Below are 487,587 nucleotides of genomic sequence, written 5' to 3' on the forward strand. Positions count from 1 at the left end.
GCAACCATTGTTCATATGTTTTAGCCTCTAGTTCCCTAATCATCTTTGTTACTGTTCTCTGCACTCTTTCTAGAGTCAGCCAGCTATGAATCCATCTGGTGGTGATGCTGTCTAACTCACATTTTTCTATCTTACCAAGTAGTAGGTTGTGGTCTACTTTATAATTGAGAGTTAGAGCAAAATCTAAAAATGCTTATCCTTAAATTAGAACAAACAAATACAGTAATAGTGGGTAGGCTTTTGCAAAGATTTTGGGCAGGATTAGAATCCTTTTGGGAAAGACTAGAACCCTATTTAGTAAGCATAGGATACTGATGACAGTACAGCCATTTTTTAGTCACCATAGAGGCAGGAAGTGATATAAGTTTCCTGTAACAATCTGTTCACTGGAAATAAAATGGCAATTGGCCCACATCTATTTGAGACATTAATAAAAGCTTTTAAAATATAGTTATGTGTAACTCTTAGAGCAATAGCAATTCAACCCTTTGTATGTCAGGTTTCTCCTGACAGATTTTGATTTTTAAAACAGTTTCTTAATCTCAATTTATAACATCTCTCTTATAATACTTCAAGCTTGATTTAAGGCACGAGGCTAGAAATCAGAAGACTATGAGTTCTAGGCCTACCTTAGGCGTGAAAGCTGGCTGGGTGACTTAGGGCCAGTCACTCTTTCTTAGCCTAATTTACCTCACAGGGTTGTTGTGGGGGAAAATAGGAGCAGGATGAAATACTCTCTGTGTTTGTCACCTTGAGTTAAAACATGATAAAAACTATACAAATATTTAAAAAGAAACAAAGAAAATGAGGAAAAATAGTGAATAAATAAAAAAAACAAAGAAAAGGAAAGGATATTTTATTCCTTCCGTTTAAGACTACAGCATAATTTCTTTCTTTCCACAAGCTACCCTTTCTAATTTTCCGGCTCATAATCACTACCTTTTTTTCCTCTTTTTCAGCAAAAAGTCTATAAGTGGTTTCCAGTCTCAAATATATGTAGTTGTCGATCATTCTGTAATCAAACAAGTTATTTTTGCCATTTCTGCTAGTTCTGTTACCTTTACTAAGCATTACCCCCTTGTGGGCATTTCAGAATCTTTCCATTTTGGTGCATATAACAGTCTCACACTAGTAACCATACATTAAAAAAATCTTCCTTGGCTCTTTTCTAATTGATTGTCACTCCTCTTCTAATTTAATGAACAGAAATCTGGACTTGAGAGATAGCGATATATCCAAATTAATCTTTGGCAGGGTTACATTAGTCCCTAAGTCACTAAATTATATAATTATTCTTCACGCCAGAAATATTTTCAATGTCCTCCTGCCTTTTGTAACACTTTCTTTAACTTAGCCATCCCTCAGTGCTGTTAAGGTTACTGCTTATTATCCAGTCATAGAACTGGAAGGCATCTTTGAGATTATTGACTCTAGTCTAACACCTGTTCAGTGCAGAATCCACCAGAGTCAATCTCTTCTAGTCGTTAAGACAACAGGCTATAAAGTGGGTGACTGTGAGTTCGAGTCCTATTTTAGGCACAAAACCCACTGAGTGATTTTAAAGTAGTCACTGGAGGATTCCCAACCACCCACCACCCACAAATTGTAGAAGACCATGTAGCCTTTTTTGAAGACTTCAAGCAGAAGAGAAGTCATTACTTCATATATAGTTTGTTCCACAAGCTGAGAGTTTACAAAATCAGGGAGTTCTTCCTGATGTTTAGTCTGATTTTTTCCTCCTTTTATGTGGACACACTGGTTCTGGTCCCATTAAGTTATCCTAGAAGTTCCAGCTATTATACACTGATGCAAACAATAGTTCACCCATTATTTTAATTTTACATTTATTTATTTATTTATTTATTTATTTATTTATTTATTTATTTATTTATTTATTTATTTTATTATATTTATATACCGCCCTTTCCCTGAGGACTCAGGGCGGTTTACAGGGAGTTAAAAAACCAGCAATACAAAAGTTAAAACCAATTTAAAAAAGATTAAACTAACCCTGTACAATTAAAACCCCGATTAAAATAAATTACTCCTCAGCCTGGGCCCGAGAGCTCGAAGAGCCAAGTCTTCAGGCCCCGGCGGAATGACCGGAGGTCGGGGGCAGTCCTCAGCTCCACTGGCAGCTGGTTCCAGAGGGCAGGCGCCCCCACCGAGAAGGCCCTATCCCTGGGTGTCACCCGCCGGCAATCTCTTACCGGTGGGACCCTGAGCAGACCCTCCCTGTGGGAGCGCACTGGGCGAAGGGCATTTGATGCCGGCAGCAGGTGTTCCCTCAAATACCCCGGACCCAGGCCATGTAGGGCTTTATAGGTGATAACCAGCACCTTGAATTTCACCCGGAGGGCAACCGGAAGCCAATGCAGCTCGCGGAGTAGAGGTGTTACATGGGAGTATCGGGAGACCCCCATTACAACTCGCGCGGCCGCATTCTGCACCAGTTGAAGCCTCCGAGTGGTCTTCAAGGGCAGCCCCATGTAGAGAGCGTTACAGTAGTCCAAACGGGAGGTCACAAGCGCATGAGTAACTGTGCGTAGGGCGTCTCGGTCCAGATAGGGACGCAACTGGCGCACCAGGCGAACCTGTGCAAAAGCCCCCCTGGTCACAGCTCCTATGTGGTCTTCAAAATTGAGTCGTGAAACCAGGAGGACGCCCAAGTTGCGAGCCCTATCAACGGGGGGTAACACCTCACCCCCCATCGTTAGAGGTGGAATAGTCTGGTTAGCCCGAGATGCCGATATGCACAGCCACTCAGTCTTGGCGGGATTGAGACGAAGCCTGTTTCTCCCCATCCAGACCTGAACCGCCTCCAGCCACCGGGACATCACGGCGAGGGCATCACTGGGTTGGTTCGGGGTGGAAAGAAAAAGTTGGGTATCATCAGCGTACTGATGATACCCCACCCCGAAACCACGAATGATCTCGCCCAGCGGCTTCATATAGATGTTGAACAGGAGAGGCGAGAGAACCGACCCCTGAGGGACTCCACAAATGAGAGGCCTCGGGGCGGATCTCTGCCCTCCCATCAACACCGACTGCGAGCGGCCCTGGAGGTAGGAGGAGAACCACCGTAAAACGGTGCCTCCCACTCCCAACCCCCTGAGACGCCGCAGCAGGATACCATGGTCGATGGTATCGAAAGCCGCTGAGAGATCTAATAGGACCAGGACAGAGGAGCAACCCCTGTCCCTAGCCCTCCAGAGATCATTCACCAGCGCGACCAATGCCGTCTCCGTGCTGTGTCCGGGCCTGAAACCCGATTCGTACGGGTCCAGATAATCAGTTTCCTCCAGGAACAGAGGAAGCTGATGCACCACCACACTCTCAACAACCTTCGCCAAAAAGCGAAGGTTGGAGACTGGACGATAGTTATTTAAAACAGCCGGGTCCAAAGCAGGCTTCTTGAGGAGGGGTCTCACCACCGCCTCCTTCAAGGCGGCAGGGAAGACACCCTCCTTCAAAGAAGCAGTTATTACTGCATAGAACCAGCCTCGTGTTCCCTCCCGAGCCGCATAAGCTAGCCAGGAGGGGCACGGATCCAACAAACAGGTGGTGGTGCTCAGTCTCCCCATGATCCTGTCCACATCATCAGGGGAAACAGGGTCGAACTCAGTCCAGATAACGTGCTCAAGACTGCCCGATTCCTCCACATCAGACTCTGCCCAGTCAGAGTCCAGGCCGGTCCAGATCTGAGCGATTTTGTCCGCCAGATGATGACTAAACTCCTCGGCTCGTCCCCGCAAGGGATCCTCTCTCACCTCCTGGTTAAGGAGGGAGCGAGTCACCCTAAACAGGGCGGCCGGGCGATTATCTGCGGACGTGACAAGGGCGGCAAAGTAGTTGGACTTCGCCGTCCTTATCGCCGCAAGATAAGACCTTATAAAGGTTCTTAACTGCAATCGGTCGGATTCGGATCGGCTGGATCTCCAACCGCTCTCTAGACCTCGTCTCCGACGCTTCATCTCCCGGAGCTCCACAGAGAACCATGGGGCCCAGCGGGATCTGCGCCGGGTCAGAGGTCGCATGGGTACAACGCAGTCAAGTGCCCTGGCGGCAGCCGTTTCCCAGGCCTCCACCAGAGCATCGACTGGGCTGTGGGTAAGGGTGATAGGTATAGGCCCAAGCGCCCTCTGGAACCGATCTGGGTCCATTAGGCACCTGGGGCGGAACCACCTGGTCGGTTCCGCCGCCCAGCGGCAGGGGGTGGCATAATGGAAAACCAGCCTCAGGAGGTAGTGATCTGACCATGACAGAGGGGTGATGGACGGAGAACCCCCTCCCAGATCATCCAACCATTGTCCAGATAGGAACACCAGGTCGAGAGTATGATCCCCCACATGAGTCGGGCCCTCAATAACTTGGGTCAGGCCCATGGCCGTCATGGAGGCCATGAACTCCCGAGCTAACTCCGACGACCCTCCCAGTGACGGCAGGTTGAAGTCACCCAGGACTATAAGCCTGGGGAATTCCACCGCCAACCCTGAGAGAGTGTCGAGCAGCTCAGGCAGGGCTGTTGCCACACAGCCGGGCGCCAGGTATGTGAGCAACAAGCCCAACTGAGCCCGAGGACCACATCTCAAGAGGAGGGATTCACTCCCGGCCATCTGGACAATGGTGGCCTCCCGGGGACACAAAGTCTCCCGAATAACCACTGCCACATTTAAACCCAGTCACTTCAGATGTACTGTAATAGATAATGTTTACCAAACAGAATGTAGCATTATACAAAGTAAGCCTTACCTAAAGTTTGTTTCATTCTCCCTCACAGTATTCCCTGTCCTTTTGTCTCCAAAATGCAGAGGTCTGACATTCTATAATAGAAATCTTCTGCAGCGCTTCTACAATCCATGGAAGTCTTCTTCCTTGGGAGACATTCTCATTCCTCTGCTTTCCAGCTCCTCTGCTTAGATTCAATATTTTACTACCATTTGAAAACAGATCAGGTGCCACATCTGCAGTCTAGCATCAGACCCTCCTACAGAGACTATCACCTCCTAGTCTTTCTATATGCATTTCTATTAGCCAATCTCCTTTCACTCCCCAAACTCACCGCACTTCTACATTCAGGAAAGTTTTCAGTACTATCACCAGGCAGCCACCAGAGCATTCATTTACATTATTTACAGTGTTCTTTGCCACCAAGGTTCAGAAAGGATTTTTTTTTTAAAAAAACACCAATATAACAGTAGCACTTAGATTTATATACCACTTCATAATACTTTACAGTTTACAGAGTCAACATATTGCCCCCCAACAATCTGGGTCCTCACTTTACCAACCTCGTAAGAATGGAAGACTGAGTCAACCTTGAGCCGGTGAGTCAAACTGTTAAACTGCTGGCAGTCAGCAGAATTAGCCCGCAGTGCTGCGTTCTAACCACTGTGCTACCACAGTTCTTGTGTAGCTTAATAAAGTAGAAAATTCCATGCACGTGGAAATGAAAGCAAATGAAATTTATTCAATTATTGGAAGGATATTATAATGTGAACTAATTCAGAATACAATGCATTGCCAGTGGGTTCTTGGGGATATACTCAAAGGATACCTATTGGCCAAGAAACACATATTGAAATGCAGTATAAACTTTGGAATTGCAATAATATAATGTAAATGTAAATATTCTGAGTTAAAAGTCACATTTAAAACTTCAGGACAATGATAGGATGTGACCTGGATAGCCTCAGTAGGTTGGGTTTGTCCCTATGTTTTTCTTTGCTTCTATAGGAAAAAAAATAAAAGTGCATAGAGATATGAAAATCATGAAAATATATTCTTTTTAGTAACAAGTACAAAATTTATTTATTTATTTATTTATTTATTAGATTTATATACCACCCTTCTCCCGAGGAACTCAGGGCGGTGTACAGGGCAATTAAAATATAACATACAAAAGTTAAAAATAGATTAAATTAAATTTAGCCCCAAACAAAATAAATTAAATTATGAAATTTAAAACCCCAATCCCTCAGTCCAGGCCAGCAAGCTCGAATAACCAGGTTTTCAGGTCACAGCAAAAAGAGCGAAGGTCGGGAGCCATCCAGGTAGCTGATTCCAGAGGGCAGGCGCACCCACAGAGAATGCTCTCCCCCTGGGGGCCGCCAGCCGGCACTCCCTGACCAACGGTACCCTGAGGAGACCCTGTCTGTGGGAGCGCACGGGGCGATGGGAAGTTGACGCTGGCAGCAGGTGCTCCTGTAAATAATCCGGACCCATGCCATTTAGAGCTTTATAGGTCATCACCAGCACCTTGAATCTCACCCGGAGGACAACTGGGATGTTAATCTAATACTGTAAGGTGCAAAGAATCAGGACCACACACATTAAGTTCCAGTTAAGCTGGTTTATTGCTCAAGCCTATACATGAGAATCTAGACAACTAACGGTCAGCACTAAATTGGTGCTAGATAAGAGTTAATAGAATTCAAGGGGAGCTGGACTTGGATTGTTTGTGAGTACGTAATGACTCCAGGCTGATTCCTCTCTTGACTCCAGCCCCAGGGTCTGCCTTTTCTTCTCCTACAGATATAATATTCATATAGTATAAAAAAACAGAAGTCCCATTAATTTCATGGTCGCCATTTCTGTAATTATAATTTAAAACACAATTTCTCACATGCCCTGATGAGTATTTCCTGACTGATCCATAACTCACATTAAAAGCTCAATACTCTGGTGTCCAATTAGTGATGCTTCCATTTCTTCTTTATACTTGTCTTATTGAACACTTTGCCAAGGGTGATTTGTTTGTCTTTTAAAGAAAGACAATTAAAAGCCATTGCACTACAAACTATTTGTATTGAAGTACCTTGAAGATTTGTCCTAAATCCCATTGATGGAGAGCCAGAGAAACTGTAGAATGAAGTTAAAGCGATAATTAAGGATGAATATGAAAAGGGACTGCCAAACATCAGAAAGCAAACTGGATGTCAGAACAAACAGTGGAAATTGCCAAGAAGAAAAGAGAAGCCAAAGCCAAGAAAAATCTCAGAATGAAGTTTAACAAAAATGTCAATGAGAACATATAAGAAGCAGCATTAAAATGACTTCTGTAAAGATATCAAAGATAAAAACAGGCAACAAAAGTCTCCTTTCAAACTCAGGAGGTACCAATCTTGAATTGATATGCTGAAGGACACTAATGGACATAAAGTAACTAATCCAAAGATGATCATGGGTCCGGAGTACCTTAGGGAACACCGGCTGCCGGCATCAACTTCCCTTCGCCCTGTGCGTTCCCACAGAGAGGGCCTCCTCAGGGTGCCACCGATCAGAGAATGTCGATTGGTGGCCCCCAGGGGGAGATCCTTCTCTGTGGGCGCCCCGGAGCTATGGAATCAGTTACCGGTTGAGCTCCGGACGGCGCCCGATCTTCGCTCCTTTCGCCGCGATCTAAAAACATACTTGTTCGAACAAGCCGGCCTGGCCTGATGGGGGATGGGTGGGGTTTTTTATTGTTATTTTAATATTTGTATTTACTGTTTTTAGTGGGCATATATTTAATCCTTTTTTAACTTTTGTAACTCTGTATTTTTTATGCTTGCCCTGTTCACCGCCCTGAGTCCTTCGGGAGAAGGGCGGTATATAAATAAAATTATTATTATTATTATTAATTATTATTATTATTATTATTATTATTATTATTATTATTATTATTATTATCAAAGAAAAATGAAGGAATATACTGAAATTATATATAGATTATACTGTATATAGAATTATGTACAGAAGAGGTGTCAGTATCCAAGATATCTAGAAGGTACTCCCTACTGAGATATCCTACTTAGACTATACCAGCCATCTGTTCACTATCAAATGACCTCTGGCTACCATTCGTGTGTGCATAGCCCTCTACAACTCATGAATCTGCAGTTTCCCACTTCTCCGATTTCCTACAAAGAGGCAAGCAGTGCAATGTCTCTTCAAAGAGCAGTTTTGTCCATTCTTGGATGGAGAGGAATAGATACTGTAAGGCACTCTATATGTAGTTCCCCTTGAAATTATAGCTGGTCCAAGATGCAGCTTTATGAGCATTGATGGGCAAGTTTCTCTAGAACCGTATAACACCCCTACTATCTGAGGTTCATTGTTTACCAATTGGTTTCCAGCTGTAATTCATGTTGCTTATTGTAACTAAAAAGCCCTATGTGTCATACAGTCTAGGCATTTGAAGACTGTCTATCATTCCATCCTATTCAGAGCAACAGAGTTAGCTTGCTGTCAATTAAACAATGCTATCTAGTTGAAAACTGGTCAGTCCTAGAGGAGATCAACCCTGACTGCTCTTAGAAGATCAGATCCTGAAGTTGAAACTCAAATACTTTGGCCACCTAATGAGAAGGAAGGACTCCCTGGAGAAAAGCCTAATGCCAGGAAAGATTAAGGGCAAGAGAAGAAGGGGACAACAGAGAATGAGGTGGCTGGATGGAGTCACTGAAGAAGTAGGCATGAGCTTAAATGGACTCCAGAAGATGGTAGAGGACAGGCAGGCCTGGAGGAACATTGTCCATGGGTCACGATGGGTCGGACATGACTTTGCAACTAACAACCATCTAGTTGGATCCAAGAGGTGGGCTTTCTCTGTTTCTGCATCTGCCCTTTGGAATAGGTTTTCCACTCTGCAAAGATCTGCATAGCCCCATCTTGTCTGCCTTCTGGCAAACTTTAAAAACCTGTTTTCCCAGGTACCAGCTATTGGTTTCTTTTGGTGTTGCAAGGACATGTTGGATTTGTTGTGATTCCTCCTAAACACACACCAGTTATGTGTTGCAAAATATTGCAGTGTTTCTAATTTTGTGAAGCCATTCAAAGTCAACTTGAAGTTGAGTGGCTTATAAATTTCTCACATATACACACTCACACACACTCACAATGCCCAAAATAACTTTGTTTTTAATACTTTGTAGCTATGATGTTATCATCCTCTGATTCCTGGGCTATGAATCCTCAGCTGTATCCACATTATAGTACTGTCATCCTTTTGTCAAGATCCAGTCCAAGAGAATCCTCAATCTGAATAAAGCTTTTTAGACTTTGTTAACAATTACCTATGGAAAGGAGTCTGTTTTGAAGCAGAGACACAAGAGACAGGACACGGATCAACTTGAAATTGATATAGCTTTCTGCTGACTTAAGCATGGGTGGAAAACAGTTCTAGCAGGGGGGAATGGACCTTGAAATCAAGAAATACAGAGCTGGAAGAGGTACTTAAGTTTCATCTTTTCAAATTATATCTACAGTATAACATAATATAATAAATGTAGTTTTCACACTGTATTGGATATTGGGGCAACATTTATAAATATACAGAGATATTATTTCCTACTTCATTAAGTTTTAAAATGGGAAAAATCTTGATCATTTAAACTACTGTTACCAGTTTCATATGGAGGAAATCAAAAGTTGCAGCTGGCACAGTATATAACTGCTTGCTTACTGATCAGTGCCTGCTAGTTCAACAGAATAGCACTTATCTTGCATTGGTTGCCAGCAGCCTTCCAGGTTTAATTTAGGATTCTGATGGTTATCCACAAAGATTTATATGGCTTGGGCTCCTCTTACTTTCAAGACTATCAGATCTCTGTAAAATCATCTTGCCTATGAGCCAGCAATGTGCAGCAGCAACCAAAAATCTAATACAATCCTGGGTTGTATAAATGGAGGCATAGAATCAAGATCATGGGAAGTATTAGTACCGCTTTATAAAACCCTAATAAGACTACACCTGGAATACTGCAGCCAATTTTGGTCACCATATCACAAAAAAGATGTTGAGGGTTTGGAAAAAATTCAGAGAAGAGCAACTAACACAATCAAAGGCCTAGAGACTCAAACATACAAAGAACAGCTGTGGGACTTGGGTTTGGCTGGTCTAAAGAAAAGAAGAAATAGGGGAGACATTATAGTAGTATTTCAGTATTTGAGGGGCTGCCACAAAGAAGAGGGGGCCAGATTGTTCACCAAAGCACCAGAGGGCAGGACGAAAAACAATGTTTGGAAACTGATCAAAGAGAGAAGCAACCTGGAATCAAGAATAAACTTCCTGACATCAAGGACAATTAACCAGTGGAACAGCTTGCCTCCAGAAATAGTGGGCACTCCGTCACTGGAGATTTTTAGGAAGAGACTAGACAGTCATTTGTCTGAGATGGTATCAGTGGCGTAGCGTGGGTTGTCAGCACCCGGGGCAAGGCAAGTAATTTGCGCCCCCTCGCTCTCGCACCGCACGCCTGGCACCCCCCTGGCATAAGAAGAATCGAGCCTCTCGCGATCTCCCGTCCCCCCCACCCCCCTGAAATTCTCGCCCGCTTTCACAGACTTGTTCTTTTACACCGGCTGCAAGTACCAGGAGCCAAAGGCAGCCTCTCCGAAAGCCTCACACCCAAAGACGCAGGCACGCCCACACCGAGGAATGCCGCCGCTGGCGAGGCTCGCAGACGCCGCCGCTGCCGTTCTTTCTTTCTCGTTCGCGGGAGCGCGCGGCGGCGTGCGCATACAGAGGCGTATATAGACCCAGGGAGCCGCCGAGCCTTCCCCCACCCCGAGAGAGAAGCGTTTCTGTGTCGGCGCAGGCACAGATACCCCTCGCTCGCGAGCAGCCTTGCCCTAGCCCGCCGGTCGCGCCCCCCCCAGATGTTGCGCCCGGTGCGGCCGGCCCCCCCTGCACCCCCCACGCTACGCCACTGGATGGTATAGGTTCTCCTGCTTTCATAGTGCTGAAATAAGTTGAAGACAATATGATTAAAAGCAAAATCAATGAGTTCATAAAACTCATAAGAGCAATGATTGCACTTAAATAGCCAAGATGAAGATAGATTGTTTCAGAAAGAATTGATCAGTTTGGTCACAAAGCATTAACACTGCCTTGATGACACTTTATCAATAAGACAGGAGCTCATTTTTCATATCTGTCTAAAATTGAGAAAGTATGATTTCTCAGGAAGGTTCAAATTTGTACAAAAACTTAGAAGTTATATATTAATGACAAGTTCTTAGGTCTTCTACAAAAAGCACTATGCAGTGAAAACAAATAGGAAAAACAAAAATGAATATAATAAGGATTTGGCTTAATTTGATAAAATTATAATTAAAGAAATTTAGGCAACCTCAATTTCCCCAACCAGTTTTAAAGGAAGTGCTGCAGTCATCTACTTGAGAAGTTGAAGCTAATAAATATGCAACAGAAAACAAATAACTGATCATGTCCTGCCTTTTTGTGGCACTAAAAGCCTGCTTAGGGAACTTTGCCAAAAGTTTGCCAAAAGTAGGACAAGTTTGGATGGAGAAGGAACCTCCATCGAGCTTTGCATCCAGGAGAAACTTCAAGAGTAGTGATGCAGTCCTGTCTAAGCAGCATTATTTTTCTATACATCCCCACCACATGTATAGATTTAGCAGGTGCTTCATTCACATATTAATTTGCAGTCAGCAGATATTCAAGAATACTTGAACCTGAAGGGGTTTTTTTAATTCCACTGCACAGGCTGTTTTGCTCATCAGTTAACAATGAGATTCCCAGCTGTACTAAACATGCCTCCTGAATAAACATTGGGAGAAAAACAGCTTGTGAATGTAATCGTATTGTTAATCATGGAATGCCACTGTTTTTCTTCTAGCAATACTATTCTCAAACAGCTTTATTGTCAGGCAAATTATAGCATACTGGAAACCGGATGTCAGCCTCCTCCTTCAGCTCTACCGACTGCTATGAAATATCTTTGTTCCACATGGATTACTATTGAAGAATTGGGGTGTCAGGAAACAATCAGTCAATGCAGAAAACAATTTTCAGAATGGCTCATTGTTACCATCATGGCTAATTATAATAATAATAATCCCATGTAAGAAAAACATCTACAGACTTTGCATCCTGGGATTTTAGATATATTTTTTTCCTTCTTGCTCCATTAAGGTGACTATACCTACAAAAATCAGAACTGTGTATAAGATGGTTTTCCCTGTGACACTCTGTAGAAACAAAGTTGAACTTTGAAGAAGCAGAATAGAAAGTATTGGCACATTTGAATTTGGGTATTGGACAAGTATAGCCAGGATTACTAGATCTCTGAACACAGGAGGTCATGGACAATTGGAAAGAAGACAAATGGTGGTGGGGGGAGGAGAACAGACTAGTTGTTTTGAATTTCTTGGAATCTCTGACACAAATGATAGTGAAAAACTTCAAGAGAAACAAATACTTAGTCCTATGTGTATATGATTCACTCAAAGTCTCGAATAGCTTCCATAAAGGAGAGTAAACTAAAATCCAGTTTTTCCCATTCCTAGTCCTTCACAAGGGCTGTCAGAGGATTGTCCAACTACCAGAACATACGTGAACAGTATGGAGATATGTGGAATTGCAAAAAGACAGAGGGGAATATCAAAATAATAGAGTTGGAAGGGGCCTTGGAGGTCTTCTAATCCAACCCCCTGCTCAAGCCTATAACATTTTATTTTATTTTTTTATTTATTTAATTTAATTTCTATACTGCCCTTCTCCCGAAGGACTCAGGGTGGTGTGCAGGGCAATAAAATGCAATAAAAATACAATATACAATAGTTAAAATGAGAATTAAATAGAATAGCCCAATTGCAGTAAAAAAGTTAATTAAAATTACAATTAAAATACCCCAAACCCATCAGACCAGGCCGGCTTGTTCAAATAGGTGAGTTTTCAGGTCACGGCGGAAAGAGCGAAGGTCAGGTCAACAAACGGTTGTCCAATCTCTTCTTTAAAACCTCCAGTGTTGTAGCACCACAACTTCTGTAAGCAAGTGATTCCATTGATTAATTTTTCTGTCAGGAAATTTCTCCTTAGTTCTAGGTTGGTTCTCTCCTTCCATCCATTGCTTTTTGTTTTGCCTTCAGCTAGAGTAGGTTAATCCTTCTTCTTTGTGGCAATACCTTAGTTATAGAAGAGGGGAAGTTATAAATTAATTCTGCTCATTGCTTGGACCTAGACTTCCTTGGGTGTTTTTTTTCTTGTTCTTGTGGTGGTGGTTATGATATGCTGCCAAAGAATAAATACTATTGTCGATGCAAACCATCATTAAAACAACACTATACAGCAGAAAAAAGCAGTACTAAAACATCAATACTATGAAGTGTCTCAGACTTTGAGGGTTAGGTTCGCTGCCCACTACACGATGTGTTGAAATGCTTTCAGTATCTTGTTAAACTAATCAGAAAAAAATAAAGTATGTTTTAGGCAGTTTCCAAAAGATTACATGGGTGAGCCTGCTGCAGCAGAAGAAGAAAAAAAAAGAAGTATAATTGATTGGTGGAATCTAGGTTGAAAGACTGTTGCTTGCAGAAGGTCATGTCAAAATAAATCCTTTGCAGCAATATAGGATTTTTTACCTCAACCTCATGAGAAGCCCATTCAATTCTGTGAGCTATCTATGGCTCTGCCTGTGGCCGGAACCAACACAATCACATGATGAAGGAGAACAGATAACTGTACATGAAATTTGGCTTAATAAACAGATAAGTCTATACACCAGGATCTTTTTCTCTTTTCAGAAGATGTTTCATGGCCTCTCTTGCTGGGGTTTGCGGATGGTATGGGTAAATAACTCCAACAGAGTTTGGAGTGGGCTTTCCCTCTACAACCCTGAGCCTTTGGAGGAGAATGAGCCTTAGAGGGGTGGGAAGGGGACAAAACAAAAAACAGTAAGTAAAAGAAAAGGGATGCACTTGCAAGATCCCTCAACGGAGGCAATTTGCTAGGTGAGCCTTGGAAAAACGTATTCATGAACCTAAGGTGCAGATTCAGAATAGCATCTGCTTCCCCAGGGGGGGGATTGGCCAAATATCCCCATCTCAGCAGGAATAGTCCCTTTCCCTTCTCCGGAAACCCTCTTACAAAGGTCCAGTTTCACTTGTCATAATTCTGTCCCCAAGAGCAAACCTCAACCTTGCCCTAATCCTGTCCCCAAGAGCAAACCCCAACTTTGTGAGGTCACCGCAGGCCCCAGACTTTCAAAGGAGGTAAGAATCGGCTGGGGACCATCGCTCGGATGTCACTAAATGAAGGCTAACATCTGAAAATTGCAAAGCTGATCCATTGCTTTCAGGCTTCCCAGAAATCAGAAATCAGCTATACAAGGAGAAAGAGTTCAGAAGGACACCTGCACAATTGAAGAGTAAAAGTGCTTTCCAAGACTTTTTAATTTCAGAAAGAAAACTCTGTCAAGGGGTTAAGTGTGGACACCACCTTCCTGACACGCCATCAACCAATCAATGAAACGGATTTATGCAGGGTGCCATCCCAGGGACTGTGGCAGGCCTTTATGCTTCCATCCAACTGTGTTCCTCCTTGCCTTTAGAAAGGACTGCCTGATTCCTTTCAGGACACAATGGTATTTTCTCTAACTCAATGTGGGAATAATTCCATACATTTATTGCAACCTTTCAAGCCAACTGGGGGAACAGCTCGGGGGGTGGGGGTGGGTGAAGGTAGTGGAAGAAAGCCACATGACGACAGCCTATTAGCTACAATCTTGCCATCCCACATGGAAACTTTCCACAGAACTTGCCTTTCTATTAGCCATCGCCTGCTTGTTCCATTGGCCTCGACTCATTCATGCTCCATTGCTCCGAAGTCCCTGCCTGGAATAGCCTGGAGTGCCAAGAGGCATGCTGCAAAGAAAGCAAAGTGGGATAGCTCATCTGCAACACACATTTCCCAAAGACATCAGTAAGTAATCCTTAATGGTACTACGTCTACATAGAGGGAAGTAAGCAGTGAAGTATCACAAGATTCTCTCTTAGGCTAGTATTCTTCAATATCCTCATAAATGACTTAAATGAGAGAACAGAAGCGAAACTTATCAAATTTTCAGATGATACTAGGCTGACAGGAATAGCCCACATCCAAATGATAGGCTCAAGATCCAGATGGATCTTGACAGAGTTGAACACTGTCCCCTACCTAACCAAATGAAATTCAATGTATAGAAAAGTAAAGTCTTACACTTAGGCGATAAAAACCAAAAGTACACATATAGATTGGTGAAACCAGGCTTAATGGCAGTAAATATAGAGGGATCTTGGAGTCTTAGTGGACAACCAATTAAACAGGAGTCAGCAGTGTGCAGCAGCAGCCAAAAAAGCCAATGCAATCCTAAATTGCATTAACAGAGGGATTCAATCAAGATCGTGTGAGGCACTAATACCACTCTATAAAGCCTTAATAAGACCACATCTAGAAAACTGCAGCTAGTTTTGGTCACCACAGTATAAAAAACATGTTGAGACTCTAGAAAGAGTGCAGAGAAGACGAACAAAGATAATTAGAGGACTGGAGATTAAAGCATATGAAAAACGGTTACAGGAACTGGGCATGGCTAGCCTAGTGAAGAGAAGAACCAGGGGAGACATGATACCAGTGTTGCAATATTTGAGGGGCTGTCACAGAGAGAAGGGGATCAACCTATTTTCCAAAGAACCTGAAGGCCAGACAAGCAATAACGGATGGAAACTGATCAAGGAGAAATTCAACCTAGAAATAAGGAGAATTTTTCTGACAGTGAGAACAATAAACCAATGGAACATATTGCCTTCAGAAGTTGTGGGACCTTCATCACTGGAAGCTTTCAAGAAGAGACTGGACTGCCATCTATCAGAAATGGTGTAGGGTCTTCTGCTTGGGTGGGGGGTTGGACCAAATGACCTACAGGATCCCTCCCAACTCTGTTTTATACTATTGGTTTATATATCCACCAACCTCAGTCACGAACAGTGGACTTCAGCAACCCCTGCCAAATTCCCCTGAGTTCTTCCAATGAATATCCACCAGTTTCCTTTCATTCCGCACCATAAGGATGTTTTGTTCTATTCACAGCACCATAAGACCCAACGATGCTGGGCCCAGGCCTTATCCTTCCACTTCGCCCTCACATCAGACTAAGCTAATACCAGGCTTTCTCTTGCACCACGTGCACATTTGACAACTGACACACATACACACAAGCACACTGTGGGCTACATCCATTCTGGGATAGTACACACATCGTATTTTCAACTAAGCACTCAGCAATGGCCATCTTAGCATTTTAGATGAGCTAAATGAGATTATGATCAAGAGAAACATAACAGATGTTAAATATTGGCTGAACTAATAAATATAGTTCTTCAGAACTATTTGCTTATGAAAACTGCTTAAAACTGCTTGTTTATTGATCATTACTTAAATTGTTTTCTGTTATAGAGAGGACTATTCCTATTTACTTTTTTTGTCAACAACAAAAAAAGATGCAACATGCAGCTAATATTTAACCTGGCACTGAGGAAAACATTATATAGAAACCATTATACAATGTTTTTAACATTAAAGCCACGGTCTATTGGAAATTAAGCTTAGAAAGAAAACAAGCACCAAAGCTTTGAGCATTGTCTTTGTTTCTAGTAACTATGAAGAACTGGATACTATTTCCAGTAAACAGGACTGGGCAAATGCTTGTTCCAATGAAAAGGACACATAGACTTTATTATCATGTAATAAAAAAGCCTGATGATTGAGTCTTTGTTTTCATTTCTTCCTGCTGATAATAAAGCAAAAACATTTCCTGTAGCCATCTCTCTTTTTCTCTCTTTCTCTGTCTCTCTCTCTCTCTCTCTCCCTGCCTCCTTGTCTCCCTCCCTCCCCCCCCCTCTCTCTCTCTCTCTCTCTCTCGACTTATTGGGACATGAACAAGATGTACAGTATAAGGAAAACTATGACTGAAGGTTGCATTAAATTGGCATTACTCAAACCAAGGTGCTATCAATTATACTACTCATTTCTTCTTGATACTGAGCAGATTGAGTGGGTTGATTAAGAAAATAGAAGAACATTTGGAATTGAGACATAGCAAAAGTGCACCTGGATAAAATAAAGCACAAGGCTGAAATTAGTAGGATCACCATGCTCTGTCAAAGGCAGCAGATAATCTTTAGTAGAAAAGAATGTGAATTTCTACGTCAATACAAGTTTTATTCCAAGTACATGACATGTTTCAGCCAAGCTAGAGGTAACAATTTTGCCTTATTCTGCTCTATTATTCCCATTATTTGGCACTAGCTGGCTTTTGACTGTTCTTCTGCATGGAGTAAATGTTCAAATTTCTCAACATCGAACTGAGCATAAGAAAGAAATATTAATCAGGTAGAAATGAAAGGTAAATGTTTCTGTTTTAAATAATTATCTCCACCACCACCACCAAAGCAATAAATAGGTACCTGACAGCATTCCAAAAATAAGAAATGTGAGATTTCTCTCAAGATTCTCTATAATAAAATAATCCTTCAGTGAGAAATCAAAAGTCTCCCACAGGGAAAACAGTGTAGAATATTTGAATTCCATTGGCAATAATAATTGCCAATCAACATTGCTTTGAGTTTTGATTGAATATTCTAATTTTCAATTTCTTTTTTTAGTTGAAAGCAGCTGCAAGGGGTTCTTAATTTGGATGTAAAAATAAATCTGTGGGAGTTAAGTTTCACTGTATTTTTTATATTCACACACTTATGAGCTACATTAGTAGTGAACAAAAAATGTCAAAGATAGCCATGTTGTACCTGTTTCATTTTTTTCTCCAAGTAGAATGTTCTAGACTGAAGTCAAGGGGCATAGAGAAAATAATTAATCGTTCTATCCCAGCATCACAGACCCACCCCATGATTTTAGGTCCATATACTTATTTTTAACTTTTAGGAGATCCAGCCACATATTTCCCATTGTGCTCTGATATATTTCAAAATAGGGTAGCAGCAAATATTAAGAAATTTCAAGGCCACGGGAATCAAGGTAGAACAAATACATTTTGTGTAAATTGTTGAAAAATTTCCTGTTTAAACATGTTTTTTAAAAAAGTTGGTTGCTAGAAAGATTTTCCCCAGAACCTAATCTGCAGCATGTTGTTGTTAGTTGCGAAGTCGTGTCCGACCCATCGCGACCCTATGGACAACGTTCCTCCAGGCCTTCCTGTCCTCTACCATCTTCTAGAGTCCATTTAAGCTCACACCTACTGCTTCAGTGACTCCATCCAGCCACCTCATTCTCTGTCGTCCCCTTCTTCTATTGCCCTCAATCTTTCCCAGCATTAGGCTCTTCTCCAGTGAGTCCTTCCTTCTCATTAGATGGCCAAAGTATTTGAGTTTTAGCTTCAGGATCTGGCCTTCTAAAGAGCAGTCAGGGTTGATCTCCTCTAGGACTGACCGGTTTGATCGCCTTGCAGTCCAAGGGACTCGCAGGAGTCTTCTCCAGCACCATAGTTCAAAGGCTTCAATTCTTTGGCGCTCAGCCTTTCTTATGGTCCAGCTTTCACTGCCATACATTGCAACTGGGAAGACCATAGCCTTGACTATACGCACTTTTGTTGACAGGGTGATGTCTCTGCTTTTTAGTGTGCTGTCTAGATTTGCCATGGCTTTCCTCCCCAGGAGCAAGCGTCTTTTAATTTCTTGGCTACAGTCCCCATCTGCAGTGATCTTGGAGCCCAGGAAAATAAAATCTGTCACTACCTCCATTTCTTCCCCATCTATTTGCCAGGAATTGAGAGGGCCAGATGCCATGATCTTGGTTTTCTTAATGTTTAGTTTCAACCCAAGTTTTGCACTCTCCTTCTTCACTCGCAACAAGAGGCTCTTTAGTTCCTCTTCACTTTCTGCCATTAGAGTGGTATCATCTGCATATCTTAGGTTGTTGATGTTTCTTCCGGCAATCTTAATTCCAACTTTTGATTCATCTAGCCCTGCCTTTCTCATGATGTGCTCTGCATATAAATTAAATAGGCAAAGCTACAGTATACAGCCTTGCCGGACTCCCTTTCCCAATTTTGAACCAATCAGTGGTTCCGTGTCCAGTTCTCACTGTTGCTTCTTGGCCCGCATATAGGTTTCTCAAGAGACAAATAAGATGGTCTGGTACTCCCATCTCTTTAAGAACTTGCCACAGTTTGTTATGATCCACACAATCAAAGGCTTTAGCATAGTCAATGAAGCAGAAATAGATGTTTTTCTGGAACTCCCTAGCTTTCTCCATGATCCAGCGTATGTTGGCAATTTGATCTCTAGTTCCTCTGCCTCTTTGAAATCCTGCCTGTACTTCTGGTAGTTCTCGATCCACATACTGCTGGAGTCTAGCTTGTAGAATTTTAAGCATAACTTTACTAGCATGAGAAATGAGTGCAATGGTGCGATAGTTTGAACAAGAATCTGCAGCATACTATTTTAAATTAATTCAGCTCTCCTCATGTGAATATTGGCTCAGGACTGAGCAGATTTTAGAGTTATGAGATCTACCTTTTAATGCTTCCTTTACTGAAGTCTCAAAATCCATCATCTGGAACTTGTAGTAGAATATACCAATTGAGCATTAAAGTTTAAAACTGAATTTTGAATACCAGCAAATGAATGGACCTCAGAGTCATTCTGCATCAGAATTTACTCCTGTTACTAGTCCAGATTTTCCTCATTTCAGCAATATATTTTAGGCAGGAAAGGAATAATTTTGTGGCTATTTTATGTAAACGGCTAGGAACTGCATAAAGGATGCAAAGGATATTACTAGGATACCTAGATTTATCTTCAACCACCCTGGAACACAAGTTTTTGATTATTATTTTTAATGTATTATGCCCCTTCAGGTTGTTTCTGGGCTTTTTAAACATTCCTTTTATTGTGATCATCTCACTTGAAATAATATGTAAAAGGAGTTATCATTTAAAAGCTGCCAGCATAATATTGTTTTGCCTTCCCATTTCTTGAACCTTATATTTTGGCCCCAAGACTTGAATACATAAGTATCTGAATTCTTAAACAGTTCTTTTTAGACATACGCTCCTGGGGGGAGATTGACCATTGTAATGGTATATAGGAATGACTCTGAGAAAGTGGGTGAAGGAATACAACCAAGGGAATGGTCAGATAAAAAGTAAATTAGCTTGCTGCAGGAAAGTGGATGGGGCAGAAGGCTCAAAAGGGACCCTCTCCAGTTTCTTGGGCTGTAAAGATGATGGGAAGGGAAATATATTTTCAGGTTTGCAAGATTCTCTTAATATAACCTTCAAATAAAGCAGAATAACCTTTTCTGGCCGTATTTCCTGTCTGATTTAACTTGCAAGGCTGACACTCATGTACTGAAGGGACTCCTGGTTACTTCTCATCAAACTAATAATTTATAAACTGGCATCCTTAGTTATTTTAGCACAGTTCTTCTCAAACTTGGCAATTTTAAGACATATGACTTGAACTCCTGATTGTGGGAGTTGAAGTTCACATGTCTGAAAGGTGCCAGGCTTGAGAAGCATTGTTAGCATCCCAGATTTGAATGGCTGCTCTAGTTCATAGGTTTGTTTGCTTGTTTTAACTAAAGACCTACTGCCAAAATCTGTAAGCAATGAGTTCTACTTTATTATCCATGCATTTACATGGTGATGTCAATCTGCCTTAACTTTTCTAGGGTGAAACTGGTAAAGAATTAAGAAGAAGACAAAACTGTCAAAACATGCTAATACTTAGTAAGATAAAGGTACTAAAGGTGGTCCTTGACTTATAACAATTCATTTAGTGACCATTTGAAGTTACAATGGCACAGAAAAAAGGGACTTACAACTATTTTTCACACTGTTGCAGCATCCCCATGGGCACATGATCAAAATTTGGACACTTGGAAACTGACTCATATTAATAACGGTCGCAGGGTCCTGAGCTCATGTGATCATCTTTTGTGACCTTCTGATAAGCAAAGTCATTGGGGAAGCCAGATTCATGTAACAATCCTGTTAACTTAACAACTGCAATGATTCACTTAACAACTGTGGCAACAAAGGTTGTAAAATGGGGCAAAATTTACTTAACAACTGTCTCACTTAGCAATGCAAAGTTGGGCTCAGTTGTGGTCATAAGTTGAGGACTACCTGTCTAGCTATCCATAACTTCTCCATCTATTCAAACAGCATTTCTTGAAGAGGTATGTTTTTTGTTGTTGTTGTTTTTGCTAAAAGAGACATTTATTAGGTTGTGGTTGCCTTTCCTAGGAAGAAATAGTGACTTAACTTGGAACCTCTCCTGTGTTTAAAGTTGTGACTAGAGAAACAAATAACCTCAGTAATGAACAAGGTATATGCTCATTTTTTATTATTTTTGCTGGACCAGGATTTGTTGATTTCAGTTATCCACAGCACAACAATCTCACAACTATAATGCCAATTTTCCTAAAGAGTTTTCTGCAGCTATATTGGTTTTTCTGTTTTCTTCCATAGTTTCTGTAATGTATTGGGATTTTACTTGAACTGTTTCACGTGTCTGTTTGAATGCTGCTTAAGGTTGCTCAATTGGTGTGTCTCTGTAACGGTCACTGACTAAGCCACACTTGCTGTCTCCAAGAAGATCATTGGATGATTTGGGGCGGGAATGGGTTCCTTTAAACCTATTGGCCACCGCCAAGTAGCCAACCGTATAAGTAGCTGTGCAGAAGCCTCTGTTTCATTTCTGTTCCTGTTTGCCTCAATAAAGCAATGTTCCTATTTGCAACCTCTCATCTTGCTTATTGCCAACAAAGAACTCACTACACAACACTGGCGACGAAGGTGGGATGTTCCTTCTATGAAAGAGCTTGAAGTCACTAGGGAGTGAGACCAGCTCAGTGCCTGGCAGGGACTGAGTTCCCCCCCCCCCGGTTGGCTTAGCAAGCCACACTAGCAACCACACCGCCTGTGGACCAGTTCCAGGGCCTACGAAGAGAAGCAGCATGAGGCAACGCGAGATCCAAGCCGTGAAGACCTTCCACCATGGCAAAGGTTGGAAAGCTTGAGGAATTTGATGTCACTCATCCAGAGAGATGGTCATCCAACATTTCAAGAGTAGAGAACTATCTCCGTGCCAACCAAGTCACCAAAGATGGCCTGAAGGCCGCAACACTCCTCTGTGTCTGTGGGTCTGCAAAGTTCGACATTGTGGAGAACTTAGTTGCATCGGCGCAGCTGGAGTCCGTTACTTACAGTACATGGACCTGAACAAATGGCTTGGCGACCATTTCCAACTGAAGCTGTCGGTGATAGCGTGGAGGCATGCCTTCGAGCAACAAGTACAACAACCTGGTGAGACAGCCACAGAATTCATTGCGGTATTGAGACAAACTTCACGCCTGTGCCAATTTTCGGACTTTGAAGAAAGGCTTCAAGACCGACTCATCTGTGGACTAAGGAACAACAAAAAGTTTTTGCAAAAGAGACTCTCTCGCTTCAGGAAGCACTAAATGAAGTCATGGCGGATGAAAACACCACTGGGGCCGTGAAGACATTGTGGCCTGCCAAAAGCCATCCATCATGAGGACGCCAATCATTTGGAAGACATTGACTCCGACCGCATAGTTGACAAGATCCAACGGCACCATGACAAGGAACTGAAGTCCCCTTACAAGGCAGTTCCCTTCCTTTGATGTTTGGGCTGTGGTGGCCGCCACCAATGAGCGGACTGCCGATTCTGGTCAGCCATGTATCAGGCTTGTGGGAAATCTGGCCACATTGCAACAGTCTGTAGAGGTTGCCAGAAGGACCGCCAATCGGACAATCCAATCAGGAGAGGTACCAGGGCCCAGGGGCAGCATAGAGTAGGGTTCTGCTCCAGTCATCAGAGTGTTTGCTGCACTGGAGCTTGCCGCCCCCTTAAGCCAAAACTTTGGCTTCAGGTCAAGCTGCAAGGCATTCCTTGCAGGATGGAACTGGACACTGGTTCAGCTATATCCTTATTTCCCTGGAGACTTTCTGGTTCGTGTGCAACCACAGCAAGAGGTGGGCCAAGCTTAGGCAATCAGACATCATTCTAACTGACTTCCAGAATTCCCGAGTAGCCATCAAAGGTGAGGCCACCTTGGCCATCACAATCACATCTAGGGGGCCCTAGATGTGATTGTGGTGGAGGGCCAGAGAACAAGCTTAATAGGGCTTGATTGGTTTCATGCACTGGGCATTCAAGTAACCGAGATCCACCAGACATAAGTGGTGAACTTGGCGTCAGTATGTGAGGAATTTACAGATGTTTTTGACATGAGCCTGGGAGAGTACAAGGGCCCTCCAATAGCCTTTAAGTTTGATCCCGCCATAACGCCTATTAGGATCAAGCCCTGTAGAGTGCCATTTGCACTAAAACACAAGATCAATGCAGAGCTGGACAACCTAGTCAGTCAGGGGGTACTGCAGCCCGTAGATTGGGGTGAATGGGAAACTCCCATTGTCATGCCACTGAAGGCCAATGGGGAGGTCAGGATTTGCACTGATTACAAGTGCACCATTATTCAGGCACTACAGGAGCATGCATACCTAGTGCCAGTTGTTAGCACCATTATGGCATCATTGCAAGGGGGTACCATGTTTGCTAAGTTAGATTTGGCACAGGCCTATCAGCAGTTACCTGTGGATGAGGCCAGAGTGGCTGCACAAACAATCATTACACAAGGGGGGCTTTTAAAGTCAAACACCTTCAATTTGGGGTTAGCGTAGCCCCAGGGAACTTCCAGGTAGTCATGGAGCGTATGCTCAAGGGCATTCCGGGGGTTTGCCCCTATTTTGACAATGTGCTCATCACCGGTGAATCCACTGAGGTGCTTGAAAGGAGGCTCAAAGTCGTCCTTCAATGATTGCACACAGCAGGACTCAAACTGAAAAGACACAAGTGTAAAATTGGGGTCCCTTCCACTAAGTTCCTAGGATTCTGTATTGATGCTGAAGGCATCCATCCTGCAGAGTCCAAGCTGAAGGCAATTCAGTTGGCATCAATCCCCAGGTCCAAGGGAGAGCTCCAGGCATTCCTGGGTCTCCTAATTTTTTACCATGTGTTCCTGCCTAACAAGGCCGCAATGGCAGAGCCATTACACTGGCTCTTAGACAAAAACACCCTGTGGAAGTGGACCAAGGTCCAAGAAAATAGCTTTAGGGCAGTAAAGTCACTACTGTCCTCAAATTCAGTGCTTATGCACTTTAATGAAACATTACCTGTACGCATTGCGTGTGACGCATCCCCTTATGGGGTGGGGGCTGTACTAAGCCATATGTCTAGTGATGGGAATCAAGTCCCCATTGCCTATTATTCAAGGACATTGTCCTCAGCTGAGCGCAATTACGCTCAGATTGACAAAGAGGCCCTGGCCATTGTGGCTGGGGTGAAGAAATTCCATGATTACATGTATGGCAGGACATTCACGGTCTTCACTGACCACAAGCAAATATTGGGGTTATTTACTACAGATAGGCAGACACCTCAAATACTGTCCCCTAGAATGTTAAGATGGTCCATTTTTATGTCAGCCTACAGCTACAGGCTGGTTTATAAACCCAGCAAAGACATGGGCCATGCAGATGGCCTTAGCAGGTTGCCATTGCCATAGGTAGAGCTCCAGCACTCACATCTTGTCAATTCAGGATTTGCCTGAGTTTCCCCTCCATGCTGGGGATGTGGCTGCAGAAACTGCTTCAGACAAAGTTTTAAGTAGAATTTTGTCATGGATTCACACCAGGTGGCTTGAAAATAGCCCTGGACCAGAGTTCCAGAGCTATTTCACACGTAGACATGAGCTTTCAGCTCACAAAGGCTGCATCTTATGGGGGAGCAGGGTTATTGTCCCTAGCATCATGTGCATGAGGGCCATCCAGGCATAGTCCAGATGAAGGCATTGGCACAGAGCTACCTATGGTGGCCAGGGTTAGATAAGGCTATTGAAGCCCAAGTACATGGGTGTTATATGTGTCAACAGTTCAGACCAGAAATGTCACAGCCCCTGTCCACCGATGGGAGGAGACTCATACACCGTGGTCAAAGATTCACATTGACTTTGCTGGGCCCTTTCAGGGACAGCTGTTTTTGATAGTGGTCGACAGCTATTCTTTTATTTTATTTTATTTTATTTTATTTTATTTTATTTTATTTTATTTTATTTTATTTTATTTTATTTTATTTTATTTTATTATTTTATTTTATTTTATTATTATTTTTATTATTATTATTATTATTATTATTATTATTATTATTATTATTATTATTATTATTATTATCTTTTTATTAATTATTTTTTCTTTACATACATATGTTAATTTTTCAACCAGCATGCAGTCTGGGTTCAAAAGCGTTAATACATAATCAAATCCTACTCTTTGGTTCTCTCCTCTAGCCATTTGTAGAATAATTTCCAGCTTTGGTAGTATTCTGTTCCTTCTTTATCTTTCAATCTCATAGTTAGTCTGTCCATCTCAGCGCATTCCAATATTTTTTAATTACTTCTTCCTCTGGTGGTATTTCTTCATTTTTCCAGTATTGCGCGAAAGTTATTCTTGCTGCTGTTGTAATATGTAGAACCAAATATAAACTTTGCTTATTAATCTTTGCAGGTATTATTCCTAATAGAAAAAAATGAGGATTAAATACTACATGTTCTCCCAATATTTTTTCTAACCAAGCATGTATTTTTTCCCAATAAGCCTTTGCTTTATCACATGTCCACCACATACGATAGTACGTGCCTGAATTATGTTTACATTTCCAACATCTATCTGACATATTTTTAAACATTTTTGCTAATCTTGCTGGTGGCAGGTGCAATCTATAAAACATTTTATATAAATTTTCTTTATACGCAGTTGACATTGTCAGTTTATAATTTCTCTCCCATAGTTTTTGCCATTTTTCTAGTTCTATATTATAACCAAAGTTTTTCGGCCACCTTGTCATTGTTTCTTTAGTTTGTTCACTTTCTATCTCCAAAATTAACAAAAAGTTATACATTTTTTAATTAGTTTCTCATCAGAGGTTAACAATATCTTATCAAATACAGTTTGTTCTTTATAAAAACCATACAGTTTCACATCTTTTTCATATCTATTTTGTATTTGTAACTGTACCCACCATGACATGTTGATGCCCTGATTTTTCAGCTCTTGTTTTGATTTTAACGTCCCATCAGTATTTAAAATATCTCTATATGCCCAATTTTTTTTCAAAATCTACCAAATTTGGATGTGAAAAAGCTTCCATCATTGATAGCCACCCTGGAATTTTTACATATATTTTAGTTTTGATTTTTTCCCATACTGTTATCAAAGCATTTCTAATATAGTGATTTTGGAAATACTTATGAATTTTGTTTTTTCCGTACCACAAAAAAGCGTGCCACCCCAGTTGTAAGTCATGTCCCTCCAAATATAACAACCTTTTATTCCTAAGAGTTATCCATTCTTTCAACCATGTTAATACAGATGCTTGATAATACAAAGCCCACTCGGGTAGTCCAAAACTTCCATTTTCCTTAGCATCTTGCAACGTTTTCATCTTTATTCTAGCTTTCTTTCCTTGCCACACAAACTTCAAAATTAATGAATTTAACTCTTGGAAGAATTTTTTTCTCAAGTTTTATTGGAATTGTTTGAAATAAAAATAAGATCTTAGGCAATATATTCATTTTAACTGTAGCAATTCTTCCTAATAGTGACAGTTGTAGGTTCTTCCACTTTTCGAAATCTAGCTTTATTTGTTTCAATAGCCTTATATAATTGTCTTCTTTTATTGTTGAGCATTTGGCTGATAAATATATACCCAAATATTTAACCTTTTTCACTATCTGTACCTCTATTGATTCTGACCATCGGCTTTTTTGCTTATCCATGAGATTCTTAACTATTATCTTAGTTTTTTCTTTATTTATTTTTAATCCCGCTATTTCTCCATACTGTTCTATCTTTCCCCACAATTTGGGAATCATCTCCAGGGGTTCTTCCAAAATAAATACTACTATCAGAGGCCATAAAAAGACAAAAAAATGGAAAAACACCAGGTCCAGATGGGCTCCAGTGGAGTTATGTAAGAATTTACAAGAGATACTAAGGGAATCGTTGAAAGACATTTGTAGTGGACTTTTATTAGAAGCTAGACTTCCAACTATGTGGATTGAAGCAAATATTACTTTAATATCAAAAGAAGATTCTGATTTGACCCAGATTATGAACTATAGACCAATTTCATTGCTCAATGTGGATTATAAAAATTTTACTTCAATAATGGCGGAGAGATTGAAAAAATACTTAGTCGAATTTATACATTCAGATCAAAATGGCTTTTTATCAAAGAGACAAATTAATAAATAATCTTTTTTTTATTAAAGAGTTTTACAAAAAACAAAATTTTACAATATATCCCCAACCCTCCCACCCCAAACCCACCCACTTCCCCCCCCCCACTTCCCAGAGCTAAATACAGGATTATAGTTACAATAATCATATTCTAAATAAAAATTATGCATAATATACAATTAACCAAATTCATAATGTGCTTTAACTCCCCTTTAACATAACTACAAACAAAGTACCAATAACAATATCCCACTAAAATCTACTCATAAGCTAAATAGAACTTTTTAGTCCCATATTTGTTCTGAATATAATTTATCCATCTCCTCCAAACTGAAATATATCTTTCCTATGAATGATCTTTCAAATAAGCAGAAATCTTAGACATTTCTGCAAGATTCGAAACTTTAAACACCCATTCTTCTATAGTGGGCAAACTATCCTTCTTCCAATATTGTCCCACCAGTAACCGTGCTGCTGTTATCATGTTCAACATCAAGTTAGTTTCTTTAACATCACAATCTACCACAATACCCAATAAAAACAATTGCAGAGAAAACTTTATCTTTCTCTTAAAAATCTTTTGAATGTTCCACCAAATTTTGATCCAAAAAGCTTTTATATTTCTACAAGTCCACCACATGATTATTAATAAATAATCTAAGAGTGATAATAGATGTATTAGAATATTATGAGCTACATCCAGGGAAACAAATGGCAGTAATATTGTTAGATGCTCGAAAGGCATTTCATAATCTTTCATGGCAATTTATGATTCACCAATTACAAATAATGGACTTTGGACAGAATTTTATAAATATGGTAAAAACAATATATAACAAACAAACAGCCAAAGTGATTGTGAATGGAGATTGTACTGAGAGCTTTGAAATAAGAAAAGGCACAAGGCAAGGATGCCCATTATCCCCTCTGTTATTCATTTTTACTTTGGAAGTTTTAAATCGAAATATCAGACAAGATACAGAAATTAAAGGGTTGGGGATAAAGGGTGAAACATATAAATTACAAGCATTTGGTCAACAGCCATTCTAAATGGTTGGAAATAATTCTTATATCTACTATGACTACTGCTAGGACCATCCAGGTGCTTAGGAAGCTTTCTACCACACATGGGCTGCTGGACGTCATAGTCTCAGACAACGGGGCCCAGTTCACAGCAGCAGAATTTCAGGCCTTCTTGAGGATTAACCTCATAAGGCATGCAACATCGGCTCCCTTTCACCCCTCATCTAACGGGCAGGCCGAACACATAGTGCGCACGACAAAGGAGTTACTCAAGCACATTGTGAGCAGGGATTGGCACCATAGGCTGGCTGATTTTTTGCTTTGCCAGCACACTACGCCTTGCACAGCAACGGGCAAGAGCCCAGCAGAGCTTCACTGGGTGAGAAGGCTAATCATGAAACTGGACAGGTTGCATCCTGACTGGGTTGCAGCAGACACCACACGCCCAAAGGCTCCAAGGGGGTTGCAAGTGGGTGATGGGGTGTGGGCCCGGAACTATGGGCATGGGAACTTGTGAGTGCTGGGTAAAATTGTCAAAATTTCAGGACCTCTTTCTTATGAGGTGTCTATGGATGGGGGGGTGAGTTCTTTGCTGCCATATTGAACAGCTGCAGAAGCGTTTTGTAGAATGGCCACTAAGTGAGGACCTCATGGCAGGTCCGCAATTAGAGCAAGAAACCAGCAGCCAAACAGGGCAATTCACACGCTCTGAGGAATCAATCAGTCTGTACAACGGGGAGGTGGTCGTAGATGGACAAAGTCCAGGAGTGCAACATGGGTCTCCAGACAGGGAAAGTCAACCCGAACACACCAGCAGCTTGGCTGACACAGCTACCTCATTGGACTTTGGTTTGGGCTAACCAGGAATGGCTAGCCAAAGGGACTTGAGTCAATCCGACTCACGTGGACCTAAGAATCCAGGTCTACCCAGCCCCGTGGGCAACCTGTTAGCCCAGAAGTTGCCTGGATCCCCCAGGCGTTCTGAAAGGTCACATAAACCACCACAATATTTACAAGATTATATTCTAAAATAATGTATGTACATACTAGTGGGGAGGGGTGTAATGTATTGGGATTTTACTTGAAATGTTTCACATGTCTGTTTGAATGCTGCTTAAGGTTGCTCAATTGGTGTGTCTGCGTAACAGTAACTGACTAAGCCAGACTTGCTGTCTCCAAGAAGATCATTGGATGATTTGGGGTGGGAATGGGTTCCTTTAAACCTATTGGCCGCCGCCTAGTGGCCAACCATATAAGTAGCTGCGCAGAAGCCTCTGTTTCAGTTCTGTTCCTGTTTGCCTCAATAAAGCAATGTTCCTGTTTGCAACCTCTCGTCTCACTTATTGCCAACAAAGAACTCACTACACAACAGTTTCCTCATCCACATTGGTACTGTTTGCAACATGGCTCTTAACACCTTTTTTTAAGGCATTCCTGCCCTTTTTTCTACCATTAGCTAATGTCAGCCTTGCTAGGCAGACTGGACAGAAAACATAGCCGTATGAGCTAACTCTGCTTTATCGTAAGGTTTTATTAACAGAATATTGCAAGTCTGAAAGTATCTCTCCCCACCCCATGACTGCCAACTCAGCTGAAGTCCAAGAAACTAGGGAGACATTTGACATGCCCACATTGCTGCTGTGGGCTAAGCTGCCTCTTATCCAAACATTTCCCTAGCTGTTGCTTCCCTTATTTCCCAATATCATTCCCACTTAATTATACACAACTTTAATTTCTTGTAATATCAAGATTTCCAGCATCACGTGGTTAGTTTCTCTTCAAGCTGCCTTTCTTTGTCTACTAAATTCCCCTTACTGGTTGGCATCAAAGTGGATATGCATCAGGGATAGCATATCCTATTATGGATCCCTCCAGCCTCTGAAGGAAAATTTATTTGCTAAACTGAACCAGATTGGCAAAGTTTGTTTGCCAATAATTCTCACTCTAATTCTAACCCCAACTTCAATGATCCTTTGCTGAAATTAAAGCCTAAGAATGACAGTCTTCCCAACCCGCTACAGGATTCTCACAATGGAAAGCAGTTTCTTTTTGCTCACAATGTTTTAGAGTCCAGCAGTGATGTTGTGCCAATCATTGAACTAGTAAAGCACACTTTATTGATTTTTTGATTGTTTACTAAATTAGGCAAGTCACAGCATCTATTTTACTTCATTTGAGAAAGGGCTTTATGAGCCACAGAATAAGGCCTAGAGGGCTACTGATTACCTTTCATATCCAAAGTAGCTTGGAAACTTTTCTTCCTGTTTTTTTTTATTACTTTGCTTTCTCATGCTTTGGGAAACCAATAAATAAATGGATTGATTTGCTGCTAAAATTCCAAATACTAAATTTAAAATGCTAAAATTGCATAATTACTGGTCAAACGATGTGCTAATGATGATTTCTCATTTTTGTAATTAGATTAATCATGTATTCTGGCCTACCTCACAGCACTGTAAAAATAATTTGCAAAATAAAGGACATCGTACACTAAGCAGGCTGTATGAAAGATTAATACAGTAAAAACTATTTTTGCATTAGATTTTTTTGGTAATATTCTTCAGCCTGACTCCGGATCATCTTTTCCTTAAACACAACCTGTCAAAGAGCTTAATTATGTTTTTCTTCCTTAGCAATGCTAATTATATCTTTCAGTACATAAAATAAAGTCAGTATGCCAGCTGATATTTCCTGTGCATCAGCACCTGTTTCTGAACCAATGGAATTATTTTCAATCACCTTCTGACCATTACTGCTCATTCTCAATATATTATGTGTAAATAAGAATGCATGAAAGTAATGAGGCTATCAGTTACTGAATATGTGTGCCTCGTCCATTCATTCTTCATAAGGCAATATAACTGTAATTCAGGAAATGAGATGAAAGTGAGAAACTTTAAGCCCTGAATCTGTTATTATGGATCACAGTTCAAAGCAAAAGTGAACACTTTCATGTAGACTATATTCTGTTGAATAGTGATTTTTTTTAAAAAAAAAGAAATGATGAAATTCCTATGACACTATGCATATTTATTGTGGCATGAAATTTTACAACAAAAAAGCACTTCATCAAATGAATATTTGTACAAGATTTCCAGTGGATACCATCTTTAAAACTGCCTTTGAAATGTCAGTTGAAAATCTGGGTAATGACATGAGATCTGCACAACAAAGTTGCCACCAACTGGAAAAAAAAAAGCTCACCCACAAGTTCTGCAGAATAACAGCACCACAAAGGGAAAAAGTTCTCCCCTCTTTCAGTGAAAATGGTATGAAGCCAGAAATGAGTTGATTCAGCTTTTGAAATCAGCTGACATTGGGAAATGAGAGAGGTTCTAAGCTTCTGCTTTAAAAGTGGAGGTACCCTCACATAAGGTAAAGGTTCTCCCGCACATGCGTGCTAGTCGTTTCCAACTCTAGGGGCCGGTGCTCATCTCCGTTTCAAAGCCGAAGAGCCAGCACTTGTCCGAGGACATCTCCGTGGTCATGTGGCCGGCATGACTAGATGCCAAAGGTGCACGGAACGCTGTTACCTTCCCACCGTAGTGGTCCCTATTTTTCTACTTGCATTTTTACGTGCTTTCGAACTGCTAGGTTGGCAGAAGCTGGGACGAGTAGCAGGCGCTCACTCTGCTACGCGGCACTCGGGATTTGACCCGCCAAACTGCCGGCCTTCTGATTGACAAGCTCAGCATCCTAACCCACTGAGCCACTGCGTCCCTATCCTCACATAGAGACACCCAAGTTTTCCCAAAAAATACTACAAAATTAGGGAAGTGGTAGAGCCCACCCCATTCTCTGGACCAGTGTTTCTCAACCACAGGAAGTTTCAGACATGTGGTCTTCAACTCCAACTTCAGCTCCCAGATTCTCACATCCAGCATTCCTCAAAGGAAGTCCATGCTGCTTGCATTGGAATAAAATTTTCATTAGCATCCACAACTCCCCCCCCCCAAATTCTAACAACAGACTCACAGGATGACTTTCATTGGGAGACGGATGAAATGAATTTTGCTTCCCCTCTTATTTGATATGGTTGTGATGATGATGCTAAAATTCTCTATGTCTGTTGACATTTTTTTAAACCAAACTCATTGCTGTGTGCTTGAGATATATAATATATGTGGGTTTATGCATAATGCTGTATTTATTTATTTATTTTTATCATATTTATGTAGTGTATATTGAAGGTGGTGACCCTTTCAAAGGTGTATGCAATGATATTTCATTTTAATGTATCTGATTAGTCTACATTTAAAGTGACAATAAAGTTATTATTCTATTCTATTATTCTGTTGAGACATTTTTGAGCTGAGTTTTAAATTGATCATCTTGTAAAATCTTAAAAGATGCAACCATGTTTTATGCAGAATCAATGTCCCTTGTCAAAATAGAGATCCTATTTAAGATACTAAACTTAGTCAGAGTTTCTATAATACTGCCTCTTTTTCCTCCATTTTAATTCTTATGTAGAAATAATTATTAAGAATAAATAATAAAGGGGTCTAACTCTGTAAAAAAAACCTAAAGGGTAATTAATTAAATAAGAATGGATACAAGACACTCATTTCACTAATCATTATTTTAAAGGACATCTGTGCCCCTTAATAGCATGATCTCAACAACAGCTGACAAGAAAAGGCAGAGTTTTCAAGTTCACATCCTTTCCTATTTCTTCATACAAAGGTTAATTTGCCTCCTCCCCATTTACTTTTCCAGGAACAGAGTTCCCCTTATTCTGGAATGCTAGCTTCATGTCATGATTAAATCAAAACAGTTCTCAAGAGCTCTTAGAGCTAAGGCTCCAATTAGATAAAAACATAGCCTTGATGTAGTTAGTTTTCTCTAGCTCTGTAAGCACCTCATGAAAGGTAGGAGGTGAAAAATGTCAAATTGCTGGCACAATCACCAGGAAGTTCACTTTGTTTCCACTTACGCCAATTTCAGCTGGAGGCAATAACATCTCTAGCTGGACCTGATAGAGTTTATGTCATATTAAACGCAACAGCACATTTTTGACATGAATAGTTTTCTGCCTAGTCTATGTTGATACCCAATAAAAAAGAACTCTGACTCTTTATTGCTGTTCTATTGTTTTACAAAAATTCTGGAAGAAAATAGACCACCACGCACAAACATTTTGACCTGATGCTGAGTTTACATAGCACTGTCCAATGCATGATTTTTTCTGTATTCCTCAGGATAATGTATTTCAATTATAAGGATAAAAAGAAACTGGTTAGAAAAGATACTTTTCAGCACATTTTTCTTTCAAATGGAAGATAACTTAAAATACTCAGTTATTTCCCATCATACAGAGATGCTTAAAGGGAGGTAGCTGCAAAAGAGAATATCCATAGATCAGAAAATCTTGCCCATTCATTAAATCCCCTTTTTAAAAGTATAAGCCGGTTTAAAAGAAATGAATTCTTGCCCGCTTTCACAGACTTGTTCTTTTAAACCGGCTGCAAGTACCAGGAGCCAAAGGCAGCCTCTCCGAAAGCCTCACACCCAAAGACGCAGGCACGCCCACACCGAGGAATGCCGCCGCTGGCGAGGCTCGCAGACGCTGCCGTTCTTTCTTTCTCGTTTGCGGGAGCGCGAGGCGGCGTGCGCATACAGAGGCGTATATAGACCCAGGGAGCCGCCGAGCCTTCCCCCACCCGGAGAGAGAAGCGTTTCTGTGTCAGCGCAGGCACAGATACCCCTCGCTCGCGAGCAGCCTTGCCCTAGCCCGCCGGTTGCGCCCCCCCCCAGATGTTGCGAGCCTCGCCAGCGGCGGCATTCCTCAGTGTGGGCGTGCCTGCGTCTTTGGGTGTGAGGCTTTCGGAGAGGCTGCCTTTGGCTCCTGGTACTTGCAGCCGGTGTAAAAGAACAAGTCTGTGAAAGCGGGCGAGAATTCATTTCTTTTAAACCGGCTGCAAGTACCAGGAGCCAAAGGCAGCCTCTCCGAAAGCCTCACACCCAAAGATGCAGGCACGCCCACACCGAGGAACGCCGCCGCTGCCGTTCTTTCTTTCTCGTTCGCGGGAGCGCGAGGCGGCGTGCGCATACAGAGGCGTATATAGACACAGGGAGCCGCTGAGCCTTCCCCCACCCGGAGAGAGAAGCGTTTCTGTGTCGGCGCAGGCACAGATACCCCTCGCTCGCGAGCAGCCTTGCCCTAGCCCGCCGGTCGCGCCCCCCCCAGATGTTGCACCCGGTGCGGCCGGCCCCCCCCTGCACCCCCCACGCTACGCCACTGCACTACAGTCCTCGTGTTTCCCAGGGTTGCCCGTCATGCCAGACATTCCCTATAGCCCGATTCTTTAGCTCCCCACGTTCCTTAATTCGAGCGAATTTTGTCGGTGCTCCGTGGAGAAACAATATGCAAATGCTGTTTATTTAACCGCGCAAAACTTTTTTAAGACTTTTCATTTCTGTTTTATGCATGGGCTGGGTGGGTCACGAAGTTTACCTCTGGGGACAGCCCGGCCACGCCCGCGCCCATCAGCTGTTCGGCGGGCGAACGCCCAACGCCGGTGGATCCCGCCCGGCTCTGGGGACAGCCCGGCCATGCCCGCGCCCATCAGCTGTTCGGCGGGCGAACACCGGACCCGCGGGCGCGCCAACTGCTGAGGCAGCCGTGGGGAGCCCAGCCGGTGGAACCCGCCCGGCTCTGGGGACAGCCCGGCCATGCCCGCGCCCATCAGCTGTTCGGCGGGCGAACACCGGACCCGCGGGCGCGCCAACTGCTGAGGCAGCCGTGGGGAGCCCAGCCGGTGGAACCCGCCCGGCTCTGGGGACAGCCCGGCCATGCCCGCGCCCATCAGCTGTTTGGCGGGCGAACGCCCAACGCCGGTGGATCCCGCCCGGCTCTGGGGACAGCCCGGCCACGCCCGCACCCGTCAGCTGTTCGGCGGGCGAACAACGCCGGTGGAACCCGCCCGGCTCCGGAGACAGCCCGGCCACGCCCGCGCCCATCAGCTGTTTGGCGGGCAAACGCCGGCGGCCGCGCCAACTACTGAGGCAGCCGTGGGAAGCCCAGCCGGTGGAACCCGCCCGGCTCTGGGGACAGCCCGGCCACGCCCGCGCCCATCAGCTGTTTGGCGGGCAAATGCCGGACCCGCGGCCGCGCCAACTGCTGAGGCAGCCGTGGGAAGCCCAGCCGGTCGAACCCGCCCGGCTCCGGAGACAGCCCGGCCACGCCCGCGCCCATCAGCTGTTTGGCGGGCGAACGCTGAACGCCGGTGGAACCCGCCGGCTCCGGAGACAGCCCGGCCACGCCCGCGCCCATCAGCTGTTCGGCGGGCAAACGCCGAACGCCGGTGGAAGGTGCCCGGCTCTGGAGACAGCCCGGCCACGCCCGTGCCCATCAGCTGTTCGGCGGGCGAACGCCGGACCCGCGGCCCGTGCGGAGCCCAGCCCTCCCTTCTCTCAGCAGCCTGTTCCGAACGAAGGGACAGTTCTTTTTTTTTGTTGACTGGAGTATAAGCCGAAGTGGAGTTTTCAGCCCAAAAAAGTGGGCTGAAAAATTCGGCTTATACTCAAGTATATACGGTAATTACAATTTTACAAAGTCAGAGTGGTTTCTAATCATACTGCATAAAGTTAATTACCGGTATATGATTTCATCAAAAAGGCAAATGTTGCAAGTCACAGATATGCCAAAACATTGCTCCAATAACCAAGAGAGAAAAACAAGACAACATTTATGTAAGTTGTAAGAGATCAAGAGTTGTAAATAGCAAGAGAAATCTTCTACATTGTCCGCACAAAAGATGTCAGTCTGTGTTCTAAGTTACATCAGAAAAAAAGGGGAAAAATATCCTGCTGTTAAATCCTAGATTTTATTGTGCAATTGGCAGGCATCCTGTTCACTAGTACTTGCCCCTAAAACTTGCAGAACTTCGGCCTAATGGAAGTATGCCTTATTTAACAGCGCACAAGCAAACAGAAAAAAGAAACAAAAAAAAGATCACCATTCCATTTAGTCTTCATTCATTTCCAAGCAAATGCCAGGAATAACCTTGGGAATTGCTCAATTTCTGCCACCCTATTCATGACACATTCAAGCAAAGGAGGCTCCCTGAAATTCACAAGAAAAGCAATGGCACCTGATCTAATCAAATCTATGCAGGATAAATCCAGTGCAAATGGAATAGTTAACTCTAACCAGAAGAGGCAGCACATTTAAAACAGGAAGGTAGGTGCAGATCCAGTCAAGGTATAAGAAGGATAAGGAAGGAAGGGGTATTTATCTGAATCTGCAGGAATTAGATAAGATTCTGCTGGGTCCGGAGAAAGGGATGATATCTAAGTGCTATAAATTGTTGCTAACTAGGGTAGTAGGGGAGGAGGTGGTAAAAGATGCGATGATTGCCTGGGGGAAGAATTTTGGTTATGCACTTCCACTTGAGAAATGGGAAGAGATTTGGTGGACTAATATGAGGCTGGTGGTTTCCACATCATATAAGGAGAACATATACAAAATGCTTTATAGATGGCATCTCCCTCCGGCTAGACTTTCCAAAATGTTTCCCGGATTGTCAGCCGATTGTTGGAAGTGTGGTAAAGGGATTGGCACATACTATCACTTATGGTGGACATGTCCAGAAGTGGTTAGATATTGGATGAGGATCCAAAAATGGATAGAGGAAATCACAGGGTGTTTAGTTGATCTTAAACCAGAGACGTATCTGCTTGGCTCCAGGCCTGGAAATATTAAGAAGGAAATATGGTATTTGGTTTTACATATCTTAACGGCGGCAAGGATGGGGTATGCTCAATTTTGGAAGGCAAATTAGAATACTTGATTGTGCAGAAGCAGACACATTGACCAAGAAGTTGAAGGGTAAAGAAGAGACACCAGCATTTCTATCATGGAATAAATGGTATATTTGGATGGATAAAAGATTAAAGAAATGAGGGTGGCTTGCAGGTTGGTCAAAAATGAAGTGATATAGTCTTTGTTAATGAATAAGCTTTGGAGTTGAATAGTTATAAGAGACTTAATGAGTGGAATATAATTGTTAGTTTAGAAGTAGATATAATGTGAAATTTTTGAAATGGTTTTCAATTTTTTGATTTCTTCGTTTTTTGTATATTGTAAATGTTTTTTTTGTCTTTGTTGGTGTATGGTGTGTTTTTAACACGAAATGTAAATAAAGATTCAATTAAAAAAAAGGAAGTTAGGATATTACACAAATTGTAGATCACATCAGAACAATGGCTGGTTTAAGCTGGAAGAAGAGCAGCTAAAGCTCTCTACCAATGAAGGACAATATTTGCAGCTCAGGGTTGAAATGAGGGGGTATCTGAGCTTGGTTGTTTTTTTGCAGATGTTTCATTACCCAAACTATCAGTGCTAGTCATAAAGCTATATATACTAATAAACAATAAGAAAATACTTTACCAAGAGCCAGTTGAAACTTAGCAGTAAACATTTGTAATATAGCTGATTCCAAAATTTCAGGAAGTCTTGACTGGACTCTTTAAGAGATTCCCATTGACGCTAAGCAGATTTCTGCAAAGCCAGGGAGAAGGACCCATCTGGAAAAGAATGTAAAACTATATACACTTTCCGGCAGAGCCTTTGTTTGATATCTTTTCACAGAAAAGAAAGACAGAAATTTCACTTATACCCAGAATGTCTGAATGCTATGCAGCCTCAGAACTCTTCCCAGTGAGTGACATCTGCTTAGATAAATAGCATTTGTATAGCTAATGTAGATTGGCTCTTCTCATTTTCAAATTGTGCAGAATGATACAACCATATCATACAAATAAAACATGTCATGTGATCTTGATTGGGATTCAAATCTTCTCCCCCCAAACTGTCATTTGTACATAAAAATGTTGTTTGCAATAAATAACCTTCGGGACACATAGCAAGTGTAGGGTTTGATTTGAAAGCACAAGATTGCAAAGAGGATAATTAACAATCTTTTTTCTAAAAGTGTGAATGATTTACACCTTTGTCTTTCACTCTACTGTCTGTATGACATTTTCTATCAATTTGGCAGATTTGTTCTCATCTTTAATCAACATGTTCTGGCTTTCATTTAACACATCAGTTTAACCTCAAAAGAAAAGAAATGTGGAATATTTAAATTTTTAAACATTAAAGTATTAAAAATAATATCACAGACTATTTAAAGACCTTTAGAATTACTTACATAGAATGCTTAATGCATGTTTTCACAATCCTTAAAGCCAAGTTTACTGTTCATTCATAATTCAATTCCACTTAATTCATTGGTAAATATGCTTAGGATTGCAATTCCAAATTCCAAAATAGGACACATAAATATTTTAAATTGCAAATATTATCCCAGGTTTAGCACAGAGGGATTATAGAAAATGGGGCAATGGAAAAATCACAGTAATATAATTCCATTAGCTTCTTAAACAATTCATGCTTTTCAAAGAGCAATTCTGATTACACTATAAGGTGAAATGAATGAAAACTGACAGAAAATGTGTGTAGGTGTGCAGTAGCCAGGCAGTTGGGAAATGTGTGACTGATGTTTTATTATGAATACCTTTGTCAAAGAAAACTTAATGGCACCATTTATCATGATGTAGTTTCCAGGCTCCATTAGCATCATCTTTCAAGAGGTTTTTGTTTTTTTTAATTCCCTATGTACAGATCCTTCATTGGTTCCCCCTTTTCTTTTGCCTGTTTAAACATAAGAACAAAAGTTTCTTTGGTCCAGCAATCTATTTTTCAGAGTAGCCAAATAGAGTTACGCAGGACAAAGTATAATAACATTTTCCTTTTTGCAGATAAGATGACCATTCACACATTGTTAAAAAGACAGTCTATATTTAATGAAATACCGGTACATAAAAATAATTACTCTAAATAAAAATATAAACTATTTAACATAGGTGAGAAAACTGTTGGATAGTTAACTCAGTCTACTTATTGTTGTTCATCAACTTTAGATTGCCAACTATCCCTAGTTATAATCCATTCTTTTTAAAGCAGAAATAAATGGATGTTTACATAAACCATATCTTCAATTAAAAGATAATCTCATGCAAAGTAAAACAAAAAAACATCTTTACAGAGAACCCATAAAGTTGCAGTAAAATTCATTGCCATGAAGCTGATATAGGGTCTTGTGAAAGAACAAAGTGGAACAATGACTGATGACCTCCTTTTACCAGTCCACTATAGAAAGCATCCTCTCACATTGCATTATGATGTGGTATGCTGGCTTGACAGCTGTGGATAGAAAGACACTACAGAGGGTGGTAAGCACAGCACAAAACATCGTGGGCTGTCCCCTGATACCACTAGACAACATCGCTAGGGCCTGCTGCCTTAGAAGAGTGAGGAAAATCTTCAGGGATGACTCACACCCTGGTCAGCACCTCTTCACACTTCTACCATCGGGTAGGGGATATAGAAGTATAGCCAGCCGTACCAACAGGTTGAAGAACAGTTTCTACCCATGGGTTGTCAGACTCCTGAATGGAAAATAACTTCATTTCAACATAGTATGATAGACTTGTGGGGCTGGCGCATTGTGCAATAAGTTCACATGGTGCAATAAGATTGTGTGTTTGTTAGGATTTATTGTGTTGGGGGTGCACGAAGGGAGGCTCTGCTAATCTCATTGTACACATGTTGTACTCTGACAATAAAGATTGATTTGATTTGATTTGTATACAATTATCAAAGAAAGTCACCAAGTGGAACTTCCAGGAGAGGAAGTGAAGATGGCTCTGCAAAAGCAGTTCCAACAACTGCAGCAAGGACTAAGGAACCAGTGAGTAAACTGGCTCCATGGAACTGTCTGAATAAGAAGATGGAAATTTGTTCACATGTGCTCCAGACAGCTGCTCCTCTCAAGGAGACTGCAGAACAACAGTTTTCCATGGGTTTGAGTACAGAGAGCTGATGGGATTAGCCATCTTGCTCACAATTGCAGGGGAGCTTTTTAAAGGATGTTATGTTTGCAACCCTCACTTTCTAATCACTTTCAAAGATTGTCTATTAGCATTGTAAAAGTATCAGTGACTTTCAAAATGACAAGTTTGAAAAGTCCTCATTGGGTCAGTTTATCTTCAATTCTGAAGAAAAAGAAAATAAAAATTAATTATACGCTTACAGCTTTTAAAATAAATTTAAACAAAGATTTTGATGTAAGAAAGTTATAAAAAGATTAAGGGTCCTGATAAATTTGTAATACTGATTTTTACTATAAGATTTTGGAATTAACTATAAAAACTTATCATGGGAAAACAGACTTAGTTTGGCTATCCTGTCATGTCATGACAAAAGATAGGTGATGATTTTAGAAACTGGAAACTAGAGTGGACTAAAGATTTTAAGCAGCAGAAAATAAAATACAAGCCAGGACTTACAAAATGGAACAAAGCATTATAATGTCAGAAATATTAAAGGAAAACTTTGAAGTATGGAGCCAGAAATTAATAACTATAATGTCAACACTGACAATAATGATGTCTGCTTCTGTATCTAAAAGAAGTTAATGAAGGAATGACAGATGAGGAACAAATTTTATCTAACAAGACAAAGAAAGTGCCAAATGTGGAATTATAAATGATAGCCACCAAGCAGCTCAGATTGGGGTGCTCTAAGCAATATCTTCCCCATAAGAAAATTTTTCTAAGTGACCATCATCTTCGCCCTAGCCATCATAACATGTACAGTAACTATTTAGGAGCATTATCCGCAAAAACGTTTGTCCCAGAGGCAGGGAAAAACATAGCTGATTCTTCTTTCCCTGTATGAGATGGAAGACAACAGGTTATGTGGAGAGGAGTCCCAAGCTTCAAGGAGGAGGATAGAATCCTCCTATTTCTAATCCAATACTTATACATGGTACTATGTTTTTAAGAAGCCATAAACAAATATATTGTTTGATCTGCTCATCGTAATGAAATATTTTTCTTAGTCAGCATATTATGGGGGACACCTATTATATTGATTTTCTTTATATTGCTTCAGAGCAAGGTGTCATTCTATTATAGTAATTGGGGCTTGCTCCTGGAATAATATACTACTCTAAATTAATGACAATCATATCTTGACCCTTTCCATATGACCAGTCTTCTCCTTGTGCCATTAGCAGGTCTTTGTATAGAAGGAATGATGGATTTGGGCATGCTACAAAGTAACATGATACTTGGTTTACCTTGTCCTGCCACCCATGTCACTGTCATGAGTGTCAGCTGCAAGAGCCAAAAAGTAAAATCACAATTAAAGAATCCTCTCTTTGATATTATTAAAATTTACAATATCACCTTTGCCAGGTGGGTTAGAAAGTCCTTCAGGAGGGGGAGGGGGTATTTATTTTCCACACTCACCATGTTCAGACCTTTATAATCCATGCAGAGACGAAGCAACCCATCTTTTTTTCTCTTTAAATAATACTGGGGTTCCCACTGCAGACTTGGCTCATTTGATAAATCCCCTTGCTAGGTTTTTGTCCACATATTGCTGCATCTCCTCCATTTCAAGGGGGGACATAGCATACATTCTTTGTCATGGGAGTTTGACTCCCAGTAACAGTTTGATAGAGCAATCACTGGGTAGGTGGGGAGGCAGGGTGTCACATTCTTTCTCACTAAATGCCTCCACTAGGTCCTGGTATTCACTGCGGATGAGTGACTCACCTGGTTGTGGCAAGGCAGCCATGTGTGCTAGCTCATTGGGTGGGCTAAGTTCTCCTGTAATGTCTGTCGAGTTAAGGGGGGGGCTTGGGTCCTATAGGTAACCTCACAGTCCTCATTCCCTTCTCCCACCAGATAGACAGCTTCCATTTGTCCAACCAGGCTAGTCCTAGGATCACAGCCTCAGTCATTTTTGGAGAAACCATGAAACAAATGAACTCCCAGTGCTCACCTATTTCTAAGTGTAGGGATTCAGTCAACTGCATGACTAAAGTTCCTTCCATCAGGGAGCCATTGGCTTGCTCAAACCTCATTGGTTTGGAGAGAAGCCTTGCTTGTATCCCCATTTTCAGGGCAAGTGACAAGCTAATAACACACTGGAAACATCCAGAATCATCTAGTACCTTTAAATCTACCTGTGCCCCTGTCTTAGGGATAATGAGTTTGGCACATAGTGAGAAAGATGGGATGTGTCGACTCACCATCAGGTCGTTCCCTCCATTGTTGCTATCATAGGAGGGTAGTGTGATGGCAGGTCCGGCTTGGGTCTCAGCACCCTCCTGTGTGGGGGACGTGTCTTCGGCAATGGGTTCCTGCATGATCCAGTTGGATTTCTCTCTCGCTGGTGGTCCTGGTCTATTCTGCTGCTGAGGGTAAGGAACTGGGTAACTCACTGCTCGATGTTCCTGTTGTCCAAATCTGAAACACTTGATTGGTGGGCCTGCAGATGGCCTGGGATTTCCAGTAGCTGAAGCAGTTGGAGGCTTTTGGGGTGGTGGTGGTGGCTGTCATTTGGGTTGATCTGGCTTCGACTTGGCTTCTTGTGGGGGTGGCTTCTTATAGCAGGTGAGCTGAATGCCTGGTACCATTCTTGCAGATGATCAGGGACTGCTCGATAGATACAAGCCTGGGAGAGGTGGTCATCTAGTTCCCTCCTTGAAGTGATGGACTAGGGATGGCTCAGGCCACCTCACTATTTGGCCGGCTATCTTGTGAAACTCTTATATGTATTCCAGTGCAGGCCTGCCAGCTTGTTTTATTTTGTGGATTTGTTCCTCTGCTTTGAGGACAATGGATGGGTCCTCGAACCTTGCTCTCAGTCTTAGGAGGAAGAGATGGGGGTCCTCCAACTTGGGTGCTTGCTTGTTATATAAATTGTTCAACCACTCAGAAAACTTCCCCTTCCAAACTGGATGCAACCACTTCAACCATAGTGGTTGGATTCAGATAGAAGTAGGCACAGTGGTTCAAGTGAGAGTGCACCTGGTTGAGGAAAAAGATCAGCTTCTCTGGGTCCCCATTGAAGGTTGCTCTAAGAGGTGTAGCCATCAGTCGTTGCTGGTCTCCCCACTGTGGATGTTGTACACCCAACTGTTGCTGCCCCCCATGGAAGCTGCTGCATCCCCAATTGCTGCAAGCCTCCCAGCAGTTCTGGTATGCCTGGGGGCTGTTCCCACCCCCACAGCTGTTGCAGCATTGCCAGTGGCTGTGACATCCCCAATTGCTGAACGATCCCCATTGGTCTCAGCGGCTGCTGTAACGACACCCCCAGTTGCTGCTGGTCTCCTAGTGGTTGCTGCATGGGCGGGGGGTACTGCCATCCTCACTGCTGCTGGCCTGCAGGGGGTTATGGTATCTCCAGTTGCTGTAGGCCCCCCTGTGGGCCTGGGGGTGGTTGTTGCTGGATCCCCATTGGTTGCAGGCCCCTCAGCAGTTGCTGCACGTTTGGAGGCAGTATCCAGCCCCATACTTCAGCAGTTGCTGACCCCCTGGCAGCTACATAACCCCCAGTTGTTGCAAGGCCCTATCTGCTGCTGCACATTTGGGGGCTGCGGTTACCCCCAGATCGGCTCCTGCACCACCAGCGACTGCTGGCCTCCCTTGTGTGGAGGTTGCGACATCCCCCATTGCTGTATGGGTCCTGGGCTGGGTGGCCGGTAAGCACATCGATCTGGGGTTTGGCTGTCTTGTTGACAGTTCAGGCTCTTATCTCATCGTCAGCAATCTGGGCTTTTGGGAAGGGTGACTACTGTAGCTGTCTCTCCCCATGGGGCTGGAGGCCATGGTAGGTGGCTTCAAGGATGGGGAGGGTGCCTGATCTACACAGATGAGACTGGGGGTTCCCATTGGCAGGAGTTGGTGGCTGCCTTGCCGATCATCATGATCGCTCATGTTTGGGGAATGGGAAGGCTGTTCTCCACTTTTCATCTCTAGCTCCTCAAATCTTTCCACCAACTTCTCCACTGATTGACTACAGGCTGCAGACAGGTACTTCCACTCACCCGAGCCTTCAGCGGTAGCCGATTTTGTGGTTCTCCACTGGTCTGATGAATGTGATGTGCGGGAATCCCCTCTTTGCAGCTCAACCTCATCTGCCTTTGAAGCATTTGAGTGTGGCAAGGCCATCTCAAGGTGTCTGGAGTCTCTACTGGGTAGAGACTGGGTAAGATCCATTCCAACAACCAGATCAGCTGTCCTCCCAGCTTGGGCTTTTCCCCCAATTGAGAGGCCTGGAAAAGTTCCTTCTCCACCAGTGCACTGGCTTGCGCTCTCCCCTCTGGGGTAGCAGCCGCCACCGGGGTGCTGGTTTCAGGCGTTCTTTCTTTCTCCATGTTGAAATCTTCCCCGAATCTTTGTCGGTCTATCCCTCAATTCTAGGGATAGCAACAGGGGCTCGGGACCCCTAAATAGTTAGGTAAAAATTTTTTGCTTATTGTCATGGTTCTGACAGATGAAACTCTTCAAAAGAACTTCGAGGCATTGTTTACCTTAAAGAATCTTTTATTTGAGAAACAAAGTATCACTGCTACATAGTTAAAGTGAAAAACTGAATTCCCCTCCCCGGGCACAAAGTAGCAAAGCACAATTCCCTCCTCCAATTAACAGTCATAAATCACATTCCCCAATTAGCTTGAAGTGAGGGCTTTCTCCCCAGCTCTCCAGCCCGCCAAATCTTTATCAGCTCTGGGCGCAATAACCTTGGATTCCCACAGCTGAGTTATTATTGTTATGACTAGCTGGACTGTCATCCACATTCCCCTTCCCAGCATCAACTAACTCTAAAAGCAAAAGAGGAAAATGGCTGCATTTCCATCTGTTGTCAAAGCAAGAACATCCAATTTTAGTAACGTTGACAGATATTAAAATTTGCAATATCATGAGAGAGAATTGATCACCTTTTCTTTTCATTTTAAAAACCTTTGATAATGGTTTATTCTACAACTGGCCAAAAATAGAGATACCATTTGAACATCAAACTACCTATTGTGAAAATATATATCAGGAACTGCTGGAGCTACTGGTATTTCTGACTCTACAGTTATAGACAGTAGAAAAAGAGAGTATAAATAAGCAATCCCTTTTAAGTGAGTGTTATGTTTTTTCCTCTCTCTTCATTGCACAGCATGCATTTGGATTTAGAACTGTACCATAAGGGAAAATAGACTTTTCATGGGAAAAGTCTATTCATGGGAAAAGTCTATTCATACTGCTACAATATGATATCCAAATTGTTTATTTTAATATGATTCAACATGCTTGATTCTACTTTTCAGGAGATGATTCTACCTTTTAAGAATATAGTATTTTAATGCACCATAGTACAGTAATAACAAATTAGGAGGACTTGGTTTCCTATAGCCACTGCAAGAGAAAACTATTTCATATAATGCTTTATCATAGAGCATCAAATAAGGTATGGAAAGGAAGTGTGTGGGGGAGATGGCATTCTGATTCTTTCATTTGCATAATGCATGTCATGGAGCAAATCAATTCCATCTCATTGTAAATGGAACATGCATCGCATATATGCGATTGGCTGTCAAGTACAAAATCAGCCCTGTCATTTTTGATGAGCAGGAGGTACAAGGTAGGAATTGCAATTCAGCATCCCTCCCCAATTTATTAATTAGAAAATTGGCATTCACATGATAAAAACATACTTTAGCTGTTTAGATTAAACATTTCAGGAATATTATTTAATAGCGAATTGTTTGCTCAGCCATGTCAGGCATTTGTCCCTTACTTCTCAAAGCCACCAATATTTGCTATGATGCATAGATGAAATAACTGTTGTGTGAAAAAATGTTAAGTGTGATTTGATTTGCATTGGCAAGTTGCCAACATTTTTGTACCAGAGGCTACTCCCACAGCTGTTTCAGGGGCACAATGATGGATCAGAGGAGAGATCCCTTTTAGAAACACTATTTTTATAGCACAGTATCATTTTACAGTATCTTTCCAGTTGATGTGTCTCACAAAAAGAAACAAAATGATTTTAAAAAAACACAAAAAACTCAGAATTGCCATTACATGTAGGTAACAGAGGCTTCCTTCATCTGTTTGGCTATTTTCTGTAACTTCCCTGTCAAATTTGCTGCTTCTTCCAGGATGTATATTCTGAAGATGCTAAAATATATACTAATCTGTGGCTAAAACACCAATCAATGATTGTATTTCAGCCATAGGCATCTTCAATTTATAGTGTGCCATCAATTTTATTCAGCAATGGTATGCATGTTTCATTTACATCTAATCAATATTTTCTTGGACTGTACATTTCATGTATTTATTGGTTTGATCAATTTATTAGAAGGACAGTTGTAGATTCTTGAAAATACACAAGGTAATAATGGATGTAGAAAGTCCCTGGAATAGACATAGTTTGGGATGGAGTCAACATCCTTGTTTATATAAAGACAATTATGGTTGTTAGGCACAACTATTAATTAGTATGGACTTTTAGCTAGCGAATAAGTACTGGCTGATAACTTGGATATAAGCTGATTCAATTGAATGAATCCATTTTTTTAAAGGAATCAATTGATTTAGAAAACAAACAGATGTTTTTGTTATCTCATGAATCATTTAAACAGAGATAGGCAATATATGGCACTCAAACTATTGGTAAATCTGGGGGTTACAGTTTGGTAATGTCAATTGTCTATAGGCAGTGTCACAATCTCATTGGAAAAGACCCTGACACTGGGAAAAATTGAAGGCAAAAGAAGAAGGGCATGTCAGAAGATGAGATGGTTAGATAGTGTCATTGACTCAATGAACATGAATTTGGGTAAAATCCAGGAGACAGGGGAGGACGGGGGAGCCTGGTGTGTTATGATCCATGCTCACAGAGTCGGACATGCTTTAGCAACTGAACAACAAAGCCAAGTGTCACAATCTCTCATATAAACTGCTTCTTCAAGTTTAACTTTCTTCCTCTCTCTTTTTCCCCCTCATATCTAACTCCCATTTTGTCCATGAAACACATTGGATTTTGGACTGTTACTTGGCAAGCAGTTGATTTCCAGATTTCTCTACCAAAAACAATATTTACTCCATTATATAGTAACCATATTGGTTAACAGGAATTTTAGGCTTGAGAAGACTGGAGGAGAATATGATACTGAAAGGGATGTTACACAGAGACTCAAGACCTATTTTCTGCAGGATAGAGAATAATGATTTAAAGTTAAGGGGAGGCAAATTTCAACTAAGTGTTAAGAAAAAGTCTCAACAGTAAGTGGAGTTTGACACTGGAACCAATTATTTTTTTTTTATTGAAAAGTTTTAAAATACATTTTGTCTTTAACAATCCCCCCCTCCCCCCTCCCCCTCCCCTACCTATCCCTCCCTACCCCTCCCCCTCTCCCCCCCCCCGACTTCCCAGAGCTAAGTACAAGGTATAAAAACAGAAAACAATCATAAACATCCATATGCTAACAATAAACTCTTAAATCTATCGCCCTCTAGCTCATATAAGATAACTACAAACAATATTAATATTACATATAAAAAGAAATATTAATATTACAAATAAAGTAGAAAAGAAAAAGAGGAGAATAGAAAAAGAGCTTTACTCAAAATAAATTTTCTTAATCCCAGTCCTTATTCATATTAATTTCAAAAAAAAAAAAAGAAAAAGAAAAGAAAAAAAACCTTTCACCTGCTATTTGCATTCTCCCACCTTTCTCTAATTTCCAAACAAATTCTCAGTTACGCGCCAAAAGCGCCTATCTCTGTTAATCTTAATAATCTCCGACCAAACTAAACTATGATCAAAAATAGTTCTTGCATATATCACGCCAAATGTCTCGTAGTTCCAAATCATCCTTAAGTTCAAATAAAAGTTCAAATAAAAAGAGTATATGTAAAAAAAAAAGATTTAGGCAATCTCTAAGACAACTTGTTGTTAATTAGGAGCTTACATACCCATTCTTAGTTCAACACATACTTTAAGTCCATAACCCTAATATACTTTTCTAGCAAGCAAATAACATCAATCTTAAATTGTGTGAAATATTAAAAAAAAACTTTCTTTCTCCTCTATAATAATTTTACTCCATTAACATTCTAATCTAAAAATTTAATCAGCAATCTTAACGCCCCAAAACTTTTGGAGCACCTCTGTCATAACCCCCAAAACTTCTTTAGACCGCTCTCCTCCCACTTCTTCACTGTAAGCACACTTTGAAGATTCCATAACTTTCTGCTGGTCTTGCTCTTGCTCTCGTCTCGCTCTTCTTAGGGCGGCGCGCGTCATCTTCTGGCCTCCTGCAGCAACCGATGAGACTGTGACTTGATCCCCTCCAACACCATTGTCCTCTGTCTGTCTATCTGCAACATCTTGAAGCTTTCCCACACCGTATCCTTTTGCAGCTTCCAAAGATGATAGGGGGGTTGCTTTTAACACATTACTATAAAAATCACGTGCCTGAGCCACAGTAACCAAACGATGTCTTTTACCTTCGTGCATCGCCACCAATCCAACTGGAATCTCCCATCTAAACTTAATATCACGTTTCTTAAGTTCCTGTACTAGAAATGCAAAATCTTTCCTTCTCCTTAGGATCTTCGGAGGGATCTCTTTTAAAACCAAAACTTCTTGCTCAGCCACTACCAAATTAGTATCATAAGCAGCTTGAATGACTTCATCTCTAATTACTCTCTTTGTAAAATAGACCACCACATCTCTGGGTAACTTCCTCTGTCTTGCAATCCATGAATTTACACGAAAAACTTTGTCCATATTTCCCTCAATTTCAGATGCTGACTGGCCCAGTACCCCTTCCAGAGCCTCAGAAATCAGCTGCTTTAAATCTTCTTTACCATTCTCCTTTAAACCCCTAATTCTAATAGCATACTGCATCTGATTATACTGAACAAGGCTCAATTCATCGTCCATTTTATCCCTTATATTTTCATTTTCTAATACCTTTGCTTCTAATATAGAGTTCTTTTGACTGAGATCCTCCACTTTTATATCCAGCTGTAGCACACATTCAGCTACGGATTCAACCATAGACAAGATGTCCACCCTCATTGCTCTCAGCTTCTCTTCCATCGTCTTCTCCAATTTCTCCATTTTCTCCTCCATTTTCTCCTCCAGCTTTTTCAACTTTTCATCCATCATATCAGACATCAATTGTGCATGCTTTCCAAGAGCGTCTTTTAAATCCTTAAGCGTCAATACCGGGGGAGATGCAGGAGGAAGCAAAGCTTGCAGTGAGGTCTCTTGCACCAGGGAAGACCCCGCATTCCGAAGAGCTTTAGAAGTTTTAGCCGCCATCTTCCCCCACTTTCACTTATTACGCACTTTCACTTTAAAGCTATAAAATCCATTGAGCTAGAGAGTAGAAATAAAGAGTCCACTTCACCTTGACCTCCTGTACCGCTCTGCCTGCATCTTGATAATCAAAAGTATTTCCTTTTGGCAGGGGTGGTTGCTAACGCCTGGCTCTGCTCCAAAAATCCCAGAGCAGAGGCGCTGCGCAGCTCGGAGCAACCCAGGCTTCGGGGGGGGGCTCATCCTTCAGCCGCCCAAGCTCTCATCTCAGGCGGCCCCGGAGAGCTCAACCCCTACCTGGGGCCTCACCCCCTCCTCTTCTCCCGAGGAGGGGGCTTCAAATCCATCTAAACAGCTGATCGGCGCTGTTTACGATGGAAAAACACAGCTGCGGAGCAGGCAGCCCGAAAACGGCTGTCTTTCAGCGTCGCGTCGCCACCGGAAGTCCCGACACTGGAACCAATTATTGAGAGAGGTCTCCCCTTCAGTGATGATGTTCAAGCAGAAGCTAGACAGTCAACTTCTAAGGATGCTTTAATTTGGATTCCTATTCTGAAGTGGGAATTGAATAAGGGGCCTAAATGACCTCTTCTACCACTATGATTGTATGCAGCCCTAAATCCAAATCTTGAACTGAATATGTTTTTAGGGAATTATTGTGGAAGGTTATCTTGGTGCTTGAAATGGAACTTGAAAAAGTAATATGTAAAACTCAAAAAGCTGCTAGCCACAGAAAACATCCATTGTCACAAAACTATCTGGTGTTTAGACTGTGGATAGAATAAGAATAAGAATTTGGAATGTGACAAATCAGCTTCGTGGCTTTTCTGAAGACATCAGCTTTCAACCAGTCTGCAGTTATTGGTTAATTTATTTTCATTATTTTGTGATGGTGTAGTCAAAGAGTGCCTTGTCTTTCATGTTATGGTTGTGATGACAGAGTGAAGTGAATTTAACTTCAGGCACAGCTTTGCAGTAGAATCTACACTGATTCACTGACTCCATAACATTGGGGCAGGTGATGAATTGGTCACACTATGTTGTAATAAGATGTGGGTAAACAGTGTTTATCAAACAATACATTGACATTTCTTAAACCAAAATGGTATGGAAAATGAGTTCTTGAAACCACTGCAAGTATCTTACAGGCCTATGTTCTTAAAATAAAATGTTGAAGACTATTTATAGTCCATAACGTACAAAAAAAACACCCTACATTCTCCTTCCTATCATTTCAGAGAGAAGAAAAAACACCCCCTTCCCCCAACTTTGACAGTCTCCTAGGGTTCAATTCCACAGTTGAAATCATCTTCCATAATTGCTCCCTTAGAAACTACCATATATCAAATGGTTTGTATATTGTCTGATAACACCATCACACTATGCTGTGATTCCATGCCAAATATTTTCATAAAAAGAAAAGTATTATTACATATTAAAATAGCTGTATTTCTAAGGTCATTCCCCACTCTCACCCCAAATTGTAGATGCCTAATCACTGAGTTAAAAGAGAACAGCCAAAATGTGTTGAGGATTTCACACCTGGTACAAAGTAATGTAATACTAGCTTCTCTTAGGTTTCAGTGAAGAAAGCTGTTGGGAAAGAGCCTTGGTGGAGCAGTGGGCTAATGCCTCTTTAAGTAACACCAGCTGCCTGCAATTAGTGCAGGTTCGCATCCCACCAGGCTCAAGGTTGACTCAGCCTTCCATCCTTCCGAGGTAGGTAAAATGAGGACCCAGATTGTTGGGGGCAATAAGCTGACTTTGTAATAATGCCGCTTGGGGGTGTGTGAAAGCCCTAATAAGCAGGCATATACATAGAATGAAGGCTACTGCTAAGCTTGTAAACCGCCCTGAGTCTTCAGAGAAGGGCGGGATATAAATGGAATTAAAATAAAAATAAAAAATAAATAAATAAAGAGGCATAATCCTTATAGGGAGTTTTTGTAGGAAAGGAACAAAAGCATAAACATATTCAAAAAGCATATATTCCAAGTCATTCCAAGTTATTGTCCAAAAAAGGACAATACAGTATTTTCTTAATTGATTCTTGTCGCTTTTTAAATTAATAACAAAAAAGAACAAAACAAACAATAAGTGGTAAATATATTTTCAAAGAGAAAAAAATACTGTTTGTCCTATGGTTCAGAGGAGTTTTTCTGTTTCTGACTTGAATTAGTAAGATGTAACAGCAATTCTGTCTACTTACGTCATTACAGATATTTTTATACCACCCTTCAATCAACTCCCCAAGGCAGTTTACATTAAAATTAAAACATAAGTACAAATAGCAAAACATAATAAACTAAAAGGTCATGAGATAGGAAAAACAGCACAAAATAGTTAGCAGTTTAAAATTATCTCTAAGGACCTTTGGAGCATAAAAGGTCTGTGCCAGGAGGAAAAAAAGTCAAAACTGTAAGCTGGTAACTTATTCCTAAGACTTTTCAAACAACTGAATAGGTTACCAATCTATTTCCATAGCTAAATAATTGAAGAAGACTTGAAATTCTATTTCATGAGACCTATCCAAATGTTTATTACTCTCTCCTGTGTGTGTGTTTGCACCCATTACACTTTTAAAATTTAATTATTGAAGTATGACCAAGAAAAGGTATTCTTTTTTTCAGACATGGTTTATGTAATGCCCTCCACAAGGAGGTTTAGCACCAATGGTGAATCACTGCAAAGTCTCAAGCAATAGCCATAGATGGTGTTAAGTAGCGGGTTCTTTGGTGCAGGAATGAAGACGAGGTAACTGAGTACAGGGAAAGTCGTAGTTTATTTCATGCAGAAACTGTACTGAGCAAATGGCTGGAACCAGCCGCAATATATAGTCTAGCCCCTAGGCGGCAGCCAATAGGTTTGAAGCAACCATTGCCGCCTAGGGATAGCCAATTGTAGCACTGGAGACTTGTAGTCTGGGTTGCTGGAGAGCCATTAGCTGCTCCAGCAACCCACATGGTATTACTAATGAGCCCAGTACATAACAGATGGTGTGTGGTCAAAAAAGACAAAATGATTGCTACCAACGTCTTGACTTTTTTATTCCACCTCCCACAAATTTCCCTGAAAGAGTCTTTTATTTGATTTCATACTCTAGTAGCTTGGTATCAACAGGTTCAAGAGTGGTTTTTATCATTTTTCTGCACCTTTCTGCTGTCACAATTTTAAGGTACCCGTGCTTTAATTACATATGGCAGAAAAATAGCAGTTCAATAAAAAGAAATGGCTCTACATTTTAAAGAGAAATGGTTTGTGAAATAGCTGTTCCACCCAAAATTTAAGTCATTGATTAATTCCTTTGACCCTTCAGAATGAGATCTTTTGAACTCACCGGGGACTTTTGTTTATGTTATTCAACCCCAATTCTCCCTTTCCCATCCCATTTCCAAGATCAAGTCACATCCTTCAAAACCTCTTTGGTCTTCTTTTTTTCTCTTTTATTGAAAAATGATGGCTTAAAACAATTCATTTCAATGAATGAAATGATTTGCAACAATCACTGTAATTCTGATCCAATCCTTATTTTATATGATCATTATAAGTTGCAATTTTATCATTTTGTACTATGTCATCTTAATAATTTTTATTACTAAAGAATAGCCTAAAAACTCTTTAAATAAATGTTGATGGACATTTCTAGAAATGTTTTTCCAACATAATTTAAGAACTTGTTGAACGTGATACCACTGAAAGTTTCAGGGCAAATCTAATCATCACCCATTTCATTGTAGTCACCAGATGTGGCTTGTCTAGTCTTTCTTCTCTCTCCCCTCCCTCCCAGCAGCTCTTATTCAAATCCTGCTTTGACATTGGTATGTCTTAGGTCACATGATATTGCTAGAGATAATGGGATTTAAGGATTTTTAAATGTTTCTCCTAACAGCTATATTTTCTGTGTGCTATATTCTATATCCTATATATTTCACAGAGACATAATTTTAGTTTTATTTCTATGTCATTCAGGATTGGATTAATGATATATGTTATGGTTTTTTAAATGGTGAATTTAGCAGGACAGTCCTTATGTGTGAAAGTGGCACAAGTTACTTCTGCAGGCAGAAATGCCTTTTCTAACATCTTCTCCTAGAAGTTTTGTCAACAACAATGCAAACGGTGGCTATGGAGATTTTCAGTCATCCAGGTCATGGTTGTCCCAAAGGTGCTTTTTCAAGAGGCAACTGGACTTTCTTGGTTTTTCCTTGAAGATGTTCATGTCTGGGTGTTTTTGAGCAATGTGATATATACACTGTACAATGCAGTGAAACATGTGCAGATCTGGACTTTGGAGAAACAAAACAACCACTTCAAAATGCATGGCACAACATAGGAGAACAAACCCATCAGGACAAGATTCAGCAGTCCATCTGCATTTGAAAGACAAAAGTCACCCTGCTGAAGACAGCAAAGTCCATATTCTGGACAGAGAGGACAGCTGGTTTGAAGAGGGGTCAAAGATTTAACAGCCCTCTCTCAACAGAGGGGGAGGGATACAACACCACCTATTCCTGTTTACAACACAGTCCTTTCAGCAATTCCAAAAGGTTCCACACCTATTTGCACTATTCAGGCAACCCTGAGGGCACCGATAAACCTCCAAGTGGACCCAATAACTCTCAGAAAGAGTGCTAATAACTCTGCAAGACATATAAATCCTTCCATTTCCTGCCATTCAGTCAGAACTGAAGAAGCTTATTGTATGAGAAGTGAAACATGTTCAAGGAAAAACAAAGAAAGTCCAGACGCCTCTTGAAAAAGCACCTTTCTGACAACACTGCAAACAATCTTGGCCAGGATGTAAGAGCAGAGGAATGAAAAGGGCTTAACAAATAAAGAATGGAGAGACTATACGCAAAGCCTCTAAGCAATAGCTGGTTTCAGGATGGATCTTGGAAGGCAGGATCCAGCAGCTTGACAGATTCATTTTGTTAGAAGATTAATGCTGCTATTTCTAGCTCCGTGAATAACCATTGCTCCTCTGTTTAAATTCAGAAGACAGATTTATTTGCAGGTTAGTAGCTAACAGAGCATACAAAAAGTATTTTCTCTGAGACTCTTTGATGAGAATGACTTAGTGAAAAACTATTTAAGTGCTAAAAACTTTTTTTGTATTGTACAAAAGTATATGCAACAGATTAAAGCACAAGCGAAGTTTTATTTATAAAATTATACTCTTTTAGTATGTAAGCTACATGGGGTGTAAAGGAAACTGCATGAAAATAGAAGAATAATATAAAGCAAAATTTAAACAATCTAGGAGTCTAAAAGTCAGATATAACATTTTAGGCATTCATCCATACTCTTGCTTCTGAATTCATGACAAGAGAAGCCTGGAGACTCAGTCTCAAAATGTTGAGTTTTACCTTTTAAATAGTATTTAATATTATTTAACTGATTTATGGTTGTTCAGGAAATACATGCTATTTTTCTGTTGAAAATGTGTATGCAACTGTATTATTTTTAAAAATGGATAAAATTGATAGGTAAGTACAAAGGATTATCATTCCAGTACAAAAAACATCTGCTATTGTTGTTAAGTTGTAAAACCTCATTGCAAAGGAAAGGGGGGGGAAGGCAAAACATAGTTATTGGCAGAGAATTATTTTACCTTCTTGCCCAGTCTAAAATGAAATTATTTTCATTTTAATTCCCCATAAAACTTAATGAAAAAGGCAAATGAAGACAGGTTTACAATTCTCTTTCAGAGCTCATTTTCACTGAGGAAGTAGTGCATTTGGATGAAATTGCTTCTGCTGTCAAAATGTAGGAGGTAATACCTGTAGCAAGTGGTTATACACCTTTGCTGTTTTTAGTTCATTGTTAATAGATGCCATGTGAACATCAATAATTTCAGCATTGCACCTGAAATTACTCAGTTGTCAAAGATGAGTACCAGCTACATCAAAGTCCAATTGCTTATGCTGTGACTCTTCAGCATTTCTCACTGTCTACAGTTCTACAGGGAGCCTTGAATACCATACCTTCTTTGTTTAGAAAGCCACCAAATGCTTTTTTCTTTTCACTTGTTTTCCTCTTTTCATGTTAGAAAAACAGTCATTGGAAGTGATTTCTGCCCATTATTTTCCAACACAATTACTATTTTTTGCTCACATCATGAGATCTGAAATGTAGCCCATTCAAACGAACAATCAAAAGTCAGCTTGAAAGTGAGAACCAAGCCAGATTCTGAAAGGGGAAAACTGTAGCCTAATTTGAAAGTTTTTTCAGTCAATATAAAATTCCCATTGATGTGAGAAGTTATTTTGTTTCCAGTTAGCAGCTCCCATGTCACTTTTGAAAGCCTGACAAACCTTCTAAAATTGGTGTTTGAAAGCAGGAATCTTTTTTTCCAATTGACTGAAACATGTTATTTCTCTAGAAGAGCCTCATAAACATTTAAAAGTATGATTTCACAGCTCCAAATATTCACTTAACCCATGCACTTAATTCAATCTCGAAGATCATACTTTAGTAAGTATAATCTAGTAGTTGTTAGCATCCTTTTTTTCAGGGTGAAAATTTTTTATGTTTACATTTAGGATACAAAATATTGACAAAATGCCTAAATAATTAAAATACACACACAGTGGTACCTCGGTACTCAACGTTAATTGATTCTGGAAGGCATGATAAAAACTACAAGTGCCAAACAAACCAGGTGACTTACCACATGACCCTTTGCTTTGGCTGGGAAGAACATTCCTATGTCAGCAACCTTCCCATCATGGTCAACTTCCTGTCTATCCTCTATGGCTGTCGTCTTCTTCCTTCTGCAACACACGAAATACCAAAGAAACAATGAGTACCGATGCAACATTTTTGCATCAAAATGCATCAGGTACCAAATTTGATGAGTTTGAAGCAGGTCAATACCAAGGTACCACTGAATGTATATACTCAGTTAACTAAAGCAATATTTAAACTTGAAGAAAACATAATGGAAATTTTAAATAAAGGCAACAGGATAAACAAATAACCAAAAAGGTTATATATTTTTTTAAAAAATACCTTACACAGTATATTAAATGTATTAGTGGGCACTGGTTTATTAATAAGATCATAGAGTACTATAGTATCACATCATATACCATTGTACAACCAGCACAAAATATTATTATAAAATATCAAAAAAGCTATCCCAAAGTATAGTAGTACATATTGCGACAATGCTTTGATCAGTGGTAAATATAGCCTTTTACAAATCTGTTAAGTCACACATTTCCAAAAGCCATCTCTTAAAAAATTCTCAATTATTTTACCTCTCTCCCCCACCCCCACCCCAAATATTCAATACAGTCATAATTCCTTGTAAACAGTCAAATGCCAAGCTCTAATATATAATTTAACATTACACTAATAACTTTAACATTTTAAAAAATTTTGCATTAATCCACCCATATATATTGAAATATCATTCCAAAAAGCAACCAGTGATTTGCATGGTCACCTCATATAGGTCAGTGAACACTCTATTTTTTTTTTCACATCATCAGTGAAGAAACCCTGATGTCAACTACATTCTCTGGAGAGTCCAATACATTCTAAATACAATTTTTGATTAATCAATTTTAATCTGAAATCTGTTGCTAGTGCTTTAAACATTTTAAAAGGATCTGACACCATTGATGGAGTACTTGGTAGAACCTTGATTGACTGACATGAACATAATTCCACCAACAGTTTCTCCTGAGAGTAATTATTATAACATTTTTTGTTTTTGTTTGTCTTTTTCTTTTTTTGCTTTTTTTGTGACAGGAAGAAAATAACAAAATAAAAGCAATCCTGAATAGAAGAAAGCTAGAGAGAGCATGTTTTTAATCAAACTACCAAGCAGATCCTGCAACACATGGTGGACTGTGAATACAGAATCCTAAATCCCAAGGATTTGTTGAAGAAGTTATTTAAAAAATTGAGAATCAGAAATTGTTGCCAATTCACTGTGGATCTACTTTCTTCCTATTTCTGTCCAAGTGCTCTTTTTAGTCCTGACTGATTTATGTTAGTAGAAAAATATATACCCATTAACAAATACTTCCTAAGGGCTGCTTGGAAGTTGCCCCAAATTTGAGAAAAGATGACATAGAACAGGAGTGTCAAACTCGCAACCTTTTGACGTGTCACAACGTATCGTGACTTTTTTGCCATTGCTGGCAATGGGGTGGGCGTGTTTTTGCTATGATGCATCCAGCCCGTGGGCCAGCAGTTTGATACCCCTGACACAGAAGGTGTAGAAGTTGCTTATTAACTATCTGTCTAAACACGTGAGCCCATCATAATGATGGTGAAAAGATAAAGGGGCTTTTAATTCAAGTTCAGTTTGATTATCTGATGATTACACAGACAGGTTTTGGCAACAATAGGGAAGTAGCTTCTATTGCCCTATTGTATAATATATAATTATAATATATAATAGGGCAATGGAAGCTACTTCAGCTTCAGGTGAACTCTGGCAAGATTGAGTGGCTCTGGGTTGTGAGGCCTACTAGTTCTAGGATTATGCCATCTTTAGTGTTAGATGTGGTTCACTGCCCCTAGGAACACATACCAAACTGATCACTTTCAGTCATTGACCCACAGTATCACTGCATGGTTATGAATATGATGAAGATAAATGTGTTATACAATATAACTGCAGAGAACATTTAACAGCACAAAACAAAAACATCCTTCTGAGCAATTCTATTGGAAACTTCCAGTTGTCATAACAACCTCAGCTGCAGCTCCTCTCCTATCGCTACAGGAGATTTCATTTACTTATGATGCTTCCCAGGAAAACAAAGCCCTTTTGAAAAATTAAACATAAATCTGGTTCAAGGGAAAAAAGACAACCTTGACCCCACACTTATGGTGACAAGCACAAAGAGGATTCTTTTTATTTCATGATATACTGAGATACACATTCATTTCAAACCTTCAATCTACAAGATTGCCTTGAGAGTCATCTCATTCAGTCAATGAATGGGAGATAATATAAATTCTCTATTGTCTTTATTAAGATTGCTAGGTGTTCAAAAACAACAGTAAAGACTTTCTAAAATGAAATTTCAGACAAGGCAAGTGGTGAACATGTGAATTTGAAAGATATGACACACCGCTTGGTAGCACAACATACAAATATAAACCATTGTTAAAGCTGATAATATATTGCTTCAAGAACACACAACATGTGGTATTCTGTATCCAATAATCACTTATTTTATTTAATTTTGGGGGGAAATGAAAATAGTTGGCTTTTGTAATGTAGCATTATCTACACCAGAGATTTATAATCTGCAGCTAAATTTAGGCAAATGCAATTGGGAGGGTTTTAATTGCTTATTGATGATAATGTGCCATCAAGCTGATTCTTAATAACTATAAACATTTTCTTCAGTAGGCTATATCCCACCTAGCTCTTTGTAGGAGATGACCAGCTGAGCCTGAAGGAGGGGGCCAAAAGCATCATAGGTCGTGAGTTCCTTTGTGCCTGGAAGAGATCCAAATACAGCCCACCTTGAATGCCTCTCTTATCTTTCCCATCTTTCCCTTAACGATCAGTTGGCCAGAATCTTGTAGAGAGCTTAAACTTGTTTTTTATACTCATTTGAACTGCCCAACCCTCTTGTTTTCCCCAGCACATGACACTTTATATCCTGTTTTGCCAACCCTATAAGGGTTGAAGGTAAGAAACAAACACCATGTGGGTCTAAAACTACTTTTTTTCAATAACTATAGGATTTACAGAATATTATAAATTGCAGCCATGCGACTGTGGGATGCTTCAAATGACTGTAAATGTGGTCTGGTTGCTGAATATCCAAAATGCAACCACATAACTGCAGTGGGAAGGAGGCCATCAGAATTTCAAATCTGGATCATAAGTATCTTTTTGGGGGTCTGTTGTAACCTTGGTTGCTCAGCAAACACTCATAAATCAACAACTTTATGCAGTATGTCTATAGATACGATTCTGTCATTTAAAAAAAACATATTTCCAAATTAAGTAAGTTTGCATCTACTTGTTGGAAAGTTATCAAGAAATGCTAGAATTTAGGTCTAAGTAGATTGGGAAATTGAAAAACATGCCAGGAGATAGTAAAGGTAAGCCAATTCCACTTTTGATAATTGTCAGACAGCAAGCATTTGTGAGACAGAGTTGCAAACAATCAAAAACTAATGCTCAAACTCTTTCCCAGTCTCACACAATGCATTTTCTCTAATGTTATCCTGTATCTGTTTATTTCATCCATGCAACCTGGTCAGATAGAAATTTTCTGTATCTATTCACCAAAGCATTTTCTATTCATGTAGAAGATGCCAAACTCTGACACCTGTGTGAATACCATATTAAAGTCCTTCACAGTTGAAAAGAAGCAATATTTTTTTTCTTTTCTTTTCAATATTTTTTTGAGGTAGACAATGTAGTAAATATTCTCTTTAAAGTACTGTGAAATCATAAGAATAAAAAAAGAACCGAATTGGCTCCGTTTAGTCTTGAAAATCTCTGCCCTTTTGAACTAAATGGATATTGGACAGGATATGAACTACTAGAACAGACACAAGAGAGATGTAGATTTTGAAGTATGCATCTCCCTTTCTTCACACATCCAGCAATGAACATTTCAGACCACCAAGGGAGACAAATGTAGTATTCTGTCCAATGTATAAGGCTCAGTAAATAGAAAAGTGTAGCAGCAATATTATTCAAGAAGAAGTGGATATGATATTTTTCTTCTTTTTTTAAAAAAAAATCTTACATTTCTCCAGCACAGATATCCTTTTTATTCTTTCCAACTCAATATAATTTTAGAAAGCAATTGTGTAAAGCTTAAGACACTATCTAGTTGCTTGTCCATAGGATGATAATTTTCTGAAAAACTGAATAGAATGGGACCACATTTAGTGTGTGGGGAGAGTGAAACTAAGAAAAGAAAGATCAAGTTAAAAATGAGCTAGATCCAGCTTTGGGCTGCAGAAAAAAAATGTTCTCCAAAAATTATCCAATGTAGTCCATGAAAGAAGCAGTTGTGTGGTGGCCCATACTCATGGCCCAGAGCAGAACTATTATTTATTTATTTATTTATTTGTTTATTTATTTATTTATTTATTTTATTACATTTACATACCGCCCTTTCCCGAAGGACTCAGGGCGGTTTACAGGGTGATTAAAAAACCAGATACAAAAGTTAAAAATAAATTTAAAAAATTTGGGAAGAATCCTAGAAGCTGTGCTCTGCATGCTTTTCCTACTCTGTTGTTAATAAAAATGATAACGATGCACTGGCATTTAATAACATATAGGAATTAATGGCCCAGTCAAGTCTCACTATGGGTGTAATATTGATCATGTAGAGATGTTTCAGAGGATTGATAGAACTTGATAAAAAGCCAACACAACTGGATATTGGGAGGCAATAGGAAATCTCCACACGATGCAAGTTAAATTTGCCCTGGAGCACTTGAACATTGGGCAGATAACAATGGTAGAAGCACATACATCTTCTATTCTCCCAAATATTTCACTGAGTAGTCTTTCCATGGTGCCTGTGAAAGCACAACAATAAAGAATTCTCTGCTGTAGTGATGGAACTGGATTATGTGTTAAAAATATTTTTTTGTGATTTGATGAAACCTGTTAGATTTGTATGTTTCTTTCTAATAGAACAAACAGCATCAGTAAGAAATGTCAAAGCATCAAGTGACATTCTCTGTTATCTGATTTCTTTTTTAAAAAAACAAGAGCACAGCAAGGTAACCTCCCCATAAATTAGTGTGAATTGGTTCACATCATTTTAGATAAGCTCACAGTCCAAGAGGTGGGAATATATCATATGTTTGTCTGGATCAATACAAACCCACATTTCTCTACACCCTGGGGAGAAAATGTATGTATACAATGAAACCATTTAATTATATATCTAATTAATATGATGCAGATTCACAATTGATCTAAACTGCTGGATACTGCAAACTATGAGTGGAACGGAACAGCTACACTCGGAGTGTAAAAAGGAGAAGAATCAATGACCATTCTGCCATTCAGCACTGATAAAAGAAGAATGGGAATGTTGCTTTACTAGTGATAGGTTATATTCTAATGCATACAAATTATTGTGCTGTTGTCATATTAAGGCAAAGGGTGGGGCACATGACGGAGTCCAAAAGAAAGAAGGGTCTAAAAGGATAGATGAAGAATGATTCTGCAGTGCTGTTCCCATCTGTGTGCTTCTGAAGCAGAAAGCAGGATTTTGGACATACTAACCTTAGACAGCTATTCAAAACACTGTAGTTCTAGTGCAGGGATAGGCAACCTTGGCTCTTTTATGACTTGTGGACTTCAATACCCAGAATTCCTGAACCATTCATGAACCAGGCATGCTGACTCAGGAATTCTGGGAGTTGAAGTCCACAAGTCATAAAAGAGCCAAGGTTGCCTACCCCAGTACTTGTGTAAAGATGTTTGGAGCTGCAAAATAGTGCAGGGTCATCAATTATAAGCTTTTCTAAAGGCAAAGATAAAGATGTAGATTATCAAGCTCGAAATTTAAATCATAACCAGAAATGAAGTGAAAAGATTCATCATCTTTTGCCACATTTTTGGCTGACCATCCAACCAATCATTGCTTGACCAAAACAGAGAATCTCAGCCAAAAGCTTCAAGATAAAAGAAGATACAGAACCAAAGAAGCCAAGGATCCTCAAGTAGTAGAAGAAAAGATTGAAGCCAAACTCAAGTTCTCACAATGAGAATTGGAATTTGGTTTCTTAATGAAGTTACATTCCAAGTGTTTGACCCCATGAGTCTAAGTGCTTTCCACATTGATAAGTCCAAAAGTACTCTTGGATGGTTTGCATAAAATCCCAAAATCAAATGGAAAGGTGGGCCTGGAAAGCTTGGCAAAGGGTGATTTTGTCCCTGAAATATGTATAGCCTGGGGAAAAAATATTTTGCCTGGGGGAACAAGATTTGTGTTTGGACATTATGGGCAACATAGAAATGAAATGCCATGTCAAGTAAGAGCTACTCTCTCTTGGAAAAGCTTTATTTAGCACAGCTGTGAAATGCTTACTAGAAAATCTGCCTCTTTGCTTCAAAGCACTTGGATGGTGAGCCAGTTTAAAAGCTTTCATAATAAGCATGCGAATTTGATTTGGTATACAGCTGAATAAAATATAGCCTCTTCATTCTATTTATAGGTTGCAAAATTAGGGGAAATGTGCTTGAAGGTGATGAGAAAATCTCCAACAATTTATTTCCAAATGATTTTATCAACCAGGCTACTTTTTGATTCTCCACAATGCTCTCCATGTGTATAAAAAACATTAGCTACTCAAATAATTATAAATAAGTTTAAATATCTAATATTAATTAGTTATCATGAAGTATCAGAAAATATGCTTCAAAATTACTGTCTCTCAGGAAAGGAGGCAGTGAGATAAACAGAAAGTTATCATACATGATCAGATTTTTTTTTCTGTTGAACAATTTCAGCCCAATATAAATGAGCTTGTCATAACATGAGTTTAAGTCCCTAACTTTATGAATGCTGGCAGCCAGCAGAGGCCCATATCCTGAGATGTCATATAGCAAATGAGAAGAACACTCACATGCACAATGTAGAGGTCTGTACTGAACATTGTAAATTGAAAAGACATAAAGGCATGTTGAAGGTTACCACTGATAGAATCAAGAGGTGATTTAAAGATTGCTCAGTATGTCTTCATATGTTCACCAGAGATTTTGTGTAAGCCAAACAAACATTTCTGCTATACTATGATCTATCGATATTGGCTACCAATTATGTTCAGAGATTTTCCCCAATTCTTGTTTTTAAGCCTAAAACCTTTTTTTTAACTTACTTGAACAATAAGCATGAGATTGTCAACATCTTCCCTATTTCCTTTAAGGACATTACCTCACAGAAAGTATATACAAGCTGGCCTTGAGAGTATATAAATCCAGATCATTCACAAACTTGATTTTAAGCTGAGCATTTACATTAAGAAACTTTTACTATTAAAAGAAAACATCTAGAGAAAAGCCTTCATAGCTATAAATGGGTAGAAAATACTTCTTGCTTCAATGTATAGTTCATCCATTCATCCACTAAATCTAGGCAGTATTATAAGTATCGGACATCTATTTTATAAAATGCCTTTAACTTTTTGCTCAAGGCCAGAAAGGACCTCAGAAAAAAAAATCTTGCTAGAAGTCAATAACAATTCAGGAGTGGTATGCTCTATTCCAAATATAACCCTGACTTACAAATGAAAAATATTGCATAAAGAAAATAAAGGTAATGATCACCACACAAAAACCTGCCATTAAATGTTTAAATGTTTTTTCTGACTAGTACAGAATGTGCAGCAATCCAACAATGTAGTCAACAGGCAACTACTTACCATGCAATCAACTCTGACTCCTGCTCACTTCTGAACAAAGCGAATGCTATGCTCTACTAGCTTGTAAATCACTGACAGATCAGTGCACTCTTAGGATGCTGTTGTGGTTCAGTCAGGCCTACATTCTCTGATCATTTCTCTTTCAGTCTATTACAGATATTTCCAGGAAATGTAACTAGTAGGAATACAGTATCTTCAACTCTGATGGTTAGATTACTCAGTTGAGATGAGTTGACTCTTTTCTCAAAAATTATATTTTCATCCAAGACGGTACTTTATGACTATATTAAGATGGACCTACTTTGGGATTCCCATCCCTCAACTTTTTTATTTATTCATATCATATATTCAAAAATATAAATTTTCTTCATTACTTTTCTGCTTTATTCTCTGCCTGAAGCACACAATTCCTTTGAAAATGTTAAGAAGAAACCATCACCACCAAATATTTTGATAGTTATGTACATAATTTTCTCTTTTCTTTAACTGACATGGGAATAACTGAAATATTTTTAAATTGATATCATGCTTTTCATTATAAATGTGCACATTGCAGCTTCAAAAAATAATCACTATTTAAAAGTTCAAATGAATAAAAACAGTATATCATACATTAAAACCAAGAACAACCAAAAGCATTTCAATTGTTTCAGAAGAAATGATTTTTTAATGTCTCTAATAACAGATAGTTTGTAAAAAGTTCATATTTTACCTAATTGAAAAATCCATCTATTTTTTCTAGAAAATTAAAATAAACAGCTTCATGATATATATATATAATTCATGTACCATCCAATAGCTCAGTTTCAACAGTTGAGGCTATACTTAATTGGTTCATAAATACAGTAAGCCTTGAGCCATGGTTTATGAAACCTAGTGGCTAGGTTTGTAAATCAAGCTGTGCCAGACTGAAATCAGATTGGATTTTACATGTGTTGTAAACAATATCATTATATCTAAAGAGGAAGCAGTAGTTTAATGTTGGTTACTAATTGGGATATGAAATCAGGATGTGTAAAATTTTGTGGGAAATTTTTTTCTGTCAGAGTCAGACTTATTTTTCATGCTATAAATCTGCACTAGAATTATTCTGACACAACTTTACAAATTTACATTTTGTAAATTCTTTGAGATGTTACTAAAGAGGATGTGGAAAGAATCTATAATTTGTAAATTCTTACATTTTGTAAGGCTTACTCCACATCCTACTTAGTAACATCTGAAAGCATCCCTCCTCATGTATCCACCCCAGCCCAGTTATCTTCAAATATTATGCAGGGCCTTATGGCCATTTCAAAGAATTTAACATTATTGATTGGTTTCAACCAGTATAATTCCACCTACATAAAGAAATTATGGCAATTAGATTCATTTTTAAAAAAATCTCTTGCAAACGAAACATGACATGCATATACAGTATGGGTTTTTGTTTTATTTTTTTTTGTTTTATTTTTTGCATTAGCTTGTTCTCTTTGTTTGCCTCATATTTTTTCATGAAAAATGTATATTTAATCTTTGTAAAAACAAACATAATCTTTGTAAAAACATTTAATCTTTGTAAAAAGAAACATAATACAAATACACAAAATATGTGCAGAAGGAATATCCAATGTTCTTCTGAAACCTAACTCTTTACAGAGATGACCACTTATTAAATGTTGTATTTTTATAATTTAAAAAAAGATTAACATACATAATTCCTTGGGGAAGAAGTTAAATACAAATTAAGATTGATAACAATAAATGGTATTTTGATAGAATATGATGTTCTGGAAGTTCACTGAGACTGGATGTCTTCCTTGTGAATGAGCAATAGATTTTTGTCATAAGGATGTTGAAGAGAATCATAGCTGTAATAATTGGAAGGTAGGTTTTGAGGGTAATAACAGGTGGGTTTTTGGATGAGTCTGTATTAATATGACTGAATGTGAAAGTTCATTCATCTATCAAGATATTGTTATACATCGGGGCAGTATATAATAGAAGAAAATGTCTACTATTCTGGTGGTAGCAGATTAATACCATGGATATCTTTCCCATTACCGATGATGTTGTTAGTTAGGGTAATAAAACATCTGCAAGAAAACAAGCAAGCTCAGAGAGCACCAAGGACCCCTCGTATCTTTTTCATTCTGGATAAGAAATGGATCACTTTAAAGTCCACCTCCAATAAAAATACAAAACAAGGACATTTCTTTTCCCATCTGAGCTGCAGTATAAACTGCAGAAAGGTTTCTAATAAATTAATAACAATCAACCTGGCTAGATATCCAATCCCCATTTCTGAAAATTCATTCAGAATGCACATAATCCATCTTTTTAATTTACTATGCTCTAATATAAAATTCTTAGTAATAGGTTGGTTTCAAAAGTGTTTATATTTAAAAAAAGGTTTTGTTTAATGAAGCATAGATAAAATCCTGTCATCTTCAAGAGCAGAATTTCGATGGAATAAATTGTATTTGAGCATCATCGTGACCACTGCCTACTAAGTAATTCTTTTTAGATATTTTGTATACAATGGGTGCTCATGTTTCATATTTTAACATTTAGAAAACCTAGAAAAGATTGATCTGAGGAAGCCATACGTCCGACTGTTAAGCAGCTTTGTCATAGAAGAGACAGACATATTCTGCCTGGATTGTGCACTGATGTACATTTTGCTGTACTAAACAATGATTAGTTTCTGAGAAAAACATGGTTCCTGAAGGATTTGACTGAATCTAGTAATTCTCAGCTCAGAAATTAAAGAAGGATTTTGAACCAGAACAGATAGAAGCAAATTACGTCAACAGGTTATTCCTATATGCTACTCGGCCGTTTCAAAATACTGTAGCTTTAAAAGCAAAGCAAACTTTTGTTCAAAGATTTATTGATTTTACTTCTATTAGAAATTATCCAAGAATTTCTTATTTCAAAAGATTTAAGAGGCTATCCAAACTTCTTTTGGATTTATCACCATTTCACAACAGGTCCATCGATAATTAGCTTTTAATTTTTGAGTATCGAAGAAGCAAGTTGACACAAATAATAAAGCAACTGTCACTCATAGTCATACCAACTAATTTTAAGATATATTCATTTTCACAACAGTTTATGTCAGTAAAATATGTGAACCAGCTCATGGTATTAAAGGGTATTTTCAATTAGTTTAAAATGAGTTTTAAATGTTTTAGTAGCTGAGTTATTGTTATGGCCATGGGAGAGGGGTGATGCTGCCCAAATAATGAGTCATTTTTAACCAAGTTTCTCAGATGAGAAGGAATAAAAACAGCTTGTTAAATCTCCTAAAGTATTTTAATTTGCCTACTTGGGGAATTGCAGACACTTCCATACAGATTTTTGAGGGTGGGAAAAATAAAGAGAAATTTTAAATTTTCTTGTCCAATACAACGTTAACAAATTTTGTGAATATCTTAAAAATACAAGGGCCTTGTTCTCTTAACATATTTGACTCAGCTACTGATGCAATAAAATACTTACCATTGCTTCCACAAGTTACCATTGCACTAACTAGGACAATAGGGTCTTCTGGACTGGGCAGCCATGATAAATTTCAGCACCACTACCACCACCCCATCACCATTTTAGGTATACAAAATTGCCACTCACTCTATTTATGAAGAGATTTTTATCCCACAAGCCCTCCCATACTGTAGCAGGGATGCTGGCAAAGCTTCAAGACATCCTCCCTTCTTTTCCCATCAACCAGGCACCAAAGGATGTGGGAAGGGAGTGGCCTTCACAACAAATTGTGATAATTCTAAAACAAAGGCATATGTGTGGTGGTGTTCAGGTACATCATCACACAAATGCACATAAATTACTATGTACTTCCATTCCAACATCTGACACAAAGTTGTAAGTTGCAGCTTTTGTGTCGTGATATCATTGTGTTTCCTTATTTGCTTCCATATAAACATTTATATCTAAGGCACAATTTACACACAAAACATGCTACTCTAGTTTCTGCTGGCTGCCTATCTCTGCAGCAACTACTTCCTCTCAAAGAGGCTGTTGTAAGTTCAATCACTTTCAATTATTTATGATCTGATGGACCTCATTTTGCCCAGATTCTCTGTCAGTAACTGTTTCTTTGAGCTCTTGTAAGTACTGTACATGCCTGTGTCCTAACTCAGGGGTCCTCAGCCTTGGCAACTTTAAGACTTGTGGACTTCAACTCCCAGAATTCCTGGCTGAGGAATTCTGGGAGTTGAAGTCCACAAGTCTTAAAGTTGCCAAGGTTGAGGACCTCTGTCCTAATTGATCACCTCACCATACCACATTTGAAAGACCTGATAGTTTGAAGATAAATGATGGTAAAGGAAATAAAAGGTCTGCACTATTCGCACTTTCCAGCATGGTGTCAATTTACCAGATGCTCCAGGGGGCACTGTTGAGCCATAACAAATTATAGGATTTGACACAGGGCACATTTTAAACATGTTTGAACACCAAGCTTTCCATATTCCTTAAATATATGCAAAATAAAACAGGCACAAGTTTTATATTGCTAAGAGCCAGTGATGGATTTTGTCTTTGGTGACAGTTTATCATACTTAATACATTCTGAGAAAGTAGAGGATAGAGCACCCACATATTACTAAACTTTGCAACTCTTTTATCTTATGAAATTGATTTATCATATTTTATAGTGTATGATCTGGTGTGTAATAACCTTGCTTTGTTGAAAACTTCCTTCACAGTGATAGAATGCTTTTGTAATATTCTATCTGGCTATATAAAATGCTTCTCTTACTCAAACTGTCTACATTTTCCTATAATGTATTGATCTGAGGCAGTCAATAGAATCCTTACAAAGTTTGTCTGTGCTGGAATTTGCATCACAGTTCATTTTCCTGGCATCAAAGTAAAGGAACATGAATGTTTCTTCTTAACTAGGTCATAGGAAAGAACAGGTTGCTTAAACACCCTGATCAAAACTACAGACTCAATCAACTAAACCTGAGAGAGTTACTTTTATTGTAAAATAGTCCCAGGGCTATTTATTATCAATGTAACTCCTCATGTCATCTGTACATCTTCCTAGGAGTTATATTTATCTTTTCTTTCTGAAGTAGAGGCTAAAGAAGCTAATCATTCAACAGCTTGCCTCCAGAAGTTGTGGGTGCTCCAGTCACCTGGAGGGTAGAGGGTCTCCTGCTTGAGCAGGGGGTTGAACTAGAAGATTTCCAATGTCTCTTCCAACTCTATTATTCTGTAATTCTGTAAAATAGGGTCTCTGTAGATTTGTTGATCATTTTTAGGAGTCTTATGGGAAGGTGGAAGGCAGCAGAAATGTTTGGCATCAATAAGTAACCTATTCTGCCCATCATACCTGACTTCCAAAAGTTCAGGGAGACTATATCCAGGTGGCCACTGATATCCTGTTTCAGATTTCCACACTTGGAAAATAGAGATCAGAAATAGAGATCAGCTAGAATAAAGTAGTTCACCCATTCTGGAGTGGTGTGTGTGTGTGTGTGTGTGTGTGTGTGTGTGTGTGTGTGTGGTGTGTTTTACTCACTCCCCAACATGGTGGATGGGTTTTTACAATGTAAAAAATATTATTTTTTCTATAATTTCATGAACTATGTTCTTGTTCTCCGCATTTCTACTGGTTGGAACAGAAGCCCTACATTTCTATCTCCGTTTTTATGCTGTTGAGGTTTGTCACTTTACCAGGCCTAACTCAAGTTTTCGAGATTGGCAGTCTACGGCTACATGAGTATATCAGGCCTTGTGACATAATTTCTGAGTTACGTGAGAATGTTCTGGCTTTTGTGAGAATGATTTTGAACTAAAGGTAAAGGTAAAGGTTCCCCCGCACATGCGTGCTAGTCGTTTCCGACTCTAGGGGCCGGTGCTCATCTCTGTTTGAAAGCCGAAGAGCCAGCGCTTGTCCGAGGACATCTCCGTGGTCATGTGGCCGGCATGACTGGACGCCAAAGGCGCACGGAACGCTGTTACCTTCCCACCGTAGTGGTCCCTATTTTTCTACTTGCATTTTACATGCTTTCAAACTGCTAGGTTGGCAGAAGCTGGAACGAGTAACAGGCACTGACTCTGTTACGCGGCACTCGGGATTTGACCCGCCAAACTGCCGACCTTCTGATCGACAAGCGTCCCCTTGATTTTGAACTAGGAATGCCTATTATTCTGCAACAACATTGATTAACTGTGAATCAAACTACCATCTACTGCTCAGACAAGTTGTGCAAGCTTAAATATCCAATCAACTCAGAAGTGCTAATCTCAATCCAGTTGAAGATGTTTTATCTGGACTGTCAAACTCGCAACGTCATGTGACGTTGCGCAACATATTGGGACTGTTTTGCCATTGCAGGCAATGGGGTGGGCGCGGCTTCTGCGTGACACGTCTGGCTCGCGGGCCAGCAGATTGACACCCCTGATCTAGATTAACCATGGTAATCTGGTTTGACTTTTCTGTACTTCCTTGCTGTCATCTAGTGGTTATTCAGATTCTTGCAACCTAGATACAGGTATGTTTATGGTTGGTTAATTCATGATTGAGTTAAACAAATTGTGTAAATCCAGTCTATTACTTTATTGTTCCAGTGGTGGGATTCAAATATGTGAACAAATGGTTCTCTGTATGGACGCCCCTTCCTGAAGTCCATTCTGGGCCCAGGCAAACAAAAATTAGCTACCAGTTTTGCCGAAGTGGTGCAAACTGGCTGAATCCCACCACTGATTAGTTCCCCAAATAATCTAAGAGGTCTGGAAACCTGTCCAGCAAAATTTGGTAAAGTGCACATTATCAAATGTTTTCTTATTCACATGATTATTGCAATTCTCACTGCAGAGGAGAAAAATGCAAAAGGCAACTCCTGTTCCAGCAAACTAGCATTTAGAATCACTGTCACAGAATGCAATGAAATTGGAGAAAACCTATAAAGTATGCAGTGAAGCAAAAATACCATGATTGGCAGTCAGGCCTGCACAACATGAGAAGAATGGCCATAAACATTAATCAAAGTGAGGAATGAAAGGGGAGAAAACATTTACAAACAGAATTTTCCTTTGCCTGGGGAATAACATGAATCCAGTTAATATCCAACTCTCTCTTTTTTTGGGCAAGGGCTTCATGACCTTCTATACAAAATTATTACTTCCTTCCTTGCTTCAAGTCATGTAAAAAGAAATATAAGTTACAGGGTTGATCCTCCAATTAGACAAAGTGAGAACATTGCTTAAGGGATAAGTGCTACAGTAAAGTCTTGAAAACATCGTTTGAGTATCTATTATAGAGCCTGGCCTTCTCCCAAGCGATATTCCATCAATAGGCTTGAAAGATAATTCAACAGTCAGTTTTGGACATGGGAGTGTCCTCTGCTATCTTGCTACTAATAGCAAAATATCTCAGTTAGACCATCCATAATCTCATCCAATGTAATTCTGACTTTCTTGCACCTTAGTATGTAGTGCTTTAACTGTATTATTATCAGGGCTTTTTTCTCATAGAATGCTCAGAACTGAGTTCCGGCACCTTTTTTGGATGGAACCTTGTAGGGTAGGCAAGATGGGTTGTATGACATGTGTGAGTTCCGGAACCTTTTTCTTTTACAAAAAAAGCACTGATTATTTTAACTGTACTACTATGTCTGCCAAATTCTACTGTAGTTTTTTTTAGAAATGGCCAAACTTCCAGTAAAAATTAATGGTGCTCTAGTCACCTTTGAAAAAGCACCGACCTCACTACAGCGGAAATTGGCACCCAAAGGTCCAACACAAGATGCCAAAACCTCTCTGGACAAAAAAGACATTGTGAAATAAGCCACATGTTCTCCAGGAAGTTGATCCCTGTAAATAAACTAAAGGAATGGAAATGTTTGTGGTTCGCTCACAAGTTGAGCAGCTGGGAGGTATGGAACTCCATCTATATTCACAGCTGTAATGTAGCCTAAGAGGACAATAAGACCAGCCAAGGCATTTTATAAATTGAGAGAGATTTCCTTTTACAAAAAAATAAGTGTTCCTTTCGGTGAGTTTCATTTTTTCTTTTAATTACAAAATTAAAAGAAGATTTAAAGACTTAAAGCATGAAGAATATTTGTCAGAAAGCTTAAAAAGGGGGGTGAGTTTGGTTTTTCTCTTTTCCCTTGTTAAATAGTTTCACTATTGGATTGTAACATAATGATGTCACATAAGGCTGCACAATTAGAGGACAGAAGAGGATCCTTAGAACAGAGAAAGCAACTTCAGAAAATATTGGATCATCTTGACCACAAATTGGCTGACTCACCTGAGACTAAATTTACAGCTTTTGAAAAAAAAAAGATGAAAATCTTGATAACAATAGAAAATTCTATAAAGCACATGTCTGGAGATACAAAACAACTTAATGATAAGATGGAAATTTTGGAGAATAAAACAGTTATGGATGGAAAATTGGAGAGATAGGTAACTTAGCTCTATTGGAATTGAGAGGGAAAGAATTTTGTCTGAGATTTGGAACTATCCTAGAGAGTTCTCATGAAAATACTAGTGGAAGAATTATACAAGAATATAAAATAACACAGTTGGAAAGGACCTTGGAGGTCTTCTAGTCCAGCCTCTGCTCAAAGAGGAGAGCCTATACCATTACGCAGTGCTTTTTTTGTAAAAGAAAAAGGTGCCGGAACTCACACATGTCATACAACCTGCCTTGCTTACCCTACAAGGTTCCATCCAAAAAAGGTGCCGGAACTCCGTTCTGAGCGTTCTATGAGAAAAAAAGCCCTGCCATTACGGATAAATTGCTGTCCAATCTCTTCTTAAAAACCTCCACTGATGGAACACCCACATGTTCTGGAGGCAAGCCGTTCGATTGATTAATTATACTCACTAACAGGAAATTTCTTTTTAATTGACATTTTTGGATAGGGAAGAGACAAAGGCAAAGACAGATAAAAATTTATTCTGTAATTTGAGCCTTGGTGGAGCAGTGGGCTAATGCCTCCTTAAGTAACACCAGCTGCCTGCAATTAGTGCAGGTTCGCGTCCCACCAGGCTCAAGGTTGACTCAGCCTTCCATCCTTCCGAGGTAGGTAAAATGAGGACCCAGATTGTTGGGGGCAATTAAGCTGACTTTGTAATAATGCCGCTTGGGGTGTGTGTGAAAGCCCTAATAAGCAGGCATACCGTATACATAGAATGAAGGCTACTGCTAAGCACATTGATTTGTGCTTAGATTGTAAGCCGCCCTGAGTCTTCGGAGAAGGGCGGGATATAAATGGGATTAAAAAAAATGTATCTTTCTTTGCCTTTGAGTCTTCCCAATCCAAAATTCAAGATTCGGAGAACAAGAAATGTTTCAAGGAATGTTTTGGTGCATTTTGTGAGGATTAATTTCTGTAACAGCATTTCAGTACAAGACTGAAGATTAAGAATGCAGCTGTAATTATCCAAAAAGAAATCCCTGCCAGAATTCTACTACTAAGAGAAAAGAATACTGTTTTTTGATTAAAAGAGTAAAGCAAAAAAAAAGATTTACTGTCTCAAATTAGATTTGACTTTTACTTTAAACAGCAGAGATTCTGAATGAATTCCGTTCAAATGGTGAGAGAATTTTTGGAAAATTTTAAAGGAGAAGAGATCCAAGTACAGCCTACAGATTGTAGGCTGTAGAAAAATTACAATAGATGCAAAAATACTCTAGCAGAGATGATACTGAGAGGGTAAGTATTTCTCATTAAAATTAATTTTTTGTAGCAAAAGTTATCAATGTTAACTGTAAGAGTTAACAATGTAAAGCAAAAAAATTGAATTCACAAAGACCATAGGGAAACTGAGAAAAGAAACGGAAAATAAAATGATATTGAAACTTCAAGAGGGTGACATTGTATTAACATGTGGCTAATGGCCAGGTGGATTATTGGATTCTTATTACAAATATTTTGAGGATAAAATTTTACAATCTTTGAAAAATATAATGAATTCTATTATACAGGATGTAAATATGCCAGAAACTTGGAAAGAGGCTAATATGGCACTAATATTTAAAGAGGGACAAGAATTGGATTTAACAAAAAATTATAGACCTGTATCACTATTGAATAAGGGAGGAACAGACTTCAGCTCAACCCTGACAAGACTGAGTGGCTGTGCATTCCGGCATCCTGGGACATTCATAATATTCTACCTCTTTCTATGGGGGGTGAGTTTTTACCCCCCGTAGATAGGGCTCGCAACTTGGGAGTCCTCCTAGATTCACGGCTTACTCTGGAAGACCATATACTGGCTGTGACTAGGGGGGCTTTCGCCCAGGTTCGCCTGGTGCGCCAGTTGCGGCCCTATCTGGACCGGGATGCCCTGTGTACGGTCACTCATGCGCTCGTGACCTCTCGTCTGGACTACTGCAATGCTCTCTACATGGGGCTTCCCTTGAAGACCACTCGGAGGCTCCAACTGGTACAGAATGCAGCCGCGAGAGTTGTCTTGGGAGTTTCCCGGTACTCCCATGTTACACCTTTGCTCCGCGAGCTGCATTGGTTGCCAGTTGTCTTCCGAGTGAGATTCAAGGTTCTGGTAATGGTTTTTAAGTCCCTACATGGCATGGGTCCGGAGTACCTCAGGGACCACCTGCTGCCGGCGTCAACTTCCCTTCGCCCTGTGCGTTCCCACAGAGAGGGCCTCCTCAGGGTGCCCCCAGTCAGAGAATGTCGGCTGGTGGCCCCCAGGGGGAGGGCCTTCTCTGTGGGTGCTCCGGCTTTATGGAACCAGCTGCCGGTCGAGCTCCGGATGGCACCAGACCTTCGCTCCTTCCGACACGGTCTGAAGACCCATTTATTTGAACAAGCTGGCCTGGCCTGATGGGGGATGTTAGGTTTTTTTAATGGGGTTTTTTACATTGTTATTGTTTTTATCTGGGCTATTATTTAATCCTTTTTATTTGTATTCTCTATTTATATGTGCCCTGTTCACCGCCCTGAGTCCTTTGGGAGAAGGGCGGTATATAAATATAATAAAATAAATAAATAAATAAATTGTTCACAATGATCCTAGCTGATAAGCTGAAAATAATTTTACAAGAATTCATTCATGATAAACAATATGGATTTTTACCTCAAAGATCGTTGAAAGGCTATGTCAGAACTACATTGGACATTCTAGAATATTTGCAACAGCACAATAAAAAATAAGGTGCCTTAATTTTTTTTAGCTGCAGTGAAAGCATTTGATAATCTGTATTGGACCTTTCAATTTAAAGTTCTACAAGGTATCAACTTTGGAAAAAATTTCATAAAATGGGTGAAGTGGATCTAGCACAAATTGTTGTTAATGGAAATCTAACAAAACCATGTAAGATGCAAAAAGGAGCTGGACAAGGTTGCCCAGTATCTCCTCTTTTGTTTATTTTGGTTCTTGAAATTTTGAATAGACATATAAGATAAAATGAGAGGATAGTGGGAGTAAAAATTTAAAGAGACAAGTTGAAAACGTCTGCAAATAATTTGGTGCTGATCTTGGAACATCCTTTAAATGGACTTGAATTATTAATGGAAAACTAAAAGAATTTGATATATTTATTAGCTGGTTTCAAGATTAACAAACAGAAGACAAAGATGTTAACAAAAAAATTGAAGCTGCAATATCAAATAGAATGAATGAATAAAATGGGTTTTAAGTTTGAGAAGAAAAAATACTTTGTATTTGACAAATATGAATAGTATGTGATTTCAAAATAATTATGTTAAGACATGGAATTAAATTTTAAAAGATATATTAAGGTGGGACAAAATGCAATTGTCATTGTTGTTGAAAATTTCTGGAATTAAGATGAATGTTTTCCTAGAATCTTATTTTTGTTTCAGACAATACCGGTTTTTTATGTACCAGTTAAACAATGGCAGAAAGATATATCTAAATTTTAGTGGCAAAGAAAAAAAACATGAGTAAAATACAAGATGTTAAAAATGCAAAAGAAAGGAGGATTGGGCTGATATGAAAGTGTATTGTGCAGTTTGCTGTCTTCTCTGGATGAAAGAGTGGATGTTGCTGAGAAACAGAAGAGTATTGGAGTTAGAAGAATATGGTTTGAGACGTGGGTGGCATAGATACTTATTATAAAGCTAAAGTTAATGTAGACTTCAAAAATCAATGTCAGATGTGCATATTGGAAATGTGAAATAGATATAAATCCAGGTTGTGACCAAAATATCTTTGTGGCTTTTCAACACAAGAAGCTTTTCATAGATGTGAAATGATAAACACAAATGGTTAGCCTATTGTGACATATTAGAATCATGTCAAGGGGAATGTAAAATAAAATGAAAAGATGATCTGATGACAGAGGGAGTTTAAAACATCATTGTGTATAAATGATAAACTTGTTATTGCTAAAGTACATAAAATGCATTTACTGAAATTTGAAATAGAAGAACAAAGAATGTTTAATCAAACGGGCTACATTTTTTGGTTACTCATGGAACAGTAAAAGAATATGTGGATGAAATATTGAAATTCGGATTGTGTTATACTTTTGAAAAGAATCTTATAAAATGATGATTTCAAAGAATAATATACAATTGAAAACAGAGGTTTTTGGCACTGATTGTTAATCAAAAAAATGTCATGGAGCTTTGCTTTTATACATGACAGCTGCAGCAAGATTATTATATGCACAAAGTTGAAAAGACTTGATGTTGTAAGAAGCTATGATAGTTTTAATATTACTAAATTTTTAATAGAATGTACTTTGGCCACCTAATGAGAAGGAAGGACTCACTGGAGAAGAGCCTAATGCTGGGGAAGATTGAGGGCAAGAGAAGAAGGGGACGACAGAGAATGAGGTGGCTGGATGGAGTCACTGAAGCAGTAGGCGTGAGCTTAAATGAACTCCAGAAGATGGTAGAGGACAGGAAGGCCTGGAGGAACATTGTCCATGGGGTCACGATGGGTCAGACACGACTTCGCAACTAACAACAACAACAACAACTTAAAAGGATATATTCAAAACAATTTAATCTATTTTACACACACATATTTGTATGCGTGTAAAAATGTTACTCAACTCTATATTATCTTTTTAGTAATCCATTTCCTCTTTTGTAATTTTTTGTTGACATAGCTATCGCAGCAGAAGGTATCTTTAAAACAAAATAAATTCTTAAAACACATATTTGCCACTAATCTGTATTACATGAAAAATCATTAGATGCAAGGAGAATTCAAATTGCTGAGCCCTAATTATATAAGGTGTTCAAACCGGTCAGTCCTAGAGGAGATAAACCCTGACTTTAGATGGCCAGATCCTGAAGTTGAAACTCAAATACTTTGGCCACCTAATGAGAAGGAAGGACTCACTGGAGAAGAGCCTAATGCTGGGGAAGATTGAGGGCAAGAGAAGAAGGGGACGACAGAGAATGAGGTGGCTGGATGGAGTCACTGAAGCAGTAGGCGTGAGCTTAAATGGACTCCAGAAGATGGTAGAGGACAGGAAGGCCTGGAGGAACATTGTCCATGGGGTCACGATGGGTCAGACACAACTTCGCAACTAACAACAACAATTATATAACTATTTCATTGGGCTGTATATTGGGCCAGAAGAAAATTCATCTACATCTAGGAAGGTGAAAGGCATGTCTTCAAACGTTAACAGTTTGAGAAATATAAATTAGAGGGACAGATATGGTAAAGAAGAAAAAAATAACATCTAGTTTCATTAGCAATAAAGTTGTGAGATTTAAAATAAGGCTAAGAGGGTGTGTTTGATACAAACTATTAGCTTTATGAGGTAGACCAGATGAGGAAACTGACTACAGATAGTCCTCAGACCACAAATGACCCCCCAAAAAATTTATGTTGCTAAGTGAGACATTTGTTAAATATGTTTTGCCCCCTTTTATGACCTTTCTTGCCACAGTTGTTAAGCAAATCACTGCAGTTGTTAAGATAGTAACACTCTTGTTAAGTGAGTCTGGCTTCCCCATTGACTTTGGTTGTCAGAAGGTCAGAAAAAGTGATCACATGACCCTGGGACCATCATAAATATGAGTCATTTGCCAAGCATCCAAATTTTGATCACGTGGATGATGCAACAGTTGTAAGTATGAAAAACAATCACATTTTTTTTCAGTGCCATCGTAACTTTGAATGGTCACTAAAATAACTGTTGTAAGTCGAGGACTATCTGTACACAGAAAGAATCAAACACTAACAGTATCCTGCAGGCCTGACTGCATTTTCTCTTCCTTTCTGGTTACACCCAGAGATTCAACCAATCTGAGTCTTTTTTTCTAATAGTTTTCCTCCTTCCTCTTCTCATGCAGGCTTCTGCACCTATTCTTGTCTTTACAGCTTTTGGATGGCTTTTCCAAGGTCATCTCCATGGCTCCCCACACTAACAGTAGTCTCTGTATTTCATCACCCCTCCTCCTTCTGTTAACATCTTCTGAAAGAAATCTTAAAAACCCAATGGAGCTCTAGATAGAAATCTTGCTATTCCAACCATGTTCCTCAGAGAAGGGATTATATATCACCTGAAGCAACCCTGCCCACTTCTCCTTGCTTAGTAGGCTGAAGTGGGAAGCCAATTCTCCTTGGCCTTCCGTTTCACCCTTTCAATGCAAGAGCAGTAGGCAAGATAATTATATTTCAGGGAAATAGAATGAAGTTTTTTTGACACTTAGATTCCTTTTCAACCCCCTTCCTCATCACTGCTTTCTGTCATGCCTCAAAATGCTGCAGATTGGGGCGAGGGGGGGGCGGGAGTTGGAATGCTTTTCCAATAGATCTTTGCTGGACTATATTTAGAAAGAATTGTCTTACTGCTTTCTCATTTTCTCATGGGGAATCTATCATAAGCTATTACAGTGGAGTGGGCATGAAACATGGAGCCTGTTTGAAGGAATAGAATAGAATAGAATAGAATAGAATAGAATAGAATAGAATAGAATAGAATAGAATAGAATAGAATAGAATAGAATAGAATAGAATAGAATAGAATAGAATAGAATAGAATAGAATAGAATAGAATAGAATAGAATAGAATAAACAGAGTTGGAAGGGACCTTGGAGGCCTTCTAGTCTAACCCCCTGCTCAGGCAGGAAACCCTATACCATTTCATACAAATGGTTGTACAATCTGCTCTTAAAAACTTCCAGTGTTGGAGCATTCACAACTTCTGGAGGCAGGTTGTTCCATGCTGACATCACATTCCTTGATTTTCCCTAAGTACTTGATCTTATGATGGGAAAAATCAAGGTACATAGATGGCATTTATTCATTATAAATATTGAAGGATCAGATCTGAGAGACTGAAAAATCTTTAAGTTATCACAAATAGTAATATACAGGAAAACCTATGCTCCCTGATGCTCCGTGCCTCTGTGTAATGGAGGACACAGATTTGCATCTTGATCAACATTTGCACAGATTTGCATCTTGATCAACATTTGCATCTTAAACACTTGATGAATTAGGAAATTAGGTATTGAGTGACAGACTTTAAGAGATGAACGTTCATGTACAAACTAATCAACCTCAGACTTTTTTTCTCAATGAAGAGAAACTGTGGGAAACTGAGATCATCTATTTCAGGCATGTCAAACTTGCGACGTCATGTGACGTTGCATGACGTATCGGAGCTTTTTCCCCATTGCCAGCAATGGGGTGGGCATGGTTTCCTTGTGATGTGTCTGGCCCGCGGGCCGGCAATTTGACACCCCTGATCTATTTGGTGATATGATACAAATCCACCACTACACACTTGTACACTGATGTCTGATAGAAATATGTAAATTGTGATTTTGCATAATTCAGTCACCTCCAAATGTATGAACTACAACTCCCATCATCCTCAGGTAACTTTCTCATTTCATCCTCTGTAAACAATTTGCTACTAATAGGAGAAGAATGAGTTAGGCTGCCATAGGGTCTTTTACTTTTTGTTATTGCAAGAAAAGAAGATGGGTGCTGAAATCTTTACTTTATAAAAATATAAAAAGTAATATTACATGGATTTTCCAATAGCAATTCCCAATACAAGTCTTTAGGAAAATATTAGCTGTATGCTTACCTAATTTGTTCTGCATTTTTAGAGTTCTCAACTACTCCAGTGTGTCAGTGAATAACTTATTATTCTTTCCAGTTTCTTTTATACTAGCTATAACGTCTTGAACATCCCCGTTCTGAAAATTCCAAGTTATTATTTACGTAGAATTAATTCAGCACTATTGGGTTTTAATTTTCAAAGAACTATTTGTTCAATTTCTCTTGAAATCTGGACAACGGTGACTCTGATTTTGTTTGCCTTTACAGCAGTAATACACAGCCCCAATCAGAAACCTTCTGAATATATTAAAATGCAACTCTTTCAAAACGCTCAATGGTTATGCCCAATGATCAATGAATGGAATTTAGTTCAACACAGTTAGAGATTGTCAGAAGACTAAGTTATCTTTTTCCCGCAACCAACATTCAAGGTAGCATACATAATTTCCTATCTGTTTCATCTTCATAATAATAGATAACATGCAACTGATTCAGAAGCATCTCTTTTGTCAAGGGTTGAGCTAACAACCAGCATTTAAATTTCTTTAAATTTCTTTAAATTCTTTAAATTTCTGGGAGTCTACCTCTGTGAAGATCTGACCTGGAAAGTTAACACAACTCGGGTGGCTAGAAAGGCCCAACAGAGGCTTCACTTTCTTAGGGTCTTGCGGAAGAACAGGGTAGAACAACAGCTAATGACCCTCTTTTACCGGTCTACTATAGAGAGCGTCCTCTCGTATGGTATTGTGGTTTGGTATGCACAAGACATTGTGGGCTGTTCCCTGACACCACTGGATGACATCACCAGGGCTCGTTGCCTTGGAAGAGTGAGGAAGATTCTCAGGGATGACTCACACCCTGGACGGTATCTCTTTACTCTCCTACCATCCGGTAGGACACAGGTCTGCAACCCGCGGCTCCGGAGCCACATGCGGCTCTTTCAGCCGTCTCCTGCGGCTCCCAGTCCTCTGCCATGTGCAGTCCAAAAAAAAAAAGTGGGACTAAAAAAGTTCAACCAATCAATTCAAATATGCAGGGTAGGTGCATATCTCGCCTTGGCTCCACTCTTCAGTCAAACCCTGTTCTGCACATGCGCGCATGTACGCGCATGCACACACATTTTTTGCGGCTCCCAGTTTTTCCTTTTGTGAGGGAACCGGTTCCGAGTGGCTCTTTCACTGTTTCAGGTTGCTGACCCCTGCGGTAGGAGATATAGGAATATAGCCAGCCGTACCAACAGGCTGAAAAATAGCTTTTATCCGTGGGCTGTTAGGCTTTTAAATGGGACATAATCTTATGCAGAATTGACTTGGGAGGCCGGTGTGTGGTGTAGTTGGTTCACATAGTGTGGTGGGATGGAGGGTTTGTTGTCACTGTGTGTTGGGGGGAGAGAGCACGGGGGGGGGGGAGGCTCAGCTAATCTCAATGTACACATGTTGTACTTTGACAATATAAAAGGGTTATTATTAAATTGGAAGAATGATATGCTGGTAGAATTAGTTTTGTGAGAAATAAGAGGAAGCAAATGGAAAGCAGTAGAGCAGAAGGTAAAAATTTAGAGGCACAAGAAGAGTATCTACTAGTTTCTGTCAGCCCTTCTCAGTTTCATAAATAATTATTTGTGCAATAAAGGAAAGTACATATCTATTCTATTGCTTTATACTAAAAAGTAGCATCTCACAGGGAAACAACTACACCTGGCTGTCAAACTAGAAGGACTATGATCTGTTTTAGAAAAATCCAGCTGAAATGGTGCTTCCATTTCTTTTATATATTAATTCTAGTGGCAGCTGCATCATGTATCCTGAATATTTATGAGCCTCAGGCTTAAATTATCTTTCACTAACATTGTATCCTCCAGAGATGTTAGACTCAAACTCTTTTTCAAGCTTATCTAGCATGGCTTTTGGCCACGTTCAATGGATGCTTGGAACTATAATCTAATAATTCTGTAGGAGATTGGCTGGATAGAAGCCAGGTTGGGACATTTCATGATTTCAACTACAAATACTTACCATTTTATCTCAATAGTTAATTGCATTGAAGATGCAACTCAGACATGACTTTATAAATCATAGGTCCCAGAGGTGCCTAGAAACAATTCTACAAGGAGCTGAGAATTTTCTACAATTAACTTCTAAACCCAGCAAATACTTCCTCATAACCAGAATTATAATAACAGCCAAAACAGTTTCATCTGAAGTTTATCTATATGGTCACTAAAAGCTGACACTGACTTCATAGCACATAATCGCTGAAGATAGCTAATTTAGAGATACTTATATGTGGATTGTGTAAAACTGGATGGAAGCAAGAAAATAGAGTTACATACTGTATATCTCTTCAATTCCCTCTAGTGGTTGTCTGAATTCTTGCCAACAAGATGTAGCACCCCAGATCTAATGCAACATTTTGCTTGATCAAAAAGCGCAATAAGAAATAGATAACAGTGTATTTATTCTCTATACTAACCTTTCTTGCTTGTATTGAGAAGATAAGGTAGCTCACTATTTTTCACTTTTTGACCTTATGGAAAATTGTGCTATATATGCCATCATGTTATAAAGTATCATAAGAAATAAATGCTAGCATAAATCAATTGTAAATTAAAAGATACATTCTGACATATTGGGTTGTTATTTTAAAATAACATCTGAAGAAAGAGAATAGTGATAGGATTTATTTTTCCTTCTGACAGATGATAATCCATCATCAGAATTTTTGACAATGCTCTGGAATAATTAAGCAGCATGGATTCACCTTATAAGATCCACTCTCTGAAAGCTGTTACCAACCGCAGTATAATACCTAAATACTAGCTGGAATCCAAGAAGCTCTGGTTAAACTAATGTCATTGTTTAATTCAAAAGCTGAAATTAAGGGCAACAACTTTCTCCATTTATTGGTTATTTTAGAAATGCATAAATCTACCCAACTTTAAGATTACTCTGGCAATGTATAGCATAAATAATCATGTGATACAGTTAAAAGTATCAAAAAAGTCCACCCAAACTGCACAAGAAAAGCAACCATTAAAAGACAATCCAACAAGTAGGATGTGCCATCCACCCCAATCCAAGGCCTGGGTAAAGATGCAGGTTTGTAGAATTGTTTTGATTGATGCCAGGATGGAGGCCAGACATATCTTGGTGAGAACAGTTTTGCAGGGGAGGGGGTGCTGCAACAGAGAATATATTTTGAGGCTTCCAGAATAATTAATTTTTAATCTGCTTAAACTTTTCTGATGTTCTGGGTAATTTTCTAAGTATCTTGGCTCTTTTAACATCTTTTCCACCAACTCTATGCCACACTCATTTTACATATTGTTGGCAATGGAATGGGCTATTGCAGTGTCATATTCTTACTTTATATGTGTCTTTAAATGCATCTTTTCATCAAAAATGACAGAGAAATGCTCTTTGTTATACAATCAGGAGACAAAGTAATTTAGAGATAAGGGAAGAAGCTGCCACAAGGTTGCTTTTGGTAATCCTATGTAATTCCACCAGAGAGTGGTATTTTAGAGTGCTGATAGAAGGAGATACAGGAAGATGGAAGTCAGATTTTTATCTTTGTTTCATGCACAACATGAACGCTGTTTCAAGACCAAACAAGATGAGATCAGTTATGAGATACCTCATCATCTTACCTGGTGCTAAAAAACAGTGATGGAGGCAACAAACAATTGTCATCTGAACTGTAGTTGGGCAAATAACATTTCATTTCTTTCCCCTCTGTGCCTTCCTGTTGATTTCCACTATCTCCTAAGATATTGTTATTTACTCCATTAGGATGAATAGCCGTGTATGTTTACATAGCAAATAACACCAGAAGATCAACAATTATTATTTGGACATCATAAAAGAAAGGCCATCCTTAGCACCAGAATTCCAGCCTAAACTTTCATCTCCAACCCCTCTCCCAATCCTTAAAAACAAGAATAAAACTAATGTAATTAGGTATTTCTGAAGGCATTTAAAAGCATATTCTGGTCCACGATCTCACAAAGTGAAAAGTTCTAATATGTCAGTATCCGGAGATTTAATTCAACCATGCCACTTGAATTTCACATTATCATCCACTGCCATATGGCATCTGGAAAAATAACATCTTGCAGCCCTGGAATATAACATATTGGCTGTGGTTTATATGTCACTGAAACAAAAAGCAACATGAAAGTAGCTTTAATGTTTTATTCATAACACCTGAAACTCCCATCTGATTCTCATGCTAAAACTCTGGGTTAGATATTCAGGTGAAGGAGAAAAAGAGAATATAAAGCAGGCATGTCAAACTCGCAACGTCACGTGACGTCGCGCGACGTATTGGAACTTTTTCCCATTGCCGAAAATGGGATGGGCGCGGTTTCTCCGTGACGCTCCAGCCTGCGGGCCGGCAGTTTGACACCCCTAATATAAAGTGTATCACCCACGCCACCCAGGACTTCCTCCACTTTACTAGGCAGCCCAGGATGAACCCAGCAGTGATGGTTTTCTCCGGTATTCCTGCCAGTATCTCCCCCCCCTTTCCTTTACTTAGGGATATCAGAGAAAGGCTAAAAAAAAAAGGAAAATACCTTTCCTTTCTTACTAATGAAAGAAGAAACAAATACTTAAGGGCAATTTAAGTTCAACAGCCATTAGTCAAACTTCAGAGACCTAGGCCACTAAGACATGTTATCAGACACACAAACATACAGCTCTGTTTTTATACTACTTACCTCATGAGAAACAATGGGAAGCATTTGGGATTAATAGAACAAGAGCTGGATTCAAAGAATAAGTTTAAACAAAGGAACTGTAGGTAGACTCCTTTCAGAATAAAGAGTGAGCTTGAGGAAAATAGCTATGTAATGAATCAGACAGGGTTTTGAGCACATCTAACACAGAAAAAAATTGCACATGCTGCTTACTTATGGCTTTTGGAAGACTGGATGTGATTTTTGAGTCTTGAAAAATTCTAATTTGTCAAGCTTGTTCTGTTTTCTTTCTCATTAGCCAGTCCTCTTCCTGGGAAAACTCCAAGATAAAAGCCCTTAGTTAGCTCTCTCCTGGCTAGTTAACTTCATGGGGTGAGGTTAATTCTTCTTAAAGAGGAATTCAGCCAAATCTATCTCAAAAGCTTTCTTACCAGTTGGTTGTGGTCAACTGTATGTATGTGTTCTGATGCAGCAGGGACCTCAGATGCTCATGTGGCTAGAAGTCCTCTCAGTTCAAAAGCTCTTGGTGAGGGAACCCAGTTTCAGAAAAGTGAGTGCCCAGTAGAAGTGCCTCCTGATTATAAGATTAAAAGTAAGTAGAGGCAGGGCTCACAATTTGACTCAGGCTAATGGATTAATCTTTTCCCCTCTAAATAGAATCCAAAGAACTCAGAAAAAGTGTCTACTCCTATCCCATTCATCCACAGAAGTCTTCCCTTCTAATTTCCATTCAACCTAACTTACTTCTTTCTCTCCTTGATGTTTAACAGCGGAGGCACAAGCAACATCCAAAAGGAACTTTTCTCTTCTCCATGGAGTCCTGATTAGCAGGTGCTCATCAACAGGACCATATCATTTAACAGTTCATAGGTTGTGTGTATGTGTGTACAGATTTTCAATCTGACAATGTGAGGGGATTTTCTTAATCTACAAAAGAAATTGCCAGGGAAAATAGAGGATGCAATTGCTTTTTAAATGTATGAATTTGCTAAGTGGCCTCCTTCACCTTTAACTTTTTAAAAATGTTATCATCTTGCTGAAAGTATACCATATTCTTTGCAAACTAAAGGCTTCTCCTGCATCTCCTGAAATAGCAAAGTGACCAAATGACATCCTATCTGAAAAGAACTTGTATTCAACAAAGTAGCACCTTTTGTAGTCATGCTGTCAAGTTTCCGACAGAATGAGCTTTTCAAAGGACTCTGCTAACATCGAATGTTTTTGCTTTGACACATGCCATTGAAGAAAAATAAAACTTATCCTGTACACTTTAGAAAGGTGGATCAACCCATGTCTGATCCCCTTGAAGTATTTCCCAATTTGATTATTCTATGGCCTAATTTTCACAATACTCTAAGCTATGAGGTAGTTGGTTGTATTTTGGCTTGGGTGATCAGTAAATCTAGTTGTATGGTTTCTATACAATAGTTTAGGACAATATGGTGTGCAAGCTCAGCCACATACTGTATGTTTTATTCTAGGAATTTCAACCAGTGGTATGGGTACCACCTGTGGTACATTGGCACCTGGTAGGTGGCACGCGACCATCCTAGAAAAGTGATAACAGGGGAGGGGAATGAGCTGAACCAGTGGCAGCACCGCACAAGCCTGAGTGAAAGATGGCTGGAGCTGCAGGGCTGTCAGGGCTCAGCGGAAGCGCCAGGATCAACGCTTCTTCGGGGCTGTCAGGGCTCACTGGAAGCGCCAGGATCAACGCCAGGCTCCCACTGGAGCTCGGCAATAATCCTAGTGCTTCTGCTGAGCCCTAAAGGTGGAAAGCAGCACTGATCCTGGTGCTTCTGCTGAGCCCAGAAGAAGCGCCGATCAGCTGGAATGTTGCAGTATCTCCAGGGTCTTGTGATTTACATTCAGATGTTTGGCAACTGATTCATATTTATGATGGTCACAGTGTCCCAGGGTCATGCGAAGTGACCAAAACCTGCTGCAACCACCCAGCAGACATGGGGAATAAAAACCAAACACCCCCACCAGCCCACCCTCACTGCCAATCCTCAACAGAAATGCTCACAACAAAGGAAACCTCGGACAGGAGGAAGAATGCCACCGGTTGGGCAGGCAGGCTTGGGGGGGCACTTTTTTCAGTGCCATTGTAACTTCAAAAAGTCCTTTTTGGGGGGGTCATCAAGTTTTTGACACCTTGCTAGGCGACTGGTGGTACTCGGATATTGCCATATCCTAAAAGTGGTACAGTGTGTGAAAAGGTTGAAAAGCCCTGTTTTATTCAATAAGGCAAGCCATGAGTAAAGAAATCATATAGAAGCAAAATTTTAGAACTTGTAAATCCCAGTGGATATTTTGAGGGAGGTTAGTTTGAGAAACATATGGAGTTCAAGAACTTTTCTAACTTCTCTAGTAAATTGCATGAAATTCTGCCGTCTGCTCCAGTATTGCTTGCAAACCATGCCCATAGGCTGGAGGAGTACAGATACCCTTAGATTTTTAAGATGCACCAGCCTTTACCAGGTGCTGCATATTAAAACAAATTATAATGCTATTTAGATAAAAGCACCTTTGTCTATATAATCACAAAAATATTTTATGGTTCAAATTTCAGACACTGAAGATCTTATTCACTATCTTTTTTAGCCATGAATCTCATAGTTATATTTTATTCTCTTTTTAATGCCCAATTCTACTTAATGTGTATTTTAATGGCTACGAGGGAAAGATTCTTGGAGGATCTATGGTTGCTAGGAAACTGTTGCCTCAGTTGTGCAGATATTCTACACTGCACATATTATTCTGCATCAGATTTTATTGTGGTTTGGAAATGGAGGTCGGTTTTACATTTTTTCTAAGGAGATGTTGGATAGATTTTACAACACAGATTGTTTACAATAGAAATGTCTGAAATGTCACCATTATGCAAATCTAGTGTCACTGTTTTATAATCCCGAACTAATACTGTTCATCTGACTGAGCTAAATCTTCAAAACTTAAAGCGATGTGATCCCAGGGGCAAAAATAGATGGGGAAGGGAAGACTGGGCAAGGACATGGGAGGTGATTGCATAAAAGAAGTACATTGAGGTGGTCTGGTCCCAGGGAGCGAAGGGGTGAGAAAACTGCTGAATAACTATAGAAAGGAAGAGTGAATGAATTAAGGGGAAGAATCAGATAGAAAGACTGAGGTTGGAGTTAATGAGATCTTCAAAAAGAGAGAGTGAGAAGTTTAAACAACAAAAGGAAATGTGTAAACTGGTATGTTAGCATGACACAAATAAGGATCATTTGTAAAGATAGAATGGGACAGATGTAGAGTGAATGATGTTCATATACACGCTTGTCATTTTCCTTTTTTCCTCCTATTTGTAATTTATTTTGTTTCTACTTTTTCCTCCTTTTTTCACTTTGCATAATATTGCATACCTTGAACTATACCTCTGTGGATATATATGTGTGTATATACATTTTCCCAGATGTTCATTGGCCTGGCCAAGGGCTCATTTTGACGGATATTAAGTACATTCCAATGTACTTAATATCCATCTAATGTCCAAAAAACATAAAACAGTTCTTCAACTTTGCAATTAAACTTATTGAATCAAAGTATATTGGACTGCAACAATTACTCAAGAGCTATAGCAAAAGGGCAGGGGTACAGTCAGCAGATTTTCACTCTTTGTGCTATGCATCAAGTTTCAGCTAACCTTGGAAGCAAATAAACCCTAATCCTCTGAGTGTGTCATGGAGAATTATTCATGACTCTACTTGGCCAGCTCAATATGTTTTAGTTTAATTAATCTTTAAAGCAACATCTTGGTATTATCAGAAGCTAGCATCTTGTAAGTTGTTTCATCCACATTAACAAATTCAATATTGGTCAACTTTGTTCTTCAGGGACCCTTAATAATCCCTAAACAAACAAATGTGGCTTATTGCTAAAGCTTAAGTAAAAAGTTTGCAAAATCCTATTCAGAAGATGAAAACAAGAATCAGGAACCAAAGCAAACTCCATAGGTTTGGCCTATTTATACAATTCTACAATATGGGTGTAAAAGATATCCTTTTATTCATTTAAAAAAATATTCATAATTTTTGTGCTTTCAAAAATAGCTGAGTGATTGGAACATTTTCTGTTTTTCTGCTTATGGTCTTTGTAGAGGCAAGGATGGTAGGGAGAGATGAAGCAAATTGTTGTATGCATTTTACAGGGCCATTGTGGATGACATCCTTACTTGCCAGTTCTAACCTATTGTTAAAAGAGCCAGTTTGGCGTAGTGATTAAGGCATCAGACTAAAAACCAGAAGACTGTGAGTTCTAGTTCCAGCTTAAGCACATAGCCAGCTGGCTTACTTTGGGCCAGTCACTTTCTGTCAGCCTTAGGAAGGAGGCAATGACAAATCACTTCCAGTGTTGAGTTCCGGGTTTAGTGACCATGATCTAGACCATGGGTCTTCAAACTTGGCCCTTTTATGACTTGTGGACTTCAACTCCCAGAATTCCTCAGCCAGGCACACTGGCTGAGGAATTCTGGGAGTTGAAGTCCACAAGTCATAAAAGGGCCAAGTTTGAAGACCTCTGATCTAGACAACAGATTTTCTGCTATTTCACTAGCATTTTCAGAGGCAATGTGTAATCCAGACCACAGGCAACTGGGTTTTTATTTTTATAGCCAGGTATGCTGTCTATAAGTACCCTTTCAAAATCTTGCCAAGAAAACTGCAGGGATTTTTCTGGGCAATTGGCAGGAGTTAAAACTAGTAATAATCTACTGTTACTATTCCTTACTGGTAACCATGTTTTCATGAGCCATTTAGGGATGGGGAAGAGGGATAATCACTTAATGCTTTCTTTTCTTGACCTTTTGTAAGTATAATTTATTTCACGAGTATATATTATGCTTGAAAGCTATTTATCACTTTCAGTGTTGATGTTCCAAGATTGAAGTGTGCTTCTTTTTGAAATGTGTGTTTTTGACTCAACTGCTTTGAGGGCTTTTTTTAAATAAGAAGAGAGATTAGATTAGATTAGATTAGATTAGATTAGATTAGATTAGATTAGATTTTGACTTTTCTTTTTATAGTTAGTTTAAATGCATTCTAAATGAGAGCCAGTTTGAATTCTAGTCTCGCCTTGGGCACAAAGTGAACTAGGTAATCTCAGGCCAGTCACTTTCTCTCAGCCCTAGGAGGAAAGCAATGGAAAACCATTTTTGAAAAAAGACTTATTCAGGCTGCCTCCAAGAATCTCACACAATTGAATGGAAGGGGGAAAAACATTCTAAATATACCCTAAAATCACATGGCAATGGAGAAGACTTCTGAGCTGGTTTTCCTGTATTGCATAATAAATTTGTTTAAGATTCTTCAGGGAAACTGGACAATGGTAGATCATGGGTTCCTTGACCTTATTTGCCAAAATAAAGGTGCTACTATAACATTATGTTTTTACAGTATTTTCACCCTACATTGGAACATAAGAAAGAGCCATATATTGGAAGAATGGCCATGTAGTTCATTATTGACCAGTGATAGAGATTGTGGCAGATGCTGATACTGATTGGTAGAAGATTGGTGCAGAGGCTTTCAGGAAGCTTTACTCATGCTCAGCATGGGAGTGTCTTCAAAGTATGTTTCTATCAAAGAATGCTGGTTTTCCCTCATGGGGTCACTCATATGGTTCAAATACACGTCCATATCACTTGATGCCTTATCAATAGATTGTACAACATTTGGCTGCTGAATATATGAGTGAAGTCACCTGCTAGTTTGGACTTATTGAATCATAAAATAAGTAAATTTTACCAGTTACTTAAATCTCTGGAAGTTTAATGCCACTCTGCAGTGAAAAAATGCCACATTTTTGCATTTGGAAGCTACAGCTGGTAGAGAGTGCGTGGGTAGTTCTTGGGGCACCAAGAATGGCCCATATAACTCCACTGCTACATGAGCTGCATTGGTTGCCAGTCTGTTTCCAGGTACAATTCAAGGTTTTCATAATCACCTTTAAAGTCCTTCATGGCATTGGTCCAGGCTACTTGAGGAACTATCTTATCCTACTGGATTTGGCCCGTCACATCTGTGCCAGCAGAGAAGGCATGCAGTGGGCCCCGTTGACCCGGGTATTCTGGCTGGGGGGGGTCAGGAGAAGGGTCTTCTCTACTGTTGCACCTGCCCTCTGGAACATCTCCCCCTCCCCCCCTGATGTGAGATTGGTCCCAACCTCCTGATCTTCTGCAAGAGCCTCTGTCAATTGGTTTGGGGTTCCAATGGGGGAGCATCACAGTGGTTGATTAACAACAGATCCCACTACTCTCCATCCTGCTCCTGCCCTCCCCATCTTTTCATTGGGCCACTGTATTTGGCTGTATGTAGTGCTTTATTAGGGACGCGGTGGCTCAGTGGGTTAGGACGCTGAGCTTGTCGATCAGATGGTCGGCAGTTTGGCAGGTCGAATCCCAAGTGCTGCGTAACAGAGTGAGCGCCTGTTACTCATCCCAGCTTCTGCCAACCTAGCAGTTCGAAAGCACATAAAAATGCAGGTAGAAAAATAGGGACCACTCCGGTGGGAAGGTAACAGCATTCCGTGTGCCTTTGGTGTCTAGTCATGCCGGCCACATGACCACGGAGACGTCCTCGGACAAGCGCTGGCTCTTCAGCTTTGAAACGGAGATGAGCACCAGCCCCTAGAGTTGGAAACGACTAGCACGCATGTGCGGGGGAACCTTTACCTTTTAGTGCTTTATTTAAATTTTTATCTTTGTACAGTTTTTATTTTTTATGATTGTAAACTGCCCAGAGTTACCCCGAGCTAAGATGGGCGGCCAATAAATTTTCTAGATAAATAAATTTGGATCCCCCCATTTTTATGTTCAGGCTAACACTGAAGTTTAAAAGGAACAGAAACAATGATTAAGTTCTAATTCGGTGGGAGAGTGTCACAGCATTCTTATATGGAATTACCTCCATCGAGCTCAGTGGTGCCTTCTAGTTAGTGTGTTCATTTAATGGGTAACCTATATTGAATTTAGCCAATGATCTTTGGCCAATTGAAATGTTAGCTTGTGCTTGGAAATGCAAACCTTGATGCAAAGTGTAACTGCTTGAAAGTAGCAGCATAAAGTACAAACTGCATTTTCTTTTTTAAAATGTCTCTGTAGCCTCAGCTTGATTTATTTTGCCTGTTCCCTCTCTTTCGTTGTGCTAATGTATGAAAAACAGTAGTAAAACCCCAACTGTTATTGTCATTACTGCAGACTTTTTTGACATTTATTCCAGTGCTCCCACCAATGATATAAGTGTTGCCCTTGCTCCAAAGTATTTATTTATTTTATTTATTTATTTTAATTCCATTTATATCCCGCCCTTCTCCGAAGACTCAGGGCGGCTTACAAGCTTAGCAGTAGCCTTCATTCTATGTATATGCCTGCTTATTAGGGCTTTCACACACACCCCAAGCGGCATTATTACAAAGTCAGCTTATTGCCCCCAACAATCTGGGTCCTCATTTTACCTACCTCGGAAGGATGGAAGGCTGAGTCAACCTTGAGCCTGGTGGGATGCGAACCTGCACTAATTGCAGGCAGCTGGTGTTACTTAAGGAGGCATTAGCCCACTGCTCCACCAAGTAAATTCTGTGCTCACCTACATTCCCTCTTCTCATGTCCTGCTGCCAAAACCATAGTTCCACATATGCAGTGGTGCGATTCAGCCAGTTCACACCACTTCGGCAGAACCGGTAGCTAATTTTTTGTTGCCCAGGCCCAGAATGGACTTCTGGAAGCGGCATCCACACAGAGAACCGGTTGTTCACATATTTGAATCCCAGCACTGCACATATGGCAATTTTTCAATTCCGTTATGGCATTCAACTGAGATTTAAATTGCAGGTAAAACTTTTATAATTCTGATTTAACTGAGGACCAATGCAAGGTTTCCTGGTGAGCATGGTTTTTGTATTTTTTCCATAGCTCATCCTTCTGGCCCTTACATCACATGGGTTTGTACGAAGGCACATACTCTTCAGAAATACAAGCAGCATTGGCAACAGCCGGTGCTGCTGAATCATTGACAACTTCAACCTTAACCACCTTCTCATGCTTGCCTTGACAACTAGTCTGCTGAACTGCAATTGGATGAAACTCCTCTCTAAAAATAGCATCATATATTCACTGAGTGTTCCTTTGGCTTTGCCTCCCCCCCTTTATGGGAATATGTGAAGAAAGGATGGAAAGTAATGGTAAAGAGGAGAAGATATGACACCTGTGAGGAGCCAATAATCATTTTAATAAATATGGGTTGTTTCTGACAAGAAATCTCTAGAGTCATATTTCAATATCTGCTTTGCAATCTTAACAGCTACACATTTTGTGTGGGAGTTAGAATTGATTCTTACATTTATAGAGAATGACCTGGAGAGAAAACTGCTAAGCCACAGAGCAGCCTGAATCAGGGTAGGGGATGAGGGGAGATGTAAGGAGATTTCTTTTATAACCCTTTGATGACACAAATATAAGTCAGGCCCAAGGCAGCCTTTAACTTGAGCTGCATTCATTGTGTTACTCTATTCTAGCACAGCTTCACAGTTTTGAAACAAAAAATATTAGAAAGTGAACATTTTTAAAAAAAATGAAGGGAAGGGAAATAATAATAATTTAAAAATAATAAAAGGGATTTCTGGTGAAATTTTTATGTATGCGAGCAATCCCCTCGATATCCATTCATTTCATCCAATATTTTGATTAGAAGCAATGATATAAATTTTGGAAATGGAAAGAACATCTAGCAAATTGTTTCTTTATATTAATCCTTCATTGAGTGTTTTTAAAGGTTACTTTATAACAAGGTAGTCCTTGCTGATTCAAATCCTCATTTATTCTTAGACAAAAAGCAGAATATAGAGAATATAGAATATAGTTTAAGGGATATTATCAGTTATATTCATCATTTGCAGTCTGTAGCACAATCCTATCCATGTTATTAACTGGGGGGGGGGAATCAGCCTACAGTGTTCAAAGAGTCTTACTCCCTAGAAATTGTTTAAGGAACTCAGCCATAAATATCCCCAGATCTATCCCCAACAAGTGTGAGGAATAGTTCTAATCTAATTGTTGCGTGTTGTGGCAAAGAAGACATTTGTTTAAAATGAAAGCTTTCATCATCATGAGCTCATGATGGATGTAAATGACCCTAGGTATCAGCTCAAATGTTAAGGTTAAAACACAATTCAGTTTGGTTGAGTAGAGGGATCTGAACTTACAAAAGAAAATCTTTCTGAAATAATTGAGAAAGCAGGACTAGAATTCACAGACTCCCAGTTATTAGCCTCTTGCCTTAACCACTAAACCAACTTGGCTCTCTACTTAATTTATGTTTTATGTATTTTTATCATTTATCAGATGTGTGTACTGCCTAACTTCAAGATATGCTGGGAAGTCCACAAAGTAAAAATACAGGGGAAAAAATAGCAATAAAGTAGCATAACAATAAACACAGAGGGGAAAAAAAGGTGACAAAACCAGACAGCAATTAAAACATAGACAATCCGACTCAGAAGGGACTGAAGTGGGCAAGCAGCCTAGTGTTTAAGGCTCCCAAAACACCAGAACAGTTGGAGCCATCCTGATCTTTGGAGGGAGGAGGGAATCCCTCATTCCAAAGGGTAGCTGCTGCTATAAGTAGTAATATTTCATTCCTACCTTTATTTTTTAAAGTAATCCTATTATGGTTAGGGCTCAGATATCAATTTCTGGGGTCTATTTCTTCAGCTTTTTTCACAAAATTAGTCTATTCTCTTTTTCTTTTTTTATAACGCAGACATTTTAATATAACTTTCTCTGTTTAGCCATTATTACTTATGCACAGCTATAACTGTAGCTCTTCAGCTCGGCATTCTTAGAAACAAACCTTCAGCAAGTCTCCCTATTCGAGGGACATGCCACATTTTTAGTCCTGCTTAATAGGCCAACTCTGTCCTCTTGTCAGTTTTGTAAAATCCTATTTGCACAGTGCTTGCCAATCTTCCCATTTCTTAAAACCTAGTGACACTTTGATAAATCAGGATGACATCAAAAGATGAAAGGTCATATCTCAAGGATATAGGAAACTGTAAAAGAACAAATTCAAGATGTCCAGATTTGCTCTGCCTGAAATAAGTGCACCAAATGTCTAAATATAAACTTTTGTGCCTAAATGGCACGATGCAATTAAAAATAGCCCATATCCACAATATAAATGTAATATCTATACATTATGTTGCACACCAGCAGACCTTATTTACAGTTTAAGCTTAATACTAAGTAGAACTATGTGCTAGTTTTTTGATTATGTAATCTTCTGTCTTTCTGTTACTTCATCAGCCCGTGTTATTCATAAATACTTTGCATCTTGTAAGGTTAAACTCAGCTGAGTTTACCGCAAATGAATTATTTCAAAAAGTGTGGCATTGTATTGTATTGTTCCCCATTATTTAACCCAATTAAATGTCTTAGCTTTTGTTCCATAAACAAAATTAATTGAATATCTACATAGATTAATATTTTAAATATATATGTGGAGGATTTATTTAGCCCCTGGTGGTGCAGTGGTTAGAATGCAATATTTTGCAGGCTAACTTTGCCTGCAGACTGGAGTTCAATTCTGACAAGACTCAAGGTTAACTCAATCTTCCACCCTTCCGAGCTCGGTACAATGAGGACCCAGTTTGTTGGAGGCAATATGCTGACATTGTAAACTGCTTAGAGAGTGCTGTAAAAGCACTATGGATCACTATATAAGTCTAAGTGCTATTGCTATTTATATGATTTGTATAGTTGCCCATTTCACCAAATTACCCTAAATTCCGGTTTTTTCCTCTGATGATGAAATTGTATATTAATTTTTTGACATAAGTTGATCTCTTTGCACTATCTCCCAAGGTCTTTCCCACCATTACATTCCCACATATCTTTCTTTGTTTGTTTGCATCCCACCATTATTATTTTTTACAAGTAACCAGCAAAGATATCCAATACACCTTTCTTCTCCTAAATGTCTGTGGAGATTCTCAGTCATCCAGGTCATAGTTGTCTGAAAGGTGCTTTTTCAAAAAGGCAACTGGACTGTTTTTTTTTCCCTTCAGGAAGGAGAAGAAGACCATCCAAGACAATCCATCATTTGTGATGGTGGGGAAATGGAAGTAATGACAGTTGAGACTGGATGGGGGGAGGGGAGGAATGGATGGAAGGTTCTGACAGGATGATGGGAGGGGAGATGGAATGATTGTATTTCTTTGCAGTCAGCTAGTTGTTATCCCACTTGGGGCTCATCTATGCTCTCAGGATGACATGAATCAGAGTGCAAATGGTTGTGGAACCTTCTTAAGTTTAGAGTGTACAAGTACATTGTGTTGTGAAGTTTCTTGGATAGGAAGTGAAACGTCGTCTTCTTCTTCAAGTAAAAAACAGTCCAGTTGCATTTTTGAAAAAGCACCTTTGAGACTTCCTCCTCCTTTAGATAGTCCTTGACTTACGACCATAATTGAACCCAGCATTTATGTTGCTAAGTGAGACAGTTAAGTGTGTTCTCCCCATTTTATGACTTTTCTTGCCACAGTTGTTAAATGAATCCTTGCAGTTGTTAAATTAATAAGCAGGTTGCTTCCCCATTGGCTTTGCTTGTCAGAAGGTCACAAAAGGTGTTCACATTATCTGGAGACACTGCAACCATCATAAATATGAACCAGTTGCCAAGCATGCAAATTTTGGTCACGTGACCATGAGGATGTGCGAAGTCCGTAAGTGTGAAAAATGCTCATAGGTCACTATTTTCAGTGACATTGTAACTTTGAACGGTCACTGTTGTAATTTGAGGACTACCTGTATTTTCCCTACAACAACAAGGTGAATTGGGTTGAGAGGGAGTGACTGGCTCAAGGTCACCCAGCTGGCTTTGATGGCTAAGGCGGAACTTGCTCTCTTGCTTTCTAGCCTGGTGCCTTAACCACTAGACTAGACCAAACTAGCTCGACCATTACATCTTATATGTGCTTCTAGGTCTTTCAAAATAAGATGGGCCAACCTTGCTGCATTTGGTGGCTCTCTGATTTATTTGTTTAAATGAGACCCTTGACTGTTGCCCTAAAACATTGCCTTAATTGCATTTTGTACTTATCTGCTTTTTTTGTCCCAGGCCAGCAGCAAAACTAGGATTATGGTGACCTTGTGGCCTAAAATTGGTACAGTAAATCACATCATGTGCAGAATTGCTGTATGGCTCCAGGACCTGAAATATTAAAATAGGGATTTCTTCAAATTATGCAGACATGATATATACTATAGCTATGTTCTGCAAAACATGTGCCCTCAAATAATTCCCAGAGGATAGTCTGAAGGTATGCTTTGCTGAAGCTAAGCAGATCAGTATCTACTCAGCATCTAAATACAAAATTACCTAGGAATACTGTACGGCCAAGAATTTAGAAAAGCCAAATCAGTAAAAATCAGATTCTTGTATATTAGATCTTGTCTATTTCTGTGAAAAATCAAAGCTGATTTGCACATTCATGATAGACTTTCATCTGTAAATGAATCATCATAATATTTCTGTAACATGCTCATTAATGAAGCCATCCATCCATCTATCCATTCAGCCTCCTGTTAAGTCTAAATGTTTAAGTAACCAAGGGATGTCAGTGCAAATATGGAACTGATTCTGTGGACAACATATATTTGAAGCATTGTGGAAAATTCATCTAGAAATGGCTCTTGGCTTCCAGGTACCTCTAGATGTGTCCAACCTTAATTTTCACTTCAGTGGAGTACTCAACTACTTATTGTGTAAACTGATGACATTGGAGAAAAAAACATTTGAATGGATATAAAAATCTCATTTACCCCATGCAGACTCCAGTCTCTACTACTAGCATTGAATGATGAATAAACATGTGTAAGCCAGTTTGCAACTGAATTATTTAGGCAATCCAGACTCCCAAGAACAATGGTTGATCCATTACATGTACCCTTATGAGCTATTACACAATAACAAAGCTCGGTGTGCTCCTTCATCAGTAGGTTTGGCCACTCAAAGCTACTGGGTGAATTACTTAAGATCTATACTGTAGATCTATACTAACCAGCATTGTCATGTTAAGATTTGCACCTGTAACTTTTCTTCACAAGAAACTTTATGTCTAACCTTCTATGCTATTACCTAAGCTCCTTATGGAATAATGTGTTGGAACACAATAAAATCTGATGCAGATGTCTTTGGAAAAGCTAAAACCAATGGAAACATAAGTGCTTCTTGGAAGCTCATTTCAAACCACTTTTTTGACCCCCACATGCCCACACACACACACACAATAACTTTAAAAAATGACAGTGTGAATGGACATGGTCAAATGCTGCATAACACTTACCGACTGTGGATTTGACTAGTTCGTGTAATATTATCCCCATTTGGAAATTAGGCTTTCCTGAAGTCCTTGGGGTTCTTTGAGCTTGGTTGTTTGCTTGCAGACATTTTGTTACCCAACTAGGTAACAATTTCAGTGCTAGAACAAAGTGGGGTTTGGTCTCTGTTTATGTACATTAGCTTGTCCTGTCAGTGTTGTTTCCTCCTTGGTTGTTCCTTAATTAGGCTATTGTTTACTGTTAGAGTGAGAATAGCAAACCCCATTCTCTTTTAGCAGATGTTACTGAGTCGGGTAATGAAATGTCTGCAAGCAAACAATCAAGCTCACACAGCCCCAGGGACTCCACAGCTCAACCTACATATATTCCCTTTTATTGTTTTTTTTCCTGAAAAAAAGCCATTACTGTGTTTCACCTTATGCAGAAACTAGTTATTCCAAGAATGGGTAGCACACAGCCCTAAGTTGTTGCTTTGTGACCCCTCTGATTGCTAAAAGGTAGTGCATAGTTATTGGGAGCTGTAGCCAACACTTGGTGGTGCTAAGTTGGTGAGTCCTAGCCTTATTGTATTGTGCTATATTATGTTGTAGATGATCAATTTGAAAAGAGTCTGGTTACATTCTAGTGTCAATTCTATTCTTCAGTCTGTTGTTCCCTGGTTGCCTTGTGTTGGGCAGACAATTATTCCTGTGGTTCCCCCTACCACCACCTCAACTCTTATTTATTAGGATGAAAGAGAATTTGCTTTAGAAATTTCTTCCAGGGAAAAAGGGAATTTCAATGAGATGTTCATACATGATCAAGGGGTATGTGTAAATATCTATAGTCATCTCTTCAGTGTTCAGCAGCCTCCCTGTCTAACTACACTTCCATCTGAAGGGTAGATGTCATTCCTCTCAAAGGACTTTTTTCAACAATAGTGCTACTGCCACTATTAAGAAGGGGTGCATTTCTTAAAAAGTTATTTTCTTAAAGGTATTTAAGGCATGTTCTTCGTCTCTTGGTAAGATTTGGACATTTTTCTATCCACACATTTGGTGAAGTGTTTTAAAAAGCCATTTGTGGCCACCTCTAGTTGCATTCCTGCCTGCTCACTAGTTCAGTGGTCTAGAAGCAAATCCCAAGAGTTGTTGGATAGGGCAGCCAGGTAGTATGCTAATTATTAGGAGAGTACAAAGTTAGGAAGGATTACTTTGCATCACTAATGCTTTACACAAACCAACCCTTTGAAGCTGCTTCGTAAAAGCATGGTAAAACTGCAGAAGGAATTAATTTGTGTTGCTTCTCACACCTCCCTTCCAGTAGGGAGGAATTTGTGCAGGGTCAGCACATTTGCAGAGGTCTCTTTCAGCTACAAGAATCTGATAGGGCAAATCATGTCCTTACTGCACAATGAGGAGGCAAACCTCTGCCAACTTGCACAAATCTATTAGTTATACATATAGCTAGGTTACATTACTATGCTGGATTTCCTTTGAAGATTGCTCCACTTCCAGTAAGGCCCATTCATCAACAGTGGGTCCACCATAGTGTGCATTGTAGTAGTAACCTCTCATTCCCTTGACATAACCCATAAAATACTTGCCAAAACTGTTGGCCACAACTGTAAAATAATGTTCCTATTTCCCTATACACCTCTTATCTTCTTTCTTGTTCTTTCCCTGCAGCTGTACGAAGCATGCACAGACATAGGAATGTGCACTGATGCAGATGGGAACCTGAATTTGATCTCCTATGTTTGTGTAAAACATAGGAGATGTGGGCTGATTCAGGAAATTGCACCAGCATATGTTAGTTGCTTGGGAAACACAAGGCCATATTCATAGCCATAGGGGTGGGGATGGGGGGTAGAGGAGAGATAGCATTCCAGTTGTAGAGCACATATGCCAACTGTTACTCTTGAGATTTAGAGTAATGAGGCACACCTATTGGTGTGACATTTCGATAGGTTGTTTATTCTTGCACACCAAACAATATGAGAAAATAGGGGAGGTAGATCAATAGACTTTCCATGCGTTTCACTAGAACTGCCAAGGCAACAATGGTTTGGGGAAATGATTTCACATAATATAGAAATTGTAAAGTGAATGGATCATGGGAGAACAGGAATGATTTGGGGATCTGTTCTCACTGGAAAAAAACAAAATGCTGCCATAGGGAAGTTCATTTCCTACTTTAATTCGTCTTACCTCTCTCATCTAAGCACTTTCTGTTGTACAGACTACGGTACATAAAATCAGAGCACCTAAAGTAAGGGATCTTTTTACTTTCTTGAACGAAGCTTAAGGGGAGCCCAAGATACTTTTGGAAAAATGTGTGTTGATAAGCTTGCTTTGTGACGTTACTCTCTTAATTCACAAAACTGGGACGAAAGGTTCTGGATGTAATATGCAGATGGATAGTGGCATTTCCTCTCGCTGCAGACCAGAGTCCCGCTCTATGGCTTCATCGGGAAGCAACGGGTTAATTAGGAGGCTTCCCGTTGTCCCGATTCCGTACACCGCCACAACCCGGCGCCTTCCCGGCGTCCCGGACTACATCTCCCATCATCCCCGGCCGAGCGTGGCCTGCGCCGGTCAGGGCTGTGGGGAGTTCTGGTCCAGCACACCTGGAAGGTGGCAGGTTAGGAGCAGGCTGCGGGAGGCAAAGAGCCGGACGGCTGCGGGATGCGAAACATGAAGCGAAAGGGTTGCGTGTGCCTCGCTCTCTCTCTCCTCCCCGGCTCTGCGGGGAACGGGCGGAACCGCTGGGTGAAGAGAGGCTTCCTCCTAGCCATGTCGGTGGGCTGCAAGCCGGAGAAGAGGAAGAAGGAGAGGGGGAGGCTCAGGCTAACGGCGCGCCCTGAAACTTTCCCCGAGGTGTGTGATCCAAGCCTGGGCAGGGAGGCGGCTGGTGCAGCGGGGTGCCGGCGTTGCAAAGCGGGAAGGAAAGCGGTAGAGAAGGAATGGGGGTGGGGTAGAGAGAGAGAGATGCAGAGAGCTGTTAATTTTAAAGGCACTGAATTACGGGGGCGGGAGGCGGGGGGGGAAGAACCGCTGATCATTGAAACTCTCCGCCCGAGTTTCAAGGCTTATGCGCACTCCATCTGTCGAGATCTTTGGAAACGTGACGATTAAAAGAGACGCGCGCGCGCGCGCCCGCCCGAAAGAGTCCATGCCAAACATCTCCGGTTTCCAACGAAGCTAAACCGTTGGATGGTTCCAGCCGGCAGCCTCACTCGCTCTACCGCGTCCCTCCCTCCGTCCTTCCTTTCCTCCCCCCTTCTCCTTCTCCTCCTCCCGCTGCTGCTGCTCGGGTCTGCCTCTGCGATTTCAAGTTTCTCTCTCCTGGCATCCGAGCGGCACAGTAACCTGTTACTGGCAGCCGGTTCCCTCTCTTCCTTCCTCTCCTCGGCGCTCCACATTGAGTCATTCCATGCCTGCCCAGGCCTCCTGGGTGGCCGGCGTCTTTTCTGCAGCCTGCTGCGTTCTGCTGGAGTTTCAGTCTCTCAGCCCGTGCGTGTGCGTGTCTGTCTCTGTGTTCGTGTTAATGCTCACTCCAAGACGTAGCCTTCGTTCGCAGTGGGCTTGGGAGTCACTGGCCGGCAGCAGCAGTCCTTGGGGTATATAGCCTGAACTATGCATTAATCTGCCCCCGGGAACTCTTCGCTCCCTTGCCATTCACTTGCTCCTTGTTTGATTTCTTATAGGCCTCTGCGGCAGAGATGGAGAAAATAAGGTAAGCCAACTATCTCCCCACTCCACACATACACACACACACACATACACATACACATTTCATTCTTTGAAGTCAGTCTTTGGGTGTATGAGAGAACCTTTCTCTTGTCAGTAAGCATTGGTGCTCTCTGCCATGCGCTGCATCTCCTGCTTTGATGTACCAGAGGAGCAAATGGGATGCAGGGAATGAGTGAGGAGCCACTTCATATATTTTTTTTTGCTGCTGCTGTTGAATGTATTTCTGCAAACATAATTGCAAAAGGAGCATCTCTGCCTCTCTGCAGGCTGAAATGTTTCTGTTCCAAGATGTGAGGAACACTTGCTTAAACAAATGCAGTAGCCGCCGCCACCACCACCACTTCTCAGTTTGGCTACAAGAGCCTGCTTTCCCTGTTCAGTGAGAAAAGCCAGATCAATAATGCCCAGGAAAGGGATGGGCTGCAGGGCAGGGGTGGGGTGGGGGTGGGGGGAGGGTGTGTGTGTGTGGGGGGGGTAAAGCTACCAGTAATATTCATTCATCTTTTTTAAAAAAATCTTTGCATCAAATCATCTAATTGCTAATGTTCATTTCAGTGTAAATGTTGCAGCACTAATATCTGATTTTATGTTTTATGTTTTTGGAGTGATGGCAATCTCTCTTTTTTAAAAAAAAAAATGCTGTTTTCTCTGTGTTCAAAATGCTGTCTGCCTGTGGAAGTTTCTTCTGGATGTCACTCCCTCCTTTAAGTCAAGGAGGAGATGACAATTGGAAGAAGACAAGTGTTCCAGTTCATGTCTTGACTGCTAAGTCTGCTTTGGAAATTTCTTGTATGTCTTGCAGTAACTAATTCACCTTAGATAAAGGCCATAAGACCTTGTTAAATTGTTGTCAGCTCTAGCAAGGTGTTTTAAATATATATAAGCAATCCTGTCTACGCTTACTAGGGAGGAAGCCCCACTGAACACTACATGATTTATATTGGAGTAAACTAGTTTCGTGATGTGAACAACAAAGTGGAATTTATAATTTATTTTGTTTAAATAATTAACATTGAGGGTTATTTTCTAGGATTCTGGTTTATTAGCTTTATTTCTTCCAATTTTTAGCATTGTAGGCAGCATATCCAATGGTTTTGGATTTTTCAGTATTGAAAGGGTTTCCATTAAGCTGGCCAACCTTCTAAACAAAAGACAGCCGAAGTCAATTAAGAGCTGAGTTCTGGAAGAATGTGAATGATTCTGTTTTTGAGAATTTAGCTTGAAAAAAATGGACTAGTTTATTTTTATGTGATTGGAGGAAAATGCCATAGTGGAACATTTAAAGGATTTTAGAGTAGTTGTATGTGAAGTTCATTCACTATTCTTTTGAGCCATAGAAATTGAAGATTGGCATTTCTTAAGTTGATGGAAAATGTCTCGGTGAATATTCATTAGAGGACTTTAAGGGAATCAGTAAATATATTGCAGTATGATTTGTCATGATATCCCTAAATGTTAATTACTTGTACCAATAACAACTTTGTCAATATTTTTGAGTAAATTACTGTATGTGGTCCAACACTGAATTATGAAAAAGGAAAGGATTTGAAAGGAATGAGCTAAATGATATTTTTCAAGGATGTCAGTACAAAGGATTTAAGTCATAATTACTAAGCTAGAAATGTTTTTGAAATAAATAGATTCTTGTCTCCATAGTCATGATTTTTGTGGGTATTTTGTTAAAACAGTCTATAACAGTATAAACCATAGGAAGGCCTAGATCTTCAGTACTTGTATGTTTTCTCATATCCCAGTAATTGAGAACACAAATATGCCTTTTGGGATGATAGAAGGGGCTGAAAAGAAAATAGGTTTTAACAGCATGCTAACACTATGATAGAACTTTGCTTGATGCAAGCCAGATTTAAGAAGAGATGAAACAACATTCCCTAGAGTTTGCTGTCCTTAATTAATCTTTAGGAACACTTTTTGAGAGGGTCAGCTCTGTTATTCCACAAAGAGGGATCTTCACATAGATGCACATGACAAAGACAGATCCCTTTTTTATATCCTGTGTTGATGCAATTTTGCTATAGTTGTTATGAAATGTGAAAATCAAGGTACTACATGCCCTTAAAATCCTGCACTTGTTTTGGGGGTGTTACCTTGGTTGCATGTAAGTTCTACTGGGAATTGTTCCTCTCAAACACAAGCTGGCAGTCTGCTTCTGGATATACAAAGACATTCACCTCACTCTTGGCTTTCCAGCTAACTTTTCGAATCCCTGCTGAGAATACTTTGCCTTTGGCGCTGTCTCGCCAAACAGAGGGGGGCATGGATATATCTTAGGCTTATGATGATGTTTGGATTACCATTTGTTTGTTTTAGCAATGAGCTTCCATTTACAATGCCTTAGCACTTTCTCATTTCCAGCTAGGTTATCAGCAAAAGTGTGCTAATGCTAAAAATGAAGAGAAATGCTATTGTTTAAGTTCACACATGTGGCTTTTCTGTCTGTTGGAGAACATCAAATAAAGATGAAAGAATCCTGAATGGGGCATTTAAAAGGAAATGTCACAGCTGTTCAAGTAAGAATCATGTAGGCATCCTTCACCTTCTTGTTTTTCTCTCATTTTCCATCTACCTGCGCCCTTTGTTTGAAAAGCATTAAGTTTATAGCTATGCATGTTTTTCCCCAGAGATCTCTCTTGCAAGACTGATCCCCCACCTTGTAGGATAACAAGAAATAAATCTATCTATCTATCTATCTATCTATCTATCTATCTATCTATCTATCTATCTATCTATCTATCTATCTATCTATCTATCTTAGAATTTTCTGCCAACAAAAAGGTCCTAGAAATCTGATAGATGATTTCTCCAGAGGAAAGAGGAATTTTCCAGCCCTTTCCCAAAATCAGGGCTTCTCCCTAGCAGTGACTGCAACTCAATGCTCCTGAAAAGCTCAATGCAAGGAGATCTTGCCAGTATCTCCCCCTGGGATTTAACTAAAGTGGGAAGCCAGGCAGGTTTCAAGCCACTGGAGAAAGAATTGTACAATGAAGACAGGATAGTTGCACACTTTCTTTGGATACCTTGTAATTAAATTGGTGCAAGAATACCACACACCGTTTATGAAAACTTCTCTCAAATTTATCTTCTCAAAAGTCTAAAGCAACTTCCTTTTTCACCAAATTGAATGAGAATTGTAAATGATAAGAGGAATGATAAGTTTCTTTGCCTTGCACTAATATATATTTAAACATTCAATAATAGATGTCTAAACACAGCAGTGGCTTCCCTCCCCCCACTATGATGGTTGATAAGATTAATTATCAGCAAAGCCCCAAAAGGTTTTGGTAAAGATTTTTCTCTTTGGTTTGGTGGAAGCACTTCCTTTTGAATCATTAAAGCAATCTCACCTTTTAACGGCTGGTGAGGCTGCTTCAGAAGCTGTTCCTTATTGTTTGCACTTGGACATGGATGCATGGACACTTGATTTTTTTTCTCCCCAGACGAGCAGAGACTAACAGGAACTTTTTCTGAAGCAGTTGCATGAGCCTAAAAAATGATGCATTTTCTTTAATAGTTAAGAAAACCAGTCTCAAATAAATCCTAGGGCAGTCTGAAGCTCCTCTTTTGGAGATTTGTACAGCTCTGCCTTTAACCCTTACACTGAACTGCTTTTTTTGTTCTTATTCAGCATCACAAACTGTTACTACTTTTTTTTTTAGTAAATTAGTTAAATGTTTATCCCTTCCAAATCAGTAATCATCCATTGAACATGAAGATTTCACGGTTTAGTGTTTAATAAGTCAAGGCAATTAAGAAAACAAGTGAGGGCAGTATAAATGACATTTTTTCCAAGGAGTAATCACTTCAGAAGTAAACATTGTTTGCAATGGCATTCTCTCAGGCATATCAACTCAAAAGTAAATCAGATTGAACTGAGTAACATAGATAAATATTTGTGGGATTGCAAGCTGAGATAATCAGGCTCCATTCTACCAAAGGGTCTGAACATCTCCATAAAATGTCAGGGAAGGCCTTGATTCTCAGATTTCATGGGAACAGGAACAATGTTTGTGCCCAACTTCTGAGATCTTAGCATAATTCTGTATAGCAAGCATTCTTGGCCAGAAGCAGTCCTTTGATTCTGTAATATACCCATGTAAAACAAACTTTTTTTCTTTTTTGGCGGGGGAGAGAAATCATCCAGAACATAGTTTTAGGCCAAAATAGGTTAGTATTGGCAAAACAATGCCTGAATTAAGATGCTTAGATTTCAGCTTTTTTATTCCACCTATGTATTTATTTTGTGCAGTCCTGGATACAGGTAGTCCTTGACTTACAACAGTTCATTTAGTGATCATTCAAAGTTACAATGGCACTGAGAAAAGTGACAGGACCATTTTTCACATTTATGACCATTGCAGCATTCCCATGGTTACATGATCAAAATTCAGACACTTGGCAACTGACTGATATTTATGATAGTTGCAGTGTCCCAGGGTCATATGATCACCTTTTGTGACTTCTGACAAGCAATGTGAATGGAGAAGTCAGATTCACTTAACAACCCTGTTATTAACTTAAGAACTGCAGTGATTCACTTAACGACTATGTCAGGAAAGGCCACATAAAATCTTTGTGACTAGAAGACCTCACTTTTTTCAGTGTCATTGTAACTTCAAATGGTTGCTAAATGAATGATTGCAAATCAAGAACTACCTGTACTTTGGCAAATATACTGTATTAACCATTCTAACTTTAAGCTACATTTTTGCTTGCTGGAGATCCCAAAATACTTTAATAAAATAGTGGCCTGTAGGAGTAGATAACTTTCTCCTAACTCAAGAGCTGAGATGGCCACTATTTCCTCTGAAACCTGTGACCATTTTTATGCAAATGGATTAGAGGTTGCTTTAAGACTTTCAGAGAAAGAAATTGGGTCTTCAGTCCCCTAGTTTATGCCTAGTGATATATGTAAAAGATAAGAGGGCTGTTGCTGTTTCCTTGCACTGCTCACCTTTCTCTTCTTCCCAGTAGTTATTTCCTCCTCTTCCACCAAACCAATATGAGAAGAAGGCAATGCACTTTTTTCATTTGAAAAAAGAGAGGGAAGGGTAGCTTTTGAAATAGAAAGAGAATGGAAACCAAAGATTGCGTTGTATAGTTAGTTGTCCCTACGATCTATTCCTTGTTTTGCTTCTTTTTGGGTGAGTAGGAGTAACAGCTACCATGTTACTGGGTTTTTTTGTGGCAACATTTCAATTGGCAAACCTGGTTAATGTGGATATTAACCATTAAACATGTCTTATTTAGCTGAAAGAAAGACATTTCTTAACTTTATCATCCCAGAATCCTAAGCAATGTCCTTTTAGTAGAGAAGAATCTCAAAAGTTGAAGAATTGAGTCAGAACTTTGAACCTACAAAACTCAGCATGTTGGAAATATTCAGAAAAAATATCCCAAACCCAAGCATTCAGGACCTGTGTCATTGTCAAAGAATATTCTTGAAGTTACAAGATGTTAGAAGTTATGTTTGAATCAAAATTCTTTTCTCTATCTGAGATAAGATCATCTCTTTTTGATTGCATAAGCAAGTGCTTTGTGTCTGCACAGAAATAGATACAGAGCTGTACAACATTGAAGTGAGATCAAATAGACATTGTTATGTGCTTTTTATGGAAAACAGGATTGTTTAAAATTAAGTCAGGTGGTAACATGTCTTCATACAATTAAAAGCAACTGTCTGTCATCTAAAATAAAATTGAAATGTTTGTGTAAAAATAAGGATGACAGTACCTCGTCAGAGATTGACTACCATTTGATAGGCAATACATGCCTAATGTTTTATGCATTTCCTTTCAGAAGATTGGAAATGCATACTCCATAATGTACAAATAAATATGAAATATATGCCAATTATGTTGGGTCTGATAGGTAAATGTGAATTAGTGACACAGAATAACTTCATTATAAGATCATTGCTATGTGGTCAGTATATCAGAAAGTTCATATATTCTACAAAACCAAAAAAGTCTATTATATTTCATTTAACTAAATTAATTTTGTACCTGTACCCGCACTTTAGAAAAGTGCAGAAGTGAAAGGTGTAGTTTAACTTTTAAATTTGCTGCATTTTTCTTCCTCCCCAAATCTGCAATCTATCCTAAAGCTTTTTCTTAAAACAAGTATAGTTAAGCCATACTGTGAGATGAAAGTCACAAAAGTAAACCAACTTTGCTTTAAATTCATTGAAGTGACTTTTGTACCTGATAAATCTTTGTACCAAATCTAAACCTGCAACTTAGCTGTTGTTTCCTTTTGCTTTTGAAGTATTTATGTAATAGGATCATCTGGCTAACCTGCTGAAGGCAAATTCTACCATTTTGCATGTAGCTGAAAACTCTCTTTGTTAGCATGCAAATGTTGTCCATTTTAGAAATGCATTAGATGTTCTTTCTTAGTGTATACAGAAAGAGAATGTATTGCCATAAAAAAGTAGGTACAGGTAGTTCTTGCTTAATGACCAGTTGTTTAGTGGCCATTCAAAGTTATGACTGACCTCTCCAGAGCTACTTACAACCTGATTTCAAAGATACAATGGCCACACACAAACATGTCCCATAATTACATGATCATATTATGGGCATGTGACAGTTTGGCGTCCATATAAAGATGTTTGCAGTGTCCTGACATTTGGTGTGTTTGCCAATTGCAGAAAACAGGTTTGCTAAATGACCATGGCATTTGCATAACAACTGTGATGTTCGCTTAATAACCACTTCAAAATGGGTTATAAAATCAGTTACAGTCACATGGTGATCCGCTTAATGACTGTCACAATGTAATTATGGACTCGATTACGGTCATAAGTTGAAGACTACCTGTACATGTACCATATGGGGAAGAACCATGTTCCAACGATAGAACATTTTATGAAAAAGCCTCTGTGATCATTCTCAGTTACATAAACTATCACTAACTCCTTCAGTGTGTACCCTCTAGATCAATGTTCTCAACTTTGGCAACTGTATGATGTATGTACTTCAGCTCCCAGAGTTCCTCAGCCAGCATGCCTGGGCTGTAAAAATAGATGCTGCCTTCTGTGTTTCTATTGGTTTTGAAAACCAGGCTGTTATCTGGAGATGGATGGATCTTTAGGGTACCTTTTTTTGGTTTTATGAACTACTTTATCACCTGAAGTTTATTAAGCTCATCCTTATGATTGGTTGTTGGTAGAGATATTGGTTGTATATTTAATTCCATTTTTAATTATCTTGTTTTTTTAATGTTGGATACTTTGTAATTAGAAAAGTAGTTGAAAAATATTTTGAATGAATAAATAATCACCAGCCATTAGAGTATATTGAAGCATTTTATACCACTTCTAACTACTTCTCAATTCTCATTCTCTGCAGTTTTTCAAATCCTAAATCTGAAAAACATTTCACAGTGAAAGCCAGATAAAAACAATCCATTAAAATAAATTGCAAGAGTTGAAAGCCAGGGAATGTCCATAAAAAATATACCTTTAGAGATGAGAATTATAGTCCAACATACTCTATCTGAAAAGCATTAGGTTGGTTAAGACATTTGCACTAAATTTTAAAGAACAGTCATGATAGACAATGCTTCAATGATTCAAAAATGATCCTTTGGGTTCCCATCTATAGGTATGTACACAGCTCCTGTCTGCAACCCTTTAAACCAAGTATCTTTTCCAAGGAACACACTCAACAGCAGAGATAATGTGTGATCCTGAGAAAAGATGCACCTATTTTAAGCAGTTGCAAGGAGATATTACATGTCAGTGTTCATGTGTGCTCCACAACATATTTTAGTTTTTCAGTCTGAAGCAACAGCACCCATAATAAATCACAATGGGATAAACATGATGGCACATATGCAATGATGTCATCATAGAGACGCTAAAGTTGTATTGTGACATCTGACACAGATATATAAATTATGGTGTTATGTGATGATGACATTCTTTTGCTTGCTTTTCTTTCCCTCTACTGCAGATGGCCATGATCCATGCATCGGCAGTATTACTTTGTTAAAGCTCTTCTTTAAGCTTCCCTTTTATACTTTGTTACAGCAAAAAAGGACTTTTTTGAAGGTAATGACCAAGTTACTGACTACCTTCATAAGAAGTGCAGCTTACACCTAGGTTACAATCCCTTCAAGCTCTAGATAAAAGTTTACTTTTGTAAAATTTTCAAAAATGTTTAACTTCAGAAATTCTCTAGCTTTTTCACTGGGTTAATATTATGATATATTTTATTTTACTTTAAAAACATTAATGACATATTGTTAATATTTTCTGTTACTTTCTTGGAGCTATTTGATGAATGGCAGATCAATGTTTCAAATAAATAAATAACATTCAAATTGTAGTAAGTTAGGACAAACTGCTAGCACATGTAATACATATCAAATGTATCTACTGCTCAAGACAGGTTTCATTTCGCAAAACTGAACATCTACTAATCCTGTGATTCCCAAGACAGAGTAAAAGGATCAATACTTTCTGCAGATTGCATTGGCACTGTTGCATTGGCACTTTCTGCAGATTGCAAACGCACTGTTTGTGAAGTGAATATTGGTGAGAATGAATAGAATAGAATAGAAAAAAACCTTCTGTTTTCTATTCTTTACAACACCCATCAGAAGAAATGTTTGAAGGGAATTATGTTAAGGGGCCTCAGGCTTTTGTCTATATGTACATTTTTTGATCTGCCAGCCCATCAGAACAATAACTTAAAAAAAGAAAGAGAAAATGGAAATTTGAAAAATTCTCTCAATAAAAGAGGCCAGAATATTACTGGGTGTTCCTTTCTGAGCCCCTTTGTTTTTTCCCTCATGGTCATACAACTTACAGAGGAAAATGCACAATCTACCCTATGCTTCACAGATGCAATGTGAAGGGAAAGAAGAAATGCATGCAGAATGCTTCATTACACAGAGAATGTATGTACTATATGCTTCCTATAATAAACTGGTTAAAAGAATGTAAGAACCCATGCTTTCCATGCTTTTCCCACTTGTTATTCTTGCCAATACAAAATGATTGAAAATGAGTAGCAATAAATGGTTTGTTTTTAGTTGCAAGTCAGAGAGTAACTAACCTGTCCAAGGACAGTATAAAACGCATAAGGGATTATATTGTTGCTTGCAAAACCTTCAGTCCCTGTATTATTTGGTGCTATACAATTTAGTTAGTGCAGATTTTGTGCTATAACCTGCCTTTGACTTCGTAATAATCGTGTGACAGATATATTGTAAGAGACTAAATCCTGTAATTATATATTGAATTTCTAAGATAAGGGGTCCTTGGTGCTCTGTGAGCTTGCTTGTTTTCTTGCAGACATTTCATTACCCTAACTAGGTAACATAATCAGTGCTAGTAAGGAGTGCTGTTTGCTGTCAGTTTATATTCTGGCACCTTGCCTGTCTGTCTGGTTGGGGGCAGTCTTAGGGATTCTTTGGTTGCGCTGTTTACTAATGGCCCTTTGTCCGTTTCTTGACTGGGATATTGCTTTCTTGATTGTTGGTCTGAAGTTGACCTTGGACTTAATCTATGCTGATCTGAGTGGTGATTACTGATGGAGAGGTGCTGGAGTTTTTTTTCTCTTCCCAACCAAAGAATCCCTAAGACTGCTCCCACCCACCCAGACAGGGAAGACACCAAAATATAAACTGACAGCAAACTGCACTCCTTACTAGCACTGATGACGTTACCTAGTTAGGGTAATGAAATGTCTGCAAGAAAACAAGCAAGCTCAAAGAGCAGCAAGGACCCCTCATTTCAACCCTGAGCTACAAATAGTCTCCTTCATTAATTTCTAAGATAATAACATGTCAGAATTCCCAGATGAGGTAGAATTCATCATTGCAGTAAAATATATTTAAATTTAAATATATTTATATTTGGGGAATCAGGTTGTACTTGGGAACCTTTTTTAGACAGTTGTCATTTGGAAATATTTCTAAACTCTTAAGTGCCATATCTGATCTGGAAGAAACATGTGAAGACTATTCTCCATCTATCATGGCTTCCAGTTAGAGGCTTTGTTGGAATTCTGACAAGCTTCAGAAACAGAGCAGACAGGACATCTCCATGTGGATTAGCTCCATGAAAATTAGCACTGCTGACTGATTACAAGTCCATCAGCCCAATAGGAATTGGCCCAGTAATTTTTGACTGTAATCCTTATCAGTTCTAAGGCCAAGGCCAAGGGATTGCCTTTAGAATCTTCTCCTTTAAGGTTTCTGTTTTTCTTAAAGGGATGTTTAAGGAATAAATCTGCTGGGACTGAACAACATCCATATACATGGTTTATGATCGGCAGTAACAGAATTCTATCCTTTATTGAGAATAGAAATAGAAATAGAATAGAACAGAACAGAACAGAACAGAGTAGAATAGCTTTATTTGGCCAAGTGTGGTTAGACACACAAGGAATTTGTCTTCAGTGCAGAAGCTCTCAGTGTACGTATAAAGCAACAGAGTATTAATAATCATATTAGTCATAATAATAATACCAATAACGGGGTAGTAAAGAAGATAAGGATAATAGTAATACTACTGTCATACAACATAAGTAAATATACACAGATATTACACAATACTGTGAGAGGTCATCCCAAAGGTGCTTTTTCAAAAGGCAACTGGACTTCCTTGTTTTTTCCTTGAAGACATTTTGCTTCTTATCCAAGAAGCTTCTTCAGTTCTGATGGAATGGTGGCGAATGAAAGGATTTATATTCCTTGCAGTCATCTTCACTCAGTCAGAATTGAAGTACATCTTATATTTCTTTCTAATTTCCAGAGCTGGAGCTGCTGGCTCTTCAAACTATTATCTTCCAGGAACACTGAACATATTGATACTTGATACCTCCATCAGGCTTCAATATTTCTTTTCATACATGCAATTACAATTCTAGTCTGTGGCTATCACAACCGTAAAAATGAAAGTAATCACGTAGAACACAAAGAGATTGAGATCAGGTAGCTGAGTCCAAAGAAAACAAGTACTATAGTTTTAGCAGTATGTGTACTGAATATTGTTTTAATACCAGAGCTTGTCGCAGTTGGTTTTTGTCTATAGATGTTAGGAGGAGATGAAGGAAAGAGAAAAATAGAAAGTTGAAGAAAGTCAGAAACAGATTTTGCCTGCAGATAGAGGGAAAAAACGTAGTGAATGCTATACTTCTTAGCTTACTATTTGTGCACAGTTATCTCCACAGACCATGTTTTATATGACCTGAAGACCACATCTGTTCCACCTGCGCAGATTCAGCTAGAATATAAAAGGAGCAGCAACTATGGAACATCTAAATATTTCAGACTAAGATCTGCAATAATAAACCATTTTGGGATGCAGAATGCAGCTCCATTGATAATTCAAAAGCACTGACAGTTTTCTTTCCAAGTCAAGGCATTATATTAAAAACCAGTGCCAATTAAATTACCTGGTTCTGCTGCAAAGCAGTGCTTGAAGATAGAGAGAAATGGTCAGCCACTAAGATTTTGACATTGACATGGCACTATATGGTGACAGTGCAAAACTAGCATATTCTATTGGCCAGCCAAGGTTGTAGTTTGATTAAGGTGTTATTTAACCAAGAAAAAAATGTACCACATGCCGGTAGGCTACCCAGCTTTTGTGCTTTTGACCTTCAAAAATTGGCACGTGAAACTAATTATCAACTGCTAATGTCTAAACTGTAGATCAAATATCAGTTCAAGACACAGTTATAAAGTATAGTTTTAAAGTTGGCACCTTTTTCAGTGCAATACTGTTTTAAAGTCATCTTTAAGAGTGTAGAAGCTGTTTGCAAATAGCTAAAGAGGAAAAAAACTCTTTTTGTAATTCTGGATGTCACTGTGCAAACATTTGTACAAGCAACAGTCACAACTAGCTACGTTCAACAAGGCTTGGTATGGAGAAAATGCTCAAAATGCCATTGAAAGGTGCAAAATGTGGCATTTCAAGTATTGGTAAGCAAAGAAGAGTCTCTGATTCATTGTCTACAATGTAAATGCAATTATTAAATAATGAATCCTAAACATACATATATATATATATGTATATATATACTGTATATGTATGTATATATATATGTATGTGTGTGTGTGTGTGTGTATATATATATACTGTATATATATATGTGTGTGTGTGTGTGTCTATATGTGTGTATGTGTGTGTGTATATACATATATATATGTATGTATGTATGTATGTATGTATGTATGTAGATCTTTGGTCATTCGGGTTTTTCCCCACGTAGAATTGGAGGTATCAGGGCAACGTTTCGACGAAATCTCATCCGTCATCCTCAGGCTGGTGGCTTCAGCTTCGTTCTTCTGAGAGAAGTGTGTGGTAGTGGCTGTTTTTTCTTCTTTTTTAAACTGCCAGAGGGGGTGTGGTCTGTGGGTGGAGGTGTGCTCTGATTGGGTGGTGGGTTAGCTGTGTTCTGATTGGGTGGGAGTGTGTTTTGAATGGGGGCTGTGTTCTGATTGGGTGGGGATGTGTTTTGAGTGGATGGGCTGGTCTCAGCTGCCAGCCTTAGACCTGAACTGGTGAGTTGTGCTGCTTTTGTTCGGCTCCGTGTTTGTGGTGGTGCCATGTTTTTATAGTGGGTGTCAGTTTGCTTATTGTGTGGTTTGGAGGGGTTTAAAGTGGCTGATGTTGCAGCTGTAGTTAGGTTTCTGTTTTGTGGTTGTGTGTCGTTATCGTTGTGGGTTCGGATTTGCTTTTTGAATGGTTGTGTGGTGATGTCATGTGATGTTATCATGAGTTTTGAATTTCTGGCGGTCAGCAGAATTAGCCTGCAATACTACATTCTAACCACTGCACCACCATGGCTCCTACAACTTCTACACAGAATGGAGAAGTTGTGTCAAGACTTAAATCTAGCATTCCTCTACTTTAATTGTGTGAATTTTCTCAGAAATTGTTTGCTTAGATCATGTTTCCTCTGTTCTTTTTCTCAAGCATCCTCCCCACTTTCCTTCGCTTTCCTTTGGATCCTTTTTTCTCAGTCTGCTGAGCTACATTACACCAATTCTATTTCATATGACAGCTTTCTCTTCCTTCACAGAAACTGGAATACTGCTTTGTTCGTTAGGTGATCAAACATCTCAGCCAATTATACTAGCATAATGAGTTGGTATAAGAGGCTTTACTTCACAACAGTTTCTTCTGCATATTAATATAAATACAGTACATTTGCAGTCATAAAATATAGACCAGCATTTTATAATATCATTAGATTCACACAGAATATGCAGGAATGCCAACTTTTTCAAGTGCCAAGAGAAATTGGATGGATAAAAGACCAATAGCAAATACCAGGGGTACAACATAGACCGAGAAGTTGAAAACCATCCTGGCAGATAGGAATACCAAATAAGTTCTATACCATTTCCAAAAACAAATGCCTAGTTATGTCTCTGCAGTTATCAAGAATCAGGCTTGACTCAAGGCTGTCTTTATCTTTTATTGAACGTTTTTTGACCAAAGTAATAAAATAAGCAAAAGACCACCAATCTGAGTAGTAAGCGCTTGGTTGATAGAAAGCAACTCTTCAAAGCAACACTTGATATTTTTCTCAAAAATGTTTAGTATACGCTCATGATCATATTGTAAACTGAATGGTTTTCTTCTTCTTTAGCTTAACTAGAACTTGCCCATAAGCAATACCTGACTCTGTTCTTGGTGGTATAATTGGGTTCTTCTACTACTTTTAGCAATAATATAGACAATTTGATTTCTGTATATTCCATTTGCTGATGTCTATTTATAGAGGCATTGTTTTGGATTATATAGGAGATAGGAAAGATGCATCAACAGTCATGAAGTTACTTAGCATTTACTTAGGCAGGAAAAAATCCAACTCTATATTGACAATAACATAGTCAGTCTAGCTCAGCCTTAACTCTCCTGCCCTCCTTTCGTTATTAATCCTGATCTACGTTCCTTTCTATTTTAAGATAAAGTGACCCTTTCCCATACTTTGCAAAATGCAAGTCTACACCTTATTATCTGCCTTCTCCCTCATTACTCAGGCCATTTGAAACTGAATTAAAGTATGAAAGGGCATACTGAATCACAACAATTTTCTTAGTTCTATGCAATTTTCTACTGACATAAGAAACATGATTTATACATAAACATTAAAGTCCTAACTACAAAAACTTCTAAAGAATTTTAATTTTTAAACCTACACAAATATTTCATTATTTCTTTGACATAAGATTAATTTGGGCTGTAGGAAAAATGCAAAAGATGCAGTGGAATCATTTTAATATCCCACAATATCCCAGAAGAGCAGTATTGTGACATTATAGAAAATTTAAATTGTGGAAAATCTATAAGACATGGGTGTCAAACTCGCAACATCATGTGACGTGTTACAACATATCACGACTTTTTTTCCATTGCCAGCAATGGGGTGGGTGCGGTTTTGTCATGACGCATCCGGCCCGTGGGCCGGCAGTTTGACACTCCTGCTATAAGAGATAGAATGCTGATGTCATATGCCTTTTGTATTTGGATGCTTGTATTTGGCATCTTCACAAGAGTATAATATGCAGACACCAAGCCCAAATAAAATCATACAACTTCACCAGTCACTCAGTGTATCTGATTAGATCAAGTGTAGTTTAGTAAAATAAGGGATACAGTCTGAATCCACTATAAATGTTACGAGAGCTTAATTTATGATCTTAGTCAAGTCCAGACTTACAGACAAATCTTCTTCTATCTTCCATTCAGGATTTTTGATAGCAACTTTATATTTACATAACAAGTATATTTCGAACAGAATTTTATTTTTTCTCCAATGAATATATCTTTCATTATAGTTTGTTTCCCCTTCATGGATTACTGCCTTGTCGTGGCGAAGGGGCTTGCGTAATTCAATGAAGCTATGAGCTATGCCGTGCAGGGCCACCCAAGATGGACAGGTCATAGCCGAGAGTTCTGACAAAACGTGATCCACTGGAGAAGGAAATGGCAACCCACTCCAGTATCTTTGCCATGAAAACCCTATGGACAGTACCAAAAGGCAAAACGATATGACGCTGGAAGATGAGCCCCTCAGGTCGGAAGGCATCCAATATGCTACTGGGGAAGAGCAGAGGGCTAGTACTAGTAGCGCCAGAAAGAATGAAGCGACTGGGTCAAAGCCGAAAGGACGCTCAGCTGTGGATGTGTCTGGTGGTGAAAGGAAAGTCCGATGCTGTAAAGATTTTTTCTCCATAGGAACCTGGAATGTAAGATCCATGAATCAAGGAAAGCTGGACGTGGTCAAACAAGAGATGACAAGACTGAACATCGACATCTTAGGTATCAGCGAACTAACATGGACAGGAATGGGTGAATTTAATTCAGATGACCACCAGGTATACTACTGCGGGCAAGAATCCCTCAGAAGAAATGGAGTAGCCTTCATAGTCAATAAAAGAGTAGGAAAAACAATACTGGGATACAATCCTCAAAATGACAGAATGATCTCAGTTCGAATCCAAGGCAAACCATTCAATATCACAGTAGTCCAAGTCTATGCCCCAACCACCAGTGCTGAAGAGGATGAAATTGACCGGTTCTATGAAGCCCTACAGCACCTTATAGAACTAACACCAAAAAATGATGTTCTTATCATCATGGGGGATTGGAATGCTAAAGTAGGAAGCCAAAAGATAACTGGAATAACAGGCAAGTTTGGCCTTGGAGTGCAAAATGAAGCAGGGCACAGGCTGATAGAATTCTGTCAAGAGAATACGATGGTCATAGCAAACACTCTTTTTCAACAACCCAAGAGACGGCTCTACACATGGACATCACCAGATGGTCAACACAGAAATCAGATTGACTATATGCTCTGCAGCCAAAGATGGAGAAGCTCTATACAATCAGTAAAAACAAGACCAGGAGCTGACTGTGGCTCAGACCATGAGCTTCTCCTTGCAAAGTTTAGGCTTAAACTGAAGAAAGTAGGGAAAAGCACTAGGCCACTCAGGTATGAATTAAATCATATCCCTGCTGAATATACAGTAGAGGTGACAAATAGATTTAAGGAATTAGATCTGATAGACAGAGTGCCTGAAGAACTATGGACAGAGGTTCGTGACATTGTACAACAGGTAGCAACCAAAACCATCCCAAAGAAAAAGAAATGCAAGAAAGCAAAATGGCTGTCTGAGGAAGCTTTGCAAATAGCTGAGGAAAGGAGGGAAGCGAAAGGCAAGGGAGAAAAAGAAAGATACGCCCAACTGAATGCAGAATTCCAGAGAATAGCTAGAAGAGATAAGAATGCCTTCTTAAATGAACAATGCAAAGAAATAGAAGAAAACAATAGAATAGGGAGGACCAGAGATCTTTTCAAGAAAATTGGAGAGATGAAGGGAACGTTTAATGCAAAAATGGGCATGATAAAGGACCAAAATGGCAGGGACCTAACAGAGGCAGAAGAGATTAAGAAGAGGTGGCAAAATTACACAGAAGAACTATACAAGAATGAGCTTAACGTCCCTGATAATCACAATGAGGTGGTCACTGACCTCGAGCCAGACATCCTAGAATGTGAAGTGAAGTGGGCCTTAGAAAAGCGGAGCAACAACAAAGCTAGTGGAGGTGACAGTATTCCAGCTGAGCTATTCAAAATCTTAAAAGACAGTGCAGTAAAAGTGCTACACTCAATTTGCCAGCAAATTTGGAAAACTCAACAGTGGCCACAGGATTGGAAAAGATCAGTTTACATTCCAATTCCAAAGAAAGGCAGTGCCAAAGAATGTTCAAACTATCGCACCACTGCACTCATTTCTCATGCTAGTAAAGTCATGCTTAAAATCCTACAAGCTAGACTTCAGCAGTATGTGGATCGAGAACTACCAGAAGTACAGGCAGGATTTCGAAGAGGCAGAGGAACTAGAGATCAAATTGCCAACATACGCTGGATCATGGAGAAAGCTAGGGAGTTCCAGAAAAACATCTACTTCTGCTTCATTGACTATGCTAAAGCCTTTGATTGTGTGGATCATAACAAACTGTGGCAAGTTCTTAAAGAGATGGGAGTACCAGACCATCTTATTTGTCTCTTGAGAAACCTATATGCGGGTCAAGAAGCAACAGTGAGAACTGGACACGGAACCACTGATTGGTTCAAAATTGGGAAAGGAGTCCGGCAAGGCTGTATACTGTCGCCCTGCCTATTTAACTTATATGCAGAGCACATCATGAGAAAGGCAGGGCTAGATGAATCAAAAGTTGGAATTAAGATTGCCGGAAGAAATATCAACAACCTAAGATACGCAGATGATACCACTCTAATGGCAGAAAGTGAAGAAGAACTAAAGAGCCTCTTGTTGCGGGTGAAGAAGGAGAGTGCAAAACTTGGGTTGAAACTTAACATTAAGAAAACCAAGATCATGGCATCCGGCCCTCTCAATTCCTGGCAAATAGATGGGGAAGAAATGGAAGTAGTGACAGATTTTATTTTCCTGGGCTCCAAGATCACTGCAGATGGGGACTGTAGCCAAGAAATTAAAAGACGCTTGCTCCTGGGGAGGAAAGCCATGGCAAATCTAGACAGCACACTAAAAAGCAGAGACATCACCCTGTCAACAAAAGTGCGTATAGTCAAGGCTATGGTCTTCCCAGTTGCAATGTATGGCAGTGAAAGTTGGACCATAAGAAAGGCTGAGCGCCAAAGAATTGAGGCCTTTGAACTATGGTGCTGGAGAAGACTCCTGCGAGTCCCTTGGACTGCAAGGCGATCAAACCGGTCAGTCCTAGAGGAGATCAATCCTGACTGCTCTTTAGAAGGCCAGATCCTGAAGCTAAAACTCAAATACTTTGGCCACCTAATGAGAAGGAAGGACTCACTGGAGAAGAGCCTAATGCTGGGAAAGATCGAGGGCAATAGAAGAAGGGGACGACAGAGAATGAGGTGGCTGGATGGAGTCACTGAAGCAGTAGGCATGAGCTTAAATGGACTCCAGAAGATGGTAGAGGACAGGAAGGCCTGGAGGATTGTTGTCCATAGGGTCGCGATGGGTCGGACACGACTTCGCAGCTAACAACAACAATAGTTTGTTTCTCCTATCTCTGTTAGCTTGTTAAACTTTGTATTTGAGCTGGGGAGGCTCGAATCCATAAACCATTTAATGTGCACAAATCCTATTTATTTCAGCAAAGCATCTTTCATCAAAGCTCTGATAACTAGTAAGGAAAGCCAATTACTTCTTTGCAGACTTCAGAATCAGAAATCATTCTTTTTCCATTTAAACTGCTAAAACACAATGTTTATATCAGATACATATCTCTTTGTTTTGATATTTTTTCTTTGGCTTTTTGTCTGAATGGATTATTCTAACCAACCCACAATTATTTCAGAAAAGGCAGGCACAGCGACACTTCTCTGTGCATTAATGATTTACCTGTGGAGATGGTTACCAGCATCAAATTCCTGGGTGTGCAGCTAACGAGTAGGCTGGCTTGATCTCTCAACAGTGAGAAACTGATGAAGCAGGCACAGCAGTGCCTGCATTTTCTGCATTGCATGAGAAAAGCACATCTTCCTTCCCCTGTCCTGACCACTTTCTACAGGGGGACGATTGAGAGCATCTTGTCATACAGCATCACAGTCTGGTTTGGAAGCATCACTGCTTCAGACAGGAAGGCGGTGCAGAAAGTGGTGAGGATGGCTGAAAAGATCATTGGCAGTTCCCTCCCTCCCATCCAGGACATAGCACAGAAGTGTTGTTTGAACACAGTCTGTAAAATTATCTGGGACACTACTCATCCTCTTCACAACCTGTTTTCCTTGTTACCTTCTGGGAGGAGGCTTCGTGGTATCTGTAGCAGAATATCCAGATCCAACCATAGTTTCATTTCATACAGCATTAACCTTGTGAACTCTCAAGCTTCCTCCTTCCGTTATATATCCAAGATGGACAGTATTTAATATTTATTTATTTGTTATGTATATGTAGGGGTGTGTGTCCACACATATGTTGTATATAGTATGTTTAGGTGTGTGTACCTAGGGATACACTCAATGCAACCTGAATATTGCAAATATATATCATAACATTGCAAATAAGAGTGTTTGTGTGGTTTGCTCTGCTCTAGGGTGTTTTACCTTTTACCTGCTTTTCCAACTAGATAAGATAAGATAAGATAAGATAAGATAAGATAAGATAAGATAAGATAAGATAAGAACCTTTATTGTCATTTTTTTACTGTGGGCACAAAGGCACACATCAAAAATGAAATTTAGTTGCCCACTCTCAAAGTGAAACACATACATGACACACACCTAACCATACTATATACAATATATGTATAGACACACACCCCTACATATACATAACTAATAAATATTAAATACTGAGACCGGGCAACTAAATTTCATTTTTGATGTGTGCCATTGTGCCCACACTAAAAATGACAGTAAAGGTATCTTATCTATCTTATCTTATCTTAACATATAGTTACCATTTATTAAGATATTAACATGTAATTGCTTTTTGCACCTTCAGGTTCAGAATTTCATTTGCAAAAATAATACCAACTAGGATGTGTATTTTATTCAACAGAAGGACCTTCTTGCTTTTCATATAAAGAATACTAAATGTATAATTCTAGACTAAACGTTCTTAGGGTCATTTGGGGAAACACTAATTAAGCTACATAGTTCAGTAGGAACAAAGGCTCTGCATGTATAGTTTTAATCGTCAGCATCTAGGACAGAGGTGTCAAACTGCCGGCCTGCAGGCCGGACGCGTCACTGGGAAACCATGCCCACCCCATTGCTGGCAATGGCAAAAAAACTCTGATACGTTGCGTGACATCACATGATGTCACAAGTTTGACATATCTGACATTCCACTCAGAGCAGATAAAATTATTAACTTAATCATAAAATGCAGTAATATTCCCAAAGAGATAAAATAGATGGTATAAGAAAAGAGAGAAACAGATAAAATATGACAGACATAGATTAAATGAGATTCCTAGTGGAAAGAATTCCACAAGTGTTTTGATAAGTCTCCCAAAGCAGTTGAGTGTCAACAATGTATGAAGGAAGGAAGGAAGGAAGGAAGGAAGGAAGGAAGGAAGGAAGGAAGGGAGGGAGGGATTGCAGAAGTCAGGGTTGTTTTTATGACAATTGATACTTGGCTGATGGGGATTAGGGACTTCAAAATAGCTATTTCATAAACATAGTAATTGATTAGGAAAGACTAATTTAAGCAGGACCACCCAATCAGTAAACTTAAATCTTAGGTGAAAATTGAAGTGCAAACTACACTTTCAGTTGCAATTCAAAGATTTCTCCTTGAGACAATGAGCAAGATCACCACTTAAAGATATAGGAGAAGAATGGCCTTCAAACACAAAGCACAAACTGGCAAAGCCAGTTAAACAAGCACAGTTAAATAGCTACCTTAGATGACAGATATTGGCAGATACATGGCAACAAAAATATGTGTGGAGGAAAAAGAACCATGAGTTCCAATAAGCTTGCTCTACCTTTCAAAGTTAGCTTGCTGTTTTCAGATCTGGTAGAGGTCACTGTTACATCATGAGCACTGATGTAAATTTCATCAGTCCAATTGGTTTGTATGAATGCGATGAATGTGGAGGATGCTATCTTCAGGCACTCAAGCTGGTTGAGTTAAAACATCAGGCTAAAGCATTATATGCTAAATAAAACAGAAAGAGGTGATGATTGGTGTTGCAGATTCACAAGATAACCATGAATTATTTGGCTAGTTCATCATATGTTTTCCCTTCTTTTTAGGTGATTGCACATTGCCCTTTGCAGATTGCTTAAAAATAAACCATAATAAACCATAAACAAATTATATGCACCTCCTGGTACATCACACAAGCCACAATTTTACCTATTGATTACTGTCATAAAATAAACCATAGTTAATTCTTGGCCCCTTCCCCATTTGCAAATCTATCTAATCCTTAAACAAACCATTGTATGTCTTAGAATAATAAGCAGTATTTCAAGACAATCTTGTCAGATTATGTGCTCCCTTGGTTTTAATTAATAATAAGCAGTTCTGGATAGTTGGCATATTTATTCTACTGTACTTAGCAGACCCATAACACTAGCTGTCTGACTACTTTACTCATAACTGCAACTGTAGATCTCAGGTTGTAAATAATAAAAACATCACAAAATATTAATGCTAAAACACAGTTGAAAATGTTAGTTTTCAATTAAGAGGACTAGCCTAAAAGATTTCAATTGGAAGTGACATTTGGCCATTAAAGAAGATCCTAGGGTTTAGGTAGCAATATATGAGAAGAGGATCCCTTTCACATGGCTTGGTTAGTACCTTTAATAGAAAAAGACCAGTTAAATTGGGTGTGTAAATGGATTAGGAAACAGTACAGTTAACAAAGTACTATCAAAATGTCTAGACTCAAAGTTTAATCTTGTAGGTCAAATATTGGATAAAGTTCAGTTTCTACACTGTTTATTCTTTATTCTTATGCAAAAAAATAATCTTCTAAATGGGGGATAAGAACATGGAAAAACATAATCAGACTTTTTCAGTGCCAGTAAATTTGCCAAAGTGGGCTTCAATCACAAAAGTCGTAGAGCAGGGGTGTTAAACTCGCAACGTCACATGACATGTCGCAATGTAAGGCAACTCTTTTTCCATTGCCGGCAATGGGGTAGGCATGGTTTTGGCATGACGCATCCGGCCCGCAGGCCAGCAGTTTGACACCCCTGTCATAGAAGTTTAAAGATAAAAGTACATCATTTAATGTCTCTAGGTGGCAAACAAGACATTTTAGGAGAATGTGACTTTAACCTATCTTAAAAGTGCTATCATTAACATTAGATTCAGACATTTTGCTAAATTGCCATCAGGACCTTTTCATATTTATTTATGAGAGAAGCAACATTCAATCCCATTTTGGAAGTGGATCAAATGTCAGCCAAAATGTCAGAAAATGGTTTTGGAGAAAATTTCTAACATGTTTTCTTTTTTCATATAAGATATAGAGCTTTCTATATTAGTAAAAATGTTTTCTATTTCCATAATCTGAAGCCCCCTTGGTTGTCCATGCTTCCAACCCCACCCAACCCCCCCAAATCCAGAAGATGTCTTCCATTGGGATTTAATTGAAGCTTGGTAAGCTAGAGACCCCATACTTTGGAGTAATTATAGCACAATGGGAAAAAAAAGGCATGGATACATTTGCACTCTTTTCAGCCACTTAGTAATTAATATAGGAATCTCTCCCATGAGAATTTTCCTAACATATTCTTTTCCTTTGAAAACCAGTTTCTTTTCCCCCCCAGACTGAAAATGAAGAATTAAAAAGCTGTTGTAAATGGTATGACACCTTACTAGCTCTTATATTCGTAAGCAACAGCGCTTGCAGTACCCATGTGTGAATAGTCTGTGTATGCTTAGATTCTAAGTATAAAATTTTGCTTTCTAAAATTACAAGCAACCAAATTCTGCAAAAAAGATTCCACAATTGAATGTAGTAATACTACAAACACACATTCACATTATTTTCTTCCCTACCCCACCCTTCTTAAGCTTGCAATGTGTAACTATTGTTGAAGCTGAATATCTCTCCTCTTAATATGAATTTGGTGCAAGTGGGCTGTATTTCTTTAAGCCATATTCATTCAGTCCTCCTTTCTCCTCCTTTTTTTTTTTGAATCACCCATTTTTGGGAAAGATGAGTATTTCCATTCTTAGAACATTCTTATTCATAAACCAGAATTAGAACATATGAATATAAAAACAATCTCTTGGGGAGAAAATAGCTCAGCAATTACTCGAAGCTAGCAAATTGTGCTGACAAGCCTCAATTAAAGGCCAATGCAAATCCTAATAAAAATGTTATTCATTTAACTCCATAGATATGGTTGCAGTATCCTTTGAAGAAGAACCATTTAATAAGTTTAGTCTGTGGACTGTAATCTGCCTTGTGAAGCATTATCGCCATCACAGTAGATACTGGCAGTTCTTCCACAAGAGATTTCAAAGCACAGCACAATGCTGGAGGACTGTCAGCGTTTCCCAAGTTGTGTGTTCCTTTCATTTGTGAGATCATAATAACTAAAGTGGGAAAGGGGGTCCCTGATTCAATTCTTTGTGATTTGACAGGCTGTCCCTGTATCATCTTTTTCCTCATGCTTTCATGCTGCATCCACAAGCATATTCTGGATGAGTCACCACACTGTCCCTTGTCCCCTAATGACTTTGCCAACATTTTCTTCAAATGACAGCATCTGTCCTTTTGGCTTATCTAAAATGAACAAGACCTATACTTAGGCAAACCCATGCAGAGGTATTCTCAAATTAGTATGCTCTAGGGATGATCCAGCCAATGGCACATTTGTTCCCTGATTGTCATACTGTAGACTGATTTATACATCATCTAGTGTTGCTTTAGTATTGCTCAAGGCCAGCAGCCCACATGCAGAAGAATATTGTTTTAACAATTTACACTTGACGGGTGCAATATATGCTGGATTTACATCCCAGCCCTGTATAGTCAGCATGGTTGGTACAATCTTTCTTGATTTTACAGTTTAGTCAAGATAGATTTACAGTGTTTTAAAAATCCAAATAATTATCAGCATCTGAACATGCTTTATACTAAATTGTCAGTACTTTTTAATAAACAGTGGAAGAATATCACTAAGGTTGACATAAATTATGTCGTAAGGAGTCTGGAATAAAATTTGGAATATTTCTTATTAACAGGTCAAGAGTATTAAAGAATACTCTTAAATACATTGCAAATGACCTTAAGATGAAACCAGTTCAAGGCAAGATTATTTTTCATGTTTACTGGAAACAAAGATGATTAGGGGGCTGGAGGCCAAAACATATAGGGAACGGTTGCTGGAATTGGGTATGTGTAGTTTAACGAAGAGAAGAGTGAGGGGTGACATGATAGCAGTGTTCCAATATCTCAGGGGCTACCACAAAGAAGAGGGAGTCAAGCTATTCTCCAAAGCACCTGAAAGCAGGACAAGAAGCAACGGATGGAAACTAGTCAAGGAGAGAAGCAACCTAGAACTAAGGAGAAACTTCCTGACAGTTAGAACAATTAACCAGTGGAACAACCTGCCTCCAGAGGTGGTGAATGCTCCAACACTGGAGGTTTTTAAGAAGAGACTGGACAGCCATTTGCCTGAAATGGTATAAGGTTTCCTGCCTGAGCAGGGGGTTGGACTAGATGACCTCCAAGGTCCCTTCCAACTTCTTCTTCTTCTTCTTCTTCTTCTTCTTCTTCTTCTTCTTCTTCTTCTTCTTATTATTATTATTATTATTATTATTATTATTATTATTGACACCACAAGAATATTCAAAAAAGGCTGACTATTAAGGAAATTGGATTAGTGAGGTGCACAATGGGTTATTTGGTGTTCTGCAAAGACAAAGAAGATTATCAAGTATCCTATGTTAACCCACAAGTGCAAACCTCTAGATACCCAGGTTTAATACATAGGGGCTCTGCTCCCGCAGCAGGTTTAACTGGGTCAATGACAAGGCTAGTCTATTGTGGGAATATGAAAAAGAAATCAATTAGCTAACCTGTAGGAGGTCAAACCTAATCCAAAATAGATTTAATCACACATAAGGTTCAACTCCACTTAGCCTTGTTGTTAAAAGCTCAGTCAATTGACCTATTTTAAAAGTTGGCCCTCCAAGAAAAACAGCTGAAAGAAAAGGGGGAAAAAAAGAAAATTGCCAGGATTAGATCCAAAGACACCAATCAATCAATCAATCTATCTATCTATCAATAATCAGAATATCCTCCTAAGACTTGATTGGATGCAAACTGAATCTACTGTTATCTTCCAGGTCAGTGGAGGTGAGACCAATGATTAATAAACCCTTGTATGTTTAGTGCAGGGCACCTATATTGCACAAGGCAGATATTTTCCTTTTTGTGACATTTAGCCTGAGGGGGAGGAAAGTGGTTTTCCTCTCTTTTCCTAATTGTGCTATATTGCCGCTTACACTGCAGTCTGGATGTTTTCCTGCTTCAAAATGACTGGAAGGTGCATATTACAATTTAAGTCTGTTTAGGAGAAAACGTAAAAGGAGCAGAACAAAAAAATTTTCAGATTTAGATACTCGGAAAGAAATTTTTGAAGATGAAACAAAAAATGAGCCACAGGCTTCAAATTTTGGAATGGATAGACAATTCTTAGACTTTGGGCTGGGGAAAGAAAATGGAGATGATAGATTTGCCAAGTATCTCCCTGGACTACTAAAATGAAAATAGACTGAAAATTGTAAGAGAGACTGAAAATTGTAAAATAGAAAGAAAATTGTAAAATAGAATGAAAATTGTAACCAGATATTTTAAGAAGGGTTAGAAAAAAGTGAATCATCAAATTAATGTACTTGTTAGGGGGTATGGAAATTAATTATGCTTGTCTTTTAAATTACACTTGGGCTTGTATTCATATTTATCAGTATTTATTAGTCTATCTTCAGATGATTTGCAATAGATTAACAAAGACTTTGAATAATAGCAATAATATTGGTATTCTTCTACCGAGGGGCAGTCTTTTAGGAACAACAAGAGAGAATTACATGAGATTTCACAAGCTTTCTTTCCAGGACTGAGACTTGTTTCTTCTTTTTTCAGGTGTGATTAGCTTTAGTGTATACACACAAACTTGATTTGATGTTAGAATAAGGACTGTTGATTCCTGCTCCCTAGAAGTTCATCCAAATTGTAAAGGACCTAAAAGAAATTTGACTGTTTACAATATAGCTGAATGAATTATCTCAATATGAATTCTATGGAAAAGACCAGATGAAAACCAAAATAGAAAGTCCAGGTTCAGATAGAGGAATCTTTTAAGAGGATTCTTTTTTATAAAATATGGAAAAACGTATCAGATTTGCAAATTTGAGGGTGGATATTTTCCAGTTTTCCACCAAGCTAAGTAGGATAGACAGTAATATGGAAGGCAGAAGTAAAATTCGAAATGCTCTTCATAGGTTGGTGAATAGACCGAAAATAACAGAATAAATTAAATAAATAATTAAGAATAAAGTGAGAGACAGAGAGAGAGAAAGAAAGAAAGAAAGAAAGAAAGAAAGAAAGAAAGAAAGAAAGAAAGAAAGAAGAAAGAAAGATGTGAAATGATATCAATTGCTTCTCAACCTTTTGGCTAAAACCAGGGGTCAAATGAATGAAACTAAACATCAGGGATAGAATGAGGAGAGCTCATTTGATTATGGCACATTGAATGTGAATCGTCAGTTCAGTGTGGCTCCCAAAAAGTCAAATGCAATTTTAGCCAGCACAGAAATATCATTTTCAACATAATTGTTCACTACCCAGAGTTGCTTTTCATGAGATGGCAGCTGTATAAATTTGATGAATAAATAAAAGTCATGAGGGAAAAAATGATTCCACTATATTCCACAATGATTATTTCCTATCCAGTGTAGGAACATATTTTAAGAAATGTTCCAAGAAAGAGTGGATGATCAGGAAATATATATCTTAAATGAGAAGAGATGAGAAAACTAGTGGGGGTTTTGAGGAAAAACATGACTAAGGAAGGATATACAGCATGAGCAGCTGAAGGGATATTGTGCAGAAGAAAGGTCAAACCTGTTCGTTATTGTTTTAAAGCATAGAATATAGAATTGAAATTTGGATTCCTACAAGGAGGTTGGATCTGGTAGCATAATGTCTCCTGGTGATCTTGAAGATGGTCTGGAAATTGTTCCAGGCCCTGAATGTAGTGCAGTCTGCAGCCAATGGCAATCTAGGAGTGCTGGATTGTGAACATTTGAAAAAGCTGCATTGCTTTCCAAACTCAGTTTGTGTTCATGTATAAAAAACTGATGTAGCTTATTCCCAAATTCCCTGCATTCTTCTTTGCTGTTACTTGCTCAGCACTCCTGTCCTCACAAGGATAACATTTGCAAGTTATACCATGGATATATTCTGTTTTTTCCCCCTCTATTGCATGGAATAAAGTGCCACTGGATAAATAAAAAATGGTTTTCCTCTTCTTAATTAGTTTACATGGGAGCCGAACACCTATTTTTGTTTTACCCAGGCCTTGTTAGGATTTTAGAGGTTTTACCATTTACTATTAATATTGTTTTATAATTTATGTGCTTTCTACATAGTCTCGTAAGCTTCCTACAGCACATTTTTTTTAAAAAAAATAGTTTTATTAAAATTCATTTCAAGACTACCATCTTTTTTTTCCATAAATACTGTGCAGGCTCAGGTATAGATAACATGCAAACCAAGTTTGATTCAATCCTTAGTGTCTCTACTAAAAGAAAACTGCAGATCATCTGAAGAGTTACTATGCTGGATGGGCCAAATGTCTAACTCAGCTTCATCTAGTTGTGTGTATAAATACTATGACTTAAAAAATCTAATCTTGACACCAAACCATTCTTTGCTATACAAAGTTATTTTCCTACATATATTATATAGTATAGTATACCAAATTCTTGATTCCATGCAGCTTTTACATATACCACCCAAAGTAAGTTACGCTGAAGTATCGTGGCTACTTTCTGATTCACATTACTCCATAGTTTTCTTGGACTTAGTTTATTAAATAAGGAACAGTTGACTGCCTTTACATAATATGCCTAGCAATAAATTAGAGTTTACAAGGCAGTGGCCGGATTCTCACAATTCTCTAATCTAAATTCCAATAAATCTCAATAGGGTTCAATACCATTGACTGGCAGACTTATATTCTGCTGTAGTGTAGTCCTCATCTTGCATGATGCTGACCACGTTATCATACTGGCACTTGATGTCATGTCAGGGATTGATCCTGGAAATGGCTGTATACCAACTAAACTATACCAGTAAATAGTGGCATCTCATGGGGTCCTTGGTACTTTCAGAGCTTGGCTGTATTCTTGCAGACATTTCATTATCAAACTTGATAACATCATCAGTGCAGTGATATCTCATCGTAGCAAAGCTGTTTTAATTACATTATATAATGGTCCCAAGGAAAGAATGAGAAATATACTAGTTTCTACTTGGATTATCTCTCTTTCAAATTCTAATTTAGCTAACTTTCAGGTCAATATGGAGTTCATATGTTATTTTAAAAAGATTAATAATCTAAAGTTCATTTCATTATATAACTGTGTTGTGTAGTGAGTTCTTTGGAGGCAGTAAGCGAGGTGGCGGCCAATAGGTTTAAAGGAGCCCATTCCCACCTTAAATCAACCAATGATCTTCTTGGAGACAGCAGGTCTAGCTTAGTCAGTGACGTTACACAGACACACCAATTGAGCAACCTTAAGCAGCATTCAAACAGACACATGAAACAGTTCAAGTAAAATCCCAATACATTACAACTGTTTGTGCCACTTGGCAAGATGATGTTGAGGATGTTTGATATCCTCAAAATAGGCTCAAAAAAGCATACAATCCATTCTGGTTAGACCAAGGTTTATCTAGAACAGCACTGACTTCCCCTAGCATTCAGCTAGTACAATTGCAGCCTTTTACTTGTGTTTTCTTGCAAATAGTATTCAGGCAATAAGATCTAGTCTTATTCTGGTATTCAGATGAGCTGCAAAGGAAAAATAGAGACTTGAGTGTTGCTGAAGGCATATTCATTCATTCCTCTACTCATCATAAATGCTTTACTGCATTTTGCTTGGAATTTCATAAGGCTATGGTAAGGGTGTTTTTGTTTCTTGCCTCACATATAACTATGACTGAGAATCATCCAATAGACTTGTTCGAAGTTCTTCATAGTCTAGTAAATCCATATTGTCTTATTTCCCAAGCCGAGACATCTGTTCAATGACTTTTTTTCTTCTAAAACCAGTTAGATTAAAGCCCTTCAACTTGGTTTACATATTTATCCTTGAAGGAGTACTTCCTTTGGGTTGTTTCAAACAGGTTTTATTGGCAAAACTGGAAGGGGTTCTGCATTTCTCAAATTAATCTCTTGTGTGTTAACCGATCTTGGCTACTTTAACCTGCTGGGAGATGATTATTTCACTCTTTAAAGTAAACAGGGGCTCACTGATTTAAAGTTACTAGTGGGTAGCTCCTGCTCAAATCTCTTTATTCCTCTGTTCCTTCTAATTACTGGACAAATTCTAATTTCCTACTTTTAGGGAAGTTAATTGAGAAAGAAGTGCTTGAGCAGATCTTGGAATCAACATCAAGCTGAATGTATGCTTGAGTATAATATGGAGAATGCCCTCACCACTGTTTGCGATTATCTCCTTTTGGTGATCAACAGTGGGCCTTTCCATCCATCCTGCTTCTGTTGTTAGATCTACCAGTGAGTCCCAAAGGTGTTTTTTCAAAAGGCAACTGAACTTTGTTTTTCCTTGAAGACATTTCACTTCTCATTCAAGAAGTGTTTTCAGTCAGAAAAAGCAAAGTCCAGTTGCTTTTTGAAAAAGCACCATTGGGACAATCATGACCTGGATGACTGAGAATCTCCATAGACATCTATCAGTGGGGTTCAATCTGTTGATCATTAGTGTTGGTGCAGACCTCTGGTCCTTGGCATGATCCCAGTTCAGTTTGAAGTCCTAGACCAGGGGTAGGCAACCTTGGCTCTTTTGTGACTCGTGGACTTCAACTCCCAGGCTCAGGAATTCTGGGAACTGAAGTCCACGAGTCATAAAAGAACCAAGGTTGCCTACCCCTGCCCTAGACCACTTAATAGCAATGAATAATAATAATAATAATAATAATAATAATAATAATAATAATAATAATAATAATAATAATAATAATAATAGGAAACCCTATACTATTTCGGACAAATGGCTGTCCAGTCTCTTCTTAAAAACTTACAGTGTTGGAGCATTCACTGCTTCTAGAGGCAGGTTATTCCACTGGTTAATTGTTCTAACTGTCAGGAAGTTTCTCCTTAGTTCTAGGTTGCTTCTCTCCTTGATTAGTTTCATCCATTGCTTCTTGTCCTGTCTTCAGGCACTTTGACTCCCTCTTCTTTGTGGCAGCCCCTGAGATATTGGAACTCTGCTATCATGTCCCCCCTCGTCCTCTTCATTAAACTAGACATACCCAATTCCAGCAGCCATTCCTTATATGTTTTAGCCTCCAGCCCCCTAATCATCTTTGTTACTCTTCTCTGCACTCTTTCTAGAGTCTCAACATCATGACCAAAACTAGATGCAGTATTCCAAGTGTGACCTTACCAAGGCATTGTAAAGTGGTATTAATATTTCACGTAATGTTTCCATTGTTCTGAAATCCACAAGAGCTCACATCTCTAGTTTCATGTTCAAGGTATACCTGAACCTATTAGGAGAACTGTTTAATTGTAATGGGTTGGAGTATCATATACATGCAATTAGTACCCAGGTGTATAGCTTACTTGGTTCAGATTGGGTAGAGCTAGGTCTAGGTCTGGTTAATATTGAGTTTCCTAAAATTTGATTCTAATAAGATTAAAGTATTGTAAAATTAGACAGGGGAAAGGATCTAGAGAATAGACATAAAAGATAGTATGTGATTCTCAAGAATCGAACCAAAAATCCTAGCAAAGGGCCGAGACCTGAGTGTCATTTTAGGCCTCTTATTCTGTCATCTCAAATAAGTGCTACAGATTGGAACTGCTTTTCACAGCTGATGGAGTTTAGTCAGATCTGCTTTTCCCCCCCCTCAAATATTCATCTTACTATGGCAGTGCATGCTCTGGTAGTTTCCATGTTGGACTACTGTGATCAGCTCTGTGTGTGGCATCCTTGATACAAATTCAGCAAATTCAGGCAATGGAAAACAAAGCAGTGCAGTGGCTTTGGGAAATATCAACTCTCTGTTCTCTCTACATTGTGTTTCAGGAGCATTATTGGCTATCACTGGTCTGAAAGGTATAGTGCAAAGCTTTGCTAAAGCTTTGTCTAAGTGGCTTGGGACTAGCATATTTTATTGATTACTTAAGCCCCTTTTTTCTCTGTGCAGCCTTAGTTACCATAGTCATATATCTTATGGTAACAAATACCATAACTTAATGATGTGTTATGTGAAGTGTTCCAAAATCTCCCCATATACAACTAATTTGGAATATTCCAAAGTTCCTTCTTAACTATTTTCTATATATATAATTCAATATATTTCTACCCTGCCTTCAACAACTTGTCTTTTTCTAAATTTAAAATGGAACAAGTATTGTAATGTTTATTTTATTATTCCGCATAATTCCAGCCCTTAGATTAGGACTAATCAGTCAACATCATCATTGAGGTCTTCAATACTGATTCATTTGTAATGCACATCATGAGATTTGTGTGCTTTTAGCTTTATCAGGTATGTGAATCTATCATAATAATTTATAAACATTGGTTTATTGTTTACAAGTCGTATGTAACCAGTCATTATGTTTTTGTAGTAAACCATGTTTTAAAGAGCCATAACATGAGATGTCCTGATAGAGCACGATTATTTTAAATCACCTTGTACCTTAACATCACAATGCTGGATGCTGAACATCTGTTTATGAATAACTCTTATAAAACTGCATCAGTGACTTTGATTATCCAAGTTTGGGATACATGAATATATCTTCAATTTGGAGATGCATAGTGTTTTCTTTAGATCTTTTGCCTGATTGCCATATTCTATCATTGTGCTTTTCTATCCTTAAAGAAGCTCAAAGCAGACTTCACTTTTTTAAAAATAAAAATCATAAAAAGAATGAATGAATGAACGAATGAACAAATGAATGAATGCAATTTTCAAAAACTAAAAAGGAGCAATGATTTTTCTGCCTATTCATCCAGTTCTTAGGCCTTTGATCTTACTGTAAGTGTAAAGGTGTAAAGCAAATTACTTGTATTGTGGTAATTCTAAGCACAATACAAAATAATACAGTCCTGAATGTCTTAGAACAATTAAATAGGAAGTCTTGAGCAAGGAAATGGTAACCTTAATATTAGTCAAGTGAAATACAATAGTGTTGGGGAGCAGCATTATATTGTCTGAATGCCTGTACTAGTTTGGGACTAAAAGCCATGTCTTTTCTTCTGCTCATTAACGTCTAAATGATAAGAGACCAAAGCAGAATGGAAAGAGAGAACAGTTTAGATATTCAGTAGACTTCATTTATGTATTAGAACAATGGAGAGAATAGTATTTGTCTAAAGATTGGAAAGACTAGACAACTAATTGCTCCGAGCTAGCCGAGTACCTTAAGACTGTGAAGAGGAAGTCATTGCATTGCGAACTCTGTATAGCATAATAAGGAGTGGGATAATGAGAATGATAGTTATTGGAGAAATGGCATGTGTATTGCTAGATGCAGACAGTTGCTATGTCTAAAATATTCTTGAAGGTATCTCCCATTAAATTTGGAAATGGATATGGAGCAAGTAGATCCTGATTACTGTTGTCTCAGGTCATCACTTTTATAAAGAATACAAACCAAACACTATTAATAAGCAATCAGTGATTTCTTGAGACTGACTAATTGATTTTATGAAGATGAACATATTAAAATCTTCTTGTTCTAAAACAGTGAATCATACAGTCCTTTCCAAACTGGGCCTTTCCACATGTGTTATTTAATTTCCAGCAACTGATCATACTGTTTTGAAATGCTGAGTTGTAATCTAAAATTATTTTGAGGGCATTGGACAGGTTCAGTGTTTGATTTTTCTCCTGATCAGAAGTTAGCTTTGATTCTGAGAACTATATATTAAAAATAAGAATGCAGGAGAACTTCATTCAGACCATTTTATATACAGACAATATACAAATCACAAGTGAAGTATTTTTCAGATTGTGAAAATGTATGTTAGAAATTGAGCAAAACTTTTGGATGCATATAACCCTGAGGTTTTAGCAAAAATGTGTCCCCCAAAACATGTCCATATTTTTTTAAAAAATTATATGCTGATACAGAAACAAGTTGGTAGGGACATGACTTAACAAAGACTATCATTGTCTAGAAAAAGAATGATTTGGAAATCTCAATGTATCTTTTTAAAAATAATTGAATCAATTGACTTTATTTCCTGGAAACATAATTAGATAAGTTTCTGTATGACTACTAGATACAATCGGACTAGAATAGATTAGATTTTCTGATATACTTACCATCTCAATCTTCACAGTCTCTAGGTAGTTTACACATACTAAAATAGCAATAAAATTTCATTATAAAACTTCAATAACAAAATTATAACAATTATTATCAAACAGCATTTGTGTATGTACAGTATACGTGTGTCTTCAGTGTGTATATAGAAGGGGAGCTGCTTCTGACAATTGGAGTGCCTCCTAATATGCCTCCTATACATGGAGGTGCTCTCTGGCCATCTGGATTGATGGGCAGAAACTATTCAGAAAGACAGCTTCTTAGATACCCAGACCCCAAGCCATATAGGTTTTAAATGTAATGACCAGCACCTTACCTTGTACTCAGAAATAAACTGGCAGACAATACAGGTCCTGCAACAGAGTTATAACATAGTAGTACCAAAATTGGCCAGTGAACATCTACTTAGGGTCCACTGTATTCTGGACCAGCTGAACTTTCTAGGTGTTCTTGAAGGACAGACCCATATAGAGCAAAATATAGTAATCAAGTTGATAAATAACAAGGGCATGAGTGTCTGTTATCAGAGTATCAACATATATCAGAAGAACGGTGTCATGAAAATCATAGTAGAAATGTTTCCACAAGGAATGGAAGTAACCTGGGAAATTTCTTGTAGCCCATGATTCTGCCACATATACCATATGGTTGCACCAACTCACCTAGCAGTTGTTCATCATGATCCTCCTTACAATGCCGGTGGCTAGCTGGACAAAAAACAAATTGGACCTTATTATTAGAAGGAAATATGATAATAATATAAATTGAGGAGTGGGATAGGATTGGCAGTCCTATGTCAAGAGTTTTGTGTGCTGAATGTTGAGTCTGAATTTACATGAAGACAGATGGAAGTTCTGCTTGTAGTTCCACCACTTTAATGATTCATTTATAGTGACAACAACTGTTTCAAGTATAAGGAGTATGGATTGTTCTTTTTGATGAGCAACAATATGTTCAAAACTGTGATAAAAAGATTTCAATATTGTAGAAATGGAAAATTTCACTGTTTGAATTCCAGAAAAATGTTCAGACTTTGAATCTATTCACATCTAAAGGTAAAGGTAAAGGTTCCCCCGCACGTGCGTGCTAGTCGTTTCCGACTCTAGGGGCCGGTGCTCATCTCTGTTTCAAAGCCGAAGAGCCAGCGCTTGTCCGAGGACGTCTCCGTGGTCATGTGGCCGGCATGACTAGATGCCAAAGGCGCATGGAACGCTGTTACCTTCCCACCGTAGTGGTCCCTATTTTTCTACTTGCATTTTTACGTGCTTTCAAACTGCTAGGTTGGCAGAAGCTGGGACGAGTAACAGGTGCTCACTCTGTTACGCGGCACTCGGGATTCGACCCGCCAAACTGCCGACCTTCCGATCGACAAGCTCAGCGTCCTAACCACTGAGCCACCGCATCTAGGCAGAAACTATTCCTGCAGTTACAACTACATACTTTCTAGCCTTTCCAGTTATACAAATAGTTGCAGCTACCTCAAACATTTCTGAATGTCATCAAAGGCATGAGCTTGCCTTAGATTTGCTGGCAACTAAGAATACAATTTATGTGAATTAGATCCAGAGAATATTCAGAGTGTTGGAAGAAAAGAGTTCTAAAACCATTCAGAAGATCTCCCATTACATATTCATTGAATGTGTTAGAAGTTATAGCTAGAAGTTTGAAGTATATAACACAGTTTTATAATCTTCATCCTCATCATCACATATATAAAGAGCCCTTTCTGAATGTAATTACTAGGAGGAAGGCATGCCTGCTTTTTCATATCTAGCAAGCATTGTAAATACATGAGCAGATTTTTTTAAGACAAACCTTCTATAGAGGAATGCAGAGATAAAAGTTAATCAAGGAATGCAAGAATTGTTAGCAGAATAATTAAGAGAAAGTTAACGATAGCATAATCCTGGAAAGAGTTTACCATGAGAAGTAAACTCAAAATAAGCCACCTTGAGTCTGTATACTATAAGAAGGAGGAGAGAGAAACTGTCAGATTTTCAAGATTCTGTGATTGATTGATTGATTGATTATGTGTCACCCAGTCAGTGTCAACTATTAGCAGTTACACTGCTGTATTTTCTTCATGATGATATGCCCTTAACCTGGTCCTTCGGGTCTTCCAACAGTGTACCCATCACTACTGTAACGGAGTCTGTTTACTCAGACATTGTAAAGTGAACTCTTTCTCAACTGGCTAAGTAAAGCTTTCTGCTACTGGTAAACTTACCTGTTATGTGTTAGCTAAATTCAAATATTGCTACTCTTATGTTCCATCCTTACTTCCTACATAGAGATAAGTAGGGAGTAATTACACCAGCTGGCATTCTCTCTCTGGTGCTTTTCTCTGCTTAGCAGGTTTTAGTTTCTTCTCTGTCTTCAGTTTTCCACAAAAGCTCTTTGCATGGAGTAGATTCGTCTTCCTTCAGAGGGTCTTCAGACCTCTCCCAGTCCAATTCTTTGGAATCTTGCCCTGGGGTCTTCGGAAACAACAAGTCTTTCATAGCCAATTCTTTCTAGACCTTCTTGGTGTGCTCATCCACTTCCATCTCTTTTTCCTTCTTGTTCCAGGATTTAAGTCTTCACCTTCTTACTTCTTCTTGCCAACTCAGTGGTAGCACTCTTTGCCTATAGGAAAGTTATAAGAATCTGTTAGATTGATCTCTCCTCAGCTCCTACTTATCAATTAAAGAAATGTCTATCAAATTTGAAATGGGGAAAACTAGTTAGATAGACAGATCACTGGGTGGCAGGAACAGCACGCTGGTCTAACATAAGACAAATCTGAGTCAAAGACTTCTTGATTTGAAGATATAATGGAAGCTGATTGCCTGTAATGTTGTTTTGTTGCCTAACTGTGCAGACTTTTCTGTTGGTTTTTTTTATTTAGTTCCAGTTACCAAGCATTTTCCAATAGAGGTTCATGACCCTCATATCCTTCCATCCTCTACCTTGCCCATACACTCATTTCAGTAAGGGAAACCTTGATCTATGCAATATTTTCAAACCATATGGAAGCTTTCTTGTTTTACCTTTAAATATTGTATGAACCTAGCCATTATAGTTTATAAACCCTGGTTTATGATTCAAATGCTATTTAATGCCAGCAAATTATATTCAGTAAGCCTTAGCTATGCAATCAGTGTTGCTCCATGTTGTCTGAACACAGTTACACTATGTTTGTAAACTGTTTGAAAACTGTATTTAACTGTATATATGTAACTGTATGTTTGTAAACTACCAAACTGTATTAGAAATAATAAAAAACCACCATCAGCCTGATGCTCTGGGGCTTATACCTAGTTTCTCCTAATATGTCACAAACGTGCAGAGAGGCAGCGGGCATTGCCCTTGTCCATGCATTGCTCTGCTCATGTAATTTGCTGCTGCACTGCAGCAATTGTTTGGACAGTGAACAGCATGGTGATCTGGGGACTATATGATTAGCCCATTCTTACTGTTTATTCTTATTGGTTTGTCATTATTGCAACTTTGCAATGCAGCACTGTGAACAAAGGCAGCCAAAGGTCAGCACGCTGTAATCCCATTGATTCCAATATGCAAGAACTAAATGCACTTTAAAAACAGCAGATGTAGGTGTTTGTTATTATCATTTGGCTGAAGCATGCATATAATACCAGAAGCAGTCTGAAGTAATAATCTTGGCAGTAGTTATGGATTAAGTGTTTATTTTGTAAGGAATCCAGCTTTGCAGCAGAGGAATATAAAACTCAATGTGAATGTAGTGTGGCTTGTAATAAAGGCAAACTTATTCTCCATGTGTACATCCCAAACACCAAGAGGGAGGAAGCAACAAGTATGATAAATCTCATAGTATACAGAAGTAGAAATATTCTGAGAAGGAGTCAGTGGGTTGGAACCATTTTGTCAACTCTACAACAAACATGGCTGCAGCCATCTTGCTCATTCTAGGTTTCCACACAAAAGGGAGGGGGAACGGAGTATCTTTGTTAGTCTAAACAATATTGTGTCCTGTGGGAACCAAGGCCACTCTCTCGCTATGGAGGAGAGGATTGGGCATTCTGGTAGAAAGCCCACCAAACTGCTCTATTGGATCACATAGTTATTACATAGCACTGGGGTGGGAACTTTTACTTTGTAATGGTGTAGCTCTTTAGAGGGACTTTCAGACTTGGTTTCACTTTTGACTGTGCTAATATTTTGTATCCAATAAACATGTTCTTTGAGATTTGTTTGGTTCTATCTATTGGAACCATGACACATTTGTTAAGAACTCTGTGAAGTTCAGTGAACATGATACGATGGTTGGAACTGAATAAATTGAAACCTGGTATGTGATAAGGAATGAAATGGTGACATTTTGACAAGCTGACCAAGTTAGAATCTTAGACAGCAGCACTCCATAGTATTCTCATCCATCTTATTTGTTTAAAATGTTCCAGCATTATATGTATGGCATCATAGGAACAACCCCAAGGAACTTAAAATCTAAGTATGCATCTTGGAAACTTTTTCTTTAATTCCCCTGCCTCTGTCCAGTTCCTCTAGCTGTTCAGATTATGTTAAAGTGATTGGGTTTAAGAAAGGAGAGAAGGATAATGTAAGCATCAGTAGAAATAATGAATTGGATTTAAGGAAAATGGTTCTCACTCTGACTGTATCTACCATTTGCATCAACCGTGCATACATTTTTCCTTATCCTGCACATTCCATATGATTAATATATAATATTCAAGGCAGGGCGAGATGGGCAAACAAGGCCAATCAATCAATATGGACTTTGGCCCTACCCATAAAGATTGTAGACCGGATTTAAGTGTGAAGATGATATATATGTTGTATATAGTATGTTTTAAATGTGTGTTATGTATGTGTACACTTTGAGAGGAAGCAACCAAATTTCATTTTTAATGTGTGCCATTGTGTCCACAGGAAAAAATGACAATAAAGGTTATCTAATCTAAACATAACAGCTATGAACCAAGGGTCCCTTTTGTTAAGTATCATGTTTCTAACATGGGGTGGCTGGTTATTTTCAAGACATATATAATCAGAAGATGATGAACGTTGAAGGAGAACTAGCATGAAGAAGGAGAAAGAGACAGGAATACTATAGTCTTCCATGGAGAGATAAGACAGAAATTCTGATTAAGCCATGAAAAGTGTCATTTCCTCCTCATTCTTCAAATTATAACTGTTTTTTGCAACTTCAGTTAGTTTAGCTTTGTGTTCTCTTCAATATCTCTTTATGAAATTGACACTGTTCTAGACTTTTCTTTTTTAAAAAATCTTATAACACTATCTAAGCTTGTCCCTGCTGGTTTCCTTAGTGAAATGCCATATATCTTTAATACACATAGCCCATTTAAGAAAGCTCCATGTTTAGAGACAAGAACATAAATAAATATCAGGTAATGAGCATCTAGAGTTAAATGACTTTGCTAATTATTCCAGTGTGAGAAGCTGATCTTAAAACTACATACAGCTTTGCAAATCATGTTCCATGCAACCATTGGAAGGGTTCAGAAATCAGCCACATATTTCTTTTCAGAATTTTGGAATTGATTGCATTTCATGGAATTTTATCCAGTTAATCTACTCTGTTTCCCAAAAACTTTTATAAGTTCATGTTTTCCTGCATAGTTCTTGTGGGGAGGATTTTGAGATACATGCTTTGTGTCAATTTATTGTTTTATAAAGTAATTGATTTCTTTCCTTGGATCTAGATCAAATTTGTGATTATTTATAATGTTACAGTGAGTCATTACTTTTAGCTTTTTTATTATAACCATGCATTTTCATTCACAACACAATATATCTACATCTATATCTCTTCTTTTTGACTCTAATAAACTTAAAGCTCCTGTTGTCAGATTAAATTGCTTTTCATTGATTTGGACCATTGATCTGTCCGGTCAAGTATTGTCTATGGTAACTGACAAGTGACAATTTCCAGAGAGAGTAAGATATTTTAGGCTAAAACTTGTCCTGAGCTGCTGGAGGAAAGGCAGGATATAAATGGCTGAGTGATGTAATTTTGAAAGGTTCTGAGCAGCACAAAAATTAAGCTGGAGGGTTAATGTAATTCATAGTCCATAGATTGCTTACCTATGTTTTAAAGTTGTTTGATGGTGATCTTCCATGCCATTGGATTATAGGATAAATAATGCATTTCATGAATTCAGCAATCCAGGTACATGCAGAAATTCTAAATATAGAGTTCTTTTAGTATGGATGAATTGATCTGTGAATGTTGAGTTTGAATTGAAAACTGCACAACTGCATGAACTACAGAAAATGTGCCACTCCATGTATGTGTAAAGAGAGATTGTAGTCAAATTCAGTTCCCAGAGGAATATATCTGTACTGAAGTACATTACATTAATTATGTTAATTTTCAACACATACAGAAATAATTAATTGTACACCTGAGGTATTGTATATAAAGCTTCACAAAGTATATTGAACAATTGTTTGTCACTTATTCACACCAACACTCAAAAAAGCAGGTTAGAAGCAAGAAATTCCTTGTTGTACGAAGTGTTGTTAAATTAAACTGTTGAGCAGCAGCTGTCATTCTACAGAAGGAAACCTAGTCAATTCTTTGAAAAGGAATTTCTGACAAGCACTGTCAAGCCAAGTAATGATTTGCACAGAAAACCACTTGAGCATGGAAAACAGGTTTAGAGAGGATGCTTCTTATCTTTGTTTGGTTTTTTTAAATAGAAGAAAAGTTCTAGGGGAGAAAAAAAGAGGAATACACTTAAAAGTCCTCATGCCTATAAATGATGGAAATGGGACCTTAAGTAATATGCATGAAGTAGCAGATATGACATTCTAATTCTTGTAGAAATTGCCTATGCACTATTGAAAAAATTCCCTAAATATTTCTTCTTAAGTTTTGGCAGCCCGATAAAGAATATTATTGTAATTAATAAAATACTAAGTTTCTATTGTTTAGTTGACTGGTAGCAATGAAACGTTAACATGGTAAGGACAGAACCATCTTGAAGGACAAAATGGAGAGAGATTCTCATTGTGTAAGGATTTTACTGCCAGTGATTGTTTTAAAATTGTCGTGAGCTATGTGCAATGTCAAGAATATTTTCCCCATGCTACTGAAAGTCCAAGATCAATCTACTCAGTGAGTCTAAGGGTCAATTAACTGAATTGTGTATGACAAATAAGAACCTTATTCAATAGTAATGAGAGAAAAGGAACAAACTCTGCAGGCTTAAATGCCACAAAAACACCACTCTCATTTAAGAGTCAGAAGTGGGAGCCATGGTATAAACATTCTCTGGATGGTGCTGAAAAATATTATGAATTGGAATGACTGTCTTTAACCCTGCTTATGTGAAAATTGCCAAGTTTATTTCATGTCCAGGAGAAGATTATTTCCTAAATATTGGTGCAGAGAAGAAGACATATAGTTGCATAAAACAGCTTCTGATCTGATTTAAAACCCATTCTTCTTTGAAGTTGATCACTAAAGAAGTTCATTTCCTGGTGTCTGAATTAGAAGAGGGACAGAAGATGAGAAAGCTTTTGGTGGAAGAGGATATATTTGCCATGCACCATAATCAAGGTTTCATCTCCAACATCCCCCTGTAAAGCTGGAGAGATCCTACTCTGAAGTCCAGAAGTGCTGCATCCAATCATCATAGATGGACCTTTCTCAACAGAGCAATTCCAGTTGTATTCAAGCTAGGAATTCTGAGAGTTTGCAGTCTTAAGACATCTGGCGAACACCAGGTTGGAGAAGACTGAAGTCAGTACCAATTTAGAAGGTCCAATATTGTGCTAGATGTGAGACAACATTTTTACATTTCCTCAGGCACTATTTCAGAAAGGTACAAGAAGAACTTTATTAGAAAAAACAGATACTGATCCCTTATTTGTATGCAGGTAAAGAATGTGAATGTGGTTACAACTCACTTTTTCAGTGCTGTTGTAACTTTGAACAGTAACTAAATGAACTATTGTAAGTTGAAGACTACATGGTATACATGGTAAACACACACACACACACACCAGTCCTCCAAAATTACCCAGAGCTGTGTCACTGAATTTCAGGAAACTACTAAATTTTAACAGCATGATTTTCATCTTTAAAAAAGGAGATACCTCATTCTTAAAAGAGGGGCAGAAGATCATGACTACAATTATTTTGGCTTCTGGCAAATGGAAAAATAGAAGAGAAGGCTTTCTGGCCATGAAAAGGGCTAACTACCCCTGGTCTTCAGGTATGATTGTGATGTAGAATTTAAGAGGGCCATACTGCATTAGCCATACCTAATGGAAAGATGATGTTTGGACTGTAACCCCAACATACTTTGCTGCAGTCAGTGAGGCAGCAAGAAAGTGTGCCAATTGAGATGTGCAGTCTGTATTTCTGACCTTTTTTCTCTCAGCAAAGCAGAATGTGAGTTCTGTTGGCAAGAGGAGGGAGAGGAAAGAGGCAGGATGGGAAAAACCTTTTTTGATGACAGTTTCTAGCAGGTGGTCTCAGATGCCATTGAGAAAATCCTTGAAGAGATGCATAGAAGGACAACCCATGAGTAAGAGGTTAAAGAACCTTACATGGGTGCACAGTCCAAGAGATTTAGAACTTTTAAGTTTAGAATTAAAATCTAGAAATGGGAGAAATGACTTATAAATATCGGCATGATAGTATAGAGCTGAGCATCTAATATTCGTAGGTCCATGGGCAACATTTTAAAAATGGGAGAGTGCCAAGGGTCACATCTCTGATGTCACCAGAGATGGGATCCATTTTGAATTCAACTTTGGGAGATTGTGATGGCAACGTAGGGGAAAACTGGATGCCTTAGACCTTGCAACATGTGAAATATTAAGGGGTTCAACGTTTTAAAAAATGTTTGCTCCAGTGGTTAAAGCATAAGGGTAGAAACCAGGAGATTGTGAGTTCTAGTCCCACCTCAAGCATGAAAGCCAACTGGGTGACTTTGAGCCAGTCACTCTCTCTCAGCCCAATATACCTTGCAGGGTTGTTGTGAGGAAAATAGGAGGAAGGAATTTTAGGTATGTTCACCATCTTGAGTTATGCTTCAATCAAGACATTATATACTTTTTGAACTGTGGCAACCAGAATACATGCAGAATTTCAACTAAGTCTGCACTGTATTAGAGGTGAACTAGTAATCTGGCATGAACTAAAATATGTAGAAGTGGAACATTAGAAATTCTGCTAGTGCACTTTGTTAATAGAATACATTGTCCCTAAAAGACTATACTTATACTTGCCCAACATGATTAATCTGATGACCAAATGAAAATATTTTCACACAATACTTAGAACCCCAAATTAATCAAAGGAGGAGAGGTTTTTTTAAATGATAAGCTAAGTATCAGGAGACATCAGTACATTAATGCTAACCAAACTTTAGTATCTTTGTTATTGTTAGTTGCGAAGTCGTGTCCGACCCATCGCGACCCCATGGACAACGTTCCTCCAGGCCTTCCTGTCCTCTACCATCTTCTGGAGTCCATTTAGGCTCACGCCTACTGCTTCAGTGACTCCATCCAGCCACCTCATTCTCTGTCGTCCCCTTCTTCTATTGCCCTCAATCTTTCCCAGCATTAGGCTCTTCTCCAGTGAGTCCTTCCTTCTCATTAGGTGGCCAAAGTATTTGAGTTTCAACTTCAGGATCTGGCCTTCTAAAGAGCAGTCAGGGTTTATCTCCTCTAGGACTGACTGGTTTGATCGCCTTGCAGTCCAAGGGACTCGCAAAGAATTCTCCAGCACCATAGTTCAAAGGCTTCAATTCTTTGGTGCTTAGCCTTTCTTATGGTCCAACTTTCACAGCCATACATTGCAACTGGGAAGACCATAGCCTTGACTATACACTATTTTGTTGGCAGGGTGATGCCTCTGCTTTTTAGTGTGCTGTCTAGGTTTTCCATGGCTTTCCTCTCCAGGAGCAAGTGTCTTTTAATTTCTTGGCTGCAGTCCCCGTCTGTGGTGATCTTGGAGCACAGGACAATAAAATCTGTCACTACCTCCATTTCTTCCCCATCTATTTGCCAGGAATTGAGAGGGCCGGATGCCATGATCTTGGTTTTCTTAATGTTCAGTTTCAACCCAACTTTTGTACTTTCCTTCTTCACTCACTCTTTAGTTCCTCTTCACTTTCTGCCATTAGAGTGGTATCATCTGCTTTAGTATCTTATGCAAATACAATTGCCTAGTCTTTAGCTGATGTGGTCATACTTGTATAAATACAAACTGTACATCATGAGAAACCACAAACAATATCTTCTAATTCCCTAATATCAAGGAGAAACAATCTAGTACATTTTAAATGGCTTGGATTTCAAGTTTCATCTACTCTGGCCAGTATGGTCTAGTTGAGAGCAGTGATTTTCAGATTACCTGGAAGTTACCAAGACGTCTAAACCTGAATTATCTTATAAATATATCCCTTCAATTTTAAAGAAGGGGGTATTAGTTCTATGCACTCTTGTTAACAGAAACTAAACTTGCAATTTTGTAACTTCAACATTGTGTTGCATCAGCCTGATCCTATGGCAAATGATATAGTATCTGTTATTCATTTGCCTTCATAGCCTGTTCTCTGGAATAAGTATTTCAGCTTGGATCATTTAGTTTCTTTAGCTTTTACATATTTCTAATACATTTAAGGGGTGCATTAGATGACCATAGATATTATATCTGTCTTGTCAGGAGCAGAGGACAATTCCCCTCAAGTGCTACTGTACATATGTCTGCCAGCTATTAGGAAGCAATGGAAAAGCTAAGAGCTATCAGTTGAACACCACACATCCTTTGATTAGCATCTGATAAATCAGTGGTTTTATCATGGTCTGCTTACAAAAATTTACTGATGTTTCACAATGATCTTACATAGGTGTGGATGTTGTTGGAACTGCATTTAATAAACGCCCATGCATTTGTTCCTTTCTCTTTTTCCTCCTCCCTGATAAACATTTTAGTTTACTTCTTACTCATTGAAGAGGCACTAACTTTTCCACAATATATTCATACAGTCTGGATAAATTTGCCAAGTGGTAGATGGATGAATTTTGTGCCACCAAGTGAGTGTCTATCTTAGAAGCCACACAGATAAATCTTCCCCAGAATGCTGTATCTGCAGCTTGGCCCTTCAAGCCTTCCAACATTGCCATTGTAATTAAATCAATCCACCTTGATGGTGATTCTTCTATTCTTCTCTTTTGTTCCACCTTCAAAGCATTATAGACTGATTGAGAGAGCCAGAATACATCCAAAATATGATAATTTGAGCCTGGTCAAATTTCAGCACTTCTGATAAAGTCTATGCAGTGGAGACACTGGACAAAGAGAACCACTTTTGGCCTTTTGTTCATTGAGTTGCTTTTCATTCAGAAAAATCGGGAACTGCTGGTTAATTCACTGAAGTACAGAGGAAAACTTCTCCTTTGCTATCCTATGTTTTATTGATGTTTTAATTTTGTTTGATTGATGCACTCTTCTTAATGATGCTTCCCATTTAAAAAGTAGAAAGAATTATAACTGCTTACATTTATTCCATGCTTCTGCCCCATATAAAGAGCCTTGGTGGAGCAGTGGGCTAATGCCTCCTGAAGTAACACCAGCTGCCTGCAATTAGTGCAGGTTCGCATCCCACCAGGCTCAAGGTTGACTCAGCCTTCCATCCTTCCGAGGTAGGTAAAATGAGGACCCAGATTGTTGGGGGCAATTAAGCTGACTTTGTAATAATGCCGCTTGGGGTGTGTGTGAAAGCCCTAATAAGCAGGCATATACATAGAATGAAGGCTACTGCTAAGCTTGTAAGCCGCCCTGAGTCTTCGGAGAAGGGCGGGATATAAATGGAATTAAAATAAAAAAAATAAAAAAATAAAAAAAAATAACAAGGTCTATTCTGTTTCCATTCTATTTCAGAAATGATAGATAGATAGATAGATAGATAGATAGATAGATAGATAGATAGATGATAGATAGATGATAGATAGATGTAGTCCTCAACTTACAACAGTTCATTAGTGACTGTTTGAAGTTACAACGACACTGAAAAGTGATTTATGACCATTTTTCACATGTTTATTTTATTGTCCATTTTGTTTGTCAAGATGATTTGGGCAATAATTAAAGATGATCAAATCAAAAGGATGCACTGTGATTCCTACATTAGAAAATAGCCTTCTCTTTGAAGGTATTTGATGTCTGGAAGTTTGCTATACAAAATTGTAAGAATGGAGAAGAGAAACCTCAGATTTGCCAGGTGACAGTTAGCAGTCATAAAACAGCAACCATGTGACCACCCAGTACCAATCTTTTTCACTCTTGTGAGCTGCCTAGAATTTCTATTATGGTAATTATTTCCAAACTGGAATTCTTCCATAATGTGCAAATATTATGCAGATTGATGATTTCTTTTGTCTTTTTTTTTGTGGATGTAATGTAAGTGACCACTCTGATAGAAATAAAAATTAGGCAAAGATCCTTTTCATCCATTTCATACTCTTCCCCCAAACCCCACCACAAAATCTTTACACTACACTATACTGAAGTCCACTCTAAAGTGTGAGAGGAATATTCTGAAGAAGGTATCTTGTATTGGTGGAGTTAGAGTATTAGGTGTGGAAGTCATCTGTAAACAAATTTGCAAGAGCACATTTTCATGCAAGGAATAGCCCAATTTTGTCTATATTTCTTTCCCCTTAGCAATTATCTATAATAAACCTCTAATTATTCATGATATAAATGAACAAATGAATGAATGTGCATGGAGAAAGCAGATTTACTCCCATCCTTCCACTTACAGTGATACCTTGGTATTCAACTGCTTTGAAACTCATCAAATTTGGTAATCAACTAATTTTGACACAAAAATTTTGGCCCAGTTCTCATTGTTTGGTACTCAACACACAAACTTGTCAGTATTGGCTGCCTTGTGACTCACTTGAAAAATGTGTTTGATACTGATCATTGCACCTCCTGGAACCAATTAACAATGAGTACCAAGGTACTCCTATATGTTTTTTTCTGTGCAATTTTGTCCAATTCTCAGAGACTGTCTGAACAAGTCCCTGCAGATTTTTCAAAAGTGCTTTGCCATTCCTTTCTTTCTTAGAGCTAAGAGAAACTGATTGGCCCAATGCCATCCAGCTGATTTCTAGGTGGGACCAGAAGTCTTCTGGTTTCTAGCTTGATGCCTTAACATCACACTGGCTCTCTTAATTTAAATATTGGAAGGCTCTCTCAGAGTGAATCTGAAGGCTAGAATATGTAGAACAAAGAAAAAGAAATATTACAAAGGCTACAGTAAGATGTTGCTAAAAATGTTTTGAAAAGAGCATTACAAATACTATATATAATTTAGTCACTATATCTGGCTTTCAGTATTGAAGGCAGTTTGCCTCTGAATGTCAGTCTTGAGGAACATGTTCATCACCATATTTTTCAGAAGTATTCTGCTGTCTTGTGCAGTAACAGAAAGTTGTACCAGTGAATGGGACTTTCTACATTTTTAAGATCCTTCACCCCTCCAGAATCTTGGTGATTGCATACCTGATTTTTTAGAAAATTAAAACAAGTCTGGGAACACCTTTTTCAACTAAAAAAATTGTTTAAACATGTATTTTATTTTTAGTTTTTATTTACTTTACTTATTTTATTTACTTACTTGCCATTCTTTAATTTTATTTTTATACAGAAAATTAAAAAACAAACTTTAAAAGAATTTTTTTACAAGAGTAAAACAAAACTAGACAAAAACATAGAACACTTTTATCCCCCTAGTTGAGCACTGACATATGTTACAACAATAATAGCTTACTCCTCTTTTAAGATTTATAAACTTCTGTATCTATTGGTAATCAGTTGACCTGTGATATATCAGAAATATCTGAGAGGGAGAGGGGAAGTTCAATCCTAGGCAGTGACAGATGTTTCTCTATCAGGGCGCAAAGAGAAAATAACTGCTGCATAGGCGTCAGGAAGGGCATCTGGCCAGTAAAAGCTCAGCTCCATTCAGTCGCCACGACTCCACCCTGAATAAAGGGATAAAAGGGCCATGTGTGTGTGTGTGTGTGTGTAGTTAACAGGTTAATCAACAACAAAGTTAAACTACAGAGTTGTGTGTGTGTGTGTGTGTATACTGCTCATTTCATCAGATTACTCAAAAAAAGGTGCTATCATACTCCTGATATTTGTCTACCATAGACTAACAGGGCTGTTCTGCGACAATGTTTGCTGTTTCTAAGAAAGTATAATCTCATTCAGAACAAGGAAATGTATCACTGCTCTCTGGAATTGCACCCTTGATATGAGGCACATCTATCTCACCTCAATTCAGTTTTAATTTATTCATTACCAACTGCAGGCAGGCATACCATTACTTGCAGATATTGTAGATTTGGAAGTCATCAGTCTATTGATAGCATATAGCTTTAAATTTCCCAGCAATATCCCCCAGCATTTCATTTAGTTATTGAAAACTAGGAGATAGATTGGAGCCTAAGGGATTCTATATAACCCAATGTAATAGCTCCCAATTCCAGGAGCAGTTGTCTCTAGCTGGCACCGTCAGATATCAGTCTGGCATAGAAATAACAGCATCATTCACACATTCCAGAAGGAGAGCACACTTGATGATATAGAGTTGCTGCAGGGCAAAAAAGAAACTGTCACATTCCTTGCATTGAACCCTATGCAACGATAATCCACCATGCCAACTAAAGTGATCTCAGCTCCATAATAGCCCATTCAGAAGCAAGTTTGAAATATCGTGCCTTCAGTAAATGGATAAACCATTGTTTCCTTCTCATGCAATCCTGACTTCAGAACTGTCAACTTTTCTCCAGATTGCAGTAAATGAACTCTTACTTGTTCCCATCTTTCAAAGAGGCTTCCTAGCACATGAAAAAAGATGGCCCATCCTTGTGTGACAGTTACATACCTTTAGATGTAAATTTCACATTAAGGCAGTCATTTTAAGTTTTTTTAAAATACAGACTAAAGCTTCCCTGCCTTCCAAATTTTAAATGCATTGAGACTTTCCCTCTTAAACTGCAGAGCTTTCTATAAGCTTGAAAAGAAAGAATCAATGAATGCATGATGAGAGCCACCCAGGTGGCATTAAGTTTCATCTGGGTGTACAGATTTTTTTTAAAAAAAATTGTGAAACTGAGAAACGTTTGACATTAGTTTAAAGAATGAGAACAAAAGTAATTCAGGCATCTCAGAATGGAGTAATTATACAGTGATTGCTCATACCTGGTACATTTTTTTTAAAAGATCTTGTATATTTTTAGTAATTAAAACAATCATTTGAACATTTGGTTAGTAATATTTACATTCTAAAGTCTTCACCAGATTTGGTGGTATCTGCAAAATGTGTTTTGAGGACTGCTGATATATTCCATTTAATTTCCTCGTAAGTCATTATTGCTATCAAGAATGAGATGATTCTTGATGTTCTGACCAAATAATCTTTCCATTTGAGATTGTTGTATTAATTTATTTGCTCAGGTGTTCAGTAGTAGGACACAATCAGTCAGAATCTCCTTACAATAACCAGTTCAATTTTTTTTCTCTTGCAATATATTATCTAGAGCAGGGTATCCTAATCCCCGGGCCATGGCATGCCAGCAACTGGTCCGCACAAACAAGCAAATCCCCATCTGTCAGATGCAGGCAGCACACAAAGCCACTCACTCTCCGGTCCGTGGAAAAACCTCTCTCCACGGAACCGGTCCCTAGTGCCCAAAAGGTAGGGGAACTCTGATCTAGAGGAGAGTGGGCAGTCCATGCCCATACTATAGTTATTTCCTAGGAATGGTTTGGCAGTTCCTAAATATTGGATCTGAACCATCAACTTTGAATTGTTATCTACCTGCATTCCAGAAAATGTTACATGTACAGTAATTGCAAAAAGAGTAATTAGTAATCACTGCACATAATTTCAGCTAATGTGTGTTTGGGGGAGCATATTGAAGAACATGTTACCTATTAACCTTTAAAATTAAGCATCTGACATAGAAAAGAATGGGTTGAATGCCTTTAAAGTATTGCTGATGTCTGTTGAAATGTGATGATATATGATATATATATATATATATATATATATATATATATATATATATATATATATATATATATATATATATATATAGTCAAATATATTTGGAATATATTAAGTTATGGAGGCTGAGCTACAATAATACTTAAGCACTATACTTGCTTTTTTTATAAAAACAGTTAAGACAACTCACAGCTGACTTGCCTAGAGCCAGACTTTTTGCTAGTTGGGGTACTTAAAGAGACATTGTTGTGTGAAGCAGGTAAAGTATCTTATGTTACGACGATGGGATCAGGGACAGAATGTTTTCTAGAAATTTAGCCTGTCTTAGGAAAACAAAGGGATCTCATGTTAGCTATTTTATTAGGCTAGTCAATTTGAGCAACAAAATTTGAAACGTCTACTGTATATTATTTTTATATCTCTGTGCTGACACCTGTACTTCATCTGCATTTCTGCAGTCCATATCTGGTAGCCCTAATATTGTGAGGTCCTTGGTGATCTGTGAAAATGTCTGTTTTCTTGCAGACATTTCATTACCAAACTAAGTAACATCATCAACCCTGCGATACTAAGATTCTCTTGTATTGGATTCCTAATATTATTTTAGAGATTTTTTTTTACAACCTGTGTATTTCAAAAATTCTTAACAGCAGAGTTGTTAATTGCTTGAAAATTGTGTAACCCTTACTGTCTAACAGGCAAATGCTGATTTTCCTGTATTTGGTACACAGGGTCAAATTAGCTAAGTAGTTTGTAACATAGAGTAATGATAAATAGACCTCCATGGTGGGAGAAGCAGTTAGGAAAAGGAGATTATGATGTTGGGAGAAAAAAGATACTAAAAGCACAGTCATAAAGAATTCCAGTGAGTAAAGTAAAAAAAACTAGAAGAGGCCAATGTGATTGTCCAAATTGCACACTGAAAGTATTAAAGGCTGCAAATAGAAAACAAAAAGATCAAGGAAGAGTACACAAAGGTAGCCCATAACTGCAAAGATGATGTCAGAAAACATAAAGTTGGGATTAGTGAAAGAAAAGGTATTTTTCAGATATGTTCAAAATAAATGGCAGTAAAGAAATAGATATGCCAGTTTCTTAAAGAATATGACAAAATGCTAAAAGGTAACAAAGGAACATCATATCTTCTCAACATCTATCTGACTCAGTCTTCATTAAAACTTCTGAGCAATTGTGAAGACCAAGAGGGAGTAAGATGGGGAACTCATCAAATTTGCAGACGACACCAAGCTGGCAGGAATAGCCAACACTCCAGAAGACAGGCTTAAGATACAGGAGGATCTGGACAGACTTGAACACTGGGTGCTATCTAACAAAATGAAATTTAGTGGTGAAAAAAGTAAGGTTCTACATTTAGGCAAGAAAAACCAAATGTACAGGTATAGTATAAGTGGTACCTATGTATACGGACAGTGTTCAGCAGCGATTCTATTTCAGATGATGTTTTTCCATACAGCTTCAGATCATCCATGTAAAGGAGGTGGGATAGTCTGGCAGATGTTTTTGATGTTTGATAGCCATGTCCTGAGTTATTCAGTATTGTTGACAGAGGAAACAGTGCAATAACAAATAGTAGTGGTGATAATGAATCTCCTTGAAATATTCCTCTCTTGATATTAACCTCTCCCAGTCTTTCACCATTGACCTGCAACTGTGTCTTCCATTGTGCCATCCATCTTTGCACAAATTTTCTGATGTTTCTACTGACCCTTGTTATTGCTAGGCTCTTGATTATCCAGTCATGTGGCAGAGAGTCAAATGCCTTTTTGTAGTCAATCCATGCCACATTCAGGTTGGTCTTCCTTTTCTTGCAGTTTTCCAAGATCCTTTTGTCTATTAGGAGTTGATCTTTTGTTCCTCTGCTATTTGGGGGGGGTGTTCCTTTCTGTTCAGGTAGAAAGAGATTGTTTTCAGCTAGATGCTGTTGTACCGCATCAGCTACCACACCAGTTAGTAATTTGAAAGTTGTTGGTAAGCAGGTAATTGGCCTGTAGTTGCCTGGTGTTGCTCCTTTTGCTGGATTTTTCATTATTAGGTAGGTTTTCCCAGTTGTTAGCCACTTTTCAATTTCTCCTCCTTGTAGTATATTGTTGAATTGCTTGGCAATGAGTGGGTATATAACAGATGTTTCAACCAAAAACCATGCAGTTCATCTTCACCTGGTGCTGACCAATTTTTGATCTTCCTTGCTCTTTTTTCTACCATTTTTGTTGTTATTACTAGTTCTTTCATTTCAACTTCTGTTTTATTTGCATCCACTTCTTTTAACCAAGCCGCATCCTTGTTGTGTTTCTTTGGGTTATCCCATATCTGCTTCTAGAACTGCACTGTTTCTTACTTGTCAGGTACTGACTGATTCATTGCAGTTTCTCCATTGATGGATTGGTAGAAACGTTTCTGATTGGATTGGTTCTACCTATAATTTGCAATTCAAGTTTCGTATCTACTGATTTTCCTGGCTATAGCTGTTATTTGCTGCTTTATTATTTCCAGTGCTTCCTTGATCTTCCTTGTTTCTAAGTGGTATTTCTTGATTAGGTATTCTTTGGTCTTCTTGTTCTTCAGCTTCTTTTCTTTCATCTGTTCTAGGTGGCTTGCATGTGATCTTAACTTGCTGATGTTGTTGTTGTTGTTGTTGTTGAGTGACTGCTATTTCCAGGTCGGAAGCGTGAGGTTAACAAAATTCAAAATATCTATTGTATATTATTTTCATATCTCTGTGTGCTGCAACGTGTGGTTCACCTGCATTTTTGCAGTCCATATCTGAGGTGCTTCCATGGTGACATCATTATCGTTCAGGGTACACCTAGGTGGGGGCTCACTTCATGTTCCCGTTAATAAGTGAAAAGGTACCTATTTATCTACTCACATTTGCATGCTTTTAAACTGCTAGTTGGGCAGGAGCTGAAGCAAACAACAGGAGCTCATGCCGAAATACCACGGCACCAGGCTTTGAATGCGGGCTTGCAAATTTTCAACCCAGAATCCTAACCGTGCCACAGCCCTCCTTATCAGGACCTTAATAATCAATATATAGTTAATACCTATTGAAATTAAATAAGTTTAATTATTCAAGGCCAGATTGTGCTTCCTAAGGTACTGAAAGATGTTATTGATGGATTTGCCAAATCTTGATTTTTTATCTTCTAGAAACCCTGGAGAATGAATGAAAGTGAGGTGGCTGGATATGAGACATTTTTAGTTTTGGAGATGAGATATTTGCCCTATGTCTCATCTCCAAAAATAGAACAAAAAAAAGAAGTATTCATGGAGCTACAAATCTGATTAATCTCTCATTAATACCCAGGAAGATTCTTATAAACAATAAGATTCTTATAAACAATCTGTTTATAAGCACTATGAAAACAGTATATTCATCTATCAGGCATCAGGATGGATTTGTAAAAATCAAACTTGCCACATAAACTTACCTCATTTTTTAAATTGAATTAACTACCTTATTAAATTATGGGAAAATTATAGATCTAATATATTTTAATTTTAACAACCCTTTTGACAAAGTATTCCATGCATTCTCATTAGCAAACTGCTATGTCTCAGTGTCTGTCCCATCATCTATTGCCATCTTCATTATAAGATAAAGGATTACTGATTTTCTTACAAGATTATACATATGAAAAGCTTTTGAACAGTGAAAGCAACATTCAAATATTAATTAATTGTTGATGTGCTCACTGTTATAATTCTTATTAGTATATGATAAAACGTGGTTGTCATAGTTAGAAGCTTTTTTCTCCTGATGAATATTTTCATCTGTTTGGGTTTGTGAAAATAATATTTTAAACTAATAAAACATTTGATGAATTAGCATTTTTGAGTGAGATTAAAGCATGATTAATGATGCCTTAGATTGCTTCCATTTCTTCTCATCTTCCAGAACTGCAGGGTCCGGGATATCTGAGGGAACACCTGCTGCCGGCATCAAGCTCCCTTCGTCCTGTGCATTCCCACAGGGAGGGTCTTCTCAGGGTACCGCCGGTAAAAGATTGCCGGTGGACAATACCCAGGGGGAGGGCCTTCTCTGTGGGTGCGCTGGCCCTTTGGAACCAGCTGCTGGTTCACCTCGATTGCTTTGTGAATGTGAATGGGATGGCATGTTCACTTCAGCAAAGGAAAGGAACGTTGCCTCAGTATAAATTTGAAGTGATTATTATAGTCCCCTAGCAAGAGAGATTTGTTCCTCCTTTGATAGTCCCATGGGCAAGGAGGAAGAGAAACAGAATAAAGAATGCAGAAAAAGAGTGGGAATTGGAAGTGGGTACCTTTAATGTTTATTTATTTATTTATTTATTTTATTAGACTTATATACCGCCCTTCTCCCGTAGGACTCAGGGCGGTTCACAAGGTTTTTTAAAAACAATACACAAGTTACAAAAATTAAAAACAATTAAAATGATTACACTAACCTTAAATTAAAAACCCCAATTACAATTAAAATACAATTAAAACCCCAGTTAATACTCTCAGTCCAGGCCAGAAAGCTCGAAGAGCCAGGTCTTCAGGTCCCGGTGGAATGAGCGAAGGTCAGGGGCAGTCCTAAGCTCTATAGGCAGCTGGTTCCAAAGGGCCAGCGCACCCACAGAGAAGGCCCTCCCCCTGGGTATTGTCCACCGGCAATCTTTTACCGGCAGTACCCTGAGAAGACCCTCCCTGTGGGAACGCACAGGACGAAGGGAGCTTGATGCCGGCAGCAGGTGTTCCCTCAGATATCCTGGACCCAAGCCATTTAGGGCTTTATAGGTCATCACCAGCACTGTTAAGGAATTTATTTGTGCAGAGGTCTCCTTGTGCTACCAAAGAGTTTGCACAGACAAGGAAGGGCACTGAGAGCAGTAAAAGTCACACAAGAATACACTGAGTTATAAAAACAAAAAGTAGTTTACTTTAAGGTGGTGTAAGAACAAAAATGCACAGTCAAAAATAAACAGTCCAGGTCATAAACAATAGCAACAGTCCAAGTAGTAATCCAAACTACAAAGTCTTCTTACCGGTCCAGAGGTCAATACACAGTTCAGGTTTACAACAGTAGTAAACCAACAGCAGAGCAAAAACAGTAACAGTAGAAAGCAGTGAATTCAGAGAGAGAGAGAAGCTACGTTCCTAGCTTCCTCTTATGGCCATGAGAACACTTACACACCCATTGGCCAATTAACAACTTAAAGACATAGCATTATGGTTAATATATTTTCAACCCAACATTGTAGGCTAACACCATATGCCTAACATTCTCCCCTTTGGGTAGAATAATATATAACTCTTACAATCTTATGCACATTCTTTCACAATTAGCATTGTGTTTCACAGCACTTTGTACCTTCGTAAAATGGTCTGCAATATTTACATCAGATGAACAATACTCTAGCTGTATTAATTTATCTTTGACACATTGTCTGACATTTAAATAACGAAGATCAGTATGTTTAGATCTTGTTCTTACTGCAGCATTATTAGCCATCTTTATTGCAGCTTGATTGTCCTCATACACAATGAATGGATCATTTACATTTAAACCCATATCTAACAATAATTGTTTGTACACTAGCAGTTCTGTACATAACACTGATAGACATGAAAATTCAGCCTCCATTGTAGATAAGCTTATGTGTTTTTGTCTAATAGACTTCCATCCAATTAAAGAATCACCCAACATTATAGCCAACCCTGAAGTAGATTTACGAGTGTTTGAATCAGAGGCAAAACTCGCATCTGCATATGCTGTGAGGATTAACTCACGATTTGGCTCTAAATATAACGAGTAGTGAATAGTCTGCTTCAAATACCTTAATACTCATTTAGCTGATTGCCAGTGTCTAACAGTTGGATTATTGTTGTACCTAGCTAATTGATTTACACAGTAAGAAATATCAGGTCTAGACCAATTACTCAGATACATAAGACTTCCTATCAAAGATTGGTACATAGTCTTATCAAATACAGGACTCTCAACATTAGTGTCCTTAAAATCCATAGCCATCGGAGTTTTTGCTGGTTTACACATTTCCATATTGTATCTCTTTAATAACAGATATTTTACTGGCTTGCGACATCTTAAAACCCCTATTTGTTTTCACAATATCTAACCCCAAATAGTGGCTTATTTTCCCAAGATTTCTAATTGTGAATTTATTTTGCAATCTTGAAATGATAGTTTGTGCTTCTAACTCAGTTTTTGTTATTATTGCAATATCATCTGTGAATAATAAAAGAAAAGATAATGCTCCGTTGTGTTCCCTTCTAAACAAACAAGGATCAGCATTACTGGCTACAAAACCTATTGCACTTAACTCATTTACTATACATTTGTTCCACTCATAGCCTGATTGTTTCAATCCATAGAGGCTTTTCTTTAACTCCCAACAATCATGGTCTCTATCACTGGTCAATCCTGGTGGTATTCTTAAATAAATAGTATGTTGCAATGGAGCATGTAGATATGCAGTTTCAACATCTACATGGGTAACCATATATTGGTTTTTAGCCGCCCATACTAAAGCTGCTCTTAAAGTAGTTGCCCTTAGACTGGGTGCAAACACTTCGTCATAATCCTCAGTAGTTTGGGCAAAACCTTGTGCAACCAAACGTGCCTTATGGGTTATAGTTCCATCTACACCCTTCTTTATTTTATATATCCATTTACAACCTATAGCTTGCTCACCAGGTGGCAGTTTTGCTTTCACATAAACCTTAAGATTCTGCAAAGACTTCAACTCCCTGTTCATTGCAGCTTTCCATGATGCCTGTTCCTTTTCAGGATACATCCTGATCTCATCATAGTTAGAAGGTACTGAACTAACTTGACATATTACACTGGCTTCATAGCGATCAGGTGGATGTCTGATGCGCGTTGAACGCCAAGGAATTACAGGGTTTTGAGTTTCTGACTCCTTTCCTTCCTCTGATTCATCTATTATCTCCCCTATCTCCTCTTCATCTTTTATATTTACAGGAGATGCATTATCATTACTAGTTACGTTATCAGAGGAGTCCTCAAACACTAGAGGATCAGTATTAACAGTTACTTGCTCTAACCTATCCCAACCAACGTGCTCAAGGAATTTTGCACTAGCACTGTTATATACATTAGTTGTGCCTCGTTCCCAGAAACGATAGGATCTGTGATTAGCTTCGTAACCTACGAAGTATAATTGCCTAGCCCTATGTTGGCCTTTACTCCTGAGTTGTGCAGGAATGTGGACCCAAGCTGGGGTGCCAAATGTGTGCAGGTAATCAAGGTTTGGTCTTCTACCATGCCATATAGTATATGGTATTTTACCAGTAGAAGTATTAACAACTATATTCAGAACATGGTTTGCACATTTTGCTGCCTCCCCCCACAGTCTATCTGTTAAGCCTGAATCTCTTAACATGGTTCTAATCATGGCTTGTAACGTTTGCCCACGTCTCTCAACAAAAGCATTATGTTGAGGTCTATAAGGGGCTGAACGTTTATGCTCAATGCCAGCTGATTGTAGCATATCAACAAAGCGCTTATTTGTAAATTCAGTACCATTATCAGTAATTATGCACTGAACCTTTCTCTTTGTTTTTCTCTCCACGAACTTCAGCCAGTTTGCAAATTGTTGGAAAGTATCTGCCTTTGACTTAAGCAGATAACAAAATCCATAACGAGAGTAGTGGTCCAATATACTTAAAATATAACAGGATCCTCCTAAACTTGGTTTCATGGGTCCAATTAAATCAGCAAACACAACTTCCAAAGGTACAGTTGTTTTGAAGCTGTTTAACCTGTTTGCAGGAGTTGCCTTACTCTTTTCCTGATTACAGGCATTGCAATTCAAATACTTACTACATGGCTTCAGTTTAATTCCTTCTACTAATTCCACTGTTTTACGTAGTGAGTTAAAGTTTACATGCCCTAACCGCCTATGCAATAAATGTATACATTCATCATGTGGCTTCTTGTTCTCACATATTGAGTTAGCTTTAACTGTACTAACCTGGTTACTTGTGAGAACGAATAAACCATTTTTCAAATTAGCAGTTACACAGGTTCCATTCCTCTCAATAGTGCATTGCTCCCCTCTGAATGTTACCACAAACCCAACCTTAACCAATTCCCTTACAGATAACAGGTTGAATCTTAGTTTAGGTATATATAACATAGGTAACTGTTCATCAATGCATGGACAATAGGAATTACCTTCACCAGAGGCCTTCATCCTCCAACCATTGGCCAGTGAAACATATTGGTTGCTGTTTTTCATATTAACAAACCTCTTTTTCACTTTAGTAATGCATTGTGAAGCCCCACTATCAACAACCCACAATTCATTATTTCTGGATGTTGATTCACCAGAAATAGCCAAACCAATGCCCTTCTTAGCCTTCCCACTGCTATTCACATTCTGTTTTTTACCCTTTCTACAGAATTTGGCTATATGCCCTCTAGCCCCACAAGAAAAACATTTCTTGACGTTGTAAGCAGTGGTGAATTGCTGCTTCTCTCGTGGCTGTGTCTCTCTCAGCTGGTCTCTGTCACGCCTCCTTCTGGACTCTTCCAGCAGTCTCCCAGTAATGTTAGTCAATGTCAGTTCCTCTCTGGTCAGGACTTCCAAAGAAGAAACATACCCATCATAACTCTCATCCAAAGATGACAGAATAATGTAGACCTGATGCAACTCTGAAAAAATCAGCTCCTTTTCATGAAGCTCTTGAAAAGTTGCCTTCATGTAATTTAAATGGGTCAGCATATCTCCATTCTTCTGCAGACGAGCCCTAAACAGCTTACGTGTAAGGTGTATATGTGCACCCACACTGTCACGAACATAAAGCCTTCGCAAAACGCCCCAACACCTAGCAGCAGACTCCTCACCACGAATATGGACAAGCTGCTGGTCATTCAGTGTTAGTCCAATAATGCAAAGAGCTTTCTCGTTGCTTCGTTTAAAGTTGTCTAACTTCTTTACATCCTCTTCGTCATCTGGATCCCAAGCAGTAGTATCTGGTGGGTTATTTACAACAGCCCATAGTCCTTCCTTGCGCAAAAGCAAGCAGCATTTTGTGGACCAGGAAACATAGTTTGTCCCATCCAACCGGGTTATCCAGGAGATGCCTGACAACAGTTCCTGTGCCATTTTACACCAAATACAAACTCAGCTAGGAATACTGTGTGTACTTACTCTCAGTACAGGCCTGGGCCCATAACCAGTGTTAAGGAATTTATTTGTGCAGAGGTCTCCTTGTGCTACCAAAGAGTTTGCACAGACAAGGAAGGGCACTGAGAGCAGTAAAAGTCACACAAGAATACACTGAGTTATAAAAACAAAAAGTAGTTTACTTTAAGGTGGTGTAAGAACAAAAATGCACAGTCAAAAATAAACAGTCCAGGTCATAAACAATAGCAACAGTCCAAGTAGTAATCCAAACTACAAAGTCTTCTTACCGGTCCAGAGGTCAATACACAGTTCAGGTTTACAACAGTAGTAAACCAACAGCAGAGCAAAAACAGTAACAGTAGAAAGCAGTGAATTCAGAGAGAGAGAGAAGCTACGTTCCTAGCTTCCTCTTATGGCCATGAGAACACTTACACACCCATTGGCCAATTAACAACTTAAAGACATAGCATTATGGTTAATATATTTTCAACCCAACATTGTAGGCTAACACCATATGCCTAACAAGCACCTTGAATCTCACCCGGAGGGCAACCGGAAGCCAATGCAGCTCGCGGAGTAGAGGTGTTACATGGGAATATCGGGAAACCCCCATCACAACCTGCGCGGCTGCATTCTGCACCAGCTGGAGCCTCCGAGTGGTCCTCAAGGGCAGCCCCATGTAGAGAGCGTTGCAGTAGTCCAATCGGGAGGTCACGAGCGCATGAGTGACTGTGTGCAGGGCATCTCAGTCCAGGTAGGGCCGCAACTGGTGCACCAGGCAAACCTGGGCAAAAGGCCCCCTGGTCACGGCTCCTATATGGTCTTCAAAATTGAGCCGTGAATCCAGGAGGACGCCCAAGTTGCGAGCCCTATCAACGGGGGGTAACACCTCACCCCCCATCATTAGAGATGGAATGGGCTGGCTAGTCCGAGATGCCGGTATGCACAGCCACTCAGTCTTGGCAGGATTGAGACGAAGCCTGGATGTGCTCAGTTTTGATCCCAGCTATATCATCACCATAGTTGATCCCAGTAGACCCCAACTTCTATTGCAAGATAGGCTGGTAAACCCCAATGAGCTTCAATTTTAGTACTTACATTCTGCTACCTCTGCTAAAATTCAGTGATGGTATTTAAGTGTGCTCTCAGTTTTCTTCATGCTTTTCAATTTAGAACATTTAAGTAAACGTAAAATGATTTAGCTTTTATGAGACGTATTTGATTAGATTTGGATACCATCCAACTCCAACTTAGGAGAATATAACTGTCTGCAGCAGGTCTCAGTAGAATTGTCAACCTCCCTACATAATGCAGGGCCTTGACTTCAGAGGATTTGACCACCATTACCCTTGATAGAAAAGAGGCTCTGCTACATTACCATTGTGATAGCTCACCAAACTTCATTTCTATTCTGTTCTTTGAAAGAAAGAATTAAGTACTTCTTTTCAAACAGTCCTTTTAAGTACTAGTAATCATGTATACTGTTTCTGTTTGTTTTACTTTCAAACCCTGACTGCCCTAGATGTCTGATCTAAAAGGCAACAATGTAAAATCAGAATGGATGATGATGATGATGATGATGATGATGATGATGATGATGATGATGATGACGACGACAACGACTATTATGGCCTAAAGCCATGTGTGCATCTCCAGTAGAATTGAGGGACTGCCAAGAGTTCATGCAGTTCTCAAAGCTCCTTTAGTTTTATCAAGCATTGGGAAAATTCTAATCCTGCAACCTGCAGTATAATTAAAAAAATATACTGAAGTCAGTAATGAAATATGAAAATAAAAAGTAAAATCAATTACATTAGCAAACCCAACATAATAAAAAGCTTCCTTTTTTTAATATAGTATACTCAGCATTTGGCAGAGCTATCTATAGAAATAAACAATTTTTGTTGTTCCTGGCAGAAGAGCATACTAGACAAAGTAATAAAAATAATCTTGTTTAAAGGAATAGATCCATATATTAAATCAATGTCTACATTTACAAAGGCAAAAAATGGACTGATCAAAGTATAGCTACATTTTCTGTTGTTTTTTCAATGAAAACACTTTCATCAGATAAGAATTAATACTGGAATATATTAGAATCTTTCCTCCTTTTATCAAAGATAAAAAGACTTCCACTGTAATTTTGGAATGTCACTAGCTTCATTTTCATATTTCTAATATATGAGGCAAATAAATAAGTCATATAATTGCTCATTATCTCTCAACCTTACATTTTTGAATTGGATTAATGTAGCCACAGTGAACACTGATTATCTCTGACAGGAAGTTATTAAGTCCCTTTGGGGAGATTTTTTAAACATTTTTTTTCTAAGCTGAGTTTTGCCACATTTATTACATCTCTATGCATTTCTCAACATTTCTTCATTTAGGAGAAATTATGTGAGTGTTGCTAGTAATGTATGTCATAAAGCATATGAAGAAGGAACACAGGAAAAAAACAGTAGTTATCAATCAAAACCAGGGCTTAAAATTATGCTATATATTTAATTGGGAATTTTCATTGAGTCTGACAGCAGTATATGATTCATATTATTAATTTATTATATCAAGAGTAAGCAATGTATATGTCACAGGAAAACCCCCAACAGTAGTATCACATGTGGGTATATACCAAAATTGACAAGTTGGTAAATCAGGATGTTGTGAAGCAAACCCTAACCAAGGGGTCCACAATCCCTGGGCTACGGCCTACTGCCAGGTTGTGGTTCATTCAGAACTGGGCTGTGCAAGTGTGGGGTGCATACATAGCTCCACTTGCACAAGCAGTGGGTGCTTGCACTTGCCCATGAAGTTCCATTTGTGTGAGCAGGGGGAATGCTGCTTGTGCAAACAGAGCTGGGTGCGCAAACAGAATCATTGCTCCCCCCCCCGCCAAGCCAGAAAGGTTGGGAACTGCTACCCTAACCTTTATGTTCATGTGTTGATATCACACCCATATAGAAAAGGGACAGGGTTTAATCATAATGGTCCATCATCCATCTTTCTGATTCTCCTTACCTTTATGGCATGGCTGGCATTCTTTCAATGATTTGTATAACTTTTGTCTCTGTATTAGGGGATGTGGGTTAGTCATAAGGGTGAATTTAGGTGTCTTAAGACTGCAGAAGTTATAGACTTCTACTGCAAAATTATAAATTCCCATGCCCTCAAAGAATCAAGTCAATTTTTTTCATTGAAGTCAGTGGGCAAAACTTGGGTATCTTAATTCTCTGCAAGACTTCAGGCAATCATTTTGAAACATTTTAATATACCCAGATGCAAAAAAGGGCAAAACATGAAGGAAGCAGGGATTGCTTATGAACTAGCAGATTTTTATTCTGTTCTATACTGATAGTGCAGCATAGAAATAAGAGAATCAACTTATAAGAGAATCAATGTCACCGCTGCTAACATCAAATGTTATCGCTTGACAAGAGATGAAGAAGTAGCCATTTCATATGTTAAACTTGTGTATTGCTGTAAGAGATTGGGAGGGGGGAAGAGGAGGATTGTTCCTCAAGGCCATCTGAAATAAAAGAAGATAAGAGCTTGGCGGGTTTTCTAATGGAAAGGAAACTGATTCTTTAAATTAATAGGAGAATATGATTAATGACAAAATTAGAAAGGTGGAAAATTGTGTTTTAATATATTGTGCAAGGGGGCGAAGATTTCAGATTACAGCTTCCTTCGAGCAAGCATTTGCCAGTGTATTAGGCTAATAAAGGACTTTTAAGGTAAACAGTGCCTCAGAGTCACCTGAAAAGCCCATACATCGGAAACTTGACATCAAGCTGGAATCCACACTACTTTTTTAACTAATTAGCAACCTCCTGTCGCTTGGGAGGCAATCTGGCAAAGAGTTGGGGAAGGTCCCATAATGAAGGGAGAAAAAATGCCTGGAGCCAGCTCCCCAGCACCATCAGCCACCCCAGTGGGGAAAGGGCCAGCAAAGAAGCCGGCAGGGAAAGAATTTCAGGAATCGTCCCAGCTGGGAGCTAGACCCAAACAACCAGGAGAATTGGTCTGGTCGTCAGAGTGGATTAAGCCCAGCGGAGACTCCAGGCACCTCAGAGCAGCCAGGCCAGCTGAGATTGAATACTCGGGTGAGTGGAAAATCCTGTCTGCAGATCAGACTGCCTGCCAGACCCAGGAGTCCCCTGCCAAGCCCTCCAGACCCATAGAGACAGAGGACCCCAGCCTGGGGCCTCTGCAGCAATGGGAGGTTGGGAAGCCCCCACAAGTGAAAAGCCAACAACCTCTGAGCTTGGCCCAGCTAATAGAAGCCTTGCAACAGCTGGGGGTGGTGCAGAATCTTGGAGATCAGGAGCTGGTGGGAGGACAACAGCAAGGGTGGCAGCAGCAGAACCCAAACGTGCAACCCCTGAGCATACAGCAGGACCAGTGGGGCCAGCAGCGGGGGGGGCTGGCAGCCATTAAATCAGCAACCAGAGTGGGGCCAGCAGAAACTGGGGGCACAACAAGAGCAGTGGGGCCCCCAGCAACCGTTGATCTAACAACCGGGGGGGTCAGCAGCAATAGGGGCTCCAGCAAGCAATGATGAGCCCACCCCTCAGAGCAACCTTCGATGGGGACCCAGAGAAACTGATTTTTTTCCTCAACCAAGTAACGCTCTCACTTGAATCGCTGGGGTCACATTTACCTGGATGCGGGTGTAATGGTCGATGTGATTGCATCCAACCTAGAGGGAGAAGCATCTGAATGGTTGAACAATTTATATAATGAGCAGGCTCCTGAATGGGAGGACCCCCACCTTTTCCTCCTGGGGCTGAGGGAAAGATTTGAGGACCCATCCATTGTCCTCAAAGCGGAAGAACAAATTCATAAGATAAAGCAAGCTGGCCGGCCTGCCCTAGAGTACATGCAGGAGTTCCAAAAGATGGCTGGTCGGATAGAGAGATAGCCTGAGCAATCAATAATTCATCTTTTTAGAGAAGGGTTAGACCACCTTTCTCAGGCATGTATCTACCGAGCTGTACCCAACCAGCTGCATGAATGGAACCAGGCAAATTAGATGTCCAGCTCACCCACTATAAAAAGCCTCCCTCACCTGAAGCTGCACCAAAACCAGGATCCAGATGGCTACCACCCCCACCCCCGAAAACCCCCAATGACTGCTACTGCCAAAAGTCCTAGATCACCTACAGGTCCACCAATCAAGTGCTTTCAATGTGGACAGCAGGGACATAGAGCAGCGAGCTGCCCAGTTCTTTACCCGCAACAGCAGAGTAGACCAGATCCAAGAACGAGGAAGGAACCCACACAGCAGCCATCAAGATAAAAGTCCAACTGGGCCACCTAGGAGCCCCTTACCCAAGTTACGTCCCCCACCCAGGAGGACTCTGGCCCACCAACCGGACCCACCCCCACTCTACCCGGTTTTGAAAGCGACGATGAAGGGGAGAACGACCCGTTGGTGAGTTGACACATCCTACCTTTTTTATTGCCTGCTAAACTCATAATCCCTAAGTCAGGGATGCAAGTAGACCTGAAAGTGCTACTTGATACCAGCTACTCCCAATGCATCATTAGCCTGTCATGTGCCTTGAGACTGGGCATACGGACCAAGCAGCTCTCCAAACCTGTGAGGTTCAAGCCAGCCGATGGCTCCCTAATGGGAGGGACTTTAGTGACACAATTAACGGAGCCCTTACGCCTGGAAATAGGTGAGCACTGGGAGTTTATTTGCTTCCTGGTAGCTCCAAAGATATCTGAAACTGTGATTCTAGGACCAGCCTGGCTAGACAAATGGAAGCCATTGATCTGATGGGAAAAGGGAATGAGAACTGTGAGATTACCCATAGGGCCCAATCCCCCCATTGATTCAACAGATGTTACAGGAGAATTTAGCCCACCCAATGAGCGAGCGCACATGGCTGACTTACCTGGCGAGCCGCTCATCCCCAGCGAGTACCAGGACCTAGCGGAGGCGTTTAGTGAAAAAGAATGCGACACCTTACCTCCTCACCATCCCAATTATTGTTCCATTGAACTGTTACTGGGGCCAAACTCCCCTGACCAAGAATGTACAGTATGTCCCCCCTTGAAATGGAAGAGATGCAGCGATATGTGGATACAAACCTAGTGAGGGGATTCATCGAACGGGCCAAGTCTACTGTGGGAGCCCCTGTGTTGTTCAAAGAGAAAAAAGATGGGTCTCTACGTATCTGCGTAGACTATAAAGGCCTAAATGCTGTGAGTGTGGAAAATAAATACCCTCTCCCCCTCCTGAAAGACTTGCTAACCCACCTGGAGAAGGGGAGCATCTTCACCAAGTTAGACCTGAGAGAAGCATATTACCGGGTAAGAATAAAGGAGGGGGATGAGTGGAAGACAGCCTTCAACTGCCCCTTGGAGAACTACCAAAGTCATGCCATTTGGACTGCAGGGGGCCCCAGCCGTATTTGTGCAGTTGATTAATGAGGTCCTACATGAACACCTATACAAAGGGGTCCTAGTATACCTTGATGACATCCTGATATACAGCACGAATATGACTGATCACATAAAACTGGTCAGAGAAGTGTTAAAGAAACTATTGAATGCCAAACTTTATGTCAAATTGTCAAAATGTGAATTTCACCAAACCCGATTAGATTATCTTGGCTATAGAATTTCCAATGAGGGTATCGAAATGGACCCAGCCAAGGTAAAAACCATAATTGAATGGCAGCCCCCAAAGACCCACAAACAGCTCCAGAGCTTCCTAGGGTTTGCGAACTTCTACCGTCAATTTTGCTGAGATTGCTCTACCTCTTACAGAACTACTCAAAACGGGCAAGGGAGGGGGAAAACGGTGACCTGGTCAACCGCTAGCATGGACTATGAGTTGTCAGAAAGCTTTTGAGAATTTAAAAAGTCTATTTGCAGCTGAACCGGTCCTAAAGCACCCCTGCCTAGGGGAACCCTTCGTAATTCAAGAAGACGCCAGCAATGTGGCAGTCGGAGTGGTGTTATTGCAAAAGAATAAAAGTGGGGTCCTGTAACCTTGTGCTTACACCTCTAAGAAATTTACTGAAAGCAAGAGGAGATGGACAGTCTGGGAGAAGGAGGTCTTCACTATTAGGTGGGGGCTATTAAACTGGCGGCACTACTTAGAAGGGAGCAAGGTGCCTTTTGAAGTATGGACAGATCACAAAAATTTAGAGGCACTGAAAACTCCTCGCAAATTGTGCCCAAAACAAGTACGATGGGCACAGTACTTCAACCGTTTTAACTTTACTCTAAAGTACATACCAGGAAGAAAAAAAGTCCTAGCTGATGCGCTCTCCCAATTGCCACAGTACAAAAGCGAACATGAAGAAGTTCACAAGGCAATTATCCCGGGTCCACAAACTGCAGCCCAACTCACACCTCACAGGACCCCTAATCCTGATGATCCCAGGGTAAAGAAAATAAAGCAAGAACTCCTCACTGATCAATGGTTTAAAGACAATCAGACTTCCCTAATAGACATCCTGGGTTACTGCAAGTGGTGGCCAAACCTTCTCAACCATGGGAAGAAATAGCTATGGACTTTATAGTGGACCTACCCGACAGTAGAGGAAATACTGTCATTTGGACTGTAATAGACCTATTTTCAAAACAGGCTCACTTTATCGCCTGCAAAGGACTTCCATCGGCTCAACGTCTGACTAAGCTATTCCTAAAAAAAATCTATCAACAACTACATGGTGCCCCTAAGCTTTTGCCCAGCTTCGTCTGGTGCGCCAGTTGCGGCCCTATCTGGACCGAGATGCCCTACGCACAGTCACCCATGCGCTCGTAACCTCCCGGCTAGACTACTGCAATGCTCTCTACATGGGGCTGCCCTTGAGGACCACTCGGAGGCTTCAACTGGTGCAGAATGCAGCCGCGTGAGTTGTTATGGGAGTTTCCCGATACTCCCGTGTAACACCTCTTCTCCGTGAGCTGCATTGGCTTCCGGTTGCCCTCCAGGTGAGATTTAAGGTGCTGGTAATGACCTATAAAGCTCTAAATGGCTTGGGTCCGGATTATCTAAGGGAACACCTGCTGCCGGCATCAACTTCCCATCATCCTGTGCGTTCCCACAGGGAGGGCCTTCTCAGGGTACCGCCGGTTAAGGAATGCCAGCGGGTTATTCCCAGGGGGAAGGGCATTCTCTGTGGGCACGCCAGCCCTATGGAACCAACTTCCCACGGAACTCAGGACTGCCACCGACCTTCGCTCATTTCACCGGGACTTGAAAACCTGGTTCTTCGAGCTGTTTGGCCAAGACTGAGGGGTTTTAACTAATTTAATTTAATTGGGTTTTAGTTTAACTTCAGGGACTGTAATTTAATCATAGTTTTAACTGATTTTAATTTGTATGTTATGTATTTTAATTTTCCCTGTAAACCGCCCTGAGTCCTACGGGAATAGGGCGGTATATAAATTTAAATAATAAATAAATAAATAAATAAATAAGCGAATAATTTCAGACACAGGTGCAGTTCACAGCTAAATTTTGGAGAAACTTTCTTAAATTAATTAGATCATCTCAAGGCCTATCAACTGCTTTTCACCCGGCTACTAATGGAGCCGCAGAATCCGCCAACAAAATGGTGGAACAATACCTTAGATGCTACGTCTCTTACCAACAAACAAACTGGACTGACCTCCTCCCTTTTGCAGAGGTGGCTTACAATAATTCAGTACATAGCAGCACCGGCTACACTCCTTTCCGTGTAGCCACAGGGAAAGAATTCAACCCCATGCCGGAATACCCTCAGTTACCCTCCACTTCCCAGATTCTTGATCATTGGGTGAAGGGTTGGGAAGAAGTTGGAAAAATACAAAGGTGGCCTTAAAAAAGACTTTTGAGACCTACAAAAAGCAAGCTGACAAAAAGAGAGTTCCCCAAAGAACATTCCAAGTTGAAGAAAAGGTCTATTTGTTGACCAAATACTTACACCTTAAACTACCCAATAAGAAATTGGGAACGAAATTCTTGGGGCCTTTCCCCATTGTGAAAATCATCAACCCGGTCACAGTAAAATTGAAACTACCCAGACTTTTGGGGAAAATTCACCCGGTGTTCCATTGTAGCTTGCTGAAACCTTTTCGAACCTCCACTTTAAGACCTCCCCCTAAGAAAGCACCTGGACCCCTTGTAGTAGCAGGCCAGACCAATTATGAAGTGATACGTATTCTTGACTCTAGAATCTTTAAGGGAAAATTTCAGTACCTAGTACAATGGAAAGGATACCCATTGTATGAAGCCATTTGGGTGAAATCTACTGATGTGAAAGCTGACAGACGTATCAAAAGGTTTTACGAGAAACACCCCAACAAACCAAAAGCCAGTTCCTAACTTGTGTTTTGTTTACATTACAGGATCTGTCCTTTTTGTAAGGGGGGCCGGATGTCAATGCTGCTAACATCAAATGTTATTGCTTGACAAGAGATGAAGAAGTAGCCATTTCATATGTTAAACTAGTGTATTGCTTTAAGAGATTGGGAGGGGGGAAGAGGAGGATTGTTCCTCAAGACCATCTGAAATAAAAGAAGATAAGAGCTTGGTGGGTTTTCTAATGGAAGGGAAACTGATTCTTTAAATTAATAGGAGAATATGATTAATGACAAAATTAGAAAGGTGGAAAATTGTGCTTTAATATATTATGCAAGTGGGCAGAGATTTCAGATTCCAGCTTCCCTCGAGCAAGCATTTGCCGGTGTATTAGGCTAATAAAGGACTTTTAAGGTAAACAATGCCTCAGAGTCACCTGAAAAGCCCATACGTCGGAATCTTGACATTTTAATTCTGTTCTATACTGATAGTGCAGCATAGAAATCAGGGAATCAACGTATAAGAGAATCAAGTTATATGTCAAGAACTGTATTATTTCCTTCTGTCTCATGCTGGTCTATTAGCATAACAAAGATTATTTGTTATATTGCAGGTGGTAGAGAAATAATAGAGTTGGTTATGAAATAAAAATTAGAGCCTACTGTTCAAACCTGCTTTCTTTGGCCTAGTTCTCTTTATCTGGGTCTCCCTGTTCAGAGATAGAAAGCCTCAACATAGCAGTTGTTGGAAAGCCAGTTCATGAGGAGATGTCCTACTTCAGAGAAAGAATATCTGGCTTGACAGAATATTGGTTGACATGGGTCTTTGATCCAATGGCACAATCCTCTGTTTAATGGCTATTAGATGTTCTCTGATGATGTCCATTATTTGAAGATGCAGAAACACAAGAAAGAAAATGACATGTGCTTACAGAATAGTCCTTTATAATGTTCATCATGGACAGCACCTATGTAATCTGTGTAACAAGGCATTCAGGTCACCGTAAGGAAACATATTGTCATTCTATTTAAAACATTTTGTAATTACTGCTTACCCGTATATTAATTAAAGCATGCACATTCTTATTCACATTGTGATCTATTTCTTCTCCCTGTAAGGAATATCCTTCTTTGGTTTGAAAGTAGAATCCTTTACTTGCCAGCAGAGCCTGAAGTAAGGTTGATTGACTCCAAAGGCAGGAATCAGTCCCAGCGCTACCGTTTTACAACATGAACTAATCATCTTGGGCAACAGATGCTACAAGATGGGAAATTTAAGAACCTATCAAAAACCTGTTTCTTCCATTGTCAGGGGCAAAACTCACATTTGTACTGAGGATTCAACTTTCAGATTAATTAGTTTTTGTAAATGGAATTAAGGGAAGACACCATCTTGTTTTTCCCTTCTGGCAACAAAAGATGCATCACAACAAAACTGCGCCCACCCCATTGCTGGCAATGGGGGAAAAGTTCTGATAAGTTGCGCGATGTCACATGACATTGCGGGTTTGACATGTTTGTCTTGGGCGTACCTAGTACCTGATTATAGGCCATCATAGCAAGGCCTTACTTAGGGGTTGCCACAAAGAAGAGGGAGCCAAGCTAGTCTCCAAAGCACCTGAAGGCAGGACAAGAAGCAATGGATGGAAACTAATCAAAGACAGAAGCAACCTAGAACTAAGGAGAAATTTCCTGACAGTTAGAATAATGAATCAGTGGAACAACCTGCCTCCAGAAATTATGAATGCTCCAGAAGTTATGAATTCTCCAAGAGACTGGCCAGCCATTTGTCTGAAATGGTATAGGGTTTCCTGCCTGAGCAGGGGGTTGGACTAGAAGACCTCCAAGGTCCCGTCCAGCTTTTATTATTATTATTCATCACACAGTCAGCCAGATGTTCAGACTGGATTTGGCATTTTTGTCTACCTGTCGAGTCCTTACCAAGGACCTGGGATAGGCAGATGTGGATGTTTGATGGTATTATAGATATTGTTGCAGGATGGAAGCAGTTCCTAGTAAGGCTGCCTTTTGCAATTGACTAATGGCGAATTTGTCAATGCCAATGGTGTTCAAGTGGTGCTCCAGTTGTTTTGGGATTGCACCCAAGGCACCTATTACTATTGGTACTACCCTTGCTTGCCTTTGCCACTGTCTTTCTATTTCTACTTGTAGGTCTTTGTGTTTTGTTATCTTCTCCAGTTCTTTCTCGTCTATTCTGCCATGTCTGCTTTTTTTTATTATTATTATTATTATTATTATTATTATTATTATTATTATTATTATTATTATTATTATTATTATTATTATTATTAAATATCACTTTATTTCAGTAAACATCTGGTAGTAGTGGTAGTGCCGGCAGGTTTATTCTGGCAAGCTGTAGCAGAAGAGTATTTGTTTTATGCATCATGCATAATATTAGGTGTGGGGGAAGGGTTGCGGAGCCATGAACAAGGATATAATAGTCAAACATAAAGAAAGAAATAGGATACGTTAATAGTTAAAAAAAAAATTGGGCTCTATTTTCCTGTTGCTATGCAGATATTCTTTTGAGGGATCCTTGGTGGTCTCAGAGTTTGATTGTTTTCTTGCAGACATTTCATTCCCCAAACCAAGAGCATCATGAGTGCTAGCTATTCTTTTTTTTAAAGCCATCTGCTTATTTTAGCAGAAATAGAAGAAATTGCACAAAATAGGTAGTTAAAATTAAACGTATTGCAGACTAGTGCTGCACAACTGTGCCTTTTTCTGTGGCAATTCCTGTTGCTTAGCCTGCTTACCTGTTGTTCTTTTGTCAGGCACTCAATCTGCTTTAGTTGTGTGTTAATCATGGTCTGTATATTTGCTTCTTCACATTTAGCTCTGATTGTGTTCACCTCAATAAATTTCTAATACTTCACATATATCTTTCTGCTTCTGCTGCCAGATGTGCCCAATATATGAGATGCAAAATCTTAAGTCCAGATCCAGCTTAAACTAGAATGCCCTCAAGAGCAGTGATCTTGATCCACTCATGTCTCTGTCTTGAAGCTCTCCTTACAAATTGTTACAACTGGGAAGGGAGGAGAAAGGAACTCAGACATCATTTCCTTTCCCATATTTACCAATTGATGCACAGAATCCAATTAAGTTACTAGATCTCCTGGGGAAAAAACATAAACACTTGGTGTAAAAATGATAGTTTTAGGATTTCCAAATTGCAGTTTTAAGATCATCCTCTCCTTCTTAAGGCCTCCCTGTATACTCTCTTTTCAGGAAGCATATAAATTGATATATTCTAATTTCACGTGCAACATGACTTAAGAGTGGATTCAAACAATTATGTTTCTTACCTGCTTAGTCATCATCCCTGCACTAATATTTAAAGACCAACATTGGATATTGTGTACTGTATGAAATACACCATTCTTCCACAATCTGATGCTTTCCAGATGCATTGGAAAATTTTATAGATTCTGGGCATTTTAATCAAACACTTTCTGAAAGTGCAAACCAGGGGAAGGCTGCTGTAGACAAATGGAGTGGACTGTCACATAGAAGAGGATAAAGGCTTGGTTAGCCTAGTGGCCACACCTAGAGGTGCAGTGCAATTAATATTAGCCAGGAGCATCTGCAGAAGGCCAAATGATACAAATCTATAAAAGAAATAAAGCTTGCATCATGAGATCAAAGCACATATTTAATTTCATTTTAATTCATTCAATTCGCAAGGCCACTCAAATCAGAATGACTGTGAGCAGTATTAAAAGTTGATAAAATAGCAACAATTATCAAATAAAGGTAAGGTAAAGTTTCCCCCGCACATGCGTGCTAGTCGTTTCCGACTCTAGGGGCCGGTGCTCATCTCCGTTTCAAAGCCGAAGAGCCAGCGCTTGTCCGAGGACATCTCCGTGGTCATGTGGACGGCATGACTAGACGCCAAAGGCGCACGGAACGCTGTTACCTTCCCACCGTAGTGGTCCCTATATTTCTACTTGCATTTTTACGTGCTTTCGAACTGCTAGGTTGGCAGAAGCTGGGACGAGTAACAGGCGCTCACTCTGTTACGTGGCACTCGGGATTTGACCCGCCAAACTGCCGACCTTCCGATCGACAAGCTCAGCGTCCTAACCCACTGAGCCACCGCGTCCCTTTCAATTATCAAATAAGCAACACATAAAATTTGGCACCCTCTATGCAGCAAGGGGATTTATTTGATTAACTCTTGGCTTGTAGCAAATGCTCCTAGTTTCAGATGAACAATAAGAAAAAACATCTCAGGCATTTTTTGACAATAAAATTAGTTAACTAGATTGATGGTAGACTCCACTTTGTGGGAGGATCTTCAGTTAGAGGGTGATAATCCATTAGTTCTAAGTGTCTTTTTTTATTCAAATACAAATAATACAAACATAACACATATAAATCTAAATAAAAACAGTATAAAAAAGTACAAATACTACAGTGCACCCAACACCTGGAGACCATTTTTATTACCTATATTTCTTCTCATATAACAACTAACAATATATAATATATTTCAATTGTGCCCTTATCCCTTCCAAAACAGCATATATTCTTGAGCAGGTTTATTCTCTTTGCCTTCCACCAAGACTGTTTTTATAAAATCATCCCATATTTCATTATAATTATTTACTTTAATCATCTCTTTTTTACATTTAATTTCTGTTGTTAATTTATAATTTATTGCCATATTCCATATTTCATTATAACACTCATTTCTTTGAATAACCCAATTCCGTCTCCAATATTTAACCATTACTAATCTAGCTACCATTATCAAATTTAAATCAATTCCTTTTTTGCTTCATTTATATCTTGTTTTTCCACCAGTTACAATAATGCAATCCTCGGTGACATATCTAAATTTACCTTCAAAAGTTCTCTAATTTCCCTAAACACCATGTCCCATATCTTTTTGGCGCTATCATAATCCCACCACATATGTTTATATGTTCCAATCTCTTTCTCGCACCTCCAGCAAATATTTGTATATTTAACATCTATTTGATTTAATTTACGTGGTGTTAGGTACCACCTCCATATCACATTATTTCCATTTTCCTTAACTCTAACTGACATATTTTTATATAGTCTTCTGTTCCAAATATTTTTCCAATCTTTGTCATTTATTTCTCCTAAATCTGTTTCCCAGATTAATTTTAAACCTTTTGCCTGATCTTCTAGTTCAGTTAATATTCTATATATTTTCCCAATTCTTCCTTTGCCTATATATTTTTCATTTTCCTCACTTTCTTTTATAATCCTTTCAAATTTTGTTTAATCCTTTCAAATTTTGTTAACCATCTTTCCCCTCAAATTTTTCTTCCATTTTTATCCATTTCTCTAATTGTATTAAATTCAATCAATTTAATTTAGTACTGTATCTGATAAAACATTCTTTAATTGCATTATATTCTTTATCTTTTTCTTCCAGTCCTCCCATTTATATATCTGATTTTTTAAAAATTTACTAATCCATTAGTTCTAAGTTTCTTGCTTAGTTTAATTTCTTTCCAGTTGTCTGCCTGTTGATCTATGAAGTGGTAGTTGTTTGAAGAGATTTGTTAAAGTGCCCATCATATACTGAATATTTTTCAGGGACCTAATTTTAACTAGCCCCCTCAATACATCTGTTTATATACATTACCTGCTTGTTTGCAGGATTTCTTTTTAGGTTATCACAGAGCTGTCTGTATTGATAAATTCCTAGCCATGGTTTATCCTTTATTCATGCTGCAGGGTACGAAATTCCTGGGTGCCTACCTGCCTATGGCAGCCTAGAATACTCCAGGGCAGGCTCGCAAAATCTTCACCTAGCCTCTGGGACAGGTAATTAAAGAGTGATATTTTATCAAGTTAATGTTTCTTTTATAACTTTATGCTATTGCCTTTTTTCTTTCCCTACCTACCTTGCCAGTCATTTTCTTGATGCTTTGATAAAAGAGACAGTATTTTCAAAATAAGCCCAATTTGTTTACCTGCATCATCAGTTTCATGGCCGTATAGTCTAACTAGTCATACTACTAAATGGCAGTAAAAATAGTTTTTTTTAAAAGGTTCTGTAATGATATTTGAATTGGGTGCCAACTTTTTGCTGGCCTCAACTCCTATGTCTGAACCTGCAGATATGGTTCACTTCACAAAAGATTTTTGAGTGCACAGAAGCAAGTTGGATAGAACATGTAACATTGAACAAGAATCTCTTAATATGATTGTTACTGGAATTTGGCCATTACACTGTGAAGCTAGTTGGTGGCTTTTTAAAAACTTAAATTATACTTACTGTAAAGCTCTGATTTCAATAGTTATATTTCTGTTAAAAGAAATAAGAATTATGGCTGATTCTAAAATGACCGATTGAAGAATGCCTTTCCCTCTTGTGAACTGATCCTCTTTCAGATGACTTCTCCATTTATCTTCATAATAGTCATTAGTGATCTTGAAAGCTGTAAATTTACCTCTTATTTTTATTGCGAGGCTTCTTTGGAGGCATACTTTAGAATACAAGAAGGCAATTTGGAGTTAGCATGGAGTAATTCTGTAATGTACAGCCAGGAACACCAAAACTGGCTCAGCCAACAGACTGCATAGAGAAGGAGCCATATCTTCAAGCTCTAAATATTACCAGGGACTGAACCTAAGGGAGTATATTGTTCGATAAGGCAAATGCCATTGCAGAGGAAGCATACTTCTTGGGTCTCATTAGATGGCATTGTGTAATAAAGAGGCCAATTATACCTCTTGTGGGAGGAGCAGAAATATTTGGAGAAAGGTATTTCCATAAATAAACCAGCTCTCTGCCATGCAGGGCTTTATAGACAATAACCAGCATCTTGAATTGAACCTGGAGGAAAACTGAGAGCCAGTGCAGCTATTGAAGTAGAGGTTCTACATAGACAAACAGAATCACACCCATAACTATCTCATTACTACGGTATGTTCTGGACCAGCCATGCTATAACTTTCCAAAGCAATCTTTTTTAAAATTGTTTTATTGCAGAGAATTATAAAATGCAGAGAATACATTATAGAATTCCAATGATAACTAGATACAGTAGTACTTATACTAGAAATTGTTAACACTGTGATAATTTAGATAAATTAAACCTTTAAAGATGAGGGGAAAAGGTTTATATCAGCGTTAAATGTGATTTCTAAAAGGTAACGAATATAGGGTTGCTTAAATTGTACAGTTAATACTAAATATGGCAGTGATAAATTAGAAAAAGCACTGAGTTATTTTATGAGAAAGGTTCCAGTCTTTGAGACTAATATTTAATATTAAATTCTTCACTTCATTATTATTTATAAGTATTAAAAGAGAAAAAATGAAAGAAAAAAAGAAGCTGCTTAGAAAATGTAGATAGGTATTTACTTTCTAACTTCACCCATTTTTATATTCTGTTCAATTTACAGTGTTTATAAATATTTAGACTCTCTTAAAAATATTTAGACTCCCATGATGTACTGTGTATATGGAAAACATCCTTGCTTAAATTTGGTTAAACTTCTGTTGTGGGCATATGCTGTTAGTTTTGTCATTGCTTCAGATGGAGGCTAAGATGCCGGAAATAAAATGGAGGCTGCTTGGGAAAGAAGGTTCTTGTTTATTTAGTTGCCAGAAACTTCAAGGACACAGCATGTTTCTGGAGTGGCTGACAAAATGGAGTTGGGAATGGATGGATTTGTATACCTTCTTTGGGCTTTGTATCTGAGATTCTTCTTGTTCCTGTGCAGTGTGCTTTGACCTGAGTTGAGTGTGTCCTTTTGGTATTCTAATGATGGTGGGTTAATCCTATTATGTCCTAAAGGTCTTGTTTCTGTCCTTGGAGTCTTTGTTTATCTAATTCCCCCGCCCCCAGCTCCAGTCTTCTGTGGGGGCTGAGCTGAAGGCGTTTTTGCTTATGAGTATGTGGCCTAGTATTTCTGAATAGGATTATCAAATCTGCATTTCTAAAAGCTGGCCTGCTTAGTTTGTGCTTGGGAAAACTTGGGTTGGTTTCTGCCTCCCCTAAGATTTTTTTCTGCTTTATTCCTTTGGGGAAATATAATATTCTACCTTTTTAATATTCCCAAAAATATTTCCTTCTCTAGGAGGGCGGGTGGATGCTGACTTCCAACAACCAGTTATCCAAGCTTTCCTCCCTAACATCCAAGATTTTGTAGCCTATCAAACATAATTTGAATTGAAATACATGCTACAGAAGCTCAAGAGGTTAAAATATGACAATTCAAGTCGTCCTTAAGTGTCCAATCTACTTTAGATTTCCTTAGTTATCATTAAATTTGGCAGCTGTCCTCCTGCATTTTCTAGTCAGAACAATCATTTATCTCCCTCAGGCTTACACTTTTACCTTTCTTAAATATATAACCCACAAGAAAGTCTCTTCAGCAAAATCAGGTAACTTGTTAATACAAATTAGCATAGTGTTTGAAAGATTCCAGATCAACACAGCAATGAAATTTTCTTTGATTAAAGGAGTGTCTTAGTATTTCAAGCACTTCATTCTCTTGCCTTGGGATTCATTTATAAGTGACACATATATACCCCACTAAAGTGTAATTGGAAATCTCAAACCAGGTGAGCGATGTCAACCTTGTGGATCATCCCTCAGCACAATCTCAGGAAAGTGGCTAAAGTGGAATGGCAGAACATACACTTCACATGCAGAATGTCTAAATTGCAATCTCCAGTATCTGCAGGTACAGATGAAAAAAGTCTTCCTGAGATCCTGGAGAAATTACACCAGTCAGTATCAGCCTTTCCTGGCACTTAAAGGTTGAAAAGGGGCATGTAGACCAATGAACCCAACTCCCATTCCAAAGCAGGGCTTCAAATTAAAGCAACCCCACTAGATAGCTGTCTGACTTTTGAACTCATTCAGTAAAGTGAAGTTCACAATCTGCCTTGGAATTAATTTCACCATCAAATTATTCTTATTCCTTGGTATTTTTTCTGGTATTATACTGAAATCATCCTTCTCCTCAATGAAAACCCTAATTTTGTGCCCTTTATTCTGGTACAATAGAGCAGGGCTTTTCAACCAGTGGTATGGGTACCACCTGTGGTACATTGGCATCTGGCAGGTGGTATGCAACCATCCTAGAAAAGTGGTAGTGGGGAAAGGAAATGAGCTGAACCGGTGGCAGCACCGCACAAGCCTGAGCAAGAGACAGCTGGAGCTGCAGGGCTGTCAGGGCTCAGCGGAAGCGCCAGGATCACCGCTTCTTTGGGGCTGTCAGAACTCAGCGGAAGCTCCAGGCTCCAGCTGGAGCTTGGCACTGATCCCGGTGCTTCTGCTGAGCCCAGAAGAAGCGCTGATCAGCTGGAATGTTGCAGCACCCCCAGGGTCTTGTGATTTACATTCAGATACTTGGCAACTGATTCATATTTATGATGGTCACAGTGTGCCAGGGTCATGTGAAGTGACCAAAACCTGCTGCAACCACACAGCAGAGGGGGGGAAATAAAAACCAAACACCCCCCCACCCCACCCCCACTGCCAATCCTCAACAGAAATGTCACAACAATGAAAACCTCAGACAGGAGGAAGAGCACCGCTGGGCAGGCAGGCAGGTGTCTTGCTCGGCTGTGGCTTGGGGGGCACTTTTTTCAGTGCCATTGTAACTTTGAACAGTCACTAAGTGAATTGTTGTAAGTTGAGGACTACCTGTACTTCATCGGTTTTTTCCTTTTTTTTTTTTGGTCATCAAGTTTTTGACACCTTGCTAGGCGACTGGTGGTACGCGGATGTTGCCATATCCTAAAAGTGGTACAATGGGTGAAAAGGTTGAAAAGCCCTGCTATAGAGAACAAGCCTTAATTTCTTTTGGGGACATCCCTTCACTTACTTTAAATGTCTATTGTATTCTCATTTTGTCATGTTTTCTGAAGGCTAATCATGCCAGTTTTCTCAGTAAATCATGGTTTCTAATCCCCTGCTTACTATGTTTGATTTTCTTAGCCTATTGTTCTAATTACTGTGAATATTTCTTAATATCAAGAACCCAATACTAGAGGCAGTACTCATGTACGTACTGAACAATACAAAATGAAGTGAAACTCACCCCCCTGAAATAGAAACTCTTCTTTTATTCATTTTTCTGCCATAGCTAAGCTGTAAAAATCTAGACGACTATTAATTGACAGCAAAGAAATATAGAGCTCTTTAATAGTTTACTAGCACAGAGGTCATCTGGCATTTTGCAGCCCAAGTTAGATAATTTATGCAATCTAAAATTACATTTGCCTTTTCAGCAACAATATCTTGCTAGTGATACATATTTACTTCAATTACAATATATTTTTCTAATACTTAGTCTGGCATCCCTGCTGTATCTTTCAGATTGATTTGAATTTGAATTTGTCTCTATTAATTTCATTATGTTATTTTTCAAACCATGTCTCTAAACTGTCAAGATTAGTTTAACTTTATTTCTGCCTTTTAGAATATTAACTCTTCACCCAGTTCTGCATCATCTGTAAATTTGATAAGCATTTCTTCTACTTCTTCATCAAAGTCATTAATTATGAAAATGTTGAAGAATACTTGGCCAAGTATGAAACTATAGATGAGATGAGATGAGATATGATGCTAAAATAAGATAACCTTTATTGTCATTTTTTGCTGTGAGTGCACTGGGCCACATTAAAAATGAAATTCTGTTGCCTGCTCTCAAAAGAAAGTATATATCTACCCATACACATACATAACAGACATATGCACATGCTATATACATATACATATACATACACATACACATATATTTGTTGTTGTTAGCTGCGAAGTCGTGTCCGACTCATCGCGACCCTATGGACAACGTCCCTGCAGGCCTTCCTGCCTCCACCATCTTCTGGAGTCCATTTAAGCTCACGCCTACTGCTTCAGTGACTCCATCCAGCCACCTCATTCTCTGTCGTCCCCTTCTTCTATTACCCTCAATCTTTCCCAGCATTAGGCTCTTCTCCTGTGAGTCTTTCCTTCTCATTAGGTGGCCAAAGTATTTGAGTTTTAGCTTCAGGATCTGGCCTTCTAAAGAGCAGTCAGGGTTGATCTCCTCTAGGACTGACCGGTTTGATCACCTTGCAGTCCAAGGGACTCGCAGGAGTCTTCTCCAGCACCATAGTTCAAAGGCCTCAATTCTTTGGCGCTCAGCCTTTCTTATGGTCCAGCTTTCACTGCCATACATTGCAACTGGGGAGACCATAGCCTTGACTATACGCACTTTTGTTGACAGGGTGAAGTCTCTGCTTTTTAGTGTGCTGTCTAGATTTGCCATGGCTTTCCTCCCCAGGAGCAAGCGTCTTTTAATTTCTTGGCTACAGTCCCCATCTGCAGTGATCTTGGAGCCCAGGAAAATAAAATCTGTCACTACCTCCATTTCTTCCCCATCTATTTGCCAGGAATTGAGAGGGCCGGATGCCATGATCTTGGTTTTCTTAATGTTAAGTTTCAACCCAACTTTTGCACTCTCCTTCTTCAGCCGCAACAAGAGGCTCTTTAGTTCTTCTTCACTTTCTGCCATTAGAGTGGTATCATCTGCATATTTTAGGTTGTTGATATTTCTTCCAGCAATTTTAATTCCAACTTTTGATTCCTCTAACCCTGCCTTTCTCATGATGTGCTCTGCATATAAGTTAAATAGGCAGGGTGACAGTATACAGCCTTGCCGGACTCCTTTCCCAATTTTGAACCATTCAGTGGTTCCGTGTCCAGTTCTCACTGTTGCTTCTTGGCCCATGTATAGGTTTCTCAAGAGACAAATAAGATGGTCTGGTACACCCATCTCTTTAAGAACTTGCCACAGTTTGTTATGATCCACACAATCAAAGGCTTTAGCATAGTCAATGAAGCAGAAGTAGATGTTTTTCTGGAACTCCCTAGCTTTCTCCATGATCCAACGTATGTTGGCAATTTGATCTCTAGTTCCTCTGCCTCTTCAAAATCCTGCCTGTACTTCTGGTAGTTGTCGGTCCACATACTGCTGGAGTCTAGCTTGTAGGATTTTAAGCATAACTTTACTAGCATGAGAAATGAGTGCAATGGTGCGATAGTTTGAACATTCTTTGGCACTGCCTTTCTTTGGAATTGGAATGTAAACTGATCTTTTCCAATCCTGTGGCCACTGTTGAGTTTTCCAAATTTGCTGGCAAATTGAGTGTAGCACTTTTACTGCATCGTCTTTTAAGATTTTGAATAGCTCAGCTGGAATACTGTCACCTCCACTAGCTTTGTTGTTGCTCAGATTTTCTAAGGCCCACTTCACTTCACTTTCTAGGATGTCTGGCTCGAGGTCAGTGACCACCTCATTGTGATTATCAGGGACGTTAAGCTCATTCTTGTATAGTTCTTCTGTGTAATTTTGCCACCTCTTCTTAATCTCTTCTGCCTCTGTTAGGTCCCTGCCATTTTGGTCCTTTATCATGCCCATTTTTGCATTAAACGTTCCCTTCATCTCTCCAATTTTCTTGAAAAGATCTCTGGTCCTCCCTATTCTATTGTTTTCTTCTATTTCTTTGCACTGTTCATTTAAGAAGGCATTCTTATCTCTTCTAGCTATTCTCTGGAATTCTGCATTGAATTGGGCATATCTTTCTTTTTCTCCCTTGCCTTTCGCTTCCCTCCTTTCCTCAGCTATTTGCAAAGCTTCCTCAGACAGCCATTTTGCTTTCTTGCATTTATTTTTCTTTGGGATGGTTTTGGTTGCTACCTGTTGTACAGTGTTGCGAACCTCTGTCCATAGTTCTTCAGGCACTCTGTCTATCAGATCTAATTCCTTAAATCTATTTGTCACCTCTACTGTATATTCAACAGGGATATGATTTAATTCATACCTGAGTGGCCTAGTGCTTTTTCCTACTTTCTTCAGTTTAAGCCTAAACTTTGCAATGAGAAGCTCATGGTCTGAGCCACAGTCAGCTCCTGGTCTTGTTTTTACTGACTGTATAGAGCTTCTCCATCTTTGGCTGCAGAGCACATAGTCAATCTGATTTCTGTGTTGACCGTCTGGTGATGTCCATTTGTAGAGCCGTCTCTTGGGTTGTTGGAAAAGAGTGTTTGCTATGACCATCGTATTCTCTTGACAAAATTCTATCAGCCTGTGCCCTGCTTCATTTTGTACTCCAAGGCCAAACTTGCCTGTTATTCCAGTTATCTTTTGGCTTCCTACTTTAGCCTTCCAATCCCCCATGATGATAAGGACATCATTTTTGGTGTTAGTTCTATAAGGTGCTGTAGGGCTTCATAGAACCGGTCAATTTCATCCTCTTCAGCACTGGTGGTTGGGGCATAGACTTGGACTAATGTGATATTGAATGGTTTGCCTTGGATTCAAACTGAGATCATTCTGTCATTTTGAGGATTGTATCCCAGTATTGCTTTTCCTACTCTTTTATTGACTATGAAGGTTACTCCATTTCTTCTGAGGGATTCTTGCCCGCAGTAGTATACCTGATGGTCATCTGAATTAAATTCACCCATTCCTGTCCATTTTAGTTCGCTGATTCCTAAGATGTCGATGTTCAGTCTTGTCATCTCTTGTTTGACCATGTCCAGCTTGCCTTGATTCATGGATCTTACATTCCAGGTTCCTATGGAGAAAAAATCTTTACAGCATCGGATTTTCCTTTCACCACCAGACACATCCACAGCTGAGCGTCCTTTCGGCTTTGGCCCAGTCGCTTCATTCTTTCTGGCGCTACTAGTACTAGCCCTCTGCTCTTCCCCAGTAGCATATTGGACGCCTTCCGACCTGAGGGGCTCATCTTCCAGCGTCATATCATTTTGCCTTTTGGTACTGTCCATAGGGTTTTCATGGCAAAGATACCGGAGTGGGTTGCCATTTCCTTCTCCAGTGGATCACGTTTTGTCAGAACTCTCTGCTATGACCTTTCCGTCTTGGGTGGCCCTGCACGGCATAGCTCATAGCTTCATTGAATTACGCAAGCCCCTTCGCCATGACAAGGCAGTAATCCATGAAGGGGATACACATATATATATACATATACATATACCGTCGAAACGTTGCACCTACACCTTTAATTTTACGCGGGGAAAAACCCGAATGACCAAAGATCCACATACAAACACCCGCGAAAACCTCAGAAAACACATACAGTATACATATACATATACATATATTTATATATATATACACACATACACATATATAGATATAGATATAGATACACACATACACATATATAGATATATATATCTACACACACACGTATAGATATATGTATTAATCACTGTCCATTTTGAATACATAGTGGAAAGAGGAAACTTGAGACTTTACAAGGTTGAACTCTTTTATATGGAACAAAACAGTGACTGAATCTAGATGTTCTGCTTTGGATACCATACAGCCTCCACCCAGAAGGTAACAAGGAAAACAGTTTGTGAAGAGGAAGTGTAGCATCCCAGACAATACTGCACCTCACTTGATATAACATCTCACTTGATAGTTCAGTCCTATATGATGAGCTCTCACCAAATGGTGTCCAAGTCAGCTTGGATCCACATAATAGGCATACCATTCATCCTATAAATAACTAATTTCCTGAACATGAAGTCATGAGAAGCTACTGTCAAATACTTCTAGTAATCACCTTCATTGTTTGCAAGGTTCTTAAAATAGTATCATTCCTGAATCTTTCCAGGTATTGCTGTCAGACTGGCTAGTTTGTAATTCTCATTTCTACTGCAGAGCTTCACTGCTTTCTGATTATCTGAAGATCTAATATATGCTTTCACCAATTTCTGAACTGCCACCTTGTAATTTTTTTTCCCCTCTTAAATGACAAAATTGAAAGTTTACTGATTTGTTTAAGTTTGCCCAAAAGGCTGAATTGCAACTTGGACTGGAACCTTCAATCCATTTTATTCTTTTAGCTATTTCTCAGTATATCCCCAGTTCAGACAAGAAGAAATAGCTGTCAAACTTAGAAGCGCAGATCCATGGATAGCTTATTGTGGTGCTTGCGCGCGCACACACATACACACACACACAGAGAGAGAGAGAGAGAGAGAGAGAGTATTTGCCATATTTAATACCAAGCAAACATGGCAAACATTAGTAGAAGTAAAGCTAATAGTTTAGGATTACTTATATGTGTCTTCTTATTCAACGGAGATTTCAAAGTCTTTTCTGCCTAAACAGGTCTGTGCAATGTTGTTCAGGCTAAAATATGAAAACACCTTAGTTACCTTCATAATAATTTCCATGCATACTTCTCTTTTCTCTCCCTCCTTCCATCTCACCAATCAAGGGTCTGTGTATTCCGTTGCCACTGGAAGCAATGGAAATTGACACATTCTGCCTAGAAACAGAAGGTCACATAATTATTATTTTTTACTAGTATAAACTCCAAGAATATCTGATAGTGAACTATTGCAAGAATGGAGAACATGACCAAGATATAAACACTCTTCATTTCCCTCCATTCAAGAGGGTTGTAAATCAGATTAATGTAATTTGAACAGAAGGCTGACAAATACTACTATTTTCCATCTTTGCAGGTAAGATAAAGAACAAGGGGAAGCAATTAAGTAGAATGAAACAGGAGCTATTAATGGGAGGGATATGTCAGCCTTCCCAGGTAGACCACACAGGAAACATGACCAGATGAGGTAATTCTATTTTATTGTAAAGGTAAAGGTAAAGGTTCCCCCGCACAAGCGTGCTAGTCGTTTCCGACTCTAGGGGCCGGTGCTCATCTCCGTTTCATAGCCGAAGAGCCAGCGCTTGTCCGAGGACGTCTCCGTGGTCATGTGGCTGGCATGACTAGACGCCAAAGGCGCACGGAACGCTGTTACCTTCCCACCGTAGTGGTCCCTATTTTTCTACTTGCATTTTTACGTGCTTTCGAACTGCTAGGTGGGCAGAAGCTGGGACGAGTAACAGGCGCTCACTCTGCTACGCGGCACTCGGGATTCGACCCGCCAAACTGCCGACCTTCCGATCGACAAGCTCAGCGTCCTAACCCACTGAGCCACCGCGTCCCTTTATTGTAAGGCTATATTAATAGACTCTTAATGTGTCTGAACATACACATCTCCTGCTGTCTCATTTACAACCTGAGAAACTAGGAAAGATCTCTTCTGAGCTTCTTTGTCTGCTCACTAACTTGCTGCAGACTATCTCTCTCTTATCTGACCATTCCCTAGACACTATCTCTTAGCTCCAAGTTCTTTCCCACATATCATTTCAGATCAGAGCTTTATATATCCTATGAAATACTTGGGACAATCCCCTTAAGCTGGTGTCAGGCCCAAAACCAAGAATGACAGCAATTCTTCCAAGCTGAGTTCTTTATTGCTTTACACCTATAGACAAAATCTTGCCAGACTGAGAATTCTATTATCTGCATTTGCAATATACAGGTAATCCTTGAGTTACAACAGTTCACTTAGCAACCATTCAAAGTTACAACAACCCCCCCCCCCAAGTACTTAAGATACAGTCCCAAAGTTATGAATGCTGCAGCATCACAGTAGTCATTCACCCTTACAAACAACCACAGAAGCACTGCAACATTCACCCTGCACTGGGCCTGTGGATACTCACCTTGCAAAGATCTAGTGTGCCTTCAGTTTATTGGCCTGCTTCAGTGTGTTCGCAGAGAATAGAGTCCTAAAGAACTGCAAGATCAGTAGCATGAGATCTCACACTACTGACCTCGCATGATCTCATGGTACTTTAGGCCTCTGTCCTCTGCCAACGTAGGCCTAGATGAGTTCTGTGGCAAAAGGCTTTGCAAATGGAGGGAAGGCATGAAGCATGAAGCATGAAGCCTTCCTTCTGTTTGCAAAGCTTTTGCCATCTTTGCAAAAAGCCTTTGCCGCTGTAAAACAGAGGCTGGAGGGACGCGCATGCCTCTCCCAGCTTCCATTCTCGGTGACAGAATCCTTTCTGGAGGAACACATGAACCCATCCCAACTTCCATTCTCAGTGGCAAAGGCTTTTTGCAAAGATGACTGGAGCCTATAGGGATGCAGTCTCTCATCCCTGCAGGCCTTGGGAAGCCTTTGCTCAAGGCGAAACTGTGGCAGAGAAGCTGGAGAGAAGACAGATCCCTTGATCGTTGAGATCTACATAAGGTAAGTGACCCAGTCGGGAAGGATGGAAGGGCAAGCATGAGATATCTCAGTGGGTTGGGGGAGGCCTCGGATGATTGGAAGCACTAGGCCACTCCATGACCTTCCCCACCCTCAGATACCTCGTGCACTTAACGACCCACACATTTGATTCATGAATGTTAGGTGAAAGCAGGGAGTGATCACGTTCAAGTTAGGTGAGTCACTCCTACAAATCCTCGGTTATAGGCTCCATTACATTAGTAACTTGAGGATTACCTGTACTCTGTGAACTATTAGGGAGGGGCTGTCTTTATCCTCTTTCTCTCGCACTTAAAACCTGAGCTAAATTGCTTCTTACTTCTCTGGAATGCACCTCCCTCCCTTCTGGGAATCCACTGCATTCCATCCCAGTTGGCTTGCCGTGTTTATTTGAACTGCCACAGGCTGATCCATATTGTGATTCCTCTATGTAGGAAAATGGCCAAGGCATTCAGGCAACAAATGTCTTGGAATAGTCCTATTTGTTGCTGATTTCCTCTGGGCAGCAAGAGATAGTATTTCTGAATTGCTTTTCTCTGCATTTCCTATCTATGTACTGATAATCAACTAGCAAAGTTTAAGAATAGCAGATATCATGATGATATCTAATGCTTATTAATACATATAGCATTTTTCTAAATGATCACCTTTTGTTTTTTGCATCCACCACGATAGCAATTATTTTCAGGCATTTCCCCAAATTGAAAATGTCTTCTGCCAAGTGGCTCACTTAGTCTTTAACACATCACTGGAAATTCCTTTAGCTGTCCCTGGCCTTTTAACAAAGATTTTATGCTTTAAACACTTTAAATATTTAGGCTACTTCTGCTGCTATCGTTATAGATTAATCTTATTTCCTGCATTATAAAGCACAGTTCTCTTCCTGAAGAAGTCTTTGAAGATTTCAAGGCTGGTCTGGTCTAAATGTGGTTTTGAGACAAAAAAAAACATACAAGAAAGGAGAGTAGGGACATTGTTCATTATCAACAGGAATTTGATAGAATTTTGGACAGGAACAGTGAACATCTGATCATTTTCTCACTGGGGTACAATACAACACCCGATGGAAGGGCAGGGTCACCTACACAACTTCAAGCAATCCTTATTCTTTGGCTGATGTGTTCTATCTTTTCCATCAGTTCAGAATTACTTTGATCTCTTATTGTGCTAGGATCATTTTTTATCTAGTGTTCCTTTTATAAAAACCAAAGATTGTGGAATAATGCTTATTCTAAGCATAAACCGAAGATGGCAGTTTCAAGTCCCAAGTTTGGCCAAAGGTTTTCATTGCTTATTTTAATACCTTTAAAAATTTAACATTCCCACCCCACACAAGATTACTTTTTATATGTAGCATAGCAGAGTTGCAACTTATCTAGTAGTGATAAAAATACTACACCTTAAATTTTAAATATTAATTTTTTTAACAAAAAATCCTGATCTTGTTTACACTCACAAATTTAAATGTAGAATGAGATCAGAAATGAATTGTGGTCATGCAAAAATTTTGAGGGTACATCCAGGCAAGAAGTTGCTTCACTGTTAATGGAAGCAATTAAGAGATATCTATTAGTACATCTAGATCTATCAGCCTATTGTCTTCCCAGGTGGTCAGTGGAAATCAGAAGATTAGAGTCTCTTGGAAACAATTATACTTTCTCATTTAGGGCTACGGAGATGGCAGGGGAGGCAGAGTAGAAACCACTGTTTCCATTGCATTTCTACCTGGCCCTAAGAGAAAGCACAGAAGGCAATATGAAATGTGGTTTGTCATCAGTAACCTCATTCTCTTAGACAGTGAGGTCATTGTTGACTTACCTTTCAGAGTTTTGACATCTGTGTTCTGCCACAACACTGGTATTGCATGAAATTCAGGGGATAGTAAAGAGCCAATGAAATGCTTTGTTGCATCTGAATGCCAAATAATAATAATAATAATAATAATAATAATAATAATAATAATAATAATAATAATAATAATAATAATAATAATAATATTGTTGGAAGGGACCTTGGAAGTCATCGTCCAACCCCCTGCTCAGGCAGGAAACCCTACACCATTTCAGACAAATGGCTGTCCAGCCTCTTCTTAAAAATTTCCAGTGTTGGAGCATTCACAGCTTCTGGAGGCAGGTTGTTCCACTGATTAATTGTTCTAACTGTCTGGAAATTTCTCCTTAGTTCTAGGTTGCTTCTCTCTTTGGTTAGTTTCCATCCGTTGCTTCTTGCCTTGCCTCAGGTGCTTTGGAGAATAGGTTGACTCTGTCTTCTTTGTAGTAACCCCTGAGATACTGGAACACTGCTATCATGTCACCCCTCACCCTTCTCTTCGTTAAACTACACATACCCAATTCCAGCAACCGTTCCCTATATGTTTTAGCCTCCAGCCCCCCAATCATCTTTGTTGCTCTTCTCTGTACTCTTTCTAGAATCTCAACGTCTTTTTTACATCGTGGTGACCAAAACTGGATGCAGTATTCCAGGTGTGGCATTACCAAGGCATTGTAAAGTGGTATTAACACTTCATGTGATCTTGATTCTATCCCTCTGTTAATGCAGCCTAGCACTGTGTTGGCTTTTTTGGCAGCTGCAGCACACTGCTGGCTTATATATAAGTGATTGTCAATTAGGACTCCAAGATTCCTCTCACAGTTACTACTATTGAGCAAGGTACCTGTGCATTTGGTTTTTCTTGCCTAAATGTAGAACCTTACTTTTTTCACCATTGAATTTCATTTTGTTAGATAGCGCCCAGTGTTCAAGTCTGTCAAGATCCTTCTGTATCTTAAGCCTATCTTCTGGTGTGTTGGCTATTCCTACAAGCTTGGTGTCATCTGCAAATTTGATGAGTTCCCCATCTATCCCCTCATCCAAAACATTGATGAAGATGTTGAAGAGCACTGGGCCCAGAACAGAGCCCTGGGGCACCCCACTACACACTTCCCTCCATGTAGCATTTATTCCTTCTATAAAATATTTATGTAGCATAAGTGCCCTTGGAATTCTGGCATGTGGTTATTTTATTTAAAAAATGACCAATCCTGCAAAAATCCCAAGACTAATTACTTGGGAATAGACGTAGAATCATACAGTGGAATGGGGCCATGTGGGCCATCAAGTCCAAAGCTGTTATCAGTGAAAGAATTCAGCACCCCCAACCTTTGTTTGAACACTATCAAACAAGGTGTCAATGTCTGCAATGAACCTAGCAGATGCCATCTTTGTCATTCTCAGTTGCCACATAAAGAGAAGGAGGGGATTAGGTTGCTTTTATTTTTATTAGACTAAATATAGAACAATCCCATGGGAACTAAGGTCATTCTCACCGGACCCTAAAGGAGGAGAGAAGAACTGTTAAGAAGACTGCCAAATGCATTTATTGGATAATGTAATCAGTAGCATAGTAGAAGGGAGGGAATTGTTGCATTACTCTGAATCTCTGGGGGGAAAGTTTAGAGTTGATTTCACTTTTGATCGTGCCAATATTATGTACCCAATAAATACTGTATGTTCTTTGAGGAATTCTCAAGCCTCAGAGTTCTACTTTATTCAGTTTCATTAGTTGGAACCTTGACACAAGGGGTGTTACCACCCAAGCCCACAAGTAGTTCTACTGTTGAATTGTTTTTCTGTGACACTCAGTCCAAATCCACCTTCCTTTAATTTAAGATTATTATGGTATGAAAGAGAATGTGTCTTGACCTTCTGTGAAACTTCAGATACTTGCAAAGCACTTTCATATCTATCCCCACCCAATTGTTTTTTCTCAGCTGTATAAATCCTTTTCTTTACTTCCAGAATGAGAAGGAAGGCAATAATTCATTTATGTATGTACATTCTTCTTGCTGTGCTGCTCTCAAGAATAATCTAAGTCTTCATGAATGAAAGTGGATCCAGTGAGTGAAATAGCCTGCTGAATGTAATGCAGCAAATTATTTCACAATAAACTCCATTCATGATGATTTTATTCATTTCAAAACCAATCTGTGAACCTGGAATGCATTTAATGGCAGCAGTTTGTTCTTTGTACTTGGCAGCATTTAATAATTGGCAAGTGAATCACAATATCCACACATAATAGAAGTGTTCTGATTTTTTGCTTTATAAAGGACACCAAAATAGTAACTTATTTCCAGAATTAGGGGACCCCTTTAGTGATTTCTTGTTCAGCCTCTTTAGGAGATACAAGGTACTATAATTTCAAAGAACTAACCACTGGGTTGCCTCAGCTGAATGAACTTTGAGATATTCCTGAAATTTAAGTGTACGTTGGATCCAGAAATTTGCAAACTGAATACTGTACTGAAAATAATTGTTTCCAATGCTATTCCATTCATACATCTCTAATATTTCCTTGTGAACATTGTGTATTGAACTAAAACATTATGTGCATTAAAAATAGTTATTTGGTTTATAGTTATTCTGCATGGAGCTGTCCCTGGTCCTGAACAGAATGCATGTTCATGACAAATTCAAGATATTTGAGAGCTTGAAAGAATGAGTTTCTCTTTAGAGTTAATCACAATTCTGTTTTTAATGCTAAAAAATGATGGCCATTCTAGACTCTAATTTAATGTATTTTAAAATGTAGGTAGTTTCTAGCTTCCACAAAAGCATCTATTGAATCTGAATTTCTACCTTTCTTTTTGTTGCAAAATATTATTGATGTAACTCATAATGTAACTGTTTTTCTTTTCTTTTCTTTCTTTCAATATATCCAGACCCAAATACCAAAGAGTCATTTTTAATGAAAGTATCAATAAGAAAATATAGTAATAAACAATTCTGCAAATCTGTATAAAATGCAAATATGTATGCATTCCAAATTGAAACATTTAGAGAATCTCTATAAATTTATTGGTAGAGGACAGGAAGGCCTGGAGGAACACTATCCATGGGATCACGATGGGTCGGACATGACTTTGCAACTAACAACAACAACAACATAAATTTATTAGGTTGTTAGGTCAGAATATGAACCAAAAGTTCATTTCACCCATCCAAATCACGTGGTGTTGTTCAACTACTTATATGTATTTAAAAGAGAACTAGGAGCTTTTATAGCCAATAGTCTTTTTTGTATATATCGTTGTCATTGAAAGCTTTATCAGCAGTATTAATAATTAATACTAACTAAAATAAATACAATGAAAAGGAAAGAGGAAAATAAAAAAGTGCAATAAGAAAAAAGATTAGAAAAAAGGAGAAAGATATAAAGAAAGATACAAAGGTCTAAAGTGGCTTCCAATAATTATTCACAGCAATTAAGTACAAATATATTTTAACCTCTTTTTCTAAAGCTGCATCATGACTCATCTTTCTGTAATTATCCTGTGTAATTATCAAAACCATAAATCACAAGTTTATTTTTTCATTTTTATGCAAAAAGTCCATAAGGGGTTTCTAGTCATCAGTAAATGTAAGATATTGTCCTTTCTCTAATCAAAGAAGTCAGTTTGTCCATCTCAGCAAATTCTGTCAATTTTACCAACTATTCCTCCATAGTGGGTAACAGTGATTTTTTTTCCATCTCTGTGCATATAGTAATCTTGTTTCTGTGATTATATATATTAAAATAACCTTACATGGCTCAATGAAGCATATTTCTATTGCACAGGATCAGCTGGGAAAGTTTACTGTGATTTTGAAAAAAAAACCTCAGCTGCTAAATTAAGAGCTGTTCACTTTAAATTAAAAATACAAGCAATCTCACAAATGGTGTTATTGTTTAAACTGCTAACATGAAGTTGCAATTCCATCCAAAAAAGGAGGGGAAAAGGAAAACCTTGACTAAGTTTCGTAATTATTCTCATTCTTTGGCTCTCTTAATGTTCATCTGCCATGCACAGCAATATCATCTCATTTACTTGCCAAAGCAAAAAAGGATCTCCCAATAGGCAGATGATTACTTCATTTCTGCTGCTCTGAATTATGTTCCCTGATGTTCCCCGTCCACTGCACCACAAGTCAAATATACTTGGCTTGTTCCATTTACTGCAGAGACTTTGGAAAAGAGAAAACAACAATTGCCAGCAGCTTGAGCTATTTTCATCTAGGGATCAAAGCTAATAAGATGCCAATATTTTTAGAAGTTGAGATGCCCTCTTAGCCACATAGACCTTCATTTGAATGGGAGAACCTATTTCTTAACTAGCTCTCACCCAATATCCCATTAGATACACAGGAGATAACGGGTGTTGCAGTGAGCCTAATATTTAATCATGGAGCATTTCCCTCAAAAAGGACTATTCCAGTGTTCAAAAATAGAATTGATTTTGAAACAGACTATTTTGACCTTGAAGTTAACTATTCCAAAAATTCTAAGTGCAATCCAACAGTTAATACAGCCCATTAGAGGGTCACAATTTTCCATAAAGGAACATTTTCACATCCTTAAATAGGTGCGTCAGAAGTCTCTCTGTGAAGCTACTTATGAGTACAGGTAAATCTCTTTTCTAGTCCAGTCACATGAACCAGTGAGAAATTCTAGGAATATGTGAAAGGTACCCCAGAAGTTATAATCATTACCTCTGATTAATTGAACACTGCTTTACTCAATTAATACAATTAACTGGGTTCCTATTATGCACATATACCATGATCTGGGTCTGGAAAATATATTAGACTAAAATGGGTTAGTTGGTGGTTAAAGCATTAGGCTAGAAACTGGGGGAACAGGAGTATTATTATTATTATTATTATTATTATTATTATTATTATTATTATTATTATTATTATTATTATTATTTATTGGATTTTTATACCGCCCTTCTCCCGAAGGACTCAGGGCGGTGAACAGGGCATATAAATAGAAATACAAAAGTTAAAAAAGATTAAATAAATTGCCCAGTTAAAACAATCAATAATAAAAAAAACCCATAAAAACCCTGACATTCCCCCATCAGGCCAGGCCAGCTTGTTCAAATAAATGGGTCTTTAGCCCGCGCCGGAAGGAGCGGAGATCCGGTGCCATCCGGAGCTCCACCGGCAGTTGATTCCATAAAGCCGGGGCGCCCACAGAGAAGGCCCTCCCCCTGGGGGCCACCAGCCGACATTCTCTGACCGGAGGCACCCTGAGGAGGCCCTCTCTGTGGGAACGCACAGGGCGGAGGGGAGTCGACGCCGGCAGCAGGTGGTCCCCGAGGTATTCTGGACCCATGCCATGTAAGGACTTAGTCTTGCCTTTGGCACAAAACCAGCTCATTCACTTTTTCTCAGCCCTAGAAAGGAAGCAATGGCAATGGCAAACCTTCTCTAAAAAATCTTACCAAAAAAACCCTGCAGTAACTTGTCCAGGCAGTCTCCAAGAATCAGACATGAATGAATAGAAGAACAATTATCTGTTGTTCAGTCTATCTTGTAAATACAGACAGAGAGAAATGGGTGTTTGAAGAGGTAGGTAAACTGCAATTCCCTCTTTTTACCTTCTCCAAACCATCAGCAGATTTTTTAAGGCAGTGGCTACATTCTGTCATAACTTTTATAAAGGTACAATTCTTTGAAAATGTTACTCTATCCTTCTCTCCCTGTCCCCAAACATACGCCACTGAGCACTGATTATCCTTAGTAGTTATCAAATGCTGCTTGACTGAAGGAAAGAAAGAAAAAAATAGACCCATTGAACAGAGTGGGTAGAAATCTAAATTGGAGCCAATCTGCAATAAAGTATTTTGTTTTAAATCCCATTTGTACATATGAAGCAATCAACTGCCCTATTGGTAATTTAGTCTTTGTGCAGTACAATCCCATACATGTTTACTCAGAAGGAAATCTTAAATTCATTGGTGTTTGTTACATCGTCTATTTTAACTAGCAATTATTTTCTAAGGCCATAATGCTGGTTTTAGTTTTGACAAAGTTTATTCAGTGAATCAGTCCAGCTTAAAGCATGATTAATGATATAAAGTATTGTGTGGATTAATCCAATTATGGCTTAGTCAACCAATTATGGCTAAGTAAAGCATGACATATTACAATGTATAAACTTAGGTATAGGCTTTGGAAAGCAATTATTCCCAATCTTGCTTCTTCCAACTGAGGAACATAGAAAAGTATTTTTCAGTGTTAGCAGCTGGATTCTAATTTCCAAGAAATGATTTTGGCTATGAAACAATTTCATTTACCATTTCTGGCAATAATAACTTTGGGATGAAAACTGGATTTATAATGAAATGTGAAGTACTATTTCTCAAGGATGATGCTGTTTACAGCTTTGAACTTCTATCTATAGGAAGGGAGGAGAAGGGAATTTGGGATGTTTCTTATGAAATTTGGTTTTCCTCTCCAAATGTTAAAATAGCTAAGGCTGGCATTGGACAAGATCTACAGTGCTCAGTGGATTTTTTTAAAGCTATTTATATCATAAAAGACTCAGCTTTAGTACAGAAGAGGATGTTACTCAGATATACAGAAATGTGCAATTTAAAAAGCTGATTCTTACAAAAATAATGTTGTGTAGTTGTTTGGCATTAAAATAATATGGGAGTTATGCAGTTACAGTTGCTGCTGTGTATTTCATACAGAGTTTTCATTTTGCTCATTATTTTATTTCATTGTATATGCTTTTATTCAAATTTCATTGTCTAATGTATTTTATTGTAAACTGCACAGAGACTTTCAGCTATTGGGTCATTTTAAAAAATTTAATAAAAATAGAATGATGCCCTCCCATGAAACTGAATGACAGGAGTTTTGAGTCCTGCAAAATAAAAGCAATTCTTTACCCAATGCCCATATTTAAGATTGTAGAAGAGAGAGTAATGGCCACTAACTCAGAAAATTCAAAAGAGGATTAGACATTGAAGTTTCAATGGCTACTAGTCAGTTTTTCTTTGAATTCCTGTCACTGATGAATGACAGTGAGGAGGAACTACTGTGCTATTATCCCAGTTACTGGGCTTCGTTTAAGCTTCTGATTTGCCACTGCTAAAAAGTCAGTGCTCACCTGAACACTAACCTTACCCCCCAGTGCTCTTATATTTGAGGTCTTTTAATACAAAGAGCCCTGATAATAAACTTTGTAGGAGAAGTGTTATTTCTATTTATAGGATGGTGTATGAACAAGCACCAAGAATATGTAAAGCCACTATTGTCAAAGACATATAATTTGTCATCCAGCATTTCTAAATTGTTCGTATACTTTCTCAAAAGAGTTTTATTATGTATTCACAGATTCAGCCTGCAGGCTTCACCCAGAACTGACATAACATACTTCAGTGCAGGCAGTTCAATTTACAAAAAGGATATATAGATAAGATTCTGTTTCTACATAACATTTTTTGGTTCGGAGTGATTCCCCCCCAATCATCTTTTGTAATTATAAATTGTTTTTATTAAAATAATAAGTTCCAGTTTGAACAAATTATGAACTACATTATTTTAATAACTGTAATTGAGCTAATAATTCATTCAGTTTTTGTAAGACATTGTACCAAAAAACGTACTAAGAGTTACCACATTCTCTTAGAAATATGTCCTTAAAACCTTTCCTTTCCTGTCTTTCCCTTTCTTTTCCTATCCTATCTTATTATTGAATTCCGTTAACAGAAAGGTTTGTCAGTATCCTGGTACAGATAATCTTTAACTTACAAGAGTTTGTTTAATGACCGTTCAAAGTTACAACAACACTTTAAAAAGCGACTTATGTCCAATTTTGACACTTATGATCATTGTAGCATCTCCATAGTCATGTGATCAAAATTCAGATGTTTCCAACTGACTCATATTTATGATGGTTGCAATGTCCCAGGATCCTGTGATCACCTTTTGCAACTTTCTGACAAGCAAAGTCATTGGGAATGCCAGATTCATATAGCAACCCTGTTAGTAACTTAACAACTGCAGTAACAGCTATGGTAAGAAAGGTTGTAAAATGACTTAACAATGGTCTTGCTTAGCAGCAGGAATTTTGGGCTCAATTGTAGTTGTATGTTGAGGACTACCTGTACTATATATAAAAGTGAGACAATTTTTTTTTTAAATTTTCCTTTTCCCACACCTAAACAATAAAGTGGGGAAGTTAAAAAGAGAGATTGGATGATTCTCTATCACAGCGTAGGAAATAAAGAATGTCCCAAAACTAAATAGTTTTTCCCACTTTCTGTTATTCCTAGAAATCCTAGGTAGCATGCAACCACTATTTATTTGTTTACAAGATTTATGAGGCTATTTATGACTCTAGATGGCATATGAAATAAAGGCAAACAGGAAACCAACGAATTCCAAAACCGTATAACATTAAACATCTATAATAAATATAGAATACAAAACATAAAATAGTGACCAAGCAACAAAACAGAACAACCAGTATTAACAGCAGACTATAGGTATTTCAGTCCTACATATCCAATAGGCATCCAATGGGTGGGATCCACTTTGGAATCTTAAACTCTGAATCCATAGCAGGAACTTTTACTTGGCCCCGTAATTTTTGTTTGATTTGTGCAAAAGATCTTAGTTCCATGTATTTGTATCTCCAATTATTAGTTCTCAAATAAAAGGTTAATTCACTATAAGTCTAATGCCCACATACTAAAGAATTATACTGTATGTAGTCATGGTAAACTAAAATATTGGTAATGATTTTCACTTTCTGAAATTTTGCTCCAGAGGATGACAGCTATAATTCAACACCAAAGAATAATCGTAAAATTCTAATATTTGTTACATTATGTAAATTGTATAATTCATGTGACCATATCTGTCACTAGACCACAGGTCTGCAACCCGCGGCTCCAGAGCCGCATGCGGCTCTTTCAGCCGTCTCCTGTGGCTCCGGAGTCCTCTGCCATGTGCACTCCCGGAAAAAAAAGTGGGACTAAAAAAGTTCAAACAATCAATTCAAATATGCAGGGTAGGTGCATATCTCGCCTTGGCTCCACTCTTCAGTCAAACCCTGTTCTGCACATGCGCGCATGTACGTGCATGTGCACACATTTTTTGCGGCTCCCAGTTTTTCCTTTTGTGAGGGAACCGGTTCCGAGTGGCTCTTTCACTGTTTCAGGTTGCTGACCCCTGCACTAGACTGTCTATACAGAATTGTTAATCTGTTGCACTCTGTGTCTTTCTAGCACGCTACAGGAACAGAAGGGGGAACTCTGTAAGCGTCTTTCGTACACAACTCACAAACTGGAAATGCTTGAAACTGAATTTGATTCTACCCGTCAATATCTTGAAGTAGAACTGAGACGCGCTCAGGAAGAACTAGAAAAAGTGACCGAAAAGCTGAGACGGTTTGTGTCTGAATTCATTGACATTACAGAAAATAAATTACATATATTATTTTTGTGAAATATCAGAAATGTGAAGAATGTTGATACTCATTAAAAATTAGAAAGGAAGTTCAATGTTGGCATTAATTAAATCTCAGCACTGAACTAATAATCAAAGGATTGGAGCATCTCCCCTACGGGATGTTTAAAGTTGTGGGGAAGTGGAACAAGTAAGGTGAGATATGATCAAGATATATAAAATTATTCATGAGGTAGAGAAATTAAATAGGGATTATTTTTTCTCTTTCTTATCTCTAATAATTCTGGATCTTAGAGTCATTGCACAAAGCTAATCAATAAGGGATTCTAAATAGATAAAAGGAAATATTTTCCATTCTAGTTTGTGGGTTACTGGTTGATCACTAATAGAACTAAATGCAGGACTAAAAAGATCTGTCATCAGGTCCTGTTCTTCTTATTCTTTCAATAAATAATTAAAGATGGTCATTTTTTTCACCATTTGCCAAAAAGAATGAATGATTGAATATCAGAAATAAGAAGTAAGTATAATGCTTCAATTATTTGTTTCAGATTAACAACAAGGTTGTATGTACTCTATGTGTGTAAAAGAATGAGACTATCAGTTGCTAAAGATCAGGACCACACATGAAGTTCCAATTAAGCTGATTTATTACTAAACATGCCTGTGCACAGCAAGCTACTCAACTAATGGTTAGCAGTATTTTGACATTAGATAAGGGTCAATGGAATTCAAGAGGGGATGGACTTAGTCCATTTGTTGCTACATAGAGACTCTTGGCTGATTCCTCTTGATTCTGCCCCTAGGTTCTGTCTCTCCTTCTCCTACAAAGTCTCATTGCATTCAGTGGAATATACTTCCAGTTCTAGCAGCAACTTAGTTGGTTTTATTTAATTAATTAATTATACTTTATGCTGACCATCTCACTAGAGGCAACTCTAGATGGCTTACAGACATTCAATTAAAATGCATTATAAAACATTAAAATAATAAATAGGGATCATAAATTTAAAATTCAACTAAAATAAAACTAACCAGGATGGAGAGGAAGGGAGCAAAGTGTGCACTGGGAGGAGGGGTGGGTGGGTTATCTATTCCATGAGCTGCTTCCAAACTCTCAGACCCCCATTGGAGGTCCCAGGCTAGTTGGCAGAGCCATCTCTTCAAGACTTTTCAGAAGGTAAAAAGGATGGATGAGTTTCTCACCTCCAGGGAATGATGCCCCAGAGGGCAGGAACCCAAAATCCATGGCTGATAGAATCCGCAGCATGCCCCTTCTACTGACATCAGCAGAGCGAGCTAACTCCAGCAGGGTGAGCTGGTTCCTCAGGTATTTATTTATTTATTTATTTATTCAATTTATATACCGCCCTTCTCCCGTAGGACTCAGGGCGGTTCACAAGGTATTTTAAAAAACAGATACAACAATTACAAAAATCTTAAAATCAATTAAAAGAATTATATAAACCTTGCAATAAAACCCCAGTTAAAAACAGTTAAAATCCCAATTAATATGCTCAGACCAGGCCAGAGAGCTCAAAGAGCCAGGTCTTCAGGTCCTGGCAGAATGAACTAAGGTCAGGGGCAGTGCTAAGCTCTACAGGCAGCTGATTCCAAAGGGCAGGCGCATCCACAGAGAAGGCCCTCCCCCTGGGTATTGTCCACCGGCAATCTTTTACCGGTGGTAGCCTGAGAAGACCCTCCCTGTGGGAGTGCACAGGACGAAGGGAGCTTGATGCCGGCAGCAGGTGTTTCCTCAGATATCCCAGACCCAAGCCATTTAGGGCTTTATAGGTCATCACCAGCACCTTGAATCCAGGTAGCCTGGAACTATGCCACAAAGGGCTTTAAAAGTGATAACCAAGACCTTGAATTGGACCCAGAAGCAACCTGATAGCCAGTGCAGCCTGTGTAACATTGGTGTAACATGGACCAGCCTAGGGCCCCAAGGACTGCCTGCACCGCTCCTTTCTGCACCAGCTGAAGCTTCCAGACTCTGTTCAAAGATACCCCCATGTAGAGTGCTAGATAGTTTCTTACAAGAAACTATTTCTCTTTTACCTGTAAATGCCAAAAGGGAATGGAAAAATGTCCCAATGACAAATTACCCCTATAGTATAGATAGGAATCTTTGCAGCACACTATTATATATTGACTTTCTAAATCGTGATATGCAGCTTCGTGTGAGAGATTGTGGGAAATGAAGGAGAGACTGCTGAATGTTTACATCAAAAAAGGAAAATGAGCCCAGCTACTGAAAGAGATGGGGAAAGTGTTTCAAAGGAACTCCATCGAAATTTAACTCCGTATAACCATGGCAGAGAAATTCCTATTAGCGTTTTTAAGAGTCTGTATTAATCCCAGAGGAATGTTAAAGAGATCTTATTAAAATCCAGGTCCTTCTTGCTTCCTTGTGAGCAGAGCCCACACTTAAAATCCAATGAGGGCTGAAAGGTGAAATATCTCATGCTTTTTTAGCCCATTTGTCAAGGGATTTGTGAAAATAGAGCCTCATAGCAATTCTTTTATATTAATCTGAATCTTTATTAACTGCATTTGTCCATAGTAGCTTCCTTTTAATTTTATATAGACCAATTTTCTTCCTATTGGAAATTAAAAAAAAATGAGTTTAAGAAAGTCTCTGCAAGACTTAAGGCATCCACTTCAGTATTTCATCTACACTTACCTCATAATAAAAAAATGAGTCCAAAATTATCCTTCCCATCCAGCACGGATGCCTCAAAACAGATGCTAGGGAATTGCCTGCAGCCTGAAAAAATAGTAACATTGCAGGTTTTATATAAGATGCTGGAAACTCTCATAATAAAATCATTTAACATTTATATTATATTATCTTTCACCCAGACTTGCAAGATGGGTAGTGACAAATCCAAACAACTGTGTTTGTACTGCCAGAAATTCTCCAGGGTTTCATGTCAAAGTTCTCCATCCCTATTTAAGAGTCAGGGTTTAAACATTTATATTCAAAATTAAATTGCTTCATTCTAAAATTCTAAAACATTCTAAGACATCTCTTTGTAGTACTAAAGGTGCTTAGGCTTAAAACTGGTGGAAATCTGATCTTTTCTACCTTGTATATGCTGTATGGTTGAAACACTGAAAGCTGGTCATCACAGTTTACACAAGATACTAGCAAAACTACTCAAGATGCTTCAGAGAAGAAAAAAATCCTGATGCATGGAAAAATGCTGAAGTGATTCTTATACACAAGAAAGGGACCCAAGATTATTTAAAGAACTATCACCCAATAAGCGTTTTCTTTTGGTCATCTATAATGTTTTCACCAAGTTAATAGCAAAAAGAATATTGTCAACATTAAATGATAGCCAAAGGAGCAGGCAGGATTCAGAAGTGGTTACAGCACAATGGATCACATCCAGGTTGTTCAGCAAGACGTTGAAAGGCACAAGTACACCATCTCTCTGTGCATGACTTTCATTGACTACAAAAAGGTGTTTGACTCAGTTCCAGCAAACAATAATTAAGGAATTGCTTATCCAAGGCATAGACACTGTTTAGATAAACTTACTACAATCAATATATGAAAAAAATGTCTTAATGATTTTAAAATGGAAATCAACATAGAATGAGGTGTACAATAAGGCAATACAATATCACTTATCCTTTTCTCAGCCTACCTGTGTGTGTGTGTCTGTCTGTCTGTCTGTGGTGTGTGTGTGTGTGTGTGTGTGTGTATAAAAGTAGATCACTATATATAGACAGATACAATATACCTAGACAGATACAATAATGGAAATTGAACAATGTGTTAAACAATGAGTATGACTTCTCTTTGGTTTAGAGCAGGGAGGGAAATTTTAGTCACCTTCCTAGTTCTCCAAAAACTCTCTAATGGATAGGCCTGCAACCTGTCTCTCCTGCTTGTTTTTGATGACCTCAGATGGACAATGAACTCAGAATAGGAAGAGAAAAGAAGAGCCATTCTCAGAATGCTTGGTCCCTGTTAACTTACGGGGAATCAAAAGTAATGATAGATACCGTCTCTCCCTTTAATTTTTATCAAGCTAAACAGTGTGAAAAGTGCCAATACACCAGAGCACTATTCTTTATCTAGGTCAACTTATTTTTTAGACTGACTGTCCAATATTCCACAACAGCCTTTGAATTTGCACCACAGTGAGGAATAGGGAACAATAAGTTCCACAGTTGTTCAGTCAGGTTCCTATTGTTTCCAGGTTTATTCTTAACTTTGCTCTTAGGAACTAAATAATATATATGTTTCTCTCTTCCTTTTCTCTTTTACTCTTACTGTCCTGTGAGGTAGATCCAAACTCAAAAGATAGCGTTCAGCCCAAGATTGGCCAATGAAAGCTCTGTATTTGAGTGGAGATTTGATTCTGTGTCTTTCAGGTTTTAGCTAGGCCATTTCATCATCTTGCTTTTCAGATTTATTACAGATAAAATACCTATCTCACATATAAGGAAATAGGAACTAAGTTGCAACTGCTCGTGCAAAATAAATTTTAAAAGTGCAGATATATGAAAGTGCAGATATATGTTAATTATATTATTTCTTCTTTATTTTAGGATACAAAACAATTACCTAGCCTTACAAAGAATTAATCAAGACCTAGAAGATAAATTATACAGGATGGTAAGTACAGGAAGCTATTGTATGATTATTAAGTTGACCTGTGTGATTCTTTGGTTGCCAGAATAAATTGAAAATGAAGTATCTTATATTTTCATTATGATAAAGCAACTCAGAAGTAAGCCTTACAATACTGAATTATGACATCTTTAATAAGTGTGCTTATAGTTGCAACCTGATTTTATAACTTGGTAAGATTTTTCTGCTATTCTGCATGAATAAATTTTTCTTGTCTAATGAAGGGGAACCGCCATTGTTACAGGATGAACATTTGATGTTCTAATTTTTTGTCCTGTAAAAAGGAACTCATGTGGTATCAAATCTGAACAGGAGAAAATTACCGGTAAATATCCCCAAAGAGTCCAATGATAACTGAGCATGCAGCAATCAAAGAATATGGTGACTGAGGCTGGGAGAAAGAGTAAGCGAGAAAAGTAAATAAAAATTCAAGTTTGAAATTAATGGAATTTTCCGGGAATAGGCATGTCCAGCTGACCACTCCAAATGCCTACTGTTTACTGTAGTGTTTTATTGCAGATCATATTTACTTGTTCCAGTTACAGAATCAATGTTTCAGTAGTGATGGACAGAAAAAGAATTCATATATAATACTAAACTTTTGCAGCTTCAGGAGAGGGAAGCGTTTAGATTAAAGCACATGAAGATGTGTCTTAGCTACATTACGTGGAATTTTGTGTGCTCAAGCTGTATCTTATTTTACATGCTGATAAATAGACAATTCCAAGAGTTGTACCTCAAAATATCCACAAAGTGCCAGGTTGGCAAAAGCTGAAGTAGAATATAGAATTCATCACTTGGAAGTCAAGTGTATCCTTAAGTGAGTGACCAGCTAATTTTTTCTCATAGTTGCCTATCTATGAAATGGGTATGACAGTGATTTTCTCTATTACTTTGTTGCAATAAAAGCATACACTGTAAATATTACAAATTACCATACGTTTTTCAAATAGTTCAGAAAAAGGATTCTTTCTATTTCTCCTAAAATGTATTCTCTTTTAGTTAGCATAAGGTGTCAATAAAAAGTAGATGTAAAATGCAGTCCTGTACCATTAAAAGGGACGCGGTGGCTCAGTGGGTTAGGATGCTGAGCTTGTCGATCAGATGGTCAGCAGTTTGGCAGGTCGAATCCCGAGTGCCGCGTAACAGAGTGAGCGCCTGTTACTCGTCCCAGCTTCTGCCAACCTAGCAGTTCAAAAGCACGTAAAAATGCAAGTAGAAAAATAGGGACCACTACGGTGGGAAGGTAACAGCATTCCGTGCGCCTTTGGCATCTAGTCATGCCAGCCACATGACCACAGAGACGTCCTCAGACAAACGGTGGCTTTTCGGCTTTGAAACGGAGATGAGCACCGGCCCCTAGAGTCGTAAACGACTAGCACGCATGTGCGGGGGAACCTTTACCTTTACTACCATTAAAAATAGATCAATTATACAGCCTCAAGTCAGGGAAGCCGCTATATTTAAAATTCTAAAATAGATCCCACTTTATAAATGAGATCTGTAGACGTGTATGTCCATGCATTTCCTGAATAGTAGGAAAATGTTTATACTGCCATGAATTTTAAATGTAACTAAAAAAGGTTCCCACTTTTTTCCCACTGGCTTGCTTGCTTAGTGAATGATTCTGCCTTGTTATTGATTTGATATAAAAGGCCCACAGTTATGTATAAAGTTCGTTGTTCTACGTTTTTCATAACTAATGTAGCAGCCCTATGATGGTTTAGAGCCTAGTCCGTTGAATTCAGTAAGGCACACTTCCATATAGATGTGCACTTTAGTTTTGGGAATATTGTTTAAGGATGTGATACTGGCAAGGAATGACTGATTATTAAGAACTGCTATAATGTACTCAAAGGAAAACATAAAAGTCCTATAATGTATTTATATGTTTCTGTCTCCATTATTAAAAGTAGATTTTAGTAATTTGGCCTTATGGAATTATCCAAAGGAAAACAATTAAATTCTTGTCCCCCAACACTTTAACACAAAACAGTCACTACATCCAATAGTTAATTTGGTAACATAAAAGTAGTAAATGTGTCAAATTTAACAATTGTATTATGCAGACTTTGGTGATTTACACCTTTTTAGGTGTTCTTACATTGGGGTTGAGAAAGTCAGTCGTTTCTAGAGTTATTGGTACATGTCTCAGATCTATTAATGTAATACTCTATAATACTCCCAGAAACTTACAGAGATGATGTATTCCTTGCCAGAGAAATTATCTATGGGTTGCTAACCACAACTAACAAGTAATTCAACGTCAAAAGCTGTTTTAGATATTCTGTGAAATGTGAATGAATCCAGGCAGGCAATTTCTATCACTCTACTGAGAGAATATCTATTAAATAGTTTTAAGAATTGTAAAGAGACCTACATTATGACTAATAAGCATAAAGACTGCCTTTGAAAACTCTTGATCTAAAAGTGAATGAATGCTCCAGGTGTAGCTTTTATGAAAATGTGTCTTTTTAGACATTTGAAATGTATTGTGCATACAGTGATTATTATGATTGGAAAAGGTATTTCTAAGCCAATTTTATTACAGTTTTAAAACTGTAATGTTGCTCTGGTATAATGAAGAGATTATATTTTTAATTTCTTCATTAATTGCATTCTTAGTTTCTGATTTCATTTCTTACTGGATTGTTGTCTCCTGTAAATTAATACTGAACATGCCATCTGCCATTAGCAATTCTATATAATTTATAGTGTCCATACTTGACATATAATCACAGCTTTTTGAATTACCTTGTCCAGGGGTGTGACAGATTTATTGCCATGACAAATCCTTGAAATATTTATTATATATCATTTTATGGCAGGATCTCACCTTTCTAGAGTAGATGTAAATTATTCTTCTGAACTCATACTTAAAGCATTTTTCTCGATAAAGAAAGATTTCAGCTAATTAAATACTGTTGACCATTCTTAGAAGTGGCAAATGTATCTAGTCTGTATTTAATATGACTTTGTTATATTTCTTGCTTACAACTGAACTGCAATCAATTGTATCTGGGATTGCCTTTTGTTTAGAAACTTCAGTTGTTTCAGGATGAAACCTGTTATATAGAGAACATTCAGTTTCTAGGTGAATATTCAGAACATTCATATTTCAGACCAGAATTCAGCAGTTAGGACTCATGAAGCTCTAAATGGCTAAGAGTTAATTTACCTGAAAAGGTTGTTTTTCATTTATAAGCTGCTATCTTTCAGAAAAACACCTCATCCTTTTCCCATTCAGGCATTAGGAAACATAGCAGCCTCTTCTCTCAGGTCTTCCCCACCTGTGATATGAATTGTGCTAAATCAGGGGTGTGAAACTGCCGGCCCGCGGGCTGGACACATCACACAGAAGCCACGCCCACCCCATTGCAGGCAATGGCAAAACAGTCCCGATACGTTGTACGATATCACATGATATCGTGAGCTTGACACGTCTGTGCTAAGAGATAATAATGAGACTAAATCCTTCAGTAATCCTTACTTAGAATGTGGAACATGGACTTTGTCAATCCTAGTCCAAACTTTTAATCTCTAAAAGGTACAGTACCTTATGTATTGTTGTATAGGTAGTCCTCAATTTACAACCATTTTGAAGTTAGAACAGCACTAAAAAAGTGACTTTACAAATCTTCCTTGCACTCAGCAACCATCACAGCATCCCCACGTGTTCAGAATTTGGGTTCTTGGCAAGCAGCATGGATTTATAACAGTGTTGCAATGTCCTGGAGTCATGTGATTGCTGGCTTTTATTTTATTTATTTATTTTTATTTTTATTTTATCACATTTATATACCGCCCTTTCCCGAAGGACTCAGGGCGGTTTACAGGGTGATTAAAAACAGAGATACAAAAGTTAAAAACAGATTTAAAAAATTATATTCGTCCCTGCATAAGTAAAACCCCAGTTAAAATAAGATTAAAGCTAAAATTAGAATTCTCAGCCTTGGCCAGAGAGCTCGAAGAGCCAGGTCTTCAGGTCCCGTCGGAATGAATGGAGGTCAGGGGCAGTCCTCAGCTCCACTGGCAGCTGGTTCCAAAGGGCAGGCACACCCACTGAGAAGGCCGTATCCCTGGGTGTCGTCCGCCGGCAATCTTACCGGTGGCACCCTGAGAAGACCCTCCCTGTGGGAGCGCACTGGACGAAGGGAGCTTGATGCCGGCAGCAGGTGTTCCCTCAGATAACCCGGACCCAAGCCATTTAGGGCTTTATAGGTCATCACCATCACCTTGAATCTCACCCGGAAGGCAACCGGGAGCCAGTGCAGCTCGCGGAGTAGAGGTGTTACATGGGAGTATTGGGAAACCCCCATCACAACTCGCGCGGCCGCATTCTGCACCAGCTGAAGCCTCCGAGTGGTCCTCAAGGGCAGCCCCATGTAGAGAGCGTTGCAGTAGTCTAAACGGGAGGTCATGAGTGACTGTGCGTAGGGCATCTCGGTCCAGATAGGGTCGCAACTGGTGCACCAGGCGAACCTGGGCAAAAGCCCCCCTGGTCACAGCTCCTATATGGTCTTCAAAATTGAGTCGTGAATCCAGGAGGACGCCCAAGTTGCGAGCCCTATCAACGGGGGGTAACACCTCACCCCCCATCGTTAGAGATGGAATAGTCTGGTTGACCCGAGATGCCGATATGCACAGCCACTCAGTCTTGGTGGGATTGAGACGAAGCCTGTTTCTCCCCATCCAGACCTGGACCGCCTCCAGGCAACGGGACATCACGGCGAGGACATCGCTGGGTTGGTTCGGGGTGGAAAGAAAAAGTTGGGTATCATCAGCGTACTGATGATACCCCACCCCAAAACCACGAATGATCTCACCCAGTGGCTTCATATAGATGTTGAACAGGAGGGGCGAGAGAACCGACCCCTGAGGAACTCCACAAATGAGAGGCCTCGGGGCGGATCTCTGCCCTCCCGTCAACACCAACTGCGAACGGCCCAGGAGATAGGAGAAGAACCACCGTAAAACGGTACCTCCCACTCCCAACCCCCTGAGACGCCGCAGTAGGATACCATGGTCGATGGTATCAAAAGCCGCTGAGAGATCTAATAGGACCAGGACAGAGGAACAACCCCTGTCCCGAGCCCTCCAGAGATCATTCACCAGCGCGACCAATGCCGTCTCCGTGCTGTGTCCGGGCCTGAAACCCGATTGGTACGGGTCCAGATAATCAGTTTCCTCCAGGAACAGAGGAAGCTGATGCGCCACCACACTCTCAACAACCTTGGAGACTGGACGATAGTTATTTAAAACAGCCGGGTCCAGGGCAGGCTTCTTGAGGAGAGGTCTCACCACCGCCTCCTTCAAGGCGGCAGGGAAGACACCCTCTTTCAAAGAAGCAGTTATTACTGCCTGGAACCAGCCTCGTGTCTCCTCCCGGGCCACATAAACTAGCCAGGAGGGGCACGGATCCAACAAACAGGTGGTGGTGCTCAGCCTCCCCATGATCCTGTCCACATCATCAGGGGAAACAGGATTGAACTCAGTCCAGATAACATGCTCAAGACCGTCCGATTCCTCCACGTCAGACTCTGCCCAGTCAGAGTCCAGACCGGTCCGGATCTGAGCGATTTTGTCCGCCAGATGATGACTAAACTCCTCGGCTCGTCCCCGTAAGGGATCCTCCCTCACCTCCTGATTAAGGAGGGAGCGAGTTACCCTAAACAGGGCGGCCGGGCGATTATCTGCGGACGCGATGAGGGCAGCGAAGTAGTTAGACTTCGCTGTCCTTATCACCGCAAGATAAGACCTTATAAAGGTTCTTAACTGCAATCGGTCAGATTTGGATCGGCTGGACCTCCAACCATTCTCTAGACCCCGTCTCCGACGCTTCATCTCCCGGAGCTCCGCAGAGAACCATGGAGCCCAGCGGGATCTGCGCCGGGTCAGGGGCCGCAAGGGTACAACTCGGTCAAGAAAATGACCCTATTGAATACTGAGAAAAATTCACTCTGAATTATGTTTTCATAAAGTCTTGGTGTATCTTGTTCAACTTGTCTACACACCTGAATTGCTTTCCAAAAAGAAAGAAAGCTTCTTCAGCGTTACCATAAGCTACTGAAACAAACTATTGATGAAGACCAAAAATTGGGGGAAAGAATGATATAAAAAAGAAAGGAAGAGAATTGCTGTAGAGTTTTATTAGAAGGGGAACAGGAATGGGAGGTAGATATACCAGCTGTTTCCGCCAGTGACATTTATCCTCATAGACATTTTCTATAATTAACTCTGCTTAGTGCTGATTTAGTACCATTATAACAGAAACAAAGAGCATTTGATCCATTGCCAAACTCTTCAGTGAAGTGTCTCAAGCTAGATTACTCATGGCTTTAATGCCTCCAAAAAATAAAAGGGGAAACCATGATCTTTAAACATATCTGTCAATAGGTTTGTACAAACCCATGTTCCCGCCTATTCAGAACTCTGAAACCATTGGCTCTGGTTCTTCTAGTTGAGTCCCATTGACAACTCCAAGTCTGTGTAAAGGTAACTGGATACAAGCCAGACCTAATATTATAATGAATGAAATATTGTTCTCAGGTTTTCTGCCCACAGTAAGTGCTGAATAGGCAGTTCATGTGCAAGGGCTGCATGTGTGTGCAAACCACTAAGCATCCCTGGTCAAATCGTTTACTTCAATTAAGCTGTAAAGGAATAGAAGCTGGTATGATATCTGCATAGTACAAATTTAGACATGACATGACATCTGCATGATAGGAACAGAAGTTTGGATACTGAGGGATACGATCAAGATCACGTGAAGTATTAATACCACTTTACAATGCCTTGCTAAGGCCACACCTGGAATACTGCATCCAGTTTTGGTCACCACGATGTAAAAAAGATGTTGAGACTGTAGAAAGAGTATAGAGAAGAGCCACAAAGATGATTAGGGGACTGGAGGCTAAAACATATAGGGAACGGTTGCTGGAATTGGGTATGTCTAGTTTAATGAAGAGAAGTATGAGGGGGGGACATGATAGCAGTGTTCCAATATCTCAGGGGCTGCCACAAAGAAGAGGGAGTCAAGCTATTCTCCAAAGCACCTGAAAGCAGGACAAGAAGCAACGGATGGAAACTAACCAAAGAGAGAAGCAACCTAGAACTAAGGAGAAATTCCCTGACAGTTAGAACAATTAACCAGTGGAACAACCTGCCTCCAGAAGCTGTGAATGCTCCAACACTGGAAGTTTTGAAGAAGAGACTGAACAGCCATTTGTCTGAAATGGTATAGGGTTTCCTGCCTGAGCAGGGGGTTGGACTAGATGACCTCCAAGGTCCCTTCCAACTTTGTTGTTGTTGTTGTTGTTGTTGTTGTTGTTGTTCTTTCATTCTGTACATTGGCAGAAATAATAGCCTAACCTTTGCATGTGGCTGTATCCTTATTCTATCAGGCATCTTGTTGGGGGCAGGGTTAATCCTGACTTCTTATTGTGTTGTGCTTACTTGCCAGACGTTCACAGCACTGCAAGTTGCTGCTCAGACAAGCAGTACACATCCCCACAAGGGAGAAATGCTCCTTGTTCCATATACAGAGACGATGGTACCCAAGTGTACTCTACTCAGAGTACAGCAGTGTGTGGCAGCAGCCTAAAAAGCTAATACCATCCTTGGTTGTATAAACAGAGGCATAGAATCAAAATCATGTGAAGTATTAGTACCTCTTTATAAATCCTTAGTAAGACCACACCTGGAATACTGCATCCAGTTTTAATCACTACAAAATAGATGCTGAGACTTTGGAAAAAGTGCAGAGAAGAGCAACTAAGATGATTAAATGCCTGAAGACTAAAACATATGAAGAATGGTTGCAGGAATTGGGTATGACTAATCTAGAGAAAAGAGTGACTAGGGGAGACATGATAGCAGTATTCCAGTATTTGAGGGGCAGCCACAAAGAAAATGGAGTCAACTTATTTTCCAAAGCACAAGAGGGCAAGGCAAGAAACAATGGATGGAAACTAATCAATGAAAGAAGCAACCTGGAATTAAGGAGAAACTTCCTAACAGTGAGGACAATTAACCAATGGAACAACTTGCCTTCCGAAGTTGTGGGTGCTTCATCATTGGAGGTTTTTAAGAAAAGACTGAGCAGCCACTTGTCTGAAATGGTATAGGGTCTCTTACGTGTGCAGGGGATTGGACTAGAAGACCTCTAAGGTCCCTTCCAGCTCTATTCTGGTTGAAGAAAAGACTTTCCTCTACTTAATACAAAAAGCAGAATGAGTTTGACAGAAGCGGAAAAAAGAATGGACTCCCTGAAGACTTTAAAAAAAAGTAGCAATACCCCCTCAAAAAAAAAAAAAGAAAAACCCTGAGTGTTAAAGCAAGAAGGGATATTTGCTTCAAGGAGTCTTTTAGTTTCTATATAAATCAATACAAATATTGTAGCCAGGAATCTGTACTATATCAGTTAATTTTTGGTTTTTGGTGCTACACCTTCATTGTCTCCCAAGAATGGAAGAGTTGAATCATCAAATCGGTTATCTCTATACTACTGGTACATAGCCCATAAGGCTGCAATTTTGAAAATATTTTGCTTGTTGCATTTTTATCTTTTAAGGCCAGACTGCTTGTGTGATCCCTGCCTATCTCTCACACACAATCAGTGTTATGAGGTAGCTGGGAGATAGATGGTGACTGGGCAGATGGGACTGGGCCAAAGTGTGAATATCTGAAGAAGGAAATTTGAGCTTCCAAGCCTTCCACTCTTTAAGCTCAGCTGGTATTCTATAAGCCCAAATGTTAGCAGGACAGAACCATGCCCTGAAGAATGGAGGGGGAAAACATGGGTGTCTAGATAATGTTAGACTGCAGTTCCCTTCACTATTGATGGTTGGGGATTTGCCCTTTTCTTTCCTAGGAGTTGTTCCAGCAATCTCAAATCTCCTTATCAATAGTTCTGGCAGCACCTAAAATAAATGGATCAGAAGTTGATAAGTGATTTCTAGGAGGCTGAACTTAGTTTTCTTTTGTATTGGATTTCTCTAGTTTTACTATGTTCATAAGTGACTATATGAAATTGTAAATAAACAAATAGTTTCCATTGGGGGAATAAAATGTCCCTCCATGCTTTCTTTGGTCCTCTTGTAACATCTCTTGTAAGATGTATTGGCAAGGCTTTGCTGGCCCTTTTCCTAGCCAGTAATGGACATGGCATAGCCCACTGCAGGCAGTCTACCTTTGCAAAGTGTCTTCTCTGCTGCTAAGACTTGGCAAAGAGTTCTGGGGAAAGAACTCTCTTCCAAAGCTATGGAAAGCTTTGCTTTTTCAGCTTTTTTCTTGTGCTCCTCTTCTTGGAAAACTAATTAAACAAAACAGATTAGCTCAATATTTCTCAACCTTGGCAACTATAAGATGGGTGGAGTTCAGCTCTCAGAATTTCTCAGCCAGCCATGTTGAAATCTTCCCATCTTAAAGTTGTCATAGTTGAGAAACACTGAATTAATCAATGGGGCTTCAGTGTTCCCATAACATGGCTGATTAAATTGAGCTAATTTAATTTTGTGCAAGACTGTGTTGGTTTGGGGCTAAACATAATGCTTATGTCAATTCAGTCACTGTAAGTAGATAGAATGGAATGGAATGGAATGGAATGGAATGGAATGGAATGGAATGGAATGGAATGGAATGGAATGGAATGGAATAGAATAGAATAGAATAGAATAGAATAGAATAGAATAGAATAGAATAGAATAGAATAGAATAGAATAGAATAGAATAGAATAGAATAATAACTTTATTGTCACTTTGAATGTACACTAATCGGCATACATTAAAATGAAATTTTGTTCCATATAGCTCTCGAAGGGTCACCATCTCCAATATACACTACATAAATATGCCAAAAATAAATAAATACAGAATTATGCATATACCCACATATATTATATGATACAGTGAAACAACACAGTCTAGTTCAGATTATATATACATGTCCATGGTGAGAAAAACGAATCTTGTGAGTTTACCAGACAGATGACATAGGGAACAAAGCTATTACAGAATTGGGTAGTCCTGCTAGAAATACTTCAAAACCTCCTCCCAGAGGGGAGCAACAGAAACAGACTGTAAAGTGGGTGGGTGCTGTTATCCATGTCAACATTCTATGTTGTGAGAATAAGCTAGAGTGTCACCATCAGCTTCTGATTTTACTCTGTTCCTAACTTAATAGGCATCACACTTTAACAAGATGTCAAAAAAATTAAATCAGATTCAAAGAAAAGCAACAAAAGTAATTGAGGCTAGACTTTATATGCTGTGAAGAAAGACTGAAGGAACTAGGAATGAGAAGAGAAGACCTGGGCAAATAAAAAAAAGTTCAAATTTGTAATAGGATGTCACACTGGAACAAAGTCAAGTTCTGCTTCGGATCAAATGATAAGAAAATCCTCTTTAAAAGTAAGATGACTTTGACAGTGGGACTTGGTACCTAGAGATACAGTAATTATGAAGTCTCCTTCATAGGATCTGTTCAATTGCAAGTTGAACAGCAATCTGCCAGAGATGCTCGTTGCTTAAATAGCCCCTAATTTATATGATGTTATGATCTTACTATCTGAAAAAAGCCCATGGGAAGAATTCCTGCATGGTGTCTTTCTGTGGGATTTAATTGAAATCTGAGCAGGCATGCTGGCTGCAGATGGCTAGGGAAATTATTGTACTGTATAGTGAAGGATAGAACACCTACACAAAACATCAGTCAATTTGTAACTAATGTAAGTTCAAGTATGAGTGTTTCTTGAACATTTAAATTGTTTTCTATTTGCTGGGATGTAATATACTTTTGACATTGCAGTAATGAAAAGCTCTGATCAATACTACTAAACAGAATGCTAAAAGAAAAATCTGTTCTTGGTTATATAATAGTTACAGGAGTTATTGACAATCTATTCCCCACTAATAATGAATGTCAATATTTCATTTTAATCTCATTTACTAGTAGAATTTATACTGACTTTATACACACACACACACACACACACACACACACACAGAGAGAGAGAGAGAGAGAGAGAGAGAGAGAGAGAGAGAGAGAGAGAGAATATTCAAACCAGTTCTTGCTTAAATAGTTTTATAATACAAGCTTTCTCAGTATGGGAGCTTCTAAAATTATTAAAACTATTACTCTTCAGAAATCATGGGAATTAGTGTGCATGACTGCTTAAGTATCCAAAGGAACTTTGGAAATAATGAAACTGGACTAAGGGCAACTGCAGATTCAACAGCTGAGGTCTTAGGAATGCTTATAAGTGCTAACATTTGCCTCCTATCCAGAGCTCAGTTATATTAAACATCAGTACCAAGTAACTAGGAAGCTATCACCATAAAATGCCTGAATACACTAAAAGAACATTTTGTCAGGATATTCTTGATGTTTAGTGGAAATGTTCTTAGAAATCCATTGAGATAACACAGCTGTAATGAACTTGAGTTTTTCAAGAAGATCAAGAGAAATAGGAGAATGGATTTATTATACCTAATGAGAAAACAAATGTTAAGGGATGTTATTGTTGTGATTCCTCGCCGACCAGTGGATCCGGCAGCTGAGTCTGAGAAATCAGATGAGGAGGAGGGGCCTGGAGTGACATTAGAGTCAGGAAGGCTCTGAGGAGCTTCAAGACTTACAATCAGATGAGGAGCCTGGCCCCTCTACTCTTGCTCAGGCTGAGACACAGCTTTGCTGGAAGGCTGAGTTGGACAGCGATGAAGAACAGTTGGGACAAATCACAAATGCACGAATACACAGGAAAGAGAAGCGAGTAGGACAGAGGAATGAAATGGGGCAGCTCCAAAGGCAAAGGAGAAGACACTAGGAAGCCACACCTTCACTGAATTATAAAAGGGAAGGTGTGGGAGGTGCTGGTTGCTGAAGGCAACTGTTCATGTTGAGGATCAAGTTTCTGTGGACTGTGTTTGTTGGCCTTGGATGTTGACTAAGGTCTGTGAGAATAAAAGGGGTTGGTTTTTTCTTGCGGTTCCTGCCTGTTTCTTGGAAGAGGGGTTTCTCCTTGTGAGCATAACAAGGACTCACATAGGCTGGGACAGAACAGTTATGTTACAATTTACAGAAAACGTTTTGGTAGAACATATGCTGTGGAGATATACACAACACAGATTTATGACTTTGGGAATAAAATCCAACTGTTAAGAAAGAAAAGCCTTATTATTAAGAACCAATAGAAGATATTTGATCATGGACAGGCCAGAGACAATTATTGTAATGATATATGGTAGACCAGAAGCCATGGTGTACTTTCTGTAAGTGAAATATAATATAATATAATAAAGACACTGTTAACTTGTCGATATCACCTGGGAGGAGTTTGATTCTGTGACTCCGGAGGAAGTGGACAGGATCATGGGGAGGCTGAGCACATGTTTACTGGACCCGTGCCCTTCCTGGCTGGTCTATGCAGCCCGGGAGAGGACACGCAGCTGGTTCCAGGCAGTTATATCGGCTTCTTTGAGTGAGGGCAGCTTCCCCGCCGTCTTGAAAGAGGCGGTGGTGAGGCCTCTCCTCAAGAAGCCTGCCTTGGACCCAGCTGTATTGAACAACTTTCGTCCTGTCTCCAACCTTCGCTTTCTTGCGAAGGTTGTTGAGAGTGTGGTGGCACATCAGCTCCCTCTGGTCCTGGATGAAGCGGATTATCTAGACCCGTACCAATCGGGTTTCAGGCCCGGGTACAGCACGGAGACGGCATTGGTCGCGCTGGTGAATGATCTCTGGAGGGCTCGGGACAGGGGGCATTCCTCTGTTCTGGTCCTATTAGACCTCTCAGCGGCTTTCGATACCATCGACCATGGTATCTTGCTGCGGCGTCTCAGGGGATTGGGAGTGGGTGGCACAGTTTTACAGTGGTTCTCCTCCTATCTCCAGGGACGCTCACAGTCGGTGTTGGCAGGAGGGCAGAGGTCGACCGCGAGGTCTCTCATTTGTGGAGTTCCTCAGGGGTCAGTCCTCTCGCCTCTCCTGTTCAACATCTATATGAAACCGCTGGGTGAGATCATTCGTGGTTTTGGAGTTGGGTATCATCAGTATGCTGATGATACCCAGCTTTTCCTTTCGACCCCAAACCACCCCAGTGATGCCCTCACCGTGATGTCCCGTTGCCTGGAGGCGGTTCGGGTCTGGATGGGGAGGAACAGACTTCAACTCAACCCCGACAAGACCGAGTGGCTTTGCATACCTTCATCCCGGGTTTATTCGGACATTCCACCTCTCGCTATGGGGGGCGAATTATTACCCCCCGTAGATAGGGCTCGCAACTTGGGAGTCCTCCTAGATTCACGGCTCACCCTGGAAGACCACATAGGAGCTGTGACTAGGGGGGCTTTCGCCCAGGTTCGCCTGGTGCGCCAGTTGCGGCCCTATCTAAGCCGGGATGATCTATGCACGGTCACTCATGCGCTCGTGACCTCTCGACTAGACTACTGCAACGCTCTCTACATGGGGCTGCCCTTGAGGACCACCCGGAAGCTCCAACTGGTACAGAATGCAGCCGCGAGAGTTGTGTTGGGAGTCTCCCGATACTCACACGTTACACCTCTGCTCCGCGAGCTGCATTGGTTACCGGTTGCCTTCCGGGTGAGATTCAAGGTACTAGTAATGGTATTCAAAGCCCTACATGGCAGGGGCCCAGAGTACCTGAGGGAACACCTGCTGCCGGCATCGACTTCCCTCCGCCCTGTGCGTTCCCACAGAGAGGGCCTCCTCAGGGTGCCACCGGTCAGAGAATGTCGACTGGTGGCCCCCAGGGGGACGGCGCCCGACCTTCGCTCCTTTCGCCGCGAGCTAAAAACATACTTTTTTGAACAAGCTGGCCTGGCCTGATGAAGGGATTGGGGGGGGGGTTGTTATGGTTATTTTATTGAGTTTTAAAGATGTATTTTAGTATGTGGGCATTTATTTAATCTTGTTTTAACTTTTGTAATCTGTATTTTTATTCTTGCCCTGTTCACCGCCCTGAGTCCTTCGGGAGAAGGGCGGTATAGAAATAGTATTAAATAAATAAATAAATAAACAGAGGGTTTTGAAGTTTAATTTAGCTGTTGGTTTTATCTGTTACCTGTTAACTATGTCAGGCGAAGTGGGTTGGGTAAACAGTTTTGTAGAAATTTCTAAATTGTGTACCTGTTTTGCAAAGGGAAAGAAGTTATTATCTTTGAAATATATTTATCAGTATTCAGCTAGGGAGGACAATTTATGCGTATGACTGGGGGGTTACATACTTTTGTGTAGTTTTGTCTTGTTTTGTTTGGTATTTTTTCTTTATATTTGAAATTTGTATTTTAATGTTTTGAATAAAATAAAAAAATGATTAAAAAAAGAAACCCATACAAAACAGTGGTATTTGCTGGATTTGCCACAGATATCAATAAGAATTCAGCAAAGGATCTCAATTCTCAATTCCCAAAAGCAAGGCAATATTTTTTAACTCATAATCACAAATCACTATTCCTACAAATTGACATCTTCCAGATGTTCCCATATGGGTTGGGAATTCTGGGAGCTTTAGTGCAAAAACTACTGGATGGGACCAATTTAAAAAAGGCTTTCGGTATATGCTTGCAATATCCAAATATTGATTGATTATAAATAGAAATGCCAGACACTTTTTATAGTTATTTCAGATGTCTTATAAATATCAAATTTATAGTCCAGATTTTTTCAGCGGTATCAAGAGGATATTCTATGTTGAGTCATGAGTGCTAGAATACTGTTTAGCTCCTTCTATATCAGATAGAGAAAGCAGAGAAGGAATCAAATTTTGAATAGCATCACTAGAAAATTAGCAGAGATTAGCAAGATGAAAATTTAATAAACATTTTACCCTTGCATTTGCTTTGTTGTTGCTTGTTTATAGAGATTTCATGATTGTTTATTAATGATACTATTTTTACTGGATTGTTTATTATTGTTATTGACCACATTGGACTATTCTCAGAGTTTGCCAGGAATAGGACAGACTATAAATCTTATTATTTTATAACTATCTTATTTTATAAAATAAATATTTTGTACATATGACCACTCAAAATAGCACTCCCAACCTATAATTAGAAGCAGTATTATACCCTCACATGAATTTCATGAAATCTCATTTTCTTGTTTTTGTAGATGGGACTAAAGTCAGGAAAACAAGGAGATAAGATAGAAAAGAAAAAGGGTAGAACTCATGTCTTCAAGACCATATGAGTCCTTATACACACCATATTTGAATGAATAATTTCAAAGACTGCATATTTAGTTATTCATTCATTCATTCACTCACTCACTCACTCACATCAGCAAAGCACATGCCATACTTGTACTCGATCACATCTTTCCTGACTTTTATCAGAAGATTTGTGTGTTTTCTAGAGCTTAGATAGATATAACAGGAAAACAATTTGGAAATAATGATAGATCTACTGTTGATTTTCTGTAGATAAACAAAGAGTCCTGATTTCCAAATACTTGATAATAAGAATAAATTGATACAGAAATGATACAGAACTTGGGTTATTCAAGATGAGCTCAGTGTATTTTTTAATAATTTTTTATTGAGAAATTTGAGTAAAAATAATAAATATATTATTTAAAGCATAGAACACCAAGGACACCACAAAGGGAAAGAAAAGTGGGGAAAAGATAATCAAAGAAATGAGTTCTGACCTTCATTACAGTAGTTACAATAAAAAATATTGTCTCTCCTTCCTTTTAAACATAACCATGATACCATTGTTCCCTTATTCAATACTTTATAATCATCTAGCCTAAAAATCATCATTTTGGCTCTTTCTACTTTCAACAAAAATTTCATAAAAGTATTCTGCAAAGGTACTTGCTGTTTTATCATTCATTGTGTTTACTTCAATACAGTATATCTCAATTTTATAAACATATTAAACTTATTGGACAACAAAATATTATCCTCTTCTGTGAACATCAGTTGTAAAGAAATACATTCTTCCAGAGTTATCAATAATCTTCTTTTCCCTTCTGTAAATTTTACTCCCTTTAGTAATAACCATCGATCTTTATTTCAAAACTGAAATCCATAAAATGGAAGTAAAAATAAAAAGAGTCTTTTTTTCCCCATCCATAATATTTTAGTCCCTTTTAGTACTGGTACTTAGCTTCATGTTTCTCTTCTCTGTCTACTTATCACTGTCCTGTTATTTTTCCCTTTTTTTAACTGTACTACTTTTATTGTAAAGGCTGGTTAAAGACTATAATAAAGGTATTTGATCTCATTTTATTTATCTCTTTGTTTAACACAGTTAGCCATCAGCTTCCTTAAAAATTTAAACATTCTTCTTTCTCACAGAGATATACTGTATAATCATGTGTTTATTTTAAAAAAATATTTTAAATGAAGCAATATTTCAAATTTAAATGTCCCTTTAGTCTGTTTTTTTTTAAAAAAAAGTTTTCATTCCAAAGTCCTGGTAAGCTTTTTGCCTTTAATTTTTTTTAAAAAAAATCTTTGTAACCTGTTCCTTCCTTTTTAATTTAATCTTTCCCAGGTCAAAGGTCCACCCATCCAGGTGGCTTTCGGGGCTCTCCTGCTCTGAAGGTCTCTTTACACCAGGGGTCCCCAACCCCCGGTCTGTGGACCGGTACCAGGCTGTGGCATGCCAGCAACCGGTCCGCACAAACAAGCAAAGCCCCAGGCAGCACACAAAACCACATACTGTCCGGTCTGCAACAGCACACAAAACCACATACTCTCTCCACGGAACCAGTACCTGGGACCCAAAAGGATGGGGATCTCTGCTTTACACTACACAAGTTTGCTCCATTTAAACTTGCTTTATAAATTAGATTGGGCAGGCCCAGTGCCCTTTGAACAGGTGTCCTTCAGAGTTTAAGCATGGTGTCTTCTTCCATGGCTGCTGCTCTACTCTCAGGTCAGCTGCAGACTTCCTCGCAAGCAGCTAATCCCCCTCTCTCCCCCCACCCCCACCCCACCCATGTAGGTGATCTCATGGCTTCTCTTGCCTGGAGAAGCTGTGTTATCTCAAGCATATCACTCAGCTATTGGCCTTTGCATCATCCCTGCTGTTTTGTGAAGACAAGCTACTCTTCCATGTTTCTCCATGGAATTCATTACTGAAGGACAATGAGTTCTGTTTTATTCCAATACTGTAAAAAATTTTCTTAGACTTAATGTGCCTAACATTGTGTTAAACAAAATTTTAATTATGCTTTGTTAAGTATGTGTAATAAATCTGGGTTTTGGATTCAAACAATGTGTAAACCAAAATCAAATAAATCTCATTATTGTCAAGGATGAAACTTTGGCAGCTTCATGCCTCTTCGTTTCAGCTTGCCTTTAGAGTAAGGGTGGGAGATGTTATTTTCATGTGTGTTAGATAGAGAAACAAAACTTCTACAATTCTGTTGAAGACCATGAGAGCGTAAAACCTTTTCAAGGACACCATAACAGGTTTGGCTTTGAAGAAGATGGTTCCCATAACAAAGTGAACTTGTTTATATGGACTACATAACACGTTGGGGATTTGGCTGGGAAAATTGTTGTTTAAGTCTATGAATTGGTGTTGGAACCTCAGAGTTAGTTTTGCTTCAACGTTACCATGCAGTGTATTCAATAAACAGTAAAATTTTCGGAGATGGAATGAACCTGGAGTTTTATTTGGATTCTCAAGCTGGATGTTAACAATTATGACTAATTGTATAAAGCCACAAGAGGAAAGACTTGACATGACTGAGAATTGTGAATTATAAACCATTGTTATTGCTTATCATGTATGAACTCAGTACAGATTATATTATTGATTCAGTTGAAATGTCTGGAAGCAAACAACCAAGCTCAGGGAGCATCAAGGACTCCACAGTTTAACCCTGAGCTACGTATATTCTCTTCTATTGGTATTGAGATAATGGTGATTTATTCAAAAAAACCATACATAAAGCCTTAGTAAGACCACATTTAGAATACTGCATCCAATTTTGGTGACCATACAAAAAGATGTAGAGACTGGAAAGAGTGCAGAAAAGAGCAACTAAGATGATTAGGGGGCTAGAGACTAAAACATATGAAGAACATTTGCAAGAATTGAGTTTATCTAGTCTGGAGAAAAGAAGGACTAGGGGTGACATGATAGCAGTGTTCTAATATTTGAGGAGCTGCCACAAAAAAGAGAGGGTCTATTTTCGAAAGCACCAGAAGGCAAGACAAGAAACAATGAATGGAAACTTATCAAGAAAAGAAGCAACATTGAACTAATGAGAAATTTCCTAAAAGTGAAAACAATTAATCAGTGGAAGAGCTTGCATTCAGAAATTGTGGGTGCTCCATCACTGGATGTTTTTAAGAAGACATTGGTCAGCCACTTGTCCGGAATGGTATAGGGTCTCCTACTTGTACAGGGGATTGGACTAGAATACCTCCAAAGTGCCTTCCAACTCCGTTATTCTGTAAAATAAACTATGGGTTAATATGATGGGTGAATCTAACCAGTTTACGTTATCAGCACCAGGTTCTGACTGGTAAATCTCAGAATTATGTTGAAAATAAATCAATCTGCAAGCCTCATATCTGCTTATTTTTTATTAAACTCTGACACTGAGAGTAAACAACTAATTAGTGCAATGGTTCCAACCTGGGTCAATTACTCAAAATTGCTAAAATTGGTTTTTCTTTGGGTAACAACACATGAAGCCATTACCGAGCCACAACAGGGACACTTAAATTGACTTAAAGCATTTTACCTCTATTGGGTAGAAAGGACTTTCTGATCAGTGGCTCTGGGTAATGAAGGAAAAGGTTTGGGAAGCACTGAATTAATGAGACACATTTGAACTGATTTGCTAACCCATCCATCCTCATTATGCTGAGCACATGCTAACTTTTTTATATTGGTCAACCAGCATCCCTTTTCATTAGTCAAGTTTGGCCTGGAAGATTTTTCCATGAAGCAGTGATCCTAATTAAACTTGATTCAATTAATTTGAATATGATCATTTTCAGATTATGTTCTGGGATGGTGTTCCAGATGAAAAGTTTATGTAGAAGACTAGAGGATTAATAGGAAGAATTCACTGCAATACAGCAATATTAAGCGCATCAGTGTACTGACCCTTTTAACACGTGGAGGGGGAGAATATGAAACTTGCATAATAGTACTGAGACATTCCCCTGTGATTTATTTAGGTCAAACACCTGCTTATTTCACAGTACACTGGGAGCATATTTACTTTTATTTCATTCTTTACATTAATATACGGTAAGAGGATTTTTCTACAGGCATTAAGAAACTTACCATATAACCAAATATTCATGTTTTATATTTTGTATTTATAGAGGACTAATATTTTATGCCCCTTCATGGATTACTGCCTTGTCGTGGCGAAGGGGCTTGCATAATTCAATGAAGCTATGAGCTATGCCGTGCAGGGCCACCCAAGACAGACAGGTCATAGCAGAGAGTTCTGACAAAACGTGATCCACTGGACAAGGAATTGGCAACCCACTTCGGTATCTTTGCCATGAAAACCCTATGGACAGTACCAAAAGGCAAAACGATATGACGCTGGAAGATGAGCCCCTCAGGTCGGAAGGCGTCCAATATGCTACTGGGGAAAGAGCAGAGGGCTAGTACTAGTAGTGCCAGAAAGAATGAAGCAACTGGGCCAAAGCCGAAAGGACGCTCAGCTGTGGATGTATCTGGTGGTGAAAGGAAAGTCTGATGCTGTAAAGATTTTTTCTCCATAGGAACCTGGAATGTAAGATCCATGAATCAAGGAAAGCTGGATGTGGTCAAACAAGAGATAACAAGACTGAACATCGACTTCTTAGGAATCAGCAAACTAAAATGGACAGGAATGGGTGAATTTAATTCAGATGACCATCAGGTATACTACTGTGGGCAAGAATCCCTCAGAAAAAATGGAGTAGCCTTCATAGTCAATAAAAGGGTAGGAAAAACAATACTGGGGTACAATCCCCAAAATGACAGAATGATCTCAGTTCGAATCCAAGGCAAACCATTCAATATCACAGTAGTCCAAGTCTATGCCCCAACCACCGGTGCTGAAGAGGATGAAACTGACCAATTCTATGAAGCCCTACAGCACCTTATAGAACTAACACCAAAAAATGATGTCCTTATCATCATGGGGGATTGGAAGGCTAAAGTAGGAAGCCAAAAGATAACCGGAATAACAGGCAAGTTTGGCCTTGGAGTACAAAATGAAGCAGGGCACAGGCTGATAGAATTTTGTCAAGAGAATACGATGGTGATAGCAAACACTCTTTTCCAACAACCCATGAGAAAGCATCTGCTTGGGGGCGGAGCCAAGATGGCGGAGAGGCAGCAAAGGCTGTAAAGAGCTCCTCCAAAAGTAAAAGTTTTACCGGTATTTTATTTTACTTTATTTTTATTTTAACTTTTTAACCTCTTTTAATATTGTATTTTAACCTACCCCTTTTAAACTTTTTAAACCCATTTTTAACCCATTTTAACCTTTTAAACCATAGTTTTAAACTTTTTTTTTAAACCTGTTTTAACAAACCTGAATGGGGAAAAGAAGGAAGAGACAGCACTCTGCAGCAGAAAGTATATCCAAGCCTTTGAAGCAGCAGAAAATGGAGGATTATATTGCAAACAGACAGTCTGCTCCAGTAAGTAACTCATTCTCAGGCACCTTATCAGATAAATTTAATTTATGTGACTCATTGGAATGGGACTTACAAACCGAACTGGAGAGCAGACAGCATGTGGAGTTGTCCTCCTCCCTCTAGGAGAATGGCTCCCCTCCTTGGAATCCGGCAACAGCCTTTTTTACACAGGAGGGAGATGTAGCAAATTTGAAGGGGGAAAATGTGACAGACTTCCTCTCTAGACAATGTTTGCTTACAGCTCAAACTGTAAACTCAATATATGATCTCTTGTCAATTGTCATAAATAAGGTCGACTGCCTGAAAGAATCTTTTGCAAAGTTTGTTAGGAGCCACCCAAATACTGTAGAAGGACTTGGGAGGATAACCATGGACAGACATGGGATGGCTAACTCAGAAAATGAAAGTAGAGAAGGACCTTGTTCTCCTCCCAAAAATTTGAACACCTACAGAGAAAACACTCAATCAGGCAAAGGTCTAAGAGATGACCAATATAACTACAGTCTGCAAACTAACCAGGTTACTTTGCAAATTTATGACAAGAGAGAAAATAGAGGGCGTTGGAGCAATAGAAAAGCTATTAGGCTGTCCCTGAGCCAGCTGCTCCGCTGTGAATTCACTCTGATAGATCTGCTACATGCAGAGTGGCTGCCAGCAAGAACACAATGTATGAGAATTCTCCTATCGTTCAAGCAGCTCACAATTACCTCCATGCTCTTCAGAATGAAACCCTTTCTGAGCATTTTCTCAATATTTCCAATAAGGGTCTTTTGTTCAGAAAAAGTGTGCCCACTCCTGAAACAGCATCATCAAGAGGGAACTGTCACTTTAAATCTAGGCTGCAACAGCCCTCACACTACTAAGCCTGAGGCTGCTGCAACTGAACTGACCCTGAGAAAGCAAAGAAGCAATATACGAACTGTGTTACCCACAGCTGCAGGAACTTCTGAGGAAGTGCCAGAGGAAATGTTGATTGACCTATTCAGTGCATTGCCAGAACCTGAGCAAGTTAACATCATTCAAAGATTGGATGACCTAAAAGAGGCACTGACAACAACTCAATCTACAGCAAAGCCTCTATTTAATTTGGCTCCACTAACCACGTAACTGGTAGAGGACAGGAAGGCCTGGAGGAATGTTGTCCATAGGGTCGCGATGGGTCGGACACGACTTCGCAGCTAACAACAACAACAACAAACCACGTAACCTTGTGACAAGATACTTAATCAATAATCTGAATTTACCTCAACAGTAAAAAAAGGCTGAGAGTAGAGTAACTGCACTGACTGACCCAGCCTCTGAGAAACAACTGAAAGACAAAGGGCTTCATCACACAGTGCCCCCTAAGCTGACAAACACTAAGGACATAATCCAGTTTACATCCTCATTTGATTTAGAAGTTCCCACAACATCTTTCCACAAGATGAACCCTCAGCCATGCCCCTCCAAAAATGGACATAAATCTACATTTATAGACTTAAGCCAGAGTACCTGCCCATTGGAAAAAGGATCATTCTTGGAGCAAGAGCGGAAGCACGCTGGCGGCTGAGATGTAGAGGAGCAACAGCAAGTTCTGCAACCCATGAGGAGAAATATCGAACCTCACAACAACTGTGTTTATATGGGAAGCTTAGATGATATTGACCCAGCTCCAATGTCAAGTTGACATCTGGCATTTCTACCATCTAGCCAATCAACCAAGTCAGACCACCTTGTCTCTGAGAACCCCATACAGTTGATGACCTGGAACATAGCTGGCTGGAAAGGGATGGTTGATAGTGGACTAATGAGCTTTCTGTCTAGATTTGACGTAATAGCCTTTCAAGAAACCTGGCTAACCGAAGTGGATGAACCAGTACAATTGCCAGGCTTTCAGGGATGGGCCTCCCCAGCCCTAAAAACAAAGAACAAAGGGAGACCCTCTGGTGGGCTATGCATTCTTATAAAGGAAGAGTTGCAATGGCAGGGAGAGAAATTATATAACAAAGATAAGTATCCGTTCTTTCTAGCTGTCAAATTTGAATATGACCAGTTTGAGTTAATATTGGTAAATGTGTACATTCCTCCAAGCACATCCCAGCACTATAATTTGGAATATTGGATGGGCTTGGAAGTTATCTTAGAAGATATATCTATACTGTACCCTCAGTCCATAGTGGTATTATTAGGAGATCTGAATGCTAGACTGGGTCCCTCTCTGTATGAGCTTGCCCAGAAGAAGGGAATCCCAGGGGAGTTCTTTGATAACCATCCTCAGTGGCTCTCGAGAGACTGTAAAAGTAATGTATGTATATGTATATACAGATAGTCCTTGACTTACAACCATTCATATAGTGACTGTTCAAAGTTACAACAACACTGAAAAAAATGACTTATGACCGTTTTTCACTGTTATGACAACTGCAGCATCCCCTTAGTCACATGATCAAAATTCAGATACTTGGCAACTGGTTCATATTTATGACAGTTGCAGTGTCTTAGGGTCCTGTGAACACCTCCTGTGACCTTCTGACAAACAAAATCAATGGGGAAGCCATATCCACTTAACAACTATGTTGCTAACCTAATAACTTCAGTGATTCACCTCACAACTGTGGCAAGGAACGCCATAAAATGGGGCAAAACTCACTTAACCAATGTCTCACTCCTCAACAGAAATTCTGGGTCTCAGTTGTGTCATAAGTCGAGGACTACCTGTATATGTAATCTCCAGTATCAGAGATCTCTTGTCCTGAGTTGCTGTGGATGAGAACTAGAACAGTCTGTCTTGCTTCTGGATTTCCTGTAAAGTAGGCCCAACAGCCAGTGGTAGGCTACCATAAGAGCAGAATGCTGTTCTTAAGGTTCCATTTTAAATTATAAGACTATTTCTTGATTTTTCACTTGGTGGAACTCAGCAGTCTAAATTCATTAGTTGGTTTACTTACTCAATGATCTGTCTCCAGTACGAGTTATGAAGATAATCAGTCTTAAATAATGCAAGCACTACATGTCATGAAGGTGATAAATCAAAGACTAGCGTTTATTTTCTTTAGAAGTTGTTAGAAAAATATCTAAAATGTTTTTCATTAACAGTATCAAGGATTATCCAGTGAGCAATAAAAAGTGTGTCTTTGTTTATGAGACAAACTGGAAAGGTATTAGGATGATGAATGAACTTGTTCACATTATTATTTCACTGTAACCTACTGTTATTCCCACAAGCCACTTTAAAGAGAGAGAGAAATGAGGCATAGTCTACCATTGCTCCATAGAGGAGAATCAAGTCTTCACAGAACACTTATGCTTTGATACTCATGGAATTATGGATGTATCCAAGATGATCACCTAATTTGGCAAGTTACATTGTGCCTCGATGATAGCTTGGGAAATGTTGCATAGATATTATTTCATGATGGCAACATTTTCTTATTGCCTCTCCCCTCAACTATGTCATAGTTGAAATGCATGCTGTCTTTATCATTACTTATGCTTTCTACTCTTCCACTTGTGGTCACTGATCTTATGGAATACAATGGATGAACAGAAAAATGAGCAGGTAGTTCTTGGCTTATGACCATAATTGACCCTGGCAATTATGGTCGTAAGTCGTGAGAGTTGTAAAGTTGGGCCATCACATGACCAATCCAATTTTTTTGCAGCAGTCATTTAAGTGAGCACTGTAATTGTTAATTGAATGCTGCAATCGTGAAACAAACCCATTGTTCACGATGGACTGCTTTTGACCGGAAAACAAAAGCAAACACCAGTTTCCACAAAAAAGCTGCAAATCATGGTCATGTGACTGTAGGATACTACAAATGTTCAAAAATGTGGGACACCAGCTGAGCAGCCACCATGCAGTCACATAACAACAGGGAGGCAAAACTGGGTAGTAACAGGTAGTCCTCAACTTATGACCCCAATACAGCCCAAAGCTTCTGTTGCTAAATGAAACATTTGTTAAGTGACTTTGTCCCATTTGACGACCTTTCTTGCCACAGTTGTTAAGTGAATCACTACGGTTGTTAAATTAGTCCAACTGTTATTAAGTGAATCTAGATTTCCCCATTGACTTTGCTTAGTAGAAGGTCACAAAAGGGGATCACGTGACCCTGGGACACTACAACTGTCATAAATATGAGTCAGTTGCCAAACATCTGAATTTTGAACATGTGACCACGGGGATGCTGCAAAGGTCGTAAGTGTGAGACCTGGTCATAAGTCACTTTTTTCAGTGCTGTTGTAACTTTGAATGGTCACTAAATGAACTGTTGTAAGTTGAGGACTACCTCTACAAGCGAAGCAAAACACTCCGTTGCTTGAATCCCACAAGCAGCTGTTATTTTCCAACCCAGCATTTCGTTAAACGTGCTGGGCAGCCCCAAACCACTTTGTTGCTGGGCTGGATGGGTCGCTGGATCAAATTGATTTGGAGCTGCGCTCAGAAAAAGACTGATGCTTGTGGGATTGTGCTGTGTGATCCAGCAGCGGAGCAGCCTGTCTTCCTTCCTTACCCTGACTTCCTGAGGTCTGGAGGTCATTGAAAGATAAATGAGCAATTTTTGATCTAGGTGGGGAGGAGCATGTGTAACCCAGTGGGGTGGCAAAACAGGGATCTGGTAAGACAGGTTGAGGGGGAGAATGGGCAAGGAGGTATGCTGCAGCATCTCTGCAGTTGATCATAAGATCGGACGACCACAGGACCGCTGCAATAGCTGTAACTTTGAGAAGGGTTGTAAGTAGCTTTGGGGTGGGGTCCTGTTGTAACTTCAAATGGTCACTAAGTAAACAATTTGTAAGTCAAGGATTACCTGTGTAATATTTTGGTAGCACTGTCCCTAATGTATTCAGAATTATAGTTCCACTCTGAAAACATACAGATAAAAATTTACATACCTATTGTATTAGACCTACAGTAAATAGACCTGAATTACATGGTATGGCCTAGTTGTAAGATACCACCTCTGAGAATATTTTCCAGATAAATCTTTGCCTTTAAAAGATCATCTTCCTTTATGAACCTCAGAGTAGCTGGATTTCTGTAGGTTTAATTTTATCCCAACAAATCCCCCATAGATTCCAATAAGAAAATATGATGTTCAGATCAAATGCTTTCTAACTGAGCAGCCTAATTAAGAGATGTGTAAAATCACCATAGTAGAAACATTTTCTTCTTGCCAATAGGACAAAAGAAAACTTTATTTAACCAAATTATGGATAAAAATGTACTTCTAGTAGTAAATCCCAGAAGTATTTTAAATTAAACAATTCCTATAAAGCTAGTTGGCTTCTATAATTGTTTTTTCATATAGTAAGCATATTACTGTAAGTTAAGGAAAAAGGAAATTTAAAAAGCAGACGGCCTAAATATGCATGTTGTAGGAATATAGATTTTACACTGGGGAGGGAGCTGGGTGATGTGAATAGCTGGAAATTTCTGCTTGTATCCTGGAATATACAAAATTTAATAATAAAATGCCTTTGGGTTGTGATTAGGCATATATTATACATTACTTTATGGACTCCATTGCTCATTAAGCATATTATTTTGTTTGCTAATTTTTACTAATACAAGATTATGCAAAGACCTAATCTTATTTCTGAACCCTGTCACCTGAGTTAAAAATCCTAGTAACTCAAGCTGAAATACTGAGAATTGGGGGGAGAAGCATATTTTCATTATTAATTTATAGCTTAGTCAGTTTCTCTTCTATCTTTTCCTATATTGTCTGCAAGAGTAAACATATGTATCATACTATGGAAGGGAAGATGTGATTGACATAATCAAAAAACAACATAAATGGGAAAAATAGTAATTGGATCATATCAAATACTTCTATGTTATAAGAAGTCCTGGGGTAGTAGTCAAACACAAGCTTTTAATGAAGAAAACGTTTCTAGAGGGATTTTTTTTTCCTGATGAGATAGAAACTTAGTGTGTAGAGACAGAATTGTTCAGAAATTGTTCCAGAAGCAGGACAGAAAATAATGGGTTTCAGTTAAAAAGAACTAGATCTTGGTTGGAGATCAGAAAAAAAAGATCAAATGATTTTCAAGAGCTGTTCAATAGTGGAATAGATTGCATATGGGCTTGGAGAAGATGACCATTTCGAACCTCTCCAATTTTATGATTCTGTAGTATCCCAACCGAAAAAATACTTCAAGGAAAAAATCCAGAACTGGAATCAATTTGGCATTCTGGAATTGAGTGGTCAGCTCACTTCAAACCTTAAGACTCTGGATATCTTAATTATGTGATCAATTCAATTTATACTCCATTTTTCTGTCCCAAGGATGCGCAAAGCAAAAAAAAACCCACCTATCAACTTAATTCTAATATAGCTAAATTTAAATAGTACTTAACTGAAAACAGCAAATAAAATAATTATTGGTTCATTTCAAAAGGTTTGACTGAAAGGGAAGGTTCTAACTCCTTTCCTAAGGAAAGATTTGTGGATGTGTGCACCATGGCTGGAAACATCCCATTTAATTTATATTACTATTTTTGTCCCATTGGTTTCTTCACCAATCTTGGAACTTTTGTCTTAGCTTCATGCCCCGGACAATGCAGGGTCTGTCCCAAGGCTGCAATGACATTGCTAGCCTCAGGAGAACATTACTGTTGGTCCTGTAGTAGAAGGAAGTGTACTTTTGGCCTGTCTCAGCAGATTAAAAATGTGCATTGTTGCAAGCTGTCACATTTCAAGCATTGAAAGATGTTTATACTCATTTATCCTTTTTTACTTTACTGTAGGTTTATATTTTGTTTACCTACTGAGAGTCCAGTAGTTACAGCAGCACACGTTTGCCTAAATCAATAAATCGTTCAGGATTCTCAGTTTTATGATCTTCCAGATGTACAGGCAAATATACATCCTAATATTGCTCACTGAGTCAGCATGTTTATTTGATCTGAGAGCAGAGTGCTCTCCGAAATGCTTTGCAGTTGCAAAGATTCTTCATTCAAATTCTTAACAATTTCAGCTTGTAGAATGTGAAAGGGGCAGAGGGATCTGGTTATGAAAAGAAAAAACAAACAAGAAATAAACAATTTGAGACAAATCCCAAGGCCTATGTAAACAGATGTAGTTTGCTTGGTTAAATGAAACATATTAGCTTGTTACCCAAAGTAAAAATAAATGATGTTTTTATACAGAAGGCATGTTGAATAAATTATATTCAAGCCTATGCAGAACCATAATGATGTTGAAGGATAACAGCCTAATTCTTTTCGCATGTTTTTCTCCAAACTGCGGCTCGTTGTTATGCAGAGGTTTCTCGCTTAACAAAAAGAAAAAAATCTTCTTGGGCTTGAAAAATGCAGCTCTGAATTTTCCCTTTCCTTGTTCATAAAATCTTACATTATCAGCATGCAACAGAATGGAGAATAATCTTTGACTGTATTAACTAGTTGGAATGATAATATAGGAAGTCTAAGACCTGCAATGAAAATGATCGTAGGTTTCCAGCCCCTGCTTACAAAGAGATAAACCTATCAAGGTCTGTGAGATGTGAGTGCTAATTGTCAGAGTCCTTACCAGCCCTGGTCCCACAGATGACAAATGATGGTCACCAAAGTAGCTGGCTAGACAGGAACGTTCTGACCAGCATTTATTGACGGCAAATAACAGCAAATAAAGTCAGCACTGGGAGTGAATTGCTCCCAGTGCCTTACATACAGGCAATCCCCTTAGCTCCACCCCCCCCCCCAGCCAACTAGCCAGCATCTGGCAACTGTCCATAAAATCAGCATCACCAGCCTCTGCCTCCCTCCTCCAGCTGGCCCTGCAAGTCCCTGCATCCACGTGAACAGTTGTGTGCCGGCAGCACGGCCACCCAACTATCCAGTGGCATGGCATAACAGGCAGGGCCACTCCCTCCGCTTCTCTAAGTGCCACTCCAAAGGTACGTTGACAACAGGGCTCCATATGATCAGTGACTGGGACCCAGGGGCTCTCCCGCCCATTGGCACCGCGTCATCAGCAGTTCAGCATGCCGCTGGGAGCCTCAGCTGTTCGGCAGCCAGAGAGAGAGGTAGCATGGCACCAGGAGCCTCAGTTGTTTGGCGGTTGGCTCAGGGATTCCCTGGGCATCAGGCAATGATGTCAGCAGCTTGCCATCAGGCCGCAGGCTCCCTCGGCTGTCTCCCTCCCCCCTCCCTGAAGTGGCAAGCCTACGGGGCTTGACAGGCGGCCCCTCTACCAGGGCTCCACCTGGAAAACAAGGAGAAACATGTGATTAATCACCCACTATGGTGGATGGTTCAGCTGACCCCCCTCCCGGCTTCCTGGGATACTGTCAGTGGAACCTCCTCACCAGTCGAGGGGCCTGGACATCTGCTTCCCCCATCCATGAGGCCTCTGCGACAGGGTATCCCTTCCACTGCACCAGATACTGCAACCGGGCCTGCCGGAGCCGGGAGTCCAGTATCTCCTGCACCCCATAATGGGTCCTCATAATGGGCCCCGGTGCTTTTGTTACAGGCCTCAAGGGGGTCCCCTCCACCAGTTTCAGCAGGCTACAATGGAAGACCAGATGTATCTTTCCCAGGAACCAGGGTATCTGTAGCCGTACAGCTACTGGGTTGATGATCTGTGTGATCCGGAACAGCCCTAGGTATTTCGGTCCCAGCTTTTCTTGTCTGCCTGCACCTTTGCGGCCTCCTCCACTCTTACTAAGGCCCTCTTCATGTTCCCCCCCACACACCCCCAATGTGGGCTATCCAGTCCTGGGGTTGACAGGAGGAGGGGTTGACAGTGCTGACTTTTCTGTCAGAGTCCTTACCAACCCTGGTCCCACAGATGACAAGCGGCCATAATCAGAAATTGTATTCTAGCTTTTTCCAAACCCCAAAACTGAATGCTAGGTTTTATTGAATAGACTTTCTCATTTTTCCTAATCACTAGCCACATTGGCAGGAATTGTCAGCCATCCACATATTTGATCATATATACATATATGCATACATTTGTGTGTGTTAGATTTCTGTGAGGGAAATTATATCAAGCAAAAACAGGGAACATAGCACTAAGTGATATTTCTTTTCTAATGCTCACTAATATAAATATTCTTATCAACTTGATCCCCCCAGGTTATCACTTTAACTTAGCAGCCCACATGTAGAGTGATGATCTTACACAAACAAATACAATCACATGAAAAGGATCTGCAGAAGGTCATAGAAAAACAGAAAGAAATAATCTCATTAAGAAGGATTAAATATGCACATTTGTTCTGAGATTGAGTATATATTTATCAATGAGCCACCTGCTATAAACATAACTTATCCTCTCTGGGTGAGTGCCAGGAACCTTTGCTTTAAAAACAATCTTACATTTGTATTTGCACAAAGTACAAAAAGCAAATATGAATTTGAGGCAGAACTGATAACTTGAATTATGCCTCATATTCTGAATGATACCAGTGTTAATGATGAATTACACAGCTGTATATAGTCTTTCTTTTTCACTCTAAAGGGAAAAAGAACAACTATTATTTTAAAACTTATGAATTAAGCTTACCTGACGAAGGTTCCTTGGAGAAGGAGGCTAGGACTATCATATCTGGGTGGCCATCTTTACTGCTATCTACTAGTCTGTTGGGACGCGGTGGCTCAGTGGGTTAGGACGCTGAGCTTGTCGATCAGAAGGTCGGCAGTTTGGCGGGTCAAATCCCGAGTGCCGCGTAGCAGATTGAGCGCCTGTTACTCGTCCCAGCTTCTGCCAACCTAGCAGTTCGAAAGCACGTAAAAATGCAAGTAGAAAAATAGGGACCACTACGGTGGGAAGGTAACAGCGTTCCGTGCGCCTTTGGCGTCTAGTCATGCCGGCCACATGACCACGGAGACGTCCTCGGACAAGCGCTGGCTCTTCGGCTTTGAAACGGAGATGAGCACCGGCCCCTAGAGTCAGAAACGACTAGCACGCATGTGCGGGGGAACCTTTACCTTTACCTTTACCTTACTAGTCTGTTGAAAGTCCCAAAGATGCTTTCTTAAAAGGCAACTAGACTTTCTTTGTTTTTCCTTGAAGAAGTTTCACTTCTCCTCCAAGAACCTTCTTCAGCTCTGACTGAATGGTGGAGAATGGAAGGATTTATATTCCTTACAGTAGTCTGGTCATTAGTGTTCTCTCTGAGAGTCGTTGAGGCCCCTTGGATATTTATCTGTGCCCTCAGGGTCACCTGAACAGTGCACATGGGTGTGGAACCTTCTTGGAACAGCTGAAAGGACTGTGTTGTAAATAGGAGCTAAGTGGTGTTGTATCCCACCCCCGTTAAAAGAGGGCTGTTTAATTTTAACATAGTTGGCCTCTTTGACCCTGCTTTCAAACTAGTGGTCCTCTCTGTCCAGAATGTAGATATAAATTTTGGAAGACTATTCCAAAATTATTCTTTCATCAAGTCACTGGAAAGCTCTTCTCCACTTTTACTGCATTTTCAAGCTGTATAAAATTATAGCTTTATTCCTAATTTTAGAGCAGAACCTGTTATTGTTAACAATGTGGCCTTTTTTGTTAAGGTAACGTGACAGTTGGGGGAAAATGTTTATCTAACTTATTGTAATTATTTTTCATTTTTGTGTGGTAATGGAAATCTCTGATATTAGATCAAGAAAATAATAGTGGCATGTTGCTCACAATATGGATACTTCGGTGCCAGCATTTTGATGTCATTGTGTACTTGCTGAAGCGTTAATAATAATAATAATAATAATAATAATAATAATAATAATAATAATAATAATAATAATAATAATAATAATAATAGTAATATAGCCTATTACATCTAAAAGGAAGGCAAAGAGCTTTGGAATGAAGGGTTAGAAAAGAGGAAACATTTTCAACAAATACCCGTAAGGAACAGATAGTATACTTACATGCTTACTACTTCCCTATGTTGTGACAAATTCTAGGGTATTTTAGTGATATTTAAACTTCTGTCCTATGCATATTTATGTGAAAATAGAGATGGGCAAAAAAAGAGTGAAGCACTTTCTTCCTGTATTCAATCTAAAATGCAGATATTATTCAGATTCACATTTTTCCAAATATCCTTGTGTTTTTTACTGCTAAAATGCATTTGGAAAAGGTTTCTGTAAATAATGCAAACACAAAATTATTTTAATCAACTGAGTGCAATATATTATACATAAACACCCATGTAATATGCATTAAATTCATGATTTATACAATGAACAAAAACGCAGATAAGGGCACACAATCATTCTTTTTAAAAAATTCAAACTGATTTGGAAATTTAGCAAGATTCTTAACCAAAAACCGGTTATGAGAATTCAACATTTTTCCCCATTCTACCTGAAATTAAGGTCACTGATCTCAAATGGGATGAGCAGACATTTAAAGCATTGTTAAGGTAGATGCATTAGCATCTTTGAGAACTATATCGTGCTCAATAAATATCCATAGGTTTGTGTCATTATTGTCTTATGATATTGGCAAATATCTGTAGCTCGGGTGTAGAATGAGGGTGGAGATTCATAGCCTTGGTGGAGCAGTGGGCTAATGCCTCCTTAAGTAACACCAGCTGCCTGCAATTAGTGCAGGTTCGCATCCCACCAGGCTCAAGGTTGACTCAGCCTTCCATCCTTCCGAGGTAGGTAAAATGAGGACCCAGATTGTTGGGGGCAATAAGCTGACTTTGTAATAATGCCGCTTGGGGGTGTGTGTGAAAGCCCTAATAAGCAGGCATATACATAGAATGAAGGCTACTGCTAAGCTTGTAAGCCGCCCTGAGTCTTCGGAGAAGGGCGGGATATAAATGGAATTAAAATAATAAAAAATAAAAAATTTTCCAAGCTTGTGGGATAGTTTCATTTCATTTCATTACCAGGATAGGTAATACCTTCAGTGGAGTTTAGGAGATGTCAGTGTTCTTCTGTTTATAAGAGCTTTGTATGGTCAGTAGGTCTTGTGATGGTGGGGTCATGTCATGTCAGGGTCTTCTGATGGGTCAGGTGTGGATATGTCAAGTATGTTTTATTTGGACTATCAATATGCATACGATAGTGCAGTATAGATTGCAAAAGAGTCCTGATATGCTTATAACTTTATTTAAAAGGAAGAGAAGAGGCAAAAGAAGCAATTACTGTATTACTTTCAGGTATACCTATTACGTTGCTGTACTCTTAGAATAAATTCAGAATATAAGTGAAAGCGAAGTGACTTTTCTACAAATCAGAAGGCCCCCAAGAGTGCAATTAATATAATACAGCTTAAAACCATTTTACATTCAGAGTTAATTCTGAATGGCATAGTTTCAATTTGTAAATTTCTTCTCTAATATTTATATCATCTTTTTCTCCCATATCTACAATATAGTAAAAGCCTTGCCCCATCCCAACTTCCAAAACATAATTAACACTATTACATAGGCTGCCTGTGGCACCCTACCTCTCTCTTTTTTCTCAAAATTGGGTCATTGAAATGCAGCAGCAAAACATCAAAATTGGGTAATAAAAACAAAAAAAGTAAAATTGGATAGTAGAATGGACAAATACTTATATTCCATCTCTTCCATGGCAATTTCATACCAACAGTGTTTTCATGCCCCTGACCTTCACAGAACAGCTGATCCACAATTGTAGAGAAAACTATTGTACTAGCCAGGCAGTTCTCAGTCTTGCTTTCTCAGCTGAAGAATGTGAAGATTGCAATCCAATCAGTAAAGTAAATTGCTAGTGCCTTTCTCACAGCCATCTTTTTCATGAGTGTATTTGTGTGCCTTTATCTGATGGCTATAAAAAAAAGAGAGAGATTGCTGCAATGGAAAGGGACACGAGGAAATGTATCATACAAAAATGTTAAATGTAAACAGAAACATTGGCATCTTCTAAAGTTTTCCTGTAAAATGACCGTTACTTATCCTTTACATTTAAAATATCTGTACATTTGAAGGTAAATGTTAGTACATTGATGATTTTGTAGAGAGGTGATTTTCTCAAGATCCATGATTAAAACCATGTGTGTGGCTATAGTAGGTGGAATTAAAGACAGGCTCCAAGAACAGGATTCTGAATCTTGATAGGGATGAAGAAATTGAGAAAGTAATGTGAGTCACTGTGTGTGAGTTGGGCAGCTATATAAATTTGCTGAATGAATGAATGAATGAATGAATGAATGAATGAATTGAAAGAATGAATGAATGATTTGAGGCTAGTCTCACCCATTTTCAAGAAAATGCTTTCCAAGAGTTTAGAATAAAGTCAAAAATAAATCAGCATTGAGAATTCCAAGAAACAGACAATGTCACGAGATCTGTCTGTCAGGTTTGGAGTAAATCTTGGAGTCTTTCTCAGGAAGTGCCACCAAGGATGCCATTGCATGATTACCTGTATCTTGCAGCCCTCATAGGTTAAAGCAGTGGCTCCCAACCTTTTCTATACCCCGCACCCCTAGAACACTTCTGATATACTCTCACAGCCCTTACAAAAGTTCAAAATAACAGCAACAAATTATGCACATACACTATAATTTTGAAAACCCAAATTTTTGCACACCCTGGAATATTGTCTCACACCCCCAGGGCGTGCGAACACCCCCAGTTGGGAACCCCTAGGTTAAAGAAAGTAAAAAAAAACACTTTAGTAGCTTTTCCACTCTGTAATAGCCAAATCTTATACTTTCTATAATTTTATCCCTTGCTGGGATCACATGTTCTGCCTTGTCTCTTCCCAAGTGCTTTTAATGGTTTCATTCTTCATCACTATGTTCACCCACAATTGAGATACAAGGCAATTAATGAGCTGTGTGTCCTCAATCTGCCTTGGGCCCTGCAAAGTAGAATTCTTTATGTTTATTTGCAAGCTGGGATGAAGATAGTTGCTTGGGTTTGTTTCTGAAGGAACAAAGGACCTTTTTGCTCAAACGCTGAAAGAAATGCACTTCTTGCTTTTCATCTTTATTCCAGTGCTAATTTAACAGCTGGTCATGTTTGTGAGTCATTAGTGAAAGTAATTCATAATATCCATTTTATAGTTTCCATGTCCCTGTCATTTAGTTGTGATGGAAAAGGAGGAGGATGCCAAGCATCCATGGGAGGACACCTTTTGAGAATAAGGAGATAGAAACATATATCAGTACTGCCATATTAAGGGGCAATGCATCTCTGAATAAGAGCTGGCAGAAATGAGCAAGAAATGATGGCTGCTACACTTGTGTGTCTTGCATATGAACAAACAAAGAAATCTAATTATTTGTTATATTTCTAAAGAACAATAACCATAGTTCTCTGGGGTTGAACAAATCAGTTATATCAACAAAATGATTAAAACTAATAGTAAACACAACACAGTAATGGAGAGAAAATTACAATCAGCAATGAAATAGTGCACAGATCATTAAAATGTTTGAAATTATAATAACATAGGTTCCAAGTAAGTTCTTTAAAGGAGGGTGTCCTATCAGCAGGGTGCTACTGTTTTTATTATTCCCATCTATATCACCTAATCTGTCCGAAAAATTGTAGGATAAACATTTATGAAGGGGCCATATTTTAAGTTATGCCTAAGTTTGTCACATGATCTCCCAAAGGAGAAATTTAATTTATTAGCAATGCTTGTGTGTCAGGGCTGAGAGTTCTGACAAAACGTGATCCACTGGAGAAGGAAATGGCAACCCACTCCAGTATCTTTGCCATGAAAACCCTATGGACAGTACCAAAAGGCAAAACGATATGACGCTGGAAGATGAGCCCCTCAGGTCGGAAGGCGTCCAATATGCTACTGGGGAAGAGCAGAGGGCTAGTACTAGTAGCGCCAGAAAGAATGAAGCGACTGGGCCAAAGCCGAAAGGATGCTCAGCTGTGGATATGTCTGGTGGTGAAAGGAAAGTCCGATGCTGTAAAGATTTTTTCTCCATAGGAACCTGGAATGTAAGATCCATGAATCAAGGCAAGCTGGACGTGGTCAAACAAGAGATGACAAGACTGAACATCGACATCTTAGGTATCAGCGAACTAAAATGGACAGGAATGGGTGAATTTAATTCAGATGACCATCAGGTATACTACTGCGGGCAAGAATCCCTCAGAAGAAATGGAGTAGCCTTCATAGTCAATAAAAGAGTAGGAAAATCAATACTGGGATACAATCCTCAAAATGACAGAATGATCTCAGTTCGAATCCAAGGCAAACCATTCAATATCACAGTAGTCCAAGTCTATGCCCCAACCACCAGTGCTGAAGAGGATGAAATTGACCAGTTCTACGAAGCCCTACAGCACCTTATAGAACTAACACCAAAAAACGATGTCCTTATCATCATGGGGGATTGGAATGCTAAAGTAGGAAGCCAAAAGATAACTGGAATAACAGGCAAGTTTGGCCTTGGAGTACAAAATGAAGCAGGGCACAGGCTGATAGAATTTTGTCAAGAGAATACGATGGTCATAGCAAACACTCTTTTCCAACAACCCAAGAGACGGCTCTACACATGGACATCACCAGACGGTCAACACAGAAATCAGATTGACTATATGCTCTGCAGCCAAAGATGGAGAAGCTCTATACAGTCGGTAAAAACAAGACCAGGAGCTGACTGTGGCTCAGACCATGAGCTTCTCCTTGCAAAGTTTAGGCTTAAACTGAAGAAAGTAGGGAAAAGCACTAGGCCACTCAGGTATGAATTAAATCATATCCCTGTTGAATATACAGTAGAGGTGACAAATAGATTTAAGGAATTAGATCTGATAGACAGAGTGCCTGAAGAACTATGGACAGAGGTTCGCGACATTGTACAACAGGTAGCAACCAAAACCATCCCAAAGAAAAAGAAATGCAAGAAAGCAAAATGGCTGTCTGAGGAAGCTTTGCAAATAGCTGAGGAAAGGAGGGAAGCGAAAGGCAAGGGAGAAAAACATAGATATGCCCAATTGAATGCAGATTTCCAGAGAATAGCTAGAAGAGATAAGAATGCCTTCTTAAATGAACAGTGCAAAGAAATAGAAGAAAACAATAGAATAGGGAGGACCAGAGATCTTTTCAAGAAAATTGGAGAGATGAAGGGAACGTTTCATGCAAAAATGGGCATGATAAAGGACCAAAATGGCAGGGACCTAACAGAGGCAGAAGAGATTAAGAAGAGGTGGCAAAATTACACAGAAGAACTATACAAGAATGAGCTTAACGTCCCAGATAATCACAATGAGGTGGTCACTGACCTCGAGCCAGACATCCTAGAATGTGAGGTGAAGTGGGCCTTAGAAAAGCTGAGCAACAACAAAGCTAGTGGAGGTGACAGTATTCCAGCTGAGCTATTCAAAATCTTAAAAGACAGTGCAGTAAAAGTGCTACACTCAATTTGCCAGCAAATTTGGAAAACTCAACAGTGGCCACAGGATTGGAAAAGATCAGTTTACATTCCAATTCCAAAGAAAGGCAGTGCCAAAGAATGTTCAAACTATCGCACCATTGCACTCATTTCTCCTGCTAGTAAAGTCATGCTTAAAATCCTACAAGCTAGACTTCAGCAGTATGTGGATCGAGAACTACCAGAAGTACAGGCAGGATTTCGAAGAGGCAGAGGAACTAGAGATCAAATTGCCAACATACGCTGGATCATGGAGAAAGCTAGGGAGTTCCAGAAAAACATCTACTTCTGCTTCATTGACTATGCTAAAGCCTTTGATTGTGTGGATCATAACAAACTGTGGCAAGTTCTTAAAGAGATGGGAGTACCAGACCATCTTATTTGTCTCTTGAGAAACCTATATGCGGGTCAAGAAGCAACAGTGAGAACTGGACACGGAACCACTGATTGGTTCAAAATTGGGAAAGGAGTCCGGCAAGGCTGTATACTGTCGCCCTGCCTATTTAACTTATATGCAGAGCACATCATGAGAAAGGCAGGGCTAGATGAATCAAAAGTTGGAATTAAGATTGCCGGAAGAAATATCAACAACCTAAGATACGCAGATGATACCACTCTAATGGCAGAAAGTGAAGAAGAACTAAAGAGCCTCTTGTTGCGGGTGAAGAAGGAGAGTGCAAAACTTGGGTTGAAACTTAACATTAAGAAAACCAAGATCATGGCATCTGGCCCTCTCAATTCCTGGCAAATAGATGGGGAAGAAATGGAGGTAGTGACAGATTTTGTTTTCCTGGGCTCCAAGATCACTGCAGATGGGGACTGTAGCCAAGAAATTAAAAGACGCTTGCTCCTGGGGAGGAAAGCCATGGCAAATCTAGACAGCACACTAAAAAGCAGAGACATCACCCTGTCAACAAAAGTGCGTATAGTCAAGGCTATGGTCTTCCCAGTTGCAACGTATGGCAGTGAAAGTTGGACCATAAGAAAGGCTGAGCGCCAAAGAATTGAGGCCTTTGAACTATGGTGCTGGAGAAGACTCCTGCGAGTCCCTTGGACCGCAAGGCGATCAAACCGGTCAGTCCTAGAGGAGATCAATCCTGACTGCTCTTTAGAAGGCCAGATCCTGAAGCTAAAACTCAAATACTTTGGCCACCTAATGAGAAGGAAGGACTCACTGGAGAAGAGCCTAATGCTGGGAAAGATCGAGGGCAATAGAAGAAGGGGACGACAGAGAATGAGGTGGCTGGATGGAGTCATTGAAGCAGTAGGCGTGAGCTTAAATGGACTCCAGAAGATGGTAGAAGACAGGAAGGCCTGGAGGAATGTTGTCCATAGGGTCGCGATGGGTCGGACACGACTTCGCAGCTAACAACAACAACGTGTGTCAGGGCTAGATTCTAACATGGAAAGTTCTGTTTGGAGTCCAACTGGCCTTGCAAATCAGATTAAGCCCATGGGCTAGAGGTTCTGTACATTATATGTACTGTGTAAATTCTACACTATTCTAAGACAGCCTTCCAGGGGCAAAGGAATAGCTCATATAAAACACATTAAAACATTTATATCTAAGAGGCTGTCAGACCCAAAAAACCAAGAACGACATGTGGAATTGCTTCTGAGTACTTATTGTTGTTTGCCTACAAACAGAATCTTGCCAGACTAAAGCAATTATTTGCTGTAACTACAAATATATTCTGTGAATTGTTAGGGAGGATCCAGTCTTGCTCTCTTCCTTCCCATCAGACAGTCCAAGCTCCGCTTTCTCTTTGCCTCTAGGAAAGAGCACCTCCGTCCTGCAACTCCTGACTACTTTTCACTACAGATGCATAAGGATCAAACTAAATCATTCATCTGGTTTCTCTCTCCCACCTATTAGCTAACCTTGTGTATAAAAATGCAAATGGCAATATGAATTATTGGTTCTTCTGGTGAAGTAATACTGGAATAAAATTGAGAAATATATTAAATAAATTTGGAAGCCAAAATCTCCACACAGTTACACACTTTTAGCCAGCAATTTGCGTAATGGTCTTTCAAGTCAATTTGCTTTATAAGTTAACTAATATAGTTATTTGAGTGTAGATTTTTAAACTGACATATTTAAAAAGCTATTTGAATTAAGGGGAAACTGAAATAGAACAATTTATATTAATGAATCTCTGTCTAACTCAGTTGGGACAGAATGCTTGTAGAGAGCTTTTTTTCCCCCTACTCATTTCCTTAGGGAGCTTCAGACGATGGAGAGTGGGGAATCTTAAATAATTTTATCCATATTGAAGATCTTCAAAAAAAGAATAATGAAGATGTCTGGTATGATATGAACAAACCTGTCTGAAACTTCAACCTAGAAGGTTCAGGAAGTCAGGAGGAGATGGAAATGGGATAGTTTACAACATGCTGCATGTGTATGCTGTTGTGTGAGTCGTCTGTCAAGAAGGATAACAGCTGTGCCCTGCACTCAAGGGTGCAGGGCTAACTGATTAACTTGGCCAAGCAGAGCAAAGGCATGCATGGACCCACCCAAAAGAGGGAACCATGGTGGTGCAAGAATGGCTATCACGACTGGATTAGCCCTGAAAGGTCTCCTGGAGCCAGGCTCCCACCATTTATCTGGAGGGTGCTTCCTTAGCCTTCACCTAGGAAAGAGGTGCAAAAGGAAGCCAAGGCATTCACTGTTGCTACTCAGAGGGCATGAGGATAGGATTAGTCCCCGATCAATCAAATGGATACGAAATGTAACTTAACTGTCCTGTGCATGTTCTTTGTACTTGATTGGACTTACAAAAATGGATTTATAAACACCCTCTTAGAATGTAACCTGTTCTTAAGGAAAACACTGTCTATCCTAGCTAGGACATTCTTTTTCCTTAAATAATTTATAATAAAAATAATATGCCAAAGGTGTTTTTTCGCAAGACAACTGGACTTTCTGTTTTTTCTTCAAATATCTTTCACTTCTCATCCAAGAAGCTTCTTCAGTTCTGACTGTATGGTGGGGAATGGAAGAATTTATACTGCTTGCAGACAGCTGGACATTGGCATTCTTTTAGTTGAGCCCAACTGGAGGTTTATCTGTGTCATCTTCAAAGAAGAAAACAATAAACAAAGCAATGTTGTCATTCCATACCTTGCAGGAATATTGGAAAAGCTCAGGAGAATCTTCAGCCAACATAACATATGTGCACACTTCAAACCCAAGAATATACTAAGGCAGAAGCTTGTCCACCCAAAGGATAAAACACCCAGACGCAAACTGAGCAACTTGGTATATGCAGTACAATGCAGTGAGCCATGTGCAGATCTATACCTTGTGGAAACAAAACAACCACTTCATAAACATATGGCACAACACAGGAGACTAAGGCAATCAGGACAAGAGTCAGCAGTCCATCTGCATTTAAAAGACAAAGTCCACTCTTTCAAAGACAGCAAAGTCCACATTTTGAACAGAGAGGACCGCTAGCTTAAAAGGGGTCAAAGAGTCCTGAGTCCTTCGGGAGAAGGGCGGTATACAAATTAAATTAATAAATAATAATAAATAAAGAGACCATCTATGTCAAAATTGAACAGCCCTCTCTCAACACAGGGGGAGGCACCTGACACCATCTATCTCCAGTCTACAAAACAGTCCTTTCAACAATTCCAGGAAGGCTCCACACCCATTTGCAGTACTCAGGTGACCCTGATGACACAGATAAACTTCCACGTGGCCTCAACGACTCTGTAAAAGAAAGCAAATGATCAGCTGTCTGCAAGGAGTATAATTCCTTCCATTCCCCCCCTCATCCAATCAGAGCTGAAGAAGCTTCTTGGATGAGAAGTGAAAAGTCTTCAAAGAAAAGCAAGAAAGTCCAGTTGCCTTGTGAAAAAGCACCTTTGGGATAACTGACCTGGATGACTGAGAATCTCCAGACAATAAAAATAATACATGTTAGGTAAAAAGGTAAAGGTAAAGGTTCCCCCGCACATGCGTGCTAGTCGTTTCCGACTCTAGGGGCCGGTGCTCATCTCCGTTTCATAGCCGAAGAGCCAGCGTTTGTCCAAGGACGTCTCCGTGGTCATGTGGCCGGCATGACTAGACGCCAAAGGCGCACGGAACGCTGTTACCTTCCCACCGTAGTGGTCCCTATTTTTCTACTTGCATTTTTACGTGCTTTCGAACTGCTAGGTGGGCAGAAGCTGGGACGAGTAACAGGCGCTCACTCTGTTACGCGGCATTCGGGATTCGACCCGCCAAACTGCCGACCTTCTGATAGATGCACATTCCATTGCTGATCTTTTCTTAAAGAAAAGAGTTTTTAAAAAGCCCACCAGAATATACCTCAAAAAAATGGACTGCAGTTTGCATTTCTGGTTATAAGTAAAACAGCAACACACAAGAAGAAAAATTAGCCGTATCTCCCAATTAAGAAAAGCCGGAGTAAAACAGGCTTCACATTGCAAAACTCAAGACCAAGAGGGATGTCAGATTGTATTCTAGAAGTCCCCAAGTTTCACCTAGAAACTCTATGACATAAATATCCATATAATTTTTTTGGAAGTCAATTCCTTCTAAATCAAACTTCTGACATGTTTTTGATTCTCTGTGAGATATAAATAGCCACAGCAGCTGCTGTTAAAATCAATTGCTGCAGTTTTTCTCATCACCTAACCTTGAATGTGTGCACAATTTGCTCTTTAGACCTTACTAGACTTTGTTTTTCTGCCTATACAAACAGTTACTCTGATTATAAAGACAGATGTGATACAAAATTAATATGCTGGGAAAATGTATGGAGAAACTATGAATATGGATAATTGTGCAATGCTGATTATTCAATACATTTTACATCAACTTTCTAAACATTAAAAAAATAATCAGACAACCACATGATTTCAGATAAAGAAACACTGTTTTCAATAGTATCCTTGAAGGGGGGGTGAATTTAGGGAAGAAAATGAATAGATTATTACTGTGTAGTTCAGCTTTTCTATCTATTGATGTTAAACTACATAATGTAACTGTTATTTTGTTATTATCACAATCATTATCACAAGCGAAGATCCCTTTTGGATTGGACCAAAGAACTAACAGTGTCCATCCTTTGAGATAACCAAGATGAAGAAACAGACACTGCAGGGATTCCAGTAATGCTACTTTATTCTTGTAGGATATATTAAGAGACTCTTGGGAGCCCTTTTTAAGGACAACAGGATCAAAATGGGTTGTTATGTCTTTCTCCTCCTTTCTCACTTCTACATCTAATTAATTGTTTCATGTCCTTCACCAACTATTAAGATAAGAGTTCAATTCCTCTACAATCAAACTCAGATTTCTGTTTCTCTTTATTGAAGGCCAAGCAAACATCATTTCTTTTTCAGCTGTCCAGAAATCATTAAAACCAGTTATAAATGTATAATTGGTTTTGACACAACTTCACCTAATATATATTATTTTTATTATAATTTCATTAAATATTTTATAATTATATATAACAGAGGTCCCCAACCTTTTGGGCATCAGGGACCGGTTCCGTGGAGAGAGGTTTTTCCACAGACTGGAGGATGCATGGTTTTGTGTGCTGCCTGCATCTCGCGGATGGGGCTTTGCTTTTTAGTGTGGCCCAGTTGCTGGCATGCCGTGGCCCGGTACTGGTCCATGGACCAGGGGTTGGGAACCCCTGATATATAATTTTTATTAAAACCTTTAAAACAAGAGGATAAAAACTTATACAAGCTAATTATCACTTTTATTATTTCTCATTACTATGTTCCCACTGTCAGTTATGTTGAAGAAAACAAAGCATGGCTACCAAACAGCAAAATTGCTGAGAAAATCTCACATTTGCTATACAGCATATGGATGATCTGAAGCTTTATGGAAAATCAGAAATCAAAATCTAGTCATATAGCAAGGAAATTTGGCACAGATAAATGTGCTACAATAGCAATAAGCTGGGGTAAAATAATGAACAATTATTGAATTGAAATGCCGAATGGCCAAATCATCAGGAAACATCAGAATGAAGCTTACAAGTATCTTGGCATTTTGCAGTTGGATAACATTAAATGTGGACAAGTTAAAATTGAGATTAGTAAATAATACAGCCAAAGAGTAAGAAAATTCTAAAGACAAAAACTTTGCCATCAAAGACAAAGACAATATCTTCAACATCTTCAAAGACAACATCTTCAAATAATCAATTCCCATGATACAGCACACCACTGGAATTATTAACTGGACACAAACTGAAGTGGACATTTTGGACTCAAAAACAAGAAAACTGATGATTATAAACTACTACATCCCCATAATGATATTGATATTGATGCCCTGCAGAAATGGAAGCAGAAGTTTACTTCAAGTCAAACAAAGAAAAGCATGCATTGGCTGATTATGTGAAAGACAGCCAAGAATAAGCATTGATGCAGTACAATTTACTGAATGTACAAGGGAAACAAATCATGGGTATTGAAATAATGTAATAAAAACACAAACAGAATGATGGCAAGGAAAAAACAGTACATGGTCAATTTCTGCAAAAGATTGAGAGGAAAGTGAATAAATATAAAACCTGGCAATGACTTACAGCTAACTGAAGGCTTGATTTTGGCTGCTCAAGAGTGAGCTATTCGAACTAATGCAATCAGGGCAAGAACTGAAAAATAATCAAATTATTCAAAGTGTAGATTGTGGAAAGAGGAAAAGAAACAGTACATCATATATTCAACTCATGCAAGAAAATTGCACAAACAGCTGATAAACAACAGCATAACACAGTTGCCAAAATGATTCACTGGAACATCTGTAAAAATGATCACATGCCTTTAATAAAAAAATGGTAGGAACATAGAATTGAAAAAGTAGTTGAAAATGAAATTACACAATTAAAATATTATGAGAATTGCAAATGCAAACTGATAAACCCTTGGCACATAATACACTAGATTTAACAGTGGTAGAAAAGAAGAAAGTGTGGATAATTGTAAAAGACAAAGAATTGGAGAAGATCACAAAGTATCAAAATCCAAAAATCAAAGTTGAAAGAATATGCCATAAACCAACTATGGTGGTCCCAGTAGTTATTTTACACTGGGTGTTATAACCAAAAAAATCTTGTCCATCTATGAACTTCAAATGGACAACTGCTCGGATCTACATATATACTACACTGGTACATTATGACATCCTAGGTTGTTGGAAAGAAAATGCATATGAAGGCTAACACTAGCTAAAGAACTGGCAGCTGTAATTTCACATTGTTGCATTAATAATAACAAATACAAATACAAATACCTTTCCATTTTAGTTCAAGTATTTGAAAATGTTCAGGCTATTTCAGAATTTTGAGAAGATTTGAAACTGTTGTGGTACTTAACCATATGAAGTGCAAAAAACCCTCTGCTGCAGTAATAGTATCTTTTAAATGCTCTGCCTAGTGTTACAAAATAATCAGTTTGACTGATGAGCATTCTCTTTAAACTATTGTGTTTATGCGTGCTTATCAGTATCCCATGAGACTGTAAATCAATAATACTTCCATTTGCCATGGCGATATATATCCTAGCTCAATGTACCATTCTGCTCCCACAGTGGCAAAGGCTGCTTTAGCTCCAGATATTAATGTGGTACTTGGGAATAGGGGGAAGGGGGGGAGAGAATAAATTTATTGCATGCTACACTGATTATGATATATTAGTGAAAACAAGCTCTCTGTACAGTATCTTCTTTTTTTCAATACTCCTAATCACTTATCATTTTTTGCTTATTTCCAAAGTTGGATTGTCCTAATGTCTGAAACAGCCAAACTCAAAAGCTGACAGAACGTGTATAAGCTGGGGTTGACTCCTAATTCACTTCCCTCTTTATAATCACTTCCAAATCTGATATCCTTTGAGACAATATACATTTACAGCTTTAAAATTTAGTAGGCCATCATAATTCTAATTCCATATTGTTAAATGTCTCACCTTTCTCCTATCACTGAATCAAGAAAGTGTACTTAGATTCTCAGTAGCTCTCATATCCCCTTCATGGATTACTGCCTTGTCGTGGCGAAGGGGCTTGCGGAATTCAATGAAGCTATGAGCTATGCCGTGCAGGGCCACCCAAGACGGACAGGTCATAGCCGAGAGTTCTGACAAAACGTGATCCACTGGAGAAGGAAATGGCAACCCACTCCAGTATCTTTTCCATGAAAACCCTACGGACAGTACCAAAAGGCAAAACGATATGACGCTGGAAGATGAGCCCCTCAGGTCAGAAGGCATCCAATATGCTACTGGGGAAGAGCAGAGGGCTAGTACTAGTAGCGCCAGAAAGAATGAAGCGACTGGGCCAAAGCCGAAAGGACGCTCAGCTGTGGATGTGTCTGATGGTGAAAGGAAAGTCCGATGCTGTAAAGATTTTTTCTCCATAGGAACCTGGAATATAAGATCCATGAATCAAGGAAAGCTGGACGTGGTCAAACAAGAGATGACAAGACTGAACATCGACATCTTAGGTATCAGCGAACTAAAATGGACAGGAATGGGTGAATTTAATTCAGATGACCATCAGGTATACTAGTGCGGACAAGAATCCCTCAGAAGAAATGGAGTAGCCTTCATAGTCAATAAAAGAGTAGGAAAAGCAATACTGGGATACAATCCTCAAAATGACAGAATGATCTCAGTTCGAATCCAAGGCAAACCATTCAATATCACAGTAGTCCAAGTCTATGCCCCAACCACCAGTGCTGAAGAGGATGAAATTGACCAGTTCTACGAAGCCCTACAGCACCTTATAGAACTAACACCAAAAAACGATGTCCTTATCATCATGGGGGATTGGAATGCTAAAGTAGGAAGCCAAAAGATAACTGGAATAACAGGCAAGTTTGGCCTTGGAGTACAAAATGAAGCAGGGCACAGGCTGATAGAATTTTGTCAAGAGAATACGATGGTCATAGCAAACACTCTTTTCCAACAACCCAAGAGACGGCTCTACACATGGACATCACCAGACGGTCAACACAGAAATCAGATTGACTATATGCTCTGCAGCCAAAGATGGAGAAGCTCTATACAGTCAGTAAAAACAAGACCAGGAGCTGACTGTGGCTCAGACCATGAGCTTCTCCTTGCAAAGTTTAGGCTTAAACTGAAGAAAGTAGGGAAAAGCACTAGGCCACTCAGGTATGAATTAAATCATATCCCTGATGAATATACAGTAGAGGTGACAAATAGATTTAAGGAATTAGATCTGATAGACAGAGTGCCTGAAGAACTATGGACAGAGGTTCGCGACATTGTACAAGAGGTAGCAACCAAAACCATCCCAAAGAAAAAGAATTGCAAGAAAGCAAAATGGCTGTCTGAGGAAGCTTTGCAAATAGCTGAGGAAAGGAGGGAAGCGAAAGGCAAGGGAGAAAAACATAGATATGCCCAATTGAATGCAGAATTCCAGAGAATAGCTAGAAGAGATAAGAATGCCTTCTTAAATGAACAGTGCAAAGAAATAGAAGAAAACAATAGAATAGGGAGGACCAGAGATCTTTTCAAGAAAATTGGAGAGATGAAGGGAACGTTTCATGCAAAAATGGGCATGATAAAGGACCAAAATGGCAGGGACCTAACAGAGGCAGAAGAGATTAAGAAGAGGTGGCAAAATTACACAGAAGAACTATACAAGAATGAGCTTAACGTCCCAGATAATCACAATGAGGTGGTCACTGACCTCGAGCCAGACATCCTAGAATGTGAGGTGAAGTGGGCCTTAGAAAAGCTGAGCAACAACAAAGCTAGTGGAGGTGACAGTATTCCAGCTGAGCTATTCAAAATCTTAAAAGACAGTGCAGTAAAAGTGCTACACTCAATTTGCCAGCAAATTTGGAAAACTCAACAGTGGCCACAGGATTGGAAAAGATCAGTTTACATTCCAATTCCAAAGAAAGGCAGTGCCAAAGAATGTTCAAACTATCGCACCATTGCACTCATTTCTCATGCTAGTAAAGTCATGCTTAAAATCCTACAAGCTAGACTTCAGCAGTATGTGGATCGAGAACTACCAGAAGTACAGGCAGGATTTCGAAGAGGCAGAGGAACTAGAGATCAAATTGCCAACATACGCTGGATCATGGAGAAAGCTAGGGAGTTCCAGAAAAACATCTACTTCTGCTTCATTGACTATGCTAAAGCCTTTGATTGTGTGGATCATAACAAACTGTGGCAAGTTCTTAAAGAGATGTGAGTACCAGACCATCTTATTTGTCTCTTGAGAAACCTATATGCAGATCAAGAAGCAACAGTGAGAACTGGACACGGAACCACTGAATGGTTCAAAATTGGGAAAGGAGTCCGGCAAGGCTGTATACTGTCGCCCTGCCTATTTAACTTATATGCAGAGCACATCATGAGAAAGGCAGGGCTAGATGAATCAAAAGTTGGAATTAAGATTGCCGGAAGAAATATCAACAACCTAAGATACGCAGATGATACCACTCTAATGGCAGAAAGTGAAGAAGAACTAAAGAGCCTCTTGTTGCAGGTGAAGAAGGAGAGTGCAAAACTTGGGTTGAAACTTAACATTAAGAAAACCAAGATCATGGCATCTGGCCCTCTCAATTCCTGGCAAATAGATGGGGAAGAAATGGAAGTAGTGACAGATTTTATTTTCCTGGGCTCCAAGATCACTGCAGATGGGGACTGTAGCCAAGAAATTAAAAGACGCTTGCTCCTGGGGAGGAAAGCCATGGCAAATCTAGACAGCACACTAAAAAGCAGAGACATCACTCTGTCAACAAAAGTGCGTATAGTCAAGGCTATGGTCTTCCCAGTTGCAATGTATGGCAGTGAAAGTTGGACCATAAGAAAGGCTGAGCGCCAAAAAAATTGAGGCCTTTGAACTATGGTGCTGGAGAAGACTCCTGTGAGTCCCTTGGACTGCAAGGCGATCAAACCGGTCAGTCCTAGAGGAGATCAATCCTGACTGCTCTTTAGAAGGCCAGATCCTGAAGCTAAAACTCAAATACTTTGGCCAGCTAATGAGAAGGAAGGACTCACTGGAGAAGAGCCTAATGCTGGGAAAGATCGAGGGCAATAGAAGAAGGGGACGACAGAGAATGAGGTGGCTGGATCGAGTCATTGAAGCAGTAGGCGTGAGCTTAAATGGACTCCAGAAGATGGTAGAGGACAGGAAGGCCTGGAGGAATGTTGTCCATAGGGTCGCAATGGGTCGGACACGACTTCGCAGCTAACAACAACAACAGCTCTCATATTCATCTACTGAACAAATCTGTACCATCTTATCTGTGGTTTAGCAGCAGCTGCATGTTCTGCTTAAGTACCAGCTGAAGGGATGGTTCTAGTTGAAAATAATTTTCAGGATTCTGTTAATGTAACCTTACAATAAAATAGGATTAGTCGATCTGGTGTGCTTCTTGTCTGCGCTGTCTCACAAAGCTGACATCAATCTTGCAAGGCTGAAAATATTTTTTTTCTCCGTCTTAGGTTCCTGAAAACTAGGGAGTGGTCCCTCTGAAATATTTCCTATGCTGTTCCCTATAATGGGAACAGACTTGCTGTAATGGTATGTGGGACTGACCTTGGAGTCAGGGTGAAGAGACTCAGCCAAAGGAATGATCAGATTACAGATAACTAGCCCCCAGCAGGAATATGGGCAAGGCAAGTGGTTCAGATAGGACACTACTAGTTTCTTGGGCTATGAAGGTGAATGGAGAGGAAGTCTAGTTTCATATGTGCAAGATTCTGTTATTATAACCTTTCTGTCTGGTTTGCCTTGCAAAGTATGAAGGTACATTTCTTCCCCTCATATCAACTAGGGAGGGTTCTTCTGAGCTTCTTGCCCCATCCACATTTCTGCTTTAGGCTGTTAGCTTTTAGCATTTATCAATTACCTTTTATCTGACCATTCCTATTGCTAAGCACATTGGTTTGTGCTTAAATTGTAAGCCGCCCTGAGTCTTCGGAGAAGGGCGGGATATAAATGGGATTAAAATAAAATAAATAAATAAAATTCCCATAGCTGCTTCTCTTTGCTCTGTATCCCAAGGTCATGTCCTCCTACAAGTTTTTTAGATCCTCTGCTCATCATTCTGGGGTCTGTTCAGTATAACCTTCTTGAGTGGCAGTCTACCAGGAGTAGAGCCTTTTCAACGTAAATCTCCATCTTAGGGAGACCTAGCTACCATGGAAACTGTACGTCTTGAGATCGTTTCAGAAAATAAGCCTTTATTGACATTAAATAGTCTAGCATTCTGGGGATTATGTGTTTTATATGTCTTTATTTTTTATTCTTGTAAGTTTATTTATTACTTTGCTCTTTACGCTGTCATATAGTCCTTCTGTTTTTGGCTAGACATATTTTTCTTCTGAAATGATAAATACAGAACTATTTAAGAAATTCAGTGTTAAAAGTATAATGAGATCTCACTACAGAAATTCAGCTTTTCCATTACTCACTGGCATCTAATTGGGACCAGGAAGATAGTTAATTAGATTTTCTGTGGGGAGAGTAATTCACTGAAAATATCTAAAGAAATGTTGTGCATTTTATTTTTATTTTTCAATACCAACACCATGGCAAAACTGGTATTGTTGGATGAATAGATAATTATTATAATATATGAGAAACACAGAGAAACTAAAACAGTGGCATAAAAAGCTTAGGAAAACCAATATAATATTAAACTATAATAGAAAGTGCCTTGCTTTAATTCTAATTGCAGTCTGTTTCATTAAAAAATCTATAACACTCATACTCAGCTTGAACCATTATGTATAATGCACAATTAATCCTGGTGACAGAGTGGTTGAAGTGTAGTATTGAAAGCAAACTCTACCCACAGTCTAGAGTTTGATCCTGATGGGGCTCGAAGTTGACTCAGCATTCCATCCTTCTGAGATTGGTAAAATGAGGACCCAGATTGTTGGGCACAATATGCACGTAATGCTGATGTTGTAAACTGCCCAGAGTGCTATAAGGTGATATGGCATATGATGGTAAATATGGATGGCATATAATCCTAAATGATATTGCTATTGCATTAACTTTTGTTAGGAAGTACCCAGAATAACATATACATCCATCCCAAATTCATACAGGGGATAGAAGAGCAAGTCACATATCAAGATATATGGGAAGCAGAATCCATATAAAAGCCACACAGCAGCATAACATAATACATTTTATAGGAGGCAGTCACTGATAAGTTATCCCAGCATCCTAGTGTGTCCAGTAGGTTTTAAATTCAGATTCTTTTAGATTCCATTCAAACATAGCTGGTATCGGTTACAAAGATTTTATTTTGCAAAGCCTCAATCTATTTTCAGGTACTGATGTTCTCAGAGACTCAGTGGTCTTAGCCAACATGCAGCCTAACTACTGGATACTGGAATTTGGATTGGCAGGGGCATGTTATATTCCTTGGGTGGCTTCTCAGGATTTAAAGCAAATGATTCTTGTATAGCATTTATTCTTTGCCCTCATGTAGAAAAAGCATGTCTCATTGACTGTAAAGCCATAAAAAAAGCTTAATGGGTCATTGATGGAATCCGTTCATGTCAGGGCCTCTAGAATGATCTAAGATTACAAAATGGATTATACAAGCTTTGAAGAGCCAGTTTGGGGTAGTGGTCAAGGCATCAAGTTAGGAACTAGGAGACTGGGAGTTCTAGTCTTCTTTGGATGATCTTGAGCCAGTCATTCTCTCTCAGTCCTAGGAAGAAGGCAGTGACAAACCACTTCCAAAAACCTTTGCCAAGGTAGCAACTAGTCCAGGAAGTTGCCAGTGAAGCTACTTCAACATGTAGATAATGTTGGAAACCCAGAAGGTCCTGCTGACCATTCTTATGGCCTCATTCTGAGACAGCAGAAATTCTGAATTGCCTTCATGGTCCACTCAACAAAATATACATTGGAATAAACCTGCCTGAGCATGAGTTTGTATAACCAGATTGTTTTTTTTTTCCAAATAGGGATGCACCTACTTGAATTAATAACTGAAGCTGGTAAGAAGCCCATCATGCCAGTGATATTATCCAGCATCACTATTGGGTCCAGTAGTGCAAACCTCATTTTTAAGGGAAAGTGCAAAGATAAATCTCCAAAATCCTGATGGTGTTTTTGTTGTTAGCTGCAAAGTCATGTCCGACCCATCGCGACCCCATGGACAATGTTTCTCCAGGCCTTCCTGTCCTCTACCATCTTCTGTAGTCCATTTAAGCTCACGCCTACTGCTTCAGTGACTCCAACCAGCCACCTCATTCTCTGTCGTCCCCTTCTTCTCTTGCCCTCAATCTTTCCCTGCATTACGCTCTTCTCCAGTGAGTCCTTCCCTCTCATTAGGTGGCCAAAGTATTTGAGTTTCAACTTCAGGATCTGGCCTTCCAAAAGCAGTCAGGGTTGATCTCCTCTAGGACTGACTGGTTTGATCTCCTTGCAGTCCAAGGGACTCATAGGAGTCTTCTCCAGCACCATAGTTAATGAAATGTCTACAAGAAAACAACCAAGCTCAGAGAAAACCAAAGACCCTTCATTTCAACCCTGAGCTACAAATATTCTCCTTTATTGGTGGTGAATTAGTTCCAGGCCTTGCATATTTGGAAGATGTAGACAAATTGGGGTGAGTGAAAAAGAGAAAAGTGAAGCTGGGTAGGCATTCTCGTGACTGAAAAAAGCTAGGTATACTTAGCTTGGTGAGGAGAAAGCAGAGGGAGACTTGGTAATTCCTGAAAGACTTAGGCATGAGTGGCATTAGAAAAACTTACTATTAGGAAAAACATTTAATCATGGAAGCAATCTGGAATGGTTGATTGGGGTCTTTCTTACTGAAGAACTTCAAGCAGGGACAAGATAGCCCTCAGTTGAGATAAGCCTTGGTTTGTATTTCTTGCACTTGAGTAGGGGTTATGCCAGCAGACATTTTTATATATTGACTCCAAAGGGAAAATATCTGTATATCAGGGCATAGTTTTTTGAATAGGATTATCAAAGGTCAGCCAACTGGTAGTATTTAGTGTTATTGTTCTTTTTTATCATTCTGGTTCCAGGAAAATCTAAAAACTCCTATAAACAATCTTCTGTGGAAATCCATGACAAATTACCTTTAAAAATTTTCTGATAGAATAACTCTCTGTGAGCCTCTGATTCCCAATGTAAAAATAATGTCAGAGTTTTCCTTAGGCTTAGAAATATTATTAAATATATCAGGAAATAAAGCTGTTTTAAAAATCAGAAGAACTGCATATACTGTAATTATGGTTTATTGTTGAATCTGTCCACCATATTTTTTAAAATGGGATTTCTTGTGCTAAAAAAATACAAAGTACAGTGATGATGATATCTGTCAATCACCTAAGATCAGTATTTGCAAATACAGACACCAGTTAGCTGGAAGCTTCAACTGACCCTTGCTCTTCTTATTGCAAGCGTGAATGTGATCTGGGGGTTTTCCTGTCTCAAGAAATAATATTTGGCTTGAAAGGTTGTCATTTTGGAGTTTCTGGCTGATGATCATGCTGTGATTAACAGCATTAGAAACTGCTTGTTACTTAGCCAGATCATTGGCCCATTTAACCCATTGAATGTACAGAATTATATAGTTGGAAGTGTTTTGGAAGTCATCTGATCAAACCCTCTGCTAAATGCAGGTCTGCAGTGCAGGATGTGACCAACATCATACCTGATAAATAAATATCCAGCCTCTGCTTAACTGCCCTGCAAAGGAAAGCCCATCACCTCCACAGGTAATCTGTTCCATTACCAAATAGCTCTTACTGCTAGGAAGTTTCTCCTAAGGTGTAATCAAAATCTTTCCCACAATTTTAGTCATCAAGAAAGAGAGCCCATCATGGGTATAGACTTAGGAGTAATTTGACAGCTGAATCAGCATTTGAAAAAAGAAAGGTGGCATCTTGTCTCTGGCCAGCCTGGCATACATTCCTCTTCAACAATTAGAACCAGTCAACCACATTATTAAGTCATGCTCAGATTGGCTGTGAAAGATTGTTCTGCAATGAACAGGTTGTTATACCATCTGTACAGTCCAATGTAACTATTGGCTCATGTAACTATTAGAGCATGGGTCCCCAACCCCCAGTCCGTGGACCAGCACCAGGCCACAGCATGCCAGCAACCAGTCTGCACAAACAAGCAAAGCCCCATCCACGGGATGCAGGCAGCACACAAAACCACGCCCCCTCCAGTCTGCGGAAAAACCTTTCTCCACAGAACCAGTCCCTGGTTCCCAAAAGGTTGGAGGTCTCTGCTTTAGAGCAAGGGCAGAAACACATGGCTCATCATATCTTATTGAATATAATGTATTTTATCCTTCACCTATTTGGGGCTGCTAGTACTTGTTCTATAATTTCTGGAAAGCCACTGCTCTGTTTTCTCTGCTTCAGAGATATGTACTCTCAGGGCTTTTTTTCTCATAGAACGCTAAGAATGGCGTTCCGGCACCTTTTTTTGCAAAAAAAAAAAAAGCTTTTGCACAAGCTGTGCTGCTATTGGCTTAAGCCTATTGCAGGCTTTGCTCTTTTATGACTCATGGACTTCAACTCCCAGAATTCCTGAGTCAGCTATGCTATTGGCTTTTAAAAGCCAATAGGAATTGCTGCTGAGTTTGCCAAAAGACCCGGCAGGCAAATGTTGCAGAGGCAAGTTGCAACAAAGCAAGAATTTTGCACTCCTCCCTGCTCCCCAACTACACCATCTCAACTAGGTAAGTAAGATATTATTTGCAAATAGGATATCCAAGTATGACTCAAGGAAATTTTCCCTGCATGGAGGGAGTAGTGGTTTGTTTCACTTTGTTTTACTTTTCAAATTGCTGTAGGGAAGAAATGATGATTAGAAAAAGGCAGGAAGTTATTTTTATTAGGAAGAATTCATTTATCCCATGCTAGATCTTTGGGCGCTTAATACCACCAGCACAGAACATTTGCTTTTCTGAAACTTCATTCAAATTCAATTCCTGATAGGGGCATTTGGAAAAAAATATGTTATTTATTAAATTTATATGCTGACTATCTCACCAGGATGACTCTGAAGTCAAGGAGAGGGCTTGCAACTTCTGTTTGTAGTTATCCACATTTCTGCACACTGAGATAATCAGCCATTGTACAAATACAGAGCCTATCATGCTTTTATATTTATATGGAACAGATACATTACCTGAAATTTTTGGAATGTGTAAAAAATTTGAACCAGCCCAGAAACTCATTTCCCATTGTTTGTGTATATAGAAAGTAAACCCTGAAATAGATTTGGAAAGAGCAAGGACTTTGATTAAATGGAAATGTTGCTAAGCATAGAACTGTTGAGTTAATTTGCAGCTGTTTCTTCTGTTTTCTTTTTATGTGCTTATGATTTTACATCACATTTTAAAATCAGCCAAATTGAATAGGAATAAGATTGTGACTGAAAGAATACTAATTCTAAAATATAGTAAATATCTTTAACAAGTAACATTAAATTTAGCTTTAGTGTAATTTGCTTGTTTACTGTAGCTAAAACTGGAAATTATATTTCTAAAGCATTGGTTTGGATCATTGGAAAGAAAAAAGATTTAATATTTATGATTCAAAAATATAAATATGTGAGAAACATGTTTTTAAAGACCTTTGCAGCTTGTTCTCATATATACCCTGCCACAAAGGAATAACTAAAATTATGAAATTTAGAATCTACCAAGCTTCCCTCCCATGGACAGAAGATAATCCATGGGAAATGTGAATCCGTAATCCATAGCTTTAGCAGCAATAATAAATCTAATTATGCTATGCATATTTAAGTTAGCCAAACCCTGGAGCAGTGGTAGCAATCTTCTATCACAATGGCAAGCCCTTTAAGATTATATATTGTTAATCATATAAGTGAAGAAATGAAGAAAACTGTGGTTAAAGAAATTGTTTGATCCAATAATAAAATTTCATTGATAATTGATGAATCAACCACAATAAGCAAAAAAAACCTACCCTCGTATTATTTGTTCGATGCTGTATCGAAGGTATGGGAATGAATTCACTAGTAAATTTGTTTTTGGACTTGGTAGAACTTGAAAAAGTAACAGCAGAAGGAATATTTGATTCCTTACTCCAATGTCTTTACTCTTATGGGATGACAGAAATTATTTGAAAAAATATTGGATTTCCCTGGCATACGATGGTGCTGCTGTGATGATGGGATGTAAAAGTGGAGTGAAAAAATTGCTGTCAGAACATTTTCCTTCTATTATAGTTTGGCATTGTGCTAATCACAGACTAGAATTATCAGTAGGTGATGCTGCCAAAGAAACTTCAGGTATAAATAGATTCTAATCATTTATTGATAAACTGTATGTCATATACCATGCTTCACCAAAGAATAGCAGAGAGTTGCATTCATGTGCAGAATTACTGGGGACTGAGCTGCTGAAAATTGGAAGAATTTTAAGTACCCGATGAGTGTCATCTAGTTAGTGTACAGTTTTGGCTGTATGGAATAATTTTGAAACCCTTGTGTATCATTTTGAACAAGCAATGCATGATCCTACAAGAGATAAAAATGATAAATGTACTTATGATGGCTTGAAAAGAAAAATAACATCTACAGAATTTTTATTGGACCTAGGATTGATGTGTGGTGCTCTCCAAGAATTGTCAGATTTAAGTTTGGATCTACAGGACCGCAACATCGACTTGTATAAGGCAAATAAGAAAATAAAAATACTGGTACAAGTTTTTGAAGAAAGAAGACAGAACTTTGGGCCCTATTATAAATGTGCTGTTGCTGCTGTAAGTGATCTTCGCTTTCGTGGAGTTTTACTTCACAAAAGAGATTCAAAAAAGGATCCTCCCATTGACCCAAGTATATTTTATACAAAATAGAAAGAGACAATTGAAAAAAGATTGCTTGATAGCAAAGACGATGAGTTGGCGTATTGGTCTCGCATACTTGATCAAAAACATTGGCCTGAAGATGTTAATACTCAACTGACATTTGGAGATGTGGAAATTAGAAACTTATCAATCAGACTGCAACTAAATGAAAGAGAAATGATTCGTGGATTCCGTGAATACATTCTCAAAAAGACATATCCAGAAAAACTGTTGCATTTGATACGGACTCTGAATACCATTCCTATTTCTTCAAGTGAATGTGAACGTGGGTTTTCACAGATGAATCTAATTGCTACCCCAACAAGAGCTTCATTAAAGACTAAGACAATTTCAGCACTTTTGTTCATCAAACTTGTCGGACCACCACTGAGACTTTTCAATCCTTCAAAGTACGTTGATCTGTGGTTACTCAGAGGATGACATTCGGCCATAGATACTAAGAGCAAGGAAAGGAGTCAAGAAGATTTGCCAGACGAGAATTGGACAAAAGTTTGGAATTTTCTATGAACATTTGCCTTAAATACAACAAATTAAATGTATGTTAAGAATTGAATATATAATTGTTTAATTATATAAATAAATATATAAATAAAATTATATAAATAAAAGATTAACGATGAGAGTTCCGGCACCTCTTTTTTTTTAAAAAAAGCCCTGTGTACTCTTGAGAATGTTCATGTTGTCAGAGGATGCTAATGAGAGTCTAGGAAATATATTTGTTGGAGATGAAAGTAAAAGTAAATTAAAAGAATTGTGGGGTGCATGTAAAGCTGTGAAATCAAGTCTGAATTTTAAACTGGAAAATCAGCACCCTTGCCTTTGTTTTTACTTTGCTGTTAATAGCATTCCTGTGAACCTTCAGATTTCTATTAATCCAATACCATTAAAGCTGCAGTTGCCAAAAGCTACAAATGTTGTTGCAATGAGCAAAACAGCCTTGAAACATATATAGCATTCTCCATTTTGTCTAACTGAAAATAGAGCTCTTTCTATAGAATTACAAATACAAAAATAACCACCATTTACTGAAGAAGTTATTTTAGTTGCTGTAATCAAATTTATTTTATTTATTTATTTATTTTATTTTAATTCCATTTATATCCCGCCCTTCTCCGAAGACTCAGGGCGGCTTACAAACTTAGCAGTAGCCTTGGAGAGGGAGCTCAAAGGATTCATATGTAAAAGTACTGCTGCTTTTGATGTAGTATAGGAGGATTAATTTGCAAGTTATATTGCACTTGATCTTGCATAGGGGGACTTTATAATTCCCCAATTATGGTAAAGAAATCCCATTTATTCCACTTAGGATTCCTTTTAAGCAAACGTGCATAAATTTGGACTGAAAATAATTTTAAGTGTTGCTGTGAATAAATAATATATTAAGAAATAATCACTACCATTCAAAATATAAATTTTCAATAAAATATTTTAGGACTGTACCATTTCAGCATGCCAGTAGGAATAGATCAATGAATGTTCCCCAATTATCTAGCATTGTATGCATAGGGAGAGGCTTTTTAACAAGAAAAATGTTAAACATGTGATTTCATACTTCTCCATTTTGGAAAGATACAGACCCACATCTGATTTGCTTTTGCCTGAAAATGCCAAAAAGTTTTAAGCAAGGCACTATGCTGATTCTAAGTTCTAATAATATTTATATTTCTTTTTATACAGTATGTCAGTCATTATGAAGGATGCCATATATCCTGAGTTACTGAATGTTTCAGCTTTATCTTTGGGATTAGTTCCACCCTGAAATATCCAAAAATTATTAACCACGTAAGCCTCAACAAATTGTAGCATATACTTTTGACTAATCTCAGAAATTAAAGTTGGGCCTAGGTAGTATTAGAAATTCCAGAAGATAGCAATGGCACATCACTTCATGGTGTTGCCAAGCTAACAGTGTAGACATAGTCAAAGAAGTTTTACTTATCTTAAGACTCTGTGAAGCTTTGCTTCAAAGATTTGATCTAGAGGTGATATGATCAAATCACTCCTTCAAAACAAATTGGATACCCTTGAACTGATTTGGCTGTTTGAGTATCCCATACTTAATAATCAATTCAATCTGATATTTCAAAAGTGATTAGCTGTCCTAACTTCTTAAAATAAAATTGATGAATTAAATCTGAATTTGAGTGATTCACTCACTACTAATAGTTACTATCCTTTCCTGGATTAAAAGCAGTGGAACATCTGTATTTTTATATACAAAGTTAGGAATATGAAAAATCCTAATCTTGTTCCTCACTTTTCACACAACAGAGATGTGCATCCTGGGGGGTCCTGAGTCCATTTTTAAACCCTTAGATCTCTCTTGATCATGATTGCTTAGATGAATATTAATGATATAAAATAATGGAATGTAGTGCAAAATACAGTGCAAAGCTTTTCAAAGTTCTAGAGGTCATAGTAGAGCTGTCTCCAAAAGGAAGTTGGATTAGAAACATTTTTGTTAAGTATTTTGAAATGCTTTAATTTGCAACATTTTCATGAGAACTTGCTAATAGATTTAACTAAAAAAAAGGCCTTCACCACATGATGTCTTTCATCTTAATAGCATGAAAAAGATTTAGATAGCTTGAGAACTACAATTATACAAGCCTCATATGGCACATGATATGCCATTTAAGATCCACTTATTAAGAATTATTAGAAGTGAAAGTCTGGAGTAAGAATTTTCCATAGCCAGTTCTTGGGTATGTGTCTCTAAGCAAGCATCTTGTATTGATACATCAAATTGTATCTGAACTTTGGTACTTTTTCAATCTCCTTTTGGTGACAACAGTAGACCCGGTATTAAAGATGACATTTGCATTGCCCTGACTGCAGTTGCTGAAAACTGATAGAATGATTGCTTGTCATTTTGAAGGAAGAAATATACAAAAAAATAATATTTAAAAAAACCTCCTAACCTTCCATGGGGAAAAATCATTGAAAGCATTTGCTTCCAACCACAGATTTTTCTATGAGATTGTTGAGATGGTACAAAATGTTGCAGAAGTACACAGTCCGAAAGTAAGCTTTTTTTTTTTTTTGCAAATCAGCCCTAAATACAAAGTTTCTTTAAAAGGGGAGGGGAGGGAAATGAAATTGTTGTTCATCTTTAAATATAGCATTTGGAAGAAAAAAAACAATGTGAAGGTAGAGATCTACACATCTGAAAAAAGTTGGATCAGATAATATTTTTCTAATCCACATGGTCCAAGTGCAGGAATTGAATATACCATTTAATCCTTAAGTAAATTTTATAGAAAAAATGAATATTTTACAATAGTATTTAAAAATAGATAAGAAACATTGTATGTAGACTACATAAGAAAAGTGTGTATTATTAAATTTACTCCCCAACTGCATCCCTGAATTTCATTCAAGCAAACCCTGTTTTAAGGTGAAGCCACAAATGTTATGGTTATCTGGATAGTGCTTTGCATTTATTAACATAATTATTTTCATTTTATGCCTGTTAAAGATATTCAGCTGGGGCATCAGTTTCTTCAAGCATTTCAAATTAATTTCAAGAGGATATTAGAGACACTGTTCATTCATGCTGAACTATTATCCTGGGCTTGACCTGTAAGACATACCTATTTCTTTTCAGACCAAAAAAAATGTTCTCAGAGGGTTTGCACATGTAATAATTTATTAGTTCCCCTTCTTTTTATTTCTTCCACTGGAATTGCCTTAGTTGAAATAAGTTAACCAGCTAACTTTCCTGCTATTTCAACTTATATGCTGCATAGTTTATTTGGAAACAGTAGAGACATGCCTTGAGAGAATAGAATAGAATAGAATAGAATAGAATAGAATAGAATAGAATAGAATAGAATAGAATAGAATAGAATAGAATAGAATAGAATAGAATAGAATAGAATAGAATAGAATAGAATAGAATAGAATAGAATAGGAGCTGGAAGGGATCTTGGAGATCTTCAGCCCTCTGCTGAAGCAGGAGAACCTATACCATCTCAGACAGGTGAATGTCTAGTCTCTTCTTAAAAGTCTCCAGTGATGGAGCGCCCTTGATTTCTGGGGATAAGCTGTTCCACTGGTTGATTGTCCTCAGTGTCAGGAAGTTTCTCCTTAATTCCAGGTTGCTTCTCTCTTTGATCAGTTTCCAACCATTGTTTCTCATCCTTTCTTTGCCACTAGTTAAATTTGGGGATGCATAATTTTCGATCCACCCAAAAATAAAGTCTTGAAGTCACTTATGTGTTTCTTCATGTCACATTTTGATTTCTATAATCTCATTTTACCTTTGCCCCGCGTTCCATACATACAAATAAACTCTTCCTACTCAGCTAGTGACGATAAACATCAAAATAAGGAGTAGCATACAAATATTTAAGGGACGCGGTGGCTCAGTGGGTTAGGATGCTGAGCTTGTCGATCAGAAGGTCGGCAGTTTGGCGGGTCGAATCCCGAGTGCCGCGTAGCAGAGTGAGCGCCTGTTACTCGTCCCAGCTTCTGCCAACCTAGCAGTTCGAAAGCACATTAAAAATGCAAGTAGAAAAATAGGGACCACTACGGTGGGAAGGTAACAGCGTTCCGTGCGCCTTTGGCGTCTAGTCATGCCGGCCACGTGACCACGGAGACATCCTCGGACAAGCGCTGGCTCTTCAGCTTTGAAACGGAGATGAGCACCGGCCCCTAGAGTCAGAAACGACTAGCACGCGTGTACGGGGGAACCTTTACCTTATACAAATATTTTCTCAAAGCAAGAAGTCTTTCTAAAAAACAAAAGGCATAGAATGAAAAAAAGCATTACAGCATTACTGTAAACATCTGGTTTTCTCCTCTAAACTCCTCAAAAAGCAGCACCTTTCTCTTCTTTCAAGATATAATGAATTGGGAGGTAAGGAACCATGAAAATCTAAATTCAGTAGAAGGAATAAAAGTAATGATGCTGGATGTATCTTGTCCCTCTATTACTTCCCCATAACAGTTTTCTTTTTTTAAAAAATTGTCTTTTACTTTGTTTTTTCCTCAAACTTTTCTTCTGGTGTTTTCCTTTATTTTTGCTTGGTTGTTAATGCTAAAATGTTTTTAAGATTTTATAAAATGCTGTAAGAATTTTGCATTAAGAGACAGTATAAAATATGTTACAACTTTATCTCATCAATAATATAAGTAAGAAATTACCAGCTAGAAACAGGACTTTGGAACTTCCTGTGCTATCTCATGTAATGGAGAGCAAATGTGGGACAGTGCTTAGCATATCAGAGAAGATCCAATTCCATGTTTCGTCGTGGAGCTTGATGAAAGTGGACAGTCTTGTTCCTAGGGATACAATGCAGTTGCGAAGTGTGTTGTTGTCTTGAAATAAAAAGGAAGTAAAAATAAGTGTAAGTTTGGGGAACCCTTTACTGCAGAGAAGGAAGTTGTTAAAAGGAATGTGTGTAGTGTTGTTTCTTCGTACCTTCCCTCCTTTCTTTCCAAAGGGAAATAAAAAGCTGCAGAAATGACATTCATACATAAAAGGAGAAGAAATAATAATAGCAATAGTATTATGGGGGACATGATGATGATGATGATTTTAGAAAGAAGACACTGGGCTCCCATAAGTGGTTGGTTGCTTTAGACTTAATTTAATGTAGAAATAGGGATGGCTGTTCTATGAATAAAGCATAATTTGAAAGCATAATTTATTATTAATTGCAATCGTGACATCTCATGATTTGCCAGTAGATACTGTATGCATAGTTTACTCCTGGCTTAGTTTACAGCTTTAAGCACCTGTAAACCTGGATTCTTGATCTTCTTACCAACAGGCCCCAGTATGTGCAAGTTGGAACACATACCTCTAATACCATTTTCTTGAGCCCAGGATCTCCACTGCTGTTCACCCTGTTGACCCATGACTAATGTGCTAGGTTTGCCACCAACCATATTGTGAAGTTCGCAGATGATACAACAGTAGTGGGTCTTATTCAAGATGACAAGGTGGAAGCTTACTGCAAGGAGGTTGAGGGGTTGGTGAACTGGTGTAAGGAAAATAGCCTAGTTTTAAATACTGGAAAAACCAAAATGATCATTGTCGATTTCAGAAAAGGCAAGCACAGCCACACTTCTCTGTGCATTAATGATTCACCTGCGGAGATGGTTACCAGCATCTAATTCCTGGGTGTGCAGCTAACAAGTAGGCTGGCTTGGTGGCTCAACAGTGAGAAACTGGCAAAGTGGGCACAGCAGCGCCTGCATTTTCTGCGTCGCATGAGAAAAGCACATCTTCCTTCCCCTGTCCTGATCACTTTCTACAGGGAGACGATCAAGAGCATCCTGTCATACAGCAACACAGTCTGGTTTGGAAGCATCACTGCTTCAGACAGGAAGGCAGTGCAGAGAGTGGTGAGGATGCCGAAAAGATCATTGGCAGTTCCCTCCCCTCCATCCAGGACATAGCACAGAAGTGTTGCTTGAGCAGGGTCCATAAGATTATCTGGGACACTACACATCTTCTTCATGACCTGTTTTCCTTGTTACCTTCTGGGAGGAGGTTTCATGGTATCCGTAACAGAACATCCAGATTCAGCCATAGTTTCCATACAGCATTAACCTTGTGAACTCTCAAGCTTCCTCCTTCTGTTATATATTCAAGATGGATAGTATTTAATATTTATTTGTTATGTATATGTAGTGGGGTGGGTCTGTACATAGGTTGTATTTAGTATGTTTAGGTGTGTGTCATGTATTTGATTCATTTTTGATCTGTGCTGTTGTGCCCACAGTAAAAAAATGACAATAAAGGTTATCTTATCTTATCTTATTTTATCTAGTTGGAAAAGCAGGTAAAAGGTAAGATAAAAAAACCCTGGAGCAGAGCAAACCACACAAACACTCTTATTTGCAATGTTATAATACACATTTGCAATATTCATGTTGCATTGAGTGGTATCCCTAGGTACACTTTAAAAATTGTGAAATAAATACAAAAAATATTGTTTGAGTATTTTGTCTTGATGAAATTTGTGGACACTTTTGTCAGAACCTTCAGGATGCGTCTGGTGCTCCCATCTGTTTCTCCAGCTGTACTGAAGAAAAATTGCCTTGAGCCACTACCCCAATTGATTGGCAAATGAAATAGTGCAGATGTCCCCATTGAAGAAGTTCTTCTGCCAGCAAATAATTGTGCATTGACTTGAATTTAAAGAAAATAAGGCTAGCTCTAGGTCCCCCCATCAACTTACCAAAATGAGGCAAAAAATCTTTGTGACTCATGCCTATAGAAGTTATTTCAGTGAGTTTTGATACATGATGTCTTGCAATGTTTTAATTTAATATAGACCTATGAGTATATTTGGAATGTTAAAGACAGATTATAAGGTGTCTCACACAAAACAGTTGTCATGGAAGTTTGTCTCTTCATGTAATGGGTACCATAGTGCACATTGTCAACCACAAGAGAGCTGTGTTTACAAGACAGTAAGCAAGTAAAACTACTTCTAGTTCCCCAAGATTCTCCTGTCTCTCCTGCTTTGGTTTTGGGCAGGGGGGGGGGGCAGGGGGGGAATATAATCACAAAACAACTAGGCTGCAGCTAGCGACCATTTTGACTTTCCGAGAAGGTTTATAACTATAGTTCAGGGCATCTTTTCTCAATAAAGATGATGTTCTTTTGCAGCATGCTTGCTTCCCATTTATTTTTTAGTTTATTAGCCAAGTGAGTCTGGCACCAAGGGAGGTATATCAAAATATCACACTACTTACTGCTGCTTGAATTTTATAGGATTTTTTTTAAAAGAAAGAAAGTTTTAAATCAGAGTTTCCCAAACTTTTTCAGTTCATGACATCCTTAGTATCAGTAATTGCTTCACAGCACCTGTGGGCTAAAACCATGAACTATTGTTGTGCTTTTCTCAAAAACTAAAAATATCCCATGGAGCCCTGGAGGCTGCAGTGCAGAGTTCAAGAACTGTGGGCTTTAAATGATTGTTGAGAGACTATTTGGTATTCTTCAGATATAAACACTTCTGGAAAGACACTGCCCTACACGGCAAAATTCAGACCTTAGAAATAAGGGAACAGCTCAGGACACTGAGAAGAATTGGCCAAAAGAAGGCTGGAGTGGTCATCTATTTAAGAAAAGACTTTTCGGCTAGATTAATTGAATCGGATAAACAAGGGAGATATGTTAGTATTGAATTAACATTACAAGGAAAGAAAGTTCTTCTTATTGGATTATATGCTCCAAATCAACAACAGCAAAAATTCTTCAAATTTTTACATCAGAGACTAATCGAATTGGATTATAAATCTGTTATTATGATGGGGGACTGGAATGGAGTTTTGGTCCCATCTGAAAACAAGAAGGGATCCTCCAAAAACTTTTCTAATTTGAAATTGCCTAAAGCTTTTTTTGATTTGAAGGAGGATCTGGAATTAAGAGATGTATGGCGGGAAAGGAATATGAAAGACAGAGATTTTACTTTTTTTTCGGATAGACATAAATCTTTCTCTAGGATTGACTTTATTTTGATTACTACTGATCTTTTTTCTCGGGTTAAGAACGTTAAGATTTTCCCTAGGACAATGTCTGATCATAGTCCTGTTTGGTTGGAGTTTTTTTGCTGAAGATGGTAGTAGAAGATCCTGGAGGCTGAATGAGAACTTATTTAAAAATGAGTTGTTCTTGCAGAAATGTAGAGAACATGTGAAAGAATTTTTTGTTACAAATATGCATAAAGGTACATCGATGGGAATGGTTTGGGATGCTAGTAAAGCTTATATTAGAGGGGTTTTAATTTATATGAATAACGCCTATAGGCGTAAGCAAACGCAAAAACGTTTAGATCTTGAGGAAGAGATTAAATCTAAGGAGAAAAACCTTATTTTGAATCCATTGGATAATAACTTAAGGATTTCAATACACTTATTGAAAGAACAATTTAGCATGCTACTGGCTGATCAAGTAGCAACCAACTTGCGCTATGCTAAACATAATACTTTTTGTAACGCTAATAAGCCTGGTAGATGGTTGGCTTACCAATTAAGGAAGAAACAGAAATCACATACTATAAATAGAATATAAAGGAAAAAAGTTTACCAACAAAATTTGACTAAGAGGAGTTTTTTAGATTTTTATTCGAAATTATATTCTAAAGAAAACATACAAGTTTTAGATATAGACAAGTATTTATAGGAAGCTCATTTTCCGAGACTTTCAAAAGAACAACTTGAGATGAATTGCCCAATAACATCAGAAGAAATTTCTTTAGCTATTAAACAGTTGAAATTGGGCAAGGCTCTGGGAACAGATGGATTAATAGCAATTTACTATAAAATGTTGCTGGTTGAAATGATTGAACCCTTAAAGATTTTGTTTAATGAAATTCAGACTGGAGGTGCAGTTCCTCCATCATGGAGGACAGCTTTTGTATCATTGATTCCAAAAGAGGATCAAGACCTTACTCAACCTAAAAATTATAGACCTATATCGCTTTTGAATACAGATTATAAGATTTTTGCTAAAGTATTGGCTAATAGATTAATGCAAGTTTTGAAACAAATGATTCATAGTGATCAATCGGGATTTATATCTGGGAGGTATATGAAATATAACGTAAGACAAATTGTAAACTTGCTTGAATACTTGGATAAGAACAACCAAGTCCCCGCAGCATTGATATTTTTGATATTAGTTAAAGATTGTATGATAAAGTGGGCACAAAATATTCAGAAACCAATTGCGCTGGATACTTGGGAGATAATTTGGGTCAGAAATGTTAAATTTACTCAGGCTCAAAACTTAAGAGAAAATTTTTATAAAATGTTTTATAGATGGCATTTGGATCCCAAGAAGTTGTCTAATATGTATCCTAACTTGCAGTCTAAATGTTGGAGATGTGGTAGTTTAGAAACCACCTATTTTCATATGTGGTGGACTTGTAGAAATATAAAAGCTTTTTGGATTAAAATTTGGTGGAACATTCAAAAGATTTTTAAGAGGAAGATAAAGTTTTCTCCGCAATTGTTTTTATTGGGTATTGTTGTAGATTCTGATGTTAAAGAAACTAATTTGATGTTGAATATGATAACAGCAGCACGGTTACTGGTGGGACAATATTGGAAGAAGGATAGTTTGCCTACTATAGAAGAATGGGTGTTTAAAGTTTCGAATCTTGCAGAAATGTCTAAGATTTCTGCTTATTTGAAAGATCATTCACAGGAAAGATATATTTCAGTTTGGAGGAGATGGATAGATTATATTCAGCCTTGGTGGAGCAGTGGGCTAATGCCTCCTTAAGTAACACCAGCTGCCTGCAATTAGTGCAGGTTCGCATCCCACCAGGCTCAAGGTTGACTCAGCCTTCCATCCTTCCGAGGTAGGTAAAATGAGGACCCAGATTGTTGGGGGCAATTAAGCTGAATTTGTAATAATGCCGCTTGGGGTGTGTGTGAAAGCCCTAACAAGCAGGCATATACATAGAATGAAGGCTACTGCTAAGCTTGTAAGCCGCCCTGAGTCTTCGGAGAAGGGCGGGATATAAATGGAATTTTAAAAAAAAATGGGACTAAAAAGTTCCATTTAGCTTATGAGTAGATTTTAGAGGGATATTGTTATCTTAGTGTTAGTACTTTGTATGTATCTATGTTAAAGGGGAGTTAAAGCACATTATGAATTTGGTTAATTGTATATTATGGATAATTCTTATTTAGAATATGATTATTATAACTATAATCCTGTATTTAGCTCTGGGAAGTGGGGGGGAAGTGGGGTGGTTTGGGGTGGGGGGGATTTGGGGATATATTGTAAAATCTTGTTTCTGTAAAACTCTTTAATAAAAAAAAGAATTGGCCAAAATATGACACATCAGAGGTTTTTGAGGAAGGAAGGAAAAATCTTCATTATGCTACAAACTTCCATTCCTCTGCTAGGATTTCTTCCAACTTTCTTCCACCCTACAACTCTTTTATATTTTTTCAAAGTCTGCTCTAGAGGACTGGGAGACGTCTGGGCCAGATATTTAGGTCAATAAATATTACAGTCCAGTTGTACATGCCTGACACTGGCACCCAAAAACAATGATTGAAATCAATTTATATGAAAGTTGAATGTTTTGTAATGTCAGGTTTCAAGTCTCTATTATAGGATTCTTAGGAAGAAATGTAACAGAAAAAAGAGAAATATTATAGAAAAGACCTTTCATACAACTATTCTTTGTCTGGTGATACAGCAGCTCAGTAGCTCGTTTTAGAAGAGGAAAATGTTGATTGAACTGTTTTGTATCCAGGGTCAACACTATGAAGAAGAAAAAAGAGCGTTAAGCCACGAAATAATAGCCCTCAATAACCATTTGATAGAAGCCAAGGTGACAATTGATAAATTATCAGAAGATAATGTAAGTATTTTCTCTACTATAATATATAGAAAGGTAAAGGTAAAAATTATGGCATAGAATAGAAATATAATGTTACAAGTAATTTTGATATTATTTTGTTATCTTCAGCAATTAACTCACAAGTAGTCCTTGTTTAGGGACTACTTCATTTAGCAACAGTTTGCAATTACAACATGATAAAAAGTAACTTTACATCCAATTCTTGCATTTACAACCTTCTCGGTCTATAAAGCAAAAGAAAGCTGAAGTAAAATTATAAGTACAGTTATAGATTCACTGAGAAATTGCTTAGCTTAATGGCTAGGTTGTTGGTCCCAATTGTGGTTACTAAATAAGGACTACTTGTACCCCATTTATGTAGAGAACAGTTATTTCACTTGGTTAAAGGTTTAGCAAAACATGTTATTTTTTTCTAACAAATGGGAGAATGGCCAGCAACTACAGACACCTTCATTAAATTCCAATTATATGCTATATGCTGGTCTACTGTTCCAAATGTTACTTTTTCTGTCCAGAAAAAGACATAGTTGGAACCCAAGCAAACCTGACAAGCCTTTTTGGCTACAGAGGTATCAAGGCAATTATGATTGGAGGAATATCATCAAGCCATCTGTTTTGTCTGACGGTGTTCAGCCTTACCAAGAACAAAACTTAAAGCATGAAAGTTATTTTGTTGCATTCCAATTACCTGGAATGAGGAGTAATTTACATGATTGTGACCAACCTTCTATTGATTGGAGAAATTCAGATGAAACCATTTTCATTATATGGTTGTCCAGCAAAACAGCATCTACCACGTACATAATTGGTTCCATCATTAAAATGCTCTTAACTTTAGAAGATTTTTCCTTACATTCTGCCAAAATCTGCCTTCCTATAATTGTTCTAGCTCTATCAGAATTGAAATAATATGCTTCAGAGAAAATGATTCATATGTGTCTTCTACCCAATAATTGGTTTTGGTGCTGGTGGTATTTACTCAACTGGGACATCTACACCAGTGTCATGTCAGGAATTCACATTACAGTTATTGTATACAGGACAAACAAAGAGATGATGTTTAAATGATAGACAGAATGTTCTTTATATGTTATACAAATGATAGGTATGAATTTTATCAAAAAAATCAGGTGAAACTGCAGATTTCATTTTCATGGAAATACCATTTTATGTGTAAAGCAACCCAGCATTTTGGTGATAATAATAAACAATATTTTCAGAGCAAAACCAAATGTTTAGAATTGTTTTGAATGGAAAGATTCTGGGAGTTTATGCTGATTAAAGCATCAATCTATACTTTGAGGGCAAGATAGAAAAATGGCTTATGTTTCAAACTTGGCTCAAGACTTCTTTGTATTTTTGTTTCTCGTGCTTTGTGCACATTAAGTAAGATCATATGAACAGCACAAATCTGCTAACTGAATTGGAACACATAATATGTGTTATCAGAAAATTCACAAAAGAAAAGTTATTCATACCAACTTCTCTCTACAATCACCTGAACTTCTAAAGAACTTGCTTAGGAGACTTGTAGACTCCACTTAACCAAGCAGGAGAACCAGCAGAACTGCTGGAAAGAGGGAGATTTGCTCAAAATCAAACTGGGATGTTGATAAATTCCTGCATTTACAGAAGAGAATGTTTTGTCCATTTCTTCCTCTGGATGTGGGTTCCCATGTTGCTCAGGAGAGTTACTGACTTTTCAGGAAAAAAATCAGGAGTCACTAGTAACTGTAGATGAAAGGATATGGAAGTGTTAGAATTGGAAGGAGCCTTTTCAGCCATTCACTCCAACTCCCTGCAAAAATATTCCTTTTGTGTATTTCCTTAATTTAATTTAGGGTCCTCCAAGTAACCAAATTCTTGGACCAAGCTGAGATCTTCTAAGTAAATACTGACATTTTAGAGTGTATCTAAAGGAAGAAAAAAAGTAAATGTGTTCACTTCATGTGCATGGTTTTTTTTTTTAGCCAAATCAGTTTTCATATGAAAAACCACCATACAAATGGTATTTGAATAGATCAATAGCTGGGCAGATTAAATTGAAAATACGTTGCAATTAAGCTACTAGGTTGCTATTATCACCCCTTTCACCAAATTGCCAAAATAAAAATTCTCATTTTCTTCAGGATTGAAATGAATGATAATTACTCTAATAAATATACCTGCCAATTCTGAGAAATAATGGCTGAATCTATCATGGTTGAAATAGTTCTCCTATACCAGATAATCTACCAGCCACTAACCTATGTGGCTATTAGTCTTGGTCAGTGTAAAATGATTTTTCCTTATAGTCTCAAAACATAATCCAACTACTTTCACATGGCATATATTCATTTAATTCCAGATTGGTCAAAATTGGAGTGTTTCAAAATGTTTTTATTCCTATTTCTATAAATCAGCTGGCCACACAGGTAATGGCCTGCTCTTGAATAGTCCTAATTTAAGAACTCATGTGAGTGAATGGATCTTCAAGCATGATCATCTTTATACAAACAGTGCATAAGACATTTTTTAAGATTTGGATTCAATATTTGGAGTGTGCCACTCAATTGAATTAGTGCTTCAGATGTCTTTGGGCATTTTTCTTAATCTTGGTGAAATTAAAGGTAGAAGGTTTAGTAGCTATATGAGCTAAATAGACATTAAATGCAAGATTGAAATGCTGAGCAGGGAAGAAATATACTTCCTATACCCCTGGGAGTCAATATTATGCATTCCCACATCTTTCCAGATCATTGCCATTCAGTTTTAAGAGCACCATAAGTAAACAGAAAAAAACACCTTTGAATTAAGGATTGCCTGTATTTTCTGTGACGTAATCAGGTATCCAAGTGGCCTTTAATCAGTGTTTCTTTCAGTTGTTTTTTTTGAAATAAGCATTTATAGAGACAGAAAAAATCCTAATCTTTAAAAGGAAAAAGAATAAAATTGGATTTGCAGAAACTTGTTTCTTGTGGTCATTTTGAAAATTATAACAAGCTTACATTCACATTCAATTGTGTTTTTATTGCACTGCATTACTATATGTAATATAGCCATGATAGCCTTGGTCAATGAGTTACTTGTGACTTCTGTTTATTATTGTTCTACTTGGGATGATGATAATAAATTCACGGAGACTGCTAATCCCTTAAAAATGAGACATTAGAAAGCACGGACATTGTCTAATACAACCTTCCAGACTCAAGTGAAAGCATTTGGAGTCTGGATTCTAATACAATAAACCTTTTGTTATCACATCTGCATTGAGATGAAACTAAATTTATTCTGTTCTTTCTCAGATTTCTGATGGCAGTTTTTTGGATGTTGCTGTAGAACTCAGAATTTTAAATGTCATTTTATGTTATTTTTCAGGAGCTCTATAGAAAGGATTGCAATTTAGCCGCTCAGCTGCTCCAGTGTAGCAAGAATTACGACAGGGCGCATAAGCTTTCTGAGGTAACATAAATAAATATATCAGTAAAACTCATCAATGTGCTTGTTATCAAGGCCTAATTCTTCTTCACAAGAACTGTGAGATGGAGACAGCAGGATGGATGCTCTGATGCAGTGCCTAGGCAAGAAATAGAGGGAGAAGTAACCAAGGGCAAGATATAAGGTAGCATTCACTTACTGAAATGGAGAAGAGAGTTTGGGTAGGATGCTAAATTGAAACAACTGGGTGACAAAATAATAAGGATGGGTGGATATTAATGAAACCATATTTGAGCCCAATAGCTGCAAGGCTAAGATGCAAGAATGAAGAAGGATCAAGAAACTTCATGTCTCTTGTATATTATTTTGATTTGCTTATATTGCCATAAACAAACTTCCATGGATTCTAGGCTGCTTAAAATCATAAAACCAATCCAATCATTCAGCTGCACCCCCCTCTTAATAGTGTTATAGGGTTAAATGGGTTTTTTATTACCACAAACTGCAGGAAAGGATATCCTGAGTATTACTACAGTGAAAGCTATCCCAGACTCAACTGCCAACCTGTAACAGTGTAAATGGTGAGAAAGTCAGTATTTTGCCTGCAGCAACAAAATATTTAAGGACATTCTACTCAATAACATATTGTATTTTGCATATCCATTTAACCACTCTTGTGAGCCTCCCAAAAGTATCTAATTCACAACTTTGGGATACATTTAGTACTTTCCTAGATTTATCTAAAATCTTGCTTTGCCCAACTGTACCCGTCTAGATTTTTTTTTATTATTATTTTTATTCCATTTATATCCCACCCTTCTCCGAAGACTCAGGGCGGCTTACAAGCTTAGCAGTAGCCTTCATTCTATGTATATGCCTGCTTATTAGGGCCTTCATACACCCCCCAAGCGGCATTATTACAAAGTCAGCTTAATTGCCCCCAACAATCTGGGTCCTCATTTTACCTACCTCGGAAGGATGGAAGGCTGAGTCAACCTTGAGCCTGGTGGGATGCGAACCTGCACTAATTGCAGGCAGCTGGTGTTACTTAAGGAGGCATTAGCCCACTGCTCCACCAAGTCTCTACTAGATAATTATGGCAATTTTGGATTCTGGAAGCTGGAGCTCTGCCATATGTGGAAAGCATCTGTTCAGTATAGTTCAAAGACAACTGTGTGTGTCTTTGAATTGGGAACCTGTCCAAGTATCATATGAGATACCTGACCACGTGTATATGTGTGTATCTGCATAGGCATAGTCATTTGCCCAACTGTGCCCATCTAGATAATTATGGCAATTTTGGATTCTGGAAGCTGGAGCTCTGTCATATGTGGAAAGCATCTGTTCAGTATAGTTCAAAGACAACTGTGTGTGTCTTTGAATTGGGAACCTGTCAAAGTATCATATGAGATACCTGAGCACGTGTATATGTGTGTATCTGCATAGGCATAGTCATATGCCTATGCATATATTTAGATATAATTCTGATTTTGGCATTCTTGTGCAAGATCTTTCAACCTCATGGAATTTCAGTGTTTTGTTTTGTTTTGTTTTGTTTTGTTTTGTTGTTTTGTTTTGTTTTGCTATGGAGCAACCAGGATGCCTTTTGAGGGTCCTGCAGACATCTCATTGCTGTGCTTGCCTAACCTACTTAACCAGGTCAGTTAAAGACCTAGCAATTACATTTGCACAGTATGCTAATTTTAAATCTAAATCTCAGTTTAAAAAATTCTAATTAAACTTTGAAAAGAAAAATAAAGAAGTAATAAATAATGAATAAAAACCTTACCATTAAGCCTTCATGATATGATAAAAATGCTATGCATTCGTAGTATTGGACTCAGTCATGTTTAGTTCATGTTTAGTTCAAAAGTCATAGAATTTATTTATTTATTCATTCATTTGCATCAGTTTAAAGAATGCCCAACTGCAGATTACCCTGGGCATTATACATAATTATACATCTTGTCCTAAAGTCAGAGAAAATAGCCAGTTTTTCAATACCTTAAAGAAATTCATCAGTGTATACAGATCTTGGGGAGAATGCTATTCCAGAAGACAACACTGTATGGCATTATTTAATGGAGGAAACATGAAACAGATCCATTCTGCCATATTTTACAAGACAGGCCGAAACAATTGGCAACTGGCAGATAACCAGGCCCTTTGCCCTGGAGGACTTTATAGGTGGTAACCAATAGCTTGAATTGCATCCCAAACTCAACTGACAACCAATGCATCTCATGGAGCAATGGTGTCCAATGGCATTTTGAGGCATGCTCTTTACTGTCCACACTGACCCATTTGGAACAGTTGTAGCTTCTAAGTGGTTTTCAAGGGCAATGTCATGCTGAATGCATTATAACACTGCAATCATAAGGTGACTAGAACATGAGTGATCATCTGAATGGCCCTTGGACTGAGGAGTAAGTGCAACCAATGCACTAGATGTATATTGTGAATATACTAGATTGTGTAGCATTCTCAAATGGGGGTTTGCTGCCCCACCCAAGATGAGAGAGGGAAGACACCCCCCCCCAGGACCAGAGGGGCTGAATATCCAGTCACTTGGTTTTGTCAGAAGTCACATATAAGATATTTTTAATAAGAGGAAGGCCTTCCTTTTCTTATATAGCAATAGGATGGTTGCTACTAAACTTTCAGATGGAACTTACATTAAACTACGACACTGCTTTTTTATGTTTTCCATTTTAGTTAAAGGGTTGTAATAACAGGTCCTGTGGATTGTGTTAATAACTGTTAACTGATGGTGTTGCCTAGTTTGGTAATAAAACATCTGGAAGAAAATAACCAAGCTCAGAGAGCACCAAGAACTCCACAGTTAATAACTATGTCAGGTTGTGTATTAAAAGAAAAGAAATCATGTATATGCATAGCTGTCAATTTTTGTAGAGCTTCTAGAACAGACATATGGTCACGGTGCACATATGATGATCATGTGCCCTTTTCTGGCACCCAAAGCACCTTCTAATTAGACAAGATAAATATTTTCAACCTTTTTGGATAGGAGGGGAAGTTTAAAATTGCTAATTACCTCAAATTTAAGTTTTGTATCTTATTACAACTCTTTCACTCTTTAATAATCCTAAAATCCCTCAAAATCTACAGTTTAATGCATTGTTTTGCACTGATACAAGTAGTCCTCAGCTTACGACTGGTCACTTAGCAATCAATCAGACTTACAACGGACCCCCCAAAAAGGGTCTTTCAACCCAGTTTCAACGTTATGACATCTCCCTCCTGCAGTTACATGGCTACATTTCTACAGGACTACAACCACCTGGCTTTACAATGCTTGCAGCCCCCTGAGATTCCGTGACCATAGTTTATTACTTTCCCCCCCCCCCAGAAACTGGTTTTTACTTCTGGTTTCTGGCAAAAGCTACCCCATAGCAAGCAATAGATTCATTTAACAATTCGCAACATTTGCTTAAATGATTGCAGCATTCACTTTATGACCACCATGTTCGCTTAACAACTGCCCCCAAAAAGTCATATAATTGGATCCAGTCATATGGTAACCTGCTGTATGACCATCACAGCCTACTGCTGTAATTGTGGATTCAATTATGGTCTAACTCAAAGAGTACCCGTATCTTCCACAAACATAAGAGGAGGGAGGAGTGCAAAACTATCAATCTCGGCTGATAGAAAAAAAAAAGTCAGAGTTGATTATCTAGATAGGACACCACAAGGAAATCTCAAAGCTATGAGCTAAATTGGGAATTGTAAAAAAGTATCCTAAGAGGGGAAAAAATCTATATTGTTGCCAAGGAAACCATATCTACCTATTCATGAAGTTGCTAGGAGTTAAACTTGCTCAAGGGAGATTTTACTTTTCCCCACTCTGCTGAAGTCAGGCACCACCAGTGAGATCTAGTACAGTTTTGGAATCTAATCAGGTTGGGGGGAAAATGCATCAATAAAGTTGTGCATCTCAAGTCAATATTATTTGCTGTTTAACTGTTAGCATAATCACCCGGTTATATCTCCTTCACAAATTAATACTGAAAACAATCCCAAATCACGAGGTTATAGCACCATTTTATGTCTGTTTGCCAGGCTGGAAGTCTCACTGGGATCTGAAGTATTTTTTCCAAGCAAAACTATTTGTAGGATTGCAGACTTAGTTTTGTGGACTCACAAAAAATGAATATGGGAGTCTTTGGACTTCTGTGCCCTAAGTTAGTGTTCACGTTTTGCATGTTTTGTCACCATCTTTTTCTTCATTACAGCTGAGAAAATGAGAACAGCTGCTTTCAGGGCTTCATAGCCTATGAAGGATATGTTTGCAGTCCATATGAATTGCATGGTGCTTTGCTGCAGACGTTCATATACCATAAGATTAGGCTTTGGGGAGAGATCAGGGACCTTGAGTAAAAAAAGTTGGCCATATCAAAATATTTTTAATTTGCTTTCTTTGCTGACTGCTGTAACTTGCCTTTATGTTGACAGTGACTCATTATCAAGATGAACTCAACTCCATTAGCACATCACATTTGCAAAACGTTTCTTTACAAGAAGATCTAGCTACCGTAGAACTCTGCCCTGTTGATTTATTGTTGTTCTGGAATGAAGGCTTTTTCCTGAAAGCTACATTTGGCCTTATTGTAGTACAGCTGTACCAAGACTTATTCTTGCCATTTAGACTTTATGCTCAGAGCCATTACAGAATCCAACATTTAGGGCTTCTTGTTAGGCAAATTTAAAGGGACACTTCAGTTTGCTGTAGTAACCTCCTTACTGTTTCTTTTAAGTTTCAAATGGAGGACAGCACTGTCCATGCCACACAATCTTTCCTGTATGTCCAGAACTAGTCTGCTACTTGGGTATTAAAATAAAAAAGGTTCAATTGCAAGCAGAGTCAGCTTCTGCCAGTAGAATAAGCAGTGCTGTTTTTCCCCTTAAGTGGCCACTTTAACCTAGCTTGAAATTATTGCTCACAATCATGTCATTGAGAAATAACTTTATGACATGGGAACCAGAAGCTTATTTTGACAGTGGAAATAAGCGGAAATACAACCTGCAATCCTCAAGATTAATATTGATCGTTAATTTGCAAATGTGTCTTCCTTATTTAACAGTAATTGGTGTATATTAGTGCATTGATATCAATCAAAAAAGGACAGAGGGGAAGATATTAATATAGTTAAGCATCTGAATGTTAAACATCTTCCCTCTATGAGGCAGGATAGGATATAACATACACACATAAAAAACAGCTAACTCCTTTAGTCAGCCAGGGCAATCTGCCATGTTTGAACATCTGAGTTAATAATTCGTTCATGATAGGAGTCTTTTTATTTATTACTGTTTTCTCTCACTTTAAATGTGAAAGAAATGTAGGCTTCAGTAACTGGGATTTCTAGATCCTAAGCTTTATTATTGACAACCCTTTTATATATTTTTCTTCTCCTTCCTTACATTTATTACAGCTGCCAGCTGAATTTCAGGAACGTGTCAGCCTCCATCTAGAAAAGCATGGATGCAGCCTCTCAGTACCTCTGTGTCATACATCATTTGCTGATAACATACCAACTTGTGTCATTGCAAAAGTCCTGGAAAAACCTGACCCAAACAATCTTTCTCCCCACATGTCAAGCCCATCAAGCAGAGATCTTGCCTTCCAGGAATCTCTTGGAAAACTTGGCCAAAGACCTCAGTACAAGTCCGACATTTACTGCAGTGATACAGCTCTTTACTGCCCTGAGGAAAGAAGACGGGAGAGAAGGCAGAGTGTAGACATGCAAGTAAAGGGCGTTGAGTTCTTGAGGTCCCAGAATTCCACTGACAGCACAGTTGAAGAAGATGGCTTCCATTCTAGCTTCTCTCATGAAGCTTTTCCAGAATATGTTACCTCGCTGCCTACTTCTAGCTCCTACTCCAGCTTTAGTGTAACATCTGAGGAGAAGGAGAATGCCCAGGGTAGCACTTTGACAGCCTCCCAGCAAGCCATTTACCTGAGCAGCCGCGATGAGATGTTTGAAAGAAAGCCCTCTTCAGGTTATGAGCAGGGGAGTCCAAGGTTTGCCAAGTCTAAATCTATTCAGCACATGGAGCTGGCAGATGACAATGAGAACTCCCCTACTTTCACTAGGACTATGTCACCTTATGCAGGCGAGCCTTATCATTTCTCGGCCATAACAACTCAACAAGCTTTAGCATCACAGAAGATGCGCAGTGAAAGCAGGAACTCTCATTTGTCAGAAGAAGACCTACCTGGACAGTGGAGACAGCTTAGTGTGGAAGATATTGGTGCATATTCTTACAGGAACAGTGGCAGGCTTTCTCCCTGCAGCTTTTCAGAGCAGTATTACAGAAGTCCTATAAAGAAAGGAGACAGTCGATCAAGTCCCATTTACGCTAGTTACAAAGGTGATAGCTTCTCAGAGGGAGATGATATTTGTCAAAGTAGACTTGTGGACTCTTGCTTCCTGAGGACAGACAGTGGTCTGAATATTGACATAAGTACCAGTTGTAACCAGGACAAATTGCCCTGTTATAAAACAAAAGAACTAAGGGACAAAAAAAGTGAAAGAATCACAGTCCAGGTATGCAGTAGCAAAAGCATTGATGGAAGTCCTGTGTTGAAAAGAGAATATGTCGATGTTAGTCCAAACAGTTCAGCTGAGTCCCTCAACCATAGTTCTATGGAGGCTTCAGATATCCATCAGTCTTCCATTGAGCAAGGAAGCCATTCAAGCCTACATAGCAAGCAACAGCATTTTCAACGGACTGGAAGTACAGGCTTAAGTCGAAAGGATAGCCTCACAAAAGCACAATTGTATGGAACCCTCCTTAACTGAAACATCTTCCAAAGCTGCAATAAGGAGATAGATAGAATGAGATAGAACAACAACTATGATGACATCTGACATGTCCAGTATCATTGATCTCCAGGACAGGAAAAATCTTTTTAATAACTTAGCTTTCGTCAATCCACTGTTGACATCATCAGAGTATGACAGCACAGCCGGACAGAACAGCAGCAGGAGTGGTCCGGCAACAATGTCGAACAGCTGTGCGCTACAGGATGGATGCAACCAACAGGCGGGGTGGGCGGGGGGAGGGAAAACATCAAAACTGAAGTGAATACTGGCTAATACGGCAAAACCACAATCAATGCAGCCAACTATGGAAGAACGTGGGACAAGTAGACCGGTTACGCATTGCATGACCAGATCGCTAATATCCACATAGCTATAAAAGTGTTTTCTGCTACTAGCTCATACTTTGATGACATCAACAGTGATTGACGAAAGCTAAGTTATTAAAAAGGTTTTTTCTGTACTGGAGATCAGTGGTTCTTAATGGATTTTAAAATGAGTATACCTGGGACTCAAGTTTTTAAAATGAGTAAGGATATACATACATACATACATGAGAGAGAGAGAGAGAACATATACACACAGTCACCGTGGTACTGTTTTAAGCAGGAAAAAAACCTGATAAAAGAAAAGAAAAATATTACAAGACACTTGTAATATTTGTAATATTACAAATATTACAAGACACTTTTCACATACAGTAATGACTTTTCCATCTTGGATACTAACCCTTTGCCCACTTTTATAACCTAATATATTTTTATAAACAAAACGATATTTATTAGATTATCCTTAGTATTCTCAAGCACTTTGAGTGACATTTTTTGTCCCCTTCAAGTAAGTTTCTTATTTATTTTTTGTGCATGAGGCCACATGTGCCTAAACTCTTGGAAGAAAAGGGTTAAATGAGAAAGGGAGCAAGAGAGAAAAAGGAGAGAAGAACTTTTGCAAGGACAAATCAGACCCTATAAGATTTTAAAATGTAGATTGTGTGCAGTGCAAGATATACAAGAATGCGATATTATAAAGAAATCTATTTTTCAATGAAATGGAATCAAAACAAACCACAAAGTTATTTAATACATATGTATTTAGGAGAAAAAACTGGGGGAAAATGAATGCACAAAGTGTTACAGATATTTTGGTTTGTCTGTCCCATTGTGTTTCAACTTCCCCACACTGTACACTACCTCAAAATTAATTGAGGGGTTCTTTGGTCACTTATTTTTCTGTAAGCTTGCATTTATATTGTCTCAACTGCATGGAGTGTCACAACTAGTACTGTATTTTGCATTACTTAATAAAAGGCACCAGTGAAAATGTTTTGATTTTTTTTTCTCATTAAAAGATGTTCTGACAGGATATTGTTACTGTGTATTCAGTGGTTAAGCTATATACAAAACATGTGCTACTTATACTACATCAGACCAAACATCATGGGCCCTGATGGTGAGCAGTGCTCCCCATGATGTTTGTAATGAACTCAAGTGATGAATAAATGCAAAATTATGAACCAGGCAACTATATTCACAGGAGCCCTCTGTTTACTACAGCTTTTCAGCAATATTACAGTACTTGGAGATGCCTACCAATTTCTATTATGCAGTTGGGTTTATGAACTCCAAAATAGCTTTACCTCACCATTCAGATATGGTAAAATTATATGCTCAGAACAGGAATTAACTATTGTTGAAGGAAAATTCTTCATCATGGTTCAGTCCAAGTCAGGAATAAACATCATGGCGACTGCTTTAGAAAGAAGGTTGCAGTTTATCGGAAAAGGAGAGCCAGACAGAAAGATCGCTCTGGAAGAAAAGAGAGAGAGAGCACATGTAGGGAGTGGGTTTTTATAACCTCTGGGGCTCTTAAGGTTGTTTCCTGTTCCTGTTTGAGGCTTTGTATTTCCTGTGTCGTGTATTTTGACCTGAGTCTGAGTGTGTCCCTTTGGCATCTGTGGGTTAATCCTATTATGTCCTGTCTTAGAGTTTGGGTGGGATATGTAAATTTTAGGTGTCTTTGTCTTCTTAATCTTCTAGCTTCAACCTTCCTGAATGGTTTACATCTGCATTTCTACAGAGCTGGTTTCTGCTTGTGGGAGGGAGACTTGGGGATATTAAGAAAAAACTGGGCATGCTTTTCTACCTCTTTAAGATCCTTTTAGGAAATATATCCTTCTGCCATTTTAATATTTCCTTCTCTGCGGGGCTGACTTCCCACACTATCATGGCTAGGAATTCTGAACATTTTAATCCCAATTTATCTGGAAGATGCCTAAAGACAGCCAATACAGGATCATAGGAAGTTGCTTAATATTGAGTACCTTATGAGTAAGTGAATTCATTAATGTCTTCATTGATTAGAGCACAATCTGTAATATCAAGAAGGAATTTTCTTCTTGAAGTGGATGTGTTGGGTTCTGTGTCTGACCCAGAGCACTTCAGCTGCTTCACATAAGCTCACAAAATCTGCCAGTCATCCTCAGACCCTCTAGAAAACATCACTAATTATTGTTTTCCTGCCACCATGAAATGTATTGTTGCCACTATTGGTCTACCTATGGATTTATCTACCATTTTGATTCCATTTTTTAATATCTAAGGTTTGACTAAATATCTCTTGTTTTTATAACCCCCTGGATGTGTGATCATTGATTCAAATGAACAGAATTGGATTAAATTGACAAAGTTCTTCAAAATGCTTTTTAAAGTTGAGATTCAGCATGACATAACAGAGAGTTGGATTTCAAGGAAATCTTGATTCAAGTATTGCCCAGCCCTGTAAACCTTGCTGGCATTAGGCAACTTCCTGTGCCTTAATTTAATTTATTGGGCAGGGGTATTTTTATGATTAAATGAATGACTATCAATTATTCAGTTATACGTTTTAGAACATTAATTGCTGAATTGTGTTCATAGTAAATGGTTGGTTTGGACCCTTTTGCTTAAAGGGCAGGCCAATTTTTTTAATCCAATATCCTGTTTTCAATAGAGGCTAAACTAGGGGTATCCAAGCTTGGCTGCTTTAAGACTTGTGGACTTCAACTCCCAGAATTCCTCAGCCAGCATGGCTGAGGAATTCTGAGAATTGAAGTCCACAAGTCTTAAAGCAGCCAAGTTTGAAGACCCCTGGGCTAAAGAGATCCCTCTAGTTTATTAGCCTTTCCAAGCAAGTTGTTCTTAAGGGAATACTGCCTCTGGTCACAGTAGATTATGTAGCCATCATCTTAGATTCTGTGATACTGTTAGTTTTGTTCTTTCATTTTTAATTAAGATCAAAAGCAGTTTAAAAGATAGTGACTTTGTGAATACAAACGCTCAAAGATCGTATGCACATTAATCAGGATGGACATATAATCTTCATTCCTTAATAATGCCTTGATGTGTGCCTATGGATAAGGACATTGTTTCAAATTAGATACATTCTGGCAGTGGGGTCTGACATGCTAAACCATGGTTTGCTTAATTGATTTGTTCCATTACAGACTTAATTCACAGAATATGCTAAACCATAAATCATAGCTTACTTCCTGTATGGGTTCACTCAACACACTAAATCAAAAGAGGAAAAAATAGCTTAATAAAGTGTGTAATCATATGCATATTTATAGGTGTGTGGAGTGTCTCAACAGACCATTTTTTAACTGCTGACTATCTAGTATTCAGTCTAATACAAACTAACAGGAAGCTTTCAAGATGAGTTGTGAATATGATCAAAGGATTTAGTGTAAATGACATACAAGGAAAGGTTGAAAGAAATAGTCTACAATAGTATGCATAAAAAAAGAGAAGTGAGTCATTTTAAAATATTTTAAAGGTACACAAAATAGCAATTAAACCCTCTTTTTTTGTCCCAGGCACAGGACATCAAGCATGAAAGAATGTGGAAGGACCGATAAATAAAAAGAGCTCTGTAAAATGTGTTTTTGTCATCTGCTGAAAAGCACTGGGAAAAAGATTCTGCCTTTCTAAGGGAAGATAATTAGTACTCATTATGTGAGTGATATTATTTGTTCAGATGACCAAGTTCTCAGCATAATTAGAAACTGATCTATAACTGATGTATAATCTATAAATGCCAAGTTCCATTAATTCTAAACCAGTTATTTCTAACCTTTTGCCTTAAGACAGGGTGTCAAACTGGAGGCCCGCAGGCCAAATGCATCACACACAGGCCACGCCCACACCAGCTCTGCAAAAGCAAAAAAACATTGCGATACGTTGTGATATGTCATGTGACATGATCGAGTTTGACACCCATGTCCTAAGATGTCCCCCAAGAGAACTGCAGGTAGTCTATGGTTCAGGTACCAGCATACAATTTTTTCCAATGCTGAAACCTCACAAGATAATCTTTAAAACCTGAAAGGCTGCCCTTATGTTCAGACCATACATTCAGAATTTAACCACTGATTTGGTTGATGTAGATCCTTGAAAAGGCTATTCTGAAAGTACCTGTTTTTTACATAAGTATTGGCTGCCCAAAGGCTTCTGAATGAGATACAAAATATGTTATGTAAGCCACATAACTCTGGCTAATCTGCTTGACAGAGTGTTTTCCTTTGCATGAATCCCACCACTCTTTAAGGTTTTGTCCTTGGCTGCCACTCATTCATCTGGTAACTTGAAATGGGACTTCCACAGACATGGCCTGCCTCTCTCATAAAGGCATGAGACAAATAAAATAAATAAATTAGCTATCTTCATTTAAATAGTAGAATGGAGTATGAATTTAAATAAATAAGGTTGGGAAAAGTAAAAAGCCTTCCAGGCTAATGAAGTCCAATTGATTTCAGCTGAGCAACTCCAGTTTTGATTAAATCTGATTTCAGCCAGTTACAGATCCAGATATTTTTGACTTCTCTTTGGAAGGCATTTCATCCCTGGTTTGTTGCCACTGAGAGGGCCTTCCCCTGATAAGCATCTCTTCACATCACTTGGGAGCAAGCAGAGATTAAACAAGGACATATTATAAATATAAATCAAATCCTAATAAATGTCTCTGATAAAGGTTTAAAATCTGTTGACAGTTTCTAACATTAAATAATAACTAAGGGTATTAAATGTATACAAATGTGTACAGTGTTCTTTCCTTCCCTAATAAAATGCTAGATTTATGAAACTTTCAAAATTGCAATTTAGCTCAGCTTTAAGGCTTGCAGGCTTGGAAATCTAAATTTAACATTTGCCTCAGTTCATGGTTATAAAACAGTCTGAGTTTGCCAACTCTGTTCCTATGGCATCAATCCAGTCAAAGCTAAATTTGGCATCCCTCCTTTGAGGACAACTTCAGCTAATCTTGCTGTTCAATCAAGATATAGATTTTATCCAATATGTGATTCAATTTCTTTTTGCCCTTTTGCCTTTGAAAATCTCTTCCTTAAAGAACATGACTAATAAGAAATGATTGTGAATTTGTCGAGATCAATATTTAATTCTTGGATCAATATATTTTCAGACTGGCTGCAAATTCACAAAATGCAAAAAGAGCAGTCTGGATTTGTAAGGCATTTCATGGCAGAAATCAAATCTCAGTTGGTAATCCAAAATGTAATGCTTATGTGTGTGAATATATGGGTTATAGTTGTGAACATATACATGCTGCAAGATGAAGAGAGAAAAAACCAAAAAGTAACTAAATATATTACAGTATGAACCTTAATAGGGTTGCCAAAAAAGAATAAGTAATCTTGAAGTTTTTGTGTACTTTTCGATACAAGTGGCAAATACAAGAAATGAGTCTCTATTACCTTCCCTTTTCTCAGGCTTTGCTATTAGGAAAGTTACGTAAATTGTTACCTTGAACACACTATATAGCTCAAACCATTGTGAGAATGAATATACACTGATTCATATCTGATTTGAGATTAATAATGAAGTAGGTTAGGATTTGATTGAAGGTAAAAGGTAAAAATTTGTGGCCCTGAAATAGAAACCAAGTGAAATTGGACCTCACAATGAACAACTTAAATTTAATCCGGAGTATAAATATGTTTCTGCCTAAGGCTGAATAAACCCATATGTAATTGTGCAGATGGATGAACATTCTTTTTTTTTATTGAAAAGTTTTACAATACATTTTATCTTTAACAATCCCTCCCCCCCTCCCTCCCCCCAACCCTTCCTAACCCTCCCTAACCCTCCCCCCCTTCCCCCCTCCCCCCTCCCCGACTTCCCAGCGCTAAATACAAGGTATAAAAGCAAAAAACAATCATAAACACCCATATGTTAACAACAATAAACTATTAAGTCTATCGCACTCTAGCTCATATGAAATGACTACAAGCAATACTAATATCACATAAAAAAAAGAAAAAAACTTATTCAAATGCTAAGTAAAACTTTTTGGTCCCATATTTGTTCTGGATATAATCAATCCACTTTTTCCACTCCATAATATAACGTTGTTGCGAATGGTCTTTCAAATAAGCCAAAATCTTTGCCATTTCCGCCAGGTCAGAAACTTTTAGAGTCCATTCTTCTATAGTCGGCAGTTCCTCCTTCTTCCAATATTGACCTACTAAAAGTCTTGCTGCTGTAATTAAGTTCAACATCAACTTAGTGTCCACAACAGTAGTATCTGTAATTATGCCCAATAAGAACAATTGCGGACAAAACTTTATCCTTTGCTTAAATATCTTCTGCATATTCCACCAGATTTTAATCCAAAAAGCTTTAACCTTTTTACAGGTCCACCATATATGAAAATACGTTGCATCTTCGCCACCACATCTCCAACATTTAGGTTGGTAGTTCGGATACATACTTGCAAGCTTTTTAGGATCTAAATGCCACCTATAAAACATTTTGTAAAAGTTCTCTCTTAAGTTTTGAGCTTGTGTAAATTTTACGTTCCTCACCCAGATCTTTTCCCAAGTGTCCATTGTGATAACTTCTTGAATATTCTGAGCCCACTTTATCATACAATCTTTAACAAGTTCTGTTTCTGAGTCAATTTCTATCAATGCAAGATATATCCGTTTGATATGTGCTGGACCCTGATTTCTAATTTGCTTTACCAAATTTTCATCAGTCATTGAGAAACCAATTTTCTGGTCTTCTTTCCACCTGGCCCGTAATTGACCATATTGAAACCAAGTTGGATGAACATTCTTTTTATTTAACAAGAGATTTGTTGTTAGTTGCGAAGTCGTGTCTGACCCATCGCGACCCTATGTACAATGTTCCTCCAGGCTTTCCTGTCCTCTACCATCTTCTGGAGTCCATTTAAGCTCACGCCTACTGCTTCAGTGACTCCATCCAGCCACCTCATTCTCTGTCGTCCCCTTCTTTAACAATTATAGGGATTATAGGGACATAAATTGGAGGGGCTTTAAGATGAAAGGCAGTGGCGTTTACTTGAGGCAAAGGACATCAGACTGACAAAAGTGTTGCACCATCATGATTCAAGCCCTACACTTCTGTAGGTATTGTGATCTCACATAATGTCGCAAAGGAGGAGAGCTTGCAATGCCACAATGCTGCTTTTGTCATGCGCTTCCCCAGATATATTTGGTATATAGTTCAGGGGTCCATCTAGAGTCTAGATTCTAGACTCATGACTCTTGCTTAAAGAGCAGCTGTACCTAGCCTTTGGATAAATTTATCATATGCACCAACTGAAACTATTTCTCGTTACGGTCACTTCTGGCTTGTTTGGAAGAAAATAAGAAATTGGTACCTTCAAATCAATCATGACTCTTAGAAATGGCTGGGACAAATCCAACATTCTTGCCAACATTTTGGCTGGGACAAATCCAACATTTTGCCATTGCCTCCTTCCTAGGGCTAAGACTGAATAGCTGGTCCAAAGTCAACTAGCTGGCTTTGTGCCTAAGACAGGACTAGAACTCATGATCTCCTGATTTGGTGCATGGTGCATTTAACCACTATATCAATGCAGTTTGTTCTATGTGGAATTGCCCTTGAAGACCATTCAGAAATGACAGCTGGTACATACTGCAGAATGAATAATTATGAGGATACCTCACTATACTCACATAATCACTACTATGAGCAGTGCACTGATTACCAGTGGAATCTGGATGCAATTCAAGGAGCTGAAAGACAGTTATGGTCCCTATCTGACACAGGTCTGGCTATCTGAGGAATTGTTGGTCTCCAATTCTTTCTGATCATCTTACAAACTCCAATAGGGTTGGCATGCTTTTGGTCCCATCAGCTGAGCAGTGTATTCTGATACAATGTAAAAATCACAGCTTCTTGCAGGGTCTGACCAATGGAAGAGGGTGAAATTCAGCTGGCCCTGATTCAGCTAGCCAATTAAAACCTGTTTCTTTCCCCCAGAAGTAGAGATGTCTACAGGATGTTGTTTAAAAAGTTATGATGGTGGCCACAACAGTGCTACAGAAGCTCCACTTGCTTTATTATGTGTTATTTATGTGGCTGCCATCTTGACTTTTTTATCCACACCTTGAGAACACTTCTGGGTCTAACATGACATGCAAATATACTATAAATATGTGGGGGTAGATAGCGGTGGTTAGCTAGTGTTGTTCCCAACACAGTATTTATTTTATATCTTATTACTGCATATGTATTGTGATGCTCTTAAACAGGGCTCTTCAAACTTGTCCCTTTTATGACTTATGGACTTCAACTCCCAGAATTCCTCAGCTAGCAGGCCTGGCTGAGGAATTCTGGGAGTTGAAGTCCACAAATCATAAAAGGGCCAAGTTTGAAGACCCCCTGCTCTTAATCCTATGAAGTGCCCAAAGGTACTCTGAGAGTGTGGGTAGCCATGTACATGCTCAGGGGCTGATGTGCAAATGATTTCCTGAAGAGAAAAGACATGACTTGAAAGCCCTACATGAACACCTCTCTTATGAGCATAATTCTAGTCAATCATTGGGATTGTTACACAATGTCTTTGGATGCCAGTTAATGGTAGGAAGGATCAAGTAATTTGGTCTTAGCATTTATTTTGAGCAACAATTAAATTTGAGCCGACAATTAAACTTACTTAGAAGCAATTGGAACTTTCTGCTTTAATGCTTATTAAACCAGCTGATAATCACCAAGTATTAGATGCCAAGTAAGGTGGAGTAAGGACGCATTTGCAAGCAGATTTAATGGGCTGTTTTCCAATGGTAGCCACTTGTTCATTGTTACTAAAACACAGATGGTGCTCTGTACCCTTTCCAATGGATCCTCATTTAGTTGAGACAGTTTGCCTTGAGGGTTTTCTATTTACTTTCTTGGCTTCTACTTAGAAAGCAGCCATGTAAGTGACAGGTTTCATTTAGCAGACTCACAACTGGGATTGACATGAATATGTCCACCCACCTCAAAATCAGGAAGGAAGGAAGGAAGGAAGGAAGGAAGGAAGGAAGGAAGGAAGGAAGGAAGCTTAAAGGGGCCCTGGAGAACCCAGTCTCCTTTTGCATGAGAGAAAAAGTTTGGCTTGCAACTTTTCATCAAGTGTTACAAAAACTGTTTGTTTTTAAAAGTGTCTTTCAAGGGCTTTTCCCTGACGGTTTTTTTTTTAAAAAAATCATGCTCCATTTTTCAGATTTGTCTTTCAGTCTTTTTTTCTCACAGTAACTTTATGTGATTGACTGAGCTGAGGAAAAGTGAATAGTGCAAGGCCACATCTCACCTGAGATCTGAACATATATTAGAGGCTATGGCTTTTCTCTCATCCTTTGTATTCATAGCAGCCTTAACCTCCCAGGTATCCTCAGATGTACAGTAATGGAGGAAAGCCTATCATCCCCAGCCAATATGAACAGTAATGATATCCCAAGTCATCTCTATCTAATGAATTTGGTAGAAAGAATGTAAAGGTTTATCTATACCATTGTGTACTTGCTTATGTGTATATTTAATATACAGTGGACAGCGTTCTTATTATAATTCCTTGCACTATGTTATGATGACTATAAAATTGTTTGTTAGTTTTGTTGCAACAGACAAATAAGGCATGGATCCAGGCTATCTGAGGAATTGCCTCATCCCAATCGGGCTAGCCTGGTCCGCCCATGCCGGCAGAAGGACCATGCTATGGACCCCATCAGTCAAGGAATTTCAGCTGTAAGATCCAAAAGAAGAGCCTTTTCTGCCATGGCTCCTGCCCTTTGGAACACTGTACTTCCCAAGGTGAGATCTCTGCCTATTCTTTTGGCCTTTCAAAAGGGCATGAAGACCTTTGTTACACTGAATGCATGACCATCCTAGATGACCATCCACATCCAAGCAATTGAAGCAGATGGTCTTTCTCCAACCATTCTCTTTGTAATGGAAACTGAACAGATTGTGAAAGCAGGGCATTCTGTAACACGTTTATTTAGGCTACTTTGAATTTTCTGTGGTAGCTGCTTTTCCATTGCTAAACTCTTTTTTTATATATATCTAGTAATTTGGCTTCATTGGTTCAGAAAAGAAGTTTCTCATTGAAATCCTTCTAACATGCAAGACTACATAGTACCCAGTTACTGTATACTCTTTGTGTTTTTAAAGTATTGTTAGTTTTGTATTTCTGAGCTTTGGACAGAAAAAATCCAACAGTTTTCCTTTCTATTTTCTTCTAACAATGAATTGAAAGGAAAACTGCTTTGTGGAAAAGCTGAGAAATTCTCACCTAGACAAACTCAGGAATACGTTCTGCCTGTCTGCTAATAGCTATTTGCTTTTAATGGCAAACACTTTGAAGAGAAACTCTGCCCACAAGTTTACATTACCCTCCTCTGCCCAGCTCAGAGTGCTCTTTGAACTTGGTTGTTTACCTGAAGACATTCATTAACCAACTAGGTAGCAACTTCAGCCCAAGTGAATTTGGGGGTTTATACCTTGTTTGTGTACTATAAATGCCCTGCCAATTTTGTCAGGGTATAATTTTCTCCTTGATGAAGGCATTGTTTTCTGTTTGATTCTTGCTTCTTACAAATTCTGTTTATCAGGGTATTAGTTGCTGGAGGGTGTTCTGGTCTTTTTGTTTCCTTCTTAGGATATTTATTGTCTCTTTTGAATAGTGTGTAAGTATGGTTTATTTATATGTGTATGTAGATGGTTGATTTTCTGAATGCCAAGCTTCCAAGAAATCTGTAGATTTTTGAATTTAGCTTGGTATGTTTTCTTCTTGGATTACTGAGTCTTTGGTCCATTTGAGATGTTTTGGAGGGCTTTAGTTGGTTTGTGTGCTATGGTAATGCTGTGTGGCTGTAGTAGTCTTTTGGTTGTTTCTGAGATGTTTTTGATGTGTGGCAGTGTTATCTTTTCATCATGTGTGTTATTTGTGCTATAGTGGGTTGAGTGATCAAGCACATAGAAATAAACCATGGACAACAATATATATATATATATATATATATATATATATATATATATATATATATATATATATATATATATATATATATATATATATATATATATATATATATATATATATATATATATATATATATATATATATATATATATATATATATATATATATATATATATATATATATATATATATATATATATACAGTATATATATGTTTTCTGATGTTTTTGCGGGTGCCTGTATGTGGATCCTGGGTTTTTCGGGTTTTTCGCATCCTGATAAGAACTGAACTGGCCCTAATCAGAAACGAACTCCACACAAAAAGATTCCTCCTGGACCGAATCAACAGAGACCTCCTCACACTTCACCCCAACTCAGCAACAAGATCCACCCCACACTTTGGGACAAATTCAAACAAATCGCCGTCTGGAGAGCTGAAACAGAGACTGCCTACAAAACAGACACACACACCAATAAACTCCGAAGACTAAAGGAACGCCAGAAACAAACCCCTCCTCTCCCACAGCAACACATGAAACAAACTGTGCACAACATCTCAGATAGGATTCTCACCAAAGCCGAAACCAACGTCCTGTCTAAAGGATTTAATTTTGCAGTCGCTCCCAAACACATTCCCACGGAAACCATTATATGCGGAGTCGAATCCAGCCTGACCAAAATTAACCCTGATGACGCCAACAAAATCAGACTCGAAGTTACCAACATCCTCTGCACCAGCAAACCACCCAAAAGCAACTTACCCAAAGAGGAACAGACAGCACTACTTAACCTAAAAAATGACACCAGCATAATCATTCTGCCAGCAGACAAAGGCAACGCCACGGTGGTAATGAACTCATCTGACTACCATACCAAATTATCCAACCTACTCCGAGACTCCACATACAAACTCCTCAAGACAGATCCCACCACCTACCTGGAAAAAACCACAAAATCAAAAATAAAAGCCACCCCCATCAGTGAAGAGATCCAGAAAACAATCATTCCCAGAGAAAAATCATCCAGATGTCCTAAGCTCTATGGTCTGCCCAAGATACACAAAGAAGGAACCCCACTCAGACCCATAGTCAGCTCCATAGGCTCACCTCTACAAAATCTAGCCAAATTTCTTGCCAAACAACTACAGCCTTATGCAAATTCCATCACCTCACACGTACAAAACTCATTCCAATTCATAGAGATCATAAGTAAACTAAACTTACAGCCCTGTGACCTACTTGTGAGCTTCGATGTTGTATCCCTCTTCACCCAAGTGCCAATCAAAGAAGCCTTGACAGCTATCCTAAATAAATACAACCCCCCAAAACACATCCTAGATCTGACCAACCACTGCCTATCTAACACATACTTCATCTACAATGGACAAAGATACAAACAAATGGAAGGAGCACCCATGGGATCACCCCTCTCACCTGTCATCGCAAACCTCTACATGGAACACTTTGAAACCCTCGCTCTAGAAAAATCCTACCACAAACCCAAACTCTGGCTCAGATACATAGATGACACCTTCGTAATCTGGCCACACGGCAAAGAAAAACTGGATGACTTCCTCATACACCTCAATAGCCTACACCCCAAAATACAATTCACCATGGAAACAGAAGCTAACAATCAACTTCCCTTCCTTGATGTCTTAGTCTACAAGAAATCCAACGGCTCCCTAGGACACACTATCTACCATAAAAAAACACACACAAACCGCTATCTGAACGCACTCTCACACCACCACCCAGCACAGATCAACTCCGTAGCCAAGACACTCATCTCCAGAACAAAACACCTAGCTGACGAACAACACCTAAAAACCGAACTACACACTCTCACTAATGTACTAACAGCCAATGGATTCCAAAGAAACACGATTACCAACTTAATCCGAAGAGAGACACCCACAAAAACCCAAGACAGAGAACAAGCCACATGCTTCTCCCAGAAGAAGGAAGCTAAAGCCACCAGCCTGATGATGACGGATGGGATTCCGTCGAAACGTTGCGCCTACACCTTTAGTTCTACGCGGGGAAAAACCCGAAAAACCAAGGATCCATATATATATATATATATATATATATATATATATATATATATATATATATATATATATATATATATATATATATATATATATATATATATATATATATATATATATATATATATATATATATATATATATATATATATATATATATATATATAAATCCTCGGTCGTGTACAAGATGTCATGGCTACACATAACCATGTCTTTAATCTAACAGGGACCGAGGCAATTGCCAGTGACAACACTAAAGACGGCCGCTTGTTTAAGGAAGCTTGGTTTTCAAACCACTCCTCTATCAGTTGGCACATAGATCTCCCCCCTGCATACCAGGTACTAAGGAATTGGGAAGAGGAACGACATGTGAGATATGAAGGCAAACAGCGCAAGCATTCACAGAGCACCTCATTGTATCAAAATCAAGATTGCACAAACACACAACCACCCTGCATTGTAGAACACAGGGAAGAAGAGAAACAACCTCTGGTATAAGAACACGGGCAATGACTAGAGCTATGGCTACAACACATGGAACTATCAGCAATCCATTTTTGACAACAGACACCCAGAGAAACTACATCCCCTAAAAACAGATGCGCGACAACTCAAAGAAATACGGCCAACTTCAACAAACAGACTGGTGACGCGCTCCATGAGCGGAGTGCAGACACCAACAGTATAAACGCGATCTCCCCACCCTAGTGTTTCCATCCTGACGATGTTGGCAGCTAGCCAACGAAAGCTTAATCTTTTAGCAATTAAAAACTGTTTTAGTTTTTCTTATTTCATCCCAGTGTTCACTTAGTTTGTTAATATCTATATCTATCTATCTCTATCTATCTATCTATCTATCTATCTATCTATCTATCTATCTATATATATATATATCATTATAAAATTGCAAAAAAACCTGAATTAATTACATAAATTAATTACATAAATTAAGAATTTGGATTTAACAGACATTTAGGTTTAATGGACATTCCTTCCCTCCAAGTGGCCCATTAAATTGATATTTCACTATATTGGACATTGGAATCAAACAATTTCTGCAGGGCCATTGTTCATTAAACCCTTCTAAGAGAACATGGATGGATTGCATGCTATTTATAGTTGTACTCTATATTCCACATTATCCAATTCCAGTTCCACCAATCAAATCTGCAGATCAATAAACATCCTACCTAGCAGTTTTCTTTTCAAGCGTATTTTTCCCTTTTTTCCCCAATTCATAGAATTAGAAAAAATACTCTGCTTTAATTTTTTGTTATCTAAGTTTCCTCAGATCACATTTAAATCCATATTTTATTGATGTATTTTTAAAAACGCAGCTACTATATCATGTTTATGGGTCTCCATAGTAAGATGGTATGTTCAAGATATAGACTAGGACATCTTCATAATATCATCATTTGATATTACCATTCATACTACTATAAATTAAAGGTAGATCAGCCATATTTGTTTTCCAAAGAATCTTTTACATCCCAAAATCATTACCATTATCCATTATCCTAGAAAGGAAATAAAAACATAAGAGAATAAACGATCTTCCCTCCAGCAGTGTTCAAGGAGATCCAGATTACAGTGAATGTAATCTTTCACATGTTCTTTGTCACATATCAGAAACTTACTTTCAGGTCCAAATCATGGAGGTGGGAGGGGTGGAAATCACAAAAGTCAAGATGGTGGATGAAATCATATAACTGATGCCCCATCCTTGACAATAGATACATTTGATGATAATTTATAATAAGGATAATGACATCATTAATACAGTAAAGATGAGGCATTCTCATAATATAAATCAGCTCTTCTAGGTGGAAGATATGAACTAGACTTAGTATTTAAGTGCCAAATTCAGACAACCTGATTACATTCTTCATCATGCAAGCTGTTTTCCAGTGCATGTTGATATACCAAAAGAAAAAGTAAAACATGATTGTATTCATAAACCTCGAACAATTCAATCTGTATTTCTTCTTATCACAGAGGCATATGAGCAACTGAACTGGCTTGATGTTTCCTGCCAAAGCAAATTTAGTTTAATGCTATGCATCCCTGAAGTTTAAAAATAGAAATAACAGCAGTTGTCAATTAATTACTCTCCTCAGTTTCCAGCATCAATAGTTGCCTGTATTATTTTATATCCTCCACAGGGTAACTCACAGCAACCTCAGCAACAAATTCTCCATCAGGATCCAACACTCAGAGCAGCCATTTCATATCTTGCACACTACTTGAATTTAAAGCATATTGAAACCATTGATTGCAGGGGATTAGTGAGAAGGCCAAAACAAAACCAGTATAGAGCAGGTGTCCCCAACCTATGGGCTGTGGCCCGGGACCAGGCCGTGGGCTCTTGGGCAGCAGGCTGCGGAAATGGCTGGCTGGTGTACACACGCATGGGTGCACATTCCACTCCACACACTCATGCTAGCACTTGTGGCCCTGTTTGCGCATGTGTGTGGACGTGAGCGGAGATACTAGCACAAGGGGTTTGTGGCCCATTCACGCATGTGCAAATGGGCCATTACCCGCGGCAGGGGATGCACAGCTGTTCACGCATGCATACGGCGCTAGTGAATGCATGAATGGGCCACTTGTGCTGCACTAGTGTGTGTGGCCCCGTGTGCACATGCACTCATGTGCACACCAATTTTGAAGCTGCTCTCCTTCCTACCAGTCCACGAGCCTGGAAAGGTTGGAGACTTATGGTATAGAAAAATTGGAAAATTGGAAAAAGGGAAAAAATGGATCCAGAAAAGTACAGACCTATCAGCTTGACATCAATAGCTGGAAAGATTCTGGAAAAGATAATTATCAAGCAACAAATCTGCAAACATATAGAGGCAAACTAAGTCATAACCAGAAACCAACATGGATTTGTCAAAAACAGATCATGCCAGACAAATCTTATTGCATTCTTTGACAAAGTGAAAAAATTAGTGGACCAGCAAAATGTTGTGGTTATCATTTACTTGGACTTCAGTAAGGCATTTGATAGAGTTGACCACAACCTACTACTCGATAAAATAGAAAAATGTGGTTTAGTCAATATCTCTTTTCAATGAGAATAGAGCTGAAAGGGACCTTGTAGTCCAATCTAGTCCAATCCCCAGCTCAGGCAGGGGACCCTATACCATTTCAGACAGGTGGCTGTCCAGTCTTTTCTTAAAAACCTCCAGTGATGAAGCACCCACAACTTCTGAAGGCTAGCAGTTCCAGTGGTTAATTGTCCTCACTGTTAGGAAGTTTCTCCTTAATTCCAGTTTGCTTTTCTCCTTGATTAGTTTCCATCCATTGTTTCTTGTCTTACCTTCTGGTGCTGTAGAAAATGAGTTGACCCCCTCTTCTTTGTGGCAGCCCCTCAAATACTGGAATACTGCTATCATGTCACCCCCTCATTCTTCTTTTCTCTAGACTGGCCATACCCAATTCCTGCAACCATTCTTTGTATGTTTTTGTCTCCAGGCCCTTAATCATCTTAGTTGCTCTTCTTTGCACTTTTTCCAAAGTCTCAACATCTTTTTTGTAATTTTGTAATCACCCCTGATGGATGTGTAACTGGCTGTCCAACAGCACTCAATGTGTAGTCCTTAATGGAACTGCGTCTACATGGAGGAGAGTATGCAGTGGGGTACTCCAAGGGTCTGTTTTAGGTCCAGAATTCTTCAATATCCTCATAAACGACTTAGATGAAGGTATAAAAGAGGAACTCATCAAATTTGCAGATGATACCAAGCTGGAAGGAACAGCCAGAAGATAGACTTGAACATTGGGCGCTATCTAACAAAATGAAATTCAACGGTGAAAAATGTAAGGTTCTACATTTAGGCAAGAAAAACAAAATGCACAGGCACAGTATAGATGGTACCTCAGTCAGTACTAGTAACTATGAGAGGGATCTTGGAGTCCTCGTGGACAATCATTTAAATATGAGCCAGCAGTGTGCTGCAGTTGCCAAAAAATCCCCCAACACAGTTCTAGGCTGCGTTAACAGAGGGATAGAATCAAGATCACATGAAGTGATAATAACACTCTATAATAACTTGGTAAGACCACACTTGAAATATTGCTTCCGGTTTTGCTCTTCTCTGCATTCTTTCCAGAATCTCAACATCTTTTTTAAATGTGGCAACCAAAACTGGATACACTATTCCAAATGTAGTCTTACCAAGGCATTATAAAGTGTTATTAACACTTTGTGTGATCTTGATTCTTCATTTAGGCAACATTTATTATTTTCACAGAGTAACATACTGTAACCTAAATCTATACTCTCCTATTGCACTAATGTAGCTTTTTAGCAGCTCTGACAAAATGTATTCTTCCACCTTTTTTGTGACATCCCACCCCTCCCCATCTCTATAAGCAGAATGCTTGCTTTGCTTTGAAGTGTGCATCAAGGGTAAAAAATAATTGCTCCCTTAGCTAAGATCTTGTAAGTTATTGTTCTGTGCCTGCCTGATTGGGTTTCTTTTTTCTTTTCTTTTTCTTTTTTGGTTTGTTTCTACCCCCCACTATCATGTTCTCATGCTTGATAATGGGAACTGGCATACGGCCTCACTATAATAAGCAATGTGAGCCAAAACATTTATTATGCTGCCCTGATCTTTAAATCGTGTTCAAAGAATATCTCTGGGAGAGAAGGCTTTTAGCAACATGAATACCAGTTGGTTTGGACTGTGTAGAAGGAAGCATTTGAGGAACAAACATTGTGGAACAATGCCTTTTCCAAGGATGGCTTCTGAATCAGTCAGAAACAGCTTGACATTCAGCTATCGGCATGCAAAATGTAAATTGCCAGAAGATTGAGAAACTATAATGAAAGGTGGGACATGTTGAAAAATGGGTTCACTGAAAATATACAAATCTCTTTGTTGCAACAACTATTTAGACAAAACCTGAAATTATACACCACAACAAATTCTTCAGTGTTCAGACTGTATTATCTGAAACCTTAATTATATCATCTCATTATTTAAATTCTGCAATGTGGCACACACTGATTTTAAGCTGCAGAAATGTAGTCATCCATCACACTGAAAAATCAGTTATTTGGAATATGATGCCAATGTTGATTGTCTAGCCAGCATTTTGCAGATATGCTAACAAGAGAACCGAAACATCTAAATGCATGTTGATTGTGAGATTTTTAAGGGTTGAATTGCACTTCTAGTCACTGACATTTGGGGGCAAAGATTGCTCTGCCTCTCATCCTGGAGTGTTTTAATTCTCTGACTCTTTTCACATACCACTCTAAATCAAGGGTCTGACAGTTTTTCAAGACAATGGGCATATTTGAAATTTTAAAGGCATATCATGGACATTGTCACAAAATGGCTGTAATAGTAGTTGTGACCTGTCAGAAAAGGTAAACTGCACTTCACCATCCCCTCTAACCTTCCAGGATGCGACTTAGAAATTTTCTTGAAAATAAAATACTTGAAGCTGGCACTATGCTTCCTCCTCCTCCTCCTTCTCTTCTTCCTCCTTCTCCTTCTCCTTCATCTCCTCTTCCTCCTAAAAGAAGCAGGTGATGTGTATAGCCTGAGAGGTGCCAAAGTAAGTATCTATAGGCATAGAGGGAATGGCCTTGAATGATAGGATACTAAGGCAACAATTGGATGAGCTTGAGCCCAGGCCAAGAAAATAACCTGACAGACCCAACAAACCGGACAAGGGTGTTTCAGACAAACCCCTCTCTAGTTTACACAAAGTTAAAGGGGAGGAGCACATTCAGACTTTCAAGATTCCATTACTATTGTTCAGTGCTTTTTTTGTAAAAGAAAAAGGTGCTGGAACTCACACGCCTTGCCTACCCTACAAGATTCCATCCAAAAAAGGTACCGGAACTCCGTTCTGAGCATTGTATGACAAAAAAAAGCCCTGCTATTGTTACAATAAAAGTAGTCCTGATCTGTATGTCATCGGTTTATTAGTCAATTTACCTTATAGGAGTGACAGATAGCATAGACGGTGTCATTGTGAGGAGCAAAGTGCTAAGCCGTCCTGTGGTTAAATGTAAAAAGATTTCCAAATGTGAAATGATAGATTAAATTAAGGTCAATAAGGAGTTGTTTTAGTACTGTTGGAAAATACTGCTGTTGATTTATTCAACTAAACTTGGGTGTGGCGTATCTTCTGAGCCTGGAAATGAGCATTTATCTATGGTTACCTACTCCTTTCAGACAGACAGATGAAAGAATGGCTGCAAAATTGCTCCAACAGAGCTGGTTCTGCTGCTCCTATTTTTCCCCTTTACCTTTGAATTAGTAATCACCCAATTCAAATGAAGAAGTCTTGGCTAGCTATCCACCACAAAGAAGACTAAGATATTATCAAAAATGTTGGTTAACAAGCAAACTACTGATAGATAAGATTTGCCATGCCACTCAAAAAGTAAGTGTTGGAGCTGCAGAATTTGAAATGAAGGCACATGAATAAACTGTGGGCACATCCAGATATTCCTTGAAAGATTGAACTCTTTAAATAAACTGAATAAAATAAATTGTCTTGAACATTTTTTTAGAAAGGTATCTGTTATATACTGGGTTCGTTGCTTGATTGACGAGACGAGGCGAGTGAGTTCAGCAAGTATCATTCTTTTTTGGTTACAGGAACTGAACTGAACTGAGAAACAGGGCTGCGAATGCAGCTTTTTATACCCTGGCCTCTAGGTGGCGGCCAATAGGTTAATACATTACAGTATCCTTCCCTGAGCAACATCAGGTTTCATATTCTTATCTGAAATGTATTCTCTCTCTCTCTCTCTCTCTCTCTCTCTCTCTCTCTCTCTCTCTCTCTCTCTCTCTCTCTCTCTCTCTCACACACACACACACACACACACACACACACTTTTCTGCTTTTTTCTTTTTTCCTTTTTGCTTTGGATTCACATTCTGGCTGTGAATTGCACCAATAATGAAAAATTGAGGTTCTCATGTACGTGCCAGGTTAGCCAATCTGTTTGTTTTCCTGGTTGCTTTGGTGAGATTTATTTTCATTAATAGAAACCCCAAAGCATTTATTATCTTGAAAAACCTTGAGCCTGAGGGAAGTCTGGGAGAATGGAAAAGAAAGCTGTAATACTACTACGGGGGTGTCATTAAAACCTACTGTTGTGGTAAACAAAGCAGACATGCAAACACTACAAAAAGAAACAGGTGTTATATAGAATCTCCAGAACTTAAAAGATACTATTCTAGACTATGTTTTGAAGGAGATCAAAATGGCTGAAGAATCCTAATATTTATTCACTTCTTCAGCACCAGGGTTAGAAACCCAGAGAAAAACCTCAAGCGTTGGGTACCATGCAAACCAGGAGCTCCACTAGTTCCTGGATGAAATACACTGATATGAATTTGTTTTGGATTACATTAAATTACCTTGAAATTTAAAAATATTGTCATGTTTTTATAGTGGACCTTGTTTACTATGTTATATTTTCCCATGTAATTGTGAATGAACATTCATACTTTATGAAGGAATATCAGCATAACAAAGCTGCATCTTTCGAGTTGTTCCTTTTTCATGTATCATTTATAGCATATATTTATGTTAGATTTTCCCATATTTTAACATTATCCTACAGCTATACAGAACTGTATTCATATGATGAATGGGCCCCAAAACACTAAAGTCTAGGAATCGAAGTAATGCTAAGGATTCTATTTATATTTTTATTACATAAATTTATGTTATGCTTTGCTGGACTGGATCCCTGGCTCATCTAGTCAGCACCACTTTTCATGTTAATTGAATTCCAAAGTTTAATTACATGTGCAAAAAAACCCCACAACCCTTTGTCTGTTGTTTCCAAGGTTCAGTTTTATTGGGTGGCCTCTGATTATATTTCGTGCAAAGGAAAATAGTTTCTCCTTGTCCAGCTTATCCACACCATGTATAATCTTGTACACCTCATTTATATTGACTGTCATTCACTTACTTTCTAGATAAAAAAATCACAAATATGACAACCTTTTATAATAGGAAAGTTGCTTCAGTCCTTGATAATCCTAGTTGCCCTTCTTTGAAACTTCTCTAGTTTCATTATATCTTTTTTGAACTGTAGTGACCAGAATAGCACACAACATTCCAGATGAGATGCACCATTAATTTATCTGAGCGTATTATCATACTGGTATCCCTATTTTCTTATCTCTAACAAGTTGTTGGCCTTTATTTTAGTAGCTGCACACTACGTTGACATGTTTATTGAACGGTTTATCATTACTCCAAGATCTCTTTCCTCATCAGTCATTACTAATTCTGATCCCATTAGTTTGTACGAGTAGTTAGGAATTTTGACAACTTCCATCACTTTATCCTTGCTGACATTGAATGACACCTGCCAGTTTTACACCCACTTCTAATGTGCAGATATTTTGAAGCTTTTACCACTCTGAACAATTTAGTGTCAGCAGAAAACTTGGCTATTCCACTAGTCACACCATTTCTAGATAACATGCAAAGCATCAGTCCTAGGATAGAAAGGAACCCTCTAGTTACATCCTTTTACTGTGAGAAATGTCCATTCACTCCTACTGTTTTCTTTTCTTTAGCCAGCTGCTTATTCCAAGAGGACCTGCCATGTCCTTTAAGCTTACTGAGAAGGCTTAGAATTATGCTGTAATATAATTGTGTACTGCCCCATAATTCGGACATAGTAAAGGGTAGCATATAAATATTTGAAATAAACATATATGAAGTTTTTACTCTTTATAAAATTTAGCCATTAGCTTTTGGAACTCAATACACATGCCCAGGCAATGACTATCAGTATGTTTTTAAGTGATCGGATAAATTCTTTGAGGATAGAAGTATCAATGATTATATACTATGGTATTCAAAAACAGAACCATGTACATAGTACAGCGTACTAGGCAACAAAACAAGAAAGCCTGTTACATGTGCTCCATGCTTGAGCATAAATCACCCAAAAAAGTTCCTGTGATGGAAACCTACAAGTATTTAGGGGAGAAAACACTTTGGAATGGCTGGGTTTCTAGTTCAAGAAAGGATGGGGTCGAACATCCCTACAGCATAATTTTTCATGGTATAGAACTACCTATTCCAGACCTTGAGTACTTCTTAAGTTGGGAGTTCTCAAAGACCCTCTCTAGATTTAGCAAGCAGATTTATTTTCAGCAAAATACCTTCCCTGATAGGTTCCTCCAGATAGGAGACTTAGTAAACTATTCTGTACAGTTAACCGAGCTAAGGTTAATTGAATTATCCAACTTAATGGATCACAAGTTATATAATCTAGTTTTTATCATATCTAATAAATCTTTTATTTACTGTAGGTGATAAAACAATATCAGGGTCATCAATTGCTCCTTGTATTGTCATGTCATGTTCTTTGAAAGCTTTGTGACACTTTGAAGTTTTTTAGAGAAAGAGAGAAGGAAGCTTATAACAGAAGGATGTAGGTGTTACATTTAATTATCACTGAGCTTATTGATGAAAACAATGTATTTTTGTTATTAAGAAAAAAATATGAACAGATCCAAGTGTCCTCTTACATTACCTGAGAATGTGGTGATGAAGACATGATAACTTCCTGTCCAATTTTACTTTGTATAAAGGGGTCATTTTAAATTTGAGCTGCTTTCTTTCAGGTAACAGACAATTAAATGTTTCCCAGTACAATTAAATATATGTGTTTGTAAAAGATGCGGTGGCTCAGAGGGACGCGGTGGCTCAGTGGGTTAGGATGCTGAGCTTGTCGATCAGAAGGTCGGCAATCTGGCGGGTTGAATCCCGAGTGCCACGTAACAGAGTGAGCACCTGTTACTCATTCCAGCTTCTGCCAACCTAGCAGTTCGAAAGCACGTAAAAATGCAAGTAGAAAAATAGGGACCAGTACAGTGGGAAGGTAACAGCGTTCCGTGCGCCTTTGGCGTCTAGTCATGCCAGCCACATGAGCACGGAGACCTCCTTGGACAAGCGCTGGCTCTTTGGCTTTGAAATGGAGATGAGCACCGGCCCCTAGAGTCGGAAACAACTAGCACGCATGTGCGGGGGAACCTTTACCTTTACCTAAAAGGCAGACAATAGTGATGACAGCAGGAGGAAAAAAATCCTTGGTAATTTTTACCACCTGTCTCCCATCCCATAGTACTTCCTTTTTCCAGCTTCAAATTCCATTATTCGTCCTCTGTAGGCCTCCACTCAAAGCCCAGTGGTAGGCTATTTATAAAATGAATATTTATCATGATAAAGCAGTACTTCTGTTTTGCAAGCCTACCGGTGAGCTTGATATATTTTTCCAATTGCTTTTCTAATCTCTTTAAATCTTTGAAACTTTGAAAGTACCTAGTTAACTTAAGGAGCTCTAGAGAAAGTCTAAATAAAGTCTAACTGGAAAGGAAATAAAAGTGGACAACAAGCCAAATATGCTTGTTTTTTTTCCACTGGATCAGATTAATTTCTACTTTAAAAAACCTCTTCTACTTCAAAGGCTCTGACAAGACTGAGGATCTGGTGGCAATTAAGGAAGAGCAGCCTAAGGCTGCCTATTTGATGCATAGCAGCAGTTTGCTTAGACTGAGCAGAGAATAGAATAGAATAGAATAGAATAGAATAGAATAGAATAGAATAGAATAGAATAGAATAGAATAGAATAGAATAGAATAGAATAGAATAGAATAGAATAGAATAGAATAGAATAGAATAGAATAGAATAGAATAGAATTTCTCTTATGACCCTTTGAGATAAAGTATGAGCTGGGTCTATCCTTGGGGAAGCGGGGTGGGAAGCATTTCTGCTTGTCTGTAGCTACTTTCCCAAATGTAGAGAGCAACCCCAGCTTCATTCCTTCACATGCATTCACCAACCAATTGGTTATGTTTGGGTCCATCTTATCCTATAATTTAATTCTGTTCTGGCTGCCCAGTCTGAGCAAACTGCTGCTATTTTCTGACAGAACAATTAATCAGTGGAACAACTTCCCTTCAGAAATTGTGTGTGCTCCAACTCTGAAGGTTTTTAAGAGGAAATTGGACAACCATTTGTCTGGAATAGTATAGGGTGTCCTGCTTGAGCAAGAGGTTGGACTAGAACACCTCCAAGGTCTCTTGTAGCTCTCTTATTCTATTAAATAAGCAACCTTAGCCTACTCATCCTTACATGCCACTAGACCCTCAATCATGCCATACTGCAGTCACTCTGAAGTAGAAGAGTTTACAGCCCCAGAACTATTCATTCATTCCCCCATTCACACATTCCCAAGCATCCACACACCAGCGTTCCAGGTGTTTGCCTAACTGAGTCACATCCTGCCATTTTTAGGAACCTATTGACATAGGCGGCCCCACCTCACCCAGGGCCTTAGCCTACAAAAGTGTGGATGTGTAGAAGGGAAGCATAAGAAGACAACCAGCAGGCAAGGAAGTGGGAAAGTACAACTATTACAGGTAAGCAAGAGGGTTATCAGTCAACTGCCAGAACCCCAGCCCATTGGGGTGTAATTCCTGCTTGCAGCTTGACTCAAGCTCAGTAACAACTAAGGGACAATCACCCTGAAGCAGTACATAATCCCAACATATGAAAGAACTTTTGGAGGAGGCAAAGATTGTATGCCATTTTACACAATTTAAGACTTTTTTTATAAGGTTTAACCATAAAAAACTTACATGCCAGTGTTAACTTGCAAAGCTAGGGAAGCAGAGTTAACCCCAGGCAAAAGCCTAATGTGGAAAGGTGTGTCGTCTACTGCTTTGATGATATTCCTGAATATGACATATCGCTGTGAATTTCTGTATAGGATCCCCAAAGTAGCCTCTGAAAGTTACCATGAAGTTTTGATAGTTATTCATAATAGAATCGTTGGATTTGATTATGAGAAGTGCCCATTGCAGCACAATGCAAGGCTGTTTAGAAACTCAATATGAAGAAGATCCATCATCAATTGGTTAATGAATTCTGGCCAGGTGCCAATAAACAACCCACACAGTGCTATAGCAATGGCACTTACACTTATATACTGCTCCTTATATACCACCCAGAACTCTCTGGGCAGTTTACAACATCAGCATGTTGCCCCCAACAATCTGGGTCCCCATTTTACTGACTTTGGAAGGATGGAAGGCTGAGTCAATCTTGAACCCTGTCAGGATCAAACTCCAGGCTGTGGGCAGACTTAGCCTCCAGTACTGCATTCTAACACTGTGCTATGAAGATTCTAATCTTTTCTGATGTTCCTCCAAACCTTTCAGGCAAACAGCTGTGAGTTCTCTGCAGCACGGGCAATGTTGCCATAGTGGGAACTGGAGCCAACAGAGGCGGAGGAGGGGGAACCAAATTCTGCATCTGCTGGACCAACTGGAACATCATAGCTGACATATTTTGCATCTTGGCACCACAGAACAGCCTCCATCGTGATATTGTCAACTGCTGCTCCAGGTTGCAGGTCTGATACCATCCTAGGAGATTTTTCATTGTGTTCTGTTGAAATGTTTTGAGGTGAGCTCAAAGAAATCAAGACCACACATTAAGTTTCACTTAAGAAGATATATTGCTCATGCCTATACTTAAGAATCTAGTCAACTAATCAAAGGGGACTTGAATTTGAATTGCTTGTGGGAACATAACTCCAGATTAATGCCTCTCTTGGATTTGGCTCCCAGGCACTGCCTCTTCTTCTCCTACAGGTGAGGACTACAATAACGTATGGTGTACAGTTATCTTCTACACTGTGATGTGTCCAGTCCTTGGAAGAAAACAGTCACAATGCAGTATTAACATACAATTATCTAATTGTTACTAACATAGCATAAAAGAGGGTAGTTAACAGATTGTGCATGATGTAGCCGATTAAAGATTTAACATCCTTGGTATGCTCCAGCATTCTCCTTCCTGTAGACTTTTAGACCATTCACAATCGAGGACTTCATCTAAATTAATTTGGAAATAGACCAAGGAAGCTCATTTCTGCTTCCAGGCAAGGAAAGCTAGAAATTCAGCATCAGTTTCTACCTTGCTTAGCAACACAGATCAAATAAAGTGAGTTCCTTCCTTCAGCTTTGCTGCTTAAAATCCTTTTCCTGATTTAGTTCTGGTTATCACTTTGTCCTAAATGCAGCCACAGAGAGAATGAAAAGTGTAACAGCTGCAAAAGCAACACATCTCCTTCCACGCTAATAGTGTAGTGGGGAGCAGCTGAGCTTTTAAATCAAAGGCCAGTCAAATGAGCCCAGAGGGAGTCACCTGACCTCTAAGGGTCAATAAAAGGGAAGAAAAGGGTTCTGACAGGTTTTGGCAGGAAGAGCTTGGGGTGCTTTTTGTGGGAGAATTGGCTGGGGACTGGGATTACCTCATAAAAGTTTGCTTTAGTTAGAATTGCATTATTTTCTAATTTTTTAATTTAAACTTTGTGTTAGTGGAAACTTTTTTTTGAGCTTTAATAAAGGTTATTTTTTGTTTCAATTCCAATAGAAAATTCCAAAATTGCCTTTTATCACCTTTTATCAGCTTGGCAGAAGTACAGATTCCCAAAGTTTTATTTTGGTTTCCCTTTGGTGTTTGGCCAGTCCAAAGTTGGGGTGAGGATTTCCTTTTCAATCCTCTTCTGGCTCCCCAGAGGGCTGGTGTGAAAGACTGAAACTGCCTTAAAGTGAAGGGGTGGTGGCAGAAAGGATACCTAATTAGCCAGTGACCTATGAGGTAACCAAACAGCATAGGAGCTCAGAGGATGAGCAGGTTTGATGCTGAGGGTGTTTTTTGTTCCCTCATCACATGGCAGCAGAAGTGGGATACCTTTAGTTGACTTACAACCACAAATGAGCCTAAAATTTCTGTTGCTCAGTGAGACATTTGTTAAGTGAATTTGGCTCCATTTTACGACCTCTCTTGCCACATTGGTTAAGTGAATTATTGGAGTCGTTAAGTTAGTAACACAGTTAATTAAGTGAGTCTGTCTTCCCCATTGACTTTGCTTGTCAGAAGGTCACAAAAGATGATCACATGAACCAGGAACACTGCAACCGTCATAAATATGAGTCAGTTGCCAAGTTGCTGGATTTTGACCATGTCACCATGGGATTGCAGCAACAGTCATAAGTGTGAACAATATTCATAAGTCACTTTGTCAGTGCCGTTGTAACTTCGAACGGTCACTAAATAAACTCTTGTATGTCGAGGACTATCTGTATTGAATACCAGAAAATACCAGGACTACCTTATTGGGCACCAGAAAATGAAGGAATTTTCACTCCTTAAAAAAAAAATTCCCTGGCAGCAAGCAGAAGCCACATACATTTACCACTGATTTTTTAAAGGATTTTTTCCCCCTAAAAACCAGGTGCAAAGAATAGGCTAGGTCAGGGATGGGGAACTTTGGCTCTTTTATGACTTGTGGACTTCAACTCCCAGAATTCCTGATGCTGGCTGAGGAATTCTGGGAGTTGAAGTCCACAAGTCATAAAAGAGGCAAGGTTCCTCATCCCTGGGCTAGGTAGTGTAGGGCAAACAAACAGCTAAGAAGTGACAAAGAGTACATGTATGCCAACTCTGCAAGAAAGGCACAAGCCATAAAAATGTCTGCCAAGGGGATTCTTTGGAGTAAACATGGAGATTTGTATTTGTGAAGTTAGACAGACAGGAAGATGAGTGCTTAGTGGCTTTAGTAAGATATCAACAATGCAAAAAACTCCTTTAATTTAATTCCACTATATTAATTATTACAGTCTACATTATGTGCATGCACAAATTGTGATTTTCCTGCATAATTTTTCAGATTCACAGAATTAAATTGTCATATACTAGGCCTAATAAATATTTATGCTATGTGAATATTTTTCCAGCTATGGATCATCCATTTCATAATTGTACAATCACAACCAGTATTTAAAAAGTGAAAACAAAAGAAATCAAAACAAACTCCAGTGCTGCTGGTGATGCTGCTACTGTAATTCTTATACCATAGGAATTGAGAAATTAAGCTCAAGCACAAAACCAGAAATGTAAATATGTTGCGAGCTTGAAAAGTTTTATATAAACTGCAAGGAAGGCAAACCAAATGCACTATGTGTTGAATGTGAGCACACTGATTAGATAACAGTATGAATCTTGGAAAATTATGAAGATATTTGAACACCAAACATTAAAATCTGAAATTAAGGCCTGAGTATTTCAAATGAAAATGTGCAGAATTCCAAATAAGAAGCACTTCATACATTTTTGTCTATCAAAAAATGCCAAATTTCTTATTTAATGATATATCACATAGCAAACGCAGGTAAAGCTCATACTATTGCAGAAAAATTGGTTAAACAATAGTTAGCCTGGCAGAATGCATGATTAATCAAAACATTTCATAAAAGGCAAGTGTATACTGCCCTTTAACTCAAATACTTTGGCCACCTAATGAGAAGGAAGGACTCTCTGGAGAAGAGCCTAATGCTGGGAAAGATTGAGGGCAGTAGAAGAAGGGGACGACAGAGAATGAGGTGGCTGGATGGAGTCACTGAAGCAGTAGGCGTGAGCTTAAATGGACTCCAGAAGATGGTAGAGGACAGGAAGGCCTGGAGGAACGTTGTCCATAGGGTCGCGATGGGTCGGACACGACTTCGCAGCTAACAACAACAACAAATACTGCTCTTTGCTAATAGCTTCAAGGATATGTCAAATTTTCTAAAAAGAAATAAAACAAGTTAAAAGAGTACTACAGGTTTCTCGGTTCAAGTGGATGAATCCACTAATGTTTTCAGGTTTATTAATCTTTCTCGTGTTGTGCTTGTTCTGAGTCATCTGTGGAATCTATGCCTATTTGCAAGGCTTTTCCTATATGAACTAAAGAAAATGAAATTATCTATTTTACATTTATGGGGGGAAAAACACACAAAATATCTTTGCATTTGTATTGCAATATATGCAATGATGGCGCAACACTTATAGTCAGAATAATGCCATTTAATGGGGCCCACATGAAAAATACAGCTCCACCTATTAAGCATAATCACTGCTGCCTTGTCATTTATTTGTAATACAATCCAACAGAACTCAAGACTGTACCCAACAAGGCGGTTAAAATAATAGATATTACAAAAGCAAGATCACTCAACTCCGATACTTACTGTGTTGTGCGAAAGAGAATCTAGAGAACACATTGCTACTGCATATTGAAGTGAGACGACTGAGGCAAATATTGGTTTCATTTTATAAACAATAAGAAGATATATTTCTTTTTTACAGGAACATTGTTTTGAACTAGCACAGAAACTAAGTGGCAATTGTTGGATGCAAAAGATGGCATACTTGGCTGATATATTTACTTATCTGAATGATACTAGTGTTTCACTGCAAGGTACACATATAATTAGATTCAAATGTCAAAGTCAAATGAATGCAATTCATTTAAATGTACACACTGAAGTGAGTGTATTTCTAAAATAATTCTATGTGCTTTCCAAATAAAATTTCCCTCAGGGAAAATGTCAAAACCTTGGTGATACAAAACCTATCTGATTTATGTTCCACAATAAGGGCATATTTTCCCCTTTAAAAGAAAAAAAATGACCAGGTCCAGAATCATTATGTTGACTGTAGTGCATCTGAATTACCATTAAAGAAGAAACAACATAGGCCCAGTTTATCTAATTTCACATTATAAGCCACATTTCCTTGTGCAGATTTTCTGGCTAGAGCTTCTAAAACAGTATTGCCAGTCAAGATTGAAATAACTTATGCCATCTGCAATACATGAACCTTATTTTCATAAGCAGCAAGTACAGTAATAGGCTAAGTATAAAAGATGATCTCTGCTTACAAGTAGCATCAATTGTTCCAAATACTGAACTTTTTTCCAAGGAAATACAACTACACCTAATAATTGAATATTGATCGGTTTGGTTAAAACATTAATCTCCCAAGTTAATTGTGAAATTAAAGTTTTATTTTTTGCACATTCAAAATGTTAATTTTGCATTTACAATAATCATTTTTACTTTTTGCTTTACCGCCAATTTCTATCATTAGAATATCACTATCTGCTTCAGCCTGGGCACCAGAATTGTCCTTTACTGCTCCTCCAGAGTGTCACAATGTTCCCTGCTTTACAGCTGAACCAAAAGGATTCAATCTACCCAGTAAAACCTAGTCAATGCTCAATAAGATTAGGACTCAACATGACAGGTGCGCTAGTCTCCACCATAAATGGGGACAGCTCTCTTCTTTGGAATGGAGCTGTGGGGCTCCAAAGCAGTGGAACAGCGCCCTCTAAGCATACATGAGGGAAACCAATAAAGGAGAGAATTTGTAGCTCAAATGAAGGGTGGTTGGTGTGCTCTGAGCTTGGTGGTTTTCTTGCAGACATTTCCTTACCCAAACTAGGTAACATCATCAGTGCTATTACCTAATTTGGGTAATGAAATGTCTGTAAGAAAATGAACAAGCTGTTGAGCACCAAGCATCAGGGAAACCCCAGTCTTTCTCTATGCAATTCCATCATGTATTGACTATATAAATAGTCTACCTTTGAATTTGTAAATAGGGTAAATAGTTTTATATTTGTTCATTGAGAATGTAATTGAGATATGCTTTCTAACATTTTTGCCATACACTAAATAAATACATCTATCAATAGTACATTTCCTCTTGGTCTAGGATTCCAGGATTCCTTTAAGTTTTCACAATCTGAAAAGTTTGACAGCTTCTGAAGTGCAACATTATTAAGTACACTGTGAATTTTCCAAAACTTACTTGCAAAAAGTTGAGGTAATGAGATTGATCTAGAATAATTCCAAAGTGGCATTATTTGAATTTTATATACAGAGTGATGAAGTGCTCTATCAAGAGAATTAAATCAGTAACTTTTATGTAAGAAATGTGAGTCAAGGACCAACCATTATTATTTATGATTGTACACTATACTTTTCTGGATATAATGACTAAAATAAATCAGTTCAACCCTTAAAAGAACAAATACACTACTTTTTAAAAGTTCTCATTTTCTTTCTCTTCATCCCTCCCTCAGCAGCCTTATACATGATCCAGAGAATTGTAGATCCTCGAGGCCTAGGAGAAGATTGTATGTAGCTTTAGTAGGAAAGCAGAAATCATGGGATATTGGACAGGGCAATCTTACAATTTAGGTTGAAAGTATTGGTTTATAAATGTAGATGGTATTCTCCCTTCCATATAAATAGACTTGTATTTTGGGGTTTTGAATGCTTGTGTAATCTTTCCTACTTTCTTGGGGTACTTTCTTGGGGTACTACTAGTTCCCTTATCTACTCTCAATTGTGATTTCTTGGATGAGGGATTGGGAACTATAGCTACATTACAACTAAAAGACATGCAGGAAGTGCTGTCACTCTACAAAATAACTCCACGGATTTCAGGTTAGCCCAGTTGCTGGTTTTGGAAGAAGATTCTTTTAATGGCATTTTACTGTTATGCTTTTATATTTAAAATACAAGTGGTTCTGAGGATTCTTCAGAGATAAGTGTTACACTAAGTTGTTACCTTAAAACAATAAAATAAAAGAAATACAGTATTCCACTTCATATCCTTGAGGAAGAACAGATAGTCCTCATTTAACAACCACAATTGAGACTGGCAACATCATCACTAAATGACGTGGTCATTAAGTGAGTTATTACATTACTGCGACTTGCAATTTCACTGCTGGCTTTTTCATTAACTGCTTGTTGGAAGCCAGCTGTGAAGTGCACAAATGGGGATCAAGTAATTTCCTGCAAAGAAAATTACAAAGAAATGAAAATGTTCATAGACTCTGAATCAAATTATATATGCTTGCAGGTCATATCATACCTCAGTCTCTGTTTGTGTCCCTAAAGATTCCCCCCAAATTGATACCTTCAAAAAACAGGTAACCCAACAACAGGTTTAGAATATGATGTAGGGGTGTCAAGAAAGTTTGTGATTGTGCTTTAGATTCAAATCCAAAAAAGGGGGGCGGTACAATAAGGTCTTGCTTACCATTCTTCTCCCAGGATCACATGGCAGCTCTAGAGAGCAAATGCCCGATTCCAAGAAAATGCACAGCTACCTTAAAGTTGTGACCAGTGCTGCACTCATGCTCCCACATGCTCCAAAACCTCCCTTCTGAATTATTTCCAAAGTGCTACACAGCCCTAATATCAATTCTCCAATATACTTTATGTATTTATTTTATTTTTAAAATATAAAAGCCTTGGTGGAGCAGTGGGCAAATGCCTCCTTAAGTAACACCAGCTGCCTGCAATTAGTGCAGGTTCGAGTCCCACCAGGCTCAAGGTTGACTCAGCCTTCCATCCTTCTGAGGTAGGTAAAATGAGGACCCAGATTGTTGGGGGCAATAAGCTGACTTTGTAATAATGCCGCTTGGGGGGGGGGAAAGCCCTAATAAGCAGGCATATACATAGAATGAAGGCTATTGCTAAGCACATTGATTTGTGCTTTAAATTGTAAGCCGCCCTGAGTCTTCGGAGAAGGGCGGGATATAAATGGGATTAAAAAAATAAAATAAAAATAAAACCTCAAATCCCTCAAATGTTTACCCTTTCCTATCCAGTGACATATCTGCATCACTAACATGCCACCTTCAACCTTTAGAGGCTGGTAAAATGCTTATTCAAACAATGTCCCAGCACAAAAAGGTAGTCTGTCTCTATTCTACTGCAACCAAACCTGAAGGGATAGAACCCCATCCTACCCCTGCCAAAAAAAAAGAAAAAAAACCAATCTGTATTTCTACCTGCCTCACTTTTCAAGTGATCAGTGAGATGTTGTGATAGTCATAGTTTGAGGACCAGTCATAAAATAACTTTTCCAGTGTCAATGTAACTTCAAACAAGGCAGTCATTGACCAAGAATTTACCTGTAATAAAAAATTGTTAAAGTTTATGTTTTATGGTACTTATTAAGTGCATGTTAAGTTAAAATTTAACTTAAAAGATAAAAGACTATTAATCTTGGTGAATGCTAGCCTTGCTGTGCACAGGAAAGCTGATCAATAAATACATTACGTCAATAAAAATATGCAAATAGATTTGATAATGAGTACAGTTAATATTTTAGAAAAATATATTTACAACTGGAAACTTTTAAGTTACATTTGGGCACTTTGAAATTTTAATTTTTATGTAACATTATTTATGTAAGATGTACATTATTTTGCATATTTTAGCAAAATATAAAACTACACTCTATTTTGCAAAGAAAAGACAGAAAAAGTAATGTTTTTCTAAGTGATTCCATTCCTGGCTACTATATGTGAAAGATAATTATTAGGTTTGGCCCTGGTGGGCTATATCCAATATATTCCTGTGGAGCAACAAAACTCCTTACTCTCCTCTTCCTACATTCTAGGTGTTCCTTCAGAATAAATTTTATATTAATGCAAGCCAACAATAAAAAGTTCCATGATTATAATTAAATATATCAGCTCCCGATTAGGAAGAAAAGTATTATTTTGGGAAAAGAAGTTTACTATATCCTTGACCTTAGCAAACTGGAAATAGCTAGGGTGCTACAAATGCTACTGCTACCACGTTTGTTGTAAATTTTTATAAGGAAACTATTTAAAATTATATCTAAGCAGATTGTTGAGATTTTTTTTATTGCAAGTATCAACCATAAAGGTAACTGTCAAAAATCTCTATGAAGATTCTCAAGTATCCAAATCTATTTGAGCTTCATATAGCCATAAAGATATCAGAATCAGATCCTAACAGATCAGAAAAGCTTTCATGGCTATACCAGTTCTAGCATAATGTGACTCCATTAAAACTGGATGAAAAGTCTGCAGGATCAAGTAATAGTAAAAGAGTAAAGCAGTGACAGAAGCTAAAGAATAGTTAAGTTTTAAACTAAGAATGCTGATTTAGTAACACTAAAGTGATTAAAAAATCTAGGCTCCCAGAAGAATTTGGAATGATATTGAATTCTTTTAATTACTTCTATCAATTAAATTTGTACATTCCACATCCAATTACAGCAGGCAGAACATATAGATTTAGAGCTTTAGTTAATCTTTAATTCCTTTTTCAATCTAGCTCCTACTGTCCTAATTCCCTGCAACAAAAACTTGGAGAAAGCTAGTCGTAGCTATGTATTTAGCAGCTGTTTAAAAGAATACTATAACCCTAACAGCATCAAAAAATTCCTTTGGAAAAGGATAACAGTTAAGGGCAAAGTATGAGTCAAAAACAGTCCCAGGCAAATTAATTATTTGTATAGCATGACCAGAGAATTTTATATTTTCTGCCCCACATAATCACATTACAGTAAAATTGGTTTAGTATTGTATTTCTCAGTCTTAGTTGCTGTAAATATGTTAACCAACTCACAGAATTTGCCAGCAAGCATGCTGCCTGGGGGATTCTTGGAGATGAGGACCACACATCATAAAGTTCCCGAGGATGAGAAGCACTGGTTTGGTGTACCACTATACAAAACATAAAGTTCTAAAAAATGAAACTACAAGAAAAAATATATATTTACAAAGTTTTAAAGCCAGTTGGCTATCTAATTATTCCTATTACTGCCAGATCTTGATTACCCCATCCCAGGCACAGGTGGCAAGGAGTGATGGAAGGACTGGATGGTAAGCTGCATTCACACAGGCTTGATTATGTGCTGACATGACGTGGAGAATTTGAGATGTGCGATAGTTGTAGAAAAATACTTTGCCATCTGAGCTCCCTGTCACAAGAAGTGTTCCATCGGGTGAAAACTCACAGCCTACTGCAAATCCTTCAACCTGTTTGAGTCAAGAATTAAGAGTAAATAAATCAAGATGTTAATTAAAAAATTACAATATAATAGACTAGAGCTTCCTGAAATTTTACACTATAATAAACTTGTCAATTTTTACCATAATGGCCTAATCACTTCCCTTGACATTTAATAAGACTGCCCCATTAAAGACTTGTCATTGTTAGCAGTACTTGCTGAATATGTGACAAGCCTGTCTGTCTGTCTGTCTGTCTGTCTGTCTGTCTGTCTGTCTCTCTGTCTATCTATCTATCTATCTATCTATCTATCTATCTATCTATCTATCTATCTATCTATCTATCTATCTATCTATCTATCTATCTATCTATCTATCTATCTATCTATCTATCTACTATATCTGTAACCTTTCACTGGGTGAAATAGAGCACCAATTATTGAACCAAGAAACCTCAAATGGGTTAATTTAGAGAATGCACCCAAAATCTGGGACTCAGGACTCTCATGGAATTGAAATTTGGTTCATTTTATAAAATCTTTTATGACAAATATTACCACAAAACTGTTTATGACATAATACAAAATGTTATACAATATTTTCTGTGCTGATGTTTGATTATGCTATACAGATCAACATCGCTATTTTCAAAGCAGTGTGTTAGAAATACTGTCACTGTTGAAAGCTGAAGAATATGGTAAGGAAATATCTCTGAAATGATGACCCAAGGCGTCAAAGGTTGCCTAGTTCTTAACTAATAATGCTGTTAAGTACTTTACTGCAATTTAAATTCTACATTAATTAAACTACAGACAATAGTATTGAAGTCTATTAAACTGTATACCTACTGAAAAGCAGTAACATAATTTGGCATATTAAAGGAATAAAACCTGTTGATAGATGTATACCTTGTGCCCTTCAAACCTCTTCTTTTTGTTGATTCGATAAGGTGGCAGGCTGGAAAATAAAGCCATGTAGTTGCCATTTGTCTGAGCAACAAAGGCAGGCTCTTTAGGATGAACGGAAAGACTGGGGCAAGTAAAACGTTCCTGCAAAGAAAATTACAAAGAAATGAAAATGTTCATAGACTCTGAATCAAATTATATATGCTTGCAGGTCATATCATACCTCAGTCTCTGTTTGTGTCCCTAAAGATTCCCCCCAAATTGATACCTTCAAAAAACAGGTAACCCAACAACAGGTTTAGAATATGATGTAGTGGTGTCAAGAAAGTTTGTGATTGTGCTTTAGATTCAAATCCAAAAAAGGGGGGCGGTACAATAAGGTCTTGCTTACCATTCTTCTCCCAGGATCACATGGCAGCTCTAGAGAGCAAATGCCCGATTCCAAGAAAATGCACAGCTACCTTAAAGTTGTGACCAGTGCTGCACTCATGCTCCCACATGCTCCAAAACCTCCCTTCTGAATTATTTCCAAAGTGCTACACAGCCCTAATATCAATTCTCCAATATACTTTATGTATTTATTTTATTTTTAAAATATAAAAGCCTTGGTGGAGCAGTGGGCAAATGCCTCCTTAAGTAACACCAGCTGCCTGCAATTAGTGCAGGTTCGAGTCCCACCAGGCTCAAGGTTGACTCAGCCTTCCATCCTTCTGAGGTAGGTAAAATGAGGACCCAGATTGTTGGGGGCAATAAGCTGACTTTGTAATAATGCCGCTTGGGGGGGGGGGGAAAGCCCTAATAAGCAGGCATATACATAGAATGAAGGCTATTGCTAAGCACATTGATTTGTGCTTTAAATTGTAAGCCGCCCTGAGTCTTCGGAGAAGGGCGGGATATAAATGGGATTAAAAAAATAAAATAAAAATAAAACCTCAAATCCCTCAAATGTTTACCCTTTCCTATCCAGTGACATATCTGCATCACTAACATGCCACCTTCAACCTTTAGAGGCTGGTAAAATGCTTATTCAAACAATGTCCCAGCACAAAAAGGTAGTCTGTCTCTATTCTACTGCAACCAAACCTGAAGGGATAGAACCCCATCCTACCCCTGCCAAAAAAAAAGAAAAAAAACCAATCTGTATTTCTACCTGCCTCACTTTTCAGGTATTTCCTGAAGCTGATTATAAGCCATTTAAGATAGAAACTTCTCTTTTTATCCCCTTTAAAAATACCATATATTGCTAATAATGGAGTGAACACTAAGCTAAATTGATATTTCTGGGAAAACAGATTTCATTTTCTGAAAATGTGTATCTCTCCATATACTCATATGAACCACTGCCGATTTATTTAATCCTTATGGATAATATTTTATAAACTCTACTAACTCCTACATTTGATCACAACAGAGTAAAAAAATCTGAGACACAATCAAAGCAATACTTATTATTGAAGAAAGTAGCTGTCATGACTTTGACTCCTACTAATCTGTTCTAAGGCCTCAACTTCTCTCAATAACAAATGTGTATGAAAATATCACTGTATTCAGTATTAACTGGGCAAAAATTTCTCGGTCAGGAATGTTCTGAGGAAGTTCATGTTGGCCCCATCCCTAACCTGCTGGAGAATAAAACTTCCCACCAAAAATAATAATGAAATTTCTCTTCCTCTTGTTCACCATCCCCGCAAAAGTGAAAAATTTTGGAGTCACTGATGTACTTAAACATTACCTACAGCACATATGTTTATTCAGAGGATGCTACAAATTCACAGAAAAACAGAAACCAATGCTTTGGACACCAATGCTTTGGAAAGATTTAGCAATCACTGAAAATAGCAATACAGTGGAGACAGAAAAGGGTCTAGGACAGGGGCAGGGGCAGGGAACCATGGCTCTTTTATGATTTGTGGACTTCAACTCCCAAAATTCCTGAGTCAGCATGGCTGGTTTGGGAATTCTGGGTATTGAAGTCCACAAGTCACAAAAGAGCCAAGGTTCCCTACCCCTGGTCTAGGACAACTCACCATGGCAGACTTGCCCCGTCCAACTTCCCCAGCCGTCTCCACACAGCCAACTTGCCCTGGCTGATTCGCTGCAGCTAACTCATTGTGGGACAATTCAATGTGGGATAACTCAAGAGAGGCTGAGGTGAGCCAGAATGTGGAGTCCCCAGCCTCAAGGACATCTAACTTGAGAAGGTTCAAATCTAAAGCAAGACAATTCCCATTGGAATTCACTTGTCCCTCTCTTGTGTTATCTCGCATTGAGTTGTCCCACAGTGAATTGGCTACGGCAGGCATGTCCAAAGTCCGGCCCGCGGGCCATTTGCGGCCCGTGGGGCGGTTTAATACGGCCCTCAACAGCCCTCCCTGCTGTATGTAAATGCGGCCCTCCCACGGCACTCCCATCTGATTGAGGGCCGCCCCTTCGGGAGCTGCTCCCGCCTCCCCCGCCGAGGGGCCGCCCCAGGAAGCGCAGGCCGGCCCAGCTGCCGCCCCCACCCCGCCAGCCAGGCTCCGGGGCTCCATGCGGCTTCCTCCGCCTCCTCCTCCTCCGCCAGGCCTGCTCGGGGCCCAGGGCGGCTCCAGTGCGCAGGGGAAGCGCGCGGAGAGCGGATCGCGCCCTCATCCCGGCCTGCGCAGCCCAGAGGAGGAGCCGCTGGGCCGGGCATGCCCTGAGCGGCCGGGGGTCTCCGGTCGGGCCATGCGGCGCTGTGGGCGAGGCGGGGGTGGCCGGCGGGGGTCTCGGCCTGCCCGCCCGTCCCGCTGAGCACCTTCCCTGCGCACTGCGGCTGCCCATGGCGGCGGCTCCGGCTCCGGCGGCGCTGGGGCTCCCGGGCGCGGGGGCTCCGGCGGTGCCTGGCTGGCCTCTCTGGTATCACAAGGACCTGAGCTGGGCGGCAGCCGAGGAGCTGCTGGCGTGGGCCGGGCGGGCCGGCAGCTTCCTGGTACGCGACAGCGAGAGCGTGGCCGGCGCCTTCGCCCTCTGCATGCTGTGAGTCCGGGGACCCGTGGGCGCCGCCTTGGGGATGGGCTGCGGGAGGGAGGGAGGGGAGGGGAGGGGGCCAGGGCACGCCTGCAGAAGACTCCCCCCCGAGGCTGGGCATTCCGTGGCGGCGGCCCCGGATCCTGGAGCGGGGTCTGTCCAAGCCTCCGATTTCTTTCTTTTCTCTTTCTTTCTTTCTTTCTTTCTTTCTTTCTTTCTTTCTTTCCTTCTTTCTTTCTTTCTTTCTTTCTCTCTCTCTCTCTCTCTCTCTTTTCTCTTTCTTCTTCCTCTCTCCTGCCTCCATTCTCTCTTCTTCCTTCTTTCCTTCCTTCTTTCTCTCTTTCTCCTTCCCTCCCTCCCCCCATTCGTCCTTTCTCCTCCCTGTCTCCTTCCCTCCCTTTCTCCCCCCCTCCCCCTCTCAGCCCTGCCTGGCTCTGGAGTCCCGGGGGTGACCTTCCGCCATGGAATCCGAGACGACTTTTTCGGCTGCAGAAATGTCAGCCTCCCGGGACGGGCTGGGCGACCCCCCGGCGGGGAGAGGTGACTCCCCTCCCCCTTCTAGTGGCTTTCCCGACTCCGGCCGCGCCGATCTGCCGCTCCTCTGGTGGGTTGAAGGGCCGGCTGCCTGGCCGAACCGCCGCGCTCCTTCCCCTTGCCCCGGGCTTGGCGTGGCGTCTGTGCCGGTGCAGCGAGGCTGACGGTGCGCGCCTGGCCTGGCTGAGTGCGTGGCGGTTCGGCCAGGCAGGAAAAGGTGCAGGAAGCGGCCGCCGCCTGGTAACGGCGCCCGGGCTCACAACGTGGAGGCGGCGAGCAAGCGCGCGCTCAGGGCGAGGCGGCCGCGGTCCAGTGAGGGAAGAGCGCCGAGGGAGTGGCCGGCCGGGCTGCACTGCTGCCGAGCAAAGCTCGGCCGGGGCGCCCGCTCTGCTCTGCCTGGCGCCAGCTCAGAGACTCCGCCCGCCAGGCCCTTCTCCCGCTCAGCCAGGCCAGGCGCGCACCGTCAGCCTCGCTACACCGCCTCCACGTTTTGAGCCCAGGTGCCGTTACCAGGCGGCGGTCGCTTCCCGCACCTTTTCCTGCCTGGCCGAACCGCTGCGCTCCTCCCCCCCACCCCGGGCTTGGCGCAGCATCTGTGCCGGTGCAGCAAGGCTGACGGTGCACGCCTGGCCTGGCTGAGCGGGAGAAGGGCCTGGCGGGCGGAGTCTCTGAGCTGGCGCCAGGCAGAGCAGAGCGGGCACCCCAGCCGAGCTTCGCTCGGCAGCAGCGCAGCCCGGCCGGCCACTCCCTCGGTGCTCTTCCCTCACCGGACCGCGGCCGCCTCGCCCTGAGCGCGTGCTTGCTCGCCGCCTCCACGTTGTGAGCCCGGGCGCCGTTACCAGGCGGCGGCCGCTTCCTGCACCTTTTCCTGTCTGGCCGAACCGCCACACTCCTCCCCCCGCCGCGGGCTTGGCGCGGCGTCTGTGCCGGTGCAGCGAGGGCGCGCCTTCTGGCTCCCCTGGGCGAAGGCGACGTCCAGGGAAGGGCGGGTGTGTCTGTGTGTGTGTGTGTGTGTGTGTGTGTGTGTGTGTGCACGTGCACACATTCTGTGTTTCACAGCCATTTTATGGGCTGGGATGTGGGGAGCTGGACAGGGGTAGGTAGGGCCCTGGCCTAGCAGAATTTGTGAAGTGGTGGAAGTGTGTGAGCTGTTACGAGAGTCTGACCTTGTCAAAGTAAGTTTGCTCACACAGTAAGTTTTTTTTTAAATTTATTTAAAATACATTGTGAAAACTCAGCTGTCAGTTGATCTTATGTTATAAAATGAAAAGTATGCCATTTGCAATTAACTTGGCATAAAATAATTCATTTGCATTTAATTGTAATTGTTCAAAGAATGTTCGTAAAAATGTTCGGCCCTCCAGCATGTTCACTTCATCCAATCTGGCCCTCTTTGAAAAAAGTTTGGACACCCCTGGGCTACGGTGAATCAGCCATGACAAGTCAGTTGTCCCTTTCCGAATGGAAAATGCTTCTAAACAAACTTTCACTTTTGTAAAACTGAGCTTCAGATCCACTTTACTTTTAATATGCGAAGTGCCAAGCTTCATTTCTTCTTGACCACTTGTTGAAGCTAGAAAATGGCATTAACTTTCATGAGGTATTTTTCATAATATCAATTCCCATCAACTTTGTGAAAAAGTCTGCAGATTTTCCAAACTGAACTTATGAGCAAATTGCAGATCATTCCAAGTGTTAATCAAACTGAAATTATTTCAACATGTTTATCACAGTTTTAATTGGGACACTGACTTCTGGGAGTGCACAAGCCACTTATCTAGAAATTCAGAAAGAGAAAAAATATTAAAGGCAATTTCTAATACTTATTAACCACACCCACAACAATTTCTTTCAAATTCATACATCCTCCGGGGGCAGTATTAAACTACCCTATTCAATCTTCTTCTTCTCTCCAATGAAAATCATGTTGTAAAAGTTTGTGAATACATCAAAACTGAGCACACTGCAGTTTCTTATTCACTGAACTGTGTTCCTTTTGAAGTGCAAATGCCAAATCAACTACAGCTTCTACACAGAACTATGCATCTGCAAAACTGGACAAAGGCCATCTTGGAAGATGGTGATAGGAACGTATTATTAAATCTACCAGGCCAGAATTCTTCTTTTCAAAACTGCATGGATACCAGCTGACTTTATTCTTCACATTTCAAAAGAAACTACACTTGCACTGACTTTGTACAGAGGTTCAGGTGTAATTGAGATTAATATCCTTCCCTAAGGAACTTCTAAGATAAACTTTATTGTCATTTTTTACTGAGAGCACACTGGCATACATTAAAAATGAAATTCTGTTGCCTGCTCTCAAAAGAAAGCATATATCTACCCATACACATACATAACATTCATGTACACATTATATATGTATATTATATATGTATAAAAATATACATATACACAACACAATATATTTCTTATATTCATTGTTTAATTCTTTTTTAATTTTTGTATTTTATGTCTCTTAATTTTTATTGTTGTGAGCCGCCCTGAGTCCTTAGGGAGAAGGGCGGCATATAAATTTAATAAATCAATCAAATCAATCAACACCTCTGCTATGTATTCTGTTTTTTAGTAGAAGGTTATGAGCTTTGGATGCCAGAGAGAAGGGCTCTAAAGCCTCAAGCATCTTTTAAGTCCACTGGGTGTACAGCCTACATATATCAAAGAAAATTTAAAACTATCTTTAAACAATTTAATATGCAGAATTGTTTTTTAAAGTATTTGTTCCTCCAGTCCAATATTAACTAGTCTGCCTGTAAGAGGTCCCAAACAGTCTTTTTCATCATCTAACATCTGACCTTTTTTATTCAGAGAAGCCATGGGGTGAACATGGGCTCCAAGCAGGTACATATCACCAAGTTTGTTTTGCATGGGATTAGAACAGAAGTGAGCAACTTTTTCATGGCCAGAGACTGCAGCTTTAATCATGCCACCCAAAATTAGTATTTTCGTCCAAAATTTGGAGTCATGACCTTAAGCTGTTCTGCAAGACATAAAAGCCCATCTCTGGAACAGAAGGCAGAAAATCCTCAAAACTGGGAAGCATCCATTACTTTCTGAAAGCAAGACAATGTTCTCTTGCATCCCAAGCAGCCAATCTCAACTCGAGAGAGAAATATCCTCCAAACTGATTGCAATAAATCACTTCCCAAGAGTTAATAACATGACTTACCCTGACAGATGTTTGATTGGCAGGCATGCACCTACTTTGCTTCTCTCTGTCTTCTAATTTGTACGCTCCAAACTAATTAGGACTGACCAACTCATTTATTAAACATTCTGAAGGCTGTTCAGAATGAATTTTGTCATTAAAAACAAAACCTCTGGTCACCACCAAAGTGAGTTCAAAGTCCTTGCTCTCCTCCATTACAGAACACTGTGACCAAAAAGTTAATCAGCTGCTTGAAAAGCACAGTGAATACTGATCCATTCACTGATGAGCATCATCCTTGCTAGTTCTATTTTTTTAAAAAAGATTTCTTTGCAAGATCAAATCTCGGTCAGTCATTGGGACCTGTTCTGTTCCAGCCTACGACTGTCCCAGTTTGCTTCAAGGACAACCCCTTTTTTCTTTTTAAATCAATAGGCTGGAAAAACCCAACCCAAATTTATTTACACTTCCAAATAATAAAGTCCTTCAAACAAAAAAGCAGCAGAATATTTTCCTTAACAAAAATAAATGATTCAAGCATCAAACAAGAGTCAAACAGGAAGATTAGCAAGAACAGACCAGGATTTTCTTTGGATTTCTATGAACGGTTGCCTTCAGCAACCAGCACCACCCACACCTTCCCCTTTTATTAACAGCCCCAAGGCGTGGCTTCTCAATGCATTCTCCTCCTTTCACTGAGTTGCTTCATAGACTTCCTCTGGTCTGCTCTACTCAAATGCCTTCTGCTTCTAGCGTCTCTAAACAGATTCAGCTGTGACTCCTCTGAGTCTGAACCCTCCTCCTCACACAGCTGAGCCTCATAACGAACAAGACCGGAGGGGCCCAGGTCTTGCTCTGACTGAGAGTCATGTAATGCATCAGAGCCTCCCTCCGGCACCAAAGGCTCTCCAAACCCCTCCTCCTCCTCAGTTCCCTCAGACTCAGCTGCTGGGAGCACAGGCTGACACAGAATCACAACAATAACCTGCACCGCAGGGCCCTTCCCCCGGGTCTGCCGATCCGGATGCGGTCGGGATGGGAATTGTTCATGGAAAACAGACACCAAAGCAGGAGCATGAACGGTGGTCGCATCCTCCCAGGTGAACTCGTCTGGTCTGTAGCCTTTCCATTCGATCAGGTACTGAAGGCTCTCCAAACCCCTCCTCCTCCTCCTCCTCAGATCCCTCGGACTCAGCTGCTGGGAGCACAGGCTGACACAACACGGAATCACAACAGGACCAGAGGTTTATTTTTCCAAGCTTTTGGACTCATGTTGGAGCCCATCTTCAGGGAACTTCTCTACTGGAATATGTTCTTTGGACTATTCTGTGAGTTGTATGTATGAGGTGCCTTCCTATTGGTTGATTAGTGTGTTGATGACTGGCAATTGGCTGTTGTTTCCTTGTGCTGCCAAACCTTCAGTTCCGACTGTGTTTCCCCAAAAGTAAACCCTACTCCAAAAGTAAGCACCAGCTGATTTTTTTTTTGGGGGGGGGTAGGCCTAATATAAGCCATACCCGGAAAGTAAGCCCTAGCGAGTTGGCCCATATCTTCCATGTAACAGAAGTGCCTGCCGCCGGCCTGCCAGGGCCCTTCGCCAACAGCCAACAGTGGAACTGGCTACCGATGGCCCCACCCTCTCCATCCCACTGTCTGCTTACCTGCAGCCACAATGAACCAAATCCTCAGCAAGCCCTGGCCTCAGCCCGCCCTGCCTGCTGGCCCTACTGCTGCTGGGACATTTCTCGGCTGCAGTGGGTGCCACATGGCAGCCAAGTGGCTGGCCGTGCTGCTTCTGCCTCAAGGGGCTCTTTGCCCTGCTGGGCGACTCTCGTGGGGTGAGTCTGCCCAGATCCAGAGTGCCACCTCGCTGCTGGCCTGCGAGGGTCCTTCGCCAGGGGCCGCTGGTGGAACCGGCTATGCCTCCGCCTTTGGGCTGCTTGAGCACCAGCCTATATGCCTACTCAGTGCTGCAGCTGCTGGACTAAGGGCTGAACCTGGTGGTCTTCAGGCCCTGGCGGGCGCTGCAGCTCCACAACCCAAAAAGCACCAGGATCAGCCCTTAGCCCTGCACCTGCAGCACCGAGTAGGCATGCAGGCTGGTGCTCAAGCAGCCCAAAGGCGGAGGCGTGGCAGGCATGGTTCCACTGGTGGCTGCTGGTGAAGGGTCCTGGAAGGCCGGCGGCGGGATGGCACTCCAGATCTGGGCCAACTCACCCTGCGCCAGGCTAAGTGCCCCTTCCGCCGCCGCCCATCACGGCCGCACTGGTACCTTACCTGGTCCGCCACCACACTCTCGCTGCCACATTGCTTCTCTACCCCATGCATAGGCCCCGCTCCACCCCCGCACACTCACGGCCTACTGGTATCGGTACCGGCAAAAAGCAAGTCCTCCCTAAAAGTAAAACCTATTGCTTACTTCAGAGCCCAAAAGAAAGTAAGACAGTGTCTTCCTTTCGGGGAAACACGGTAAGTACCTGATAACCTGGTGATAACAAAGAAACAATAGCCAACTGGTAGCAATCAACACACCAATCAATCAATAGGAAGGCACCACATAAGTACAATTCAGAAAATAGCCCAAAGCACGTATTCCAGTGGAGAGAAGTTCCCTGAAGATAGGCTCTAGCATTAGTCCAAAAGCTCGGAAAAGTAAACCTCTGGTCCTGGTTACTAACCCAGATTCAATCTTGCAACATTATCCTGGGGCAAGTATATTTGCTTTCATCTGTGAGAGACTTCTTTCTTCAACAAAAGAATGATTATGCATTCTGTGAGAAAGTCCCCAACTAACCCTTCCTTCCTCTCTGCCTTGTATTTCCCATCTCTCTCTCTTGCTCTCTCTCTCTCTCTCTGTCTATCTTACGATTTCTGATAGTTTTTCCACCAAGTTTTAATCAGCTCTGGCCTTGTATAATTTTTGAAGATCATACGCTACCATAAGGATCATCGGAAGGAGGTAGGAAGCAGGTTACAAAACAACTGTTTGCAGATGACTCAGCAAAAATGGTCTTCACTTGAGATACAAAACTGGAGAAAAATGTTTATGGGGAAAAAAGAACCAATTGCCTAGCATGTAGACTTACAGAAAGCCCTCTGAGGATATCTTTAATACTTAGGTAGATTGCTGTGAGACAAAGAAAGCTTTACTTTCCTGGCACAATGATAATGTCTTAAATCAAAGACAACAGCTTTGTTAAAATTATAATTCCAAGACATCCCTTGGGGTAGATGAAAATTCCAAATAAATTTGCAGCGAACTGAAGGACATGACTACTATGCTGTTTCTTCAGAGGTTCAACTGACCTTGGACTGTACTTGAGTTTTCCACAGTCATCCTATTTTGTGATCTTTTAAGAAACACAACAAAGTTCTTTCAACTGCTTTGCAAGCAAATTGCTGTTCATGATAAATTTTTCATATACTGTATGTCAATATAGGTAAAGGTAAAGGTTCCCCCGCACATGCGTGCTAGTCGTTTCCAACTCTAGGGGCCGGTGCTCATCTCTGTTTCAAAGCCAAAGAGCCAGCACTTGTCCGAGGACGTCTCCGTGGTCATGTGGGGCATGACTAGACGCCAAAGGCGCACAGAACGCTGTTACCTTCCCACCGGAGTGGTCCCTATTTTTCTACTTGCATTTTTACGTGCTTTCGAACTGCTAGGTTGGCAGAAGCTGGGACGAGTAACAGGCGCTCACTGTTACGTGGCACTCGGGATTCGACCCGCCAAACTGCCGACCTTCTGATCGACAAGCTCAGCGTCCTAACCCACTGAGCCACCGTGTCCCTATATGTCAATATAGGAACCCTCAAAATAAATAAGAAAGTAAATATCTCACGTGAAAAATTTGATTGGAGATCTTTGCAGCAGTTTGAAAGTCCCAGGCAATGATGGTACGATCGGCTGAATCTTGGCTTACTGCATCAGTGCTGGTAAAAAATTCTTTTCCTTCACGGAGAAACATGATGTCCAAGGTTTGTTGAATTGTGGCTTTGTAGACTTTTATAACCTATGATTTTAAAAATTTCAAAAGACAGTATTTTTTTGCTTATTCATTATGTTTCTATCTTCTTTCCTCCAGGCAGTGAATATAGCACAACCCTCTCAAGCGATTTCCAAATTCCCTTTTCTGACAAATAGACAAAGGCCACCTTATGATGATTGGGTAAATGAAACCTGCCACTCAAATTAAAAACACTACCTCTTAGCTGGATCCCTGATGGATACAGTATAAAATGAGAGGGCTGAGCTTCTAATGTCATTCAGAGGACATGTCATATCCATATAAATATACAGGTGGTCCTTGACTTACAACAGTTCATTTAGTGATTGTTCAAAGTTACAATGGCACTGAAAAAAGTGACTTATGATAATTTTTCACACTTATGACAGCTGCAGCATCACCATGGTCACGTGATCAAAATTTGGATGCATAGCAACTGACATTTATTTATGACTTTTGCAGTGTCCCCAGGGTTATGTGATCATCTTCTGCAACCTTCTGACAAACAAAGTTAATGGGGAAATCAGATTCATTTAACAACTTTGTTACTAACTTAACAACTGCTGTGATTCACTTAACAACTGTGGCAAGAAAGGTTGTAAAATGAGACAAAAGTCTCTTAACAACTGTTTAGCTTAGCAGCAGAAATTTTGAGCTCAGTTGTGGCCGTAAATAGAGGACTATCTGTATATCTATATTCTCCCTATATTCCACTAAATCCCATTACTAACATAAGCAGATGAGTTCAAAACTCAGGCAAGATTTGGTAGTGAAAACACCACCACGAAGGAACTTATGTAGTCTTTAGAATAACATATTTTTAAAAATTATTTATTAATTAGACAACCTTTACATTTCCTGATAGCAACATCAATTTACATTTAGTAGTTCTTCTTTTCCACATGGTTTTTATTCTATTAAAACTTTTATTAAACTATTTGAAATATAAATTCTGAAACAGCATATTGGAGTCATCATTACCATCCTCCTCCTCATCACCTATTAATACTGCTACTGTTTGCTATTAATTTCAAAGTTGACTTTTTACACTATTTAATGGGTGATCTAAAAAAGCTTTTGATGGTTCTTTTGATGTTTTCTTTATAACCATTGATCAAATTTCTTTCAAGGAAGAAGACTGGATCTTACATAGTAGAATCTTTCTGTATGCTTTTAAAGAAAACTTCATTAAATTTCTTGATTTTTTATTTTACAAAGCACATTTTATTCTAACGTTATCCATTCTCTTTCTGCACTTAACTTCAAAATGTCAAGCTGTCTTCAAAGAAAGACTAGTGCTTTATTGTTCATGCTAAAAAACAAAAAGGCAGGAGCCTAAGTATTGGAAAAAGTTGGTTGTACAGTAGTGAGACTGGTTGCTATCCTATAAAACACTAAGCCTGGTTGTTAGGCTATAAAACAAGGGATATGTATCATCCAGGTGTTTTTGGACTTCCAGATCCTTTATTGTTAGCCATGCTGGCTAAGTATGAAAAGAACAAACAGTGGAACTCTCATTATCACCCGATAAGTTTCCTGGACTAAGAGGGCTCTTGGTATCTGGCAAATTATTTGTTTATTTGTTCAATAAATTTGAATGGCTGCCCATTTCAAATAAATAACTTTGAGTAGCTAGTATATTAAAAATAAAAACAAACATACACAAATATAATAAATACTATACATTGCTACCATGAAAAATCACAAGCAACCATTAGCCCAGGAGATGGGATCCATCCATAAGACCCTTAGGACCTGGGAACAAGCACAGAACCAAGTCTTTAAGGCCGTAAGAAAAGGCCAGAAGTTAAAGGCCAATCTAAGGCCTTTAGGCTTCAGAGATAATGTTCCAGAGGGAGGGTGCTACGATACAAAAACTTCGCCACTATTGCAAACAAAACGTTCTCCTTAGCCATCAGGACTCAGAGCATGCCACTGGGACAAGCAGAAACAACAAAGGAGATATGGGTATGGTTCCCTAAGTTATTCAGACCCAAGCTAAGAAGGGCTTTGAAGGTGACTGCCAGCACCTTGAATTGTATCCAAGCAACTGTGGACTTGTTCTGTAACTGAAAAATGGACAGACAGAATCACAAATACCACAATTAATTCTCAATGTTCGATCAGGCTGGGAAGAATAATTAAATACAGGAAGCATGTACAGTATTGGTTATGGGATTCTTCCTACCCCTTAATCAAGAGTGATTATAGAAGGCATCTGTATTTTCTTTTATGCCACAAAGCATTTGTGTTGAATGTGATTATAACGGTGCTATCCATTCTATCATGCCTAATTCTATGAACCAGCTCTCTTCACATTTTCCAATCTTGTTCAGCTTTTATGCTCTGGCTGGGTCAAAACAGCCCCCATGTTTTTCTTTGTTTCACTGATTTTGAATCCACATATCTGTAAAGATATAATCAGGATATGCACATATATATTGCCTCTCTGTTCTCCCCTTGTATTGCATCTATGCACGTTTGTATGTCTCTGTATGTTACAAAGCATGGAGAAGGCTGGTCTACTTCATACCATTAAAGGTATTGTCCATCTCTAGGGCACAGTGCTCATCTCCATTTCTTGGCCAAGGGAGCCAGTGTAATTAGGAAGAGGAAAAAAGGGCTTAGAATGGAATAGTTGGCATTATTCTGAGCAACTCATCTTCAGCATCTGTTATAGCAATGCACTGGGGAATTTTGTTCCAGATTTTTCTTCTAGACCCTTGTTCAATCTAATCATTTTAAAACTCAATCCCTCTTTCGCCAGCTCTCCCTTCTTGCTCCATTCTGTTTTGGGGAGTTATGCTGACTGACAAGAGATCAACAGAGGTAGCAAGTCCCTTTGCAAACTTCCTTTCAAGCATCCAGCAGGTTGGGAAGAACAAAAAGGATTCTCAAACCGAATACTATCAAAATGAAGAGACTGCTTTTGTTGCCCTGTGCCAAGATTCTTGCTAAAGACACAAAGTGATTAAGATTCTCCTTTCAATATGTGCATGTTAATTCTAAACTGAGCTTTATTTCTGCAAATAAATAATTGCACTTGGATAACTTAATAAAAGATGAACATTGCCACAAAAATTAATGTAAACGACTGGTTAGGAGAACTACAGTCAAAATAGAGAGTGCTTTACATATTAAAAGTATTCTTCAGCTAGTTGCTGTTGCCTTTTGAAGAAATATTTTGGAATGGAAGCAAGTGGAAGGAACATTTCATATCAACAACCTGCCACAAAATTTTTGAATGATTTCAAGCTGCACAAAGAATTTGTAAATTTCTGATTGAAAGGGAGCACTCCAATAAACACATTGTACAGGAAATTGTTGCTTGGCAACAGCAACCTTTGGAAAGGAGAGAAGTTAAAAAGATCAGATGGGAAAAAGCATGAAACTGTAGAGAACGCTTGACAAGCAAGTGGAGTGACAGTAGCTAATTAGCTGTAGAGAGAACATAAAGGTGAGGGGAAAAAGAAGCAAAGCAATAGCAACTGTGAGTCCTAGAATAAGGAAGGCCAAAATTAAAAGGTAGAATTCTCAGAAAACATAACTCACCATGTGACTCTGGGTACCAATGAAATTACAAAAGAATAGGATTTATTTGTTAGTATGTGGGCCACACCCTCTCTTTTTTACTCCTTTAATTTTTGAGCAAGCTGTTACACAATCTTGGAAATACATAAAGTAAACTTACAGACTGGTTCTTTTAGCTACATTTTTCAAAATTTCAGATGCTCTATTCCAGACTTCTGTGGACTTGCCCAGGATTGAATTAAACATTGTCTAATCAGGACTCTCAATGACGTCTCTCAATCGTGGGTTGCAAGTCATTTCCCAAGACTCACAATATTTTGGAGGCACAATATACTGCTGGAAAGGATGGGGCTCTGAGCAGGCCATGGGAGATTTCTCCTGGAAGAACCGCAGCAGGGTGTCTTACTTCTCAGTTTGCCTCAGCAGATTTCCCAGGAAAATAGTTCTTGGCAGGCCAGGCTACATTGTCAGAGACCTGAGACCTCTTCCAGCAAGCAGCACCACCCTCTGGGAATTCTTATCGACTTTGGTGCTCTGAGACTGCACCAAAGAGCAAAGAGGCCCAGCTAGGACAGAGCAGACAAGGGCTGCTCAAGTGGGAAGAGGAGGCAGCAGCCAAGGAGAAGGTACAGACCTGACTGCCTGCTGTCTCTGTCGGACAAGGGATGGGAAAGAAGGTGCCCAGCAAGCAAGATTTGTTTTGTTACACAAAGGATAGAAAGAATGATGCTGAGACAAGCAAGCAAGGAATATTTTGGACAGTTCTAGAATAGGTTTCTTAGATTGTGTTGTTCTAGATATGATCATGAAATAAACACACCCTAATATACAGTATGTCAATGCTGTAAACATTGGATGTTCCCGCTCTGAGAACTGATGAAAATGCAGCCATTTTCTATTCGCTTTTAACATACCTTTTTCTGGTATTTAGCAATCAGGGGCAGAATGGGGAGGGGGTTTGGGATGAAAGCTCGAGCTCAGCTAGCCATAATAATAACGTTGCTTGTGGGAACCCAATGACGAGCTGATAACGTTTTGGCGGGCGGAGGAGCTGGGGAGAAAGCCCGAGTTTTAGGCTAATTGGAGAATGTAATTTATGACAGCTTATTGGGGGTGGGAACTGCACTTTGTTACTTTGTATCCGGGGGAAGGGAATTTAGTTTTTGGGTTCAACTATGCAGTGCCGATACTTTGTTTCCCAAATAAAACGTTCTTTAAGGAAAAATTGTGCCTCAAAGTTCTTTTAATGGGTTTCATCTATCGGAACCATGAAACGATATATAAGATGGTGTTTTAGCTAATATAAAACACTGCCAACCAAAAGGTCAAAGTGAAATGGCTATGTTACACAACTCTTATTCATAAGTAGTGTTTTGCAGTTAAAAATAGCCTATTTACTAGATGTATGTTTAATGACATATTATTATACTTTTCATTTTCTCCCTGTTTGACTCACTAGAGATTTTGAATCAATATAAGAATAGACTTCACAGTTGCAGCCTTCAGGCTAACAAACTAATATGGCATTAATACGGCATTCAAGACAATCTGAGTTTGAGATCCCTGGTTTATGTGCAAAGCAAGCTCTATTACTGACTAAGTCTCTCCCTGAAGAATCTTAAATAAGTTAAGATGGTTTGCAATCTTTTTTTGTGTTACTTTACAGCATATAGCCTATGGCAAAAAGCTTTTAAATGAGACAAACACATGGGATATTTATCCAGAAAAATGCCTTCTATTATATCAAAACCAGATATAAGTGAAATAACTTCATAGCCAACTATATCTACTAAAATGTTAGATGTAATAAACAGAAATGTAATTCCACGTTGGGGTTAATTGGCTATGTCCAATTTGGGAAAGACAATGAGGTAGTCAAGAATTCTGGCAGCATACACAAACTTATCCAAGGGAAGTTTATCATAGTGATGAAGCCAAATTTAGAATTACTTTAAAGGACAAAGAATGATTTTTCTGTTACCTTGATGATAGATGCACCTCTCCTTCTAGGAGCTCTGAATATGCTGTTATAAGAGGCGGCATTTTTCAACTGAGGGACAGGACACACACTTTATTTATTTCATGGGAGAACTATGAAAAATTTTGTCAAATTGACATTTGGTGCCAAATTTCATATTAAAAACTTGTTGCTATTCCAAGGATTAGAGCCTCAGAGCGACATGTAGCCCACAGGTTGTCACATCTTTGCTAATGGATCTAAGGATGGATGTCTGTTAAGTTTGTAAGTGTTGAGTACTTGCTGTTCTCTGAGGTTGCTTCCCTTTGTGTAGGTTAGGTACCAGCATTTGCTGATTATTTATATGTGATAGCTTGTTCTACTCACTTTGATTAGATTGCTGTTTCTTCCTCATTGTTTCTTTTTTTTCTTTTTGAATGAAGTAGTTTTTTTCTTCTTTGATTATTCTTGTTTATCTGATCCTGGTTCCTGCTAAAATGGGTGCTGGTTAATCTTTCCAAGACAAGCAGACCTTAACACACCTGTCTGATCACACAACTGTTAACCATATAACCATAAAAGATCATTCAGGCACATGAAAGCTGTTGAGGAAGTTTCAATGTTATGAACAAATTAAGATCAAATTGCCAACATACGCTGGATCATGGAGAAAGCTAGAGAGTTCCAGGGAAATATCTACTTCTGCTTCATTGATTATGCTAAAGCCTTTGATTGTTTGGATCATAACAAACTGTGGCAAGTTCTTAAAGAGATGGGCGTACCAGACCATCTTATTTGTCTCTTGAAAAACCTATATGTGGGCCAAGAAGCAACAGTGAGAACTGGACACAGAACCACTGATTGGTTCAAAATTGGGAAAGGAGTCCGGCAAGGCTGTATACTGTCACCCTGCCTATTTAACCTATATGCAGAGTACATCATGAAAAAGGCAGGGCTAGATGAATCAAAAATTGGAATTAAGATTGCCGGAAGAAATATCAACAACCTAAGATATGCAGATGATACTACTCTAATGGCAGAAAGTGAAGAAGAACTAAAGAGCCTCTTGTTGTGGGTGAAGAAGAAGAGTGCAAAAGTTGGGTCGAAACTTAACATTAAGAAAACCAAGATCATGGCATCTGGCCCTCTCAATTCCTGGCAAATAGATGGGGAAGAAATGGAGGTAGTGACAGATTTTATTTTCCTGGGCTCCAAGATCACTGCAGATGGGGACTGTAGCCAAGAAATTAAGACGCTTGCTCCTTGGGAGGAAAGCCATGACAAATCTAGACAGCATGCTAAAAAGCAGAGACATCACCCTGTCAACAAAAGTGCGTATAGTCAAGGCTATGGTCTTCCCAGTTGCAATGTATGGCAGTGAAAGTTGGACCATAAAAAAGGCTGAGCGCCAAAGAATTGAAGCCTTTGAACTATGGTGCTGGAGAGGACTCCTGTGAGTCCCTTGGACTGCAAGGCGATCAAACCGGTCAGTCCTAGAGGAGATCAACCCTGACTGCTCTTTAGAAGGCCAGATCCTGAAGCTAAAACTCAAACACTTTGGCCACCTAATGAGAAGGAAGGACTCACTGGAGAAGAGCCTAATGATGGGAAAGACTGAGGGCAAGAGAAGAATGGGACGACAGAGAATGAGGTGGCTGGATGGAGTCACTGAAGCAGTAGGCGTGAGCTTAAATGGTCTCCAGAAGATGGTAGAGGACAGGAAGGCCTGGAGGAACGTTGTCCATAGGGTCGCGATGGGTCGGACTTGACTTCGCAGTTAACAACAACAACATAGATAGATATAGATATAGATATAATGTGCTATTATTTACATATATACTAGAGTCATTTTCTTTTATTTCAAAACTATGATCTATTCAACATAATTTAAATATAGGTAAACAGTTTAGTTCAGTGTATCTACTGTACAGGGTGAAAGCATAATTGTATTTTGTATTGTATTTTGTATTTTCAATCAAAACATGGCACATCAACAGATCTACATGCATATCCCATTCCTTATTCAAACAGGAGCCATAAGCCTAGAAGGAACCTCAAGACAAGGAACTGCTTCTAGAGGGATAAGTGCTTCCCCATCAAGTCTCGCTATTGGAACCTCACAAGCATCCTGAAGGACAAACAGTAACTCCACTTTACTACCATTCAGTTTTAAGCTGCTCTCTCCCACCGAGCAATTCACAGCCTCCAGATGCTGGGATAAGATCTCTATCTCACCAGTATGTCCCAAACTAGTAATGCAAAGCTGGATATCAAGGAGATACTGAGGATACTGCACCCCAAGTTGACAGATGATCTCACCTCGCAGTTTCATGCAAATATTAAAAGAGTTGGAGGAAGAAAACCAGCCCCCTGCGGCATCCAATAAGGTAGTAGGCTCTTTTCTACCACTTCTGACTGGATGCAACCATTAAAGAAAGTCTGGAACTACTGTAAAATGGTGCCCCCAAATCCCAGCTCTTGAAGCCAATCCAGAAGGATACTAGAGTCAATGATACTGATACATTTAACAGGATCAGGACAGACATATTATCTTCCATCCAGAACTTAACAAATATAATCCACTAATGCAACCAAAAATCCTAAATCCTGACTGATAAGGCTGACATTTTATCTTGGACACTCTACAGTTAATCCCAGAAAGAATGGCTTTGGGAAAGAGGAAGGGAGTAATAAACCATTAAGAGATGGGGAAAAGGTGACTCAATCTTGAGAAAGAGGAAAGTGAAAGAAAGAAACTGAAAATAATCACAACTTCTTTTTGTTAAGTATAAGACGGAATAAAGAGAAACTCCAACAGATGATAATGATAACTTTATTGTCACTTTGAATGTACACCAATCGGCATACATCAAAATGAAATTTCATTGCATACAGCTCTCAAAGGGTCACCACCTCCGATATATACTCCTTGTTCGGGGCCCGCTCAAATTTCACATTGTCCATTTTAGTCTCTAGGGAGTGATCTTCAAGGTTCTATTATTTTACTCACAAAAATAAATCATATTTGTGAAATCCCTGCTGCTTCTGTTTCTTGACCTTGCCAAATTTAAAGCACTGACACTGTTGCTGCAACCTTTGCTAAAAAAGGAAGTTTGAATCTAGAGGACTCCTAAGAAGAAAGTCTACCATAACCTCACTCAAAGCTGCCAGAAACACCCTCTCCCCAAAGAAGGTGCTGATAATCTTCCAGATCCAGAGAATATATCCTCTTCTGGGCACGCAATGAAGCCACAAGGGACAAGGGTTTAGGCTACAAGTAGCAGAGGACATTGTCGAACGCATCCCATTTACTTCCTCGGTAGAGAAGACAGACGTCAAAATGAATCCCAGATATCCTGGCAAGAGGTCCCAGATGTCACATTAGACTCTGTCCAAGTGAAATCCAGACTTGAGCAACTCTGAGTGAGTTTATCAGCAAAATGCTGTGTTAACTGGTTACAAATGCAGTTAGATCATTCCCAGAAGAGAATTAGTTGCCTTAAAGTTACTGGATGACAACACACTGATGCAATAAGAAGTAAGAATTCTTTGCTTCTCCTATCAACACTGAGAAGGCTAAAATCTGAGTATAAACCCATGCTCAGTCAGATTTATGTTCTGTCCACCTTCATCTATAATCGAGGTATTTTCTACTTTATATCCTAGAGAACCTCTGGAAACCAAGGGGATGACCTATATTATAGAGAGTAAGGAACACGAACTTGAGAAAGGTATGCAAGATGCATCCAGGGCAACGGAGAATGAAGCATATTTTCCTATCTGATTGTGGATAATGAGCCAAAGAAAGATGAAGTTGCATGTCAACCTGTCAGAGTGTCTGCCAAAACGAAGAAGTGAGCTGTGGACCCCAGCCTGACATCAGGTGTTCTGGTAACCCATGTAGAATATGTTATTTAAAAAGATACTCGCCACATTTTTGTCTGTGGGTAAGCCTGTACAAGGAATGAAAATGCTCCCTTTGACAAGAGGCAGCTCTGTGATGAAGTTGAGAGATACAGTTTGCCAGAGTCCTTCTGGTGTTGGCAATGGTAGGCTTTTTCCAACTAGCTGCCCCTGAATGCCTTGGATAGGTAGCAAACAAGGCATGAAGGAACATATTTCCCAACTTCATCTTGAGATGTGGCCACCAGAAATCCCTGCCCACCAAGGGCAGAATTTTGAATGACCAATGGGATATCATGGCACAATTTCAGTACTATACAGTTGCAAGAAAAAGTATGTGAACCCTTTGGGATTACGTGGAGTTTTGCATGAATTGGCCATAAAATGCACTCTAAACGTCATGTAAGTCACAACAATAGAAAAACACAGTCCTCTTAAAATAATACTACACAAACATTAGCTGTTGTCATGTTTTAATTGAACATAACATGTAAACATTCACAGTGCAGGGTGGAAAAAGTATGTGAACCCCTAGCCCACAGGTCTGCAACCCGTGGCTCCGGAGCCGTACGCGGCTCTTTCAGCCGTCTCCTGTGGCTCCCAGTCCTCTGCCATGTGCAGTCCCCCCCCCCCAAAAAGGGGGACTAAAAAAGTTCAACCAATCAGTTCAAATATGCAAGGTAGGTGCATATCTCGCCTTGGCTCCACTCTTCAGTCAAACCCTGTTCTGCGCATGTGTGCATGTACGTGCATGCGCACATATTTTTTCTGGCTCCCAGTTTTCCCTTTTGTGAGGGAACCGGTTCCGAGTGGCTCTTTCACTGTTTCAGGTTGCTGACCCCTGCCCTAGCCTAATGACTTCTCTAAGAGCTAATTGGAGCCAGGAGTGAGCCAACCTTGACTCCAATCAGTGTGATGATATTGGATGTGTTGCTGACAGCTGTTCTGCCCTTTAAAAACACACACCTGTTTTGGGTTTACTGGTCTCAAGAAGCACTGTCTGATGTGAACCATGCCTCGCAGAAAAGAGCTCTCAGAAGACCTATGATCAAGAATTGTTGACTTGCATGAAGCTGGAAAGGGTTACAAAAGTATCTCCAAAAGCCTTGATGTTCGTGTGTCCACGGTAAGACAGACTGTCTACAAATGGAGAAATTTTAGCACTGTTGCTACTCTCCCTAGGCGTGGTCGTCCTGTAAAAATGACTGCAAGAGCACAGCGCATAATGCTTAATGAGGTAAAGAAGAATCCTAGAGTGTCAGCTAAAGACCTACAGAAATCTCTGGCACATGCTAACATTTTTGTTGACACATCTACAATAAGGAAAACATTAAACAAGAATGGAGTACATGGGAGGACACCACGGAGGAAGCCATTGCTGTCCAAAAAAAATATTGCAGCACGTTTGAAGTTTACAAAAGAGCACTTGGATGTTCCACAGCACTACTGGCAAAATATACTGTGGACAGATGAAACCAAAGTTGAGTTGTTTGGGAAAAACACATAACACTATGTGTGGAGAAAAAAAGGCACAGCACGCCAACATCAAAACCTCATCCCCACTTTAAAACATGGCGGAGGGAGCATCATGGTTTGGGGCTGCTTTGCTGCCTCAGGGCCTGGACGGGTTGTTGTCATTGATGGGAAAATGAATTCCAGAGTTTATCAGGACATTTTGCAGGAAAACGTACGACCATCTGTCTGCCAACTGAAGCTGCGCAGAGGATGGGTGATGCAACAGGACTATGACCCAAAGCATACAAGTAATTCAACAAAACAATGGCTTCAACAGAACAGAATACGCCTTCTGCAGTGGCCCAGTCAGAGTCCTGACCTCAACCTGATTGAAATGCTGTGGCATGACCTTAAGAGAGCGATTCATACCAGACATCCCAAGAATATTGCTACACTGAAACAGTTTTGTGAAGAGGAGTGGTCCAAAATTACTCCAGATCATTGTGCAGGTCTGATCTGCAACTACAGGAAACGTTTGGTTGAGGTTATTGCTGCCAAAGGAGGGTCAACCAGTTATTAAGTCCAAAGGTTCACATACTTTTTCCACCCTGCACTGTGAATGTTTCCATCTTATGTTCAATTAAAACATGACAACAGCTAATGTTTGTGTAGTATTATTTTAAGCAGACTGTGTTTTTCTATTGTTGTGACTTACATGACGTTTAGAGTGCATTTTATGGCCAATTCATGCAAAACTCCACGTAATCCCAAAGGGTTCACATACTTTTTCTTGCAACTGTACCCCATAAGGTCCAACAGGAATGTAATACCAGACTTAAAAGTGTAAAAGATTCTGATCCAATATTCAATATTCAATATTGAGGAGGATTATTAGGAGTGCCCTCAATTTCCCTCTGATGGGCCCAGGTGTAGTACTCTAGGTGCTGCTGTTTTTGTAATTTGTGAAGCAGATTTGCTATTGGAACAGTGATAGCAGCATTTTTTTTCTGGAGGCTGAGTCAGTATCAGAGCACTCAGATTATGGTTTCCTGGAAAGGTCATGGGCTCCTTTATCATGGCTGATGTGGATGTAAGTAATTTTAAAATTAAAGCAGGAGGAAAAACAATGACCACTGAATTTGTCTTATGGTTCAGCTTCCTGATTGTCTGAAGATGCTCAAGACTGTGATTGTTAAGATTAGCCTTCTACTAGATATTGGACCCCTTCTAGCAGATCTTGCCCAGTTTCAAGGCAGCTTTAATTGCTAGCAATCCTTATACCAGATGATGTACTTTTTCTTAGCTATATTCAGTTTCTGGGAGTCATACCCACAGGGGGAACAGACTGGAGGAGTGTTGATCTGCCTGGAGGGATACTGCTCCCAGGGCTACATCAGAGGCATCAGTCTCTACAAATATTCTCAAGGCCTTGCTGGATCTGGGTGACGAAGGATGAGCTGAGAAGCAAATGTAGACTTTAAAACTTTGAATGCTTTCTCTCATTCCATTGAAAAGATACCTTCTTCTGGAAGAGATTGGTCAATGTGCTATGACTTTGGCAAATCAAATAAAAGACCAATAATAATTTGCAAAGCCCAGCAAGCATTATATGTCCTTGACTTTGGTAGAGGCTGCTGACAAGACAGTTTTATCCTGATCTTGGTTATGCTATATTATGCTATATTATGCAACTTACAGCAAAAGGTCTAACCTGGATACTATCTTGTATACCAATATACCATTGCCTACATTCCATAGATGGGAAATTATATGCAGTGTACTGGGATGTTCGTAAAGCAAACCATTGCAAAACGGTTTAGAACTCACTGTACTAATGAATGATGCATATGCTTAATAAATCCAGAATGAACTCAATTCCCAGCATTTCTCTTGCCATGATTTTTCTCCTCAATCAAAATACGTGACTGCATAAGGGAAGAATTGTTTAGTGAGAAAGAGACTGACTGTGTTCCAACAATAACCCATAGTTAACTGAACAATAGTTTACTGAAATAACCTGAACCATAAATGAAGTCCACTGGTTTACATGGCACACTTGGCCCAAAGTAACTAATACCATTTTAGCTAGCATCTTGTACTAAGATTGCCAGTTTCTATACTTCCCATACCGATACCTATTTTGCTATTAAAAAATATCCTCATCTCCTACCCATCCACCACAACACATTACTGGTCGCAGAGAAGATGTTTCAACATGCATATCCTGCCAAGTAACCTGAATTGTATAACATTAGAATCAATCTGACTACAAATAATGACATCAGAAATATTGAAACATATTGTAAGTATTTTGATTAAGAGGTCAAATCAAAAATACTATAAGAATATAAATTTGAAACAAGAGAGATTTAAATGTAAATAGGATGTAAAATTATTATTAACATAGAAAAACTCAGAAGTCATACACAAAAGGGTTTTGAAACTTCCAAGTTGAATATTGATAGAAAATCCAGTGGGACCAGCAGTGTGGACTTTAGTAAAGCCGACAAATGACAGAATATTCAAAATATGTCTTAGAGCAGACATGTTCTTTCTTGTGGTTATCTCTTCATGGATATTAAAGCACTAAAATATTAGTTCTTAAAATAACTTACATCATATTCAATTGCCTTAGACTATCCTCTGGAGAACCTGATCACTGCCCTTTACCATACTATGAGAGACAATTATTATTGTGTAATTAGTCAGTTTCCTTTTATATGCAATCTCTTACTTTTAGCATATGAAATAATAGTTAATTATCATATTCTCCTTCTGTGTAGTACTTCCTGTCAATTGAACATTATATGTAAGTCCCACTGTGTTTAATCAAATTTTCCTCAGATAAACAGAGTGGTCTTTTGATATCAAACTTCATGATGATAGATCCACACCACAAATAAACATTAAAGGTTCTTGCAAATAAACAACAATAAAAAAAGAACAGGAAAAAAAACCTCTGGCAGACAGTTTCAAAAACTTACAAATTGCTGCTTATTTCAGCAAATGATGCCTTACTAGTAAATCAGTTTCAACGGGTGAAAATTACCTTTTAATAGTTATCACAACTCTCAGAACATGCACAGCAGTAAGTGACAAGGAAATTAAATACAAAATAGACTTATCAAACATGCCCCTACTTTTTCTTCTTTATCTGGTTTTTGTTTTAGAGAGAATGTATCAAGAGTTTTAGCAATTTACTTTTACATCGTAGTGCAAAAATAATAGAAAAGAACTCATGTTCCCATGCTATTTCAACAGAAAATGCCAATTATCCTCTCCAAAATAATATCATTAGCTACCCACATAGATTTATTATTTCCAGGACGTTTATCAAAAGCAAGTTCAAATAATTTTGGTTTCAATTTTATTTTTACCTTAGAAGACCTTATATCCCAGGCTTTAACTTCTGGACTGAATCCTCCACAAAGAAAAACATTTGGATCAAGAGGATGAAATGTCAGGGTGCTGATTCGAAATTCATTTCTGCTGCTAAAAAGCTGTGCTCCTAAAATAACGACAGAAGGAACATTAAGATTGACTTTTTTGGAAGAGTTTATACTAGTGTACATAGTATTCCCATACTGTAAGCCAAATGGAAAATTATAATGATAAAATAAATATGAGAGCATTTGTTAAAGGCTTTGTTACATGCCTTTTGAATAATACAGAAGGATTCTACATGAATGAATTTCAGAGGAGGTACTCTATTTGAATGTTGTCACCTCCGTTCTTATTTCTGTAAACACTACCAATTATAAAATATTTCAGGGAAGTTTCTGTCTTCTGAGGATCTTATAATATAAAATTTGACACAAAGAAATAAGAAAAAACATTGTTTTTACTCCCCAGTTCCTCCAAAACATTTCAAAGCTGATCTGCAATCATCCTGTCTGACCTTAAAAATACAGGATATGCAGGGAACACCATGAACTAAACAGTGTTCCCATTCAAATGACTGGTAAAAAATTGGTAAAAAAACAGAAATTATTCAATCACTGCCTGGCCTCTAAACTACCACCAATCCTGAAGTAATAAAAATCATCTCACTTCATGTACAAGGAATGTTAAATTGTTAATGCTCCCATGCACGTTTTGAGTTCATGTCATGTACATATCTATGATCATTTGTCAAAAAATTTAAAAAATCTGAGTGGTTATTATGAGGAAAATCTTTTCAGATGCATAGCTTCCTTTTTTCTTAAATTTAAAATCCTCTAGCAAGCTGCAAAAGTGAAAAGATAACTTGTTCGCATTTTTTGTAGCCGATAATACCAACAGATATAGTAGAATGCTGCTATGGTAACAAACAGGGGACAGGGGGAGAGAGATGCGAAACCATTTCTATAGATTCCAAAATCAGGAAGCTGAAGTTCAGGGTCAGGAGGCAGAGTGAAAAAAGATTCTCACCCATGGAAAAGTCAACGATCCTCTACAGTTCTGCAGAACTGCAATGTTGCATAAGAAAATAGCAGTTTTGCTCTGGTTTCCAAAAAAATCAGCATGGAACAAGAAAAAGAAGTCTTAGATAATAATCCTATTGTGGTAGAAACAGGGCTTTTTTTCTCATAGAACGCTCAGAACGGAGTTCCGGCACCTTTTTTCGATGGAACCTTGTAGGTTAGGCAAGGCAGGTTGTATGACATGTGTGAGTTCCGGCACCTTTTTCTTTTACAAAAAAAGCACTGGGTAGGAACAATGGGATTTGGAACACATTCTGATGTCATACAAAGAGCCTAAAAGAAGTCCTTGGTAAGCTAGAAAAAGATGGAATAGACAACATCACCACCAGATGGATCTGTAGCTGGCTGGCAAACCGGACTCAACTGTAGTCCTCAATGGCACTACATCCACATGGAGAGAAGTAAGCAGTGGGGTACCACAAGGCTCTGTCTTAGGCCCAGTACTCTTCAATATCTTCATCAATGACTTAGATGAGGGAATTGGAGGGAAACTCATCAAATTTGCAGATGACACCAAACTGGCAGGAGTAGCCAACACCCCAGAACACAAACTCAAAATCCAAAAAGATCTTGACAAACTTGAACAATGGATCCTATCCAACAAAATGAGTTTTAATGTGGAGAAAAAGCAAAGTTTTACAGGCAGGAAAAATCAAAGGTACAAGTGCAGATTGGGAGAGACTTGGCTTAAAAACAGTAACTGTGAGAGGGACCTTGGAGTCCTAGTGGACAATCACTAGCAGTGCACCAGCAGTGTTCAGCAGCAGCCAAAAAAGCTAATACAATCCTGGGTTGTATAAACAGAAGCATAGAATCAAGATCACACGAAGAATTAGTACCGTGTTATAAGACCCTAGTAAGACCACACCTGGAATACTGCAGCCAATTTTGGTCACCATATCGCAAAAAAGATGTTGAGAGTTTGGAAAAATTCAGAGAAGAGCAACTAAGATGATCAAAGGCCTGGAGACTAAAGCATACAAAGAATGGCTGCAGGACTTGGGTTTGGCTAGTCTAAAGAAAAGAAGAAATAGGTGTGACATGATAGCAGTATTCCAATATCTGAGGGGCTGCCATCAAGAAGAGGGGGTCACGTTATTCACCAAAGCCACAGAGGGCAGGACAAGAAACAATGGTTGGAAAATGACGAAAGAGAGAAGCAACCTGAAACTATGGAGAAACTTCCTGACCGTGAGGACAATTAACCAGTGGAACAGCTTGCCTCCAGAAATCGTGGGCGCTCCATCACTGGAAATTTTTAAGAAGCTAGATAGTCACTTGTATGAGATGGTATAGGTCTTCCTGCTTGAGCAAGGGGCTGGACTAGAAGACCTCCAAGGTCCCTTCCAGTTCTATTCTATTCCTATTCAAGTGTTTTTACATGCTATGTTGCACCAAAGCATAAGAACTAAGCACTTAAGACCTTCTAAAGAATGTGGATTTGAGGACTGCTTTGAAGAGCATAAGAATATTTATCAATTATCATTCATTTATCAGTTAAATGTTTGTAGCTGTCCATCTCACCAAAGGCAACACTGAGCAGCAAACAAAAACCAATAAAAACAAAAAACAAAAATGAAAAGTATATAATATGAAAATCTTATTAATAAATATTATAAAAATGGACCCATCTGAGCAGTTCTCTGGTTCCCTGCCAGCTCCAGGCCTGACAACATATTCAAGATCTGAGGGCTTTTAGGAATAACAAAAGGAATGGGGCTAGTCTAATTTCAGAAAGAAGAATGTTCCATAAGGCAGGCACTGCAACAAAGAAGGCATGTCTCCTTGGTCCCATTAAATGAAGGGTCACCTGATAGTGCAAATGGGTATGGAGCCTTCTTGGAACTGCTGAAAGAATTGTGTTATGGAGCTGTGCTTTTGGCAGGATGTTTTCTACCCTGTGTCCCTTCACTGTTGAACACAAGCACAGGCTGTGAGGATGAGTCTGTGTTGTCTGCATCTCAAACTGAAGTGCAAATGGTCCTATTGTCTGCATTTCTTTTCTGGAAATCCCTTCATACTCCTGCACCATTCAAAGGGTGTTCTTCCCAAAGTGCGTAGCTAAATGTCTATGGAGATTCTCATCCAGATCATGGTTGTTCCAAAAGTTGCCAGAGGTGGAGAAATGTGGCACCAAAAAATAATCTTAAAGTTTTTGTAACTAGGATATTGAAGAGATGCAGAATAATTCTAAAACACAGAGAAAATAAGGATTGGGAGGGAGTTATTAAAATATGGAACTGCTCTGAAGAATCTTTTGAATTTCCATTCCTTTTTCAACCAGAAACCTGCTCAAGTAGAACAACAGGAGTGTACTATGGAAAATCGATTTAGTCAGTCTTCCATGGTGTTACTGCAGTTCAAGGGAATATTGCACATTTGAGACAATTAACTAAGGTAAATTATGCAAATAACCATCATGTACATTACTGAACAACATTTCAGCAATGTCTCCCGTAAGAGTCAGACACTATCTCATTAAATGAGACCACTGGACTTCTCTTCTCTGATTGTAAGGTCTTTAGGAAAACAATAAAACATGCAATATATTTGTCAGCAAACCTCCATAGATTAAAATCTATTTTGTTGCTGATTTAGGAGATAGTGTGGGAGGGACACTGAATGTTTCTTTTAAATCAAATAAGGATTTGCATATACTCTCAAGTTAGGCATTGGCTGTTCCCATGGATACATTCTTTTCTAAATTTAATTGTATGTGATAATCTTTACAGAATCCTGTGGCTTAATACCAATCGCCTTTGTAAACAACCCTTCTAGAGCTGTAAATTAATGCCCCAGGAAATTCAGCTATGTGGATTTGAATGTTATCTTCTCTTCATTTCCATTCTATTTATCAAACTAATGGTGTTAATATACAGTTTAAGGTGAGAAAGCAACTACATTTACAATATGTTTTCCTACTTTGATGAATAATATGTATTTTTAATGTATTGTTTATTAAAAACACCTTGTTTTCCTATAAGGAGACTTCCTTACAGGGTTAAGATGGAAGTCATTTTCTAATATGCAATAATTTGATGTAATGCTTCCTCCTGTTCTCTCCCATAACATGATGAAACGATTCCCTGATGATTAAAGATGAACTGACAAGATCACACATTTTTATTCTCAATAATTAAATCTGGTATAAGCACTGAATACTTGCTCATTATCAAAATAGATTTTAGACTCCAGTTATGAGTATATTTTGAAAAAAACAGAAAATCTTTACCTGTCCTTTCTATGCAACATTAACCAGTTATATATTTTTAAAACAGAGTTGCAGTGTTTCTGATCCTCCTCACCAACATGTGCAAAGGTTTGTTTTATTGTGCTCCAAGTTTTATTGTGCTCCAAGAATTTAATATAACTGTCCTCGCTTGGGAAAGCCATATTCTGGAGAAAAAAGCAGCTGTTTTTCACTGGATTGAGTACTGTAATGCCCAACCAGGGATGCATGTAAGCCATTTCTTCCTAGGTGTGTGTTGTGATTCAGGGTCAGCCTGTGGGTTTGGCAGTTGGGTCGGATGACTCGGATGACTCAGATGAGGGGGAGGAGGGGGGTGTTGAAGAAGAAATTGCTGATGATGGCTTGGAGGCTCCGCAGAGCCCCCAGCCAGGCCCCTCTTACTTGGTGGAGACCCAGCTTTGTGAGCCCGACAGTGTGGATGAAGATGACCCACAGCTGGCCCTGTTCAAGGACGCCCGACGCAGGAGGCAGTCAAGTAGGAGCAAGCAGAGAAAGGCTGTGGGACTTCTCAGAAGGAGGCAAAGAGAGGCCACGCCCTGAACTCTTATAAAGGGAGTGTTTGGGGGAGGGCTGGTTTGCTGAAAGCAACCGCTCCGATAGAGGAACAAAGCTCCGGTATCTTGTTTCATGTTTTGTTGTTTGTTTGTGTAATAAATTTGGCAGACGTATTCCAGCCTCTGCCGTTTGTACAGGGGTTGCCTTTCTGCAAGGCCGGTAGCAGGCTGGTACAGAACAGTGTGTTACGTTTTTGCCAAGATCCCTGTTGTTTTATCAACAGAAACCAGCTACTCAGCAATATTCAACCTCAGTCTATTTAAAATATTTTTCATTCATTTCATTCAATCAAGTAGAGCCTTGGTTCTCAGGAAAATCAATAGTTGTTCTCAGTGCTTTTTTTGTCATAGAACTCACCGGAATGGAGTTCCGGCACCTTTTTTTGACAGATTTTCCAAGTTTTAAAAGTAAATTTAAATTTAAATTTAAAAGTAAACCTCCTTAAGTAACACCAGCTGCCTGCAATTAGTGCAGGTTCGCGTCCCACCAGGCTCAAGGTTGACTCAGCCTTCCATCCTTCCGAGGTAGGTAAAATGAGGACCCAGATTGTTGGGGGCAATAAGCTGACTTTGTAAAAATGCCGCTTGGGGTGTGTGTGTGTGAAAGCCCTAATAAGCAGGCATATACATAGAATGAAGGCTACTGCTAAGCTTGTAAGCCGCCCTGAGTCTTTGGAGAAGGGCGGGATATAAATGGAATTAAAATAAAAAAATAAAAATAAATAAAATTTTGAAAATTTGATGTTTGGTCCACCTGGACTTGAATTGCCCTGACAAGTGTAGCAGGTCGGCAGCAAAATCATTAAAATGGTGCATGCGGGCTGCTTGTGTGTTGAATCCGATATATGCATACAGTAGGCAAGTCTGACCATGACTGCTAAATATTAACAATTTTTCCTATCTTTCTGAAAACTAATGTAATTCTTAAAATTTGCATATTGCCATTTTTAAAAAATGGTCCTAAACTCCCTCCATATTTCCTGTCCACTCTCATATTGTGTCTCCATCTTTGCCACCCTTAGCTTACTCTACCATATCTGAAAAACATTAGTTTCCTCTTCTCAGTTACCTATATTCTCCTAATTACCCAAAAAAGTCTGTCAGAGACTTCAACCTGAAAATATGGAATATTTCACAGTCAATATCACTAAGTTTTCAATGACTGAGGATGCTCAGGGACAACGCTAATTAATGGAAGACAGGATCAGGAAACTAATCCTCAGTAATTAAATGCCACATGTTTAAATACAACCCAGGAAGAGATTAGGATAAACTAATGATCTTCCTGTGACACCTAGAGAAGGAGAAAATAGTGTCTCCCAAGAACTTTTCATTTTAGGCAATTCTGTGATAGAGCAACAGTGAATGTTTGAAAACTTACTTTGTTAAGGACAGAAAATATTTTGCAGGGATATAATAAAAGTTCAAAAGCTGTTATGGCCCGAAGCAATCTCAAAACAGAACCACAGATAATGCTTCAAAGGAAGGGTTGCTACTCCTATTGTCTATTGCCTCTAAAGCCATTGTGTAACAGTACCCAAAGGGAGAATGCAAAGGGAAGATGCCAATTCTTTTCATTCTAATTTTTGTTTCCATGTTCAAAGAAGATACAGGAAGATAAAATGGCAAAAAGCATAAAGAGTATTGCCAGAAAGCTTTGTTGGCAGCCATGGAAAAAACACCCTTCAATATCCACCTCAGTAAGTTTTGCTATTATGGCCATTTTACCCAGGAACTCTCAAGTTGTCTAAAACATAGAAATTATACCTCTTTTCCTGAAATTTACTCCAGAATCAGATTGCCTTTACAATTTCTTAAAATGAACATTGTTTTAATTTCATTTAAATAAACCTCTACTTTACAGTATTGGTTTATGACAAAGAACTAATCCTTGACTTACAACCATTCATTTAGTGACCATTCAAAGTTACAATGGCACTGAAAAAGTGGCTTATGACCTGTTTTCACACTTACGACTGTTGTAGCATCCCCATGGTCACATGATTAAAATTTGGGCACTTGGCAACCGGCTTGCATTTATAATGTTTGCAGTGTCCTGGGGTCATGTGATCACCATTTGTAACCTTCCCAGCTGGCTTCTGACACAAAGTCAATGGGGAAGCCAGATTTGCTTAACAACTGCATAATTCCCTTAACAGTGAATTTGCAGTGATTTGCTTAACAACCGTGACAAAAAAGGTCATAAAATGGGATGCAACTCATTTGACTACTATAAGTCCGAAGACTGAAGACAATCTGTATTGTTGTCTTATCTATTTTTTTCACTGCTTGCTTTTAATTGTTCCCTTTTGTATAATATCCTCAAGAAAAAGAATGATAAAACTTAAAGAACTGACATATGTCTTAAATTCTTGAATAAGGTAACAGTATAATTTGCAAGCAAACATTTGCCTATTCTATTATAAGCAATATGAAATTAAAGTTGTATTTTTTTTAAAAAATGGCAAATGTCCTGGGATACTTTAGCTATTCCCTTCTCTCTTGTCAATAATGGCAATCTTTTGTCCCTCATGTTTGCTGCAATTGCCTTTGAGTTCTCTTTTAACTCAAATCATTCTATCTTCATCTTAGTTTCTTTTCCACTTTCCTCAGAATATAAGGTGACATTGCAGAATTGTCAAAATGATGTTATGGAAAAAATACAAATAGGATGGGATCACCTTAAGCTATAAAGCAATAAATATATAAAACCAGACACAAAGGTGTATTTATTTATAATCAGTCACTAGGAGCACAGAGATGGTATCTCATATCCAGTTCAGGGAAGGCAAGCAATGATATGTTTTTTCACATCAGCCTCCTTGTGATACATGCAATATGATGCCTACAGAGTAATCAAGTTAATTATAAATATTGGCAATCTATTATTCAGTCCTTCTTGGTCAAGCAGATTAGCACTCGAAAACATTATGTTGATATCTGAGGCTCTGCCATGCCCTGAGTGCATAGAATATAATGACACAGATATTGAAATCCTCAATCTATTTCTGGTCTTCAATATGTTTGGCATTTGTAAACCATGTTATAAGTAGTTTCATAAACATGGCTGGCATGTTGGGTTTTCCTAGTCATATATCATCCATTTACCAGAAGATGAAACTGATGAAGTTACTCCTATCAACAGAACTTATTTTTGTCTTTTTTTCTGATTACACTTTCAGATAAAGTACCCACCATTTTAATTCATAAACATTCTCTCATTCTGGCTGCAGAATTCTGGGAATGGAAGTCCACACATTTTAAACATACCATGATTAAGAAATACTAAGATGTTTGTAGGGCAGAGGGGGAGATCCTTCTCTGTGGGCGCTCCGGAGCTGTGGAATCAGTTGCCGGTAGAGCTCCGGATGGCGCCCGATCTTCGCTCCTTTCGTCGCGATCTCAAGACGTTTTTGTTTGTACAAGCCGGCCTAGCCTGATGGGGATTGGTGGGGTTTTTATTTTTTTGTATTCTTAATTTTATTTTTGGGGTTTTATTATTGTATTAATTGTTTTAACTTGGGCAATTATTTAATCTCTTTTTAATGTTTGTACTTTGTATTTGACTTTTGCCCTGTGAACCGCCCTGAGTCCTCAGGGAGAAGGGCGGTATATAAATATTATTAAATTAAATTAAATTAAATTAAAATCTATAGCAATATAAAATAAAATAAATTGCCACATTATTATACTATTGACTAGTGACCTGCTTTGTGGATTGTTAGCTGCCTCACTTGTTTGTTGTTCACTCTCCTGGCAATTACATATGTTTTCAGTACAAAGTCAATAGATTTTGCATTATTAAAACATCTAGCTTCTCAAGTGAAGTTCTAACTGCCAATTTAGATTATTTTTCTTTCAGATGAGGAAACATTGAGCAACTATTACATCTCTTCTTTACATACTGACAATCTGAAAGTATGGTTTAATTATTTACTTGTGGCTCCTAAATTATTTTGATCATAGCTAAATGTTACAATTGAATTCAAGAAATCAGGCTTATCTGGGGATGAGGTTGCATTCCATTCAAGTCAGAGGTAAGGAGGCTAACTTGTTCTTAAGTTTTCCAAACTAGCTTTTCTTCTACAAACCATCTATTTCCTCCATGACAGTTATTCTCGAAGAAAAGCTATTACTTAGTTATACTTTTCAAAATGCTCTTTCAGTGGTAGCCATACACTTAAATGTACATATGAATTCCATGTTTGTTCTACTTCTTTGGTACTTCAGGACCCTACTTAGTATCCATTCAGAAGCCAGTGAATTACAATTGAGGAAGGGAGAGCGTGTTCTAATTTTAGATAACATAAGATAATTTTAGTCATTGCAACATTTGCATCTCTCAATCTCAGGTGATACCTGATTGATGATGGAAGGAAAGGTGCAGAATCAAGCAGACCAGTTTTAAATAACCTAATTTTCCCATGAAAACTAGACCAATGTATTTATGGAGACAAGAATTTAAACTATATTTAATTCATGAACACTAAAGTAACTGTAGTATTGGGCAACTTTCCATCCATCAAATAAAGTGCTTTAAATCATATCAGAGAGGCATTTCAGTTTACTAATGGGCCACACTGTACTCATGGCATACAAATAACACGATTATCTTCACCCCACCCAGCAATCTGCAGGTGCAGCTGTATTGTTTTATTTGTGACAACGTGCTGGCAGTTTAATTAAAATGTTCACTGTTATGTAAATGCTACAACACATAAATTTCAAATGTAAACACAAAATCAGGATCATAGATGTGGCTGAGTTTTAATATCCAATATCAGTTACAACACACTCCAAAAATGACACAATAAGAAGTTTAATATTATATACCAGGACAAAAGTATCTAAGCTTTATGAAAAATAATAATAATCAAGCACTGGCCAGTTATCTCAGAAAAAACTGCTTTCCATAATAATCTGTCTAGCACTGAATTGGGTTTGTTTGCCATTATTATTTTCTATCGTCATAATGCAACATACAGAACAAAAAGTATTGGCTTGAGCAGATATTCTCTTTTGGTGCCCTCCAGAGGTAGAGGATTGCTATTGTCCTTATAAGCAGGGCTGCACAGGCAGTTAAAAAGGATCCTGTAAAAAGTACACAGAGGGTATATGAATCACTTCTTTCTAATCTTAAGCAACTTGAATTTTTTGCAGGACTTGTACAGCTACTTCAAATGTTCTTCTTTGCTACCTCTATACAGCAGGGGTCTTCAAACGTGGCCCTTTTATGACTTGTGGACTTCAACTCCCAGAATTCCTCAGTTGTCCATAGGGTCGCGATGGGTCGGACACGACTTCGCAGCGAACAACAACAATATGGAGGGATTTGCTTAGCAAATGTGATAAGGATGATGAGATATATACTGAAACTTAGCTGGATGGCTTAGCTAGGATAAACCGCTCTAGAATACTGACCTAGGATTGGGAAACCTCAATTTACGCCTTGATTCCATTTAAGACATTTAGGGAGTGATGTGAGGCAGTTTTTCTTTCAGAGAGAACCATCTACATCAACTGTTTTCGGGAAGAGGGATAAAAATAAATCAACAAATTTGGCTGTAGGACTTAGTGGGGTGATCATCCATTTCTTTGAGCTAATGCAAGTGTGGCTAAGAATCTAATCTAAAAAAAGTGATGAAGAGCAAAATAGAAGACTATGTGTATTTTGCAGGACTACTAGGATAAACAACAGAAGCAGGGAAAGCGAGTATGGTGTAGTGTTAAGCTGCAGGTTTAGGAGCAAAAAGACTCAGGCCCTAGTTAAATCTCAACCACCAAAACTCACTGGATGACTCGAGGTCAGCCAAGCTCTCACAGGCCAAGCTCTCTCCCAAGGCAGCGGTTGTCAGGAAAACTAGAAAAGGAGTGGCTGCCTTGAGCTTCTGAATAAAAGGAGCAAGAGGAGCAAAAAAGGTCAAACAAGCACATACAGTCATATGTCATAAGAGTTATAAAACAGGTCAATCATCTGACCGACCTGATTCTATGATCTTTTTTCTGGTAGCAATTACGCTTGTTAAGCAAGCACCACAATCATTACAGAATGGTTCTTCGTTATGGGTGCAGTTTTGTCAAAAAGCAGAAGTAAGCATAAAACACTGTGACCTGACTGGGATGCCGCAAATGACTGTAAATGTGGCCAAGTTGCTCGGCGCCTGAAGTTCAGTCATAGGACCATGGAGGGATTGGTCATAACTTCGAATGGTTGCTAAGCGACCAGTCATAAATCAAGGGCTACTTATTACTAAGCAAAACAAATCAACCCAGACAACATGTTCATTAAGCACTAATGAACTGCAATAATAGAAAATTAATAAAATATTATAAAAATAAATAAATAAATTGAGGGCTACTTGTATTTTCTTTGATGGAGTTCCTACGCTATTCTAATATTTTTCAGTGTAACATTGATTTTTATAATCAAAAGGTGCTCTAATTAATATTTGCATTTCTAATTAAAAGCTGAAGTATTTTGCCTCAGTATAATTTACAAACTCAGCATAAGCAGCCAGAAATAAGCAAGAATGCATTCAGTAGAGCTAAACCCTAGGTAATTTTGCATGGGGTTATAGTCCTGCATCACTGACCATCTTGTGAGATTGTATCAATACTGTTGTTATTGTAATCTTTCTATATTTGTGTTATGGTGTGTGTGTTTCTCTGGGTGCCTATTTTCCTATCAATTTTGTGTGAAGCAGGACTAAAACTTAGAACTACATTAGTACTTTAGCCATGTCTCATTCATGGCGCATCAGCTTCCTCTGTTCCTGGATGAAACTGATTATCTGGACCCGTACCAATCGGGTTTCAGGCCCGGGCACAGCAGGGAGACGGCATTGGTCGCGCCGGTGAATGATCTCTGGCGGGCTCGGGACAGGGGTTGTTCCTCTGTCCTAGTCCTATTAGATCTCTCAGCGGCTTTTGATACCATCGACCATGGTATCCTACTGCAGCGTCTCAGGGGGTTGGGATAATCCCATGTAACACCTCTACTTCGCGAGCTGCATTGGCTTCCGGTTGCCCTTCGGATGAGATTCAAGGTGCTGGTGATGACCTATAAAGCCCTAAATGGCTTGAGTCCGGGTTATCTGAGGGAACACCTGCTGCCGGCATCAAGCTCCCTTCGTCCTGCGCGCTCCCACAGGGAGGGCCTTCTCAGGATACCGCCGGTTAAGGAATGCCGGTGGGTTATTCCCAGGGGAAGAGCGTTCTCTGTGGGCGCGCCGGCCTTATGGAACCAACTCCCCATGGAATTTAGGACTGCCCCCGACCTTCACTAATTTCGCCGGGACCTGAAAACTTGGCTCTTCGAGCTGTCTGGCCCAGGCTGAGGGGTTTTAATTTTTATTGGGTTTTAGTTTAAATTTCGGGGACTTGATTTAATTAATTTTTAATCTGATTTTAATTTTTGTATGTTATGTTTTTAACCTTCCCTGTAAACCGCCCTGAGTCCTACGGGAATAGGGCGGTATATAAATTTAATAAAATAAAATAAATAAATAGTACCATGAAAAGACTAATTGTTCAGATTGAAAAGCCATGGCAGGAAGCATGCCACCTCACCTCATTGAATCATGAGGCCTCTGACACTTTGACAAACTTAGAGGACTAAGTTCTTGATCAAAAGCTGCTTCAAAACTGAAGTGCTAGCCTGCCCAAACACTATCAACTGATTCTCATTTTGCAATGCTGATTAGACTAATTGAGAGTTGGACTACATGATTTCTAAGATTCCTTCCAACACTTTCTAAAGGTAAGAACAATTTGATGTGAGATCAATCACTGGAGAGCACTGGTGATTTCTTCCCTCTGGATGTGTTAATATGAAATCCTGAGGGATAATTGGATTCTTACACTAAGGAGGGATTGGATTTGATGGTGTAAATAATCTCTTCAACTCTGTATTTCTATTGGCTATTTCCCATTAATGGGCTTTCCCCTTCATTCTTAAATTGGACAATATCAACATTCAAACCTACCTCTTCTGTGTTTCACAAAAGAGGCTGCACAGTGTGGTTGCCTTTCCCAAGCTTAATAAGGGGTAGTTTCAGAACAGTTGGAAGATCCCCCCACAATCTTTTGTCTTCTGCCCAGCATCATCTACTGATTGGAATACCAGCAATCAATTGTTCTCCTGAATATATGATACAGCAGTTGGGGCTGAAATTCAAAGTAGAGAAATCTGAGTAGAGGGCTTTCAGCACTATTAGATCTTACTTTCCTTTTACCCTCCTGAAGTTAATTTCCTCTGAGAATTGTTTTTGGTCACACAAAAAGCTCTTCCTTCTCCTACTTCCATTCCACATTGGTGTATGTGTACTCCACAGCATTCAAGTAACACCCACACAAAACAATTCCTGGGTGACAGATCTCCTGATCTCCCGAGAGTGTGATAGACCAGGATAAACAGAAAAAAAGCAGCATCCAGTCTTTCTTGCAGCAAAAGCCAAACTGGATATGGAGGTGCAATACACAGGAAGAGAGGGCAAGCACTTCTGCACCAGACTTGCCAGGGAAATAGGAAATGAGCAAACTGGTATCCTACATTGTCCGCAAGGAAGGGGGGAAAATATCACAGCTTCAGCAGTGGGTTGAGAATGAGATGAAATCAACATAATGAGGACCTGTTCTCAAAAACACTTAGCAAAATGTCTTCCAAAATGCCTTGTGGTAAACAGCCTGATGAGTCAATACTACTACCTTAGACATCCACCTCTCCTTAGCCATCATCTATCTGTATCCCATCAGATGCCAATTTGCTCTTCCTGGGACTCAATTATCTCTACTGGATCACTGAGAATCACATTTATGTTTTAAGGATGGCAAGTACTCATTTCCAAACTACTGGGAAGATATTAAAAGATCTAAGAAGATTGATTATAGCCCCTTGAAAATTAAACACAAGTACATAGAGGAACAAAGATTCTCACTACTTGACCAGGAACTTCATAAATTCCCCAGAGCATAGAAAAATTGTGCTGTCAGCCTTTCCAACCAGGTATTTCCAGAGGTGTTGCACTTTCAAAATTGCCAGCCTGCATTTCTATGTAGTGCTAGGTTAGAGAAAACTGCCCTTAAAAAGCAGAGGGGGGGGAGTGATAGTTTACAAACTTGTAATTTACCCCAATTTACCTAAATAATTGCAACAAGGAAATCAGGCCAGATTTCTTCCAAGCCTATTTTCAAAAAGTTTCTCTTAACCTGTATGAAAAAGTATTTTCTAAAAAAAAAATTCACAAACTTGGACTAGAATATATCTAAATGAAATTAATCAGTAATGAAATAAGCTCTGTGCTGATGGAGAGTAATGAAGACAGGTGAATGAACTGTAATTAAGTTCTAATCTGAACAGCTGGCTTCATATTTTTCAAGTGAGAATGCACCCAGTTTGATTTCTGGTAACAAGCTGGTTTTTGCTGAAAATATTAGTGACATCTTTGTGAGAAATGTACATTAATGATAAAGAAGAAAAGGAGAATGGGGATTGTCAGAGTAAACTAATTTATGTTATGTGTATTCATGCTCACACATAAACATACACACAGGTGTAGAAATTAAATATTGAGGAATCCTCCTACATGTATCAGCACATTTTTGCAAAGGTTGGTCAAACACAAAGAAAAAAAATTAACATGCTTTTGAAAGCTAACACTTCAAGGACAACACTTTGTGGAATTTAAAAGGAGAACTTGTTACAAGAAGCACAAAATCTGATTTTTTTGCTTGCTCTCAACATCTGGGCCAGAGGTTTTTTTCTCAGGTTCTTCAAGAGTTTTACACAGAATGAAAAGTATGATAGAGATAATGTTTGTATATTAATATCTTGCTTAATCACAATATGGTTGAAGTGGTACAGCCCAATGGGGTATCTGGTGTAAGCTACATTCTACCTTACAGGCCCCAAATCCTCCAATCTTCTCCTATTTCCCGTCTTCCAATCACTGCATACTGCTTTATCATGGCTTTCTTGCCACTGATACATTGTATATCTTGATTCCTCTGCTTCTCTCATTTCATCTTTGGTTGTAAATCAAGGACTACCTGTATTTAATTTATTCTTCATTCTTTACATCTTTGTATTTCAAGTATTGTTAACATTTTTCCTCTTTGTTACCTTGGTGTTTTATTCCCTATACATGTTCAGTCTCACTTGTGTACCACTGCACTTCTTGTTCCTTTGTTTAACTAGCTTGACTCTGGAGTTCCTTTGTTTCTCCCATCACCTCTACAAGCCTCTACCATGGCATTTTTCAACCTTGACAATATTAAGATATGAGGTAGAGGAAGTCCACCCATCTTAAGGTTGCCAAGGTTGAAAAACACTGCTACATCATTATGCAGAGCAGCCAGCAGTTTTGTGGTTTTCCCAGAGGAAAGGTAGAGCGTAACTCTTCGTAACTTCTTACCTTTAAACCAGAATCAGAACTTCTTAAACATGTTGCAGCTACAATGTATAAAACAGTTTCACATAACAGAATGCTTATTCACATCAAAAAGTCCCTGCCCATGGAAATCAAAGATTTTAACAATAATTTAGCTTAGAGAAGACAACTTCTCAAAATACCTAACCAAAATTGTATTTTTTTTAATTAGCAGAATATTCTGGTTAGTAAGAAGATGGCACTCTGTTTCCAACCCCAAAATACTATAAAGATATTTATATATATATTAGCCACACTGTAGTATTGACTACTTAAGGGTATTAGTACCTGTTTCAATATCTGTTAAATGAAGCATAAAATCAAACCCTCCACTCAGTGCATTTCTTCCACAGGGAGACCACTGAATAGCTCGGACAGCACCGGTATGGTTAAAGTATGATTTCAAACAACGTCCTTCATCCACAGCATCCCAAACCTGAAAAATATATATACACATTTTCTAAAAATATAAAATAACCAATAATTTATTTTAGGATCAGAAGGAAGCAGTACTGATTTCTGCTAAACTATTTTCAATGAGTAACCAGAATATCATCAGAAAATAACATTTATTTATATAATTTTTTAAAAATACATTTCAATACATGATGCAATGAGACAGTTTGAACAAGAGAGCAGGTTTGTTGTAGTGGTTAAGGCATAAAGGTAGGAACCAGGAGACTGAGTTCTAGTTCCATCTTAAGCACAAAGCCAGCTGGGTGATCTTGTGCTAGTCACTTTCTTTCAAGCTCTAGGAAGGAGGCAATGGCAAACCACTTCTGAAAAACCTTGCCAAGAAAAATGCAGGGACTTGTCCAGGTAGTCTCCAGGAATCGGACATGACTGAACAGAAGAAGTAAAAAATGAATAGAACTTCCAAATATCTCAAATATACTAATAATGCAGAACACTACAGTGCAGAGATCTTTTTAAATTAATAAGCATTTGACCATAGAGTACTCTGCATTAAGAGAGGTACAGTCTATAAATTTTTGACCATAAAGTACTATGGATTAAGAAGTATATTAATTATTGTCTTCAGCATATTCAGTAAATCTATAAACATGTTCATTCATTTGTTCTTTTTTAATCTGCTGCAGCTGAGAGATTTTTCTAACATTTCTGTTTCTAGCATTTTTAGGTTAAAAAATAATTGCCTAAAATGAAGACATTCATGTGTTGCTTAGAGAAAGTCTACTGTAGTGTACTGATACATTTTGATTCAAAATTCTAAAGCACTGAAATACTTGAGTGCCTTGTAGTTCAGTGAGTATAGAGAATATAATACTGTACTCTTTGAAGTTGACATCTAATCTTTTTCTTATTCACAGAACAAAATGCTTGAAAGAGTAGGACATATTCCCATGAGGCCAATCTGCCCTAGAAGACATATTTCTATATTGGTTTCACAGAAAAAAATCCAATGTTTCCAAATATATCAAACAATGTATCTCATAATCTAAGAGATTTTGACTAGAGATGGTTCCACAAATTTTTAGGTGACTAGCTTGGAAAAGACTGAAATTATAAATACAAGAAAACAAGAATAATTGTTTTAATAGTCAGGGAAAATTAGATAGATTTCCACAAAATTTAACAAGACATTAGAAATTACAACCTATAATTATACTTTTGGTTTCAGGATAATCAAGATCTTTCACTAATCAAAAGCTATCAGCTCTGTACTCATCATTTTAATAAGAAATGTATCTACAAAATTTATCAGAAAAGTAATATCCTGTTAAAAGGCTAGTATGAAGGTCTCTTTATGAGACATTATATTGATTTCCTTTTTTGTATTAAGCATAATGCTAATATCCCGTGGCAATAAAAATGATGAAATAATGTTCCAGATTACTATCATTTACTTTGCTTTAAAACTTTTAGTAATTTAGTTTGCTTTAAAACTTTTAGTTACTTAGCTTTCATGCTGCACATTATAATTAAATTTTCAGTCAATTTTAATCCTCAGAATTAGAACTACCAATAAATTAATATCCTAATAGATATGATTTGATATGGATCATCATGATTTCAACATTCTTGCATTATTATTTTAAAGCAATTTCTGTAGCTGTAGGGAGAGAGTGGAGTCAAAGCACTTGGTGGCAAATTAATTTCTGAATCAGGTCTTATGTCAAAAATATATGTTTGTAGTATTTGGAACAAGCCATAAATACTACATTGGGCAAGGAAATAATGTTTGAATAGGCCTTGGTTGGTTCAAGTCTCATTGATTCAGTGTAACCACAATAGGAGCTCATCACCACACAGTAACTTCATGTTTGACATGTTAACGGACATGCCTTTATTTAACAGTCTTTTTATTAGTCTTCAAAAACAAAATGCTCTGGAGGGCAATGAATTACAATACAGTCTCTGAGAATATATTTGAGTAAGTCTTACTGTCAATATAGTTTATTTTATCTTATTTGCAGAGAAGCGGTAAAACACTCTTGGAAGTAATACTTTTAGAAAGATTGGGTGAGCCTGTCACATTTCGCTAGACTAATAAAGAGTAAATCATATCCAGGTGGCATGTGAGAGGGCATCCCCTCTTCAGAAAACAGCTGCTTGAGTGAAATGGAAAAGACAGGTTGCAAATTATTTAGAAGCTCCTCTCTGATGTTTTAAATGATCAAATATGAAAAGACAATGTCCATACCAAACTTCAAGTGGCACATTTTCTCCTTCTTTGGAAGAAGCAAACAAGCATCTCATTAAAGGAGAATTGAGGTTACTTTATATTTTGCTAAATGTGGATTTCTTTACCATTAAGAGTTGAGATATGGAATGTTTATTTGAATGGGATATGTGGTTCCTTAGTGCTCTCTGAGCTTGGTAGTTTTCTGGCAGATGTTTCATTACCAAACTAGGTAACATCATTGGTGTTAATAGGGAATGGGGTCTGCCCTTACGTTACTACTGGCTTTCCCTGTCAATATTGGTAGAAGTGGTCTTGACGACTCCTTGACTTAGCTGTTGTTTATTCTTAGCTTGTTTGACAGTCCCTTAATTGGAGTATTACTTGCTTCTTCACTGTTGGTCTAATGGGAGTGGGATATGTTGTTATTTGGGGTGGTTCTCTTTGGAACTGTTGGCATATGGAACGGAATGGATTCTATATTGGGTTTGCTTAAGTTAACATGGTGTTTAAGCTTTTTCCCCTAAAGTTACTCCAGAAGTAAAGGATATTTGTGAATTTGTTTCTTTGTTTTATAAAGGGGAAATGGTCCCTCTTTGTCATGTTAAACATCAGGACTACTTTAAGCCTTTTAAATGTAGTTCTGCTTACAGTTAAAAGTTGAGATGTAGAATATCGAGTTTCATATATGTTAATTAATGTTATTTTAGGTTCTGTTTGGACTTTTTCCTGACACCTGGATTGGAGAAGATATTACTTATTGGATTTCCCTAAAGTTAAGAGATTAATTATGGGATGAAGAGATTTATATTTGGTAAATAAAAAAAGGTGGAGAGATTATAAAATTGTTTATACTTGTTGTGATGAGGATGGGAAGTTGCTTTCTTAGAGGCTTTTTTTTCTTTTTTGCACCTTTTTCATTTGTCTTTTTTAGTTTGCATTATCTTTTCCTGTCACAACTAACACTTTTATTAAACATTATTAAAAAAATTACCAACTCCACTGAAGTTTTAGCTGTGACAAAATTTTTATATTTTAATGTCTACTAAAACCAGTCCACTCATATTTGATATGGAACCAAACCTCTAATGCACTGGTGGGATTCAGTCAGTTCGCACCAGATCGGCAGAACCGGTAGCTAATTTTTTTGTTGCCTAGGCCCAGAATGGACTTCCGGAAGCGGCATCGATACAGAGAACCAGTTGTTCACATATTTGAATCCCAACACTGCTCCAATGAAAAAAGGACAAAATTACTGTATTTTATATAAGAACGTTTAGAGTATATCTTTGATAAACATCCAGGAAAACTCCGTCCTAGTGCTTTTCTGGTATTGTCCCCTATATAGCCTATATCCCTTCATGGATTACTGCCTTTTCGTGGCGAAGGGGCTTGCATAATTCAATGAAGCTATGAGCTATGCCGTGCAGGGCCACCCAAGACGGACAGGTCACAGAAGAGAGTTCTGATAAAACGTGATCCACTGGAGAATGAAATGGCAACCCACTCCAGTATCTTTGCCATGAAAACCCCATGGACAGTACCAAAAGGCAAAAATATATGACGCTAGAAGATGAGCCCCTCAGGTCGGAAGGCGTCCAATATGCTACTGGGGAAGAGCAGAGGGCTAGTACTAGCCAGAAAAAATGAAGCGACTGGGCCAAAGCCAAAAGGAGACTGAACATTGACATCTTAGGAATCAGTGAACTAAAATGGACAGGAATGGGTGAATTTAATTCAGGTATACCATCAGGTATACTACTGCGGACAAGAATCCCTCAGACGAAATGGAGTAGCCTTCATTTCACACACACATAGGTGTGTGTGAAAGCCCTAATAAGCAGGCATATACATAGAATGAAGGATACTGCTAAGCTTGTAAGCCGCCCTGAGTCTTCGGAGAAGGGCGGGATATAAATGGAATTAAAAAAAATAAAAATAAAAAAAAATAAATAGTCAATAAAAGAGTAGGAAAAGCAATACTGGGATACAATCCCCAAAATGACAGAATGATCTCAGTTCGAATCCAAGGTAAACCATTCAATATCACAGTAATCCAAGTCTATGCCCCAACCACCAGTGCTGAAGAGGATGAAATTGACCGGTTCTATGAAGCCCTACAGCACCTTATAGAACTAACACCAAAAAATGATATCCTTATCATCATGTGGGATTGGAATGCTAAAGTAGGAAGCCAAAAGATAACTGGAATAACAGGCAAGTTTGGCCTTGGAGTACAAAATGAAGCAGAGTACAGGCTGATAGAATTTTGTCAAGAGAATACGATGGTCATAGCAAACACTCTTTTCCAACAACCCAAGAGACGGCTCTACAAATGGACATCACCAGACGGTCAACACAGAAATCAGATTGACTATGTGCTCTGCAGCCAAAGATGGAGAAGCTCTATACAGTCTGTAAAAACAACGACCAGGAGCTGACTGTGGCTCAGACCATGAGCTTCTCATTGCAAAATTTAGGCTTAAACTGAAGAAAGCAGGGAAAAGCACTAGGCCACTCAGGTATGAAATAAATCATATCCCTGATGAATATACAGTAGAGGTGACAAATAGATTTAAGGAATTAGATCTGATAGACAGAGTGCCTGAAGAACTATGGACGGAGGTTCGCAACATTGTACAAGAGGTAGTACTAAAACCATCCCAAAGAAAAAGAAATGCAAAAAAGCAAAATGGCTGTCTGAGGAAGCTTTGCAAATTGCTGAGGAAAGGAGGGAAATGAAAGGCAAGGGAGAAAAAGAAAGATACACCCAATTGAATGCAGAATTCCAGAGAATAGCTAGAAGAGATAAGAATGCCTTCTTAAATGAACAGTGCAAAGAAATAGAAGAAAACAATAGAATAGGGAGGACCAAAGATCTCTTCAATAAAATTGGACAGATGAAAGGAATGTCCTAGACTGCTCTTTAGAAGGCCAGATCCTGAAGTTGAAACTCAAATACTCTGGCCACTAAATGAGAAGGAAGGACTCACTGGAGAAGAGCCTAATGCTGGGAAAGATTGAGGGCAATAGAAGAAAGGGACGACAGAGAATGAGGTGGCTGGATGGAGTCACTGAAGCAGTAGGTATGAGTTTATTTTATTGACTCCAGAAGATGGTAGAGGACAGGAAGGCCTGGAGGAACGTTGTCCATGGGATCGCGATGGGTCGGACACGACTTCGCAACTAACAACAACATAGCCTATATAGCTCTGCTATAATAGAGAAATATCTGTCTTAAATATTTTTTGCTTTTTATAAAAATATTCATGTATTTAATTTTTTAAAAAGAAGGCAGGCCTTCACTGAAAAGCTATATGTTGCAATAGTTCTGGGATGAGCCACCCCTGGAAACATTGTGATTAATCTTATTCTAAAACTGCACTTTGAACTACATGAAAGTTCATTTGAGATTTGATGCTGGCTGATTTTTAAAAAAGAGATTTAGCTTCTGCTCTTTCCTCTTGTCTATAGTTTGATTATTGCTGTGTGAATTTCAAGACTGGTAGATAGCTCCACAGTTTTACCTAACCCTGCAGAGTGCAACACAATTGCCTAATCACAATGCTAGTACACATCACCAGAGTTATGTTTGCTTTCTGATCACGTTGACAGCTGCAAAGCTGGACAGCTGGAAAGCTCCAAAGCAATATTTATAAATGTGCCTCAAATATTATCCTAATAACTAATACATTTCTGTAAATCTAAAATCAGCAATTCCAACACCTTCAATTCAGAGTTGGTGAGAAAATTAAATGCTAATTACAGGTAGTCCTCGACTTACAATCACATTGAGTCCAACATTTCTGTTGCTAAATGAGACATTTGTTAAGTGAGTTTGGCTCTATTTTATGACTTTTCTTGCCACGATTGTTAAGTGAATCACTGCAGTTGTTAAGTTAGTAACACAATTGTTAAGTGAATCTGGCTTCCCCATTGATTGTCAGAGGGTTGCAATAGGGGATCACATGACCCCGAGACACTGCAACTGTCATAAATGTAAGTCAGTTGCCAAGCATCTGAATTTTGATCATGTGACCGTGGGGATGCTGCAACGGTCATAACTGTGAAAAATTGACATAAATCACTTTTTTCAGTGCTGTTGTAACTTCGAATGGTCACTTAATGAACTGTTGTAAGTCGAGGACTACCTGTACTTTGTTTTCCTTTTCCTCATACAATTCAAAGAAGTAATATAGCATTCTCCTTAATTATAATAGAAAGAAGACATAAATAATTAGCATTCAATGTACAGGCAGAATGAAATGGAAAAACTAAGGAAAATTCAACCTCTTTAACAATACAAGTTCCACATTGAATTTAAATGCTTTATTTCATAATGTTAAATACTGCTATGGAATATTCTAACTTTAGGGAACAGCTGCCCTAAGTATCAAAAATATTTCTCCTCCCTGTTGGGGAGGTTGGGCCACAGAGTCATCTGCAGGGCTTCAGTGAAGAATATTTATGCTCTTTGGTGAATAAAGTTGCTCAGATTTGTTTGGAATAGGACTCCAACTAGGCAAGCCCAATTGAGTTCTCAGGGCACAGTCTTATGAGGTTATCTGGATTGACTTTGATTCTGTTATGTATGTTAGTTTGGCAACCTGTTTCTTAGGGCCTGGACCCTCCTGGATTCCTAAGTGGGCCTGGGAGCAATGGTGGGATTCAGCCATTTCGCACCATGTCGGCAGAACCGGTAGCTAATTTTTGGTTGCCCAGGCCCAGAATGGACTTCCGGAAGCAGCATCCACACAGAACTGGTTGTTCACATATTTGAATCCCACCACTGCCTGGGAGGTGGCCAAGGGAAGAGTCCATGCAGTGGTATCTGTCTCTGAGAGAGGGCCTAGATCTGCCTGCTTTGAAGGAGTAATAATAATACAGCCGATATTCAAGAGACATCACTGGATTCTCCATTCTGAAAAATTATCATCTAGTTTTCAACTTTTCCTTCATGGTCAAACAACAAGTTACAGAGGATCTTGACAGAAACAAATGATCTGGACTCAATTCAGACAGTTTTCAGACTGAGATATACAGTAGTATGGAGACAGCTTTTGATATTATCAAGCACATTATCCTTCTGAATCAGCTGCAGGTCAGTTTCAATGGTATTCATGGGCAGAGAAAGAGATCATATCCACAGCCCCTTATGGTGGAATGTCTCACAGGTTGACACTCTCCCCTCTCCTGTTTAAGTCTTACATTAAACTATCAATTCAACATTCAACAATACATTGATGATATCCAGCTTTAAATCACCTTCAAATATGGTATGCCACTGTATGTTCCAATACATGTGCCACTAATACTACATAAGCTGGATTGTCAATAGGCTTCCAGGTTCAGTCCAAGGTGTTGGTCATTACCTATAAAGCCCTTTATGGCATGGGTGCTGGATACCAAGAGACTACCTATTGGCAACTATTTCTACCTGCCAACCAATCCCTCAAGAAATACAGACACTTACTCTTTCTCCTAGGGTTCTGCACTTAAGACCTGGTTTTGATTTCAGGGCTGGAGTTGATCTGCTTGTGGGGATCCTGTTTTATTTATTATTGTTTGGTTGTTTCAGTCTATGAAGTTATATATTTTAATGGGTTTGATTCTTTCATAGTTGTAAGCCACCCAGAGTCTATAAGAATGGGCAGCAATGTTAAATGTACATAAATTAATCATCATCATCATTCCAGGTTCTGGAAAAGGACTCAATAAGTGGATAAAAATGCCAAATTCAGTCTAAATATTTGGCTGACTGGACAAACAACAACAACAGTGAAAAAAAATCATTGAAAGAATATCTGGACAGTGAAGAAGATAACCAACAACAACCACTGTGAAAAAAGGCATTGAAAGATATCTGAAGGACATGGAAGAATGGTGGATGTTGACAACAGAATGGAAGAAAAGGAACTGGAGGAAATCACAAAATACAAATACTGCAAATAGAAGTAGGATGACTGTAGAAAAAAAATAGTACCAACAATAACAGATGATGCAATCCCAAAACTACTGGAACATGAATTAAACACCACTGGAATTGACAAAATCATCAGTCACTTGCAAAAATGCAACTTTACTTGAAACAGCTTACCTTTGTTGTTGTTGTTGTTAGCTGCGAAGTCGTGTCCGACCCATCGCGACCCCTTGGGCAACGTTCCTCCAGGCCTTCCTGTCCTCTACCATTTTCTAGAGTCCATTTAAGCTCACACCTACAGCTTCAGTGACTCCATCCAGCCTCCTCATTCTCTGTCGTCCCCTTCTTCTACTGCCCTCAATCTTTCCCAGCATTAGGCTCTTCTCCAGTGAGTCCTTCCTTCTCATTAGGTGGCCAAAGTATTTGAGCTTACCTTTAAATACCTTTAAAACTATCAAGCAACAGCTTCCTATCCCAAGTCCTTGGAAAGGACTCAATAAGAGGATAAAAATGCTAAAACCAGTCTAAACATCTGACTGACTATACAACCAACTACAATAATTTTTTATCCTATCATTTTAAAAGCTGAGTTGGATATGGCCTACAATTAATGTACCGTATATACTTGAGTATAAGCCGAATTTTTCAGCCCACTTTTTGGGCTGAAAAACTCCACTTCGGCTTATACTCCAGTCAACAAAAAAATTTTTACCGAGGACTTGCGCGCGGCCGAGGCTTCGGTGCTTCCCTCCAGAGGAAGAAGGCGCTGGATGCGGCCGGCTCTGCGGGGAAGGGGGAGCGACGGCGGGGGCGACGGAAAAGCCGCAAAAACTGTAGGAGAGATGCTGACTGGCGGCGGCCTCGGAGGAGGCGGAGGGGGAGGAGGGAGGGAAGGGTGACCGGGCGGGGGAGGGGGGGGGTGAGCCAGAAGGAAAAGGGAAAGTCATCCCGCAGAGCGGTTGCGAAAAGAGGGAGGAGATAAGCCAGCCCGGTACCTGGATCCGCTTCCTGTGTCTCCTCCGCTCTGCCATGATGTCCCCGTTTTGGTCTCCTGGTGACGTGGGGCTGAGCCGGAAAAGGGGGAGGGGGAGACCGAGGGAGGGAGGAAAGAAGAGAGAGAGAGAGACGAGCCAGCGTCAGCCAGCGGGCTCACGCGGGGCAGCAAGCCATTAGGAGCCCTTGGGGAGGCAGGGCGGGAGCGCAGTCTGCCCGCTGGGCTTCCTTTCCCTCTTGTCCGCATCGCTGCAAGGAATTGCATTGTTTGGGGACGGCGACGCTCGCCCATTCACATGCTGTCCAAACGCTGGTCATTTGCTGCGGGGCTCCCGCTTGGAAGGGAAGGGAAGGAAAGATTTGTGAGGGGAAGATGCCCTATTGGGGTGGACATAAGGATCCTCCTCCTGAAAAATGTTACCCCAAGTATTCAAGCCAGTCTGTCCCAATAACCTGGGAAGCCTTTCCAAATCCCAGGCTGGTTGTAGTCAGGGTGACCTTCGCGCATCTGGAAGGCACCGAGAGAGCGTTTTTTGTTGAATTGGAGCCATGGGCTAGTCGTGGTTAAGGCACTTGTAGGCGAAGCAAATCACAAAAGCCCCCAAATCCTTCTAAATGCAGCCCATGGGCGAGCTTCCCAAGTTGTTTTAATTTAGTTTGCACGTGGCAATAGAAATAAGCTTTTTTCCTCCTCAGCGGATCGGTGCGGTGAAGAGGCTGGGCTTCCTTCGGGGGGCCTTTCATTCCTGTACAAGGGGGAAGGGGAACTCTCTGCTTTTGTGTGTGCGTGTGTGTGTGTGTGTGTGTGTGTGTGTGGCCCATCTACAAAGCTGCCGAGGAAGGAGAAGCGGGATACTGGTTGGGTGGGGGAGCGGCAAAAGCGGGGGGGGGAGAGAGAAACGGCTCCGCCTTTGGTTCCCCCTCCTAAAGCACAGGGGCGCTAGAGAAAGTTTGGAGTTGGGTAAGGAAGCACAAAATTCAGGAAGAAAAGCGGGGCGGCGGGCAAACGGGAGACCTGTACAAGGGGGAAGGGGAACTCTGCTTTTTGTGTGTGTGTGTGTGTGTGTGTGTGTGTGTGTGTGTCCCATCTGCAAAGCTGCCGAGGAAGGAGAAGCGGGATACTGGTTGGGTGGAGGAGGCAGTGGCGGCGGCGGAGGCGGCCGCAGCACCGGCAGCCTTCCGCTTTTGCCGCTTTTGTGTGTGTGTGTGTGTGTGTCCCATCTGCAAAGCTGCCGAGGAAGGAGAAGTGGAGGAGGCAGTGGCGGCGGAGGTGGCCGCAGCACCGGCAGCCTTCCGCTTTTGCCGCTTTTGTGTGTGCGTGTGTGTGTGTCCCATCTGCAAAGCTGCCGAGGAAGGAGACACACAAAGACGGCAAAAGCGGAAGGCTGCCGGTGCTGCGGCCGCCGCCACTGCCTCTTCCACTTCTCCTTCCTCGGCAGCTTTGCAGATGGGCCACACACACGCACACACAAAAGCGGCAAAAGCGGAAGGCTGCCGGTGCTGCGGCCGCCTCCGCCGCCGCCACTGCCTCCTCCACCCAACCAGTATCCCGCTTCTCCTTGCTCGGCAGCTTTGCAGATGGGACACACACACACACACGCACGCACGCACAAAAGCAGAGAGTTCCCCTTCCCCCTTGTACAGGTCTCCCGTTCGCCCGCCGCCCCGCTTTTCTTCCTGAATTTTGCCCTTCCTTACCCAACTCCAAACTTTCTCTAGCGCCCCTGTGCTTTAGGAGGGGGAACCAAAGGCGGAGCCGTTTCTCTCCCCCCCCCCGCTTTTGCCGCTCCCCCACCCAACCAGTATCCCGCTTCTCCTTCCTCGGCAGCTTTGCAGATGGGCCACACACACACACACACACACGGACACACAAAAGCAGAGAGTTCCCCTTCCCCCTTGTACAGGTCTCCCGTTTGCCCACCGCCCCGCTTTTCTTCCTGAATTTTGCGCTTCCTTACCCAACTCCAAACTTTCTCTAGCGCCCCTGTGCTTTAGGAGGGGGAACCAAAGGCGGAGCCGTTTCTCTCTCCCCCCCCCCGCTTTTGCCGCTCCCCCCCCAACCAGTATCCTGGGTTGCCTCCGATGGGCTCTGACAGTGGAACAGAATGGAATAGAAAATATGGAATGGAATGGAACAGAACAGAACAGAATAGAATAGAATAGAATAGAAATATAGAAAGTGAATGGAATAGAATAGAATAGAATAGAATAGAATAGAATAGAATAGAATAGAATAGAATAGAATAGAATAGAATAGAATAGAATAGAATAGAATAGAATAGAATAGAATAGAAATATAGAAAGTGAATGGAATAGAATAGAATAGAATAGAATAGAATAGAATAGAATAGAATAGAATAGAAATATAGAAAGTGAATGGAATAGAATAGAATAGAATAGAATAGAATAGAATAGAATAGAATAGAATAGAATAGAATAGAATAGAATAGAATAGAATAGAATAGAATAGAAATATAGAAAGTGAATGGAATAGAATAGAATAGAATAGAATAGAATAGAATAGAATAGAATAGAATAGAATAGAATAGAATAGAATAGAATAGAATAGAATAGAATAGAATAGAATAGAATAGAATAGAATAGAATAGAATAGAAATATAGAAAGTGAATGGAATAGAATAGTAGAATAGAAATATAGAAAGTGAATAGAATAGAATAGAATAGAATAGAAATATAGAAAGTGAATGGAATAGAATAGAATAGAATAGAAATATAGAAAGTGAATAGAATAGAATAGAATAGAATAGAATAGAATAGAAATATAGAAAGTGAATAGAATAGAATAGAATAGAAATATAGAAAGTGAATGGAATAGAATAGAATAGAATAGAAATATAGAAAGTGAATAGAATAGAATAGAATAGAATAGAATAGAATAGAATAGAATAGAATAGAATAGAATAGAATAGAATAGAATAGAATAGAATAGAATAGAGCTGGAAGGGACCTTGGAGGTCTTCTAGTCCAGCCCCTTGCTCAAGCAGGAGGACCTATACCAGTGGTGGTGAACCTATGGCACGCCTGCCAGAGGTGGCACTCAGAGCCCTCTCTGTTGGCACGTGCGCCACCACCGCTGCCAGCAGCAGGTCCTTGTCGGTTGGTGGACTGGAAGAAAAGGGAGGGGGAAGCATTTTACATGCGTGCATGCGCGCACGGGGCCACGAGCAGGCACATGCTGCAAAGGGGGCGGGGCTAGTGCCTGCGTGATACTCACTAGCCCAGCCCCGTTCTCACGTGGTGCGGTGCCTTGTATCTGCACCCTGCGGCGTGGCGGTTGGCATTTTTGTGCCTTGCGGTATGGTGGCCCATTTTTTGCTCCCCCTTTTTTTTCGTGCCAGAGGCGGCACTCAGAGGCGCCTCCCTGTCCCCTCCCCTGAGGGCACCAGAATGCTGATGCTGCCTTGGCACTTTGTGATAAACAAGTGGGTTTTGGCTTGCGGTTTGGGCACTCGGTCTCTAAAAGTTTCGCCACCACTGACCGATACCATCTCAGACAGGTGAATGTCCAGTCTCTTCTTAAAAACCTCCAGTGATGGAGCACTCTTGATTTCTGGTGGCAAGCTGTTCCACTGGGCAGCTGAGAGAAAGGGGCGGCAGAAGCTGCATCCCCCGAAAGAAGTCTTCGCCGAGAAAATGGGCGCTGAGACGCCTCATTCTCTCGCTCAGCGGAGACTTCTTTCGCAAGATCCAGCCTCTGCCGTGCTGCACCGAGAGAACAGCAAGCCGCCCCATTCTCTCGGCAGAGCACTCCACCGCCCCATTCTCTCGGCGGCTTGCCACCCCGTTCTCTCATCTCAGCAGAGACGTCTTTCGGGGGATCCAGCCTCCAGCTGCTGCATTTCCCTGCCTCGGCTTATACTCGAGTCAATAACTTTTACCAGTTTTTGGGGGTAAAATTGGGGGTCTCGGCTTATACTCGAGTCGGCTTATACTCAAGTATATACGGTAATAGTAACATGTACTTACATAGACTTTCCAAAAAAATTTGGTAGATTTAACAACTGTTCATTTGGAATCTCTCACATGCACTGTATTCTATTATTATTAAAATGGTAAACAGCTTGTAAAGAGAAAAAGCAGCATCACTCCCTGCATTCCATTTTTCCATTAAGAATATTGGCTACAAAACTACTCATCAAACTATCTGGAATTATAGTTTTTATGCTGGAAGAAAGTGAACCCGTTACTCTAACAACCACCCTCAAAGTAATCTTTAACACTATCAGAATGTGCTTTATTTCTCTCACTATCTGCCTTTTTAATAAGGCCATGCCACATGGCATGGGTCCGGAATACCTCGGGGACCACCTGCTGCCGGCGTCAACTCCCCTCCGCCCTGTGCGTTCCCACAGAGAGGGCCTCCTCAGGGTGCCTCCAGTCAGAGAATGCCGGCTGGTGGCCCCCAGGGGGAGGGCCTTCTCTGTGGGCGCCCCGGCTTTGTGGAATCAACTGCCGGTGGAGCTCCGGATGGCACCGGATCTCCGCTCCTTCCGGCGCGGGTTAAAGACCCACCTGTTTGAACAAGCTGGCCTGGCCTGATGGGGAGTTAATTTGGGTTTTAAATATTTGTATATTTTATTGTTTTATCTTGGGCATTAATTTAATTCTATTTTAACTTTTGTAGTTTTGTATTTTTATCATATGCCCTGTTCACCGCCCTGAGTCCCTCGGGAGAAGGGCGGTATAAAAATTTAATAAAACAAACAAACAAAACAAACCATAAAGTACACGCCAGGCAACGGTTTTCAATAATTAAAAAACCAAAGAAAATCACTTAAAAAACAGTCCAGCCTGGATCATGAAGACAGAATATCTTTAAATCCTGACAGATCAAACTATACAGTCTTTGCCCAACAGACAACAGCAGCTACCAGGGTTAACAAATATTTTAATTTCAGCTTCTTGAGAAGCATTCATGACAGGGATTTTCAGAAGCCACGAGTTATTGCAGAAATATCCCCAGGGAACTAGTGACACTACAGCCCTTATTTGCACTAAATTGATTGTCCCTCTGACTTTGATTGCAAGATATTTAGAACTTTCACTGAAGAGATGTCAAGAGACAATCAACGCCACTCCACATTTGTAGACTATGCACATAACCTTATACTTTTCCTATCTGTGTCTTAAATCCACCCAGAGAGAACAAAGCAAACAGGAAGAAAAATGAACTAATGGCTGCCAGCAGAGATAATCCCTATAGGAAAAAAGGCACATTTCTCTCCTCAGTAAAACTTGTCATTGCTTGAACCAGCTTTTGAAGCTTTCAGTGACCTATTTGTCAACTGACAAGCAGCTACCTAAATATCTGATACATTCAAAACAACTTTTAAAGTATCTAAAGCAGGTAATCGGGAGATCATGGAGCATCATTGTCATAGAGTAGCATGTTTAGGTCCCAGCTGCAGTGGATATTTCTTATTTAAAAAAATAATATTGAAAACCAGGGGAATCCAATTGCTTGGAACATCCTTTGTGGTGGTACTGCCTTATTAAAAAGGCATATAGTGATAAAAATAGAGCATAGGAGATAGTAAAAGAAATTTAAACAATTTCAAGTTCCTGGAGGAAATAATGGCAGAATCACGAACTATAATCTTTCAGAATTCCTTGAAAACTCACCAAGTTGCAAAAAAAGAAAGCAGCCTCTTTCTTTATTTTCGTATCTCCAGAAATGGGAAGAAGACAATCTAGGAAATTATAGACCTGTCCGTTTTATGTCAATACTAGACAAGATCAGTTGAGCCAATTAGAAATGATTCTTATTTAGTGACTGTCTCAGACAGAGATCATTCGCAGTAACAACAGTGATGAAAAAGTACGGTAACTTTGTGACCAATCCTCACATTTATGACTTCACAGGTCTATAAAGCAAAGGAAACATGAAGATTGTAAGCACAGTCATGGTTTCATTTAGTGACTGGTTTGCTTAGTAACCAAGTTGCTGGTCCCAACTAAATGAGGATTTCCTATAATAAACTTATAGTATTAATGCTTCTGAGCACTTGAATATAAACATAACAATTAACAAGAACCAGAATGGTTCAAACAGAGGCAAAATAGCCATCTATCCAAAATAATTTGAATAGCTCCTGCACCAAGCAGGTGGTTGCATTAAAATTATTTCAACAGCCACGTTCAACTCTATTATTGTTTTTTTTTCCTCAGAGTTTTCTTATTTAAGGACTGGAAACAAAACATGCCCTATATTTAATCATTACTTCCTTCAAGATGGACAACTGTTTCACCATTATGTCTGTACCTCTGTAACATATTTTTTAAAAGTTGTAATATACATGTTTACATATATAATTTTTTCACTCTCGTTTTCCAAGGTTATTAACGGTAGTTACATTTGGTCCCAATCCTATAATATGTGGCATATAATTAAAAAAACAAATAGTTAAAAGTCAACAACATAAGTTTATCTATGAGCATGTCATTAGACAGTAAATGGAATATGTGCACAATCCATGATGGTTTAAGATTCTAATGATGAGATGGAGTGCCTATTTTCTTGTTGCATTCCAATGGGAGACTTTATTATTATATAATAAACATGGAATAACAGGGTTGGAAGGGACCTTGGAGGTCTTCTAGTCCAACCCCCTGCTCAAATAGGAGATCCCATTCCATTTCAGACAAATGGCTGATACCTTAAAAACCTCCAGTGATTGAGTACCTACAACTTCTGGAGGCAAGCTGTTCCACTGCTTAATTGTTCTCACTGTCAGGGAATTTCTCTTAGTTCTAGATTAGCTCTCATTAATGATCTTCCACCTGTTTCTTCTTGTCCTGCCTTCAAGTGCTTTGGAGAATTGGTCAACCTACTCTACTCTGTGACAGCCCATCAGGCACTGGAAGACAGCTATCATGTCACCCCAATCCTTCTCTTTGCTACACTAGTTCCCTTAACCGTTCATCACACAGAACGAAAGGGAAGATTAAAATGAGACAGATTTGAAGGGTTAGAGGAAAATTAGCAAACATATTTTTGCCAACTAATTCTATTCAAAAGAGGGGAAAAACTCCAAATCCAACATCCTATGCTTCAACTTTACCAAAGTTTATTAGCTAAACTCTCTTTACAAGTTACATCTAAACATCATTAGCAATATTTCAAAACCCTATCTAGACTTTATTTGCTCATTTGTATTATCCTTCACTGAATTTACCACTTGAATTCCCAGGCATTTTACAAATTGAATCTTTCTCCCTTCTGCACTATGTGCAAATATTGCCATCCATTTCCAAATGATATTTTGTAAATATAAGCTTACTTCATCTTCCTAAGGAATGTGCTGAATACTTTTTAATATCCTTTATATAAATAAATTAGTATGTTTTAGTTAAAATTATTCCATTAATAAAGGAAAAATGACAGAAATAATAATCATCTTATAATTTCGGTAAGGGGTCCTTGGTGCTCTCGGAGCCTGCTAGTTTTCTTGCAGACGTTTCATTACCCTAACTAGGTAACATCATCAGAGCACTGATGATGTTACCTAGTTGGGGTAATGAAACGTCTGCAAGAAACAAGCAAGCTCAGAGAGCACCAAGGACCCCTCATTTCAACCCAGAGCTACAAATATTCTCCTTCATTGGTATACTTTGTTTCAGTTTTAGGCTATGACCCATCTGCTATGTCTAAAAAATTTTAATTCCAGTTATTGCATATTTTACATGCACTAGTAAAGGTAAAGGTTCCCCCGCACATGCGTGCTAGTCGTTTCCAACGCTACGGGCCGGTGCTCATCTCCGTTTCAAAGCCGAAGAGCCAGCGCTTGTCCGAGGACGTCTCCATGGTCATGTGGCCGGCATGACTAGACGCCAAAGGCACACGGAGCGCTGTTACCTTCCCACTGTAGTGGTCCCTATTTTTCTACTTGCATTTTTACGTGCTTTCGAACTGCTAGGTTGGCAGAAGCTGGGACGAGTAACAGGCACTCACTCTGTTACACGGCACTCGGGATTCGACCTGCCAAACTGCCGACCTTCTGATCAACAAGCTCAGCATCCTAACCCACTGAGCCACTGCGTCCCTTTACATGCACTTGTTGTTGTTGTTAGCTGCGAAGTCGTGTCCGACCCATCGCGACCCTATGGACAACATTCCTCCAGGCCTTCCTGTCCTCTACCATCTTCTGGAGTCCATTTAAGCTCACGCCTACTGCTTCAGTGACTCCATCCAGCCACCTCATTCTCTGTCGTCCCCTTCTTCTATTGCCCTCGATCTTTCCCAGCATTAGGCTCTTCTCCAGTGAGTCCTTCCTTCTCATTAGGTGGCCAAAGTATTTGAGTTTTAGCTTCAGGATCTGGCCTTCTAAAGAGCAGTCAGGATTGATCTCCTCTAGGACTGACCGGTTTGATCGCCTTGCAGTCCAAGGGACTCGCAGGAGTCTTCTCCAGCACCATAGTTCAAAGGCCTCAATTCTTTGGCGCTCAGCCTTTCTTATGGTCCAGCTTTCACAGCCATACATTGCAACTGGGAAGACCATAGCCTTGACTATACGCACTTTTGTTGACAGGGTGATGTCTCTGCTTTTTAGTGTGCTGTCTAGATTTGCCATGGCTTTCCTCCCAAGGAGCAAGCGTCTTTTAATTTCTTGGCTACAGTCCCCATCTGCAGTGATCTTGGAGCCCAGGAAAATAAAATCTGTCACTACCTCCATTTCTTCCCCATCTATTTGCCAGGAATTGAGAGGGCCAGATGCCATGATCTTGGTTTTCTTAATGTTAAGTTTCAACCCAAGTTTTGCACTCTCCTTCTTCACCTGCAACAAGAGGCTCTTTAGTTCTTCTTCACTTTCTGCCATTAGAGTGGTATCATCTGCATATCTTAGGTTGTTGATATTTCTTCCAGCAATCTTAATTCCAACTTTTGATTCATCTAGCCCTGCCTTTCTCATGATGTGCTCTGCATATAAGTTAAATAGGCAGGGCGACAGTATACAGCCTTGCCGGACTCCTTTCCCAATTTTGAACCAATCAGTGGTTCCGTGTCCAGTTCTCACTGTTGCTTCTTGACCCGCATATAGGTTTCTCAAGAGACAAATAAGATGGTCTGGTACTCCCATCTCTTTAAGAACTTGCCACAGTTTGTTATGATCCACACAATCAAAGGCTTTAGCATAGTCAATGAAGCAGAAGTAGATGTTTTTCTGGAACTCTCTAGCTTTCTCCATGATCCAGCGTATGTTGGCAATTTGATCTCTAGTTCCTCTGCCTCTTCGAAATCCTGCCTGTACTTCTGGTAGTTCTCGATCCACATACTGCTGAAGTCTAGCTTGTAGGATTTTAAGCATGACTTTGCTAGCATGAGAAATGAGTGCAATGGTGCGATAGTTTGAACATTCTTTGGCATTGCCTTTTTTTGGAATTGGAATGTAAACTGATCTTTTCCAATCCTGTGGCCACTGTTGAGTTTTCCAAATTTGCTGGCAAATTGAGTGTAGCACTTTTACTGCATTGTCTTTTAAGATTTTGAATAGCTCAGCTGGAATACTGTCACCTCCACTAGCTTTGTTGTTGCTCAGCTTTTCTAAGGCCCACTTCACTTCACATTCTAGGATGTCTGGCTCGAGGTCAGTGACCACCTCATTGTAATTATCAGGGACGTTAAGCTCATTCTTGTATAGTTCTTCTGTGTAATTTTGCCACCTCTTCTTAATCTCTTCTGCCTCTGTTAGGTCCCTGCCATTTTGGTCCTTTATCATGCCCATTTTTGCATTAAACGTTCCCTTCATCTCTCCAATTTTCTTGAAAAGATCTCTGGTCCTCCCTATTCTATTGTTTTCTTCTATTTCTTTGCACTGTTCATTTAAGAAGGCATTCTTATCTCTTCTAGCTATTCTCTGGAATTCTGCATTCAATTGGGCGTATCTTTCTTTCTCTCCCTTGCCTTTCGCTTCCCTCCTTTTCTCAGCTATTTGCAAAGCTTCCTCAGACAGCCATTTTGCTTTCTTGCATTTCTTTTTCTTTGGGATGGTTTTGGTTGCTACCTGTTGTACAATGTCGCGAACCTCTGTCCATAGTTCCTCAGGCACTCTGTCTATCAGATCTAATTCCTTAAATCTATTTGTCACCTCTACTGTATATTCGACAGGGATATGATTTAATTCATACCTGAGTGGCCTAGTGCTTTTCCCTACTTTCTTCAGTTTAAGCCTAAACTTTGCAAGGAGAAGCTCATGGTCTGAGCCACAGTCAGCTCCTGGTCTTGTTTTTACTGACTGTATAGAGCTTCTCCATCTTTGGCTGCAGAGCATATAGTCAATCTGATTTCTGTGTTGACCGTCTGGTGATGTCCATGTGTAGAGCCGTCTCTTGGGTTGTTGGAAAAGAGTGTTTGCTATGACCATCGTATTCTCTTGACAAAATTCTATCAGCCTGTGCCCTGCTTCATTTTGTACTCCAAGGCCAAACTTGCCTGTTATTCCAGTTATCTTTTGGCTTCCTACTTTAGCATTCCAATCCCCCATGATGATAAGGACATCGTTTTTTGGTGTTAGTTCTATAAGGTGCTGTAGGGCTTCATAGAACCGGTCAATTTCATCCTCTTCAGCACTGGTGGTTGGGGCATAGACTTGGACTACTGTGATATTGAATGGTTTGCCTTGGATTCGAACTGAGATCATTCTGTCATTTTGAGGATTGTATCCCAGTATTGCTTTTCCTACTCTTTTATTGACTATGAAGGCTACTCCATTTCTTCTGAGGGATTCTTGTCCGCAGTAGTATACCTGATGGTCATCTGAATTAAATTCACCCATTCCTGTCCATTTTAGTTCGCTGATACCTAAGATGTCGATGTTCAGTCTTGTCATCTCTTGTTTGACCACGTCCAGCTTTCCTTGATTCATGGATCTTACATTCCAGGTTCCTATGGAGAAAAAATCTTTACAGCATCGGACTTTCCTTTCACCACCAGACACATCCACAGCTGAGCGTCCTTTCGGCTTTGGCCCAGTCGCTTCATTCTTTCTGGCGCTACTAGTACTAGCCCTCTGCTCTTCCCCAGTAGCATATTGGACGCCTTCCGACCTGAGGGGCTCATCTTCCAGCGTCATATCGTTTTGCCTTTTGGTACTGTCCATAGGGTTTTCATGGCAAAGATACTGGAGTGGGTTGCCATTTCCTTCTCCAGTGGATCACGTTTTGTCAGAACTCTCTGCTATGACCTTTCCGTCTTGGGTGGCCCTGCACGGCATAGCTCATAGCTTCATTGAATTACGCAAGCCCCTTCGCCACGACAAGGCAGTAATCCATGAAGGGGTTACATGCACTACAGATAATTAAAAAGGTTGGATTTCATGGAAATTTAAGCTCAGTGTTGTATTTTCAAGTAAACAGGAAACTTATCTGTAGCTAACATAAAGAATTCTGTATCAGAAGAGTAACCAAATGAGATTAATCTCTCACAAAAGTGATAGGTTGCAAATATCTGCATGTTAAATTGGAACACCGAGATAAGCTGAGTATCCTTTTGGTGTATGGGCCAGCTTAATGCTCCAATTTCTTTACAGATACCTGACTTAGTTGGGTAGTTTAAACTTCCTGTCAAAGTTGAATTGCTAAGATACTTGCTAACCTCTGTCGCTACTCAACTTGCCATAGCAACAGGCAGGAGGGAGAGCCTGGGAAAGAAACAGGAGTTTCAAGAAGCCATTCACAGACCGTAAGACTCAAGGTCACAAAAACAGGTGTCTGATGGAGAAGTGGATTGTTCCCATAACAAACTGAAGAGATGTGATTGGGCAATGTGAACATTTGGTGGGTGGAGGTTTGATCACCTTGCAGTCCAAGGGACTCACAGGAGTCTTCTCCAGCACCATAGTTCAAAGGTCTCAATTCTTTGGTGCTCAGCCTTTCTTATGGTCCAACTTTCACAACCATACATTGCAACTGGGAAGACCATAGCCTTGACTATACGCACTTTTGTTGGCAGGGTGATGTGTCTGCTTTTTAGCATGCTGTCTAGATTTGCCATGGCTTTCCTCCCCAGAAGCAACCGTCTTTTAATTTCTTGGCTACAGTCTCCATCTGCAGTGAACTTGGAGCCCAGGAAAATAAAATCTGTCACTACCTCCATTTCTTCCCCATCTATTTGCCAGGAATTGAGAGGGCCAGATGCCATGATCTTGGTTCTACAGCAGTAGTAGGATTCAAATATGTGAACAACCAGTTCTCTGTGTGGGTGCTGCTTCCAGAAGTCCATTCTGGGCCTGGGCAGCAAAAAATTAGCTACCAGTTCTGCCAAAGTGTGCAAACTGGCTGAATCCCACCACTGCTCTACAGGAATTCTCGGTAATTAACAACAAAAGCACAGAATTAAAACCATAATCCACTTCCATGTTAAATAAACAATCATAAAATAAAAAATTGGAGTCAATGCAAAATACTATTAATCAGGAGACAGATAATGTTAATGCAGTTGATCACCAAAAACTCTTCAACAGAGCTTTATATTTACCAATACAGTATTCAAAAAGCAATCAGGTCTAACTTCTAAAGAAAGGTGATTTACTAACATCTGAATGATTAGAACATCTGAAGCTTCAGAATTACTTCCATATGCTTGTGTGGCCTTTGATTGGTGGGGGTGATGAGGGAATTAACAATAATCAATTGAAACCAGCTGAAGGGTTGAATATCACAACAGTCTATAATTTATTGTGATAGAATCAAACTACAGCATGTAGTTCAAAGGCATCTTCTCTCTTATCCATCTTCTTTTAAGCTTTGCTATGGGGTAATTTAAAATGTATTAAAATGTAATAATGATATAAATGATGTGCCACTTTGGGGTGCCAGCACAAAACACAAGTCTTATAAAACTAAAATGGCTACAAAAAAGATAGGACTTTTAAATGATTAAACTAATGTTGTTTTCAAATGTTTATAAAACTGAATGTCTGCTAATGTCAGGATCAAATTGAGGGGAGCTGTAAAACATTTAGGAATTCTGGAACTTATACAATATAAAATATGATCAAAATCTGTCCACTGGCTTGAGGAGGGAATCAGATTTTGAGATTTCATTTGTTTATAATCATCCTTAATATTCCTAAACAATCAAAATGTCAGCATTAAAACAAAATATAGGAACAGAAATAGAAAAAAAAAGATTTTAAAACTAAAGATAAAAACATGGTAATTAAAAAAACATTACCTGTAACAAAGAAAAGCATGCCCATTTAACAGTATGGCTGAAGAAATGTTCATATTTAGAATTGCTGAAAACTGACTCAGTGCAAGAAACTAAATACAAAACAAAACATAAATAAGAGTATCTCAAACACAGTACTAGCTACTGATATTATTTATAATGTTATTGGCTATTGTATTAATTTTTCTAAGTTTACTAATTTGACACAGGAATGCTTTTGTAGTAATTTATCAAAATCCTATACCTATGGCCTGTTGTGTTTAATTCTGACTTATCTAACCTCAGTTACTATAAAAATGGGTTAAATATATTAATATTGAAGCTAGTAGGCAAGAAACATCAACCATGTAAGTATAGTACTTAGCAATTTCGGTTAATTAACTAGCAACATGGTAACATTTCTATTTAGAGCATCCTAATGTGATCATGAATGGACCCAGGGATAATTCAACTGTCTGCTACAAGACCTTGTTTGCTAGACATCTGAAAACACCACTTAAGCTATCATTAAACTGTAATCAAGAATTTTGTCTAGAAAATTAGACATGCTTCTTACCTGAAAATACTGCATTCTGAGCTCAAATTTTCAATTAAGCTGTGCCTAACCAACTTTCTTTGCATTAAAAATGTGACTAAACCACAGCACATACAATACTACAATACTTGCTTACATGAATGGGATTCAATAGTCACGATATCAAGTTTTTGTTATTAAACAATAGGTCACTTCAGTAAGCAAAAAATCATATGTTTTAGTTCCAACCATGATTTACATCAAAAAACAAAAAAATGAAATATTCTTTAATAAAGAACTTGTCTCATGTAGCATATAGTTTCAAACTATAACTTGAAGGAATAATTATGTAATTTTTACAGGAACAGCTAGATGGTCCCTGACCACTACTCCATGATAGTACAGTATGGTACTTTACCCTTTATGGTATTCCAAAGGTGTTTTTTCACAACGCAAGTGGACTTTCTTGTTTTTCTTTGAAGACATTTTGCTTCTCATCCAAAGAGCTTCTTCAGCTCTGACTGGATGGTAGGAAATGGAAGGATTTATACTCCTTGCAGACAGGTGGTCATTTGCATTCTTTTAGAGAGTTGTTGAGGCCACCTGGAGGTTATCCTTCCATTCCCCACCATCCAGTCAGACCTGAAGAAGCTTCTTGGATGAGAAGCAAAATGTCTTCAAAGAAAAACAAACAACAGTTGCCTCATGAAAAAGCACCTTTGGGATAATTTTGACCTGGATGACTGAGAAACTCCATAGATCTTTACTGTATTAATTTAAAACTACTAGCTCTTCAGAGAATTGTAAGCAACTCAAGAGTGTCTGAGAATCTAGCAGGATAATTACTGAAGCCTCTCCCTCACCTTTTAATTAATATTCAGTATTGAACTTTAGCTGTCCTTGCTTCTATTTTAAATTTTAATTCTTTTATATTTTATTTTTATGTTTTAACATGTTATTTGTACTGAGTCCCTCAGTGAGGGAGATGGTTTCTAAATGTGATAAATAAATAAATAAATTGCAGTACAGCATAGTAGCAGACGCTATCAGCTCCTAAATATTCAAATATATTGGATAATCTACCAAGAGACATCAAGGCAGGCTTTGATTCAGTGTAGAATGAATCAAAGATATGCAAATATTAACTAGCTAGATTTTTATATGAGACTTACATAGTTGCTTTTTTCATTCATGTTTTCATTTTCAATGGACTGCCAAAAGTCTCTTTTTAAAGTGTAATCACCTTTAATATTTAAATATGTTCGAGATACTAACAAACTTTCTTCAATAATTCACACCCCTAAATAAGAGACTGATTATAACTTTTTTATGTTCTTTCAAATCAGTGCATGTGTGGATTAATTTTATGTTTAAAATTAAAATATAAATATCCATCACGGCAGCTTTAAAGTTAGTACAATTCCCCTCATGATTTGTCAAAAACAAATCCAATGGATCTAGTTAATATGCAGCATTATTAGATGGTGTGTATTCTCTGAGCTTGGTTGTTTCATTAAAGGCAGACCTTATTTAATGACTGCTCTGTTTAGCAACATTTCAAAGGTATCACAGTGCTGAAAAGGTGATTTTGAGACCAGTCTTCACACTTATGATTATCACAACAATCCTGTGGTCTCATGAACTATATCTGAACACTTTGCAACTCTCAGATGTTTATGACTGTTGCAGCATCCACAGTCACATGACTGCCATTTGTGCACTTCACAGCTGACTTCCAACAAGCAGAGTCAATAGAGTAAAATCACATCATGGTCGCATGACATCTCTCTTAATGACTGTGGATGTTTCACTTAACTAAAGTGAAGTTGTAGTCCAGTGCAGTCACATGTCTCACTTAATGCCTGTTACTTAGCAATAGACTTGCTGGTTGTTAAGTGAGAATTTCCTGTACCAGGTTAGGTCTCATCATTAGTGCATGAGAGAGTACAGTTTACTGATAGATTATATATAACACCTTGCCTGCCAGTCTAGGGTGGGATGTGATTTCTTCATTAACTATGGTTTGATATCCAGACACCTTAAAGACTCTCTGTTACCAGCAGAACAGTATGAAGCAAAGAGTTCACAGTTCCTATATGAGGATGAGACAAGAGAGTCAGAGGATGGGGCTAAAAGTCCATGCTTTTAAATGATGGTCCTTACCTCCAGTGACAGTGAAAATGCAGCTTTAAAAAAGGCTTAATATATCTTGCTATTGGGAGATGCCAATAACAATGTATTTTTAGTATCTTAAGAAGCATGTTTAATTTTGTGTTTTCAAGCTGTGCACTACCCGGAGTGCACAGCTTTCTTACCTGATTTCATTCATAAAACAAAGAGCCTAGAGATTGGGGAAGATTTTGAGGTCATTCTCTTCTTATTCAGGGAACACGTAAAAACATAAAGGTTTCGCCAGACTTTGGAGTAACAAAGTTTCATATAATAAAATAAATGAAACTAGTTATCTAGCTATATTTATTTCATTACTCTAATACATTCAGGACCAGATCTTTATGCAATCTACGAAACGAAAATAGTCCTACCCACTTTCAGACAATAATCACTTATTAAAAGAGATGAAGCAGTTTTATCTACAATAAAATTGCGTGGCTTGAAACTTATACTTTTGACATCTCAAGTGCAAAACAATCACAGTAGCTGGCCTCTAACACTAGCAAGGTATTACAGCGTATCATTCTGGCTACAATGTATTTTGAAAAAAACATATTGACAGAATCTACCAATTAAAGTTTGAATGCTAACCCTTGCTTCTGAGAAACAACCTAACAAAATCACATATTTCCAAAACACTGCAATTGCTAACTATTTGTTAGAAACCCAGATGTATAATTTGTTATTGTTTTCAGAACAAGCATTCCAGTAAGGACATTCACTTTGAAGTGTTACAATTATTTACGCATCCTCAGTTTTCAAAGATAGAATAATTTTTTTAAAAAAAATCAGGGAATCTGGGATTTACTCTAGGGGCTTTGCAGATATAATGCCATTATAGTTGCTCCTCTCCATAAAGGGAAAAATGTGATGTTTAACTTTTATCTACCATAAAAAACTACAGATCTGCTTAAGAGTCCACATATTTGTAAAAGTAGCAAAAAAAAATTAATGCTACTGCCTTTAAAAAACAATGTCATAAAAATTATAGAATCATCATTCTTAATTTCTTTGCTGCCAGATTATATCTGTATGTTACTCCAGAAAATTTTCAGGTATATATATCTAGGATTTTTTCCCAAAACTTGGATTCTCCATTTGTCTACCTCTTGGGAGACAAAGAATGGGGTTCAACAGAGTTCACAGAGACACGGTCTTCCCCAAGACGAGGTAGCACTCAAGACTTTCAGAAACAGACAGCTCTTAACACCAAAGAGTGTGAGCCAGGACGAAGGCAACTTAGGGACAAGGAAATAATTACTGGAAAAGGGGCAGACACAACTAATCCAACCATAGCTTTTCCCTGCACAGTCTCATGCATCAAAGCCCAGCACTTTCAACGCAGTAGCCTGACTTTAAAGGAAGATATTTTGGCTTCTAGGGAGAGGGTGAAATCAGTTCCCCCAATCACACTGTGGTTTTTTTTTATCTTTTTAATATATCTTTATATTTATTAGGATACACACAGGCATATAAACACACAGGCATGGACACATATGGACACACAGAGAAGCATACAGTACTTGACTAATAATAAAAAGTTCTAAAAAGAGGGGAGCCTGCAGTGGCTGAACAATGAAATACCAGGGCCAAATCATAAAATATATAAAGAGAGAGGGTATGAGCATAGTATATTCTCATAATCATTTTGTTGTTATTATTGCCTTTGAGGCAGTGTTGAGTCCTGACACTACATGGATACGTCCAGGCAGTTTTCTTTGCAGGATTTCGGAAGTAAGTTTTCCATTGCCGGCTTCCTAGGGCTAAGACACAGCGTGACTGGCCCTAGCTGACTTCATTCCTAAGGCAGGACTAGAATTCAAAATCTCCCAGTTTCTAGTCTGGTGCCTTTACCACTAAAAAAACTGGTTCTCATTCCATAATCACTATTATTATTATTATTATTATTATTAGTATTAGTATTAGTATTAGTATTAGTATTAGTATTATTTATTAAACTTATATACCGCCCTTCTCCCGTAGGACCCAGGGCGGTTCACAAGACAATTAAAACAACATTACAATACAAAAATTAATAACAATTAAAATAGATTAAATTATCCTTAATTAAAATCTAAAACCCCTATAACTCTAATTAAAAACCCAATTACAATAAGTTAAAAAACAATAAAAAATATAGACATCTAAATTATTTAAAAAGAAAGGAAGGTTATCATCTGTCTGTTAGCTGGAGGTGAACAATTAGTTGTACACATTCATCAGTAATGTTGAAACAAGCAACATATAGGAATATGATATTTGTCAAGTTTTTTAATTGAACTGTACAGCTTACATATACTAAAGGTGGAAAAAAATCTGTAGTGATTTATCTTGGTCTGATTTTTTTTACATCTCAAAAACCTGGCATTTTAACAGGGATATGTAAACATTTTACATGCACGGTATATATTTATAGCTATAAAAGAATAAAACTAAACATATAAAAATATATTAAAACAGAAAAAAATCAGAAAGACTTTTTCCCTTGATTACCAGCACCACAAACCTGCCTATCAATGATTAAGAGCATTCCCAGGGAGATTTCCAGCAGAGATTTTCAATACAAGAACATAACAGAAGGGGGGGGGAATCAATATTGTACATGCTTGCTGTCCCTCTACCTCTATCTCTCTCACGCACACATAACCACATTTTGATTTCATTTCCACATTCGCATTACCTTACAAAATCCTCACATAACCTTTGGAATGATGAAATTCAGGTTCTTCAGCACTGAGAAATCAAGTTAAAAGATAGTACTTGATTAGCTGAAATAAAATTTATTACATTATAGCAATTAACTCATTATACAGAAAAGAAAAATGACATGAAAAGAAAATGGGCCTTTGAGTTAAAGATAGCATTTTTTTAGGCTTACAAATTGCAAATTTGACAGCTATTTTTCAGGTTGTTTTTCAATTATTGGATGTATTTATTCTTAACTATCTATATATACACCGCTTTTCATTCCACATCAAGATCATCAATCCCAGAGCAGACCAAATTCAGCAAATACAACCAAGCACAACCTTAGCATGAAAAACTACGGTACTAAAAGGTAGAATTAAAAATGCATTCTCTGCCTGTCGACTCAAATCAAGTCTCACCTAGTTCAATATGCCTTAATTGCTCAGAAATTGATCTAACAGAACACAAACTGAATCTTCAAGTGCATCATGCAGTCCCCAGATCCCTTACCAAAACTGCCAATGAATTATAAATGCACATAGAATTAAATCCATAGAACTAATCAATTTAAGTTTAATGTTAATTTGTTTTCACCTAGTCCTTTTTATTTCTTTGCTCTGCCATGCCTATTTTGGGGAATACACAGTCAAGTACTCCACTCAGAGGCAAAGCATGGTATATTTAAAATTGTACATTTTTGCTGAAACTATGCATAGAACATGTTATCTATTATCTATTTTAAATTTAACATGGCTTGCTGATGCTAATATTAATCTGACCCACCATGAACCTAACACATTTTTTTTCTGCCAAAAGACTACAGGCTGCACTTTGCTTTCTGACGATTATGAGACTGAAGGAAATCATAGCCATTGCTTAAGTTCCTAGCACAATGTGCAAAGTCTAGGCCAGGGCTAGGCCAAAAATGATACATGTTTTTGTCAGCCTCCTCATTTGCCGGTATAACACATAAATCATTCCTGAATCTCAAGAAATAAATTTGCAAAGTTTCTGAAGTTTTTACCGTATGTAAAAATGCTTTCAATACTCTATATGAAATGTTCAACAAAATTGTAAAGGAATACAGAGGAAGCTCAGAGGAAAGTTAAAAGAAGAATGAGAGGAATGAGAAGAAATTTTGAAACAAGCATAAAGGAATATTTTTCTGTTTATAATATAAAGTTATTTTTAATATATTAAATTAACTTAATGTAATTGCACTTCACTAAATTGATCTCAACTCTGAGTGGGATTTTCCACAATCATTAAAGCCTAAACACTTATTTAAAAGTAAGAATCCTTTTAAACAAACAGCTTCGAGAATGAAATTCTTCAAAATATGATTCATTAGATTCAGATAGATCAACCATATAAAATCTATCCATACATCCATACATCATTTATTTCTTTACGTTTTGCATAATTCCAGGTAGAAAAGCAAGCTAATGAAATGCATTATATTCTGGGTAAAAAATTATTTGTCAAAGAAATACAGAAAATATAACTCTGCTGGTCATCCAGACATTTGCAATGCAGCTCCAGTAGGCATGGATATGGATATATTGAGGATTGATTCAATTCAATATACTAAAACTTATGGTAGAGTTCCAGGAAAGAGATGGTTAACAATTACAATATTAACCCCGAAGGGTTCAAGCACCTACATGGTTTCAAGCAAATTGTTCTAATCTAAATACTCCTCTTGGGAAATCAATTCCCTATTTGTCTGTATTTTCCCACAATATCACCCATGAAATGGCATGTCAAAACTGGAATTGAACAGTAGGAAATATACAATGTATAGGTTTCCTAACTGCAGATGTACAAGGATTTCCTTTGAATCAGTGTACATATCATTTTGGACTTTGACATCAACAATATATAAACTGTTCTTTAAATGCTAGAAAGATGATATAATTAATTGGCATAATAACCTTACTTGTAGATAAAGTTCACATATAGTTGAAAATGCAAATTTATAAGTTTCTTTAGAAAGATAACATTTAAGTCAAATCTGACAACTTTCAGTTTCCGTAGAAATTCTATGTTGGGGAAAACTTGTTTCAGACAGTTCACTAAAAAATTGCTAAGATTTACTTCTATATCACTGCCATCAATTTCAATGAAGAGTACTTGAAAAATATGCTTTCATAATACACTATCTTCCAAACCATTATCTATCAACACCATACAGTAGTGGCCAAAATTGTGGTAACCTTTTGGGAAAAGTGTATTTTTGAGATTTGATGGCTAATAACACCACTTTTTTTTACTAGTACCATAACATTATATATCAATGGAAAGATAATTTAATCAAGAATGTAATGCAACAAAGTTTGTTCAATTATCTGTACTGTATTCTATGAAAGGTTATAGCCAAATAACCAGAAAAAGGAAGCACAACTGGCTTAGGTTGATATCAGGTAGCTTTCCTTCATCTGATTGTAGCCAATGAGCATGAGAGTTTAGAAAGCCAATCAGATTTGAACTTGTTTTGGCAATGAGCCAATCAGATCACAGTAGGATTCAGTTATTGATGTCATGTATTGAAGCTGAGACTAAGACATTTGTTAGTGTGTTATGTGATCGCTATCAAGTTGGTTGGGTTTTTTGTGTTCTTTCATTTAGTAAAACGTAATAAAATTAAAGTAATGGTGCAAAGAGTTGACTGGTTGCCCAGAAAGAGATGTAAAATAGTATTATTAAGTGAACAAAACTATGGTTATAAAGAAATTAGAAGAAAAAATGGTGGAAACTTAACCAAAGGTGGCATTTCTACTGTACACTTTTCCCAAAAGGTTTCCACAATTTGGCCACTACTGTACTCTGTAACAGAGCTTTTCAACCTTTTCACCCATTTTACCACTTTTAGGATATGGCAACATCCAAGTACCACCAGGCGCCTAGCAAGGTGTCAAAAACTTGATAACAAAAGAAAGAAAGAAAAAAAAAGAAAAAGAAAAAAAAGTGATGTAAGTACAAGTAGTCCTCGACTTACAACAGTCGCTTAGAGACTGTTCGAAGTTATAATGGCACTGAAAAAAGTGCCCCCCAAACCACAGCCGAGCAAGACACCTGCCTGCCCGCCCGGCAGCGCTCTTCCTCCTGTCCGAGGTTTTCATTGTTGTGAGCATTTCTGTTGAGGATTGGCAGCAAGGGTGGGGTGGGGGGTGTTTGGTTTTTATTTCCCCCCCTCTGCTGGGTGGTTGCAGCAGGTTTTGGTGGAGCCTTGGTGGAGCAGTGGGCTAATGCCTCCTGAAGTAACACCAGCTGCCTGCAATTAGTGCAGGTTCAAGTCCCACCAGGCTCAAGGTTGACTCAGCCTTCCATCCTTCCGAGGTAGGTAAAATGAGGACCCAGATTGTTGGGGGCAATAAGCTGACTTTGTAATAATGCCGCTTGGGGAGGGGGGCGAAAGCCCTAATAAGCAGGCATATACATAGAATGAAGGCTATTGCTAAGTACATTGATTTGTGCTTTAGATTGTAAGCCGCCCTGAGTCTTCAGAGAAGGGCGGGATATAAATGGGATTTTAAAAAAAACAAAACTTCACATGACCCTGGAACACTGTGACCGTCAGAAATATGAATCAGTTGCCAAGCATCTGAATGTAAATCACAAGACCCTGGAGATGCTGCAACATTCCAGCTGATCGGCGCTTCTTCTGGGCTCAGAAGCCCCAGGATCAGCGCCGAGCTCCAGGTGGAGCCTGGCGCTGATCCTGATGCTTCCTATGAGCCCTGACAGGCCCGAAGAAGCGCTGCTCCTGGTGCTTCCACTGAGCCCTGACAGCCCTGCAGCTCCAGCCATCTCTCGCTCAGGCTTGTGCGGTGCTGCCACCTGTTCAGCTCATTCCCCTCCCCTGCTACCATCTTTCTAGGATGGTCATGTACCACCTGCCAGGTGCCAATGTACCGCAAATGGTACCCGTACCACTGGTGGAAAAGCCCTGCTCTATAAATATACATGAAATGAACCTTTTAAAGAGAAGTGTGCTTTTTATATAACATTGCACAAACAAAGCAACTATTCTGATTAATTATTTTCCAGTATTTATTTCTCATCCCAATCCTACTAAGCTCTGGGCAATAGGTTAAAATATAGAGCCTGAAACTACCCAAATAAAGAATAAAATACATAAATTAGGTGCCTAAAAATAATTAGGACTGAAAGTATGTTCAAAAAGAACAACTTTCACTTACATGGGGGGGAGCAGAACTGGACCCAGTGCTGGGATCCAGCCAGTTCGCTGCCATTTCCAAAAGGGAGAAGGGAGATGCTGGCCGATGCAGGGGGGCAAGAAAGTGCAGACCAGCAGAAGGAAGGAAGGAAGGAAGGAAGGAAGGAAGGAAGGAAGGAAGGAAGGAAGGAAGGAAGGAAGGAAGGAAGACTTAAGGACACCCAGAGAGGCAAAGGAAACTACCGTAAGCTGCCTTTCTCCCTTTCTCTTTCTTGGCTGGGAAGAATGCAGCCCACACAGGCTTCTGCTTCATGCAAGCAGGTGGCAGCGATGGAGGGCCAGTGGAGGGATATTAGGGCTGATGGAGGGAGCCAGCAGGGGAGGCTTGCGCCCCTGGTCATGGCGCAAGCCATGGGAGAGTTGGTGGAAAAGGAGGAGGAGGCTGCCGCTAGGCAGGCAATCTGTGGGGTGAAGCAGTGGCAGCAGGAGTGGCGGGGACCAAAGGAAGCCCCTCCAGTGGCAGACGTGGGTGGTTGTGCAGCAGCAGCAGAGCCTTTCACCATCACTTCCCCCTGGCTCTGAAACGGTGGAGGGGGACTGGGTAATGTCCATCCTCCGTAGCATAGCAGTCCAGCTCAGGAGGGGAGTCAAAGGGAAGAGGCGGGCAGGCAGACGGGTCATTGAACCAGCGGGGGGAGTTAACTAAGCAGGGAGTGGCCTGGGTGCAGGGACCCTGAAGTAAACAAGTGCAGGGTGTATGGAGCAGCTACCCCCTGCCCTAGCTTGGTTTTTATGTGTGTGCCTCTTAAAGGGGCCTGTGATTTCAGAGAGAACTGGTTGTTAAATTATCTGAATCCCACCACTGGTTGGACCATCTATACTTTCAGGAGAAAGGGGCTAATCAAATTTAACTTCCTTTTCCCAAAACCAAGTGTTATAAAACCTATTAAAAAAAACACCCTGGCAAATTTATTAATAGCACAACTGCGTCACCATGGGTCACTTGCTTCATCTCAACCAAGGAAAATATAGTGGCAAACCACTGCCAAAATTCTGCCAAGAAAACTTCCTGGACTTGTCTTAGGGAATCACCAAGAGTCAGGACTCTCGAAGGCATCACACACATAGACATAAATCATGTAAGATACAATATTTGTAAAATATGCAATAATAATTGTATTTCTAGATAGGAAGACATACAAAGAAGAAAAAACATGAAGCGGTAGTAAAACATACCCCTCCACAGTCGGTGGCTGTTTTGCTTTTGCTCAGGGCTGCTCAGTAAGCTGTTAAGGCTCTATTGGGAGCCCGGAGTAGGCTGTAACTGTTTGCCTGCTTAATAAATGCATGTTGTACTTTCAAAATGATTAGACTGTTTTAAGAGAGTTGGGCCATGATAGGTCAGATGAAGAACATACATTTTTATGTTTTATGTTTTATGCCCATTCAATCACTTTCCTATTAGCAATTGTTTTCCACTGTAACTAAAAGGGTGAATATTTCTTCATTCTGCTGAAAAACTAAATAAAGGGAAGCTCAGTTCTAATAATAAATGCTTAAATGCCTCCTTAAGTAACACCAGCTGCCTGCAATTAGTGCAGGTTCGAGTCCCACCAGGCTCAAGGTTGACTCAGCCTTCTATCCTTCCGAGGTAGGTAAAATGAGGACCCAGATTGTTGGGGGCAATTAAGCTGACTTTGTAATAATGCCGCTTGGGGTGTGTGTGAAAGCCCTAATAAGCAGGCATATACATAGAATGAAGGCTACTGCTAAGCTTGTAAGCCACCCTGAGTCTTCGGAGAAGGGCGGGATATAAATGGAATTAAAAAAAAATGTTACTCATAATTAAGTATATAAACCTTATTATATATAAATTTACATAAATCTCATATGGTTAACCCACCAAATACATTGAGACCAATACAATTACTGCAAAAGATGACTGAACAATATCCCAGTTGCCTTTGCAGATTGCACATGCATGCATGTACTGTATGTTTTGATTGAACCAAAACATTGGGGATTGTGCAGAGATAAATGTAGGAAAAGACAGACATAAAGTTCTGGCAAGATTCTAGCAATCTACAATAGACCCAGAAAAACTCTGATGTACAAAGAGCAGTTAATTTCAATTTTGGGTCAACATTAGCTATTATCTTTCCACCATAACAAGAGCAGCCAAAATGCTGGTGCAGCAAAAGGAAATGGGGAAACTGATGGGGAGAAAAGTTCAGGCAATCGTAAAGTTTACAGCTTATCCATCACACGCTCTTATTCTTACTCTAACTCAGATATGTCAAACACAAGGCCCGAGGCCCGGATCCGGCCTGCGAAGTGGTTTCATGTGGCCCGTGAAGCCACCCTGGAAACAGGGAATGGCCCCAGCTCCCTTGGCCCTGGCCCAGGCTGGCCGGGAGCCAATGTACAATTTCGTGGTGGTCATCTATGCTGAAATGCATTCAGTCTTAGCTCCACAAGGCCGTCTGGAAACAGCGAGGGACTGGCCCTTGCCGCGGCAGCCCCACCCACTGGGCACGCGCTGGGCAGGTATCACCCTTTGTGAGGAATGAAGAAATGCACCATCACCTGGAAGTGGCCAGCACAAGCCTACTTTGGGCAGGCTAGGGGCTGGGCAGTATTGCACTTGTCTTCAGATTCAAGCCACCCGGCTCAGCCTTTCAGCACTGTGAGGAGAGCAACCCGCTGCCAGCCAAAACCGGGCAGGCTGGGTGCTGGGCAGCATTGCACAGGTAACATCGATTCTCATGCTGCTCATGGCATCTCCTCCCCCAGAGCCCACCAAGCCGGATATGTGAAGTAGGCGAGGGCCATGTGTTGGCCACTTCCAGGCGATGGTGCATTTCTTCATTCCTCATGAAGGATGACACTTCCCCAGCTGCGTTTCTTGCCTGTTTTTCTCCCTCCCTCATCTCAAATATTTTCCCACCACTCGGAAGGAAGGAAGGAAGGAAGGAAGGAAGGAAGGAAGGAAGGAAGGAAGGAAGGGAGGGAGGGAGGGAGGGAGGGAGGAAGGAAGGAAGGAAAGAAAGAGAGGGAGGGTCCAAGGGAAGTCCTGCCTTAGTCCTTCCCTGCTGCCTTTTCACCATCCCCTTGCCCCCTCCTCCTGGCCTATCCTGGGGGGGGGTGTCTCCCATCCTATTGCTAAGGAAGCTTTGGATACAAAGCCAGGTCTCTTCACATGAAGAGGGAGTGGGCCTCCCTCTTGACTTTGCCCTCATACCCATCATGAGCAACCAGGCTAAGGAGAGCAAGCACAGCAGCAGCCGCCTTGAGGAGGTAAGTGCAGCTGGGCAGCCCCTTGGGAAGTGGGGCTGGGCTTAGTGCTGTGGGTGCTTGAGGGCTGGGCTGGGCATTTGACCTCCACGCCACCCTCCCCCCCACATGGCCTGAGAGGAACAGTGAGGCTCCTCCAGTGGACCATGTCTTGGCACTTGCCCTGGTCGCAACTCCTTCTGCCAGAGACCCTCAGATCTGTCCCACTCCTGCCCAGGCCCCCATAGGTACCCTTGACACAAATGATGTACAGCCATGCCCACCCAGTAGGCCACATGCACTCCACTTGCTTATTCAGACTTTGGAATTTATTTGTTGTATATAATAATAACTAGTTTACTTTTGCTGTTGATGTTACTCAGAGTTGCCCTATTGGACAGATGTGTAACATTAAATTTAATAAATGAATACCTTTAGTAGTATTGTGTAGTAGTAGTAGTATTTTTATTCTATTATATTCTGTGAATCACCCTGAACCATATTTACAGAAGGCAGTTGAAATATTCCTTGTTTAAAATGCAGATATCAGTCAACTTTTTGTTAGCTTAGGGTAGTGTTTCTCAACCTTGACAACATTAAGATGTTTGGACTTCAACGCCCAAAATTCCCCAGCCAGATTTTTGTCTGAAAAACACATCAGAATAGTAGACCAACAAAGGTCCACTTTGGACACTGTACCAAACAATTCTTTATAACAATTATCAGTGAGATTAACAGAATAAAAGAATGACAGAATGACAGAGTTGGAAGGGACCTTGGAGGTCTTCTAGTCCAACCCCCCTCCTCAGGCAGGAAGCCCAGGAATTCTGGGAGTTGAAGTCCACGAGTCATAAAAGAGCCAAGGTTGCCTACCCCTGCCTAATACCACTTCAGACAAATGGTTTTCCATTTTTCAACCATATTCACAAGATTAGTTAAGATTATCTAATCCTTGAAGAAGGAGTAGAGTGTTGTGTTGAGCTCACAAACTTCTTTACTCCTTCTCTCTCAAGTGTAGCTTGACACATATGGTTTGAAACTACTAAACTTCATTAGTACAAATGAAGTTAGGAAAACTACATTTAGAAAATGAGGCACAAAAATAAACATATTTTTGATCCTTGCAATTGCTTTAAAGTAACTAAAATTCCTTCCCAGAATGAATGCAATTATGACCTTAAACAGTATGCTGCCTTTTTGCGATAACAGACCAAGCAAGTTGAGAAGCAAATTGCAGTTAGAAGTCTAGTCTTACAACATTTATATTTAATCTAATTGTGCCCTCTACTGGCTTTAAAGTTACAGGACAATAAGAACAAAAGTAACAGTATTAATCACTTTTTTAAAAAAAAATAAACTTCTACAATAGTTATTCCACAAAACAATTAAACAGGAGTTACTCAAGTTCTAGTATCCAGTAGTTTTTCAACATTTATATAACTATATGCATTTTGTGTGTGTGTGTGTGTGTGTGTGTGTGTGTGTAATGTTGCTTTATCCAATGATTCTCAATCCTTGACTTATTAGCAAAAAAATGGCTTTTTAATTTTAAATTCTGATTGTCCAAATGTACCAGTTGCAAATCTGCATTTCTGAAAAGGAATTCAAGAGACCATTTCAGCATATCTCTCATATAAAAATTATTTCATCGCAATATATGCCTCTCACATTTAAATTAGGAAACATAATTATTTCTTATTTAGAAACGGGCCTTCTTGTCAATTAAGTTTTTAGACAACAAAGTAGGAAGTAAGAAGTGCTTTGATTACTGAAATAATAAGAATAAATATTAGGTGGATAAAAATGCCAAATATAATCTAAAAATCTGGATAACTGTGCGACCAACAATAATAATAAATCACTGCTCAACACTGTCCATATATACAACAAATGGGAGTTTGAATTGGATAAATGTGCCACTTTTACCATCAATGGAGGAAAATAATGAAAACTAAGGGAATCAAGATAGCCTATGGAAATAAAATTAAAAGTCTGGATGAAGATGTTCATTACAAATACCTGGGCATCCTTCAAGCTGACAACATCAAGTCAAGATGAAGATTATAAATGAATACATTGTGAGCCCAAAGAAGATTTTAAAATCCAAACTATTAATTTCTCACCGTTTTCACTGGAGCTTATTTCTGAATATTTCTGAGTTGATTCTGCTGGATAAGCACAATGTATGCACACAAATGGTAGTTATCTGTTTTGAAACTGTGGTATTTCTTTTGTGTAAAAAATGCATAAAACTTCAAGGACTAAGCTAGCCGTGATGTCCTGACTGTTAAAAAAAATAGCAGGTTATGACACTTAGCACAGAATGAGGGTGTAGGCTGGTGCCTCAAATGTTTTTCCTGGAAAGGGATTAAAAATAAACATTTTTTCATGACTCTATGTCCCTCCCAGGCTTCAAAAACCCAAATGCAGCTTTGAAAGCGAGAGAGATACTGCCCACTGTTCATCTGAGGCTATGCCTGATGGGCCTTTGCTCCTGCAATTGCTATGGATAATTTGTTTCTCCCATTCACCCTTAACCAAGAATTAGATGAAACCGGTAGCACTGTTCAGTATTTTTCACATCCACAAAGTGTACAGACAATATTCATCAACACACAATCTTATCTTAATTCAGATTGTTATAGACAAGATACAATTATATTTTGTTTAAAATAGCTTAGAAAAAGGCTTGAAGGGAGCTTCAATCATTGTATAAGTTAATTAAAGACATTTATATTGCAACACATTACCTTGACAGTTTTATCCATAGAGGCAGAAAGCAACATATGGCTCCACCTCTGCAGAGGACACCAGCAAACTGCATTAATTGGTCCACCATGCTCAGCCATGTGAAACACCAAGTTCTTTGGAATTTCAGTAACTGCATATTTTGATCCTATGTATGGCATAATATATTGGGAAATTTTAACTGACATTTTATCTTCAGCTGTACTAAATTTAACTGGAGAAGATACGCTTTCTTTTTGGTATTCCTTTTTTTCCTGTTGCATTTTTTTTGAAATATATGGTCTCAGTTTTTGAATAGTTACATCTCCGTCATTATGCCCCCTCTTCTGAGCATATGCATTTCCTGAAGGTATTTTAGGTTCCAATAAAGGATTTAATGGCTGGGTATACTTAGTCCTTGTTTTTGTCAAAGTAACAGGGTACAATTTCTGTTGTACTGCTGCTATTATAGCCTTTTCATTAGGTTGTAGATGCTGTTGAAAGGTATCCTCATAACACATGTTCTTTTCGGAGCTGCCCATGTATTCCACAGAGTTGACTTTTTTCTCAGAAATAATATTTAAGTCATCACTGGGCTGAACAACATCCACAGCAGAATTTGTTAGATTGATTTCACTGCTAATAACATCTCCAGATCTCCCAGTCTCTGCTTCAGAATCAGAATCATCATAGGCAACAAGTGAAAAACTCATTATGTGAACTATAGGGTAGGGGGAAACACTGAAATGTACGTCTTTGGATTCTCATCAACAATGAGTAGTTTCTGTAATGAAAGGAACAAATATAAACTGTCACTTAAAATAATTCTGTTACATCTCTTTCTTACAAAAGTCATCATAATTTATTTCTAGGGTTTAAAAATATTTTACTTTTAATTTTAATTAATATCCACAGTAAACATTAAAATAGCTATAAAAAGGTAAAGGTAAAGGTTCCCCCGCACATGCGTGCTAGTCGTTTCCGACTCTAGGGGCCGGTGCTCATCTCCGTTTCATAGCCGAAGAGCCAGCGTTTGTCCGAGGATGTCTCCGTGGTCATGTGGCGGCATGACTAGACGCCAAAGGCGCACGGAACGCTGTTACCTTCCCACCGGAGTGGTCCCTATTTTTCTACTTGCATTTTTACATGCTTTCGAACTGCTAGGTGGGCAGAAGCTGGGACGAGTAACAGGCGCTCACTCTGTTACGCGGCACTCGGGATTCGACCCGCCAAACTGCCGACCTTCTGATCGACAAGCTCAGCGTCCTAACCCACTGAGCCACCGCGTCCCTTTAAAATAGCTATATAATATCAATAATAACTATTATTAAATATTAAAATATCCATGATAAAAAAATCTAATGATTCAGAAATAACCTGACTAAAAACCCCTATGAAAAATGCATATATCTCCATTGGGAATTAGTATCAATCAGAAAATAATAATAATTTAGAACAATTCTGTCTTCACAGGTCTCTCAGAAGACCTGTACTATACCATACAATCGAACATTTAGAGAAAGACTGCTCTATAAAGTTAGTGCTAGTATAAAACAGCACCATGTCCTTTTCGTTTCAGCATCTGACTTTGCAAAAAATGCAGAAGAATTAAAAGTCTCTCCCTCCCTGATTATACAGGGCTAGTTAATTCTAACTCAAGAGGTCTTGGAGATGCTATATAATCAATAAAATGTTAGTCTCAAAATACTAATTTGGCCTTTCCCAAATAAGATGATTTTACTCATTTGCTGAATAAAAAAACTGTCATGGAGCCAACCCTTCTGTTTTTATAAAATGCAAGTAGAGGGCCACGTTCAGTTAAATGAACTGATACATCAATAGATATGGCAATGTGGATTCAGTGTGTCTAACAGTGTATATAAATACAAATTTTAGCTAATCAGCCTACTAGAATACAGAAACAAACATTAACAATTTGATATATGGGACAATACTAGTTGCACCCCTATAGTAAAAAAGAAACCTCTTGGATTTAGAAGTGCTCACTATGAAAGTAAACATGGAAAATGAAAAATCTGGGTTGTTAAATATTAAAAAGACAATCATGTTAACTAGCATGCTTAGCTGAACTCACAGGTGACAGCAAAAATAATACTTTTGTTTTCTTGAGTTCAAAGATAGATTAAGTATTACAAAGAGTGCAAAGAAGAGCAACAGAGATGATTAGGGGACTGGGGACTAAAATATATGAAGAACAGTTGGTGGAATTGGGTATATCTAGTGTAATGAAAAGAAGGACTAGGGGTGACATCAATATCTCAGGGGTTGCCACCAAGAAAAGTCAAGCTATTCTCCAAAGCACCTGAAGGCAGGACAAGAAGCAATGGATGGAAACTAATCAAGGACAGAACCAACCTAGAACTAAGGAGAAATTTTCTGATAGTTAGATCTAATCAGTGGAACGACTCGCCTACAGAAGTTGTGTATGCTCCAATACTAGAGGTTTTTAAAGAGAGATTGGACAACCATTTGTCTGAAATGGTATAGGGCCGTGGTGGCAAACCTATGGCACGGGTGCCACAAGTGGCACGCAGAGCCCTCTCCGTGGGCACGCGTGCCATCACCCCAGTCGTATGCATTCAGCTGGGTTTTATAAACCCTTTTTGCTTTAGGCCTCCACCACCATGTGCAAAAAAAAAGGTTCAATCAATCAATTTCAACTTCTTGGGGGGGGTTCTCGCAAAGTTGGAATTGATTGATTTAACATTTTAGTCCCACCCAGTCTGCCATTACCACTGCAGCCATGCCCACCCAATGGGCCACGCCCACCCAGTTGGCCATACCCACCCAAAGGGCCACGCCCATCCAGCACCAGATGATACATAAGTGGGTTTTGGGTTGCAGTTTGGCCACTCAGTCTCTAAAAGGTTCGCCATCACATGTATAGGGTTTCTGCCTGAGCAGGGGGTTGGACTAGAAAACCAAGGTCCCTTCCAACTCCATTTTTCTGTTATAGATTAATGTGCTAGAAGATAATTAAGGATTATCAACAGCAAGCAAGAACTACTTAGGACATTTCACAAAAGTAGATGAGGGGCTAGAAAAAGCAACTATACTTGGCATAGCTGAAAGTAGAAGTAGGGAAGGCAAGGAGAAGCCAACTCCTGCATCTTTTCACACTGGGCAAATTAGCAGGCAATTAAATCACTGCTAATCAATCTGAAACTCTGTCTTCTTTGTATCCGACCAGTCTGTTTAGGAAATAGAGGCGTTTACGAAACGTGCTTCGGTAGATTTATTTCCTCTTTTAGAACAGGCAAAGCCCGCTCTGGAGGTTAATTGCTACCAACTGCAACTGATGCCATTGAAACAGATCCTGAGCGGGCCGGGGACTAGCGGATAAGGAAGAAAAAAAAAAGAAAACCTAGTCACTCAAGCCATTGACCTAAAGGGGGATCCACTTTACAGCAACACTACCTGAGAGCAGCCTCCTCTGACATCAGATTAGATCGCCTTGCAGCGTGGCCACATCCTTCCCTCAAGAAAGCCACCCCTAGGAAACTCGACTTGGTCTCAAACGTTCCTATTTTACTGTCATCAACGTCATCCGTCTTTCTTCCTGGTTTGTGTGCTCTTTATTTTTTATTATTATTATTTTAAGAGAGTTTGGCGTCTCTGACAGACCTTCCCGTAGTGCGCTCGCAGGGGAAGGCTCTCGGTTGCTTACCTCCTCCTTGTCCTCAGTTCCGGGCTAGGAACGCCTTTCCTGATCGGAAGACGATCAGCGTCGCACGAGCTGTGCTCTAGCTGATGCAATGGGGCTGCTCCTGCTGGGGAGTCGCTGAAAGAAGTGGGGATTCCGCGGACAGGTAAGGTAAAGACAGGTGAAAGAGGTGAAAGGAGGCAAAGCGGGGAGGCCTCTTGGTATCTTAAAAAGTCGGCTGGGGATCGGAGAAAAAGAAAGGGAGATCTTTTGGGGGGGGAGAGAGATTTCCGTGGGAGAAAAAGGAAAACCGAATCTAGGATTGGAGAGATAAATCTGCTACTTCCGCCTGACTTTCTGGGTTCGTTGATAGGCGTTGTATGTATCTTTTGCTCTCCTGAAAATTAGCCCTTGAGTGAGTACTACCGTAGTAGGCCACCCTGACCAGGAGGTTGATAATTAAGATTTCAATATTCAAAGGACTTTTCAAGCTTTCTCGTTGAAATGCATACAGTGGCCCTGTAGAATATGCCACGACTACCGTTCCATCCATATTGCAGATTCAGCTGAAACTGAAACAGAACCCTTGACTAACATTATCTATTGAGATCTTTGCAAATGGAATTTGCATATCAGGGTACGATTTGGTTCCTTTTCAAAAGATGCGTTCGTTTGCTAGGTTTATATGCTGGTAGATCCTGGTACAGTCCAGGTGCAGAAAAAAGCAGAAAGCAAATATGGGAAGCTGCTCTTCTCAGAGAGATTAATTCCAGCCCAGGTTTGTTGAAGTAAACTGACAGGATGGAACTCTCTAGTCTAAAGTATTTTAAATGTAATCACTTCCTGACATTGATTACAGTACAATTAATAATCTACTCCTTTCACTATTGTAATTGTGCTACTGATCTTATCAATAACTACAGGTAGTCCTCGACTTATAACCCTTTTTTGGCAACTATTCAAAGGTGATATACAAGCAGTCCTTGCACTTAATGATTATTGCAGTGCCTCCACAATCACGTGATCAAAATTCAGGCCTTAGCAACTAGCATGGATTAATAATGGTTGCAGTGTCCCAAAGTCACATGATCAGCATTTGTGATTCTCCCCAGCTGACAAAGCCAATGGGAGAAGCCAGATTCACTTAATGACCATATCCAGCACTTAACTGCATTGATTCATTTAAGCTGTGGTAAAAAAGGTCATAAAATCTGGCATCCCAGGATGACTTACTTAATTGCCTTGCTTAGCAATCAAAGTTTCAGTCCAAATTATGATCTTAAGTGAAAGGCTACTTGTAAACTAATTACCCTTATGTAATTCAGAGAGAGAGAGAAAGATACTAATATTTATTATTTGTCTTATAGAATTCTCCAAGCTTGCGGTTTTGAAGTTTCTGGATAAAACATTATGAAACGCACTTTAAATTAAAAATACAAGACTTTCCACACTCCTTAAAATGGCAGATATTCCAAATGAAAGCTTTTGCTCTCTTAAGCCACTTGAACTGTTTGAACAAATAGCAGCACAAGGAGAAAAAGTCAGATCTCTGAAATCCAAGAAAGCATCAAAGGTAAAGCAGTACTTTATTAGTTGAATTTCCCTGAAAATACGGATCATTTCTGTGGAGTCCACCTATATAAACATTTTAAGAGCCTTGTAATAAAACTATGTTACTACAAAGTATTAAATTGGATTTGTGTGTGTGTGTGTGTGTGTGTGTGAGGGGGTGTTCTGTCGTCCTGCTACCAGAATTGAATTTTAATTTTCTTGATAAAATATAGTGTTAGATCCAGAGCATTTTTTCTGTAAGCAAATGTGCTCCTTACATTGTTGAAAGTGATTGAAGACCATCAAAGGCTTTTACTGGACTAGTGAAAATATTCTGTGATTCAGCCTTTGCTCTGATCTTGTTCATCTCATCTACTCACAAATAGTACTTGGAAGAAATTGTCACAAACTGATGACTTACTTGACTGCCACCTGAATCAGACCTTTTTCTTATTCAAGTTTCACTACTAATAAAATGACAAAATGAGCAAGAACAAATTTAAAATTCATTATAGGATTTATTCAGTGATGATGCAATGTGTAAATATTTTTTTTGTTGTTTTCCTTAATATCTGTCTATAGCCTGTTTTCAATTGCTAAATTTTTACTGTAGATTTAGTAAAAAAAATGACCTTCATAGTAAATGTTCTGCATTACATTCTATAGATAAAATCAGTCAAATCTGTTCCAATCTAGATAAGCTGTAACCAATGCATTATCTGTTCTAAGATGGATACAGTCTTACCTTGTACAACTAAAGGTTGTGAACTAGCATGTCCTTTTTGCTAAATCCAAAAAGGTGAGCAGAAACAGTGGGAAAAAGGCAGTCCTGCATTTGATTTAGGCTTAGTTCTTATCAAGAACAGTTGCTGTAAGCACCTAAGAAGAAAACCTGCCCTAATCTTGTTAGCCTTTTGTAAGTCACTGAAGACCTGTTTCCTCAGACTTTCAGGCCTGGAAGTTTTGCTATAGAGGTGATTTTTCTGAACTAATGCTTTTCCCTGTTGCATTTTTAATCTTTGTGCGCTGTCCCAAACCATAGGATGACATAGGCATCATATTGTGAGACGAGCAGCCATATAAATTATATAAATAAAGTGTTCTGTAAAAATACTTAGTTTTTAAAGAAAGACATGCTACGCTAGTGAAGCAATTTGGTTCTAATTGGAATATGCTTACCAAACTCTTAAATGGAATACTTATAATAACCTTTCCTTTTTTGGTTCTGCTGTGCCCCTATGAAATAGATAAATATTTGTACCTGTTTTGCAAGTGGAAAAAATGCAATAGAGGCCTTGAATGACGTGCTCAACATTACATAAGCAGATTGTTTGGCTGTAGTTGCCTTTTTTGGGGGGAGAGAACCAGTTGTTTCATTCCCATACAGATTTTTGTCTTCACGTTGTAATTTCTATGCATGCTAGAGGTTGAGAACATTGAATATGTGTGTGTGTGTGTGTGTGTGTGTGTATAATTGCTAGGCTCAGTGTCTCTAAACTTAAATTTATTTGAATGCTGTTATTTTATTCCCAGGATGAAATTGATGCTGCAGTTAAGTTGTTGCTGTCATTAAAAGTAACCTATAAAACAGCAACAGGTCAAGAATATAAAGCAGATTCTCCTCCAACAGATTTCACTCCAGTCAGTAATAGTCCAGACAATGCTGAAGAGGATGATTTTGTGGATCCCTGGACAGTGCAGACATCCAATGCAAAAGGAGTGGATTATGATAAACTTATAGGTGTGTGGGGTTCTATTACCTTAAAAGACATGTTTGTTTGCTCATTACATTTATATGCCGCCCATCTCACTGTCAAGTGATTTTGAGTGGCTTACATCATAAAAGTGAAAGTACAGAATATTAAAACATTGAAATATTAAATATTAATATAAATTAAATGGATTAGGGGAATTCAACATGGGTGGTGAAATACAGCTTCAAGCTCTGCAGGTGGGATTTCATGAAAGTGTCATGGTTAAGATGGTAGAATACATTGAGCCTTGATCTTATTCAACTAGTATGTTTCTTTAAGATTCGCAAAGAAGCCTTATTAAGTTTCCTTTCCTTTTTAAATCCCAACTTTTATGAACAGCACTGTAGGGATGTTTTTTCAGTTTGGAATTTTTAAAATTATTATGTTTAGATTTTAAAATGGGATGTGACAACTGACATTAATAGCCCATTTTTATGTTACTATTTATTTATTTATTTATTTAGTTATTTATTTATTTATTTATTTATTTGGTTTATATACCGCCCTATTCCCAAAGGACTCAGGGCGGTTTACAAGGCAAAATTTAAAAACAATCCAATATAAAATTAAAATAAAATTAAATTAAGTCTAGCCGCAAAAATTAAATCACAATTTAAAAACATTAAACCCCTCAGTCCAGACCAGATAGCTCAAAGAGCCAGGTTTTTAGGTCCTGGCGAAATGAACGAAGGTCGGGGGCAGTCTGGAGTTCCGTTGGCACTTGATTCCATAGGGCAGGCGCGCCCACAGAGAACGCCCTCCCCCTGTGGATTGCCCGTCGGCAATCCTTGACTGGCGGTACCCTGAGGAGGCCCTCCCTGTGGGAGCACACAGGATGATGGGAAATTGACGCTGGCAGTAGGTGTTCCCTTAGATAATCCAGGCCCATGCCATTTAGGGCTTTATAGGTCATCACCAGCACCTTGAATCTCACCCGGAGGGCAGCCGGAAGCCAATGCAGCTCGCGGAGAAGAGGTGTTACATGGGAGTATCAGGAGACTCCCATCACAACTCGCGCGGCTGCATTCTGCACCAGCTGAAGCCTCCGAGTGGTCCTCAGGGACAGCCCCATGTATTTATTTTTTATTTATTTATCTATTCGGTTTATATACCGCCCTATTCCCAAAGGACTCAGGGCGGTTTACAAGGCAAAATTTAAAAACAATCCAATATAAAATAAAAATTAAATTAAATTAAGTCTAGCCGCAAAAATTAAATCACAATTTAAAAACATTAAACCCCTCAGTCCAGACCAGATAGCTCAAAGAGCCAGGTTTTTAGGTCCCGGCGAAATGAACGAAGGTCGGGGGCAGTCCGGAGTTCCGTTGGCAGTTGATTCCATAGGGCAGGCGCGCCCACAGAGAACGCCCTCCCCCTGTGGATCGCCCGTCGGCAATCCTTGACCGGCGGTACCCTGAGGAGGCCCTCCCTGTGGGAGCGCACAGGACGATGGGAAATTGACGCTGGCAGTAGGTGTTCCCTTAGATAATCCGGGCCCATGCCATTTAGGGCTTTATAGGTCATCACCAGCACCTTGAATCTCACCCGGAGGGCAACCGGAAGCCAGTGCAGCTCGCGGAGAAGAGGTGTTACATGGGAGTATCGGGAGACTCCCATCACAACTCGCGCGGCTGCATTCTGCACCAGCTGAAGCCTCCGAATGGTCCTCAGGGGCAGCCCCATGTAGAGAGCATTGCAGTAGTCTAGCCGGGAGGTCACGAGCGCATGGGTGACTGTGCGTAGCGCATCTCGGTCCAGATAGGGCCGTAACTGGCGCACCAGGCGAACCTGGGAAAAAGCCCCCCTGTGTGTTACATCGGCCACGGGCTCAGGGCAGGGGCGGTGGGGTGGCGGTAGTTATACGGGAGACCTTATGTCCGCGGGAGACCACTATTGTACAGATAGGCGGGAGTGAATCCCTCCTCCTGAGGTGTGGCCCTGGGGCTCAGTTGGGCTTGTTGCTAACATGCCTGGCGCCCAGCTGTGTAGCAACGGCCCTGCCCGAACTTCTCGACGTCCTCTCAGGGTTGACAGTTGAGTTTCCCAGACTTATAGTTCTGGGCGACTTTAACCTGCCTTCTCTGGGAGGGTCGTCTGAGTTGGCCCGGGAGTTCATGGCCTCCATGACAGCCATGGACCTGACCCAAGTAATTCAGGGTCCGACTCATGGGGGAGGACACACTCTCGACCTAGTTTTCTTATCTGGGCAGTGGTTTGATGATCTGGGAGGGGGCTCGCCATCTATTGTCCCCCTGTCATGGTCCAATCATCACCTCCTGCGGTTGGTCTTCCACTATGCCACCCCCCGCTGCTGGGCTGCGGAACCGACCAGGTGGTTCCGCCCCAGGCGCCTAATGGATCCGGAACGGTTCCAGACGGCGCTTGGGTCTATACCTATCCCCCTCGCTCACAGCCCGGCCGACACCTTGGTGGATGCCTGGGAAAGGGCTGCCACCAAGGCGCTCGACCGTGTTGTACCCTTGCGACCCCTGACCCGGCGCAGATCCCGGTGGGCTCCATGGTTTTCTGTGGAGCTCCGGGAGATGAAGCGTCGGAGACGAGGTCTAGAGAGATGTTGGAGATCCAGCCGGTCTGAGTCTGACCGGTTGCAGTTAAGAACCTTTACAAGGTCTTATCTCGCGGTGATGAGGACAGCGAAGTCTAATTACTTCGCTGCCCTCATCGCATCCGCAGATAATCGCCCGGCCGCCCTGTTTAGGGTGACTCGCTCCCTCCTTAATCAGGAGGTGAAGGAGGAGCCCTTACAGGGGCGAGCCGAGGAGTTTAGCTATCATCTGACGGACAAAATCGCTCAGATTCGAGCCGGTTTGGATTCTGACTGGGCAGAGACTGACGGGGAGGAATCGAGCAGTCTAGAGAATGTTACCTGGAGTGAATTCGATCCTGTGACTCCAGATGAGGTGGACAGGATCATGAGGAGACTGAGTTCCGCCACGTGTTTATTAGACCCGTGCCCCTCCTAGCTGGTATATGCAGCCCGGGAGGAGACACGAGGCTGGTTCCAGGCAGTAATAACTGCTTCTTTGAGGGAGGGTACCTTCCCTGCCGCCTTGAAGGAGGCGGTGGTGAGGCCCCTCCTCAAGAAGCCTACCCTGGACCCAGCTATTTTGAACAACTATCGTCCGGTCTCCAACCTTCGCTTTCTTGCGAAGGTGGTTGAGAGCGTGGTGGCACTTCAGCTCCCTCTGTTCCTGGAGGAAACTGATTAACTGGACCCATACCAATCGGGCTTCAGGACCGGGTACAGCACGGAGACGGCATTGGTTGCGCTGGTGAATGATCTCTGCCGGGCTCGGGACAGGGGTTGTTCCTCTGTCCTAGTCCTATTAGACCTCTCAGCGGCTTTTGATACCATCGACCATTTAAGGGCTGAAACCAAATAGTACACCTGCTGTAGAGTTTAATCCTTCAAAAAGCAAAATATTTCACAATGTCATTGTATTCAGTAGATTTTACAAAATAAATCTTAAGATATACTGTGTATTCAGACATCAGAGTGAAATTTTTACTGAATTATGAAGGTAATATAATAGATTGAAACAGGTATCTTGAAATCTAATTAATTGCATAAGTAGACATGTTCTGTCAGCAAATATTTATTGTGCAGTTAATTTTCAAGTCAAGACCAGCTACCTATTTTATAACTGGAGATTTCAGGAGACCAATCAAATCAGCAAGAATCATCACTTTTTGACCTTTCTCTTAAGTATTCATAATTTACACATGGAACCTTTTCAAAACATTTCAACTATTTATTTTGTGAGGAATGGGGCTATATGATGTACTGTTCATTAATTTATTCACCATCATGAATGTAATTTAGTGTCTATTTCTGTTTTTTTCAGTTCGATTTGGCAGTAGCAAAATTGATAAAGACCTCATCAATAGAATAGAGAGAATTACAGCACATAAACCACATCATTTTCTACGGCGAGGTATTTTCTTTTCTCATCGGTAAGTATGCTTTATCACTAGCTTATTTGAATTCAACAAAATACTCTTTCTAAATGCCTCTTTCATTCATCTTAATATGTTGTTAGCTGCAAAGTCGTGTCTGACCCATCGCGACCCCATGGACAACGTTCCTCCAGGCCTTCCTGTCCTCTACCATTTTCTGGAGTCCATTTAAGCTCACGCCTACTGCTTCAGTGACTCCATCCAGCCACCTCATTCTCTGTCGTCCCCTTCTTCTATTGCCCTCAATCTTTCCCAGCATTAGGCTCTTCTCCAGTGAGTCCTTCCTTCTCATTAGGTGGCCAAAGTATTTGAGTGTCAACTTCAGGATCTGGCCTTCTAAAGAGCAGTCGGGGTTGATCTCCTCTAGGACTGACTGGTTTGATCTCCTTGCAGTCCAAGGGACTCGCAGGAGTCTTCTCCAGCACCATAGTTCAAAGGTCTCAATTCTTTGGCGCTCAGCCTTTCTTATGGTCCAACTTTCACTGCCATACATTGCAAATGGGAAGACCATAGCCTTGACTATATGCACTTTTGTTGGCAGGGTGATGTCTCTGCTTTTTAGTGTGCTGTCTAGATTTGCCATGGCTTTCCTCCCCAGGAGCAAGCGTCTTTTAATTTCTTGGCTACAGTCCCCATCTGCGGTGAACTTGGAGCCCAAGAAAATAAAATCTGTCACTACCTTCATTTCTTCCCCATCTATTTGCCAGGAATTGAGAGGGCCAGATGCCATGATCTTGGTTTTCTTAATCTTAATATATTGAGTACTATTCTACAAGCATTCCTATGAAAGAAAACTAAAACTTAGAGCATAAAATGGAAATGGTGGTGAAATACATTCTTTGTATTTGTCTATGAAGATTGTCAGTCATCCAGGTCTTGGTTGTCCTAAAGGTGCTTTTATTCACAAAACGTTTCGCTTCTCATCCAAGAAGCTTCTTCAGCTCTTGAATGAGAAGAAGCTTCTTGGATTGGAAGCGCAACATCTTCAAGAAAAACAAAGTCCAGTTGCCTCCTGGGGAAAAAATCACCTTTGGGATTCCTTGTATTTCAAAACTGGAATGTTGTTACATATATAAATTATGGCATAGTATCTTTTTTAATACAAAATAATCACTGAAATGTGTTTATACCGCTGTCATTCATCTTTATATGACTGGGCGGTTCCTTAAAATGGTACAATATTTCCTCACTTTCCTCCAGAGATATGAACCAAATTCTTGATGCCTATGAACAGAAGAAACCATTTTACCTTTACACAGGCAGAGGTCCCTCATCTGAGACAATGCATGTTGGCCACCTTATCCCATTTATGTTTACAAAGTAAGTAATTCTGATAAGTTGTGCTTTTTTATTAAATTATTTCTTGTTTTAAAAGTAGTTAATCTCAGTGGCAGATGTTTGCATTATGCTAAATGCTGATATCTGGAATTAGGACATGGATGTTGAGATCAATATACAGAGAAGTTTACAGAAGTATTTCTTTGTTGATCTCTCTTCTTGAACTTTGGTATACTCTCCTGAATTGTGTTGTATAAGGTACTTTTGTGGGGAAGGGAAATCACCCCAAATTGGATGCAAATATTTTTAATAAGCAGAAAATACATACTGTATATGTATACATACAGACATGTTTTTGCACATTAAGAATATTTACATCCAATTTTGACTTCAGTTTATATAGTGCTCCATTTCCAGAGGTACTTGAAAGATTTACAAGGTATCAGTATTGTAGAATTGAAAAATTATTAATCCAAACCTTAGTTAACATAATTAACTCGAGAGCACTCCTGTCAAGTGCTGCCTTATTCCAGAAATCAGCCATATATATCAGTTTGAAACCAACAGAAGTAATTTAAGGATTGGAGATAAGAGGAACAATTATTATTTGAAATTGTTCAGGCAATTTGTTATTTTACACAGGCAAGGCAAATATTTATTAACATCTATCAGCATGATGCATATATGGAATTCGATATCTAGAGACATATGTTATGTCTAATGCTGCAGGGGGAAAAAAAGAAACAGGTAATTTCCAAAATCTGAATACCAAACTTAAGTACTGTAATTGTATGAGTTGTCCAAAATAATTGCTGCTGTAGGAAAATTACATGCACAATTAAGCACAATAAAATCAAATATTAGAACCCAAGATACAATAGGGTGGGCACAGTTTCAGCGTGATGCATCCGGCCCACGGGCTGGCAGTTTCGCATGCCTGTTATATATATTGGTTAAAAGATAAACTACTTCCACAAATTTATCATATGCATTTATTATATACATTACCACATTATTATTAGCATATCCATAGGCAGATGTTTATCTACATACCAAGAGGTATATTCAAATAAATGTTGCTGACTGAGAAAATATTTCTCCAAAGGCTACAAAAGTGATTGTAAATAGGTTTATCAACTTGTAATTTGCATACCTCATAATTTAACTAGAAGTTACCTTGAAACACTTGTTTTGTGTAAACTTGTTTTGTTTCTTACTAGGTGGTTACAAGAAACATTTAATGTCCCATTAATCATACAAATGACTGATGATGAGAAATATTTGTGGAAAGATCTGACCATTGAAAAAGCTTACCAGTATGCTATAGAAAACATCAAGGACATAATAGCCTGTGGATTTGACATTAATAAAACTTTTATCTTTTCTGATTTCTCTTATATGGGGTAAGGATCTTATTTTTTGATAACTAAATGATCAAAATTCATCATTTTGACATAATATTAAGCTAACCAGGTAATATTAAACTAACCATATTGTTAAACTAATATTAAACAACACAGTGAACTGGTGCTTTTTTAACCAATTTTCTTTCAAGAAATCTAATACATAATATGGCATGTATCAGTTTTAGAAAGAACACTGCTTAAAAAAAGTTCTTTGAGATAAAAGCCAGCATAAAGAGTATTTGTCTACAGAATAATTGTGTTATTGCCATTAAAAGTATGTTTGATAATCTTGTATTTCTTTCATACTAATGAGCCATTTGAAGAGATTCAAATATCGTGGTTGAAATATAATTCTTATATTTTATTGCATTAGGGGGAACAAACAGAGCTACAGCAACACTTGGAATTCTTTCAGCTTTAGAAAAAACTATTTTATTAAAAGAAAAACATTCTTGAATTGTGCTGTGTTTATTATTTGGCTAGGCTCTGAAAAACTATCTTGTGGTTTTCTACAGAGTTTTAATGTTCTAGATTTGCAAACTTAGAAGGTGTATTGACCTGGCTCAATTCCTGCAGTGCCCTTTGCCAGGCTGCATTGACCTGATGAACACAGCAGAATCAGTTTTTATAATGTCTTGTGATAATTAGTAGCTCTGGAGGGTGAAAACTAAAGCAACTTTGGTTGTTGAGATCAATTGGTGATCCTTTTATCCATATGGAAAAAAATGTAATGAAAAAGTATGACAATTCTTTGTGGCTTAAATACAGTATGAGAACAGAATAAGTCTGTATAAGCTTATAAGTACCTTTATACTAAAGTGAAATCTATAATAAAATAATTTGGAAATGCTTCATGAAAAAGCTAATTAAAGTAGCCTAAATTTTATTTAAACCTGATTCTGAATACAATATATTAATCACCCACGTTTCCTCATAACCTGATTGCAATATTGACTTATGAGCATTCTCAAGAACACATTTTTCTCTGTGTTAAGATTTGGGATTTTGATTTCTCTGCCCTTTTCCCAGGACAAGTGTTGGCTTCTATGAAAATATTGTTAAAGTTCAAAAGCATGTGACATTCAACCAAGTGAAAGGAATCTTCGGTTTTACAGATAGTGACTGCATAGGTGAGTTACGATAGAATTCTATTAACTAATACAAGATATTGGAAACAAAAACTTACCTGAAGTTCTGGTTCAAAAAAAAAAACATAGTGAGATACAGTGCTTGAATCTTGGACTAATGCCAGGGACAGCAGGTTCAAATTTTATTTAACCATGGAGAATCACACAAATAATTTTTATGCTTCACAGTATTTTTCTGAAGATAAAATTAATGTAGAAACTATCCTCAGCTTTTGGAAGGGGTTGTGAGGGTGGATATGAAATAAAAATGTCATAAGTAAATTCACTAGAGGCATCTTTGCTTTATAAGGATAGTAATTGCATTGACCTGATGAACACAGCAGAATCAGTTTTTATAATGTCTTGTGATGATTTGGAGGGTGAAAACTAAAGCAACTTTTGTTGTTGAAATCAATTGGTGATACTTTATCCATATGGACGCGGTGGCTCAGTGGGTTAGGACGCTGAGCTTGTCGATCAGAAGGTCGGCAGTTTGGCGGGTCGAATCCCAAGTGCCGCGTAACAGAGTGAGCGCCTGTTACTCGTCCCAGCTTCTGCCAACCTAGCAGTTCGAAAGCACGTAAAAATGCAAGTAGAAAAATAGGGACCACTACAGTGGGAAGGTAACAGCGTACCGTGCGCCTTTGGCGTCTAGTCATGCCGGCCACATGACCACGGAGACATCCTCGGACAAGCGCTGGCTCTTCGGCTTTGAAATGGAGATGAGCACCGGCCCCGAGAGTTGGAAACGACTAGCACGCATGTGCGGGGGAACCTTTAAAAGGTAAAGGTAAAGGTTCCCCCGCACATGCGTGCTAGTCGTTTCCGACTCTAGGGGCCGGTGCTCATCTCCGTTTCAAAGCCGAAGAGCCAGCGCTTGTCCGAGGACGTCTCCGTGGTCATGTGGCCGGCATGACTAGACGCCAAAGGCGCACGGAACGCTGTTACCTTCCCACTGCAGTGGTCCCTATTTTTCTACTTGCATTTTTACATGCTTTCGAACTGCTAGGTTGGCAGAAGCTGGGACGAGTAACAGGCGCTCACTCTGCTACACGGCACTCGGGATTCGACCCGCCAAACTGCCGACCTTCCGATCGACAAGCTCAGCGTCCTAACCCACTGAGCCACCGCGTCCCTTAGGGGGAACCTTTACCTTTACCTAATTGTAGAGATACACATTTGTTATAGTTGTAATCTAGATAGATGGAGAATTTGAGATATATGGCTGAACTATAGCTCGTAGCATCTTCAGACACCCTTACTAATGATGAGGGTACCTGTGAGTTTTTCCCTCCTGTACTTGAACTGGGATATTGTCATTTCTGCTTAGGTAATGTTTAAACAGCTAAAAGTATGGTGTACAGAAAAGAAAAAGAATATAACATAACATCAAGTAAAAATCACTGTCACAAAGTTACAACTGTTTACATAACAGTTCCATTTGTGGTATTTCAAATTACTATTTAAGATTTTAAAATATTTATTTGCTCGCATGTTGCCTGTTAAATGTGTAATTCTGACATACATTTATATGCATTCTTTACATGTAATAAGTTATTTAACTTTAGGCCTCTCATAACTAGCATTTCTTATAACATTGGCATCTAATTTCTGTATTTAACCACTCTATTTTTCATTATGTTTTATTGAACAAATGAGTATTTTGTGCTCTCCTAGGAAAGATAAGTTTTCCTGCTATTCAGGCAGCTCCATCCTTTAGCTCATCATTTCCAGAGATCTTCAACAATAGGAAGGATATCCAGTGTTTAATCCCATGTGCAATTGATCAGGTAAGAAAGTTCTCTGAGATGTTTTAAACAGCTTCCATCAAATCCATTACATCATTACATCCAGTCCAAAAAGCAAGTGTAAACATTAGAGCTATATATACATTCTGCAGATCTCTAGTTGCAGCTTGCCTTTATTTATTTATTTATTTATTTATTTATTTATTTATTTATTTATTTATTTATTTTTGGGACTTATATGCCGCCCTATCTCCCGAAGGACTCAGGGTGGCTAACAGCAATAAAAACAACAATACAAAAATTAAAAAAGAATTAAATAACAGCCCCAAAATAAATTAACTACACAGTTAAAAATTAAAACATTTTAAAAACCCATCGTCAATCCAGGTCAGCCTGATGGAAAACGAAAGTTTTGAGGTCACGGCGAAAGGACCGGAAGTCCGGGGCCATCCGAAGCTCAAGGGGGAGTTGGTTCCAAAGGGCTGGCATTCCCACAGAGAAGGCCCTCCCCCTGGGGGTCGCCAGCCGACATTGTCTGGCCGACGGCACCCTGGGGAGGCCTGTTCTGTACCAGCCTGCTACCAGCCCTGCAGCAAAAGCAGGGACAACCCCTTTACAGACGGCAAGAGGCTGGAATAAAGCCTGCCAAATTTATTAACATAAAACAGAGCAAGACAAGACACCAACCATGAAACAGGAGCTATGAAACAGGAACTATCCAAGCGGTTGCCTTCAGCAAACCAGCCCTCCCACACATTCCCCTTAAATACAGTTCAGGGCGTGGCCTCTCTCTGCCTCCTTCCGAGGTGCCCCATTGCCTTCCTCTGTTTACTCCTGATTGACTGCCTCCTGCGTCGGGCATCCTTGAACAGGGCCAGCTGTGGGTCATCTTCATCCACACTGTCAGGCTCACACAGCTGGGTCTCCATCATGACCAGGTGGGAGGGGCCCGGCTGAGGGCTCTGCGGAGCCTCAAGGCCATCATCAGCAAGCTCTTCAACACCCCCCTCCTCCTCCTCTGAGTCGTCCGACCCAACTGCCGAACCCACAGGCTGACCCTGAATCACAACAAGGCCCTCTCTGTGTGAGCGCACTGGGCTTCTGTCCTTTTTAGACAAGTTAACTTAAGGTTTTCCAACACTTTGTACCATTTGTAGTGCTCTTCCTCTCCTGACCAACACTATAGCAGTTCATTCTGTTATGCTTTTTGTTCTGGTTCTTTTTTCCTCTTTTTAGGATCCCTATTTTAGAATGACAAGAGATGTAGCTCCTCGGATTGGCTATCCCAAGCCAGCATTACTGCATTCTGTCTTCTTCCCAGCCTTGCAGGGAGCACAAACAAAAATGAGTGCTAGTGATCCTAACTCTTCTATCTTTCTTACTGATACACCCAAGCAAATCAAAACAAAGGTAAGAGACCAGTACTGTACACAGGTTGCATTGCTATTGAGTTCCAGCTCTACTTTTTTTCACAGCTTTTCCCCAAAGAATGTTGTAGCAAATATTAAAAATTATATTCTTAAGCAGACTGAGCCGTAAATACTTCACTCTACTCATGTGTCTTTGCACTGCAAGCTAAACTAACAGCAGTATTTAATGTACTAAGGATCCTCCAACTGACTGACTCTCCATGGCACCATGAAATCATTTCATAGTGACAGTTGCTAGGCAACTTATCAAGGTGTATAATCCCAGTCTGCTTGGCTTTAAAGAGCGTGGGCTTTCCTCATCAGCCATGTTTTGCATAACTCATAAACATGCAATTGTCATACCCTGGAGGAGATCAGTTCTATCTTTCTATGGATCATTAGCATAATTTTATGTTTTATTATTTTATCATTATCATAATGATGCAAAGGAAAATCCATAATACCTGTCTCAGCAACATATTGGTGGTGGGTGGAAATTTTAACTCAGTTTTGATTAATAAGCTGTAATTGTTTTTGATTCGATGTGGCCTTCTTTACTTTGCAGTATCGGAATACTGTATGTTACCTGAAGCTCATATAAAATTTGATTTGTAATATGTTGATTAATATTGAAAAATCTATAGATGCTGTTTATTGTATATGAAGTTTACTTTATATAAAAGCTTTCCCCCACTTCTAATGCATGCACATATTCTTGTATCTTGCTCTAGATTAATAAACATGCTTTCTCTGGTGGCAAAGACACTGTTGAAGAGCATAGGCAGTATGGTGGCAACTGTGATGTGGATGTGTCTTATATGTACCTCACCTTCTTCCTTGAAGATGATGACAGATTAGAACAAATTAAGCAGGTAATTGCCATCTCCTTTGGAAATGTTTTGCTCATCTTGAAAAACTATTCCGAGATGATCATCCTTTTTCAGTACCACAAGGGGCCAGATTCCTGAGACAAACTATAAGATATTTTTTTCTTAAAGCATTTCATTGAGGCATCAGAATCTATTTTTCATCTATAAATTTGATATTGTTTCCTCTGAATACAGCATAATTATTTAAAGTAGAAGGTAGTTACTTTTTTTATATTTAAATTGTGCCTTGTCCCCAAGATATTCAAGGTGGTTATACGTGGCACTCCTCTCTCCCACTTTTTCCCACAACACTAAATGATTGGCCCAAAGTCATTCAGTAAATTTCTGTGTCTGAAAGTTGAATTCTTCCTGTCTCTTCCCAGTCCTACTCTAGCTATAATACTGCACTAGCTAAGTATTCAGAGAGTTAAAAAGAACTTCTGAGTCATCAAATTGCACCTCCAATCCACTATCCTGTGCCTAAAGTATCCCTTTCTATGAAGTTCTATGAGACACTTGGAGGGAAGGATACTACTAGTTAAGAAAGGCAGAGTGCTTTCCATGCCCACACAGTACCTTTTAGGAGATTAGCAGGAGATGTTACTGGATATGAACATTCTGTTTGACTGTGACATTCTTTGGCAGGCGTACACAAGTGGAGCCCTGCTGACAGGAGAACTCAAGAAGGTGTTGATTGAAACACTTCAGCCCTTGATTGCAGCTCACCAGCAAAGGCGAAAGCAGATCACTGATGAAATGGTGAAGGAATTCATGACCCCACGGAAGCTGGCATTTGACTACTAATTCTACAATTGCATGTTAATTTATCAGCACATAAAGATCACATGTTATTGTACTTTGTTGTTCTTTTTTTTGCCATAATTATGTACAGGCATAAACAGCACTGCTTTTAATTAGTAAGTTATCCCATGTGTCTGTACTTGACAAAAAAACAGAAATTAGTTGTACATAATATTTGGACTGCATAGGTTAGCAAGGTAATTTATTTCCTGGAGAAGATTGTTCCTCCACAAAATACCTGGTTTCATGGAGCATGCTGATAGGAAGAAAACTGACTTTAAAAAGAATTCAACTCTGTGGAACATTTTTATATCGAGGAAAATTTCCTTTTTCATCTCTAACTTATATTCTTTGTTACAGTGAACATATATACGTGTGTGTGTGTGTGTGTATACATATGTGTGTATACATATACACACATACATACATATACATACATGTGTGTATACACACACATACACAAACATTTCATTATACTAATTATGGTACTATCTAAAATGAAGTGTTGATGGGTTTTACAGTCATAAGAATATTTATGATTGTTTTGAAAGACAGAACAGTTTAATTATTCTTTGAAAGATAGCTAGCTGGGAAATAGTCAAAGTATACTGAAATTTTTGCTGACTTTTGCCAAATCATGGTACATAGTATTTCTAACATAAAAGCAATTATTTCCTAAGAGCAATACGAAATTTACCAGAGTCGAAACTACTCTGTCTTTGTTTCCAAGCATCCTGAAGTTACATCAAGCTATTCCGTGATATCAGTGAAGTTTAGATCGCAAAGGATGTCTTTGTTTCTGTTTTGTATCAAATGACTATATTTATAGTGTAATTGTTCAACAAAAAGTAATCTTCAGAATGTAGCTTGTCATTCAGTATCTCCTATGTATAGATTCTTGGCTTTGGATGCAAACGGCAGTAATGATTCCATTGTTTTTCTTTTAAATAAAGTAATAGGATCATGAGGTTTAAAGGAATCTAGTCCAACCCCTGGCCCAGTGTAGGAATCCGCATACCATCTTAGTGAAAACTATCCAATCTTTTCTTTAAAACTTCCAGCGATGGAGTACCTTCATCAGACTTCAGGAGGCAGGCTATTTCACTTCTTACCAACTGTTACAGTCAAGAAATTCCTCCTTATTTCCAGTTTGGGTCTCTCTTAGTAAAACAACTCATTCAGTTTTTTTTCCTTATCCTCTGATTATATGGGAAATAAGTTCACACACTTTGCCCCATTGCATTCTTTCATGTATTGGTAGACTGCAGTCATGTCTTCCCTTAGCCCTCTTTTTCTTATGCTAAACAGACCAAATTGTTTTCACCCACAGGTGTCAAACTCCTTGTGTCATGTGATGTGTTGCAACGTATCACCTTTTTTTTTTTTGCATTGCCAGACCTGGGGTGGGCGGGCCTCTGTATGATGCAACCGGTCCGCGGGCCAGCAGTTTGACACCCCTGTTTTAACCGCTCTTTGTAGGTTTTAGCTTCCATGCTCTTTATTGTCTGTTGTTCTTTGTCCTCTCCAGTTCCTCAGCATTCCTTTTGATTTATGGCAATCAGAACTGCAGTATTCCAGAGGCAGTCTAACCAGTGCAGCATACAGTAGTACTATTACTTCTCATGATCCTGACATTATGTCTATTGACACAGCCAAAAAGTGCATTGGCCCTTTAGGCAGCTGTGCCATATTGCTTAACCTGTAGCTTATCAAGATATCCAGATCCTTCTTACTGCTAAGCTAAGTGCAGAACCTTAACATTTGTCATCACTGAACATTTTTTGGATGGGGTTCAATGTTCAAGTTTTTCAAAGATCTTTTGCCTATCTTTTGTAGTGTTAACAATCTCTCCCTTTGTTTCATTGACAAATTTCATGAGTATTCTTTCTATTCCCTCATCTAAATAATTTACAAAGATGACAAAGAGTACTGGACTCAGAACAGAACCCTGAGATATTCACAGCATACCTCTCTTCATGAGAACATAGACCCATTAAGGACCACTTGTTGGCTACAGTCATTTGGCCATCTGCAAATGCATTTAGTAGTGAGACCATCCATCTCACATTATCCCAGTTTATCAAGAAGAAGGTAATCTAGGAAATATGAAGAATCAGATGGGATTTCTCTGCTGATCCAAAAAACATTTAGATCAATGTTCTAATATTGATGAATCAGGGAACAACAGTCCTGATTTGAACTTGAAAGAAGTCAATAGAATTGTTCTATACTCCTGTTGCCTGTGTCTTGAGATATTTTTTTTAAGTAGCAAATCCTGTGAAATAACTAGTGTATATATCCGTGCAAAGCAATGTACAGGAAGTGAGATTGTATAAGACTGTAAAGTTTACACCTCAGGAAGACTCCCTATTCCATAGATATTTGCTCACATTATTTCTATGCATTATCAGCATTCTAAAGGCTATTTGTGTTCAACAATATTCTGCATATCCGGTCTATTTCTCTTATAATTTTGTGGTAGGATATACTTTATTCAACAAAAGCTGTATGATAACAGAATTTAATTTATTCCATTTTAGGTTTTTCTACTTCAGTGGAAAAAAATACTTTTCAGGAAAATAGAGCATTTATGCATTAAATCTATACATTAATATGCATTAATTTGGGAATTGATTTTATATTTTTTTCCCCACTCCTCAATTACCTGTGAATTGGAATTAGGAGTGATTTTAGATTTGTTGAGAAAAAATAAAGGCCCTTGGAAACTAGAGAATGGGTGGAAATGTAAATGGCTTCTGGGCAAATTAATCTGAAGATTGCTCCCACCCCTTCAAAGAAGCTGTGTTTATGGTAAATTTAACTCTTTATAACACAGGACCTGACTCTACCTTTTCTTTCTCTCCAGTTGACTCTTGCCTTCTCTCCATCCAGTTTTGTTCTCCCTTCCCCCACCCCTCCCACCCCCCTCAAAAATCAGTTCTCTTCTTTTCCCCATACAATTCTTTTCCCTTCAGTCTTATTTTCGTGCTGGGTTTGGAGGAGGTTTATTATTTTGGCTCTTTTTGCTGGAAAGAGGAGAACAGGTGTTTTATATGTGAAAATAGAAGACCTGGAAGCAATTTTCTATATGAGGTTATTCTGTTAACATAAATTTATCGTATCAACTTTTCTGAACTGTAGTTTTTGACACACACGCTATATATAAGGGTATCAGGTGCACCTATGTATTTGGCAAAAAATAATCTTCAGGACTGCTTTAGCTGAAATTGTCAATCCTAGGCTGACAAGTTGGAAACATGTAGAGCACCTCCTATTTTTCTTTGTGTGGGATTGTCTAGAAGATTATCTAAAGTACAGGTTCCTCCTCCTTTCGGGTAGGTATGGTACACATTAATAACTTGGAGAAATAACTTGGAAGTTTCCTTAATGACTTATTGTACATCTAAAGTTAAAACAACAGCAGCAGCTTTGGGGCAGGAAAAAGGAAATTGGTATAGTTGAGTTTATTTCTCCATAGAAAACTTGGAGCTTTTGATATAAATCTGGCATTGCATTCCTTAGGGCAGGGGTGGGCAACCTCAGCTCTTTTATGACTCATGGACTTCAACTCCCAGAATTCCTCAATCAGCATAGCTGACTCAGGAATTCTGGGAGTTGAAGTCCATGAGTCATAAAAGAGCCGAGGTTGCCTACCCCTGCCTTAGGGTGTAGATTAGAAGATAATGCAACAGAGAAAAAGACTACAATCTAAGCTAAACTACTACAGTTCCATATGCATACATACACAGAGAGAGAGAGAATTGAAAAGAATATGTCCACTAAATACATTAGTGCATTTTTATTTTTTCCCTTTTTCCCAATTGTTAAAAGTCCCATTTAAAAATAACAGAAAATTACCATACTCAATCATTTTGTTGAACAGTTTAGTAATAAAGAGAATTCCTTGGTAGTGTACAATAAAACTAGGATCTTGTGGAACAAGATACTTTCATCATGAATACCATTTGTACACAAATGTGTGCATATTTGTTGTCAGTATCTTCATATGTACATACACGTGCACAGATGCAAATAAAACAGCTGTAAAGTTCTTTAAATTTGCTAGTGTGTCTCTTCTTAGTTTTTAGTCAGCTGCTTACACGGCAAGTTGTTGTAAATAGCAAATTGTTATACATAGCAAATATGCATGCTGTTTAAACTGGTGGCCTCAATATACTGTTATGTTGATATGGCTTCCTAATGTCAAATTCCTTAAAATGTATAAGAATCACAATAAATTTTAGTTTATAAAGCAGCATTTTGAATTCAATATGATAGTTAAGGTGTACATGGAATCCAATTAAGGGTTTCAAAGTGATTCTTGTAAAAGATCCTTGTAAACTGAAAAGCATGAAACTTTTTATTCAACATCTTGTGGATTATCATCAAAATCTGCACTGTAAACAGAAAATTAAATTAAACAGGTTTTGTTTGGCAGATGGCCTTGTGATTTTCCTATTTCTGAAGACATCTGTGTTTTATTAACAATGAATAGATCAAAATCAATGCAAATTCTTACCATTCAGTATTTGGAGGTACAACCATGTCTATATCACTTGCACATTTTCTGTATCAACTTTAATAAGCAAGTTCCTAGGTACAGCAGTTCATGTTCTTATTTGTTTGAATAGAGGGACCCAAAAGGAAAATGTAATAGATACACACATTAAGTAAGGTTTAAATTGTAGCTGTTAGGAGTGGGTTTGCTATAAATAGGAGAAAATCTGTGTCTTTTAGAAAAATAGCTCAACAAAATGTACACCTTGATGGGGCCATTTTGAGAGTTAGAATAGATTAGAGCTGGAAAGGACCTTGGAGGTCTTCTAGTCCAGCCCCCTGCTCAAGTAGGGGGACCTATACCAGACATGTTAAACACAAGGCCCAGGGGCCGGATCCGGCCCGCAAAGTGGTTTCATGTGGCCCGTGAAGCCATCCTGGAAACAGTGAGGGAACGGCCCCCACTGCCTTGGCCCTGGCCCAGAGACCCTCCTTCTGCCAGAGACCCTCAGATCTGTCCCACTCCTGCCCAGGCCCCCATAGGCACCCTTGATGCCAACGATGTAGAGCTGGCCATGCCCACCCAGTAGGCCATATGCACTCTAGCCACGCCCACCCAGTAGGCCACGCCTACCCTGGCCATACCCACCGGGCCCCCTGAGGGCAACTGCAATGCTGATGCGGCCCTCAATGAAATTGAGTTTGACACCCCTGACCTATACCAGTCTCTTCTTAAAAACCTTCAGTGATAAGAGTAGCTTTGTCTACTGTTAAGAAAAAACAAAAAATGTAAAGTAGAACAGAACTTCTCTTTTCTCTTTCTATAGCACAGGGACCAAAGGTGATTTATAGACATTTCTGGGACTGACAGCTATAGTTGAATCACAATCCTAAAAAGAGTGAGTCGAGCAGAAAACAAAAGGAGCAAGTCATGAGTACATCTCCAAAGCAGAATAAAAAAGGAGATTGACAGGGCTACAATGCTTTCTCCTTCAGGAGCAGTAGATGCTAATACTGTAGAGCATTGATAGATACAGAGTGCCCCTGGGTAGCATTTCATCTCCTAGAATAATTCCCCAACCATCTTAAAATCGCCACAGTTGAGAAACACTGCTCTAGGATGGGGCTTTTCAACATGAAAATGTTGAACTTCTTGGAATTACAATATATGAGAGACTAAAGGCAAAAAAAAATGTTCACAGCCGATTTTCTGTCGCTAGAACTTTGCCTATTCATCAGGGGTTGTGGGAATTGTTTTTAACTTAACAGGTCCTATGCTCTGAAAGAGTTGGAAAGACCTTATGGTAGGTACTGTAATTGGAAAAAAGGTCATAAATTCAGGCAAATTGTTTTAAAAAAACACAACTTTTTAGAAAAAGGGAAAAAAACATTCTCATTTTAAAATCCTACAATATTAATTTGACATTCTCACAATTGGGTTCTTAATTAGCCCTTTTTGCTAGTTAGATATCTTTCGGATGGAGTGGCAAGGGATATTATTTCAACAGAGTCTTCTTTTGCCAATCAAGTGCTGACATTTTTTGTGGGAGCCTTTCTGTACAGAGAGTCACAACCATAGGACCAAACCAATTTTTATCAGAGACCAGAGCCCTATTGGACTATCGTTTGCAGATGAGCCATAAAACCAGAGGATCTTCTTTCTTCCATTTTGCACCTTTGAATCTTATGCTAATCAATTGTAATCAGTAAAAACAATTAAATGCTGTTTTACAACCTGTTACTTTGTTTCACTTCTTTCCTTCTTGAATCTGTAAGCTAACAACAACTGCTAGCATTTCCCAAGCCATGAAGTTTTATGCTTCTATTTTCCATGACCAGATTTTTAGATTTGGCAATTTACTTATATCCTAGGTCTTAGGCCAAAGAAACGGGGTCCCTGAGTTGGGGCGATTCTGAGTATTCAGTTCAAGAGTTCATAATGGGTGAGCAACTGATATACAGAAGTTTCCATTCCTGGGTATTGAATTTATTTATACCCTTCTTGGGTACTTCAATTCCCTCCTTTTCTGAGACTAAATACGGCGAGAGAGGGGAAGGGTGAACCATAGTGGTAAAGGTGACTTTATTCATTGATTGAGACACAATCAAGACAAATACAACACATAACACAAAACTTTTTATTTTAAAAAAATACCCAATTTTTATAGTCCCAAAATGTGTTTAAGAACTAGCGTACTATTTGGATTGAGAAACAATCCTTTGACACGGAGGCTAGTTGTCAGTATTTCATAATGAATAAAGTTGGCAACATAGTTATTGTTTAAATGTGTTCAAACCCTTCCTCCCCACCAATGATTTTTAAGCTTAGATGAGATGTAGACTACAATTGAAATGTTATCTTATTTTAACAGTGTCTTTAATCTTCAAGGAGTCATTTATAAAAACATGTTTAGCCAAAAGTAAATATAGTCAAGACTGAGTTACAATTCTGACCCTCTTGGATTGATTAAAAGAATGAGCTACAGCAGGCCTTCAGCTCCTAGTCATTTTTGTTTGTTTGCTAAATGTAACACATTCTAACAATGTGAACTTCATTCTAACTTGTTCACAATTATGGTTCATAAAATAAAAGCATCCTAATTCTTTCCCCTCAGGCTACACAAGTACCCCCCCACGCAAAAAAACAACTATTGAGAGGAATAAAGTTTAATAAAGTTTAATGCACACATCCAGTTCTGAGATTTGCAAACATAAAGATAATTTATCATCACAAGGGTTTTCTGAAAAAGTATTTAAATAAATTGGCTTTAAAAATAGGCAACCACTTATACTGTAGAACGATGCTGAAATAAAATCTTCATTTCTCCAAATGTTCCCCAAGCCTAAGAACAACTTCATAAGTTAAGAATATCATCATATTTGTAGGAAATGCACGAAGCGAGTTTAGTCCAAGGCCTTTAAAAAGAACTCTTACTCCTTCTTCCCTTATGCTGTCTCTGACACAATGCATTAGTCCAGTATATTTACGCTGTCCATCACCATCTGCTTGCATTCGGGCTTTTATGACATCCATTGGGGTTGCTGTACCCCAGGCAAGAACACCAGCACAGCCCCCAGATAAAAGCACAGCCCACAGGTCTGTAAACATAAGTATAAATAGTGTAAGTTATCATTAATACTCCAAAATTATTAAAAATTCAAATGTTGGTAAAAAAGATATCTCAAACTTTCTATTAACACTACTATAAGTACCTCAAAGAAAGCCATTTTTCCCACCTTAACATAGGAGGATTTCTTATATTGGCTGAAAATAAAAGTAGTGAAGTTTGACAAGTTTTTTGTTTTTGTTTTTTGTCTTCTTTTTTGAGAGAGAATCATCTCAAACTCAGTGTCATCTTCCTTTGGGTAAATAAAGCACTATGTAAATTAATATAATCCTCATAAAATATCACTTCAAGGCAAAACATGAGTCACTGTGTCGTTTTCCCAAGCCAAGACCTTCAGTCCTCATTATCAAATTAAACTCCATCTAACACAAAAACACACATGTACACACACAGGAATTATGAAATGTGTGACTACAGAATTTGATGATAGTAGCCTAATATGGCTGTCAAAAAGAAATTAAAGAAATTCATGGAGGATATCAAACATTTTTCAAGGTCATCTGGCTGGCCCCTCTGAATCCTGGATATTGGGACAGACCATATAAATAACCATATTTAAACACATTATAGAGTAACCACTTATAACCAGATCTGAATATTAAGAATTTGAGATACTTTGCTACATTGATATAACTCTTCATGTCATGTATCTTATATTAAGACTATTAGAGAAAAGGGCATAGCTAAAATAAAAATGTCATAATGCCTTTTTGACCTGCTTTCCATAGTTCATGCCCAAAATGCCTGACATTCAGTGGTGGGATTCAGCTGGTTCGCATCACTTTGGCAGAACCAGTAGCTAATTTTTTGTTGCCCGGGCCTAGAATGGACTTCCGGAAGTGGCATCCACACAGAGAACTGGTTGTTCACATATTTGAATCCCACCACTGCTGACATTCCTATTGTGAAACACAAGAAGAGGCATTCAAGAAGTTCTCTAATTCTATTAATCATCATCCTTCCCCTTTTTAAGTAGGCATGTGATAGTAGTTTCCCTCCCTCTTCAAATACTACCTTCACTGGACTGAGTTGTTCTCTGAAAAATTCCAAATAAAGTTCACTGTCTTCATCTCATTTTGATTTTTATGACTTTCTGTTAAATTAAGGTACAGGATTGTGTCACAGACTTGAATAATCTGTTTACAATGTAAATTTAAATGTAGTGTGAGAGCCAGATTATTAGGGGGTTTTTTTTCCTGCAAGGCAACATTCCAGTGAGGGGAAAACAGGTATTTTCTTCAAGGCTCAAGTTGTTATAGTTTTACCTTAAATAAAACTTTATTACACTTTTGTAATCCACTACAAGAAGTTGTTAGCCAGAATATCAGCTTTTCCTCAGTGCTTTGGGAATACTGGCTAGAAATTCTGGTAATCGGTAATTTGGAGGGCAATAGGTAGGAAGAGGGTGGGCTGTAATATTTATTTGTTCATTTATTTGTTTGTTTATAAGATACTTGACCCCAGAATGACCCTGCAACCCTATTAGTGAAAGTAATAATAGTGGGAAGCAATCTGAGTTCACACTTTTACCATCGTACTTCCCATGCAATTTCAAATACAAATTAAATTATTATTTATTATTCTTCTGACAAATTGTATTGGTCAAGCAAGGATATTGAACCAAAAGAAAACCCTTAAGGCAAGCAAAAAGAAATCTTAACTCATTTTCCTACCATAATGAATAATCATTTTCTATGCCTCGTATTCAGAAAGATGGATACTCCTGTATTTATTATACCTTTCCACTTTCATAGATGAGAGCTTCTTTGCACAGTAATACACAAATCCTTTTTTTTTTTTACTTTAGGGTACTCTCTACTTAAGACCTAATATGATTTTGGCAATCACCCACAGAATTAAGGAGGGGTGATGAAGGCTGCTGTCTCAAGATTTGTCTTTTCTTTTCTTTTTATCTTTTTCATCCCTTCTTTCCAGACTTATTGAGCATGTACATATCCTTCACACCATTCCCTTTCCTGGTAAACAATATTAGGCCAAAACAGCTAAACCAAGTTTAGATCAACACCATTTAATAAAGCCCTTCAAACTTTTCTAGGCTTGTAAATCATCCATGCTTCTACCTTATCTATATACCACTTCATACAACTTCCCTTTGTTCTCACCAAGTCATAAAATGATAAAAAAAATAAATCACCATTTGAAAAATCCTTGCACAATTCTTGCTGTTTCAGAAATGGGTTGATACAGAAACTTAAAGTTGTATGTCAACTTTTACAATAAATTATAAACTTTTGCACAATATATGCATATTTAATAATTTAAAATTTGAATGCACAGCATTAGTTACCGTACATTCAAGAAGCAAAGCTTTAAAAAATCCTTTTATCCAGGAAAAGCTGGTGAATGACATCAGAGGACACAGCCTCTGTCAACCAGTTTCATAAGAGTTCAAACAGAATTTTGTAACAAGCACTTTAAGTATGTTACACAACCTGTGTAATTTATGTGAATTATCATTAAGCTTATTTTACCTTGTTTTATATGCAAAGGATTTGCAACATCTATTTATAAAAATCAAGGAGCATAGTGGAAAAATGGGACTAAAATTAAATATAAAGAAGAAGTTCTCCAAGAGTTATCCTGACAAATTGCTTCATTTAACTCTGTGTAAGCTGAACATGAGAATTTGCAATATCTGGGATCAGGCAGAGGAACATCGAGCCTACACCTCTCTGAAATCATCCCTAGTGCAAAAATGCGTGGCCGTGTAAATTCTGGCAGACATCTGAGGGAAGACAGCCTTTATTCAAAAGGTGGAAATATTCTACCTGCAGTATCCTTAATGATGCTTTAAAAAGTTTGTATACCACAGGGTGACAAAAAAAATGCAAGGTAAAAATGAATACATGTCAAGCTGTCATGACACAACAGGCAAGACAGACATCCAAAGCTTCTGAAACAGATGATTCCCATTTAATGCACATACCTGGTTTGTTTTTACCGGTTGGAGTAAGCCAGTCACACAGGACAGAGTAGGTGAGAAAATATGCTCCACATGAATGACAATCCCTGCCCAACAGAGCCAAAGATCCTTTGTACAGACCTGCAAGGCCTTCTTCTTTCACTATTGTCCTCAAACAATGCAAAGAACCTTGATACTTAGGTCTGAAGTCAAAGGGATGAGATGATCCTATTAAGGAATGTGGCTCTTTCTGGATCTGCAGTCTTACTTTGGCTATTTCTGCAGGTGATATTAGCACAACCTAGAGCATATAATTAAGAGAGTTAGAATATAGATTAGAGTTAGGATATATATTAGAATCAGATCTTGCTGCCCAGAACCTGGAAGACCTTACCTCAATTTCATGTATCATATCTGATGCTTTGATCAAAATATATTCCTATATTTTCCAATCATTTGGAATATCTGCTCTGAAAATTTTCTGTAACAGACACAAGGGTGTCAAACTCCCAATGTCATGTGATGTGTCACAACATATCGCAACTTTTTTGCCATTGCCGGCAATGGGGTAGACGCAGTTTCGCTATGATGCATCCAGCCCGTGAGCCGGCAGTTTGACACCCCTGGCCTAGAGGAATAGGCAACATTTTAGTAGCAGGGAGGACCTGCTTAATATTTCAGGGTGTGTGTGAGAGGTTCACACTGAAAAAGTTGGATCATATACCTGAGAAGGGCAAGGGTTTTTCTGATTTAGTTCAGTTTTAGGGAAGTTAACATATTACATGCATTTTAGAGTTTAGAATGGAGCTTTAGTAGTTTCTCTGCATCTAAACAGTTGGAAACTACAGTGCTCAGAGGCCACAAAAAGGAACTTGGGACCACAGATTGTTCACTCACTTCTAAACCTTTGGAGATAAATAGGAGATGCTGACAAATCCTGTTCCCTCAGCACACAGATAGATTCACCCCATATTATTTTATCTTTTAACCTACCCGGACAGCTCCAGTAACACAACCTGCAAAAGATATATCCACTTTTGATGGTTTTCTGTCTGCAGAGCCATATCGTAATCTACAGATACCATAAAGGAGGTTTTTATAGATTCCAAATGAAAATGATGAAATCAGTGATGCCATTAAAACTGTCATTGAAATCCCTTTGAAGAAACCTGGCACCTGAATGGAAAAGAAAAACGAGCAAAATACCTTTTTAGAATAAAATAAAAAGCATAAGATTCCTTGCAAGCAACAAAGTGAGTATAACCTAATAGTTTCAGATTTTGTTGCTAAGCAAGGTTAAAAAAAAAGCTGTAGGCACACATAATTATTTTATATTACTCTATTTCCCACTTTTATTATTTTTATAAATAACACAGTGAACACTCACAATACTCCTTCCTCCTCCTATTTTTCCCACAACAACCCTGTGACATGAATTGGGCTGATAGACCCAAGCTAAATAGCTAAATGGCTAAATAGAAAGTCACTAAAAACAGCGAGGTAAAACATTCCTTTTAGACAAATCTTATATTCTTTCTATGTGGCTACACATTACACTGTAAGAAATTACATTTAGTAAATTTGGGGGCCTTTAGACATTTTGGACTACAACTTCTATAATGCCTCATCATTGGCCATCTTGGCTGCAGTTGATGGGAACGGAAGTCTAAAGGTAATTGAGGAAAAGTTCCCTACACCTGGCATGTGTTCAGCTGTAGAATGAATCTGCTAATTTTTAAAATTGTTTGGAACTGCATACAAATCTATAGATTTTTCTTGTGAATATTGTCAGGCTTTTTAAGAGGTAATAAAGCAAAAAAAATGGATTCTTTGATCATGCTAATTATAGGTACTATTCTTAGATACATACCTTTTCAGTTCTATATATCTCTCTCATACAATGCCATATTCCACGATAGTGTGCTTCTGTCTGAATTCTCACCTACCAAAGCAAAGTAAAGCAATCCACTATACACATCAAATGTATAAACAGAAGTACCACAATTGGGCATGTTATGAGACATACATTTTGTTTACAAACAATAAGAACAGGAACATTATATTAAAGGTGCAGAACATTTGTTTTTGAAGAAGAAAAGTGGAGATCTATAGCTCAAGCAGTATTTATGCAACACACTAAATCAGCCAAGCACATTTTCAAGTAGCCATCCACATTGTGGCCTAGCATGTTGTGTAAATCTAGGATAGGGGGGAGGATTTATAATTCAATTTATAAACCCAGGGTCATGTATGGGTCGGTTAACTGCAAGTAACAGAGCTGTAACTGTCTACTATGGTTCTGAAGCACCAATGGGATTAGGAGGGTGAATTTTGGAAATCTTCCTGCTAAATTCTTTAACTCACCCAAGAGCTTTTACCTGAATTTTTTTAAAAAACTTGTACACAATGAACTAAGCCATTATATGATTTGTTTGCTTTTGACATGGTACTCTATGTGCACCCAGTCACTGTGGATTGTAAAATATAGTTTATTAAGCAAAGGATCAGCTAAACAAAGTGTTAACTTAGTCACAAAGAAGAGACCTATACAGTTTGCCATGTGGTAGGGATTATACACAAAATAGTACTTTTAAGAGACTGGCTGACGTACCTTTACTGTATCCAATGGATAACCTACTGCAGCACTAACACCACCTGAAACAGATAATTGTACGTGAATTTGTTTGGGAAATGTTATAATTAAATATGTTCAAGCCTATGGAAGAGAGACCACATTCTTCAAGCTACTACATTAAAGCTTCCCAACCCATCCCATGCATATTCCACATTTATGTACCAAACTCCTCCCTCTTACTTTGAAATTATTGTTTGTATGTACTTTGTTGATGGGCTATGAAAGTTAAGACTTTCTCCCACCTTAACCCACCATGCAGTTTGTACAACAAAATACAATTAGATGTGAGCATCCCCAAAGTGCACTGCAGGATGTGCCTGGGGTTAAATACTCATTCAAATACTAATGCAGTCAGATTGTGAAGATTATCTTTGTCTTTAATTTATCATGCATTAAGCTTATATTCATAACTCTGAAACCAACTTGGGAAAGGAGAAAAAAATTATACAGTGTGGATGGGAAGAGTTAATGACCTCAGATTGGAGAAGCAATATGCACACCACCTTGAATTCCTGGAGGAAAGGGAAATCTTAATAAAGAAACCAGAAAATTCTATGAATTTTAGTTTACTAGAGATAAATACCAGTGCTTAACAAATATGAAAAAATGGTGGAAAGGCAGACATCTTGTGGTAGTTCATTCAGCAAATTAAAAAAAATCAAAGATCTCACATTGTTTCTATTCCATTTGTAAAAATAAGTTGCTAGACATTACTGACATTTACAACACGATGCTACACAATATTTCTCATTTTTAACAGCCATCTGGTTAAGAGACATCTTCCCTTATTTGTATCTGTTTAATGATGAAGGCTATTCAGTTGTGCCTATTTCTTATTTGCCAAATATCCATTGGACAGTAATAATGCTAGTTAGCATGATGCAATGGGATATTGTTGCTACAACTCTCCATTACTCCAGCATTCTTCCTGTCTGGGTTTTGTAAAGCTATTTCCTGTTTAGCTGCTATTCCTTTGCTTTTATTTAGCAGGTTTTTTTTCCTTTTTTCATTTCTCCCACATTTCCATTTTTCTCAGTTGATACTTAAACGTACTATGGCTTCTAGCAGCTATGGTATTGAGCCTACTCTATTCCTATTGGCTTATTCTGGGTGTGTGGGTGTTTATGGTCTGTGGTTGATGTTCTACTTTGACATGCCTAGGAATTTGATGAATCATGGGAATATTTTCCCCTTGCTATATTATGTGTTCTCCCTGAAGAGTACCAAGTTTGCTAATGGAAATAGTGATAGAAGACAACCCAAGCATAAAGTATAAATGAAAGAAGGGAGAAAATGAAAAAATATGCCCCATGTTGGTCTTAATAATATTGTTGTAGATATCAACTGACCTCTTCTAGTATGCCCTGAATGACAGTAATTATATAGCTTTTAAACAGTCTCAAGGGATTTCCACACTCCAAATATAACCACCATCAGACACTTCTGTGGCCCAAAATAGTCTCTGGGTCTGAAAAATTTGAGCTGCTAACGCAGCTGGAGAAGAAAAACAAACAAGTCATACAATCCATGAGTAAATTTTCTATTTCCATTAACAGTTTAAGTAGGTATATATTATGAAACTTTCTCTAAAATAACTTATTGTAGGGGTTGAAGTGCTGGATGTGGACTAGGAAGACTTAGTAGACTTAGTCTCCATTCAACTACTGTGAGCACACTGAGGAAGGTCAGTCAAGAAACCAGTAGGGAAGGGAGGTGCCTTAATGACATATGGTAGCATATTAAAATCTTGAAGGCCTATTCAACTTTTTCTATGCCCTTATATGAAACAAAATGAAAGCAGAGTTATTTTGAGTTTCTTTCTCACATTTTCTTCTTTCTCGGGATTCTGTAACCATTCCTGCAGTTCCTCCCTTATTGTCTCATTCATTCTGTCCCTGTACACAGGATTATTTCTACATCCTTCACAATTGAGGCTCACTGGATAGCTTGTCATTGTTTTTCACCCAGCCTGCCTTATCAGCCTATGGTGGGGATAGAATTAGGGAAGATCTGTCATGTACATTCTTATGAGGAAAAAATGAGATATAAATAAAGCATGGTTTTAGGACAGTTGCTTTCTTATCATAATATATCATAATATCCTAGATACATGCAACAAGAAACCAATAGAGGGGAAAAAAATTATGAATCTAATATTTTCAATTGTCTTTTTTATATATACATAGTTCTAATTCAAGGGACGCGGTGGCTCAGTGGGTTAGGACGCTGAGCTTGTCGATCAGAAGGTAGGCAGTTTGGCGGGTCGAATCTCGAGTGCCTTGTAACAGAGTGAGCGCCTGTTACTCATCCCAGCTTCTGCCAACCTAGCAGTTCGAAAGCACATAAAAATGCAAGTAGAAAAATAGGGACCACTACAGTGGGAAGGTAACAGCGTTCTGTGCGCCTTTGGCGCCTAGTCATGCTGGCCACATGACCACAGAGACGTCCTCGGACAAGCGCTGGCTCTTCGGCTTTGAAACGGAGATGAGCACCGGCCCCTAGAGTTGGAAACGACTAGCACGCATGCGCGGGGGAATGTTTACCTTTACCTTTACTAGTTCTAATTCAGGAGAGGGACATCATTCAATACCAAGTGAGTATTCCTTATACCGTAGTCATTTTTACAGTCATCTATTTGATGATCTCTGCTTGAAGAACTTCCCAATCCATGTCTGACATAAAGAATCATTAGAACAATGAGCATGAATTGTCCATCAAAATTTAGCAAGTGTGAAGTAGATGGAGCACAAAAGTTTACAAGTTATTTAGTATCCCAAAGGCGATTTTTCACAAGGCAACAGGACTTTCTTGTTTTTCTTTGAAGACGTTTCGTTTTGCATCCAAGAAGCTTCTTCAGCTCTGACTGACTGGATGAGAACCAAAACATCTTCAAACAAAAATAAGAAAGTCCAGTTGCCTTGTGAAAAATCGCCTTTGGGATATAACTATGACCTGGAAGACTGAGAATCTCCATAGGCAAGTTATTTAATATATTTCTAGTTAAGATATAGTACTGTCTTCCACATGTCTATGAACTACCTATGAGGCTTGGTATCATTAGCACTAACCATACTATCAATCTGTCAACATATGCCTTAAGATTCCTTGTTCATGAAAATAATAATAATAATAATAATAATAATAATAATAATAATAATAATAATAATAATAATAATAATAATAATAATAATAATAATGTTGGAAGTGACCTTGGAGGTCATCTAGTCCAACCCCCTGCTCAGGCAGGAAACCTTATACCATTTCTGCTGCGGCGTCTCAGGGGGTTGGGAGTGGGAGGCACCGTTTTACGGTGGTTCTCCTCCTACCTCCAGGGCCGCTCGCAGTCGGTGTTGACGGGAGGGCAGAGATCCGCCCCGAGGCCTCTCATTTGTGGAGTCCCTCAGGGGTCGGTTCTCTCGCCTCTCCTGTTCAACATCTATATGAAGCCGCTGGGCGAGATCATTCGTGGTTTCGGGGTGGGGTATCATCAGTACGCTGATGATACCCAACTTTTTCTTTCCACCCCGAACCAACCCAGTGATGCCCTTGCCATGATGTCCCGGTGCCTGGAGGCGGTTCAGGTCTGGATGGGGAGAAACAGGCTTCGTCTCAATCCCGCCAAGACTGAGTGGCTGTGCATATCGGCATCTCGGGCTAACCAGGTTATTCCACCTCTAACGATGGGGGGTGAGGTGTTACCCCCCGTTGATAGGGCTCGCAACTTGGGCGTCCTCCTGGATTCACGACTCAATTTTGAAGATCACATAGGAGCCGTGACCAGGGGGGCTTTTGCACAGGTTCGCCTGGTGCGCCAGTTGCGTCCCTATCTGGACCGAGACGCCCTACGCACAGTTACTCATGCGCTTGTGACCTCCCGTTTGGACTACTGTAACGCTCTCTACATGGGGCTGCCCTTGAAGACCACTCGGAGGCTTCAACTGGTGCAGAATGCGGCCGCGCGAGTTGTAATGGGGGTCTCCCAATACTCCCATGTAACACCTCTACTCCGCGAGCTGCATTGGCTTCCGGTTGCCCTCCGGGTGAAATTCAAGGTGCTGGTTATCACCTATAAAGCCCTACATGGCCTGGGTCCGGGGTATTTGAGGGAACACCTGCTGCCGGCATCAAATGCCCTTCACCCAGTGCGCTCCCACAGGGAGGGTCTGCTCAGGGTCCCACCGGTAAGAGATTGCCGGCGGGTGACACCCAGGGATAGGGCCTTCTCAGTGGGGGCGCCTGCCCTCTGGAACCAGCTGCCAGTGGAGCTGAGGACTGCCCCCGACCTCCGATCATTCCGCCGGGGCCTGAAGACCTGGCTCTTTGAGCTCTCGGGCCCAGGCTGAGGAGAAATTTATTTTAATTGGGGGTTTTAATTGTACAGGGTTGGTTTAATCTTTTTTAAATTGGTTTTTTAACTTTTGTATGGTTGATTTTTAACTCCCTGTAAACCGCCCTGAGTCCTCAGGGAAAGGGCGGTATATAAATGCAATAAATAATAATAATAATAATAATAATAATAATAATAATAATAATAATAATAATAATAATAATAATAATAATAATAATAATAATAATAATAATTTCAGACAAATGGCTGTCCAGTCTCTTCTTAAAAACCTCCAGTGTTGGAGCATTCACCACCTCTGGAGGCAGGTTGTTCCACTGGTTAATTGTTCTAACTGTCAGGAAGTTTCTCCTTAGTTCTAGGTTGCTTCTCTCCTTGACTAGTTTCCATCCGTTGCTTCTTGTCCTGCTTTCAGGTGCTTTGGAGGGAACAGAGGGGGGAAGAGGGCCAAACGGTAAATATGACTATGTAACTGTGCAAATGCTGTGACCTACATACTTGCATCAGACACTGGGATGCAAGTACATAAAGGAAGCATTTGTGTGATGATGTGCATATGTCTTCATTTTTGCAGTACTGTGGTTTGCTATAGACATTACTGTCCCTGTTCTTTTTTTTAAAATGTCCTTCCAAATGTAATTTTAGAAAGAAACCAAACCCACAACTTTATTTTCACTTTGCCAAAATGTGGGATTTCCATAATATTCCTTCTTTTGGGAATAAATACTTCAGTGATGCTTCTAATGACTATATTTTTTTGCTAGGCCTTCCTCTTTGAGTTTCTCCACAGTGATAACATACTTTCATCTTCTTGTTTCTATCTGTCAAGCAAAATGCATTCATGGAAATAACACAAATCCTCAGCTGTTCCCAGAGTATATGTTTACTAGCACTTTCCTTGACCAACTGAAAATGGGTGACTTGATACTTGCATCTCCCAGCTGGCTCTTATTTTGGAAGTATACCTGATTAAGGATTTCACAGAAATTGGGTGAATAGACTGGGAAAGAAGAAGTGGAAGAGATTGGGTTCCTCTTTCCTGTGAAGCTTTTGTAATGATGCTTACAATATAGCAGAGGTGTCAAATTGCCAGCCCATGGGCCGGATGCGTCACGCCAAAACTGTACCCACCCCATTGCTGGCAATGGGAAAAAAGTCACAATATGTCATGACACGTCATATGCAATATAGGATCATAAACTGAAACCTGAACATACTTCAGTCTGTTAAAACAGATGGGGGTGGAGAGAGAGTTAGTCTTACAGTTTGCAGGTGCAACTTTTGTTCAAAAATTTAGGAGATTGTGACGAAGTACAACAGCTGAAGAAATTTATTACACAAACAGTACATACTTAATTCTAGCCTGTTCACACTTAAAGGGAATTCCTAATGTCAAATAATCATTTAGTGGACCATATAAACCAGTTATTTAAGGATCAAAATAACTGTCCCTCAATCACATAACCTGAAGGTATAGAACGGTCAAAAATAATAAACAGATATTTCACAGTATTTTGAAGGAACTCTAACCTGAATTAGTAATTACACAAATCAAGCTGCATAGAATAAATTCTTGCAAATTCTCTCATATCCCTAATTGTATAATTTCTCAACAGGAAAAATGTATTCCTGAATAAGCTCATCATAATTATTCTGACTAGTTTTCTACCTCCAAGAACTCATGGTTTTTTACCAGGAACACATTCCTCCTGACCTCTCTTAGGTGTGCTTTTTAATTCTTGACCAACTTCAGACAACAGCTGCTTAATACAAGTAGTCCTCATTTAGCAATCACAATTGGGATCAGCTATTTGGGCACTAAGGGAAGCAATTATTAAGTGAAACCACGACTGTGCTTATGAACTTACTTCAGTTTTTTCTTTGTTTTACATACCTTTAAAGGTCATAAATGCTATGGCTGGTCGCAAAATTACTTTTTCATCACTGTCATAACTACAGATGATCACTGTGCAAGACAGCTGCTAAATGAGGACACACTGTATGTTATCAAATTTATTATGAATGGAGTCTGTAAACACTCTGTGCTGAGTTCCAGATTAAGAAATAAATACTATTATTTGATATTGATTACCTCCCTAAAACTGAATAACAAATCACTATTACTTTCAGTTTGATTTCAGTAAGTTCAGTTTCCTCACTGCTATGACCTTCTTCCTCCTTTTATTTTCTCAGTACCTTAGAGAGAACTGTTTGTACTATACAAAAGCTCATTGGATGATCAAGGACCAGAATTTGTCAAATTCAAGAAGAATGCCTTCTTCAGAAGTTATCTAAATAGTATAGAGTTTCCTGCTTGAGCAAGGGGTTGGGCTAGAAGACCTCCAAGGCCCCTTTCAAATCTGTTATTCTGTTACAGTGGCGTAGCGTGGGGGGTGCAGGGGGGGCCGGCCGCACCAGGCGCAACATCTGGGGGGGCGCGCTCGCACTCGCAGCTCTCTGCCCCTGCCTGGCTCACTCACTCTCTCTCACTGCAGTGCTGGCTGTGCGAATCCGATCCGAGCCGCCAGGTCGCCGCCCACTGTGGAGGGGGGTGCCAGGCGTGCGGTGCGGTTAGGGGGCGCAAATTACTTGCCTTGCCCCGGGTGCTGACAACCCACGCTACGCCACTGTTCTGTTATATATGTAACAAATATGCAATAGAGATATTTATTTAGTGCAATCTCCATTAACAGTGCCACTTGTTATATAGCAAGGACTGGAAACGGTAATACTTCCATTTCTGAATATAAGAGCTTTTAGCCTGACATCTGTCTACAAGCAGCTTTCTTGAACTGGTACCTTCTAAATGTTGGGCTAACTTACCGCCATCCTTAGACAACAAAACCAATAGCTAAAGTAGTGGAGTTGTTATAAATAGTAACTAGAGGGCATCAGTTTAGGCTGATTTAGGGCAAAGTTGTGCTTTCTGTCTGGCCCATCCCTAGTACAGGCCCGTCACTTCTTGATTGTACAAATGAATGCTATTATCTTCTTCTTACTCCCAGCACTTTACAAATGTATCCCATGCCTGTGTTTTCCAGCTTCAGTTCAAAACTAAGCCTTTCAGAGCAGATGTTCCATTCTAGGAGCAGCTCCAGTTTTGATCGGCTGCATGGCTTGGCATGTCCATTCCCTTCCAGCATCTGGTAATTGCCCAGAGCAGCCATTTAGCTCAGAGCTACCAGGCTGTTCCATTCCTGACATTTTTAAATAATCTTGCAGTTGATCGTGCAGTGGTCTGTTAAGTCAATGAACGTTTTTCAACCCCAGAAACTTATGGTCCATACAACCCTTACAATGTGTCCCAGTGGGCACCCTTTTAATTTTTAATGCCAAATTGGAATGAAGCATTCTCCTCTTCCTTCCCCACTTCCCACCACAGTATTACCATTTTTATTTGGAGTACAAAGAACAGAGACATCCATGATAGTTTCTCAGTATGCACCACATTGATACTTTCTTGCTATATTTCAAGATAATATTTTCTCTAGAGAAAATGACATCCTGAATATTCAAGTGTTGAAAGTCTTGAACCGCAGTGGATTTGGATTTTTGAAAGATTAGCTTTGTTGCCAGTTCTCAGTTCTAATGCAATTGAATGGCAAATTATCTGCACATTTAAAAGCATCCAAAATTGGAATCTTCAGTCCTGAAAATCTGTCACTGGTGGTGGCAGTGGTTTTAACCAAAAAAAAGAGTAATTAAGAAACATGTACTTAAGTATGAACTAGCAGTGTGCTGCAGCTGCCCAAAAAGAGCATGTGACGTGATAGTACTGCTTTATATAGCACTGGTGAGATCATACTTGGAATACTGCATCTAATTCTGGTCACCACAGTGCAAAAAGATGTTGAGATCTAGAAACAGTGTGAAAAAGAGCAATAAAGATGATTAGGAGACTGGAGGTCAAACCATATGATGAATGTTTGAGGGAACTACATATGTCTAGTTTAATGAGGAGAAGGACTAGGACTGATATGATAGTAGTCTTCCAGCACTTGAGGGGCTGACACAAAGAGGGAATCAACTTATTCTCCAAAGCACCTGAGGGCAGGACAAGAACTAAGGGGTGGAAGATTATTAGAGAGAGATCCAACCAAGAAATAAGGGGAAATTTCCTGCCAGAACAATTAATCAGTGGAATGGCTTACCTCCAGAAGTTGTGGGGCTCCATCACTGGAGGTTTTTAAGAAGAGACTGGACAGCCATTTGTCCTGAGTGGTATAGGGCTCCTGCTTGTAGCAGGGGGTTGGACTAGGAAGACCTCCAAGTCCCTTCCAACTGTATTATTCTGTGTTCTAATAAATATAAAGGTAAATACAAAGGTATCTGAGAAGTCAAAGGATACGATCATGCAGGGGCCAGGTGAATAGAACAGATGTGGAAACCATTCTTCCTCTTCCCACCAGACCACACCCATGCTGGGCTATGGCTGAATTGCTCAGGAATACATATTGCACAAGCATTCATAAACTTGGTTTCTTTGAATCTGATTTTGTTTTGTTTTGCCCTGCTGCTCCAACAGCTGCAAGGAGGAGCTCATGCATCATAGGGGGAATTTATGCATGCTTGTTCTGCCCTTATTTTTCTTAGTGGTAGCCTGAATACAGACATTTTAAGAAATCATATTTGTTTTATTATAAGAACTTCTACGAGTACTTTTTCATTCACTTTGACTCTAAACAGCTTGCACAATTGCTTTAAAAAGAAGCACTGGTGTTGTGTGTTAGTGGTAACTTAGTGTAGAAGAAGAGGCCAGTTAATAAAGACCATTCCTAATGTAATTCTGCACATGTAGCCAACACACACATGAGGTGGCTACAATTTCTCCAGTTGGCAAAATATCCCATAGTAAAGCTGAGTACTTAAATAAAGACCTGGAGTAAATATATTCATTCTCTTTTGAGACAATGAAGCCATGTTGTTGGGAGCACAGAAAATTTTCTTTTCCATTATTGCATCTGTTCAGGGTATAATTGGATTAAATTGTTTCAAATAGAAAATAGGGTTTTGTCTTCTTGTGTGCATCCAATGACAGAATCAGCAGCACCAACTACGCTGCTTTTGCAAACAGTGTATAGTAAATGTAAGCTGCTCTAAATCAGACTTAAACTCTGTACTGAGAGTGGGTAGGGTTATTCTAGTATCTGAGGTTTAAAACTGATCTTGCTTCAACCCCTTTGCAAAATGTTATATAAAGTCCAATCTGATTATTTATATTACAAACAACTTTTCATATTCATTTGCATTACAAATATCTCTCCACATTCTGTAATTAATTTAATTCACCATGGAAGTCCTAAAGGCAATGGAATATTGCCAATGCAAATATTCTAATCAAAGGCATACTTAGCTTCAATATATAAGTCTTCTGTCACTCTACACCAGGGGTGTCAAACTCGCAACATCACGTGACATGCATCCAGCCCACGGGCCAGCAGTTTGACACACCTGCTCTACAACAGGGCTTTTCAACCTTTTTGCCCATTGTACCACTTTTAGGATAAGGTAATATCCGAGTACCACCAGTCACCCAACAAGGTGTCAAAAACTTGACCAAAAAAGAGGAAAAAATGATAAAGTATAGGTAGTCCTCGACTTACAACAATTCGTTTAGTGACTGTTCAAAGTTACAACGGCACTGAAAAAAGTGAATTATGACCATTTTTCACACTTATGACTGTTGCAGCATCCCCAGGATCATGTGATTTACATTCGGATGCTTGGCAACTGATTCATACTTATAACATTCAGTGTCCCAAAGTCATGTGATCAATGGCCGGGTGGGCGTGGCCAGCTCATCACTCGGGGGAATCTGTGGATCTCTGGTGGAGGGGAGTGGAACTGGGGTGGGTGCCTCCCTCTCTCCCATTGTCCCTTCCTTCTTTCTTTCCTTCTCTCCCTCTTTGTCACTTAACAAGCAGCCTCTTTTCCGCAAGCGAGCTGGGCAGGAGACTGTGATCAGCGTTTCTGAGCGCAACTTCTGAGCGCGGCTCAGCTGATCCCAGGCTCCTGCCCAGCTCACTTGCTTGCAGAAAAGAGGCTGCTTGCTAAGTGAGCTGGGCAGCATCCTGGGATCAGCTGAGCCGCGCTCAGAAGTTGCGCTCAGAAACGCTGATCCTGGGCTCCTGCCCAGCTCACTTAGCAAGCAGCCTCTTTTCCGCAAGCAGGAGCCTGGGATCAGCGTTTCTGAGCACGACTTCTGAGCGTGGCTCAGCTGATCGTGGGCTCCTGCCCAGCTCGTTTGCAGAAAATAGGCTTCTTGCTATGTGAAGCCCCAGGATCAGTGGGCTACCTGGCGCTGATCCTGGGGCTTCACGTAGCAAGCAGTATGTTTTCCGCAAGCGAGCTTGGCAGGAGCCGTTCGCTTGCTAGCCCTTCCCCTCCAAACACACCACTTGCTCACTCACCCTTCCTCGCTCGCCACTCCACTCGCTGTTGCTCTGAAAACAGACTGGTCTGCCCCTTTTATACTTTTTCTTCTCTCCACCCTCTTCCTTTTCTCTTCCGGGTGCACCAGAAGCTCCAATTAGCATGTCACCACAGATCCTGGGGATTCTGGCAAGCTTTGTAGCTCCAGCTGATCTCCAAGTCTGTGTGACTCCATTTTGACTCGTTCCCTCCCCCACTGTAATTAGCTAGGCTGGGCTCGCGTACCGCCAGCCAGGGGTTCGCGTACCACTGGTGGTACGCATACCACCGGTTGAAAAGCCCTGCTCTACAAGATGAAGGAAAAATTTTATGAATATCTGTGACTGAAAAGGCTAAGCCTGAAGTTCATGAATCCTGCCTAGCATGGTTTCTGCATATTTCAATAAATTAAAAAGGAACCCATGGTCTATAGGTAAGTTGCAAATAAGGTTGAGTAGACAATACAATATGGTTTAGAATGTTATTGTAAATAAAGGTGAGATGAAAATGTAATATATAAATGCCATATTTAGCCAAAAGGAAAAGTGAGAGAACTTCTGAACTGGGAAAGATAAGGGACTTTTCTCTTTTAAGTAAACATTATGCTAAGTTTAAATTGTTTCAAACTGACAAATAGACTTTTGTCTTCTGATATGTATCTAGAGTTGGTTTACAAATGATTTTGTAAAACATTTTATAGGAAAAATGATTTGCATTTTATGTGTTTGTTTGTTTGTTTGTTTGTTTGTTTGTTTGTTCGTTCAGTTAGTTAGTTAGTTAGTTAGTTTCGTTAGTTAGTTATTTTTTATAAATAACTCATGGCAGCAAACGTACTCCCAATGAGAGTATGCCTGAGTAAGAATAATTGGCTCATAGTCACCCAGCCGTCTCTCATGCATAAGGTGGACCTAAAACTCACAGTCTCCCATTTTCTAGCCTGATGCCTTAACCACTAGACCAAACTGGCATGCCCTATATATCAAATATTCCCTTTTTATTTCTTGGGTCAATATCACTTCAACCATTTCACTCACAAATAAAGTAAAAATAGAAAAGGAGATATTTCTTATCTGTCCTAGAATAATCCAAATAAGTCTTTGATATCTGACATCCCTTGGGATGGCACAGAAGTTTGCATATATTGGCAACAGTTTTTGAATTCAATATGATTTAACCTTGGTCCATCTTAACTGTAAGTCATAATCCATATAGTTAGCTTTGCAATAAAAATTTCTTTCTAAAATACAGTAAATATTTAAAATTTCACTTTGACTCAGCCTAATTGAGCATAAATAAGGAAAGTGAACATATAAAATTTAACCATGGGTTTTGCTTGGCCTAGTTTTATATTAAGAGTTGTCAACAGGGAGAATAAAAAAAGAAAAACTCATAAAGTTTCCACTCTTTAAATTGGTTAGGTCCTGTGTGGGGGACATTTTTAAAAAATCACAGATGAACATTTTTTAAACATAGAGTCTTATCTGCTGAATCATGCGGTCCTAGGAGCACTGAACTATGGCATTCTCTAGAATGCATTAATCAGTACTAAACTGGTAATGTCTCAAAGAATAGCCAAAAGAGCTAATGGAGCAAAGGCTGAAAAGTAGCTGCCAGAACATTGAACAGATTGGTCAATAGCATTTCTACTTTTACAGAATTGGTAAAATTCCTCATTTATATACATGTCATCCTCTCCAGAAATCACAGCATCAAATGCATTTTTCCCAATAATTTCTTGACAATTATAGTAAAACATTAGAAGTAATTAAGTCCAGCCTAATTTATAGCATAGCACAAGGACGAATCAGGACAAATGTCATCAATGTACATTGAATGTATTGTTCCAATAAACAATGGTGAGGGCAACAAACATGCATTTTAACTTCAATGATCAATTGAAATGCAGTTTGATGTTTCAGATGAAAAGAAGCATCCAACAGAGTGAAGAATTAAAAATAAATGTGATGGAATTATTTGTGATGAAATTGAAGTGAGGAAATTGTGGAAGAGATCGAATGGAAATGATAAAAAAGTAAAAAATAGTAAAGCTAGAAATGCAGATGATATAATTGGAAGAAGACTAAAATAGTAATCCAATTTGTTTATAGCTAAGCAATTTGTTTAATGTGTGTGACGATTGTGCCTAGGCCATTGAAAGAATACCATTATGATTCCAGTCTATATAGGGAAAAGTAACAAGAATGCAATGGAAAAACTGCAGAAGGATGAGTTTGCTAAGTATGGCTGAAGAGGTTTTGGGCAGAATTTTGATCAAAAAGGTTATGAGAGGAGACAGTCAGGAAAATGTGGGAAAATCTGTTTATGCTTTCTTTGAGCAAGGAAAGTGGTCTTTAGCAGGTCATTCAGAAATATGAGAAGGTTTATTGTACATTTTTAGTATAGAAAAATGCTTATGATAAACAGAATCAGGTTGAATTGTGGAATGCTTTCTATTAATATGGACTTGAAAAATGGTTGCTGAATGTGATATAAATGGTACGTAAAGATAGTAAACATACATGCAAACAAATTTTATACTTAGTGAATGATACAACACAGACTTTGGAGTAAGGCAAGGATGTGTGATGTCCCTTTGTTAATGTAGTTACTGTAAGAAGATGTGTATCAGAAATATTTGGGGTAATATTAGGGACATGATATTCCAGAGCATGAATATACATGTATGAAAATAGTGGTTGAGAACCCAAATGGTTTACAATGTTTGTTAAATAAATTGTATGATTCACAACTACTGATCTGAAAAGTTACTGTATGGAAAAGTAAGGTAACCGTGGTTGTCGGAGAAATGAAGTGAATGATTACAAGTTATACATAAACAATAAGAAAAATAGAACAGTAAAATTATATAGGGCATCCAGAGTAACACTGGTTTTAAAATGGCAGGTGTAATCAGCTGTCAAAGCCCTGCTCTTTTTTAAATGTGCCTTGCATGCATTACACATAAATAAAAAGGTTGGGGCTTGGATTATTTAGTTGTACCCACTGTTTTGAAGCTAGTGAGTATGGGAAAATACTTGAAGAAATTTTAAAATATGCAAACATTATCAGAAAGATAGTAGATAATATGTGACCTATTGAAAGGAATGAATATTTGTCTAAAGAAGTGAAAATAGCTATGTTTAAGTGCATGCTGTGATCTACTTTATTAGATAGAAATAGACGTGAGTATATTAATTTAATTTCTTTTTAACTTTTGTATTATTGTATTTTATTGTTGTTAGCCGCCCTGAGTCCTTCGGGAGATAGGGCGGCATATAAGTCCCAATAATAAATAAAAAATAAATAAATAAATAAATAAATAAATAAATAATTTTTTTTTTTTTTTTTGCCGGCTCCGAAGATGGCGGACGCGCTGGGGAGAGCTCCGTAGCCCCCAACAGTAAGGCGTCCCCCCAGGAGCCCCCCAGGGACGTCAATGGACCCCTGGGGTGGGACAAGAATTTCGGGCAAATGAGCTGGGTAATTATGCCGCCCGCTGCCTCCCGAAACAACTGCAGGGGTGCCAGGACATCCCTGCCCCGCCGCCTGGGCCGCTGGCGACCGTTATAAACGGAGCCAGCACCCTCCGCCCTGCCTCTGCCGCTTGTCAACTGCCGAGCAAGGGCGGCGCCTCCGCCGATCAGCTGTGCGGCGGAGGCCCCGGCGGAAAGGATGGCAGCGGCTGCGGCGACGATTTTCAAGCCCCCAGGCTGGTCGTTGATCCAGGGAGCCTGGCAACGGCGATGGCGGTGGCGGCGGGGCGTCTCCAGGCCCCCCCCTGGCCATCCAGGAGGGGCCGGAGGCTCTGCTCTGCCCCGGCCCCCCCACCGGCTCCCGGGTGACGGCGGCGTCTCCAGGTTATCAGCGGAGACGCCGCGGACCAGCTGGACCAGCTGGGTGGCGGAGGCGGAGGCATCGGCGGCGCCGGAGGTGAGAGACCCGCCCCTGGACCACGACAGCCGTCGCAGCCATCCAGGAGGGGCCGGAGGCTCTGCTCTGCCCCGGCCCCCTGACCGGCTCCCGGGGACGGCGGCGTCTCTGGACTATCGACGGAGACGCCGCGGACCAGCTGGACCAGCTGGGTGGCGGAGGCGGCGGCATCGGCGTCGAGAGGCCCGCCCCTGGACCACGACAGCCCTGGACCACGGCAGCCCTCGCAGCCATACAGGAGGGGCCGAAGGCTCTGCTCTGCCCCTGACCGGCTCCCGGGTGGCGGCGGCATCTTCGGCGGTGAGAGCCCAGCGAGCCCTGGTCTGCGGTCTCCTCCGATGCCGATCACCGGGCAAGGGCAGCGTCTCCGCAGATCAGCTGTGCGGCGGAGGCGCCGGCAACGAAACCAACAGCAGCAACAACGGACAGCGGCGGCGTCTCCGAGGATCAGAGGAGGCGCCGCGGATCAGCTGGGCGGTGGAAGAGGCGGCAGCGAAGACGACCGCGGCCGGGACTGCTTCTCCAGGCCTAGTCGTTCGCCACCCAGGGGCCTTGACAGCGGCGATAGCACTGACGGCGTGGCATCTTCGACCCGCCCCCTGTACCGCTACGGCCGTTGCAACAATCCTCAAGGAGACGCCGCAGACCAGCCTTACAACGGTAGCGGCAGCAACGAAGACATGGGCGGTGAGGCAGCTGCTCTGGGCCCTGGTCGACCGTCCTCCGAGGGGCCTTGACAGAGGCCCTGACAGAGACGCTAGTAACAGCGGTGCGGCGTCTCGACCACCGTGGGCTGCCCCTGGACGGCGGTGCCTCCGAAAGATTCACACCAAAGGAGACGCTGGACAATGGAGGCGACGGCCCGAGCCACCTCCTCGAGACACCTTGATCGGAGACGGCAACACCAGGGGCATGACACCAGGGACTCCCGTACCTCTGGGAGGCCACGCTCTGGACGGTCCTCTACCAATAGGGGCCATGGAACTGCGGCCGGGAACAACGCCCAGAGGATCAGGGAGGGAACTGTTTGGGGCGGCTGAACCACCGGAGCTGACGCCAATTAATGGATCCCTCCATCCTGCCTTCTGCCCACTCTCACCCATCTTTGCCCATTCTCTCCCCACAGGACATAACGGGCCTGGGTGCTAGCCACAGTGGCAGAGTGGCTGGGCCTTACACCTGCTACCCCATAGAGGTGAGAGCTCTATGGGGTATGCCTCACCCAGAGTACGTTCTGGACCACCTCCGGAAGCAGAGACACAACCCATCGTGAGAGGATGAGGATTGGCCTGCTTCTGGGGGTTCGCCCGGCCAAGTGGCAGTGGCAGGGCGACGATCCAGATACGCACCTACCCGACTCGACCCTCCTGCAAATTCACCATCCAGGGGACAGCCTTCCCGGAACCACCTATGACTATGCTTGTTCAATACTCTAGCATAGCACTGCACGCCCTCAGGGGTTCCCCACTCTCCTGGGTGCGACCCGCCTGCATCACATCCAATCTTGATGACGGGCCCAACCACTGGGCCTCCGAGAGATGGCCGGGCAGGGTCAGGGGCCTCCAGCATAAGCCCAACAAGAGGCCCCTGATTAAGTTCTTAGTTAAGTTTTTTGTGGGGTTAGGGAGGGAGGAGGGAGGAGACTATGGTTGCGCGGGAAAGGCACGCCTTCCAGCCACCATAACGCATGCCAGGCCCACGGCCGTTCGCGACGGCGTACAACGAGGACCAGTCGCCGATAACACCCAGTGGCGTACTGACAAACGTCCCATCCCTAGGATGGTGGGGAATGGCAGAAGGTGCACAGACAGAGGGCCGTATCGTCACCGGGAGTGTCATCTCCGCTCTGTACAGGCGGTGAGACGCTCCGACCCTCTGTTCTCCCCCGGAGGACCCGGGAGCAAAGGTGCGCACCCTCCCATGCTAAGGCTGGTCTACCTGAATGCAAGGTCCGCAGCTAACAAAGCTCACCTCATCCGTGACCTAGTGGAGAGTGAGCATGCGGACCTGGCCTGCATCACGGAAACCTGGCTGGGCCCAGAGGGGGGTGTTCCTCTGGTTGACCTCTGCCCGCCAGGTTTCCAGGTACTGCACCAGCCCCGGGCTCATGGGAGGGGCGGGGGAGTGGCAGTTATCATCAGGGAATCCCTTAGCCCGCGAGAGACCACCGTCCCTCAGATGGTCGGGTGTGAGTCTCTCCTACTGAGATTCGGCCCAGGGGCGCAGTTGGGTCTGCTGCTGGCGTACCTACCACCTAATCGTGCAGCGGCGGCCCTACCCGAGCTACTCGATGTCCTCTCAGGGTTGGTGGTTGAATTCCCAAGACTCATGGTCTTGGGCGACTTTAATCTACCGTCCCTGGGAGGATCGTCCGAACTGGCTCGGGAGTTCATGGCTTCCATGACGGCCATGGACCTGTTGCAAATAATTTCTGGGCCGACTCATGAGAGAGGCCACAACCCAGACTTGGTGTTCTTGTCTGGACGGTGGCGTGATGATGTCGGTGGGGGTGCCACAACTATTACGCCCCTGTCATGGACCACCTCCTGCGGCTAGACTTCCCCCTTGCCACCCCCCACCGTGGGTGCACGGTGCCAGTCAGATGGTACCTCCCTAGGCGCCTAATGGACCCTGATAAGTTCCAGGCAGCGCTTAGGGACTCGCATGCACCCCCTGCTCACAGCTCGGCGGAAGCCTTAGTGGAAGCCTGGGAAAAGGCAGCCACGGAGGCTCTGGACCGAGTTGTACCCTTGCGGCCTCTGACCCGGCGCAGATCCCAGCGAGCCCCATGGTTCACCGAGGAGCTCCGGGAGATGAAGCGTCGGAGACGGGGCCTAGAGAGCCGTTGGAGGTCCAGTCGATCCGAATCCGACCGATTGCGACTAAGAATCCTCACCAGGTCTTATCTCGCTGCGATAAGGGTGGCAAAATCCAACTACTTTTCCACCCTCATCGCGTCCGCAGATAATCGCCCGGCTGCCTTGTTCAGGGTGACTCGCTCCCTATTAAACCAAGAGGTGAGGGAGGAACCCTTGCAGGGTCGAGCCGAGGAATTTGGTCAATATCTGCTGGATAAAATCGCTCGGATTCGAACTGGTCTGGACTCCAACTGGGCTGAGATGGAAGAACAAGACATGGACAGTCTTGTCGACGTCATCTGGGAAGAATTTGATCCTGTAACTCCTAAGGAAGTGGACAGGATTATGAGAAGGTTGAGCTCCTCCACATGCTTACTGGACCCGTGCCCTTCCTGGCTGGCCTATGCAGCTCGAGAGGCGACACGAGGCTGGTTCCTAGCGGTCATCTCTGCTTCTCTGAGTGAGGGTCACTTCCCCACCGCCTTGAAGGAGGCGGTGGTGAGACCTCTCCTCAAGAAGCCCACCTTGGACCCATCCTCTTTGAATAACTTTCGTCCAGTCTCCAATCTTCGCTTCCTTGCGAAGGTTGTTGAGAGCGTGGTGGCGCACCAACTTCCTCAGATCCTGGATGAAGCGGTTTATCTAGACCCGTACCAATCGGGTTTCAGGCCGGGCTACAGCACGGAGACGGCATTGGTCGCTCTGATGAATGATCTCTGGAGAGCCCGGGACAGGGGCCATTCCTCTGTCCTAGTCTTATTAGACCTCTCGGCGGCTTTCGATACCATCGACCATGGTATCTTGCTGCGACGCCTCAGGGGACTGGGAGTGGGAGGCACGGTTCTGCGTTGGTTCTCCTCCTTTCTCCAGGGTCGTTCGCAGTCGGTGCTGACAGGGGGACAGAGGTCGACCCCGAGGCCTCTCGCTTGCGGAGTCCCTCAGGGGTCGGTCCTCTCGCCTCTCCTGTTCAACATCTACATGAAACCGCTGGGTGAGATCATTCGCAGTTTTGGAGTAGGGTACCATCAGTATGCTGATGACACCCAGCTTTTTATCTCAACTCCTAACAATATCAGTGATGCCCTAGACGTGATGTCCCGCTGCCTGAAAGCGGTCCGGGAATGGATGGGGAGAAACAGGCTTCAACTGAACTCGGACAAGACTGAATGGCTGTACGTACCGGCAAGCCAGGAGATTCAGAACGTCCCACTGCTTAACATTGGGGACAAGTTACTTCCCCCTGTTGATAGGGCCCGCAACCTGGGTGTCCTCCTAGACTCGCAGCTCTCCCTGGAAGACCACATTGGAGCTGTGACCAAGGGGGCCTTCTCCCGGGTTCGACTAGTTCGCCAACTACGGCCTTATCTGGACCTGGATTCCTTACGTACAGTCACCCATGCCCTTGTGACATCTCGCCTAGACTATTGTAACGCTCTCTACATGGGGCTGCCCTTGAGATCCACTCGGAAGCTTCAACTGGTGCAAAGTGCGGCGGCACGGACACTCTTGGGAGCCTCCCGATACTCCCATATCACACCTCTCCTCCGTGCGCTGCACTGGCTTCCGGTTGCCTTCCGTGTGAAGTTCAAGGTGCTAACAATGACATTCAAAGCCCTACATGGCATGGGTCCGGACTACCTACGGGAGCACCTTCTGCCGATGTCAGCACCCCACCGTCCTGTGCGCTCCCACAGAGAGGGCCTCCTCAGGGTGGCACCGCTCAAGGAATGTCGGCTGGTGGCCCCCAGGGGGAGGGCATTCTCAGTGGGTGCGCCAGCCCTCTGGAACACCTTACCAACCGAAATCCGGATGGCCCCTGACCTCCGTACCTTCCGTCGCGACTTAAAAACTTTCCTGTTCCAGCAGGCTGGCCTGGCATGATAACGTTAATTGGGGTCCCAGTTTGTGTTCATTAGTGTTTCTTATTATTTTATTGTTCGGTCTGTATACCTTCCTTCCTCTGTACACCGCCCCGAGTCCCTCGGGAGAAGGGCGGTTTATAAAAACTAATAAATAAATAAATAAAATAAATAAATAAATAAATAAATAAATATTAAAATAAACAAAAATAAATGGAGCACAGTGAGAAAAAAATTGTTTAATAGGGAGGGAAGGGGAAGGGGAAGTGGGTTTTAAATTATTGTGGACAAAATAAAAAGTGAGCAATCACTGAAAAGAAATATGTTGAGGTATTTTGCACAATTCAGTAAGAATAGAATTGTGAATTAAAATACATTTAAAAGAGTAACTGGGCTAAGAGGGGAAACCAAAAAAATAAATATCAGATGGAGTAGATTAGATCCTCAAAAAGAAAGGTGAAAAACTAAAACAAAGAGCAACGTATGAAGTAATGTATGATTGTGTTGGAAACAAGGATGGACTACAAGGATAGAAAGGAAATACATACAGTAATCATATTAAAGAATCAAATGTAGAAGGACTATTGACACTGATCCCAAATCTGCTACTATCCTCAGTTAACTTCTTGCCTGGTTAAGTTCTCACTCCTGGATGTCCCAAAACTCTAGCTCTAGTGCTAGAATATGCCCATGATATCAGAGAAATAACAATGGTCTCTCTTCATCAAATACCACCATATTATTTATTACCTCCAATAGCTCCAGCAACGAAATCCATCTGCACCAAGTCTGCTGTGTTTGCTTATCCAGGAAAAAATGTTTGAAGAAAAATCTTTTTTTTCAGAAACGAGAACTCTGGAAGGACGTGTGAGTTTGAGCAATAGGTGCTGAAGTCAGCAGCACCAGCTTTCTGCACTTCTCTCTGAAGATGAATTGAAAGAGATATATCACCAGAATTTGGAAACTGTCCCTGGAACATGGGCAATTCATAACGTCATAGCAGCCAGCTGCAGTTGTTGCAGAGGACAGAGACCTCTCTTCTCGTGCCTTTTGCCCTGCAAACCAAAGTGTTAACTCTGATCTGAACCAGACCAGAGTCTTTTAGTTTTTAAGTCTTTAAAATTAAAAAGTGAATCCTGCTTCTTGACTTTCTGAATCTGTTGCCTCACCAGAGAAGAGATACAATTCAGTCTGGTATTCAGATGAGATGGCCCTAAGTAAACAGTTCTCATCCACCTGAGGGGGAGGGGGAAGAGATATAATCTGTTGGAGAGCTTCTGTTGGGCACATGTTTAGAGTTCTCTGAGTGCATGGGATCCAAATTGCTACATCAGTTATTTCAGTAATAAGGCTTAGAAAGCCCTTTTTTCTGAGAAATACTCATTCAGTCAAGCCAGTACTAGACTAAATGAACAGATTAATGTACTTGATTTGGTGATTACTGCATTAACTCATTGTTTGCAATTATGGTTTATTGTCTAAGCAAGTTGGATGGATTCACACAATATGCTGTATTATAAACTGCATTTATAAACCATAGTGGCTTGATTCTCACAGTGGATTGTTAAATAGGCAACTAATTCAGATACTTTGCTTTAAAAGACAAATTGCCTCAAGCCAGTCTATTCCAACCTGATGCCCTCCAGTTTTGTTAAACCCCCAATTAAATGCATGCAATTATGGATGTTGCAGTTCTCGTTTGGTTGTGAGAAATTTTCCTAGCCTCTTGGAAGGTGCCCAATGTATGTAGACAATTCAGTGTAATACAATTGCCCTGGGAGTCATGCCTCAAATCAGAAGGTGAGCTGAGAAAGAAGAGTATCAAAATGCAATTAACCAATAGCTTTGTCTAGTTAACACTTAACCATTTTAAGTGAGTGATTAACAAGGTTACTTCTCATTTGGTCCATGTGATTCTGTACCTCCTGCCAAGTATGAATAGAGGTGTCTCATTATATATGTTCCTCCTAAGATTCCACCTAAGAGTCATTTGAGAGCTTGTGTCCAATGTCCCCTACAAGCATCTCTGACCTACTGCGTCAAGTTTGTGTCTGTACTCCATGGTCCATTGATATCTTGGCAATCTGGGTTGATACACCATGTGCATGTCTTCCCATCACCACCCCATAGAAAGAGTTGTAAGTATTGTATTATTAGGAAAAAAAATGTAACTAATTTCAGCTCAAATCCACAAGATCAGTGCTCTTAGCTGCTGGAAGAGATGTAAATGAATCACTAAGAAGTGATTGCTCCACTGACCAGACAGAGGCAAAAAAAATGAGGAATGGCCACCAGGCATAATGCAAGAATTAACTTTATCAAATCAGATGGAACATTCATCTAATCCAGCTTCCTGTTTTTGTTACTAGACTATTTCACAAAATATAGATAACACAGGTTTTCTTTACGTTCATCCGCAGCAGCTCATATTTTTGAAATGTGCTCTGGCTTGGATGCCAGTTGGACAGTCTAGGTTGATGAATGAAGAAATACCTTGTGGAGTTATCTGGGATTCTTTTGTCAGGCTTGAGAAAGTGAATAAGATCCCCGGTAGTCAGAATGGTATTTACTCATGGATTTGATCCATGCCTTTCCTGGCTCTTTGACAGCATTTAAAATAGATGTAGGAGGTTATTAGCACTTCATTAGAAAGGACATAGTTTCATTTGTGCTATCTCCTGAGAAAGATCACCGTGGATCTGGCTATTTTCCCCCTCAGTTATTTCCCATATAATTTGGGTCAGGCCTGCTCATGGAACACTGGTTGCACTATAGATGATTTATATTTGGGCTCAGGTTGCAAAAGTGGCCCTTCTTGGCCCTATTAAACTTCTTAATGGTGTTCAATATTATTGACCAAGGAGCATTCTGGACCCCTTCACAACAATGGAAAGCTGTGGGATTGTTCTTTGGTACATTCACTCCCATCTAAGTGAATGGTTCCAGTTAGGGTTTATGAAGGAGCAGTGACTGAGCTCTTGTCTTCTTGGCATGATCATTTCCTTTATGTTATTCATTATTTATATGCAACCTCTGAGAAAAGTCATCCATTGGTTTAGGAGGAATATTCATCAACATATAGAAAATACTGAGCTATAAATGATCATCTTGAATTAGTGCCAGAAGGCGGTAAAGATTTGAATGGGGCAAGATGGAATAGTTGTTTGTTAATGAACATCTCAGAAGTCTAATAACAATATTCTGGTAGTTATTCTTAATGAAGTCACATCAGAAAAAGTTACTTTATGACTTGCAATTTCATCAGGTGTGCCATTGAGAAATTAAATAAATGCAAATCTAGACTGTGCCCCAAAACACTGGTAGCTTTCAGCACAAGAAGCATTTTATATACGAGAAATGATAAGTAAACATAAACAGCTAACTTGTCATATTCTAAAACTTTCTCAAGAGGAATCTAAAATAAACTCAAGGGAAGAATTGATGATGGAAGAATATACTTGCCAGTCATATTCCTATATGTAATTATTAGGTTTAAAGTGGATAAAACATTTTGTGCTTTTGACAATGTAACAGAATTGTGTACAAATACTGAAGAACATTATTGCTACAATGTGTAAACTTTTGCTGAAACCTGATCAGAAAAACAAGTGAAAGAATGCATGATAAAATGGGGTAAAATAACTGTGCTTATAATACACAAATGGGTCAATGGGAAAATATGTAGTTGAGAGGACTGAAATTTATTTATTTTTTATTGAAAAGTTTTAAAATACATTTTAAAATACAAAAAGGAAAAAAATATTTTTGAAAGAACATTATTTTTGAAAGAATTTTATAAAATGAAGCACTGTTGATATTTGTCACTAGAGAAATTGTCTAGAATGCATCAAGGTATTTTAAATTTATGTTGGAAATATGAACAATATGAAGGAATGTTTTATTGTATCAGGTGGATGTGTAAAAAAACCCAAAAAAATGTGACTACTACTAATTCAGGAGATTTTAAAGACAACTGAATACAATTTAGACCAGAGGCATTTCTTTTGGGTCTGGATAGACGGTTAGAAAAAGGCATTGGACTTTATCTTTATATTGTATATGACAATTGCAGCAAAATTATTATATGCTCAAAAGAGGAAAAGCTCATTGTTACCTGCAACAAAGAAATAGTTGGTGAAGATGATGGAACTTCCAGAGATGACTAAATTAAATTCCTTGATGAAAGAAAATACATTTACATTTATGCTTGATTCGAAAAACCTTACAGATTTTTTGCATGAAACCGGAAAAAAAATGCACTTGCGACACATGGTTTTAATAATTAGGGGAAAAATAGATAATAGAAAAAAGTGAACTTTTCTGGAACTATAGGGTAAGAGATAATTTTGTAATTACTCTTGTATTTCCTGAAAAGAAAATCAGAAGCTGCTTCTATTTCTTTTTATCTTTTTTTTCCCACCTTTGTCTTGTTTCTTTTTCTGTGTTCCTTATTCAATATTAGGTTTTGTTAGTTTTTATCATAACATTTAAAACAACATTTAATAACATTTCTATATTTTAAAAATCCTCCTTAACCCTTGACTATTCCAGGAATTGCAGGTGGAAGTCCCGGTAGGGGGTGAGGTTGGGTGGGTGAGTGCATGATCCTATCTTGACCAGGATACCATAATAACAATTACTCACACCCCAAACACCAGCTATTAGACTATCATAACATGTTCCATGCAAGCAACGTTTGGAGATGATTCAGAAGCTGAGACTGGTACAAAATAAGGTGTCAAAATTATTATGCCATCAGTATATAACACAGATGTTACAGTTCCTACACAGGTTACCAGCCTACGTAAATTATAAAACTGTGTTGATTATCATTTTAATTTAATTTATTAATATTTCTATACCGCCCTTCTCCCGAAGGACTCAGGGCGGTGTACAGGGCAAGAATAAAACACAGAGTTACAAAAGTTAAAAAGTAATTAAATACATGCCCAATTAAAAAATACAGTTAATACATAATAAAAACCCCAATAAAAATAATAAAAAACCCCACCAATCCCCCCTCAGGCCAGGCCGGCTTGCTCGAACAAGTATGTTTTTAGATCGCGGCGAAAGGAGCGAAGATCAGGCGCCGTCCGGAGCTCAACCGGTAACTGGTTCCATAGCTCTGGGGCGCCCACAGAGAAGGATCTCCCCCTGGGGGCCACCAGTCGACATTCTCTGACCGGTGGCACCCTGAGGAGGCCCTCTCTGTGGGAACGCACAGGGCGGAGGGAAGTTGATGCCGGCAGCAGGTGTTCCCTAAGGTACTCCGGACCCCTGCCATGTAGGGCTTTAAACACCATTACTAGTACCTTGAATCTCACCCGGAAGACAACTGGTAACCATGACCACATAGAGGAAATAAATGTACAATCAAAATAATTAAATGTATACTACATTGAGATGAATGTATATTTTAAGAGGGATTTCAATGGTAACCCCTAATGGATATTTTACATACTACTGAGAAAAGCAATATTTAACTTCTTGCTGGAGAGCAGAGCTTTGCCTGGTCTCTCCCATTGCTTTCAGAAATTATCAGTGCTTTTGAAAAGAATGTCATAAGATATTGTACTTGGGGGGTATTCATTTTCATTTCATGCAGCAAAACAGGCACAAATCATATGAAAAGATATATAGAGAAAGCTCCACCATGAACAATTCTGGAATAAAATAAGGGATTAAATTTAAATTTCACAGATTAATACAAATATTTCTTTGTCAAAGAAAAAAAAGGCATCTTGTGATTTACATGACATAACTAAACAAGTTTATTTGGAAAAGACACAAGAAGCAACTGTCAGAAGTCAATAGCATAGTCAGTGCTTTTTTTGTTTTTTTTAAAAAAGGTGCAGGAACTCACACACGTCATACAACCCGTCTTGCCTACCCTACAAGTTTCCATCCAAAAAACATGCCAGAACTCCATTCTGGGCGTTCTATGACAAAAAAAGCCCTGAGTATAGTCATATATAAATTATCTTGTTAGATTATTTCTGGATGCAAAGGTAAAAGCCAGGTAAAAGTATGATTAATATAAAGGGCAGTTTTTAGCAAGCTATCTTATAGATCTACTCCTTTCAACTTCATCATAAATGGAAAATTACTTTAAAATCAACAGTGTTCTGGCCTCTGGATTCATGAGTCTAGAGAGCAACTATAAAACAAGATTGCTTTCTTCTCCAGCTTTTTTCATGCAGTCACTTTGGGGCAAAACAAGGATGAAAAATGGACAGAGGAGCTGCTGTGTAACGTGCTATTCCTGATGACCCTAATGCCCACCAGGCTACCCACAGAGGGGCATTCGTTGTTTTTACAATTGGCTTCTTTTTTTTAAAAAAAAGGCAAGGAAAGCTTGCCAACCATTGCAAAAGCAGCTGGGATACCAGCCAAGACAGCTGCTTCCAAGCAAATCAAAACTATCCTTGGTTTGCTAGGTCATTTGGCATCAGGTCACTGGATACACTTACTCATGGAGTGAGCCAGATTGTACAGTTGAGCATTTCATACAAATGTACTATTTTCACTCTTTGGATTCACTCTGAAGTGTAGTTTGTATGATTCTGAAACGGTATCTTCAGTATGCCCAGCCATTAGTTCTTAGCTTATGCTACTCCATTTCTCAGTAACTGTGCATGGTATCTAATTCTTCTTTCATGGAATTGTGTTCTATAAAAGGATATACAATGAATTGTTGCCTTATAAGTTAACCTAGTATTTTTCAACCTTGGCAACTTTAAAATGGGTGGACTTCAATTCCCAGAATTCTCCACTTAGCATGGAGAATTCTGGGAGTTGAAGACCACCCATCTTAAAGTTGTCAAGGTTAAAAAACTACCTGTTGAGGGTTTTTTGTGAGACTAACAAGGCCTCCCTCCTAAAATATTAACAGGCGGCATACATCTCAAGTGATGAGCAACGAGTAATACTAGTAGACAATAACAAATGTTATTGTGAGACTAACGAAGCTAACCCTCTGAAAATATTTACAAGCGACAAGCACTGAATAATAATGGTAGGCAAACGTCTGCATGACAGACATACCCATGGTCAACAATAACTGTCTATTTAATTAATCCTGGATTCCCACGACACTGGACTACAAACTAAACCTCTATTTTTTTTAAAAAAAAAATGTTTCGTGACTCAGTATGCCGCCGGAATACAACCATTACATTCTCCCTGGGCCATCTTTTGTCTCTGAAAACCAAAATCGCCGACCCGCTTCATGGTGTAACGTTGTGCATGTCTACGGAAAGCAAGCCACACTGAAGCTATCTTTGAGATAACCAGCACAGACTGGCAGATTTGGCCTTCCAGTACATCCCACTTCTCCTGCCTCCGTCCTCAGGCTGCCCAGATCGGTTTCTCAGTTTGCAATCCACATTAACTCGAGGGCGAACAATCTTCCTCATCCCCCCGAACATGAATCGCTGGGCAGGAGCCCCCGCGGCCTCGGTTGCGCGTAACTGCCCCCCCCCACCTTCCACTGAGTAAGAGCGAGCGCGCCGTCCCTAAAGCGGCCTTAAACCCGCAGCAGCTGCCCAGCCTTGCGCAGATGCGCTGCCACAACAGCAGAGGCTGGTATTCGTCCGGGTCTAGTAGGCGGCGCTCCCTCCTTCCCCACCACTTCGAGTCTTTTGCAGCCGCTGCCTTCCAGTGGCAAGATGCCGCCCAGCGCATCGCCCAATGAACGGTCGGAGCGGAGGGCTTAACTGGAAGGGCGTTGTCTTGCAAGAGGCCTCCTATTGGAGGCTGCCTTTTCCCCATAAGGCTCGGTCTCCCCCCCCCTCCTCTTGCTGGCGTCAGAAATAGAAACGACTCGGTCCAGTTTGGCGACAAACGAGAAAGGAACGCGCCGGCTCGAAGGGCGCCCTGGATTTCCTTGGCTCGCTGTCCGAACGCAAGGGAGGCCAAGGAGGCAAAGAAAGGACGAGTTTCCCACCGCAAGGAGCCTCTGGATTTCTTTCCTCCCTTCGGACTTGGAGGAAGCCGAACCTCTTCTCTGTTCCGTAAGGAAACTCGTTACAATCCTCGGAGCAACAAACAACAACAACAAAACAAACAAACCCGAGCAAGGCGCCTTTTAAACGCTTCAGGCTTGAAAACACGCGTCGGGCACAGCGATCATGGCGCTGGATTTCCTCGCAGGCTGCGTAGGAGGTAAGAAGCGGCGCCCCGAGCGATGATGGGGAGGATCGAGGTTGACATAGTTCATGCCACGACGGTGATCGGTTTGCGTAGATCCAGGGCGGCGGGGTGTGGGGGGTGTGGGGGGGGACACGAGGCAGCTGCGGTAGGCAGGCGATGGGCCACCTCTCCCTCCGCGGCTTGGCGCACTGCAGTGAAGATGCGCTGCCCACCCGCCCGGAGGAGGCCGGAAGGTGTTCCATTCATGCGCAGCCGCTTAGAAAGGGAGAGGAAGAGACAACCCGAAGCCTCCAGGCGAGCGGTGATTTTCTTACCTCACTTTTGTACTCGATTTGCACACCTGGGGAGGGGCGCCGCCGCTTCTCTGGTTGACCCCCATTGTCCCCATTGTCTGAGCTGGATTGGCTTTCATACTGCACGATCGGCGAATGACTGCTCGGAAACGGGGTGGCTTTGGGTGGGTCCGGCTACCTCTCCACCACAGCCTGGCGAGGCTATTGTGCTAAAGCGGAAACCGGCTCTTCCTCTTTTATCTTCTTCTCCTCGGCCATTTAAAGTTTCCAAGCCGGGAACTGACTTTGCTTTAGGATTTGGCCCAAATCCTATAAGGGTCTGTTAGGAAGAAAACTCTGTTAAGTGTAATGGAACGAAATGCTAGATGTAGTCTTACAACTAAAAACAAGTAACTGGACTCCATTTGTGGACCGGGAAGAGAAAGAGTTGAGATATTTTGAAGGCCAAAGCAGTCCAGTGTTCATTTCCCCCACCTCCTGATTGCTCTTATTGCATGATTGTTTGCCCCTCAGAATATGCGGGATACACTTTCATTTCTTGGAAACTCCACATATAAAGCATAAATGCCCGCTAGGGAAGAATAGACAAAAATTAATTCTTACAGGGAAAGTTGTTGAATCTCTTCCTGTTGTTTCTGCCAAAGCAGATTTCTGTCTCCTGTGATTATGGGACCATGTTTTTAGAAATCAGAAAGCTTCATTTTTCCTGTTAAGAAGTGTTTACAGTCCTTTCAAACTATTCTTTTTATTTGTTCTGTCTCCACACAGATTCAAAGTACAGTATCTTTCCAATCCCTTTCATTGTGAAATCACATGAGAAGGAGCTTCTAGTAATCAGTTTATCTAAAGCTGGAGGGTAATGTTACTCTGAACCGTGCGTGGTACATAGCAAATTATAAATCAGCTTTTTCCAGCTAGATTCTCTTGGTCATTTTACAGATGTGGGGATGAATGTGGAAAACTAAAAATCAGGAAAACTCTTCTAGTTTGTTTTTTTTTTCCTTCTGACAACTTTCTGGTTTTAGTCATAGCCTCTTGACATACTCCTAGGAATTTTGGAATTTGTTCAAAACATTCAGAAAATACTTTTGTGAGTAATTTAACTTCACTTCCTCATAGTTGTTTTAATTAAGTCCCAGAACATGAAAACAAAGATGCTTTGTTGTTGAGATGATAAGTAACATTTTCCAGTGTACTTGCCCTTGTTTTCATTTCTAGCACAGGCTATTTGTTTATTTGCTTTTCATGTGTCTTTCCTCCAAAAGTTGAAAGTGGCGTACATAGTACTCTTTTAATTTTTCCTTGCAAGCAGTCTGTGAGTAGTAGGTTGGATGGAAAGAGACAAAGACATTTTTGTGCCTTAAAATGAATTTGTACTTGGGACTTTTTCTGGTTCTAGCCCATGGCTGGATTATATTGATTCAGAGATGCTGGTAACCTCTCTAGCCAATTGAATGCTTCCCTTAGTTACTAACTTCCCTATGTCATTACATAGACAAGCATGTTCTTTAGATACTCAGCTCCAGCATTTAAGCCATTTAAATGTAACTTAAAAATGGTTTGGCAAGGCATATGTACCCCAAAGACTTGTCCTCATTTCCTACAATAAATGCATACAGATGTATCCGTTTATTGTAATCTAAGCAGCCCAGATTTGTAGATATTGCCTTCCTTTTAGCCTGTGTTGGAACTGATCACATGATGCTGGAGTCACAAGTACCTTGCAGACAGGGTGTATCTGTCCTGCTTCCCCACAAGGCAAGCTGTCAAGATTTGGGTGGAAAAGATAAGCTCCTCTGAAGAAAAGATAGAAGCAAGATAAAGGGGTGAGGAATGTAGGAGGAGGTTATTACATCTATTCTTCCCTCTCACAGAAAGAGAAAGGGTGGGATTTTCCCCCCCCCACCAGATAAGAAGTGTGGGAGATTTTATTTGCCACAAAAAACGGTTTTAGCCCAGAGCATCAGAGTGCTGATTTTGTGAAGATAAGAATAAAGGATTGAATCTTTAATTGGATATTCATAATCTTTTGGAAAAAGATTTGTATTAGAGGTGTGGTGATACTCTCTATTTTCCATCATTTGAATTTACCATAAAGCCGCTTTTATTTTTTCCTTGTCACTCTTGCATTATTCTAAGGTAAAGGTAAAGGTTCCCCTGCACATGCGTGCTAGTCGTTTCCGACTCTAGGGGCCGGTGCTCATCTCCATTTCAAAGCCGAAGAGACAGCGCTTGTCCGAGGACATCTCCGTGGTCATGTGGCCGGCATGACTAGACGCCAAAGGCGCATGGAACGCTGTTACCTTCCCACCGTAGTGGTCCCTATTTTTCTATTTTCATTTTTACGTGCTTTCGAACTGCTAGGTTGGCAGAAGCTGGGACGAGTAACAGGTGCTCACTCTGTTACGTAGAACTCAGGATTCGACCCGCCAAACTGCCGACCTTCTGATCTACAAGCTCAGCATCCTAACCCACTGAGCCACCGTGTCCCTTTTTTGCATTATTCTAGTATTGGGTAGATTTACTTCTGCAAATAAACACTTCTGTACAGTTTTGTCTGTACAGAAATATTAGCTTTTGTGCTGATTTAACAAATAGGTCTTCTAGCTGAACATGCAGAGAATTTATCTATAGAATCTACAAGTATGCAAATTATGTAGTTTTACATATTGAAAAAGTAGTTTCATTGATGGAGCAGAGATCAAAACTGGGATCAAACTGTAGACATAGCTGTTCCTACTGGCAGAAGCCTTAAACCTAAGCAGATTAAAGGGAGCCTTGGTTCTCTTGGAGCCAAAGGCCTTTTGGCCCTCTTGAAAGGTTTCCAAGATTGGAGCCATTCACTTTGAGATCCTGTTCTATTTCCTATTGCTTCAGGCAATTTCCTCCCCATTGAAACATTGATGATAATGTGGAATGAAATTGTTCCCCACCCCTTTCTCACAGATGGAAAATGGATAGGAAACAATCTGCCATTTCAGTCCATTTCTCCTTAAAATGACAGATGTACCCTACGTATAAAGAGTGGAATTTTAAGCTTGCCCAGAGAGTAAATATTTAGTTCTGTGTTGAAGAAGCCAATAATTTCTAACCTAAGCTTCTGTCATGTGCAATGAGGATAGGTTTATGGCTGATGAAACATTTGATGTATTTTCAATATGCATTTACTGGACTTTTTAAAGTCTTGGAATAAGTATGTATTTTCCAGCAAAGCATGGGGTAGGCACTTATTAGAGAAATATTGTGTGGACTGCATGATATTGGAAGCATGGCCTTCTGTGCTCAGTGATACTGTGCCAGGTTAGCATTTCTTGGGGTGGGGGGGGAAATCCTAATTCTTTAGTTAAGAGTTTGAGATGGCTTTTCCCCTGCTTGGGAATACTAGATGAGTATACTAGTATACTAGATGAATTAGATGTTATGTGATAGGGCAGGAAGTAGCTTCTAGAAATATAGTAAGGACAGTGACTTACATGTTTCAGCTGTATTGTTGGCGGATGATATCTACTTGTAGTGGTTTTGCAGACTCTGTGGCAACATATCCTGTACATTTTTTAAAAATGTGCCTTTTGTCAGCTACAATGAAAAGTGAAGTATCTCTCATTTGACCTGCTCCAAGCTTCCACTTGGAAACTGCAGCTGGCAACAATTGTGATGAGGCAGGAGCTTATAAGCAGGCCTCAGTATGTCCATGGAGCACCTCATTGCACAGGCTGCACTGGTTACCATAAGCTTTCAGGTCCAACTCAAGGTGCTGGTTGTTTTTTTTTTACTTATGAAACCTTTCATGCCATAGAGCCTGGTTTTTAAGGGACTGCCTTTCTCACAGTAACATCTGACGGAGTGGGTGTGTTCCAGGAGCCATCTTTAAAGAGATGCCATCTGGTGGGACTCAGGAGCTATGCCTTCTCTGTCACAAAGCCTGCCTGCCCCCTGGGAATAACACCCCCCCCCCCAAGGTTTGAGCAGCCCTGACCTTGTGGTCCTTATAACAGGCCTTGAAGACCTAGTTTTTTTCCCCAAAGCTTTAGCTTAGGTAGAATATGTGACCTGAGTGCAATTGTGCTATTGGTACAATTGTGGGAATGTTGGCCCCCCTAGTTATTGCTATTTTTTATTGGTCTTATTGTGTTAGCATGTATTTTTTATTTACTTGCAATTTTAAGATTATCCATTTTTATTTTCTCTCAATCTCTGATCTATTTCACCACCCACTATAGATGGATTAACCCAAATTCTTGCACTAAGCTGTATTTAATATTTCTATTTTGCAGATTCCTTATTCTGTATTTTACATAATGGTCTCAATGTCCTGGTCTCATTGTCCTCTCTGTTTATTTCAGGTGCTGCTGGTGTACTGGTAGGACATCCATTTGATACAGTTAAGGTGGGTTTACTTTTCACATACTTTCTTAGAATATGTGATTAGACTGAAGGCAATACTTGCCCTTACAAATAGGGAAGGGATCTAGATGTTTGAGGCCATCTAAGTAAAACACCTCCTAGAGACCTTCCAATAGATTACAGTTATACTGAAGCACTACATACAATGTCCCATATTGCATTAAACGTTCCACAGAAATGGAACATTTAGAGTTCCAGATTATATCATCCCTTGTTTGATGCATTTAAAAAGTGTTCTGAGATATATGCCTTCAACCATATTTTTAATATGATAGTTCAATGGCATCTAATAAATCCTAGATATAGTTTTGAGTGTACATAACACATTTGTGCTAAAATAAAATTTTAAAATGCACTTTCCTTAATCCTGCTTTATCTGGTACACTTATTTGCGTTTGAAGCAATTAATTTGTTAATTATATTGACCAGATGACTGTTTGCTGCATGATGAAACAGTCTTGCTGATTTAATGTGCTTCTTCCCATCCAAGAAAAGATGTTGTGAGTTTTCAATGACAATTTTTATTTTCTTGTTTAAGACATGGGTGTATATTGGCTGCTGTTGGAGAATTCAATAGTAGATTATTAGTCAAGGAAAAAATTAGAATTTGGATAATATCTGCGCCTGTACCAAAGTCAAATTGTGTTCAAAACAGAACTGTGAAATAAGATACTAATAATGGGAATACAGGGATTTTGAGCTGCAAACATGTTTGCATTTTTAATTCAGGGAATCCCTCACTAAAATACGGTATATGGAGCTTATTTTGAAATATGAACGTGCAAGGTGAAGCTATATGCTAAGAATATACATTGAAATAAATTGACTTAAATCCAAGTATTTCAGCTTGTATGAGAATTACATAACCTTTTTGATGAGAAAATGTGCTGAATAACACTCTGTAAATAACCTTAAAAGGTAAAAGAATAGTTAGCATTATAGGCTTGAGAAATGTAGCTTGTTGGCTTATAAATGCATTTTCTAATTATTTCATATCAAGAAATAATGTTTGCTATGAATTCATTCTATTAAATTGCACTGAACTTCTTTTCACATTGTTTCCTATCAGAATGAGTACATTTTAGGAGTTACACTTAATCTTGCATATATTATAATGGACGGGTTCACGGAATGAGTTGGCACTCTTGAATTGAAATTTATTTCAGTTTAATTGTTTTGGTGTATTTATATTTCACCTATCACAAACATGGTATCTGTGGGATGTTTAAGTGGATATTCACTGGCTATCTTAGCTTAAAAACAATTATTGCATCAAATTCCCTCAAACTGTGTGTGGGCATCAAGCTATATGCAATCTTGGAAACATGTTCAATACATTTGCTTTGTAAGAAAACTATCATATTTGGGAAGTTACTTAATTTATCACAAATCACTGAGAGACTTTTATAATTTATACAATTTCAATGTGAAAACATAATTTCTTCTATAAATATACATACCTACAAAGCATTTATCTTAAATGCTTAGCTTGATATTGTGTTTTTAAAGGAACAGTGATATGGCTACTCACACCGAGTAGGGGGAATCTGTTTTGCAGACAGATTCTATGCATATTTATTTGAAAGCACACCCTACTGTGGGATTAGCTTTCAACAAAATATGGACAGGATTGTATCATTGCTTTATTTTAATCTGTCAGAAATAAAACAGCTGATTTCATGAAATGGCATTTATGTAGAATTAAATGTTTGTTAACCCTACCTAATATGACAGGCTTTTCCTGATGAAGCTGAATACCGTAGCTAGGCACAATTTTCACTTGAATGCTATTTTTTTTAAAAAAAGTAATGGAATTTAAAGCAAAGTTTAATAACTTTCAAGTAGTTGTAAAGATTAGGCAGGCTGGGTTTGTGGGACCGGGAGGGTAGGGCTTGTAAAATGGGGAAGATGCTGAACTGTTTTTGAGCCAGCTCTTCAAATGGAGACCCCTGCCCCATTTTGTTGATGTAATGTGTACAATTGCTTTGTTACTTAACTGACTTTACTTTTTGAGCTAGGGGCTGTCTTCATTAACAGCAAAAGTGTTACTTTGTTGTAGATGACAGATAAGCCTCATCACGGGAGAGTTACCTAGTAAGTATAGACCAGGTGAACATTCTGTTTCTCTCGGTCTTAATTTATTCCAACATTTATGATTAGTTCAAATTTTTATAAACAAGCAAAAAGTACCTTCCCTTTTTTTTAGTTTTTAAAATGTTTCTAGAGTGGAGGGTGTGGGGTATGTAATGCCTTTAAATATAATCTGTGTGTTTTTTTTAAAAAAAAGAAAAGCCTAACTTTTGCAATTTGTTCTCTGCTGTTTTTCTTTGTCCCCCTTTTGTGCTTAAAGTTTGTATACCTGTGCTAACGAGCAAACGCCTCTTAAATTGTGAATTCTGTTTCAGCCTTTCCTTAAATTAGGTGCCCATTTTTCATTTTCCCATATAGCTATGACTGCTTTGTGTTAACGCGTTTTAGGTATTGCTGCTGGAATGATTTCTGAGCCCACTCTTGGTATGCTTTTTAGTATTTTGAATTGCCAACATGTGATTGCTACTCACCTTTACAAAATAGATAAGAAAAGCTAGGAACCAGCATAATGTTATATTGATTTTTATTAAGAAATGACATTAGGACAAAAATGGAATTCTTTCTTTAAAGATGCAATACTCTTAAGGTTTAAACTATCATTAGTCTCTGAGATCCATATATAGTTTTAAAATATCCAGGTTCCAAATTGTTCCTCCAAACAAGATTTTCTGACTCTGTAAATCTAATGTATAGATTACTGGAATTTATTGTACTAAGATTATTTAGATTTTTGGCTTATCTAAGTTGCAAACCTAAGCTTGTAAAAGTCTTGCAGTTGTGGTCCTATAAAAAAAATCTAATACTATGGCTGGGGAACATTTTCTTTTACAACTGATACATTTTGAGCTTAACTATTCATGGTTCCATAGATGAGCAACATTTAATTCTTTAGAAATATCAGGTGTGCTAATTAAACCAGCAATAACTGAATAGCCAAGTGAGGATTTGCCTTACTGAAGATCTTAATTTAACATCCTAGCAAGTGACCATAATATAAATCTGAGTGGCTCCCAAAACACAAACTGCTCTCTTTAATTTCCTGTGGCATCATGCCTGCAGATGTACATAGCTACATTATCTGTATGCACCCAAAGGTATTATCATACTATCTGCTGATTTTTTGCCATGTCAGTAAATTCTAATTACATTTTATAGGTACGCCTTCAAGTTCAAAATGTGGAGAAGCCACTCTACCGTGGGACTGTGCATTGTTTCCAGTCTATCATAAAGCAAGAATCTGTAAGTAACATCCTGAATGAATGTGCATGTTTGCACTTAAGTGGAGGAGGAGCTATTTACAAGTGGTATAGAAAATATCATAGTATAGGATAGTAAAATCCACAACAAGCCACAAAACCATAACAGCAGCAGTAGCACTAGTCTTCATTGTCATCCAAAGCCATGAATTGAGACCATTCCTCCATAGTTCCATCCATATTTAAGGTTACTTTAATGATCCAAATTGTGTGGATGCTTGATACTCCTAGCAGGTAGCAGATAAATGCAGATTCACTCCTACCTACTTGTAAGCAGAAGTATTGATGTGTGGGAATATTGCAGTAATATTGAACAACTGGCACACGTTTAGGGTATATCCAGAGATATGCATAGTAATTACTGTAGACCATGCATATGAATGTGTTACTGTTCTAGGGCAGGATGCTTAATTTCATCAGTATCCATCTTTGCCTCGTTTTGGAAGGCTTGGGGGAAATGCTGAATTATTTCCATTCACACCCCCAAACAAAGCTCACACAAGATTGCTGCTTTTCTTGCTATCTTACTATTGATCTCGGTTCCTCATTTGCAAGATGAAAACTACCAAATTCATATAGAAAAAGGATCCTCGGGTTCCTCATGGCCAAAGAAAGATGTGCATTTGATTCCTAAAGGGATGTGCTCAGCAGTTGGTGGTAATTGTTGCTGATTCATCTCCTGATCATTAATGTTCTCCATTCTGTTAGAACCTGAGTACAATCCAGAGTAGGGAGATAGAATTAGTGATAATTTGCCTTGTTCATATTCTGATATTAAATAAGTAGCTGCCAAGTGTTAAAAAAATGTAATACAGGGTAAGAAATAGGAGAACTTTTGAAAACAACTGCACATTGAAATGTATGAACTTGGGAATTGTGGAGTATTTTTGTCATTTGCACACCAATATTCAATTGTTTGCTGCTGAAAAAAGAACAGATCTTTTGGGATGTGATTTTTGGGCATGGCAAGTTGTCTTGTCTCGGTGTAGGAGTGCCATGCCTAAAGGACAATTCAGATCTATCTATTGATGTGCAAAATAAAAAATTGCAGAATGTTAAGAGTTTTATTGTTTGTTGCTTCAGAAAAGTCTTAAAATTCCTGCTCATCATTTATTTATGTGCTTTGTTTTCATCTAGGCCCTTGGACTTTATAAAGGTATTGGGTCGCCTATGATGGGCCTTACCTTCATTAATGCCCTTGTCTTTGGCGTTCAAGGGAATGCTCTCCGTGCTCTTGGAAGGGACACACCTCTACATCAGTTCCTTGCAGGCTCAGCAGCAGGCGCCATTCAGTGTGTGATCTGCTGTCCTATGGAACTGGCTAAGACACGGATGCAGCTGCAAGGAACAGGGGAATACAAATTGAAGTCCAAAAACTACAAAAACTCTTTGGACTGCTTGGTGAAGATCTATCGAAAGGAGGGCTTAAAAGGCATCAACAAGGGAATGGTTTCCACATTTCTGAGAGAGACCCCCAGCTTTGGTTTCTACTTTTTAACATATGACTGCCTAACAAGGTATCTGGGGTGTGAAGCGGAAGATAGTTACATTGTTCCCAAACTGCTTCTGGCAGGAGGCATGTCTGGCATAGTCTCCTGGCTCTCTACTTATCCTGTGGATGTGATTAAGTCCCGCCTCCAGGCTGATGGAGTTGGAGGAGTCGTACGGTACCAGGGCATTCTGGACTGCGTTAGAAAAAGCTACCGGGATGAAGGGCCAAGGGTGTTCACAAAGGGTCTTACATCCACCTTGCTTCGTGCTTTCCCTGTTAATGCTGCAACATTTGCCACTGTTACAGTGTTCCTTACATATATGAGGTCAGAGGATGGCCAGATCAGAGGCGATTTAAGTGGATGTGAAGCTGGTCAGGTGATCCAACAGCCTTCGAGTTTTTAAATTGACTGGAAGATTGTACCTGTTACATATGAGATGCCATCATTATTTCTTCTTTAAAAAAAAAGAATATTTGAATACCAAGAGTATACATTTTCGTCTGTATAAAGCATCTTTTTAAAAATCTCATTTATAAAAGCAGCTTAATGTTTTAGGAAGACTCTGAGTTGACTCTAAAAACTCAAGACAATAAAAGGATTTGCCCTTTGAACATGTGCTCAAGACACATTTGCTGGATTTTTCCAGTGTAGCCTTCACTTCAATTCCCACAATCCCCAGCCAGCACATTATTGAGGAAATCCAAGGAAATCCAGTGCAGTCACTGGTCACCAGTTGAAGTCAGTTTCAATGTATTGCAGCCAGCTCAAAATGGCTACTACAACTTATCAACTCTGATGCTAAATTCCTATTCAGACTCACTCCATGTTCAAACAGGAAGAGAAGAAATGGGGCTTTGAACAGATAATGAAGACTCGTAAGCACAGATGTTATGCCCCTTTCATGTTCATTGGGGGCGTGGGACTAGGGCCAGCAGCATACCTCTCTCAACGCACATTAAAGGTCTGGATGGGTTCTCTGTTCTGATTATTGCTCAATCTGATCGCTGTATTCTATTTAGAACTGACTGTCCTGGTAAATGTAGAGGGGAAAAAACCATTTGTTTCATTTTTCTGCACTTTATCCTAGGGGAGCTTGTGTTCTTCCAAATAATTTTAGCTTATAATATACAGCCATCTGATCAGTGGCCCTCCTGGTGGGAACTGGTGGAGATTTCCCAACTCTATTTTAACATCCTGTTGAAAGTCATTCTGTACATCAGGGGTATCAAACTTGCAACGTCACGTGACGTGTCGCAATGTATCACAACTTTTTTTCCATTGCCGGCAATGGGGTGGGCACGGTTTCACCATGATGCATCTGGCCCATGGACCGGTAGTTTAACACCCCTGCTGTAGATGATGTAAGCTACACTTTTACCATTCTTCTTAATTAGCAGTACTTGTCAGGAAGCCTTAGCCTCTTCCTGCTAATTGTGAATATTTTACTACAGTGTATGAACAGCCTGCTTTATTTCTTGATCAGTATGCGGTAAGAAAGTATCTCAATCATGCTGCTCAGTATGCAGATGCGTTACCTGCTATTTTCAGATTATAGTTTATTTTTCTGTGCTACTATTTGCATTTGGCTTTGAATTTTTTTTAATGTATGTAGTTGCATCTTGTAAATATTTAAACATATTTTAGAATGTTTTGAGTTGGAAGCGAGAGTAAACTATCTAGAAATCTTGTTACAACCCAAAATGTAGATTGTTTTTAAGGTGGTGGTGATAGATGTGCTTAAATTACCATTTCTTCATTACTGGGTTATATGCGCATAATTGTGAACTATATTTAATGAGATAAAGGATGAAACTATATTTAAAAGGATTTAACAGAAATGTGTTTTAAAGAATTCAGTAATGAAAACAGAAGTCAAGCTCAGTAGTTTTGGAAAACTTGGTGAACAAGAAACCTAACAAACTATTAAGTCTCTTTCATAGCATCCTTAAATAAGAATGCTGCAACATTGGCTCACTGACGTCAGCAATATACTAAGTTAATTGGGTTTTATTAACAAATGTTTAAGATTGTAGTGCTATACACACTTATTTGGATGATTGAACTCCAGTTGGGCTGATTTCTGAACAGCAAAAAATACCATTAGCCTAGTCATAATATATCTCATGGTGTACTGATAGAACAATCTGGCCAATCAAATATCTGTTCCACATCACTGAGTGAAGAAAAAAAAATCTTACACTAAATCAGAATTTGGCATTTCCTTTACTAGTAATGAAGCCTGCAGGGGTTGCTTAAAAAGGTAAAGGTAAAGGTTCCCCCGCACATGCATGCTAGTCGTCCCCGACTCTAGGGGCCGGTGCTCATCTCCGTTTCAAAGCCGAAGAGCCAGCGCTAAGTGTTAAAAAACCTTGAGAATAATTAGCTTGACATTGGAAGTTTTGTTTCTGTCCATATCTATCTCACTTAAAGATCTACTCATAACTAATCAGACTTGTGGGCAGAAAAAACATCTCTTAATTTTATGCCAATATTTTCACATGGACTTGAATTGGATGCATTTGGAGGTGAGTTTAGACATGCAGATTATTTTTCCAAATCAACTGAGGAAAATCAAATTAAACCCATGTGGTGTTGTAATTCAAATTGAAGCCATGCTGCACATTACTACAGGATTGAGCACAATGTCTGCTCTGGTTAATTTCCTCACAAACTGTTTCCCACAATAACGGTGTAACCAGTGGTCACTATTTGGCACATAGTGGGTCATTAATGAGCCTTATAAATGCTTTAAATTGCAGTTGCACCATTAACTAGGCCCTGCAATATATAAATTGTATAAATACCAATTTCTCACATGTTTTTAAGTACTTCCTATTCTTTCTCCACAGCTGCCATGAAGAATCTGCAAGCTCAATTAAAAAAGGTACCACTTGCAGATTTAGCTTTGGATCAGAGCCTACATAGTTATGGATCCAAAACATCTGTTGAAGGCCATTATTCTATCTGTTGAATAGACAAGGTGAAGAAAAACTGGTAGAAAATCTAGCAATGTGATATAGAACGAGGCTCATATATAGAATGTACCATTAACTAACTGCATTGGAAGTGTTTTTTTGGGGGACAGGTGCAATATGTCTGAATTTTTTTTAATAAAAATCTAGCCAATTATTTTAATAATAATTGTGCTGGAGAAATCTATAAAACTGGATTGCTGCTTCTATACCATGCAGGTATAGTGGATGTTTTGACACTACTTGCAGGGACATTCAAATTGAATGTGAAACCTAAGTTGTTTGTTGTGCAACGACACTCTCTTTTTTTTGTACAGTATTCTGTAACTATTGTATATAAAAGTAATAAATCTTTTTTAAAAAAATATAGTTCTTTCTTTGGTGGAACTAGGATCACCTATAATCAAAGATAAGCAGCCTGTGGGCACTGAATTCCCTCTGATAAGAATTTGCAAAAACTCTTATGGCTCCTGCAAAGTTGAAAATATGCAAAAAAAAAACACAACAACAACCCTATCATATGAATCCTAATAAACCTAAAGTTCAAAAATCCATCGATCCTTACCAATTAGGCAACTCTTAACCCTTCAATGTTAGATGTTGCCTTTGACCTGCCAAAGATTGCCCGCCTTCATACCAAGCGAAGAACTCTTTATGGAGTAGCATTTTTAAAAATCGAGCTAGGAGAGAAACAGTACATATGCTTCATTCGTTGTGGCAATACACTCCACTAGATATCCCAAGGTTCTTTTACAAAGATCCCTTGAGTTTAGACACTTATCATCATGCTATTCTGACCAGATTTGTTGCATCTTTATATAACAATCTGTAAATAATATTTCCAATTTTGGAGGAAAAAGAGGGAAGTGACAGATTTTATATCTTAAAAGATACTTAGCAGATGTGGATCTAATGGCTTGCAGTCTTTTAATTCCCTCCTTTCCTACAAAATATTCCTGAACAGCATGGGCTGTATAATACAGAATTTCAATAGTAAAGTGGGAGAAAATCAGATGATCAACTTGCACTGATTTCAAGAGATTTGCTTTTGCGTTATTGCTCTATATATATTGCTGATCAGGAACAAGACAAAACTGCATTGCAGTGTTATTGGCTTTTGTTCATTAACCAAATTAGTAACTCACATTGAAGTTATGTAACCCTCCACCCAGTACATTCTAAATTCTCATCATGAAATATTATTTACAGAACATGGCAGGCAATTCAGCAAAAAATATTTATGCAATGGAAAGTGCCACATGCTTTCTCAAGTTTACACAAATAAAGCTACAAATACAGGAACATCACAACACACTGCTGCTTGTAGTTTCATACTCATTTTTTACATGTGAAACAAATATAAACGACTTCAGCACTATATTCCTAAGTAAGTTCAAAGTTAACGGTTTTTATTGTGGTAGCTTAAAATGTATTCATTCTCTTAAGAATTGAGGTTTGTATTGAGAGTACTGCTATAGTATTTCAAATTTCTGGGGAAGAATGTCAGATAGAAGACAGCTTTGCAAAAATTAGGCTAAAAACAAGCAGCCAACAGGCACCAGGTTTCCCCAAGAATAAGACCCAGCCTTATTTTATTTTTTTTGCCTCCAAAAGAGGCACCAGGTCTTATTTTTGGGTGAACAGCACTACTGGTGTGATGAGCCACGTGGCGTCCTGCCGCAAGCAGCGGCAACAGTGTGATGCGCCACGCGGCATGCAGCTGCTAGCCATAGGAGGCTTGGCTACAGCAGTCCTAAGGTAAGCAGGTGCAGAGTGCATGGGGCAGGTCCACCCCCATCGCCGCCCTAACTTGATTTTTATGCATGCACCTCACCCCAAAACTAGGACTTATTTTGGGGGTAGGGCTTATATTAGGCATACACATAAAAAGCTAGGGCTTATTTTTGGGATAGGGCTTATTTTTGGGGAAACACAGTAGATGGGTTCCATCAACCACCTCTGGACAGAGAAGATACGAGATCATCCAACCATATGGTTGTTTCTCATGAGGAGATTGCAAAGCAGCAGTCTCCAGAGGATGGGAAAACCAGAAGCCAAGGGAATTAGCCATACTTGCTCCAGCCACTTGAAATAAGCAGCAAAAAACAAGATAGGATTTTGGCTACAGAAAGTTTTAAATGAATTAAAAAATGTAATATTGGATTTTGAATACTAAGACTTTGAAATTAATTTTAAAGAATAATAAAGAATAAATTTCACGGGAAAGAAAAACTTGTTTCCAATATTGAAGATATAACAGGTCAAGCAACGTATAATGACAATCTGTTCCCAAAAGACAATGTTACAGAAAAAGATATGCAATAAACAAACATAAACAAAACTTTAAACAAAATTTTCTCATTAGATAGTTAAAAGATTTGAATGAGGCTTTAAAAACAAAGAGATAATACGAAAGGGACATACAAAAGCCAGTATTCCCAGGAGAGGTCAGTGTCACACTTTACAGTCCACACAATGAAAACCCATGTCAGAGGATACAGATTTTTATGTTTTATAAAGTATATGGTTCTGCCCTGGAAACCACCTTACAAGTTATTCCTACAGTTAAAAAGTCATTGACATAACTATCTCCCTTAAGAATCGCGGTGTAAAGCAGGAAGAGTGCTGCCTCTTGCTTGGTGCAATATATCTAATTGTGAATTGGAACATTTGTATTCCCTGATTCCTGCATTGTAAGATTAAAAATTATTGACCCTTTGTCACCCAAGGTAAGTTGCGCTATTCTGATAGTTCTGAACCCATTTAGTTTAACCTAAGTGCATTCACTAGGTGGGGTAGAATTCCCGACCCAGAGTTAGGAAGCATATTCTCTCCCAAGTGGAATTTGTAAAATAACCAAGGACATGAAAAGATCTAGAACCTTCTTGCCTGGTGGAACACACATAAGTCTCTTATAGTAGAATGAGTCCCTATGCCCCAAACCTTCTAGCCAACATTACTACCAAACAGGTTGCCTTCCAAGAAAGTCAATTGGACTTTCTTTTTTTAATAGATGAAAGAGATGAGCAGTGACAGGAGTCACTGGGACTAAAGAAGTGTGACACTCTCAAATCTTAAAATTAATCTCCATCTCCCACAATGTAGTCAAAAGCAGTTACTTTCTAGGTTTGTTACCAGATCCCTTTAGACCTACCTGTCGAATACCTGTAGCCAGGGCTTTTTTTGTCATAGAACGCTCAGAACGGAGTTCCGGCACCTTTTTTGGATGGAACTTTGTAGGGTAAGCAAGGCGGGTTGTATGACGTGTGTGAGTTCCGGCACTTTTTTCTTTTACAAAAAAAGCACTGCCTGTAGCATTTCAATATTAGTATTATCATTTGAAAGTGTGCCAGGTCAACTGATCTTAATTGTGGATGTTGCTTTGGAGTCAGGAAATCTCTGCCAACTCTGCAAGCTCAGTATGATTAATTCATTCAATTTCCAGGTTTGTTGGAATTGTAGATCAGAAGTTAGATCTTGAGACAGATCAAATACTAAAGGTGTTGTCTTATTTCCACTTGGGTAATGAGCCAATGAGTCAGAATACAGCAATCAGAACAACCCTTGATTCTTGTGTCCCATCTGTGTTGGAGAACAGGGGGCATAGAAAAAGTTTTTTTTCTATAGTAATATCAAATTAATCCTGATGTCAGCTTGCAGCTGCATCTTTTTGTGGTCTAATATCACAAATAGGTCCAGGGTCCTTGTGAAAAAATCTTTTTTCGCTAAGAAAGGCACAGGCAACCTAGCCAGTCCAGTGTGATCATTGCCCCCTTTATTGATTTCACGGATACAGGAACTGTTTCTCTCTGCATCACTTGATGTTTGGACTCCCTTTGAAAATCTTTTGACCTAGATCTGCTGCTTTAGATAGAATTTGTTTTACCTCCTCACCTGGTCTGACAGTATCTTTAAGCTTACTTGTATTGGTTTCTGCTCTGCTTGGTTGGTCATCAGCATTTGACTCGGAATGGGATCCTGTCCTCTGCTGTATTTTGGTAACAGGCACTCCATCTTATCAGGTTGGCATCTAAATTATTTGACTTCAAATCAGCTGAATATAAGGTAGGCTGGGACTAACAACTTATGCAAGGATTGAACAACTTCTCATAACTGTCAAGAGCAAAAGATCAAGTCTACACATGAAGGTCCAATTAAACTGATTTATTGCTAATTAAGGCTATGTATGGAAATCTTCTCACCTAAGGATTAACACTTGCCTGAGGATAAGGGCCAACAAAATTCAAGGGAGGTTGGACTTAGTTCACTTGTAGGGACCCTAGGCTCATCCTCTTTGAACTCCGCCCCAAGTTCTGCCACTCCTTCTCCTACAATAACACCTATATGTACCAGTGGGATCTTATAGATATGCTATGGTCTTGAAACAGGAGTGTGCCCCATTGTAGAAGTCCAGTGTTGTAATTCTCATCTACAGTAGTCATATCAATTCCTTAAAATTTGGCCTTCTGGATGTAAGAGCCATCAAGGCCTTGAGTTTCACAAGGCCAGCTTACACACCTTGGTTTCCTCAGGGGTGTCCTTCTTTCATATCCATTCTGGTTTGGTGTATTAATCCAGTGGATTTGCCCGTTGGGGAAAGGGAAGCTGGGTGATATTGCTTTATTTGTCCTAATCACTAATCTGCAGCACTTCTGGCATCACTGATTACTTCATATATTGAGAGGAAGGAGTGAAGAGAACATCTGTCATGTGGCTTCCTATTGTTTTGCCCAGTAGCTCTGGAAGCAACACTTCCATAACTGACCTCAGCTTCCCAGCTGCCTCATTATTCTTAGTATGCTTTCTTGACTCTAGTAGGGAGAATTAGTCTTCCTGTGCTAGAAAATCAGTGTCTTGGTTGTTGCTATTTGCTCACCTCCTCTAAGGTATTCTTCTCTTGTTCTGGAATCAAACATATATTTGACTACCCTTACTTTCCCATTGGCCAAATGGACTTTATCCATCTTCTGGGGGCTTCTCCAACTCAGTCATGAAACCCACTTGGCTGTGGTCTTTCGTTGGTATGCCAATCAGCTCCCAGGAATTGTTTCAGAGCATCTGGCTCACAGGGAAAGTCACTGCTTCTTCTACAAAGAATGTACAGAGGGCATTCCTTTATGGCAGGCATGTCAAACTGCCGGCCCGCGGGCCGGATGCATCACGACAAAACCGTGCCCTCCCCATTGCCGGCAATGGGGAAAAAGTCACGATACGTCACGCGACGTCACGAGTTTGACATGCATGCTTTATGGGATAAGGTATCATCTTAAGTTCTGCCTTCTAGCTAGAAGTTAATAAGCTCCCATAATTATCTTCATCTTTGGTGATAAAAACATTTAGGAAATTCTCAGAATCCTGTACAACACCCACCCACCCACAAAACAGATCTGTTCAAGAATTACTAGAGTATACCAAAACATAAAATAGTTACTTTCTACTTCCTAATCTTCCTTAAGAACAGTTTTATTAAATTCAGAATCCACTTTTCAGTAAAATTAACGTTCAATTATAACATACAGCAAAGTTTCACAACCTCCCACCACTTCCATGGTTCCAAATGGCTTAAGGCCCAGTAGTGGGCTGTGGCCTGGGGGTTGGGGACCCCTGCCCTACGGGAAATGCAAATTTTAAAATTAGGGGGTGACAGTATTAATTAGGACAGATGTCCATCTAGAATACCTGTGATGACTCCCCCCCCAAGCTTCCCCAGATACCTCTCTAGATGTCAGCTCGGGGGAGAATGAACCAGTTCCTACCATATTACGAGCAGTGTTGATTGATGGCTCCAAGCAGCCGTCTATGAGTGATTTGGCTGAGGTGCAGCTGCAGCAGAACTGTTCTGAGGCTCCAGGTGGGTAAGCATGCAGTTGCAGCCAGTCAGTGATGAGGAAGAGGAACTACCTTCTGCACCTGATCCAAGAACACATAGGTCGGAGAAAAGGCAGGAGCAAAGAACTTCAGCCAGATTACTCACAAGGAGAAAGCCTTTTCCTTCTTAATAGGCTGCACTGGAAGCTATTTAGCACAGGAGACAGATGGAGGCAATTCTGGGGACGTGTTTGTTTCCTAGCTGTGTGTTTTCTGGTCATTGTATTCCTGCCTCGCTTTGGATTGACCTTGTGCCTTGACTTGGATCGTGCCTTGGAAACACTGGACTTTTCTTGCCTTGTAAATACTTTTGTGTTGTGGATTTAAGTTTGCCTGGTGGCTTTATTGTGATTGAGAATCTTTCAAGTGCCTTGTGGACTCTTTGACCATTGGTCTGTGGACTAGCATTGGACTGCTTGTGGCCAGACTTAATTGGGACAGTTCTGGGGTTTTGGTGGAGGGAATTGCTGAGGAATATTAATAAGCTCACTAAACCACAGTTACGTGTGTGAGTGACCAGGAGAGCATAAGACCACATCCTTTCCACTATGAAAGCAGTAATGTTGCCAGACTTAAGGACAAAAGGAAGACAATGAAAAATTATATAAAACAAGTTTTTTAATGTGAAGAACGTATTATTTCCTTAACCCAGAAATGTGGTTGGCTGGTTATAAATTTAGTGTTTTTAACAATAGACATGCCCCTGCATAGAACAGCTATTCTATTGTAATTCAATCTGAAGTATTCTAATGCTAAGTATCAGCTTTCAACTGGTATCTCTCAATTACATTGATATTATGTTAGAATTCATATGCCCAGTGCATCATACCATACAAAGGATTCAACTAATACCACCTTACCTTGTCAAAATGAAGCAACAGTATTCCATGAATTACCCTGTCCCACCGTTCACTGATTGCAGGGAATATGGGTATATTCCATAATATCTGCTAAGAAAGAATGATCTGTTGAAAACATAATCTCTTTTTCTCCTGCAATCATCAGATCTGTTCTTGAAGATGGAGAGCCTGTAGTAAAGAGGAATGGGAAATCCCACAGCAAATGTTTGCCTACATAATCCTGGAAGAAATCCAATAAAACTTGAAATTTTACTTCAGGAAAATCCATTATTATCGGGATAAACCAGAACCCCATACTGATTTAATGGAATGCTATGCAGAAGACAAGTAGAGTTACATTTTTTAAAATAAAAAAAATCTAATTGAATGCAAAAACAAGTAAAGGTAACTTGAGTTTTATTTATCTTCTAATTTCTGGGAGGTTAAAGAACTATAATTTGTTTTGGACAACAGAAGAAAATAGGCTGTGCTTACAGATAATTTTCTGCCATATTCTTCAGGACCACTGTTTTATTGTTGCCCACTCTATTACATGGGATGTACATATCAGGTGTTGTTAAAAGGTCAGTGCCTGTACAATACATTCTACAACTGAGCACCACTTTCCTTAACTGAACAGGCAAAGAGAAAGTACACGGAACATCAGCATCTGGCAGTATTTTTCCCAAAAAAAAGAGAGACTAAAATGGGTTTAAGTTGATTAACACTATTAAATCACATCTAATATTTGTTACTACATGATTTCATTACAGCTATACGATACAATTATACAAAAATGTGTTAACATCAAAGAATACAACCAAAAAAATTTAAGATAGCAAACAAAACCTATATAACTTTTTTTAATCTTTACAGGAAAATACTTTTGAAGTATGCATGTAACTGCCCATTCTTTTAAAGAAAATCTACTGCAAGCAAAGTTATCAACCTCCAGAAAAAAATCACACATAGCATTACTAAGCATATCCCCAAAAAGTGTACAATATGCACACTTTGAAAATACAAAATTAAAAAATTGTAAGCAACAGGTGAGCTTCATATTTATAACAATGTGAAAAGTCCAATTTTAGCACTGTTTGTAGAAAGAACTGTCTTTGATGCAAGTCCATGAATTGTCTGTCTCTTCCAGGTAGGATCACACTTTACAAAAACACCATGCTCTTGAAACCAAATTACAGAGCAAAATGGAGCATTGGAGCAATGCTGCCTTAAAGTTTATTTTGCTACTTTATCAAAAACAAGTCCCTTAGGCGTGTAAAGTTCATTTTTCTTTTCTTTTTTTAAATTCTTTCCTAGAAACAATATACAAAGGGGGAAGTTATTTATTTTCAACCATTCTCCTGTAAGGTAAAAGATGTTTTGAGTTCAAGAGCTTTCTTCTTGCAGTTTCACTGGTTGTTTTTGGCCTTAGCATGTGTTAAGATGTGAGATTTCAGATTAGTTGACTGAGCAAACTTCTTATTACAGCCATCAAAAGGGCACACATAGGGCCTGTCTCCAGTATGAATTCGCACATGTGTGCGTAAATTGAAGTCCAGTGAAAAGCGTTTGCCACAGCCTTCAAATGTGCACTGGTGAAAAGAAAACACAAGACATTAGCAACTTATTTACAGATTTTCACTTGCAATATTAGATTTCCATGAAATAAGGGTTCTATTCTGTACAATTCCAAATTGGGTCTCTGTTATTCATAAGTGAGTTTCATGCAATTGGAAATGTTCACTTGTGCTGTTGAAGAGCAAAGAAATACATGTATATCCTCTTTGCAGAGAGATTATAAGATTTTTTACCTTTGTAGAACTTACTCCCAAGAGATTTACCTAAAACCCTTTTCAGATATATTTCATCAAAGTCAAAACATATATACATTTCTAGAGTCTGATGTTCTAAAAGATTCTGAAGATGTTCTACTTCCATTTGTTAAAATATTCAGAAAGTATTGAGAATTTCCTTCTTTTTGTAACCTAAAGTAGGCAATACTAATAAAAACTTATCAGCCTCATCCTAATTACTATCCCAGCCTACATGGGTGGTGGCCTACATAAATGGAGGAATTAATGTTTAGAAAACATTAACTGGAATTTGATATATTTTAAACCATTTGAAACAAAATACTAACAGTAAATTACCAATAAAGATTATCACGAGCATTTCTGTATCTAAATATAATCATCCAGGTAACATCATCTATGTACATAAATCAATGTTGTTCAAGTAGCTTCTTTGTATTTCAATATTAATTTTTAAGAAAGCATTATTTTACTAGGAGAAATGGTCAGGAGCCAGAACATACTAAAATACACTTTTAATATTTCTCCAATTATCTACTAAATACCCAATTTAGCCTCTGCACAAATTCCTTCCAGTACGTCAACTGATATTATCTATCGCACAAAAACAGAATATATATCACAGAGAAACTAACTAGATTCTCATGACAATGTCATAAATGACTGTCTCATCTAGAATATTTGAAAGTTACCTGAAAGGGTTTTTCTCCAGTATGAACTAATTGGTGCCTCTTTAGCTTTGAGCTCTCAACAAAGGCCTTTCCACATTCTGCACAGACGTGTACCCGAGGCCCATGAGTGTGTAGATGCTTCCTCATAGCCGAATTATCCCTGAACATCTTTGTGCAGCCCTTCAAAACAACACAAGTAAATTATTTAGTTGTCGAGGCAAGCCCAAATACCAGAACTATCATCATCTTAATCTGTATACATTGACTAAACTTACAATTATACTGAACCAAAATATGTCTTGATTTTTGGTATACCTCTGCCTATATGACTTAATTCTGTATGGAGGGAGATTGCTAGGAACAATCTGTTCTTTCTTGAAAACAGGAATCAGAATTTACTATATACTACAGCAGTGATGGCAAACCCTTTTGGGTTCGGCTTTCAAAAATTTAGAAAATGCCTTACACAACTCTGTTGGTGTCAGTGCCTCAATTCTTTACATATTCAAAAAAATACAGTCAAATCATGTATGGTGCTATGTATTATACAAAGAAACATTAAATAACTACAAAAATGAAATGCAAGTAAAATATACTCATTTGGGGGGAGAGGTTGACAGAATGGAGCATGCTTTTGAAAACAGCTGTTGAGTGTTGGAGGCATGTCACCCCAAACATTATGGTGTGTTCACCATGACTGTAATGTGACATAGAAATTTAAACTACATTGCAAAATATTGGCAAAAAGCCCCAGAACATAAGCAAAACATTTATGAGACTCCTATATTAAAAAGATTCTTACAGAAATAAATTGCTCAAAATTGCTTCACTCACTTTATGAGGACATGCTATCGTTCTTGGTGCATCATCTTCTTTGATTTTTCTTGGCTTCATTCTTACAAGAATATATACAAAAAACAAGTATTGATTATTGAATAGCAAATAAGTTATCAGAAGTATCTTCTGATATAAATCACTATATTATCTTGCTATTGCTTCTTGATAAACTGCCTTTAACCGCTTTAATTAAGGAATTTAACAATTTACAATTCAGATTCTATGAGAGAGGGGAAAAACTGCCAAGTTTGGTTCAGTTAAAAACTCAGAAGTATACCCAGAGGGACAATATATGATTTGAGGACAGCAGGACTAACATAGAATTAGCTGTAGAAAGGATTACATAGCAAGTGAAAAACTAGGCAGCACTTTCTAATTTGTTGTGCTGGTTTTAATACAAACCACCAACATCTCTTGGTGGACATTAAAATCAGATATATTGCAGGAAATAATTAAAAGCCTGAGAATTTGAGATCTTTCAAAGACCAACAACAAAGTGTCCATCCAACCAGAAGTGCAATCTAGAGAATGGGGCAGCTTGAAGAGGTTTAAACCCAAGCTGTTATACTGTGAAATTACATTGCAATAATTGCAGCAAACTCTTCAGGTGCATCCCAATGAGCAGATTGGAACTGTATAAAAATATACATTCTCTTCAGTAATGTGAACAAGGCCAAACAGTCCATTATAATTTTCCCCAGAAACAAAATTACAAAATTTTTAGTACAGGTTCAATGTAGTAGTATATTTGAGTTCTGGCCAGTGAATTTTTTTTAAGAGAAAGGGATTTGAGATTAGGAAAGGCTTGATTAGTCTCTTTAGCCACTAGTTAATACAGACTATAACTAGCCAACAAGATTTCTACCAAATGTAGAGCTCATGGTAATCTCAGGATTGTGAACTGATAATTTCAGGAGAAAATAAGAGTGAGAAAAAGAACCATGACACAGAAGGTTGAAGCATACATACTAATTTGTACCAACCAACTCATTCTTGGGCTACAGTCATCTATAAAACATCAGTATTTTTGAAAGTAGGTATGGTTCCAATTTATTTTTGAAAGGCAAATAGTGTCAGCTACTCTTTTAAAATCCAGTCAGCAAATATTAATTTTTAACATCTGTGAACTATTCTGAACCTTCTATGAATATCAAGGTGATTATTATCCCTGCATTGAAATTATCTCTCTGCATTGATCCAATTCAGTGATTTTAATTGAGAACAGAAAAATCACATATTGCCAGAAATAGGAATAATTATTTGTGAAATCTAGGACTTTTATTATAATACCAACCTTGCAAATTCAGCCAATTGTTTAGGATCAGAAAGGTCAATCCCGGGTATTCCTCCAGGTGGTAGCTTCTTTCCCGTCATGTATTCAGAGTAGTCAGGAGGGGAGTTCTCGCCGATGATCTGTTCTTCCACCACAGTCTCATGGTCAATGTCTTTTTTGTCATCTGCAATGATTAGAGAAAACTGAATTTTGATTTAACATCCACGAAGGACAACACTAATAGTATGGAAAATGTTTCTTAGACATTTGTACTAAGAAACTAATTCAGTTATTTTTTTAGGCAAAAATGCAGAATTTACACTTAATAAGTATAAAAAAATCATATGTAATAAGTATATTGATCATTCTTAGAAACTAATTTCTAAAAAAACATGCATTATGAATTATTACATTTAACATTTGACATATAATTAATTCTTCCAAATGCACTGTAACTAAAGGGAGACATTCTTTGCAGAAAAGCTTTTTGTAAGCTATCACAATAATCTGTATATTAAAATCTCTGCTATTTATCTTAATTCAATAATAGTAGGACTATTAATGGCTTTAATGCCTTTTATAAAGCATTTTCCCCCTTAACTTCAAAAATTAGGCAAGATATGAATAAAACAACACACACATACTATAATTAGGTCAACTTAACATCTATTGCAGCACCTTTTAAAAATATATTTGAGCGAAATTTCACTGGCAATTTCTCTTCCTTTTATTTTAGCTATCAAAACTGCAAGTTTATTGTTTATTCTTTTCTAATAAACATATTTAAAGAGTAGTTTCCACCAATAAATTCTCAGAAATTTATATTATACTGCTAGATCAGGTAAAACATTTCAATCTTTGTTTCAATGAGGACTGAAGTAGCTTAATGAAGACCAAATAATTCCAAATTTATATATTATTTTTAATAGACATGCTAGGATAACCAAATTACAAAATTTAATGCGTGCATGATGTGTCTTTGTAAATAGATAACACAAAACAATGACTCCCTGTTCACTACCTTGAAAGATCAAGCAGCAGATCGATACCTTTATAAATTTGTCATGAATTCAATTCTACTATGCCGCCCATAGTTCAAAAAGAAAAATAATTTGCAGTAGAATGGGATGAAGATTTTAATGGAACACAGTGTAGAATTCAACAAAGAACAAATTATTGCTTTCATTTCTAGCTTTGATTTGTGCCATTAGGATTTTGTTATTCACTTTGGTTTTGAATTAGTCAGGATACATTCATTTAGGAAAACTAATTTTAAATATCTGTTTTCCCTCTATTATGTTTGTGCAAATAAATCATTTCCTTTATTTCAATATGGATGAAGAAACTAGACTTTGTTCCCAGTTCAGTTCTGCCCTCTAGGCAAATTTATAACCCAATTAACAGAGATACAGAACCCATACTAATGTAAATGTGTCAGAATAGTTCATATAATGTATTTATTTATAAATATTTAGATGGCTGCCCACCTAATAGAATACGACTCTGGGCAGTATATAATAAAATCATAACATTAAAACATAACACCATTACAAACAGTGAAGTAATTATTTAAAAAGGCTACATGAGAGCACTGGATATTACAAACAGTGAAGCCACCTCAGCATATCACTATTCCTTTAAGACCCAGGCTTGTTGATACAGCCACGTTTTGGGAAATTTCTGGAAGGATGGCAAAGAAAGGGCCAATCTCACCTGGGGAGGGGATGATATTCCACAGGGCCGATGCCACAGTAGAGAAGGCGCATCACCTGGCTCCTGTCAGATGTTAACTCCTTAGTGGATGGGACCCACAACATATCTCTTCTGCTGGATCTAATGGGATGGATAGATGTATCGGGAAGAGGCAGTCTCTCAAATTACCTTGCCTACTACCATTTAGCGTTTTAAATCCACTTAAATTGGATCCAGAAACTGGCAATCAATACAGCTTGCAGAGCAGAGGTACAACATGCGCCATTCTAGGGGCACACTTAACTACCTGCACCATTGCATTCTCTGCCACCTGAAGCTTCCAGTTATACTTCAAGGGTAGCCCTATGTAGAATGCATTACAACAGTCCACCCAGGAAATTACTGGGGAATAACTAACCATGAGCAGAGCTTCCCCAAGAAGAAACAGGAGCAACTGGAGCACAGCATGATTTGCTTAACTGCATTGCTCAGCAATGTAAGCCAAGGACCGCCTCTTGAGCTCATGTTTCCTGAGAATGGCTCACTCTCTCCATTTCTTGCTATATCTTCCCATGACCATTTCTACCATAATATTCTGACCTACCCAGTCTTGTGAAACATTGCCCAATCCAACCCTGTCCAAGGCCAGAGGTCTCCTCCTATCCTGCATCCCAAGGAGGGAAGGCTTGAGTCCCCTGAGGCAACTACAGTCCTAGCTCTTAGTGCCATCAAGATATCCAGTTACCCCTCCCTCAGCTGTTCTCATCAGACTACTCAGGGATCCCTACCATTCACACACATCCTTTCCCTTGTTCTGACCCAGGGAAGATAATCAGTGCCTCAGTGGGAAATCACAGTTCACAGTCCTTGAGAAATGAGGCCAATGTGGCAAGTCATTGATGGTCATTGCCAAAGATTGCATCCTTCTGTGTAGGTCTGAACTTTGACCACAAAGAGAGAACATAAGCCAACTTTCTTTTATGAACAGTTCCTAGACTTGGAGAATGTGTGCTAAAGCTTCTACCAATCACAAAACCCTACATCTCTACATATTTTAGTTGGAACTTGAAAGTGTGGGCATTGTCAAAGAAAACTGGAGGTCTGAGGCAGAACTGCAGGCATTAATCATATTTGACACCACATGTTGGAGAATCTGGTCTAATAGGACATATCAAACCCACTAGTCAAGGATTATTCCTGCACTGCAATGAGAAGATCAGGGGAGGAATAGAGATAGGGAGATATAACAGCAAATAGAGAATCCACAGCAAGTAAGTACATATTTAAATTGGAAGAAAGATGTTAAGTTTAACTTTATGCTATGTGGAAGTTGTGAAGTAAAATTCTAACGGGTAGATGGTGGCATACAGATTTCCTGTATGTTGTGCTTCGCTTTATTTTGCAGGCAACTAATGAAGAGGCATATCTGTGGATACACTATTATATTTTGAACAAAGCAACATAGTTTGATGGTCTGTGATTACGGAAGAATTTACAAAATCAATTCAGGCATGGAAGTCCAACCATACCAAATACAAGAATTCAAATGAAATAATTTCTGGCAGATGGCTATCATACTTCTGCTAGAATATATCCAATAAATGGAAACCAATCTCCTCAACTATTAAACTATTCTTGCTTTTAGGAAAATTTCTTCAAAAAACCCCACCCCTTTATTAAAATCTATCTGCCTTCTTGTAACTTAAATCCATTATTCTATGTTCTATTCTCTGTAACGATAAAAGAACAGGTCCAGGCTTTCCTCTGTATGAGATCCCCTGAAGTATGTGAAGAGGGGTATCATATTCTCAGTCTTTTCACAAAGCTAAGCCTTTTCAGCTACTTCAATATCTCTCTTCAAAGACTTAAATTTTAGTTCCCCGATAATCCTCATTACCTTTTCCTGAATTTGTTTAGGTTTTCTGAATACTTTCTAAAAGTATGGGGCACAACTTACAAAATAATTAAAATAGTCATTTTAAGCCATTCATTAAAAATGTTAAATTTTACTATCACACCTATTGTTTCATGTATACTTCTAGCAATATTTCCTTCCCTCTTCATCAATGTCATTAATATAATGAAAAAATACAGGACCTAAGATTGAATTTGTAGCCTTCTCCTTTATACCACTCTGCAAATGACAACTACATTGCTAGCCACTCTTTTTCATGCAGTTTTCAAGTGACTTTTATTTCCGCTTAATTTTCAGGAACATTTGACCCCAGTTAAGTAATTCACTAATCAGAACATCATGGGTATTTTTAAAGTATGTTATAACAGTCCTATTTCTACTAAAGCGGTTAGCTGGTTAAACAACAATCAGATGTTAATCTCACAAGATCCACCCAGGTAGTTCCATGGCAAGATGGGTGGCAGATAAATTTAACAAATAAATCATTTTTTTCATGACAAATCTATGTATTGTTCTAAATGCATGATTGGAGTGGAGAAATTTGGCTTTAGGACCTTCAGTGCCACAAGGTAACATAAATGCAATGGTACAGAAAGTCTAACTAATTACCCACAATGTTGGAATATATTTGGCAATCCAAATAATAAAGCCTGAAGTCTATGAAATATACACATGGAAAGTCAGAAAATCATTATGGCATCTAACAGATTCATACATTATAACTGATTTGACTATTTGGGTATCCAAAAACTGTAACATTTATTGCATAAATTCTAGCAAAATCCAACAAAATCCTAAACAGGTTCAATTATCTGTGAAGCTTTCCACAATCTTCAGATTCAAAGTTGATTCCTACTTATGAATCTCCCTACACAATGAGAAGACTATAATATGATGTAATATATAATGCCAAGCCTATAACACATTTATATGTACTTAAATTAGTGTGACAAATAGATCTTTTACATATACAAAATATGTACTTAGTCTATGCTGGTGTATGACCATTATGTATTCATCTGAAACAGCTAGTCCTCAGTTAATGCCTGCCCTATTTAGTGACAATTCAAACTTATAATAGAACTGAAAAAAGTAGTTTTATGACTAGTCCTTGAACCTATAATTGCAACATCCCGCAATCACATGATCACCATTTGCAACCTTCAAAGCTGACTTCCAACAAGCACAATCAGGAAGCCAGCAGAAATCACAAGCTGTGGTTGCATGACATTACATTTAATGATTACGGGTGATTCACTTAATGGCCACGGCAGAACTTGAATCATAAACTGGATGTGACCATCTTCCACTTAATGACATGTTGTTCAGCAATGGAGTTTCCAGTCCCAATTGTGGTCATTTAGTGAGGACTATGTGTATATTGACTTACTACAGCATATTCAACAAATGATCATTTTAAAATTATAACTTAGTGTTAACATACAAAACCAGCAAATTTTGGAAGGCCCAGAACATCAAGAGGTGAACCAGAGCAATCTGCCCTACTTCTAACAGCTGTATAGAGCTCCTATTCAGAGCCTGGTAATCTTAAAATAGGAGCATGAATTCCCAACTAAGTCACAATATTAAGATAAAAGCATGGTCAAGTAGAAAATACTGAGCAAAATTCCTGTATATACTCAATAGCAAGATTTTGGTACATCAAAAAATATTTATGTACTAGTAAAATTTGTTTCAATGTTCCTGAAATGAGCACAATTATTTTAAAGCCACCATTATAAAAGCATTAAGTATTCAATCATGCCACTATTGTTAAGTAAGCTGCTAACCTAATGGTCTGTAATATATAACTGCAAAAAGGAGCAGTTTAGAGAAACAGATCAAACAACTAATTGACATCAGAATTTGATAAGTGTGGAAGCTTCAACTGGTGCAGAATGCAGCGGGGCAGGTAGTAGTAAATGATATCAATTATTAAGCACATATAACAACACTTTGTACTGCTTTGGTTGCCAGTGTGTTTCTAAATGCAATTCAGGGTGCTGCTTATTATCTTTAAAGCCCTTCATGGCTTAAAACAGACATGTCAAACTCGCGACATCACGTGATGTCACACAACGTATCAGAGCTTTTTTGCCATTGCCAGCAATGGGGTGGGTGTGGCTTCCCAATGACGTTTGACACCCGTGGCTTAAAACTTATAACCATCCACTTGGGCAGGATGGATATGCTCCAGACCCAGTTGGTAACTGGTAGGGCCCAGGAGACGTGCCTTTTCTACTGTAGACCCTTTGCTTTATGGAACATTCTCCCTCCAAAGACTAGAATGACTCTGACCCTGCAAAGGACTAAAGACCAGGTTCTGTGCCTGAGCCTGGGGCACTGAAGGTGTAAAGGGCCCTATCTCATGGCTGTGCTAAAAAACAGCAATAGTAGTTGCTGTGCATTTTTTTTACTTAAGTTTTTAATTTATTTTAAGATTCACCACCCAGTGTCATTTGCTGAAATGGATAGCCAAGCAAACAAATAATAAAATAGGCAAACAAAACAGACATGTATTTTCATGGGCAAATAATGTAAATTATCAGTTTTCGCTCTCAAGTAAGCAATTTCACTTAGCTTTAGATGGAAACTATTACTAGTTTTTAAGCAACACAAAACTAGAGCATAATGGGAATGTGAGCCACAAAGGTTTTTGGCCCCTGGATGGCATATATTTCTAATGTAAACACAAAAAGAGTTTACTTTATAGAATTTAATAAGGACATAGGCCTCTTCAAAAATCCAAATTGAAAAAAGGAAGGTTTTCTCCCCTTTACTATTATATTAGCTATTCTATTCTAGGGATTATATCAATATATCAATCATTACATTTGACTTTTGAAACTATAATGTCTGAAACAAAAATATTAAATTTTAAGTTCATTCAACAAATATTGATTTAAAAAAATACTTAAAACATAATGATGTTCTAATCAACCCAGCAGGCAGTGTGCTCAGAAAAGATTTCCTACACTAAATAAGCTGCATGCTTTTCTGTTTTGTGTTTCTGCTAACTGCGTGAGAATTCAATGCCTTTTATACCCAGCTGAGAATCACAATAACTATTTTTTAAAATGTCACCTGTAGTTTTATGCATTTAAAAAGCATTTTTACAGAAAGTCATTTAAGTTCTAAAAACCTGCAACTCTCATACAACAACTCTATCCATCTGTTTATATATGATAGCAAAGAGCTTTTAAGACCATTTTGGGTGGGTCTAGGACTGGAACTATTAATCCTATATTCGTGCTGTGGCATACGTGAAAACATGTACTATAGCTCTCAAGTCAAAAAACTAAAACCGAAATCTACAGAGGTAGATGATTTGCCTCTTTTCTCCCAAGGTCGATAATGGCAAATATTAACAAAAACAACTATTTTAGGATACTTTCAAGTCCATAGTTACTTAAAGACAAAGTACACGCGTCATGTAAACAGTATAGAAAAACTTTTATTTCTTGTGAAGAGTTCAAACAGTGAAACCAGGCACTGTTCTAACACTGTTAAGTGCAAAGAGCTTTAAAAATATAACCCCATCCTTCCAAAACACAGAACGAGTGCAGTGGCCTTCGGCCCCTTACTTTCCTTCTCATTCTCACCAGAAAGAGTTGCTATCCCTCTTGTTTGAGGAAGGTGGGAGGGCAGAGAAAGGAAGATGCCAGGAGGAAAAGGAAATGAGGAGGAATCTGCGAAGCAACCGCCGCGAAGGCATGACTGCCGATGGGAAAGGAAAAGGACATTAGGGGGGGGGCGTCCAAAGGAAGACTTGAGGTAAGAAAAAGCCGGCGCGTTGAAAATACTTAGAAGAAGGAACTATATTGTGAAGCTCGCAAGAGAACAGCTGGATGAAACCTTTAGGGGGCGCCAAGAGATGTCGAGAACAAGCAGTGGTTAAATAAAATCAAATCCGACTCAGTTGCGAAGACAGAAGAAAGGGGGGGGGAGCAACCGCCGGAGAGGCGAAGTCTGTGCGCGGCTGAAGCGCCGGCGGCAGGAAGAGCGCCAGGGAACGAGAAAGAAGCGGAGCAGGAAAGGCGAAAGAACGGGCCGCCGAGGTCGCTGCGCGCCCGCCCCGCCCCCAAACTCCCTCCTCCTCCTCCTCCTCCCTCCTCCTACTGCAGAAACTACGCCATTGCGGCCTAGTCTAGGAATCAGTCAGCGAGGGAGGGCGGGCGGGCGCGCGCGTTGTGTCCCCTCCCCCCTCTCCCTCTCCCAGCGGCCATCTTGGCGGGGCTGCCGCCATCTTTCTTTCCCTTTTCCCCCCCGCAGGAGGGAGCCGGGCAATCAGGCAAGAGCAGCGCAGACCCCGCCATCTTTTCGGGGGAAGCCGCCATACTTGCCCTGGCGAGATGAACATGGCGGCGCCCATCACACACATCCAAACATGGCCTCCCTTCAAAACAAAACGGGAGGAAGAAGCCTGCCGGGCACCGTCCGGGGCTCCCCGGACCTTCCCCAGTCCCCGCCGCAACGTGCCGGACTCGTCCCAGCCGCTCTACTTACCCGAGGCCCACATGGTGACTGAAAACTCTCCCTCCAGGGTCTTGATCTGCACCTGCTTCTGTTCCCATTTTCTGGCGCCGCCGCCCCCTTCGGCTCCGCCGCCGCCTCCCGTCAAATAACTCTTCTTACTGCTCTTCTTGCCGCTCCCGCCGCCTTTCTTCACTCGGCCACCGCCAGAGGAAGAACCTCCGCCCGAGCCGCCTTTACTACCCGCGGCCGCGACGGTGACCAGAGTTTGCTCGATGTACTCATCCTCGCCGGCCGGAGCCGGCACTGGAATGAGAATCTGGTCCTCGAAGCCGTCATCGGCCCGCAAACCGTCCGAGTCGTCGCCTCCTACCACCTCCTCGCGAGTCTGCACTAAGATCACCTCCTGATGGTGCGGGTGGTGGTGCAGGTGGAGCTGGCCCCCGCCGGCCCCGACTCCGCCGCCACTCGGGTCACCGTCGGTGACCAGCGGCTGCAAGGCGATCATGGGCGGGTGGTGGTGATGGTGGTGGTGGTGGTGGTGACGGCGGTGGGGCGGGTGATGAGGGCCGCAGTCCTCGCAACACTCATCCTCCTCGTCGTCGTCCTCGTCCTCCTCGCCGCCCACCACAGTGGTCTCAATAGTCTCCACTGGGATGGTCTCTACCTCGATCTCGTGCAGTTCCACGATCTCGGCGGGCATTTCCGAGCCGTCTGTGGCAATGTACAGGGTATCTCCTGAGGCCATGGTGGCTGAGCCGCCGGCGGCGGCGGCGGGCCCAAGCCTAGCACAGGGCCTCGGGTCTGCTCCTCTGCCCGACGTCGGTGGGACTCAGCCTTCTCTGGCTTTCCTTCCTTCTCTTCCGCCGTCGCCTCCTCCCCCTTCCACACAAACACCACCAGTTCTTCGTTAGGAGGGTGGGAGGGAGGCAAGCAGGCAGCAGCCTCAGCCGCCGCCAAATCCCGCTTGCGCCGCCTCGCGAGACTACCGCCGAGAGATGCAGACACCCTAGTTCTTCCTCACCCGCCATCCACACCCGCGGAGGCCGCGGTAGTCGCCGAGACACGCCCCCCTCCTAGCCCTGGGCCAATCGCAACGCTCGGCTCGATTTAAGGACAACTCTCCTCGAGCAAACTCTCCGGCTTCACCAACTGGCAAATGGGCCGGTTGTTTCGGGTCCGCCCCTTTTCTTCCTGAGCGCAACCTATCGCCATGAAGTTGAACAGATCAGTTCTGCCCCGCCTGTTAGCTTATCGTTGGTTTCTTAGAGGGAGTGAGTGAGAGCCGTTGCCCTTGTGGTCACGCCCACTCTTGTAAATAAGCCGTGAGAGAAAGTTCCCTTCGGCATTGGCGGGTGCCGATTGGCGGGTGCCTTTTGCGTCGGGAGGTTC

General features: G+C 39.5%; 6 protein-coding genes across 9 annotated transcripts; 3 read left to right on the forward strand and 3 right to left on the reverse strand.

Annotated features, from left to right (window-relative positions):
• Nucleotides 1-100,532: 100,532 nt before the first annotated feature.
• Nucleotides 100,533-279,496, forward strand: BEGAIN (brain enriched guanylate kinase associated; the record flags this gene model as incomplete). The annotated part of the gene is made up of 7 exons (XM_081333979.1): nucleotides 100,533-100,616; nucleotides 101,447-101,475; nucleotides 197,269-197,430; nucleotides 202,019-202,085; nucleotides 269,145-269,252; nucleotides 272,610-272,693; nucleotides 278,126-279,496. The coding sequence occupies 7 exons, from the start codon at nucleotides 100,533-100,535 to the stop codon at nucleotides 279,494-279,496; spliced, it is 1,905 nt and encodes a 634-aa protein (XP_081190105.1).
• WDR25 (WD repeat domain 25) lies at nucleotides 278,971-397,526 on the reverse strand. Of its 3 annotated transcripts, none has more exons than XR_014027256.1 (8): nucleotides 397,424-397,526; nucleotides 394,009-394,769; nucleotides 355,974-356,121; nucleotides 340,369-340,499; nucleotides 325,981-326,151; nucleotides 315,454-315,594; nucleotides 314,163-314,575; nucleotides 278,971-279,014 (listed from the first exon to the last, which is right to left on the reverse strand). XR_014027256.1 is itself a non-coding variant. In XM_081333991.1 (7 exons), the coding sequence occupies exons 2-7, from the start codon at nucleotides 394,696-394,698 to the stop codon at nucleotides 314,354-314,356; spliced, it is 1,503 nt and encodes a 500-aa protein (XP_081190117.1). In that variant the 5' UTR covers nucleotides 394,699-394,769; nucleotides 397,424-397,526; the 3' UTR covers nucleotides 311,234-314,353. The 3 variants fall into 3 exon arrangements, 1 of the variants encoding a protein (XP_081190117.1); XR_014027257.1 differs by lacking the exon at nucleotides 278,971-279,014 and adding an exon at nucleotides 307,418-308,502; XM_081333991.1 differs by lacking the exon at nucleotides 278,971-279,014 and having other exon boundaries at nucleotides 311,234-314,575.
• A 155-nt stretch (nucleotides 397,527-397,681) lies between these two features.
• Nucleotides 397,682-413,625, forward strand: WARS1 (tryptophanyl-tRNA synthetase 1). Its single transcript, XM_081334014.1, has 11 exons — nucleotides 397,682-397,815; nucleotides 399,017-399,222; nucleotides 400,734-400,941; nucleotides 404,821-404,929; nucleotides 406,133-406,252; nucleotides 407,431-407,613; nucleotides 408,646-408,746; nucleotides 410,421-410,533; nucleotides 411,728-411,901; nucleotides 412,632-412,772; nucleotides 413,415-413,625. Exons 2-11 carry the CDS (start codon nucleotides 399,109-399,111, stop codon nucleotides 413,571-413,573), a joined length of 1,422 nt encoding a protein of 473 aa, XP_081190140.1. The 5' UTR covers nucleotides 397,682-397,815; nucleotides 399,017-399,108; the 3' UTR covers nucleotides 413,574-413,625.
• Nucleotides 413,626-420,734: 7,109 nt separating this feature from the next.
• Nucleotides 420,735-426,739, reverse strand: SLC25A47 (solute carrier family 25 member 47). The gene is made up of 5 exons (XM_081314210.1): nucleotides 426,730-426,739; nucleotides 425,989-426,060; nucleotides 425,112-425,294; nucleotides 424,143-424,419; nucleotides 420,735-421,166 (listed from the first exon to the last, which is right to left on the reverse strand). Exons 2-5 carry the CDS (start codon nucleotides 426,013-426,015, stop codon nucleotides 420,886-420,888), a joined length of 768 nt encoding a protein of 255 aa, XP_081170336.1. The 5' UTR covers nucleotides 426,016-426,060; nucleotides 426,730-426,739; the 3' UTR covers nucleotides 420,735-420,885.
• Nucleotides 426,740-453,968: 27,229 nt separating this feature from the next.
• SLC25A29 (solute carrier family 25 member 29) lies at nucleotides 453,969-467,181 on the forward strand. The gene is made up of 5 exons (XM_081313704.1): nucleotides 453,969-454,319; nucleotides 458,944-458,987; nucleotides 462,251-462,334; nucleotides 463,489-464,805; nucleotides 466,694-467,181. Exons 1-4 carry the CDS (start codon nucleotides 454,286-454,288, stop codon nucleotides 464,245-464,247), a joined length of 921 nt encoding a protein of 306 aa, XP_081169830.1. The 5' UTR covers nucleotides 453,969-454,285; the 3' UTR covers nucleotides 464,248-464,805; nucleotides 466,694-467,181.
• A 6,742-nt stretch (nucleotides 467,182-473,923) lies between these two features.
• YY1 (YY1 transcription factor) lies at nucleotides 473,924-487,208 on the reverse strand. Of its 2 annotated transcripts, none has more exons than XM_081341296.1 (5): nucleotides 486,229-487,208; nucleotides 478,137-478,287; nucleotides 476,840-476,900; nucleotides 476,027-476,185; nucleotides 473,924-475,115 (listed from the first exon to the last, which is right to left on the reverse strand). In XM_081341296.1, exons 1-5 carry the CDS (start codon nucleotides 486,941-486,943, stop codon nucleotides 474,933-474,935), a joined length of 1,269 nt encoding a protein of 422 aa, XP_081197422.1. In that variant the 5' UTR covers nucleotides 486,944-487,208; the 3' UTR covers nucleotides 473,924-474,932. The 2 variants fall into 2 exon arrangements, with proteins under 2 accessions (XP_081197422.1, XP_081197421.1); XM_081341295.1 differs by having other exon boundaries at nucleotides 478,137-478,299.
• Nucleotides 487,209-487,587: the final 379 nt, after the last annotated feature.

Source organism: Vipera berus (assembly GCF_964194415.1).
Source record: "Vipera berus genome assembly, chromosome: 1".
NCBI lineage: Eukaryota > Metazoa > Chordata > Lepidosauria > Squamata > Viperidae > Vipera > Vipera berus.

Coding starts and splice junctions, on each gene's coding strand:
- WDR25 (XM_081333991.1), bottom strand. CDS start 394,698: ATGAGTTTTTCACTTGTTGCCTATGATGATTCTGATTCTGAAGCAGAG. Junction 315,595..325,980: donor TCTCCAATCAAATTTTTCAC/GTGAGATATTTA, acceptor TTTTCTTTGCAG/GAACGTTTTACTTGCCCCAG. Junction 314,576..315,453: donor AGAGGTTTGAAGGGCACAAG/GTATACATCTAT, acceptor TGACTCAAACAG/GTTGAAGGATTTGCAGTAGG.
- YY1 (XM_081341295.1), bottom strand. CDS start 486,943: ATGGCCTCAGGAGATACCCTGTACATTGCCACAGACGGCTCGGAAATG. Junction 478,300..486,228: donor AGTCACCATGTGGGCCTCGG/GTAAGTAGAGCG, acceptor TAATCATTGCAG/ATGACAAAAAAGACATTGAC. Junction 475,116..476,026: donor CTGGAGAAAAACCCTTTCAG/GTAACTTTCAAA, acceptor TCTTTTCACCAG/TGCACATTTGAAGGCTGTGG.
- SLC25A47 (XM_081314210.1), bottom strand. CDS start 426,015: ATGAGAGAGATATATAGAACTGAAAAG. Junction 425,295..425,988: donor AGATATATAGAACTGAAAAG/GTATGTATCTAA, acceptor TTTTCCATTCAG/GTGCCAGGTTTCTTCAAAGG. Junction 421,167..424,142: donor AACCGGTAAAAACAAACCAG/GTATGTGCATTA, acceptor TTATGTTTACAG/ACCTGTGGGCTGTGCTTTTA.
- WARS1 (XM_081334014.1), top strand. CDS start 399,109: ATGGCAGATATTCCAAATGAAAGCTTTTGCTCTCTTAAGCCACTTGAA. Junction 400,942..404,820: donor GGATTATGATAAACTTATAG/GTGTGTGGGGTT, acceptor TGTTTTTTTCAG/TTCGATTTGGCAGTAGCAAA. Junction 410,534..411,727: donor TCCCATGTGCAATTGATCAG/GTAAGAAAGTTC, acceptor TCCTCTTTTTAG/GATCCCTATTTTAGAATGAC.
- SLC25A29 (XM_081313704.1), top strand. CDS start 454,286: ATGGCGCTGGATTTCCTCGCAGGCTGCGTAGGAG. Junction 454,320..458,943: donor CCTCGCAGGCTGCGTAGGAG/GTAAGAAGCGGC, acceptor TGTTTATTTCAG/GTGCTGCTGGTGTACTGGTA. Junction 462,335..463,488: donor CTATCATAAAGCAAGAATCT/GTAAGTAACATC, acceptor GTTTTCATCTAG/GCCCTTGGACTTTATAAAGG.